Here is a 456,667-nt window from a genome sequence, read left to right on the forward strand (position 1 = left end):
AATGTCACTCACTGTATTTTTATCTACTCCCACAATATTTTTTTAAAGTGACTGACAATGTGAATGCATGGAATGCAAGTCATCAAAAAGGAGCAGAAATGTAAGTCAAAACTGGATTTGGATTTTACATTTAATGACTTGCCTTTTCCACATCCAAGCTTGAGACGAGTATTGCAGTTATTTTGCTGCCCAAGAGGACTTACAAATTGGTGGTGTTGATAAGGGGGGTTAATCAATCATCAGCTACTTGAATGTTTTGAGGTTGTTTCGTTAAATAAATTAATAAAATTGAGCCCGATATTTAAAATACCTAGATACCTCACTTTAAAAGTTAGGCACCTAGACTTTTAAATTTGAAAATTTTCCCTGGCTCAATGCCTAAAATAGGTGCCTTAAAAGTGGGCATGACCAAGTCAGGAGAGATGGAACATAGGATTAACTGTATTGTTATTTCATAACATGTATTACACAGAAAGAGGGATGACAAAAATAAAAAATATATATATAAGAGAGAGTTAGTGAGAGAGAGCGCCTAGCCATAGGTATTTATATCTCTATGGGAGGCCCACCTAGTAACGCGAGGTGAGGTTTAGGGATTAGTGTAGGGGTTAGGGTCCACTTTGACATTCAAAGTGAGATGTACGAACAGAACAGTGCTCTCTTGTGAAGATTTGATGACCCTCAGAATGAGGAAACTCACTCAAAGATGATATTTGTGCAATGTTCTCTCAACCTAGCTTGATGGACTCTCTACCTGGGTAACATCAAGCTAGGTTGAGAGAACACTGCACAAATATCATCTTTGAGTGAGTTTCCTCACTCCGAGGGTCATCAAATCTTCACGAGAGCACTGTTCTGTTCGTACATCTCACTTTGAATGTCAAAGTGGACCCTAACCCCTATACTAATACCTAAACCTCACCTCGCATTACTAGGTGGGCCTCCCATAGAGATATAAATACCTATCTAGTGTTAGGGCATTATGGATAGGCTCTCTCGCTCTCTCTCCCCTACTGAAAAAGGTGTAGTTAAAGCCACGCAATAGGACATCACAAAACAGTAAACCCAGCCCACTCCCACCCCTAACTCCTCCTCTTTTTCGGATTTGAATCGCACCAAACATTATGGTGTGTTTGCATGCAAAAATGCCTTATAGCATTTTGATAAATGACCCTATAAGATAGCTGTCTTTGTGGATTCTGTCATTTTTTAGTTCAATGAAGACACAAAGATAGGAGAGACTTTACTATGTAATACCAAATTATTGATGTACTTTGCATAAATTTGTAGGTGTAAAAAGGCCTTCCCAAATTATATTATCATCTCTGGTTATTCGTCATCTGGTCAAGTATGTTCCTAGACTATTTTATAACAATGAGGTAATTAGCTTTATATATCTCTTACTATATAAAAATAATGGATGTCTATCTGGTTGTCCAAATCATGTAGTCAAATCATGACCCTTATATTATGAAATTCACTGCCAGTTGATGTTAGGATAGAAGGTCATTTTTATGATCTTTCAAAAAAAGGTAAAAACATGGCTATGCTCATAGATATATTTGGCTTTCTTGGTTGAAGATTGGGAATGACAGGAGTCAGATTGGAGCATCGTATGCTAGAGTAATTTTCTTAATTTTATGTTCTCATTTTAATATGTGTTAATTGGATTGTTTGTATATGTTTATGTTTTTGATGGAATTATGCATATTATAATTACTTTTTGTACACTACCTCTGTGATTTTTATATCAGGGAAGCAGTTAAGTTATGATAAAAAAAAAATTAAATATGTAAAATACATACTTGGAATGCATTGACATCAGGGTAGCCTTGAAACACATGGCTGGAACACATGACATGGAGGAGAGATTGGCACTTGGTGGAGAAAAAGTGGAGGAAAATCTGGCATGGAGGAAGATGAGAGGGGAGGGGAGATCAGGAGTCTGTGTGTATAGGAGAGGCAACCATTGGGCCCTTCCATAGATGCAGGGCTGGTGCAAAGGACCCCTAGGTGAACCACCAGCGTGACCTTATGCCAGCTAAAAAGAGGAAGGAGAGAGGGTCACGGGTGAGCCCATTCCGCTCGCGGCCAAAGAGGGGAGTAGAGAGGTCCACAGGTGGAGCCCATCCACCTGCGGCCAAAGATAGGAAGGCCTGGGAGGGTTGCCTGTGGAGCCCACCCCACACACAGTAGAAGATGATGGGGAGAGGACATTCTACAGAAGTAAAGTTCCTAGAAGAAATATATGACTGCTTCATGAGCAGCTGGTACAAGAGCCAACAAGAGGGGAAACTATTTTAGATGTGCTCCTTGTGGAACATAGGATTTGGAACGAGAGTTAACAGTGTTAGAGCCACTTGGCAGTAGAGATCACAACATTATCAAATTTGACTTAATAACTGGAGGTAATGCAAAAAAGAAATCTACTATGACAGCATTTAATTTTCAAAAAGGTGACTGATAAAATGAGGAAAATAGGGAAAAAGTGAAAGGAGCAACTACAAAGGTTAAGAGTTTAGCTCAGGCATGGAAGTTGTTTAAAAATATTATCTTGGAAGCCCAGACCAGATGTATTCCACACAGTAGAAAAGGTGGAAGAAAAGGTAAACAACTACAGGCATGGTTAAAAGGTGAGGTGAGAGAAGCTATAATATCTAAAAGAACATCTTTCAAGAAATGGAAAAGGGATCAGAATGAAGAAAACCGGAAACTGCATAAGCACTGGCAAGTCAAATGCAAAGTACTGATAAGGATGGCAAAGAGAGAATTTGAAAAGAAGCTTGTCGTAGAAGTATAAACTCATAATAAAATCTTTTTCAGTTATATGTGAGGTAAAAAGCCTGTGAGGGAGTCAATTGGACCATTAGATGATCAAGGGATAAAAGGGTCGCTTAGGGATGATAAAGCCATAGCAGAGAGACTAAATTAATTATTTGCCTCGGTATTCACTGAGGAGGATGTAAGAGATATATCCATCATGAAAAAACAGTCCAAAATAATTGCAGACGAAGAAAGTTGTAGAAACAAAGGACGTCACAAATAAATGTGTTTATCTCACTTGTACAGAATATATATATTCCTTACGCAGAAACAGCAGCACCCTGATGATGCCACGAGGGCTTACAGTCCCACCAGCCCAAGAGAAGCTGCATGATGGTAATAGCAGTTTAGATGTTAATTGGAGTCCGGCGACAGATCAGGATTCAGGTTCCTGAGCGGAACAGGGAGCAGATGCAGCAGGCAAAGCACAGTTCCCAAGGGCCTCCGATGATCTACAGTGCCTCTTGACTTAAGCACCCAGATGATGTTACAAGGGGCAGGGTTTACAGTCCCACTGAGCCAAGAGGAGTTACAACTGATGATAATAGCAGCTTAGATGTTAATCGGAGTTCAGCAGCAGATTGTAGTTCAGACTCCCGGGTGGAACAGGGAGCAGGTCCCACAGGCAAGGCACAGTTCTCCAGTTTCTTATTTCGAAGGCAGGGAAAGCAAAAGAAGAATAAAAATGTAAATTCTAGATGTGTCTTTACAGGAATTTTCAGTTTATTCTGCTCAGAGCTAAGTGGATTAAGCAAATAAGAAATAGAAACATTTAGCTAACTGAATACCATCTTTTAATAGAATAATGTACCAAAAACCTCAGTTAACAGAACATTTAACTTTTCAGAACACCTGTTAATACAGTGGAATCCTGTTAGAAAGATCAATACTGTACCGTTAACTGCAAATGAATGATCATTACTTCAGAAGAGACCTCAGGACACTGATGTCTTAATTTAGAAAGGAAAACAGAAATAAAGCCTTCATTTTGTGTTTAGAAAAGAAATAAAGCCTTCGTTTTGTGTTTAGAAAAGAAAACACTTATTGAAATATATTTCCTTCAGGGGCAGTGGAACACCTTTTTTTGTTCGGGGTGATGCAGCTCTGCCCCCAACTCCCACTGCCAAATTCTTACTTTGCATTTACAGTTAATGTCATTCTTTCTTATATACATTCTTCACATTAATCATAGAGTATAATTATTCTTTCCCAGACTAATCAATAAAATGCTTGATGCTAGAAAACCAGACACAGTGATAAAGGAGAAAACAAAAGCAGAATTACTACTAGAAGTATCGGTAGTAAGTGACTATTCTTTACTGTATATGGAGTGAGGGATCATCAAGTACTAAGAAATGTCAGCAGAGGCCAAGAAAATGTGGCCTGAAGGTACAGAAACAATCCTAATTGTTTGGGTACCACCCACCTGATTAAAACATTTCCAAGCTCACCTCAGTAAATTACACCATACAAGCTTCAAAAAGAAGCTTTTTGGCACAATATAGTATTAAGAAAAGCAATTTGAGACACTGAAATCATGCCCATGAGGGATGGGCATTCGTTTGAAACAAATGGGTAAAACGTAATGAATGAGCCCATATTTGTTTCATTTGTTCCCCCCGCCCCCACCCCCCGAAACAAATAGAGAGGTCCCACAAATGAAACAAATATTTTCCCATAGATAAGCAGCTGAATTAGCCATGCTGTCTGGGTACGTCCTCCGAGCCACTAGGTGGCGGAGCTCTCTAAGATCATCCAAAGTCTTTTGATGAGGGGGCTCCCTCCTGCCCATCCTTATGCCTGTGCTCGAGGCTCCTCAGTCTGTTTTTTTCCACGTGACTGACTGCACGCGGAGCTCTTAGCTCTTGTGAGGAAAAGTTATTGTGAGGAGAAAAACTTAGATAAATCCTTTCAAACTTCTCAGAAATTCACAGGATTTTCTCATCATGCCACGTCCAGGGTTTAAATTCTGTGACTGTGGAAAAATAATGTCTGTAACCGACAGACATCTGAAGTGTTACATTTCCCTTGGCCCCCGCCATGATCAGGCAAATTGTTCAGATTGTGGACGGATGTCCCCAAGGGCACAGCGCCAGAGAGCAGCGCGGATTGCCCAACTCACAGTGGAGGCTGCGGGCTCGCATACCAATCCGGAATCCTTAATGCTAAGATACAGAATCATCAATTTTATGTAGTTCAGTATCTTTTCGAGTGCCTTCAATCTTTAAAGCCTATGTTACAACAAAATTCTACAGATGGCACATTACCTTCAGAATTTCATGACATGGAGGAAGGACTGAGACATCTTGTTTGCTCAATTTACAAAGGATTCGAAACCTCCGCTAAAACAACAGCTAATGCTATAGCGGCCAGAAGGTTGGCATGATTACGTGCCAGTGCTATACGTGAAGATGTTCCCGATAAGTTAACCAATCTTCCTTTCATCCCGAAAACTTATTTGGCGATAAGCTTACGGAAACTGTAGCAAAATTAAAGGAACAAAAAGTAGCGGTACTTTCCTTAACTCAGCATGATTCCTCATCTTCTAAGCGTCAATTCAGTTCATATAAAAGACCCTACCAGAGATGCCAATATGGGCCTGATACTACCTATAGGCATCAACTATATCAACAAAATCGCCAACAACCTTATCAACAGTCAGTTCCTTGCCAGCGCCCACACGCACATCGTCAACCAAAAACAGCTACCGAACCTCAAACCACTAAAAATCAACCAAGTTTTTAGAGGTAATTCCACCACCACTACCTACCCAAACAGTAGGAGGTCGCCTTTCTGTTTTTCTTCCTCAATGGAGCACTACGACAACAGATCCTTGGGTCCTGAATATAATTCAACATGGATATTCCCTCGACTTCATATTACCACCTTGTCTTCCGCACTTAGGGGGTAATTTTCAAAGGAGTTACGTGCATAAATGTAACTACTATTGTAGCAATTTTCAAAAGCCATTTACTCACGTAAAGTGCACTTAAGTGAATAAATCCTATGGACGATTCAATGGCATATATTGTAGCAATTTTCAAAAGCCCACTTACTCGAGTAAAGTTCATTTACACGCATAAAACCCAGTTTTACGCGTGTAAATGCTTTCTAAAATCAGACCCTTAATTATGGCAAGATCTCAGAGTGGTCATCGGGAGACTCTACTTTAAGAAGTCAATCATCTAATTCATCAACACTGTATACAGGAAGTACAGCCATCCATTCATCCAACGGGATTTTATTTGAAATACTTCCTCATTCCCAAGAAATCCGGAGGTCTGCGTCCAATTCTAGACCTCTGTCTTCTCAAAAGTCATATGGCGTCATGTACATATGTCGTCCAGATCACGAGACTACACATCCATCTCTTTCAATGGGGTTTGAAGCACCAGTGGTCTCAGTTCAGGAGTCCCTTGTCCACTCAAATAAAATTGATGACCAGTATGAAAAAGGATCTTCATTGGTGGATTCATCCCCCAACATTAACAGAAGGCTCACCACTGAGACCTATATGGCATCAATTAATTCTCACCACAGATGCCTCGCTGACAGGATGGGGAGCCCATCTTGCCAATCTACAAACTCAAGGATTGTGGTCACTCCAGGACCGAACTTATCACATCAATCTCCTGGAATTGTGAGCCATCAAATACGCTCTTCGAGCACAAACTACTACGCCGCGTCGTCATGATCCATACCGACAACCAAGTAGCGATGTTCTACATAAACAAGCAAGGAACCTCTGCAAGGAAGCCGTGGAGATTCTGGACTGGTCTCACAGCAGGAAAATTTCCCTACAAGCCACATATATTCTGGGAATCAACAATTCCAAAGCGGACAAGTTAAGCAGATTTTTTCGCCCACACGAATGGGAATTGGATCAATCTGTAGCCGACTGGATATTTTCAATCTGGAATCTTCTCCACATAGACCTCTTTGCAACAGAATGCAACAGAAAGGTTCCCCTTTTCTGCTCAGTTTACCCCAGTGCTCACAGATTGATACAAGATGCATTTTTACTAGATTGGTCTCAAAATCTACTTTATGCGTTTCCTCCAATTCCACTGATCTCTCGCACAATACAGAGATGCATTGAAGACAAAGCAAACTTAATTCTGATCGCACCAGCATGGCCGCATCAACCATGGTACTCTTACCTACTCCATCTATCAATCTGCGAACCAATTCCTCTGGGGAACGCCCCCACTCTTCTCACCCAGGAGCAGGGCTCACTTCTTCATCCATTCCACGCGTCCCTGAATCTCACTGCATGGAGATTGAACGGCTCACTTTCCAGAACTTAAACATCTCTCCACATCTCAAAGACATTTTTGTAGCATCAAAGAAACTATCTACTCGATTAAACTATCAATGTAATTGGAAACGTTATGCTACTCTGGATATAGATCCACTCGCATGTCCACCCGAAAAACTACTCACTTGTCTCCATGTCCTTTATACACAAGGCTTAGCCACTTCTTCATTATGCATTCATCTAAGCGCGATATCAGCTTATCACAATCTTCTTAATGGAGAATCTATAGCATGTCATGCTCTCGTTTCCCGCTTTATGAAAGGCGTTCTACATTTACAACCTCCAATACCATGGGATGTTAACCCAGTGTTGGAACAACTTATGCTACCACCCTTTGAACCAATGGACACTTGCCATCTTAGGTACCTTTCCTGGAAGGTACTATTCTTAGTTGCTCTCACTTCCGCAAGAAGAATCAGCGAACTTCAAGCTCTGGTTCACTACCTTGAATTCTACCATGACAAAATTACACTACGTGCACACCCTAACTTTCTGCCTAAAGTAATTTCTACTTTTCATTTGAACCAAACCATAACACTGCCAATCTTTCATCCTAAACCACATACAGATGACAGAGAGAAACGTCTTCATTCATTAGACTGTAAACGTGCTCTTGCATATTACAAACAATGCACTCATTCTCCTACCAGACCCTCACAGCTCTTCCTCTCATTTAACCCAAATGCGCCAGGTCTTCCAATTTCAAAGAGAACATTATCTTCCTGGCTTACAAACTGTATATGTTTCTGTTACCAGAAGCGTTCGGAATCGTTATCTACCACACCCAAAGCACACCAAATTCGTGCCATGGCTGCTTCTGTGGCCCATTTTCACGATGTTCCTTTATCAGATATCTGCAAAGCAGCCACATGGTCTTCACTTTACACCTTCGCATCCCACTACTGTTTGGACAAGCAGACGAAGTATGACACACAAATAGGGTGGACCATTCTCCAAAAGAACACTAATTAGTTTCCATATCTTCAGAACTGTCCGCCTCTTATTGGGCATTGAGCAATAACTGTCATACCAATCAAGACTTAATTACTACGCTCAATACTTCAGCTGGGGACTCCCAGACAGCATGGCTAATTCAGCTGCTTATCTATGGGAAAAAAGTAAGTTTGCTTACCGTAAATGGTGTTTTCTGTAGATAGCAGCTGAATTAGCCATGCTGACGCTTCCGCCTCCCCGGACAGTTCCGTCATTGCATATCGTCTTGCTTTAACACGGACTGAGGAGCCTCGAGCACAGGCATAAGGATGGGCAGGAGGGAGCCCCCTCATCAAAAGACTTTGGGTGATCTTAGAGAGCTCCACCATGCTGTCTGGGAGGACATACCCAGACAGCATGGCTAATTCATCTGCTATCTACGGAAAACACCGTTTACGGTAAGCAAACTTGCTTTTCTTTGTTCCATTCGTATATGTTTTACATTCATTTCAGTGTCCATGAAATTGCAGATCTCTTACTAGTCGTTTGTAACCTATCATTAAAATCATCCATTGTACTCAAAGATTGGAGGGTAGCCAATATAACTCTAATCTTTAAAAAGGGTTCCAGGGTGATCCAGGAAACTATAGACTAATGAATCGTGCTTCAGTGAAGTGTTCCCTCTAAGGATTGGGTTGCTGTGAGCAAAAATGTTTGGTTTCATTACCGTATGAGCACCACTTTCTTTGATGCAAAAAGCCTATCAATTAAAATGCTAACAACAACTCAGTCCTTAGAGTGAACATTGTAACAGCATGCACACAAACGTGCTCAGACACATACACATATACACACACTAACACACTTGCATATTCACTTTCATACTCTTTCTCACATATACATGCTCATTCTCACAAACACACACACACACACACTCTCATTCCTTTCATTCACTCTCCAGACTCTCACATACAAGCACACTCACTCAATTCTCCTCTTCCACACACACATTAATCTCAGTATCTGCAAACCATTCACTGCCAAACACTTTGAGAAGTAACACAAACCGCTGAAAAAAAAGACACCTAGAGCCTTGCCATACCATATCAGCACTATCTCAGGATTCAGCAGCCTTGTCTATGACATGATAGCAAATGCAAATATTATACCTTTCCTTAGAACACTAATGCACCACCTACTAGGGTTAACAGAAAAGGCTGTACTACTACAAAGCCCTATAGAAAAACTATATGTCAGCAGAAATACTGCACCTCAGTTACACATGCAGAACACAGACAGACCCTTATCTAATACAGAATAAAGAACTACAAATTAGAAAAGAAACATGCAAACAAAAATAAAGGAGAAAGTCCAAGAAACCAGTGGAATACTGAGGAAAGAACAAAATACAAATATGTAATGCACATTCACAAAGTAAACATATGCCAATCACTAAAAATTCAAAATAACTTTTTTTTCACTTTTGTTGTCTGATCTTATTTTTCTAATTGGTTGGTCCTAGGTTTTTTCTTCCCCTGTTCCCTTTCTGGTCTTTTACCAATTCCTTTTTCAGGGTCTCTCATTTTTTTCCTGATTCTTCTTTCTTCGCCTTTCTTCTTCCCTTCCTGTCTCCTTCCCTTCCTCTCTCAAATACACACTTATGCTTTCATTCCCACATGCTATCTCTCTGTCTCTCTCATGTGCTCTCACATATGCTCTCTCACACACATGCTCCCACTCTCATATGCTGTCTCACATACAGGCTCTCTCTCTTGCACAGACAGGCTCTTGCATGCTCTCTCTCTTTCACATGCTCTCTCTCTCACACACACACATACTGGCTCCCACTCTCACATGATCTTTGGCAGTCTATTATCTTTGGCAGACTATTATCTTTGGCAGTCTATCATTAAAACCCAGCCTCTAGCCTATATTAGGCATCGCTCATGTTAATTATGTTATTACCCCCATATATCTTAATCCAAGTTAATTCGACCTGTTCATTGTAAGACATTTACTTGTCATTGTTGTTATTGTTTAAAATGTAAACCGAATTGATCAATAATTTTGTTATTGGAAAGTCGGTATAGAAAAATGCTAAATAAATAAATAAATAAATACTTTGTCTATCACATGTGCACAAGGCTCTCACGTTCACATGCTGTCTCTCTCATACATACACATCAACTCTCACATGCTGTCTTATACACACAAAGGCTGTCATTCTCATATGCTGTCTCACACACATACATTCACACACACACAGGCTCTCACTCTCACATGCTCTCTCACTCAAACACACTTGCCGTCTCTCTCACACACATATGGCTCTCACTTTCACATGCTGTCACTTTCTCATACATACACTCCAGCTTTCTCCCACATGCTGTCTCACTCCCACACAGGGTCTCACTCTCTCATGCTGTCTCTCATACACAGTCTCTCAACTCTCTCTTTCTACAGGGCCTCAGCCTCCCTCTCCCCTCTGGGCTTCCTCTTATTGGGCTGAGCGACATGGGCTCTGTGGCGGCTTCTGCACATAAGCCGATGCTCTTCCTTCTTCCTGTCTGCACAGCTCCGACAACGTTTTTCTTCTGGACTGCACTTGCAGGGAGAAGGAGGAGCACCCAGAATTTTGGGGCCGTCTCCTCATGCAGAAATAGAATGGGATCCACCATGGCCCCGACAGTCTCCTTCTCACTTCGGGCCATGGTGGGATGAATTCCACCACGGCCCCACCAGCCTTCCTGCACAGGGTGGGGGGGGGGGAGGTAAAAGCTGTGCACGGCCATGAGAAAAGTTGTATATGGCCGTGCAGCATAGAGAGAACAGTGCTTCAGTGCCAGGAAAAAATCATGAAACTATTTTAAAGAACAAAATCACAGAACATTTAGAAAGACATGATTTAATGGGACACAGCCAACTTGGATTTACACAGGGGAAATTTATTTCTCACCAATTTATACATTTTTTGAAGGGGTTAATAAGCATGCGGATAATGGTGAATCATTGAATATAATGTATTTGGATGTTCAGAAGGCATTTAACAAAGTGCTTCATGAGAGACTCCTAAGAGAATTAAAAAGAGAATAGATAAGAGTCAATGTCCCATTGTGGATTGCAAACTGGTTAAAAGATAGAAATTAGAGAGTAGGACAACATGGTTAATTTTCTCAGTGGAGAAGGGTAAATAGTGGAGTACCTTAGGGATCTGTCCTGCACCCGGTGCGTTTTAATATATTTATAAATGACCTGGAAAGAAGAACAACTAGCAAGGTGATCAAATTTGCATATGAGTCAAAACTATCCTGAGTTGTTAAATCACAAGCAGATTGTGAACAATTGCAAGAAAATCTTGTTCCTCATGAGAGGCTTCTAGGAAAAGTAAAAAGTCATGGGATAGGTGGCGATGTCCTTTCGTGGATTGCAAACTGGCTAAAAGACAGGAAACAGAGAGTAGGATTAAATGGGCAATTTTCTCAGTGGAAGGGAGTGGACAGTGGAGTGCCTCAGGGATCTGTATTGGGACCCTTACTTTTCAATATATTTATAAATGATCTGGAAAGAAATACGACGAGTGAGATAATCAAATTTGCAGATGACACAAAATTGTTCAGAGTAGTTAAATCACAAGCAGATTGTGATAAATTGCAGGAAGACCTTGTGAGACTGGAAAATTGGGCATCCAAATGGCAGATGAAATTTAATGTGGATAAGTGCAAGGTGATGCATATAGGGAAAAATAACCCATGCTATAGTTACACAATGTTAGGTTCCATATTAGGTGCTGCAACCCAAGAAAGAAATTTAGGCATCATAGTGGATAAAACATTGAAATCGTCGGCTCCGTGTGCTGCGGCAGTCAAAAAAGCAAATAGAATGTTGGGAATTATTAGAAAGGGAATGGCCTAAAAAACTGGAAAACTGACTTCTTCTCTTTCCTCTGTGCACTGCAGTTTCCCCTTCTTGCCCAATCCCTAATCTCTCTTTTTCTCCCCCCTGTCCCCAGCAGAGGACCAGGGATGGGGAGAGAACCAGAGAAGGAGAGGTCTGGGAGTGGTGAGTTCATAGAAGAGGAGAGGGACAATATGGGATTGAAAGCTGGTGGGTACAGGGGATGAGGCTTTGTGTATAAGCGAGAGCATGCAGAATTGGGGTATGAGAGAAAAAAGATAGAGGGGTGCGGAGATGTGAAATGGAGCAGGACTAGAGTAGAGATCGGGACAACTCTCTCTCATGCTCTTCTCCAATTCCATAAGAACATAAGAAATGCCATGCTAGGTCAGACCTAGATCCCTCGAGCTCAGACTCCTGTCTCTGACAGTGGCCAATCCAGGTCACATCTACTATCTGTTACTCACTCCCAGGGATAGCAATAGCTTTCCGTAGTGTACAAGGTCCATAACACATTATTAGCCAGTTAGACTACAGAAAGCTATCCCTCAGCCCCCCTCCCCCAGCTCTTCTCCAGCCTTGTCTCCTCCCCACCTCCTCTTCCCAAGCTAGTCTCCAGTCATGGAACCCTGCACCAGCAGCATACTCTGTGCAGTTTCTCCTCCTTTCACCAAAATGCTGATTGCCAGCTGACACCATGCGGCACTCTGCATGCTTGCTCTGGTCTTGCAAAACATGCAGATCAGCAAGAGAGAATTCTCACTGATCTGCATGTCTCATGAGATCAGCATGAGCATGCAGAGATCTGGGTAGAGTCATACTGGCAACTAGCACCGTGGGATGGCATCAACAAAAGGTTGGATGGGCCAGGACCCGAGTGGCCCACCCTTCTGTAACCCATATGATTTCCTCTGTCTTAGATTGTAAGTGCAACTGTTGATCCCCAGTGATTAGTGCTTTGCATGAAATATGAGCTTATATCCTGGAGTGAACTCCTAATTCTCAGGTACATCAAATATTGACATGCTGTAGAAGTAGCTCTCACAATCCCTCAGGAGGGATAACAGAGCCAAAATTCACTTTTATTATAAAACATAGAGCAAGATTAGAAATATTGTAATTCTTCAGGGGGTGTGAAGGATACTTCACCAGAAATAGGCCATATATAGGAGGGAGGCACTGGGAGGAAAATACTGTTATAAAGCCACAATAGGCCTTTTATGAAACCTGGATGGAAAATAGTGAGAAGGAGAGGGATTATAGGGGAAGGAGAGCAGGAATAGAAAACACTACAAATGGCTATGTTACCAGTGCAGCCATTTGGTCAGGAGCAATAAATTCTAGAGATTTATCTTCAGTCCCTCTGTCTCCATCACTCCTTGTGTAACCTTAAGCACAGCTATTAACTTCATTGTGCTCGCACCTAGATTATAAGCAATTTATGTAGGAATGTAAATGTAAATTCTCTTGTACAGATCTGTGTTCTTTGACAGTGTATTATTATAAGTATTATAATTTAGCACTACATTTGTATAGAACTCTCTTGCATTTGCAATAAAGCTAACTGTTTTTTTATAGCACATGTAGGCATTGAAATTCATATCAAATAACTGAACTACAGTGGGGGAGTTTAACATGTGACTATGGTGGTTCAAAGCCATTTTAGTGTTTTCCTGCCCATATCTCAAATACCGTGCCCCAACTCATCATTAGATGTTTTTCTGCAAAGGTCCTAGACCGGTTGCCCAAACTGTGTTTCTTTGCAAAGAAGGATAAATAAATTAGGTATTAAGCTACATAGCCCCTTGTGATGCCTCTCCTGACCCCTCCCCCCCCCCCCCCCCCCAGCTTTTGCTTGCTTGCTGTATTCCAATAGAATGTGTACTGGGAATGGGCCCATAACCCATCCCCTGGATAAAAGAAACTTATGTGGATGCTGCAACTGGTTTCTTTATGAGCTCCTATGGTGCCTCATTACAAGATGTCATAACTCCTGCAGTACCTTTTGCCCATGCCATGATGTTTAGCTGCAGACATTGAAATACAGATACTCTTAATAGTTCATATACCTTGGGGAAGGTGGCTAATTGAAGGATGATAACCTTGAGACTACAAGGGTATTACACCAGAATATTATTCACTTGCCTCTCAGTTTTGTACCCCCGATAAATAGGCCAACCATAATTGGAACTAACTCAATAAATATGATATTCTTAGTGAGCCCATCTCAAATCCAATTGTTTGACCATTGTGCAGCATATCCCATAGAAATAAATGCCAAATCTTATACCACCCAAGGCATTTGAAAAGAGGTTGAAATTACGATTTGAAATTGGTGGGGCATGCGATGCAGATATGCCATCGTATTCCCGGAGAAACATCAGCCATGTCTTCAAATCTCATTTTGGTTTAATGAGGTGTATGTGATGGTGTGGCTTAAATACCAAAAACAAAAAGGAGGGAAAAAGTAAGGAAAACAATCATAAAAAGACTTTACAAAATGATTAAACATCCAGTAGGGAAATTGTATGTGCCAACCAATTGCATCTCTACCATCTTTTGTAATCATTAAGGATAATTCTTTTAAATTTTAAATTTTTTTTTTTTGTATACTGCTCTATGAGATTTGTTAGCTAATATGTTTACATTACAATGTTAATTTTGATCTAGTTTACCCTTTTCCAAGTTCCACAACCTTGTTCTATGTAATGCCTCTAGGCAAAAACTTATGTTCAGTTTCAATGTAAACCAATGTGATCTGTATTTCATACAGGAACACCGGTATATAAAAATCTAAAAATAAATAAATAAATACATGACCTCAGAAAGTAGCCATTTGCACTACTTCAAAATGTGCTGCTGAATGAACTAATCATTGGTCAGAAAAACCTCCATATTTTTGCAGTTTTACAATATGATATCCATGTTTAATTTGTGCTAAATAAATTCCAGCCCATAGTAAAAATTGGCTACTTAACTTATCGTCCATGTGTTTACTTCATAGGGATACTGAAAGATAGCTTCTGTTATATAGCTAGACATGCAAAAAACTCTGATGAAGCAAATGCCAATTTGACCAGCATTTCATGTTATTGCTGCATCAGGGTGCCTTCATGTAAACTTACATTCCGGGCCTGATATTCAAAGTGCATTCAGCATTATTTAGCCAGATAAGCGAGACTTTTGCAGCTAAGTAGCGGCCCATAAATATACTCCTACGTTCAGCAGTTGCCACTTAGCCATATATGTCCCTTATATGGCTACAAATTACGCACACACGGGCCGGTGGAGCGGACTGTTAGCCTGCGTTTGGACACGTGTTTTCGACGCGCTAGTTTTACCCCTTATACAGTAAGGGGTAATAGCGCATCAAAAATTCGTGTCCAACCCCGCCCCCCCCCGAAACTAATAGCGCCCGCAACATGCAAATGCATTTGATGGCCTTATTAGTTATTCCCGCGCGATCCAGAATGCAAAATGTGCAGCGAAGCCGCACATTTTGGGGTAGATTTTTTTAAAAAGCGCGTTCACGTACTTTTGTTTGCGCACCAGGCGCAAACAAAAGTACGCTGGATTTTATAAGATACGCGCGTAGCCTCTAAAATCCTGGATCAGCGCGCGCAAGGCTGCCGATTTTGGGCAGCCGGTGCGCGCCGAGCCGCGCAGCCTGTCTCCATTCCCTCCGAGGCCGCTCCGAAATCGGATTTACGCCTGCGAGAAGCAGACGTAAATCTACGCGCGCCAGCAGACTGCTGGCGCGCCGTGCTCTGACCTGGGGGCTGGTCCAAAGGCCTGGACCACGCCCCCGGGCCTGGACCACGCCCCGGTCCCGCCCCCGAAACGCCACGTCATCGGGCCACGCCCCGACACGCCCCTTCCAAAAACCCCGGGACCTACGCGTGTCCCGGGGCTCTGCGCGCGCCGGCGGCCTATGGAAAATAGGCGCGCCGGCGTGCAAGACCCTGCTCGCGTAAATCCGGGCGGATTTACGCGAGCAGGGCTTTTAAAATCCGCCCGTTTACTTTCAAAAATTAACGCCTGCCCAAAGGCTGGTGTTAATTTCTGCCAGAGCCGGGGAAGTGTACAAAAAAGCAGAAAAAAACAGCTTTTCTGTACACCCTCCGACTTAATATCATAGCAATATTAAGTCGGAGGCCCCAAAAATAAAAATTTTTTAAAAAAATTTAAAATCGGCCCGCAGGTCGGAAGACGGATGCTGAATTATGCCGGCGTCCGTTTTCCGAACCCGTGGCTGTCAAAATTGAGCATCGGCTGTCAAACTCGCTGACAGCCGCCGCTCCTGTCAAAAAAGAGGCGCTAGGGACGCGCTAGTGCCCCTAGCGCCTCTTTTTACCGCAGGCCCTCATTTGCATACTAAATCGCGTGCACAGGAGAGTGGCCTGTGCGCACATCGGGAGAGCGGGCGTTCGCCTCTGAGCGCCGGCTCTCCCGTGGGTTTTACTGTATCGGCCTGACATAAAGTAGATGTGTACTGCGCAGATCAGGGACGGAGTGAGTTAGCCGAATAACAGATACGGTGAACTAACAATATTTGGAAAGAGTCCCATAAGTTTACATCTAAGTTTAGATGCCCCCCACAGAACAAGTCTAAACTTAGCTGGGTAGATTTATCTTGTGAAGTATGCACATATATGCATATATTTAGCGACTTTGCTGTACCGCTGAATATACATAGTAACTTAGTTGGATTAGTTTAAACCAGCTAATGGGGTAATTTTCTAAACCCTTATCGCGTGCATCAGGGCCCTAACGCATGCGATAAGGCCATATCGCATGCGTTAGGGCATGCGTTAGGGAAGGGGCGGAGTCGGCGGTGTTTTCGCTGCTGGCGATAATGTTTCTAACATTATCGTCGGCAGTAGCAAGCCGAATAGCACCACCTTTCTCGGTGGCGCTATTCGGTGCGAAAGCCAGCAGCTGGCGCACCGCAGTGGTGCGAAGGCTGCGGGCTTTCACAGGCCCACCCCCCGTTTTTGCAGGATTCATCATTCTGCATTGAATGATGAATCCTGGCCTAATTTACTTACATGGCCAGCTTTGAATATCTACCTCGGATCCATGTTGTTGCGACCGTTGGTCTTCGATGGCTCCGCCCCGCCTACCTCTCACTACTTACGGCTCCTCCCGCTCACCTCGGACTACTGGCTGCCGCAGCATCTGTTTGCCGTCCTCTCTGGCGTCCCCGGACCGGCTTTGGTGCTGCCTCCCGCCATGCTCCTCCAAGGTACCATAGGGCACGCACGCGCACGCCGCCCTCATCTTTATTTCCACGTTGGCGCGAACCTCAGGGGTGTCCCCCTGATATGACGTCACGCTACTGGATATTTAAGCCTACAGTATTTGCTAGCTCATCGAGTTAGCAACGGATACTCTACAGATGGGATTCGCTCTCCGTACCGAAGCTGCTCTGCCACTCCAGCGTTATCTGGAATTCTTACACCCTTCGGGGTTACTAACGGGGTACCTGCTCCTCGGGGGCCTCTTCTGCTTCTTTCAGGTGCTATCAGGAAATTGGTACTCGCTCCTCGAGGGCCCATGTTCCCTGAGTCACTGCCTGCATCTTCAAACTTTTCTACTTGGAAGACTTCACTAACAGTTTCCATCTGTGAGTACAACTACCATCTATTCCACAGTACTGATTCACTGGAACCAGGTACTCGCTCCTCGAGGACCTGCCCTCTGTTCCGATGCCAGACCTCTCATCTAGTGGAATCTCTGTTACTGCTAAGTGAGTACAATACAACTGAGTCTCTCTGCTGTAAGGGATCAGGTACTTGCTCCTCGAGGGCCTGCTCTCCCTGTCTCGGAGCTTCTCCTAATTCTACCTGGGACTCTGATTGCTTCTCATTGTGCACTCATAACTCTCAGTCTCTTTCCACTACAGCACAGCCAGCAGAGGATTCGCTGTTCCAGCATTCTGTGGGAGACCTGCCCAGCTGGGCTCAACATCCACTACTCACTACTGCCACCTCTGGTGGCTTCCAAAACTGTTTAATAAAAGATTCAAATCTGTGTTTGTGTGTCCAGAGTCTAGCCTGACACTGTGGTCCCTCACGGGACTGCCCCCCGTGGGCGTGGTCAGCTGCCACATTGTCCAAGGATCCACCCAACATCAATAACCATAACAGATTGCTAACTCCATGGATCCGGCTCAGCTCAATGCCTTGCAGGCCATTCCAGGCCTGGCCCTGCGCATTGCTGAACAACAAGACGCATTGGAAAAACTTACTACTGCGTTTCATCAGCTGCACGCACAGAAGAATCAAGGCTCTACTTCCAGTATTGAAGGTCAGTTACCTGAAGTAACTGTAAAAACTACTGTGCCTCTTGCTGCTCCAGTACGTTTCTCTGGGGAGATTCAGAGAACTACAGGCTTCTTAAACCAGTGTTGTATGCATTTTGCATTACAACCTTCTCACTTCCCTACAGCCTACGCCAAGACTACTTACGTTCTATCTTATCTTGATGGAAGGGCCTTGTCTTGGGCTTCCTCGCTGTGGGAATGCAAAGACCCTACACTTCAGGATATTGATGGATTTATGGACTTGTTCAAATCTGTTTTTGATGATCCTGCCCGACACACTGTTGCTGGTTCTATTTTGGTGGACCTGAAGCAAGGCAACCGACCACTGGCTGATTTCGCTATAGAGTTCAAGACTCTTGCGACTGAGTTATTTTGGGATCCTAGATGCCTGAAAACTCTCTTCTTCAAAGGTCTGGATTCCCGCTTGAAGGACGAGCTGGCCGCTCATGAGACACCTGACTCGCTGGAGGAACTAGTGGCCTTAGCTACTAGACTTGATCACCGGCTTCGTGATAAGGTGCAAGAACTCAAGCCTGGTAAAGACTTGTTCAGAAGGAAGTTTGTGCTAAGCCTGCACTCAGGATGGTTCCTGTAACGCCTATTGCCAGTGGTGAAGAACTGATGCAACTTGGTCGCAGTCACCTGACATCCAAAGAGAGAAGACTTCAGAAGAGGAATGGTTTGTGCAAGTACTGTGGACAAGCTGGTCATGCAGTCCAAACATGCCCCATATGTCCGGGAAATGGACGGGCCTAAGTCCTGCGGGAGGATTTTTCTTAGGCCTTACTACACCCTCTCCTCCGCTCTCTCTCCCTGTCTCTCTGATCTGCGGACCTTTGGAATTCCAGACCCTTGCCCTGGTGGACTCAGGGGCAGGAGGTAATTTTATTCCACGATGATTAGTGGAACATTTGAGGATTCCCCTCACCACTTTGAAGACCCCACTACTCTTATCGTCTATACATGGAGAGCCGTTACCGGGTGATGTTACCTGTTGTACTGAACCGGTATCCCTCCGCACCGGAGCCCTCCATACAAAGTCAATTTCCTTCTTTGTGTAAGAGAAGGCCATGCACCCTATCGTTCTGAGGTTACCCTGGTTGCAGCTGCACATGCCACAATTCAATTGGGCTACGTTGGAACTCTCCCGTTGGGGCCCAGAATGTCATGGCAAATGCCTAAAGGATGTCTCTCCTATTCTCTGCATGCCTACAACTCCAGTGATACCAGGACTGCCACCTCATAATGCATCATTTCATGATGTTTTCTCCAAAGAAGCTGCTGACATCCTTCTGCCACATAGATCTTATGACTGTGCAATAAGACTGAAACCTAATGCTGAACCTCCTTAGGGACGTGTTTACCCACTGTCAGTGGTAGAGAACAAGGCCATGTACGAGTACATTGAGAAAAACCTGCAAAAAGGTTTCATTAGACCGTCTAAGTCTCTTGCGGGTGCAGACTTCTTCTTTGTGAGGAAGAAGGACGGCACTCTGCGTCCTTGTATTGACTATTGAGGTCTGAACGAGATCAAGATTAAAGACCGATACCCCTTACCTCTGATCTCAGAGCTGTTTGATCGACTTCAAGGAGCCAAGATATTTTCAAAACTTGACCTAAAGGGAGCCTATAACTTGGTTTGCATCCGCGACGGTGACGAGTGGAAAACAGCTTTCAACCCTCGAGATGGCCATTTTGAATATTTGGTAATGCCCTTCGGCCTGTGCAACACTTCCACTGTGTTTCAGAACATGATGAACAACATTCTGCGGGACCTTCATAAGAACATAAGAAATTGCCATGCTGGGACAGACCAAGGGTCCATCAAGCCCAGCATCCTGTTTCCAACAGAGGCCAAAAACCAGGCCACAAGAACCTGGCAATTACCCAAACACTAAGAAGAACCCATGCTACTGATGCAATTAATAGCAGTGGCTATTCCCTAAGTATAATTGATTAATAGCCATTAATGGACTTCTCCTCCAAGAACTTATCCAAACCTTTTTTTGAACCCAGCTACACCAACTGCACTAACTACCTTCTCTGGCAACAAATTCAAGAGCCTTATTGTGCGTTGAGTGAAAAAGAATTTTCTCCGATTAGTCTTAAATGTGTTACTTGCTAACTTCATGGAATGCCCCTAGTCCTTCTATTATTCGAAAGTGTAAATAACCGAGTCACATCTACTCGTTCAAGACCTCTCATGATCTTAAAGACCTCTATCATATCCCCCCTCAGCCGTCTCTTCTCCAAGCTGAACAGCCCTAACCTCTTCAGCCTTTCCTCATAGGGGAGCTGTTCCATCCCCTTTATCATTTTGGTTGCCCTTCTCTGTACCTTCTCCATCGCAACAATATCTTTTTTGAGATGCGGCGACCAGAATTGTACACCGTATTCAAGGTGCGGTCTCACCATGGAGCGATACAGAGGCATTATGATATTTTCCGTTCTATTAACCATTCCCTTCCTAATAATTCCTAACATTCTATTTGCTTTTTTGACTGCTGCAGCACACTGAGCCGACGATTTTAAAGTATTATCCACTATGATGCCTATATCTTTTTCCTGGGTGGTAGCTCCTAACATGGAACCTAACATCGTGTAACTACAGCAAGGGTTATTTTTCCCTATGTGCATCACCTATGTGCATCACCTTGTGCATCACCTTCTGTACAAAAGTGTCGTTGTTTACCTAGATGACATCTTGATATTCTCACAGGATATGTCTACTCATCTAGCAGATGTCAAACAAGTATTACTGAGACTTCGAGAACATCGCCTCTACGCCAAATTGTCAAAGTGCGAATTTCACAAAGAGTCTGTGCCTTTCCTTGGCTATATCGTCTTGAAACAAGTCTTCGGGATCCAACGGAGACATGGATGCCTCTACGGACGTGGGAGAGATGGGCATCCGCTAGGCGTCCTGAGACTTCGGGTCCAGCGGAGACATGGACGCCTGTACGGAAGCCGCAACTTTGGACATCCGGCTGGGCGCTCAAGGTCCATGAACATCCGAGGTCGTGGCGTCCGTTTGTGGACCTTCCTGCTGCCTTGAGCGCCCGGCTGGACGTCCAAGCCACGACTTTGGACGTCCGGCCGGGCGCTCAAGGTCCATAAATGTCCGAGGTCACGGCGTCCGTTCGTGGACCTTCCCGCTGCCTTGAGTGCTCGGCTGGACGTCCAAGCCGTGTCTTTGGATGTCCGGCCGGGCGCTCAAGGTCCATGAACGGACGCCGCAACCTCGGACATTCATGGACCTTGAGCGCCCGGCCAGACAGCCAAAGGCAGCGGGAAGGTCCACGAATGGCGTCCAAGCTGCGAGAAAAGAACCATCCACTTACCTGGTGGAATGACATTTCAAATGACATTTGAAATGACATTTTGAAATGACAGGTACCGGCGCACCCGGGATACTGTATAGGTGCTGTATACCGCTCTATACAGTAAAATGGATTGCGCATGCCTACCGCTTCATGGATGCGGTTTGGACGCCGCTTGCATTTGCGTCTCATTTGAATACTGAATCGAGCGGCTTGTGAACCAAATTGTGCGCACGGCAAACAAGCGGGCGCCTGGCACTGCCGCACTGTTTCTTACGCATCCTTACTGTATCGACCCGAATATTAGGTTCCATATTAGTGTGCTGCGGCAGTCAAAAAGCAAACAGAATGTTGGGAATTATTAGATAGGGAATTGTGAAAAAAACGGAAAATGTTATAATGCCTCTGTATCGCTCCATGGTGAGACCACGCCTTGAATACTGTGTACAATTCTGGTCGCCGCATCTCAAAAAAGATATAGTTCCGATGGAGAAGGTACAGAAAAGGGCGACCAAAATGAAAAAGGGAATGGAACAGCTCCCCTATGAGGAAAGACTAAAGAGGTTAGGACTTTTCAGCTTGGAGAAGAGATGGCTGAGGGGGGATATGATAGAGGTGTTTAAAATAATGAAAGGTCTAAAACAGGTAAATGTGAATCGGTTATGTACTCTTTTGGATAATAGAAAGACTAGGGGGCACTCCATGAAGTTAGCATGTGGCACATTTAAAACTAATCGGAGAAAGTTCTTTTTCACTCAACGCACAATTAAACTCTGGAATTTGTTGCCAAAGGATGTGGTTAATGCAGTTAGTGTAGCTGTGTTTAAAAAAAGATTGGATAAGTTCTTGGAGGAGAAGTCCATTACCTGCTATTAATTAAGTTGACTTTGAAAATTACCACTGGTATTACTAGCAATAAGTAGCATGGAATAGACTTAGTTTTTGGGTACTTGCCAGGTTCTTATGGCCTGGATTAGCCACTGTTGTAAACAGGAGGCTGGGCTTGATGGAACCTTGGTCTGACCTAGTATGGCATGTTCTTATGTTCTTATGATATGAATAAAGTTGTATGCACCTCTGAGATCCAGCTTTGTGAAAATCTTAGGGCTTTATTGATGATCAAAGAGCTCTGTAATTAGTGGTAATGGTATTGGTCCTTCTTTGTGATGTCATTCAGTCCGCAGTAGTCAATGTATGGCCTGAGGAGCCATCCTTCTTCACAACGAAGAACCCGGCCCCATGTCCCAAGTTTTCCCAGATATAATCAGACATGGCTTGAGTCTCAGGAAGCGACAGAGGATAATCATGTCCACGCTGGGGCTTGGCTTTTGGGAGGAGTTCAATCCCACAGTTGTACGTGCAGTGAGGTGGTAGGATCTCAGCCTTTTTCTTCAAAAAGATAGTTTCATATTCCGTGTACTGTAGAGGGAGCCCTGAAGGAGTTGTAGCTATGGGTATAGGTCGAGGATGTTCCACATGCCCCAAGCATGAATCCATACACTTGCGGCCCCACCAGGTGAGTTGTAGGGTAGTCCAGTCAAAGTGTAGTTGATGCTGTTGGAGCCAAGGTAATTCGAAGATAATGGGGTGAATGGCCCGGGAGATCACATTCAGGCTGAATCTTTCCAGATGCAGGAGACCGGTAGGTAAGGTCACCGGTACCGTGATCAGGGTAACATGGCCTGGAAGGGGGTCTCCTAAAACAGAATAAATTATCAAGAGGGAGACTGATGAATTCCTTTTTTATTTATTTATTTAGCATTTTTATATACCGACTTTCCAATAACAGAATTACTGATCAATTCGGTTTACATTCTAAACAATAACATTGACAAGCAAATGTCTTACAATGAACAGGTCGATATAACTTGGATTAGTACATATGGGGTTAATAACATAAGTAAAAGATACGGTGCCTAATGTAGGCTAAATAAACAGTTGATAGTTATCCTTCAGGATAAAGTTTCCTACAGAGCCCAAATCCACAAAATCTGGTGTGGTGGAGGGTGTGGAACTCAACTCCAGAGTCACGGGAAGTAGTAGTTGGGAGCTGGAACAGTAAGGCCTACCATCATCTCTTCACAGGACCTGAGGCATTGAGGTTTCCTGACCTCAGTGGGCATTGAGTCAACAGATGGTTCTGGCCAGCACAATATACGCAAAAGCCCTGCTTGCGATGGAGCCTCTTTTCTGGGACCAAATTAATATGGCCCAATTGCATGGGTTCTTCAGGAACAGTAGAGGGTGAGGGAGCAGGAGCCAGAGGCAAAAGTGGGTGTTGGTACATGGGTGCCAATGTGTTGTTCCTTTGAGGTGGGTCGATCTTTAATGACCTCTGCTGGAGACGCGGCCAATTTTCCCAGTTAACATGATGAGTTCCTCCAAGAAAGCGGGGAAATCCCAAGCAGCAAGCTTATCCTTTATTGTTGAGGAGACACCCTCGAGAAAGATTGCAATGAGACTGTCCTCTCACCAGTTGATCTCTATGGCCAGCGTTCAGAATTCTATTGTTGTGTTCGTGGACCCTTGGACCGGTTGGAACAAAGGATGGAGTGCTGTAGAAGACCACAGCAGGTATCCCAACCGGGAGGTGGTTCGAGGAACTCGGAGCAAGCTGTGATACAGGACTACGGTGGAGTCCTATGCGACCAAGGACTCGGTACCCAGAGGAAGGACGGATGACGGTGGGCCCTGGTGATCGAGGAATCTTCACCCTGGAGACCAGTACTCCCCCGGGAGGAGCCCTTAGGAGTCCAGCTGCTAGGACTTTTGGAGATTCACCCTGGAAGCCAGAGTCCCCCAGGAGGAGCCCGTAGGAACCCGGCCGCTGGGACTTAGGCGACTCCCGGAAGACTGAAGATGGTCTGGATGCAGGCGCCTCCTGCAAGTCGTGGGTTCCAGACGGCTGGCGCCTCCAGCAGGTCGTATGTAGTCTTTGAAGGAAATCCAAAAAGCCAGTCCAGGAGTCTGAGTCCGAAGAGCAGTCCACAGCCAATCCAGGGGTCAAAGTCCAGAGAGAGGTCCAAAGCCAATCCAGAGGTTGGGGTCCAGAAGAATCAGTCTGGCAAGGAGGGCAGAGCAGAAGCGGGATGAAGAACCAGAACCAAGGATGAAGCGGAGGAGAGTCAGGAGATAAGCCGGGTCGAAACGAGAGCAATCCAGGAACGCAGCAACAGCAGACTGGAGACCAGGAACCTTGTTGCAAGGCGAAGATCCTTCCTGAGCTGCAGGGTGATATATCCTGCAGCGTCTGACGTCATCCGCCAGCAATCTTGGATTTTCCCGCGCTGGCCCCTTTAAGAGGGGAGTCCCCGCGCGCACGTGCGCGCACCTGGGAGGCGGGGCCAGCGACGGGAGTCGGCAGCGTCTCCCTCGCAGTGGAGACGCCGCAGCAGGGCAGGCCCAGGGGGCTGAAGAAATTATCGCACGGGCCGGGCCGGCCCCGAGGTGAGTGGAGGGACCGGGGCGCGGCCCGGTCCCGTAACATCTATGGCATACTCTGCCAGGATTCTGGAGCCTTGGCAGAGGTGAAGTAACTTGGAAGCCATGATGGCCATATGACCAGGCTCCTCAAAGACAGTTTTGAACAGTTTGATAAATTGTTGCAAGTTGTGCAAAAGGAGGTCCCCACACTCCCAGAGCATAGAGGCCCATGCTAGGGCAGTACCATCCAATAGGGAAATCTTGGTCTGATCGCTGATTAAAAAATCCCCATCACCTGGGTCCCCGGCATACTGGGGTAAAGCTGCTAGCTGTGGTACAGGATGACTGCAGCTACAGGATGTAGTGATACTGATGCTGGAGGAAGTAACACCACTGAAATGGATAAAGTGTCCAGGCGAGTAAATAGCCATTGCATGGAGGCAGTCAGGAATTCCAGGATTCTCTGCTGATCCTGCAACCTTTGGGCTAGACCCAGGATGGCCTGCAATGATGCCAAGTCCACTGGATCTCTGGCTTCAGCAATCTGTTATGTTCATGGATCCTTGGGCTGAGGAAGGGTTGACGCAACCTGCAGGGAGGAGCCCTGCAGGTCCCTACCATCGGCAGGTGGACCTGGACGAAACAGAGGCCCAAGTGGAGCTTCGCCTTTACCAACCCATATTCCCCTCGGGTTGAGCCTTTTGGTGCCAGGGCCGGCAGGTCTTAGGTGGGGAATTCTGTTGATGACAGAGAGATTCATTGTAGGGCAGCTGGGTTGGACTAGATGCAGGACAGGCGTATCTAGTGGCAGGCAATGGTTGGTGGCAGGTGGTGGTCAAGCATAACCAGAGGCAGGCAGTGGTCAGTGGCAGGCAGTGGACCAGCATAACCAGAGGCAGGTAGTAATCAGTGGCAAGCAGTGGTCAAGCATATCCGGAGTGGTCAAGCAGTGGTCAGTGGCAGGCAGAGGTCAAGCGTGTTCAAGATCCGGCAGAGGTCAAGCGTTTTTGAGATCAGGCTGAAGTCAAACCAGGAATCCATCCAAAGGGAATGAAGGGATGGAAAGGCAGGGCAGGGAGATCAGGAGAAGAACAGGTGGGCACTGAGAGAGACACTGGAGATCCAAAGACAAGGATGCTGGAACTGAAGACAAAGATGCTGGAACTGAAGAACTGAAGACAAGGACACTGAAGACAAGGCACTAAAACAAAAAAGACACTGTAGCAACCCACACTTCTTCAGAATAGGTAAACCTGTTGCTGAGGCTAGGGAGGAATATTAGCAAGGGCCTTTTTTAGGTCTGTGTGAGTGATGTCATCAGGAGGCGACTCCAGGCTTTTCCTGCTGTGGGCCCTTTAAATAGAGTGATATCGTGCGCGTGTGCTCTTTAGGAAGAGCAGGGCAGCTGGAGTTGGCGGCGTCCTGCTATGTGGAGCGTTGGCGGCGTTTCCACATAGACCAGGGAGAGCCACACTGCATCAGGCGCTGAAAAGGAAGACCTGGCCATGAGGATAAGTGCGATGGTTCATGGAAGCAGCCCGCGGACCGGCAAACACAACATTTGAAGATGACGGCCTGATCTTTCCAATAATGTTTGATCTTGTGTTGGTGTGACTTGACTTTTGCCTTTAATATCTGGCCTGTCTCATCAATGTAGCATACTTCACATTTTCTGCATCAAATGATATACAGTTTTCTATGGGGGATTTTTCTCATGCTCTTCCTCGGACACTTTGGAACTGACAACAAAGGACTCAATAAAGACTTAGGTTTCCTATCATATTATAAACCGTAAAATTATATTGCCTGTATTGATGACCCATCAGTCTCCCCTCAATCATTCTGCCCACCCCTTCCCCTTATTATTACCATTGGAATGCCTTTATATTTTCTGGTAATGTCATCTTTTGCTCATTTGAATTCTAACATGAAGAGGAGAGTATTAGCTTTCAGTACTAGTCAAAAAATGTCTAGTAGAGACTTTTAGCTAGGCACTCCCTCCCTCCTGTAACCTGACAGGATTACCTCAGGATCCTCAGTCAGTATCAAAGCAAGGTAGGTGTGCTAGAACTGTTCGGGGAGGCGGGTGGGTCAGCATGGCTAATTCATCTGCTATCTACAAAAAACACCGTTTACGGTAAGCAAACTTGCTCTTTTCACGTAGATAAGCAGCTGAATTAGCCATGCTGTATGGGAGAGCTCCGCCACCTAGTGGCATGGAGGACGTACCCCATACAGCATGGCTAATTAATCTGCTATCTACGGAAAACACCGTTTACGGTAAGCAAACTTACTCTTCTGGCATTGTGGCTCAATGGTGTTGCTTGTGAAGTTGGCACTGTCCATCGGGGGGAGGTGTGGGGTGTGAGTGTGCACTCTCTCCCCCTTGCACTATCCACTTTGTAACCCTCTCTCCCCCCCCCCATGGGTGGGGAGGGGTTAGCGTTATGAGTGTGGAAGTGAGTGTTGGGGTATGTGTTATGGCTGGGGATAATTTGAAATTGCTATGAATGGCACAACACTGGAAATTTTATTCCTAGGTGTGGGGTAGAAAAAAATTAATATTTCTGATTGCCATGTTATTCTATTGTTGTGTCCACATAGTGGTATCTAGCAGTTTCTACCTCACTGGGCATAGCAATAGAATAACCTTGGCCACCAAAAATATTACTCCATCTCAGACTAAGGAAGGGATGTGTACTTACAGCTGAACAAAGTGTAAGCTTTCTTGGGCAGGCACCTTCAGCAGAACTGTATGGGGTAGATTTTAAAAGCCCTGCGTGCCGGGGGCGCCTGTTTTGCATAGGCCGCCGGCACGCGCATAAGTTCCGGAGCTTGCTAAAATGGGCGGTCCGGGGGCTATGTCCGGGGGGGGGGGGCATGTCTGCGGTCTGGGGCAGTCCGAGGGCATGGCCGAGTGCCCCGACACAGCGGCCTGTGTCGGGGCCTGGGCAGCTGCCGTGCGCAAGTTACGCCTGCCAGCGGCAGGCGGAACTCCATCGAACAAGTTGGGGGGGGGATTTAGGTAGGGCCGGTGGGGTGGGTTAGATAGGGGAAGGGAGGGAAAGGTGGGGGGGGACGACAAAAAAAAAGTTCCCTCCGAGGCCGCTTCGATTTCAGAGCGGCCTCGGAGGGAACGGAGGCAGGCTGCGTGGCTCGGTGCTCACAGGCTGCCGATTTTGCGCAGCCTTGCGCGCGTCGACTCCGGATTTTAAAAGATACGTGCTGGCAGACATGAAGTACGGTCTGCATATGACATCTTCGACACCGCCTCTAGAGTTTCGGTGGCAGGAATTAGTGCGAGGAGATGGGCCTGGCTAGTCTTCAGACCTCAGACCAGAAGTACAGGACAGGTTAGCTGACTTGCCCTGTGCTTGGGATAATCTTTTTGGAGAAAAGATTCAAGAAGCAGTGGCGCAGCTCAAGGACCACCAAGAGACTCTGCTCCAGCTCTCCTTACTGCCTTCTGATCTCTCTTCCTCTTCCAAAAGAGAGACTCCAAGAGACAAGTCTACCAGCAAAGGAGATACTATCCCCTGGCATCCAGGGGTCGGCCTTCTAAGCCTTACCAAAAAGGCCAATCCAGGCAACCTCGAGTACAGAAGTCACAGCCAGCCCCCCAGCCAGGTCCAGCATCTAGCTTTTGACTCCTTCCTAGAGAGCAGTACCCAGCCTCCACTTCCGGCTATTCCTGCTGGAGGCCGGTTGTGCCATTTCTCCAAACCTTGGCACACAGTCACCACAGATCAGTGGGTACTCGCTGTAGTAACTCAAGGTTACCACCTCAACTTTCTCTCTGTTCCACCGGATTCCCCACCTCGGCTGACGTGGGGAACATCCGACCACTCATCACTTCTGGAGCAGGAGGTCTCCCTCCTCCTCCAGTCCCAAGCAATAGAGCCAGTGTCCCTCTCCCAACAGGGGCAGGGGTTCTATTCCCGGTATTTCCTGATCCCAAAAATGTCAGGTGGTGTTCGCCCAATACTGTATCTTCGCACCTTAAACAAATACCTACAAAGAGAAAAGTTCAAGATGGTGATGTTGGGTTCTCTTCTTCCTCTTCTCCAAAAGGAAAACTGGCTCTGCTCTCTAGACCTCCAGGATGCCTACACACACATTTCAATTACTCCATCACATCGCAGATTCCTGCGGTTCCTAGTAGATCCAAAACACTTACAATATCGAGTGTTACCATTCGGCCTAGCATCTGCCCCACGAGTCTTCACCAAGTGCCTCGTAGTGGTAGCTGCCTTTCTCAGGAGTCAAAGTGTCCACGTCTACCCCTATCTCGACGATTGGTTGATCAGTACTCCCACTCAGCAAACTGCACTGATGTCCCTACGTCTCACTTTGCATACCCTGATCTCCCTAGGGTTCCTCATAAACTTTCCAAAATCCAGGCTAGTTCCTTCTCAAACCCTGTCGTTCATATGGGACGACTTGGACACTCCAAAAGCGAAAGCCTTCCTCCCTCGGGATCGAGCTCTCACTCTTGCTTCTCTGGCCCATCGACTGCAGTCTCGACAACATTCAACTGCACGTCATTTTCTGGTCTTACTGGGTCATATGGCCTCCTCGGTGCATGTCACTCCCATGGCTCGCCTTGCCATGAGAGTATTGCAGTGGACTCTAAAATTGCAGTGGATTCAGTCTTCTCAGCCAATGTCCACCATTGTTCACATCACTAAACAGCTCCGCTTATCGCTGGCCTGGTGGGCAGACCAATTCAATCTGCTACAAGGCCTTCCATTTCAGGTTCCAGAACCTCAAATAACCTTGACAACAGATGCTTCAAACCTCAGCTGGGGTGCACATGTTGGAAACCTGCAAACTCAGGGCATTTGGTCTCCAGAGGAAGCCAAACACCAAATAAATTTCCTGGAGCTTCGTGCAGTCAGATATGCTCTCAGGGCTTTTCAGGATCACCTTTCCAACCAGGTCATCTTGATTCAAACAGACAACCAGGTGGCCATGTGGTACATCAACAAGCAAGGGGGAATGGGCTCCTACCTTCTGTGTCAGGAAGCTGCACAGATATGGACGGAAGCCCTTTTCCACTCGATGTACCTCAGGGCCACCTACTTGCCGGGAGTGGACAATGTGTTGGCAGACAAGCTGAGTCGCACTTTTCAACCGCACGAGTGGTCCCTCAACCCCACTATAGCGGACTCAATATTCCAACGTTGGGGTTACCCTCACATAGACCTCTTTGCGTCAATTCACAATCGCAAAGTAGGGAACTTCTGCTCTCTCACTCGCAGCCAACACCCGCAGCCAAGAGACGCTTTTTCCTTCTCGTGGGCCAGCGGTCTCCTTTATGCGTACCCTCCACTTCCACTCATTTCAAAGACTCTCGTGAAGTTGTGAAGGGACAAGGGGCTAATGATTCTGATAGCCCCTCATTGGCCACTCCAGGTCTGGTTTCCAATTCTCCACGACCTATCAGTACACCAGCACATTTCTCTGGGGAAGAACCCGCTTCTGATCACTCAGAACAATGGCTGCCTTCGTCACCCCAACCTCCAGGCCCTCTCCCTGACTGCCTGGATGTTGAAAGGTTAATACTTCAACCTCTTAACCTTTCAGAGTCGGTTTCCCGTGTCCTAGTAGCTTCACGAAAGCCTTCCACAAGGCAGTTTTATTGTTACAAATGGAACAGGTTTACGGTATGGTGTACTTCCATGTCCATCGATCCCTTCACTTGTTCCACACCGAAGTTTCTGGACTATCTCTGCACCTTTCAGAGTCAGGCCTCAAAACTTCTTCTATCAGGGTACATGTCAGTGCAGTAGCCGCCTTCCATAAAGGTGTTGGAGATGTACCTATTTCAGTACAACCTCTTGTCACATGCTTTTTGAAGGGCTTGCTCCACCTTAAAACTCCACTGCGCCCTCCGGCCCCTTCCAGGGACCTCAACTTGGTTTTGGGGCGGCTCATGAAACTGCCGTTTGAGCCTCTCCAATCCTGTGATCTCCGCTATCTCACCTGGAAAGTGATTTTTCTTTTGGTGATCACATCCGCTCGCAGAATTAGTGAGTTACAGGCCTTAGTCACCTACCCGCCTTACACTAAACTTCTGCATGATAGGGTAGTACTCCGCACTCACCCTAGGTTTCTGCCTAAGGTAGTATCGGAGTTTCATATCAATCAATCCATTATACTACCCACCTTCTTTCCCAGGCCCCATTCAAATCCAGGAGAATGGGCTCTGCATACCCTTGACTGTAAACGTGCTCTAGCATTCTAGCTAGACCATACAGCTGCCCACAGGAAATCCACTCAATTGTTTGTTTCCTTCGATTCCATCAAATTGGGTAAACCTGTGGGTAAGCAGACTCTCTCCTCCTGGTTAACGGACTGTATTTCCTTCTGCTACCAGCAGGCAGGCATTCCGCTTCAAGACCGTGTTAAAGCACACTCTATCAGGGCCATGGCAACATCAGTAGCACACCTACGCTCGGTGCCGCTTGCTGACATCTGTAAGGCTGCTACCTGGAGCTCTCTCCACACCTTCACAGCCCATTATTGTTTAGACAAGGCTGGCAGACAAGATTCCATCTTTGGCCAGTCTGTGCTATGCAACTTATTTGCAAACTGAAGTACCAACATCCTTCTGCCAACCCGTTAGGGTTCAGGATGCCCTCTACCAAATTCCACCCCAGTTCTTGTGCCTGATGCACGTCTTTGGGTACATTTGGTGCATTTCTCGGGCATCCTCAGCTCGGTACTCACCCATATGTGAGGACTACCATCCTGCTTGTCCTGTGAGAAAGCAGAGTTGCTTACCTGTAACAGGTGTTCTCACAGGACAGCAGGATGTTAGTCCCCACGAAACCCGCCCACCACCCCACGGTGTTGGGTTAGTTTACATTTTCTTATTTTATTTTTGCATGTACTTTTTACTATAAGATGAGACTGAAGGAAGACTCCTGCTGGATGCAGGGTTGGTGCTTTGCTGGGCATGCCCAGTAGGTGCCAGTCAAAGTTCTAGAAACTTTGACAAAAGTGTTCCGTAATTGGGCCCCATCCTGATGATGTCACCCATATGTGAGGACTAACATCCTGCTGTCCTGTGAGAACACCTGTTACAGATAAGCATCTCTGCTTTCTCCATTCTATGTCATTTGAAAATAAATCTTTATTGAATAAAGTCATGAATGTTTTGGAATGACATGCCTGTATATAACAACTCAATGCAAGCTTCACCTTTCTCACTTTATGAATGAAAATTATTATTTTTTAAAGAATCCTACAATCTAAAGTACACTAAGAGAGATCAGGGTCAATAGCAGCAAAAAAATCTCATATATATTCAGCCATTAAAAATGAGAAATAATAAAGGGGGAAAGGAGATTGCCATTGTTCATTCACTAAAACTGAAAATGTATTGAAGGAGCATTGTTCTCTCTGATTGATAATGTGTCTGTTCAGGGTAAATATGCAATGCAATACTGCAGCACATTAATTCTGTAGCATGAACAGTTATCATTTGCCTTTGTCAAACACCATGGCCATTCAGAAATGTAGGATAATGTACCTACGTCATCCTTGTGTTGTCAGAGCAATCTTTAATAGAACAACAGGATATTTACCCAAGTTAAGGGGCATTCCTCTGGGACATAGAAGTCTCTCCGCTGAGTAACGAAGGGCTTGATTAATTCTGACTTTACTAACACAGTTAGATTATTGTATGGGACTTCCTCATGAAGGGGAAATCCAACCATGCATCTACAGGAAAACATTGCTGTCAAGCTCACTGCTCATATAAATTGAAAATCCACACCATGCGTGAGAGCTGAGGGCTTGCCCAATTAGAATTCAATCCAATACTTGTCTGAGAAGGGAAACTGTTTCATGCCTTTACCCATATTCTCTAGTACATGTATCTTTCATTTTATCAATATGCAGGTTTCTAATATGCCTTTTATGTGAGGTCAGCTGAAGGGGTTTTCATTTTGTCTGCCTCTCTCCTTGGTAGTTATGACCTTCCCTTTATTATGTAGCTTGGGCATTATATGGTCACAGTTCCTCTGTAAAAATGGCTTATTGAATATTGAACAGATTTCTTCATTGCATTTTACCATTAGGTGGAGCTAACAGTTTGCTAAAGCCAGCTCACCTATTTGTAAGATACAGGGAGCATTTGAAATGCAGACTATTTTAAATTCATAAAAATCCCACAACCAGATGAAAATGTATTATTCACTGGGACATCACTTTTTTCTTATTATTAACAGACAAGTGTTTTGTTAAAACAAGCTTGTAGGCCAGATGTTAGTTAAACATACCCAAGTAACAGTGAATATGTATGAATGGAAGTGGTAATTAAACAATGCAGATACAAAAACATCTATGTAAATTTAATAATGGATGGATAGGTAAATAAAGAAACATGATCATAATTAAATCAATTCTTGTGTTGTATGTTTATTATATTTCATTCTGAGTTTATTTCATTGTGAATATAGCAGAGCTGTATTGTGATATAGTTTTGAGACTGGCAAACATTTATATAAGAGAGTATTATATTTTGCAAAATGAGTTGTTCAAGTATAGACTATTTATCTTCTCCACACCAACCAGTTGTGAGCTCAAGGAGAGTACCCCTAAGAAGGCCACTGGGAATTCACAGCTGAAGGAACAGCTCAAAAAATGCTACAGAAGGATGAAATTTGCAAAGCTTAAAATTTAGAACTTGCAGGAACTTGAATAAAAAAGAGCAGCATACCAAGTAAACCCTGGATTCTGAAAACATAAATTTCAGATCACTGGAAGGCTGCAGCTTTCTGTGGGTGGCAGCAGATAATGCAAATGAGTTGCTGGTATCCCATCAGTTTCCCACAGGAATCTGCAGTTTTATGGGAGGCACTGTGACTGAGATCACTGGTAACAGTAGTCAGTAATAAAAAGCACCTTATCTCCTCGCAAGTTGAGGTAGAAGTAAGTGAAGTTTTCAAAATCTTGTGCACAACCTTATATTAGCCTCTTAGAAGTGTTTCCAGTAAGTAAATACATCTGATGCACAGCTGCATGAAAGGTTGAACTTGGCCCTTAAAAAGTGTGAAGTGAATCATTTTAAATTCCAGTTCCTTCACATGATGATAGCAAGCTTTATCTGCCTGAAAAGTGACTGTAATGTCTCTTCTCTTTAATACCTTCCCTTTCATCTAGGGATGTCAGACGTAGGTCACAGGCTGATATAGAGTTGTGTTGCTCTTCCAGAGACTGTCGCTTGAAGATGAACTATGATAACATCATAATTATTCTGCATTAGTTCTCATACATTCATGCAAACTATAATATCATCTATGTTACAGTATATTCTTTTGGGCAGTAGAGTTTTATTATCAGTTTTATTAATAAACTGTAGAGCAATGATCTAATAACCATGTTAATGCCAGAGCAAAAAATGCTCTGGTGGACCTTGAACTGAGTTGTAACTAGTCAAAGGCTGGTGCCTTGTGTGCAACGCCATAGAGAAGCTTAAGTAGAGACAGGCAGAGATATGGCTGTTAACTTGGTATATAGTCATGCCCCTGAGGATCTGGATAGGTTCTCAAAGTGTTCAAAAGATATGCTGGGATGCCTGGAAGGTGTTCCCAACATTTAGACAGGAGGTCAGGTAGTGATGTTGGATCCCAGCAGAAGACCCATGAGCTCTTCTCCCTTTGTATATTGAGGTTATGTGATGTGAAAGTATTGAAGCTTTGGGTTAATCCTGTAAGTAGAAGTTGTGTCTCAAGAATTGACTGGGTTTTGCCATGAAGCGGAATCACTGTGGAAACTGAAATGGACTGGATGTAAGCTTTGCCCTAACTGAAAGTATTTGCAGTCCTGACTGAAGTTGCCTGTTTATTTCTACCCATAGTGCATCATGTCAGAAAATATTTATATTATTGCCTTATCCATTAATAAACTAGTATTGAAACACCACTCCCATTGTGGTTTGTACTGTAGAGGCTTCCAATCTAATACTTGAGCATGAAGAAAACTGGATTGTTTGTAGATTGTGAAGTCTTTTATTGAAAAATCCAATACAACACGCAAAACTATTTGGTGGGAAAGATACACTAATAGAAAGCAGAGTTGCTTACCTGTAACAAATGATCTCCGAGGACAGCAGGATGTTAGTCCTCACACATGGTTGACATCAGATGGTGCCTCGGTCTGGAACTTTGATCTTAAAGATTCTAGAAATTTCAAACATGCCCTACTGAGCATGTGCAGCTGTAGGAACTAGGCAGAGTCCCTCAGTCCATGATATAGCTAATACATTGAGAAACCAACTCCCAGAGGAGGCAGGTGGGTTTCTTGAGGACTAACATCCTGTTGTCCTCAGAGAACACCTGTTACAGGGAAGCAACTCTGCTTTCTCCGAAGACAATCAGGATAGTAGTACTCATATGGGCAATTACCAAGCTATAGACCTTCTGAGCAGGACAAAGCAGGAAACCACACTGTGCTGAAAGAATCACCTCTTTCCCTTTTGTCTGTGAGGCTGCTGACCCACAAAGGGTTCTAGGCGGGAAAAGAGTTGGGTTCTACAAAGAGAAAACCAAAGAAATGACTGAGACACAAAACCCTCATGTATAGCAGGGATGCCTAAGGCAGAGGAGTGATGCGAGTGCCAGAAAGAAACATACTCCACATCATGGAAAACATTATAAGCAGGGTTTTGGATCAGGAAACCCTGGCAACAACAGTAGGTCTAGAACCTCCTGGATACAGGAAAAAGTCTAGAGAAGGACTCTTAAGAATATAAGAACATAAGAAATTGCCTTGCTGGGTCAGACCAAGGGTCCATCAATCCCAGCATCCTGTTTCCAACAAATGCCCTAGCTTTTCCTTCCCTCCTCTCGACATTTACATTTACATTTATCATATTTCTTAATTGCTCAACACGGTACTGGCCTGAGCGATGAACAATAAAACATGCATAATAAAATCATGTAAACAACAGTACACAAACGAATAAAAACAATGCAGTAGACTCAAATATAAATCAATGCTAAAACATAATTAGTTATAAATAAAAACACTAATGTTACAAATTAAGGGCTGGATTCATCATTCTTCGCAGAATGATGAATCCCGCAAAAAAGGGAGTGGGGGGGGGGCAAAGGGGGGCGGGCTTGTGAAAGGCCGCAGCTGTTCGCATGGCGGTGGTGCGATTTCGCCGGCTGCAGTGTGGCTGGCTGCAGCCTTTCACGCAAATAAAAGGTAAAAGGTGGCGCTATTCACCGCGCTACTGCCGGCGAGAATGTTCCTAACATTATTGCCAGCAGCGTTGCCGAGGCCAACTCCTCCCCCTCCCCGCCCCAACTCCTCTCCTACAGCTAATTTACATTATATCACATGCGAAAAGGCCCTAAGGCACGCGATAATGCTTTGAAAAATAACCCCCTAATACAGATAAAAACCAAATAAAATAAATGAAAATAAAACATACTGTAGACTGTCAGAAATAGCATTCCAACTGGAAGTCAGAAAAAGTGAAGAACACAAGGAGGCAGACTGCCTGACTGCAGGTGTAAGAACAAGTCGCTTATATATCTTAAACCTAAGATGGTAGCTAAAACAGCCACGCAGGCATACATGAACGCGTGTATGCAGGGTCGCGCCCATGGATGTGGCCATTTTATAACATGCGCACCATTTTATATGGATGCACGTATGTGTCGCTTCCACCACATAAGTGGGGGGGATTTTAATATACACGCGCGCCAATGCAATTACCAGTTAAACCATTTCGTTCCCACTTTGCCCAAGTACAGGGTAGGACTACCTAACCCCCCCTAGCTACCTAATCTCTCTTTTACCCTACCTACCCCATCCCTTAAAACCCACTGACTAGCCTAGTTTTTTTTGTTTTATAACTTACATGCCATGTATAGCAGAAGTAAAGTTACACAATAGTGGACCCCAGTGCACACTTGTGCACATAAATACTTATGCACTGGTTTCCAATTAAATTCCTGAAATGCCCATGCCCTGCCCAGACCACACCCATGCCCCGCCCCTTGTTTGGATTTTTTCTTTTGTGCGTGTACCGGGAGATATGCACGTTCATGGACGCTTCTTAAAATACGCACACCATGCATCGTCCCGAGAGATGCACATATCTCCCTGATTTGGCATGCATAGGGCTTTTAAAATCTACCCCTAAGCAAATAACTCACTGCTGATTCCAGTAGGGAGTTACCCACTGGGCTAGAGTGCTCAACCTGTTTGGAATAGCTAAAACTAAGAGCGAATCCCCCAGGGAAGAAATCCAGGAACACTCCACCAAGAGACAGGAAGCCAGGGTGCCACAAGTGCAGACCCCATTCGAACAAGATTTCTCCACCAGCCTGGAAACCCTAAGGGCCGGATTTTAATACCTATGCGCGGGCGTAGATTTGTGCGCGCAACCTGGCTCGCATAAATCTATGCCTGATTTTATAACATGCGCGCGCAGTCGCGCGCATGTTATAAAATCCAGGGTCGGCAAATGCAAGGGGGTGCACACTTGTGCACCTTGCGCGCGCCGAGCCTAGGGGAGCCCTGATGGCTTTTACTGTTCCCTCTGAGAAATCGGAGCAGCCTCGGAAGGAACTTTCCTTCTGCCCCCCCCCCCAGTCCTACCTAAACCCCCCCCCCCCCCAACCTTTGTTCCATAAGTTACGCCTGCATCCGGGCAGGTGTAGGTTGCGAGCGCCGGCAAGCGATCCCCTGGCACGGCCGCTGTGCTGGAGGCCTCGGTCCCACTCCCGCCCCGGAGCTGCGGACTGTCTTGCCCACGCGACCCGGAGGCCACCCTGGATATCCTCCTTCTTTGCAGCATAGAGCCACTGCAGACTTCCACCATCTTTGCGGCGTGAAGGCCGCATCGCTGGGCTCGAGTGGCGGCTGGAGCCGCCCCTGGGGCCTCCTGCAGCGGCTGGAGCCGCTACCATCTTCGGGCCTGCTCCTCAGGCCAGCCCTGCGCTTCTGACGCACAGATGCTGTGCAGGCCGCTGTCCACGGTCCTGCACAGCCCTGCTTCCTGCTCCTTAGGCGCCAGCGCGCGCCTCTCTGCTGGATTTAAAGGGCCAGACAGAGGAAGTGTGCTGGTCCCATCTTTAATGGATCTTCCTCTACCAGCCCTATAAAAGGGCTGCTCAGTCATTCTGTCGTGGCCTTGCATCGGAGTGACATCCCTCTGGAGGCTCCTGCCTGCCAGAGCCTTGTAAGGTCTTATGTTCTTCGTGGAGCTCCTCATCTCGTCTGCCTTCGAACCACGTCTTCGTGTCTTGATGTCTTGCCTGAGGTCCCTGACCATGTCCTGATGTGCCTGCCTTCCAGGATGTTCTTCCCTGTGTCTTCGTCTGGTGCTCCTGAGCCTTTCGTTCCTGTAGAGCTGTGGTTCTCGGATGATGTCGTGCCCGAGAATGGAGCGGCCTGCAGGTGGGATTGGTCCCTGTGCTCCTGAGCCTCTGTTTCCGCCAGTCATAGGTGAAGCTTCAGATGACATCGGCTCCATCATTGGAGTTCCTTCTTGCCTGGATCTTCCCTGCGCTTGTCCCGCTCTCCTCGTGGTCCGTGACCAGCCTCTTAGGGCTGTGTAGGGCGCGTAGTGGGACAGGGTGGTCCATGTCTCAGTCCCGTGGGTGGGCTGAGTAGGGCGCCCTGAGAGACAGTGCCAGTGTCCTCCCTCCCAGTTGTTGTCAAGTTCCAAGTCTCGTCTGTAATGCCGTTGCATCAACCCAAGTGTCTTCGTCCGTGATGCAGTTGCATCAACCCACGACACAAGTGTCTTCGTCTGTGATGCCATTGCATCAACCCAAGTGTCTTCGTCTGTGATGCCATTGCATCAACCCAAGTGTCTTCGTCTGTGATGCCGTTGCTTCAACCCAAGTGTCTTCGTCTCTGATGCCGTCGCATTGATCATAGTCCTGTCTACGTGTCAAGGCCTCCATCTGCCCTCAACCTCAGGCCAGGCCTACTGTTCCATGCTGTTCCAAGCAGCAGGTCCGAAAGGGCTCGGAATGGTCGGAGGACCATTCAGCTTCCAACATCATCCTGTTGTTGGCTTTGGAAGCTTGCAGGCCTGGCAGAGGGTTAAGCCAGTCAGCCATGCTGGAGCACGCCGTCAATCCTCAGGTCGGTCCTGGACGCGTCTGGGGCCGGGCTGAGGCCCAAGGGCACACTAAAACACCTCTATGTAACAGATGCAAAGGCTGCTTTATTTGCTGAACTGAAATTTCAATTCACCCATTCCTATATGGAAGTAGAAATAAAGCTCAAACACAATACCTTTTATAGGATTAACTCATAAATTTGTGACCAGCTTTCCGACCTAAGCTCCCTTCATCAGGTCAGTGCAGAATTAGCTACTGAGATATTGCCTGAATGCACAAGTAAATTACAGGTTGCTTTATAATAGTGGTGTAATGCTGTTTGTTTTCAAAGGGTTGTAAAGTAAAAAGGATGGTGAGTGATATGCTTAAAGAGGGGTAAGATAACTGAGGGAGACAGTTGAATTTACAGCTATAGGAAAACTATGTTTCTTTAAATCCCTTTGCTTCATTCTTTAGTGTCTTACTTCTTGGGTAGTTGTGACATTCCCTTATAATATTCTGATTGTAAAGTCATTAATGCACTAGTGTGGTCTGGAAAAACATTCCCCCATAGGAATATCACCTTGCTTTCCTCAGTGATATGTTATCATATGTGTGTGAAGATTTGTTATTTTTTTAACTCTGAACTGTTTCACTGATGTAGCGTTCTTCACATTTTCTGCATTGGATAATATGTACTGTATGTAACCCTGGATTGATAGATGAGTTTTAATCCCTGCTTGGGTTACAGGGTTCTGTAGTTATCTTGATTGAAAGGATGGTATAGTGGACATTGCAGGAGCCCATAAGCCCAAAATAAAGCACTGGGTAAGGGTTGCCTAGACTAATAATTCTTAACCTAGTCCTTGGGACACTCCCAGCCAATTGAAGTTTCAGAATATCCACCATGAATATGCAGATGATACATTTGCATACAGTAAGAACATAAAAATTGCTATACTGGGTCCAACAGCCCAGTATCCTGTTTCCAACAGTGGCCAATCCAGGTCACAAGTTCCTGGCAAGATACCAACAGTAGCTAGATCCCATGCTGCTAATGCTAAGGGATTAGTGGCTTTCTCACAGGACAAGCAGGATGGTAGTCCTCACATATGGGTGATATCACAGGATGGAGCCCACTCACGGAACACTTTTGTCAAAGTTTCTAGAACTTTGACTGGCCCCTACTGGGCATGCCCAGCATGGCACTAACCCTGCAGCCAGCAGGGGTCCCTCTTCAGTCTTATTTAAAAACTACAGGCAGTGCCGGAAAAGAAAATAATAAAACGAACCCAACATCGCGGGGTGGCGGGCGGGTTTCTTGAGTACTAACATCCTGCTGTCCTGTGAGAACATCTGTTACAGGTAAGCAACATTTGCTTTCTCACAGGACAAGCAGGATGGTAGTCCTCACATATGGGTGAGTACCGAGCTGAGGATGTCCGTACATGCACCAAATGTAGCCAAAGGTGTGCAACAGGCACAACAACTGGGGCAGAATTTGGTAGAGGGCATCCTGAACCCCACCGGGCAGGCGGAAGGGTGTTGGTACGTCACGTCGTAAATAGGTTACGCAAGACAGACTGGCCGAAGATGGAATCTTGTCTTCTGGCTTTGTCTAAGCAATAGTGGGCTGTAAAAGTATGGAGAGAACTCCAAGTAGCAGTCCTGCAAATGTCAGGAAGCGGCACCGATCGTAGGTGTGCTACTGAAGTCGCCATGGCCCTCACAGAGTGTGCTTTAACACGGTCTTGGAGTGCCCGCTTGCTGATAGCAAAAGGATATGCAGTCCGCTAGCCAGGAGGAGAGAGTCTGCTTACCCACAGGCTGCCCCAATTTGTTAAAATGGAAAGACACAAATAATTGAGTGCTCTTCCTGTGGGCAGTTGTACAATCTAGGTAGAACGCTAGAGCCTGTTTACAGTCAAGGGTATGCAGAGCCTGCTCACCTGGATTGGAATGGGGCCTGGGAAAGAAGATAGATAATATAATGGATTGATTGAGATGAAACTCTGATACTACCTTAGGTAAGAATTTAGGGTGAGTGCGAAGTACTGCCTGGTCCTGCAGAAGTTTAGTGTAAGGCAGATAGGTAACTAGGGCCTGCAATTCACTAACTCTGCGAGCCGAAGTGATTGCCAGAAGGAAAATCACTTTCCATGTGAGACAGCGAAGTTCACAGGATTGGAGAGGCTCAAATGGTGGTTTCATGAGCCGACCCAAAACCAGGTTGAGGTCCCAAGAAGGGGCCGGAGGATGAAGTGGAAGCTTGAGGTGAAGCAAGCCCTTCAAGAAGCGTATTACAAGGGGTTGCACTGAGATAGGGACATCCCTGATACCTTTATGGAAGGCGGCTACCGCACTGACATGCATTCTAATGGAGGAAGTTTTGAGACCTGACTCTCACAAGTGCCAGAGATAGTCTAGAAACTTCTGGATGGGACAGGTAAAAGGATCAAGGGCCTGAGAAGAGCACCATGACGTGAACCTGTTCCATTTGTGGAATGCAATTTTCTCGTGGAAGGCTTCCGTGAAGCAATCAAGACACGGGAGACTGGATCAGAAAGGTTAAGCGGCTGAAGAATTAACCTTTCAACATCCATGCTGTCAAGGACAGGGCATGAAGATTGGGGTGGCGAAGGCACCCGTCGTTTTGAGTTATTAGAAGCGGGTCTGTTCCCAGAGGAATGTGCCTGCAAATGGAAAGATCCTGAAGGATTGGAAACCACACTTGGCGGGGCCAGTGGGGTGCTATTAGGATCATGGTTCCCGTGTCCTGACGTAACTTCACAAGAGTCTTCGAGAGAAACTTTGACAAAAGTGTTCCGTGATTGGACTCCATCCTGTGATGTCACCCATATGTGAGGACTAACATCCTGCTGTCCTGTGAGAACACCTGTTACAGGTAAGCAACATTTTCTTTCCCCAAGTCTACTGATAGTTTATAGATCTCTCCTCCAGGAGCTTGTCCAAACCTTTTTTAAACCCAACTATGCTAACTTACTTTATCACATCCTCTGGCAATGAATTCCAGAGTGTAATCATGCTGATTGAAATAGCATTTTCCCTGATTTGTTTTAAACATGCTACCTATTCTGCTCAACTCATGATTTTATAAATCTCTATCATATCCCCTCCATGCTGAACAGCCCTAGCCTCTTTAGCCTTTCCTCATAGGGGAGCCATTCCATCTCTTTTTTCATTTTGGTAGCCTCTCTCTGTACCTTTTCCAGTGCAACTATTTTGAGATGCAGTGACCAGAACTGCACCCAGTACTCCAGGTATGGCCTTACCATGGAGCAATACAGAGGCATTTTGATATTCAATGCTTTATTCTCCATTCCTTTCCTAATATTTGCTAACATTCTTTTGGCTTTTTTGACTGTCTCCACACACTGAAACAAGGATTCCACGATGACATTTCGATCCTTTTCCAGGGTAGTAACTCCTGATATGGAACATCATGGAACTTCTTTTCCCCATCTGCATCACACTTGTCTGCATTAAATTTCATCTGCTATTTACATTCCCATTCTTCCAGTCTCACAAGATCCTGTTGCATAAGAACATAAGAACAAGATCCTGATGCATAAGAACATAAGAAGAACAGGCCGCTGTGCCGGAGGACTCAGGACCGCCCCCGATCCTCTGCCACGCCCCCGGACCGACCCTCAGACCCGCCCCCTGCCAGCTTCCACTTTAAAATGAAGTAAGAAGAACACTTCAATATATTGCATCAGATATGGATTGAAAGTCACCCAATTGAAATATATTTGCCAGCCTTGCCACAGCTGGCTGCAGTGGGTGCTACCACAACCCAATTGTGAGGAGAATGCAGTCACCATTCTTTAAGTATGATTGTACCTTCACCTTAAAGGAGAAGAAAACTCTCCAACCTTAGTCCTCTGGGAAGAGGGGATAGATCAAGGGTGCAAACTCCAGTACTTGAGGGCCACAAACAGGCCAGATTTTCAGGATAACCACAATGAATATGCATAAGATAGTTTTGCATACATTGGAGGCAGAGCATGCAGATCTATCTCATGTATATTCATTGTGGATATCCTGAAAACCTGGCCTGTTTGTAGCTTTCAAGGACTGGAGTTCACCACCCCTGGGATATATAGTCTTGGCCTCTGCTTACACTTCTTTATGGGTAGAAATCCCTTGTGTGTCGGAGAAGACTATAGTGATAGGGGTATACTACCGTCCACCTGGTCAAGATGGTGAGACGGACAGTGAAATGCTAAGAGAAATTAGGGAAGCTAACCAAATTGGTAGTGCAGTAATAATGGGAGACTTCAATTACCAAGCAGAGACGTGAAGCAGAATTGTCTTGCACATCAATCAAATCAATAATCCCAGCGTGCAAGAGACAGGTAAGCAAGTCCATCAAGAGATTTATAGTGAACTTTTTATTGAAATAATACTTTTAAACAATCATTCATGGCAACTCCATAGTTCTTCAAACATGCAAGTGAAAAAGTCCCCCGACACGGTCCGTGTTTCGCGGTAGCTGCATCGGGAGGGGCCCACGGTTAATTTCATCTATAATATAATATATGTGGGGGCGGGGTTTAGCTGAGAATTTCTCGCGATATCTCCTGTCTTTGGCGCCAAAACTGTCTCTTTAAATAGTTCACTTGTTGTACGAGCCGATGCGCTCCATGATGAATATATAAGGTATGTTCTTTTTTGAAAACCTGTTTAAGTTCAGTAGCCACATTTTCAAGGTCCATCATTTATTGTTCTTTATATTATAGATGAAATTAACCGTGGGTCCCTCCCGATGCAGCTACCGCGAAACACGGACCGTGTCGGGGGACTTTTTCACTTGCATGTTTGAAGAACTATGGAGTTGCCATGAATGATTGTTTAAAAGTATTATTTCAATAAAAAGTTCACTGTAAATCTCTTGATGGACTTGCTTACCTGTCTCTTGCACGCTGGGATTATTGATAGACTTCAATTACCCCAATATAGACTGGGTAAATGTATCATCGGGTCACGCTAGAGAGATAACGTTCCTGGATGGAATAAATGATAGCTTTATGGAGCAATTGGTTCAGGAACCGACGAGAGAGGGAGCAATTTTAGATCTAATTCTCAGTGGAGCACAGGACTTGGTGAGAGAGGTAACGGTGGTGGGGCCGCTTGGCAATAGTGATCATAATATGATCAAATTTGATTTAATGACTGGAAAAGGAACAGTGTGCAAATCCAAGGCTCTCGTGCTAAACTTTCAAAAGGGAAACTTTGATAAAATGAGAAAAATTGTTAGAAAAAAACTGAAAGGAGCAGCTACAAAAGTAAAAAAAATGTCCAAGAGGCGTGGTCATTGTTAAAAAATACCATTCTAGAAGCACAGTCCAGATGTATTCCACACATTAAGAAAGGTGGAAAGAAGGCAAAACGATTACCGGCATGGGTAAAAGGGGAGGTGAAAGAAGCTATTTTAGCCAAAAGATCTTCATTCAAAAATTGGAAGAAGGATCCAACAGAAGAAAATAGGATAAAGCATAAACATTGGCAAGTTAAATGTAAGACATTGATAAGACAGGCTAAGAGAGAATTTGAAAAGAAGTTGACTGTAGAGGCAAAAACTCACAGTAAAATCTTTTTTAAATATATCCGAAGCAGAAAGCCTGTGAGGGAGTCAGTTGGACCGTTAGATGTTTGAGGGGTTAAAGGGGCACTTAGAGAAGATAAGGCCATCGTGGAAAGATTAAATGATTTCTTTGCTTCGGTGTTTACTGAAGAGGATGTTGGGGAGGTACCCGTAATGGAGAAGGTTTTCATGGGTAATGATTCAGATGGACTGAATCAAATCACGGTGAACCTAGAAGATATGGTAGGCCTGATTGACAAACTGAAGAGCAGTAAATCACCTGGACCGGATGGTATACACCCCAGAGTTCTGAAGGAACTAAAAAATGAAATTTCAGACCTATTAGTAAAAATTTGTAACTTATCATTAAAATCATCCATTGTACCTGAAGACTGGAGGATAGCAAATGTAACCCCAATATTTAAAAAGGGCTCCAGGGGTGATCCGGGAAACTACAGACCGGTTAGCCTGACTTCAGTGCCAGGAAAAATAGTGGAAAGTGTTCTAAACATCAAAATCACAGAACATATAGAAAGACATGGTTTAATGGAACAAAGTCAGCATGGCTTTACCCAGGGCAAGTCTTGCCTCACAAATCTGCTTCACATTTTTGAAGGAGTTAATAAACATGTGGATAAAGGTGAACCGGTAGATATAGTATACTTGGATTTTCAGAAGGCGTTTGACAAAGGTCCTCATGAGAGGCTTCTAGGAAAAGTAAAAAGTCATGGGATAGGTGGCGATGTCCTTTCGTGGATTGCAAACTGGCTAAAAGACAGGAAACAGAGAGTAGGATTAAATGGGCAATTTTCTCAGTGGAAGGGAGTGGACAGTGGAGTGCCTCAGGGATCTGTATTGGGACCCTTACTTTTCAATATATTTATAAATGATCTGGAAAGAAATACGACGAGTGAGATAATCAAATTTGCAGATGACACAAAATTGTTCAGAGTAGTTAAATCACAAGCAGATTGTGATAAATTGCAGGAAGACCTTGTGAGACTGGAAAATTGGGCATCCAAATGGCAGATGAAATTTAATGTGGATAAGTGCAAGGTGATGCATATAGGGAAAAATAACCCATGCTATAATTACGCAATGTTGGGTTCCATATTAGGTGCTACAACCCAAGAAAGAGATCTAGGTGTCATAGCGGATAACATATTGAAATCGTTGGTACAGTGTGCTGCGGCAGTCAAAAAAGCAAACAGAATGTTGGGAATTATTAGAAAGGGAATGGTGAATAAAACGGAAAATGTCATAATGCCTCTGTTTCGCTCCATGTTGAGACTGCACCTTGAATACTGTGTACAATTCTGGTCTCCGCATCTCAAAAAAGATATAATTGCATTGGAGAAGGTACAGAGAAGGGCTACCAAAATGATAAGGGAAATGGAACAGCTCCCCTATGAGGAAAGACTAAAGAGGTTAGGACTTTTCAGCTAGGAGAAGAGATGACTGAGGGGGGATATGATAGAGGTGTTTAAAATCTTGAGAGGTCTAGAACGGGTTGATGTGAATCGGTTATTTACTCTTTCGGATAGTAGAAAGACAAGGGGGCACTCCATGAAGTTAGCATGGGGTACATTTAAAACTAATTGGAGAAAGTTCTTTTTTACTCAACTCACAATTAAACTCTGGAATTTGTTGCCAGAGGATGTGGTTAGTGCAGTTAGTATAGCTGTGTTTAAAAAAGGATTGGATAAGTTCTTGGAGGAGAAGTCCATTACTTGCTATTAAGTTCACTTAGGGTCTGATTTTAAAAAGCATTTACATGCGTAAAACTGGGTTTTACGCATGTAAATGCACTTTACTCGAGTAAATGGACTTTTGAAAATTGCTACAATATATGCCATTGAATCATCCATAGGATTTATTCGCATAAGTGCACTTTACGTGAGTAAATGGCTTTTGACAATTGCTACAATAGTAGTTACATTTATGCACGTAACTCCTTTGAAAATTACCCCCTTAGAGAATAGCCACTGCCATTAGCAATGGTAACATGGAATAGACTTAGTTTTTGGGCACTTGCCAGGTTCTTGTGGCCTGGTTTGGCCTCTGTTGGAAACAGGATGCTGGGCTTGATGGACCCTTGGTCTGACCCAGTATGGCATTTTCTTATGTTCTTATGTTCTTAGGGCAAGATACATGAGGGATTTCAGCCAAAACTTGGGGAGGGAATAGATAGTTAGAGCATCTTGTCTTCAAATGTTCACCTTCACTGTGGTGTGATCCTGCAACAAAAGGGGTTAATGCACCAGATGGGCTGCTGTACCCAACCTATAAAGGAAACAGTTACTTGACTTGCAAGGTTACAGTGAAAACCAAGGACACTTTGTTTCAAACAATTTTGCAATTTTGTTTTCCAGATTGTTTCTTTTTCCAAAAGGTACTCCAGTGCTGCTGTTGTTTCCCATCGGGCTGCTGCTCCAGGGTCTCTCTGCTGCAGGATGATTCTTCCAATACTGCTCTCTGTCCAGGCAAGTCTCCTGAAGGGCTGGTTTCCCTCTCTTGCAGCTCTCTCTCTCTCTCTCTCTCTCTTAGGGTTGCCAATTTTCCTACAGACCACAACTGGACACTTGAGTATTCTTGGGGGGGGGGGGGGGAGGAATCACAAGGAGGCGTGTTTGTTCCCCCTAATTATTTTGTATACATTTCAGATAATCCACTTTGATCTCATGGTATCAGGCCTTTTATAACATGCATTGTTTGTGGGCTCAGCCCTCAGAAAGAAAGTAAATTGCTATTACAAATTGGTAAACTTCCGAGACAAAAACAGGATGAACTGCCAGCACTCAAACAGTAACAACCTTACTCAGAAAAAGGCAACACTACAAATATTACACCAGATCCTAAAACACCAATACACTTCCTATTATGGAAAAAGAATAAACCAAGCTGCAATAGGTTCCTACACAGAAGCTACATGCTAGCATGCTAGCTACCTCACCTCAGTCATACATGCAGAGTCAGACACTTGCCAAAAACAGAATAAAGAGACCATAATATAAGTAAAAACATATGACAAGAACTGAACTGGAAATGCAACACTATATGCAATACAATAATGGAAAAACAGAAACATCACAATTTCTCATAAAATAACTAATAAATCAAGAAATATAAAACATCAATTCTAATAGTAAAACCATATTAATAAATAAAGTAAATAATTCAAAACATCTGATGAACAGAAACTCTAATATTTAAAAGCTCATTTAAACTTAAAAACTTTATAAAATTTCCCAACCACCAATAAACTATTTAAAAACAGCAAACTAATCAAATAACACCCAATAGATAAGGATTTAAAAACATCCATCTCTCTATAACCTGGAACTTTTGATTTTCAATTATTCTGAGATTGTCATGGATTACTGGGCGTGGAGGGAGGTGAGAGGGATGCACAAACTTTCTTCTCTCATATACACACACGTTTATTCTCTCATACACACATACACTCCCTCTCTCTCATTTGTTGCACTGACACACAGGCTTGCTCTATCACAGTTGGTCACACTATCCCTCGCAAGCTCCTTCTTTCCTTCTCTCAAACACACACCCTTACACAGGCTCCCTTTCTCTCGCACATACACATGCTCCCTCAGAAAGGCTCCATCTCTTTCTGGCAAACTCACACAGGCTCCTTCTCTCTTTTGCACTCTCATACACCCCTGCACATAGGCTCGCTCTCTCGTTCATACACACCCCTTCACATGGGTTCCTTTTCACACACAAACACACACCCTCACTCAGGCACAAAGGCTCTAAATCACACACTCACACTCCTGTCACTGTGCCTGTCATTCAGCGCACACACACACACTCACAGACCACGACGAGGTCATTAGCTGCTTACTGCTCCTCGACTGCAGCCCACCAGCGCCTTCCTCGTCTTCAGCCATGAGTAGGATGGGCTCCACTCATGGCCTCCTTCCACTTCGCGGCATTCTGCTCACAGAGCTCCTGGGGCCTCCTCCGTCTTCAGCCTTGAATGAGATGGGCTCTGTTCGTGGCCCACTGGGGCCTCCTCCTTTTTCAGCCGCGAATGGAATGGGCTCCGAGTGCGGCCCACTTGGGCCTCCCTCATCTTCAGCCACGAACGGGATGGGCTCTGTTCCCAGCACACCTGGTGCCTCCCTCATCTTCAGCCAAGAATGAGATGGGCTCTGTTCGCAGCCCACTGGGGCCTTCTCCATCTTTAGCTGTGAATGGCTTCACCCTTTGCTCGACCGGATTTTACAGTGTCCGTTTACCATTTGTAACCAGACACTGTACAACAGGCTGTAAAACTGGGCTGTCCGGTCCAAAACTGGGCAGTTGGTCACCCTACTCTTTATTGCAGCAGGCTGTCTCCTTTGCTGCTCCTGTTTCTGCTCTGGGTTCTACTCTTGCTGGCTGCAGGGGCAAACAAGGCCTCTACAGGCCAAAGCCTTAACTCCTCCTCACAGAGTGGCAACCTCACTTCCAGGGGCTTGGCCAGAATCTTCCTTTGCTCTCTGCAGACATCACCTTGATCTTCTGACTCCTGATGGATTTGCATCAGCTCCGCCTGCACTGATGTCTCCAGCCCCTCCTGCACTGATGTCTCCAGCCCCTCCACATTACTGATGTCCCCAAGCTCCTCGACGACTGAGTAAGTAGCAGGAGGCTCCTCAGACTTGACCCATCCCCCAAAAGCAGGGCCGGTGGCCATCTTTAGCCTATGTAACTCTGTGGAGGATTTTTTTCTCAAAATTTTTCAAAGTGCAGCAAAATTCCAAAAGTTGTAATATAACTGTTTCAAAGTCCAAAACATCACTCTTTATATCCTGCACTTTGAGCCCCATGCTCTTGGGCGCCATTTTATATAACCGCACCTAGGTGTGCAAGTCCAGCACAGGTGGGTACATAAAGTTATTTGTCTGTTCTATGGGGCAGTGACCCTGGCTCTTCCTGTCCCAAGGTGCAGATCTTTTTAACTAGGAGTAGAAAGGAGTCCTCTCAGGTCCCAGTGCAGGGTGGCTAACTTCCTGCACTGAATTCCTTATGTTAGGTGATGTGTGCTGGGTGCCAAATGAGACACAGGGACAATGGATTTAGTGTCCAAAAATAATACTTTACTGCAGTGCGGTTCTTTATTTTCTGTGCAAGAGTCTTGTATGAAGGCCAGAGAATCCAGCTGCTGTCCTGGATTAGGTGAAGCAGTAGACCCCTCAAGTTAGGGCCTCTTTGGTAGGTGAGAACACCTCCCAGATGGCAAAAAATCTAATACTTGGCACAGATAGTTAATGTCTCTAGCTCTCCAGGGTTGACTGAAGTCATTGGGTGGGTATCCTTCCCTACTTCAGATAATTTTATTTCTCACAGTTAGTTTTCCTTTCTTTTGATGAGGATCCCGGGTGGAAGGGATCCAGGGTGGAACTTCAGGTCCACCAATGGGTAGGAAGAGGGGCAGAAAAATCACTCCTCCCAGATCTGGAAAAAAAAACTACTTCTTTATTCTGCAAAATAGATAACTTTGGAGGTCCTCTGCAACAGGGTGCAACCACTTCAGGGGCAGGACTTTCCTAAACCTGGGTGTCTTCGACTCAGAGTTCCCCAAACCCTGAGCCTCGGAAAGGCCCAGGTCTTCAGCAGGGTTCCTTTACTCAAAAGTCCAAAATCCAGCTCAGTCCCTGGACAAAACGCTCGGTTAGAGGCTAGAGGGTTTCCAAGACTCTGGGTATGCCAAAAAGTAACTTAAAAGAAATTCCAACCTCTCTCTAACTTCCAATTTAGGCCTGGATTTTCTATTGTCGCAAAGATTACTGAATCCCGCGGTAAAGGGGGGCAGACCTGTGAAAGCCAGCAGCGATCACACCACTGTGGTGTTATCGCTGCCGGCTTTGGCGCTCAATAGCACCACCATGAAAGGTGGCGCTATTGGGTGCGCTACTGGCAGCGATAATGGGTCTTACCTTACCGCCGCCAGCAAAGATACTGCTGCGTCCGCCCCGACGCCACCCCAACTCTTCATCTTCCGGTCCTGACTCCGCCCCGACTCCGCCCCTATCAAGCTATCGCACGTGAAAAGGGACTTTTCACATGCGAAAAGTCCCTTTTCGTGTGCGATACTGATAGAAAATGACCCCTTAGACTGCCCCTAGAGCCCTTTCCAGAGCTCTGCTATTAAGCCTCCTGCAGGGGATATCCATTTCAGCCCCACCACTGGGAGGGCTGTCTCACAGAATGGATACTCCCCCTAATTCCTTTCTCTAACTGCACTGCAAGTCTATTACCAGGGCTTAATAGTAACCTGCAAAACATGCCCGGGTTACATTACAATGCAACCAATTCCATATTGTATTTTTTTACCAACTTAATAGAGATACCTGCCAAGTTTTACTGCTTTCTTGTTTTCGTTTCAGCCTTTTTGTGACTAGACTTCGCATTTCTGTCTGATGTCGCCTGGATTTTTAAATAGAATGATAGGGTGTCTATATAATAAATGGCTTTGCTGCTTATTCTGACAGTGACACCCTTTTGTTATAACATTTAGAGACTCCTCATCAGCTCAAGAGTCATCTCATTCACAGTTTAGGTGCTAGTGCTGCTCAGCTTTGCTTCCCAATTAAGCAGCATCAGCACATAGTATTCCTACCTGATGAGAGGCAATTCTAAATTTGTATTGAAATTTCAAGTTACCACTATGACTACTGAGCATTTTGCAGTATGAACATGAAGATCAATTTTGAAACTAAAAAAAAGTAGAGCATAATTTTCCCAGTAATCATATACATACATTTCTCCCTTATAAACAACCAGGTTTAAATTAAATTTTGTAACCTAATCATGTTAGCTGAGACCTGCAAAATCAATGGATGTGGAAGAGAGTCTATGCTCCAATGAATCAGCTGATTAGGGGCACTGAAAAGGAGGGGGCTTGCAAAACTGAGGAAAAGCAAAATAAGAACACAGGCACAAAACCAGGACACACAAATATTTTTTCCCTGTGGAATAATATTGCTTGTATAAACAAAATCCTAGCAATGATTTTAATTAGAATGGGTTCACAACTCTCCATCTGAGAAAAGAGAGAGAAAGAGAGAGAAAGAGAAAGGCCAAATAAATGCTGTACAATGTTTATTTCTGTGTGGTTTTGCTAATTAAGTTCTATTTTTTATTTGTACAATCCAGATTGAGGCCATTTAGTTCTAATCCAAACACATGATTTTACCTGGAATGCTATTTATTTGGCTATATTCAATTTGCTGCCCTTCAAATTCCCATCTTAGTGGAGGACAGTATAAAAAATAATCAAAATATGATATTTACTTGATTTATTTTTTGCTTTTCAGGCCCTTCAAAGCGGATTACATGCAGGTTCAAAACAAACATGTAAAATCCAAAATCTCTTAAATCATAATAAAACTATTTTCCCTCCCAATGACTATTTATAACCAATCTACCCATTCATAACCCTGAAAATTAAAAAGTCTTTGTATTCTTTGTAAGACAGATTCGATAAACTACCGCTCAACAGAGTAAATACCAGCTAATATCACTCCAGGGTGTGGGTAAAAAACCAGGCCTTGACTTGTTAACAAAACTTTAAGTAACTACTTTTTTCTAGCCACCTGTCAACTTGTTGCATAGAGCTGGACCATAAAAACTGAATGCAGTGTTATGAGTTAATGTCCATTTAACTTTAGTAAACAGTATGTCTAACAATTGTTGCAATGACCTTAATGACTGATTGGGCACATATTATGATAACAAATTAGCAGGATATTCTGAGAGGCCTCTACATACATATTAAAAAACCAAAGTCAAAATCTTAAACTTTATTCTAGTCTCCACTGGCAGCTAGTGCAAGTCTTGCAAAACTGAAGAAATACTTTCAAATTTTCCAACTTCTCCTAGCAATTGTGCAGCAGTATTTTAGAGCAATTCTGACTGCTTCAGACTAGTACCTGATATTCGCTGATATAGTGAATTGCAGTAATCAATTCTGGTAGTATTATAAAAGTGAATTATAGTAGACAAATTGTAGATGACAAATAGTGGCACAATTGCATTAATCTTAAGCCAGAAAAGGAGGTATGAACTATGAAAGATATTTGAGGCTTCATGGACAGATCTTTATCCAGTTTAATTCCTAAACTTGTAACTGTTGCGCTTGGCCGGCTGCTTTTACCAGGGACTCTGGGTGGTGGGGAGACTGCCGACATGGCGAAGGCATGGTAGGCTGCCGCACACGATAAGCCGCACCACGCCAGGAATGCCACTCAGCTTTATGAACGTCTGCTCGTCTTGACCCAATTTAAAGGGCCCACAGCGAGAAACCTCCCGCAGTGCCCACCAATGACGTCACCTAGGCATTACTATATAAGGTCCGTCCAGACCTGCTTTAGACGCCTCAGCAACAGGTCGAACTCCTTGGAGTAGCTGGTTGCGTGTTCCTGACTCTAAGTCTTTGTCTTGTTTTGCCTCTGGACTGTTTCTTTGGCCTTGACCTCGGTTGCTCTTGACCTCGTCTCCTGTTGGACTGACCCTGGCTGACCTCGGACCTCTTCTGGACTTTGCTTGACCGCTGCCTGCCTCGACTCCTGGTATGTCTTCTGGTCTTTGCTTGATTACTGCCTGCCTTGACCCCTGCAATGCCTTGATTCTGCTTGTTGCCTTCCGTACTACTGTGGATATCATCTCAGCTGCTAGACAGTCTTCATTGGAAACCTCATCATCGGAGACCCACGCCTAAGTCTAGCCGGCCCCGGCACCCAAGGGTTCACCCTGCGGGGAACGAGGGCTGGTATTGGTAAAGGTCCTGTTGGGTCTCCGCTCCAGTCAGTTCCACCTACCGACAACAAGGCCTGCAGGACCGTGCCCTGCATGTAGCATCAGCCTCATCTCGGTCCAAGGGTTCACTCTTGCAACAGTAACAACTTCTTGTGATGTTACCGTCACATCTAGAATTTCTGTTTTTACTGCTAAGGGCCTTCTCATCTATAGGATCTGTTTTTCTGGGTTTAACTTTAAGAAGAATAACTGATACTTCACGCATAACCAGCACAGCTCTCTGCTTCAACGGCAGGGGAGAAGAAAAACTGATACTTCACGCATATCCAGCACAGCTCTCTGCTTCAACGGCAGGGGAGAAGAAAAACTGATACTTCACGCATATCCAGCATAGCTCTCTGCTTCAACGGCAGGAGAGAAGAAAAACTGATACTTTACGCATATCCAGCATAGCTCTCTGCTTCAACGGCAGGGGAGAAGAAAAACTGATACTTCACGCATATCCAGTATAGCTCTCTGCTTCAACGGCAGGAGAGAAGAAAAACTGATACTTCACGCATATCCAGCATAGCTCTCTGCTTCAACGGCAGGAGACAGGAAACCGGATACTTCACGCATATCCAGCACAGCTCTCTGCTTCGACGGCAGGGTAGAAGAAAAACTGATACTTCACGCATATCCAGTATAGCTCTCTGCTTCAACGGCAGGAGAGAAGAAAAACTGATACTTCACGCATATCCAGCATAGCTCTCTGCTTCAACGGCAGGGGAGAAGAAAAACAACCAATAAGGGCTGAATAACATAGTCTGGGTAAAACAAATAAGCATGGGTGTAGCTTGCTTATTGCGGCGGTTACTACCCCTAACTAATCAAGCTTGATATTTCACTTGGATGCAGCTCCATCACTGCTCTCTATATCAATGGTGGGGGTGGAAGGGAAATAGAACCAAAGAGCTAAGAGAAACAGATAAGTATGAGAAAAAAATGTGTGAAGCTTGCTGGGCAGACTGGATGGGCCGTTTGGTCTTCTTCTGCCGTCATTTCTATGTTTCTATGTTTCACCTTTGATCCAACCATTGAGTGACTTCATTCAAGCAAGTATTCACCCTTCCAATATCCTCACTTGGTTCACGCTAACTCAAGTCAGAATCTGTATATCATCTGTGAATAAATGGCAATGCAATCCATAAATAAACAAAAAAAACCCAATTATCTATATTAAGTTTCAGAAAGGAAACAATAAAACAAAACAAATAATCCAAAACATATCGTAATATACTCATAAATTTTAAAGTTGGATCATCATATGCCGGACCCGGATATTCAGCTCAACCAGTGTAAGGTTAGAGCTTTTGTAATCAAAAATCCTGTTTTCATAATAAATGTCCCAACTCCTTAGTGTTCACATCAATTCACATAAAAGTGAATTTTAAAACCGGCTCACGGTTGCATATGCCGGCCCACGCCCAAGGACACAGCTATTTTATAATATATGCGCGTATATATGTGCATGATATAAAATAGCCTGAATTTGCGTGTACAAGCGAGTGCCTGTACATACAAATCCTGCTTCTACCACATACGTTTGTAGAATTTTAAAAGGGACACATGTCGACGCATTTGCCAGTTTTACCAGTTCATTCCCAGTTCACCCAGTTAACAGGTAGATCCTCCAACCTCTTGGTTTGATAGTCTTTGTACCCCCTAGTTACCCCAGACCCTTTAAACTCCTCCAAAATGGCTTGTTTTTTTCTTTTTTTTTTACTTACACGCCATCCATAGCAAAAGTAAAGTTATACTCCAGGGGGGCCTCGGCACATGCTGGATCACGTAATTATTTACGAACAAATTTCTAGCCAAAGTCCTGAAACACCCATGTACCACCAAACCCTGCCCAGACCATGCCCGAACACTGCCCTACTTTGAGAAGTTCCAAGATGTGTGCCCAGTGGCATATACACGTGTGTCCAGGCAGCTTTTAAAATCCACTTGGCACACATGAGCCCGACATATTCGCACATCTCTTAATATGTGTATCGGGCTTTTAAAAATATCACTGCTTCATACAAAATACATGCAATTGAGACTGTCTCAGAGGAAGAGTTTTTCCAATGGACCCAAGAAGATCAGCATACAGTTATAGCAGCTTAGAGACCAAAGATACCAGTGGCTACCCTGAAGCAGTTATACGAAACATGAATTCATTTCAGGATTGCCTGAAAGTGAAATAAGTTTTGGTTCTACTAGCTGTTGAATTTTTACAAAATATGTTTGAATTGGATAAAAAAAATAACTGGGCTCTTAAGACTATTATGTATTGCAGTAGTGATTTCTTTTTTAATTTTCGGATCTTTTTTGAGCACTATGGGGTTGATTTTAAAAGCAGCGCATTCCCGGCCAGCGCATGCATGTTATAAAATCCGATGGCCGCAAGCACATGTGTGGTCGGCCTGCGATTTACATTCGTGGAGGGGGGGGGGGAATTTTCCAAATACATGCGGCAACGCAATCGGCCTTTTCCCCAGTTCCCTATTAAATGTTCTTCCCTCTTCCCCTCTTCCCCTCTCCTCCCTGCCCCCTAAATCTAACTTAACTATCCCCCAATTTTTTATTTTTTTTACTTACTGCTTCTCTGGAGCAGAAGTGATCTCCGCGCTTTTCAAGCAATTGAGACTGTCTTAGAGAAAGAGCCTTTCTAATGGACCCTAAGCAATCTTTTTTTCAAAAATATTGTATACCAATGTTGAACTCTAACACTCAGAACACAATCTGCCAATCACTTTAATAACAATCCATGATCAAGTATATAAAACACAGATGATAGATACAACAAAATGAGCAACATATCACTCTCATCATCTACCTACCTCATGATGTTAGCTATATTCAGAAGTCCTATCTCTGTACTTCAACTACTCTGAAGCTTGACTGATTCTCATGCAATAAATTCTGATTATTTACATATTGCAGTACTTGATTATAACAAGATTTTTCAATCACCTTGCTTAAATTCAATACAGGGCGATAGGAATCTTTTTGCTTGGGTTTATTAAAATAACTTTATGTAAAAAAAGATTAAGCAAAACAAAAATAGCAGTGAGAAGACGGTAATAGAAAAAGTCATTCAATAATAAAAATGTTTAGAAAGCTTGCAAATAAAACCCAGAACAGAACCAAACTACTGTAACTGAATATTAATATTATAAAATCATTTTGTTTTAGGTTTTTAAGACTCATAAATGTTAATTATAAAAAATAAAGGAATCTTTACATAAATTATTTTAATCCTAGTGTTGTGTTCCGCAGCCGTGGAAGGCCACAGCCGCGGTCCCCTACCGTGCCTGCGACGGCGACCCGCTGTGGGAGCTCCGGGGGAAGCCCCTGACCCTGTGCCCATCGCTCCGGCACGGGTCCCAGTGATGGTTGCAGGGTGGGGAGCCGTCCCTGCTCCTCCTTCGTGGCGTCCAGCAGCGTTTCCTCCGCAGAGGAAATCCAAGATGGCCGCCACCATCCTTAGGTGTGAGGCCACGCCTCCTTGTCAGATTTAAAGGGACCTAATCCCTTTAACTACACTCAGCTGTTCCCTATGAGGCAGAGCAGAGGAAGTATAAAAGGAGGCTTCCTCTGCTCATTCCTTGACTTGGCAACATCTTCCTACGCTGTCTAAGTCTGCTTGCTTCGGTAAGTCTTCTAGTCTTGAATCCTTGTTCTTGGTTCCTGTTTCGTCCTTGTGTTCCTGGTTCCTGACTTCAGATTGGCTAGTGGTGATTCCTGGTGTGTGACTTCGGACTGGCAAGTGGTGATTCCTGGTGTGTGACTTTGGACTGGCAAGTGGCGATCCCTCGGTGTAAGACCTCGGACTGGTAAGCGACGACCCTCTGGCATTTGACATCGGACTTCCTCTGGACCATCGTCTCCAAGGGCCCACCTAAGTCCCAGCGGTCCAGGTCCCTGTGGACTCCTCCTGGGGGGACCGCGGACTTCCAGTGGTGAAGACACAGTTCCTCTCCTTGACGTCACGACTCTTCGTCTGCCTCCACAGTCGTCTCAGTCTCCAGTACCGAGGGTCAGCTGGTCGCATCTTTGGTCCTGCCTCGCCACCCAACGGGAGAACCTACGGATCTTCCTCCTAAGGTATACCATCCTCCCATCTGCCCAAGGGTTCACAAGCCTGAGCATAACATCTAGTTATTCTTAATTCTATAAGTAATGAACACATCCTTGGAAATCCTTCCTCCATGTGATAGAATGTTAAGCATACTGAATTTTCTAACTTTTTTTTAAATACAAAATGTGTTTTGGAAGTATTGCTGATCTTCAGTAGATAGACAAACACTGAGCTTGTATTTTTTTCTATTCAAATATTACTTTCTTCCAAAACTGATAGTCAAGTATAATTGAAACATTATGATTCTTTCCTTTGTTCTTATTTATTTTTATAAATAGCAGTATGTGGGGAGATAATGGAATCATAATAAAGAAAAGCATTTTAGGAGATATGGGTGAGGTTACAAGGAAATGCAGTTTACAGGTAGATTGGTGCCTGAGCAGGGGTGGTTTTATAATGAAGCAGGGTGAGTAAATGGCCTAAGGCCCCCTCCCCCCCCCCCCAAAAAAAATGCCTCTGCAGAGACTAGCTCACATAAACCAATTACCAGAGAACATGCATCTAAAAACAACGGAGGTACAGTTTCCCAACATCACCGCGGCATGCAAGCTCACTAGTTGGTTCTACCTTGTGCTATAGATCTTGGCTGAGTAAGAGGCAGGGCAAAAGCAAAGTTACAGACTGATCCCAAACTACTCAAGTTGTAGCGGTGCTTGCAACTTGTGCTGTGCTTTCTATTCCATGGCTCAAATGCCTGCCCCTGCAGGATCCAAAAAAAAAGTAAGTAAAGCACTGTTAAATTTTAAATTGCCAGAGGCCGTATTTTATTGCTCAGCCTTGGTTCTTCTGTCCTCTCTGTTGTTCCGCGCAGCTCACTGGAGGGGAGGAGGCTAGGTGGGGGTTGGAAGAGCCGTGGGAGGTGGGCCATGGGAGTACAATGGGACTGGAGAACCAAGGCAGCCTGGCAGCACACACAGACTGGAGGTTGGGGCAGGGTGGTGGCCAGCAGGGAACGGAGCAGGAGACCTGGTGAAAGACGCTGGACACGCTGCAACCAGGCCCCTCTTTTCAGTAGCAGCATTGCAATTGCAGTGACAAGCTCCCGCTCAAGCCCCTGTCTGAATGTAGCTAAACACAGCACTCTGACTTCTTCCTAGGTGGGAGAGGGTGAAAGTGACTGAACAGAGAGAGAATGAAAGACAACTGTGACGTGACTGAACAGATATATATATATATATATATGAGAGAGAAAGGTCTGAGAGGAGGGGTGAAAATGATAGAAGAAGAGGGAGTGAGGAAGAGAAATTGATCTGGGGAAGGGAATGACATTGAGGAGAGAGGGAGATTGGGAGGAAGGGGTAACTGAAGAGATAAAGAGAGACTGATCTGGGGAGAGGAGTCACGGTGACTGGTGAGAGAGAGAGACTGGTCTGGGGAGGGGGAGACAGTGGTTGGTGAGAGACTTGTCTGGGGAGAGGGAGACAGTTACTGGTAAGAGAGAAAAAGAGACTGGTTTGGGGGAGGGGTGACAGTGGTGAGAGAGAGAGACTGATCTGGGAAACGGGAAGGCTATGACTGGTGAGAGAGAGAGAGACCGGTCTGGCTGAGATGGTGACTGACTGGTGAGAGAGACTGGTCTGCGGGAGGGGGTGACAGTGACTGGTTAAAGAGAAACTGGTCTGGAGGTAGGGGGTAACAATGACTGGCTGGGGGGAGGGGGTGATATTGATAGTGATTGGAGAATGAGCAGTGCTAACCTTTGGGTAGGATTCTTATTAGATTTAACTATTGAGTGTTATTTGATGTGTCTGTTGTTTTTAAATATTTGATTAGTTTTTGAGAACATTTTAAAAAAATTTAGTTTAATTATTGAATGATGTCTTGTTTATCAGCTGTTTTGAAATATTTATTCTTTCTATTAGCATAGTTTTAATATGATGATTAATATAACACATTAATCATTTCTTGATGTTATTGCTTTATGAGGAATGATGGTGTTTCTGTTTTTCTGTTGTTGCACTTAATACAGAGTCTGGTTTCTTGCAGTTTCCAGTACAGTTTTTTCTGCACATTTCTTTTTATATTTTATTCTGTATTTGGTGCTGGCGATAACGCTCTAACGTATTTTTATAAATGACCCCCTTGGAAAGTTGGGTAAAGTTTTTATCTAGAATGAAGCTTGAAATATATTCTTTACCCTCCTGTCCCACCCTAAGTAAATACAAATATTAGATATGTATGAGTTGAAAACTTTGGGCCGGATTTTAAAAGCCCTGCGCGCTTAAATCCGGCTGGATTTACGCACGCAGGGCACTCGCGCGCCGGCACGCCTATTTTGCATAGGCCGCCGGCGTGCACATAGCCCCAGGACGCGCATAAGTCCCGGAGCTTCGTAAAAGGGGCGGGAGGGGGTTGGTTCGGGGCGGGTCCGGGGGCGTGGTGCTGGCCCGGGGGCGTGGCTGAGGCCTCCGGACCAGCCCCCGGGTCGGGAGATGGCGCACCAGCAGCCCACTGGCGCGCGCAGATTTACACCTGCCTCGGGTAGGCGTAAATCTGCCGACAACGGTATGGGGGGTTTAGATAGGGCCGGGGGAGGGGGGGTGGGTTAGGGAGGGGAAGGGGAGGGGAGACGGAAGGAAAGTTCCCTCCGAGGCCGCTCCAATTTCGGAGCGGCCTCGGAGGGAACAGGCAGTGCGCGCCGGGCTCGGTGTGCGCAGGTTGCATAAATGTACACCCCCTTGCGCGCGCCGACCTCGGATTTTATAAGATACACGCGGCTACGTGCGTATCTTATAAAATCCAGCGTACTTTTGTATTTAATAAAAGAAATCCATGGCATCAGCATATGGATATGGGGAATTAGCAGAGGGCTGGGAAAACCTCTTCTAGATGAATTAGAAAGGAAAAATTAATGCACACTAATCTTCTGCGTTTTGTTTATTTAGCTCCTTTTATGTGCAAATTACTGGTACTACTGCCCTGTTGTCCTGGAAAATTACTCTCAAAGCATATTTTTTAAGTAGCCAGGCAATTGTAGACTTGCTTAAAATCCTCTTTTGTTTCATTTGTAATGTATACTGCATAAATGTAACACTCAGAATTGTAGAATTAACAGGTTTCAAAAAGCTGTTTGGCAGCATCACACTTATGAGTTAATGCTGTTATCATACTATTGATATCAATGCCAGAATCTATAAGCGCTGAGATTTTGCACTAATATTACTTGATATTTGAAGAAAAGACCTATATAATCTTGAAAGCTCATGTATGACATATTTTTGGTTGATCCAGTTAAAGATATTACAGCCTACACAGATTGTAGTATCATTCTCAAAATGACATAAGTGAAGTATTCTGTTGCTGAAAATCTGAATATTATTTATTTATTTATTCACTTTTCTTACTCATTTTCCTTAAATGCTCAAAATAGGATATAGTTTAGAACATATAATACAATTTTTTAAGCAGATTATTATCAAATGTTCAGCCTAAACCAGTGATTTCTCAACTGTGTGTCGCACACAAAGCACAGGGAGGTGTGTTGCTGGCCTGGCTGCAGTTCACTTCTCATTGGGCCAGCCAAGGGACTGATGGTCAGCAGGCATGGAGTGCAGAGAATGCGGCAGTGATTGATCTCATAATGCGGATCTCTCCCAACAGCTTTATTTCTGTTTTGTTGGTTCTGTGATATGCATGCATTCCTGCAGTTCTGCCACACAACAAACAGAAAGGCTAAGACCAGCAGCACTGGACCGTGGTCAGATGCAGTGTCACTATGCATCAGCAGGGGTTTGAGGGACAGAACCGGAAATTGATCCATGCAAGACCAGTAGTGAAGGAAAGCAGCGGCAGCAGAATTACCTCTAGGCCAACTTGGCAGTTCAGCTAGGCCTAGAAGATAAGAAACAGCAGAATTAGCCTGGGTGGTGCCAGAGGAGGGGAAAGACAGTTTTAAGCCAAAAGAAGAGAGGGGCAGACTGCCTGGAGTGCACGAAACAGGTAGCTCCATTTTCTTTTCTTGCAGATCATGATAGAAGATCCTGGAGGGAGAGGTGGCTAAGCCTTAATGGGGAGGGAACTGTAAGAAAGAAAGCGACAGAACTGGGGAGGGAAGGAAAGAAGGAACCAACCCGAAAGCTTGGGGGATGAGCTGGGGAGTGAGCAATCTGGGGAATGAACTGGTGGGGGATCAAACCTGGGGAGGGAAGAGGGAAGTGGATCATATCTGTAGGGGGAGTAAGATATCTGTGGGGGGTTGAGCCTGGTCAGGAGAAAGAAAGTGAATGGAGTCTGCCTGGGTTGTGTGTCTGAATGTGAATGAGAGCCTGCCTAAGTTGTGTATGTGTGTGAATGGGAGCCTACCTGGGTTGTAGGTGAAGAAAGTTTGTGGTACCCCTACTTATTCACGACAAGCTCAAGGTGACTGGAAATCAAAAGTTTTCTGGTATGTAAAGTGGGATATTTTTCCATCCTTTTATTGCTGTTTGGAAAAAATTTTTAAATTTTTTTATGTAAGCTCTTAATTATTGGAAATTATTTTATTCAACAGCTCTTTGGCAATATTCTTTTTATTAATATGGTTTACTATGATTGATTTCTATTTCTTTATTTTATTGTTTGATGATTCCTGAGGACTGGTGATGTTTCTGTTTTTCTATTTCTGCATTGCTTGTTGCAGTTTCCAATTCTACCTGTTTCTATTTATACTGTAAAAAATGATATTGCTTACTAATATGAATGATTTCATTTCATTGTTAAAATGTACCTTGTGTTCTTGTTATAAGTTTCATCTTTCTTTGCCAGCTGAAAGAACTAAAACCATGTATCCAAACAGAAAAAAAAAATCGAATCTATTATTTGAAACTTATGATATTTGTTGTTTAAATTTAAGCCAAAATTTAAACTTTTAACTTAGTAATATATTAAATCATTGGGCCTCATTTTAAAAAGCATTTACTCGTGTTAAACTGGGTTTTAATATCTTTGTGAGCGACATTGCGGACGGGATAGAAGGTAAGGTTTGTCTTTTTGCGGATGACACTAAGATCTGCAACAGAGTGGACACGCCGGAAGGAGTGGAGAGAATGAGATGAGATCTAAGGAAACTGGAAGAGTGGTCGAAGATATGGCAGCTGAGATTCAATGCCAAGAAGTGCAAAGTCATGCATATGGGGAGTGGAAATCCGAATGAACTGTATTCGATGGGGGGGGAAAGGCTGATGTGCACGGAGCAGGAGAGGGACCTTGGGGTGATAGTGTCTAATGATCTGAAGTCGGCGAAACAATGTGACAAGGCGATAGCTAAAGCCAGAAGAATGCTGGGCTGCATAGAGAGAGGAATATCGAGTAAGAAAAGGGAAGTGATTATTCCCTTGTACAGGTCCTTGGTGAGGCCTCACCTGGAGTACTGTGTTCAGTTCTGGAGACCGTATCTTCAAAAGGACAAAGACAAGATGGAGGCGGTACAGAGAAGGGTGACCAGGAAGGTGGAGGATCTTCATCGGATGACGTACGAGGAGAGATTGAAGAATCTAAATATGTACACCCTGGAGGAAAGGAGGAGCAGAGGTGATATGATACAGACTTTCAGATACTTGAAAGGTGTTAATGATCCAAAGACAACGACAAACCTTTTCCGTAGGAAAAAAATCAGCAGAACCAGGGGTCACGATTTGAAGCTCCAGGGAGGAAGATTCAGAACCAATGTCAGGAAGTATTTCTTCACGGAGAGGGTGGTGGATGCCTGGAATGCCCTTCCGGAGGATGTGGTGAAGACCAGAACTGTGAAGGACTTCAAAGGGGCGTGGGATAAACACTGTGGATCCATAAAGTCAAGAGGCCGCCAATGAAGAGTGGGTGACTCGCCAGAATGATGGCTACTGCCTGGAGACAATACCCTTATTCAATAAACATACACATGCTTACTGTGACTCCAACATCGCTCTAAGCTTCAACAGCAAGAGGAAATGTGGTAAAAAGGATTCACACTCACAAAGAGGGGAGTAGCTGGCTTGTTACGGCGGTTACTACTCCAAATCAAATAAGCCTGATACTTCACTTTCAATACATATACAGCATAGTTCTCTGCTTCAGCGGCAGGGGAGAAGAAAAACTGATACTTCACACATCCAGCAGAGCTCTCTGCTTCAACGGCAGGGGAGAAGAAAAGAGGGTTCGCACTCACAAAGCGGGGAGTAGCTGGCTTGTTACGGCGGTTACTACCCCAAACCAAATGTGCCTGATACTTCACTTTCGATGCATATCCAGCATGGCTCTCTGCTTCAACAGCATGGGAGAAGAAAAACAACCAATAAGGGCTGTATAACATAGTCTGGGTAAAACAAATAAGCATGGGTGTAGCTTGCTTATTGCAGCGGCTACTACCCCTAACTAATCAAGCTAGATATTTCACTTGGATGCAGCTCCATCACTGCTCTCTACATTAAAGGTGGGGGTGGAAGGGAAATAGAACCAAGAGCTAAGAGAAACAGATAAGTATGAGAGAAAAAAATGTGTGAAGCTTGCTGGGCAGACTGGATGGGCCATTTGGTCTTCTTCTGCCGTCATTTCTATGTTTCTATGTTTCTATAAATGCACTTTATTCGAGTAAATGGGCTTTTGAAAATTGCTACAATATGCACCATTGAATTATCCATAGGATTTGCTTGCATAAGTGCACTTTACACAAGTAAATGGCTTTTAAAAATTGCTATGATAGTAATTAAATTTATATGTGTAAATCCTTTGGAAAATTCATCTGAATATATAGATCCCCATCCATCATGGTCAGTGGAAATTTTCTGTTCCGTAGGAATATTACAATAACTCTGACATTTTTGTTCAGAGAATGTACTATCTTCCCTTGTGCAATTCTTAACAATAAAAGTAATATTTAGGATTTTGTTAGTTCATCTGTGAATTGTTGTGAGCTGTGTGTTACGCATGTGAGCATTACCCATCAAGTGTGTCACAACAGGAAAAAGGTTGAGAACCATTAGCCCAAACTATATTTAAACAGAAATGTCTTCTGCACTCAAAAGAGAAGCCCCTGAATAACCTACCCATTAATTTCACTTTTATCTGGGATGCAGTGCGAATTCATGCCCCTGCTTATTCAACAATTTTAATTTATACGCTATACAAAGTAAAACACAATACAATGAACTCACAATTTGTAGAAAATAAACAGGTTATTTGCTTATATATGACAAATGTTTATGAAATAAAATGGACCCTGAAGCAATGTCAAACTGGATAGAATGGACACACATTTTAACCTTCAAGATGGAGCTTAGTACCATACAACAAAATTGAATTGGCCTCTGGGCCAGCCAGAGCCAGTTTGAAAATGGGATCTGGAAGGGCAGGAGTGACTTGTGAAAACTTCTGCTCCATTTCACTGCTACTGCCTCATGGATGGGATAAGATGGGTAGTGGGGGGGGGGGGGGGGCAAGGAGATTGGAAAGACCCAAGGAGGTAGGGTAAATTTTTTATTGTGCTGGCGCTGGGGAAGCTTTGGTAGCAGCAGTGATGCTGGGCTAGGGGCTGCGGGCCTGCATCCCGAAAGGAAAAGGAAAATGTAACAAATTTCTTTGGGTTTTGCTTTTACTTTCATTTGGAATAAGAGCAAGGCCAATATTTAGTACTACTTAGGTGGATAACTGGGGACTTACCTAGCTAAGTGGCAGCTGCTGAATATCTGGCTATGTTCAGTGGCTGCCACTTAGCCAGATAAGTATTTATGTGGCTGGGTAGAAAGCCAGATATTTTGGTGGGGGGCAGTTGGTAGATTGAGGCGGGATCTTATCTGGTTATTTTACAAAAGGTAAGTGCCTATATTCAGCCTTATTCAGTTAAGTTACCTGAATAGCAGGTCTAGAGTTATCAGAATATAACTTATTCAGCTAACTAGAAATTATCTAACTAGAAAAAGCTGTTCTGCTGAATATCCTTTCTAAGTTAGCTGGATAAGTTATATCTGGATTTCTTAGATAACATGATATTTTTGAATATTGGACCCAAAATGTTTTATTGCTCTTTTCATGTCATTTCAAAATGAATGCGCTCTCATAGATTGATTGTGGGGCAAAGATGCAAGCTTTTCCCTATTACATAAAATGGTCCTTTTTAAAATTAAACTTCAATTTTAACCCACTTTTGATACTTTTAGAAGAACATAAAAAGTTGTCATACTGGGTCATACCAAGGGTTCATCAAGTCCAGCATCCTGTTTTCAATAGTGCCCAATCCAGACTACAACTACCTGGCATGTACCTAAACATTAAATAAATCCCATTATCCCAGGACAAGCAGGATGCTAGTCCTCACATATGGGTGACATCAGTAATGGAGCCCTATGTACGGAAAACTTCTGTAAAAGTTTCTATGAAACTTTTGACTGGCACCAGAGTGCCTACTGAGCATGCCCAGCATGCCATGATATTCCCTGCCACAGGGGTCTCCCTTTAGTCTTCTTTTTTCCGCGAAGCTGTTAGCCTCGCGGGTATCAGGAGTCCTGTGGGATTCTCCACATATTTTTCCTTACGGAAAGCTTCAAAAACTTCAACCGCAAAGGGTCTCCCTTAGTTTAGTCATCGCGGTGAGTTTTTACCGTTCTCGCGATTCCGTTCCGTTTTTTGATTAAAAACAATTTTACCTGAGTCCTAGGCCGTCGACGGCTGTCCGGCCACAAAATGGCTACAGGTTTTAAAAAATGTCCGAAATGCGCGAGAAATATGTCTATCACAGACCCTCACCAAGACTGTGTACTTTGCCTTGGTGAAGGTCATGATGTAAAAAATTGTCCCTTTTGCGCTACGATGACCTCGAAAGGTCGACGTCTACGGATGGACAAAATGGAGCAACTATTCAAGATACAGCTGATTACTGCTCCGTCTACTTCCACACAATCGTCTCCGGCTGGGTCGATTAGGAAAGTAGTATTGAAGAAACGTCACTCAGGTGAGTCGGGAGACGCTCCCTTTTCCTCCCCCTCTCCATCGTCCAGAGTGTCCACATCGAGCAGCGAAAAAGGGCGCGAAAAAGATAAACATCGCCATCGGCATCGCAGGCCGCACACAGCAACCACCGCTTCGATACCCGGCGAGCCATCGGCGGAGGACGGGACACCGATTAAGAAAGCCCGGCTCCAAAGTAAGGCTTCTGAGCCACCAGCAGGCCAACCCTCGCCGATTCCGGCGGAAGGAATCGTACCTCCTCAGGGCTCTGAGGTTGTACTGCTATCGCCGCCACCGCCTCCCCCCATGGGTGCTCTGTTCACATCATCCATGCGGGCGGAACTTGACAGTTACATACGTCAAGCGGTTAAGGATGCCTTTATCGAGGCGATGCCACGGCCTGCCACTCCGGTTCTGCCATCGACACCGGTCATAGGAGGATCTCCGGTCCCATCACCGATTCCTTCACGACCGATGCCAAGGAAATCACCGCTCTCCTCGATGGCACCGATTCCATCACCGGTTCTACCTAGGCCGCAATCACCGGTTCCAGCACTACCGATTCCCCGGTTACCATCGATTCCACCACGGCCATCGACCCCGATGGCACCGTCGATGCCTTCTCAAGAATCCATTTTTCAACCATTAATGGACAAGCTGGACTCATTGATCCATTGCTTCTCATCTTTACCACAACCTATAGATGTAGATGAGAATCAAGAGCCATTACCAGGTCCCTCGGGTGTCACGCCACCCCTTAGACCTCAGACTCCACTATCCGAAATGCCAGCTAAGCCTACTAGGCCGTTGGAGCACCCTCTGGATGATAGTGACCAAGAATTCTCCTCGGATGAAGACCTCCTTTCTGAGCCTTCTCCGCCAGAAGATAGAAGAAAGTCACCACCGGAGGATCTGTCTTTCTCCAACTTTATTAAAGAAATGTCTCAAACAATTCCTTTCTCTCTCATTTCTGAAGTAGACAGCAGGCAAAAAACCTTGGAGGTGCTTCAATTCGTGGATCCTCCCAAGGAAATTCTTGCTATTCCTGTTCATGAAGTATTACAAGAACTTATGTACAGGATATGGGAACACCCTGGTTCGGTGGCAGCTGTTAATAAGCGGGCGAATGCCACTTATCTAGTACAACCCATCCCAGGGTTCCAAAAAACTCAACTACCACACCAATCAGTGGTGGTTGAGTCGGCTCAAAAGAAAGCCAAAAGATTAAAGCAACACGCCTCCATACCTCCTGGAAAGGATAATAGGTTCTTGGACAATCTTGGCCGGAAGATCTTCCAAGCTGCTATGCTGGTATCTAGGATAAATTCATACCAGCTTTTCATGAATCAATACCAGCGTGACCTATGGAAACAAGTTGAATCCCTGTCTCATCAGTTACCTGACCATCTTCAGGAAGGATTTCAAAACCTCGTACATAAAGGCCTAGAGGCAGGAAAACACGAGGTTCGAGCCACGTATGATTCATTTGAAACAGCATCCAGATTGTCTGCATCCGGAATAACAGCTAGAAGATGGGCCTGGCTCAAATCTTCAGAGCTGAGACCAGAGGTACAGGAGCGCTTGGCGGACCTGCCTTGCTTAGGTGAGAACCTCTTTGGCGATAAGGTCAAGGAGGCGGTGGCCACCATCAAAGACCACACAGAAACCCTCAAACAGCTTTCTCAGCTGCCACAAGAGGTACATCAACCTTCAAGGAGGCCTCCAAGAAGGGAACAAAGAAAGCCATATTACCGCCCTAGGCGGTATTATCCACCAGTAGCCAGGCCCAGACAACAAAGACCTGCTCAACGGTCTCAGCCTCGCCAAAGACCTGCTAGGCCTCAACAACCTCCGCCTGCGGCGTCCACTTCCGGATTTTGAAGTACAACCAGAGGGTATGAGTCATTCCCAAAATCCTTATCCACAAGTACCTGTCGGAGGCCGAGTTGCTCACCATCTTCAAACTTGGACCTCCATCACTACAGACCAATGGGTACTCTCAATCATATCTCAAGGGTACCACTTGGACTTCCTCACTGTGCCAAGACACAATCCCCCTATTCCGTCTTGGACAGTGTCTCATCATTACACAATCCTGCAAGCAGAATTATCCACCCTCCTGACTGCCAGGGCCATCGAAAGAGTTCCCAGGCCTCAGTGGGGCAGAGGATTCTACTCCCGATATTTCCTAATTCCAAAGAAAACCGGGGGTCTACGTCCTATCCTGGACCTCAGAAATCTCAACAAATTTTTAAAGAAGGAAAAATTCAGGATGGTGTCCTTAGGCACCATGCTACCTCTTCTTCAAAAAGGAGATTGGCTCTGCTCTCTGGATCTTCAAGACGCTTACGCTCACATTCCCATTTTTCCACCTCATCGACAGTACCTGCGATTTCTGGTACAAGGTCAACACTTCCAATACAGGGTGCTACCATTCGGCCTTGCATCAGCACCTCGAGTATTCACAAAATGTCTAGCAGTAGCGGTGGCACATCTTCACAAGCAACAAGTGCATGTGTTCCCCTACTTGGACGATTGGCTCATCAAAAGTCATACACAGAGCGGAGCTGTCACTTCTCTCCATCTCACAATAAGATTGCTTCACTCCTTGGGATTTCTCATCAATTACGACAAATCCCATCTCACACCATCTCACCAGTTGCAGTTCATAGGTGCAGATCTCAACACCATCACAGCAAAGGCCTTTCTTCCGAAAGACCGGGCTCAATCGCTCGTTCTCCTAGTACATTCTATTCGTAATCAACATACAGTCACAGCTCATCAGTGCCTCATCCTACTCGGACACATGGCCTCAACAGTTCACGTCACTCCCATGGCCAGACTGACCATGCGACTAATGCAATGGACACTGAAATCTCAATGGATTCAAGCCATTCAGCCACTGTCCACTCACATCCAGATAACATCAGAGCTGAAGTCTTCCCTTCTCTGGTGGACATCACCAATCAACTTGCTCAAAGGCCTACCTTTCCAGCAACCAGTTCCACAAGTGACTTTAACTACAGATGCGTCCACCTTGGGATGGGGAGCGCACATTGCTCATCTGAAAACACAGGGCAAGTGGACAAATCAAGAAGCCTCCTTTCAGATAAATTTCCTGGAGCTTCGAGCTATACGCTATGCTCTATATGCATTCAAGGACTGCCTTTCACACAAGACTGTTCTGATCCAAACGGACAACACAGTAGCCATGTGGTACATCAACAAGCAGGGTGGTACGGGCTCGTACCTCCTTTGTCAGGAAGCAGCTCAAATATGGGACTGGGCCCTAGCACACTCAATTCTACTACGGGCCACCTACCTAGCAGGCATCCACAACACAGTAGCGGATCGCCTCAGCCGTCACTTCCAACCACACGAGTGGTCCCTCGATCCAGCGATAGCAACCAAGATATTTCAACGCTGGGGTCAACCAACAATAGATCTCTTTGCGTCACATCTGAACTACAAAGTGAACAATTACTGCTCTCTCCTCTTCCAGCAGAACAGCTTACCAAAGGACGCGTTTGCCCGCCATTGGAACTCAGGCCTGTTATACGCGTATCCACCAATACCGCTCATAACCAAAACACTAGTGAAGCTACAACAGGACAAGGGGTCCATGATACTCATAGCCCCATATTGGCCTCGACAAGTATGGTTCCCCACACTGCTAGATCTCTCAGTCAGGGACCCAATTCGCCTGGGAGTAGCTCCCACTCTCATAACTCAGGAACAGGGACAGTTGCGCCATCCCAACCTCCAATCCCTGTCCCTGACAGCATGGATGTTGAAAGCTTGATCTTGCAACCATTCAACCTTTCAACCAATATATCTCAGGTACTAATAGCTGCACGTAAACCGTCCACTAGAAAGAATTATTCATACTAATGGAAAAGGTTTACTTTATGGTGCACTCAGAAAGGTTTAGATCCTTTCACTTGCCCCACTACCTCGCTACTAGATTACCTTTACCATCTCTCAGACTCTGGTCTTAAGACGTCATCTGTAAGAGTACACTTAAGTGCAATCTCAGCTTATCATAACAAGCTAGGAGATGCGCCTCTCTCCACACAGCCTCTCGTCAGTAAATTCATGAGAGGCCTAACTCACATTAAACCTCCAGTTCATTCCCCAAGCATTCAATGGGACCTGAACGTAGTTTTAACCAAGCTTATGCGTTCTCCATTTGAACCCATAAATACCTGTGACCTTAAATTCCTTACTTGGAAAACGGTATTTCTCATAGCCATTACATCAGCTAGAAGGGTCAGTGAACTACAAGCACTAGTAACTTACGAACCCTTCACGAAGTTCCTTCATGACAGAGTAGTCCTCCGTACACATCCAAAATTCCTTCCTAAGGTTGTCACGGAATTTCATTTGAACCAAACCATAGTTTTACCTACATTCTTTCCTAGGCCTCACTCTCACCAGGGAGAGAGAGCCTTACACACTTTGGACTGTAAACGTGCGTTATCTTTCTATTTAAACCGCACTACAGCCCAAAGAAAATCAAATCAACTGTTTGTGTCCTATGATCCAAACAAACCAGGTAAGGCAGTGGGTAAGTATACTCTGTCAAACTGGCTAGCAGATTGCATACAATTTTGTTATGAAAAAGCAGGCCTTACTCTCCAAGGGCGAGTAAAAGCACATTCAGTCAGAGCAATGTCAACTTCAGTAGCACACCTTCGCTCTGTACCTATTCTGGACATTTGTAAAGCAGCAACATGGAGTTCTCTTCACACCTTTGCAGCTCACTACTGTCTAGACAAAGAGGGAAGACAAGATTCAGCATATGGACAATCCGTCTTAAAGAACTTGTTTCCAGTTTAATCCCAACTCCTTCTACATCCAACCTGCTGTGATTTCGACTGATTCATTTCAATAACAATACCTTACGGTCATTTCAGCACAAAATGAATCAGCCTCTAGCTTGCTAATCACCCATATGTGAGGACTAGCATCCTGCTTGTCCTGGGATAAAGCAAAATTGCTTACCTTGTAATAGGTGTTATCCCAGGACAGCAGGATGTAGTCCTCACGAAACCCACCCGCCACCCCGCGGAGTTGGGTCCGATACGTTTTATTATTTTATTTTTGGCTAACGCTATTTGCTACAAACAAAGACTAAAGGGAGACCCCTGTGGCAGGGAATATCATGGCATGCTGGGCATGCTCAGTAGGCACTCTGGTGCCAGTCAAAAGTTTCATAGAAACTTTTACAGAAGTTTTCCGTACATAGGGCTCCATTACTGATGTCACCCATATGTGAGGACTACATCCTGCTGTCCTGGGATAACACCTATTACAAGGTAAGCAATTTTGCTTTTGACTAATACCGGTAATAAGCAGTGGCTATTCCCTAAGTCAGCTTGATTAATAGCTATTTATGGTCTTCTCCTCCAGGAACTTGTCCAAACCCTTTTTAAACCCAGCTACTGTAACAACCTTTACTACATCCTCTGGCAATGAATTCCAGAGCTTATGTTGAATGAAAAAGAATTTTCTCTAGTTTGTTTTAAATGTGCTACTTGCTTACTTCATGGAGTGCCCCCTAGTCCTTACATTATGGGGCAGATTTCTAATCCTACGTGTGCAGGGTACATTTGTGCGCGCTACCCGCGCATGTTATTTAATCCAGGGTCGGTACGCACAAGGGGATGTACCTTGCGCGCGCCGAGCCCTAAGGGAGCCCTGATGGCTTTCCCCGTTCCCTCCAAGGCCGCTTTGAAATCGGAGTGGCCTTGGAGGAAACTTTTCTTTCACTCCCCCCCCCCCCCCCCCACCTTCCCCTCCCCTATCTAACCCACCCCCTAGCCCTACCTAAATCCCCCCCCCACCTTATTTTATTTTTTACGCCTGCCTCTTGCAGGCTGCCGGCGCACGAACCTCCGGCACGGCCGCTGTGCCAGAGGACTCGGGACCGCCCCCGGATTGGCGCCAGAACCCCGACCTTCCAGTCCCTTTTTCAAAGCCCCGGGACATACGCACGTCCTGGGGCTTGCACGTGCCGCCGAGCCTATGCAAAATAGGCTCAGCACGCGCAGGGGCAGGTTTTCGGGGTTACGCCCATAACCCTTTGAAAATCTACCCCTATCTGTAAGAGTAAATAACTGATTCACATTTACATGTTCTAGTCCTCTCATGATTTTATAGACCTCTATCATATCCTCTCTCAGCTGTCTCTAGTCCAAGCTGAACAGCCCTAACTTCTTTAGCCTTTTGTCATAGAGGAGATGTTCCATCCCCTTTATCATTTTGGTCACCCTTCTCTATACTTTTCTAGTGCAACTATATCTTTTTTGAGATGTGGCGACCAGAAATACACTCTGTACTCTAGGCGTGGTCTAACCATGGAGCAATACAGAGGCATTATGACATTCTCCATTTCATTCATCATACCTTTCTTAATAATTCTTAACATTCTGTTTGCTTTTTTAAACACTGCAACACACTGAACTACCACTTTCAATGTATTGTCCACTATAACGCCAAGGTCTTTTTCCTGGGTGCTAACTCCTAATATGGAACTTAACATTGTGTAACTACAGTGTGGATTATTTTTCCCATGTGCATCACTTATTTTTATTTATTTATTTTAAAACTTTTATATACCGCTTAATCAATGTAGGTAGGCCTAAGTAGTTTACACATCATATATACATAATAAAACATAGTGTAACATAAAGTAACTATAAAATATATATACAATACATTAAAAATTTAAAAAAACTAAAAGGAAACATGAAAGATTCAATTATTTATATGCAAGCATAAATAGGTGAATATAAGAAATTGCCATGCTGGGTCAGACCAAGGATCCATCAAGCCCAGCATCCTGTTTCCAACAAAGGCCAAACCAGGCCACAAGACCTGGCAAGTACCCAAACCCGAAGAAGATCCCATGCTACTGATGCCAGTAATAGCAGAGGCCATTCCCTAAGTCAACTTGATTAATAGCAGTTAATGGACTTCTCCTCCAAGAACTTATCCAATCCTTTTTTAAACCCAGATACACTAATTGCAATAACCACATCCTCTGGCAACAAATTCCAGAGCTTTTTAAATGTTTCTTAAATTCCTTAAGGTTGGATAATAGTCTGAGATTGTCAGGAAGGGAGTTCCACAATGTGGGACCTGCAACAGAAAAGGTGCGGCGTCTGGTAAGGTCTAATCTAGCCAGATGTACAGTTGGTACCTCAAGTAAACATTTGTAGAGGATCTTAATTATCTTGAGGGTTTATTTATTTATTTATTTAAAATATTTCTATACCAGACTTCATGAATGGAATTCATATCAGGCCGGTTTACATGGAACTAGGGGGAAAACCAGAGTAACCAAACAAGAAGGCCGAAACAAGCAAAGTTACAATATAACAGGGGGACTGAACTTGGGAGCTGAATAGCTAGGAAAGGAGAGATAAGATAAGAATTAACTACATATAAATCAAATAAGATAGGTTATAAGATTAGTATACATTCAGTTCCTTGATAGAGGTTGATAGAGCAGAGAAAAGTGCATTGCCAAATAGATGACAGATTGTAGATTAAGCTATGAATAAGACAGAGAACTTTGTAATGAATATGTAGAGAAATAGGGAGAACTTGTACTTATCCACATTAAATTTCATCTGCCATTTGGATGCCCAATTTCCCAGTCTTTCAAGGTCCTCCTGAAATTTATCACAATCTACTTGTGATTTAACAATTCTGAATAATTTTGTGTTATCAGAAATTTGATGACCTTACTTATCATTCCCATTTCCAGGTCATTTATAAATATATTAAAAAGCACTGGTCTAGGGGTCCTGAGGCATTCCACTGAGAAAACTGACTATTTAATCCTTCGCTGTTTCCTAACCAGTTCGCATTCCACAAAAGGACAGTGCCTCTTATGCCATGACTTTATAAGTTTTTCATGGAGGACTTTGTCAAATGCCCTCTGAAAATCCAAATACACTACATCCACTGGCTTACCATTATGCACATGTTTATTAACCCCTTCAAAAAATGTAGCAGATTTGTAAGGCAAGACTCCTTTGGGTACATCCATGCTGGCTGTGTCCCATTAAACCATGACTTTCTATATGTTCTGTGATTTTGTTCTATAGAATAGTTTCTACGATTTTTCCTGGCACTGGTCAGGCTCACTGGCCTATAGTTTTCCGGATCACCCTGGAGCCCTTTTTAATTATCGGGGTTACATTGGCCACCTTTTAGCCTTCAGGTACAACGGATGATTTTAATGATAGGTTACGTATTACTAGTAATATATCTGAAATTTCATTTTTTATACTTTCAGAACTCTAGGGTGTGTACCATTTGGTATGGTTTCATTCTTTTCCTTGATTCCCTCAATATCTATTTATCTTTTCTGTCTGTTGTAACTAAATTGCAGCTCCACAGAGTGGGGGCATATTTCTTATGTGTATCTGTACAATACTTTATACAGCTTGTATCACTTTAAAAATGTAGTAAGGTGTCATGATAAGGGGAATTGAGCCCAAGACCGCTGTTTGTTGGTGCAGTGGAGGCATGACTCAGGTCTCAGCAGGTGTCAGCAGACACCCACTTAGACTAGAATAAGGAGAACTGAAGTCTTCATTCAACCTACCTTCTCCACAAGTTGAGCCCTTGGGTTCTGGGAGCCTTCAGGGCTTAAAATACACCTGAAGGAGAAGAGGCAAAGAGGTCCAGGAATGGTCAGGGTAGGCAGCTAGAATCAGAAACGAGGTCCAAGCAATGGTCAGGGCAGATGGCTAGAATCAGAAATGAGAACCAGGCAATGGTCAGGAACAGAGAGATACTCCAGAGAAGGAAGGGAGACCAGACATAGGAGCATGGCAAGAACAGACCAAGACACAGAGATGCAGGAAGACAAGGCAGGGGCCACAGGACACAGCAAGAAAGGGAGGAACCACAGGACACAGTAAGGAAAGCAGGAAGCAAGAACACAGCAACTAGCACCATAATGAAGCATAGTAGGACCTGTTGCTGAGGCACCAAACAGCTGATGAGCCGGTCTTAAAAATAATGCTGCTGCGTGACATCATTGGGGCATGCCTTGGTTGGCTTTCCCGCACCACAACCCATAAAGTTTGCAGAGTCCCCCACATGTATGCCTATAGGATACGCGGCCCAGTGCCACACTAGCAGAGAAATGAAGCCTGCAGGGCCCTAGCAGAGTTGGTAAGGAGATGCCAACCACTGTATGGCTGCCATGGCTGGCACAATGTTACATAAGGCTTCACAAAAGAATGGTTTCTAATCAAAGATATGTGGCAGTATCTGATGTTTTTCCTCTTAGTCACTATTTATTCTAGGTCAGCTATAAAACTGAGTCTCAATTATTTTTTGTTAAAAAAAGATATAGGGTTGCAGCATACACAACAGAAGGGGAAAACAATTGGGACAGTTTATGCCAGGGAAGCACATCTGTATTAAATGTATTGTACTGTAAATTATTTCCTGTGAGCAGTCTTCATTTTGTTTCATTTAATTTGCCATGATTTATCTTGCTCTTTATTACAGGCTTATACATATGAATAAAATGACAGTAGAAACCCCATAAATGCGGAAATTGGACTGTAGTGATCATCAGAGCAATCCCGGAATTTCAAACCTCGAAAACCAAATTTGATTATAATGACATTTTCAAGGTAAATTACTGTCTGTGCTCTAATCAGTGAATAATAACAACACTGGGCTACGGTGAAGGGAAATAGAAGGAGGGAGAGGGAAAGTGCAGAATTGGAAGGGAGAAGAGAGGAGGTAAACTAGCAATGTGGCAAGATACGAATAAAGAAAGCATATAAAGAGTGGTGAAATGGTGGGAAGGTGTAGGGTGGAAGAAAGATAAACGTCCCTGGCTTTGTAGAAATTAGACATTAGGGATATGACAGATTGGCAAACTGCAAAATTGATAAATAGACAAGGGCATCAATGTGCTAACAGTTTCTTATCAAAGCATTTTGCTCCATTTGGCAGAACACTTTTTATTTTGATAAAATTATTTAACAAGGGACTTCCAGGAGCCACTGGAAGATACTTCCAGTACATGACTGGGCAAGGGTCATTTCTCTAATCATTATGATATCATGAAATGGCTAGCTCCTAAGGTGAAGGAATGAATCAGGTACTGTATGTAGCCCCTCTTCAGATGGTTGGGCTTGGAAGGCAAGGGTCACATGGGGTCCTAGGACCAACTTGTCTCTCTTTTTATGTTCCACAGCCCCGGGGGTATTGAGTTCTCTCCAACAGGGAGAAAAAATATTCCTCCAAGGGCCAAGGTATAGGAGTGAATCCCTCTTTCGCTTTCCTGGGGAGGCATCTCTTGACTTTCAGTAAGAGGGATGTGAGTGCCAACAAAATAAATTGAATGATTGAATTGGGTGTCCAAAACAAAACTTTACTGTATAAATTATTGTAAAGCAAGTTGTGTCACTTTGCACACCACGTTTTGGCACAACAGTTTGTTTTCCATCAATAAGCAGGCTAAATTCTTTATTATTTATTTATTTGTTGTCATTTGATATTCTGCTTTTTTACCTTAAATGGTCTCACAATAAATTTAAAGTATGTTAAAACAGTATTATACCATCAAATAATATCAGGTAAGCATCTATATATTTAAAGACAAATTCATTGGTTATTTTGTTGTTGCTGTAGAAATAGGAATACTTCTGTGGTAACTAGGTTGTTGGACAGGAAGTCTCTATTGGGAATGCTTGGCTAAAAAGCCATACTTTAATTTTCTTCCTGAAGGTAAGGAAGCTGGGCTCCAAGCTAAGAATAATGGAAGCATTTTAGTAGATCCCCGGAGGGTGAAGGTAGCTTCCAGCAGCAGCAGAAACGGCAGTGCATCTTCAGACCGGAACGAATCCAATCCGTTGCTAACTCGGCGAGAGTCAGCAAATGGGCAACCTTTTGTAGTCAGACGCAGTGACGTCACTCGAGGGGGATGCCCCCGAGTTTCATGCCAACACTGCTACAAGATGTGAGGCGTGCTCGCACGTGTGCCCTAGGAGGCCTCAGGTCGACATGGCGGGACGCCATGCCAAAGCCGCTCCGGGGACGCCGGAGGGTGCGGTAAGGAGACGCTACGGATGCCATTCTCCCGAGGCTGGTGGAGAAGGCTGAAATAGAGGTGAGATATGTCGGGCAAAGCCGTCTGAGACCGACGGATGCAACAGTGGCACTGTGCCAGAATGGCATTACAAAGCATGACATCTTCAAACACGAAAAGGCAATATAACACTCGGCGTCCCCAGGTACTGACAAAGGGAAAGGAGGGGGAAAAAGGCCAGAACAGCACTACAAAGCATGGCATCTCCAAACATGCAATAAATTAATACTGAAAGAAAGGCATCGGGAGCTGTTTTAGAACTAGTTGTATGAGGGATCCCACCGGGATAGCTTTGAACACTTTGAATTCGGGGGAGCCCACCGGTAGATATCATGCATGCTTCAATGCCCTACTGTGGATTGCAAATTGGTCAAAAGATAGGAAACAGAGAATAGGACCAAATGGTCAGTTTTCTCAGTGGAGAAGGGTAAACAGTAGTGCCTCAGGGATCTGTACTGTGATCAGTGCTTTTTAATATATTTATAAATAATCTGGAAAGAGGAACATCGAATGAAGTGATCGAATTTGCAAAGGACAAAACTATTCTGAGTTGTTAAACCACAAGCGGATTGTGAAAAATTAGAGGAGGATCTTGCAAGACTGAAAGACTGGCCATTCAAATGGGAGATGAAATTTAATTTGGACAAGTGGAAAGTGATACACACGGGGAAAAGTAACTCACACTGTAGTTACACAATACTATGTTCCATATTAGGAGTTACTATCCAGGAAAAGGATATGGACATCATAGTGGACAATATGTTCAAATCCTCACCTCAGCATATGGTGGCCATCAAAAAAGCAAATAGTATATTTGTAATTATTAGGAAAGAAATGGAGTATAAATGATGAATGTCATAATGCCTTTGTATCACTCCATGATGAGGTCGCAACTGGAGTACTGTGTGCAGTTCTTGTCTTCACATCCCAAAAAAGATATAGTTGCATTGGAAAAGATACAGAGAAGGCTGATCAAAAAATGTAAAGGGGTTGGAACAGGTTGCCTATGAGGAAAGGCTAAAGAGGTTAGGGCTGTTCAGCTTGGAAAAGAGATGGCTGAGGTGAGATATGATAGAAGTCTATAAAATCATGAATGGAATAGAAAAGGTAAATGTAAATTGGTTATTTACTGGTCCCAAAACCTATCCCTTTAGCACTCCATTTAATACCGTTTTCTCTTCAGAGTAGGTTCCATTTACCATTACACGCTGTCTTCTGTCAATAAACAAGTTTGTAATTCACTCCACCACCTTGGTGCCCACTCCCAAGCTTCTCATTTTATTCACAAGCCTCCTATGGGGGTCCGTATCAAAAGCTTTGCTGAAATCAAAGTAAGTCACATCAAGTGATCTTCCTTGATCCAGGTTTCTAGTCACGAGTCAAAAAAATCAAATCAGATTTGTCTGACAGGATCTTTCCCTGGGGAATCCATGCTGCCTTGGGTCCAGCAGCCCACCAGATTATACTATCCTATCCTTCAGCAGAGTCTCCATTAATTTTCCCACCATGAGGTGAAGCTAACTGGCCTGTAGTTTCTTGTGAAGCAGGACCACAACCGCTTTTCTTCAATCTTGTGCACTACTCCCATTTCCAGAGATCTATTGAATAGATCTTTCAGTGGACCTGCCAGCACATCTCTGAGTTCCCTTAGTATCCTGGGATGTACCTCATCCAGCCCCATGGCCTTGTCCACTTTGTTTTCCTAGCTCTCCCCATACATTCTATTCTGTAAACAGACTTGTGTCTATCCCACTCCCATCTATAGTCTTATCAACCAGCATGGTCCTTCTCCAGGGTCTTCTTTAGTGAAAAGCGAACTGAGTATTTGTTTAATATTTCTATCATTTTTTGTCTCTCTATACTTATTGCTTCTTATCACCTTTCAATTTTTCTACACTACTTCAGGTCATCCTTCTTTCTCTGATAGATCTGAAAAGTGTTTTGTCACCTCGTTTTACCTTTTTGGCAATCCTTTCTTCCGCTTGACCTTTTGCTTTCCTGATTTCTTTCTTTGTCTCCCTCAGTTTCATCAGGTATACTTCCCTATGTTCCTCTTTTTTGGTTCCTTTATATTTATTGAATGCTGTGTTTTTTTGTCTTAATTTTTTAGCCACTTCCTTTGAGAACCAGAGCAGTTTCTTTTTCCCCTTATTTTCCACTTACTTTTGTTTACTTTACTAACATGTAGATTTGTTGCCTTTGTAATAGCTCCTATTAATTTGGCCCACAGTTGTTCCACCTCACCCATTTTCTCCCAGTCTTCTAGTTCTTCCTCCAGGTATGTTTCCATTTTGACAAAGTCCAAGTTTTGCTTCCACCATTCCTGGCCTACAGTGGGGAAAACCAGAAGGGATGATTGTTCTCTACTTGCTTGGACCATTCATCTGAAAGATCCCATATGTCATCTGGAAAAACAGAATGGTAAGTAAGATATTTTTGTTACATCTGGAGACCCCCATCCTTCTAAGATATAGTGGGCTGGAGTGGACAGCCTGTGGCTGGTGGGCCCAGGGTCCACCCCAGTATGGAGTGGGGCCCCGCAGGTGTTTTTCCTCTCAAGAGAAAAGGCCCAAGGTTGTGGAGTGGAAATAAAAAAAACTCTCCCGAGGGAAGGTCCAGGAGTTCAGAGTGGAGAAGTAGTGATTCCTACCCATGAGGAAAATGGCCATAAGGAAGGAGCAGTGATGGTCTGAGATGAGGAGTATACCAAGAATGAACCAGGGCACGTGGGAGTGGATGAAAGGAGAAATAAACGATGAATTGAAAAAATATTTTGAGTAATCTTTAAAGGGATGCACATCATTCTCTGTAAGAGCTGGAGACAGTTATTTGAAATGAAGATGAATCGGAGAGTTGCTATGGGTTCCAGGTGTTGGGCTTTTGGTAGAGATATGGGACATAACCATGCCTCAGGTGTAAAGAGGGGTGATCTGTATGGTAGGGGAATGAACTCATTTATATTCCTGTAAAGTGTAAGTGTGGCATTATGACATCCATGTAATTTTCAAGTGAAGTTTGAGAGTCTGTGCTCTATCACCATTTTGGGATACTTGTATAATTTGTAAATTACTCTGACTGTGGATAATACCATGAACTCTGTGTATACAGTATTTATATGTTCTACCTCAATCTATTCCTGTATATAGTGGCTGTAATTGTATCAGAAATAAAGTTAGAGTTTGGTTATTTAGAAATACTGTGACTCTACTTAAAACCTTTAAAGTTGCCATACCGACAGAATTTATTATGAAATTAGCAGCTATTGCATTAAAAAATAATTTTTTTGTTTTTCAACAAAAATATTATCAACAAATTTCGGGCACAGCAATGGGGGCAACAGTGGCCCCCTCCATTGCCAATCTGTTTATGTCAGAGTTTGAGTTAACTTGGATTAACAATTGTCCATTTTTTTCTCAGATCATCTTTTACAAAAGATATATAGATGATATTTTCATTTTTTGGAGTGGCAGTGAACCAGAATAACTATCTTTTGGAAAATGGATCAATTCATGTGATATTAACATTCAATTTACCATGCATTATGATTTTTTGGAGATTTCATTTTTGGATGTTTTACTTAAAAAAAGAGAATCAGGAGAAGTTGTCACTAGTGTATTAAAAAAAAACAACAGATAGAAATACAATGCTCCATTTTAACAGTGCATATCCGCTACCTCTCAAAAACAGTTTGCCATTCTCTCAATTCCTAAGATACAAGCGCAATTGTTCCAATAACAACCTTTTTAGACAACAATCTGAGGGATTAATTAAAGAGTTTAAAGAAAGAGGTTATCCCAACAAATGCATCAAACATGCATTTAAAAGAGCACTATATTATGATAGAGAAGCATTATTGACACCCAATCAAAAACAAGATTCTTCAACAGTGACATGTGTCACCAAGTATTCTCCAACTTCAAGAAAAATAATTAGAAGTATACACAAGTATTGGCACATTGTAAAGATGGTTCCAGGATTGGAAAATCTAGAATTTCGAATGGCTTTTTCCAGAGACAAGAATCTCTAAGAAATTTTAAGTCCATCTACATTATCAGAACAAAGTGGCAGAATATCAACTATAGATGGGACAAATCCTTTGGGACATTATAAATGCGGACATTGTAAGATTTGCGATCAAACATTACAATTAAAGGAATTCACATGTCAACAAACACAACAGACATGCAAGTTAAGGAATTTCACCACCTGTCAAACCAGTTTTATAGTGTATATCATCCAATGTCCTTGCAATAAAATATATGTTGGTCAGACTACCAGAACTTTAAGATTGCGCATAGGAGAGCACAAAAGTGCATAAAATATAAAAAAGAGTCAGCTCCAATGGTAGCACATTGTATTACAGAGAGACACAAAGTTGAAGATCTTCGCTGGTTCGTTATAGATCATGTCAAACCTGATGTAAGAGGAGGCAATCATGAACAATTGATATACGAAAAGAACATCAATGGATCTTTAAACTTCTTTCTGAGGAACCAAAAGGATTAAATAGTAAAATAGAATGGACCAGTTTAATTCACTAAGGTACGAGCGGTAAGGTATTTTTCAGAAAGATACGTCATCTCGTAGATATGTCAATACATAAGAACGGATTGGCTACAATTGAAGTGAGTTTGAAGTTTAAATAAGGCGGCCATGTTAATACATTTAAACTAAGCCCGACTAACAGAGACGGAAGGTTGCCGATATGATTGTGAGTAAATACTGACTCAAAGTTAAGATAAATGCTCATATTTTGATTTTGATGCGAATTTTGTAATATAACTAAGATTTCAATGCTGTTATTCCTCATATCATAGAACCTGCTCTGATGCAGCGTTTGCGAAACGTTAACAACGTTGACGGCTGAGAAAACTGAGCGACTTGAAAAAAAGCATCTGGTGTATAGAAATACAGGAACACCATTAAGACGCAAATGAAAAGATAAGTGCATAATTTATTCATGTCAGGTCCAATATAAATCCAAATATTGAAAATGCGATGAAGACGCGGATGTCTCTGCTCTAAAGTAATTATATGTTGGGCATCATTGCTGAATTATGATCCTGGCAAGACATTTCAGTCTCCGGTTGTTTTAAATTAAGTCTTTGAATCTCATGTGAAGTCGTCATTGGATTTGATTGAGATTAGAGCCATTCGAATGTGCTTAAAAAAAGAAACAAAAGGACACACAGAGATTAGCAGGATCAATTGAATACAGAATTTTATGAAAAATATGTAAAAAAAACAAAAGAGGTGGCAAGACCTATGATTGCAACAACTGGACATTGAGAATCTGTTAAATCAGATATCTTACCAGTACTGAGGTCTCCCCCTTTTACAAAAATTCATTTCGTTAACGTATTTGAGATGAATAAAAATTAAAAGATTTAAGGGGTTATTTTTGCGTGCGATAGCTAGGTCAGGGAGGAGTGGCCACCGGAAGGGGAGGAATTGGGGCGGCACCAGGACGGACACCGCGAAGACAGCGTGGACGGCGTAAAGGTAAGAAGCCTTTTCGCTTTCAATTTCGCGCCCAATAGCACCATTTTTTACGCTGGCGCTATTGGGTGTGAAAGCCGGCTGCAATCGCACTGCGGAGGTGTGATCGCTGCCGGCTATCACAGGCCCGCCCCCTGCTTTGCTCCCCTGTACCGCATGATTCATGACGCCGCGGTAGGTTAGAAAATTTAGGCCTAAGATTTTAAGGTATATTCACGCATGGTGGAGATGTACATGAACAAGATGGTTGCTGCAGACTAGTCACTATTTCTTTCTTTGGATATGAGCCATAACAGAGGAATCAATTGTGTATGTGCTAAACATTTTGCATGAGAACAGTGCCACTGGGTGTGCATACTTATAACGAGCTGCAGAAATCTGGTTTAAAAGACTTTGTGAACACAAGAACATTGCAAAAAGAGTGTCCAATACAACATTTGTGCAAACATTTATATCTACCATCAATGAGACTGTGTCTTTATTGCCAACTTTATTGGTCGTGAAGAGGTAGAGAAATCTATCATGCAGCACTGCAGCGGTATATACTTTCGGATACAAATCAAGTTTGCTGGCTCCAAGAGATCCCCTGAATCAATCAGGAAAGCAAGCCTGACTGTGGGGGAAGAAAACACTTTAGGGGAAAGGAGCCCTGCTGGATTTTGGGGAGCAAAGTGCTTTTGTGGGGGTTTGGGGGAGTCTGATAAGCAAACAAAAAAATGGGGTTTAAGCTTGCTGCGAATGTATATGTATGGGTGTGATTGTGGAATTTTGTGAAGGAGTACAAAGAGTGGATGCATGTGCCAATATCTTCTAATGATCGATCTTTTTGTCCCATTAGAAATTGTAACTCATTGTTGGGTCTGTGGCAGGGAGTCGGAGCTGGGAGGCTCCTTGCTGAAATACTTAATCAGCTTGTATGTAAATTAAAATTTCCTAAGGAGTTATGGCTATTATAAACATGTGTTTATTTAATGTTGATGGGTTGAATTCACCTGTTAAAAGAAAAAAGGAGTTAATGAGATAAACAAAGGTAAAAACGAATATAGCGTTTCTACAGAAAGCACATTTTAGATGACTGTGAACACTCTAAGCTACGTAGAGAATAAGTTGGCCAGAGCTACTACTCCTCCTTTTCCACTAAGCAGCAAGGAGTCGCACTCTGTGCGTCAAGTGACAGATATTTTTGGTCGGTATATTATTGTTTTTGGAGAGTTATATGGGGTTAAATTGATGCTGGTAAATATATACACACCTAATCAATATTCTGATGGATTTTTCTCTGATTTGGTGGAGAAGTTAATAGCGTGGTCAGATCATATGTGTATAATTGTGGGAGATTTTAACATAACTGATAACCTCCTTGATGACTGTAAACCAGCCAAACAACTAAAGCTAATCAGAAAGTTGTGCGAATGGGGTTTATGATCTAGGAATTATGTCTCATAGACACTTTTGGAGATGTTTGAATATAAATGATTACTAATTTTCATATTATTCCAATGTACACAATGGGGCGGATTTTAAAAGGGTTACACGCGTGCTGAGCCTATTTTGCATAGGCCCAGTGACGCACGCAAAGCCCGGGAAGAACGTATGTCCCGGGGCTTTGTGAAAGGGGTGGGGCGGGGGCGGAACTGAGGCCTCTGGCACAGCAGCCGTGCCGGAGGATCGTGCGCCGGCACTTGGCCGTCATGCACAACCTACGCCTGCCCAGAGGCAGGCGCAACTTTTGGAATAAAGGTTGGGGGGGGGGGGGGTTAGGTAGGGGAAGGGAGGGGAAGGTGGGGGGGGGCGGAAAGAAAGTTTCCTCCGAGGCCACTCCGAATTCGGAGCGGCCTCGGAGGGAATGGGGAAAGCCATCGGGGCTCCCCTAGGGCTCGATGCACACAAGGTGCATTAGTGTGCACCCCCTTGCACACGCCGACCCTGGATTTTATAACCTGCGCGCGCATATTCTAAAATCGAGCGTACATTTGTGCGTGCCGGACAGCGCGCACAAATGTACCCCGCGCACATAGGTTTAAAAATCCGGCCCAATGTGTTTTATTGTCTAGATTACATATTAGTGCCTGATAATCTGAGGTTAATGTTCTCACCTTTTGGAAGGCGGTGAAAGCCGTACTTAGGGTCCACCTATATCTTATCAAGTTGCAAAGTGTAAACCACAGTCATGTGATATTTTGGAGCTTACTAGAAAATTAGCTGAAATGAAGTCACAACATGTTCAGGATCTTACGGAAGAGAGTAAGCAAATTGTGTTGAGGGCTCATAAGGAGCTTGATGCTCTATTGGAAATAAAAGCCAAAAAAATATTTTTTCTTAAAGATACAAGTTGTTCCAATGGGGGAACAAGTCTGGCAAGCTATTGGCAAATTTATGTTTAAATATGTTTATTGTAAAAGTAAAAACAGTGTAACAAACAGAAGCCGAGGTGAGTGGACTCTGCAATACCTTGGCTATCTATACCAAAAGATACAGTTCAGTTGTAGTACAATGCAAGTTTTTCCCCCAATATTCCCTGTCCCTCCGCATCCTCCCTCCCCAACACCCTTGACATAAATTAGGATGGACATCAAAGTTGAATCACTAAGTTAACTGACATTGTCTACCGATTGTGGTAGAGTAATATCATTTAGAATTAAACTTTGTGTTCTAAAGGAAATATGTTGCATATAGAGGTCCCAAATTTGCAGAAACGGTCGATGCTTTTGGCAAATTTATTGAGGACGACTAAACCCAAATCCCTAGTGTTAAAACTTAAATCAAAAGATAAGATAGTTTCTTCAACTACAGAAATATTAATGGTCTTTGAATTCTATTATACAAAATTATATAGTAAGGAATGTGAGGACACAGGAATCAGGGTGGACGTTTTTGGTACTTTGCCACTCTAGGCTTTTGGGGGAAAAAGCAATGATTTTGGAAACTCCCATACAAGAATGTTAGATTAGAGGGGCAATAAAAATAATTAAAGCTTGGTAAAGCATCAGGGCCTGATGGATATGATCTCAAGATGTGCAAAATACTAGGGGAATCCATCATACAGCCTTTAAAAACCATGTATTCTTTAGCAAAGGAAAAGGGCTCTTTTGACGTTGGACATAATCTGGCTACTATTATTTTGTTGCCTAAACTCAATAAAGATCTGAAGCTTTTCCCTATTCACTCACATTAAAAGACAAATGGGAAACTGATTTTCTTTAAAATGGAATTTAACCAAATTAAAATATCTGGGAGTCTGGTTGATTGTACTCAGAAAGAGTTATACCAATTTAATATTCTACATACATTGGATAAGACTCCAGTTCTTTTCCTCGCATTTTGTATTTACATTCTGCTATTCCATACCCCCCACTGTTACTCAATTTAGGCTATTGTATTCAATGTGACATTGGTCTCGCTGCTGACAGTTAATTTGCTCCTGCGAATACATGGTTATTTATATTTTATTGTTTGATATTTAATGATGTATGCATATTATCTTTAAAACCCTTGTTTCTGTAAAGCCTGTTGCTGTTAAATGTTTTACTGTTTTTTTAAACTGTTACATGTAAAGCCTGTTGCTAATTTATTGTTTCACTGTAAACCGAGGTGATGTATGTCTATACGTACCGCGGTATAAAAGAATCTATAAATAAATAAATAAATAAATAAGATAAAGTCCCTTCTCAATAAATGGATTTATTTTCCCTTGTCATTGATGGGACACTATGCAGTAATAAAGATGATAATTTTGCCAAAACTCTTATACTATATACAAATGTAGCCAAGTTGGATTAAAAATTCTGAGATTCAATTTTTCAAATCAACTGTGAACACCTTTACCTGGAGAAAGAAGAGAGCTAGACTAAGTTGTATGGTGTTGAGTGCAGAAAAGAATCAAGGCGGTTTAGCATTGCCAGAATTGAGGATATATAATGTAGCAGCACTTCTATGTTATATACAAGATTGGGCATCCTTGCATAATAAATTTGATGCTGACAGTTTTTTACAAGCTTTAGTTGCACCTTACCATCCCATTAACTTGTTACACAGTGTTAAGCAGAGAAACTTGCTGGGAAGGGCTGGGGATATTGGTATGTTGCTTTAACAAAAGCTTGGATATGGTGGAGAGATTTAGTTCACAGGTCAAGGCAGATTTCACCTTTCTTATGTATGATAGGCAATCGGGAAGAGAAAGAGCTGTCTTTCAGAAATGGAAAGAGAATGGATTATATTGTTTAGAACAATTAGTACACCCTGAACAGGATTGTTTATATTTGTTTCAACAATACAAATTTTTTTCCATATTTGCAAGTCAGCATGAGCATAATAGCTAGAGATGTAGAGAAAATCAAGTTTTTGGATGATGAAAAAACTTTTATAGAAACTGTACCAGTTTAATAAACTAGGTATTTGGGTGCAACATATTAAAAAGGGGTATCAAAATAAACAATTTGCTAAATGAGTGCAACTGTGGGGGGAGGCAGACCTAGGCTTTCAATTGGAAAATATTAATATTAAAGCAGCTTTTGATGCTTTGTACAAATATCTCAATCCAGCATATCTGAGAGAAACTCAATTCAAAATGCTTCATAGAATCTATATCACTAGGGTTTAGGGAATTAAAATGAAGTTATGGGACTCAGTCCTTTGCTTAAAGTTTAATACTCAAAAAGGGACCTGTCATATGCTTACCAAATGTCACAAATTGCAAGTTTTTTGGAGACAGGTTTATGGTTTTCTGAAACTCCAATAAGGAAAAGATGTTAAGTGGTATGGCAAAATGTCATATCTGTACGTATTTGACAAGTCCTTAGCAATGCCTACTGGCAGTGGAAGGCTGGTTAGTATTACTTTAACTCTAGCAAAGAAAATTATTTTTTCCTTTTGGCATAACGATGAATTACCTGTATTTCATGTGTGGAAATCGGATATGAGAATATTTGCAATTATAGAACAAATGAGACAGAGAGAAGTAATAGGAAAAAAAGCTGTATTGCAATATAAAAGTTATTTTCTGTATTGGAAAAAAGCATATAATCTATTGTAACAATCAAATAATGGTTATACAATCGGCACTTCTTGAGGCTGGGATATAAATGGGATGAATGAGTGTTTGTATGAGTGGTTGTTATGCTCAGGCTTGTGGACCCTTGGCCGACGAGAGGATGATATACCTTTCGGAGGGTCCGTAGGCTCTCTCGTCGGGTGGCGAGGCAGAACAGGAGGCAGGACCAGCTGACCCTTGGCACTAGAGACTGGGGCGAACACGGAGACGATGAAGAGAGGAGATAAGGCGCTGTGTCTTCACCACTGGTGGTCTGCGGTCCCCCCGGGAGGAGCCCGTAGGGACCCGACCGCTGGGACTTAGGTGGACCTAGGGAGGTCAGGATAACGGTGCAAAGGCCAACTGGAGCTTCTCCCTGGAAGCTCGTGGTCCCTCCAGGAGGAGCCCATAGGGACCCGGGCCGCTGGGACTTAGGTGGGCCCTTGGAGACGGAGTCTTGAAGGAGTCCTAGGTCGAGTGCCAGAGGATCGTCGCTCACCAGTCCGAAGTCGTGTACCAGAGAATCACCGCTTGCCAATCCGAAGTCAGGAACCAGAGAATCACCATAAGCCAATCCGAAGTCAGGAACCAGGAACACCAAGACGGAACAGGATCCAAAGCTCAAGGACTCACCGAAGCAAGCAGACTGGACAGCGCTGGAGGACGTTGCCAAGTCACTGGATGAGCAGAGGAAACTGCCTTTTATACTTCCTCTGCCCTGGCTGATAGAGAACAGGAGAGGCCATTTAAAGAGATGGGCCCCTTTAATTCTGTGGAGGGGGCGTGGCCTAGTGCTTAAGCATGGCGGCGGCCATTTTGGATTTTTCCCGCGGAGGGGAGATGCTGCTGGGGGGAAGCAGGACGGCTTCCCCTGCAACGGGCAGCGTTGGAGGCCGCGCGGGCGTGAGCCCGAGTCAGAGCCCTCCCCCGGGGCTCCTGCGGCGCCGCAAATCAAGTAGGGGGCCGCGGTCGTGGGGCGCCACAGCCGCGGAGCACAACAGTGGTTAAATATCCTGTAAGTACAAAGAAAAAAAATTGTGCGTTAACTAGTGAGTTGGTTATCAAAAGGTATATTTATTCGATATCTGGTTAATAATTTGTTACCTTGTTTGTATGTGATGGAAGACTCACTTAAAAAAAGCATGTATCTCCTGCAGCATGCACATCTAGAAAGCTTACTCCTGAGGGAATTCTGTGCAAAATAATTTAAAATTCAGCACACAAAAATTTTAAATTCCGCAAAATTCTGCATACTTTATATTGGTCAAAATAACACGATATACATGACTGTCTTTAAGTAATTAATTTAAAATGTAATACAGAAAAAAGTTACTGCTTAAAGATGCATAGTTTTAAATATTTTGAGCAGGATTTCTCTAGAAGTACACTTTAAGGGGTAGATTTTTAAAAACGGCGCGTTCGCGTACTTTTGTTCGCGCTCCAGGCACAAACAAAAGTACGCTGGATTTTAGCAGATACGTGCAGAGGCAGGCTGCGCGCCGAGCCGCGCAGCCTGCCTCTGTTCCCTCCGAGGCTGCTCCGAAATCGGAGCGGTCTCGGAGGGAACTCTCTTTCGCCCTTCCCTCACCTTCCCCTCCCTTCCTCTACCTAACCCACCCCCCCGGCCCTATCTAAACCCCCCCCTACCTTTGTTCGGGGATTTACGCCTCCCGGAGGGAGAAGTAAATCCCCGCGCGCCAGCGGGCCGCTGGCACGCCGAGACAAACCCAGAGGCGGTTCCGGAGGGCGCGGCCACACCCCCGGACCGCCCCGGGCTGAAACCACGCCCCCGGGACCGCCCCCAAAACACCGCGTCCCGCCCCCAAAACGCCACGTCGATCGGCCCCGCCCCCGACACGCCCCCGACAAAAAACCCCGGGACTTATGCGAGCCCCGGGGCTCTGCGCGTGCCGGCAGGCCTATGGAAAATAGGTGCGCCGGCGCACAAGGCCCTGCTCGCGTAAATCCGGGTGGATTTACGCGAGCAGGGCTTTTAAAATCCGCCCCACAGAGTATCTCTTCCTCCCTCTCTCCCTATTACTTAAAGACCTACACTGGCTGCCAATCCACTACCGAATCATGCATAAGGCCATTACCACAATATTTAAAGCCATCCATCACCAAGCTCCACTAAACCTACAAATCCCATTCAGAAAACATACCTCCTCCAGACCTACTAGAGAAGCTTACAGAGACTCACTACATGTCCCCCATGCCAAAACCTCTCAACATATATCATTTAGAGACTGAGCTTTCTCTACAGCAGAACCATCTCTATGGAACTCCATTCCTCCGGAACTTCGTCAAGAACCATGCCTTCGAACATTCAGAAAAAAGCTTAAGACATGGTTGTTCAAACAAGCATTTCCAGACCCTATTTGAATCGTATATTAACGACAACCACAATCAGACATTCTTATAATACTGTAAATAATGGCTCTTACTGTTAAGTTCCTTTAGACTTTCCTCCACCCAGTTTTAGCATCCTGTTTTATTGTAACTTCAGAGTTTTTTCATTACTCTTGTTACATTTCTGTTCAGTTATTTATTTTAATTTACACCCCCTTGTTTAATGTAAACCAGCATGATGTGATTCTAATCTTGAATGCCAGGATAGAAAAACACTAAATAAATAAATAAAATAAAATATTCCCCTGGCCAGTCTCCTTTCACTTTGCCCTCTCAGGCACAACTCCTCCACTATCTCTCCCCTCCCCCTCTAGGCTCAACCCCTTCTACTCTATCTCCACTCCAGAGTTTGACCCCCTCACACAGGCTCCCTCTGTCCCTTTCACATACACATACCCACTTACGCTCTCCTTCTCACGCATACACCCTTACACAGGCTATCTATCTCTCTTTCTCTCTCTCTCTCTCTCTCACACACACCCTGGAATTTTAACCACTAATTCATGCGTAAATATTTAAGCGATCTTGCTGCTCTGGGATCCCCTGCTGTGTAACTTTGAATGACTTATAAGTAATAAAACCTAAAAATCTAGGCAGATCAGCAGGGTTTTAATTGTCAGGCTAATGGTGGGGGAGGAAGGCTATTAAAGTAGAGGGTTTGGAAATCCTATTCTTATCTATACCGGCTACCTCGAGCCCCACCCCGGACCGCCCCCTTTACAGGCCCCATCACTTAATAGCATATTTGGCTTTATGCGCGTTGCTGGGCCTGTTTGAAAATTGGCCTGGCACACGTAAGGCCCGGCCACGCGCATAAACCCTGAGATTTATGTGCGCCGGGTTTTTTAAATCCAGCCAAAACTTTTTCAAAACTTTTTTGTGAGTAAAATTTGTTTTACCTGGACAAAAAGGCTTTTTGAAACTTACACACTCTGGGCCGGATTTTAAGAGGTATGCGCGCAACCCAGCGCGCACAAATCTATGCCTAATTTTATAACATGCGTGTGCAGCCGCGCGCATGTTATAAAATCCGGGGTCGGCGCGCGCCAGGGGTTGCACACTTGTTGAGTAGGCTTGGCAGCGCACGCAAGCCCCGGGACACTTTGCGCACACCGAGCCCTAGGAGAGCCCCGATGGCTTTCCCCATTCTGTCCGAAGCCACTCCGAAATCGAAGTATAGAATTTCAGCTCACCAGTTTTAAATGGTGTAATACTTACAACAATATCTTGTAGAACTTAAGATATCATCTTCCTTTCCCTCTGATGTTCAAGACAGAAAAACCCAGCAAATTAATGATGCAGAAGAATGCATAAAACAGCTTATAAAATCAGTTTATGATGTATTTGATACTTTATCCTCGGTTATAGCCATAGTTTTATGGAGACTGGCATGGCTGAAGGTCTCAGGTCTGTGAGAAGATGGGCATGAAAAGCTAGTAGATGCTTCATGCATGGGCAAACATTTGTTTAAAGCAAAGATTAATGAAGCAGTAAATATGATCAAGGAGCATTGTACAACACTGGTAAATCCTGCAAAGCTTATAATTACAGGCCAGGAAGGCATCAATGACTTGCAGAGAATCTCTGAGACAGATTTGCTGGCAACAAAAGGAGAGAGGCCTATTTTAATGGCCACATTTACTTCACAATGCAGGGATACTCGTTCTGCAGGAAAATAGGATGCAAGCCTTTATCTTGCAGATATTGGTTTCAATGACCTGAAACCAATTTGAATGAATCCTGGTGCCAAGCTCTATTCAAGACCCAGACTGGGAGGTGTTTACAATAAACAAAGAAGAACAACAGAAGACAAGAAGAGAATACTTGCATCAAAGCCAGTATGATACAGGAACTTGTTTACATTGGGAGGAGTAACAGGGTTAGAAGAATTCTTAGTTGAGGGAGGTCCTCACAAGCATTTCCTATACAGGATAGATTGTCATGACAAACAGTATCATGTGTTTGTGGGCGGTTACACTTTTCTGGAAGCTTCGAGAATGTTGGATTTTAATTATATAAGTCAGAGCAGGGCAGAAATTCATTGAGATGCTACTTATTACAGAAAGAGGGCAGATTGCATCTCACAAGAACACTTGTCTCTGCATGTCTTTTGAAAAAGCCAAAATAAACTAAATTTTAAAACCTCTTGCTGAATTGCAGTGTTCTTGTGCCCTAAGCTATGAGTCTCAAAATTAGACATTTTGGCACCCCAGATGGGACTCTAATAACTGTTGTTATTGTTAATTATTAATTATTAATAAGCTGTAGTGTTATGGTTGGTGGACAACCTAATACTAGGTTCTTGAAGGGTAAAAAAATTTTGGCTTGCCGTTCAAAGATTGAGTTACCCAGGTAGCCTGGAGGTTTATCCCGGAGAATTATGAGTTCAGAGCAGATGTGGAATGAAGTTGGATCTATTTTGTGAGTATGTAACAAGAAAAAAAAAAAAAAAAAGGAAAAATCTGTAAGTAGCAATGTTTTTATTTTATTTGTTGTACAGTGTATATAGCTTGTGTGTTATATCAGGTTTAGAATATTTTTTGCAAAATGTTCTTTAATATATGTTAGGGAGACAGGACATGAGTTGATGATTTGATTAAAATCAGATTGAACAATTGAACAAACAGAGGGATAGCCAGCACTAGTCAGTCTGGGGTCTTTTGTTCTTAGACCGCATGGCATGCGCTCAAGCAGTTTCACTTTCACTTTACACCTGGTGAACGGCTGAGTAGAGCGGCTGTTGTAAGTGTGTAGATTCAGAAGGAGAAAGAGGGAATAAGATACAATTGGTAAGTTGAAAGTTTTATAATTAGTATGATAAGGTGTTTTTCGTTAGTGGATTTTTACCAAAGTTTAGTTGTTAAACAAAAACAAATGCGGTGCTTTTAAAACTAGAAACTGCATGGCTGGATATTATAGTTTATAGCTGTCTGTGATTAGAGGTACATAAATGTCTCCAGTTTATTTTAGTCTATGAGATTTATTGTTATCAGTTCATATTTAAGTTTGCTTTGGAGTTAATGCGTGATTGCTGTTAGGGTATCATTAACCAGAGAAATGAAGTTTTTCAGTTTTTTGGTGTTTTGCTTCTCCCCTCTCCCCCTCAAGGTACAGAGCTGACTAATGTAGCCATGGCTGGCCACAAGGACTCTTATGTTCACTGTAAACGTAGAAAAAGAATAACCAGCCCAGTAAGCTTTTTAGTTTTTGGTTTTATTTCCTACCATTAATGCAGAGATGCTCATATTTGCATCTAAGTTTTTAGAATTGTGTGATTACCGAGAGTTTATTGTGCATTGTGTTTCATTTCATTTGGTAAGAACGAAAAGCATGAACTTGTGTTTATTTAAAGTCATTCATAATTAGATTTGATTTATCATTGGAGAGGGATGTATGGTTTTGTTCTTTGGTCAGGGGTATAGGCAGAGAGATAGAAAGGAAAACAATCTATAGATATACTACAAGAGAGCAACTTTATTTTAATGAAATGATTTGTTTAAGGGTTTTATCACTTAACAAACCTATGCATTGAGGGTAACAGTTGTTTAGCGGGAAAGGAGTTGAACCCCCCCCTTAGGAATGTGGTTGAGAAGAAAGGAAAAAAAAAAAAAACACCTGGGAGTGAGTCACTTTTAAAATGGATTTTACAGTTCTGCTGAGAGGTTTGAGGTTTAAGTATGTTATAGGACAAAGTGCAAAGGTGATAGAAGAGGGACTAATGAATTGATCTGTTTAATGTGAAAACAGAAATTTGTGTTGAAAGTATGGGGAAAGTGAATATTAGGGATGAGAGATGAAGTAATGTTGAAGAGGGAAGAGATTTAGGAATATGTAGAAGGCTGTGTGCTGAGCAATATATGTGCAGATAGGATTTATTTTAACTTAAACACAGGTTAGAAATAAACGGACGGCATGCAGCAGTAAGGATGATAAATATTTCTCAGTTTTGATTATACTTCAGTAGCTGCTACCTTTTAGAAGAAAGGAAATGAATTAGGTTGTTTATTTTGATGGGAGTTCAGGTAGTACATGTTTGTATTGTGGACTGGTTAGATGATATGTAAAGGAGTAAGATTGTGAGACGGTGAACAACAGAGAAATAAGCAGCAATGCATATTATCTATTTATGTGCCAGTAAGAAAAACTTTTGGTTAATGTATATTAGTATGTGCCATCCTTTTATTTTGCATACTTCCAGACTTTTAGCTGATATGTCTGTGCTTTTGGAAATGATTCGTATTTCTATTTAGGGTATTTGCAGGATTTGGTAGTAAGAACTTTGTGGAACATATGCATATTGGATGGAAATAGAATGACTTCTAATTAAGTGAAAACAAAAAGAGATTTTAGATTTGTAAAAGGAAGTAGCTCTTATCACAGGGGACAGCGCCTCCTAGGGGTGGATTATCAGAGAAAGGAAAGTAGTTTTATGACTGTTTTTTGCTGAATTAAGGTATAACAGTAGTTTGACTTTTAAAGAACCTGTAATGTCATTTTTAATTTTCATTTTAAACATTATATTAACTGTCATATATTAGATTTCTTTCCAGGGTACCAAAGCACAAAGCGCATCTGTCTCTGTTCTATGGGAGATGAAGATCAGTTTTTTCCAGTTTGATTCCTTTTCAATTTTTTGAATAGATCTATTTTAATTTTCATTCTGAGTTTTTGTTTTCTTTTGTGGATCGATCCAATTCTTTTATATTTTTTAAAATACTTTTTTCTTTTTTGAGCTCAAACGTTTGTCATGTGGTCTGTTCTATGTTACATGTGTACAAGGAGGAATGAATGAATGAATGAATGTATTATGTGGTCAGTGCTGTGACATATATGTTTTAATGTACAGTTTGCGTATTTATGTTTGTGGTTTGGACCATTGCATGATGTTTTGAAATAATGTGGGGATTATTTGGCAACTTAAATATAGGGAGTACGTGACATAAAAGTATTTTCTTACTACTTAATCGGATTTGTTGCACTTTTATTCAGATTTGACTTCATACACATGCATCTAACCTAAGGAGCTAAGAGATTCTGCCTTGACATCATCACTGAATCCTACTAAACGAACTATATACGCCCTGAATGCAGAAATTATGGTCACAGACTTTCTTACATATTATATGGACTGCAAGGCTTACAATTTATACCTGATATTTGCTTTTTCTATGTTTTGTGGGAATGACTTTATGCAGAATTTGGGTTCTTTCATTCTCTGTCAGCACTTAGGTGTTCAAGTTAATAATATTATTTGAAGTGATGCTGTTTTTATTAGTTTGTATGTTCCTAGTTAAGTAGTATTTTCCAGTCTTAGACTTTATAATACTTATATGTTGAATCAGTTAAATGCATATGTACTAGGTTTTCCTATCTTTATCTATGGAAGCTGCTTTGATCACATAGAGGGTGATGTGTTTCATTGTGATTCAAATATGATAATTCAGGGTTCAAGAGGGAGATCTCTTTATATTTCTCTTTCACACCAGCCTAAGTTATAAGCTATTTCTATTCTTTGGTTTTGCAGCTTGCACTTAGGATAATCACTTTGTTGATCTTTAATATCTCAATATTCTATCTCTTATTCTAATGTTTTTGCTGAACCCTTCTTTGAATATCTTTTCTTATGACACTATTTACTAGATTTTACCTAATGACTGTTTCACTCTCTTTCACAAAGATTACTGTTCTCCTTGAAACAAATACATACCTTACACTTGAGGAGCTCTGCTATAGGGATTTGTAATATTCTATTACTATATTTTTGGGTTTATTAATTGCTCATGGTTCTTTTCTTTTTATTTTGGTCCTTTCATTATAAACTCTATCTGTGACTTATAAGCTAGTGGGTTTCTATTTAGGATTCCAAAGGGGAAGATATAATTTTCCTTATTTCTGTCTTTTATTTATATGACATTCTTTCCTTTCCTGTGTATAATCTTACACTGATGGTTTATCAATTCTGTAAAGTAGTTCACATAATATGTTAAAGACTTTCTCACAGAGTTAGCTTTCATTTATTGTTATGATTATCCCCAATATATTTAGACTTACCATCATTTGAGAAGGGTATGAGCCCCATTTCCCCTAGAAGTATCTGAAGACGAAGCAGTATTACTAGCCATCATCTACCTTAAAAAAATTAATACTTGCCCTACACAGTTGTATTATCTCTTAGACATATGACTGTCACAAGTGAATGAGGACTGTCCATACAGTGAGTGCTTTCACTGCTACAGGTTGTTGTCCTAATACTGGATAGCACTATAAATACCCTACAGAATTAGTATGATGTTTCAGACTTTTGCTATGCCTTTGCCTATCATGCATACGCCTTTGTATTTGATCTTCCATCACTACAGCATATGACTAGAATATGTCTTATGCTTTGCAACACTTTTACATCATGTATGCACAACACAGTATGAGTTTTTCTATAGATTCTTGGTTTTCTTCTATGTTATTGGTTTCTTTACTTTTCTGGTAAGGTGCATTGATTATATCCCTGTTTGCCATTTTTAATGAATATTATCCTGGGTAGTTGTTCACAACAACAGTATTCATTGAAAAGATTTGCCCAGTATACCTAGTATTATATGAGAAACACAGTACTTTCATACTAGTCTCTCTGTGTACTTATCTTTACATGTTATACCACTATTATGTACTTACTTGATTCTGAAAGATAACATATGTGATCATGTTATTATGAAGTAGGTCCTTTTTATAATGCAGGTATCTGTATAGCTCCATTATAGAGCTAATAGCTACCTAGTGAAAATTAGTTTTGATGTTATTTTTTGATTAACTAGTGAATGCTTGTGGGAGCATCCTTCATATTAATTAGGAATCTAGAGGGACACACACCTATGCACTACACCTGATAAATACCAAGGTTAGGGGTTAGGCTACACTTTTAAGTTCCTCTGTCATGGCTTAGCATCGAAGACTGATTGATGTGACACCTATCCATTTTAAGGTGTCCCATAGAGGGAAATGAAGAATATGTCTGATTAAGATAACCAAGAATTCCCAGATGCCTTTGCTGTATCGTGGCCTGTCAGAGGTGAATGAACTTTGAGAGACTTTCTGACTCTCACAGATTCAAAGGATGCAGAAGAGTTGGGAAACTGGTAAATCCTGCAAAGCTTATAATTACAGGCCAGGAAGGCATCAATGACTTGCAGAGAATCTCTGAGACAGATTTGCTGGCAACAAAAGGAGAGAGGCCTATTTTAATGGCCACATTTACTTCACAATGCAGGGATACTCGTTCTGCAGGAAAATAGGATGCAAGCCTTTATCTTGCAGATATTGGTTTCAATGACCTGAAACCAATTTGAATGAATCCTGGTGCCAAGCTCTATTCAAGACCCAGACTGGGAGGTGTTTACAATAAACAAAGAAGAACAACAGAAGACAAGAAGAGAATACTTGCATCAAAGCCAGTATGATACAGGAACTTGTTTACATTGGGAGGAGTAACAGGGTTAGAAGAATTCTTAGTTGAGGGAGGTCCTCACAAGCATTTCCTATACAGGATAGATTGTCATGACAAACAGTATCATGTGTTTGTGGGCGGTTACACTTTTCTGGAAGCTTCGAGAATGTTGGATTTTAATTATATAAGTCAGAGCAGGGCAGAAATTCATTGAGATGCTACTTATTACAGAAAGAGGGCAGATTGCATCTCACAAGAACACTTGTCTCTGCATGTCTTTTGAAAAAGCCAAAATAAACTAAATTTTAAAACCTCTTGCTGAATTGCAGTGTTCTTGTGCCCTAAGCTATGAGTCTCAAAATTAGACAACAACCCTACAAACACTAATAGCAGTTACAGGAAAACAGAGGTCCCAAAAGAAGAATCACTATCAGTCTTATAAAATACATTATTTTTATCCATGAAGACAGTATCAGCCTTATTCATATTATAGACAAAGAACCCAATGGCAGCAAATGATGCTACTGTAACCAAAGACACATCCAAGAGAACAGGTTCATCAAACTTCCACTCAACAACACAGACAGAAAACTGATCCCAGTTTTGGCTATGTGTGCTATGCTGTAGACCCTCTGCTACAAGATCTTCCATTGAGGGGAAGATTACATTATTTTCCAGTTCAATAGTTTTTAATAATTATGGTCTTTAATAATTATGGTCACCTGGGTTTTACAGGTTATTCAGACAAGCTTCAGAAACTTCCTCCAAACAACTCATCACAGCTTCAAACCGTACCTCAGGAGCAGTTATAGATTCTGAACAAAGAAATAGCCTCCTTATTGGCAGTTAGCACAATAGAACCAGTACTGAACAAGGAGAAAGGGAAAGAATTCTATTCCAAATATTTTCTAATCCTCAAGAAATCAGGAGACCTAGTACATCCTATCCTTGATTTGAGAAAATTGAATAAATTGCTTAAGAGTTAAAAATTCAAGATGAATTCCCTGGGCACAATTCTACCACATTTGGAGATTGGTTAATGGTGTTAGATCTGAAAGATGCATTTTTGCATTTTGTAATGCATACAAATCACAGAAAGTATGACAGATGTTGATCATTATCAATACTAAATTCTCCCCTTCAGTTTCTCTGCAACATCTAGAATATTTACAGGGATGACAACTTTTAAACCAGCGTGTGGGTGTACATGTGTGCATGTTCTTTGGCTCACGCCCAGGGACACAGCCATTTTATAACATTCATGTGTATATGTACGCATGTTATATAATAGCCTGACTGAACGCACATGTGCGTGCAATTTTAAGTGGACGCGCACCTATGCCTGCAAATGCAGCTCCTACCACATAAGTGGGATTTTAAAAGACATGCGTGCTGATGCCATTACCAGTTTGCCCAGGTAAAGGATAGGACTTCTAAACCTCCAAGTTTAATAGCCTCCTTTCTCCCCTGTTAGCCCTGACCTTTAAAATCCTGCAGATCTGCCTAGAATTTTTTGTTTTACAACTTACACATCATACATAGCACGTGACGGGGAACCCCAGTGCATGCCAGTGCGCATAATTATTTACACACAAATTTGAAGTATGAATCCAGGAATGCCCAGACCACACCCACCCCTTTTAAAAATCTTTTCGTTTATGCGCGCTGCGGCAGGTATGCACATATCCAGCTGGCATCCCCTAAGTTCGGCATGCATCGGACTTTTAAAATTCACCTTTAAGACGGTAACTTTCAAACCAGCGCACATATGCGCATGGCATGAACACACATTCGCTTGAATTTTATATTGTCTACACAAGTATGCACCCATTATATAAAGTACGCCTAGCACGCATATGTGTGCTTCTAATTTTAAGCAGTTATATGAGGAAACATTTGCGTATTTGCCTTAGGACTTGTCAGCTTTTACAATAGCAAGTGAGCACATTTTATAACATGCGCGTGTAGGAAATGACCAATTTTACCAATTAGTCCACTATCTGCCTAGTCTATCTCTAGGTCATCAAGACCCTTCTGGTTCTTCAGTCTGCATGCCTCCCAATTTACCCAGACTCTCAACAGTCACTTTTTGGCTATAAAGAGTTTTATTCTGACTGAAACTTGAAAATTAGCAGAAGTAAATATGTGCAGGTAACAGCCCTACATGTGCTGTGTTCGCAGTTTATAAAATTGCGATTTATGCTCGTAATTGCTGGGTAATTTTCAGATGGTCTGTATATACATGTAAAATAGCATTTTTTTTTAAAAGCCCTCCCCTCCCCATCCCACACAACAGACAGAGGCAAAATAATAGAGTAGAGTGGATAATTTCAAGCTGTATCACAACTAAATCATAATACCCTTGAAAAAGGACAGACAGTCGCCCCTAGATGACATCGTTGTATATATGAAATCTCATTCAGAAAACAAACTGTCGTCGGCCACTGTGTGAAAGATTGTTCATTATGATTTAATGCTTGTTTAGCTTTCATGTTCTTCAGCAATCCTGCAGGGTTAGACACACCAGGGTTGTGTTTTCGCATAGCTATCTTATAAATATAGACCTTTAGATTGAAATATTAATTTAAAAGGGTTAATTGGTTTATCTGTATTTTAGTTTCAAAATGTATTAATTTGTTATATTTTCTTGACAGTTTTTTGTCAGTGCATGCATAAACACTATATAAAAAACTAAATACCTGTACTGGAAACAGAAATACCTAACGATAACATCATTATTATTATTATTACTAGTATTACTACTTATATTTTCTATTATGACACCACATATGGATTTGTACATCTTCCTTATTTAAAAGTCATTGCTTGCAATGTGAGCCCAAATTGCTTTTTGGCTATAAAATAATGGAATGGCAGCTCGTGCTGGTACCGTACTGCCTGGGATAATGTGGGCCCTAGGCCACCGGATGGCCTAGCACCCTCCTCAATCCCCCCACTCTTTTTTGGCCTCAGTGTAAACTGGTCGGTTGGGGTGACTGGGGGGGGGGGGGGGGAGGGAAGGAGGACAATTAGTTGGTCCTCATGCGCTTTCAAGCCATGCAGTAGAAACTGGTTTGCTGATTGGCTTGGGTGGGCACTGACCAAGGGAAGGGGGGGGGGTGGAGATATAAAGAGGGTGGGAGGGGATCCCACCACCTCCTTTTGCCACTACAAAGGTTGCTCCTGCACACCCACACTCTCAATTCTGTTGCTGATTTTCCTTTCAATGGTTGTTTTTGATTGTGTCGCAGCTGATGGATGGGATATCTGAGTGTGGATATTTATTTTATTTATTTATTTATTAACTTTTATTTACCGACATTCGTGCAGCACATCATGCCGGTTTACAATGAACTCAGGTGGAAAATACAGTATAACAATAAAACAATATTTATAACAATGATAGTAACTAGCTAACAATAACAATTAACAATATGTGGGGATGAGGAGGGGAGGGGGACAAGGGCAGAAAGAAAGCTGAGAGGTAAGGAACAAAATTCATAGGAATAGAGGGAAACTATGTACAAATGACGAAATGTACTGGTAACATTAACTTGGGTATGGGTATCAGTAACTTAAGTACAGGTTTCATTAATTTAAGAAGGGACTACAGAGGAATTGAAAGCCAACAGTATTGACTGGGCGACGGTATTCACTTGAAAAAAAGGTTATTTGGGGGGGACTGAAGGTGTAAAGGGGGAGAGGGGTAGATAGGAGGGACGGGGGCGGCCGGGGGGCAAAGGATTGAGGGGTGACTAGGAGGGAAGAGGGGTAGGGGTGAAAACTGACGGAGGGGGGGAGCAGGGGGGAGGAGGATATGTGCAGAATGGTTGAAGCTATATTTGTTGAGATGGTATACTACATGGTGGGATCTGGGTATGGTCTCTTCTGTTGTTGGCTCCTTGCTGGAGGTGGTGGGTGCCTACTTTGCCTACACTCAGACTGAATAACATAGTGTTAAGGATATGTTGCTGGCATATAATATGTGGCTTGTCTGTATTTTGTGGAAATGTTACATGTGTGTGTGTGTGTGTGAGAGAGAGAATGGGTGCAGTGGAAGACAATTATGTAATTCATACTGAAATGTCAAAAAACTACTTTTTTTCCATTTTTCCTTTTGGCTCCCCCCCCCCCCCCCCCCCCCCAATGCATTTAAATACACATATTAATTCTAAAAATAATTTTAACACAATGCAATAATATAGCCCAGAAAGAAACAATATGTAGCAAGACTTTGCACTCTTACCAAGCATTTTCTTTCTTTCATCTGCTGGGAGACTTTTAACATTTTTGGATCCTCCCCATATGTTGGCCATGTCCCCTACTTTTAGGATTGGTCAGTGCTCCCCTATATAATCTGGGGTTGAGCATGCTCAGTTTGTGCTTCGCTGAAGCTTTGGTTTGAGATGTTTAGTGTGGTTTTGTTTGGAGCAGGCCTGGATTTGCCAATAGGCATACTAGGTCTGTGCCTAGGGCAGCAAAACATTTGTGGGGCAGCAGGCAATTTGAAGATTTACTACTTAACCATCTATGCTTAATCTCACTCAGCAGAGAACAGTCTTCTGCTTCCTGCTCCAGCCCCTCCCCTCCCAGTGCAGAGAACAAGAGGGGAGGGGTGAGGCTGGAAAGGGCAGAGCAAAGAAAAACTGCTCTACTCTATGCCAGGCCTTTCCCTCACCTCCTATCCTGTGCAGGGAACATGAGGAGAGGGATGACACCAGAACATACAGGGAGCAAAGAAAAGCCACTCTGCTCCCTAATCCAGTTATTCAGAAACTTAAGGGTAGAAGGTGAGCCTTGAGCAAAGAAGGTTATGCCTTAGACCTTCTGCTTTTGTCAGTTGTCCGGGAGATTTCGGGGGTGGGGGGGAGGCAGCACAAACAGTGCCTAGGGACAGCACAATCCTAAATCCGTCACTGGTTTGGAGAGTCTTGTTGTTGGTGATCCAGATAGCCCCATGGCTTATAAAAGGGGATATCAGGAACAAATCCTATTTTTGTGCCTTCATGGACCACAAGGGGTTTTCCCTGTGTGAAGAGAAGAGATTTTTGTCCTATAGAGAATGGGCCCGTTAGGGACCTGATCAGCCTTGAAAGGAAGTCCCCCTTCCCGGAAGCAGCAGGATTGAGACTGCTTGTCTAAATGTGGATGAGTGGTGATTTAACCACATGACCTGTTCTCCTCGCGGTCTTTTTCCTATTTTATGCCAACCTTTCAGTAATTTGCCCTTTGGACACCGCGGATAAACTAGTTGCAACATTCACCCGTAAGCCTGCCTTCTTCACGGACTCAGCCACCTTAAAATTTGGTGAACATGGTGTCCATCTTTTGTTATCTTTCAGCTACAATATTGGAGACCTCCCGGTCCGGTTAAAGTTGCCTTACTATATTTTCTTCCCACGATGGTCCCAGCGATGGCACTCTTCAGGTTGTGCAGAATAATTTATACATGAGAAAGTCCCTGTGGACTTCAAATTTCTAAGGTATTCTTTTAGAATCTTTGGTCCAGTTCTTTTTGAGCCTTGTTATACCCGTGTCACCTCTGAGATTTTGTTTTGTCACATTGTTTCAGATTTCTTCAACGCTTTGGTGTTATAGTCACTGCCGTGTTCTTATCTTCCTGATTTCCCGTTTTGAGCTGCATATCTACCTTTAAGGTACTGCACACCCGGTCCCTTAGGTTACTGTTGTGTTACCTTTGACTGTCCCAACAAAGTGGCCAATTAACTTACCTGTCCCATGCTATTATCTCCCTTTTTCAGTAATCAGCAGACAACTGACTGCATTTTTAACGTACAAGTAAGTTTCTAGTTTTTCTTATATGACGTTTTTCCTGTGCATACATTTCTTTTAAATTTGGTTTCCCCTTTCCCTCCCCTCCTCCCCCTTCCCCCCTCCTTTTACAATCTCAATTTCATTATTATTATGATTTTTATTATTTTCATTTTTAATTCCACCTGTTAATATTTTTGCCAGTTTGTCAACTGCCTCTACCTGCTTTGTTGTTCCACAAATCTTCATCTGATTAGTTTCTGTGTTCTGGTTCCTCCTCCCTTAATTGATACCTTTTTTGTACCTTTGTGTCCGCCAAATTGCACAATAACTGTATGACTATACCAATATGCTAGAACTCCGGCGCTGTCGCAAACAGCAGCAGGCATTTGATAACTGTGTTCTAGACAAGTTGGGATGGGTGAGACCTGACCTTGGAGAGCTGTCTAAGCAAGAATCTGAGATCTAAACGAACAAAAGGAATTCCCCCAGATGCAGTGTATGAAATGCAGACCCATGTCGGGGAGTTTTGTTTTGCTGGGAAATCAGATACGTTTTATTTGCATATAAAAAATGAGCATATGAAAAGTGAAAAAAAAGAGAAAAGTCTATACATCCAGCCATTAATCATGCCATTTGCACATAACTTGTAATTTGACTTGTATATCGTTTAACCATTTTATTCTTTCCTATTTCTTCCTCTCCACCAAGTTTTGCTACCCTTGTTAATTGTAACTGTACCTTCGGTCACCTCAGTTCTAGTTTGATGTATTTAATGCACTCCCGTTTCATGTAAACCAGCAAGATATGTTCTCATGATTGCCGGTATATAAAAACCTTAAATAAATAAATAAATGATGTTTCTTTGATTATAGATTCTGAAAATTCTGGTCCTCCTGACGCAGCCTGACACGAAACACAGCCGTGTCGGGGTCTTTCAATTATATACATCTGTCTACTGTGGTATTTAACATTGTGCACAATCGATGTGTGCACAAGCATAATAAAAAATTGTTTTGTTTGTTAAACTGTTATTGCTCAGTATAATTATTTGCCGCACATTTATTTGTTGCTGTTTACCTAAATGTGTGTGCTTTCTACTCCGCTCTCTCTTTGTGCTCTTCCTACTACACCAGTAGAGAGGAGGTACAATGAGGCACTAACATCCACTCAGTCATTGAATGCACCTTTGACATACTAAAAATCATTTTCGCTGTTTGGACAAAATGGGAGGTGGCTTACAGTATGATCCTCACTCAATTGCTGCATATTTCACAATGTAGCTATCCAGAATGGCATCCCAGCTGAGATGAACCAGGATCTAGAGTAGGATCCTGTGTGTCTCCCCACATGTCCTTGGGAAACCACATGGAAGCCAGGTTCATTACAGAATCACAGAGCACTACTTTTCCTTTAAGTACTAGTCATGGTCTTAAAACCTTGAAGTGATCACTACTGAATGGGTGTTCCATTGCGGATCCCCATCTCTTAGTCCTTGCTTATTTTGGGTTTTGCAAGAGTCCTGGCCTTCTGTATATTTATTGACAAGGTAAACCTCAGGGATAATTAAAGGAAGTGAGAGGAGGCAGACTTGGCAAGAATAACAAAGAGCAAAAGTGTAGGTCCCCTGACACATATATACCTAGGAAGAGCAAAGGCTTAGGCCATCTGACACACCTGGAAAGTCCAAATAAAATGGATGGCTACCCCTCAGCTTTAACACAGAAGCTGATACCCTTCATGGCAATATCTCACACAGATGTCTCAGGATAGACAGCAGGGACAATTATGGCAATAATACCATCCACATTAATGCCTTGCCATACAGTGACGCAGCAGTGCATCCTTTGATAGTTCGTAAGGGACAGGGTGTTTCTTTGATGGTTTCTTATGTGTCACTTTGCAGGCCTTTGGCTTCTGGCATGTGAGAGTGGTGCATTGGGATGTGTCTTCTTCTAACTATCTAGGCCTAGTGGTTTTTATCTGTTCTTAAGAGTGCCCACCCCCATTCCAGCCTTCAGCCAGAAATTCCTCAGTTGGAAAGGGTCATAGCAAGGCATACTCTATTTCTTTCTTATCTTCTCTTCTGAAGGGGCACAGGCTGTAATGTTGTCTTTTTGTTTCTTTCACAGTTCGGATCTGAATGCCTTGAAGTGTGTCAATTCTGAGCAATGGGCTATGATTATAGCCTTGACTGTCCTTCACATTAATTGAGTATAGTCAGATATGTATGAATGCCCTTCAATCCTAAATATCTGCACATACATCCACACACAAAAGGCTTTATAGATATATGTCCATTAGTGCCTTAAGCGGGTGGCAGACAGCATAATTAGAGGAGCCAATGGCTAGATGGCATACATTAGTTACAGGTGTGTCCATGCAAGCTTTTTTTTAATTTTTATGACTAAGTGAACCTTTAGCATTGGAGGTACATTAAAGAAGACAGGTGTGCTGGATGGCACAAAAACTCCAGTTGAGATCCATCTGGAACTTGCTGTCATATACCTGTACATTATAGCCAAAGATTTGTATGTTTGAGCTGGAGATAAGTATTAAGGTGGAATGTATAACTGATGGCAAACTGACTGGATTATATAATTGCTTGACCACAGCTCCATGTTGTTTGTTGAAACTGAGGGATGAGATGCCCCTACCTTAAGCCTTTACTTTATGCGATCCTTGCCACCTGTTGGAAATGTGGACCCTTAGGCTTAGGTGGAGTAGATGCAGCCTGCAGGGAGGAGTCGTGCAGGTCACCACCATCGGTAGGCAGAGCTGGTGGTTGCAGAGGCCCAATGGGAACTTCACCAATACCAGTCCTCGTTCCCCTTGGGTGCCGGGACCAGCTGGACTTAGGCACGGGACTCCGTGGAGGTAAAGATCCACACTGGGTAAATGAAGCCGGCCAGCACAGCAGGAAGAGAAATGGGGCAGACCAAAATCTGGACAGGCGACAAGCAGCAGAGTCTGAACGAGGCAGAGGTCGGAGGCAGGTGGAGGTCAGGCAGCATCAAGGTCTGGTCCAAGGTCAAGGCAGAAGGTCAGTCCAAGAAGATGAACAACAAGGTGGAAGACGATGGCTACAAGAACACAGAGGAGCACTGATGACAAATGAGAGGGAGACTGATCACAGATGAAGAGATCCAGAGATGACCAGGACACCAGAACAGGGTTGGAAATCAGAATCTCAGGAGCCATAGCAAAGACAGATTGCAGGATCAGGGAACAAGAACGCAGGCAAAGCACTACTCCTGGAGGAGTCAACCTATTACCAAGGCACTGGAGGTGCATCTGGAGCAGCTTTATATAAGAACATAAGATGAATACATAAGATATGCCATACTGGGTCAGACCAAGGGTCCATTATATCCAGCATCCTGTTTCCAACAGTGGCCTATCCAAGTCATAAGTACCCGGCAAGTACCCAAACATTAGATAAATCACAAGCTACTATTGCTTATTAATTACCGTAATAGCAGTTTATGGATTTTTCCCTCTAGGAGCTTATCCAAACCTTTTTTAAACCCAGTTACATTACATCTTTTGGCAATATATTCCAGAGCTTAACTATGTGCTGAGTGAAAAAGAATTTTCTTCAATTTGTTTTAAATGAGCTACTTGCTAACTTCATGGAGTGCCCCCTGGTCCTTCTATTATCTGAGAGAGTAAATAGCCAATTTACATTAACTTATTCAATTCCTTTAATGATTTTGTAGACTTCTATCATATCCCCTCTGTCATCTCTTCTCCAAACTGAACAGCCCTAACTTCTTTAGCCTTTCTTCATAGGGCAGCCATTCCATGTCCATTATCATTTTGGTCGCCCTTCTCTGCACTTTCTCCAGTGCAGCTGTATCCTTTTTGAGATGTTGTAACCAGAATTGCACACAGTATTCAAGGTGCGGTCCCACCATAGAGCAATACAGAGACATTATGACATCCTCCGTTTTATTTGCCATTCCCTTCCTAATAATTCCTAACATTCCGTTTGCTTTTTTGATCACCACAGCACACTGAACCAACAATTTCAATGTTATCCACTATGACACCTAGATCTCTTTCCTGGGTGGTAACTCCTAAGACAAAATCTAACATTGTGTAACTACAGCAAAGGTTAGTTTTCCCTATATGCATCACTTTGCACTTGTCCATGTTAAATTTCACCTGCCATTTGGAAGATTGTGAGGTGAGGTGTACGGAACATCACAGTACTCCTTGGTGAAGATTTGACGTCATTTGGAGTGAGGAAAATTTTAAAAAGATGAAATTTCTACTATGTTTTCTCACCCTAGCTTGATGGACTCTATAACAGGGTACCATCAAGCTAGGGTGAGATAACATAAGAAAATGTTGCAAATGATCTTAAATAAAATATATTATAAAATGTAACATTTTATAATTTGAATAACAAGTTGTCTAGCTATGTATGTTGTTTTCTAAACGGATGCATTACAAAATTATTTGTATATACATACACATATATATATATATATATATATATATATATATATATATATATATATATATACCATTAATATGTGTGTGTCTGAGTGTGTGTTTATGTATGTATGTGTGCAAAAGCCATATATTTAATCAACCTGTCACATTTAACAGGATTTTGTATTGGTTACAAGGCAATAGTTTATATAGCAGACAATAGTCAATGTCAATTTTTTTCTTATGTTTTCAGATTGTTTCATGAAGCAAATACAGACATTTTTGGTTTACAATGGAAAAATATTGACCATTTTGAGAGACAGTCTGTTGCAACATTCAAGAATGATTCCAGGAGAGAAATCAAATATTCATGGTCAATATTTTTCAACTCTTAGCCTCATTGTTAGACCATATTTACTAGAAAGACAGAGAGAAAGAGAAATAGAGTTATATGATTCTATAAAATTATTATTCAACCTCTTCACCTCGCTTACCTCCTTTTGCATCATTTCCTACCTTTCTGATTGTTCCCACCCTCCCCCCAACCCCAGAGAATTCCTGCCCATTCCAAGACACTGGCCCTTTAAGAAGCCAGTCTGAGGGCTCAGGTAGGCAGAGCCTGTTTGCAGTCCTTGCTCCTATGGCAACCCAATAGATCAGATGGATTCATGAATATTCCCAGTACCAGTGGCTGCATAAGGAATAAGTGATGACAGTGATGTAAGCAAGCACTGGATGCTGCTGCTGCTGCTGGTTGCATTTGACTGTTTAGTATGGGCAGCTGCCGGAGTGAGAGAGAGAAAGGGAGGGAGGGAGGGAGGCATCTCTCGTCTCCTTTTTTAAATGTTTTACATTATTTTTATTACTTTTTAACCTGAACAGCAGCAGCAGCATGCCTTCCTTCTAAAGCAAGCCTGTCAGAGCTCTTGCCGTTTCTTTTTTTTCGTTTAGCAAAGTGTTGCTTTCATCAAGACTTCCAGTGCCTTGGATCTGACTGAAAAGGGGCTAGAAAGAGACAGACAGGAATTGCAATCACACTTCATACCAAGGAGATATCAAGTGCCAAACTGGGATGCTGTTGTTTTCCTCCTAACCTCGGGTCTAAGCCTGTGTGTGTGTGTGTGTGTGTATCTGGATGCCAGGGCTGGTGAGAGATGACACACATCTGATGCTGGTGAGAGGTGCTCTTTCAGACCTTTAAGCTGGAGGAAGAAAGAGGTAATCTGTATACGGGTGCATGTCTGGACCTCACTAGAGAATGGACAAACTACCCCCCTCTATGAGGAAGAGGCTTTATAGCCTGCCCCAACAAATAGGACCCAAAGCATCTATCATGGATGAAGAGGAAGACAGTGATAGGGACACCAGGAGAAAAAGCATCAGGCTCAAACCACTACCTTCTCCCACTCCTGGAGGGTCAGTCACCAAGGGTCTGGATACTAAAGCTGCAGGGGAACCTCACTTTGTGATGGAAACTGATGTCAGTAAAACCATCAAAACAAGCAGCAATGGGGACTGCAGAAGGTTTAAAGGCAGCCTGTCCTCTATCACCAGCAGGCACCTTCATGACTCTGATTCCACCGAGGAGAAGAGACTCATCATGGAAGTGGAAGTCAGCCCTTGTGAGGAAAAATCCCCAACTGAAGATATGGGCTCCAGGAGGCCAGATCAAGGGGGGAGCCCAAGTTGCCCCAAGGGCCAGCAGCAACAGCAGTCTCCTTCCTCTGAACAACAGCAGAGCAGTTTTATAAAAGTGGAAGGGGTTGATCAAATCCTTTCAGAAGATGACCAAAGATTGAACCAAGCTAGCTTCATGCAGAGGCAGTTTGGGGCCATGCTCCAGCCTGGTGTGAATAAATTCTCACTGAGGATGTTTGGCAGCCAGAAAGCAGTGGAGAGGGAGCAAGAAAGAGTTAAGTCTGCTGGGTTTTGGATTATTCACCCGTACAGCGATTTCAGGTAAAAACAGCACGCATCCCACAAAAATCTTGCTTATTCTTAAATCCACAAATACAACTCCTCTGATTTACAACAAACCCACCAACCCTTCACACTGCAGCCACTTTTTCTACAAACCACGTAGGTAAGAGTGTGCAAAAGAATCTCTTAAATATCATACAGCCACATCAACCTAACTGTAGGAGACTTTTTTAAAGTTTTTAAAAATTATTTCTTCCCTTCTCATGTTAACTGTTTTCAGTGCTATTATCTATTAGCTGACATATTACATAGTCTTATTTAATAACTGTAATGATTGTTATGTAATTTATTAGCTGCAATAAGAACACTTATTTTGTCCTTTGTTGAAAGGTGCTCTGGGTTGAAAAAGAGATGAATCTGTAATTAATAATCCTGTCACATTAGAATATTTGTATTTTACCCTTTAATATTATCAGGAAATAAAAATCTGAAATGCACATTTGCCTTTAAAAACCTATTACAGAAAAAGTCACAGAAAGCACATTTGTAAGCTACGTGATACTTTGAAGGATCCCTCTGCAAGACATTTTCTCATCAGTGCAAACATTTATCTTTTATTGTTCTTAATAAACTGGTATGTTTGCAAGAGAAATATTGGCCTCCACTTACAAATCTTATTCTGACTGTACACTGCATAAGAATTGCAGTGGTAACTGTGCATGCAAAGCATGGGCTGACTCTCAGGATTTGAATATATTTTGGCTTTATTAATACACAGGGCCTAAGATAGACATGTTCCATTCTATATAATGACAGATATTTTTCCTGTACGTCTTATTCCTTTTCATTAAGATCCTACTTCATTTCATATTTTTTTGTCTTTATAATGATTAGCTTGGTTTTAATGTTTCTACACTTTATATTGTTTGCTGCTATGTAGAATAGCACGCCCCATGAAGTTACAGCAACTCTCAGACTGGGGGGGACAGTGTAAAATACCGACATGGACTCTTTATGAATAGAAAAACAAGCAACAATTTTATGTGACACATGAAGGAGAGTCATTTTCAAATTGCTTTATAATTTTGTCAGTGGAAAAAGAAGTTCAAGAATGAGTAGAGTCAGAATATGAGAGTAGAAGGTATAACAAAGGGTGATGGGTACATGGAACAGGTTCCCAGCATTGGTGGTGAGGGCAAACCCAGTATTGGAACTCAAGAAGGCATGGGACAAGTACAGAGGATCCTCAGCAGTGATAAAGTAAAAAATCAAGTAGGGTCTGGCATGTTAGAGTGCACGAGGAAAATGAGCAGACAGCAGGTGACCATCTGCTGTCAATTTCTCTGTTTTTGTTTTTATGTCTGTGGTAGATGGGTAAAAGAAGAAAAACCATCTACAGTATTTAAATACAGTAAAAAAAAACTTATCAGGTTTAAAACTAAATAACAGAAGAAAATAGTTTAGGTTTAGTTACAAGACCACCAAATTCTGCATATTAAAAAATATTGGTGGCAAAGAAATAATAACTGTCCATGCTGACCCATTTTAGAATTAATGGGTACTTTCTTTGTTGCTTTTTCCATTAATCTAATATTGTTAAAAGACTCCCAAAGATATTTTTTATGCTATTGGTCTATACTAATGAAAATGCTTGATTTCTCTTAGTCTATTTCCAATATGTTGTATGTTTAGTTGCTTCTTGGGTAGCTGGTGGCCTGCTACTAGTTAAGGATGAGCCCCAGACAACTGTTGTGAATAATCCCTGAGCCCCATAAACCTGGTGAAAGCCATGGTACTGCATAATCTGGGTTTGCTTCTTTGCTTCTAAGGTTCACTTTATGCAAGATTAGTTTGATGGCCTGTAGAAAAAGGAAAAAAAAAATCACAAAAAAAGGAAAGGGTTTGTGCCATCTGCAATTCCATTTTCAAGATTAAAAATTAGTCCACAAATGGCACAGATGATGACAGGTCCACACACAGCACAGCTGCTGGGAGGTTTGGATTTTGCTGTAAATTAATTGCACTGCTGGTGGCTTGAAGTGAACATTAATGGAAAAGCTATTGTTTAAAAGCCAGTACTGAAGCTAGAATTAAACAGAGGTGACCAAAACGTAGCCATGCACTGAGCATTTCAAGGGAGGATGGTGGTGGGGGAGGAAATTTTAACATGGCGAAATGAGAGCTGATGCCTATAAAGCAGATAAAATTAAGACTGTTAATGCTGTGGTTGAAAGAATATAAAAATCATGTAGCGGTACTGTTAGTATCTTGATTGGAGAACAGTATTTTTGCCACTAACTGATAAGATTAAGAAAAAAATGATGCAGTCCAAATATCTCCAGCTATTTGGTTCTGGACAGGGATCAGGAACTTTACAGAATTTGAGACTTTTGTCCTCAATATAAGGAGGTCTGTGTCTGAATTCAGCACCTAGCCAAAATGGGACAGATTTAAGGAACAGGCAGAATTAGAGCAAAAAAAAAAAAAAAGAAATAGCACACAGAGCCTGCAAGTATTGTTATTATTATTATTATTTATTTACTTGATTTACTATTTTTCCATAAAAGTCATCAAAGCATTTCATATAGAATTCAACTTTATCCATAAATAAAGTATTACATTAAAATACAATTATAAATCATAACATATAAATAGTATATATAAATGTGAATAAATACCAAGTATTATCAAAAACATATACAAAATAAGATCTAAACAAAATAATCAAAATATTATTTACAAATGAAAACATATTTTGTTTGCACATTTTTGAATGGTGAATCCTTGGGGCATGCATAGAATATAAAGCACTATGGGACTTTTACCTAACCATTGAAATTTAGCTCTTTGGGGCAAGAGATGTGCAATTTCAAAATCATAAAACCAAACCAACTATACTTTTTTCTGCCCTCTCCTTAAATCTGGCCCAGTATCTTTTGAACCATACATAAAAAAAATAAATAAATTTCCCAAAGGCATTATTTTGAACTACTTAACGCCATTATTCTTTTGTGAGTAGTAGTTCAATCGTAACAGAAATGTTAGCCTCTGGGGCTAATTTTTGTTATGGCCTAACGAAAAGATTCTGAAATGCAGTGACAACAATGCATAAAATAGAATGGTTACATTGCAAGTAGCAGCATTTCCACCCTGAGTACAGCCAACTCCTTAATGCATATGGTCAGAATCAGACCATGTGTACAGCACTGGATGAGAACACTATAGGAATTTGTCAGGAGTTGGGAAAAGAGTGGAATAGCATCATATATGCAATGTCTTGATTCCTATCAATACATGTATCCATATTTTCAATCCTTAGAAAATCATTAACCCAAAGAGTATTTAACATTTTTTCATGAGTGCAATAAATAGTAATAACGTTTTTGATAAGTTCTTTGGTAGTCGAACAATATTTTATTTTCTTTCTTTCATTTACTAGGATGTATCATGCCAACCTTTCCAACAAGTGCCCTGAGCAAAATATAAAAGCATAACATAAAATGCTTAATTTCTATTAATAAAAATCACCACCTATCCTAAGGGAGTGAAAATTTGTCAGCACTATGTACCCTCACCCTAGTAATATTTTATACCTACAAGATTATTCCTTATCACTCTTATGATCAACTCAGGTAATTGAACATTGACTTTTCTATGTGTTAGTATCTTTCATTACTATTATAGGTGTGCCTCTTTTACACAGAATGTTATAAAAACTAATGAAATTATGTAAAATGCAATAAAAAGTAATTTTTTTTAAAGAAATACTCATCTATATATCTCTACAAATATCAGTACAGTTGGTGATAATGAGGGGCACCTTGAATGATCAAGAGTATCACCTTGGGCTTTCCTAGGTCCCCTGAGGCAATGCTCTTGAATAGGGAAGAGAGTATGTGTATTGTGCATTAGATTCTTAATTAGCTTCATTGCTGTTCCTTCATTGTTCTAAGCTCCTGATTTGAAGCTAGGCACATAATATGTACTGGTATTCAGTCACTTACAATGTGTGAAACGCCTGGTTCATTTTAAATCTATCATGGCAAGCAGGTAGATTTAAAATGAACCAGCCACACTTCCACTGTGTATACCCCAGATGCAAAATCATTGGCTTCTCAGGTTCATTTAAGGACCGTGGCAGGGCTCAGTAAATTAAGTTTTCTGCCACTGGATGACCCTCTACTGCATTTCAAATGTTATTTTAATGACATTGTCATGATTGTCATGCACTGGAAAAATCAGGCAGGATAAAAAAATCGGCAAAAACTGAAAGTGAAGCAAGGAAATTTATCTAGCATAAAATTCAAGGGAATGAAGTTTACTCTGGCCTCTGTGATATTTACCTCCTGTTGGCAGGCATGCAAACAAAAATTTCATGCTCAGCCTTTTAAGTTACTCATGTTTCCATGCTACACTGGATAGCAGTAGTCACTGCAGAGCAAACACAGTATAGTCTGTGTGCTTATCATAGTGAAACCAATATCACTTATAGTATGTCATACCAGAAAGAATTTGAACTTAGTAGCATTAGCAGTAGTGTTGCTAAGAATACCAAAGATGTCATTAGTGAGGATGTTACATCAGAAGCATCTTAAAGTGCTAAGAATATTTTCTACCAAAGAGTATCTAACAGCTGAAAGAAAAATTTGAGAAAGTCCTACAGAAAGAGTTCTGTGTAGCTTTCAGCAGGATGTGTGCTTAGTTATTTCAATGAGAAATCAATAGAGTCACCTTCCCATGTGCTAGTGCATGTTTTTAATGTGCATTTATAGGTACCTACATTTGCATCGGTTAATGAAAGAAAATTAGCAGCAGCCACGCAGGACTAGATCTGATCTTGCTACCAACTTAGATCTGCAAGAAAACTGATATAGTGAAGGTACAGAATCATGCACTTGGATTGATTATAATGCATTGGTTCTGTACATAAGAAAAAGCTGTAGGGAGCTGCATCTCATTTTAAAATCAGTCCAGAGGCGATAAGATCTAATGCTTGCTGTAATTCACTGCAAGCCTTTTTCTGTGAAACACACTGCTATGTTTAGTACTTTATTGCAAAAATAAATTAACTGCTCCACTGCTTGAATAGTTTTAAGCATGTTACACCTGCAGTGCAGGGTATGAAATTGAATGATGAACTTGGAGAATTCTGTGATATGTGTGTTCCTACATAATCAAACACGTTAGACATCACTTATATAGTTACTATAACGGAGCAATGAAGATACCTCTTATTTTTACATATCGTAATTGGATTGTGGTTCTTTACTTAGTGATGTACTGAACCACAGGTGACACGAACTCGGAGTACAGGATTTTTTCCTCTCTACGGATGCTGGTTCAAATCCTGTCCCTTGATTCCCGATGAGTGCACAAATACTCAGTAGGAGGTGGTTCTGTACTGGCGTAATATTATTTACAAAATAAATTACTTGAACAGATTGCTTTCCATAGGAAACCATGTTTTTTTTAAAGTTCTCAGGTTCTATATACTATCATACTCCCCACTCAGATCTGTAGCGTTCCACTTTACTCTTTATTTCCCAATAGCTAGGCCAAAGAAGAGCTGTGGTTCCTCTTCCAATATGGTCTGCTGGGTGAAGAAGGGTTGCTGCTGAGTATCGCTCCTTCCTCCATGGGATATGAGGTTAAAGTACTGCTACTATTGTCCTTGCCAGTAAGTGAGCAGCACTAGGCCTAGTGCTTCTAAATGTTGATTTCTGCCACTGCTGTCTCTTTCTCCTGCATGGTGTAAAAATTAAGACAATATAATACTGCACACAAGAAACATCATAAAATCAGTGACATCAATACAATGGGCAAACACCATTCTGCATTCTGTCTTCTGCTAAGATATTACAGGCACATGTGCCTGCCCAGAAGGATCTTCTTGCTAAAACTTCTGAACAGTAGGATCTACTAATTATGAAGGTTTTAAGTCTTCTGGAGCAATGTCTTACTTTAATAAAAGATAGACATAGTAACTTTCAAACCAGCAAGCGGGCACACTTGTGCGCGCGTGCATATTATTTTATAACTTGCTCTCACATATGCGCACATGTTATAAAATAGCCTGGCCATGTGCCAAATTTTAAGTGGGTGCATGCATCCTGCTTCTACCATGTAAATCAAGGAATTTTAAAAGGCACACGCCGATGTCATTCTCAGTTTTGCTAGTTCCTCCCCAGTTCACCCAGTTAACAAATAGGTCCTCCAACCCCCCCCCCCTTTGGTTTGATAGCCTACACTCCCCCCAGTTAACCCCCAACCCTTAAAACCCCGCAAATCTGGCTATTTCTCTTTAAATTTTAGCTTACACAGCATCCATAGCAGAAATAGTCACAAAGCGGGGGGGGGCCTCGGCGCACACTGGGTCACGCCACTATTTACACGCACATTTTAAGTTCACGCCCCAAAATGCCCATGCCCCATCCAGACCACACCTACACCCCACCCCTTTTGGAAAACTTTAGAGATGTGTGCGCTACAGGACATATGCGCGTATCTCGGCGGCTTTTAAAATCTGCTCAGCCTGCACAAGCCTGTCTTATTTGTGTATTTCCCAACTGATACCTGCGTCAGGCTTTTAAAATTCACCTTTAAGTATCTTTAAGACGAAAGGTTGAAACCTTGGAAAAAATAACTTGAAACTTAAAAATTTGTTCACTTTCTTAACTTTCCTAATATGAAAGGGCTTACTGGGCTTGACATATTGAAGTTACTTAGGGGGTCATTTTCCAAAGGTATCACATGCGAAAAGGGACTTTTCACATGCGATACCTAGATCGGGGTGGGTTCTCGGCAGCATCCACACCGGAAGGGGAGGAATTGGGGCGGATGCCGCAAAGACACCGCTGATGGCGAAAAGGTAAGGAGCCTTATCCCTGTCAGTAACGTGGCCAATAGCACCACCTTTCACGGTGGCGCTATTGGTTTGCGAAAGCCGGCAGCGATCGCACCGCAGTAGTGCGATTGCAGCCGGCTTTCGCAGGGCCCACCCCCCACTTCGCCGCCAGATTTTCTAAGTTTTACAAATTTAGAAAATCCAGGCCTAAGTGAAGATTTTAAAATCCCCTATAGAAAATTTGCCTGAGAGGATGAATATGATAGCATTTGAAAATGCTGCACTAACTCCAGTGCAAAATATATTCACTGAAAAAGCAGAAAAGCCAGAAGACTAGATATATTTGGGATGATTTTACAGTTCTCAGTTTTTATAACTACACTATTGGTGCATTGTATGACAAGGGGGGACAAGCTGATCCAGCACTGGTTTTACCTTATTGCTTTCATGGAGATGTAATCCTGATTTTCATAGGGACACAATAGGGAAATCAGAATGGCATTACCATGCACACTGACTTTGCTTTTCCCTTAGTAACCTTGTACTATAGCAAACAAAATTAACTTTAATATATTGTAATTACAAAATATTTTAATTGATCAAAATAACCCCAACATTTTTCTTAACTCAAACAAAATCTCACATACAATAAATCAGACAAAAGAATAAATAAATTAAAAACAATGCATTTATTCCATCCCAACTTCCCCACAATAAATCAAAATACACATATCAAAATATAAGATACATAGTCAAAGAATCATATAACCTCAAACAAAATTATGAAACTCCACTGAATGCATCAATGCCTGTCAACCTTCTTTTGATTAGATAAAAAAGTGCAAACCCTTCATTATTGAATGATATACTTAGTCACATGAAACCAACCACTACCCCAAATAACCCTAAAACAAAATTATATAATTCCACTAAACCTTTTGCTTATGTCTGAGAAACTATGTATTTTTTTTAAATTTGATCTAAGGTCTAAATGCTCAATTTAATAATTAATCTAAATATAACTGTATTAGCAAATTTTAGCATTCTATATGTTTTTCTTAAATTATGTGAACTTCTTGCAGTTTTCATGGACTTAAACTAATTTGGAGTCATTTACCATTTTTAGAAGTTTTGCAAAAAGAAAGAAAAAGTTTGTGTTTGTCTTTCTGTCAGTATCAGCAGAGAAGCCAGTAAACAGATTTAGCTAAAATTTGATATTAGATAGGTCTACATCAGCAAGAGTTGAAAATTTGACTTTATGGATAGGTTATGCTTATTAAGCTATCTGTCCATTTGTCTTTCTGTAATCTATTATGAGCAAAACCAGTGAACAAATGGAGTTAGTTGATATTTGAGAGGTATACACAAAGTAGAAAATGATACTTTCAAATTGTATCTGTCAAACAAGCCAGCCAACTTATATGAAACTTTATGGAGGTAGCTAAGAACTTGTGGTATTGTTGATTCCATAGCCGGTATCTATGAGAGTTCACAGTGAGTTGGGGAAGGAGGATGTGAGGAAAGTGAGTATGAGAAGAGAAAGGAAGTGAGTATGGGGAGAGAGGTAGGGTGAGTGAGTGGGATGGGGAGAGGAGATATGGGATTGCATCAGGATGGGTGGGGAGAGAAGGAAGCAGAAATGTATGGTGAGTGCATGTTGTTCCTGATGAGTAAGTGCTGGAGATATTGAATGTCTTCACAAATGTTGTGTACTCCTTGTACTCCATACATTTACCCATACAAAATAGGAGTAGGAACAGGTGAGGGAAGTCTAACTACACACAGAGATTGCACATTCAAGCATAGGGCATTTTCTAGCATGTAAAATAGATAAAAATCAATGCAAATATTTTTAAAACATTGAATTAGTTTGTTGAACTTTAAACAAAATCTGTGGATACCTTGAGACAGTGAATCTGCATTGGAGTTTGAGCAGTTTAACCCTTCATGGGTTCACAGTGGGCATATTTCTCTGAATCATGAAGCTACATGAAATCTGTTTGCATTTGGGGAAATTTAGATTAATTTCTGCAGCAGATCTGGAAATAATCCAAAAATTCCATCAAACCCCAACCAGGCTCCTTGTTCAAATTCAACTTTGAATTTCCTGTACATATCCAGATACTATCAAGCCACTCAAATTCTGAAAGCAGTAAAGAAGAGCTGAGCAGTGTTAATGAATAGAAGTGAGACCATTTCTATGATTATAGGAACATTGGTCTGGATGCTGTGACTGTATTATAGATGATGGGTTACAAACAGCAGCAAAACTACCATAAACCATAGAAATTGTTGTCACTTTCAAAGGTTTTCAAGGGTTAGAAATGAATATGCATGAGAGCATCTCATTCAGATGATATTATGGAATGCCTCACTCATAAGCAAGATTTTAAAGGCAACATGTATGATTGTTCAGATCTAAGGACCAGATGCAGTTAAGGGTTTTCTCATTTTCAAAGTAATTTATGTAGGCAAAAAAGCATTTTACCCACATTACTCAGCTGTCTAAAATTTTCCTCCCTTAAAGCAGCTAAAAATTTCTGGATTGTAACACAGCATGTATTCTTTTAGCTGTGTTGAAAGGAAGCTTTCTCAGAGCCATGCTTACATGAGGACATGAAAAGTATGCACGCAGATGGATTTCCAAACCTTCCCAAATACTTTTCCAGAAAAACCCTACCTGCAGAAAAAGCAAATGCAAGTGACCACGTATACTTTGTACTCATGGCAAGTTTCACTTTGAGAATTGGTGAGAAACCTGCGGACTTTGTCCAAATGCAGGCAATATGAAAATTGGCTCCTTTGTGTCTATGCTTTAGCATAGACCCCTTAGGGTAATGAGTTGGAGAGTTCTATATCTTATAAAAGTGAACTGAGCATAATTGTATTAATAAAATATCAATACAAGCCCCTCCTCCCCCATATATTTGCCTTTTTTTAGAAATGTATTTTCTGAAAACCATAACCCTTTTGTTTTGGATATTGTCATTTCTCAGAATGTTGATGGTACAGGGTCCTTGGCTTCGCTGTCAGCACCCCATGACATTAGAGTAACCACAGTGAAGCACTTGTCTAGAGTACCTTTTAATCAGCACAGATGCAATCTTGGTTTTCCCCAGCTCAGTATTTATGTACTGGTTTAAACATTAATTCAGCCATCAATTCATCTTAATTCAGAATTTATGACTTTAGGGAAGCATTGATCCAACAGAACTGGTCTAAGAAAAACCTAACAACAACTGACAGGTAGTAATGCAATGGTGGGGCTGGAGGAGGTTAAAATCAGGATACCCATTCCTTTACAGATGACTGAATGGTTTATTGGCTTGGCAGAGGATGGAAGCACCTTTCATCTCTAGCTCACTCGTTTGAATCCATTCACAGCTTAATAGTGACAATATTCATTCTGCTCATGACTGCTCCTTGTCTTGTGGTGAGATTAGTTAATGGTCGGATCTGTCTTACAGCAACCAGATATTTACATCTCAAAACATGCAGTATCACAGCTGGCACTCATTTTTGTTGTAACTAGTCCTTCCAGTGCAGGAGCGAAGCACTATTGCATAGGTCCAGGCCTGGATTTCTCATTAGGCAGAACAGGCAAGTGCCATGATGAAAATGGCTCCATTTCCTCCTTGATCTCTGCAAACTCTACAAGCACTGCTCAGCCTGAGCAGCAGCATCCTATCAGATCCACCCTCTTAAAGGTGCAACAGCTCCGGGGTCAGCAGTATTTGAAGCTTTGTAAAATAGAATCACTGCAAGCATGCGTTTACATCTTAAAGGGGGCAGGTTTGATGGGATGCTGCTGCTCAACTGAGCAATGCTTGGGAGAGAAGATCAGCAGGATGGGAAGTGTCTATGATTTCTCTTCAGAGGGGGGATCGCTTTACACCCACATACTTGGAGGGACACTCCAGCCTACACACACTCTCCTGCTCTTATAGTCACCTAAGAAATAAATACAGCCCCACCTGTGGTTAGCTTGTTTTCTAAATAAATGAGTGACTTTCAGATCTATTACTATCAATGCATTATGAAGGTTTTACTGATGTGACGGAATATAAAAACCAATAAACCATGTCAGTTATTTATATACTGCCTCCATAGGCTTCGAGAGGTTATCTGAAGCAGTGTACAATAGACAGTAAAATCAATGTGCAATCATAATATATAAACAATATATCATAAAAGCAACATAAAACAAAAAATACTAAAAACCTAATAAAAAACAAAACCTATTCATTATAAGATGAAAAAATAAAACAAATAAATTATATCAAAAGAGATGCTAAAAAGAATAAACAAACTATACAAAACAGGAAGATCAACAAACCAGCAGAACTCTAAGTGCTCAAAAGATTCAACAGATCAATTAAAAGACAATAACGTTTTCTAGTTTCCTGAAATACAAGTCATGACTTAAAGCCTCTGGAAGACAATTCCAGAGCATTGGACCTATCCCTGAAAAGGTGATTTTTAAAATGTGTGAGCAAATTCCTTAAAAGAGAGGATACATACTGAGCTGCCTGACTAGATGGCAAACTGCATCCAGGGGAATATCACAGTAATTTATGATTCAAATAACCAGGACTATCTCCTCTCAATGTATGGAAAATTAATCACAAGATTTTAATCTGTGTCCTATGCACAATTAGTAGCCAATGAAGGACTTTAAGCAATGGAGACACCAGCATTCATTTAACACAGCCAAAGATAATCCTCACTGCAACATTATGGATTCTTTGTAGCTCACATGAAGACTATTACAATAGTCCAGATATGAAATTGAGTAATTGTTCCTAATAGGTATTATCCTACTATAAGTGTGGCAAAGGTCCCTTGAATAACATGAAAGACATTAGCTTCTGAGATTAGGGGTCACTTTGACATTCAACGTGAGACGTACGAACAGAACAGTGATCTCTTGTGAAGGTTTGATGACCTTCGGAGAGAGGAAACATCAAGCTAGGTGGAGAGAACATTGCACCAATCTCATCTTTGTGTGAGTTTCCTCTCTCCGAAGGTCATCAAACCTTCACAAGAGACCACTGTTCTGTTTGTACGTCTCACGTTGAATGTCAAAGTGGCCCCTAACCCCCTACCCCGCTGCATTATCAATTTTAAAACATTTAACCTGCGCCAAAAACCTTAAATCAAGCTCCCTTTTAGTACCTGCTATAACCATAACTGTTGTAAATAAGCTAATATTTTACATTTTTGTGTTTTTAAATGTTCAAATAAGTTTTCATTATATCCCATAACTGTTGTAAGTAAGCATCCACTCTTCTCCCCTATATAATCTTTTACCCCCCCTTAACCGCTGTAATTAAACAACAATGTATAACCCCGTTAAGCAACCTCTCTTGTAAATACTGCTACGTTCCTTTTACCTGCTCAGCTGCTCTCTTTCCTCCTTACCTTCCTCCCTCTCTCTCCCCCCCCCCCCTTTTTCGCTCCTGCTCCATCCCCCACTCCCTGTTTTTTGTAATTTCCTCCTTTCTCAAGTTTATTGTAAACCGGTGTGATGTGCTTGCACGAACACCGGTATATTAAAAGCTGTTAAATAAATAAAATAAAATACACTAATACCTAAACCTCACCTTGAGTTACTAGGGATATAAATACCTATCTAGGGAGTGGGCATTATGGCTAGTCTCTCTCTCTCTCTCAAAGATACACAGAGACAGACCCTGTTGCTCAGGCTTCACCAGAACTGGAGGTATGATACACACCAGGTGCCCTTCTGGGAGCAGAGGCCCATGGTTGGAGGTTTGTTGCACTCACACACTCTTTCTTTACATTTCTCACCCACATGCTCCCTTACTCTTCCACGCAAACATGATTGATAGGACTTCTCTTTTTTCTGGCAATGTTGGCCAATGCTGTTCCTGTTCCTCTCTTCCAGCTGGGAGGGTCACCAGGCCTACTCTGCTTCTGATCCTTTCTTCTGGCCAAGTGGGCTGACACTGTCCCTGTTCCTCTCTTCTGGCTGCACCGGACAATCCTGCTTCCTTTTTCTCCTTTCTTCTGGCCCCATGGGCCCACTGATGATTTAGAAACATGATGACAGAAAAAGACTGTATAGCCCATCCAGTCTGCCCATCCATCCAATTAATTTAGCACTTCCTCTGCCAGGCCACTTGAATGGGAAGAACAAGGAGGTGCAATTGCTACAGTCCTGCCACTGCTGTGCGGCGGCCCTCAAATCTGTGGTAGTCTAGACAGCCACCTAGACAGCCTAGTCAATGCCTCCACTGGCTCTGCTACCAGGTCAGAAAAAAAAATGTACTATGATATCAAAGACTTTCTGGGTTTCTCTTAGCCATTAGCCACAGATAGTTAAACATTTAATTTTGTGGCTAACACCTTATAATGGTAGCAATGCAGCATCACCAGTACTAACTGGATTCTTCAGAATATCAAATGACTTGTTGCTTGAGCCTATTTTTTTCTAGTTTTGATGTTGTTCTTAGATTTTGCTTGTTCAAATATATTTTAATTCTTATACTTTCTTGAAATAAGGACGTGCCCTTCATTGACGACTTCGCCTTCTCTTTTTAAAAATCTTCCGTTCGTGGCATATTCATGCCTTGGATATATCAGGGTGCTGCTTGCCTGAATTTCTGGTGAGGGTCTGCGTGTGTGCAAGAACACACCCCGCTGCTTTAGTGTGGCATAAGAGGAGATACCTTTACACCTTTAAATATAAATAGCTCTTTATGAAGGAAGTATAAATCAGACAAAAAAAGGGGGAGGGCCTTAATTATTTCAGTTTGAAAGTGAAACTAAATGACCCACAAATATTTTATGTTGTAAATAGTGTTGCTCTGGCTGTGATGATTATCCTGTTCAAAATCTCCAGAGCTAGCACAATCTTTGCCTCCTTAATTGTTCAGTCCATGGAAATAAAGAGGGTCTCTGGAAGTATTTGCGTCCAGGGACGGAGGATTGCTCTATGGGGCCTGCCCCCGTGGGCTGGTCACATGGTCTTCCCCAGCTCCTTCTTGCACTGTGGCTGTGGCCCCGCGCTGTACTGGTGACTCCTGGTGAGCAGCGCGTTTGCAAACCCATTGCGAAACAAACGGTGACCAGATTGCTTCAGTGCCATATTTATTTATTTTTTTTTATCCCGCACTGCTTATCTCCAAAAGCCGGTGACTGGCCTGGCACCAGGTAAGCCGGCTCCTCAATTCACATAATGTTGTTGGTCCCGCGCCGCAGCCAAACCATTAAAGGTTTTCGGCTGCGAGTGCAACCGAATAAAATTGCTGGCCTATTCTTAAAAAAAAAGGAATAAAAACAAAAAGATGTTACTGCTAGATTCGAAGTACTGCATTGCAGACCCCACGGTGGCGGGGCTCAAGTGCAGGACCGGTCCACATCTTCCCGCATGCTTTGATCATCGACCTGCCATATTTATTAATGAATCAAGATGTGGGCCGGTCCTGCACTGCAGTAGAGCTGGGCCGCTGAAGGGTCTGCACAGCGTCTGTCCCCAATCCTGCTGCAGGCTCGCTCGCTAGAGGGAAAGGCCACCGCACCGGAGGGAGGGAGGGTTGCACGCGCAGGAGTGGTTCCACTTTCTGCCGGTGTCTGCTTACAATTTTGCACCATGCTCGGCCCCTGCCCAATTGTAGAATCGCAGCAGTTCTACAGTTAGGCAGAGGCGAAATATGGTGCAAAATTGTAAGCCGACACCGGCAGAAAGTGTCCCTAGTTTCTGCAGCCCACCAACTCCCCCTCCCGTGGTGATTTTCCCTGTACCTGAAAATGCGGCCCCTGCCCTGTGCAGCAATAAGTGGATTCCCACCCAGCAAGCAATAGAAGAACCCGTGGCTGTGGGGCAGTTTTCATTACTGAGTTAATGTGCTGGGGTGGTTCCCACACCCTGCCAGCAACAAGAGTATTTGCACAGTAGCTCATAGTTGCTGAAGAAGACCACACATGCAGCTGGGCCCAAATCCAGTGGTGAGTGACCTCCAGAGAAAGAAGGAAGGAAGACGACAATCGGGGATTCAGGGAGGTTAAGTAGTCAGATGGGGTGGGGGAAGGGAAGGGAAAGAAGAGTGGCAGGGAGGAGTTGAGGTTGAGTCAAATGGGAGGGAAAGAAAGTCAGTGAGTGAGAGGGAAGGGAATAGGGTGAGTGGGCTGAGGGGTATGAGAGGGAAGGTGAGAGAAGGGGGTGAGTGACAAAGGGAAGGAAAAGGGATGTGAATGAGGGAAAAAAAGGGGGGAGTGAGTAAGGAAAGGGGAGAGGAGATGGGAGTTCAAAATAGGATGTGAAAGAAAAACTAGGGGTGAATGAGTGAGGATTCGAAAGGGGATGTGGAAGGGGCTCTCTCACATCTCCTTTTGAACTCCCACTCATTCTCCCCTTCTCTTTCATAGCCCCTTTTGAACTCCCATCTCACCTCCACTTCCCCTTTCCTTTCTCACTCTCCTTCTTTCCCTTCATTCACACTCTTTCCTTCCTTAAACATCCCTCTGTCACTGCCACTCCCTTCCCTCTCGGCCCACTCACCCCATTCCTTATTTATATACACACCGCATCATTATATATATATATATATATATATATATATATATATATATAATAAAAATATTTGGGAGCACTGGGTAATCACTGCAGTGCGCCTTTGCATGTGTTCAGAGTGACGTTTGCCCAGAGCTGTTGCAGACATCAAGAAGAGAGGCCACACCATGATGTCAGAGAGAAGGGGAAAAAAAGAGTGGTAGCAGTGCCAGGGCTGGTGGATTCTCCAAGCCTGAGCAGCAGTAGTGGTGGCAGGGCTCACAGGATTTATCTGGCCACACTAGTGGCAGAAAGCAGCCAAGGGAGGGCGGGGGGAGTAGGAGAGAGGAGCAGCACGCGATGGGCTGTGGGGCTGCCCTTGGAAAGGCTGATGGGGGTTTCCTGGGCCTTGCCAGCCAAAGGAAGCAGTCCAGGGTTGGGTAGCGAGAAAGAAGAGAGCAGTAAGATTGGGGAGGGAGGAAGGTCAGTAAGGAGTACCATATTGGGAAGGGAGGATGAAAACAGGAATGCTAAAGGAGAGGGGGAGAGAATGCAAACCAAACCCTCCCTCCACATCACCACCATCCCTACCCTACCCTCCTCTTATAGGAGGGTAGGGTAGGGATGGGGCAGTGGGGGCAGGGTAGGAGGGTAGGGTAGGGATGGGGTAGGGATGGGGACTGTGGGGGCAGTGCTGGTCTGTCTCAACAGACAGACCAGCACTGCCCCCACAGATACATCTACTACCACTAAACATTTTTACATCTCACAAACTGCACTACCACCATCCCTTCCCCTCATACACACGTCCTACCACACACCACAAGCCCCTCCACACTTGCATACGCTCCATATACACACCGCATCACCCTCAACCCCTGCACACATCTCACACACCACCCCCTCCAGACCCACCCTACACCATCCTTACCCCCACTTACACACCACTACCACCCCCACCTCCAAAGACCCCCCCACACACACACAACCAATACCATCAAGTCCCCCTCCCCACACAAACACCATCATTGCTGCGAATTCCTTTCTTACATTCACACATCGCCACCTTCACCAACCCCTCCCTCCACATGCACCACCATTGCCAATCTCCCACTCACACGCCCTACCCTCACCAACCCCTCTACGCTCACACACACGCCCTACCACCACTGCTGCCAAACCCCTCACATACTCACAACGCCACTACAACTTTGTTCCTATCTCCACATGGGGTGAGGAAAGAGGTATAAAGTTGAGAGTATAAGGGGAAAAGTGCTCCCAGCCATACATAAACACATCCCCACATCTCCTTCCACACCACATACATATTATATTGTTATAATGTATATTGTTATAATGTAACTTTATACTCCTTTCAATTTGTCTCTTGTTATTGGTTGTTTATAGTTACTGCTTGTTCGATGTAAACCGAGTTGATTTGATTTGTATCAAGAAAGTCGGTATATAAAAGTCTTAAATAAATAAATAAACATACCAGTTCTACACCCTTCTTGCACACTGCCCCACTGGCTGAGCTGGCGAGAAAGCCCTTAATATATTGTTTGCATAAGCATATTTGTTTATATATGAGAGAGAAGAGAAAGTTTGTGTACCGCCTCCTCCTCTCTTCACTAACCCATGACAATCTCAGGTTGCCTGGAAATCAAAAGTTATTAGATATGGCACTTGGAAATATTTTTATTTATTTATTTATTTATTATTTTTATTATACCGAGTTTCATGATCGGAATCACATCAACCCGGTTTACAATTAACAATGTGAGTAAAGACAGAGAGTAACAAAGTAAAGAACATTTCCCAATACAACAACAAATATAGTAAGAAACTTAACAAATATTATAACAATATTTTGGATGTGAGAAAGTTACAAAAAACATGGAAAAATAACTTGGATATGAAAGGGAAGGAATTGTAGAACGACTATTAGCATTTTAACCAGCTGTATCATATTCTTTATATAGCTGTATCATATTCTTATATAGCTTTATATATATATATATATATATATATATATAGAACGACTATTAGCATTTTAACCAGCTGTATCATATTCTTTATATAGCTGTATCATATTCTTTATATAGCTGTATAAGCATATTCTTTATGCTTATTTATTTTAATTATTGCATGTTATTTGTTAACTTCTGCTATTCTGAAAATTTGTTCGCTTTTGGGAAATTTTTGAAATTTAAAGGTTATTTTTATTCTTTAGTTTTAATTAGATGTTCAGTTTATCAGCTGTTTTAAAATATTCTTTTTACTAGTATAGTTCATTATTATGATTTATGTTTTATATTTCTTGATTTTGTTTTTTTGAGAAATTATGTTCCTGTTTTTCCATTATTGCACTACATACAAGGCCTGCTTTATGGTTTCTAGTTGTTTTTGTCTATATGTTTCTATTTATACTTTCTGGTGTCTTTATTCTGTATTTAGTGAAGGTCTGTCTGTGTTCTGCATGAAGTATTCTGCTAGCATGTAGTTTTTGTGTAGGGATCTATACCAGCTTAGCTTGTTCTGGTTTCCAAATTGATGTTTTAGGGCCTGATGTAGTATTTGTAGTGTTGCCGTTTCATAGGGAGAGTTGTCACCGTTTGAATGCTGGCTGTTATAGCTGTTGTGATATTGGAGTCTTACTATATTCTAATTGTATTTCAGTTTACCCTAGGCTTTCTGAGAGCTGAATCCACATCCAACATATGTTATAATAGGCTTAATGCAATATGGGATCCAAGTGTCTCTCTTTTTTTTTTTTTTTTTTTTTTTTGCAGGGTTTTCAGGTTGGCACCACAGCAGTGCATGTAATGTACATGCTGTAAGTGATACAGTCACCTCATAAGATATACTGTGAATGGCCTTTTTAATGTAAAAACTGTTATAAATGTATAATTTTAATTGTGCATGGGGAGGGAGGGCTGTAAGGTTTACCTATAATGCCTTCTGTAATACTCATGCACCAGCTCTGGCTGTACTGGATCCATGTGGGAAACCAGGATTCTGGAACTTTGCTGCTTTGGATCCTATGGCTCTCCGGTCTCAGCCAGGGTATAATTTGTAGGAACAGCATAGATTAGTCTAATCTCCCCTCCCCTCTCCTCCTTTAGAGTAGGTAGGCAGTGGAGTGCCTGGGGAATTATAAAAGCAGCAGACTCTGTAGCTCTAAGCCAATGGGAATGCACTAGAATGGTGGTGGGATAGAGGGGTACAGAGAAGTGGAGGCAAACTATAGTTACAAAAAGGGATGGAATGAGCCAAGAAGAACTTCTTGTGCAGTGTTGGGGAGGCTTCTATAGGCTGGGCTGTCCTCCTAAAAGGGTCAGCTGGCTGTGGAACCAGTGAGCCTCCTGGAATAGGTGTGCCAAGAAGGGTGTGGGTGGGAATGCGAGAGGGAGAGGGCTGCTGTAGGCTGCGAAAGAGCAGACACCAAGCAAAAACATTTTAGATAATGATATGGCAGTACTGGAACAGGGGCACTCACTGTATGAGCATATGAGCAACAGCAGCACAATGAAAGAATGTATATGTTAGAGAGAGAGAGGGTGCGTGTTTGTGTGTGTGTGTGTGTCGTTCTCCCTGATACAGAAAGATACCCATACGCATACTTTCTCAATGACACACCCATACACTGAGAGCAAGAGTGTGTGTAAGCAACTTTGTATCAAAGAGAGAGACCCCCCACACATACCCTCTCTCAGACATAAAGTGAGTGTCTGAAAGAGTGTGTGTGGGTGTTGTGTCTGAGAGACTCTGTGTGTGTCTGACACTGATTGGCAGTGTGGTTGTCATATTACTTGCCACCAATCTGCTCTTGAACCAGTTGCTAAGAGACTTTAATACCAGACCAGGAATCCAAAATATAATTATGAGAGATGTAACCAGACTTGGAGGCAGATGGCAACCAGTTGCATGGATTGAAGAAGACCTGCAGCTCTATTTGCTCACCCTTGGTCTAGGGGATATTTTACTACTTAGTTATCTAGGGAAAATGTGAAATTTATGTTGATTTTTTTGGCTCAGTTCTGCCAGGCTCCAGGTCACATGTACCTATGAAGGGTCAGTTTGGTGTGCATCTTGGAAACCATGCTGCGTGGAAAATGCATAAGGAAGTCAAACAGATACCTGTGGGCTGGTTTTGAAAAAAATCCCTCGGGCTGATATTTTCCTGCAATCCGCCCTTGTTTGGGTCACAAGTGGACATTTTACCATTTATCTCTTCCCAGGTGATGCATAGTATTTTGTGAAATACTTTGTTCCAGAGCTAGTGCTATCTAGTAAATAGTGTTAATTACACTATGACCAAGAGATCATCCATATTTAAGAGGTTAATACATACCTGTTAATAGAAGAGATGTAAAAACGTTATATTGTGCATTGAATGAAAAATATAGGCAGAAATGCAGTAAAAACTTCTCAAACTGTTAATGTGCCAAAACCTCTAATAGCAAAGTATTGCTTTAGTAAAATACAGTAGAAAACCAACCTGTTAAAGGAGAACTTTAATAATGAATATTTGGAATTGCTGGGATATATTGCTCAGTCAGATAGTAATATGTTGTCAAACGATATCTAATTTGCTTCATTTGCAATTACATTGGTTGCATTCACCTTGTGCTTTCGAAGAGTGGGCGATGTCTTTTGCACTGGGGATAGAGGAGGAATCAGATAACATCCCTGTTTTGCTGCTTTGGCATTCAAAATGGACGCAACCAGTACAGAGTTGGATATCGTAAGCAAAATAAAGAGAGTAGTTAGATATAAATTGTTGGCAGACTTCTTGCCCAGCCAGGCATGTCCTTACATCAGACTGGACAGTACAGAGCAGTAATTTTTATTATTGAAGAAATCGTGTTTTCAGTTTGCCAAACCAAGATATGAAACAAAGGCAATGTAACTCACTTAAAGAAATACCTATCAATCCATATACAGTACCTTAGGGCACTGAAATTAAATGTTGAAACAGGCTTTCACTGTGCCATTTGTTGTTTCTGATGTCTGCCTCCAGTGAATACCCAGATTAGTACATCGGTTAGATCTCCTGTAGCTTCCCTTATTGAAATGAATAGCCATATTATACAACAAAAGTGTGCAAAGCTGTAAGGCTAGCAGGAAATATGCCAGAATGCAGAATTTCCACAAAATAGAAGCTACATCTGACGTCTCAGAGAAATGCCAGTCATTGGTGCACCTGATAAAAGCTTTATAATATTTACAGTTGATGAGGGCATGATGGAGAGTGGGAAGGGCATCAGGCAGGTGCTTATGACAAACACAGTGACCTCTCCCTTCCACTACCTTGTGAGCAGTCTTAGTTACAGTATGTTGCTACAGCAAGGATGGTGAATGTTAACTTCAGTTATTTATTTCATTTTGTGTTTTTCATACATTGTAAAAACATAGATAAAAATAATGGAAACAAATAGTTTACTGTGGAAAGAGGAGAAAAATGTGTCTCTGTGATTGAAAGTATATTTGGATTTTCTATCAGCTGGACTAGGGGAGCTGCACTTTTAACTATATGGTAGAGGCACTAACATGGAACCAGAGGGTTACAGGTTCATATCCTACCATCTCCATGCCATGGAGACCCAGTAGATGCAAATTTATCTCATGCATATTCATTGTGGAAATCCTGAAAACCCGACTGGTTGTGGGGGTCCCCAGGACAGGTTTGGGAAGTTCTGACCTAAAGCAGCAGTTCATCAGTCATATTCAGTATATATTGAGTTCCTATGAATAAGGGTCAGAACTATTCTGTGTCTCCCATCTACAGAATTCATAATGGTAAGGGTGACTAAATGGAGTTTCCAAATATGTGAAATAATAATATCTCCTCAAGAATCAAATAAAAATCTGAATGAGAAAGGGGATTCTTAGTTATTCTGTCTCTTTTAATTGAACAACTGACTTATTTAGAAAGAGGTTACTAATAGTGTTTGCTTATAGCTCAGAGAAGAAAATATTGCCCATAATTTTGCTTTTTTGTTCACAGATGCTCTCGGACCTTCTGCTAGATCAGGGCAGGGATATTTATAGGATAGGGTAAATGGGTGCATAACAATAGTATTTTTCACCAGTTTTATGCTTTTAAGTTATTTCTCCCCCAAGGCTAGCAATGTATAATAATGTAGACCATCTGCTATAACCAAATATGATCCTTTTGTTCTGCTTGGTGACTAAAAAGTGGCTGGGGAAGAAAGGAAGGATCAGGGGAGGAAATAGTCATTTTGACCTAAAAGTTTCTCTGCTGGATCCTGCAAAAAAAAAAAAGAGGAAACTCAGTGAAATGTGACAGCGTTGGTAGTGGCTGTACATGTTGTAATCTTATTCTTCCTACTGCTTTACAGTAGTCCTTCATTTCCTTTCCAGGCACACATTGCATTTGCAAGAATTCAGACCTCTAATATAAATGGCGCTTCTTTTAAAGTTGCAGTCTAATGCAGTAGTTACCTTATCAGGATCTTGGTTTTCTAGAAGATTTTGTCATAGGCACAGAGCTAGGGCAATTATTCTAAAATCATGGCCCAGGGTGTCATAGACTCATTTTATTTTGAACACCTAAAACAATGCTGGGCTAAAAAAGACAGGAGAACAAGAAATAATCACAGGAAAATAGTAATTATCACATGGTGAGATCACAGTGGGAGAGGGCAGGATCACAGGAAGAAGGTCTCATGATTGGAGAGCATCAACCAGGTGCAGCAGGAAAGGATCCTGTAGCAAGGACCTGCTCTCCAGGTGATGCATTGTCCTTTCGCACTGAGGATATCTCCCCAAGGCCTATTGCCCAGGAGGGAAGGGTTAGGTCGGCTGTCATAGTTGGTGATTCGATTATTAGGAATGTAGATAGCTGGGTGGCTGGTGGGCGTGAGGATCACCTGGTAACATGCCTACCTGGTGCGAAGGTGGCGGACCTCACACGTCACCTACATAGGCACCAACGACATAGGAAAATGTGGGAGGGAGGTTCTGGAAGCCAAATTTAGGCTCTTAGGTAGAAAGCTTAAATCCAGAACCTCCAGGGTAGCATTCTCTGAAATACTCCCTGTTCCACACGCAGGTCACCAGAGGCAGGCAGAGCTCCGGAGTCTCAGTGCGTGGATGAGACGATGGTGCAAGGAAGAGGGATTCAGTTTTGTTAGGAACTGGGGAACCTTTTGGGGAAGGGGGAGTCTCTTCCGAAGGGATGGGCTCCACCTTAACCAGGGTGGAACCAGATTGCTGGCGCTAACCTTTAAAAAGGAGATAGAGCAGCTTTTAAACTAGAACAAAGGGGAAAGTCGACAGTCGCTCAGCAGCGCATGGTTCGGAGAGAGGTATCTTCAAAGGATACTAATGATGCATTAGAATTAGGGCATCCTGACAGTGAGGTTCCAATAATAAGAAAAGTAGTCCAAGTTCCTGTAACTAAAAACTCACCTGAGCTAAAAAATTCTAACTTATCCCTATCAATTAAAAAGCAGAATGAAAATACAAACAAAAACAAACTTTGAAATGTTTGCTAATGCCAGAAGTCTAAGAAGTAAGATGGGAGAATTAGAATGTATAGCAGTGAATGATGACATAGACTTAATTGGCATCTCAGAGACATGGTGGAAGGAGAATAACCAATGGGACAGTGCTATATCGGGGTACAAATTAAATCGCAATGATAGAGAGGAGCACCCGGGAGGCGGTGTGGCGCTTTATGTCCGGGATGGCATAGAGCCCAACAGGATAAACATCCTGCATGAGACTAAATGCAAAATTGAATCTTTATGGGTAGAAATCCCTTGTGTATCGGGGAATACTATAGTGATAGGAGTATACTGCCGTCCACCTGGTCAAGATGGTGAGACGGAAAGTGAAATGCTAAGAGAAATTAGGGAAGCTAACCAAATTGGTAGTGCGGTAATAATGGGAGACTTCAATTACCCCAATACTGACTGGGTAAATATATCATCGGGACATGCTAGAGAGATAACATTCCTGGATGGAATAAATGATAGCTTTATGGAGCAATTGGTTCAGTAACCGATGAGAGAGGGAGCAATTTTAGATCTAATTCTCAGTGGAGCACAATACTTGGTGAGAGAGGTAACGGTGGTGGGGCCGCTTGGCAATAGTGCTCATAATATGATCAAATTTGAATTAATGACTGGAAGAGGAACAGTATGCAAATCCATGGCTCTCGTGCTAAACTTTCAAAAGGGAAACTTTGATAAAATGAGAAAAATTGTTAGAAAAAAACTGAAAGGAGCAGCTACAAAAGTAAAAAATATGCAAGAGGTGTGGTCACTGTTAAAAAATACCATTCTAGAAGCACAGTCCAGATGTATTCCACACATTAAGAAAGGTGGAAAGAAGGCAAAACAATTACCGGCATGGTTAAAAGGGGAGGTGAAAGAAGCTATTTTAGCCAAAAGATCTTCATTCAAAAATTGGAAGAAGGATCCAACAGAAGAAAATAGGATAATGCATAAACGTTGGCAAGTTAAATGTAAGATATTGATAAGACAGACTAAGAGAGAATTTGAAAAGAAGTTGGCTGTAGAAGCAAAAACTCACTGTAAAAACTTTTTAAAATATATCCGAAGCAGAAAGTCAGTTGGACCGTTAGATGATCAAGGGGTTAAAGGGGCACTTAGAGAAGGTAAGGCCATTGCGGAAAGATTAAATGATTTCTTTGCTTCGGTGTTTACTGAAGAGGATGTTGGGGAGGTACCCGTACTGGAGAAGGCTTTCATGAGTAATGATTCAGATGGACTGAATCAAATCACGGTGAACCTAGAAGATGTGGTAGACCTGATTGACAAACTGAAGAGTAGTAAATCACCTGGACCGGATGGTATACACCCCAGAGTTCTGAAGGAACTAAAAAATGAAATTTCAGACCTATTAGTAAAAATTTGTAACCTATCATTAAAATCATCCATTGTACCTGAAGACTGGAGTATAGCTAATGTAACCCCAATATTTAAAAAGGGCTTCAGGGGCGATCCGGGAAACTACAGGCCGGTTAGCCTGACTTCAGTGCCAGGAAAAATAGTGGAAAGTGTTCTAAACATCAAAATCACAGAACATATAGAAAGACATGGTTTAATGGAACAAAGTCAGCATGGCTTTACTCAAGGCAAGTCTTGCCTCACAAATCTGCTTCACATTTTTTAAGGAGTTAATAAATGTGGATAAAGGTGAACCTGTAGATGTAGTATACTTGGATTTTCAGAAGGTGTTTGACAAAGGTCCTCATGAGAGGCTTATAGGAAAAGTAAAAAGTCATGGGATAGGTGACGATGTCCTTTCGTGGATTGCAAACTGGCTAAAAGACAGGAAACAGAGTAGGATTAAATGGACAATTTTCTCAGTGGAAGGGAGTGGGCAGTGGAGTGCCTCAGGGATCTGTATTGGGACCCGTACTTTTCAATATTTATATAAATGATCTGGAAAGAAATACAATGAGTGAGATAATCCAATTGGCAGATGATACAAATTGTTCAGAGTAGTTAAATCACAAGCAGATTGTGATAAATTGCAGGAAGACCTTGTGAGACTGGAAAATTGGGCATCCAAATGGCAGATGAAATTTAATGTGAATAAGTGCAAGGTGATGCATATAGGGAAAAATAACCCATGCTATAGTTACACAATGTTAGGTTCCATATTAGGTGCTACAACCCAAGAAAGAGATCTAGGTGTCATAGTGGATAACACAATGAAATCGTCAGTTCAGTGTGCTGCGGCAGTCAAAAAAGCAAACAGAATGTTGGGAATTATTAGAAAGGGAATGGTGAATAAAACGGAAAATGTCATAATGCCTCTGTATCGCTCCATGGTGAGACCGCACCTTGAATACTGTGTACAATTCTGGTCGCTGCATCTCAAAAAAGATATAATTGCGATGGAGAAGGTACAGAGAAGGGCTACCAAAATGATATGAGGAAAGGGCTACCAAAATGATATGAGGAAAGACTAAAGAGGTTAGGACTTTTCAGCTTGGAGAAGAGACGGCTGAGGGGGGATATGATAGAGGTGTTTAAAATCATGAGAGGTCTAGAACGGGTAGATGTGAATCGGTTATTTACTCTTTCAGATAATAGAAAGACTAGAGGGCACTCCATGAAGTTAGCATGTGGCACATTTAAAACTAATTGGAAAAAGTTCTTTTTTACTCAATGCACAATTAAACTCTGGAATTTGTTGCCAGAGGATGTGGTTAGTGCAGTTAGTATAGCTGTGTTTAAAAAAGGATTGGATAAGTTCTTGGAGGCGAAGTCCATTACCTACTATTAATTAAATTGACTTAGAAAATAGCCACTGCTATTACTAGCAACGGTAACATGGAATAGACTTAGTTTTTGGGTACTTGCCAAGTTCTTATGGCCTGGATTGGCCACTGTTGGAAACAGGATGCTGGGCTTGATGGACCCTTGGTCTGACCCAGTATGGCATGTTCTTATGTAGTACAGGTGAATTTCTTTACAATCAGTACAAGTGAGCTGTATGCTGGATAGTTTGGAGGTTACATTCACTCACTGAGATGTTGGCAGTACTTAAACTAATACATTGTCTTACAATCTGCCATTTCTGATAAACAGTGGATTTTTGAAACCGATATCAAAAGCATTTTTCTTCAGAGCACTTTCAAAGTTTTCTGATTATAAGCTGAGCAGTGAATCAGCTCAACTTTTATGGTTCTTTTGTTCTTCATGACTAGCAGTTGGAAAGCAGAACTAAAAGCCCATAGATTCAATAGGGCACAAGCAGGACTGGCTCAGTGTTTCCCTGACCACCTGGAGCCATTTAGTTACCCTCCTGAATTCTGAGCCTGACATGGAACAGTTTGGAAACTCTCACAATCAGATCACTTGGTTCCTACCCTACCAATATTGTTTTGCTAAAGCTTTGCTTGATAAGTTTGGGGGGGGGGGAGCCTAGAAAACGACATTCCTTGAAGAAGCTGTAAAGTGAAGTACAGCCTCTTTCAGGAGTGGTTATCTGACAGAAGCTCCTGAGATATGATAAGAGGTGGCGTGCTGTGCCAAGAGATGGGTCTGTGCCTTATCCCTCACAGCACCCTTCCTAACAGCCAGAGCACTGGCTGCAGCAGAACACTGGCAGACTGTGTTAGAGAGTCACTGATTACAAGTAACTGGTCACAAATAATCCTAGCCACTTTCCAGAGTGGCTAATGGATGGCACTGATTATGCTGCTATTTGGATAGTGGAATAGTGTTACTGATTACTTTCTCTCAATAATTCTTTGGTACATTGTGTTCCTACTGCATCAGTAGAGGAGATTTCCTTTTTCTCTGCTCTTAAGATGTTAACAACTTAACGACTAGGAATTTCTGTCCTGGGAGGTGTGAGTAGGGAAAGGGGAGTCGTGATCCAGTATCCTTACTGGGACTAGTTGTTGTTAAGATGAATTCTGCTACTTTTATTCTTCCCAGGTCAAGCTCTGCATAGGGGACATGGTGATGAGCCACATTCTCTTATCTGTGTACCATTCTAAATGTACCATTAGTCTCTGTGAAAGAAGAAATGTGGCTGTGGTTAATTTTGTTTTTTTTTCTTTTAATGAGATTGGTAAGGCCTTTTTCCCTTGTAATCAATCAGTCCATTGCACTGGTTATGTATCCCTGTCCCATGCCTGCATTGAGGTAAATAGAGGCAGGAAGAGGGTGAGGGGGTAACAGCAGTGTGAGGCGAGTTAGTGCAGTGACAGCTGAACTGAGACATCAAGTCTGCCAGGGAGCAGACGGTAGATTGGATTCTGAGACACAGTGAGAGGGCTGGCACTTCACTGGAGGTGTTGGAGTTTGGATTAACTAACCCCACAGCCCACTCAGATAAGAGAAGTCATATCAAGTACATTTACATCCAACTTCTACAGCCTGGGAAAGATATGGACTCCCTGTGTTTTTAAGGTGCAGTGGAATGTAAGAAGATAAACCATATATATATATATATATATATATATATATATATATATATATATATATATATATATATATATATATATAAAACCTGTCCACTCTGAGGGAGTTAGGAAAGTGCTGGGAGTTCTTCTAAAGCTGGTCTAATAAATATTGGCTTGGACCAAATGTGATAAATGTCATTCCCAGGGTATAAAATCAAAGAATCATGGTTTCTCCCATTCGTTAATAATCTCAGATAGATACCAAGGAGAAGTTCAAGACAGTGGCTGAGCTTATTTGCTAGTAGAACAAATGAAAAAGCTGAGATGACTGTTCTCTTGGGAAAAAGTTGCATTTTTGAGGCATAGCTCTTATTTACATAATATATAAGTTGCTAAATGAAATACAGAGGACAGAAAAATCATATCAGACAAATGTAGGTTACAGTGGGGTAACTAGGGAGTTACTCTTCAGAGATGATAAGCCGTTTGGGCCTAAGGGCTACTTTAGTATCCTGCCGAGATGATGGGCACTGCAGCCAAGGAGTGAGGGGACGTATTCCCTGGAATTTCAGCCAAAGAATGTTGAGTATTGTGAGTTTCAGAAGTAGTCCTGGGAGGATTTAATCTGGTCTACACCAGCAACATCGCTTCTGGCCTGAGAAAGTCACTTCCAGACAGAAATGGCATACTCGAGCTGCCACGGGCCAGGACCTGTTTCAGCTCTGTGGGTCAGATGGAAGCTTCCTGCAGGCCAGGTGTGGCCCATAAGCAGGGCTGAATTTAAAACTTAGATGCCAGTAGGCACTGGGAAGGAGGGGCAATTTCAGTCTCAAAATCATTGAAGGGTTGTGGGGGAAGGTAAGCCCCCCGTTCTCCCAAGAAATCATTGGAAGGAGAGGGAAGATGTCCCTCCCCACCAGAAATGATCAGATGGTGTGTGTGGATGGGGAGAAAAAATCCACTCCCCCCCCCCCCACCCAAGAAATTATCAGAGGGTGCATCAGGATGTGGGGAGATAAATCCTCTCTCCCCCGGAAATCATCAGAGATTTGAGGGAGGAGGGAAACCCACCCTCTCCCCCATAAATAACTGGAGGTTTGGGACCCCTGCCCACATCTTCCACTCTTGCCCTGACCTCCAGTGTCACATCTTCCCTGATCTCCAGGCCTGAAGCCGCTTGTCCAGCAACTTCATCCAGGCCCACAAAAAAATAACTTGAATAAAGTCAATGTGTGACCCAGAGCTGACACATGCTCATGGGCCCTGTGGTAGCCCTTCCTTTCGCACAGGATTTCCTGATAACAGAAAGCCAGTGTGAGAGAAAGGTGTGCAGCAACCACAGGATCTACGAGTGCTTGCTGGCTCCAGGCCGCATGTTGGCTTTAAACAAGTTATTGCTACATTCCCGGATAAAGGAGGCAGCAAGTGGCTGCAGGCTCGGATGTTGGGTGGCAACACTCATGTGCCTATCAAAATTTGGCACCAGAGGTACTTGCTTACATTGCCTATCCCAAAATCCAGGCTGGCCCACAGTCCACAGTTTGCCAGTCTCTGCATGAGAGTATCCAAATTCAAGCAAAGTTTATCAGAGTGAGACATCTAGGAACCTGCCAACCATTGGCAGTTACTAATCTCTAAGCAGACTTTTACCTGGCATAACCCTGTGACTCTCCCAGATCCTTGGCTTCTGTTCAGAGCGTCCTAACCAGCTTAGAGACTAGTTTTCTCTCTTACAGACCACATTAATTAATTAAAGTCCTTAGAATCTTTCCAAATATAACTGTGCCCCTAAGTGATATCAGGCAAGTGAAATTGGCCTTATTTCACTGAAGAGTTTCTTAGGTCCTGTTCACAGACCCAGAAGGAATTTTTAATCCTCTTCTCGTATTAGTTGTATTTTCCTCTCAGGGGAATCTTTTTGGGGATAGCTGCCATCATGTCAGGAGTAAGAAGGTAATAGCCTTTGCTCAGATAAAATATTCCATGCCATTGGGGATTGAAACAGAAAAATGGATTTGCAGGGAGCCAGGAAGGCTGTCATTACCTTCTCCTATTGATCTCCTTCCAAAACTTTCCAGTACAGAGGTGACCAACTCCAGTCCTTATGGGCCACAAACAGGTCCGGTTTTCAGGATATCCAGAATAAATATGCATAAAATATATTTACATACCATGGAGGTGGTGAATGCAAATCTATCTCATACATATTTACTATGGATATCCTGAAATCCAGGTTTGTTTGTAGTTCCTGAAGTTAGCTACTCCTGCTCTGGTAACACACAGGATGACCAGAGCTGGAGTTAGAGTTGTCAACTGGCTCCAGATTTTCAGGAAAGGTTGATCCAGCCCTGATTTTGCCCCTTTGCATGTAGGGACCTGTAGGTCTGATTTCCCTGTTGCATTCCCTAAGAAACGCAAGAATGTATCCCTGCATCCAGTGGATTAGAAGCAGGACTGGATCAGCTTGTCCTGATAATTTGGAAGAAATTGGCAGCCCTAGCTGGCACAGTTTATTTATTGTTCCATACTTTGAGCATTACATAGGAAGAAGTGTAATTAAATACAGTCTGTTTTTTTTTTTTTAATTATTATTTCAGTGAATATAAAAAGGGTGAACAAGAGATATATGATCCTGTTTAGAGCCAAGGGGATTACATCATACTGTGAACATTTATTTATTTATTTATAAACATTTGATATTCCTCCTTTTCCAAACTAGTCTCAAGGCAGATTACAATCAGAATTAGAATTAAATTCCTATTACAATAATGCACATTTTACAGTCAACACAGGGAACACAAAGGAGGGCATTTAGAGATATGATTGGAGGTGCAAGGGGTTATTTAGTAGAAGGAATCGTAGGAGTGCAAGTCTTGTCAGATGGATTAGGGCATGCGATTGCTATATAGAAATCCTGTCTCTAGACAGATTGAAACTAGGGGGTATCCTGACCCATCCTCTGATCTTATTCCAGAAGTTAGACTCCGCTTTTAGCTTAAGCCATAAATACAGCAGCCCTGTTACTGGATTCTTTGCAAGCTGCGCTTTTATTGGGTCAGCAAAAGAATTAGCCAAAGATGATGTCTTACAGTACATATACTTTCCAGAGCACACTAGTTGTCTTCACATCGTAGCAGGATTCTGGCACAGACTTACAGCAGCTTTGAGCAGGGGGAAATATATTTGGGTCTAAGGGCAAATGGAATTTTGGAAAAGGTCTGTGAGCAAAGTGGAGGGCATCTGTGACATGCTCTGAATATCTTTTTTTCAAGCAAATATCTCCCCATCTACTGCTTTGACAGCTATTGCTATTCAGGCTTTTCCTCTCTTCATTCTCCAAAGGCCAAAAATTATTTGGGTGAATTAATCCCAAAATGTTCAGAATAGCTTAGAAAACATACAATAAACATATATAAATAAAAATCAACACATAATATATGTAACTAAGCATTCATTTTTTATTTTATATCAACCTGTTAATATTCTTATGCATTTTCTTGTTAGAGCCATCTTTAATGGAACCAACAAGAAACAGGAAACTAAAGCAATAGAGAAATTAACTAGTCAGATAAACTGGTAAGACACAGAATACCTAACATTGGTTCATTAACTTTACAGGGCCAGCAGTGGGCAAGTGAGGGCTATGGGTAGTGCATTAATTTACTGGGACCCAACTATTGCTAACAGGAAGTCTGCACTGTAGGTTTTATCTTCATTGCCTGCTCAGGGATGAAAAGGCACCATACCTCATGAGTGTGTTGCAACTCAGTTTGCAAGTTATTGTTCCCTGTACGTACCTGGATCAGTCCAGACAGTGGGTTATGTCCCCAATCCAGCAGATGGAGTCAGCACAAGCTTTGAGGGGGCTTATCCATATATACTACTACCCCCTCTGCAGGAGTTCAGTATCTTCTGACTCCAGCAGATGCGAGTAGGGGAATCAGGCTTCCCCTCCTTTTCCTTTTTCTTCACTTTCTTGCTTGATTATGGCTTGTTGTTGTCTTTTTCTGTGGATCAAGTTTGTATCAAGTTTGTATTAAGTTAAAAAAAAAAAAAAAAAGCAGAGTTCTTTCAACTTCTGGGGAGTGGCTTATCTTCCTTGTCTCTTCTCTGCGGCCTTGCTGTTTATTTCTCGTTGCAGCCAGGGGTAAGTTTGTTTTTCCTTTGTAGTTTTTTCCTTCACAGCTCAGCCCCCGGTGCCTGTGAAAGCCGGTGGAGCCGGCCTCTTCGCTCTTTACTCCCTCATCCGCGGCCATTTTACAGCTCCTCATGGGCTGCTGAGCCATTTAGGGAAAGATGTCTGGGGCGGGTCGTGTGGCCAGGAAGGCCCCCCCGCGGCACCCTCCTCTATTTTCGGACAGCGGGCAGTGCGGGCCGACCGGGCCCCCCCGCAGCGGCGCTTTTGTGCGCGTGGCCCCCCCCGTGGCTTTTTCTTTTCTCCTACAGCGATCCCGATGCCGCGGCCGTCCCGCTGTGCGGCCTGCGGAGACCCGGGGTCCCGGATTTCCCGGGAGGGCATCTGTGCACGATGCCTTCCCGGGGGGGGAAGGTACCTCACAGTCCCTGACTGATTTCTCTTTTTTGCCCGGGCGGCGCGGGCCGGCCACTCCGCCATTTTTGGCGGGAACGGCGATCATTTTACATTCTGAGCGCCCTGAGGCGCAGGCCACGAGGGGGAACGGATCCCTGGAGGCCACGAGGGAGAACGGATTCCTGGAGGACTCTACCAGCGGGGGTGTTCCCCCGATTTTGGTGCAGGAACCAAGCACCCAGAGCCAGGGAGCAGGAACCACGCCGCCCCCGAAGCGCACCCGAGCAGGCCGGGGTTCTCTCCGGAGTTTATCCTGCTCATGCATACCGCTTATCTGCAGGGGCTGGAAGCACCTGTGGGACCCCCCCCTCCTAAGATCCCTCGGATGTCGCCCTCGACGCCGGCCCCCCCCGACCCTCCGGGAGTGGGGGCCTCCCGCCTCCCTACCCGGGTCCGATCCACGCCCGCGGCAGTGGGGGCGGTGCCAGACCCAGCGGGACATGGACTTGACCTCCCGGACGGGGGACAAGGGGACGGCACGCAGGAGGGGGATGATCCGCGTACCCTACGCCTCTTCCAGAGGGAAGAGCTGGACGACCTCATCCCGCAGATCATCCAAGAATTAGATTTGGACCCGCCACCAGACCCGCCTGCCCCAGTAGCTCCCGCTGTCGTCACTTCTTCAAGGAAGGGAGATCCTGTCCTGGCGGCACTCCGGCCGAGGGCTCGGGCTTTTCCCATTCATGACTCGTTTTTACAACTTCTCACCAGGGAATGGGACACCCCGGAGGCCCCCCTGAAGAGCAGCCGGGCTATGGAAAAGCTGTACCCGCTCCCCGAAGATTTCTGGACCTCATCAAGGTCCCAAAGGTGGACTCCGCAGTGTCGCGGTCACGAAGAGGACGACTATCCCAGTGACGGGAGGTGCGGCGTTGCGGGACACACAGGATCGTAAGTTGGAAGTTTTCCTTAAGCGGGTTTTCGAGGTCTCACCCCTCACGTCTCAGAACCTGCCGTCCGATGAGGCTGCCCAGGCAGATCGGCTAGAAGCCGCAGTGGCGTATGGGGCGGACGCCTCATACGACCTTTTTCGGGTCCTCGCAAGATCCATGGTTTCGGTAGTGGCAGCACGACGACTACTGTGGCTACGCAATTGGGCAGCTGATACGTCCTCTAAGTCGAGTCTGGGCTCTCTTCCCTTCAGGGGCAAGTTCCTCTTCGGGGAGGATTTGGACCAGATCATCAAGTCCCTGGGGGAGAACGCTGTTCATCGGCTGCCGGAGGATAGGTTTCGACCATCCAGAGCATTTTCTTCTTCTCGGACCAGAGCCAGAGCGCAACGGCGCTACAGGGGATACAGACAGGCGGGCTCCCGGTCATCCGCCCCCAGGTCTCAGCCCTGGTCGCGCTCCTTTCGCGGGCATCGGCCCGCACGCACTACTCCCGGAACCGGGAACCCCTATACCAAGTCTTCACAATGATGCCAGTCTCGCCCACTCCCCTGTCCCCAGGATTGGGGACCGACTAACGTATTTCTACGCGGAGTGGGCACGGATCACCTCGGACCAGTGGGTCCTGGATACCATAAAACACGGCTACGCATTGGAATTTGTCCGCCCCCTGCAGGGAAGGTTCATCTTTTCCCCCTGTGGCTCGGACCTCAAGAGAGGAGCGGTGCTGCTGACTCTGGACAGACTCCGGGAGATAGGCGCTATTGCGCCCGTGCCCTTCGGAGAGGTGGGCTCGGGCCACTATTCCATCTATTTCGTCGTACCAAAGAAGGACGGTTCCTTCCGGCCTATCCTAGACCTCAAGGAAGTCAACAAATCCCTTCGAGTCGTCCGGTTCCGCATGGAAACGCTCCGGTCAGTGATTGCGGCGGTGCATCGGGGGGAGTTCCTCTCCTCCCTGGACTTAACGGAGGCCTACCTGCACATTCCCATCCGCCCGGACCACCACCGTTTCCTTCGTTTCAAAATTCTGGACCAGCATTTTCAGTTCACGGCTCTCCCGTTCGGATTGGCGACGGCGCCGCGCACCTTCACCAAGATCATGGTAGTCGTGGCGGCAGCTCTCCGGAAGGAGGGCATCCTGGTTCATCCTTATCTGGACGATTGGCTCCTCTGGGCGAAGTCATTCGATCATGGACGCTCAGCGGTGACTCGAGTAGTACGGTTTCTACATTCCCTGGGATGGGTAGTGAACTTCTCCAAGAGCTCCCTCATGCCCTCGCAACGCTTGGGTTTTTTTGGGGGCGACCTTCGAAACCCTACTGGGCAAAGTTTTTCTGCGCCAGGACAAAGCTCAATCCTTGCGGGATCACACACGACGGTTCTCTGCGTTACCAGAGCCCACCTCCTGGGACTACCTGCAACTCCTGGGAGTGATGGGGTCCACCATCGACCTTGTACCTTGGGCTTTCGCGCACATCAGGACCTTACAGTGGGCACTCCTCTCCCGTTGGAAACCAGTATCGCAGGACTACCAGATGATTCTCCCGCTCCCGCAGAATGCCAGGGACAGTCTGGGCTGGTGGTTGGATCCGCCGAACCTGGCCCGTGGCGTGTCCCTCGATCTGCCAAATTGGGTGGTGGTGACCACCGATGCCAGTCTAGCAGGCTGGGGTGCAGTCTGCGATCGAAGCGCCACGCAGGGGACGTGGTCCATGGTGGAGGCGAAGTGGTCAATCAACCGTCTGGAAACCAGAGCGGTCCGGCTAGCTCTGCGACATTTCCTCCCGCTTCTTCGGAACCGGGAAGTCAGAATCCTATCGGACAACGCTACCACCGTGGCCTACATCAACCGACAAGGAGGCACGCGCAGCCCGCAGGTCGCGCTCGAGGCGGCGCTGCTGATGCAGTGGGCGGAGCGTCATCTCGTCCGGCTAGCGGCCTCGCACATCGCCGGTGTGGACAACGTCCAGGCGGACTTCCTCAGTCGTCAACTGCTGGACCCCGGAGAGTGGTCTCTCTCCGACAAAGCGATGCAACTTCTCGTCCATTGGTGGGGGGCCCCTCACTTGGATCTGATGGCGTCCGCTCTCAACGCCAAGGCTCCACGCTTCTTCAGTCGCCGGAGAGAGCGCGGCGCGGAGGGAGTGGATGCCCTGGTCCTCCCGTGGCCGCCACATCTTCTGCTCTACGCTTTTCCACCATGGCCCCTGGTGGGCAGGATGCTCCGCAGAATAGAAAGCCATCAGGGGACCGTGGTTTTCGTCGCCCCGGAATGGCCCAGGCGACCCTGGTTTGCGGACCTGCTACAGCTGGTGATCGACGGGCCAATCAGGCTGGGGCACCTCCCCCAGCTCCTACATCAGGGCCCGGTATTTTTCGAGCAGGCAGAACTCTTCTGTCTTGCAGCCTGGCTTTTGTGAGGCGCCGCCTCCGGCGTCGGGGCTACCCGGAGGCAGTAGTATCCATGCTATTGCGGGCACGAAAGACATCGACGTCGGCGGCCTATGTTCGAGCTGTGGTGTACCAGCCAGGCCACGAGACCCGCTAAGGCTTCTGTACCTCAGATCCTTCAGTTTCTACAGGCGGGGGTGGAAAAAGGGCTCGCCTATAATTCACTACGGGTTCAGGTGGCCGCCCTTGGCTCGCTGTTGAGCGATGGGGGCTCTCTTCTACAGTATCCTGACATTGCTCGTTTTCTCAAGGGTGTCAAGCATATGTGTCCTCCGTTACGGGACCCTTGTCCCTCCTGGAGTCTTAACCTGTGCTTCGCTCCCTGTCGAGACCACCGTTCGAGCCGCTGCGCAGCGCAACGATAAAGGATCTCACTCTCAAGACTGTATTTCTTGTGGCCATCTGTTCCGCTCGACGCATCTCGGAGCTGCAGGCTCTGTCGTGTAGAGAGCCCTATCTCCGTTTCTCCGACTCTGGAGTTTCGCTTCGCACCGTTCCCTCCTTCCTTCCGAAGGTGGTTTCTGCATTCCATGTGAACCAGACGGTGGAGTTGCCGTCCTTCTCTTCCTCAGAGCCGAAGTCTCTCCATCTCTTGAATGTCAAGCACACTCTGCGCCTCTATCTGGAGGCTACAAATGAGTTCCGGACCTCTGACCATCTCTTCGTACTCTGGGCCGGTCCTAAGAAGGGGTCTCAGGCCTCGAAGACTACCATTGCCAGATGGCTGAAGGCCGGCATTGCTGCTTCCTACATTGGGTCGGGTCGGACTCCCCCACCCGGAATCATAGCGCATTCTACACGTTCTCAGGCGGCTTCCTGGGCGGAGGTTCGCTCGGTATCCTCGCAGGAAATTTGTAGGGCAGCCACCTGGAAATCGTTACACACGTTCTCGAGGCACTATCGTCTGCACCTCGCCTCTTCAGTCTCTGGACACTTTGGCGAGCAGGTTCTCCGAGCAGGCCTCGCAGGACCCCACCCGATTTAGGGAAGCTTGGGTACATCCCACTGTCTGGACTGATCCAGGTACGTACAGGGAAAAGAAAATTATTACTTACCTGCTAATTTTCGTTCCTGTAGTACCATGGATCAGTCCAGACGCCCACCGCGTTTGGGTTCTTGATCCTGCACAGCTCTGCGCTACTTCTTGCTCGCAGTGTTCTTTGTCTTCACAGTCGTTTCTTTTCGCTGTTTTTCACAGCTCCCTACAAGTTGGTAGGATGTTTGCAGTTACTTGTTGCGGTTACAATTGTTTTCATTATCTGTTTCCACAAACTTGATCCTTCGGGGGTTTCTACTCTGGCTTTGATATACTCGATACTGAACTCCTGCAGAGGGGGTAGTAGTATATATGGATACGCCCCCTCAAAGCTTGTGCTGACTCCATCTGCTGGATTGGGGACATAACCCACTGTCTGGACTGATCCATGGTACTACAGGAACGAAAATTAGCAGGTAAGTAATAATTTTCTTTTTCTTTCTTCACATGTAAGCAGCGAGAATAAAATATATTTGCAGTATTGCTTCTATGAATTATCTTCTAGACACACAAAGAAGGAAAGATAGCAATGGAAATTACATTGAGATGGAGGCACAGACTTAAAGTAGGGAAACAGGCAGAGAAAGAAAGAGGACAAAGGGAGTGAGAAAGAGGAGGAGGAGAAAGGGATCAGTTGTACAGAGCTAAGAGTTTAAAAGAAAGGTGCTTGGCGCCCTCACACACTGTCATTATGTGTACAGACTGGTGATTGCAAAGCAAACACTTGAACTAGAAGGGATGCCCTGTCTTTCTTGCACCACTGAACAGAACTGTTTGTCGATGATACCCAGTGGGACATTTTAAAATGTTAACTAATGAAATCCAGAACAAGATCCCACAGCTATGGCGGCACCTGACGTGCTGGGACAAGAATGAAGACTTTCCGACTTTGTGGGTCTCCACCAGTAGCAGGAAGATCAGAGATAAATACAAAATGATAGGTCAAAGCGCAGATCAATGAACTGCAAACAAAGAGAATGCTTACTATATTAAAAAAAAATATAATAATAAATTCCGACAATAAAGAGATTTTGAAAGATCAAACATTTTCACATCATTGACCTGGAAGCAAGTGGTGTTCATGAATAATTGAATGTGCAGGCTGTTTCAATCAGCCTTGTATATCAAAGACATGGAATGGGTGGCAAGCTGGAGCCTAAAGCTGCTCAAACACCATGGACTAAAATAAAGTTGCCTGCTTCTAGTCTCTCTTCAGAGATGGCAGGAGTCTAGTCTTGGACAGCTTACCGGGCTTTCATTCGATTTTCAGGCTGGTCTTAGCAGCCATTTCAGTGTCACTGTGCACTCCCGAGAACTGTCACCAGATGTGACCACATTCCCTGGAATGTCTGTTCTCAGTTCATTGGATCTTTTGTTGTTTTGCTTTGGCTGTTACGCTTTGTATGCTCTGTTCTGCTGGGATTTATAATCCCGCTGCCAGTGCAGTGGTCTCCCAATGAAGCCCAGGCTTCACAGTGAAATACACTGTCAAGGTTGCAAGGGGTTCATTGGAAGTTTAATTCTCAGAAACTAAAATATTCTCTCGTTTTAAGGTGTCACAGCACTAGCTACAATACACACAGGGGTAGATTTTAAAAGGTGCACGCGTGCGCTCATGTGCACGCGGTTCCCGGTGCCCGCACGTGGACACGCAGGTTTTCTAAGATGCGTGTGCATGCTTATAAAATCTGTGGGCCGCGCACACGTGCGCCGGATTTAAAAAAAACCGCACGTGCATGTGCGGGCAGTGCTCAGAGAGGGGGGGATTTTAGTAGATTCTGGTCGCCGTATCTCAAAAAAGATATAGTTGCAATGGAGAAGGTACAGAGAAGGGCAACCAAAATGATAAAGGGGATGGAACAGCTCCCCTATGAGGAAAGGCTGAAGAGGTTAGGGCTGTTCAGCTTGGAGAAGAGACGGCTGAGGGGGGATATCATAGAGGTCTTTAAGATCATGAGAGGTCTTGAACGAGTAGATGTGACTCGGTTATTTACACTTTCGAATAATAGAAGGACTAGGGGGCATTCCATGAAGTTAGCAAGTAGCACATTTAAGACTAATCGGAGAAAATTCTTTTTCACTCAACGCACAATAAATCTCTGGAATTTGTTGCCAGAGGATGTGGTTAGTGCAGTTAGTGTAGCTGGGTTCAAAAAAGGTTTGGATAAGTTCTTGGAAGAGAAGTCCATTAACTGCTATTAATCAAGTTTACTTAGGGAATAGTCACTGCTATTAATTGCATCAGTAGCATGGGATCTTCTAGGTGTTTGGGTAATTGCCAGGTTCTTGTGGCCTGGTTTGGCCTCTGTTGGAAACAGGATGCTGGGCTTGATGGACCCTTGGTCTGACCCAGCATGGCAATTTCTTATGTTCTTATGTTCTTATGTTAGATTACGCATAGTGATGAAATCAGGCCTTCCCCTGTTCCCTCCCAGTCTGCTCCAATTAAGGAACGGACTGGGGGAAAAATTCCCTACCCTCTTCCTAAAGCCCCTCCCTCTTCTCCTTTCCTCCCCATCCCCTTAACCCCTCCCAGAAACGTACATTTTTTTTGTTTCACTACTTACTGCTCCCCTGGAGCAGAAGTAGTTTGTGCGTGCCGGCCGACTGCTGGCGTGCGCTTCCCCAGGACAGCGGCTAATGGCTGCGGTCCCTGCCGGCCTCCGTCCTGCCCCTCCCCACCCCGACCATGCCTCCCAGCCCACCCCTTTTTTAGGGACCGGCAGTTGTGCATGTATGGTCACATGCATGGCCGAGCTGTTTTGATAATGCGCGCAGTGCACACAGGGCCTGGCCACACGCATATGTGACGATATTTGCATGCGTGGCCAATTTAAAATTCGGCCCTAACTTGTAAATTAAAAAGCGGATCATTATTTTCACCCTTATGTTTCTGGAAATTCTAGGGAAAAATGACTCCAAATCCTTGTTGCTTTTGTAGACAATATTCAAAAGATTTTTCTGGATAAAATTGAATTTTCACTAGATAAATCTATGTGTTTAAAACTTTTATCCTTTTTAAGGGACTAAATCTGTGCTGCTAAAATTTCAAGTTGCATGAATTTAGCTGGGTTAGAGGCATCTTTAGATGAGAGCGAGAGAGGCCTGTCTGATCCCTTCTCAGCTTGTGATGTGAAAATCTTGCAGGTGTGAGATAAATTTAACGCGCATTGCAATAAAATACCTATGCGATGTGGTAAATAGCGTACGTTGCGGTATCTCAAAAATTTCCCTAGCCACCCCCCTTTTTTATCGCGGGCGCTATTCATGCAAAATTTATAGCAAAATGATGAATCGAGGTCTAAATGTTTTGAATTTGCATAAGCATCTCGCAATGCGTTATTTATCATATGCATTACGGTGTTATCGCGGGTGTTAGGGCCCTAACGCCCATAATATGGCCCTAACACAATTTGATGAATGACCCTGTTAGCTGGTTAATGCAGTATTCAACTCTAATCAGTTAAATTTAGCTAAATCTCAGCCATGCAAATGGCAGAACTGAATCTTTCGACTCAAATTCTGAGTGGGTAGATTTAGCTGAATTTTTGCCCTCATAACTTATCCATGTAAAGATACCTGTTCGGCAGGATTTTGAATATTGATTTCTTGGCTTTGATCCTAAACTATTCTGGTATTTAGAGGTTTATTTTTCCCTATAAAAATTGCAGGACTACAGATGTGATTTATTTATTTATTTAATGCTATTTATAAGCCACCAATGCTAGAGGCTCTAGGCAGCTTACAGGAAAGCATACATCGAAAATGGAAAACATATAACATAAATGTCATCAGTGACAAGTTTCATTAAGATTTACATAAAATAAATGTGACCAAAATAACTAATTAGGCAAAAGATCCCATGATGGAGTTTAAAGTTTAAAATTAGGAACATCAATACTATTCCAATGAGTTTGGAGTCATCTAGGAAGCAAGTACACAGCTGAATCCTGGCTCCAAACTAATAGGGAGATATTTTTCCAGTTTTACATTTTTATAAATTATTAATTCCCATTTCATGGAATTCTCTCCCAACCTCCCCCATTTCCCCCCCTCATCTCCCTCTCAGCTTGATCATAGTAATGGATCTGCCTTTGGCTCTAAGAACAAGCACTGTTGCAAAGAAATTGTGTTTTGTTGTTACAGCAAAAGTTGTGGTTGAGAAAAAGTCAGGGTGGGAATTGAAGTTATTTGCAGCCATTTTGTAGGGTTTGACAAGCTAGGCAAGGGCCCCTGAGGCCATTTCCCCAGAAACGAGAGAAAGCAGCAGCAAGTAATAGAAAACTCTCTTTAATCAGCCTGCACTGGCAGAGACATAGAACCATAGATATTTAAGTATATACAGACACGGACAGAAAGTCACAGACACAGCCCACACAGATTCAGCTATTGTGCACAGAAAAAGACAAGACTGCACACCCACACTAACAGCACCTACAAGCACATTGTATGCATGGAAAAAGTAACACTTGAACCGACCAGAACACAACCACAGAGGCTTAACGTGCGTGAATGCCCAATTAGCTAAAACTAGCACTCACAGAAACAGGCACACAAAGATCAAAGGCAGACAGGCATCGTCACTGGGCTTTTTGTTTTGTTTTGTTGTGTCTTTCATCAGTTACACCTTAAAATTTATGGGAATTTCATTGTACAGTTTCTGCTGGACTGCCATGCAAACCATATCAATGAACACAAAACTCACTGGAGCCTCTTTTCTCAAGAGCAGCCCCTTAAAAGGATTGAAATGGTCATACCAAACAAAGCATTAAATCGCTTCCTTCTGATAATTATTGCTGCAAACAAAAATGGCTCATTTCACCCAAAAATCAGGACTAGTACAATTTACAATCAAAACACAGTCCTTGATTTTTGCAAATAAAAATGACTTCTTACATTTACTCCTATCCTCCTCCAAGGCTTCGAAAGCTTCCATTTCTCAAAAATAACATAGAAACCTTCAACATTTTGGTGTCTGCCTCTCTGACTCACATAATGCATTACCTGCTTTAGTACAATATTTGTGAATTTAATTATCTCCCTTCCGGATCATACGAGTCAAGCGTCCTGATGTCATCAACTAGAACTGAGCAAATAAAGCAAGCACACTGTGCGTGTTTTGACTGTGATGTCAGCTTAAACTTAACATAAAAATGGCAAAAACTTTTCAAATTCTTGTATCTTGTAAATATTTTCTAAACCATTTATGTTGCCCTACTCCATAGGAATGAATGGGGAAAACGAAATGAGAAAAATAAATATGAAATCTTGATGGTTGATAAAAAAACGACTTACATGTAGGTAAAAAAAAAAAGGAAATTGTAAAAATGTCTCATCCCTGGTGTACATTTTGCTGGACTCTTTATTTCCATATGACAAGCACCTCACATGAAGGAGGGCTACTCCCTTCCCAAATACAACTTTAGGTTTTTGCATAACGAGGAAGCTTTATTTTCCACATTTCCATTCCTAGCATAGCATAACCTGACATCTATAAATTTAAAGGTGAATTTTAAAAACCAGACACGTGCCAAAATTGGGGAGATGGGCATGCAGCTTGCACGTGTGTGTTCACCTGATTTTATAAGCTGGCCACGTGTGCACACAAGTACCAGTGTGCAAATATCTTGCACGGGGGGGGGGGGGGGGGGGAGAAAGGGCTGAATGTGGATGAGGGATGGGCGTTCTGGGGCAGGAGCAAGAGATTTATGTGCAAGTAGCTATGCTCCTGGGCATGCTCAGGTATATTTCAGCGCAAAGTTACTTCTGTTATGGATGAGGTGTAAGTCTTAATAAAACTATGTCCAGGCATCTATGAAGTGTTTGAGGGGTTTGGGTTAACTGGGGGATGTACAGATTAAAGAACCAGGGGGGTTTGGAGGACTTAGCTCTAGTCTGGGCAAACTGATGGATGAACTAGTGAAACTGGTCATGTCCTGGATGCGCATCTGTTATAAAATTCTCTCACTTGCGTGTCCCAAAGCCAACTTATGCTGCTGTGTGCGCCAAGATTAAAATTAGGAGCACACATATGCATGCCAGGGTTATTTTATAATATGCGAACATTTGTGCGCACAGGATATAAAATTGCCAAGTATCTGGCTGTGCACCCATATACACATGTATAGGTACGCCTGCATGCCCATTTGAAAGTTACAATCCATATGCAAAACAAGCTATCCAAAGGGAAAGATAAATTAGGGGTTTGGAGACAGAGTGGCCATCTGTCACAGCAATCATCTTCAGGTTCATATTACATTGAAAACGTGAACTATATCATCAAAGACTGCTGGCACTAACCTTTAAAAAGGAGATAGCGCAGCTTTTAAACTAGATGATGGGGGAAAGTCGACAGTCACTCAGAAGCGCATGGTTTGGAATGATGCATCTTTGAGAACAGGGAAATTAGGACATCCCAGTAGAGAAATTGCAATAAATTCTAAAGTGGGCCAGATGTCTTTAAGTAAAAATCAGAAAGATTCTGAATTACCTTGTCAACTGATGAGCAAGTTGTTAATAAAACAAAAAACATACTTTTAAATGACTATACAAAAGATAAAAAAACAACTTTTCCCAATGGAGAAAGGTGAATAGTGGAGTGTGCCAGGGATCTGTTCTGGGACCACTGCTTTTTAATATATTTATAAATGACCTGGAAATGGGAACAACAAGTGAGTGATCAAATTTGCCATGACACAACATTATTCAAAGTTGTTAAATCACAAGAGGATTGTGAGAAATTGCAAGAGGACCTTGAAAAACTGGGAGTCTGGGCATGCAAATGGCAAATGAAATTTAATGTGGACAAGTGCAAAGTGATGCACTTAGGAAGCGTAATCTAAATTATAGCTTCACAATTGAAGGTTCCATATTTCGGAGTCACCATTCAGGAAAAGGATCTAGATGTCATCATTGATAATATGCAGAAATCTTCTGCTTAATGTGCAGCAGCCAAGAAAGCAAATAGAATGCTAGAGATTATTAGGAAAGGAATGGAGAATAAAACAGAGAATATCAGAATCCTCTGTATTGCTCCATGGTTTGACCTTATCTTGAGTATTGTGTGCAGTTCTATTCAACACATCTCAAAAAAGATATAGCAATTAGAAAAGGTACAGAGAAGGGCGATTAATATAATAAAGGGAATGGAATGATTCCCCTATGAGGAAAGGCTAAAGAGGTTAGGACTCTTCAGTTTGGAGAAGAGATGGCTGAAGGGAGATATGATAGAGGTTTATAAAATAATGAGTGGAATGGAACAAGTAAACAATCAGTTGTTTACTCTTTCAAAATGTACAAAGACTAGGGGACACACAATGAAGTTAGTACATAGTGCATTTAAAACTATTAAGAGAAAATCTTTTTTTACTCAATGCATAATTAAGCTCTGGACTTCATTGCCAGAGGATGTGGTGAAAGCTATCAGTGTAGATGCATTTCAAAACGATTTGGACTAACTAGTTCCTGAAGGAAATGTCCATAAATCTTATTAAGGTGGAGTTGCAGATATCCACTGCTTATTCTTGGGATAAGCAGCTTGGACTTAATCAACCTCTTGGGATCCTGCCAGGTACTTGTGACTTGGATTGGTCACTGTTGGAAACAGGATACTGGGCTTGATGGACCCTTGGTCTGACCCAGTACAGCAAGTCTTATGTTCTTAGGTAAATCTTTTATATTTCATGTATAGTGCAAGTATAATGGAAGTACTTGAGAATATACGCAAATATGGCAGTAAAACAAAATTGGATATGTCTGGATATAGATCACTGACCAATATGAATCATGTCTCCAGTCCCCATCTTGAAAAAAACACTATCCATGCACTCTGTCAAAATAAGTTCTTTAGGATATCTTGTTTGACCCAAAAAAAAAATTGCAATCTCATGTTCCATACCTTCAACTGTGGTGATAAAACAGGAATATGATTCACAGATTTACACATAGGACAACAAAACACAAACTATCTTACATATGTACTAATTAGTTATAAAGTCACATTCTACCCTTTATATCCTCTCAACCTGTCAAAAAGAACAAGGAGTGTCATATTATTTGCTTATATTTCAATCAATAACAGCCCAAGTTCACAATGTATTCTGGGGGTTATCCAATTATCAATATACCCAAGAAAATCCCCAGTAGCAAATTTAATTCATTATTTTTATTTTCATCAATTCTTTTGTAGGACCTTCGAGTCTATCCAGGTAGAGTGTCCATCAAGCTAGGTTGAGAGAACATTGCACAAATCTCATCTTTGGGTGAGTTTCCTCACTCCGAAGGTCATCAAATCTTCACAAGAGAGCACTGTTCTGTTCGTACATCTCACGCTGAATGACAAAGTGACCCCTAACCCCTACACTAAACCTCACCTCAAGTAACTAGGTGGGCCTCATATAGAGCTATAAATACTTAACTACTAGAAGGGCCTTATAGCTAGTCTCTCTCTCTCTCTCTCTCTCTCACTCTCTCTCTCTCTCTCTCTCTCTCTCTCTCTCTCTCTCTCTCTCTCTCTCTCTCTCTCTTCCCCTCCCCTCCCTCCCCATACACATCCATAAATGCTCTCCCTCATGTACACACATATCCATACAGGCTTTCTCTCTCACATAAACTCACAGTTGCATACAGCCTCACACATACAAATGCATATAGGTGATCCCCGTCACTCACACACAACCCCCCTCTCCTCCACAAACATATATGCACATAGGGTCTCTCACACACACACATACTCTCCCCTTCACTGTCCCTCTCTCCCTCTCTCCCCTCCCTCTTTCCCCCTCCTACCTCTTTCCCCGCTCCTCCCTCCTTCTCAGCTCTCCTCTCTCCTCCTCCCCTTTCTCCCTCACTAGCCTGCCTGCACTTCTTAGTCTTTTTCCATTGTACATATGTATATATTTGCAAACGTTGCTATAATATAATTTAATGCAAACTTTCCCATGTTATCTCCCACCCCCTTTTAATACCTTGTTCGCATGTTTTAATCGTTCAATGTAAAGCGCCATGCCTAGCGCCAGTTTATGTTACAATGTGAACCGATATGATATCCTGGATGAATGTCGGTATATAAAAATTTTAAATAAATAAATTAAATAAATACTCTCTCTTATGGCCTTTTCCTCGGACCCCTTCAGCCTCTTTTCGGGCCATGGCAGGATGGGGTGCACTGTGGCCCAGCCAGCCTCTCTTCAGGCTGCAGCAAGATGGGGGGGTCAACTGTGGCCCCTCCAGGCCTCACTTCAGAACCCTGTAGGTACTTCGATAATCTCATCTGCGGCAAGGTGAGGCGGTGGCCACAGAAGTATTTGGGGAGGGGGCACTTTTTGCTGCCCCCAAAATTTTGCCACCTCACTTTGCCTGTTGATAGATTCACCCCTGCAAACCCTCCTCTACCTCCCTCTTTATATTTTTTTCTTTTTTTAACCACAGATTTATTGTAGCATATTTATTGTAGCTTAGTTGACCTAGTTGTTTATGCGATGTAGTTCAAAACATATGCTGAATGATCTGGGCTGATTAGATGGAAGTATGACATCAAATGCTGGCCTGACTGCTGGCTGCTCAGAAAAATTGAAAATCTAACCCATTCCAGACAGATCTTCCATTGCATTGCAACAAAAGAGGCCCAGTGTGCAAATGGTAGGGCAACAGTGAAGCACATGCATTCACCTGAGTGGACATCTCACGTGGAGCAACTCAGCGTGTGTCAGTATTTATAACATAGTTAATATGAACCAATGAGATCTACTGTGTAGTATCTGGGATGGAATAGTAGCCTGATTTGTGATGCTGAAGGCAGCATATAAAGAGTCAAAATAAATAAATAACAGCCAGCTTGGTAATGTTGCTCTGTCTTTGGACACCTTTCATTTTTGTACTAAAATAGTTTATTTCATATTTATTTACACATTTTTGGAATAAAAAAGTGTGAACCCTTAATTATGGCTACACGCTCTGCTTCTAAACTCTTCTTTAATAAGCTGTGCTTCATTTTTTATGATACATTCATGCTTTACATGCATCAGTACATCCTGAGGGAGCATTGAGCGCAGAAGATTTTTCTCGTGGTTAAAAAGGATCGGTTAGTATCGCTTTACTAGGTAATTTTGGGACTTAAAGTTTTGGGGAAGAGTGAAATTGTGGAGTAAACTAATCTTTAATCAGATAATTTTAAGTGTGTATGCCTGATAAAGAGAAAAGAAAGATAGGTAATTCTAAGTGTGTGTCCCTGATAAAAGGAAAAGTAAGAGGTAATTCTAAGGGGCAGATTTTCAAAGGGGTACGCACATAAGATACGCGCATACCCCCCAAAAACCTGCCCCGTGCGCCGAGCCTATGTTGAAGAGGCTCGGTGGCGCGCTCAAGCCCCGGGACGCGCGTAAGTCCCGGGGCTTTCCTGGGGGAAGGGGGGGGGGGGGCATGTCGCGGCGGCGTGTCATCCGGGGGCGGGGCCGCAGGTGTGCTTCTATATTAGGAGCTACAACCCAGGAAAAGGATCTGGGTATCATCGTGGACAATAGTTTGAAATCCTCTGCTTAGTGGGCAGAGGCTGTCAAAAGGCAAGCAGAATATTAACAATTATTAGGAAAGGATTGGAGAATAAAACATAGAAAGTCATAATGCCTCTGTATCGTTCCATGGTGAAACCATACCTGGAGTACCGTGCGCAGTTCTGGTTGCCATATCTGAAAAGGGATAGAGCTGAACTGGAAAAGGTACAGAGAAGGGTAACCAAAATGATAAAGGGGATGGAATGGCTCCCCTCTGAGGAAAGGCTAAAGAGGTTAGGTCTCTTCATGTTGGAGAAGACATGGCTGAGGGGGAATATGATGGAGGTCTATAAAATCATAAGTGGAATAGGATAGGTAAATGTGAATCGGTTATTTACTCTTTCAGATAATACAAACTAGGGGACACGCCATGAAGTTAGTAAGTATCACATTTAAAACAAGTAAAACAAAAACTTTTCACTTAATGCAAGGTTAAGCTCTGGAATTCATTGCCAGAGGATGTTGTAAAGGCAGTTAACATAACTGGGTTTAAAATAGATATGGGCAAGTTGTTGGAGAAGTCTATAAAGTGTTATTAACCAGATAGACTTGGGCAAAGCCACTACTTATCCCTGGCATTAACTGCATGGGATATATCTACTGTTTGGGATCTTGCCAGGTACTTGGGACCTGGATTGGCCACCTTTGGAAACAGGATACTGGGCTTGATGGACCCTCAGTCTGACCCAGTATAGAAATTCTTGTATTCTTATGTTCGGTATAATGCCTGCATGGAGTTCTACCAGTGCTAGATACATAATAGTGAAAGCAGCTAGGTAGGAGGAACTTTTAAAAACTTTAAAAAGTAATAGCACTTCAAAAAATAAATAAAAATCGAAAGCTTAATTTTGTAACTGCCAGCTGAATTATCTAAACAAATGTTTGTTAGTACTGGTAAAGAAGGAAATGTCAGTGTATTGGGATCTGCATGGTAAGATAGTAAATGATGGCAGAAAAAGACGAATTGATCTATTTAGTTTGCCCATTTATTCCTGTCTACATTGTAGGTTAGGATATATTTCAGCTATCAGCCATAGAAGCTTGACCATTTGAAGCATATCACTTCTTATCCAAGTTCCCTTGTAGTTATGTAGTGCAGCTGCCCTTTCTTAAACTGGGTGGCAAGACTAAAAATTACCCTTGAATGAAACAGATTGCTCTATCTTTTCCAGCATAGAGATGGATACAGTGTTTCTGCATTTTGCTTTTTCAGGAAAAAATATCTGTCAACATAACAAGCACTTAAGAATGACCATATGACACTGCCAGGGTCTGATTACCATGGGTGATTCCCACTTCTACAGAGCTTCACTTTGTATCTCTGAGTGGCATTATAGGGTTGTAATTCAACCCATCCTATGCCCCAGTGGTTAGCATAAATATTACAAAGCATCTTTGTATAACAATGTAAGAGGTGAATTTTGATCTGTCTAGTTCCTGATCCAGGTTTTGCTGTTCTCAATCCTTTCTTCTTGTGTACATATTGGTTTGAAAAGGGTTGTAAAGGCCGCAGTCAGCACTTTATCTTACTAGACTTGGAAAGGTTGCTGGGAACACTGCATATCTAGGAGAGAGTGAATGAGGTTTTAAAATTTACATATGAAACAAAATTATTCAAAAAAAGTTAAATTATAATCTGATTGTGAGGACTTGCAAGAGGACCTTTCGAGCCTGAGGAATTGGGTGACTAAATGGCAGATAAAATTTAATCTGAACAAGTGCAAATTGATGCATATACAGATGAATGGTCCAAACTATAGGTGCATGATGCTGGATTCCATATTAGGTGATTTCAAGCAAGAAAAGAATCTTGGAGTCACTGTGGACAAAACTTTGAAATCCTCAGCTCAGTGTGCAGTGGTGGTCAACAAAGCAAATACAATGTTAGATATAAGCTTAACATTCCCCCCCCCCCGGGGAAAGGAGGCCACCTTCTCAGCCTTGGAGAGCCCTGGACTGCTCACACAGTGTTGGGGAAATCTTGAGATCCATAGAATGAGGGCAGGAACATCTGGTCGCCTCTCTCCATGCCATCTTAAAAATGGCTGAGATATCCAGTCTGACTTCCTGCTCCTCATCTTGCCCGTTCTCTCCTGATTTGTCCTTCATAATCAGCTAGGGTAGGATGTCAGATACGGTGAACATGGCTCTGTACTTGCGTACTTCCTTTCCTCATGATACTGCACAGTGCCTGATGGCGAGAAGACTGTCTATTTTTGAAAAACCAGCAAACATGCAAAAACGTAAAAATCAGCTGTTTATGCATCAAAAAGCTAGCAGTTTTCACTGAATCTTGCCAAAATACTTGAAGCATGCAAAAGCCCTCTCAGACACAATCTCTGTTCATGTGCCATTTTGTAACCCCCCTCCCCTCCCCCGGGTAGGGGGCCATCTTCCCAGCCCTGGAGAGCATTGGACCATGGGGAAAATATTGGGTTCCATGGAATGGGGGCAGGAATACTCCTGCAGGGCCCCCAAACTCCTGGATTTGTCAATAGGCACCCATTATGCCTAGGTAGGCAAACTTTCAGGGGCACCAGGCTGGCTAAAATGCTCAGCTTCAAAGCTCCACTGAATCTCATTTCAGCAGAGAACAGCCCTCTGCCACTTTGTAACAGACTCTTGCAGGAGGTGGGGAAGGTAGGGGTAACCACCCAAAGGTGGCAAAATCCATCCCTGGCCCCAAAGGATGTGTTACAGTCTAAACAATAAATAAACAGCCCACTTCAGAATGTATTCCAAACTAAAGAAAGTTTATTGGAAAATAATGGCAAAGTTTAAAAGATACAAGAAAAATGGGAAAACTCAATCTGCACAATACAGCAGTCAGGAAACAGCGTACAGTTCTTTCAACATTTCCCAAGTTACTTGAACAAATAGAGTTTTATTCAACTTAACTGTTCTCTCCTGCTGAAAATGCTACCCTTTCTCCCACAGGATTCCTGTTGTCCCGCCCACAAAACAAGAATAGAACCCTTCTTGAAAGTTCCCAAAGCACGGATTGACATGGCTTGTCAAAGACAAATCCTCTGACTTGGTTTAGGTGATCAGAAGTTTCCTGGTTATTCTAGTCATTTGTGGGAAAAAATGTCTTCCAGTGATCCACAACTGGATGCCAGTTCAGGTACCATACGTTTTTTTCTCTTTCTGACCCCCAGCTCAACACTCCACACCAAACATGACCCAGTCCTCTTTTCGACCAGCAGCTCTCTCTTTCTAGACTCCTTGAAAAACTCCTCAGATTCCTCCCTATAACTCACAGAGCCGTATATGTATACCTTCTCCAAACCTACCTCCTCTGGGGTGAGGACCATCCTTTCACACATGTCTTTAGTTCACACCTCTTTGGACTTCCCATTGCTGGAAAATTCCTCATTTTAAACTATAGTTCCATTTAATGAAACTTAGCTGTCATATATGGAAAGGAATGGTAAATAAAACACAGGATATTTGATATAGCTCTGTATCAATCTTATGCTTCAAACTAGAAAAGGAACAGAGAAGGTGTTGGAGTCATTTTTTGTTACTTTTGCCAAAGATGTATGTAGAGGTTAGGCCGTATGGATTCAGAGTTTTCATCCAGACACAAGTTAGTTTGAAGGCCACAGGCCAACCTCTGAGTGAACTCCTGTTTACTATCATGCACTGTGAAATGTTTATGAACAGGCAAGAATCTGTTTATTTAGTTTTCCACTAGCAATTAACTTATACTAAAGCCTCAGAGAGAGAGTGAAGGCCACCCAGCTGTGTCTGAAATCTGATAAGAACCCTGAGGGAGAGAATGTCACTGCTTTAACAAGCATTTGTATTGTATAAGGAGAGACAGCGAGAAAGGGGGGAGAGTGAGCCCTGGACATGATGGTACGGCTGATCCTATGGAAATGTAAGCTTTTTATATCTATGTAGCAATTGTTATTATCTACCATTACTTCTTCTATATGATCTGTTTTTATTTGTTCTATCCTCCTATTGCTCAAATAAATTTAGTTTCCTACCTGGAACTGTGATGGACTGAATCAACGTTTGTGAGTGGCTCTTTGTGTTGGACATAAGCTCCTGGGTTCAAGCCCCCAGATATAATCCCAGTTAATTGTGTGTGTTTATATGAGATTAGCCGCCCAGGTCAGAGCCCCCTAGGTAGGATACCAGTGTGCATGGTCTGAACCTGTAACAGAAGGGCAACTAAAATAATAAAGGGGATGGAATGGCTTCCTTTTGAGGAAAGGCTAAACAGGGTATAGCTCGTCATCCTATAGAAGAGACGGCTGAGAGGAGATATGATAGAGATCTATAAAGTCATGGGTAGGTTGGGGTAAATAGGGAATGGTTATTTACCCTTTCCAACTAGGATTAGGATGCAATCCACAAAGCTAATGGGTAGCAAATTTAAAGCAAATCAGAAAAAGTAATTTTTTGCATTTGGAGCACAATTAAACTGTGAAATTTGTTGCCAGAGGGTGTGGTGAAAGCAGTTAGTGCTGTAGGGTTTAAATGCAGTTTATACAAATTCCTGAAGGAAAATTCCACAAATCACTATTAGCCATGTAGACGTGTGAAAGCCACTGCTTATCCCTGGTTATGAGCAAGAAGAATTGGATCTATTCTTTGGGACCCTAGCAGATATTTGTGACCTGGATTGGCTGCTGTCGGGGACAGGATACTGGACTTGATAGACAATTGGTTTGACCCAATATGGCATTTCTTATTTTCTTATCATTCTGCTGCCTTTTGTCTGCTTGCCACATGTACTTCTGAAATACTGCACTGTGCCTAGATGAACTGGCTTGCTTTAAAGTGTAAATTGTGTGTCATGCACCGTGTTACCATGATGAGAAAGTCACTCATTACCTCACCTATATACATTCATTGGCAGGCATTGTTCTAAATAGCTTGGCAGCAGCTAAACCAAACAATTTCTAAGTTAAACAGAGCTGTGGGGATTTCTGCATAGTAGGGTGTCCAAGATACTTCTTTCCTTACTATCATATCCACATCCCATGCCTCATTCCCTCTTCCCGCACTAACTGTATACACAGATGTGTTCATTTTTTACATTTTCTATTGAATTTAGTGCTTATGAAAGGTGTTGGAGTGATAGAACTAGAAAACAGGGTCGTCTATCCACAGAAGAGGTACAGTATGGGTAGGGCCGATACAAGGGTAATAGGTGCCCTTGACAAACCTTACAGCCTGGCATTCCCCCCCCCCACCCCACTGACCTCCCCACACACTGTTGAAAATTATGCATTTGACAGATTTTACATGAAAAAGGAATTATATAATGTACATTCTATTGTGATAATTATATGCACTACTGTGTTGCCAATCAGAAAAGCTGCAATAAAGTCACTTGGAACCCATATGGTATTAGGCCTGTTGTAAAATGTTGGGTGTAGGCTTGACTCTCCCATACCAAAACAGCACTAACTGCCAGCACGCACAGTAACAATCCTACCTATGAAAAGGCAACACTAAATATTACACCAGGACCTAAAACATTGATGCACTTCCTATCAGAAAAACAAATCAAATCAAGCTGCTATAGATCCCTACACAGAAACTACATGCTAACAGAATAATTCATCTCGGTCATACATGCAGAACACAGACCCTCATCAAATACAGAATAAATAGACCATAAAGTATAAATAGAAATGTGCAGACAAAAACTGAACAGTAAACTGCAACAAGCCAGACTGTATAGAGTGCAACAATGGAAAAACAGAAACATCATCATTCCTCATAAATCATCAATCAACAAAAACAAGAAATATAAACCATTAATCATAACAGTAAAATCATACTAAAAGAATATTTCTAAATAGCTAACAAATAAAATAATATCCAATATTTAAAGACTCGTACAAATTTTGAAAGCTTTCCCAAACATCAATAAAATATTTAAAAGTAGCAGGCACATCAAATAACACCCAATAATTAAATATAAGGATAAAAATATCCCCTGCTCTCCATGCCTGGAAGCTTTAATTTTCCAATCTTTTTTTTTTTTTTTCTTAATTTTTAATTTTCCAATCTGAGCTTGTTGTGGATTAGTGGGCAGAGATGGTGGTGATGCACAAACATTTTTTATTTATTTACTTATTATATATATATATATATTATATATAGCCAACAGCTTCCAAACATTTGTCCAGTTCAGTTTACAGTGTAAGAATCATAAAGTTATACATACATCACCTAAATTGCAACAATAAAAATAATAAAACACAGTCTTTTAAAACTTAGAATAAAACTGTATAAACATTGCCTCACCCATACGCCTCTTCGAAGAATATTGCTTTAATATGTTTTCTGAAAAACTTCAACTCCTGCTGCTCCCTCAACATTACAGGCAATTTGTTCCATGCTGTAACCGCCACAATTAAACTGCTCTTGACCGTGTTTGCTCAAACTTATAATTACAGACCAATGGAATGTGTAGCAGGCATGCTTCCTCTCAGCGCAAGGCTCTAGATGGAGTATACAAATTAATAATATTCCTCAAAACACATAGCTGAGTAGCCTAAATTTTGACCTCCATTTCACAGGGAGCCAATGGAGGTCTCTCCAGACTGATGTAATATGCATCCATCTTGGAAGACCAGTTAATAAATGTGCAGAAGCATGCTAAACAAGCTGCAGAGCATGTGACAGTCTACCTGGCAATCCAACATACAGTGAACTACAGTAATCTAGGTGACTTAAGACCGACTGTACAACTGAGTGAAATAAGTCCTGTGGTAACAAACCTTTTAGTGGTTTTACCAACTTTCTCCTCTTTCTCTCTCTTACATACACAATCTCCAACACCTACACATTCTATTACTAACATATGTTCATACATGCACTCTTTCTCTCTCCCCCATATGCTTTCTCACACACACACACCCTCTCTCTCCCCCACATGATTCCCACACACATTCTCTTATATACACATGCTCTCTCTCTTCCCTACATGATATCACACACACATGTACATGCTTTCTCTCTCCCTCATATAATCTCACACACATGCTCTCTTTCTCTCCTCCCTACATGATCTTTCACACATACACACATGCTCTCTCTCCCTAACATGATCACAAACACACATATGTGCTCTATCTCCTGACATGATCTCACACGTATACTCTCTCTCACCATGATTACACACATGCATGCTTTCCCTCTCTTCTCATTCTCACACACACACATGCCCTGTCTCTCCCACATGATCACACATGCATACTCTCTCTCCCCACATGCTATCACATGATACTCCATCTGACTACAAACAATCTGTGCCATTTTGAATACTGGCAGCCGATAGCCTTTGCCCTCCCTATGTCACAGGGGTCGACTGTCAGTCCCTGTGACATAGTGAGGGCAAAGGCTATCGGCTGCCAGTATTCAAAATGGCGCCAAAAGCCATTGACAGGGGCTGACCAATGGCACCGGTAGCCCCTGTGACATGGTAAGGGCAAAGGCTATCGGCGCCATTTTGATTACTGGCAGCTGACGGCCCGAGTGCAGGAGATCACTCCCGGACCCCTGCTGGACCACTAGGAACTTTTGGCAAGTCTTGGGGGACCCTCCTGACCCCCACAAGACTTGCCAAAAGGGAGTATGTGATTGAGAGCCTGTGTGTAAATGAGAGAAAGAGAGAGAGTATGTTTGTAAGTATGTGAATGAGAGTCTGGTGTGAGAGAAAAAGACAGCATGTATGTGTGTGATTGAAAGCCTTTGTGTGTAAGCGTGAAAAGATAGACAGCATGTGTGTAAATGTGTAATTAAGAGCCTATATAAGTTAGAGAAAAAGCATGTGTATATGTGAGTGACTGAGAGCATGTGTGTATATAAGTTATAAGTTATCTGTAATAATTCATTTTTAATTTTAAGGTCTTTCTCAGCTTATCTATTAGTTCTGTTATAAGTTACAAGTTATATGTAATAATTTAATTTAATTTCAACTTTTAAGTTTTTCTTATTTTATCTACAAGTTCTTCGAAGTTAGCCCTATTAATTGTTCCTTCCTGTTCGATGTAATTTCCAACTTAGTTCTATGTAAACCAATGTGATATGTACCAATACATGAACGTCGGTATATAAAAGCCTTTAAATAAATAAATATAGGTGTGTAATTGAGAGCCAGTGTGAGAGAGAGTGCTGGTATGTGACTGAGAGAGAGGAGAAAGTTCCAAGAGATCTAGGTGTCATAGTGGATAACACATTGAAATCGTCGGTTCAGTGTGCTGCGGCAGTGAAAAAAGCAAACAGAATGTTGGGAATTATTAGAAAGGGAATGGTAAATAAAACGGAAAATGTCATAATGCCTCTGTATCGCTCCATGGTGAGACCGCACCTTGAATACTGTGTACAATTCTGCGAGCTGCATCTCAAAAAAGATATAATTGCGATGGAGAAGGTACAGAGAAGGGCAACCAAAATGATAAGGGGAATGGAACAACTCCCCTATGAGGAAAGACTAAAGAGGTTAGGACTTTTCAGCTTGGAGAAGAGACGACTGAGGGGGGATATGATAGAGATGTTTAAAATCATGAGAGGTCTAGAACGGGTAGATGTGAATCGGTTATTTACTCTTTCGGATAGTAGAAAGACCAGGGGGTACTCCATGAAGTTAGCATGGGGCACATTTAAAACTAATCGGAGAAAGTTCTTTTTTACTCAACGCACAATTAAACTCTGGAATTTGTTGCCAGAGGATGTGGTTAGTACAGTTAGTATAGCTGTGTTTAAAAAAGGATTGGATAAGTTCTTGGAGGAGAAGTCCATTACCTGCTATTAAGTTCACTTAGAGAATAGCCACTGCCATTAGCAACGGTAACATGGAATAGACTTAGTTTTTGGGTACTTGCCAGGTTCTTATGGCCTGGATTGGCCACTGTTGGAAACAGGATGCTGGGCTTGATGGACCCTTGGTCTGACCCAGTATGGCATTTTCTTATGTTCAAGCAAACCACCCCTCCTCCTGCTAATTCAAAACAATCTCAGGAGACCTAGATATCAAATGTTCCCAGGTATGCAGAGGAAAAAAAATGTTTGTATCCTTATTTTTCATTACTGGGTCTTTGTGTCTGCTATTTTGAAATATTTTATTGGTATCTAGAAATTTTTTATATGAGTTTTTAATTATTGGATATTCCACTCATCAGCTGTTTCGAAATAATCTGTTCTTTTTGTTAATATGGTTTTACTGCTACTGATTTTATATTTCTTGATTTGTTTTCTAAGGGTGGGTGATGTTTCTTTTTTCCTTTATTACACTGCATACAAAGACTCTGGCTTGTTGCAGTTTCCAATTCAGTTTTTTCTGCATGCTTCTAGTTATGCGTTTTGGTCTCTTTATTCCTGGTTAGGTGAGGGTCAGCACATGTCATTTAGGTGAGGTTTTCTGCTGGCGTGTAGTTTCTGTGTAGGGCTCTATAGCAGCCTGACTTGGTCTGTTTCCTAATAGGAGGTGTATTGGTGTCTTAAGGCCTGGTGTAATATTTTCAGTGTTGCCTTTTCTTTGGTAAGGTGGTTACTGTTTAAGTGCTGGAAATTGGTGCTGTTTTGGTGTGGGATGTTTACTATTTATGCAATTTCTGTTCAGACAGAATACGTATCTTTTCCTTGACATTTTAAACAATAAAAATAATTATCCCAGGACAAGCAGGATGCTAGTCCTCACATATGGGTGACATCAGTAATGGAGCCCTATGTACGGAAAACTTCTGTAAAAGTTTCTATGAAACTTTTGACTGGCACTAGAGTGCCTACTGAGCATGCCCAGCATGCCATGATATTCCCTGCCACAGGGGTCTCCCTTTAGTCTTCTTTTTTCCGCGAAGCAGTTAGCCTCGCGGTTCTTAGGAGTCCTGTGGGATTCTCCACAATATTTTCCTTACGGGAAACTTAGAAAAACTTAGCCGCATAGGGTCTCCCTTCAGTAGTCATCGGGGTAAGTTTTTCTTTTGATTCACGGTTCCGTTCCGTTCCGTTTTTCATAATAATTTTTGTACCTGAGTCAAGGCTGTCGACGGCTGTCCGGCCACAAAATGGCTACAGGATTCAAAAAATGCCCAAAATGCGCAAGAAATATGTCGATCACAGACCCTCATCAGGACTGTGTCCTCTGCCTTGGAGAAGGCCATGACGTAAGAAATTGTCCCCTTTGCGCTACGATGACCTCGAAAGGTCGACGTCTTAGGCTCGACAAGATGGAACAATTGTTTAAAATACAGCTAGTTACTGTTCCATCTACTTCCACACAATCGTCTCCGGCTGGGTCGATTAGGAAGGTCGTCCTGAAAAAACGTCAGTCTGGGGAATCAGGAGACGCTCCATTCTCCTCCCCCTCTCCATCGTCTAGAGCGTCCACATCGAGCAGCGAAAAAGGGCGCGAAAAAGATAAACATCGCCATCGGCATCGCAGGCTGCACACAGCAACCACCGCCCCGATACCCGACGAGCCATCGACGGAGGACGGGACACCGATTAAGAAAGCCCGGCTCCAAAGTAAGGCTTCCGAGCCACCAACAGGCCAACCCTCGCCGATTCCGGCGGAAGGAATCGTACCTCCTCAGGGCCCTGAGGTCGTACTACTATCGCCGCCACCGCCTCCCCCCATGGGTGCTCTGTTCACATCATCCATGCGGGCGGAACTTGACAGTTACATACGTCAAGCGGTTAAGGATGCCTTTATCGAGGCGATGCCACGGCCTTCCACTCCAGTTCTGCCATCGACACCGGTCATAGGAGGATCTCCGGTCCCATCACCGATACCTTCAATACCGATGCCGAGGAAATCACCGCTCTCCTCGATGGCGCCGATTCCATCACCGGTTCTACCTAGGCCACAACCACCGGTTCCAGCACTGCCGATTCCCCGGTTACCATCGATTCCACCACGGCCATTGACCCCGATGGCACCGTCGATGCCTACTCAAGAATCCATTTTTCAACCCTTGATGGACAAGCTGGACTCACTGATCCATTGCTTCTCATCTTTACCACAACCTATAGATGTGGATGAGAATCAAGAGCCATTACCAGGTCCCTCGGGTGTCATGCCACCCCTTAGACCTCAGACTCCACTATCCGAAATTCCAGCTAAGCCTACTAGGCCGTTGGAGCACCCTCTGGATGATAGTGACCAAGAATTCTCCTCGGATGAAGATCTCCTTTCTGAGCCTTCTCCGCCAGAAGATAGAAGAAAGTCACCACCAGAGGATCTGTCTTTCTCCAACTTTATTAAAGAAATGTCTCAGACAATTCCCTTCTCCCTCATTTCTGAGGTAGACAGCAGGCAAAAAACCTTGGAGGTGCTTCAATTCGTGGATCCTCCCAAGGAAATTCTTGCTATTCCTGTTCACGAAGTATTACAAGAACTAATGTACAGGATATGGGAACACCCTGGGTCGGTGGCAGCTGTTAATAAGCGGGCGGATGCCACTTATCTAGTGCAACCCATCCCGGGGTTCCAAAAAACTCAACTACCGCACCAATCAGTGGTGGTTGAGTCGGCTCAAAAGAAAGCCAAAAGATTAAAGCAACACGCCTCCATACCTCCTGGGAAGGATAACAGGTTCTTGGACAATCTTGGCCGGAAGATCTTCCAAGCTGCTATGCTGGTATCTAGGATAAATTCATACCAGCTTTTTATGAATCAATACCAGCGTGACCTATGGAAGCAAGTTGAATCCCTGTCTCATCAGTTACCTGACCATCTTCAGGGAGGATTTCAAAACCTCGTACATAAAGGCCTAGAGGCAGGAAAACACGAGGTTCGGGCCACGTATGATTCATTTGAGACAGCCTCCAGATTGTCTGCATCCGGAATAACAGCTAGAAGATGGGCCTGGCTTAAATCTTCAGAGCTGAGACCAGAGGTACAGGAGCGCTTGGCGGACCTGCCTTGTTTAGGGGAAAACCTCTTTGGCGATAAAGTCAAGGAGGCGGTGGCAACCATCAAAGACCACACAGAAACCCTCAAACAGCTGTCTCAGCTGCCACAAGAGGTACATCAACCTTCAAGGAGGCCTCCAAGAAGGGAACAAAGAAAGCCATATTACCGCCCTAGGCGGTATTATCCACCAGCAGCCAGGCCCAGACAACAAAGGCCTGCTCAACGGTCTCAGCCTCGCCAAAGAACTGTTAGGCCTCAGCAGCCTCCGCCTGCGGTGTCCACTTCCGGATATTGAAGTACAACCAGAGGGCATGAGTCATTCCCAAAATCCTTATCCACAAGTACCTGTCGGAGGCCGAGTTGCTCACCATCTTCAAACTTGGACCTCCATCCCTACAGACCAATGAGTACTCTCAATCATATCTCAAGGGTACCACTTGGACTTCCTCACTGTGCCAAGAGACAATCCCCCTATTCCGTCTTGGACAGTGTCTCATCATTACACAATCCTGCAAGCAGAATTATCCACCCTCCTGACTGCCAGGGCCATCGAAAGAGTTCCCAGGCCTCAGTGGGGCAGAGGATTCTACTCCCGATATTTCCTCATTCCAAAGAAAACAGGGGGTCTACGTCCTATCCTGGACCTCAGAAATCTCAACAAATTTTTAAAGAAGGAAAAATTCAGGATGGTGTCCTTAGGCACCATGCTACCTCTTCTTCAAAAAGGAGATTGGCTCTGCTCTCTGGATCTTCAAGACGCTTACGCTCACATTCCCATTTTCCCTCCTCATCGACAGTACCTGCGATTTCTGGTACAAGGTCAACATTTCCAATACAGAGTGCTACCATTCGGCCTTGCATCAGCACCTCGAGTATTCACAAAATGTCTAGCAGTAGCGGTGGCACATCTTCACAAGCAAAAAGTGCATGTGTTCCCCTACTTGGACGATTGGCTCATCAAGAGTCATACACAGAGCGGAGCTGTCACTTCTCTCCATCTCACAATAAGATTGCTTCACTCCTTGGGATTTCTCATCAATTACGACAAATCCCATCTCACACCATCTCACCAGTTGCAGTTCATAGGTGCAGATCTCAACACCATCACAGCAAAGGCCTTTCTTCCGAAAGACCGGGCTCAAACGCTCGTTCTCCTGGCACACTCTATTCGCAATCAATATACAGTCACAGCTCATCAGTGCCTCATCCTACTCGGACACATGGCCTCAACAGTTCTCGTCACTCCCATGGCCAGACTGACCATGCGACTAATGCAATGGACACTCAAATCTCAATGGATTCAAGCCACTCAGCCACTGTCCACTCACATTCAGATAACACCAGATCTGAAGTTTTCCCTTCTCTGGTGGACATCACCGATCAACTTGCTCAAGGGCCTACCTTTCCAGCAGCCAGTTCCACAAGTGACTTTAACTACAGATGCGTCCACCTTGGGATGGGGAGCGCACATTGCTCATCTGAAAACACAGGGCAAGTGGACAAAGCAAGAAGCCTCCTTTCAGATAAATTTCCTGGAGCTTCGAGCTATACGCTATGCTCTATATGCATTCAAGGACTGCCTTTCACACAAGACTGTTCTGATCCAAACGGACAACACAGTAGCCATGTGGTACATCAACAAGCAGGGTGGTACGGGCTCGTACCTCCTTTGTCAGGAAGCAGCTCAAATATGGGACTGGGCCCTAGCACACTCAATTCTACTACGGGCCACCTACCTAGCAGGCATCCACAACACAGTAGCGGATCGCCTCAGTCGTCACTTCCAACCACACGAGTGGTCTCTAGACCCGACCCTGGCAGCCAAGATCTTCCAACGTTGGGGTCAACCATCAATAGATCTCTTTGCGTCCCATCTGAACTACAAAGTGAGCAATTACTGCTCTCTCCTCTCGCAGCAGAACAGCTTACCAAGAGACGCGTTTGCCCGCCATTGGAATTCAGGCCTGTTATACGCGTATCCACCAATACCGCTCATAACCAAAACACTAGTGAAGCTGCAACAGGACAAGGGGACCATGATACTCATAGCCCCATATTGGCCTCGACAAGTATGGTTTCCCACACTGTTAGATCTCTCAGTCAGGGATCCAATTCGCCTGGGAGTAGCTCCCAATCTCATAACTCAGGAACAGGGTCAGCTGCGCCATCCCAACCTTCAATCCCTGTCCCTGACAGCATGGATGTTGAAAGCTTGATCTTACAACCACTCAACCTTCCAACCACTATATCTCAAGTACTTATAGCTTCACGTAAACCTTCCACTAGAAAGAATTATTCCTACAAATGGAAAAGGTTTACATTGTGGTGCACTAACAAAGATTTAGATCCTTTCACTTGCCCCACTACCTCACTACTAGATTACCTTTACCATCTCTCAGACTCTGGTCTTAAGACGTCATCTGTAAGGGTACACTTAAGTGCAATCTCAGCTTACCATAACAAGCTGGAAGATGCACCTGTCTCCACACAGCCTCTCGTCAGTAAATTCATGAGAGGCCTAACTCACATTAAACCTCCAGTTCATTCCCCAAGCATACAATGGGACCTGAATGTAGTCTTAACCAGGCTTATGCGTTCTCCCTTTGAACCCATAAATACCTGTGACCTTAAATTCCTCACTTGGAAAACGGTATTTCTCATAGCCATTACATCAGCTAGAAGGGTCAGTGAACTGCAGGCACTAGTAACTTACGAACCCTTCACGAAGTTCCTTCATGACAGAGTAGTCCTCCGTACACATCCAAAATTCCTTCCTAAGGTTGTCACGGAATTTCATTTAAACCAAACAATAGTTTTACCTACATTCTTTCCTAGGCCTCACTCTCACCAGGGAGAGAGAGCCTTACACACTTTGGACTGTAAACGTGCGTTATCTTTCTATTTAAACCGCACTGCAGCCCAAAGAAAATCAAATCAGCTGTTTGTGTCCTATGATCCAAACAAACCAGGTAAAGCAGTGGGTAAGCATACTCTGTCAAACTGGCTAGCAGATTGCATACAATTTTGTTATGAAAAAGCAGGCCTTACTCTCCAAGGGCGAGTAAAAGCACATTCAGTCAGAGCAATGTCAACCTCAGTAGCACACCTTCGCTCTGTACCTATTCTGGACATTTGTAAAGCAGCAACATGGAGTTCTCTTCACACCTTTGCAGCTCACTACTGTCTAGACAAAGAGGGAAGACAAGATTCAGCATATGGACAATCCGTCTTAAAGAACTTGTTTCCAGTTTAATCCCAACTCCTTCTACATCCAACCTGCTGTGATCTTCGGCTGATTCATTTCATCGTCAATACCTTACTGTTGCTTCAGCACAAAATGACTCAGCCTCTAGCTTGCTAATCACCCATATGTGAGGACTAGCATCCTGCTTGTCCTGGGATAAAGCAAAATTGCTTACCTTGTAATAGGTGTTATCCCAGGACAGCAGGATGTAGTCTTCACGAAACCCACCCGCCACCCCGCGGAGTTGGGTCCGATACGTTTTATTATTTTATTTTTGGCTAACGCTATTTGCTACAAACAAAGACTAAAGGGAGACCCCTGTGGCAGGGAATATCATGGCATGCTGGGCATGCTCAGTAGGCACTCTAGTGCCAGTCAAAAGTTTCATAGAAACTTTTACAGAAGTTTTCCGTACATAGGGCTCCATTACTGATGTCACCCATATGTGAGGACTACATCCTGCTGTCCTGGGATAACACCTATTACAAGGTAAGCAATTTTGCTTTACCAGACATTTACTTTTTATTTCCGCCGTGAATTGTAATGAGCAGTGTGTAACACATGTGAGCGTGGCCTGTCAGATGTGTCACGATGGGAAAAAGGTTGAGAACCACTGTGCTAGAGAAATAAAGTTCCTGGATGGAATAAAAGACAGTTTTATGGAGAAATTGGTTCAGGAGCCAACAAGAGAGGGAGCAATTTTAAATCTAATTCTCAGTGGAGCGCAGGATTTGGTGAGAGAGATAATGGTGGTGGGGCTGCTTGGCAATAGTGATCATAATATGATCAAATTTGAATTAATGACTGGAAGGGGGACAGTATGTAAATCCACGGCTCTAGCGCTAAACTTTCAAAAGGGAAACTTTGACAAAATGAGAAAAATAGCTAGAAAAAAACTGAAATGTGCAGTTAGAAAAGGGAAAAGTGTGCAACAGGCATGGACTTTGTTAAAAAAAAAAAAACCATCCTAGAAGCACAGACCAGATGTATTCTATGCATTAAGAAATTGGAAGGAAGGCAAAACGATTACCGGCATGGTTAAAAGGTGAGATGAAAGAGGCTATTTTAACTAAAAGATCTTCATTCAAAAATTGGATCCATCAGAAGAAAATAGGATAAAGCATAACCATTGGCAAGTTAAATGTAAGACATTGATAAGACAAGCTAAGAGAAAATTAGAAAAGAAGTTGGCCAAAGAGGCAAAAACTCAGAATAAAAACTTTTTAAAATATATCCGAAGCAGAAAGCCTGCAGAGGAGTCCATTGGAGCGTTGGATGATCAAGGGGTTAAAAGGGCACTTAGAGAAGATAAGGCCATCACTGAAAGATTAAACAATTTCTTTGATTCAGTGTTTACTGAAGAGGATATTGGAAAGAAACCCATTCCGGAAAAGGTTTTCATGGGTGATGATTCGGATCAACTGAACCAAATCACAGTGAACCTGGAAGGAATAGTAGGCCTGATTGACAAACTGAAGAGTAGTAAATCATCTGGACCAGATGGTATACACTCCAGGATTCTGAAAGAACTAAAAAATGAAATTTCAGACCTATTAGTAAAAATTTGTAACCTATCAATAAAATCATCCAATGTTCCTGAAGATTGGAAGATAGCCAATGTAACCCCTATATTTAAAAAGGGATCCAGGGGTGATCCTGAAACTATAGACCGGTGAGTCAGACTTCAGTGCCGGGAAAAATCATGGAAACTGTTATAAAGAATAAAATCACAAAACATTTAGATAGACATGGATTGATGTGACACAGCCAGCATGGATTTACCCAAGGGAAGCTTTATTTCACAAATCTCCTAAATTTTTTTGAAGGGGTGAATAAACATGTGGAAAAAGATGAACCGATAGATTTGGTATATTTGGATTTTCAGAAGGCATTCGACAAAGTCCTGCATGATAGGCTTCTAAGAAAACTAAAAAGTCATGGGATAGGAGGTGATGTCATTTTGTGGATTGCAAGTTGGTTAAAAGACAGGAAACAGAGAGTATTATTAAATGGTCAGTTTTCACAGTGCAAAAAGATAAATAGTGGAGTGCCTCAGGGATTTGTACTTGGACTGGTGTTTTTTAATATATTTATAAATGACCTGGAAAGGGATACAGCGAGTGAGGTGATCAAATTTGCAGATGACACAAAATAATGTAGAGTAGTTAAATTTCAAGTGGATTGTGATGAATTGCAGGAGGATCTTGAGAGAATGGAAGACTGGGCTTCCAAAAGGAAGATGAAATTTAACATAGACACGTGCAACGTGATGCATTTAGGGAAAAATAACCCTTGCTGTAGTTACACAATGTTAGGTTCTATCTTAGGAGTTACCACCCAGGAAAGAGATCTAGGCGTCATAGTGGATAATACATTGAAATTTTTGGTTCAGTGTGCTGTGGCGATCAAAAAAGCAAACAGAATGTTAGGAATTATTAAGAAGGGAATAGAAAATAAAATGGAGGATGTCATAATGCCTCTGTATTGCTCCATGGTGAGACCACACCTTGAATACTATGTGCAGTTCTGATCACCGCATCTCAAAAAGGATATAGCTGCTTTGGAGAAAGTGCAGAGAAGGGCAACCAAAATAATAAGGGGCATGGAACAGCTGCCTTATGAGGAAAGGCTAAAGAAGTTAGGGCTATTCTGTTTGGAGAAGAGACCACTGAAGGGGGATATGATAGAAGTCTACAAAATCATGAAAGGACTTGAACAAGTTAATGTAAATCAGTTATTTTCTCTCTCAGATAATAGAAGGATCAGGGGGCACTCCATGAAGTTAGCAAGTAGCTCATTTAAAACAAATCGAAGAAAATTCTTTTTCATTCAGTGCATAGTTAAGCTCTGGAATTCATTGCCAGAAGATTTACTTAGGGCAATTAGTGTAACTGGGTTCAAAAAAGATTTGGATAAGTTCCTAGAGGATAATCCATAAACTGCTTTTACGGTAATTAATAAGCAATAGTAGCTTGTGATCTATCTAATGTTTGGGTACTTGCCAGGTACTTGTGACTTGGCCACTGTTAGAAACAGGATACTGGGCTTGATGGACCCTTGGTCTGACCCAGTATGTCATATCTTATGTTCTTATGTTCTGTGTTCTTATACTTGTAGTTTTTATTTTCATAGCAAAATCTTCTAACACAAACTTTACTTTAATGCACTCCTGCTCTTTGTGACCTTGGGCAAATCGTTTCGCCATCCATTTCCTCAGATAGAAACTTATGGGTAATCATTCCTATAGTGTTGTCGATCCCCCTGTATATTTCCCAGCAGTAAGATACCACCAGGAAAAAATGCTGCAGCTTAGCTGACCCTCAGACTTAACACACAATGATGACCCCCACATCCTGGAGCTGCCAGCTTTTAAAAGTCCAAACATTGGCCCCACCCAATCACTGTAAAACTCCAGGGGTCATGAAAGAATCCCTGTCTCACCCACCCAGCCACCCCCGCCTCTTCTTAAGGAGGCCAAAGTTAAAAAAAGATGTTTTCAAAGTTGACAGTATCTGGACACAGACTCAGCCCCCTCCTCCATATCCTTTATTTGACCCCTCCCCAACCCCCTGGCTCTGATCTAGATAGATTTGGTGCTTCACTGGGGTCTGGAGCACCCCCTATAATATCAAACTTCATGAGAACATGCCATACTGGGTCAGACCAAGGGTCCATGAAGCCCAACATCCTGTTTCCAACAGTGGCCAATCTATGCCATATGAACCTGGCAAAAAATTGACAACTGCATTAGCAGAGGATGATTTCAATCCATCAACCTCTGGGTTCTGGGCCCAGCACGCTCCCGCTGCACCATTCACTTAATGAGAGTCAAGAAATCACAACATACATAACATACATGTATAAACCCTTTTATTACCACAGCTTCATAGAAAGATACAAACTCTAAAAAAAAAAATCCCAATCACTTCACATTCATACGTTAAAAACACTGGACATCAAGAAAATAATTTTTGTAAAATACACAAACATCAATGTGTATAATGAATGGCATGCATCAAAAGTGCCACCCTTTACAAAAATATAAATTATAAATGTAACACCATAGCTTTTACAAATTTTGTGACCACAAAAATCTTTAATAGAACCTTGTTTTTTTAAATTGTGTCACATCATCGCTGTTTCAAATGTGTAGCGGTAATTATTTCTTCATAGAGATGTTAACCTCGTCTCCTAAATAAGAGCCTTCTTCTTCTAATAATTTTGAAGTCTTATCTTCATTTGTGTGTCTGCTCACATTGCCGTACCCATTCCTTACAAGGGACCCTCGTTTCGCTCGTTCGGGCTTCCTCAGTGGAAACGTTTATATCTATGATACCAAAACAGATCTGTGTCAGACCCTAAATATCAAACGTCCTATATATGACAAATACTCTTAAAATAATTAACTAATAATTCCTTGACTGAGCGAGAAGATGTAATCCCACCAATAAACACAAATGATGTCAGCTAAACACTTGTACTGTAGCCTTCTATGAAACTATCAAAAAACACACACACAAAAAAAATGTATCTTAACCAAGTTTCTAAACCACAAAAACAAATATTCTGAACAAAAAAATACTTACAATACCAAAAGTCATCAAACCAAATACCACCTTGTGTAACGTCTCCCATGTTATAAAATAGCCTGAACGCGCGTACATTTGCTCACAATTTTAAGTGGATGCAGTCCTGTGAACGCAAATGACGCGTCTATCACGTAAGTTGGGGAATTTAATAGACACGTGCTGACGCCATTACCAGTTTTCCCGGTTTGTTCCCACTTCACCTTGGTAAAATCCCTAGTTTAACAGTCTCCCATCTCCCCTGTTAGCCCCAACCCTTAAAACCCTGCCGATCTATCTATTTATCTTTATTTTTATTACTTACAGATCCTCTATAGCAGAAGTTAAGTTATATGTCAGGGTATCCTGGCGCGTGCCTGTGCATGTAAGTATTTACATGCTAATTTGAAATTGAAATTCAGGAACGCCCATGCCCTGCCTAGACCATGCTCACACCCCCATCCCTTTTTGGAACTTTTCATTTGTGCATGTAGTGGGCAATACACGGACGACTTTTAAAACTGTCTCGGCGTGTCCCAGCCTGACATATTCACGTATCTCCTGATTTTGGCATGCATCAGGCTTTTAAAATTCACCTTTATTAGCCAAGTAGGAAAGCTTTTGCTATCCCTGGAAGTAGTAACAGTTTTACTTTATGGGATCTTCCAGGTATCTGTGACTTGAATTGGCCACTGTCAGAGAAAGAATGCTGGATTCAGTGGACCATGGTCTGACCCAGCATGGCAATTATGTTCTTATACAAAATTTACTGTTGCTATGCAAAAATAGCATGTTAGAAATGGCTTTAATAAATATTTCAGACCTTTATTCTAACCTTATTTAACAAACATTGAAAGTCAAGTTATTCTAAGTAGGCAATAACGATGCCTAAACATGCAATATTCTACTTTACCTTTATTAGAAGGAAGCAATATTCTCATAGCTTTGAATCACAAACCATAATTTATTGATATGTAATTCAACTGACTTATCAAATGAAAGGGTATATTTCTAATGGTGTGCTTAATGCATTTCCATATCCAATATCATCCTTAGTGATCACAAGGTGAGTGAGCAGAATACTCTACAGAATTAAAGAAATATTACATATGATGGCAGAGAAAGTCCCATAAGTCCATATATGCTATAGACCCTGGCTTTCTTTTCACTTCTTTGCAACTAAGGATCCTTTCTATACCAATTTGGCCTTTACCACTTCTCCCGAAAAGCAATTCCATGTATCCACCACCCTGGAGCCTAATATCCTGCCATCTTGTTCTAGAGCTTCCTTTTCCTGTAAAAGGTTTGTCGCTTGTTCATTATTTATGTCTTTGAGGTATTTCTATATCTTTATCATACCCCCATCTCTCTGCTTTTCTAAGGGTATACAAATTTAAGCTTTTGGTGCAGACCCTACCATTTTAATAGCCCTTTTCTAGACTTCCTCTATTCTATATCTTTTTGGAAGTACACTCTCCCAAATTGGATACAATGCTTAAGAACATAAGAATTGCCATACTGGGTCAGACCGAGGATCCATCAAACCCAGTGTCATGTTTCCAACAATGGCCAATCCAGGTCACAAGAACCTGGCAAAATCCCATACAATAAATAGATCCCATACTGCTATTGCACAATGATAAGTAGTGGCTGTTTCCAGGGAGAATATTGTTCAAACAACTGCACATATGCCCATATACACGCATATATGGGTGCGCACAAAATTGTTACAGTATTTTTTTATTTATCTATTTATTTACAATTATTTCTTACCAATTACGAGCCTTCTGTTCTGAGCAGTTTACAATATAACATACACATTATAAAACTAAAAACATACAGCATAAACAAACAATTTAAACCCTCAGTAAACTGACCCAAAAACCTTCACGGAACAAATGTGCCTTCATCTGCTTATGAAAGGCTCCTGCAATTGTCCTGCAATTGGCGAATTTCCACAGGGAGCCCATTCCACAAGAAAGTGGCAACCCAGAAAAAAGCTCTAGTCCTAATCTTTTGCAAACTAGCTTTAGTATCTCCAGGAACTGATAATAAAAAAGTCACCTCCGTATGCTAATTCCGGATTGGCAAATACCATGACACTTGCACCTTTAGATAGTCCAGCTCCTCACCATGAATTGCACAGTAAACCAAAGATAAAATTTTGAATGTAATTCTTTGATTGACAGGGAGCCAATGCAGGGATCTTAACACTGGTATAATGTGATCCCTCAAAGGAGTCCCTGTCATCCAGCGAGCAGCCACATTCAGCAACAATTGCAATTTAAGTAAACCTATATATAGGGCATGGCAATAGACCATGGTGGGAAAAAAAATGCCTGAATCACCACCCTGAAATCTTCCTTATCTAAAATATATTTCAAGAGTTGCAATTTACGAAGTTTGAAAAATCTAGCTCATACAACTGTTTGCAGCTGTTCCCTGAAAGAAAAAGCTGAATCCACCAATACCCGAAGGTTCTTAACTGTGGACAGGACTGGAATCATCAAATCATCAAATTATAAATGCTCTGGAACATTCTTTCTAGGTCCCCTGAAAATATGAAGGATCGCAACATTCAGCAATAAATGATTTGAGCACATCCACTCATTCATTTTTTTTTAAACACTCTGGATCTGCATAAAAGTGGCATCTACCACCTCCCCCACTGGAAACTGAAAATCATCAGCATAGCTCATGAAGAAGACCCCAAGATCCTGTAATATGAGGAGATTATGTCTAAAAAAAAAAAAAAAAAATGACCATAACCTTTCATCGCCGATCCAATTCCCTCAAGACAAAGTGTGTCACAGAAATCAATAAAGACTCTTTCCCCTGACCCTTTCTAAACCCACATTGCCTTTCATGCATAATCAAATTGTCTTCCAAATTATTTGGAACAGGTTCAAAGTTAACCCAACCCAAATTTTCTCTAAAACCTAAAACCATAGGTTCAGGAAGAGAAATAGATGCAAATCGTAGCCAAATTTTAGATAACTTATTATTACAAAACTTTTTTTAAAAAAGCATTGAAATCAATCCTGATTGCACAGTCCTTATCAATTATTTGCCCAGTTAAACATGATATTATATTAAACAGAATTTGAGGACAATTTAAGGAATCTTGAAGCTTTCTAGTAACATATTGCATATGATTATTTTTCAATTACTGTTTATATTGATTGCTAAACTCAAAAAATTCCTACTTCAACATCTGAGTCTTCTATTTACGCCATCTCCTTTTAGGCACTGCATGGCTTGCTTTTTATCCACTAAGGCCACTGAGCACAGGCTATAAAATATGAGTACATATGTGCACAAACATGCTCATGTATGTAAAAACCACAGACTACACAAATTTGGACTTATCCAGATAAGTAATGGCATTTATCCTGATAAGTTGAGAGAGAATGAGAATGAGGCCCACCTAATAACTCGAGGTGAGGTGTAGGTATTAGTGTAGGGATTAGGGGCCACTTTGACGTTCAAAGTGAGACGTATGAACAGAACAGTGCTCTCTTGTGAAGATTTGATGACCTTTTGGCAGCTTGATGTTTCCCAGGTAGAGAGTCCATCAAGCTAGGTTGAGAGAATATTGTACAAATCTCATCTTTGAGTGAGTTTCCTCACTCCGAAGGTCAACAAATCTTCACAAGAGAGCACTGTTCTGTTTGTATGTCTCACTTTGAACGCCAAAGTGGCCCCTAACCCCTACACTAATACCTAAACCTCACCTCGAGTTACTAGGTGGGCCTCCCATAGAGATATAAATACCTATCTAGTGTGTGGGTACCATGGTTAGCTTCTCTCTCTCTCTATTCCCTCCCTGTCTCCCCCTCTCCCTCTCTCTCAAGCTGGTGCTCCAGGAGCTTCAAAACTACTAAAGCCCAGCATTCAAGAACACATCACAAGATGCAATAAAGGCTTAACACTACTGAAAAAGGTGTAGCTAAAATCAGCATTAAAGCTGTGTGATAGGGCTTCACAAAACAGTGAACCCTAACTCCCCCTCTTTTTCTGATTTGCATCACACCATACGTTATGGTGCTATCGCATGCATTAAAGGTGCTTAACACATGTGAAAACACCATAACGCTATTTGATAAATGACCTTGATTGTTAACTACAGTGTGGGTTACTTTTCCCCATGTACATCACTTTGCATTTGTCCACATTAAATTTTATCTGCCACTTGAATGCCTCAGTCTCGCAAGGTCCTCCTGCAATTTATCACAATCTGCCTGTGATTTTACAACTCAGAATAATTTTGTGTCATCTGCAAATTTGATCACCTCATGCACTGTTCCCCTTTCCAAATCATTTATAAATATATTAAAAAGCGCTGGTCTCAGTTCAAATCTTGGAGGCACTCCACTGTTTACATTTCTCCACTGAGAAAGCTGAGTATTTATTCCTAATCTCTCTGTTGCCTATCTTTCAACAGTTTGCAGTCCACAATAAGACATTGCCTCCTATCCTATGACACTTTAATTTTCTCAGGAGTATCTCGTGGGGCACTTTGTCAAGCACCTTCTGAAAATCCAAATACACTACATCCACTGGCTTACAATTATCCACATGTTTATTAACCCCTTCAAAAGAAATGTAGATTGGTGAGGCAAGATTTTCCTTGTGTAAATAAATGCTGGCTGTGTCCCATTAAACCATGTCTTTCTATATATTCTGTTATTTTGTTCTTCAGAATGGCCTGTATAGGAGCATTATCACCTCCTTTATCCAGTAGTTATGCCTCAGGTTATGTATCACAGCCTTACTCTGGCCAAAGTAAATGCCTTGTCACACACTGTTTCACAACCTTGAGCCTATCAGATATGATTATCCTGAGGTCTTTTTTCTTCTTTGTTGAAAATAGCATCTCACCTCCATCCCCATCATCATGTACCATTCCCTTCGATTTCAGCATCATGCATAATCCTGCACTTTGTAGCACTGAAACTTAGGGGTCTATTTACCAGTGGGCATTAAGCATAATGGAATGGAATTTATAAAGCATAAGGGGCAGATTTTAATACCTACTCGCGGGCGTAGATTTGTGCGCGCAACCCGACGTGCACAAATCTACGGCTGATTTTATAACATACGCGAGCAGCCGCGCCCATGTTATAAAATCCGGGGTCGGCCGCACGAAATCGGAGCGACCTCGGAAGGAACTTTCCTTCCGCCCCCCCCCCCACCTTCCCCTCCCCTACCTAACCCACCCCCACCAGCCCTACCTAAAAAATCCCCTAAACCTTTGTTTTGCAAGTTGCGCCTGCCTAGGGAAGCCTCTGGCCATGCCCCGGGACATATGTGCGTCCCAGGGCTTGCGCGCATCACCGGGCGTATGCAAAATAGGCTCAGCGCACATAAGGCTTTTAAAATCTGCCCCTAAATGTGTAAAATGCTGTTTTACACATGTATATAAGCTTTTTGAAAATTACCCCAGAGTTGTGTATGTATAAGTATGCATGGAAATACTTTAATGTATACTTTATCATGCATTTGAAAGAGGCATTCCTGTGACAGAGGTAGGGCATGGAAATCATTTAAGATCACGCTTTCTAAAATCAAAAGTACATGCATAAATGTATGTGTGAACATTTACTCCTACTCTCATGGAGATGCAAATATGCAGGTGTGTGTTACACACAATGGGGTAGATTTTCAAAGGGTTACGCGCGTAACCCCCGAAAACCTACCCCTGCGTGCGCCGAGCCTATTTTGCATAGGATTGGCAGTGCGCTCAAGCCCCGGGATGCACGTATGTCCCAGGACTTCGAAAAAGGGGCGGTCCGGGGGCATGGCCAAGTGCCACGACACAGCAGCCAGCGGCCAGAGGCAGGCGTAACTCAACAAAATAAAGTAGGGGAGGGATTTAGGTAGGGCTGGGGGGGTGGGTTAGATAGGGAAGGGAGGGAAAGGTAGGGGGGACCAAAAAAAAAGTTTTCTCCAAGGCCGCGCATGTTATAAAATTGGGTGTACATTTGTGTGCGCCGGGTAGCATGCACAAATGTACCCCCCCCCCCCCACGCATAATAAAAATCTGCCCCAATGGTTTGTACATACTGGCAAATTTCAAAACTTGACTTATGCACACAAGTCCACTTTGAAAATTATGGTCAAAGTCTGCATGCACTTTGTACACATGTACTTCAGCCCTAAGCACTATATATATAAAACTGGGCTCCCTATGCATAATTGCAATGTTTTACTTAATGCCCAGTTTACTAAAGGGGTTTACATGCAAGGGGGATCTTGTTCTACCAGAGGAGGTGTTCTCTACCAGAGTAGTGGAGATTCTTTTACTGGAGGATATTGCGGCCTGTTTTTTGGGTTTTTGTTTTGGCGGTGGGAAGTTGATGTCTCAAAAGTGTTATTGCCTGCCAGGGGGATGTGATTGTCCATGGTAGGGATTGTTATCTTCCAGGGGGAGTGGGTACTGGTAAGCCTCAGGGTAATAGTAGCTGTCGGAAATCTAACATATTGGGACAGGCCATAGTCATTTTATACAAAGCACAAACTTTGCAGTGTATCAAAATGAAAGTAATAATATAAGTTTAACCAGATTATATGGATAATTTAATTCTGGGGTTCATGGGAAGTCTATTTTTTATATTATTTATTTCAGGTACTGGTCACATTATAACTCATTCTGACACCAGACTTCAGTGCACAGATGAGGCAAGACCAGCTGTAGCTGCTACACAGAATACGGAGTGCTGTCTATGGTGCTGAAATTGATATTTAGTAGAGATGAGAGGAATGAGACGTAGATATTTCATTAAAAATGGATAGGGATCATCAAGATCGTGTTCTAAGTTATTTTTTTTATTCCATGTACCTGTAAATTAAAACAATCTGTTATATTTATTTCATTGTGATTGCTTAACAATATGTCCAATAAGAAAATCAACCATGGTAGCTCTAAGAAATTTTCTCTCTTAAAAGCAGGAGAAAATAATTGATTTTATTGATCTTTCCACCAGGAATATTACTCAAGGGCTATCAGTAGCAAATAAATTCTAGGTCTTATAATCTCTTGACACTCTCTGTGCCCAATAGGAATATATTAAAGCAGAACATTAACCCATGATAGAATTTTGTATTATGTCTGGTTGCAGATTCTGAAGCTAGTTATCTTGAATATAACTGAACTTATTTTCAGTGTTTCTTTTTTTTTTTTTAATTTATATTTTAGAGTTAGTTCTGAGCTCCTGATTAGAATATTGGCAATTTGAATGCACAGGATTATTTGCTTCTTTAAAATGCTTTTAGTTAATTGTTCATGTAAACACTCAAATCAAAAGCTCATAGACAACAACTATAAAAACATAACAACTTTAAAAAATTAAAAATAAAAGTAAAGAAGGAAAAGTGGTCTTGGCAATAGGGGTGTGCACAACATTTTCATTTTGTTTTCTTTTCCTTTTTCATTTTGTCTAATTTCTTTTCATTTATTTAAAATGAAAAAGAAAACAAAAAGCAAAATTTAAAAAAGGAAAAATAACAAAAAGGAAAAACAAAACAAACACAAATGTCATCCAAAGCCAACCCTTTCTCCCCCACTCCTGAACTCTTCCCATTCCTCCCCAGCTCTGCCTCCTGCCCAGATAATTGATAATTTCTTCAAGGGGCAACAGTGATCCCTGTCCCAAAAAGGCTGCTATTCCAAATGGCACCAACAGATAGAAGCCAATACCTCTATAAATTTTTGCCATACGAAATGGCATTGGCCTGAGCCTGTTTGGTGCCATTTTGTACAGAAAAAAATGCACAATAGTGCTGGCCTTAGTCAGCTGGCAGTATTTGCAATAGTAGTATCTGTGGGACAGGAATAACTAGGGATCATTTGTTAACAAGAGGGTAAGAAGGCCTGGAGAGGATCAGGGCGGGCCTGGGAATGAGTGTGTGTGAGTGTCTGTGTGTGGAGGGGGGAGGGAGATTTGGTGGAAGTAACAGACATTTTTTTGTAATGAAATGAATGAGTTTTAATTCATTTTTATTTCATTTGATTTTAAAATGAAATTAAACTTAACTAGAAATTTCTGTAAAAATTCCTGTTTGATCCCTTGAGAGCACTATAATTATGATTCAGAAGTCCTGCGACATGAACTGAAGACTTTTCCCTGGCACTGATTCTCTATATAATCTTAGAAAAATCTTTTTTTTCTCACTGTGACTACAAGCCCTAGTTTAAACAAGGCATTTTACTTAATTTGGCTTTTATGTTCAACAAATTAATTATTTTAATCCTAGATATCTACTTCATTGGCATCAGAAAGACAGAAAATATTGCTTTTTTAACCCAGCAGTTTCGTCCTGCTTCTTGGGGAACCGAGATTGGAAGTCTGCTAACACAAGTCTTCTTTCACAGCTACCCGGGGACTTTTTCCCTAATTTATATCTTCTCCTTCTCCCTCCCCGCATCATATCTAGTCATTATTATAGTGCTGGTCCCTGGCTGGGGCCATTCACCAGAGTTCCATCTGGCCCCCTATAATCCTGGTCTATGAATCCAGCCACTAAGTGTCCCCTTGAGTCATAACTGTGATTCCCTCCATGGGGGCTGTGAACACTACCTGGGCAGCATCCCCAGCTCCAGCTGACCTGGGGAGTGAAAGACTTGGCCCGCATGGCAGATCATAGCACTGCCTCTGAGCCAATAGGCCAGCCCAAAATAATGGTCACCTTCAAAAAAGTCCATTTAACTCTAGATCCCTATATTCTCTAATGATACCTTTATCTCATTATGGGGTAGATTTTATAAACTTACGCATGCGCGTACTTTTGTTCGCGCACCAGACGCGAACAAAAGTACGCCGGATTTTATAAGATACGCACATAACCACGCGTATCTTATAAAATCTGGGGTCAGCGCGCGCAAGGTGGTGCACTTTCTCTCCACCCCCGCACCTTCCCCTCCCTAACCCCCCCCCCCCCCAGGCCCTATCTAAACCCCCTCCCTACCGTTGTCGGCTGAGTTACGCCTGCCCGAAGCAGGTGTAACTCTGCGCACGCCAGCGGGCTGCTGGCACACTATCACCCGACCCGGGGGCTTGTCCGAAGGCCTCAACCACGCCCCCGGGCCGGTGTCACGCCCCCTGACACGCCTCCCACCCCGCCCTGAAATTCGCGCCGCCCACCCGACACGCCCCCGACATGCCCCCTTTGCAAAGCCCCGGGACTTACGCGCGTCCCGGGGCTTGCACGCGCCGCCGAGCCTATGCAAAATAGGCTCGGTGCACGCAAGGGGCTTTTTTAAGGGTTACGCGCATAACTTATGCACGTAACCCTTTTAAAATCCGGCCCTATGCCTTCTCAAATATTACCTTCAAGCCTTTTTTTACTCCACCTTTGCTTTCATCCTGATACATTTTCTTATTTATCTGTCATAACTACTTACATATGCTGTTATAAATCTGATCTTGCTGTAACTTGGTTTAAACTCTTTTGTTGGAAAAGTGTGTGATAAATGATAATGGTGATGATGATATGAAATAGAATTTGCCCATTTAAATGCAGGTCTCCCACTCCATGCACCAACTCCTGTTCAAAGAAAGTGAAACAACCAAATGATAACTAAATTCCAATACTGTAGTTTCACAAGTCAATGCAGGGTAAGTTTTGGCTGAAATCTGACTAAATCTGATGGCTCAGATTTGAGCTGTTTGATTTAGGCCTGCTATTGTTTGGCCAGATTTCTGCAGACAGAATTTAGTGGGTCAACGCTGAGTATAGCACCAACCAGCTAAATTTGAAAACCCTGCCTGGGCATGCCCTGGACTGGTCCCCTTTTTTGTCCAGCCAAATCTGTGTGCACAGCAAATTTGTGTGCACAAATTTAACCAGATAGTGGGAAGACATTTGTTAACCAGTTAGATTTATACGGTTAAAAGCTGACTTTAACTGCGTGAATCTTTTGAATATGGACTCCCTAGGGTTTTTTCATTATGATTTATATCATTTGAAAACTCAGTATCTTGGCACTGAATATATGCCAGCATTCAACATTTGTTCTGCTACTAGTGCTGGAAAAGATTCCGCAAGAGGATTTAATGTATAAAGGAACCATAACATCACAGGACTTGCTATATTTAAACATTTCAGACTCAAATGTACATTAACCAACTTAGTTCATGCTTTTGATCAACAAAAGCTATGTAATTATGCATGTAATTGAAGGCTAAAAATCATGTAGTAAAGATTCCAGTACATTAGGGGTTATTTTAAAAATGACATTTCCTCCCTCCCATAGATTTCTACTGCATTTGTTAGAAAACCCCAAATTCTGGGCTGCATGTCAACAAATTGTAGTGGGTGGTATTACTGTTTCTTGTACTCTAGCATATCAGCAAATTCTCAATATGAAGTACTGAAACAAGAAGATGCTTTCAAAGGCCATCGTATTGTTCCTATTCCTTTGATTGATATTCTGTCCCCTGCTGTGCTCTGGATATACCCATAAGTCAGAAGGAGTGAGGGTCCAGGAGCATACCTTATCCAATATAATGAACACTTTTGGTATTTGTTTTGGATGGGAGAGAGAACCCAGTAGGCTCGGGCAGTGAATGCAACACAGACTATTTTTTTAATATATTTATAACTTCACAAATCTGGTTCTGTTCACATGAGCACAGGCTGTGCTCCACTGTGCAGCGCTGACTTTGGAATGTACTGGTGAGTGCAGACTGCTCCGGCAGTGAATACCCAGCACATCTGTTGTGCCAGGAGACTTGTGCTAGATCTGGCAGCAATTTGTAAAATCTAATCAGACTGAATTTTGCTGGAAACGAGAAAATTAGCTAAAAAACAGTACATCTACACTACTGTAACGGCTAATGTTCTGTGTTCTACAGTAGCCAACTCTGCGGACAGAGCCTGTTATAATCAGCAAGAAGTGCTTTGTTTTGGAGCAGAATTATACTAATCACTTATACGACCATTTCTGCTATGTGTTTGACTTTTTGTTGCTTAATAACTTGTATTTCATCATTTCCACACCGATTTACTATATTAATTCATAAATTTGTAATCCCATGGGTTTGCCAGTAATGCCTAGAACTAATAATGAGAATAATTTTGCCTTTTAGAGTGTCTTTCAAAGAAACCTCATCACAATGTGCTTTAGCTTTATACTTCGGAAATATCTATGCAGTCAGTTCGGTACTTGCTGATTTCTGAAGTCTAAATAACAAGAAAATGCTTGCAGAGTAGTATTATTTACTCAGGCATAACTTGTTAAACTGTGGCACAGGGAAATTCACAGACTTGCCTGAGGTCACCTAGTGTTTGGACTTGCATCCAAGGAAGAGTGTGCCTCGGTGTTTCCCAACCCTCTCCTGAAGGCACCTCTGTCCAGTCAGGTTTTCAGGATTGACACAATGAATATGCATGTCATAGATTTGCATATTCTGGGTCTCTAATGTATGCAAACTATCAAGAACATTCATTATGGATATCCTGAAAACCCAACTGGTTAGTTGTGCCTCCAGGAGAGATTTGGGAAACACTGCTCTAACCACTAGATAAGAGGTTCCCAAATTCAGTCCTGAATAACTCCTAACAGGGCTGGTTTTCAGCGTGACCAAAAATATGCAACTTAACCTATAACTTGCAAATAGGTCTCATAAATATTCGTTATCAATAACCTGAAAACCAGACCTGTTGGGGGATCCTCAAGGGCTGGATGTGAGAACCAAAGCATCAGACCACCAGACCTCACCAGCTAATGATAGATCAGTGGTCCTTAACCCATTCCTCAGGACACACCTAGCCAATCAGGTTTTCAGGATTTCTACAGTGAATATTTATAAGATAGATTTTCATGCATTGCCTCCATTGTATGCAAATCAATCTCATGCATATTCATTGTGAATATCCTGAAAACCTGACTAGCTACCCTGTTTCCCCGAAAATAAGACAGTGTCTTATATTAATTTTTGCTACCAAAGATGCACTAGGCCTTATTTTCAGGGGATGTCTTATTTTTCCATGAAGAAGAATTCACATATATTGTTGAACAAAAAAATGAACATTTATCGTATTCTGAATAGTTGTCTGGTTATGCTGGTTTGTGATGACAACTGTGAATCCTGCAGGGTAAAAAAATCACAGCTGCATGCTCTGGTGTTCTGTGCGACGGGCATGCTCCCAAATAAAAACTTTGCTAGGTCTTACTTTCGGGGGAGGTCTTATTTTCGGGGAAACAGGGTAGCTGTGCCCCAAGGTTGAGAACCCCTACAATGGACTACAGGCAGACCAAAAATTGATCTATGGAGGTCACAAACTCATTGCATTAGTTGAAAGACTCACTTATGCTATCAGGAATGATATGGTCCATTAGGCGACAATATGGGGTCAGTTACAGAGTGAAGGAGTAGTTTAGTGGTTAGAGCAATGGACAAAGAACCAGGGAAGCCAGGATTCAAATCCTGCTGCCACTCCTTGTCATCTTGGACAAGTCACTTCACTCTCCATTGCCTCGGGTATTTTATACTATGGGCTTTCTGGGGACAGGGAAATACCTCCAGCACCTGAATGCAATCCCTCTGAAGTGTCTGAAAAGCAGATTATACATCTAAATAAATAACATCTCTATTTGAATCCTTTTGGGGGCAGTTTTCAAACAGCCTGCGTAATTGTAGTCTTAGGTCTTATTTATTAAGCATTTTCCTATAGACACAGATTGGGAGGAAAGCTTTAGTATATCAGGCCCTATGTAGCTGATTTTAGCACATGTACTTTACACATTTTCAACTTCTCGCATTCTTTCTCTTCAAAGGTTAGCAGGTGGAAAGTACATATGTTTTAAAGCACCTGCTATTTATGTGGCTGGTGGGGGAAACGGGGGAAACATTAGTGCATGTGCATTTGGAAATCAAATGTCCATGTGCCATCTTCCTCCCTCAGCTTACACACACTCACTCACATCAGTTTTAGCCGCATTTGAAGAGGGCAGTCTTTGCTCAGGTCATTTCATCTGTGCTAAAAACTTTTTTTAATGGGCTTGTTTCTTTCAAAACTGCCCTCCCTGGGGCAGCAAGAAGACAGGACAAAATGAGGTCTTTAAAGAGGATTATTGCATTTCTCAGGATGCTGAAAGAATCCACCCTCCAACCTTATCACTTATGTCATGAAACAGTCCGCATAATTATTATTATTATAATGATTTGCATAGCGCATACCAATTGTACACAGCACCGCTCAGTGACAAATAATAGACAATCCCTACTCCTTGGAGCTTGCAATCTAGTCAGTACAGACAGACAAGACACAGAACAAGAAACAAATAAAAAGCTTTAAGTTAAAACAGCAAGGGCATGTCAGAAAAATGAATGTGCATTAAATTGAGGATTTTAATTTAGTATCATCAGATACTATTAACTATCATTAACTATTTAAGAGGAAAGAACTCGAATAGATGGGTACAAGAAGTTAGGTGCAGACTCAAAAGGCGGGCTAACAGATCAGTTATCTAATTGGTTACGGCTTCAGAAACCAGACATCTTTCTTACTAAAGATAACTAAAGGTGGGTAGAAGGAAAACCCCATTCCTCTCCCACAGCTCCAAAACAATTTTTATATCCATAAGGCTAAGAGGCACCCGACTTTAAAAAGTCAGATAATATAACAATAACCCTTATCCTTGAAGCACATATGTAAAATTTCAAAGAACATAAGAATTGCCATACTGGGTCAGACCAGAGGTCATCAAGCCCAGTATCCTGTTTCCAGCATTAGCCAATCCAGGTCACAAGTACCTAGCAGGATGCCAAAAGGTCAATAGATTCCATGCTGCTTATCCCAGAGATAAGCAGTGGATTTCCCCCAAGTCCACATTAATAGTAGTTTATGGAATTGACATTTGTCTAAACCATTTTAAAACCCAGCTACACTAACAGCTTTTACTATATCCTCTGGCAACAAATTCTAGAGTTTAATTATACATTGAGTAAAACAATATTTTCCCCTATTGTCTTTAATGTATTACCTAATAACTTAATTGTGTGTCCCCTTTTTGAAAGAGTAAACAACCGATTTGCATTTACCTATTTCACTCCATTCATTTTGTATACCTCTATCATATCTCCCCTTATCCATCTCTTCTCCAGGCTGAAGAGCCCTAACCTCTGTAGACTTTCCTCATAGGGGAATCATTCCATTCCCTTTATCAATTTGGTTGCCCTTCTCTGTAACTTTTCTAATTCCCTTATATCCATTTTGAGATACAATAACCAGAACTGCACACAATACTCAAGGTGTGGTGTCACCTTGGAGCAATACAGAGTCTTTATGTTATTCTCTGTTTTATTCTCCGTTCTTTTCCTAGTAATTTCTAGCATTCTATTTGTTTTCTTGGCCACCGCTGCACACTGAGCAAAGGATTTCAACATATTATCCACAATGACACCTAGAGCCTTTTCTGGTGGTGACTCCCATTGTGCAACCTTGCATTGTGTAGCTATAATTTAGGATGCTCTTCCGTACATACATCACTTTGCACTTGTCCACATTAAATGTCATCTGCCATTTGGCTGCCCCATCTTGCAGTCTCACAAGATCCTCTTACAATTTCTCACATTCCTCTTCTGATTTAACTTTGAATAATTTTGTATCATTAGCAAATTTGATCACCTCACTTGTTCCCATCTCTAGGTCATTTATAAATACGTTAAAAAGCAGAGGTCCCAGTATAGATCCCTGAGGCACTCTACTATTCACCTTTCTCCATTGAGAAAATTGACCATTTAGCTCTACTCTCTGTTTTCAGTCTTTTAACCATTTCACAATAGAACATTGTCTCCTATCCCATGACTTTTTAATTTCCTCGAGAGTCTTTCAAGAGGTATTTTGTAAAATGCTTTCTGAAAATCCAGATAAACTATATAATTTGGTCATTTTTATATGCATGTTTATTTATGCCTTCAAAAAATGTAGCAGAATGGTAAGGCAAGACTTCCCTTGGCTAAATCCACATTGGCTTTGTCCCATTAAATTATGACTATGTACATGTTCAATAATTTTGTTCTTTATAATAGTTGCAACCATTTTTCCTGGCACTGACATCAGGCTTCCTGGTCTATAGTTTCCTAGATCACTCCTGAAATCCTTTTTAAAAACTGGCATTATGTTAGCTACCCTCTATCTTCAACTACTGCAACTGATTTTAATGATAGTTTCCAGATTACCAATAATAAGTCTGCTATTTCAGTTTTCAGCCCTCTTGGATATATGCCACCTGGTTCAGGTATTTTCCTACTCTTCAGTTTGTCAAATTTGCCTAATACATTTTCCAGGTTCATTGAGATTTGTTTTAGTTCCTGTGAATCATCACATTTAAATATTACCTCTAGCATGGGTGTCTGCCTTATATCTTCCTCAGTAAACACCAAAGCAAAGAAATCATTTAATCTCTCTTCTATGGCCTTGTTTTCCCTTAGTGCCCCTTAATCATCTAATTGTCCAACTGACTCCCTTGCAGGTTTTTCACTTCGAATGTACTTTAAAAAGTTTTTATTATATGTTTTTGCATGAAGTTCCTGTTCTTCAGAAAGGAACCACTTAATATAACTGTGTAAAGCTGCAAGAAATCAGGACTGCCCCAGAAACCATCTATAACAGAAAATCAAGATTTTGTGTGGATGGGTAAGGTGTAGAGGAAGGGAAGGCACCATATGAAGTGGTTCTCAACCCAGTCCTTAGAAGCACTCTAACTTTGAGGCTATCCATAATGATTATGCAGGAAATATATTTTCATACATGAACCTGTAGATTCATTATGGATAGCTTGAAAACCAGAGATTCTAGAACATTCCACAGGACTGGGTTCAGAACCACTTGTTTATAGAATAAGATCTTATTGCACAATTACCTGTGACCTTTTCCCATAAAATATTCCATTACTTTCATGGCATCTTCAAGCATTATACTCGTTTGAACACTCAGGAAATGTGTCATCATTCTGCTTTAGTTATTTCATTGGAGTATTTCTTATTGGGAATGGGGAGTATTTTCACTGATAATCCTGGAGCTATTATTTTGCATTCAAGCAAGTGTTTGATCAAAATTGTGTAGGTTTATCTTCTGGCATATTAGAAAGGGTTTAAAAGATACTGCATAGCAGTATTTTGCTATTCAAATGTTTTTGCATACACCAAAGAATAAAAAACACGAAGTTTTCATTTGGTTATTTCTTATGCTGGGGATTTTTCACTGGAATGGGTTTCAGTGTATTAGAGACAGTGAATCCAAAAAAAAAAAAAAAGAATTCTGTTACTTCTACAATTAACACAAAGCTATAACTTGTCAGCAGGAGAAGGAAATGCCTCCTGGCTGTAAATCGGACCTGACTCCCCCCCCTTCACCCAGCCCTCTATATCTTTCCTTCAATTCTTAGCTCCCTAGTGACTGGAGGTGCAGTTTTTAGAAGCTGAAACCACCCAGTCTCAGCACCACTAGACCTGCCACGTGGAAATCTGTGAAAGCATTGCAGATTTATTAGGATTGCTATTTCCAGCCTTTCATGCTATTAAACTCTAACCTCCATGGAAAGAAAGACACAAATGCCAACCCCACAGCAACTCAACAGGGGTGTCCTAAAACAATATAGAAACAGAGAACATGAAATCATATAAAAACCATACAGTCCTTCCCTTCTGCCCATTCACATTTCCTGCCCCTTTTTATAGTTTTTTTTTCTCCTTCAGAGATCCCCTGTGCATTTCCCATGTTTTCTTGAATTTTGATATTGTTCTTTGCTCTACCACCTCCTAAGGAGACTGTTCCATGTGCCCATCACCCTTTCTGTAAAAAAAAATTTCCGTAGATGTTACGATCCTGCTCGCGGAGTCCATCCCGCGAGCAGGCCTCTCCACTACTCACCGCCGCTGCTGGCCCTCTCCCCGGGGCCTTGCCTGCGTGGCCGGATGCCGCTGACACCTCCCTCGCGGCCCTGTGCTGCCATCGGTCCTCCTCTTCGCGACTTGAGTGCCGCTGCCGGACCTCTTAAGCGGCAGGAAGCCGCCACCGCTGCTGCCTTCTCCTTCGCGGCCTAGTGCCGCCGTCGTGGCCTGCTCCTCCAACGATATGGCAGGGACACCGCTGTCCATTGTCCTGCTCCACTCCCTGGGCCCTCTTCTAGGCACCGGTGCGTGCCTCTTCTTTGTATTTAAAGGGCCAGCGGCGGGAAAAGCCCATGGCCTCACTGGAAGTCCTCATCAGCTCACTTCCTGCTTCAGCCCTATAAAAGGACTCAGTTCCTGTTCCTCGGGGCCTTCGGATCCAGTATTCACAGTTGTCTGTGTTCCTCTTCAGGTCAAGGTCTTCCGTGGTCTTCACTTGTTTTGATGGCTCTTCATTCCGTGTTCCTGGTCTTCTTGACCTGATATGCCGGTCTTGTTCTCCGTCGGAGCTCCTTCGTCGCCTGTTCCTTGTCAAGATGTTCCAGATGTCCTGATGTTCCATGGTTCCATTCCTGAAAGTCCTGATGTTCCAGATGTCCTGATGTTCCGTGGTTCCGTTCCTGAAAGCCTGATGTTCCAGGTTCCTGATGTTCTGGTCCTGGTGTCTTCGTCTTCGCCTCTGCAACCAGTTCCCAGATTCCTTGCATCCACCTTTCCTGGCGTGCCACTGTCGTGGTCCATGACCAGCACATGGGGGGCTGTGTAGGGTGCTTTGTGGTACAAGGCCTTCTTCTCGTCTGCAGCGCAAGCCTCCAAGAGACTTCTGTTTTTAATGGCTTGCTTCTGAGAATCCTGAGTCTTGAATCCTGTCCCGGTCTTTGGAGTCCCTTGTGCCTGCTTTCGTCCATGCCTAAGACTCTGCCAGAACCTGCTTCACTTCAGCATGGTCCGCGACCAGCCACAGGCGGCTGTGTAGAGCGTGCTCCGGCGCAGGCCTCTACTGAATCTTCATCATGTTCCAGTCTCTAGTTCCACTTTTGCGCCTGGAGTCTGCTTCATGTTCAGCGTGGGCCACGACCAGCCATGGGCGGCTGTATAGAGCGCACTGCGATGCAGTTCTCACCCAGTACTTTCGTACGAATCCTGTATCCTTGCCTGAGACCTTCTGAGTAACCTGAATCCTTGTCAGAGTCTCCTGAGTATCCAAGTTTTCGTCTGAGTCTCCTGAGTATCCAAGTCTTTGTCCGAGTCTACTGAGTAACCTGAGTCTTCGTCCAAGTCATCCTAGTTCCTGTCTTGTCTTGTTCCTGGCCTCAGCCTCCGTCTGGTCTCTCGCACTTGTCATTCCCAAACGGTGGGTCCGAAAGGGCTGCCAAGTGGCCGGAGGGCTACTCTTATATCAGCATTGCGTTGCTGGGTCTCACTTGTGCATGTAGGTCCAGCGGAGGGCTGAACCTGTCTTGTTCCTGCTCTGAAGTTCCTTGCCTTGGTTCCAGTCCTGCTTTGTTCTTGCTCCGCCTGTGCTTGCATGCTCTCACCTCCCACAGTGTGCCTTGGGGCTCCTCCCTGAGTCATGCCGTGGTCCAGGGGCTCACGCTCTCCCATGAGCTAGCAACCGCGCCTCCATGCTCAACATCAGCCGTAAGGCCGCAGTCGCAACATTAGATTACTCCCAAGCCGACCCCTTTCCCTCCCATCCCATGATCCCTTATTCTAGAGCCTTCTTTCCATTGAAACAGGCTGCCTTCTATGAAAATAACATATTTACTCATTGGAGGTATTCAAATGTATCACATCTCTCACCCCTTTCCCTCCATTCCCCAGGGTACACGTTTTCTCCTTTTCTCCAGGTTTAGATCTTTAAAACTTTCCTCATATGCTTTAGATAAAAACTGTTGACTATTTTAGTAGCTGTAGTCTGGGCCAACTCTATCACATTTATATCCTTTTGAAAGTACAGTCTCCAGAATTGTAGGCAGTACTCCAAATGGGTATTACCAGAGACTTATACTTTAGGGTCTACACCTAGGGTGATCAGTTTGTTTATAAGTTCCTATATGGAACATTGTCAAAGGCCTGAAATCCAAGAATACTATAAATAGTGCTCTCCCTTGATCCAGGGGCATTAGAACTGGGCATACAGGGCCCATGCCCTGAGTCCAAACATTAATACCCTGAGTCTCAGCCATGCCTCCCACTGCTGCTAAGGACGCCCCTGTATTTTCTTTCATTTCTCTGCCCCTGCAGTTCCTGTCAGCCGGCCTCTTTAAGATGGCACTGGGTGATGACCTCATTCGGACTGCAGGCCTGGCAGAAGCCTTTCCATCACAGCGGGAGATTCCCAAAGGTTCCCCACCACTTTTGCTGCTCGCCTACTCCAGTCCCACACTGCAGCAAGCAGCACAGGAGCCCTTCTCCTTCACTAACAGCCCTGCTCTTCACTGCCCCAACTGTCAGGAAGAGCCACAGCAGCACCACTCTTTCTGGCTTCCCCTGGCACCTGAAAGGACCACAGGAGACAAAGGGAAGCCTCCCCATGGCGCTTACACAGCTCATCTCTGCTGTGACCTGGTCAGACAACCAAAGGGGCATGGGTGCCCTCCCCTTCCCCCCCCCTAGCCTGCCAGGTAAACATTTGTATTTTTATTTTAAAATCTTACTGCAGGAGCATCCTGTCTGCAGCAGCTTTGGCTGGCTCGTGCGGGTAAAGGAGGCTGCTGTATCGGCGAGGCCCATGCACTCCAAGAAGGAGACTGCTGCATCAGTGGGCTGCAGAAAGAAGACTGCTGCTGCCTGAAACCTGCACATTCTGGGGAGAGAGAGACAGAGAGCATGTGTGTGTTTGTGTGAGAGATAGGATATGTGTGTATGTAAGTGTATGTTGTAATGCGAGATGCACGGAAGCAAGAGACGTCAGCCAGGATTCTAATGGCTTCCTGGCGTCATTAGAATCCTGGCTGACGTCTCTTGCTTCCGTGCATCTCGCATTACAACAAGTGTATGTGAGAGAGAATGTGTGTGTGTGTGTGTGTGTGTGTGTGTATGTGTATGCACATTTGAGAGACAGAGCGTGTGTGTGTGTATGTGTATGCACATTTGAGAGACAGAGCATGTGTGTGTGTGAATGTGTGTATGCACATTTGAGAGACAAAGCATGTGTGTGTGTATGTGTATGCACATTTGAGAGACAGAGCATGTGCGTATGTGTGTGTGCATTTGTGTAACAAAGTGTATATGCATATGTAAGTGTATATGAGACAGCATGTATGACAGTGTGAGTATGTAAGTGTGTGTATGTGAGAGACACAAAGAGCATATGTGTGTAAGTTGTGTGTGTGACACAAAGCATGTGTGTGTGAGAGACAGCATGTGTGTGAAACAGCACCTGGTGTGTATGTTGTTGAGAGAGACACTCCATGGGTCCATGCCAAAGGCTACTGTTGCCTCTGTGTTCCAGGGAAAGAAAGAGCATGTGTATGTGAAAGAGCATGTGAAGAAGCGTATGTGCATGTTTGCATTTGAGAGAACATATGAGAAAGCATGTGTGTATGAGAGCATATGTGTGAAGAGTGTGTATATATGAGAGAGAGAAAGAGAGAAAAGTTTGTGCGCACTCCCTGCCCCCCCCCCCCCCCCCCCCCCCCCCGTACACACACTAATCCATGACAATTTCAGAGTGACTGGAAATCAAAAAGTTCCCAGGTATGGAGAGTGGGGGGATTTTTTAAAAATTCTTATTTGTTTTCATTATTGGGTATTATTTATTGTGTTTGCTGTTTTGAAATATTTTATTGGTGTTTGGGAAATTTGTAAATAATTTTATATGAGTTTTTAATTATTTTTCATCAACTATTTAGAAATTATTCTTTCTATGAGTATAGTTTTACTATTATGATGCTTTATATTTCTTGATTTTATTGTTTGATGTTTAATGTGAAATGATGTTTCTGTTTTTTCATTGTTATGCTGCATATAGTCTGGCTTGTTGAAGTTTCAAGTTGAGTTTACATGTTTCTATTTATGTTTTATGGTCTCTTTAGTCTGTGTTTCATAAGGATTTTGTCTGTGTTCTGCAAGTGGGAATAAAATGAGGTAATCTGCGAGCACAAGGGTTCTCAACTCAATCCTCAGGACACATCTAGACATTCAGATTTTCAGGACTTTCACAATGAATATGCATGAGAGAAATTTGAATGCACTACCTCCATTATATGCATTAGTATCTCATGCATATTCAATGTGGAAATTCTGAAAACTTGACGATATGTGTGTCCTGGAGATTGGGTTGAGAATCACTGTGCTAGCATGTAGTTTTTGTGTAGGGATCTATAGCAGCTTGGCTTGTTCTATTTTTTTTCTAATAGGTGGTGTACTGGTGTTTTAGTGCCTAGTGTAATATTTGCAGTGTTGCCTTTTCATAGGTAGGGTTAATACTATTTGAGTGTTGGCAGTTAATGCTGTTTTGGTATGGAAGATTTACTATATTGTAATTGTAATTCACTTTTTTTGGTAGATTCATTTTTGCTTTGTTTTCAGCATCACATTAAAGACCACAATTTTTAAATTACTACAATTCTGTAACCCAAAGGCTATATGTAAGTAGCTGTGTACTGTGTCTGGGTCCCTCAGCCAGCTGTGAGTGCACCTTAAGAAGAGATAAGTGAAGGGTGAGAATGATTGATGCACTCATAATATTTTTGGAACATTTGGAAAAAAAAAGAACAATGCACCCATAAGAAACATGTGCAAACACAATTAATGGAATTCATGCATCTATGCAGATTGTGCTCCATCATTCTTATGGTGTTTCGAATAGATTCATGAGTGCTCTTTTGGTTCTGTTGATCCATTGGTGGATTGTCCATTGCCACTGTCCTGGGAATACTAGATCAGAAGGAAAGAGGGACAAGGGAGTTAAGGCAGTTCAGAAGCAGTGGTACCAAATTTATGCAAATGAGAGGAGGTGTTTTCCCCTCTCTCCAGTCCTTAAGTATCCTGGTCTAGAAAAGCTGGCAACCCTGGTTGGGGAGAGGGAAGAAGGAAAGGACCTATGGGCCCATGCCCCAGATCTTTGAAGTACCTAGCAATGCCCCTGCCTTGATCTAACATGCTGGTCACCCAGTTAAAGCAATTGATTAAATTCATCTGACAAGATCTATATCTAGTAAAACCATGGGGTCAATATTGAACTCCTGGGTGGCTAACAAAGGTAGCCCAAAAAACTTAGAGATATGGTAGAACTAGAATAGGTACAGAAAAGGGTAACTAAAATTATAAATGGGATGGAACTGCTCCCCTAAGAGGAAAGGCTAAACAGGTTAGGGCTCTTCATCCTAGAGAAGAGATATGCTCGAGGTCTAGAACAATCCTGAATGGGATGAAATGAATAAACAGGGAATGGTTATTTACTCTTTCCAATAATACTAGGGCTAGGGGACACTCCATGAAGCTAATAGGTAGCAGATTTAAATAATTTAGAAAAAGTATTTTTTCATTCAGCACACAATTAAACTGTGGTGAAAGCGGTTGGTATAAAAAGGGTTTCGATAAGTTTCTGGAGGAAAAATCCTGTTAGCCATATAGACAAGGGACAACCCCTGTTTATTCCTGGTTATGATCTAGAAGGATTGGATCTATTCTTTTGGATCCTGCCAGGTACTTGTGACCTGATTTGGCCACTGTGGAAGACAGAATACTGGGCTTGATGGACCTTTGGTTGGACCCAGTATGGCATTTCTTATTTTCTTATGTTCTTATCTAACTTGGTGGGGAAGTTCAGCAGTATGAGTATGTCACTGAATAATATACCTGGCTGGCATACTTAGGACTGTTCTCCAGCATTCCTAAAGTTATCCGGCTAGCTGGATAACATTCAAAATGCCACTCTGCCTCAGAACACCCTTGGACCACCACTGACTTAACCATATACATCAGGGGAGGTAAAATAGGCAAGATTTTTCAATCCTGCTGGTTTTTTTTGTTTGTTTGTTTGTTTTTTTTGTGAATTCTGGCACTTAGCCAGCACTTAGCCGGACAACCCATTTAAATATCGATCCCATGATGCCTCGGATTTTATAGTCCGCTAAATTCCAGAAATTTCACTAGTCTCTGTTTTAGCAGTGACGCCATTAATTTTCTCACCACAGAAGACAGCCTGCAATTCTCAACGTCCTTCTTAATTCCCACTTTTGTGAAGAGGAGCCACATTTGCCTGACTCCAGTGCTTTAGATCCATTCCTGACTCTAAAGAAGCTTAGAAAAGATCAGACAGTGGTGCTGGCAGAATTTCCCTTAAGTTCCTTTAATTCTCTCAAATGTGTCCCTGTTAACTTATCTACTTTCAGTTGTGCTAGTTCCTCGTTATCACAGTCTTCTGAAAATTGTCTGAGGTCTACCTCACTTCCATTCCTATTTATGGGAGTTTTGGGGGTCCTACTCCAAGCCCTTCCTCAGTGAACAAAGAGCAGAAATATATATTAGGCAGTTTTGCTTTTTCCCTATTAGCCTGTACATATTCCCCCTTTTCTTGTAAGTCTTACAATCCTATTCTTGCCCTTCCTCCAGTCACTAATTTACTGTATCTAAAAACATTCAGGCCCCCTATTTTATTGCATTAGCTAGTCTTCTTTTTGCACCTTTGATCCCTTGAGTCAGGCTGACTACTTTCGCAGCTTCTCTTAGCTTTTGTAGACATTGTTGCCTGTTTTCCTCTTTCTGTGATTTTTTTTTTTTTTAAATTAACTTTTCAGCCACTTCTTTAAAAACCACAATGGACTCCATTTTCTCTTACCTTTATTTATTTTCCTAACTAGAATATTTATCTTTACAATCTGTTCTTTTAATTTTGGCCACTGATCTTCAATTTTCCCTAGCTTATCCCAGATAGTTAATGAATCCCTGAAGCACTCCCACATCTCAACAAAGTTAGTTTTTCTGACATTCAAGATCCTTGTGTTTGAATGAACAACCACTGCCTTTTCTTAAATACTGAATCAAACTATCTGGTGATTGCTGGATCCCAAGTGATCTTCCACTATGACATCCCCCATTTGTAACTACCTGGTCCATTATTACCCCCTCCCCTCTCCACACACACACACACATATGTTGGTTCCATTATGAAAAATTCTTCCTGTACGCAATCCAAGATGGGGATCACATCTGGTAGACTGAAATCACCTAGCAGTAGCACCTCCCATTTCATAGCACTTTTGCAATGTTTTCAATGAAATCTCTGTCCATTTCTTCTGCTGCAAAGAAGGTCTGTATAATCACACCAATATAAATGAATATTCCAATTCCCTCTATCCAGATTAACTCACAGTTCCTCCACTCTCCCTAAGTCCTGCAGTTCAATTGCTTTAATATTACTTTTATATATAGCACCACTCCTCCTTTTCTTCCTACCCTGTCCTTCCTGAATAGATTATAGCCTGGTATAACTATATCCCAGTTATGATTTTCTGTGTACCACGTCTCTGTGACCAACATTATATCTGACAGTCTCTTCCATAAAGGCATCTAGACTTGGGACTTTATTTCCCATAGTATAAGTTTATAGTTTATTTGGGTTTTATATACCGTTACATCAGTCATGAGACCATCACAACGGTGTACATTTGACATAAAAATACAATAGTCAAGGATATACCATAATTAATAACATAAACCATTAAATTATACTAAAACAATAAAACATTAATACATCCTTAAAATAGTATACATAAAAAGTTGTAAAATAATAAAATCATCCGGAAAGCTTTGTATATATAGTATACACAGCTTTCCAGATGTTAGATTGAGATTGAAATCCAATTGAAGATCCCCAATGATCCTAGTTTAAAGTCCTTCTTAGGAGGTTTGCCAATCTGTTTTGGAAGATCCTGCACCCCTTCTTCAACAGGTGGACTCCATCTCTGCTCAGCAGTTCTTGAAATATTCCATGGTCTAGGAAGCTGAAATGCTCTCATTGACATCATCTGCGCAGCCATTACTTTATCTCCCAAAACAACCTTTTCTGCTTTGGCCTTTATCCTTGAGTGGGAGGACTGAAGATGATACCATCTGTGCACCTATCTGCTTCACCCTCTCTTCCAAATCCATGATGCCAATTTTTATATGATCTAAGAACATAACACAAGATTTGCCATACTGGGTCCATCGAAAGGTCAATCAAATCTAGAATCCTATCTTCAACAGTGGCCAATCCAAATCATAAGTATCAGGAAAGATCCCAAAAGGTCAATAGATTCCATTCCACTCATTATTTTATATACGTCTTATCATATCTCCCCTCAGCTGTCTCTTCTCCAGCTCTTCTTCTTTAGCCTTTTCTCACAGAAGAATTGTTCCATACTCTTTATTGTTTTGGTTGCCGAATTCTGTACCTTTTTTTAAATTCTGCTATATCTTTTCTGAAATGCAGTGACCAAAATTGAACCCAATACTCAAGGTACAGTCTCACCATGGAGTAATACAGACAGACCCAGTGCAACCAGTGTGCGTACTGTGCAGTTGCACAGGGCGGCAAACCTTGGGGATGGCAGCAGCAGCAAGTGGAGTCAATGTGTCCTTGTCCTCCCAAATCCTGGTGGTCTGGGGCAGGGCTTACCAGAGCAGAAGTTGTAGACTCGGGGAGTACGCACATGTGCTGCTTCCTCCCTCCATCACCTCCTCCCCATGGCGCCAGACACTGAAGCCAGTATCTTTTTTTTCTTTTTCTTGAGATTGGATTTCAGTGATCAGTGCCTGCTGAAACTTAGGAGATGCTGAACCCTCCTAGCAGCTTTTTGTTTTCATATCCAGTTAGTTCCTGTGTCAGAATAGGGGAGGTATAATTGCCTCAGGCCAGGGACTGCCAGGAGTGCTTCAGCTGCACAGTGCCACCAAAAACAAAAAGTGCAGGAGGAGCAACAGAAGCTCTGAGCAACACAGGGAGCCTGGTAAGATGAGGAAGGGAATCAGTGCTGTACCAGTGTGCCATATTGTCAACCGCGGTGGGGCATGTGTGAAAATGGGAGCCAGCCTGCCTACCAGCCTGGGCTTGTGTGTGTGTGAATGGCAGCCTGGATTCTGTATTTGTATATGTGTGTGTATATAAATGGCAGTCTGGCTTGTGTGTATGTGTGAGGATTGTGTGTGTGCGTGTGTGTCAGAATGACTGTTCAGCACCCGCTTTCTACGCAGATTAATTGCATCGGCCCCTATGGGAGAAACTGGTGGGAGAAGAGTCTAATATATAGCAGGTTAAAGGAAAAAGGAAAGAGAAAGGCCATTTCCCCTGAGCAAGAGTGCAGTTCTGCTGAGACATTGCCTTAATTAATATAGGAAGGTTTTCCCTGATTTAAACTGCACTACTAACGTATATGCAGGGAGGAAAGAGTACAATACAGCTGAGGGATTCCCCTGATTGACTTTGTTTAAAGTAGACTGCCAAAGTAAACTCACAAGGAAACTGCAGCACTGTGACTGTGATACTAGTGTCTAAGTACTTTGTATGCTTGTTAAGCAAAACTCTAGAAATTGCAGCAGGACTCTTGTGAAAGCCAGGCATTTAAACTGCCTTCGCTGGGTAACAGTGAAGCTTAATGTGGAGGCTAAAAGGTGGCAATACTCACATTACTAGATTTCTGGGGGCTAAATCCAGGATATTAAAGTCTTTATTTTTAAATGTGATTTGTATTTGGGAAGCTAAAGTCTTGTATTCAGCTAAGGTAATGTGGGAGTCAGCCCTGTAATTAACACAGAGGGATTACACTATAGGAATTTTGCATTCAAACTTGGGGGGAAACTCTGTTAAAGAATTAAGCTGGTGTTTAGGAATTATGATGTTGTATTAGTGGGAGACCGGAAAGAAATTATGTAATGGTATTTCATCAGGGTGACTGGAAATGATGTGTACTCTGGAAAGTTGTTAAATGTGGTGGAGCTTGGAAGATAGCCTTGAGTTGTGTGATAAATAAAATAAGATCAAATGCTAAATGATAAGTTGATGATTTTATTAACGGGAATAAAGGAAGGTTGCTTTAGGGAGCTTAAACAGCGTGTAAAGAAGCCATTGTACCCATGCCACATGACTCCCAAGCTAAGACACATTGTGTGAGAGAGGAATAGGCAGACCATTGGCATATTAGACCTGTAGGCACTTCAACTTCTTAAAGCCATAGGCACGCGCCAGAACACCAGTCCCTGAGCCAGACTACAGCATGACTATCAAAGACCCCATCCAAGCCTGCCAAGACATGCGCCTCGCTATACCATGATGTCCGGCACTGACATAAGGCTCACTGGAGTGTAGTTTCCTGCATTACCCCTCGACCCCTTTAAAAAATGCATTTATTTATTTATTTTAAATACTTATATTCCGCTTAAACCAACACAGTTGTACAAAGCGAGTTACATAAAATACATATATCATGGTTATACATAAAACATCAAGGCAGGGACAAAATACTAAGCAACAGAAAAAAAAGTAGAAAATACATATCATAAAAATGCAATAAAAATGAAGACCTAAAGCCAATTAAGAATAGGCCTTTATAAACAAAATAGATTTGAGTTGTTTGCGAAACATTACATAATCTTGCAGTAACTGCATCTCATCGGGCAATAAATTCAGTGTGACAGGACCATGGTTGAAAAAGCCCGTGAACAAGTGGATTACAGTTATGTGATCTTAACAGAAGGCACTGACAGCAAGCCTTTTCCTGCTGAGTGAAGGCTTGTCATAGGGACATATGGCATCAATATATTGCAAAGATATTTTGGTCCATCTGCTTTAATTGATTTAAAAATCAAGCATAACAACTTAAACTGAATTCTAGACCTAACTGGGAGCCAATGCATTGTCTAACATGTTCTCTGAATGGATCACCCAGCACCAAACAAGCTGCAGCATTTTGCAACAGTTGGAGGGCATCCAACCGACAACTGGGCAACCCTACATAAAGTACATTGCAATAATCAATAGTGGAGAGTACAAATGCCTGGATGACAATCCGAAAATCTTCAGTAGAAAGAATGTACTTCAAATGCTGCAACAACCTTAGTTTAATAGAATCGGACTTTAAAATTGCCTGAATTTGAGGCAAAAAAGACAGAGTTGTATCAATATGGACACCTAAATCACTAACTTTATTTGAGAATGTAATGGGGGCTTCCAGAATAGACACATCTAAACAATCCACAAGCATAGGATGATGGCTAACCCATATTCCCTCAGTCCTAAAAGGGTTCAAACATAGTTCATTATCTTTAAGCCAAGCACAAATCTTTACTCTCTGAAATGGAAAGAAATAGCCTTTCCAATATTACCATGAATAGGAAAGCTAATCAGGATGTCATCTGAATATATCTTAAAAATAAGGCACATATCCTCCATTAATCGACATAAAGGTAGCAAATAAATATTAAATAAAAAAGAAGACAAGGGTGGTACATGAAGGACACCCATCTCTAATGAAGCCCAATCTGACTGCTGTTCATGGGCTCTTACTTTCACCTTACGCTCAAATAGAAAAGAATGAAACCAGTGCCAGACAGTTCCCCCAGTACCTAAACTGAAAAGCACAATAGAGTGATTGATTGTATCAAAGATTGAGGATAGATCTAACAAGATAAGAATGATCAATCCTCCACCATCTAATTTACACAAGAAAAAAACATACAGAAATAACAAAGTTGTCTCAGTACTATGTCCTACTCTGAAGCCACACTGGTTGTCATTCAGCACTTGATTATAGCAAGGAACTCATCCATTTGTACCACGACAACCTTTTCCAATGATTTAGCAACAGAGCATAAGTTAGAGACAGGTCTATAACTAGTGAAACTGTCTAATGGAGCATTTCCTTTCTTGGGATAGGACAGATAACAGCCTTCTTTAAGGACATTGGAACCACCCCCTTCTCCAATGAAAGATTCACAGGCTTACTCAGCACATGAGCAAATAAGTCAATAAAAGACCAATAAATCCAGAAAGGACAGACATCTAGCAGAGATCCACCATTCCTGAGTTTGGTCATAACATTTATAATTTCTCCCAAAGCTACATACTGGAACTTGTTCCAACAGCTGTCACCACTGCAGATACCCTCTGCTGTAATGGAGATGGCCTCACCTAGTGTGGCTGCTGATGAGGAGAGAGGCCCACCACTGCTGTCAAGCCATCTTCTCATCCACCTAGCATCACCTCTCTAGAGCAATTCTTGCAGCTATCACCCCATGCCACAGCCCCCAGTTTACATGTCCTTCCAGAGCACCATGGGTAATGAGTGGACACTGCTGTAAAAGAACACCAAACTGGGACAGCTGAAGGCAATGGAACTTCCCCCCAAAAAGAGAGGACGCCCAAGGAAGCATTACCATTTTATTTTTATGCACTAATATCACTGTTTTAAATAAATGTACTTTCACCATTGAAAATATCTTTGTATCAGAGTATTCCTATCTTGTATAGCCTGCTGATGAGTGTGGCAATGTATCCTCCTGCAATTCCCTCAAGTCATATGCCTCCGCTCCCTCTTCATCCAGATGATCATCACACCCTTTGGAGGAAGCAAGCCTTGGGTATGGCCAGCTTGTGAAACAAGGAGCAGGCTAGAAAGATCTTGCAGACCCTTTTGGGATTGTAGAGTAGGCGTCCCCCTAATCCCTCCAGGCAGCGGAAATGTGTTTTGAGAAGGCCAAAGGCTCTCCTGGAGACCACCCTGTTGTAGCAAGCATTTGTGGGTTAGCTAATGGGATCATGAGACTCTTGCCAAATTTTTCATTATAACATACCCTGTTCTAAGCAAAGGTAAGGGTTGGCCAGTTACGCACCCCCCACCTCCTCTGACTCTCCTCTTAGCTTGCTGCTTTCTTCACGCAGCAGGAAAAAGCTAGCCCACCAAACACCTGGTTTAAAAAGACTGTGCAGCTGTGAGCTTGATGTATAAAATAGCTGTAGTAACTGTTTGCACGCGTTGCTGATGACATTCACACAGAAGTAGTTTATAGAATAGCAACGTATACGCAAAACTGCAAACCACGCCCCAAACATGTCCACCTTTTTCACAAAGGCGGATATATGCACATGTCTGACCCCTTTGGAAAACAGGGATTTCGGCCACATGCTTCACATGCGTGCGTACATGGTGTTTATGCGCGTGTAACTCCTGAAAATGAATTCCTAAGTGTACCAAAATACAAATGTCCCGAAAGATTAAACATATTACAAAGGCCCAAAATAAAAAAGTGTTCCAGGATATTGGAACAGAAAAGTATTGTAATATATTTGAATATACAGATCAAAAACCCTTCAGTTCAAAATGCAGTTTAATTAAAAAGAAATTCTCTGTGTGGGTGATGAGACATGATTATGAATATTTTAGCACAGGGACAGCTGTAGCATGCAAGCAATTTGTTAGTGTTGAGAGCATATTTATTTTATGTTTGTCCCAAAATATGAGTGATAAAGAAATATTTGCACTGTAGATAGCCAGCACGTTAATATATTTCTGACGTGAATAGGAACATTGTTATGATACTTCTAGCTGTGCTTCCTCTATAGATGCTGAAGTTTGCCTCCAGTATAACTTGCTTGTCATTTTCTTGTCCAAACCGTGGGCACCTTTTTTTTTCTTTGTTTTTTAAAGATTATTTTTTGCATGTATTTTATTTTCACTCCTGCAGCTCTTTCTCAGAAAGCTCTCCCATTGCTGAATTCAGCCATGTAAATATACAGGGAGCAATCTTACAAATCGTAAACTCAATATTCTAAGGAAAGCAATCAGTAATTTGTGTACACATGATGGAGAAAAGGCATGAGCAATAGCAAGTCAGATCATGCTCGGGCTGATAATTAAAATTACTTTTTAGCGTGTGTCAGAAACTAGAAAAGCAGCATTAATTTTGATGAGGGCATCTGTCACAGGAATTGTTCAGCAAGTGGTGCTGAGCAGCAATGAAACAGTTAAATAAACCTACAGTTTTGTTGGTCACTCTTGGAAGAGGGGAGTTTACAAACTTTTTAAACTATACAAACAAAATAGCTTCCAAAGCACAGGCTCTGCTCTATTTTTTTTTTCTTGAATTGACATCATCAGACAGTGGAATAGTAAATGGTACCCGGGATTCAGCTCAGGAAAAAAGCACAAGGAGAGCTTCCAAAGGCGAATCACATGGTCAGTCAGGGGACAAACACCCCCCTCCCCCCCTTTTAACCAATTGACTGAGCAGGTACAATATAAAAATCAAAGTGCAAAGAATGCCATAGCGAGCAAGCCTTTAATGTGTCTCTGTACTGCAATTCGTTGTCACCAGGAGGCCACTGTAAGATAATGTCTTTATTTTCAATACTTTGCTCCCTAGTCATATAACACACAGTATTGTACATCATCAGCATCTTCAGTAATATATTCACAAGATGATAATGAAAATCAGAGACAAGATGTGTCTTGTTTGTATTCAAATCACTGAGGTTGTTTTCAGCTCTACTGGTGTCACTGTAACCACCACTCAGCACCTTGTGGTTCATTTTAATGATCCATTACTAAGTGGGTCACACTTGACCAAGATAAAAAATGCCATTGCTTTAAAGGGTAGCGACTTCAACACTAAAGCAGGTCAGTCTTCTAGGAAGTAGGGATGTGCATTCATTTAAAACAAAATAGGAAATGTCAATGACATTAACTATTTCATTTTCCAAATGAAACAATACAAAACCTAACAATTTTTCTTTTTTTTTTCTCTTTTCTTTTCTTTACAAATCCCCATGCCACTTCCCTGCCACCGACTGATAGCCAAAAAATGTTTTAAAAAGACCCACCCCATGAAGCCCCTCCCCTCTTGAAACTGTCCAGATCCTCCTGGAATATACCCCCTCCAATCCCTCTAACACCATAGCTAGCCTGGGACCCAAATGGGGCAGCAGCCAATCCTCAGTCGCTCCCGCCCTGCCTGTGCCATTCTTCAAAATGGCACCGGCCGAGAGCAGCACCAGGAGAGCAGGAGAGATTGTTATGGGGTAAGAGGGTCCAGGAGGATTTGGGTGCGGGAGGGCTCAGTGGTGGGAGGGGAGCAATTAGGAAATACAAGTTTTATTTATTTATTTATTTAAGGTTTTTCTATACCGGCATTCATGAAAGCGTTCACATCATGCCGGTTTACATGAAACAGGGGTGTGAAGAACAAATCAAGAACATAACTAAACGTGATGAAGAGATGCAGTTACAATTAACAGGGGCTGTAAACTGGGAGGAGGAAAAATAGAGAGAGAAAGAGGAGGTTAATTATATACAATAGTACAGTATATATACATAATCCGAAATATATAGTTGCTGAGTGGAGTCTTTAATGGTTGGCGTGTTAAGTGGAGTTCGGGAAGGCTTGCCTAAACAGCCATGTCTTAAGTCTTTTCCTAAAGGTTAGGAGGCATGGCTCATTTCTGAGATCTGGTGGGATAGTGTTCCATAATTGTGGACGGAATATTGTGGGCGGAATATTGTGGGCGGAATAGAGCCTGGACTGGACTGCATTTTTTTGTTTTTTATTTTTATTTTGTTTCAAAATAAAAAAACATTAAACAAAATATTGCCCCCCCCCCCAAATGAAACAAAAAAAAAACATTTTTTAAACCTGAAATGAAAAATGCTTATGTGCAGACCACTGCTAGGAAACTAACTCCTAGGTGAATCATACGTCCACAAAAATGAGGCAAAGTTAAAAAAACAAACAAACAAAAAAAACCCCAAATTCTCTTTCAATAAATTGACAAATTGCTCTGAGTCTCTGCTCAAAACCAGAATTAAACAGAGCCAATGAGACTGCCCAGAAGAGGCTGGCTAAAAGGACTGGCAGCAAAGCGGTGAACAATTTCAGAATATTCGGGAAAAACAAAGAAAATTAGCACTCTTTTTCTTCTAAATATAATTCTGTCTGCTTATCTTTCCTTATCTTTCAATGCAGTTCTAAATCATAAAAATATATTTTAATCTTAAATGTACCAAGCCATTCATTTGCATGCAATTGTACAGGGATGTAGAAAAGCAAAGGGAACAGTAGCAACTTATCTAGCATTAGAAAAGCAGCACGTGAAAAACTCATAATTAATCTTTGACATTAGCAATAAAACGAGCCCACTGCAGAACTGCCGATGTTGTCTGAGTAGATGCAGAGCACGGTAGGAAATGAGCAAAGGCAGGATGATGCGGTTAACTGTGTGGATTCAGAAGGATGATGGTGCCTGGCAGAGATAAGTGTCTGTAGAACCTTAAGCAAGGTAAATAACCACTGTAGGGGCCAAATTTAGGGCCTGGGCAAATAGATGGCAAAAAAAAATAGCCCCTAAAAAGTATGCACATTGTGCATGTCCATTGAATTTTGCATTTGCACCGTAAAATGATGGTGTATGCAGAGCCTCAAGGGCAATTTTGAATAAGTCCACGTAGCTGCAGAGTCAGTAGGTACTTTTGACCTGTGGATATTGTAGCTGATTTTCAGGGTAGTTTCCCCTTAAGGATGTACTTTTATTTCATCTTGTTTAGAAAACCAAGCTAGAGAAAAACAAATGAAATTGTGTTTGTTTTATTTTTGCAATATTTTCATTTTTAAAAAAAAGGCAATAACAGCTTAAGCCCTGGTACGCCCGCCCCCCCCCCCTCCCCCTCCCCACCACAAAATGGCAATTAAAAAAAAAAAAAAAAGAGAAAACAAAACCCCACCAGTTCTTTTCCCCATCCCCACTACCCGCGCAGCCCTCTCCCAGACATACCCACAATCCTTAGCATCTTTTCTGGGCAAATGCTCCTCCTCTACTACTGGCACTCTGGTTCAAAATGGCGCCAATGGACCCTGATTTAGTGTCATTTTGTGACGTATATTTGTACCTCAGCACAGCAGGAGCATCTGGGGGCGTCTCTCCTGCCCCATGAAGACACTTCTGATTGCACGTAAGCTGCTGGGAGGGGTTGAGTAGGTAGGGGGATGGAGACTAGGCCCGGGAGGACTTTGTTTTATATTTTTAAAATTGCAATTTTTGTGAGGAATGCCTCAGGGTTTTCCGTTTTGTTTTTTGTTTTTTTTTAAACACAAAACAAAATGACTGGTAAATGGTTTGGAAAAATGTCTTCCCAAAACGTAACACAAAAACTCCACCCACCTCCACCTTGTACCATAACAGTAACAGCGAAAATCATTCCCCAAAATGTAGCAGTCATTTTCTTGCCCCATTTTTTTAAGTGGTATACGTTTTGACAGAGTCGGAGATTTGGCACTTGATAAGATATTGCAGAAAATAAATGTGCACCTGCTAAAAAAAAAAAAAAAAAAAATATGCAAAATAAAAACGAAAAGAAAAGTTTGGCGACAAAATGTAGGTAGCAGAGCAGCAGAGGGAGGACGGCTATCCAGTCTTTAGCAATGAGTGCCACATGTATGATTGTCTACCTGCTGGGCAGAGATTGCTGGTGTTAGGAACGTGCACAGACACAATTTTTCATTTTGGTTTGTTAATTTATTTCATATGCCTTCATAATTACTTTTGTTTCAAACAAAAACAATTTTTCATGTATTTTTGTCATGTGTTTCCCATTAAAGTCAATGGGGGAAGCAATGCTTCCTATTTTGGGCTCCAAAATTGGGGTTTTCTAATCAATTCTAATGAAACGTGCAGGTAGACATAATCAGAAATGCACGCCGAGACACCAGAACTGTATCAAGGTGGCACCAGAAGTGGCATGAATAACCCAGAGGCAACCACACCCCAAGGTCCAGCAGCAAAAGTGGTCAGAATACCTTAAGGCTCCAAAAGAGGTGTTATAAAGGGGTGGCATGAACACTGCAAGGCACCTGTATGGGAGCAAAGGGTAGCAACAATAGAGGCGTGTGCACTACATGACACCTAATAGCAGCAGCAATAATGGCATGAGCACATCAAGGCTCAGTGAAACACAGGGTTGCCAACTGGCTCCCGATTTTCAGGACAGCTCGAGCCAGTCCTGGTTTTACTCACCTACATGCAGGTGCTTATCGTCTTCCTTTTCTTAGACAATGCAATAGGGAAATCAGGATAAGTCCCAGCATTGAATGGGGTAAAACCAGGACTGGCTCGAGCTGTCCTGAAAATCGGGAGCCAGTTGGCAACCCTAACTGAAAGGAGCAAACCAGCAGTAGCAGCAGCATTGGTCCTGCCTATAAAAAGGGGTTTGTCTTATTATAAGTAGTGTGAGTGTGTGTGTGTACATGTTCACTCCTTTCACTCTCTGCTCTGTCACACATACATACGCTAGTGTGGAGACCATCTCTTACACATCTACCAAATTGAAGACTATCCCATATGCGCACACACACAGGCAGAGACTGCAACGCGTAGACTGGCATTTAAAAACCCCAAATGGTAGAGTGCATGGTATGGCAAACAGCACACTGGCATCTTGAGAGGGGTAAAGGGTATCAACAACAGTATTATGAACAGCTCAAGGCACCAAAAGAGCAGCAAAGCAGCACCAACAGTGGCATCAATACTCCAAGACACTGTAAAGAGATAAATCAGTATCAACAGTGACAGGAGTTCTCCAAGGCACCATGAGAGGGCCAGGAGCAGGCCAGGCAGTAACCTTGGCAGAGGAACACAGCAAGGCATAGAACCAGGAAAGTAGAGGAGAAACTTGCAAATGTTTTTACTTTTTTACAATTTGTTTTCCTTATGAGGATAAAACACCCCCCCCCTATAATCAAGAGAGACGCAGGTTGGGAGAATTAGGCCTGGATTGTAGAGGGATCCATGAAAACAGCAAGGCACAGAACCAGGAAAGAGGCAGCGTGGGAGGAGAAATTTGCAATTTTTTAAATTCTTTTACACTTTTTCTTTTGGGGGATAAAACATCCCAATATAACCAAGAGAGAAGCAGGGTGGGAGAACCAGGCCAATCTCAGGAGTGGTACAAGAAAACAACAAGCACAGAACCAGGAGAGAGGCAGAGCATGAGGAGTGAGTGTCATGGCCACTCTGGCCAGTTGTAGGATTAACTCCCAGAGCAAGAGTGAGCTAGATCCAGGGAGGAGCAGGTCTGCAGGATCAGGACTGGCACAGAATCTTCACCCCTACCGGCCATCTCACTCTCAGTTTGAGCCTTTGGGTTCTGCTGGCCGGTAGGACTTCACAGGCGATGCACGCAGTTACCAGGACAGGACATATAAGGGCAGAGTTAATTGCAGAAAGAAAATGAGACAGAACGAGGTGCCCACAAGAGAAAGACAGAGAACAAAGTGCACCACCACCAAGACAAGGACAACAAACTAACCAAGACAGACCCAGCTGAAGGCCACAATAATTGGACTAAACACAGAATAAGAACAAGATAGGAAACAAACGAGGAGGCAACTAAGGGGGCCACACCAGCAACAGAAAGCCAAGCAGGAGCAAGAGGCAAAGCTTAAGCAACAAGAGCAATGATGGCCACAACTAGAGCAAAGGAGACCCAATCTGAGGTAAAGTACAGCGAGTAAGGTAGAGCTTTTAAGGCATGGCAGTGCTGACTCATAAGCCTTTGAGGCAAGTGCACAGCAGGTCAGTGCAACAACAAGAGAGGCATCTATCAAGCATACATCAAGGTGCTGAGGGCCAATGCTATGAGCATTGGTTTTCTGTAGCTGTACTCTCAGTCCTCCTGCCACTCCCATGGACAGCGTGTGACTGATATTTGTGCTGACGTCTCCTTTGGTAGGGGAGCAAACTCTGCTGCCAAGAGATGTAACTAATAACTATGGCCTGTTTCAAGAGAGAATGTTCCGCCATGGCCACGGAGGGAGAGGGAGGTGGATAAAGGGGGGGGGGTAATAGATGACAGGGGGCTGCTCTCTCTGACACTATTGTGTAGGGTAGCTACTTTACTGTATCCCCACTCTCCTTCTGTCTTAGTACTCCCCCGTTTCTGTATCCAGTCAACAACATCTCCTTCCATTGAATCAGACAATTGGACCAGAGGATGATACTCCCGTTTATCTGTGGGTCACACGCAGCATGACTAGCATATAAGTATCCTTCTGGGGGAAGGGTTTCAGTCTATCTTGCATTTCCTGCCATAGGAGTCCACGAATAGCAATACCTCTCCTGTCAGACCTTGCTGCTGCCAGAAACCCTCTAACTTATTCTGCAGGATGTTGACTGTGGGAATTCCCTCACCTCGGGTGGCTCTTGAAGAACTCTGTGGCATCCTCGAAGGGCTTCAGGACTCGTATCAGTTCTGATATGTGCAACCAATCACAGTGACCTGGGGGGGGGGGTGAGCCACACCTATCTCACCTTCTAGAGGCAACCAGTCTTCTTCAGTTCCTCCCTTGATGGTTAGCTAATCCTTTTCTTAATCCCTGCCCAATAATCGGTGCCTTAGAACTGAAAGGCATGATCTGGCTAGGATTTGAATAGGCTAAAAAGAAAAAAAAAAAAAAAGATGGCAGTGCTGGGGAACTATATTTCCCAGTGGCCCTTGCTTGCTAGCCTGGGGAGAATCTCAGCTGGGCGTAGGTTTTGGGTGGAGTCACTATCCCCCACATAGATTGGCTATTAGCTGTGTAAAGTTGAAGGTTTTTGGTAGATGGAGAGACATGGAAGAGGAGGGAGAAGCAGCAAGCTGTGCATAACCAGCCTGGAGAAAGAAAGCAGCCTTTTCACCATGGAAGGAGACTCAGATGAGGAGGGCTCAGAGACAGGACTTTCCACACAGTCAGGCCAATACAGAACGGTGCGCTCGGCCGAGCGCACCGTTAGCCCCCGTTTGGATGCGCGTGGAAAACGTGTGGAAAACGTGCGGCCAACCCCCCACCCCCCCCCCAAAACTAATAGCACTCAACACATGCAAATGCATGTTGATGAGCCTATTAGGTATTCACCCGCAATACAGAAAGCAAAATGTGCGGCAGGCACCGGGAAAATGTACAGAGAAGCAGAAAAAACTGCTTTTCTGTACACCCTCTTACTTAATATCATAGCGATATTAAGTCGGAGGCCCCAAAAATAAAAAATATAAATCTTAAAAAAAAAAAAAAAAAATCTGCCCGCGGGTTGGAAAATGGACGCTCAATTTTGCCGGCGTCCGTTTTCCGAACCCATGGCTGTCAGCGGGTTGAACAACCGATGCCAGTAAAATTAAGCGTCGGCTGTCAGACCTGCTGACAGCCACCACCTCCTTATTAGCGCAGGCCCTAATTTAAATAGTGAATCGCGCGCTCGGGAGAGGTGCCTGGGTGCGCGTTGGGAGAGCGGGCGCTCGCCTCTGAGCACCGGCTCTCCCGCGCACTTTACTGTATGGGCCTGAGTGTGTCATAAGTTAAGTGACATTTTTCCTTTGCCATTCTAGCTAAGAAGGGCACTGCTATGAACTGCTAATTGGAAAAAATATGAAAAGTTTTGCAGAAATGTATGAGGGGAAGCGGCACAAGGGTGATGAACAGGACAGAACCTAGCAATGCTATTTTGGAGTTTGGGATTTGCTGGTTGTTCTGAACTCTGCCCAGGTTGTGCTGCTGCGCCAGGGGACTCTAATGTATTCGAAAGAAGTAAAGAGGATGCATGTAATGGCAGCAGCCCAGAAAATGCCTCTTGTAAGCAAATAGTGACTTTGTGCTATGCGCAGGAGTAAGCCTCTCCTCAGTTTATAAGCTGCAGTTGTGAAGGAGCTTTCTTAATTAGTAAGCTGTATGTGTGAGCTACACAGGCATAAACTCCCTCTCCTAATTAGTAAGCAAGAATGGCAAGCCTCAGAGAAGAAAAGGCTCTCCCTAAATGACTAATAATATCTAGAAATCACATAGGGATAAGCTGGCCCCTGATGAATAAACCAAAGTGTAGTGAGCTCCTTCCCTGTAGCTAGCTACATAGAGTGAGCACTCCATCTATTTATTTATTTTATTTAAACGCTTTTATATACCGACAACCGTTGGCACATCGTGTCGGTTTACAAATAACTTAAAACCAGGGTATATATAGGCATAGCCTTTACATAGAACAGTGAACAAGTGTAAAACAGTAGTAAAACAAGTACTAAATAAATTTGGGGAGGGACTCAACAGGGAGCAACAAGGAAGGGATGGGGTGGGAAGCAACAAGGAGGGGGTGAGGTTATATACAAGGCATCATAGATATGTACAATGTTGTTTCAGGCGATTGTTCGGGGGAGGGGAGAGGGAAAACAAGGAGGAGGTGGGGTTATATACAAGTCATCATAATAGTTGCCTCAGTGAAACTGTTTTGTCCAAGACATGCTGTACTAAATAAAGCTTTCCAGTACTATCCTGAATTGGAGAAAGCAGCTAGGAGCAAAACCAGGAGACTTAAGGCTGCTGTTTGTGAAGAAAGTCAGATCAAGCCGTATCTTATAGCCTGATTGGCAGAGATGGTAACTGTTTTGTTTGAACTTGAGAATTTTGAAGGTGACTAGTTATGGAAGGACTGTAATTCTGGTGGGGCAATAAGGGTGAGATGTACCTGAATGGAGATGGTACCAGTAAAGTTTAATAATAAAAGCAACCAAAAGGAATGCCTTTGCTTCAGGGACTTTCTTTTGGACATTGAGAGACAGTTCTAGACCTGACAACCTGAATACCTAGTTAGGGAACATGAACTAAGGAAGTGTTACAATGCACCCATCTGGAAGTGATATGTCCAGGAGCTCTGTGGAAGAAGGGATCATCAGTGATATCACAAGGGGGCCTAGGAGCATTGAGTTGGAATCTGGGATGCATGTAAGGTGGGACTCACATAAGTCTCCGCTGCAATGTCTTGATTTTATTGACTTGCATTGTCCCCAGGCTTAGTCTGCAGTCAAGTCCAAGACAGATGCCAAGAGCCTCCCCTTCATCTCTAATATTGATCTTTCCCTTTTCTTCTCCACTTCTCTATATCTGTGCCCCTCTATCCACTCATCTAGATTTCATCCCCCCTTCTCTCCCTCCAGTTCTCTCTGCCAATCCTACACTTCTCCAATTTTATTTCTCCATTTCAGTCCGTCATCTCCAACTATCTGGCTTCCTTGTCCTTCCCCTCAACAGCTGCATCCTTTTTTGTTCTATTGAACCCCCCTTCACCCACAAATCCTCCTCCTTCTCCTTCCCCCATCTTCCATGATCCTCTTCCAACCCATCACAAATTTCTACTCATTCCCAGGGCTGATGCAAGGCCTAGGGCAAAAGTTACAGGCTTGCTCTCCTCCTCTCCTGTCAACCTTCCCACACACACAATAAAAAATTATGCCCTTTATAATAGTTTTTACATGAAAAATGACATACTGAGGTAAAAATACCTTAACATGTATATTTTATTTAAAAACATTGCTGTAGTACCAACCAAAAAAATTTGCAGTAAAATAAAATACACTTGGAGCTTATATAATATTAGGCCTATGTAGGGACCTTCCTTTACAGTTTTTACTTTTATTTTTCCCAGGAATCAGGGTTTATTACCACAACAACAAAAATGGGGAAATCGGTGGAAAAAATGACTTGTCACTTATCCGGGTAAATATCGTTTTTATTCTTGTGGTATCAAACTGATAAATTCCTAGGAAAAATAAAATAAAAACTGAAAACAAATACATGTTGGGTTTGGGCTTGGCCCTCAGAAAGCCTTGAGCAAACCGAATTACAATTACAATACAGTAAATCTCCCTTATCAAATCAGCACCAAATGCCACCACTCAAACAGTAACAGTCTTACCTTTGAAAAGGCAATACTGCAGATATACCAGGCCCTAAAACACCATTACACCTACCATTAGGAAAACAGAACAAGCCAGCCAGCAATAGATCCCTACACAGAAACTACACGCCAGCAGAATACCTCACCTCTGACACATGCAGAACACAGACAGACTCTCACCAAATACAGAATAAAGATACATTAAGTACAAATTGGAACATGCAGACATCCAACCTCCCATTTATAGCCAAAACACTAGAGAAAATTGTTAACCAACAACTTTCAGATCATCTTTATAAAAATAAAATTATTTTCCCAGTCAAGCACAGATTTAGAAGCACTCAGCACTGAAACACCTCTTCATTGATCACACTCCTATTTTTAACATATATGACATTTATATCTTGATATACATATCCCATTTTTCCCCTCATTTGTTATATTTTGTTACATTGTATCCACTTTTTATTTTCAAATTGTTATATGTAAACTGACGTGATGGCATTAGCTGAATATCGGTATAGAAAAGCAAATAAATAAATTAAATAAATAAAAACTGAACTGAAAACCACAAGACAGAAATCCTGTCTGCAGTGCACCAATGGAAAAACAGCAACATCACCATTCCTCATAAAACATCCAACACTAAAATCAAGAAATGTAAAACCTTATTAAAAAAAAATAAATTTCAAAACAGTTGACAAATAGAATATCCAATAATTAAAACTTCATATACAAAACTTATCCAAATGCCAATAAAATATTTTAAACAGTAGATGCATCAGATAACATCCAAGAATTAAAACTAATAAGGATAAGAAAAACTCCCTTACTTTCCATATCTGGAAACATTTTTTATTTCCAGATGCCCTGAGATTGTCATGGATTAGCAGGGAGAGGGGAGGGTTGTTGCACACAACACACAAGCTCGTTCACTCTCTATTATACACACGCTTGTTCATGCTCTCTCAATCATAAACACATGCTTTGCTCTCTCTCTCTCTCAATCATATACACACACACACAAATGCTTTTTTCATCTTACACACACATGCTTGTTTGCGATCTCTTTGTCACACACACACACACACACATTCACTATCATGTAGTGAGCCTCTTGGCTGTGGTGGGGTTGAAACAGCTTAGCAAGTGAACTGGCTAGACCCTTGCTGACAGCTGGCAGACAGTTTCCAACTGAGACTATGGGCCTCATTTTCTAAAGTATTGCAGGCCTGCGATACTTTAGGGAATGAGGGGCGGGGGCCGAAACAGGGGGCGGGCCTGCCGGTTTCGGTGCGATCGCTGCCGGTTTCGCACCCAATAGCACCACCATAGAAGGTATAGCTATTGGGCGCGAACTCGGACGCGAAAAGGGCCTTACCTTTTCGTCGTCTGCTGCGTCTTCGCAGAGTCTGCCCCGGTGACGCCCCGACGACTCCTCTTCCGGGGCCGACTCCACCCCTATTTTGGTATCGCGTGCGATCCGATTAGAAAATGAGGCCCTAAGTCTGAGCTTCACCTATACCAACCCCTTCCCCCATAGGTTGAGACTGGCAGGTGATGGTCCCTCAGAGATCGGTCAGACAGAGTCCATAGCCAGGCCAAGATCGTGTCAGGAAGAAGTCAAATAGCATCAGTATCCAGACCAAGGTCAGGGCAGGCGGAGAGCAGGCAACTTCGGTATCTGGTTTGAGGCAGGTGGCAATGGTCAATATTCACGTTACGGTTGAGGCAAGCAGGCAATGATCAGTATCCAGGTAGAGGCAGATGGCAATTGGGCAATGGTCAGAATCTAGACAGGGATCAAGCACAAGAGGTCTGGTGGCAGTAAGAAGGAAAGGAACTAGGTCAAGGAGGATGGACAAGAGAAAGGCAAGGATGGGGAGCGAGACCAGAGCAAGGCATGGGTATAGAAGAGGTCTGGTAGCAAGGAGGGGCGAGGAGCAGGTCGGGCAGCAAGGCAAGGATAAGTAGAAACATGCACTATAGACAAAAGCAGGGAAACCTGTTGCTGAGGCACCAAATGGGAACGCAATGAAGGTTTAAGTATCCTGCTGTGCTGACATCACCTCAAGGTGCCGCTCCACTGTTTCCTGCTGTGGAGCCTACTAAAGGTGATGCGTGAGTGTTCCTAGGGGCCGGGCCGTGAGCAAGCCGGAAGGGAGGCAATGGCGTGTCTGCTGCGGACCAGGGTGAGTGTGGTCGGTCGCAGGACTGTCCCGTGACTGACCAGACATTACACAATCATATGCTCATGCTCATTTGCTCTCTCTCTCTCTCTCTCTCAAACAAATACAAACACACATGCTCTCTTAACCATACACATATTCTTATAGTGCTTTTAACAGGCATTTTTGCTTGCATGGATCAGAAAACAAATTCAATCATAGGTTAATGCTCACCTTAAAGGAGAAATTGTAGTACTCATAAGCACTCTATTTCCAGCAGTCAATATGATGAGGGATAAAACACTTGATCTTGAAAAATGGTGTATTACAAATCAACATTTATATTTTATTTGCCTACTGTATTGCCAAAGATACCACAGTTTCCTCTCTTCTTTGCCTGCCACTAAGGTTCCTTTTATGCCCGTCCAAAGCATACTAGAATTCTGTCATGTTTTTGCTCCTTCCCCTTCTGCTAGATATTTGCTCCTGATGACGACCATCACTCTCTCAGTGAAGAAATATTCCCCCATCTCTTCAGATTCATATGATGATCCCTTACCCTTGGGCTTCTATTACTATAGAAAAGAAAGCTACTTTCTAGTGGCTTATTGAAACTTGTTAGATATATTTATGCTCCTATCGTATGTCCTCTCTCCCTCCAAATATCTTCAACTCCTAAAGTCTCTCCATATGAGGTAGAGTAGATGGGACTTACAGTACTTATCTCCCAAGCCTACGTTTCTTTGAATCGCCACCTCCTCCTCAATGGCTCCCTAGCTTCAGGTCATGAACGATGGTAAGATGCCAATCCCTTTCCTGTTTGCAGTTTCTTCCCTCCCAAATGGCAAGCAGCCCTTGAATTTCTGACCCACAGATATAATTATTCTTAATTTTATTCTTATTAAAGGTACAGAGCCACCAAGTCTTTGACTATTCTTCCAGTTTTCTTTAAAGTTCTCTTTTCTTTCCCGCGGTATGTGTACTCTTTTTGCAGATGTGAGTGCTTCTTTAGAATGCAGAGCTAAAAAAAAGGTCCACACCAGCTGCATCCTGCAGCGCTACAAACCCGTCTCATATGTTTGTATCTGTGTCATACTTGGATGACAGAATGGTTACATAGAGTTCCAGACATACAAACTCATTCCCAGTCCCTACCCCGTACAAACAGTGCTGGGGCTAGAGCAGTTTCTCATTTAGATTTTGGAAGTACACAGGCCAGGGAAGACTAGCCAGGCTGAAAAAGAAAATTGGATGAGGAGCTGATGTTGGATTTTCAATGAACCCATCTACAGCATACTTAGAAAAATAAGAAGGTGTGAATCAGTGGTTAGAAGATGAAATCAAAGCATTCGGCTGCTGAGGGGGTAACTGTGAGATGGAGGTAACAGTGGAGGTGTGAGCAAGGGGGTGATGTGCTCTGAAAAGATGCAATAGGAAATGGGGTAGGGTCAGCACTGACTGAACGGTCTGTGTTCTGCTGTAGGGAGATGTCTGTAGACATGAGACACATCCATCAGAGATAGTAGAGTAGACATGTAGAAGCCCTGGGGTTGGCATAGTGCAGTATATTGGAGTGGAGCTGGAGGAAGGGTAGTGTGTGTGTTGGGGCACATGGTGCATGTGTGTGTAAGAACAGGGAATTAGTATGCATGCCTGGATGATCTCATGCATGGTATTTGGGGAGAGGGCATGCAATGTACATTAGGGGTTGGCAGTGTTGCTTTCACATCATGTATTTGCTCCCCAGTTTCTTCTGGTTGCAGTGTGTAAGCAGGACAAAATACAGCTGTCAAGGTGTGTCATGGTATCTTCTGTGGCCAGACATTTCCTCTGCCCTTTATTTATTTTATTTTTTTTTTGTACCCTCTCCTCTGGTTTTCAGTGCATTTGTTGTGTAATACAGCCGGTGCATTTGTACTCCTGGTGTGAAACCTTAACAAATTCCACAAAGAGCAAACACCTGCCAGCTCTAACGTCTACCTTTTCATGGGGTGCTTTTCAGTTTTGGCTCGTGCAGTCAGCATCTCCATTGTACCTTCCCTGGTAACTGCTGCATTTAGGTCAATGGGAGCACTGTAAAAAATAGATGGTACTATTTTATGCCTTTTTTGTTTTCTTCAAAGTGCTGATTTGAGCCTAGTGGTGACAGCTAAAGAGCAGCAATGGCACACATCCTAGCTTGCAGAATGTACGATGAGTGGAGCACGGTGGATTTTAATTAGTAAACAAACTGATACCTTTCATGCAGTGTTTAATGCAGCAGCTGCTGCACCAGCAGCCTTTTCTCTTCATCTTTTTCCCAGTCGCTGTCTCTTTGAGTGTACTCTATACGTCAGTTAATCAGGATAGGGTCACAGTCCCCCCTTTTCTTCTGGCAGCACAGGGGGTACATTCTGTGCAAGAGTTAAGAGAATTCTACGGTAACGTGTTTAAAAATCTGAGGCACATTTGCATTTTTTTATATTATATCATGGTAATTCTCAAAGTCAAGTCGTTTTTCCAACCTTGCTTGTGCATCTGTATAATTCTTTTTTTTTTTTTTTGGGTGGGGGGGTTGCATGGGCAAAGGGATGTAACGTAGCTGCCGAGGGAAAAGATTGCAGCGATGGGGATAAAAAAAGAGAAATGATCAGGGATGGGGAAAAGGGGAGGGATAGGAAGAGAAGACTGGAGATAGGGAATGATGTGGGAGAGAGGACCGGGGATAGGGGAAGGAGGGAGTGGAAGGGGGGAGATGCCAGGATCTGGGGGGGGGGGGCAAAGAATCCAGGATCAGGGAAGAGGGTATCTTTGTCCCGGCACCAGTCCTGTGCCTCTCACATCCTCCCCCCCCCCTCCTTCAATTCCTCTGTCCTTTCTGTATGAATATCTTTCTCTTTTTCTCTCTGACACACAAACATGTGCGCCCCAACATCTATCTTTCCTCGCTTCCACACTCTCTGCACCAGTCCCCTCTCTCTCACACACACGGCTGGCACCTATCCCCTCTTGATCCCATACTCCCAGTGCTGACCCTTCTTGTTCTCTCACGCACAAACGCACAGCCAATTCTCTTAAACCCTACAATTTTTCTTACCCCCCCCCCCCCACACACACACACAGCTGGTCCCCTCTCTAACCTTCAGTCTTTCCTCACCCCACCCAACAGCCAGTCTCTTCTCTCACCCATCAACCTTTTTCATCCCTCAAGCCAATTCCCCCTATTGTTTCATCCACCCAGATCCTTCTCATTCCTCTAGTCCTTCTTCACTCTGCCAGTAAATCAATGTGCCATCCCTCCTGGTCCCCCTCCTTTTGCATTGAGCCAGGGCAACAGGGCTGGCGTGACTGGATGTGCAGACCATTCATTTGCATGGCGTTTGCACTCTGGAGGAGAGGCATGGTGTCAGGCTGCTGTGCCGGTGAAAATCGAGTCTGCAGCTGGAGTCAACTGAAGAGCAGTAGCAGGATTTGCTGCTTTGTTCTATGACTGCACTCCCAATAGACAGGCTGAATATCTGAACCAGAGCAGCAGGGGCAATCCATGGGCAGTCACAGAATGCCAATGTTGAAGACCTGGCTTGCAGTTTGCTGTCCGGACTGGAAGCAGAGTTGGCGAGAAAGATGAGGTGCTCTAGAGTGGAGAAGGACAGTCTCCTGCTGCGCTGGTTGCTACCTTCTACTGTGGGTCCCCATACGGTCTGGTGTGGCAATGAATTCTGCAACCCTGTGGTACTCCAGAGAAGGAATGTTGGGAAAGAATGATAGAAGATGTGTGGGAGGAGTTCAGGAGAGGAAGGGAGAGGCAAAGACAAATGTGAAACAAAGGGAGAAGAGAGAATCAGGGGGCATGAGGGAGAGAGATGGACATCCAGGAAGAGGGAGGATAACTGATTGGGAGGGTAAGATGGCTAAATGGGAATGAGAAGCAGGAGTTGGAGGCCTGAAATGGTGTGGTAGAGGAATAAGATGGGCACAAGGGGTGAGAAAAGAGATGAGGTGCAAAAGAATGACTGGCATGAAGTGCTGATGGATAGAGAAAGAAAAGAAAGATGGTAAGAAGTGACTTGGAAGAAGGCAGGGAGAGCTGGAGAAAGGAGGAGCGTCCTAAACAGAAAAATAACATGAAAAGAAAAATAGAGAAGCCGGAAGATAAAAGCTGAGGAGAGGGAATGGTATGATGTGTGGGGGGAAAAAAAGCTAAAACTTATTTAATTTTCAATTTAAATATCTGATTAAGTGAACCCAGGGAGGAGTCAATTTGGCAAGCAGACTGGGTCCATAAGCCGGAGTTCCAGGTGAGAAAAATCAGCTTGTGATTTAAGGATGGTAAAGAGGAAAGGGGATCAAGGAATTACCTGGACACATCTCCGGTGGCCAGCTCTATTGATTCTCTTGTTGCCCATCATTTGTGGCCTCAGTCCGAGGGCAGACAGGAGGAATGGAGAGCACTTCTGCCTTCTCCAAGGCATCTTTGAGCTCTGATGAGAGATCTTTCTCCGCTGTTTACATCTCCCCGGGTTGATGATGCAACCTGCTTCAGAAGCTTGGATTGACACCAGCGAAGCCGAAGCTACTGGAGTGAAAGCTGAGTGGACTCTCCGGACCAGGTTACAGGAGAGTGTGTTGTGAGGGATAGCAAACAGGAGGCACGAAGAACAATATTGATGAAAGAAGCAATGTCTGTCTTTCCTTACCCTCCGCGCGCACCCCCTCCCCCCCCCCTTCAACCCGGTGAAATTTTGGACTGGCTCCTTTGCTCAAGGCCCCTTCGGATGTCTCTCCGGGGCAGGTTTGGGCTATGGTATCTCATACGGTTGTATTTCTCCACTTTGTGATTTTACAAAAGAAAGCTCTGAAAAAATGTCCTTTCAAGATAGACTTTTGCTTTAGCAAAGAGTATTGCAGCTCTGTTGGCTTCAAACTCTGCACTCACACAAGATAATCAGTTCTTGCACAGTAAGTTGGAGATATTGGAAAAATCAAGCTAGGAGAGGAAATTTGTGTTTCGCAAATTTCTCTAAATCCTCTGCAATTTCTCTGATATGCTAAAATAGTATTTCTTTGATGTTCTGAAATATCCCATAGAGGCTTTTCCAGCTGTGGTCCAGGTTTAATATTTACTGTTGGGAAAGAAGAAAAAGATTGAAGGAGATGGAAACAACGTAGAGAATAATTTTGACCTTGAATAAGCTTGAATTGACTGCTCTGTTGGAATCACCTCAAGAATTCTCGGTTGCAAGAGTTAACTCTTTCACCTTTGCCCTGGAACCAGACAGGGTCTAGGCTCTTAAGTCCGTTTTCTGGAACAGGAATGTTGATTTCTATGAGGTTAAGGTCAGGGTGCTTCCTGACCTTAGACGGACTCAGAAAAAGCATAAAGCTCTATTGGGATTTAAACAAACTGTTATTGAGATGGGTGCTGTCTTCTTTTTGGAAGTTAAAACTATGTGTTTAGTATTGGGATCTCCATATTTTCTATGATCCCACACAACTTTGAAAATGTATAGGAGTTAGATTGGCTGCTGGGGTGGTGGCCCCACTGGTGGAGGGTTGAGTTAAATATTTTTTCTGTCTGTTCACCTTTATGATTGTACTCCTTTTTTTTTTTCTTCTATTAATGGATCTTCTCTCTTCTTAATTGTGGACTTGAATTTCTCTTTAAATTTCATTATATAGATTGTATGATGCTGGGAAGATTAATTGCATGCCAGGAGAAGTTATTTTCCTGTTTTAAATGTAATAAATTCTAGAAATGTTTAAGAAATGTCTGATTTATGTGACTTTTGAACGTTTTTAGTTATCTTATGTATCTTTTAAATTCTAACTGTAATATCTGACACCTGACATTGGTGTTACTCTACTCTTCTTGGCCCTGTAATTTTGAGTCGGGGTGTTACGCACACTGTAACTTTGCTTCTTTCCCCTGAACCATCCACTCCTATCTCCTGAAATCCATAGTCCAAACTTGGGCTGACTGAATGTGCATTACACCTTTTCTTCTCAGGCTGGTGTAACCCAGGTGTAAGCTGTTCTAAAATCACTTTGTGCTACCACCACCTCAGCAGCACTCACTGAATTCCTCATGCCTTCCCTCCTTGTGTAGCATCCTCTAACTCCTGACACATTCATCTGATGCTTGATCCCTGGAGAGCCATGGCTCAGGCTATGAGCTGCCACTTGTTCCCAGTCTCTGCAATGCTACAACCTCATCTCCTCTCTCTCCTGGGCAGCCTTCCAAGGTAAAGGGAGATGATGAGGCCACGGTGCCACAGAATGTCCACATGAAGTCGCCTGCTTGACTGCCCAGATATTTGTATGCACTCTTTCCAAACATGATCAAGACAGTTTACAAAACATTTGAAGGTTCAGCAGTGGTGGAGTCCTGGAAGCAGACGACAGCAGCAGAGGGGGGCACCATCAGTGGGGGTAGGAGGAAGGAGGCATCATTAGCCAGGGTTGTAGGACATCAACTTCTTCTGAAGCTGCCTAGTGTAATCAAATCTTTTACCATCTATGAAGGCTGGCAGGAGGAAGAAAGCAGTGGCCATGCTCTCCTCTGCTGCCCAGAGCTGTAGTCACACTTTGAACCTCGCAAGGCACTATAGTGCCATGTGGTTCAAAGGACAAATCAGCAGACTCTGGTAGTAGAGGAGGATGTGACTTGAGATGTTGATGTTTTCCAGCTCCCAATGGCTAAGATCACCACAAGGACAGAGAGGCACTGGTAGGGGAAACAGGGAAGGTGAAATCAGGGTAGATTGCTGAAAATCACGAGGTGGGAGGGAAGAGAGGTGCACCCACCCATCTCCAACATAATAAACATAATAAACATAATAAAATAATAAAATTTTATTATGTTTATTATAAAATAACATAATAAAATAACATAAACATAATAAACATAATAAAATGCCATTAATCATGCCATTTTTACATAGCATTTAATTTATTTGTATACCGTTCAACCGTTTATTCTTTCCTATCTCTTCCTTCTTATCCAAGTTCTGCTACCCTTGTTATTTGTAACTGCTCCTTCGATCACCACAGTTCTAGTTGATGTATTTAATGCACTCCTGTTTCATGTAAACCAGCAAAATATGTGCTCATGATTGCCGGTATATAAAAACCTTAAATAAATAAATAAATAAATAATATCTGGTTCCTACAATTCCCATTACAACAAGAGAAATCCATTGCTGCAGCTGGGAAATCACTGGGAACCAGGAGTCCTGGGCATGGCTATTAGGGAGAGGCAGCTTAGTAAGATATCTCTGGCAACCAATTTCCTTCAAAGCATTTTAGTTGTGGCCTTGAATTGTTTGACTGAAACACTATTTCCTTGCACTTGGCTTATAGATATGAAATGGCCCCCTAGGAGGTGACCAAAGATGCTATTAAAGAGTATTGCACTTACCTTAGGCAATAACATAGGAAACAGCCTTGAGCAAGAGTATAAAGTGTTTTGAAAATCATCCTTTTAAAATGTTTAAAAGGATTAAGAACTCAAGATGAAGGTAATGACATAACTGTGCTAGGAAAGCTGCATATCTAATGGATTTCTTTAAAACTAGAAACTGATACAGGCAATTTGCATGTTGCTATGATTTTCAATTAAAATTGTATTATTTTTTTTTAACTTTTTTTCAGTGGTTACCTCTTATACGTTTCTGCGTGATTTGATTTTCTTTTTCTCTGTCTCTCAATCTTTCTCATACTTCCCTTTTCCCTAATCTTTAACTCTGGTTCTTGTTTTAGGTTTTATTGGGATCTCACTATGCTGCTACTGATGGTGGGGAACCTGATCATCATCCCCGTGGGCATCACCTTTTTTAAAGATGAGAATACTACACCATGGATTGTCTTCAACGTGGTCTCGGACACCTTCTTCCTTATTGACCTTGTTCTGAACTTTCGAACAGGGATTGTAGTGGAGGACAACACCGAGATTATCCTGGACCCACAGAGGATTAAGATGAAATACCTGAAGAGCTGGTTTGTGGTGGATTTTATTTCCTCTATCCCTGTGGACTACATCTTTCTCATTGTGGAAACTCGCATTGATTCTGAGGTTTACAAGACAGCTCGCGCCCTGCGCATTGTCCGCTTCACCAAAATCCTCAGCCTTCTTCGCCTGCTGCGGCTCTCCCGACTCATCCGCTACATTCACCAATGGGAAGAGGTGAGCAAGGTCTTCCTTCCTCTTCACGTATTTAGTGTCATTGATGCCTTTCATGTTCACTAATCTTTTTTTCCTAAGTGTCAAAGTGCAATGGGGCTGGCAGTGATGAGACTGAACTCTTGGGGTAAGAGTTAGATTATACACATCATTTTTTTTCAAGATCAAGTGGATTCATTTTACAGATGGGGGACCGACCTTTGCAGACTCAGAAGCTCATATATACCACAATCTTTAGATAATCCTTATTTTGGTACAATAAAATATCAAACTGTGAATTTGGTTTTCTTCAGGACCAATACAGCTATTAGAACTCCTTGTTCAGTGATCAGGCCCACTACATCAGTATTCTCACCTCCTGTTTGACTTGTCAGGGAATTTGCCAAAACTAATGGGGGTTTTTTTTTTCTTATTTTTAGAAAATAAAATGCTTCTGGCCAGCCAATCAGAAGCAAGACCTAAAAGGTAGAGATCTGGCTCTGAGGTTCTGACTCTAAAGGGTTTCTCTTGTTCTGTGTATACAGAAAAATTGCCTATGACAGAAATTCTTAGTAAATTCAAGCTACATTTATCTGACATGTAACTTTCACAACAGTAGATTCTACTTTCAGAGTTGTCTTCCAAAGTTTTTCTATGGCAATCTTCTATATTAGGATTCATTAGAAGGAAGCAGCAGTAACAGTCAGCTCAGGCATTTATTCTACCCTGTTCTGTCACTAACTGCATTTTATATTCTTTCATTCCTTCCCTTCCCTTTTTGTACCTTGCAATCTCATCCGTAGAAGTTCCATGAAATCAGATCCCCGCAGAGTCATTTCCAGCAACCGAACAATGTCTCTGCCTTGCATCACTCTTCCCATGACATCAGCTGCAGTCTGAGGATGAATTCCTGATACTGAAGTAATGGGGTGGGGAGGCCTCCCAGACCTATCCTGACAATCCACAGGCCGTGCGGTTTTCAGGATATCCACAATGAATATGCGTAAAACAAGTTTGCATATAATGGGGGTCCAAGGCATGCAGATTTATCTCATGAGCATCCTGAAACCTTGACTAGCTGTGGGAAACCCTGATCTAGTTCTTTCTACCCTCTAGTGAAGGGGTAGGGAACTCCAGTCCTTGAGTGTGACATGCCAGTCATGTTTTCAGGATATCCACACTGAATGTGAGTGATATGTACCGGTATTTGCATGCACTTCTTCCATTGCATGCAAATATATATCTCAAGCATATTCAGTGTGGATATCCTGAAACTGTGATTAGTCCTCCAGTGTTGCAAGTCAGAGTTGCCTATCCTGTTCTAGTGCAAAGGAAACCCTTCCTTTCTCCTTCCCTTGAAATTCAGTCTGTCATATAGACTCTTGCTTTGTGTTTGAAATATTTGATAAACATCTAGGGATATCCAGACAGCAAAATGGAGCTTTATTTTTATTCCTCTAAAAAAGGCAAAACAACCTACTGTGGTGACTGGCAACTATGGGAAACCTACATAGGATCTTTATCAGATATTTGGCATATATGCTCTGCTCAGAGAGTGGTGACAGTGGTAGTCAAGGGCAGGCTTGTAAATCAGCATGACTCAGATGTCTCTTCTCTCTCCCCCACAAACCCTTTTTTCCCCTTAAAAAGCAAAAGTTAATACAAGGTGAACTGTGTCGCCATACACTTTTGTGTTTAAAAAAAAAAGCTAGCAATTAACATTCACTTGAGATAGTAGCTAAGAAGGAATAAAACCCCTTTTACTGTACAGTGTGCCTGCAATGTATTATGCCTCCAGTGTGAAGATGTCATTCCATAATGCTGGTGTAGTGGAGGGTACTAAGAAATGAGAGAGCGCTGCTGCTGGTAATGTCAAGAAGCTTTTAAGATATGCAAGTGGATGGTGGAGGCCTAGAATTGTCTATAAGTAGAGGTGATGACCCCAAAACTATGACAAGATTGTGTTAAAAATCATAGGAATGTGATGATGGCGAGGAAGAAAGCGTGGCCAGGGATCAAGTAGGGTCTGAGGTGACACAGTAGGTAAAGGGCAACTGGATAAAATGTGAGAGCCAAGAGGTCCTTTTTGGTTATCTATAGTAGCCATGACAACTATCCTGGCCACAGCTTGCCTACTCGGTTCAGTGCCAGCACAGAAACTCAGGGAACGTGTGTGTGGCTTCTGGGTCAGGCAGATAAATTAAATAGATAGAGGGTAGCAGTGGGGATGGGAGAGTTGCATTCCATTATTAGGGTCCTTTTTTTTTCCTGTTCTTGCTACTCTGAACTGCAGAGAAAACCCTACTTTGGTTTCTTTTTAATAGTGTTTCTTATTCTATGTGCCATAGACACACCTTTGTCTGTCTGTAGAGGCCTGCCGCAGAAAGTCCGCGTTCTTTATTAGATCATATTTATTTAAATAATGACGAACTACATTTCTTAAAGAAAAACAGTGAAAGGTATCTGTCTTCTTTTGCTTATGCATAGCTGCATACTTGCTTCCTTTACAATGAGTGTTTTTGTTAATGACTCCCTGAAACTAGGCCATTCTGGATAAGGAATGCTGCATTTAATGGCCAATGTTCCATCAAGTCTATGATGTCATCAGGTGAAAAGGGACCAGGCAGGATGAATGGGGGCATAATGGCTTTTACCTTGTATTTATTTAAGAAGCAGCACCTGGAAAATGCACATAGCTACTAGCAAGAGCTACACACAAAAGGTAGCTGTATTCCCTGATGATCTTTTACATTATCCTTTCTTTTACCCTTCTGGAGGAGGGGGTGAAGACGAAAACAGTGAAAGAATTCAAAGGGGCATGGGATAAACACTGTGGATCCCTAAAATCTAGAGGATGGGAATGAAGAAAAGAATGCATGGGGGTAACTTGCTGGTGCGGCGGTTACTACCCTTGACCAATAAGCCTTCATACTCTTAATGCAGCTCCATCATTGCTCTCTGCTTCAACGGCAAGGGCTAATGGGGAATTGGATTCAGAAAGCAACCGAAGGCCCTGACTTTTATGGTTTAGGAAACTGATAAGAAGGGGGATAGCCTGCATGGTGTGGCAGGTGCCACCATAAGCTTGCTGGGCAGACTGGATGGACCATTTGGTCCTTTTCTGCCATCAGTTCTGTTTGTTTTTTGCACTTAGGCACAGAGTAACATTTTACATAATAAGGAAGTAACCTTTGAAAAATGGAACGTTGATAATATTATTATTATTATTATTATTATTATTATTATTATTAATAAGGTGCACATGGGCTGTATAAGTTAAGCAAGATAAAACAAGATATATATATACAAAGTATATGGAGTTATGCAAAGAACACCAAAACAGATGGGCACAGAGGACAACTGAGTTTTAGATCAAAAGGCACATTTCTAGGAAAAGGGCTGGATAGAAAGAGTACACAAGGGCAAGCAATTCAAAGCAGAACGTGATAGGTGGATAAAATTTAAACATGTTCTTTTTTTTTTTTTTTTCTTTCACAAGTTCTTTTTGTTTAGTAAATCATCTGCCTCTTCTGCTCCAGTTACAGCCTAGGGTGTGTTGAAAGCCTCCCAAGTTACAGGCTTTCTTGCTCTCTGGAAAGCATTATGCTAAGGGTGAGGGAGTGTGCAGATGGGGATGACTTTGCTTCTCAGGACTGCAATGCAGTGTCAGTTTTCTCTGTGCACTGCAGCTGAAGGGAGCAAGCCCAGGACCTGGTGCTTTTTTTTATGGGAAGGAACTGCTGCTATTTCTTCTGATTTATCACATCTTCTGAGGTCCTGGAATAAATAAATTAGGGCTGAGCACAAGTATGCTGAGACCACAGATGCAGATTCAGTAAGTATTTATTTTGTAAAACCTTCACAAGATTTCAGTAATCATTAAGTAAGTTTCCAGGAAGCATCAAGTGCAGCATTAAGTGAATCGCTGGCTTCTGGTGATATCTCAGAACACTTGACCTTTGGCTCGCTAATTTATCATGTCACCAGAAGCCCTCTGCTCTCTTGGTGCATTTCCCATTCATTAATGGGTACAGGTGCCTGACCTGACGTTCTCATATTTCAGCTCCTTTTCTCGACAGTAACATTGGATGAGCTAAGATCTCATGGTGGCAACTGACATCTTCTTCTCAACATCCTCTTCAGGGGCCACTTCTGCTGCAGGTGTTACCCCACCATTGTCCCTAGGTATCCAAATTTTGCAAGCCTGACCTGATAGCAGTCTCCACCCTGGGACTCTTGTCATTGTCACAAGCATGGACTGACACCTGTCACTTTTGAATACAAAGGTACAGGGTACAGACATCAAGAAAGCCCAAAAGGAGTAGGGAAGAAATAGTTCTGCTTCACTACTTTTCTCTGGTTCAAAAAATCTTCCAGACTTTTCAAATCAAATTCTCTCCCTCATTTCAATGGGTAAATCCAGATTCAAATATGGACCAGAGTTTACACTGAACTAAATCTTTCCCCTGTTGTAGTTGTCAATTAGGTAAAGGTTTTAATCTAACCATTGCTCACAAATCTTGGACATTTACAGGAGACAAACTCACAAGTTTGTTATGATCTTCAGAGGAATAGCCATGTTAGGCTGGGGTAGAAAAAATGACAACAGGCATGTGGCACAGTTTAGATCAACCAATTTATTGAGGCATGACTTTTCGAGGACAGAGACCACGTCATCAGATGCATCTGATGACATAGTCTATAAAGTGTCACCCACCTCCTGTCATTCTCAGCCCCAGGTACGATCTAGGTTTCAGACGGGTATAGCCTCGGTCTTGCTTTACATTTGTGAGGCATAATCAGGGGGAAAAAAGCAAGATTAAGGCACCAGCAACACTCAAGGAACTCAGCACGCTGCCATCCTAACTCCACCCAAGACATGCCCTCTTATTTGAAACAGAAATAATATTCTTTTTATAAATTTTACCTATTATATACAATAGGGGAGAGAGTGATTTAAGGCCTGATGTGCTCCATCACAGAGACTATAGCAATTAAGACTTCCAGTGAAGGAACAGTGCAGTTCTAACCAACGTAACTAACTGTCTCAAAATTCCCAAATTTTCTTTTCTACAACTTCATACAAAGATCGGGGTTGTCCATAGGTCAAAAGTATATTAAAACTGGTTCTAAATGCTGCTTAGAACTATTTTTTGTTGAGGTCAGCACAGGAGCACTGATCTTCTTGGGTGTGTTTGGAGATTTCAGTTAGTCTGGGTTTGACTAAGTGAGAGAGTTGAAGGCACCAGCCAGTTCTCTTCAGAGACTGTTCTGAAATCCCAGACATACACAACAGTGGAGCACAGAGAGGAAGACACACATCTCCAGTATGATTGTTTGAAGTATGTGTGTCTGTTAATGCGATATTTGTTTTAAAAATAAGGTACATTCCAGGTAAGGTTCAGGGTAGGCAGTTTAATCATTAATATTAAATTAACCTGGTTGTTTTGCAATGAATTTTCATCAGCCATTGATAGCATGGTCAGAGTTGACTGGAAATTTGGCAAATGTAATGTGGATAAAACAAGTGATTTTGCAATAATTGTACCTACATATGGTTGTAAAAGCCACAGTTATGGCTTGCTTTTAAAAAATATATAATAAGTGATCTTGGCTTTCTTTAACAAGAAGTGGGCTACAGCTCTCATAATATGTGGATACACATAACTTCTAAAGAAGTAGGTTCTCCTAGATCAATTCAGTTGGCAAGAACAGGAGCCTGAGCCAGGAGCAGGTCTAGGTTTACTATGTGTGCTGCAGTGAGAGACAGACTGGCTATATGAAACTGCAAGCTATCTTATAGCAAAGCTGATAACAGAACCCACTGAGAAAGCTAAAAGAAAAGAAAAGGGTGAAAAACAGCAGCGCTGCTTCTAAAGTGAGAGGAACCATTTTGTTGTCTATCTGAGGTGGAAACAGTCTGACAATGTGCGTCATCACTGTGCACCAGGTTGAGAATGTAGGCCGAGTACACAAGAGTACAGATAATAGTGCTTTACTACACATAACACCCCCAATATGAAAACCCTCGGTGGCACCTTTCTCAGATTTTGTATATAAATATACAGCCACTGGTTGTGACTGCATGTTGAGGAGCACTTGAGCCTTTACTCAGTGCACTGTGGTAATAGTGTGAGAAGTCAGAGAAAGAGAATGTGAAAATAATCCTCACCATACATGAGCGAGCATCTGAATTTAGTTCCTCTGTGCTAGCTAGAATAAGGATATTTAATTGTCTTTTGTTTTCCACAATCAGCTAGCCCAGTTCCTGTTAGTTGCCACGAATAAACACTGAGGGAGCCCTCTTAGTACACTCCAGAAGATAAATGTGGTTAGTATAGTGGAGGAACACACAATTTTGTTATTTAAAGAGTATAGATAAGTTTCTGACTGCTCCAGAGACAATGTAAGAACATAAGAAATTGCCAGGCTGGGTCAGACCAAGGGTCCATCGAGCCCAGCATCCTGTTTCCAACAGCGGCCAAAACCAGGCCACAAGAACATGGGAAGTACCCAAACTCCAAGAAGATCCCATGCTACTGATGCAATTAATAGCAGTGGCTGTTCCTTAAGTGAAATTGATTAATAGCCGTTAATGGACTTCTCCTCCAAGAACTTATCCAAACCTTTTTTGAACCCAGCTACACTATACCCAATACAGCATGAGGATCGCAGTCGGGGAGCGACATCCAGGACCCTCTGGCACTCAAGCCATGCCCACGATCAGCATTGCAGGAGGTCACGTCCACTAGCACTGGCAGAGGGTATGACAATTCATCCTAAAGAGTCAGCTAAGTGTATATTTGCCACAAAGTCTAGCTAGACTGAAACTTTCCAATACCACAAAGAAAGAGAGTACAGAAACCTTGCAGCAGCTGTCCTAAGTGCTATAATTAGTGAGGTTCGGGTGGACCCTTGGACACTGTGGCAGCTGACCATTCCCATGGGTGGAAGTCCCGTGAGGGGCCACAGGTCAGGCTCAGCTCTGGACACACAAACACAGATCTTTCTTTATTTAGACAGTTTGAGAAGCCACCAGAGGTGGCAGTAGTGAGTAGAAGACGTAGCCCGGCTGGGCTAGTATTCCCCAGGGCGCTGGAACAGCGGTTCCTCCGGTAGCAGTGACAGCGGTTCCACATAGGAGATGGCACTGGCACTGGAACGGGGGCAGGCCCTCGAGGAGCAAGTACCTGGTTCCAGGGAGAGAGCTCTGAGGAGTGGATGATAGTAGTACTCACTGATGGTGTCTGTAGCGAATTCTTCCAAGAAGAAGAGGAGATAGATGCAGGCAGCGAGTCAGGGAACATGGGCCCTCGAGGAGCGAGTACAGGTTTCTTGATAGCAACCTGAAAGAAGCAAAGAGGCCCCCGAGGAGCAGGTAGCCCGTTAGCAGAAAGAGTCCAATGGAAGTTGGAAAGGCAGAGTAGCTGGGTACGGAGAGCGAATCCCATCCATAAGAATACCCCCTTACTAACCCAACGGCTAGCAATAAACTGTAGGCTTAAATATCTGGGCAGCGTGACACCCCTGAGGAACGCGCCAATGAGGAAATAAGAATGAGGGCCGTGCGCCCCCTAAGGTACCTGTAGAACATGGCGGGAGGCAGCGCCCAAGCCGGTCCGGGGACGCCGGAGAGGACGGCAGGCGGACGCCGCGGCAGCCCAGGCGTCCGTCAAGAGCAGGAGGAGCGGCAAAAAGGAAAGGTAGGCGGAGTGAAGCCGTCGGGAAGTGACGGTCGCAACACTAAGTAATTGTGCCAGAGACATAAGGGAAGGGGACACAATATGAAAGCCTCAAAATTCACAGGGACTGGAGAATTCACTGGAAAGAGACAGAGAAAGAATAAAAGGGTTAAACAGACATCCAGAGTCAAACAACACAGAAAAGAAACACAAAACACGTGTTATCTGCTTACCTGCAATTATAGACTTTGTCCTGCTGTACCTGCAAGACAGAACTGGGCCACAAAGATTTACCTTCTTCAGAGCAGCATTAATTACTAAATTCTTGATTTAGAAAGTACAGCAATTAGTACTCAAGCCATACGTATCTGATTGTTTTAGGGTTCTCTTCATTTAAAATACTTGTCAAATAGGAATTGAAAGAAAACCGAGCGGTGTTAACTGTGGAAATCGTACGGTCCCTTTATAATATTTTCATTACTTGTTTCGCACTGTTTTAAACCTGAGATAATAAATCTGAGTGGCTCAGAATTTGTAAGATTTTTTTTTTTATCTGCTTACATTCTAGGGTTTTTTTTTTTTCTATTTGGGCTCTGCCTTCTCTCTCTACCAGTGGGAGCCTTGCTGGGTGGGTTCCGGACCCCGGTTCCTAATATTGGGAGACCCGGGAAGAAGGAGAATTCCTTTTCTATCCTTTCCCCCTCTCTGGGCAATTACAATTTGTGCCTCCACTGATACCACCTGAAACCCCATTGCTGTTCCAACGCTGCCTCGGCCACACCACAGCGGGAGGGTCACTACGCACACACCCTGGAGGGGCGGGGGGCTTAGAATAATTTCCAGAGCCCTTGGGCTTGAGCCTTCCAAGGAGATTAACACAGGCGGTTAAGCTTAAACCGGCAGCTCAGAGAGAGTTTCTCTTTGCCAGCTAACCTGTCCCAGCTCCGCCACAATTCTGGGCTCCTGAAACCTCTCCTCCTACAAGAACTGACTGCATCTTCCCACCCTCTTTATTTATTTCTTTTTAACTTGATGGCCTACAATTCCCCTTCTTCGCATCAAAGTGGGTTACAATTCTAAAATTCAAGCACAGGACAATCCCCCCCTGTACCCTGCAAGTAGTCAGCGCGGCAGAGGAGCACCCGACCTCGGTGTGTTTTTTCCTGCAGCGGCGGCTCAAAGCCACCAGGTGTACGGATGTTTAAAGAATCTGAAAGGTATTTGGAGATCCTGTAAGCTCATCACCTCTGTCTTCCACAGGACCTTAAATGGGAAGTGTAAACAGGCAGTGAAAGATTGCCATTCCTGAAGTGCTCATGCTTTTTGTGGGACAAGCGATGCAGGCCCAGAGTTTGCCATTGTGGCTCACTTCTGGATCTATCCATGTGGAGTGGGCACAGATGGAGTCTTCTTTTTTTTTTTTCTGCTTTCCCCTGTGGCACTGAAGGCTCAATTAAGAACTCTCATTAAGCTGTCAACACCTTAGTTCTGAGGAGTTATGAGAGAGAAAGCATCTATTCAGCAAGAATAGGAAACAGTAACTGCAAACATTCTATATTTTCCTTTTTGTTGTAAATACCTGCAACAATTCTATCGCAACATTAAATGCAAACCTGCCCCAGGATGTGGAGGCGTGACTTCTAACAGCAGCTCTGTTCCCTGTCATCGAGGTTCTTTTTCAACATTTGAGACCTCCCTATACAGGACGTATGCCTCTTCTACCTCTGTAACCAGGACAGGAGGTGACAACACATGCATTTTGGGAGCAGAAATCCAAGAGAGCAGTATGTGATGGGAGGGGGTTAGATGGTGCACAGCAGAGCACCAGTAGCAGCATACGAGAGGCTGCTAGTGTTGTAGTTGTGATTTTTAAATGCTGGGGACCCTGAGCAAGGTCCCTGCTAATGCTGTAGGCCTGGGCTGTGATCTGGAAGCAACCTAAAAAAGCACTTCCTGTTTCAACAAAAATGGGGCAAACTTCAAGAGCTTATAAAATAAAAACTAAATAGCAAAATAAAATAATTAAAAAAAGAGTGATTCTTGGTGGAGGCTCCCTGCTGATGCTCCCACCTAATTTTCAAAGCTCTGGGTATGTGTGTGTGTGGGTGGGGGGGGGGTCACCTGACCCGATTTTGGGGAGTCCTAGAACTCAATTTTCACTTAAAAAAAAAAGACAAAATAAGCATTGGGGCTATGTTGGGAGGGACCTCTTCTTGCAGCCAAAGGTGGTTTGGGGTCTCAGAATGTATCAAAAATACCCCAGTTCAAACAGGTGCCCAAGATGGATTATGAAAGTGGGGAGAGATGTCTCAAAATGGGACAAAAGCAAGGAACCTTTGTGATCAAAGGTGCATAAACCTTAATAGGAGGATTATGGGGACCCTCTAAATGTTTCATTTTTAAGAAAATTTAGGAGACTAGGACTTGAAATTTGAGTGGGCATATGAAGTATTTTACTTTATAATGAGAATGTATGACAGAGAAAAAAATGTAAACCAATATTAAAATCTTTTCCAAACTATTTGAAAGAGAAAAAAAAACAAGTTTTCTAAAAAAACCCAAAAAACTCAGACTCCATTTTGTGACTGAAATTCTGAGGAAAGTGTTTCTGGTCTATGTAAATAAGCTAGTGACACCATTTTGTGAGCCAGTGCTAGAAGGAAATGCTGCGGAGGGCTGGCGGACTTATACATATGCTTCTCACATATAAACGAATTCAGATTCCATCTTATCCACAAACTATTTCTCAAAATTCCCAAATTTTATTTTCTACAACTTCATACAACGATGGGGGTGTGTGTGTGTGTCCATAGAATAATGTATATTAAAACTGGTTCTAAAATGCCTCTTAGAACTATTTTTTGCTGAGGACATCACAGGAGCACTGATCTTCCTGGGTGTGGCAGTTGGAGAGTTCAGTTAGTCTGGGTTTGACTAAGTGAGAGAGCAGAAGCACCTGCCGGTTCTCTTAGAGACAGCTCTGAAATCCTAGAAATACACAATAGTGAAACACAGATAGGAAGGCACACATCTCCAGTATGGTTGTTTGAAGTATGTGTGACTGTGTTAGCATGATATTTGTTTTAAAAATAAGGTAAATTCCAGGGAAGGTTCAGGGTAGGCAGTTTAACCGTTAATATTAAATTAACCTGGTTATATCATGGTGAATTTCCAACAGCCGTTGATTGCCAAATTTCCAGTCAACACTTATAATGCTAAGGGAATGGAGTGAGTGATTTCCCAATCACTATACATATGAATCCCTATGTCTGTATATGCCACTGTTATGGTTTACTTTTAAGAAATATATAAGTGATCTTGGCTTTTCCTAACAAGAAGAGGGCTACAGCTCTTATAATATAGGAAAATATACATATCTTCAAAAGAAGTATGATTTCTCCAATTGGACTGATTTATGAGAACCAGAGTATGACGCAGGAGCAGCTCTAGTTTACTGTAGTGGTGTGTGCTGAGGTGAGAGACAAGCTGGGTCTATGAAACTGTAAGCTTGCTTTTCTGATAACAGAACCCACAGAAAACTGAAAGAAAAGAAAGGGATGTCAAACAGCAGAGCTCCTTCTACAGTAAGAGGGACCATTTTGCTATTTATCTTTGGTGGAAATAGCCTGTCACTGAGTCATCATTCTGCTCCAGGTTGAGAATACAGGCAGAGTACACAAAAGTACACAGAAGTGCTTTAGTACTTGTAACATCCCCAGTCAGAAAATACTTGGTGGCACCTTCTCAGATTGCGTATATAAATATACAGCCACTGGTTGTGACTACATATTGATGAGCACCTAAGCCATTAGAACATAAGAAATTGCCATACTGGGCCAGACCAAGAGTATATCATGCCCAGCATCCTGTTTCCAACAGTAGCCAATCCAGGCTACAAGTACTTGGCAAGTACCCAAAAACTAAGTATATCCCACGCTACTGTTAATAATACAGTGGCTATTTTCTAAGTCAACTTGATCAATAGCAGGTAATGGACTTCTCCTCCAAGCACTTATCCAAACCTTTTTTAAACCGACCTACACTAACTGCACTAACCACTTCCCCTGGCAACAAATTCCAGAGTATAATTGTGCGTTGAGTGAAAAAGAATGTTCTCTGATCACTTTTTTAAATGTGCTACATGCTAACTTCATGGAGTGCCCCCTAATCCTTCTATTATTCGAAAGAGTAAATAACCGATTCACATTTACCTGCTCTAGACCTCTCATGATTTTAAAGACCTCTATCATATCCCCATCAGTCGTCTCTTCTCCAAGCTGAATATCCCTAACCTCTTTAGTCTTTCCTCGTAGGGGAGCAGTTCTATCCCCTTTGTACAATTTTGGTCACCGCATCTCAAGAATGATATATTTGCAATGGAGAAGGTACAGAGAAGTGCAACCAAAATGATAAAGTATTCAAGGTGTGGTCTCACCATGGAGCGATACAGAGGCATTATGCCATCCTCTGTTTTTTGGGTTTTTTTAAATTTATGTTTATTGATTTCAACCATATAAACAGAGGAACAGTGAAACAGTATTCATACATCAATAACATATAGCCTGTTCTCACCCCCTGCCCCCCTCCCTTTGTCCCTCCCCCCTTCCCCGCCACTTCGGTTCACTATGCCACTATGTGTTTGAAGAAGAAGAAGAAGCCACTTCATGTCAGGTAAGGTATTGTCAATGTCTACCAGAGTTCGTGATAAGTCTTCAGTTAACACGAGAGTTCTTGAAATTTGTTGTGCCATTCACTGGGCAAGTGTCGGATAAAAAGGCCCCAGATCTTGGTAAAAGCCCCTTTCTTCCTGCCTGTCGACAATAGCCATGTGCGGTAATTCAATTGTAGCAGGAGGAACATTTCAGAGTGCCAAAAGTCTATCGGCGGTATCGATGATTGTATCCAGTGGGTAAGAATGCATTTTTGCGCCAGACCCATGGCTTTACTGACCAACAAGCCATTGTGTTCCCACCAATTAGTGTCACTCTCCCCTACCCCCAAGATGGCCATTGCTGCCGAAACAGAAGGCCCGCCTCCCAATGGTTTAGCCATATATTGCCCCACCTAAGTCCAAAACTATCCATGGGTCAGGGATGATGGCAATTCGAAGCATTTGGGGCATGCTGGACTCAGAGTAATATGCATTTGATATGCCCACCATGGTGATATTATAACCCTATGCACTATCCTCAGATATTGTTCCCTCCCATTGACAGCAGGCATCGCTTTGTTAAAGATCTGAATCGCCTCCAATAAATCCTCTTCTGCGACTTTAATATCCAGGTCTCGACTCCAGAGCTCAGCCAGCGTCCCCATGGTTTGACAAGGCACCGCTGCAAGCATAATTTTATAGAGAGTTGCTAACTATTGCTTCCAGGATTTAAATAATGCCAGCAGTCTCTGAAAGGGACCCATCCTGTCTCCCTGATTTATTTGTCCACAAGATTTGGACATGTAACTTGCCATTTGAAGATACCAGAAAACATCTGGTGCCCTCCAGCTAAACAACTCCTGGCATTTAGTAAAGGTATATATTTTTTGGGTTTGCAGATCTAGGAGGTTTGCAAGTGTTTCCAGCCCTCTCTCTCTCTCAGAGTATGATAAAAGCGCCCCCCTTGGCCAGGGATAAATTTGGAGTTACCACATATCAGCTGCATTAGAGATACTTTCCATGGTACTGTCAGACGCGTGCACATAGCCCGCCAGCCATATCTAGTGTAATTTGCCAGGATATTGACCCTCAATTGCGTAGTTAGGACTTTTTGGGTGGCATGAAGCACGAAGCGTAAGTCTAATGGTTGCACCAGCTGAGAGTCCAGATTGGTATCGGAGAAACACAAACTCCCAAATAACCAGTCCCCTACCAATCGAAGTGCACATGCCATATTATAAAGAGAGATATCGGGGAACCCCCATCCTCCTTGGGCAACGGGAATCATCAATTTGCGCAATGCTATTCGCGCTTTTCGATTCTGCCACAGAAATGCTGTACACATTCAATTTAGGCTACGGGTATCTGCTTTGGAAATCACTAGGGGTAGTATTTGGAGAACATAAAGAAGTTTTGGAAGGAGTGCCATTTTAAATAGTGCTATCCGGCCCATCAAAGGCAGGGGCAACTCCATCCAGCTCGACATCAACTTTCTTAACTTCTCTATGACTGGAGGGATATTCACTGCATACCAATGAGCAGGATTGCCTGCAACATAAATTCCCAGGTACTTAAGAGATTTTTCCACCCAATGTAGAGGAATGTCAGGCCAATTAGATTGTAGATGACCTATGACATCCAATACCTCAGATTTGTCCAGGTTTAATTTAAGACCCAAAAAGGAGCCAAAATCCGCAAAGATCTTCAATATTTTTGGGAGGAGACTGGGTGCTTGTGGAACAAACAACAGAATGTTGTCTGCAAAAAGAAATATGTTGGGCAATTGCTGACCCTTATAGGTGGTGTGATTATCCAAGATCTGCCGTAGCATATGCACAAGGGGTTCCAATGAAAGTATAAACAACAAAGGCGACATGGGACACCCCTGACGAGTCCCCCTCGTTAATGAAAAGGGTCTTGACATACTATGAAAAGTGCGGACATACTACTGCCGATCTCAGGTTTGAGGGTTTTATAGAAAAATGGGGCCCTGGATGACCTGCATAATCTTGGCTTCCTGTATTGGGCGATTTAGTTGAGACAACTGCTCGTTAGTAAGACTAGGGAGGTTTATAGATTGCATAAATCGGTTTCTAGCCTCCAAGCCCTCCCTGTCTGCACTATAAAGCTCTTGATAGTAATGAAACATATTAGCTATCTCGTCAGCCTTGGTCACCGGATTCCCTGTGAGGTCTTTAAGATGTGCAATATGGGTGGATTTCCGCTCGCCCTTTATAAGGTGGGATAGCATTTTACCTACTTTGTTGCCATACAGGTACAACTGGTGTCTTAAAGAGAACAACGAGGATGTCGCTCTTTTATGTAGGAGCTCATTAAGTTCTGCTCTAATCAATTAAAGTCTTTTTTTTGAGATGCTGTGGCATTTTGAATTAATGCGGCTTTATATTGGTTATATCTAGCTGTCAACTCTAGAATCTGTTTATCTAGTTCCTTCTTGCGCTGTATGGAATATTCGATAATATTACCCCTCAATACTACCTTAGCTATTTCCCAGAATAAAATTGGGGTATCTTGATGGATGGTATTAAAAAGTAAATATTCCTTCCATTTGGTGGTTAAAAATTCCCTAAAATCTTTATCCTGCACTAGCCAAACTAGCATTTTCCATGTCTCCGGGTCTCTATATCCTCCCCTTTTGCGCATGCCACAAGATATTGGGCTATGGTCCGAGATGACCAGGGGTTCAATTGCAGAGCTCTGGAGTTGAGGAAACAGGGATTCATATATTAAAATATAATCAATCCGAGATCGGGCATCAGACACACGTGCCTAGTGAGTAAAATCCTTACTTTCAGGATTTAACATCCTCCATGAGTCAAGTAATTGTAAGGAATCGCACAGGAATGGGATACCTTTATTCAGGCCCAGGGGAGGAGCGGTCCAACGCATGATCTGCCACACAATTAAAATCCCCTCCCAACACCACAGGGCTTCGCTCTAGGGTCATAATTTTGGTCACAATATCAGGGAAGAAATGGTGGTCATATTGGTTGGGACCATATATTGATGCTAAAATAATGGCTTTACCAAATAGGAGTCCCTCAATAATGATATATCTCCCGTTGGGGTCTACAATTGTCTTCTGTTTCTGAAATGATACCGTTTTATGAATCAAAATAGCTACGCCTCTACCGTGGGCTACAAAGAGCTGATTAAATCCTTTCTTTTTCAATTTAAGATGAGTGTTGGCCTTCATGTGCGTTTCCTGCAGAAAAATGATAGTACCTTTTAACCTGTGGATATTGGAGAGAACTTTTTCCCTCTTTACCGGGGTACCTAAGCCTGCTACATTCCAGGATAAATATTTTACCCCTTCAGCCATCACTGTTAGCTAAGGTGAGAGTAAGACATTTGATTGCATCAGAAATAGGGCTATAGGACTCACCAGTACCCCCCAGAGCTCTCTGTGTACTGTGCCTGGCAGGTACATACGGAGCTAACAAGTGAGGTTTCTCTCCTAATACCTGCCTCAGTACATGAATTTTTATCTTTACATGTTTCATACCGCGCCATATCGTACCTTCTAAACATTTCTGTATACCCACCCACCCACCCATTCCCCTCTCCCCCCGTCCCTTCCCTCCCCAAAACATTCTTTTGACTAAGGGATTCATTCCCTTCATGATGATCACACTGAGAGCGCACGGGTGCCTCCCCCCTTTTACGCAGAGAACCCCTCCTTAGGAGGAATCCATCTCAGAGTTAAACCAGCTGATACATACAATATGTTAACCAGAGTCTGCAAATCCATTATAACTGGTATTATTTAACCTGACAAACTGGATATCTGGTTGGTAGGGATGTGCAGAGGGACGCCATATGTTGCATTCGGGATTCGGATTCATCAGGGAGCAGATACATTGCATTCGGCCATATGGCGCCCCGATGCGTTAATACGGCGATTTCTATTCGTGTCCCAGCTAAAATTAAAATTAACTACAACCCCCCACCCTCTTGACCCCCCCCCAAGACTTACCAAAACTCCCTGGTGGTCCAGCGGGGGGTCCGGGAGCCATCCCCTGCACTCTCACACCCTTGGTGCCGGTTTCATCATGGCACCGATAGCCTTTGACCTACCATGTCACAGGGGTTACCGGTGCCATTGGTCAGCCCCTGTCACATGGCCATCGGTGCCATCTTGCGCTCCTACCATGTGACGGGGCTGACCAATGGCACCAGTAGCCCCTGTGACATAGTATGGGCAAAGGCTATCAGCGCCATTTTGATTACTGGCAGCCGATGGCCGGCGTGCAGAAGATCGCTCCGGGACCCCTGTTGGACCCCCAGGGACTTTTGGCCAGCTTGGGGGGGCTCCTGACCCCACAAGACTTGCCAAAAGTCCAGCGTGGGTCCGGGAGTGACCTCCTGCACTCCAGCCGTCGGACGCCAGTACTCAAAATGGCGCAGATCGCCTTTGCCCTCACTATGTCACAGGGACCGACCGTCCCTGTGACATAGTGAGGGTGTGAGAATGCAGGGGATGGCTCCCGGACCCCCCGCTGGACCACCAGGGAGTTTTGGTAAGTCTTGGGTGGGGGGTTTGTCTAAATTGATTTATTTAGGCGGCCGAATAATTCGGCGAAGATTCGTGTATTCGTGGGGAATCGCGATACGTTTCGCTTCCCCCCGAATACAACGAATATGGCAACAATTGTTGCGGATTGCCAATACGTAGGGACCGAATGCACACCCCTACTGGTTGGATCGTCGGATAACTGAACTTGAAGTCACGGCAAACTTAACATTAGTCTTCTAAACATTTAGACCTGCTGTCTCGTTTGTACAGCCTGTTTGGCCTTCTAACAAATTCCGCCTCATTCCCTATGCGTGTTATTTTGAGGTGTCAATAGTCAGGTATCGGTTTCCAGAGTGTCGTGTAGGTAACTTTTCGCCTCCTTGGGGGTGTTGAAGAATTTAATCCCCGCATCTGTCCAAACTTTAAGCCGGGCTAGGTAGAATATGGCGAAACGAATCTGCCGATTTACCAGATTTCTGCATATGGGCGCAAACGCTCGCCTTAGCTGAGCCACATTTGTAGAGAAATCCTGAAAAGTTAGGAGACGTTTTCACTCATGCTGCAGCTCCTTCTTCTTGTGGTAGTCTTGCAGGATTTGCACCTTATGGGCGTAGTTAAGGATTTTGCCACTACCACCCTAGGAGATTTCCTGTCTGGTTTTTTGGGCCAGATTCTGTGCACCCTTTCTACCTTCATTCGCCCCACCAGGTCTGAGCTTTTGCAAATATGAGTCAGGAATAATTTCATCGAGCCCCACGAAGTGCAGGTTAGCTCTTCGAAAGCGATTTTCCAGGTCATCTATTTCAAGTTCTTGTGAGGCTACCGTTTTTTCTAGTTTCACCAGTTTTACTTGAATCGCAAGCGTGTCGTCCTTCACCACATGGATGCGCCCCTCCATAGTGTCCATTTGCGCATTATAGTCATTCAGGGAATTTCTAATCTCAGCAATTTGTGAAGACAATTCGTCAAAGCGGGGGTTCAGTGTGGCCACCACTGCTGAAGTGACGGATGCCATCGCTGCCACATTCTCTGCAGCTTCGGGGCTTGCTGGTATGGCGGCGGCCATTTTGGTGTCAGATTTAGCTGGCTTGTCTTTGTCTTTTGGCAGCAGGCAGTTAGACATGCCGTCTCCCCCTGGCTCTGACTTGCCAAAGAGTCTGTCGGCGCTTACTTCGGTGATTATTCACAAGTACTTCTGTTGATTTTTGCCGCGATCTGCCGCGATGGGGCGAGTTGGAGGGGAGAGGTACCTGGAGCGTGAGGTAGAGACGTCCTCACCGCATGACGTGGTCTCTTGCCATCCTCCGTTTTTTTCACCATTCCTTTATTCAGTACACTGTAGTAATAGTGTGAGAGGTGAGTGAAAGAACGTGTGAAAATAATCCTCACCATATACGAGCGAGCATCTGAATTTAATTCCCAGCTAGAATAAGGATTTTTAATTATCTTTTCTTTCTCACTGTTCCTATTAGTTTCCATGAATAAACACAGAAGGGACACTCCTAGTACACTCTGGAAGATAAACACAGCTAGTGTATTGGAGGAACATGCTATTTTGTTATTTAAAAAGTATAGATAAGTTTCTGACTGCTCAAGAGACAACGTACCCAGTACAGCACAAGGATCACAGTTGGAGAGCGAAATCCAGAACCCTCTGGCACACTGACAAGAAGTGTTGCAGCAAGCCATATCCCATACCACGGGAAGAGGATAAGAAGAGTCATCCTAAATAAAGTCAGCTAAGAGTATACTTGCCACGTCTACCTAGACGGAAAATTTTCAACACCACAAAGAAAGAGAGTACAGACTCTCTGCAGAAGCTATCATAAGTAATTGTGCTAGAGACATAAGTGAAGAACAAACAGTACAAAACCCTCAGAATTCACAGGGACTGGAGAGTTCACTGGAAAGAGACAGAGAGAAAGGAAAAAAGTTAGAGACATTTAGAGTCAAACAACATCGAAAAGAGATGGAAAAACACTTGTTAACTACTTACCTGCAATTAGAGAATGTTGATTTTGTCCTGCTGCATCTGCAAGACAGAATTGGGACATAAAAGTTCACTTGCTTCATGGTAGCATAAATTACTAAATCCTTGATATTCAAAGTAGAGCAGCTAATACGCACCATACTAATCCCACCCAGAAAAATGCCAGGGCCAGGATTCCCCAAGCCCCCTCGTACCCGGTCTGGTGAGGATCCACCAGCGAGGCCTAGGCCGAAGCCTCTGCCTTGCATAGGCCGAGGACAAAGTAGGTCACTGTGATCACAGCCTCGGCCTATGCAAGGCCGACAACTCTGCCTAGGCTGGATCCAGGGTCTAGGCCAGAGCCCGGGTCCAGGCCAGTCATTGCAGCCCAGAATGGAGGCAGAGTCCCGCAGCGATTGGCCTGGGCCCGACACATTCACTCCAGTGGGTGGCATCCATTGAAGAAAAAAAGAAGAGAATTTGTTTGAAGCTGCTCCAAGGCTTGGGGCCTAGGCCTGGCCATGCCTGGGCTCTGGGTCTGTGTCTGGGCCAATGCCCTGGCATCAGGACCTGCCCTCCGGGCTAGGCTGCAGTGTCGGGCCTGTGCCAAGGCCTAGGTTAAGGCCCCGATGTCGAGACCCAGTCTCTGGGCTGGGCTGCGGTCTCAGGCCGAGGTGTCAGGACCTGATCTCCAGACCAGGCTGCGGCATCGGGCCTAGGCTCAGGCGTTGGGCCTGGATCCAGATTGAGGACCAGGCCTCTGGGCTGGGTCACAGTGTTGGCCCTGGGTTCAGGTCTAGGTCCAGGCATCATGACCCAGCCTGGCCACTTCTGCGAACACCCAATGGATCAGATAAGTGATTGCTCAGTGGTAGTGGAGGGGGGGGGGGGGAGCTTGGATCTTGGCTGAGGCCCCACTATCAGCACGGGCCTAGCCAGAGACTCTGGGATTGCGTTTGGGCCTAGGCCATGGCCCCTTCTTTGGGCCTTGGCCTATGCCTTAGGCGAAGCCTCTGTCTCGGGCCTAGGCCAAGGTACCAGCATCACGCTATGGCATAGGCCAATGCCCCTGCTTTGGGCCTTGGTCCATGCCCTAGGCAAGGCTCCACTCTCGGGCCAAGGCCTAGGCCTGATGCATTCATTTAAGACGAATGCAACGAATAAGGTTTGTTTCATTCAGTTTTGGGGCCCCCAACTGAAACTAATAATAATCCTTATTCATCGTGTTTTATGCATTCATTTTAATTGCACATCCCACACATGCATGATTTAAAATATACCGACTTCTGTGCATAAACAGGGCTTTACATGAGTAAGTTGTGATTTTTTTCTCTCAAGAAATATACGCAGATTAGTTTTTAAAATAGGTAGGAAAAGTCCACACTTTCAATGCATGCAGGTATTCATGATAACCATACATACACTTGTATGCTTGGGGGTAGACATATGCGTATTTTATAATCTGTGTGTACCTCATATGCACAGGTTATAAAATGCTGTTGTAGATTTTTGCATGGTTATAGACTTACATATATCGGGTTACATGGAGTTGTTTGAAAGTTGCTCTCTAAATGTTGCCACAAAAGAGAGACTTTGAACAGCCCTTTCCTCAACAACCAGGACAGCTACTGCAGCCCCACAGCCGGTCTCGGTCATTCTGAAAATTGGGAACTATCCTTAGATATCCATTGAGCATCCCAAGGTAGTAATCATTGGGTCATTTGGCTAATCCTTGCGTTTTCCCAATGCTCTTCAGAAATCATTTGTGCATTTGGTCAGCCCATGGTTATTTAGTTAATTTGTTTAATAGAATAAAAATTAAAAAAATATAGTTAGTGATGGGTAAATAAGCCTTTATGTCGGTGGTATTGATTAAGAAAGGAGGAAATTAGTAACTAACAGGTTTTGGCTACAGTGGTAAAAGGCATCTAAGATTTAGCGAACAGGACAGCTCTTATTGACAAAGTGATCTTCCAACAGCTGGGATAAAAGCACATTGGGTTCATGGTCTCAGAAATGTGTCATCATCCAGTTTCCTAGGAGTGCCCTGTAACATTAAACTGAGATCAAGGAGATTTTTTTTTTTATGTCCCATCTCTCCCATTCCAATTTTACTCTCCATGTCAGTGATGCAAGGTGAAACAAATGATAAGAGAGAAAAGACCAATGCAGAAAGTTACAGGGTCACATGGTGTCCCACATTCAATCAGGCAATTCAGGGACCTGCATTTTAGAGTGATGCTACCTAGTAGTATAGAAAAAGAGAGAAGATAAACATTTCAAGGCCTGTAGTCATTCTCTAGCAACAAAAGGCGCACTGCGCAAGTAACAGATATATTGGGAGAGAGAGGATCAGCCTTATCTCTGCTCTATGACTAGCAGGTCGTTGCTATTATTTTGCTGTATGCTTAGTTACTGCAGATTAGAAAATATAAACTAAAGTTCAGTGTGATGTTTCCCTAATTTGGTGTGTTGTTCAATAAGTTGGCTTGATGCACTGCCCGATGATGTAAGCTTCAGAAAGAATGCAACTCAAATTCTGACATCTTTTTTTTGCCAGTTAGCAAAGAGTTCTGAACAAAATGAGGCTATTTTAACTCATCTGTTGAGCAGACATTAGCAGAAAATCACAGAGCAGTCACATAAGCGGCTTGAAGCTTTCACTTTTCTGAATACAGCTTGAGGGCATGGGGAACCTCTTATGCTGACTGTTTAATAAATATGCTCCCCTTTTTAAGACACTTTTCATTCCCCGTGAACGCCCCTATTATTTTCAGTAGGCTTGTCCATCTATCTGCCATACTGTCCTTCAATAGATTGGCACCAATTTTGGTAACATATACCTATTAGTAAAATGTAAAAACAAACTCAGACTCTTCAGGTTTTTAAACTCTAGTGTATTCCTCGACGGAAGGGCACATAAAATGTGTGAGAGTCTGCTGCCAGTTTGGGAGTGCAGCACCAGTCTCTTGATAGAGTGCAATGGAAGTTGGGTCAAGCAGATGGTGTATTGGACCAAGGCCCAGAGTCAAGAGGGAGATTTTCTTTACTGGGCTTGACAGGGCCCCCCCTGCAGCTTACTGCTCCCCTCTATGAACCCCTTCTGGTTGCTCCTGTATCCTGCTCCCCAGGAGCTTGCACAAGAAGATAAAGTAAGGACTCATTCCAAAATATAATCAAACAACCAACTCTTTTATTGTGTGGGGTTGTGAACAGTCAAAGGTGACAATTGAATAAACAGATTGGCTGTAAAAGCCTGTGAATCCCTGAACCAGGCTATAGCAGGATTAGTTTTCAAAAAATAGGTTGATACAGTTTACTCCTACCTAAATAAACTTTGAAAATAGTAGTACATACAGTGTAACAAGTACCTCTCCTCCAATTATTCCATGCCACCCCTTGACAAAATGTCACTTCTTAACTTTTTTTCCTTAGTACTATTTCTTCCCAGACACACACATTTGTGTATGTTTTAGTTGTAATCCACAATGATCTTATGGAATGTGTGGAATATAAGTTTCTGAAAATAATAAATATCTTGGCTTGCTGGCTGAAATTGGGGAAATGGGGTTCTTCAGGGGCGGGGAGACTTAATCTCCTAGGCCCTTGGTGTTGTTATAGATACAGTCTTTCAAAATCACTCTCACCCCAGTTACCGTCTTTCAAAATCACTCTCACCCCAGTTGTCCTAGTCACTGGTCAGGGGAGTCCTCCGTGGGGAGAAACATTTTTTCACATGGGGTGCCAGTAGCCAAAGAACCACAGAGTCCAGAAATGGTGTTCAAAGCAGTTTATTTAAAGTTTGAAAATAAGAATCCAGGCTCGTACAGAGAAAATTAGAGACAGCATCAACAGAATCAAACAAAGGATGCCAAAGTATTTTTTCTATGGTAAATTGCCTAGATGTTGTTCTACCTGAACAAGTATCCAATTCTAGGATCCCTTCCCCTTGGAGTGTAGGATAATCTTTTAGGCCCATCATGAAACAAGGGCTGGAAAGGATGGCAAAACTCCTTGTTCAAAAATAGATCTTCCAAAATAGATAACTCCAACAGTCTATGCAAAAATCCCAAATTCACAAAAATCTTCACAATATACAAAATCCTCAATATCTGCAGTAGACTGGTCACAAAAGCAAAAGATCTAGAATCCAGCCCTTTGAGATACCAGGGGTTTGCTCTTCTCTCAGGAACTTGGCTCACACTCCAAAAATAGCAAAATTTTCCAACAATTTCCAAATTCTTCTATTCTTTAACTCTCCTCTCTTGGTCTATCCACTATCAAGCAGCAAAGGCCACCACTTGATCACTCAACTTGGGGAGAGGCATGCTAAGGGGGAATTTTATATCCCTGAGAAAGGAGGAAAAGGGAATTAATTATAGACAGCAGTTAACTAGGACGTTGAATTTTGCGGTCTGGGAAAAATAAACATGGGATAACTTTCTGATGCGGCTGTTACTACCCTTAACCAATAAGTCTGAAACTTCTGATGCAACTCCAACATTGCTCTCAACTCCAACATTACTCTCTGCTTCTACAGCAGAAGGTAACAGAGAATTGGACTCTAACAGCAACCAACAAGGGCTCTGACTTTGATGGCCTGGGAAACTGGTAAGAATGGGGGATTTGTATGGCTCAACAGAAACTATCATAAACTTGCTGGGCAGACTGGATGGTCCGTTGGTCCTTTTCTGCCGTCATTTCTATGTTTCTGAGACACATCCCACAAAAAGGTGGAAATAAAGCAAAGGGGGGGGACTCCAAAAATGCAAAATTCCTCTTTAAGGAAAATATAGGGAAAATTATTAGTGACAGGTAAAGCCAAGTCACACACAATTTCCTTTTACCACTCTGGAATCATCTTTTCCTAGAAGAGTTCCAGCCTTATCAAGGATTTTCTCTGAATTCCCCAAGCCAAGCCTTTTCTGGACCTCTGGTCATCTACTACTGGTGAGACCTTCAACCACTTCTCTTGTCTGGTTTTCCCTGGATGAGTCTCTTGCGATATTTCCCTTGTTGAGAACGGGGCTGTTTAGTGTGCCCTTGGGCCTCAACCCGGGCCCAGACCTTCAGGGCTGAGCCAAGGGTTGACGGTGGCTCCGCATGGCTGAAAGGCTGACCCTCTGCCAGGCCTGCAAGCTCCTAGGCCAATACCCAAGGATGTTGGAAGTTGAATGGTCCTCCGACCATTCCGAGCCCTTTCGGACCTGCTGCGAACAGCATGGAGCAGCAGGCCTGGCCTGAGGTTGAGGGCAAACGGAGGCCTTGACACGTAGACAGGACTATGATGGATGCGGGGACATCTCGGACGAGACTGGGTTGATGCGACGGCATCACAAGCATGACAAGGAACTTGATCCAAACAAGAAAGACATAGGGCAGGAGGACATTGGCACTGTCTCTCAGGGCGCCCTACTCAGCCCACCTTCACGGGCGGACCCAATGGGCTGGTCACGGACCATCCTGTCCCAGGGGAGCAGTACAAGCGCAGGAAAGACCCAGGCAAGGAGGAACTCCAATGACGAAGCTGGTGTCACCCGAAGCTCCCTCTAAGGCTGGCGGGAACAGAGGCTCCGGAGCGCAGGGAAGAATCCCACCTGCAGACCGCACCAATCTCGGGCATACACCATCCGGGAACCACGGCTCTGCAGGAACAAAAGGCTCAGGAGCACCAGACGAAGACACAGGGAAGAACATCCTGGCAGGCAGACACATCAGGATAAGGAAGATCATGGCGGAACATCAGGACATGGTCAGGGACCTCAGGCAAGACACGAAGACGTAGTATAAAAGCAGACGAGACGAGGAGCTCCACGAAGAACAGAAGACCTTACAAGGCTCTGGCAGGAGCCTCCAGAGGGAAGTCACGATGATGCAAGGCAAACACAGAATGAAGTTGAAGTCCTTTTATAAGGCTGCAGACTGGCGACTCCCTGGGAGGAGTTTGGCATGCCCACACCTAGCTGGCCCTATAATTACGGAGAAGTGCTGCGGGCCGGCCCCTAGGGAAAGGGCGTGACACAAACCAGGAAGTCCATGCAAGCACAAGCAGCCTCAGGCAGGCCCCAAGGACATCGAGGCCTCCCAGGCTCTGGAGCAAATCCTGGACCGTTCACAGGCGAGACCCTGGCTTGGAGCAGCCTCCAGGAAGAGGTAAGGAGCCTCCCGTAGCACCGCTACAGGAGGGTTCATAACATCCCTTTGGGAGGAAACCCCTTCCAGCCTCACGCTTTTCCCTTTGAGGGGAAAGACCCTGCAGAGCCCTCTCCTTTTTGGAGTGGCACCTCAGGCCATCCACTCCCTTTGTGGGTTACTGCCAATTCCTTTCACCAAACTTTGACTTAGCCTTTTATTGTCCCAGTACACTCCCCATTACTTCTTATAATCCACATTTGACTTGGTGCACTGGCCTAGTGTAATTTTACCATACATGATGCCATCTAGTGGCATCTCAAAGTAATTTCTCCATAGATAAGTGCCATTTCACACACTTTCCCCAGCACATTTTGACTTTAGGTGACATGGACAACTTCTGCTCTCTTACAGTATCTCCACATGCCTTCATTCCACAAACTTAGCATTATAACCCAAGTAGCGGTCTTTCCACAGGTCTTTCTCAGTGTCAGAAAGGACTCCTTTTTGGGAGACCCATCACAGAAGCTAAAATGATTATTTAACTATTCATATTTTGCTTGTAGACAGTACTACATATACTGGCGTCCTAACTTTCATTGCTCTACTACAAGCGAGTACTGTTCCAATTATGCTCTCCTTCGGTCTTCCTTCTTCTCAGGCTGCTAAACTGGGTGAGCCCTAATTGTCCTGCTGGTTAGGAGCTAGAAGGGACGTTTCCTCCAAGGCTACATGCTATTGCTATTAATCATTTCTATAGCACTTCCAGGAGGTACACAGCACTGTACAAATATACATGAGACGGTCTCTGCTCCATGGAGCACCAATGCCCTTGCCTATCGGCCAGTGCATTCACTTTGAAACCAAAGCCAACGTAGAACTATTCATGGGTGAAACTAATAAGATTGTTTGTTTATCTTCTAGATTCCATGATTCAGCACTCAATATCTTGAGCAGTGGCCAGTAATAATAAAGGCCTATTACCTGATAGATTGAGCAAACCTTTTTTGAAATTAAGGCATAATCTCCCCATAGAATTTGCAGAGCCTCTGAAAAAGAAAAACTTCATCTCTAGTTTTGATGTCCACAATTATTATCAGATCCCATTAATCAAATATAACTTTAGTTGTACTCCTGTTTTAAAATCATCTGAATTTTGTTTCAGCATATGAAAAATACCAATTTTCAACCCTTCTTCCTACTCTCTCCAGAGCGGGCTGCATGGTCAAGCTTTGCCGCTTTCCAATGGCTTTGGCAGCTGTGTTTGGGGCTTCGGGCAAGCACTTCTGCTAATCTGTTGCCTGCCCTGTGCATGCCCCCCATTCCAGCGGGAGAATGAAAGGGATAGGAGCTTTGTATATTCTCTCTTTTGCTGTAGTTTAAATTAAGATCTCCCTTGGATGAAGGCTGACAGCCCGTTTACTGCAGACGAAGGGCTTTCCCATTCATTTCATCGCAATGCGTCAACTTAACAAAAAAGTCAATTTCATTTTGACAGCATTATGCTTCCTGGCACAGTGGGAATTCTACTTCCTCTGAGAAAATAATTAGTTCACAGAAACAGTATCTTCTTGCATTTGTATTTATTTATTTATTTTTAAGGGGGAAGAAATCTTCAAGCCTGAAGCTGGATTCATCCCTGCTCTTTACCACCAGAAATCATCACTTTTGGCCTATAAGAATATAGAGATCTTTTAACGAGTGGGTCACATTAAAGAAAAGAGCAAGAATAGAAGGATCAGGGACTTGCTATTGACAGAACAGGAAGCTGCAGTGTGGTAAGACGGAGGGAGGAAGAGAGGAAAGGGCAAAGTGATCAACAGGGGAGAAAAAGGAAGAGATCTGTCTCCACTTCACCTAAAGGATTTTGATGTGGTTAATCACCAAGACTGATCCCAAGCAATTGCAGTATTGTCTGCATGGAAGGGACATACATGCCTAAAAGAGTCAATTAGCTGGTTCAGTTCTTCCCACTGCGCAAATTCCTGTGATGTGGGAGATGTGTTAATTACTTTTGCTTGGATCTGGCCTTGAGAACATAACTTGGGATTCCAACCATATGGAGAATAACCTAAGGCATAATTTAGAGTATTTTTGTTTCCTGTTATGTTTTCTTGTTGTAAATTTTCAATAAAAAGATTGAACCTTAGAGAATCAGAAAAAACCCCCCTATATATCCACACTAGTGGGAATAAATAACCCATATGCATTAATATAAAAATCACTGCCTGCAGCCTGGAACATCAATAATGAGGTAAGGAAAGGATCTTTAACAAAGAAAAATTTCAGCATCCTCAAAGGGCTGAATGGAAAAAGCACAGGCACAGTCGGAGTTAAAGCTAAAGAAGTGATTTGCAGCAGAAACCCAGAGACAGCAGTCACACAGGGCTCACGGAGGGACTGCAGCAACAATCCAGAGACAGTGGACATACACTGCTGCAGCAGCTCAGAGAGAACAATCACAGTGTTACATCTACCCAGAGAGAGGAGCCACACAGGGTTCACGGAGGGACTGCAGCAACAACCCAGAGACAGTGGACATACACTGCTGCAGCAGCTCAGAGAGAACAATCACAGAGTGTTACATCTACCCAGAGAGAAGAGCCACACAGGGCTCACGGAGGGACTGCAGCAACAATCCAGAGACAGTGGACATACACTGCTGCAGCAGCTCAGAGAGAACAATCACAGTGTTACATCTACCCAGAGAGAGGAGCCACACATGGCTCAGAGAAGGACTGCAGCAACAACCCAGAGAGAGTGATCATACACTGCTGCTGCAGCAGCTCAGAGAGAACAATCACAGTGTTACATCTACCCAGAGAGAGGAGCCACACAGGGCTCAGAGAGGGACTGCAGCAACAAGCCAGAGAGAGTGATCATACACTGCTGCAGCAGCTCAGAGAGAACAATCAGAGTGTTACATCTACCCAGAGAGAGGAGCCACACAGGGTTCAGCGAGGGACTGCAGCAACAACCCAGAGAGAGTGATCATACACTGCAGCAGCAGCTCAGAGAGAACAATCACAGAGTGTTACATCTACCCAGAGAGAGGAGCCACACAGGGCTCAGAGAAGGACTGCAGCAACAAACCAGAGAGAGTGATCATACACTGCTGCAGCAGCAGCTCAGAGAGAACAATCACAGAGTGTTACATCTACCCAGAGAGAGGAGCCACACATGGCTCAGAGAGGGACTGCAGCAACAACCCAGAGAGAGTGATCATACACTGCTGCAGCAGCAGCTCAGAGAGAACAATCACAGTGTTACATCTACCCAGAGAGAGGAGCCACACAGGGCTCAGAGAGGGACTGCAGCAACATCCCAGAGAGAGTGATCATACACTGCTGCTGCAGCTCAGAGAGAACAATCACAGTGTTACATCTACCCAGAGAGAGGAGCCACACAGGGTTCAGAGAGGGACTGCAGCAACAACCCAGAGAGAGTGATCACACACTGCTGCAGCAGCTCAGAGAGAACAATCACAGAGTGTTACATCTACCCAGAGAGAGGAGCCACACAGGGCTCAGAGAGGGACTGCAGCAACAACCCAGAGAGAGTGATCATACACTGCTGCGGCAGCTCAGAGAGCACAATCACAGTGTTACATCTACCCAGAGAGAGGAGCCACACAGGGCTCAGAGAAGGACTGCAGCAACAACCCAGAGAGAGTGATCATACACTGCTGCGGCAGCTCAGAGAGAACAATCACAGAGTGTTACATCTACCCAGAGAGAGGAGCCACACAGGGCTCAGAGAGGGACTGCAGCAACAACCCAGAGAGAGTGATCATACACTGCTGCAGCAGCTCAGAGAGAACAATCACAGTGTTACATCTACCCAGAGAGAGAGGAGCCACACAGGGCTCAGAAAGAGACTGCAGCAACAACCCAGAGAGAGTGATCATACACTGCTGCAGCAGCTCAGAGAGAACAATCACAGTGTTACATCTACCCAGAGACAGCAGTCACACAGGGCTCATGGAGGACTGCAGCAACAACCCAGAGACAGTGGACATACACTGCTGCAGCAGCAGCAGCAGCTCAGAGAGGACAATCACAGTGTTACATCTACCCAGAGAGAGGAGCCACACAGGGCTCAAGGACTGTTGCTCAAGCACAGCAGGAAGTGACTGCTACAGCAAGTCTGTGAAAGCAGTCCTATAAGACTCCAATGTTTTACCCACTGAAAAATGTAGGAGTATTTTCAGTAAAGAATATGGAATAGTTTGTATACTGAAACTTAGCTTTGTCTTGTTGGCCTCTCTAAGTTTTGAAATATGTGAAATTAGAAAAGGTTTTAGAAATTACTAAAAAAAAATACATGATCAAATAGAAAGCTGGTGCCAAAGTGACATGACTTCAGTGCCTATCTTAGGTGCAGCCAGCGCTATTATGTCGTATGGACATACAAATGTGACATCGCAGGGCCACTGGTGTCATTTTTAAAACACTGGAGAGTCAGAACAGGAATGAATGAGCATCGTTCCTATCTTTGTACCACTGGGATCTCCACAGAAGTTGGGGGGACTCCAAAGTCCACAGCCTGGCAAATTTTGGGGAGCAGATGGGATCAAATGGGGCCTGTGGAAGCCTCAGTTGGGTCCAGTTCAGCCCAGCTGTGTAGGTTTGGGCCCCATTTTTTTCTTTGCAGGGCAGAAAAAGGGTTGGAGGACCTTGGGCTTTTTCTGTCTCTGTATCATAGTCACTCTCACATACACTGACTCCCTCAGATACATTAGCTCTATCTCACATACACACACACGCTTTCTCTTTGTTAATCACACACTCACTTTCTTGCACATATATGGTATCACATATTTTCTCTCATAACAATTTTCATACACATTGACTCTCACACTCTGACACAGTCATTTCCTCTCTCTTGCTCTCATGTACACACTCTCTCTCATTCACACTTGCTTAAAAACCCAGACTCCAAGTCAAGAGTATTGCAGGACACAAAATGATGTAGGAATAGAGTGGGTCAGCAAAGAGCAAACATGAAAAAAAATTACACAATGAACAAAGTAAAGGAAAACTTCCAAAATCCTTAAATATGTTTTACCTGTATACAGTGTATTTAACACAGGTACATAGGCTTTTGAATACTACCACAACTTTAAGGTCAATATTCAAAGCCATTTAGATGGATAACTCCTGTTATCCATTTAGATGTTTAGTTTTGAATATTGACCTCAGTATGTTACATTTACATGTTCCTTTGAAAATTACCTGCTAAGATTGTAAGACCTCTTGAGATAGGGCAATACCTACAGTACCTGAATGCAATCCACTTTGAAGTGCCTGAAAGCTGAATATAAAGCAAATAAGTAAATAGAATCTTGGAGAGAACATTCACAGTTGCTCAGCAGTACATGGTTCAATGTGTGGAGTATCACCTAAAAATAGTCAAAACAAGAAAGCTGAGTATTCTGATAGAGAAGTTGTGGTAAGACAAATACAAATGATTCCAAATTACCTGTAAAAACTGCTAATAATAAGCAGATCAGCAATAAAAATAACAATCATCACTTTTAATTGTCTGCATGCAAATGCCAGAAGTCTAAAACTAAGATTGGAGAGTTAGAATATATAGCATTAAATGAAGATAAGTAGACATAATAAGCATCTCAGAAATCTGACAGAAATAGGAGAACCAATGAGACCCTGTAATTCCAAGGTCCAAACCGCAATAAAGTGGCAGGATAGACCAAATTGGTGGACCAGTGGCACTATATGTTGAGGATGGCATCAAGTCAAGCAGGATAAAAGTCCTGCTGGAAACATTGCACTCTGGAATCTATATGGACAAGAATTCCATTTGTGATAGGGAAGAGCATAGCAGTGGTGATATACTATTGCCCTGATGAAGAGAGAGAGACAGGATAATGAAATTGGCAACACAATTGTAATGGAATATTTCAACTTTCCCAATATCGATTGAGTATATGTTTCATCAGGACATGCTATGGAGGTAAAGTTCCTAGATGCCATTAATGACTGTTTCATGGAGCAGCTGGTCCTAAAATCAAGATAAGGAACTACTTTAGATCTAGTTCTCAGTGGAATGCAAGACCTTGTACAAAGGGTAAAAGTGATTGAGCCACTTGGCAATAATGATCATAATATAATCATATTTGCCATTATCGATGGAAGGAGGATATCAAGTAAAACTACTGCAGCAGCATTTAACTTTAATACAGAAGCCTACGATAAAATGATAAAATTAGCTAGAAAAAAACTAAATATACCATCTTGGAATCCTAGATAAAATGTATTCCACTCATTAAAGAAAAAGGTTGAAGAAAGACAAAATGACTGCCAGCATGGTTAAATGATGAGGTGAAAGAGGCTATTTAAAGGGGGAAAAAAGAGGCATCTTTCAAAAAATGAAAGGTAGATACAGATGTGAATAGGGAAAATCATAAGCCCAAGCAAGTTATATGTAAAACACTAATAGGCAGACCAAGAAAGAATTTGAGAAGAAACTTGCCAGAGGCAACAATTAATAACAAAAACAAAAAAAAACCCAAAAACTTTTTTTTCCCAAGAACACCAAAAGCAAGAAAACTATGAGGGAGTCAGTTGAATCATTAGATGGACAGGGACAAAAAAGGGAGAACAAGGCCATAATAGAAAAACTAAATGAATTGTTCTTTGCATTAGTCTTTACTGAGGAGGATGTTGGGGAGATGACCACACTGGTAATGAGTTTTGAAGGTGCTGATTCATAGGAACTAATTGACAACCTAAAGATTAACAAATCACCAGAGCCAGATTATAGTAAACCCAGAGTTCTAAAAGAACGTGAATAAGGAAATTGTAGACCTGTTACTGTCATTCTACAATTATAATCTGTAATCATTATAGAAACATAGAAACATAGAAATGACGGCAGAAGGAGACCAAATGGCCCATCTAGTCTGCCCCGCAAATTTTCTCTCTCATACTTATCTGTTTCTCTTAGCTCTTGGTTCTATTTCCCTTCCACCCCCACCTTTAATGTAGAGAGCAGTGATGGAGCTGCATCCAAGTGAAATATCTAGCTTGATTAGTTAGGGGTAGAAGCCGCCGCAATAAGCAATCTGCACCCATGTTTATTTGTTTTACCCAGACTGTTATACAGCCCTTATTGGTTGATTTTCTTCTCCCATGCCGTTGAAGCAGAGAGCTATGCTGGATATGCATCGAAAGTGAAGTATCAGGCACATTTGGTTTGGGGTAGTAACCGCCGTAACAAGCCAGCTACTCCCTGCTTTGCGAGTGCGAACCCTCTTTTCTGGATGTGTGAAGTATCAGTTTTTCTTCTCCCCTGCCGTTGAATCAGAGAACTATGCTGTATATGCATTGAAAGTGAAGTATCAGGCTTATTTGATTTGGGGTAGTAACCGCCGTAACAAGCCAGCTACTCCCCTCTTTGTGAGTGTGAATCCTTTTTTCCACATTTCCTCTTGCTGTTGAAGCTTAGAGCGATTTTGGAGTCACAGTAAGCCTGTGTATGTTTATTTAATAAGGGTATTGACTCCAGGCAGTAGCCGTCATTCTGGCGAGTCACCCACTCTTCATTGGCAGCCTCTTGACTTTATGGATCCACAGTGTTTATCCCATGCCCTTTTGAAGTCCTTCACAGTTCTGGTCTTCACCACATCCTCCGGAAGGGCATTCCAGGCATCCACCACCCTCTCCGTGAAGAAATACTTCCTGACATTGGTTCTGAATCTTCCTCCCTGGAGCTTCAAATCGTGACCCCTGGTTCTGCTGATTTTTTTCCTTCGGAAAAGGTTTGTCGTTGTCTTTTGATCATTAACACCTTTCAAGTATCTGAAAGTCTGTATCATATCACCTCTGCTCCTCCTTTCCTCCAGGGTGTACATATTTAGATTCTTCAATCTCTCCTCATACGTCATCCGATGAAGATCCTCCACCTTCCTGGTCGCCCTTCTCTGTCCCGCCTCCATCTTGTCTTTGTCTTTTTGAAGGTACGGTCTCCAGAACTGAACACAGTACTCCAGGTGAGGCCTCACCAAGGACCTGTACAAGGGAATAATCACTTCCCTTTTCTTACTCGATATTCCTCTCTCTATGCAGCCCAGCATTCTTCTGGCTTTAGCTATCGCCTTGTCGCATTGTTTCGCCGACTTCAGATCATTAGACACCATCACCCCAAGGTCCCTCTCCTGCTCCGTGCACATCAGCCTTTCCCCCCCCATCGAATACAGTTCATTCGGATTTCCACTCCCCATATGCATGACTTTGCACTTCTTGGCATTGAATCTCAGCTGCCATATCTTTGACCACTCTTCCAGTTTCCTTAGATCCCGTCTCATTCTCTCCACTCCTTCCGGCGTGTCCACTCTGTTGCAGATCTTAGTGTCATCCGCAAAAAGACAAACCTTACCTTCTATCCCGTCCGCAATGTCGCTCACAAAGATATTGAACAGGACCGGTCCCAAAACCGATCCTTGTGGTACACCGCTTAAAACCGCTCTCTCTTCAGAGAGAGTTCCATTTACCATCACACATTGTCTTCTGTCCGTCAACCAATTTGCAATCCAGGTCACCACCTCGGCACTCACTCCCAAGCTTCTCGTTTTATTCACCAGTCTCCTGTGCGGAACCGTATCAAAAGCTTTGCTGAAATCCAAGTAGATGACATCGAGCGCTCTTCCTTGATCCAATTCCTTGGTTACCCAGTCAAAAAAGTCAATCAGATTTGTCTGACAGGATCTTCCCCTGGTGAATCCATGTTGCCTCTGGTCCATTAATTCTCCTGACTGTAGATAGTTCACTATTCTCTCTTTCAACAGTGACTCCATTACTTTTCCCACCACCGAAGTGAGGCTGACCGGTCTGTAGTTGCCAGCCTCCTCCCTGTTCCCACTCTTGTGAAGCGGGACCACCACCGCTCTTCTCCAATCTCTTGGTACCACTCCTGTTTCTAGGGATCTATTGAACAGGTCACACAGCGGACCCGCCAGAACATCTCTGAGCTCCCTCAGTATCCTTGGATGAATCCCATCAGGCCCCATGGCTTTGTCCACTTTCAGGTTCTTTAGCTGTTCCCATACATTCTCTTCTGTAAAAGGATTTTCATCTATTCCTCTTCCCTCCAGTTTCTTGTTGTGTAAAGATGGTCCTTCTCCAGGGTCTTCTTTAGTGAACACAGAGCTGAAGTATTCGTTTAATATTTCTGCCATTTCTTCATCTCTCTCCATACATTGATCATTACCACCTTTCAATTTCACTATACCACTTTGGACCTTTCTCTTTTCGCTGATGTATCTGAAAAATGTTTTGTCACCATTTTTTATCTCCTTGGCAATCCTCTCTTCCGCTTGACTTTTTGCCAACTTGATTAATTTCTTTGTCTCCCTCAGTTGATACAAATATTCTTCTTTGTGTTCCTCCCTTTCCGAGAGGGCTTCGTGTCATAAAAGCCCCCCATCTATACAGAGAAGATTCTGAATTTGTTGAGGATTGGAATGCCATTCTCAACAAATGTAGCCTAGATCTGATGATTTTAATCATCAGAACAGCACAGAAATGCGAGACACAAATTCAAGAAGAAATTAGCACTCTTAAAGAAACTCTGGCACAGACAGTAGATATTGCTGTATACACTGATCAGCTGTCAACTATACAAGAGTTGAGCGACAAACTAAGAGGTGAAATTAAAGCATTCAAAATACAAAAACTTGAACGGGATGCAAAGGATTATACAACAGGGTACGTCTACCCATGGATGATTGAGGATAAAAACAAAGATAAGACGGATGGACGGAAGGTCACTTTTGACAATAATAGTGATGGTTCCTCTGGAGAGGAAAATCAATCACGACGTCAAACAAGATGGAGATACAATAATTCATCTGATGAAGAATCGACATCTCGACTAAGAAACACTACTGGTCCCCAGAATCAGAATCAAGACACGCGTTTTTTAGCGTCAGGAGGACGGCCAGGACGCCGTCCATACCGCGGCCGAGGCAGAATTTGGAAGAACGACCAAATGTCCAGACAAACTCGATCCCAAACCAACAAGAATGCTTAGTGTTGAACCTCTCTAAAAGTGTTATGTCCTCCATACAACTGAGGATTCTTAATAAAGGTCTTACCTTTGTGCCGACCCCTATACCAAATCTTTTCGATTTAGAAGTCTCATTATACAAATTTGTCAGGAAGCTGTATATCAGACATTTTTTTGTTGATCAACCAGTCACTATCGATATTTCTGTTAAGAAAAATCCCTCTGCATGGATTCCACCAGGTCCACCGGACCCTATCATTTACTCGTTCCACCAGTTGGTATTGAGACAATTACGTCTTCAATTTACTCGGAAGAATCACTTTTGTAATTTAACAACAGAAGAATTCAGGGCAATACGAGAACTGAAGGACAATTCAGAACTAATTATCAAACCAGCGGACAAAGGTGGAAAGATCGTTGTGATGGACAAGACACAATACTCATCAGAAGTGAGTCGCCAGCTTTCTAACAGAACATTTTATCATCCCTTGCAAGAGGATCCGACTCAGGCTCTTTTACAAGAAATTGAGGAGCTAGTATTAGAAGGTGAAAATGCTGGTTTCCTTACTACAAAAGAAAAAAACTTTCTGATAAAAAAACACTCGATGGTTCCATTGTTCTATCTTTTACCCAAGATCCACAAAAATGTGGACAACCCTCCAGGGAGACCAATTGTGTCCAGTAGGAATTCGCTCCTGGAACCTCTATCCCAGTTTATAGATGCATTTCTATCTCCCCATGTACCAAATTTACCTTCCTTCATTCGAGACTCCCAACATATGATTACTTTCTTGGAAAATCTTCAGTGTGACACTAGTGACCTTTATTTGGTCACTTTAGACGTCGAGTCCCTGTATACATCTATACCACAGGATGAGATGATTGAGATTGCCATGATGCATTTTGAATCTAGAAGTCGCCCTCAGCGTATACCGTCTCATTTTTTGAAATCTCTGCTAACAATTGCTTTAACCAAAAACTACTTTGCCTATGAAAAAAATTTTTATCAACAGGTGTGTGGAACCGCGATGGGTGCCACCATGGCCCCGGATTTAGCTAACCTATACATGGGTGTCTTTGAACATAAATGGATTTCTGAAAATCAACCATTCTTTCAAAACATTTTCACATGGCGCCGATATATAGACGACATCTTTATTCTATGGCGGGGGACAAGAGAATTATTTGCAGATTTTTTGATTTGGTTAAATTCATGTAATCACTGTTTACATTTTACAGCTTGTTTTCAAGAAGAAAGCATTACATTTTTGGATATCACTATTGTGAAGACATCGAGTGGTTTTAATACTTCAGTATATAGGAAACCAGTTAGCAGCAACACGTTCTTACACTTTAGTAGTGCCCATCCGAGACGGCTTAAAGAAAACTTACCAGTCGGACAATTTTTCAGAATTCGTCGCCTATGCTCTTCTCAAGAAGATTTTATTAAGCAAGCGAAAATCTTGAGTGATCGTTTTATACAGAGGGGTTACCCTAAGAGGTGTGTGCGGCGGGCATATCTTAGAGCCAAATATACCAACAGAGACTGGTTGTTTCTTCCCAAAGACAGACAAACTGAAGATGATATACTCACATGTGTGGTACCTTTTTCACCAATGGCACCGATTTTCAAGAACCTGATTCATCAAAACTGGCAAATTTTGCAACATCATGGTGAACTCCAGTCTCGACCAAGATTTACATACACACGTGGTTCCAATCTTAAGGATCAACTTGTACACTCAGATTCGACTATCCCTTTACAACGATCTATTACTGGTTCACATACCACTTGTGGAACCTGCTCTGTCTGTGCAAACATGCTGGTGACCACTGCTATTGAATTTCAGAATCCACCATTGTCAGTCCCATTAAAATACAATACCACATGTAGATCTGCAGGTGTTATTTATACAATACAATGCCCCTGCAAGATGACATACATTGGCAAAACGATTAGACAACTCCGGACCCGCATTATTGAGCATCGCTCAAGTTTGGTCACACAACGTGAAACGGCACCAATTGTATCACATTGTCTTAACAAAAAACATAGCTTTGAAGATTTACAGGTCTGTGTCTTAGAGCAGATATCCCCTCACTGGCGCGGCGGTGATCTCAATAAGCAGCTTTTGCGAGCTGAACAACGATGGATCCATTATTTGGACACCCTACATCCGAATGGTCTAAATTCTGAAACTGAACTCAATGTTTTTTTGTGAACGCTACCTTGATACTGACGTCACATTACCTCAGTTCCCGTTTAGAACAAACTTGATAGTGATGTCACTCATGGTGCTGACGTATGTAGTCCTGATTGGTTAGTGTTGTCTTAAATATCTGCGTCTGAGGCCAAAATGGTCTCTGTTCATTCTAAGATGTCATGAGACGAAGTCGTCCTGTTTGAAGGTCTGAGCTGTTGCCGATACCACATAAGTGGTTGATTTATCTTATTCTTATTTTTAAACATCTAAATCACTATATATGTAATATCATTTTTCAATAGAGACATTTGTTTTTTGACAAAGAACGTTATATTCCAAGCTCCTGATGAAGCAGCATAAGCTGCGAAACTTCGGCCGGTTGTTGAGCTAACATTGAAGTAACATCTGACTTTGTCAAAATACGCCTGACGAGGATCGAGCTCTGTTGCATTAGCACATTTTACTCTTGATATAAGAATACAACAACAAGACTATCAAAGACTGCCGCAAATGATTAGAAGTCCGGGCGGCTTTCGTTTGAAATACCATAAGAAAGCACGCCGACAGGCTTGCTGATGCGGCTAAAGATAAAAAATAAAAAATAAAAAACAGAAAAATTGAAAATCAAAAAATTGACAACCAGCTTTACTGGGAAACGGCATGTAGACTGATATTTCCTTTTCTATTATTGATTTGGTTGTGGTGGAAATTATTTTTGTTCTTTTTTGAGTCGTGTTCAATCTATTGTGTGCCACACTTCAGAGTTGGCGCGCCCAATAGGCAAACTAGGCGGTTGCCTAGGGCGCCAGCCATTAGGGGGTGGCAAAGAGCATCCATGTGGGGCCGTGAGCGGAGCCCATCCCACTCATGGCCGAGAGAAGCGCCTCTGTGTGTGTGTGTGTGTGATTGAGAGGGATTGTGTGTGTATGAGAGAGCAATGATGTTAGAGAGAGGGAGAGAGCCTGTGTAAAGCTGTATGCGTGAATGAGACAAGGAATCTAAGTGTGTGTAAGCGAGGGGGGGCCTGTCTGCGTGAATGAGGTCAGAGCTGGGGGGGGGGGGGGGGGGAGGTGCAAGGCAGAAGGTTTTGCCTAGGGTACCTAAGGCAAAACTTAAGGATTGTGTGCAGTTCTGTTCACCCTATCTCAAAAAGATATAGCAGCACTAGAAAAGGTACAGAGAAGGGCAACAAAAATGATAAAGAGGATGAAATGGCTCTTTTATGAAGAAAGGAGAATCAGGTCAGAGTACGGGGTCTGTCGAGTACTTGCTAGTAATATGGTATGGTTACTGACGGACAGGATGCTGGGCCCAATGGACCTTTTATCTGACCTAGCACGGCATATCTTATGTTTTTATGTGCTAAGCATCTGTACAAGCAGGGTAAATTCCTTGCTAGTGTGCAGATAAAACTTTGGATGCATATTTTTGCATGTTTCATGCTGATTCTGAAGTGAGCTGAAGAAGACGTGGTCCTCATCAGGAGATCTGAGAGGCATTCTCCTGCTGAGCTTGCTCTACTTCTTCGTTGGCTAAGACCAGAAGCAAAGTTTGAGTCACGCACTATAGTCAATCCTTTCTTGGCTTTTTAGTTGAAATGTATTGTTTGTATATCATGGCGCGGTTAATGCCCTATCTCCTGTGACCTGACCCTCCTGGTATCACCAAACTGATTGGATCCTGATCAAACTGGAACCTACTATTAAAAAAAAAAAAAAAAAAAGCACAACAGCAAACAATGCTATGCTCGTGGAGAGAAAGTCTCCTGGTGGTTTCTGGGACTCTCTTGTGTTTCATCAATGAAAGGAAGTCTCCTAATGCTTTCTGGGACTCTCTTGTGTTTCATCAATGAAAGGAAGTCTCCTAATGCTTTCTGGGACTCTCTTGTGTTTCATCAATGAAAGGAAGTCTCCTAATGCTTTCTGGGAGTCTCTTGTGCCACTTGAAATGCAAGGAGGCTTAGCACTGCGCTGCCTTGACACTATGACAAGCATGAATATACAAAATGTGCTGATGCCTCTTTGTAAACATTAGAAAGAAAATGTGAGTGTAATGTATTTTAAAATTAATGACATGTCTGCTCTTCAAAGAGTCCCCCGAGGGATGATAAAAAGCATTTTGCACAAAGCAGCTGTGTTTGTTTTGAACAGGAAACTCGTGAGTATTAATTCATCTTGACTTCCTCTCTATCAGTAAAACCCAGCTCCAAGTCCCAGTCACCAGAAAGAGATATTTCACATTCTCCACCTTTGTCGCCTTTCCCTTAATATAACCTAATTCCATCTTCAGCTAACAATACTGCATTGCATAATTGTACCATAGGGAATAAAGCATCTATTGCAAATATTTAATTAGATCAACTTCAAACAATGAGGGTTGCATTAAGGAGCCTGTCTTTAATCTGTTCTTATAATGTCCTCTCCTAAGAATACTCTCTCATCTCATCTCCTTCAAGTCCCACCTCCTGAATATCTGATTGCATGCAAGACGTTGAGATGATGAATATTACTGCTTATGAGATTTTTGTATCTTTCGTCATTGTTCCTACTTGGAAGAAATACAATGGAGCCTGGAACAGAGAGCATGGGCTACTAGTCAAAGAACCTGGGGATGCCTAGCACTATACGTTAATCATGGCTGATTTTTAGCAATAGAGCTGGAGAATGAGTCATTACCAATGCAGTCAGACCTGAAATTTCCAGACACTGCTGTTTCAATGCAGTTTGCAGATGGATGGTGAGACAGTGAGCTATGAACCAGAGGGTCCCTCTGTTTTCCTTTGCTGTATGCACATTCAGGTGGTCACAAGAAGGGATCTGTATTTATGTCAGACTGCTGCCTCCTGCACATTTTGGAGCATTTAAGATGGCAAACCTGAGCTGACTTGCTCGATGCTGCAAGATCTGCATGAGGAAGCAATCGGATAACAAGTAGGAACTCCTACTGGCCATGAGCACTTATTAGGTTATTGAAAAGTCTCACATTCTCATTTATCCTGCTACTGTGCATGGCTCGCCAGCCGTTAATTTAAAAATTCAACACATTGATTAACAATCTTCTGTTTTATAGAAGTGCATTGCAGTGGTGAATATTGTATACCCAATATGTCTAATACCATATAGTAATAAGGAAAACAAAACATACCAAAATAATCATAAAATTAGTTTTGAAGATTTTGCTTGCATGCAGTACTACAGATTTGTCCAGTGACTCATAGCACAGGAACAGTAAAACATAACAGCATGAAGCTATATCTAGGTAGATAGATAGATAGATAGATATAGATTAGATTTAGATATTGGGTCATAGACATATCAAGACTCTTGGAACAATTTATGAGAATCTTCATCCTGAAAATCTAACAGTTTGAAGCAGAGATGGCAGGACAAGATGATGCACAATAGGAGACATGGTGGATGGGGGTGGAAACAGTAGTGGTAGTAGTAGTCATGGAGAGGAGAAAGCAATGGAGGTTTGGGAGGTCATAGTGAGATGAGAATCTAACATTCAAATTCTATTAGCAGATCACAAGACAAGACAATTGAAGTGTCAGCCCTTCATTTTGAATGACTGTTGTCAAGGCACATTTTTATTTCCTTCTGGAGTGTGCAGTGGTATTTACTAAGTAACGAGGCATAAAGGTTGAATAGTTTCAAAGAGAAAATAACAAATGCCTCATTTTATTCTCTCGTTCAATGTGCACCAAATGTGCTGTGAGCTTCGCGCACACCCCCCCTCCCGTCCTTTCCTTAGAAATATGCTTGAAACAATCTCTTTATCCTGCTCTGTACTATGGAAGAATGAAGCAAGAGCACGGAAATGCAGCAGGATACATGGATCTATAGCTTCAGGGCAATTAACTCTAGTGAACCAATCCAGCTACAGATCTGAACTCTCAACCTTGGCTCTGCATTTGGAGCAATCTAGAATTCCCCCAAATCTGAACTAGTTTTACTCCGCTCTCCACTATGGTACAAGTTATAAAAAACAGAAACTGCATATTTTCTTTTGCATTCATTGAAAAAACATCGTATGTACTTCACTCACAATTGATGACAACTGATGTGCTGATTAAAAACAAGCCTGCATTTTCAGATCTGTGTCAACTTATAGATCCAACAAAGGTCAGCTTGAAGGAACTGGGCAGGAAATACAAATGGAAATTAAATATCCTTTTATTTCATGTTTGCATGAAAAAGTCGACACGTGCTTCGATGAAGTCAGTGTCCAAATGTAACATCGAGCAAAGGAAACTGGAGGGTTTTACTTTTTGGTATTTTTCTAAAGTTGAAATATGGCTAAGTCCAAGCAAATCCAAACCCTTCTATCTTTTTAAGAAACTCTATTTAGGAATCTGTATTCGATGTGAAATTACAGGGGGCAGTGCGATAAAGCATGCCCACCGTAGCGCACAGATTTACACACGGTTGGACATGCGTTTTGGATGCGCTATACTAGCACCTGATGCAATAAGGAGATCAGCATGTCCAAAAAACACCCCCCAAACAAATGCGTAGCCAATAGCACTATCACATGTAAATTCCATGTAGATGAGACTATTTGCTGTTACCCCACCCCCACCGATGCAGAAAACTGCTGGGCATCCAACGCACACTTTTTAATGCGGAAAATGTAACTCCAGCCCCGGAGGTGGCATAAAGTCAATCCGCGAGTCAAGGGCTCATGAGAAATTTAAAAAATATGGTCCACTGTGGTTCCTCCTACTTAATATTGCAGAGACTCTTAAATTTACTGCTTGCGATGTCAAAAAAATAAATGTATATTGGCTTGGTTAAAAAAAAAAAATTCTTCTGGCTGTTCAATTTAGATGCTTATAGCAAAGGGCACTTAGCTATTGGCGTCTTCAGCAATCTCAGACAAATCTGCCAGAAGAAGCAGCATTGAAACGAACACTTGAGTGCCCATTGTAAGTGTGGGTGCTCTATGCATTTGAGCATAGGGATGCACAATTTTCCCCTGGTGTGTCTTTTTTTTTTTTTTTTTATGCAGCCCCTCATTTAAATACTGCATCGGGCGCCCAGGTGATGTGGTTGCGTGGGCGTTAGGAAAACAGGCGCTCGATACGAGTGCCCGCTTTCAATGTGCGTCTTGATGCATCGGCCCCACAGTGTGTCAGAACTGACAGCAGATTTCACCTCCAGGGTCATGTCTCCACGCTTTCAATGTCTGATGAGCAGGATTTGCCTGCATTTGCTCCAGAAAGAATATGTAGAAAGAAGGCTCGATCATCAAGTTGCAGGTGAGAATTTTTTTATTAGACTAACTCAATGCATCTGGCTTTCAAGAGTCAGATGTGCAGAGTTTAGTCCAGTCACAGGATGCCCCTACAACTTTCTTGTTGGCACTTCTTATTCCCATGGGACTAAAAAGGCAGCCATAATGCTTTGCTTTAAAACCAAGGAATTGAAATAGGCAAAAAAAGAGAGCATAGGGCTACTACAGAGAAACTGGCAGAAGGGCAGATATCTTCACTGATTGTGCCCTTTATCTGGCTCTTTTAATTGTTGTGAAGGATCATCCACCCAGTCAAGTGTGATCCAAATCATCATTTGCTCAGGCGTGACACTGAATAACAGGGAAAGAGATGAAAAGGTTTCAGTCAATACAGACAGACACAGATAGATGGAAAGGCTATAGAAAAGATAGACTGACAAAGAAAAGCAATAAAACAGAAATGAAAGGGAAGCACAGCAATTGAAAATATTCCCTTCTCCAGTAAGCAATGAGTGTAAGTAATAAAAAAAAACCAAAAACGTTCTGATGGATTCATTCCTATTTATCCTGCTGGCAGAAGACTGGCATCTTGGTTCATGATCTGTCTAAAGAAGGTCAACCTGTTAGCATCTGAGATTAGACAGGCAGCATCCACATAGAGTCAATAGCATTTGTTTTTGTGTGGCTGGAAACTGTTTGATTTCACCCAAGGCAGAAACTCAAATTAAAAATTATAATAATAAATAATAACAATGTTTGTAAATCCCTCTGTGGGTCAGAACACTCCCACTCAGGTCAGCCTTTCTTCAGACGGCTCTGTCAGCGTCTTACATATGATGTTCTGCAACTACAGGAGCATGGAGAGTGTCACGCCTCAGGAGAACGCCACAATTCCTCCCTCCCTCCTGCCATTCTTCAAGACGGGGAGGAGAGGGAACGTGAAGCTTTGCTGCAGATGAGTTAAGGTGTTACATCTTAGAGTGAGCTTCCAACGGTTCATGAATAAAATGCATGAAATAATGACTACCCTAGTTTTTACAAGAAAAGCAATTAAGCAGTAACCAGATGTCACATCATGTGAAAGAAAATGTTGTAAGATATGCCAGATCTAAAACTAATTGGAACGATAATAGACTTGACAATATCCATGAGCTACAGGAGTCTCTGATATTATTCTCAAAAATGACAATATTGTATACTGGCTGTAGGCAAACTAGAAGAATGACACTTTTGGCCAAGATTAAGTGGACAGTCTCTCCTTAGCCTTTAGGCTGAGACTATGAACATGTACAATATGAGATGGGGGGGGCGCATTAACATCTTCCCACCCAACCCCATTAGGAATGATTACCCACTAAAAATGTTGCAAGCAGTAAATCATTTATGGGTTATCATAAGGCTTGGGAATAACTTCACGGAGCAGTGGTTGCTACCCTTAAGAGAAACATGGGGGTAACATAACATAAGATATGCCACACTGGGTCAGACCAAGAGTCCATCAAGCCCAGTATCCTGTGCCCAAAAGTGGCCAATCCAAGTCACAATTACCTGGCAAGTACCCAAACATTAAATAGATCCCAAGCTACTATTCCCCGTTGATTAATAGTAGTTTATGGACTTCTCCTTTAGGAACTTATCCAAACCTTTTTTAAACCCATTTACACTAACTGCTGTAACCACATCTTCTGTCAAAGCATTCCTGAACTTAACTATGCATTGAGTGAAAAAGAAATTTCTCTGATTTGTTTTAAATGAGCTACTTTCTAACTTCATAGAGTGCCCCCTAGTCCTTCTATTATCTGAGAGAGTAAATAACCAATTTACATTAACCTCTTCAAGTCCTTTCATGATTTTGTAGACTACTATCATATCCCCCTTCAGTGGTCTCTTCTTCAAGCTGAACAGTCCTAACCTCTTTAGCCTTTCCTCATAAGGGAGCCATTCCATTCCCCTTATCATTTTAGTCACCCTTTTCTGCACTTTCTCAAGTGCAACTATATCTTTTTTGAAATGTGGTGACCAGAATTGCACACAGTATTCAAGCTGCAGTCTCACAATGAAGCAATACGGAGGCATTATGACATCCTATGTTTTACTTGCCATTCCCTTACTAATAATTCATAAAATTCTGTTTGCTTTTTTGACAACCACAGCCACAGCACACTGAGCCATTGATTTCAATGTATTATTGGCTATGATGCTTAAATTTCTTTCCTGGGTGGTAACTTCTAAGATGGAGCTACAGCAAGGGTTATTTTTCCCTGTATGCATCACCTTGCACTTGTCCACATTAAATTTCATCTGCCATTTGGATGCCCAATCTTCCAGTCTCACAAGGACCTCCTGCAGTTTATCACAATTTGCTTGAGGGCCAATTTTCAAAGCTGGACTCGTGTGAAAACTGGGAGATACGCACGTGGGCTGGGCCGTGCGTACGCCGAGCGCAGTTTAGAAACGGCCCGGCCACGTGCGTATCTCACGATATGCGCAGAAGTGCCGGGCTCTGCAATAGGGGCGGGCTAGGGGTGGGGCCGGGGGGCCAGCCGGGACAGCACCATTTTGTGCTGTCCTGGGGAAGCACGTGCTGGCAGCTGCGCGGAACTTACGTCATCGATGCAAATGAAGTAAGTTCCAAAATAAATTTTAAAAAAAGCTAGGAAAAGGGGTTTTAGGGGTCGGGGAGGCAGAGTAGGAAGGGGGATAGGGAAGGCCTACTCGCGTCGCTGCACTTTTTTTTCAAAAATTCCCCCCCACACCCACACACACCCAGGCACGCATGTACGTGCAGGCATCAGATTTTATAACGTGCACAGCACACGCATGTTATAAAATCGGTGCTTCCATGTGCGTGCACCAAGAACCCCGCGCACATGGACACCCATGAATTTTTTTTTTAATCTACCTTTTGAGATTTAACTACTCTGCAAATTTTGTGTCATCCGCAAATTTGATCACCTCATTCGTTGTACCCCCTTCCAGATCATTTATAAATATATTAAAAAGCACCGGTGCAAGTACAGATCCCTGAGGCACTCCACTGTTTACCTTTTTCTACTGTGAAAATGGCGCATTTAATCCTACTCTCTGTCCTGTCTTTTAACCGGTTTGTAATCCATGAAAGGACATCGCTTCCTATTCCATTACTTTTTAGTTTCTTAGAAGCCTCTCATGCGGGACTTTGTCAGACGCCTTCTAAAAATACAAATACACCACATCTACCGGTTCACCTTTGTCCACATGTTTATTCACCCCTTCAAAAAATGTAGGAGATTTATGAGGCAAGTCTTCCCTTTGGTAAATCTATGCTGGCTGTGTCCCTTTAAACCATGTCTAGCTAAATGTTTTGTGATTTTATTCTTTATAACAGTTTCAATTATTTTTTCCCAGCACTGAAGTCAGGATCCCTGGTCTATAGTTTCCTGGATCACCCCTGGAACCCTCTTTATCAGGTTTAAATTGGCCACCTTCCAGTCTTCAGGTATAATGGATGATTTTAATGATAGGTTACAAGTTAATTGTAATAGATCTGAAATTTCATTTTTGAGTTCTTTCAGAACCTTTGGACGTATACCATTCGATCCAGTTGCTTTACTATTCTTCAGTTTGTCAATCTGGCCTACTACATCTTCCAGGTTCACCATGATTTGGTTCAGTTCATCAGAATTGTGGCCCTTGAAAACCATCTCCGGAACACAGCGTGGCAGATACTATCATAAGAAGCTTTCTGGGCAGATTGGATTGGCCTTTTGGTCCTTTTCTGCCGTCCTTACTATATTACTATGTTACTATATTACAACCATTGCCAAAAGGGGAAGATTAAACCTGCTATTAAAAATAAAGTACCCAAGCACCGAATACACTTACAAGACAAGGGCAGCCAAGTCTTAAGGCCTGAGCAATATGGTAGGCCACAAACTGTTCAGCTTTCCATATGCATAGCATAATAAGACAAAGTGAATTTCATAGCATCGTAAATCATTGCAGCATCTTAGTGGTGTATGAATTCAACCTTGCACATCCATTAACATCGGAAACCAACCAACTCTGATAGGAAAATGGATACAATCAGAAAATTCCGTCATAAACAAGGAATAACATTTCTGAATGGATGGAAGTCACAGAATAAAAATAATAATAAAAAGAAAAACATCAGACAAACACCGAATAAATATATTTTTGTTTTTAATAGGAGAGCTTGTGCACCATCATTCCCTTCTCCTAGAAGTTTGTTTTCATACCCTTCCTATGGAGGAACTTGCTCAGGTAACTAAGAAGTTACCTGGGTACAGGGCCGCTCTTCCATTAGACAAACTAGGTGGTCGCCAGCACGAGGCCCAGAGCTAATGCTACAAAAAAAAAGGGAGCACAGCTCTGGAGCCACTGCCACCGGTAGGAGGGAGCTCTGTGCTGGAGATAAGTTGGGGGAGGGAGTGCAAAACGAAGGTTCACCTTAGGATGCCAAATATTCTTGCACTAGTGCTGCCTGGGTGAATCCCTCAGGTTGAAAACTGCTTTCCTCGCAATGCCCAACAGTGAGTACAGCGTTTCAAGATATGAGTACTTCTCACCACATGTCAGAGGGACAAGGGGCATTTCATTGTGAAATCTGTGTATATGCATCACTTTTGTGTACATTGCTTCTGGTGCTGGTCACCATCTCCCTCACATTTTCCAAACGGAAACTCCTTGGGGATATTCTTTGCAAATTTAGCTGCAGCGACCCACAAAGCTACAGGCTTCCCATGGGGTTTGAAAAAAACTTGCTCCCAGGATATTGACATCTGCAGTAGACTACATGTAACCGCTTCCCCTGCCTGACAGAGAAGTTTAGGTTTGCACTGGGTCACTAAAGTATTTTCAAGTACAAATGTGACTTTGCGGATGCATTTGGTAGAAAATTCTCAAGTTCTGCCGAATATTCACCACAAACAATAACTGAGGAAAATCCTCATGAACAGTCTAAAGTCCGCAAAATATTCTGGAATTGTACGAGATTGTACAGAGCTTAGTGTACAGCTCTGCAAAATGCGACCACAGTGTGCAGCATATTGCAGATTTCACCGAGACCTCTGACATTCTAATGAAGATGCCTTCGAAACCCCATTAGATGTCTATATGCATCCTAGGCGAGCTTTCCTGACAGACGGGGAAAAGGAGTGCATAACTAGCAACATGCACCTTTTAATGTGGAAAAATGTGCACGTCTCTTACTTTTTTTCTTATTTTTCTCTTTTGCCTGTCTCCCTTTTATCGCTGTTTACCTTTAACCCCATCCTTCCCAGACAGCATGCCCAGGTAGCTCCAAGAGCCATTAGCGTTCCTCCTCCGAGGCACAGCCTCAGCACTGCTCACTGGCTAACAAGGGCCACCTCAGTGGAGGCAGCCTTCTGTATGTCCTCGCCAAGCCTGAGCCCTCCTCTTCTTTCAGATTTTATGCAACATTACTGCCGTATCCAGTGTAGATTGCATCCACATTACTTAAATCTGTGTACTTTTCTTGCAAATTTTGCAGTAGAAATAGTCTTTATTGCAAATAAGTTTATTTAAAAACATGACTACTTCTTGCTGGCTCATTGAGTTTTATTTAATAGATTTCAAAGATTTAATTAAAATGTATTCTTATTTATTGTAGAACTGGACAGCCATTTGGATATAAATGACTTATATTTGTATTGCTTCTCTTGAGCTATACCTTTTCAATGAGTGAATTTTCAAAGGGATTCCACACATAAAAATAGCATATGCACGCGTAAGTAACATGTATGTGCAAAGATGATTATTTTATAAATGTCAAGGGCGCGCATATTTTCGGTTTCGTAGATTTTACTGGGCAAAAAAAAGAGGCATTCCAGGGTGGGCTTCACATGTACATAGGGTATTTATTTTGCTATTTTATAAGAGATATACACATATACATTACTGACCTTGTTCGCATCCTTTTACACCTGTGAGTCGTGCAAGTGAAATCAGACTCATCTTGTCTGCGGCTTTTAGGTGAGAGGTCTGGTTGAACTGGTGGATGTTCAGGGTGAAGTGCTAGGGGGTCTAGGAGAACTGGAGAAGGGCTGCGTGAGTCCAAGTACTCACGTATACTTTTACAAAAGACCTACCTCAGCGCTTAATACTGGGTGTTTTCATGCAGTATTACAATTATTTTGCATGGAACATATACGCATGTATTTTTTATAAAATAAAGTACGTGCTTTCTTGCATTGGAAATATACACATGCACTGAAACATATACGCATACTTTTAGAGCAAAAGTATGCAGTATTTTATAAACTATGCAGTTTTTGTCATACAGTTTATAAAATACTAGCATTAATCTCAGTGTGTCAAGAGAGCAAATGCTGTACCATGGATAGGTTTGAAAGTTTGGATCTTAAGGCTTTTTCTTGTGCAATTAAGTGTTGGGCAGAAAAATAATATTAGAAAAAGAAAAAAATATCATGGCATGGAGAACTAAAGGTTAAATGCAAAGAAAAATAAATCAATAGTAGCAATATTACTGCTTATCACCTTCAAAAACTCCTTTCCCCTCCATGTGGTACTAAAGAGAGGAAGGGCCACTTTAGTTGCCATATTATTATTGACAGAGAATGAATATTTTGTTGCTGATTTGAATTGAATAGAATAATTTAGGAAAACAACAAATTCCTGGTCATGTGGTGACATGGGATGCTGTGCGAACCTCTTCCTCCTCCTCCCAATGTCCACACATCTGACCTCCTATGTCCAGTTTAAAGAAGCCTGGGTTATTTTGCTGTTAGCTAAGACAGTGTGAGCAATATCTTCTTCCACTTTGTCATCTCTTAGCAGGTCTTAATATATCATTCAAAATGTATGCAGACGACATACAATTTATAGTACCGTATCCTAATTCATGGTCCCAAACATTCCAACTACTACAACTATACCTGTCAACAATAAAGTTATGGATGTCGCATAACAGATTGAAATTAAATGCATCAAAAACAGAACTTAGTTTTCTATCCTCTGTTCCTGATTCTATGCTCCAGCCTCCAAAAAATTTTACTTTTGGAAATATGTCAATACCAATTAAAACTCATGCAAAAAACTTAGGGACTATTATTGACTCAAAATTAACAATGACAAATAACATATCTACAATAGTTAAAAAATCATTTTTCAAACCTCATATGTTGAAGAATCTGAAACCGCTTTGATTTCCATCAGATTTTCGATCTGTAGTCCAAGCGTCAGTTCTCTCGAGTCTAGATTACTGTAATGCTTTGTACTTAGGACTCCCCAATTCCACTATTCAACCACTTCAACTGATTCAAAACTCTACAGCACGTATATTATATAACATACCACGCAAAGATCATATATCACCAATATTACAACTTCATTGGCTCCCAATATCTTATCGAATTTCCTATAAAATCCTGACAATAATCCACGGTCTACTATATAATGTAAACTCTGTATGGCTTTGTTCTTTACTCAGAATTTATAAGCCACCAAGACAATTACGATCTCTTAATAAGTGTATATTAGAAATACCTTCAGTGAAAAATGCAAGACTTGATATGACACGAGATAGAGCCTTTTCAGTGGCAGGTCCACGACTATGGAACTCTATACCAGATTACATCAGATTAACTCAAAATACTGGAAAATTCAAAAAACATCTAAAAACCTACTTATTCAAGTGTGCTTATAATCTTAAATAACGGAATCAATATTGACTATATAACAGAAAGAATAGTCATAATAACCAAGTAAATATTTTGTTTTTCCTACAACGTTAAATAAATTTTTCTGACCACAATAATTTCACTACAATACTGATGTTATATTCATTCTATATTAGCATGGCTTATTTTAACAAATAGGTAGAATTTATTTTATTTTGTCTTACTTTAATGCTGTTCCCACCTCATTTAATAGTCATTTATTACTATTATTAGCATTTATTTGATTCTACTGCTGTCTTGTTTGAACAAATGTAATGCATTTGATGTTCTTAAATTGTGTGTGTTTGCTGTAAAACTGCCTAGATGGCCAGACCCTGGCAAATTCGCGGTATAAAAAACTTTTAAAATAAATAAAATAAAATCTATCTGCTTTAAATTCACATGCAGAATTTTAAAACATCAAGCATGCCAAATCTAAGCTGCCTTAAACCACAAACATACTGTACCAACCAGGGACCTGACATCATGGAAATATTTTTTTCTATTTTTTTGTTGCTCTGTCTCCGTTCCACCCTTCCTGAGGTGTAGCCTCTCCTTCATCCCTTTTTTCACCATTCCACGCTGAATGGCCATCAGGCCTCCCACCATCCTCTGCCACCATGAGGTCTCCCCCTCTCTTCACCAGTCCTCCAGTAACCAGGAGGAGTGCGCATTTACCTGTGACTGCCTCCTCTGTTGGCCTGCTTCACGCTGGAGGTTTGACCTGCCTAGGGGTCCTGTAGTCTCAGAAGGCAGCAATAAACAGCGGGTGCGGCTTCCAGCTCAGTGGCAAAGGAGCGAGAGGGTTTCTGGCTGTGGCTCAGGGTTGCTATTTTTGGTGGTATCAAAGAGTTAGGTTGAATGATTCTGGTGGCTGGGAGGAACCTGCTGTAATATTGCTCAAAGGCAGGTTTCCACTGCATGTGGACTATGTAAAGGAGAATTTGCTGTTTTAGGCAGCAGCAGCATTGATTTTCATCCTTTACACCAACTTTCACATCCCTTTCTGAGCCTGGGCAGGGAGCCACACAGGGAAGGCCATGGACCATGCAAGGCTCCATGACCATCTCTGGGGTTCCTACCTGGGGTGGGGAAGCACTCCGGTTTTCAAGCCCTTAGGGGGTTTTTTTTTTGTTTTTGTTTTGTTTTTCTCTCTTGGGAGCTCTTCTGCGCACCAGTCAATCACACCAAAAATTGCTGTTTACTTGCAGCTTGTTGTTCAAAATAAAGCCTCCTCAAATAAACTGGCTGCAAAATACAAATCCAAAAATCAGCACACATAGGATAGTGCATCAGTAGTGCAACAAAATTCCACAGCACTAAAAAAACCAAATCACAGTCTATTTCCAACTATCCCTCAAAAAGGTCAGCTCTATAGGACAGGTACCCCTTCCACCCTGGGCCCTCCCAGTTCTTGTTTGGCAGATGAAATCTGTTTCTTCAGTGTCCTTTTCTCTTCCATTCACTTTCCTATGGGTTTCAGGCTGATTTTAGTTGAAACAGCTTCTGACTGTGGTGATTTTCCTAGGTAACTTACCCTTTTTCCTAGCACCTCCCAGTACACTGGTACACCAAACTCTTCCAATACTTTTTCTCTCTCTCTATCTCGCTGGACTCCCAAGCACTTCCACCCTGGAATTCTTCTCCTCATTCTCTTAAACCTCTCTAGGACCTGCTCTATGAGAGACAAACCTATGAAGTCCCTCTGGAGGAGAGGACTCAAGGGCTTACAATCCAAAATCCTCAATTCTCCTACTCAGGTGGGTGCTGGGGCTTATATACCACTATTTTACTTCTCCCAGTGGGGAGTGGTGTTTCTCTTTAACACACTAAACCTCTCTGACATCAGCAAAGGGCAGAGTTTGTGGAGACCCCTGACATACTTAGGGCACTCAGACCAGCTGAAGCCACAACCTGTATGCCTGTAAGGGGCAGGGACATTTTCTTAGGGGCAGCAAATCGCACACCCCCCGCTAGGCATGGATTTTTGTGGTTTGTCACTGCCGCAGTATAATCTGGTCCCTGTATGTAATACAGACCGCTATACAATGTTGCAGATTTCTATAGGATATCTGGGGGTGGCTTATGTGATGTAACAGAGGTGTCCACTGATTGCACATGGGAACTCTTTAGCTGAAATGTAAGAGGTCTGGAAAAGTAGAACTGGAACTCATGGGCCAATGCAATAAAGTGCACTCAGCCTAGTTCACAGGTTAACACGCAGTCAGACGCGCGTTTTGTACATGCTAGACTAACGCTAGATGCAAAAAGAGGATTAGCGCGTCCAAACAAACGCATAGCTAATAGCGCTCATCACGTGTAAAAGGCATGTAGATGAAGCTATTAGCTATTACCCCAATGCAGAAAAATGCCGGTCGCCCAACACGCCCTTTTTAGCACGGCAAATGTAATGCCAGCCCCGGAGCTGGCGTTAAGTTATACTGCGAGCCAAGGACTCATGAAAAAAACAAAAATACTACTGTCTTTGGTTCCTCCTACTTAGTATCGCTGTGATACTAAGATCTACTGGTTGCGGCGATGAAAATTAAAGGAAAATGTAATGGGGTTGATAACCAAAAAAAAAAAATGTCTGTGCGCACAATGTACATGCACAATATACATGCTCCAGGGCGATCCTAATTGCATGTAAATCAACTGTAGGGTGAGAAAACAGATGCTCATATTGAGCACCCATTTTCCTGATGCTCGCACATCCACAGCTCCTGGGCGCCTGATGCTTTTGAACGCATCGTGCGTCCTTTTATAATGTGGCAGCTCATTTAAATATAGCATCAGGCACCCAGGAAAGGTGGATGTGCACGCGTTAGGGAAACGGGCACTCAATATGAGCGCCCGTTTTACCATGCGTGATTTTCGCATCGGCCTGTGAGGGTGGGGAGCATGGCTTTGACGCATGCCCTTCAATCTACTGAGTCACCAGCAAGTGAAGTCCGGTGATTTTCATATCAATACGATGGTGATGGTGATGGTGAAGTCTGAAGAGAAGAATAATGTGAGAATGAGATATCTAAGTGGGCAATCCAGGGAAGGCTATGAACTTAAATGAAATGGTTAGGGTGAAGAGGGCAAGACAGTGCTGAACTGAGCAGTAGTGTATGTGCTCCAAGCTCACTGAAAATTGTAAACGCAGACCCAGGTAAATATCCTTGAAATGGGTAAGAGGAAGGAGATGGTAAAGTCCTACCAAACCAAAAAGATACCCAAAGACAGTTTCATTATTATGGTAGGTATTATGCTGACAAGATGTCCCAATTTTGGACTCCTAGCATGGAGCAGATCTTCAGCAAAGAGGAGCCAAGGAAGTTAAAATGCTGAAATATTTGCAGCTGAGGAGAATGCATGGTCTGAACTGACCTTGAAGGAGGTTTCACTCAGGGTAGAGTCTCCAAATGAGTTTTTGTGCATACCATGACAGGAATGAACCTCACTTTTAAGCCAGGGTATATTAGTTTATGATCTCAATCAGTGAAATTCCAGAAAACAATTATGACATGGCTTTTTTTGCCAAGCATTGTAGGACTGAATTATATATATATATATTTATTTATGGGTTTTTCTATACCGAGGTATGGCTGAGTGCCTTCACCCCGGTTTACATGTACAACAACCATATACATTTGACAGTGGAAATTTAACATTGAAACAGTTTAACATTTAACAGTTTAACATTTAAAACTATAACATAAGTAGTAAGTGAGTCAGATGAAAAGGACAACTTGTTGCAATAACTCGTGGCATTTTGAACAGGGTCAGACAGATTGGTCAGTGAGATAAAGAGGGAATGTAGTATTGTAAAAAGTGATAATTATCGAAAAAGTCTTGTTTGTGGAGGCAGGAGTCATAGTTTAAGGGGAAAAGTTATCAGATAGGGGAGGTAATGGTAAGTCTCGGAGTTACATAAATTCGATAAATAAGTTCAGAGGGATCAGTGACATGATCTGTGAACTTAACCGATACCATCTTTGAAAGTTTGGCTTAATATCCATGTTTTGAGCTCTTTTTTAAAGGTTTTAGTGTTACTTTGTGAGCTCAGTTTTTGTGGTAGTGAGTTCCATAAATATGGGCCAGCGATAGAAATGGCTCGATTTCTTGTTGTGGAAAGTTTAGCTAATGGGAGTGATGGTATTACAAGATTTAGAGTACTTGTTGTTCTGGTTGTCCGTTGTGTTCTGTGAAGCTTTATGATATTGTCAAGGGCTGTGTTATCTGTCTTGTAAATTGCATTATGAAGAATTGTTAAGATCTTGAATTCAATTCTTTTTTCAACTGGGAGCCAGTGTAGGCTCTTGAGGACGGGGGTGATGTGGTCTGATTTCTTCTTGCCTGTCAGTACTCTAGCTGCGGCATTTTGTAGTAGTTGTAGGGGTCTTAGTGTTGCTTTAGGTAGTCCTATCAGTAGTGAGTTGCAATAGTCTAGGCTGGTGAAGATCAGAGATTGTAGGACTGTCCTGAAATCTTGGGGGTGTAGCATTGGCTTTAGGTGTTTAAGTATTTGTAGCTTATGGAATCCTTCTTTAGTTTTTATGGAGATGTGTTTTTTTAGTTTAGATCACTGTCAATCCAAATTCCCAGGTCTTTTACATTTTCTTTGAGTTGTATGGAGATGTCGTCAATTCGGAGTGATGGTATGGTTTTGGGTCCTGCGTTTTTTCTTTCTATTAGAATGCATTCTGTCTTGCTCATGTTTAGACAAAGCTTTAGGTGGTTTAGCAAGTTTCTGATTGAATCAAGGTAGGATGCTGCTTGTGTCAATGTGTCTTCGATTGTGGTAGATATAGGAATGAGGAGTTGTATGTCGTCGGCATACATATAGAAGGTTAGTCCAAGACTTGATAGGAGTTGACATAGGGGGAGTAGATAAATATTGAAGAGAGTGGCTGAGAGAGCAGACCCTTGTGGTACTCCTGTTTCAAGGGGGATTGCCTCAGATGATATATTGTTGATAGAGACCTTGAAGAATCTGTCTTTTAGGAACAAAGTGAACCACTTCAGCGTTTTACCTGCTAATCCGATGTTTGCTAGGCTTGCTATTAACATTTTGTGATCGACTGTGTCGAATGCTGCGGATAGGTCGAGGAGTATTAGTAGATGTCCTATTTTATTATCCATACCTCTGAGTATGTTGTTTGATAGGTTGAGCAGTAGAGTTTCGGTACTGTGGTTTTTCCTGAAGCCGGGTTGAGTGGTGTGAAGAAGTTTGTGTTTGTCCAGATGTTCATCAAGGTGTTTCAGGACTGCTTTCTCTGTCATTTTTGCAAGAAGGGGTAGATTTGATATAGGACGGTAGTTGTTCAAGTCATTTGGATCTAGGTTCTTTCGTTTTAGTATTGGTTTGATTATTGCGGTTTTCAGATCGATTGGTAGCTCACCTTCATCAAGGGATATGTTGATTATTGCTGCTATTGTAGGAGCTATGGAATTAGAGATTTCTTTAAGTTCTTTAGTTGGGATGGTGTCGAGGTCATGGCGGGCTGGGTTTATTTTTCTTAGCATTCTTTCAGCGTCTATAGTGGAGATAGGTTCAAAATCCAACCAAGGTGTGGTCTTCGATGTGGTGTTTTTTTGTTTTTTTCTTCTTTGGTTGAGGAGGTTTTGAAGGCATCAGTTATTTTGGTTATTTTCGTCTTGAAAAATGATGCTAGGTCCTGGCTCAGATTTTTGGTTTCGGATACGTCTGCGTTGATGTTATCAGAGATGAGGTTATTTACTAGGTTGAATAGGGATTTGGAGTTATTGGAGGAGCTTTTGATTTTTTGGCTGAAGTAGTCCCGCTTGGTGTTCAATATCATTTTTTTGTAGTTGGCTAGATGTGTGCAGTATCTTTGTGCTATTATTGGACATCTGACTTTTAGCCATTCTTTTTCAATTTTCCTGAGGTTAGATTTCATTCTTCTTAATTGAGTGTTATACCATGGGTTTCGTTGTTCTTTGTGGCTTTTTAGCTGTTTAATTTTTTCGGGGTTTATATTGTTGGCTGTGGTTTCAGTGATTTGGAACCATGATTGGATCGCATTATTAACGATTGAGATGTCAAGGTTGTTTAGTTGTTTTCCCAGTTCTTGTTGCAGTAGGTCTATTTGAAAAGGCGGACGGTATTTGAAGGGTTGTTGATGTGTGTTATTTTTCGTTAAGTCATTGATTGTTGCTTTTGTATTGCATTGTAGAATGTAGTGATTGGACCAGGGGACTGGATTGACTGAGATAGAAGAATCTGAGATGTATTGGTTTGTGAAGATCAGGTCCAGTGTATGATCAGCTTTATGTGTGGGGTTGTTAACTAGGAGGTTGAAATTTAGACTTGTTAGCATATCAAGAAGGGTTTGGCAATTTTGTGATCTGGGACTGGTGTCAGTGTGGAGGTTGAAGTCGCCAAGAATTATAGTGGGTTTTTTCATATTTATGTTTATCAGGAATTCTAGCAGTGGAGAGATATCGTTGTCCAGGAGTTTGGGCGGGCAGTATACTAAACATATTTGTAGGTTTTGTGAATCAAAGAGGGCTATTTCATATTGCATTTGTAACTCATGGGGAATCACCTTCATTGTGAATTGTTTTTTTATGATAAGGAGAAGTCCTCCTCCTCTATGATTCTTGCGCAGGATAGAAAATGTGTCATAATCATAGTTGTTTAGTTGGTTTGTTAAGACTTGATCGGTATTTTTGAACCAAGTTTCGGTTATGGCGATGAAATCTGGGTTTTTTTCTTGCAGTATGTCGGATATTAGCATATATTTTTTGGTTAGTGATTGAGCGTTGATGAGAAGGAAGGTGAGACATAGCATGTTTTTGAAATTTTTCATTAATGGGATGTTAATTAGGTGTCTGTATCTTTTTTGATGAGGGGTGATAGTCATGGTTGTCATTGTATTGTCGGCGTATGTTGATAGAGTGTTAAATTTGGGAGAATTATCAATGAATTATCAGTGAATTATTGGTGAGAGGATGTGTGTTGGAGGCAGGTAGCTGATATGAGGCTGGTTGCGGAGGTGTCAGGTGTCGGTGAGAGGGTGGGTGCTGGATTCTGGATGTTTTGAAGAAGATGGATGCTGGATGCTGAGATGAGGGTGGATGCTGGATGCTAAGATTAGGGTGGATGCTGGATGCTGAGATGAGGGTGGATGCTGAGATGAGGGTGGATGCTGAGATGAGGGTGGATGCTGAGATGAGGGTGGATGCTGGATGCTGATGGATGTTGGATGCTGAGATGGGGATGGATGTTGGATGCTGAGATGGGGATGGATGTTGGATGCTGAGATGAGGGTGGAGGGTGGATGCTGGATGCTGAGATTAGGCTGGATGCTGAGATGAGTCATTTGGATCTAGGTTATATATATAACTTCATGAAGTGCTTCTTCCAGTGGCAGCCTACATTCCATTTGAGCTTGAATGTTACATTTTGTCTTAGATTGTGGACGTACATGATTTTATTGTTGATATTTGTCTATATGAGATTTTTATGTATGTTTTTATTGTCACCTGCTTGGATAATTCCTTACAGGTATTATATCAAATTTCAATACATAAAAATAAATCTCTCATTTGTTTTATTTTCTGCCTTTCAGGTGGTTCAATAAGATTACATTCAGGTACTGTAGGTATTTCCCTATCTCCAGAGGACTCGCAATCTAAGGCCTGATTCCGTATGGTTTTTCTCCCATTCTGTGTCTATGGGAAAATGCCTTGATGAATCAAGCCCTAAGTTTGTAGCTGAGACAATGGAGGGTGAAGTGACTTGCCCAAGGTCACAAGGAATAGCAGTGGGATTTGAACCTTTGCTTCCCCCCATATGAGTTATCAGGAACCCTACAGGAGCCAACAATTATACCAAGCTCACCCCTTGGAGGCTTTGAAACGAATATGGAAAATAATGGCGAGGTTTGATGCTGCTGTCACAACTAAGATGAAAGGAATACAGAAGTCTCTTGTTAACTTGGAGACTAAATTTACAGCCCTAGAAAATTTGAGTAAAGGGATCCCATGAAGGGCTAATGTATTGGAGGAAAGGACAGTGATCACCTAAACAGGTCTCAGGCATTGGTAAGGGATGACATCACTTTCTGAAGAAAGCTGGAGAATCTCTCTAAGCAGAGAAATTTGAGCCAATTTTCCAAAGGCCAAAACATTTTGCTGATGGATATGTGTTTAAGAAAATGTAATGGACACTCCCCAGATACCTAAAGAAACCCTTTCTCCAATTAACTATGCTTATTATTCACTTGAGAGAGAGAAATATCCATCCAGGATCAGGAAGTGGTGGAGAAACATTTGGTTTGGCCAAGAAGACATCCTTGTCTGAGTCATTTATCTTATTAGAATCTACTCTAATTAGGAGAAGAAATTAAATCCTGTTACCCTGATAATCTCATTTATGCTCAAACCAGATCACAGTGGTGTCTTCATATTATTTTTTCCCCATAAGGAGAGTTTTTCTGAGTTTAAAAGTTAGGACTTTTCCCACTGTCACCCATGCCACCCAAATGTGGCATAAAATATGTTTTTGAATTTGAAAGAAGCAACCCTGGGGTTAGGAGCTAATTTTGCTTTGAGATATCCAGCAAAGAATATGATGGTGTTTGGTGATATATCTTTTATGATCCAGATCAGTTAATAGTATTTATCAAAAATAAACAGGAAAAAAAATCAATGACACAAATGCCTTCTTTAATGTTTCCTTCTCATCTTCAGAATCAGCATCATTTGATGTAACTTGAGACCATTTAATTGGATTTCCTGCTTAGGAATTTATTCTTATTTATTGCCCATTGTACTTTTTCATGTAATTACTACTCGGCCTGTTCTTCTTCATTTATGTGAATGATTTATTCTTATCTTAACCTCCTTTCTTGTAGATGTATAATTTAGTCTATGCATTTTTGAAAGTTTTTTTTTTGTTTCTCTGTTCTTCCTTAGTATAATTGTTTTTCTGGAAATAATGTATTTGTTCAAATGAGTGGTTTTCTTGCTTTGTAAATTGAAACATATTACAAATTGAGTTAGAATGATATGGTTAGTAGGATAATTGTCTCACTATAAGATTGAGTTGCGAGGCATTCAGACAAGAAAAATGTGTACTGTCACCCATATCTTCTAACACTTCTATATAAGTCAAGTTGAGTGCTTTGGTATCTCAGGAAACTGGGTCTGGGAAGAGGATGGTAGCTAGATGGAGATACAGCTTTGGTAATCTTGTCCTCCAACACATGCATTTGTGTATGACAGAGGCTGCATCCAATAATTAGGGGCCTCTCAAGTCATCTTAAGGTCTAGCACAACTGAACTAATGGTAGGCAAAATGCTGCAGTAACACAGGAAACACAGATGGGGAAGAAGTGAGAGGTTGCAAGGGAAGCCAACACAACTATGCAGGACCTGAATAATACAGTTTCTCTGGGAGTTAGGGGTCACTGAGGCTATCTCATGTTCCAGCTCATTCATGCATGACGCAGGACAAGTATCAAGACATTTTGTGCAATCGGGGAGCCACCTCCACTGCAAATTAGTGACCAATCACTGAAGTATCACACACATTCCAAGATAGGAAGGGGTTTAAACCACTTTCCAAATTTATATATCCATGAGTCAAGGGAGTATCTCTGGAATTCAGAAAACTCTCAGGTCATTTCATATGTCCTGAACTATATATTCCATATATGGTATAAAGAAGTGAAGAGACTAATTTACAGAGAACATTTAGCTTGGTTCTAGACTGTACAGTTTGTATTTATTTAAAACAATTTCTGTTCCACCTATATCGGATCCCCATGCTGAGCAGGTTACAACAATATAAAATACAGTAAAAACATAATAACAAACAAAATTAATCTAGAGAGTTTATAATCCAAATATGAAGAAAATTGCCACTACAACATCATTCCTTCCAAAATAGAAATGCTTTCAATTGTATTATTAACAGTAGTGCAACAATTTTACCTTTCTTTAGTTATTTAACAAACATTTACAATAATACCATGGAAACAATCTGAAATAAGAAGTAGCAGTGATACAGGGAATAAAATGTAAGGCCACAAAGAAGAGAAAAGTAATAATTATAACATTACCATCCCAACTTATCCACAAATAGAGGTGGGGTGGAGGCATAGGGTCCCAAAACATTGTAATAGAAAATTTGAAGGAAAACAACTAACAAGATCTCCAATTGTCAGAAAAGTAGCATTGCTTATATTAGCATCTCTTCATTCCCTTGAAAGTCAAGCAGGAAGATCAAAAGTAGCTGGGGGTTGTACAACACTGGTTTCAAAAGTACAATTAAGAAAAACCTCCTAATGAGCAGGATAAAAAAAAAAAAGTGAAATGATTCCCCTGAAACAACGGAAAACTTGCATGGGATGTTAAAAAAAAAAAAACAAAACTTGACACCCAGGGCAGATACATCTGAAAGGAGATCCAAGAACTTTCTCTGCTTAGTTTGCATTGCCCTGGAGAGGGAAAATGCATGCTTTATGACTAAGAAAAACAGCATCTCTCTCTTAGAATCCAGTCTCTGATAGGCAACCAAAGAACCGCCCCAATATTTGAGTGATGTCTAAACCAGCCAAGGAAGCTCCCCCCCTCTCTCCCTCTCTTCTGTCCTCCGTCCGCCATGGAGACGTCCCAAGCAAATATTGTAAATTATGTAAATATGTTTTTTGCCTCTTACGTTATCTTTTAAGAATACAGTTACAGATATACTGTTCCTCTTACTGTTCTTTTATTGTTCATTCCTGTCACTTCTCACTCACCTGTCCTTTATCTTTCCAGCTGCTCTTGCCCCTTGCCCCCCTCTCCCCCTTCTCGCCTGCTCCTCCTACCCCCACCGTGTTTGTTGTAATTTCTGCCTGCTTCAGTTTTTTGTAAACCGGCGTGATGTGACCTACGAATGTCAGTATAGTAAAAACTTTTAAATAAATAAATAATAAATAAAATAAAGTTGCCCAGTCAGGGACACATCCTGTGGAGCTTTCTGGCAATTAGCTTATGATAAATAGTATACACACTGCCCCTGGTTTCCTACTGTGCATTTTTCAAGATTTTGCAGCAAAGAATTAGCAAATTCTGAGGCAGGTCTGTAGCAAATTTCACATCTCTCACTGTGCAAAAAAAATCATATTGAAAATCTTTCACATTGTTTTTAAATAAATAATATTTAAACCAGGGCTTCCCAACCTATTCTGGGGACCCCACAGCCAGACTGGTTTTCAAGATATCCACAGGGGCAGATTTTTAATATTACACGCGTGGGGTACATTTGTGCGCGCTACCCGGTGCACACAAATGTACACCCGATTTTATAACATGTGCGCATGTTATAAAATCCGGGGTCGGCGCGCACAAGGGGGTGCACACGTGCACCTTGCACGCGCCGAGCCCTAGGGGAGGCCTGATGGCTGTCCCCGTTCCCTCCACCTTTCCCTCCCTTCCTCTATCTAACCCACCCCCCAGCCCTACCTAAATCCCCCCCCCCCACCATATTTCGTTGAGTTCCGCCTGCGTAACCCTTTGAAAATCTACCCCACAATGAATACAGTGAGAGAAATATGCATATAATGCAAATTTATGTCATGCATATCCTGAAAACCTGACTGGCTGTAAGGTCCCCAGGACAGATCTGAGAAGCCCTGATTTAAACCATATAAAAATACAAAATTTACCAAACATATAAAAATCAACTATTTATCAAGTAATTGACATTTACAAACCTTTAACTGTGAAACGTCACTTTTATTTTGAATTGAAATACAGTGCAACCAGTCTTTGTATATTTTCTTGAGACAGTGTTTGTCATCTTTCCGAGCATATGAGCTTATATAGGCTGAAAATGCCCTGAGCATCAGCAGTTGTCATACTGTTAATTACACACAGAAACACATGCGCATACATTGGACCCATGGTAACAGTCACAAAAATAGGTTGAATTAGCACAAATTTTAAATTTGTGAACTGTAGTGCCATTTGTCAAGGCTTCTATGAAATTAATTCTATCTTTGCCATCTGTGGGACCCCAGCAGCTGCAGACTTCTAAAACACATCCATGACTTTGTAGCTGGTATATGGTTGGCTACTTATGCAGCTGCAAGAACCTTTTTGTATCCAGGAATTATATCAAAAATCATCTTTGGTTTGCTTTACAGAGATCTGTGAGGGATCTCTATAAAATTTCAGGAGGATCTTGAGAGGCTGAAAGACTGGGCATTTAAAAGGCAGGTGAAATTTAATGTGGACACCTGTAAAGTGATGCACATGGGAAAAAGAAACCCACACTGTAGTTAACGATGTTAGGTTCCATATTAGGAGTCACCGCCCAGGAAAAGGACTTGGGTGTCATAGTGGATAATACTTTGAAATCTTTGGTTCAGGGTGTGGCAGTGATCAAAAAAGCAAACAATGTAAGGAACTATTAGGAAAGGAATGGAACATAAAACGGAGAATGTCATAATATCTCTGTATTGCTCCATGGTGAGGCATTTCCTGGAGTACTCTGTGCCGTTCTGGTCGCCGCATCTCAAAAAAGATAGTTGCATTGGTAAAGGTACAGAGAAGGGCGATGAAAATGATAATAGGGATGGAACAGCTCCCCCTACAAGACAAGGCTATAGAGGTCGGATCTGTTCAGCTTGAGGAAGAGATGTTTGAGGGGGGATATGATAGAGTTCTAAAAAATCCTGAGTGGAACAGAATGGATAAATGTAAATCGGTTATTTACTCTTTCAAAAAATACAGTTCTAAAGGGGCACTCCATGTAGTTTGTAAGTAGCATATTTAAAACAAATCAGAGAATATGTGTTTTCATTTAACACACAGTTAAGCTCTGGAATTCATTACTGGAAGATATGATTAAGGCAGTTATATTAGCTGGGTTTAAAAAAGGTTTGGTCAAGTTCCTGGAGGAGAAGTCAATAAACTGTTGTTAACCAAGTAGACTTAAGAAATAGCCACTTCTTATCACTGTGCAATAGCGGCATGGGATCAGTATCCTATTTGGGATCTTGCCAGGTACTTGTGACCTTGATTGGCTACAGTTGAAAACAGAATACTGGGCTTAATGGACCCTCGATTTGACCCAGTCTAGCAAGTTCTTAGGTTCTTATCTAACATTCTGACTCTTTTGCCCATTCCAAAGTCACCCCTCCCCTTTTGTTCCCTTCAGAATAAGAGGAGAGGGCAGAACAGGAGGGGAGAGTCTGGATTAGGGGATCAAAGTGGTTCTTTTCTATCTGCTTCAGCCTCTGCCTTATTCTCATCCTCTCCCTTTCTGAACACTGCCTGTGAGCAGGATTTTTTAGAACTCTATCATGCTGGAGCAGAAAGGGGAGAAGATGAATAAAGGATCAGAGTGGCTCTTCTCCTTCTGCTCCTGCCTTAGTCTTATCCTCCTCCCCTTCTGTTCCCTGCTTGTTGCCTGTGACGGAATAGGCAGGGCCGGCGGAAGCACTAGGCGAACTAGGCGGTTGCCTAGGGCGCCAGCTTCCCGGGGGCGGCACTGCCCCGGTAAAATTAAGAGAGCCGCCGCCCCCCCCCCCCCGATAAAAATAAAACAGCCGCTGCCGGCAGCCCGCCCCAAAAGACCCATCCGACCTCCCCCAGCGGTTCGCGTGGCTCCCGGTCCCTCCCGCTGCTCTTTCTTCCCTGCTGCCGTTGCCGCCGGGCTATCAGCACGTTCAAGCCCAGCGGGAACGGCAGCGGTGCAAAAAAAAAAAAAAAAAAGCTGTTGCATCCGCGGCTGGTCTTCTTCCCGCCCCCCCCCCTTTGAACCGGAACAGGAAGTGATGCGCGGGAAGAAAGAGAAGTGCTGCGTGAAAAAATAGCGGCGACAGCAGCATCGGCCCCCGAGCAACTGAAGCAGCCGGTAATCGGGAAAGGAGAGAGCAGCACGAGCCTCCTGCGGCCAATGGGATTCTTCCTTCTTGGCCTGCAGGGGCTGGAGGAGGAGGAGCAGCTACCGTTTGTGCTGGGGGGGGGGGGGTGGGGGGGGAGGAAGTGAGTGAGAGAAAGAGAGAGAAGCAGCCAGCCTGCCTGCCTGCCTGCCTGCGTGTGATTGAGAGTCTGTGTGTAAGTGAGAGAATGTATTTGATGGAGAGCATGTGTGTGTGATTGAGAGAAACTGGTCAGAGAGCTGATGTATGTGTATATGTGAGAGACAATGAAAGTGACTGCTCAAGGAGATGACTGATGTGTGAGACAGTCAGGGATGTGTGTGTGTGTGTGTGTGTGTGAAAGAGAGAAAAAGCATGGAAGTGAGAACTCTGGGTATGTGTGTGAGAAAGAAAGTGATTATGAGAGTGAGAAGCCCATATATGTAAGTGGAACACGGGAGTGGGAAGCCTGTGTGTGTATAACATGAGAGAAACTGTTCAGGAAGGTGACTGGTGTGTGTGTGCCAAAGACTGTTTGGGAGATGATTGGTGTGTGAGAGACAGAAACTGGTCATGGGAGCATGACTGATATGGTGTGTGTGTGTGAGAGACATGGGCATTAAGGAAGAGGACCATGAGTATAGAGCTTAGCCACTACTGCTGCTTCTGGTGTGTGCTACAGCCTGCATGGAAGAGGAGTAAGAGAGCTGCTGGAGGGGGTAAGTAAAGATGGCTTTTTAAGTTTATTTTTCTTGATTGACTGCCATTTTAATTATTTAATATTATGTGATGTGTCTGCTTTTTTTGTTTGAGCAACAAGTATAGCTTTGGTTTATGTTTATTTTATTTATTTTTATTTATTTATTTATTTATAAAAGAGTTTCTATACCGTCGATAAGACAAATCATCTCAATGGTTTACATGGCATAAAATGTCAAATAAGTGTTCTGTTATAAATACAGACTTCGTTATTTTCATTAATGCACAATGTAAGTTAATTGTGTGTGTGTGTGGGGGGGGGGGGGGGGGGGGGGAGCGGCATAGCTGACGTTTCGCCTAGGGTGCCTAATACCCTTGCACCGGCCCTGGGAATAGGGCATGCTGGAACAGGAAGCGGAGAGCAAAAACTGAAATCAGGCACAAGGCATCTTTCTTCAGATGATTGAATTAGGAGTTAGGGGAGCTTCAGGTTTGTAGATTGTTCAGAAGGTTGTGAATTATGTGGCAGCAGATTATGCACTTTCCCTCTTGTCTGCAAAATCAGGAGAGCTTGAGGGCACAGAGTATATATTATAAACAGGGAGAAAGGTTTTTCTCGGGACTTTCAAAACTTTTGGAAAATATCCCCTTCAAATATCGAAGGGCAAGACATTCATATGCCTGGAGTTATCCAGGAACTCAGTTTTATTATGCATCATTACTGAATCTATAAGAAGTGAAACATTCACAGACTAAAAAGCAGTGACTTGTTCTCTAAAGTCGAGATATTTCTTTTGGCAGCGGAAACTCCATCTGATGATATTTAGAGTACCCCATTCAATGTGGGGCTTGTGCAGCATAAACCAAGGTAGGCCTAAGATAACCGTGTTGACCACTATGGGCAGCACATATAAGCTGATCTGCTCTCCGAGCAAGAGGCCTGTCTGCATAACAAGTGGAATGGTAGCCCTCATGACACATCCAGGTAAGGGTTCTCCATGAACAGATGAGATTGTGAATGCAGTGTCCATTGGAACGGTCGAGATTCTGTATTGATGCACCAAGGACTCGTGAATGAAGTTGCCTCCTGAGCCAGTATTAAGGAAGGTTTGTGTATCCACATGGGTGTCCCTGAATGAGAGATGTACAGGTGCTAGAATTTGTGGAGAGGTATATGTCGATCCAGGAGATTCCCACCAGACCTAGGTCCTGGAGTTTCCTGGCTTGGCTGGGCAGCGATTTGCGGCATGCCCAAGTGTGGCACAATATAAGCACAAATTGAGGCATCAGCACCTCTACTTTTCCTCAGTGGACAACTTGAAGCAATTTATCTGCATGGACTTGTCTTGTGCTGGTGCTGATTCAGGAGGTGACCTGGAAACCACTGGGTGCTGGAAACTAGGGGCGAGGCGATTACAAGCTGGGCCCCTTCTGAAATCTGAGGTCCAGGTGAAAGGGCCAAACTGATCAGCCTCTCCAAAGTATCAGGCAGATCCCAGCCAGCTAGCTCATCTTTGATATATTCCAAGAGCCCTTGCCTGAAAATGGCTATTAGGCTATCATTGCCCCATTGGAGTTCAGATGCCAGCATACGAAAATGAACCTGAAGAAGCTCATAGCCATGGAAGTCGTGTGGCCGGGCTCATCAAAAATCATGCAGAACTCTTGCAGGAAGTTCTCCAACTCCCCTAGGAGCAGGTCATCTCTCTCCCAGAGAGGAGAAGCCCAGGCTAGGGCAGAACTGCCCAACAAGGACAGATATATGTGATCTTGTAATCAGAAGGGAAGAGAGGTGCTTGCAATTCAAATTGCATCTAGGGCCATCCCATGAGCCGCCAAATGTTGTGCAATGGAGGCATGTTTGGATCAGGGGAGGGGAAAAGCCACGCACATATTTAATTTTGAAATATACATGTAATCTGCAGCATGTAGTAGTCATCCACAGACATATAAGATGCAAAGAGTGGGCAACATGTTTTGACATTTAGGTGGTTTCTCTTTGAAAGTTAGCTAGAAGGTGCAAGGGTACAAAAGAATCTGCACACCTCACATGGCTTACTAAATATGGCCCCCTTAATTGCTTTACTACTGCCCAATATCACTATGGTACTTTCAAAGTGTTATTTTGCTTTCAAGAAATAAAAGAGTAAGCTATAAAATACATAAAAATTCCCTATAAATGTAACCATAAAACTCCAGCCAAGTAGCCAGCAAATAAAGTGAAAACATAGAAAAGAAAATGTTTGACTTCACATGGAGGTTAGTCAGGGAGAATTGTCTGAGCTTCTGACTGTAGTGTTCATTTAAGTAAATTACCTAATCAAAACAGTGTGTATTGGAGGATTGCTTCAGCAGCTACAGATGAATCCAAATAAATAAATGAAGCAGGGGATGGAGGGAAGACCCGTAGGATGCCAACCAAGGAAGAATAATTTCTTTTCAGTCAGTAGAAGTGCTCTCTCTCTCTCTCCAAGTTCTTACTTGGAAAAAAAAGTTGAACTACAATCTATTTAACTTTCCTGAGAATAATAGCATTTCAAGAAACAATATACAGTAGTTCTGGAATGGTCCAATGACTTCCCAGCCACTCTCTGCATTCCATGGATGAATCACTGATGCTCCAGTTCTTTTATACATAGATAATCAGCAATACTCTCCACAGCCTTTGTACATGTTTCCAATATTGCTAATGACCCCACATTACCCCAAACACTTCCAGGCTCCTTCACCTCAGTATAAATTCTTTGGATGAATTAGATGATCCCACTCCCCCTCTCTCATGCTTTTTTTTTCCCCATTTATAATTTCACAAGTTAATACACAAGAAAAAAATGTACAAAGAAACATCGGACGTGATCAAAAAACATGGGACCGGAAAAAAATCTGCCCAAAAAGAATGATAAAAGGAAAGAAAAGAAAAATGATGTTGTAGTGGTCTATAAATTCTGAAATCAGGTGAGGGAATTCCACACATGTAAATATGATAGAAAACTACACTACGCTTTAAGCAAAATGGTAGAAATAGAAAGAAATAAAAGAATGGCTGCCTTCTGAGCAAAAAACTAAGCAAAGCTACTGCATATACATAAAATATTGAGGAAAGGCTGAAGAGGTTAGGGCTGTTCAGCTTGGAGAAGAGACGGCTGTAGGGGAATATGATAGAGGTCTTTAAGATCATGAGAGGTCTTGAACGAGTAGATGTGAATTGGTTATTTATACTTTCGGATAATAGAAGGACTAGGATGCATTCCATGAAGTTAGCAAGTAGCACATTTAAGACTAATTGGAGAAAATTCTTTTTCACTCAACGCACAATAAAGCTCTGGAATTTGTTGCCAGAGGATGTGGTTAGTGCAGTTAGTGTAGCTGGGTTCAAAAAAGGTTTGGATAAGTTCTTGGAGGAGACGTCCATTAACTGCTATTAATCAAGTTTACTTAGGGAATAGCCACTGCTATTAATTGCATCAGTAGCATGGGATCTTCTTGATGTTTGAATAATTGCCAGGTTCTTGTGGCCTGGTTTGGCCTCAGTTGGAAACAGGATGCTGGGCTTGATGGACCCTTGGTCTGACCCAGCATGGCAATTTCTTTTGTTCTTATGTTCTTATTATCAGACAGTATATTCACTAGCTATGCCAGTCCAGGGTCACAGAATCTAGGCTCTGAAATTGAAGAAGGCAAGTGAAGTTGAATGCTGCTTCTGCCTTTCTATAATGCCACAGGCTGTTCTGGTTCTGTAAGCATGTAATTATTCCTAAATGTTTCATTAAGTATCTACAGAGTAATTTCAAGGTGAGCTGACCATCTGAGGCTACCACGGAGAGTTATGAACTTCTTCTCTCTTGATAGAACAGCCCTGCATATGTCAGAGTGTTGTGGGCGCTAGTAAACACTGAATTCCAACAGCCAGCAAGAGAAAAATCTGTAGTCTCTTATTGTAAGGTATCTTATAAAAGGAGCAGTGCTTACCAAACAGGGCAGCGTAAACCTTCAGCTCAGCTCTTCTGAGCTTTTACACTTAGTTAAATACACACTGCCTCTAACTTATAAACCAATGAGTTGGTTTGTTTGCATAATTTCCCTACTGGTTTCCAAAATAATTTTATCTCATAGATGTTAATAAGGTAGAATTCTTGAAAGTCGTGTTATTTCTTGTAAATTCAGCCCAGAAGGCAAAATGAAACTCTGTGTTGAGCTTTAACATACTTTTTGAGCTCTTATATACATTCTAACATTTAAGCAGCCTTGACTATGCCTATAAATCTAATCGGGGTATGAGCTTAGAGCTAAGATAGGATGCAGGCACTGACTTTTGATATTGGTATACTTCTGCCTTTTTAAGTACTTAAAGTATTCTAAAGTACTAGTGTCTCCCAGGACATTCTTTTACTCATACTATCTTTTATCTTACAAAGAATGCATTCAACACCAAGCTAAAATGTAATATAATGCTTAAGAATAATGGCTTATACTGTGGCCTGCCTTTATACTGCATTTCTGTCACTTCACTGCTCAGGGATGGAAATTTTATGGATGCACTTATCATAAACCCTCTGCAGAGCACCCATACAGGGGAATATCCATGTTCTATGATCTGAAAATCCTTTTTCCTGAAGAAAGATCTGAGGGTGGCCTATTTGTCAGATTCAAATGTGTATGTTAATACCAGAGTAAGAGCATAGCTTTGGAGGCCTGTGTTCTCTCACATTTGACTCAGGTCCCATTCCCTAGCAGCAGAACCATGTCACATCTGGGTCAGCCCTTAAAGGTGAAGCAGTTGGAGGGCCTGGAGGCACTGGAATCCCTGCCAGTCCATGATCCCTGCACCTTTACAAAGGCTAACTTGAACAGGGAAACAACTCTGCTCTTGGGCTAGTCCTGAGGCCATCAAAGTCTTTCTCTTTACTTTTAGCAGCTCATTATCCCTTTCTTCTCAGCACTTTAAAAGTTCAGGCATGCCTGGGTAGTTGACAGCCTGTTTACATTACTGCGCTATAGCAGTCTAAGAAATTAGCACTTGCATAAAGTCACTGCCATAATCACAAAGAGGTGGGGGGGGGGGGAGTGGAGAGTGAGATGGCCAGGGCACAAAGAGAGTAAAAAGACAGACAATACATGTTGCCAGAAATTAAAGGGTTTTGTAGCCACATCTGTAAAGACCCAAAGAGGATGGAGTGAGGGGTAGGAGCTGGGCCCCCCCAAAAAATTCAGTTCTGGCTATACCCCTGTACCAAAGTAGTTGGGGTAACCGTATCTTCTTGTAGAGTCTCTAAAAAATGCATAAGATCTAAAGGAAAAATGGCCTTCACTTCCTTCCACTTGAAAGACAGGAGATAACATAATTTAACAATCTGAGGCATAGCTTCACTAGAAGAATTAAAAACCTCAATAAAGGAACAAATATCATTAGTTGAGTCATATTAGCTGGACAAGGAAAAGTAATCAATCTTTCTATTATAGCTTTCTGTTGTTTTTCTATAATAGCTTTCTATTGTTTTTCATTGTTTTCACTGACTATTTTACTTCTCTTCAGTTGTTATCGTTTTTTAAAAAATCTTTCCTGTCCTCCAGCTCCCATGTTTTTCGCTTCCTGTTTGATGTAACTTTTTCCTTCTATATAGTTGTTAATTGGTTTCCCCCTGTTCTATTGTAAACCGGTACGATAAGACCGCGTCTTGAGTATCGGTATAGTAAAAGAATTTAAATAATAATAATAATCTCTAATTATTTTTTACAGCATTTTCTAACTGCTTCACTTTTCTGTAAATGACAGTATCAACAATAGTTTGAGTCCTGCATCACTATCATCTGATTTTGCAGGACTTCAGCTCGAGAAAATGTAGTTTCCTTTATGGTTTCTTCTTGGGCATTAACATGAGATTTAAATTCAAAGATTTATTTAAAGAGTCTACTCAACCTGTAAATACAAAATGTTCAAGCCTGGTTACCACCTTCTATATGTCTTCCAATGTGATATTTTGAGGAATGGGCATGGTCAAAATTGGTCTCATACCCCATAGCTTAGTAACTTGGTCCTTAAACTTAACAGGCTGCAGCCTATCGAAAAGAAAAACTGTGGCCTCCAACAGAATGCAGATCCCCTTAAGATCCTTAATATACCTTTGCACTTTCTCCAAAAATGATAGAATAAAAAAACAGGACCTGAACAAATGACCCAAGGCGCCCTTCTCCCATTGACTTTTAAGACAACTGGTTGATTGGCACAATTTCCAGCGGCATGCTTGCGACAGAGATATAAAACCTCAGTAAGAATTTAAAATGAGTTTCTCTCAGAAAGGGAGTGAGTCCTAGAAAACTTTCAATATTGGGTTGGGGGTACATTCTGTTTACAATTCTCGCTTCCAGCTCCGCAACCCTCTGAGATAATTAAGAAGTGGATCCCTTTGAACAAGAAACCTTGTACCAAAAAGATACAGTATGGTGGGTTGGGTCCTCCAATCAAAAAGATATACAAGTACCCCTCTATTGCTATGTTTAAACTCCTCTGTATTTATTTATTTATTTATTTAACACTTTTCTATACCGACCTTCATGGTAGGGACCATATCAGGTCGGTTCACATCGAATAGGGGAACTGAACCAAGAACAGTAACCAAAACAAAAGGTTGAACGTGAAAAAGCAAAGTTACATTTAACAGGGAAATTAAACTTGGAGGCATAGACTGCTGGAAGGAAGGAAAGGCTAGAGATAGCGGAGAAATTATTAGTATAAACAGAGCAGTCAGGAGTCATTGTATCAAGGGATAGCACATAATGCCAGAGCTGCAGATAGGGTGAGCGGATAGATGTAATTCTAAAGCATAAAAATCAGGTATGCGTATCTGCAGTCTCAATCCCATAGCAAACGAAGTTTAATTATGAACATATTTGCAGATATTCAGTTAATATTGTAATAATGTCAATATTGGTTATTCTTTGCCTGTCGTAGCAATTTTCCATTCTCTTCCATGGGGGTGGGGAGAGCTTGGGAGTGGGGATGGGGTTACTGCACTTCTGTTTTATTATGTTTATGGAAGCTCTTTGTTGAAATGTGGGGGTGTGAAGTACACTGCAGCCCTCCATGTTTGTTTTGGAATAAATTGTGTTGGGTTCTCTTTAAAAAAATAAACAGATTTGAAATAAAATTGGTCTCATACAAAAAGCTTTTGCCAATGCCAAATCAAACTCCTGGGTTTTCCTCCTAGCACCAACGCTCTCAGGAGTCATCACCACCGCCATCTTTACCATGGTGCTCCACCACTCAGCCCTCCCAAGGGCACAGTCAGAGTTAATGCTGTTACCAATAAGGGTAGGAAAGAGGCTTCTTCAACTATGCCGTTTTCAGGGATTGGTCTCAAGATCCCTGCAGTTTCCAGACCCAGAATGACTCCTCCATACAGGTAGATTGCTAATAACAGGTCAGGCATTGCCATTATCTGCTCAGTTCTAGGATCAGCTACCTTAGGGAAAACTCTCTGCTCTAACTATAGTGAAGTATCCAAGTCTGGGGTAGTGACAGCAATAGCAAGGTTCACTCTCTTACTAAGCAAGTCCTGGAGCCAGCACCCCCAGCCCCATGGATTACAAATGTCAGGGTCTGATAAGAATCAGGCTCAATAGGCTCACTTCATCAGCAGTAAGCTGAGCTACCTGTCTTAAAATAATGCAGGAGAGTAACCAAAGCAGCCAAAAGGGGTCCCTTAGCAGGCAAACTACAGATGAGCTCCAAGTAGCTTGAGAGAGCTCAGTGCAACCCTCTTCAATCCCAGCCCTAAGGATAGGGAAAATCATTCCAGCAGAGAGCCCTAAAACAGCTGAGCTACAAGTGTGGGTCTACATTTGGGCTAACGAGCCTCCGGTTGGCGTAACCCAACCCACAATACCTGGAAAGTAACAGCAGCTCCGCTTCCTCAACTTTCCACCATAAGCATAGCTCACCTGGGAGATCTTCAGCCTAAAATTTCCAGGGTCAGCTATTCAAGACCCTGTGGGTCTTTACATAATTCCCCCTCTCAAAGGGTATCATCCCTTAGAGATCAAAATAACTTTTAGACTTCTTATCATATCAAGCCTGCTCTACCCAACCTCCCACCTCACCAAACCTTCCTACAGCAGAGGAAATTACTATTTGCAGCTATTCGGTTAAAATCAGTGTCAGTTTCTTAGCAGCCATCGCCATGGAGGGATGCGATGACGCCCTGCTGACTGTATGGGACAAGAAATATGAAGCAGAATCGACTCCAATAGGGTCAGCTCTGATGCTGAGTCTATACTTTAGGTCCTCCTCACTGTGGACCTGATCAGAGGAGTCTTGCAAAGACTTCATATTTGGATCCCTCTTTTTCTGTGCCTTTTTTTGTCAATGCCCGGATTAGCCCTTTGTCGTAGGCTTCTTAATTTTTTAGCTGTGAAAACCCCTCCTACAAAAACAGGGCTCTGAGAATTTTCTGCCGGTACCCTGGTCTCCGCTGCATTCTCCTCAGGCTCTGTAAGTAGCCCTTCTTAGTGCCCTTGGCTTATAGCCCAAAGATCTTTTTTGCATGTAACAAACTACATCATCCAATTGTTATAGCAGGCAGGTCTATTGTGACCAGCTTCTCCAGTTTGGACATAAGAGGCCTCATTATTTTCTCATTTCCACCATGCAGGTTCTCCAGGTTTATTCTAATTCTGTCCTTCTGAAGTGGTCCCTTTGCCTGGCTTTTGCTACTTGAGATTATACTGTGTAGGCAATCTACTTGTCCCTGTCCTCTGTTCCATTATTTCTGGGACAAGCATGGTCTCATATGTCCCTGGTGGCTCAAGATCTTTCCTCATGGGATGGGCAGGGCTACTTCACAGTGTGGGCAGCGGGCCAGAAATTGTCCCAAGCTCCCAGACGTTAGGCAGCAGAAGCGAGATCGTGGTGGAGGTCTTTTGAATATTGCCCCCTGAACTTGGCTCCCAGGAAGGGGCAGTGCAGTCTTGCATAGGCTCAGGAATATCTTGTTCATTGGTCACCATCGCCCCATGAAGGGGCTGGAAAGGTATTGAAGGGTATGTTCAAACCTGGCTTTTTCTTTTGCCCATTTGAAGCCAAAAGGAGAAAAGAAATAGACAAAATTAATTAGGGTAACCAAAAAATAAAACACAGTTTAGCAGCAGACACTTGCCACAACCATCTTGGAAATCTCATTTCCCCCGTCGGGTTTTGATTTTTTTTAATTCAACTTGTTTTTCTCCCCATACAGTCTTCCATTTGCTAATCCCGAGGACTGGACGGAAGGCTCTTAGGGAGCTGTCCATCAGCAGCACTCTATAACTGGCAGGGGTTGCTGCAATAGCAACAATTGTCTTCTAACCCTCCCCGGGATTTAAGATGTACCAAAGCCCAGCTGATCCTGACTGTCAGAAGACTCAAACACGTCTGCTGCTCTGTGGTACACGGCACTATGGCCTGAGTCATGAAGCTGGGTCCTTCTGCTTCCTCTTCCCCCAAGTCTTATTAATGTTCTTCTCAGAGGATCAGTGTTAAAATGCAGTTCTTTCTCTCCCCTCTCCCCCCCCCCCCCCCAACCCCAGTTCCTTATTCTTATATCCCTTATCATGAAAAATATCTACATGTCAATGTGATCCATCTATTGTTGCTTTCCAGTTTTAGGGGGGGCTTGCGTCCATCCTTTGGTTGACAGCACCCCCAAACTGTGGTGCTTGATTTAATTAACTGAGCAGATGGTCAGGGGAGAAAGGAGCGCTATAACATCCCAAAAGAGCCCCCAACTCATATTGATTTCAAAGATTATTTTCAGGCTGCAGCCCAATGAAAGGGATAATTCACCCAGTACTTATCAGACTACGTCAGCATTTCAAATCTCTTAACGAGGTAAAATAAGAAGATATCAATCTCCCATTGATCCATGTTAGAGAAAAAGTACTTTTTACAGACAACAAGTGGAGTGATGGTCTTTTCATAGCCAAGTGGGAAGGAACCTACCTCCAGGGAGAAATATAGGCCTAAGAAATACCAGAAATGGAAGACGTGATTAATGCAACAAACGTATTATAGACTAAACCTAGTTATAAATCCTAGTTATAATTTATATTTCGAATGTTCCTATAAAATCTCTCTTTCTCTATCCTTCCTACTGCCGTCCTCTCTCCTCCTTCATTGCTGCTCCCCCCCTTCCCCCTCCCTGTTTATTGTATTTCACTCTCTTATTAATTTGTTACAATGTAAACCGGCATGATGTTCCGACGAATGTCGGTATATAAAAAAATCAACAAATAAATAAAATAAATAAACTCCCAAAAATGTTAGCTGAGAAACTGTTAATGGTTACAGCGGCAAGCAGCAGCACTCTGCTGAACGTGCTCTGGGATCTTGATGTCTGTGAGGGCCGTGCAGATCTATGGCTGATCTCAGAACAGTCACATCCTGCTGTAAATTAAATTGCATGACCAATTCATTCACAGAGTACCTTTTCCAGGCTCCCTTTAATCAACATTGGGATGCTCTCTGTGCTTTCCTAATGCAGTCTTATTCCATTTATTATGATTAGAAAACAGTTAGATGGAAGCTTTGTTCTGACTGGTTATAAAAAAATCTCTTTTGAATAAGAGACATGAAAGTAGCATTCTAATTAGGATAACTGGCAGGGTTTTTTGTTTAGAGGTCACACAAAAAAAAAAAGCATCCCAATTGGCTTTTCAATTTTTGTAACCTTTAAAACTTGTCCCCTGACTCAGTAAGGCATTGCTAACCAGCTGAATCTGTTTGGAGAGGTGTAACCCTGAGGTCTCACATTGGCTTCCTAGTTAATGATAGCATTTGGAGATTAAGATTACAAGAATGTAATAGAGTGATGAGTTCTGGTTCTGGATCCATTAGAGGTCTTCACCCTTCTCTGATTGGCAAAGATGTGAAACAAGGGTCTCGGAAGAACTATGCTGGTCCCTAGCCCCCTTTCCAATATAAATTTGTGGGTTTAGTGGGCAATACAAAATATATAAGATATGCACAAAGAGAGATATTCATACAATAAGAATATTTTATCTGAGAAATGAGCTTTATACAAGTTTGTATATTATAGAGCAGCTGTGGATCAGCATGGACAATTAGTACTGTTTTTGTGCTGACCAACCTTTTCTGCCATCTTTTCTATGTTTCTGTATTTCTCTTCCACCTGGCAGGCGATCAAAAAGATTCCAAGCTGGTGACTCCACTCTGCCTGGCACAGAAATCTCCCCAGGTACAGCCAATGTTGATTTTGAAATTAACATCAAATGTAAATGTGAACAGGGCGGTCCCAGAGGCCGAAGTGACAAGTGCAATGCAGAAGAGAGGGGTTTATTCCTGGGCCAAGCCTCTGCTTCCTCGGCTAGCAGGGCCAGGGGGATGCTGCAGAGGCAGCACTCACAGACCCTGAGAGGAGGAAGTATCAGCCATCACTCAACAGCAACACCTAGTACCCAAGACTTAGGATCAGTGTTAGATGTCTTTTGTGAGAAGCGATAGTTGGTCAATCCCATGTCAGTCCTCCCACTGTTTTCTATGACCTTATCCAGTTCACAAATCCTGGATCGGATATGCCACCTCCCACCCACCCGGAATATTCTGTATACCATCAGCCAGGTCTGCAAAATGGGGGGAGGATGGGTGCACAGCAGTTGTTTTGCACTTATCCATTCCTTTGGTGTGTGTGAATATATCTTCACACCTGACTTCATACTGCAAACTGTTAGCTATTAAAATATTCGTTCTGTCATCATTTTCTTTACGTCTATTCCTCTTCCTGACTTCTCATTAACTGAGTTTAGTGATTCTTCCCAAACTCATAGTCAACTGACTGTGATTTAGATTTTAGGAGATTTTAGTCTACATTTTGACAATCCTTTTCCTGTGTTAAGGCCCAAGGCTTTCTATCTCTCATAAGTATTGTTGGTTTAATGCAATTTATTACAATTTCCACGCATGAAGTTGGACAATACTCTGTTTTTCTCTGCTGAGCTTAGTAGGTCTGTGCATTTGTTTGATACGAAAGTGGAAAATGGGATGAATAAGCCCATTTATATTTCATTTCAAATGAACTGAACATTTTTTTAAAAAATGAGAATTTTGTGAATTTTTTGGTTTTTGGAAATAGTGTGCACGTCTAACTGTTTTCTAATCATAATAAATGGAATAAGACTGCAGTAGGAAAGCACAGAGAGCATCCCAATGTTGATACATGCATAAGTAGTTACTACTCATATATTCAATATTTTATAAAAGTAAAAAATGCGCATGTATGTTTACTTGCATGCACACATGTATGCATTTAAAAAAGGTGTGGTCTAGGTGTGCCCTGGGGCGGGGCTAACAGTTAACACCCTTAGGGCCTGATTTTAAAAAGCATTCACTCGTGTAAGTAGGCATTTGAAAATTGCTACCATATATGCCATTGAATTGTCCATCGGATTTACTTGTGAAAGTGCACTTTGCATGCGTAAATGGCTTTTGAAATTTGCTACGATAGTATGTTACATTTCCACATGTAACTCTTTTGAAAATTACCCCTTAAGTTGCTATTTTAAAAAGACACACACATGTACATTTTGCAACTTGCTGACATATTTTTACAAATGCTTATTAATATGTAGTGTAATTTATATTAATCGTGTCTATTGTGTAGTACTGACAGGGTGGGAGGCCTGGGTGGACTGAGGACAGTTCAGGCTGACAAATCAGGAGAATCTCAATAACCTAGAAAAGGACTGGCTGAACTGGTGGACTAATTGGTACACTGGCGAAGTTCCTTGATACGTACACGTTTTAAAATTGGCTGACTGATGCATGTAAATTGGGACTTATGCGAATAAGTCCTAGTTTACTTTCACACACATATATAGTTAAAATAAGTGGATAAAGTACACATGTTCAATCCATTGATATACGTACTTTCAATGCATTGCATGTATTAGTGTGTAAGCCTATGTATGTGCGTATAGAATCACACGTCCTATCATTTGTTTGTATTATAAAATACGATAGCAAATATGTGTGGGGCCGTACACATGCATATATGCTGTCACATGCAGTTGTTTGACGTTATCCTCCCAGTGTGCACATACCTAGAGTTTAGCAGTCTTGCCAGAATTAGAGAATTAACCTCATACATGCTTCCTTGGTCTGATCACTCTCTAATTGTTTTTAACATTTCTCCTTTTAAGGCTGAGGCGCCATCCATAATTTCTAGTTACCAGAGGGAAAATTCACAAAAATGAATTCAATTCATGACTTTATGGAAGGTGCTTCAGAGTGGCTGTCTGGTTTGTAGTTGGAACAATGAGATTACAAGTATTATGAATGCCATTGCAACCCTGAGATCTGGATATATACAGGAAGCTCCTGCTGCTCCTTGGTCTACCTCTGAATTGAGGGAGAATAAAAGATCAGTCCACAGAGCAGAGTGTTTTGGTGAAAATCTAAAAGGGTAACCTATAAAGACAAATGGAAATTATTTTTAGAAAGAGTATTTTATGGTAGTGACAAAAGCTAAAAAGAGTTTTTATTCTCAGCATACTGTCTGTGCCTGCTAGTAACAATACTCGGGGAAATTAATGGTCCATCAGCATCACCTACTGAACTCTCATGACAACCAAACTGTGATTCTTTGGCTGGTTTTTTTTTTTCAATTAATTTGCTATTCAGATAGATGGGTAATAAAGCCCTACAATAATTTCTAAAATCAAGGATATTTGCCCTGACCATGCAAATAAGGCCTTGCACTTATTGCATCTCCATTTTGATTAGAAAATCAGATACTGGATAAATTTGCTTTCAAATCTTTGCAGAAGCTTATTTACATCATAAGAAAGGTGAAAGGGACAAATTTTGATTTAGATCCCTGTCCTGCATCTCTAGTTAACTTTGTTGTGATTATCTGACATTACATCATAACATAGGCCTCAATATTCAAAAATATCCATCCATGTAAGTTAGCCAGATAAGACTTATCTGGCTTAAAGTACATGGGATATTCGGCAGCACGGCTCTGCTGCTGAATATCCATGTACAAATTGTTACTTCCCTGGATAAGTCTTATCCAGCCAAGTTATACTTGCTTTATGGCAGGTCTGATCTATTTAGATGTCTGAATATCGGCATTTATCTGGCTAAGTTAAGAAAACAAGTAGCATCACCCCATTTTGCCCATTGCCTGCCCCGAGTTATCTGGCTATCTACTTAGCTTGATAAGTGACTTGTCCAGCTAAGTGGCAACCACTGAATGTACGTCCTATTTATCTAAGTAACTTTTGAATATCAGTTTCATAGTAAATGATGGCAGATAAAGACCAAATTGGCCCATCCCATCTAAACAGTCAGGTGTTTGGGTTGTAACTGCTGCTCCATGCAGGTTACCCTCGTACAGTAAAGTTGGCATAGTTACCCCAATGTTTTATTTCCATCCTCTCGCTGCGAGGGATCCATTGTGTTTACCCCACCCTTTGTGAATGCATCTCTTTATGAAGATCATTTACCTGCCCCATTAAAAATTTCTATTGTTAAACTTATCCTAAAAAAAAAAAAAGACATCTTCAGATGCAGCCCCTGCACAAAATTATAGGCCTGTTCTTGTCAAAAATCATTGCAAGTGCAGTCCTGTCCAGACTCAGTTTTTCGGTCTAGATGATTTTCAGTCTGGGTTTTGGAGTAATTTCAGTGCAGAGATAGTTTTGGTCTCTTACGCTTTCTGGATAAAAGGGATGCAGTGGTTCTGCTGCTTCTTGACTTCTGCGCTGCATTCGATATTATTAGTCATTCTATCCTGGAGAAGAGGTTGGAAGCATTAGTTATTACGGGAAAAGTCAAAAGCTGGATCGCCTCCTTCCTTAGGAACTGCTAGCCACCTGCCAAAGTAGGATATCTAGGAACTCGTCGCATTTCCCCCCAGAGACTTAGGGAATTTGCATCGATTGCCGGGTCTCCAGGGAAACACTAAAAAGCTCTGGACCTCCGTTTGCAGCTCCAGCCATTCCCCTTCCTTTGTAAGTTTGCAGGGAACGGGAGAAAAAGGGGGATGAAACAGACAAAATGCAGTCTGCAGGTCTGATTCTAGGACTTGGAACTCACTCAGCCGGTAAAAAAAAAAAAAAAAAACAGATTACAACCCAGCCTCAGCACAGAGAAGCTAAATTCTCTCTCTCCCCAGGGAGAAGACTCCAGGTGCGTGCCCTCAAAGGTCTCAACAGAAGCTTACTCAGTTAGGCGATGGTTCATTTCTCTCTCGTCTTTCATGAATTCCATGGCGGGAAGGATCCTCTTTGGAACAGGCAGCCCCCACTGTTCAAAAGCAGGAAGGAAGGGGCAGCCAAGCTCTTCCTCCTGGATCTTACAACCTAAGTCCTTTTCCCTCAGCCGAAAGTAACACCAGAGTTTGTCCCTGCTGCAGGTCACCACCAGACCTCCTTCCTAGTTGAGGGGACGGAGGGGCAGGTCTTCCCTATCCAGAGCAGCCCAGACACAGGGCTCCCTGTGCCCGGAGTCCAGGTGATACCCAGGGGTCTTGCAAGGCTCCTACCACGAAAATGTAAAAACCCTGAAAAATAACCCAGAGGGAAGCCTCAGCCAACCAGTTAGTGATCTTGCTTAGGATCCCCAGGCAGGTTATGTCTGACTCCTGAAAATACAATGAAAAACAACACTCCACACTGCCACCTTACTCTGCTAAACCTAAAAGCACCTCCCACAGTCTCTCAGGAGAGAACTGCTTATAAATCCTTATACAGGAAAAGCCATTCCAGCATCCTCAAAGGGAGGGTCTGCACCAACCTAAACTGCTCTAGCTAACAGGCCGATACAGAAGGAAATGCGGGAGAGCGGGCGAGCGCCCGCTCTCCCGGCACACGCACAGTTCAGTGTCCTGTGCGCGCGATACAGTAAATAAAATTATGCTAATTAGGGCCCGCGGTAAAAGGAGGCGCTAAGGACTAGCACTTCCCTAGCGCCTCCTTTTTGACAGGAAAGGCGGCTGTCAGCGGGTTTGACAGCCAACGCTCAATTTTGCGTAGGTTCTCGGACCCGCTGACAGCCACGGGTTCGGAAACCGGACGCCGGCAAAATTGAGCATCCGGTTTTCAAGCCGCGGGCAGATTTTTAATTTTTAAATTTTTAATTATTTTTTACTTTTGGGACCTCCAACTTAATATCGCCATGATATTAAGTCGGCGGGTGTACAGAAAAGCAGTTTTTACTGCTTTTCTGTGCACTTTCCTGGTGCCTGGAGAAATTAGCACCTACCTTTGGGCAGGCGCTAATTTCTGAAAGTAAAATGTGCAGCTTGGCTGCACATTTTACTTTCTGAATCGCGCAGGAATAACTAATAGGCCCATCAACATGCATTTGCATGTTGCGGGGGCTATTAGTTTCGGAGGGGTTGGACGCACGTTTTCAACACGCTATTACCCCTTACTGAATAAGGGGTAAAGCTAGCGCGTCGAAAACGCGCGTCCAACCGCGGGTTAACAGTGCGCTCCACCGGAGCGCACTATACTGAATCGGCCTATAAGATAGTTAAACTAGGGCCACTAATGGCAGTGATCCCAAAGAGCCCATTACACGACTCCTCTGGCTCAGATTTTATGGAAATATGCCATTACATATTATAGCAATGCAGGCAACAGCCAAGTGTTATTTCTGTGAGAAATGGTGATTCCCATTTCTTTTCGCTGCCTATTTGAAGTTTCAGATTGGTTTTTAGCCAGTAAACTGAACGGGCAAAATACAGAAATTCTTAAAATTTGCCCCCTTGGCCCTGCTCTGCAACTATCTTGCATCTCTGTTGATGGTTTTACAAGGACATTTTCTGTAAAGTTGAAAGATCTTGGTGTAGTATTGAACAATTAATTTAATTTAGGTCTCACAATAATGACGTAGCAAGGAAAGCTTTTTTTGAAGCTAAGGGTGGTAAGGCGAATTCTCCTCTTCCTGATTGTTAGCGCCTTGAAGAATGCGGCTCTCTTACTTGTGATTACCCAAGTCAATTACTGTTATAGCCTCTCTGTGGCCCTTTCAGGTTGCTTGCTTAAGAAATTACAAATTATTCAAAATTATGTTGCTAGAATGATTTTAGATAAATCCCATTAGGACTGAAACACCCTGCTGTGAGAGCTTTAGTAGCTGCTAGGGTAAGATTCAAAACTCTTGTACTGACCTTTAAGGCTACGAGAGGGTTCTGTCCCTCACCTAAAGGAGAATCTAGCCTGGCATAATCACAGATTTGGGAAGTATTTTTGCATATTTCGGCAATTTTCTTAGGCAAGCCAGGATTAGGTCCAGGATCTTTATCAGTGTTGGTACCGTTGTGTCCTGAGGTAGGAGTTGAATTATCTGGCAATTAGAAAAGGTCTGAAGACTCGATTCTTCAGTAACCTCATATAATCCTTTGTTTGTTGCTGTGTTTGAATCCTGGTACCTTTTTTCATATATAGCAGGAGTCCCCAAACTTTTCCAATGAAGGGTCACATATGACATTTCAAATTACCGAGAGGGCCAAGCAGAGGGGGATTCCCATTGGGGAAAAGGCGATCTCCCTTTGAGTTGTGTTGATGTGTTTGATGTAGGCAGGGAAAGAGGGTCCCCCTTGGGGTCTGGCCATTTCTGTGATTTGAAATGCTGAGAAAAGGGAAAGGAGGGGGACGACGACAGGAGATAGGGCTCCCAGAAGCATGGAAGATATAGGGTCAGTAATAATATTTCTAGATATCTAGGTAGTTGGCAACCCCACCATATCCTATGAGCCTTGCCCCTCTTCCCCAGCATCTGGCCGTGAGGGAGTGGTATATTTGTGGTGCACTGTCTCTCAGAAACACCCCTCCCATAAGCTCATGCTCCTTCTCTACTTCTTTTATCTTTCTCATTCCTTTCCCCTCATCCTTTTTCCCTTTTTTCCTCTACCATCTGTCTCCTCTCTCCTTGTTCTCCATCTTCTTCTTTTACCAGGTGGGTTTGGGAACCTACATTGCCACCACCACATGGGTCTGCTTACTCTTTAGCCAATAGCACATGGGGATTTCACTGGCACTACATCATTCTCTACGGCTCTGCAGGTTTTCTTCCTCTTCTGCCAGTACAGGGTAGGAACCTTGCCAGCACTGCATCGTTCTCCACTGTCTTGTGCGGGTTCTTCTGCTCTGGGTGGGAACCCCATCAGCACTGCGCCATTCTCCGTCACCATGCTGATCTTCTCCCTTTCCTGCCAACGGGGTTCGGGACCCCGGATGACACTGCTACATTCGCTTCTGGTGCACCCACCACATACAAAAGAAAGTAAACCTTGTTTCCTGGCCCGTTCCAGCCATAGGCAGAGAAAGGTTGGGGGGCTGGAAAGATCTGCTCCATGGACTGGACCCAGCTCAGGGACCACAGTTTGGGGAATTCACGATATATAGGATTGGGTTTTATGATGTCTGTGTTGTATTTTATGTATGTTTTCATGCATGTTCTTGGTTTCTGTCTTTATTAATTTCACCGTCTTGTGGTGGCAACAGTCAGGAAGAGTGGTCTATAAATTAGTATTATTTGGGTGCCCTGAGCAAGGGCTGTCATTGCAGTAGCTGAACAGAGTTGGGAGGGGGGATACAAAACTAGAGGAAAACTCCAGTTAGTTGATATTGAAAGTTACTGGTGCTGTAGGTCAAAAGAAGTGGTTTCAATTGAGCTGAAAGCTGAAAGGAGCAAGAGAAACTGTCAAGTAAAGTAAAAAAAAAAGCAAACATGGCCAAACAACATCAGCTCTGCTGCCTCCCCATCCTCAAGAAAATTACCCCTAGCCCTCTGCCCATCATACAGTCTGCTGTGCATGTCTGCAAGTGCCTTGTCATGTGTCGTCAGTCTCTGCCTAACTTGCTGGTTAGTATCTGCAGTGCTCCCCTGTCACTTGGTCTGGTTTTAGTGCACTGCCTGCTGCTTTCCCTCTCTCTTGTGCCTCTGCGGGTGGGCGTGTGCATGCGTGTGTGTGGTGGGTGGGTGTCCTTTTGGGCGCTGACCTCTTCTACGTACAATGGAAAGGCACTTGCTGTTTCTGTGCTCTGTAAGTAGTATCGGTTGCATTGCTTGTCTTTCTCTTTCTTGGTTAAATTGCATGTCTTCTCTAGAGTACATTCTTTGTTCTTTTAGAGTAGCCTCTTTGTATTTTACTTTCTTCTTCTTTCCTCTGTCTGCCTAGAGCATTCAACCATCTCTTCAAGGGGCTAATGTCCTGCAGCCCACGTTTCCTGGGGGTTGCGCTGGGGGGTGAGGACGTGCCTTCTATTGGAGGGGGGAGTTATGCGTTGCCTCCATTCCCGCTTTGTACCTGCTGCTTTCTGATTTCTCTGCGAGCCATTTTAAGTAATTATCCTTTTTTTGGTTTTTTTTCTCAGCTTTTCCCATGCAGACTAATTTTTTACCTCCAGAAGCAGAAGAGTCTCTGGAAGCCCAATACCTTCTTTCTGTTTGACATTTAATCCCCTTTGTGGTTTTCCTAGCTTAGCGGTATAACACGTCTGGAGGAAGCGCCGCCGAGAATCCAAACTCTCAGGAACTGCATCTCCGCGCTGCTCACGGCCCCACGAATTTCTGCTCCTCTTTGCCACGAGCGGCTCCGTTCGCGGCACCACCTGGCTGCTCTTCGACACCCCCTAAGGGTCGGCGCCACCTAACTTTGCCTAGTGGATGCACCGGCCCTGCTGTGGTCAGATCGCATCCTTTCTATACCGGTCCTGGCTTTACCCCATTGCTTCCATGGACTTGGAGGCCATGATGTTCTCAGAGAAACTGAATCCACTTGAATTGCTTTCTTAAAAGAGATGCAGTCAGGCACCTTCTCTAGGGTTAGGGGTGGGGGTGGGGGGGTTTCGGGAAATTGAGGGGGGGGAGGCTGTAGGGGTGGGTATAACTATGAGGAGGCACGTCTCAGATAAATAGTTTATTTAGACAGTCAATTGTATTAGCACCTCTATCTGAGCTTAGTAAGCCTTCACATGCGTAATATGTACTTATATATTAGTCCTATCAGTTGGCAATGTTATGTAAGCTCTGTTTACCATTTTCTACCAATAAAATTGTCAATTCAAAAAAAAAAAAAAAAAAGAGATACAGTCAAGGTAAAACCAAGAATGCCTCATCCTCTTACCACACAAAGCTATGGGAGCTCTTTAGGTTAAGTTTCATTATTCATTAACAATACAAACTGTTTTATACAGCAGTAGTTCAAGGATCATTTGCATGTAAACTCTTGTAAACTCCTCTCAGGCCACATAAATTAAAAAGGGTCTGGTGTCATTTTTTTGTGATGCTGGCAACAGCATATTCGGATTAAAAAACAAACAAAACAATGGTAGATGGTGGACTGATCCTGGCTCACAGTCTTGGGGCAGCATTTTCTCATGCTGGATTTTTTCCCTTTCTCTGACAATCTGATTAAACCCCTACACCAAAAATCTTCAATATTCTCTCTCTCTCATGTTGGCAGACTAACGTCTCAAACCCCCAACCCTGTGATTAAGCAAGTGGAGGCTCACTCAATGAGTTATATTTAAAAATCATAACCTTTTATTCTTTTAGGGGTACCAGCAGTCAATTAACAATAAAATGACCAAAAAAATTAACTGAAAGGATTCCCAGCAGAGATAAGCAGCAAAACAAACTACATTTAATATTTTCTCTTCCACTGTCAATTAGATCTTAATATCCTTCTTTAAACAGTCCTGTTGCATTAGTCAGTATTCTCCCCTAATCTCATCAGTACTCGCATCCCATCAGAGAAATCTTCTCAGGGAAAACTCTCCAGATAAGGCCCGCAGAATTCACTGATGGTGTGGTTGTGATCCATGGCAATAACTAGGAGCCTCTCAGTGGCTACTGGGGATGTGCATTCGTTTTAAATGGATGGGGGTTTTTTTGTAATGAAAAGGTCAGGAAATATGTTGATTATTTTCAGTTTGTTTCTTTAAAAAAAACAAACAAACAAACAAACTGGGCCTCCCCATTCCCCCCCCCCCCCCCCCCTCCACTACCTTATCTGAGCTGGGTCTCCCCCGGCCCCTCCATTTCCTCACCCCGCCCCCCCCCCCACACACATATACAAAAGCCATGGTCTCCCTCCTCCTCCCCCAGAAAGAAAGCAAGGCCTCCCCTGCCCTCCCCCAACCCAAATACGCTAGGGCCTCCCCAGCCCCCGCTTACGACTTCCACGGGGTCTTCCATAAAGAAAAGGGCAAAAGGCGATACCAAGGTGATCCTGCTCCACCGGCTCCTATTTAAAAATGGCCCCAGCCTCAGGGCCAGCTGGAGCCGGATTATTTTAAAGCAATATAAATCCAGCTGGCCCTGAGGCAGGCGACCCAGCAGGGCAGGAGCCACTGGGGACCCCTCCCGCCCCCTTCCCTCACAGAAGGCCTCCCGCTGAAGGGTTACTGGGGGCCAAAGAGGCCCCGGCTTATTTGTGGTGGGGGAAGGTAGAGGGGCCCGGGGATGCCCTGAATTTTCTTTAATGGGATGTGGGTGTGCGGAGGGGCCCGGGGAGGCCCTGGCTCATTTAAGGATGTGGTGGTGGGGGGAGGAGAGGCTCTGTTTTGGTTTCTTTTTTTTTTTGTTTGTTTGTTTTTGTTTTGAGGGGTTTTGTTTTTTTTTTAATGTAATATTTATTTCGGTTCGGTTAACAAACCGAACCGAAATAAACCTTAAAGGAACCAAAACCTGAAGCACCACCAACCCCTCCCGCAAAATGAAAAAGAAAGCAAGCCAGAAGAGAACTTTTCCCCGTGCATCCCTAGTGATTGCCTGGCGGCTCAGTCCTGCTGAATCGGAAGAAGCAGCAGCCCTCAGGGATTCCTCAAACACTCCTGAAGAATCCCCTCTGCTGGAAACACTCACACATCCCCCTGCAGACCGACTCCACTCCCACTCAGAAGGCGGTGTTACACTGACAGAGGGCGCGCGCTCCTCCGTAACACGCATTATTAAAGACAGAGGAAAAGTGTCCTATTCTTTTTGGGGGGGGTTTTGGCAGCACAAATCTCAAAATAACCAGAAGTACATAAGGCTTGCCATCCTGGGTCAGACCAAAGGTCCATCAAGCCCCAGTATCCTGTTTCCAACAAAGGGTAATCCAGGTCACAAGTCCCTGGTAGTATCCCGGGTTATCCCAGGGACAAACAGTGGATTTCTGCAACTCCACCATAACAATGGTTTAGGAACAAGTTCCTGGAGGAAAAGTGTGACCAAGGTAAAGGGCATATTAGTGGCATAAAAACCTGAATTTACAGCCTGGGCCACACTCTCTTTAGGGAGGGAGGGATTTATTTATTTACAGTAAAACTAAAAAAGCAGTCTGGTCATGAAAGCAGAGCCATCCTCGGGGACTGGCAGAGGGTAAGGTCGCTTACTGGTTCCATATTTTCAGGACAGGTTAATCTGGTCCCACGGCACCTAGGGACTTGCAGTCTTGCTTTTATTAGCGAACACAATAGAGAAGTCAGTACTAGTCCCTGCATGCAGTGGGGTAAAATCAGGACTGGATTAACGTGTCCTGAAAACCTGTAGTAAACTGGCAATCTCATGGAGCGGTGGGAGTGTGAATGAGGGTTGATTCCCTGTGCCACCATGGTAGTTCCATCTCCAACATCACTTCCTATTCCTGAACGGCAGTGGAGAGCTCGGGCACCGTAGCAGATGCTCCAGAGAAAGGAGGCTCTTCAGCTTCGGGTAAGGACCCATTCTGGCAGATAGTTTAATACACAAAGTACTTCATTTTATTTTATTCTACTCTAGTGAAAAAAAAAGAAGTTTAGTTTAACACAGGAACTGCAAACTTGAGCACAGTGAACGGCCCCCTTATATTTTCTCTAATCACGAATAAAACAGACAGTGTTATTTATCTTGTACAGAATCGTGTGCGCGTAAACATGTTCCTCTGTTGAAGCGACAGATAGAGACCAGTGCAGAGCTAGATTAGACATTCGTTTCCTTCAGTAATTCCTAGTGCGTGAATTTTTAGTGTTTTCCACATAATGGGCTGTGAATTGCATTTGGTTTCCGCAAAGAAACTCTTACCTAATAATAACTGAAATGTCGTCATATTCACGAAGCTAGTAGTAAAGAAAATATGATAGTTGTGTGAACCTGCTCTTGTGGTCTTAAACTGGGAGCTGGTTTATAAGGAAAGTGATATTATCTTAAAACTTTCCCCAGTGCCTCCAGACTTCTAAATGTACATTAGAATCCTCCTGTGTATTTTTTTTTTATTTATAAAGCTTTAAGGCCTTCTTAAAAATGCCAATCCCCATGCCTTTTTATTAAGTTTTGCTTCACCCCCAACCCTGTCAGGTGTGTGGTTCATGCTGATAATATTTCAGCACATCATGGGCTCCTCTAGGATTATGGGAGCAGAATCTTAGTCAAGCAGGGAAAGCTAGATAAAGATCCTGGGACTGGGAACAAAATGTAATATTTTCTTTAAAAAAAAAATATACTTACAGGGGCCAGCCCAATGGCTCAGTGGCACTAGTACGTACTGTGCTCTGCCAGGCGGAGGAACTGGGCTTAATTCTCAGGCTCAGCGGAGGCAGTCCTCACCGCTCCTAAGGGGGAGAGAGAGTCAGTCATTTGCTCAGGAGCGACACTTTGTAATCAGATTTAGGGTCCATATTAGCTGGGTTCTGAATGGCACTGTGGTTAACTTTATGGTCTTTGGCTGAGGAGTGTTGTGGCAATGGCTGGGCTGAGGGGGCTCAGAAAATGGGGGGAAAGTTATGAATGACGAAGGCTGGGGGGTGGGGGAGGGCTATGCAAGGCTATACAGTTTACCTAGGGCAGTGATGGCAAACTCCAGTCCTTGAATGCCTCAAACAGGCCAGGTTTTCAGGATATCCACAATGAATATGCATGAGACAGAGAGTCAATGCCTTCATAGTATGCAAATCTATCTCATGCATATTCATTTTGTATTCATCTAATACACTTGCACCAGCCATGGGTACCAAAGGAGGGGGAGGGATCAGTTTTTAGATTGCTGGAAGTTGCTGGGCTTTTCTTGGTGGTCCCGGGACAGAGGCTGAATGAAAGGTTGGAGGGAGCAGCACAGCAATTATTTACGCAGGGCAGCAAGAAAGCTAGCGCCGGCCTTGTTACCAGTTGAAAATGAAACTTTCAGTCACTGTATGTAGGGTATTACTGGTTGCTATTTGCATGTTTGAATTATTGCACAACACATCAGAAGGTTTCCCGGAAACTCCAGATCAACCAGTTTAATATTTTCAATTTTCTCCAGAAGTGAATAAGATTGCTCATCTGTTCCAATGACCAAAAATCCCTCTGGCTTGAGCTTTGTTTATACTGTAATTCATTTCTGATTTTCATGCTAAAATGGGGTGTCATTTTCGTATGTCACACTAAATTATAGCTTCCCCTTTCATTTCCAGAAATTCAATCTCTTAGATACAATATGTGTTCCTTTTAAAGAGTTTATTTAATAAAGGAATTCACAAGATTGTATTCTGTATTGGAAACTCATATATTTTACAGTTAGAGCAAACCAAACTGGCCTGTGAACCAGAAAACTCCTATGGCAGCTTCCAAATGCTAGGAATTCAACTGCTAAGTGCTCACATTTAGCAGTCAGTGAACCTGAGTGGGATTCCTGCCTTGTTTCTGTTTCTCAGGTTGTCTTGGACTGAGGTTAGGAGTCCTGCTGTACTAGCCATGGGAGAGAGCATCAGTCCCCAGGAATCATCCAGCTCCAAAAGAGCAGCGTTAAAGAGCTGAGTCCTGGCTTCTTATAGTTCTTACCTATTAATGAGATGGGAAAGGGGAGAAAATATGTAACTACTTGGCACCAAAATATGAAAATCATGGAGGCCATGTATGATTGATCTCTTCTAAGATAGGGAAGAAACAGAGATGTCATGTTCAAGAGAACAAAGATTAAAATGGTGTTAAATGAAGTACAAATCATACATGAGGTCATAGAAAGTCAAACATTTGAATCAATAAACCGTAAAATTAAATCACTCTGTTGTATTATGATTCATTGGGGCCCAGTAAGTTCAATGAATAGCTCCTCTGTGAAGACTTGATGGATGTTGTGCCTTTAATAAGTAATAGAAGTAGCAACACAGTAATGATGCCAGAAAAAGACCAAATGGTCCATCCAGTCTGCCCAGCAAGGGCAAGATACCCCCATGTTTCTCTTAAGGATGGTAACTGCCTTTCTGTGCAGTTATCCCCAGGCTTATGATAACCCATAAAAAATTTCTGCTAGCAACATTTTTAATCAATGATGAGTCTTCTTAAAAAGTCAGACAGTGCTGCTTGATGTACTTTGTTTGTGGACTTGCCCATAGAAGCAGGTCCTGTGCCTTTTCCTTTGTTTGCATATCAGTACCCCAGACCGTACTTGTCGGGGCCTTCGCTGGTTACTGACTGAATCCAATTCCCCTTTCCCCCCGTCATCGAAGTGGAGAGCAATGTTGTAGTTGCATCAGAAGCATCAAGGGTAGTATTCTCCATGCGTTCTGATAAGGCTAGTAACTGCCTCAACAGCAAGTTACCCACATGCACCCTTTTCTTCCTGTCCTCTAGACTTAGGGACCCACAGTGTTTATCCTATGCCCCTTTGAATTCTTTGACTGTTTTCATCTTTACCACCTTCTCCGGAAGGGCAATCCAGGCATTCACCACCCTGTCCATGAAGAAATATTTCCTGACATTAGTTCTGAGTCATCCCCTCTGGAGTTTCAGAAGAAACAGTTAACCTGTCTTTCTTAGCTGCCTGTCGTTACCCCCCCTCCCAGTTGAATTTCCTGTTAAAATGTAATTTTCCAAACCTTATTTGTTTACCGTAAACCGACATGATGTCCACAACGAATGCCGGTATATAAAAGGTTTAAAATAAAATAAATAAATAAGAACATAAGACCCCTAGTTCTACTGATTTCTTTCCAACGGAAAAAGTTCAAAATTTGTGCATCATTAAAACCTTTTAGGTATCTGAAGATCTGTATCATATCTCCCCTGCACCTCCTCTCTTCCAGGGTATACATATTCAGATCTTTCATCCTCTTTTCAAAGGTCTTCTGATACAGACCCCACACCATTTTGGTTGGCCTTCTCTGGACCATCTCCATCCTGTTTCTACTCTATTTAAGATATGGGCTCCAGAAGTGAACACAGTACTTCAGGTGAGAACTCACCAAGGACCTGTACAAGGGCACTTTTGTCTCCTTTTACTGGTTATTCCTCTCTATGCAGCTCAGCATTCTTCTGGCTTTAGCTACTGCCTTATCGTATTGCTTCACCATCATCAGATCACCTGACACCATTACCCAAAGATCCCTCTCTTGGTCCGTGCACATAAGTCTTTCACCTCCCATCATATACATCTCTTTTGGCTTACTGAATCCCAGATGCATGACTCTTCACTTCTTAGCATTGAATCCTGACTGCCAAATCTTCGACTTCTCTTCATGCTTTCTTAAATCACTTTTCATTCTCTCCACTCTGTTGCAGATCTCAGTATCATCCACATATAGACAAACTTTACCTTCTATCCCTTCCGCAATGTTGCTCACAAAGATATTGAACAGAACCGGTCCCAACACCAATCTCTTTGGCACTCCACTTAACTCTGTTCTCTCTTCAGAGTAGGAACCAGTTATCATCACACGCTGTCTTCTGTCAGTCAACCAGTTTATTATCCATGCCACCAGCTTGGCGCTCACTCCCAAGCTTCTCATTTTATTCACAAGCCTCCTATGCAGGCCCACATCAAAAGCTTTACTGAAATTCAAGTAGATCACATCGAGTGCTCTTCCTCGATGCAATTATCTAGTCACTAAATCAAAAAAATCTATTAGATTTGTCTGACAGGACTTCCCCCTGGTGAATCCATGCTGCCTCGGGTCCAGCAACCCTCCTGATTGTAGATTGTTCACCATCCTTTCCTTTAACAGAGTTTCCATTAATTTTCCCATCACTGAACGTAGGCTGACTGGCCTGTAGTTTCCAGCCTCCTCTCTGCTACCACTCTTGTGAGGCAGGACCACCACTGCTCTTCTCCAATCCCACGGCACCATTCCCATTTGCAGGGATCTATTGAGCAGGTTCTTCAAGCAGACTCACCAGCACATCTCTAATCTCCCTTAATGTCCTAGGATGAACCTCATCCTGCTCCATGGCCTTATCCACTTTGTTTTCTTAGCTCTTCCCATATATTCTCCCAATGCATGTTATAATACCTAGACAAAATGCATATGTTTGTGTGTGGCTACCCCTTTGGGACGACTCTTTAGTAGGCTGGGTCAAAGTGTGAAAACATGCTTAGATGAGGGAGACCCTGCCTTCCTACTTTCTAACTTGCTAAAATAATGTTTAAATATTCACCATAAAATGACCACTGGACGACATTTTGGAAAAATGGGTATATTTATTTTTGTTTCTTTATTTTACTTATGTATTTAATCATTTATAATCCACAAATCCATATATCTTGGCGGAGTACAATTATATACACACACAGTAAAGCAATTCATTTATAAACAATAATACAAATCATAGGAAACGGAGCATCCAAAAACAGCAAGCACACAATTAGCTTGCAAAATCAGAGAATAAATGCCTAGGTCATAATAGTGCAGAGGCCTTAATAGGCAGGGAAAGCCTGAGAAAAAATGTAAGTTTTAAGAGCTTCCTAAATTGAAGCAGATCCCCTGATTTCCATAAGAAAGTCCAGTAACTATGCCCAGCTATACTGAATATCTTATTCCATAAGGTGGCCAAACGGACTTGGTTGAAAAAGGGGATTTCTAATAGGTATTGAGAGGAAGAGTGTAAGGTTGAGGAAAGGAGGTATACACAAATGGAGTCTTCATACTAGATGGTGCAAGCCTATGCATGACCTTAAAAACCATGGTGAGTACCTTAAACTTTACTCCCCAAACCAAGAGATGCCAATGCAGGTTTTCCAAAACCTGTTAATTTTTTTAAAGTGGGAAAGGTGTGATTGTCCCCTTAACCGTCTGTTTTTTTTCTGATTGGTGGATTTTAATGAAGCGAGAAGTATAAAGGGGAAATGTTTTTGTGATATTTTGCCCTTTCCTCTCCTGCCCTCAGTAGAGGGTGGGGAATAGTGACCTTCAGATGTGATTGCACTGGAGTTCCCAGCTTGTAGGCTGGGAGGCCCCTGGACCCTCCAAGGGAAGTGGGATCTTGCAGGGGCTCTTCCTCTAAAGGGGATAAGCCTGAGGCCAAGGAGAAGAAAAGAGGTCCATCCTCCTACGAGGGATGGGGCATGGAGCGGTGAAGGAAAAGATGGAATCTGAGAGGTGGCATAGAATGGGCTCTAGTCCCTTCAGGGAAACTGCCATAGTGAGAAGGAGAAGTACCAGAGTGGGGTGAGTTAACCAGTTAGAAACCACACCTGGTTCTGAACGGTGGGGTCTGTGCATTTCCAGGCTATGGAAACGTAAAGCTTGTGCTGGGTACCCACTGGATGAGAATTATGACACGGGTATATTGTAACCACATGCTCTCCCATAGAGTTGAGAGAAAGGAGAGACGGTGAAAATGCTCTCGTGTTCATTCTTATGATTAGAGATGTGCTTCATTTAAAGATATTGGTTCAGGCTTTGGTTCGGGCGCTCCGAGGAAAATGTAGTTTTCCCATGGTTCGTTTTTTTTTTCCGGCAACTAACAGGTTAGTTAGTGCGCCCTAATAGAACTTACAGCACACTAAATATGTAGTAGTGCACATTAAAAAATGCAACTTAAAAATTAAAAAGTATCAATTCAGAGGAGTTCGTTAGCTAGAAAAACAGTGCGCACTAATTGATATTACTGCACACTAAGAGATATGCAGTGCGCAATTACTCTGTTAGTGCGCACTAACATGAAATATGAATTTTGCCGAAATTTCGGCAAAAATCGCTTCGTATATTGGTGCTACCGAACCATGATGAATTAGACAATATTGTTGACATTGTCTAATTCATGAAAAACAAATGCACATCCCTAATGATTAGCAATAGAGAAATTACACTCTGCGAGGAGCCCATGGTTCTTCTGACTTGACATTATAATTATAAAACATCTTCATCCCTGTATATAGTTCTTGTTGCTGGCTGGAGATATATCCAGACAAGTTACAGCTCTGTGTGTTTGAGATCTGAGGCAATGGTTCAGTGCCCATTTTTAAGTCTGCATGCTTTCAAGGATGGAGTCAGAGATCATGGAGGGAAGTGAGGAGAATTCCTTCCTGTCCACACAGTGGTTAAAGCTTGCTATCCCGTCAGGTCCACTTCACCATCTGTACCACAAAGCTTAAGAGCCCACAGAAATACATTTGGAGAGGGAACTCTTAACATCGGGAGCCCCAATCCATCATTTTGTGTAACCCTTCAAAGAGGGGTTACATATGTTTGTTGTGTTTGATATACTATGTAAATTATGCAATATTAGCGGTTTACAAAGACAAATACATACACAACATGATTTAACACAGATAAGGTGCATTGTTAAATAGAAGAAAATTACAAAAAAGAAAAATAGATATAAACAAATCAATCAATCGGACAGTTGAAATTGCTAGATTTTTTTTTTATAGTCTTCCCCTGTTTTGAATTGCTTTTATTTTCAAACGTTCAGACATAGAGGCCAATATCCAGTAAGCCAGCGAGTGGACAAGTTATCCGGTTAACCTGACCCGGATGTTCGGCAGGATAAACGTCCTGTTGAATATACTCGCCTGCACTCAGAACAATCTCTGACAACCGTGACGGTAGCTTTCACTGTCAGAGCAAAGCTAGGAGCACCAGGAGTGGGGTAAGAGGACACCTCGCTCCCAGCTGCGGTTTTAGGAAGGCAGTGGAGTCCTGGAAGGGAGGGTGACAGAGGTTGTGGATGGGTGGAGGTAGAAGGGAGCCAGATGAATATTAAAAGAAAAAAAAAAAAGGGGAACAGGGGAGGGCCAAACTGTGGACTGAGCAATATTTTTTTATGCTCTTTAGAGAGGTTTGGAGGGGAGAGGAAGTGCTTGGTCCAGCAGGGACATTTGTAAAATATTGTGGGGAGGGAATCAGGCTGCATTACCCTCATGGAACTTTTTTTTTTTTTTTTTAACGAAACATTGCCACTTAACCAGTTGCCATTTAGCGAGCTAATTTGTGAGTTATGCAGGTAAATCTTCCAGTACAGACTTATGAGGAGAGGCTGATGGATCTGAATATGTACACCCTGGAAGAGAGGAGCTGCAGGGGGATATGATACAGGCTCTCAGATACCTGAAAGGTTTAATGATGCACAAACTTTGAACCTTTTCCATTGGAAAGGAAACAGCAGAACTAGGGGTCACGAAATGAAAATCCAGGGGTGGGGGGAGGGGATAGACTCAGAACCAACATGAGATGGACTTTCCTATCATGATCAGCTGGCTACTTCCAGGTGACCCAGTCTGGCCGCTGACAGGGATAGTCTGCTGGGCTTGACTGACCATTCATCTGAACCGGCATGGCACATTTTATGTTTTTATGGCCTTCCTAACAAAAAAGGCTTGATGCCCTTACAATATCTCTTTTCACTTTCGCCCACTGATCTCCTGCTTCCTCTAGTTCAGTGGCTCCCAGGCTTTTCCTACGGAATCCCCAACCAGTCAGGTTTGTCTGCAGTGAATATGCATGTGTTAGATTTGCATGCACAGCCTCCATTACATGCAGATTTATCTCATGCATATTCATTGCAAATGCCAGAACACCGGGGGCCATTCAGGACAGGTTTGAGAACCTCTGCTCTAGCTTCTCCTTAAATGTTGTCTTCTTTTGTAGTCTATGCTCTTAATTAGATAAGCTTGGTAGCACCCCCCGAATCCTTCCCTTCCCATATATAACTACAAATCTTTGAAATAATCCAAATAGCTACCAATACTAGCGTGACTGTTGCTTGAACATCTGGCCTCCAGTATCCAGTATTTTAATCTTCTTAAAAAAAAAAAAAAAAAAGTCTCCAGTTGCCCTGGATCAAAAAAAGTACAAGCAGCATCATGATAAATAAATCTGCATTTGCAGCGATATCTTAAAAAAATATTGCCACAATTTGATTTACTTCCAAAAAGATCTATAAACCTTTTTATTCCTGGCTTGTATGCTACAAGCAGGAATGGTAACCTTTAAACCAGTGCATGAGCGTACGTCTTTGAATTTTTGCCCCTGACAAAGTATTGCAAAACATTGGCCATGTTGGACTTGGCCTTAACCATTGAGTAAAGACTGGTTGTCTAGCCTCTAGAGACATTTTATTATGCATTTAAATAAAATTCTCAAAAAATAATTCTCCCACTTTCAAGGCGAATGAATGAAATGACCGGGTGGCCCATAGGTTGATGGGCATACTGTCAAGTTCACTGACACCTTGATATATAAGTGTATGAGCAATGGTGATATTTTTTATATACTTTTTTGGTAATTAAACAATGGTGATTTGTTTCCCCTTTTGTTTTTGTGTTTTGGGTTCTGTTTTACACATCTGACCAGTTTTCAATTTTACCATAGATTTTTTTCTTGGTCTTCCATCACTATAGAGACAATGAAAGTGTCCATTTGTCCAGATATCATTTCGGATGGAGTAGCGAGATAGAGGGGTAGGGCTTGAGGTATCCTCTTCCTCTTCCACATGAGAAATTTTCAGAGCTCAAAGAGAGTGCATCACATGTTTACAGCCATCTTGGATATCTGCCCTGTTTCTAATTTTTCAAGTCATTTTCAGAATGTGCTAATAATTTCAAAGAAATGGATTACATTTTGCTGAAAAAATATTTTAACTTTTTGAGAACTGTTTTAAAAGCCTAGTAAAATGTGTACTAATGGACTACTTTCATTACTTTTTTTTTATTTAATCCTCTTATGTATAATTTAATGATTATTATGGTTTTTTAAACAGGTTTACATTTGAAATCCAGGATAAAACCCACACTGAGGTAATAGCTTGTTTTCAAGTGACTTCAGAATGACTAAGTGACCATAATTATACATTGTTTCAGGAAATTAACTACCAGAAAAGCAACAATGTAGCTGAGTAGCGGTGATACTTTATAAGGCTAATCCGTATTTAAAGTTACAAGCTTTTGGGACTACTCAGCTGCCTTCCTCAGACAACGTTTGTATAGGGGTGATTACTAGCCTAATACTAAGGTGTAACCGGCTAGCTCTGTGTAATAGCATCAGGTCAGTGTAGCTATTAAGTAAGAAGCACCAGTTACCACAATGCTAAGGCAGGGATCTGTAGTTCGTTTTTCTGAAGGAAAATTTCACAGCTGTTCCTCATCCTGCTGGAAACAGCACAGCTCCTAACCCTTCTCTACCCCCAACCAACAGAGCTGCTGACGGACCGGCTTGGCCCTCCCTCCTCACTTTGAGGTTAAATTTAAAAGGGCAGTGCAGATGTCCATGTGCGCGCGGTTCCTCTTCTACTCTGCCAAACGGCAGGTTTGGGATCCACTGGATGGCCCCTCAACCTTGTCCTTTTTCTTGGCAATGCCTCTTCTTCATCTCGGCCGTCCGGCAGGTTGGGATCCAGCAGGCAGTACCCGTGCACTCATCTTCTTGTCTGCTGCACCTGCAAGAGCAGGTTGCGCTACGCTGCATGTGTGAAGGAAAGAGAACATGTGCATGTGTGATGTGAGATAGAGGGAGCATTTGTGTGTGTGTGTCTATATTTATGAGAGAGAGAGAAGAAAAGTTGTGTATCCCCGCCCCCCCCATCCATCCACACTAATCCACGACAATCTCAGAGTGACTGGAAATCAAAGGTTGCAAGGTATGGAGAGCAGGAGAATTTTTTTTTAATCCTTTTTAGTTTTAATTATTGGGTGGTGTTTGTGTCTGATATTTTGAAATGTTTTACTGGTGTTTTGGAAATTACAAAAAAAAAAAAAAGAGTTTTTAATTATTGGATATTTCCCTGGGTGGTAAAAACCCTGATCATGGACCCAATGGCTCACATCTCAGTTTTGGATCCTAATTGCACAGCTCTAATCTTGCTATCATCCCGCTCTGAGACTCCAGGATCCCCTGGGGGGGGGGGGGGGGGGAAGCTCAGATTTAAGGCCTTTTTACATTACTTGCTTCACAACTATTTTTTCAGTCCCTTGAAAATAGCAGCAATAATCACATTGGAAAATATAGGGGTTCCAACTCAATTTTACTGATGGGTTGTAAAAGTAAATTGATGATTCCTTACAACTCAAATTGAAAAAATAAGAACATAAAAAGTTGCCATACTGGTCAGACAGAGGATCTATCAGGCCCAGCATCCTGTTTCCAACAGTGGCCAATCCATGTTACAAGAACCTGGCAAGTACCCAAACATTAAGTAAATCCCACACTACTATTGCCAGTAATAGCAGTGGCAATTCCTGAAGTCAGCTTGATTAATAATTAATGGATTTCTCCTCCAGGAATTTATCCAAATCTTTTTTAAATCCAGCTACACTTATTGCCCTAATCGCATCCTCTGGGAACAAATTCCAGAACTTAATTGTATGTTGACTGAAAAAGAATTTTCTCTGATTTGTTTTAAATGTGCTACTTGCTAACTTCATGGAGTGCCCCTAGTCTTACCATTATCTGAAAGAGTAAATAACTGATTCACTTTTACCTGTTCCAATCCTCTCATGATTGTATAGACCTCTATCAGCTGTTTCTTCTCCAGGCTGAATAGCCTTAACCTCTTCAGCCTTTCCTCATAGGGGAGCCGTTCTATTTCCTTTATTATTTATCATTTTGGTTGCCCTTCTCTGTACCTTCTCCAGCACAACTATATTTTTTTTGAGATACAATGACCAGAATTGCACACAGTTCTCAAGGTGCGATCTCACCATGGAGCGATACAAAGGCATTATGAAATTTTCTGTTTTATTCACCATTCCCTTCCTAATAATTGTTAACATTCTGTTTGCCTTTTTGACTGCTGCAGCACACAGAGCCGACAATTTCAATATATTATTATCTACTATAATACCTAGATCTTTTTCCTACGTGGTGGCTTCTAATATGGAAACCTCGTGTAACTATAGTATGGGTTATGTTTCCCTATATGTATCACCTTGCACTTGTCCACATTAAATTTCATCTGCTATTTGGACACTCAATGTTCCAGTCTCACAAGGTCATCCTGCAATTTATCACAATCCACATGTAATTTAACTACTCTGAATAATTTTGTGTCATCTGCAAATTTGATCACCTAATTCATTGCATCCCTTTCCAGATCATTTAAAAAGCATCAGTCCAAGTACAGATCCCTGAGGCACGCCAGTGTTTATCTTTTTCCACTGAGAAAACTGACCATTTAATCTTACTCTCTGTTTCCTGTCTTTTAGCCAGTTTGCAATCCACAAAAGAACATCATCTCTTATCCCATGCCTTTTTAGTTTTCTTAGAAGCCTCTCATCAGGGACTTTGTCAAATGCCTTCTGAAAATCTAAATACACTACATTTACCAGTTCACATTTTTCACATGTTTATTAACTCCTTCAAAAAAAAAAAAAAAAAAGTTGCAGATTTGTGAGGCAAGACTTCCCTTGGGTAAATCCATGGTGGCTGTGTTCCATTATACTATTACTTTCTAAATGTTCTATGATTTTGATCTTTAGAATAGTTTCCACTGTTTTTCCCGGCACTGAAGTCAGGCTCACCGGTCTGTAGTTTCCCAGATCTCCCTTGAAGCCCTCCAGTCTTCAGGTACAATTAACAATTTTAATAAAAAGTTACAAATTTTTACTAATAGATCTGAAATTTCATTTTTTAGTTCTTTTAGAAACCTGGAATGCATACCATCCAGTCCAGGTGATTTGCTACTTTTTAGTTTGTCAATCTGGCCTATAAAATGATATTTGAGATCACTTCTTTCTTTTACAGCAAAACTCTTCCACTTCCTTGGACAATTTGGCTCCTTACTTCGCCCCAATTTGAAATTTAATCTCCCAATCCTCCCCATGGGAATGGGAAGAAAAGTTATCCCAATTTACTTCCTGCATAACAGAAAGTCCCAGTTCTCATTACCTCTCCTGTGTCTTATCTCTTCCTCATTTTGTACTCCATGGTACCAACAGACACCAGAATTCTTACTTTTCACAGATTACTCTCATCTGCCTCCATAGCACACCATACTCCTCAAAATCCTCCACTCTAAGAATGGATGTGAGTCCATTCTTAACTGATAATATCTCTTCTTCTCATGTCTTTTCTAGGCAAAAAGGCCCTCCTACGCCAGATATTCTAAATCTGAGTCCCCAGGCCCTTGGGTCCTCACAAACATTTAATGAAAAATTCACTAAAAAGGGGAAACCAAATAAGAGGCAGGAAGGATGGAAAAATAAACGTCCTCCTTCCTTAACCTAAAGCTTTCCAATAAACCATGGACAAAATACTGGGAATAATGTACTCTGTCTCATTACTCATACCAGTGTGTATTCAGAGAGACCCCAGAATCCAAACCCAGGAACAATAAATATAATAAACTTGGAATAGCATAGAAAATGCTACCTTTTGAAAGGATAATTTAGGAAATCCAATTAAAAAATCCATGTATTGAGATGGTGACAGGGTTTATAATGACTTCAAACACATCATCTTCTTCTCCCACATGGGAGAGATCATAACTAAGCGTCTACTCTCTAATCTCTCTGTACTTCCCAGAATTTTGGTTCCAATTGTCTGTCTGTCTGACCATGCTGGTGGCACTCACTCCAGCTCTCCTGCTACGTTCCACTCGGGCTATCAGCATTTTAAGTCTGGGCAGAGGATGAGTTCCTATTTCACAGGGGGAGGGGGAGCAGCTGGGTCAACGGGCGACCGGGAAGTGTGGCGACACACCTGCATGTGCTTGGCAACATACTAGAAACATCTAGCTAGTCAGGTTTTCAGGATCTCCACAATGAATATGCTTGAGATGGATTTGCATACAGTGGAGGCAGTGCATGCAAATGTAGCTCATGCATATTCATTGTGGAGATCCTGAAAACCTGACTGGCTAGGTGTATCCCGAGGACTGGGTTGAGAAGCCCTGCTCTAGATTGCAGTTCTGTCCAAACTAATTATCTCCTTCCTTTGTCCACATCAGTGGCCACTTCCAAGGAGCTATCTACTCAATGAGGAGAGAGCTACACAGGCAGAGGAAAGACTGGCTACAGCAGAGTCTCCGTGTTTCCACTGTACTAAACAGCAGAGCTGAGACTGAGATGTTGCATGGTGCAAGGGATGATTTTTCAGCCATCAATAACCTTCTCTGTAAAATGAAAACCAAGGCTGAATAGTGTTTTCAGGTTTGCTTTGTTTTTCCTTTAATGGTATTGATTTAGTTTAGGTTTCAGTTCTCTTGTTGCTTTTGAATTTAATTATAGTCAACGCATGCAAATTCACTCTTGCAATAAATAGAGCAGAGGGACTGGCCCGAGAACCTTACAGCAGGCCGGTATGTACCAGCTTTCATGACCAACCCAGTTGTGCATTCCTAACACCGAGAAAAATCATGATGTTTCAATCTGAAGTCACCAGCATATCTGATTTTGAATTGGGCTTAGAGGTCACAATATACAAAGACAACATAAAAGCTATCGAGAGTGGCTTGATGACGCGGCTTGCATATCATTGGCACTTTGCGGGCAGGTCTAATTCTAGTCCTCAGTGCTAAGCTAATAATAAAATGTGTGGCAATGTTGGCAATGAGAGAGAAAGAGAGGTGATTTCTATTTCTGCTCTGTGTCTGTCATGGTAAAAATAAATGTTATCATAGATGTAATGGAACATTAGAGAGAGAGAGAGAAAACACTGTTCTCGGATTTTGTACAGCACTGGGCATCAGTGGCCGGTAAATACCACATAAGCATGAAGAACATACTTAACTATAAAGCACAAACCCTGAAAACACTACTTTTAAATGCATTTGAATTGGAAGAGTTAGTGTATGCAATGTGCAGGGAAAATGGCTCTAGTTCATTCGTTTTATTTTTTTTTGCATATTTTTTTTATTACTTTTTCTATGTCATGTGCTTCTTTTGCTTCATTTTTTATTTTTGTTTGTTTCCAAAAATAGTGTTCACTGTTTTTTGAAATAAAGAAAAACAAAAATTTGTGGGATTTTTAAAAGTATTTGTGTATATGTTTTGGGGATACAACAAACTAAAATGAAAATTTTTATTTATTTATTTATTTATTATTTAAAATGTCCAATTCAGTTTGAATTAGTATTTTTTTTAACATGATTTCAGATCCCTATTATGTAAATACTAACAGGCAGTCAGATGTGCAATAATAGGTGCATGAAACCAAAACACAGTACCTGGAAAATGTATCAAAATAATATGACATCAGCAAAACAAGGAAAACGAAAAAAATTTTTTATCACAAATTGTGCTCAAAAAATTTTTCAAAAATTTTTTTAGAATTTTTGTAAGATAAGACTGACCGTATCGGCAAGCCTGTCGACAAACCCCTCGGAAGATTCAACACGGGTTGTCCGGACTTCTCGTCATTTACAGTCAACCTAAATCAATATTGTTTTTTCTAATATTGTTTTTTCAATTTTTTTCAATTTTTTAATTTTTTCAAAAAAAAATTTTCAATCTGTAATGTTTCAAAATAGTTTCTTCTTGATTTATAAATATTTATAAGTCCAGAGCAATCATTTCAAATTGCAGAGACATATATTTTCAATAAACAAAGGGACAAGAACATCTGTTGCATAGCCTCTCACAGCCTCTCGACACCCGGCCGATGTTTCGCTACTGCTTCATCAGGAGCGTGATATTATTACTGAAGCAGTAGCGAAACATCGGCCGGGTGTCGAGAGGCTGTGAGAGGCTATGCAACAGATGTTCTTGTCCCTTTGTTTATTGAAAATATATGTCTCTGCAATTTGAAATGATTGCTCTGGACTTATAAATATTTATAAATCAAGAAGAAACTATTTTGAAACATTACAGATTGAAAAATTTTTTTTGAAAAAATTGAAAAAACAATATTAGAAAAAACAATATTGATTTAGGTTGACTGTAAATGACGAGAAGTCTGGACAACCCGTGTTGAATCTTCCGAGGGGTTTGTCGTCAGGCTTGCCGATACGGTCAGTCTTATCTTACAAAAATTCTAAAAAAAAATTTGAAAAATTTTTTGAGTACAATTTGTGATTAAAAAAATTTTTCGTTTTGCTGATGTTTAATTGATTGGAAAACAATTAGCTCTTTTTTGTATACTTTGTCAAAATAATATGAGACAGTTTTCAAAGGGATACTGCAGATATGGCCCCTTTGTACATTGGCCCCTCCCCCCCACTCCACCCCTTTATAGGAAAAAGAGAAGGTTCTGGGGGCTGGACCAGGGTGGGGCCATATCAGCAAATATGCCCAAGGAACTTATTTTTAATTCCCTGTGCACATTTCCTGACAAGGGGATCCCTCCTACAAACTATACAATTATTATATATATATATATATATATATATATATATATATACCCATGGATCTCAATGGACAAACTGTTTTTAAAAGGAAACTCTGCAAGGAAATTGGTTTGCAGTTTATACCCACAGGCCTCTAAGCTCTGCAGAGGCTGAAAATTGACCTCTTAGCATACAACTCAGGGGAGTCAGGGCTGATATTACAGTGCAAAAATGGTTTTGGGCATTTCCCTGTATTTCCTCTACGCTACCCCCAGTAGGCTCCAACGTTTATTTTGATTGGATGTTACCACCTCCTATAGACACAGGATTGGTGGGATGCAAATGATGTTGTCTGAGTCCCAATGCATAGAAATATTCTTATCTGGGTTAATGAAGTTCAGAGGGTTCTTAGTAAAGCAGGTACTAGAAGAATACCCATTTCATAGCCGGATACAAAGTTTTTACCAAGGACACGTTTCAAGGTTCTCCTCTCATTTAAAGGTGATGCCAACTCTCTGATATCGAGTAACAAGTCTTTTTCTCCTCAGTATGAAAAGCAGCCTCATATAGAGTTGCCAAAATCACAACATGGATACAAACTCCATGTTTGCTTGGCTTTAGGCCTGCATTTTTTTACTCAGCCTGTGTGCATAGCAACAGGCCTCGAGTTCATGATGCACATCCTGATTAGGGTCACTGGTCCCTACAGAGCAATAGAAAATACGGATTACCCACTGAAACTGGGTTCCATATGTACTTTTTGCTCAGCTATAGCATATTATAGTTTTAAGATGACAAGCCTAGTAATATCACCACAAATCGGGTACCACAAAGCCAGCCTCTTTTATCTGAGTAGCGAACAGACTTAATGATTTTAAGCAGCCTATGTCTTCAAATGAAACTAAGGCTTTTTTCATTATTTCAATGGAGAGTTTGAAATAAATAAAAGATCCTTGTCAGAATATTCATATTAATAACTTTAGCAATCCTCCAAGGCCCAGGATATGTTGTACCGAGACTACAAAAGTGGAATATAAAACAAAAATGGTTGAAGAGGAAAGCACACCTTCACAGTCTGATCAAGTGTATCAAACCCAGGAAGTTAACCTCATATAGATGGTAACTGTTAAACAGTCGCACGGGCGTGTGGCTCGTGCGAATGGATGCGGACATTTTATAACACACTTGTGCATATGTACGCATGTTATAAAACCGGCGGTACACACGTACATGTGCGCACAGTTTTATATGGACACGCGCGTGTGCGTGCAAATGCCGCCTCTACCGCGTAAGTGGGGGGATTTTGCTTAGGCACACACGTCCATGTAAATACCCGTTTCCCCAGTTAATTTCTAGTTCACCCCAGTAAAGGACAGGACTTCCTAAGCCCCCTAGCTAGTCAGCCTCCCTTTTACCCTATTAGCACTGAGCCTTCAAACCTCACTCGCTAGCCACGATTTCTTTTTTATTTTAAAACTTACATGCCATCCGTGGCAGAAGTAAAGTTACGTGGTAGGGGATCCTGGCGCGTGCTTATGCATGTAAATACTTACGTGCATACTTCGGGTTACAGACCTGGAACGGCCATGACCCGCCTCTTTTTATGACTTCCCAATTTGTGCATGTCCCGAGAGATATGCATGTACTCAGGCGCCTCTTAAAATTCGTGTGGCAAGCGCTAGCTCGAGATACTCGCATATCTCCTGGCTTTGACATATGCAGGGCTTTCAAAATCTGAGTGTCTCTACAGCTGATGTAGTATACACTTGATTTTTTTTATTGATTTCTTTGAACATTTTAATTTCAAATTGGATTGCACCCAAGTTGGGGAGCATTGTGGTCTAAGTTAATGTTCAGAACTTTCATCATAGTTAACTTTAATCCAGACCCCCTACCATGCATAACTAATTATTTCCTAACATTCTGCAAAGGAGGGAAACTGAGAAATAGAGAGAGAGAATAGGACATCATCAGCAAAAAATGATATTCAGTAATCCACATCACCTATTTTTAGCCCATCAATATTACGGTTAGATCTAATTTTCTGTGCCAGGGGTTTCAATGTCTAAGCCTAAAAGAGGTGGAGAAAGTGATCACCCTTGGCGAGATCTTCTGCGGTTTTTGAGATGAGCAGAGCAGTTGCCATTTCCTTTAACACAGGCCATTGGATGGTTATATCATTTCCCTATCCAGGTAAAAAGAAAAATGGGGTCTTGCGCACATTTTGTCTGATAATATCCTCAGAGAACTCCAATGCAACTTGTCAAATGCTTTTTCAGTGTCAGTTGTGAGAAGCATAGCTGAAGTTTTCCTTTGTTTACTAGATTAATGACTTTATAGATGCTGTCCACAGCTTGATGTTCTGGAACAAAACCTGCCTGGTCATGATGAATTAAACTAGGGAGTGTCTCAGACAATCTGAAAGCTAAGATCTTTATATAAAGATGTAAAAGTGAGATTTGAAGGAATCCTTATCCTCCTTTGCAATCATTGTGATCCAGGCTTCCACATTTTTTTAACGGAAAATGCCTTCTATTTTATTGAAGCCTGCTAAATATTTTAATGTTTCCATTATAACCCCCTTTTCTTTTCTAATCCACTGGGTATTTTTTGTGTTCCTTAAGCATCTCCTGTAAGGTTGGTGTTGTAAGCGCTGTACTATATTGGCAGCCCTTCTTTCAACTGCTTCTGTCCTGTTACTATATTTACAAAGGTATGGCCTCTCCTGATTACTAGCACACAGTACTAAAGATGGGATCTTTTGAGTGTAAGGGAGTCCAAAACAATCCTGTACTGGCAGGCCTCAGAGTCTCAACAGACCTGAGGATGAGGTTAGAGAGAGAAGGAGTGATAGAAGAGGCTTGACGACATTCCTCGGTGGGAAGTGTCATGGATGTAACAAAACTTAAGTGCCCTCTTGTTGTAGGATTCCCTGAGGTGTGTCTCTAAGAGAGAGGTGCTGGAAGGTGGCCTCTCCAAGGAGAGAGGACTGCCAGCCCTGCCTTCTGCCCTAGGAAGGAAGCTGGGGGCCCAAGATCACGGTGCCCTGGGCTTCAGGGCCTAGGAAAGTCTTGTCGTGGGGTCCACAAGTGATTCCAGAGATTTGCTGAGGATCCAAGAATTTATTTATTTATTTATTTATTTTTGGCTTTTATATACCGATCTTACATTAGATGCAAATCAAACCGGTTTACAATGAAACAACAGGCTTGCTTGAGGGCAATTACATAGAACAAAAAGAATGAGGTCTCTAAAGAAGAGGAGAATTAAACTCAATCTAAAAGGGGTTTCCTTAGAGGTAGGGAAAAAGAGAATTTTGCCTTTGTGGTGGTCAAAAGAAAAGGCTTGCAAGGGAGAGATCTGAAGGCCTGTTGCCTACAGGAAAGCATCTGCTCTAGATTTCCTAAGTTGTGAGAAGGAGCTCCAGTTCTTGCTGGAATACAGAAAGAGCTCACCCAGAGGAGCAGATAGTGAAGGACATGCCCGGGCAAGGCATGCCTGACCCAGAGTACCTACCAGCCAGGGTGTGCAGCCTTGTTATTGACTAAGACTGGGTTTTAATACACTTTATTTTTCTGAACTGATTATGCATTAAACCATAGTTTACTCTCATTGTGAGCTTTTTCCTGCAATCAAGTTACTGCCAAAAGAGTTTATGTTTGAAAAACAGCTTCAGTATTCATTTTTATTGGACTGTTTTCAGGCGAGCTCCAAGAAGGAAAACCCTTTAAGGGCCTGATTCTTTCCCCCCATGTGCGGAAAGCACCCCAGGAGCATGGGTGCAGTCGTAGCTCATGACTTTCCATGACCAGAAGAATTTGGGTCAGGGGCTACACCAGTGAACTGTACAAAGGCAATATTACCTCCATTTTTTTTAAATTATGCATGTGTTTTGAACATTTGTAAACCGCCTAGACGGATATACTTTATCCATTTGTGCGGTATATAAAAACTTTTAAATAAATAAATACATAAATTTTCCTGCAAGTAATTCTTCTCCTTGTACACGCAAGCAAACAGCCACCTTACCGCTCTGCCAACCTTTGCACCATCTGAAATGATTACCCCTAGGTCCCTATCCTTGTCCTTCTGATTGATAAGTGGGTAACTGATTTCTGCCCCCAGATGCATGTTTGCAGTACCTGTAACTTCTATGTGGAACGTGTAATGTGCCTATAGGTCTGCCCACCATGCTGGGACCAAACAAAGGTGCCTGCTGCATCTAAAAAGTAAGCCTGTGACTTATCCTTTAATTTTAAATTGTTTAGCTGAGACTTACCAATGAAGCTCTCTGTAGGACTTCACAAAATCTTAGCAATAGACATAGTATATCGCAAAAGAAATCTGAAGCACAGTAAATATGATGGTCATCTTGATAAAACAGCACAAGTTAGGAAAAATAGTACAGACAATGTTATAATTTTATAGCATTTTTGTCCCCAGATAATTACTAAACCCAAACACAGCTAACTATTCACAACCAAGTTCCACATTGGTGGCTGTGCCCCTTTTCAGCCTTGGCCACTTTCTCTGCATGAGGGAGGGGAGATAGGAGCAGGGGTGGATGTTACGCAGATTATATGAGATGTGTAATGTAAAGTGGAATTTTAAAACTGAACAATTTGATTGGCTGGGGAAAAGCCCTAGTAATGGACAGTGGAACTTGTTCACTGCAAATTCACGTTTTCCACAAACAGATTGCTTTATACTGCATTGGAAAATCCAGGGGAACATGACATAGCAGCCGAACCTCAGTTCTGTCTGAAATGTTAAACATAACTGCTGGGTGCTGCATAGAATATAAAACACAAGTATGCATTTAAAGCACTCGCTGCATGCCTCACTTTAGATGTGACGCAGTTGTAAAATGCAGTGTTCTGTTTGTGCATTTGTGCAAAGGAATTGGCTTGAAATCCTCCTTAATAGAGACATGTCTATTAAAATAACCTACAACAGGAGACAAGTTCACTGTATATCACTGTAGTGAAGGTACCATATGGTTATTTCAGGAGACATTTCCAATATATGGAAATTCTCTAAAAGAGATCATTATGACAGACTGAAGCTTGTTTTTGTACAGCAATGATACCTGTCCTTAGATGTCACCAAAACTTCACATTAACTCCATCTTTTAAACCAAGCTTTCAGAAGTTGAGGTGTCTAAATGCTCACAGAAAATGGTCCAGTAAAAAACAGATCCATCTCCAGGGTGTACACCATCATCCTCAAGTTAGTCTTCACATGTGACTTCTGTCCCTGGCCTTTGGCTTCATACTGCAAAGCCCACCTAAGGCAGGGAATGACTGCTGTGCTATGCCTTATTACTCCAGTAATCAGTTTCAGAAATCAGTGCCTACCATGCCTCTAAGTTGTGTTAACACATTACGGGATAAATGGCTTAACAACAGGATCTGTGTGTGAGAGAGTGGGAAATAAAAGCCCAGAGAAACATGCAGGATCACAGAGGATTGCTGTGAACCAGAGAGATAAAAAAAAAAAAGAATGAAGACCCTCCCTCCATACAGCAGTAGGTGCATCTGACGTATCCTCAGGTCACCGTAGAATATGCAAAGTGCAGACGCACACAGGGATTCCTTTTTATCTTTTTTTTTTGTACTATGGACCAGACGCCAGGACGTGATTTGCAGCAGGTCTCAGCTACTGCCGTCTCTCCCCCCTCCCTCCCTGTTCTTACTGTGTCCTGTCACCATGGAAATTCAGCAGAACACAAAGAGAATGACAAGTACCTGGAGAGGAGACCCACTGTTCTCGTCAAAGGATTTAGAGGAATGCGGCATGCGGGACATTGGATACCAGCTCAGCAAGACTCTAGTGAAGTGACGTTTTCAGGAGATGCCAATGCATTAACAAAGCAAAAAAAAAAAAAAATTATTACTGTACATTCTAGCATCTCTAGTTCTATAAGTTTACCGTATCAGGGGCACTAGTCAATGTCTCTGATATGGTAATCGACTGGAGATGGGCATTGCTTTTAATGTTGACACAGTTTTTGGGAACAGATTTAATAGTAATTTTGATACCAAATGATCTCAAAATGTTTTGCATTTAGAAGCGTGTGGGAAGAGATCAAGGCCAGTGCTTCATGTGCTGTGTCTGTGCCTGGAGATGACGCATCCAAATGGAACTATTACAAAACGTTAGGTAAATAAGTCAAGAAGGTACTAGACAACAGTCCCCAATTAAGTACAACACTAAAATAGCCCAAGAGAACAAAAATCAGGTAAAATACACTAATCTTTTATTATAAGCTTTCAGATAATCTAAACATCTACTTTACAGCATCAATTTATAAATTTGGTTACAATTATTCAAACAAACCCTGATGTGCCCCCAAACCTTTTCTTATTGACTATAGATTCCTGTAAGTACAAGAGCAATAAAACCAACTCTCAGTCATATAACAAACAATCATGCATTCACACTACACCCATACCCGTACACTCACAAGTGTAAAATCATATCAAGCAACAGATACACCGCAATAATGTAAATATTACAAATATATGATGCACCCCTACAGAGGCCACCGTTTCACCAATGTTCGGCTTCTTCAGGGGGATTGTTTATGAAGCAGATAGTGAACAAAGATTTTAGAAAATGTTTTCTAAAGAAAATATTATCCATGGCACATGTCTGGGAACTTTTCACAAATGCTTCAACAAGATGTCTAACGGATTGAACAACGCCTGCTATTGATGTACGCCGGTAAGTTTTTACCCATTTTCGGTCGATTCCCGTCGAGTTTGGCCCTCGTGGCCTACTGGCTGTCGACCGCACCGCGGCTAAATTTTTCAAAGGCCATGGCATCGGGGTTCCTTTGGTGCCCGGACTGTACTGGCACCATGGCCATAACAGACCTTCATAAAGTCTGTTTAATGTGTCTCGGGTGTGAGCATGATGTCCTGACTTGCACCAAATGTGCCTTAATGACACCAAAAGGTCGCAAGGCCAGAATGGAGAAAATGGAACTTCTCTTCCTTTCTCAAACCCCGACGCCGTATATTGCATCGACGTCGTCTGAACCCGTCCATTTCGCGCCGGTGACCATCCAGCATCGACGGCTTCTCGGCCTTTGATTACCTCTACTCCCCCTCAGGACTGAAGGGATCGTAGAGAGAAACATCGGCATCGACACTGGAAGTCTCGGACCATCGATGAAGGAAAATCATCGACCTCACCATCGTCCAAGCCGCCATCGAAGAAACCCCGTCCAGAAAAGGCATCGACCCTTTCTGTGACCGGGTCACCGAAGCAACCCTCACCTGGACGGGTATCGGGAGCCGTGACTCCACCTTTAACAGTGGTCCCTTCGGCTATGCCTCTGCCTCCTTCTTCCCTTCCGGAGCCGGGGCTGCTTGCTCCAGGTCTTCGTGAAGAACTGGACCGGATGATTCAGGAGGCCATCGATAAGGCGATGCACCGATTTCAGTGCTGGGGGAACTTGGAGTCTGTGCATCGCCTTATAGATGGCCTATGACACCTGGACTGATGATTCAGTGCCGGTCGCAGAGCCGACCATCAATCCCATTCCGGCAGCATTGGCACCGCTGCTCACGAAGATGGAAGCACTTATAGCTGCTTTTCCACCGATGGACCTTGGGTCACCGATGGCTCCGGTGCTTTCCCCGCTTACCCTGTCATTGGGAGGAGAAACACCATTCCGCATTCCTCCATCGGGAGTCCTGCTGATGCCTCAACCATTGATTCCGATGCGCCCATCAGCACCACTGATCCATCCATTGATGCCCTCAATGCCTGTACCGGTGCCCTCGATGCCTTCATCGGTGCCTCCAGTACTTCCTTCGATGCCTTCAGAGCCTAGATCCAGGACCTTCAGGAATACCATCGTCCCATCCTCCTCAGGTTCCTAGAGAGGCAGGTGCTGATCCCTATGACCCCTGGACTGACTATTCATCTCAAGACACTGATGATTTACCATCGCCACCTTCTCCTACTGAAAGTAGATAGCGTTCTCCTCCAGAGGACTTTTCCTTCATAAATTTTGTGAAGGAAATGTCTGAATTGGTTCCCTTCCAATTACAGACTGAGCAAGATGATAGGCACCAAATGATGGAGCTGTTACAATTCCTGGATGCTCCCAAGGAAATAACCACCATCCCTATTCACCAGGTTCTTTTAGATCTTCTCAAAAAGAATTGGGAACACCGTGGTTCCATAGCCCCAGTCAATCGAAAGGCAGATACCAATTACTTGGTACAGTCAGCCCAGGGTTCCAGAAAACTCAGCTAGATCACCAATCTGTGGTTGTAGAATCTGCCCAAAAGAGGGCACGATGTTCAAAACCCCATTCTTCCTTCCCCCCAGGTAAGGAGCAGAAATTCCTGGATGCCATTGGCCGGCGTGTCTTCCAGAATTCAATGCTCATCTCTCGGATCGCCTCTTACCAGCTCTACATGATCCAATATAATAGGGTCTTATTCAAGTAGATACAGGACTTTGCAGAGTCCCTGCCTCAGCAATTCCAGGAACAGCTTTAAACCCTGGTACACAAGGGTTTTGAGACAGGGAAGCATGAAATAAGATCCTCTTATGATATCTTCGACACCGCTTCCAGGGTATCTGCAGCTGCTGTTTCTGAAAGAAGATGGGCCTGGCTTAAGTCTTTGGACTTGCACCCTGAAGTACAAGACATATTTTCCGATCTGCCTTGCATAGGAGACAATCTGGCGAACAGATTCAACGGACGGTGGCAGAACTAAAGGAGCATCATGAGACCCTTCACCAACTCTCTCTGATGCCTTCTGAGTATTCTTCCAAACAGCCATTCAGGAAAGATACTAAAAAGTCATTCTTCTGTCCAAAGAAGTCCTATCCACCACCGTCTAGAACTCATTGCACGAGACTTTTCCAAAAGGCCCAGTCTCGTCAACCTCGGAAACAAAAGCCGCAAGCAGCTCCTCAGCCGGGCCCTGCTTTCGGCTTTTGACTCCTGCATAGAGAGTAGCAGCCAGCTTCCACTGCCTCAGATACCAGTGGGAGGTCGATTGTGCCATTTCTACAACAGGTGGCACACAATCACCTCAGACCAGTGGGTCCTTGCCATAATCTCTCAGGGTTATCACCTGAACTTTCTCTCCATCCCACCGGACTCCCCATCTCTGCTGACGTGGGGAACATCTGACCACTCACCACTCCTGGAATAGGAAGTCTCCCTCCTCTTCCAGTCCAGAGCAATAGAACCAGTGCCCTATTCCCAACAAGGCCTAGGATTCTATTCCCGGTACTTTCTAATCCCCAAAAAATCAGGCGGCGTTCGTCCAATTCTGGACCTACGTACCCTCAACAAGTACCTCCACCGAGAAAAGTTCAAGATGGTAACCTTGGGTTCCCTTCTTCCTCTACTGGCTCTGCTCTATAGATCTCCAGGACGCATTCACACACATTGCGATAACTCCATCTCATCGCAAATTTCTGAGATTTCTGGTAGGCCCCAAGCACTATCAGTACCGAGTGCTACCATTCGGCCTGGCATCTGCACCACGAGTCTTCACCAAGTGCCTCGTAGTAGTAGCAGCTACCTGGAGTTCTCTCCATACCTTTACAGCCCATTATTGCTTAGACGAGGCCGAAAGACAAGATTCCATCTTCGGCCAAACTGTCTTGCGCAACCTTTTTACAACTTGACATACCAACACCTTTCCTCCTGCCTGTTAGAGTTCAGGATGCCGTTTACCAAATTCCACCCAAGTCCTTGTGCCTATTGCACATCTTGGGTAAATTTGGTGCATTTCTCGGACATCCTCAGCTCGGTACTCACCCATATGTGAGGACTACCATCCTGCTTGTCCTGTGAGAAAGCAAATGTTGTTTACCTGTAATAGGTGTTCTCACAGGACAGCAGGATGTTAGTCCTCACAAAACCCGCCCACCACCCCGCGGTATTGGGTTTGTTTTCTTATTTTATTTTTCGGCACATCCTGTAGCTTTAAACAAGACTGCAGGTTTAGTGCCATGCTGGGCATGCCCAGTAGGTGCCAGTCAAAGTTCTAGAAACTTTGACAAAAGTGTTCCGTGATTGGGCTCCATCCTGTGATGTCACCCATATGTGAGGACTAACATCTTGCTGTCCTGTGAGAACACCTGCTACAGGTAAGCAAAATTTGCTATACATACACATTCACACACACACACACTGCATGTTATTTATTGTCTATGTTCACTTGTATAGCTTGCAGTACAGTGAGGTGGCAACATGGAGAAGAGCCAGAATAAGAACCAAGAGTCCTGATTCCCAATTCTATACTATAATAACTGGACTGCACCTTCTGATTTTTAACCCATTATTCTTTTTCTGTGAAGTGATTGCTATTTAAAGTGAATGACTTTAATAGCTGTATTAGTCCTGGAGGAAGCTGGATTCCTCCCAGGCCGTGGTAACCTTTCAATTGACCAACACAAGAATTATCTAAAAACTGAAGTGGTAGAGGAGCTTTTCAGATTGCACGAGTCCCTTCTTCGGATAGGGTAGGTCACGTCTGATGAGGGCACCCAGGTGGTTTGGAAAGCTCATGTATAACATATTTTGACTTTTATTTTGGACCAGTAAAAGATCTTAAACCTGCAAGAATTTAACATTATTTAAATAAATCTTTACTAAAGGCAAAAACCTGACAAAAAAAATATGGTTTCCATTTGCAGCCTTTGATCCTTGCTTATCTGTCTCAGTTCCTGTTTTCCTGCACCCTTTTTTTTTTTTTTTTAACTCTACCTCTGGAACTCTTTCTCTTCACATGAGTGACTGACATCTCTGTCATGCTATATCTTCCCATCCAGGGCTCCGATTCCTTCTGGGGAAAGCATCAATATTACCCTGTTCTCTTTTCTTTTTTGCTTATCTGCTCTTCTTGTTTCACTTCCCTCCCCGTATGCTTCACAGATCTTCCACATGACCTACGACCTGGCAAGTGCGGTGGTGCGCATCGTGAACCTCATCGGGATGATGCTGCTGTTGTGTCATTGGGATGGCTGCCTGCAGTTCCTTGTGCCAATGCTGCAGGATTTTCCAGAGGACTGCTGGGTGTCCCTCAATCGCATGGTGGTAAGAACCTCACAGAGGCATTCCATGCACAGTGGCAGTAAGTGGCCTACACCCAATATGGCAGATAAACAAGCAGTGAGCAGCAAGAGAAGGAAATCAGAACTAACTGCAAGCAGAAAAAATGTATATGTATGTTATGAATATGCTTATGTATATAAGTTGAGATAGTAATGCATTGTGCTCTGCAAGGCATCTTTTGCCTCTCTCTTGCCCCTTAACTGTACATATAATGCAAAGATTGACAGATGTGTCAGGGTTATTTTGTGATATACTTGCAAACCTTCATTGACCCATTAGTATAGGATTCATAGGTGACTCCATGAAGACTTGGATATTTTGCTTCAATTTTGATGTCCATACTTGGACTTCAAATACTGGTTTCCTTATTAACCCTTTGACTGTCACATAATGTGCATTGTATATCACAAGGGATGGAACCTGTGACATATGGGTCCCTGTTCTGTGCTTGCCGGTGACCAAGGCTTGAGATTTATTGTATCAACGTCTCTGATCTACTTATTGCTGCCTGCTCATGATCACCAGAATTGGTGTCCGATCATAGTGCTGGCAAAGTAGCCACTAGACAGGACTGAGGTCTGACATCAGAAGAGAGGCCAAAAAGAGGAGGAAATCAGCTTAATGGGGGCGGGGATGTAGAAAAAGAAGTAGGGAAGGAAAGAGAAAAGCAAAGACAAATGCAAAAAGCAAGAGAAAGAGGAGGATGAAATCAGGGGAAGAGCAGGGGTGAGGGGCCTGGCACAGGAGAGAAAGAAGGGAAGGAAGTAGGTTAAGAGGGAGAAATTAGAGCCTGAGGTAACGGAGAGGACAGAAATGGAGAAAGGGAAGAGCCAGAGGTATGAGGCAATGGTGGGCAGGGAATGGGGAAAATGAAGGAAGCAGGGGGTAGGACAGAGGGGGGTAGATTTCAGAAAGGGGTAAGGAGAGGAGGTGGGAGAGAGTTTTGCAAAAGAGTTTTGAGGGTGAGTGGGAAGGGGAAGAAAATAAATGATAGGAACAGAAGGGGGAAAAGATGAAAGTGACAAGGCATTAGAGGAAATTAAAGGATTTAAGAAAGAAAAGTGGAGACAGAAATGAAAAAAACAGAACATTTTAGACAGAGAGAGAGAGATCACAGTGATGGGAAGCCCCTACAGAGAAAACCAGAAGATTTTTATGTCAATATATTTCCTTTTGGAAAAAAGCCTATGAAAGCTGTAGCTCTCAACAGACACTTCCAAAGAAAGTTAAACTTCCCCTCTGATTTCCTGCACATACTGAACTAGTTATTTCACAAATATTTGGCGTGCAGATGATGGGGGGAGAGGGTGCCATTGATCCCAACAGGAAGATTTCTCTCTTACCCACATACACGTCTGTTCAAATAGTGGGAAAACAGTAAAGCAGCAAAGCCACAAGTTATGCCATTCATATAAGGACAAAGTGCCGTTTTCAGGAATAGGTGATACAGCTTTCTAGCGCAAATATGCCCTGGCATATTTTCTTGGAACGCACCACAATGCAATATAGTCACTGCACTTCAAAGAGGATATGGGCACCACAATCCGTGAAGAAAATTGTGTATTAAATCCTTGTGCAAGTTGTTTTCTAAGGTCAGAAAGTCTAATTTGTGGCAGGATGCCCTGTTATTTAGATACGTTTTTACAGGAAAGATCATGAGGGTCCCAGCCACTCAGAACTAGATTAAAAACCGTACCAAGACAGCGCCTAAGGTCCATCCCATTTGTTTCTTGGAAATCAGCATTTGACCAATAAGGACCGTTGCTACTTTTTTGTGAAGATAGATAAAATGATGCACAGAGAGCAGATGGCACAACTTTCTCAACGTTTTCCTAATCAAAATCCCCCTAGAGCCAATGAATAGGCCCTATATATATTTATGCTGCAGGGTAAGGAAAGCTACGGATAGCAAGCTAGAAAGCTGAGCTTTATGTTTCTGCATTTATCATGTTGTCTACTTTCAGAGAAACAAAGCCTGCCATGTGACTTGTGTGGTTTTGTTTAGATCCTCTCTTTCACATTCTAAAGATTTCAGTGAGCAGGGCAGACTGAACCAGTGTCAGCTGCCTGGGGCTCACATCTTTCCTTCAAAGTAAAAACAGTATCTGAACAATAAGGAGCCCTGCCACCGATTATGTTTTCTAAAACTAGAGAAAATTACACAGAACAGCAGATATGGCCCTTTTCTTACACACCGTTCTTCTCACCCCCACCCCCCCCTTCCCCAGAATTGGCACGTCAACTGGGAGCTTGTTACATCACAGAACATCCGCGCCAGTTCAAGAAAGGCTATAGGTGCAACCACTGGCCTGCATCCTTCTGCTAGTCGTTAGGCCATAGCTTGTGGCAGGATTATTAATCATTCTGCTTCCGTTTCCACGTGAGCAAAAGTCAATGGGTCCCACACAGCCTTCCAGTAAAGTGACCAGATGGCTCCAGATCATGAAGAACAAGTTGATTCCGTCATGACTTTGCCCCATTATCCATTCGCAGTTGCTAGAGAAATTGGAATAACGTGTCTACAGACGCAATGGGGTAAAACCAGCACTGGCTCAGCCTGAACATCATGACATGGAGCCGCCTGCTTGCCCGTTTGCCCTCCCTCCCTCCCTCCTTCCTGCCAAAGCTGTCTAAGAGCAGTTTTTAGTTTAGTTACAGTGAACATCCATCACCACTTATAGAGCCTGAAACAATGTGTCTAATTTTTCTACAAAAGCTTGTTATTCGTAATCCCTTGTGAAATTCAGCCTTACTTGTTCAGCATCTCTTATGTGATAATGCTCCAGGTCAAGAGGGAGAATAGGTAAGAGTACTTGGGGAGGAAATGCCATGAAATCTATCCCTAGAATTATGATGTAGCTCGGTGCTCAAGAGTTTAAGCTGTGGTCAGATATTTTATTGCGTGGCCACTGTGCTGATTGAGAAAGAGAGCTATAGTGTCTCCATACTTCCCATGGCCCATTGCCTATTTCTTCTCTGAAAATAGTGTCTGCACACTTGGGTGCCCTGACACAGGTTCTGTTTTATAAAACCAAGCAAAGTAGAGTGTTTCAAGAATGAAGGCTAGTAGGAATGTGCATTTGTTTTACCCCCTTGGTAGGATGTGATAAATGGATTGATCTTTTTTTTTGGTTGCTTATGATGAAGCGGCATGAAAATCGATTCCCTCAAAAGTTTTTGGAAATTTCTGAAAATTTGCAAAGTTGAATTTTCAGGAAACCCCAGGTAAAACTCCTCCCTGAAATCTAGTGCCTTCCTGCCCCCCCCCCCCAACCCATTTGGTGGGGCAAAGTAGTCCATGACAACAGCTGGCTTTATTTTTCAAAATGGCGTGGGCGTGACAGGGAGCGGACGGGGATTGCTCCTACCCTTACTAGACCTCCGAGATATTGCAGTAAGCCTTGGAGGGGATGGGGGGGGGGGGGTCAGGAGTGGGGGCACTAGATCCCAGAGATTTTACAACATCAGGATGTGGGGCAGGGGAGCAGTTTTTCCCTGTGCAAAGTCATTGTACTCATTATCCTCCTCGAACAATATTTGAAATGTGCTTTTTATACTTTTGTTCCAGCGTAAGAGGGAATTAAGGTGAAAAGGCCTGTTGTTCCTGGAATTAGTCTAAACAGGGTTTCGGGAATGAAAACCACATTTTTTTTCCCTTATTAAATCTGTTGATCCACAATACCCTTGAACTGGAACATTTTTTCTAAAAATGCTTGAGTTGCAACCAGTCACTCCAATTCAAGAAAGATTATGCATTGGGCTTTCCATGAGGATTGGGGGGGGGGGGGGGGGACCTGGGCAGTGAAGCGTGGGAGGGGGTCCCCCTCTCCTGCACATACTCCCCCTCCTAGGTCCTCCCCCCTTCATTTAGTACGTGGCAGCAACGGAAAGAAGTTGACGCTGGGCTTGTAAGCAGTGCACGCTCACAGGCCCTGCAGTGACTCCCCTCCTCCTGTACCCGGGCTTCCTGTTAGTAAAGGAACTTATCTGGAGAGGGGGCCACCGCGGGGCTTGTGAGCACAGGCCTGCTCACAGGCCCTGCGTTAACGTATTCCTGTTTCTGTCATGGCCTAGCCTTGCCATCTCCACATGGAGAGGTTTAATCATTGTCAGGGATTGGCTGGGGCTCCCGATAGGGAGCAAGGCTTAAGTTGAAGTCCCATCAGTCGGGCTACACCAGTGAGCTCTAACCCGACAGGCTGAAAAGCGCAGCGCCACAGACCAGGTCAGTCCCATGAGCAAGCACCTCAGCCAGCGCACTGGGACTCCCCAACACCACAGGCCAGCCCTGAAACTGTAATTGCGTTCCCGGGGTTGTGCCAAATTCTCTGTCTTCCCCCGAGTTATTATGCTTCTGGTTATTAGTGATGCCAGTCAGATTCTGTAAATGATGAATTTCTCTCCCCCCTTTCTCTAACTCTGCAAACAGCTTTTTCCTTTTTAATAAGCGCCTGTAGGGACTCGAGTGCATGGCCCTTGGTCTAAGGGAAGAGCAATTAAAGCTGCAAGGCATGAGCACGCTATTCCAGTATTAATGGAGAAAATCTAGGACAAGGACTCTTTCTTCCTTTTCGGCACAGATAGAGTGAGACAGAAGGGGAAGGTATTGGTTACAGTTCCTGCTAGCTCCAGAGTCCAGCTCATTATTACCATTTGGCTATATATAGGACCTTTCTTCAGAATAGGATCTTGATGCACTTTAAAATTCAGTACTTGTGGTTCTTTGGGGAGAGGACAACCTTTTGCTTATTGCATTTCGTTTGCTTCCATTAATCATTCGTGGTATCCCTATCTTACTCACCTGCGTTCGTCATGTACAGTTCTGTGTACACAAGCAGCTCTGCAGACATCTACAATAACTATGATATGTCATAATAAAATAGCCCAAGCTGGCCCAGTGGCTCAGTGTGGGGTGCAGGATTCCCAGTTCCAGCTTTTACCCCTCAGACCAGACTGGGCTGAAGATGCTGCAGAGACAGCACTCCCAGGTCTTTGTGTCAGGGAGGGGGGATCGGACGTCCCAGCCATCGCACAAGTGACACTCCATGCTGCTGCAGTCTGCCTCCCCTGGTTGATGGATTATGGGTGCAATGGCTGAGCTAGGTAGAAAGGGGATGGGTTAGAAAGCAGGAAGAACCCCAGGTAGCTGTGAATAAAGGCTCCTGATGGCCGGCTCAGATCGAGTTAGAAGTCCAAAAGAGCCAGAGGAAACTGCCACGCCAAAAGAAGAAGAAAAGAGCCTGCTGGATTGGTGGCAGTGCTGTGCCCTGCCAAATGTCAAGCTTGAGTTCGATTCCTGGACACTCCTCAATGCACGAGGAAACACACGCAGCATTTTCCACCTTGGGCGGCTGGCAGCACATTTCTGGCACCTGACCTGCATGCAACCTTCCAAAGAGCAGAGGCGAGAAGGATTATTACTATTACCCAATTACAGTCTGTTAAGCACGCTATCAAATCAAACAAATTAGCAATATTAGCATCACAGAAAAACAGAATTTCACATTCAGGTACATTCCCTATTGATTCAATGTTTAGTTTTTGGAAGACATCTTTATCATTTGTAGAATTTATAGAGCAGGAGATACAAGGCTGGGACACGTTTGCACTCTCAACATTAGCAGCAGGTACTAGCCTAAGGTTGCGATGTCACCCAAGCTGTGTTCCCTTTTGCCTTCATGGAGATGTAGCTTTACTCTTCTTTGGAAAATCAGAACTACAATTCCATGCAGCCAATGAGGCAAAACCAAGGCTAGATCAGACTGGTCGGGTTGAACTGGGTGAGGTGGTAACCCTTGGTAAATAGTCCCTTTGTTATGTATTATTATTATTATTGTTAATTTACTTTATTGATCGCAGTATGTTACACATGTAAATCAGTGATGTATAGAGAACAAAATTAAATTCAAAACATCTTAAACTGAATTTAAAATAGATAATATAAAATCACAAAGAAACAAGAAAATTACAGCACAAAACATAAAATGTCATAGTACTAAAACAATAGAGCATAAAGCATAATAAAATTATGATAAACGGAGGTCATGAATAAAATTATTAGAACTTACAGCACTGGCCCTTGCACAGCACAGCTACTCTGTGCAATTGTTCAGCTTAAAGCAGCGGTGCCTTTTACTACTAGGGAAAAAGAAATGTCATCAAAACTCAAAATATGGAAAACGTGCACTGAAAATAAAGTAATCTGATTCGTTGACCACAGTGGCACATTGTACTCTGTTCCTGTCCAGAGACTGAGATAAGGGTTCTTACCTTAGCTGTTTTATGTTTGTTTTCCTGGTTTGCCATATGTACCATGTTTTTCTAAGAAAGAAAACCAGAATTACTTATTAGGGTTATGTATGGCGAAAGTTTTTTGTCTTGTTTTTATTTTCATTTAGTTGGGGAAACGGGGGGGTGGAGGGGGGGAGGGTCCGTTGTTTTTTCCTGTGTCACTGTTCTAATGTTTCATGTTGTTGATGTCATTAAAGCAACAACCAGAAATAGAGTGTGGCGGTGTGATAATGAATATGCTTCCGAGTGAAAAAAAACACAGACTGAATGCAAAGTTCCGATCGTTCAAACATCCAAAATGGATGAATTAAGCTGTATACAGATCTTTATAGTTTGTTCTATTGCTGGCATATACAATATATTGTCTCTCCAGAAGCAGCTCATTTGCGAAACATGTGTGTGTCAGGGGAACACAGCTGTATTATTAACCACCTTAAAGCACTGTTTTTTTTCCAACGATTTATGAAATAGTCCATTTTGAATGTTTAAGCAATCAGAATTTTGCATTCAGTCTGTGTTTTTTTCAATGGATTTTGAAGCAAACTCATTATCACGCCGCCACACCTTTTTTTAAATTTCCAGACTGATATTTGCGTGGGTCTGGGCTTTCTCCACATGCTTTGCTGGATTAAAACAACATCAGCAAATTGAGAGAGTGCCCCAATTCCTCAAGAGAAAAACTCAGAACACAAGTTATCCTGCCTGGTTTTCCCCAGAGGTGCATAGGCTGCTCCTCGCATGCCGTTCCCCCCTCCCAATCCCACACATCCTTACCATCATCAAAGTCTGTGACCACTATTCTGAATTACAGACCTGCTGGCAAGTACCAGTTTTGAATACAGTGCTGGCAGGGCAGGAGCAACTGGGAATCACTTTGGTGCCATTAGGACCCAGACTCAAATGATAGTAAGGATAAGGGAGTCCAGTGGGGTGGGGGGGCTTGCATGGGCAGGTGGGCGGTGTTATTGGCTGGATGAGATGGAGCTTTCTTAGAATGTCGGGGGAATTGTAGGGCTAGGCTGCAATAAAACAGGACAAACTCAATGACGTTTTGTGTTGTTTTGGATTGGAAATGACACAAAATGGAACAAGATATTTAATTGTGTTTTCCCTTTTGTATTAAAACAGCTCATCCCTATTACTCATGGGAACTTCACAGGAATTCTGTATATGTCTATTTAACCACAGACAATCACTGTCTCACAAGATCAATGGTGGACTTGCTCACCCACCTTAATAAGGGAGGGGTGGGAAAACTCATAGTTAGATCTCTTCTTTGTCATGGGTGCAATCTCTCTCTCTCTCTCTCTCTCTCTGTGTTTGCAGAATGACTCCTGGGGAAAGCAGTATTCCTATGCACTGTTTAAAGCAATGAGCCACATGCTGTGTATTGGATATGGGCAGCAAGCCCCTGTTGGCATGTCAGACGTCTGGCTTACCATGCTGAGCATGATTGTGGGTGCCACTTGCTATGCCATGTTCATTGGCCATGCCACTGCGCTTATCCAGTCCCTGGATTCCTCCAGGCGGCAGTACCAAGAGAAGGTGAGGACTTGTCTCCATTTTTAAAACCCTTGCACATAGCAAAAATGTTTGCTCATTGCTGCGAATCTCTCAGAACTGTGATTGTTCCTTTCAATTTGCTAACACCCGATGCCTTTTTCATCTGCAGATTAATACGTGACTATTTAATCACAGACACCCCACACAGTTGTGTCAACACACCCTTATCCTGATTTGTAGCACCCCTCTGCTATTCTAGCACAAAACTCTCATTGAGCTCTGCCATATGAAGTGCCAGGCTGGGTCAAACCAATGGCCCATCCAGCTCAGCATCCTGTCTCCACCGGTGGCCAGCTGTGCTGCCTGGAAGTTCCATTACATATTATGATCCCTAAGTTTTCCTGGATAATAATTAACTAATCTGTCCTCAAGAAACTCGTACACACACACATTTTTTAAAACTCAGCTATAGTACTAGACTTGACCCCATCTTCTAGTAATATATTTCATAACTCAATTGTGTGTTGACTGAAAAAAAAATACATTCTTAGATGAGTTTTAACTCTGCTACCAGTTAATTTCATGGCATATCCCCTAGTCCTAGTACTATTTGAAAGAGTAAATAACTCCTATTAACCTATTCCATACCACTTATGATTCTATAAACCTCTAGCATATCCCTTCTCAGTCATTTCATCTCTACGCTGAAGAGCCCTAGCCTGTTTAGCCTAAGCCATTCCATCTCTGTAATCATTTGTGTTTCCTTCTCTGCACTTTTTCTAGTACTGCTATGTGGTGACCATTACTGCATATAATATTAAAATTGTGATTGCCCCATAGATTGATACATAGATGATGATATATTCCCAATTTTGTTTTCTACTAGTTTCTGACTAATTACTATCGTTTGATTTAGGAATGTGCATTCATTTGAAACTAAATGGGAAATTTTAACAAAATTTCCTGTTTCCTTTCAATTCATATTTAAAATGAAACAAAAATAAAATGAACACAATTTCATTCATTTTTGTATGTTTAACATTTTGCTACTACCAACAAAAAAAAACCCTCCCTAGTGGTATGCCAGTAGCAATCATAATGCAATCTAATTTGACATAATCATTGGAAGGAGGACATTAAATAAAACGACTATAGTGGCATATAACTTTAAAAGGGAGACTATGATAGAATGAGAAAACTAAAAGGAGCAGCTGCAAGGGTTAAAAGTGTGATTGAGGTGTGGACATTGTTTAAAAATACCATTTTGGAAGCCCAGATAAAATGTATTCCATGCATTAAAAAATGGTGAAGGAAGCTTAAACGACTGCCAGCATTGTTTAATGGTGAGGTAAAAGGGACGGTTTAAAAAATGGAAAGCAGACCCAAATGATGAAAATAGACAAGAGCATAAGTACAGGCAAGTTAGATGTAAAACAGTAGTTAGACAGGCCAAAACAGACTTTGCCAGTGAGGCAAAAAGTAATTAAAAAAAACATTTCAAGTATATTCGAAGCAAAAAGCCTATGAGGGAAACATTTGGGCCACCAGATGAACAAAGGGCAAAACAAATGCTGAGAGAGGACAAGGCATTAGTAGAAAAACTGAATTAATTATTTGCCTCAGTCTTTACGGAGAAGGATGTTGGAACTATAGCCACACCTAAAACATTCTTTAATGGTGGAAATTCTGAGCAACTAAAATAAATATCTGTAATAGATCATCTTGACAAACTAAAGAGTAACAAACCACCGGGACCAGATGGCATCCACCCTAGAGTTGCTAACCCTTTACTAGTATACTGTAACCTTTTATTTAAAACAGCCATGATTCTTGAAGTGGCCAATGTGATGCTGATTTTTTTAAAGGGCTCCTGGGAGATTTTGGAAACTATAGATCAGTGAGCCTGACATCAATGCTAGGTAGAATGGTGGAAGCCATTTGTAAAAAAAAAAAAAAATATATATATATATATATATATATATATATATATATTGGCCATATAAATAGACATGGCTTAATGGGAAAAAGTCAACATGGTTTTAGCAAGGGACATCTCATCTTACCAGACTTCTAGAATTTTTTGAAGCTGTAAATAAACATGAAGATAATGGCGAGACAGTTGATATAATATATTTTGATCTTCAGAAGGCATTTGACAAGGTCTCCCATGAGAGATTCCTCAGGAAATTACAAAGTCATGGGATAGGAGGCAGTTTTCTGTTATGGATTAGTAAATGGTTAAAAAGCTGGAAACAGAGAGTAGGACTAAATGGGCAGATTTCCAAATGAAGAAAGATTGTTAGTGGCGTACCATAGAGATCGGTACTGGGACTGAGCTGTTTAACATATTCATAAATAATCTACAAAAGGGAACAACAAGTGAGGCGATCACATTTGCAGATGACACAAAATGATTGAAATGTGTTAAAAAGGCAGCAGATTACAAGGGACTGCAGAAAGACCTTGAGAGACTTTGAGACTGGGCAGCTGAATGGCAGATAACATTTAATGTGGAAAATTGCAAAGTGATGCACATAGAGAAAAATAATCCCAACTTCAGGTACACGATGCTGGGTTATATATTGGGAGTCACCACCCAAGAAAAGGACCTTAGAGAGCTCGTGGACAATACACTGAAATCCTCAGCTCAGTGCACGTCGGCGGTCATAAAAACAAATAGAAGATCAAAAAGGATCCAAAAAGGAATGGAGAATAAAACGGAAAATATCATACTGCCTTTGTATCGAGCCTTGGTGCGCCTGTACCTTGCTTATTGTGTGCAGTTTTGGTTGCCCCATCTCAAGAAAGTCATGGCAGAACTAGAAAAAGCGCAGAAGAGGGTGACAAAAATGATAAAGGGATAGAATATCTTTCCTATGATGAGAAGCTATGCAGGCTAGGAGTCCTCAGCTTAAAAAAGAGATGGCTGAGAAGGGACGTAATAGAAGTTTATAAAATCATGACTGGGGTGGAACAGGTAAATAAAGGATGGTTATTTACCCTTTCAAATAATGCTAAAACAAGGGAACAATCCATGAGACTGACAACCAGCAAATTCAAAACACAAATCATACAAAGTACTTTTTTCACTCAGTGCACCTTCAAGCCGTGGAATCTGTTGGCATAGGAGCTGATCTAGGCAAGGATGGACAAGTTCATGGAGCAAAAGTTCATAACACATAAGCCAGGTAAACTAAAGAAAGTTATTGCTAGACCCAGTGGCGTAGCCACGGGTGGGCCTGGGTGGGCAGGTGCCCACCCAACTTAGACCCAGGCCCACCCAACTGGCACCGGAACTGCAAGGCTGTCGCGGGATCCCATCCCCGCGACAGCGAACAAGAGAACCCACGCCTCGCGCGCCATCACGGCACACGTGGGGAAGCGCTGCTGCGGCCGTATGGCCAACCGGTCTTCCTGTTCGGGGGGGGCGGAAGCGCCGCGCGCAGCTTCCGCTTCCTCCCCCCAATGCAGGAAGATCAGCTGCCTCTCCTGCTGCCACCCGTTCTCCTGCTATCTTCGGACCAAACGGCCCGCCGAACTTCCTGTTTGGGGGAGCGGAAGCGCTGCGCACAGCTTCCGCTTTCTCCCCCAGAGCAGGAAGATCAGCTGCCTCTCCTGCTGCCACCGGCCTCCTCCTATCTTCTTCGGGCGTCGGGCCGTATGGTCCGCCGATCTTCCTGCTTGGGGGGGGGAGGGAGGAAGCGGACGTTGTGCGCTGCGCTTCCGCTCCCCCCCCCCCCCGACAGGAAGTTCGGCGAGCAGTACGGCCCGACGCCCAAAGAAGATAGCAGGAGGCCGGTGGCAGCAGGAGAGGCAGCTGATCTTCCTGCTCTGGGGGAGAAAGCGGAAGCTGTGCATGTGCTTGAATGTGTATGTGTGGATGAGAATGGGAGTGTGTGTGGGTGAAAACTGGAGCCTGGGTGTGTATGTGGGTGAGAATGGAAGCTTGAATATGTGGGTGAATGGGAGCTCGAATGTGTGTATGTGTGGTTGAGAATGGGAGCCTGGGTTTGTGGGTGGGTGAGAATGGGAGCTTGAATGTGTGTATATATGGGTGAGAATGAGAGCCTGGGTTTGTGTGGGTGGGTGAGAATGGAAGCTTGAATATGTGGATAAGAATGGGTGCTTGAATGTGTGTATGTGTGGGTGAGAATAGTACCTTAAATGTGTATATGTATGGATGAGAATGGGAGCTTGAATATGTGTGGGTGAGACTGGGAGCATGGGTTTGTGGGTGAGAATGGGAGTCTGGGTTTATGTGTGTGGGTGAGAATGGGTGCCTGGATGTGCGTCTGTGTGTGCATAAGAATATAAGCCTGGGGAGGGGTGAGAAAGTGAGAACTTGAATGTGAGCTTGTAGGGGGGTGGGGGGGGGGGAGAGCATATGAGAGTGACAGCTTGAGTGTGTGAGAGGGAGTCTGTGAGAGAAAGCGTGTATGTGTGTGTGTGTGTGTGGAAGGGAAGAAGACAGTAATAGAAGAAAGACACTGAAAAGGAATTAGGAAACATAGAAACATAGAAACATAGAAATGACGGCAGAAGAAGACCAAACGGCCCATCCAGTCTGCCCAGCAAGCTTCACACATATTTTCTCTCATACTTATCTGTTTCTCTTAGCTCTTGGTTCTATTTCCCTTCCACCCCCACCTTTAATGAGCTATAAGGGAAAAAATGGGAAAAAGAGACCAGGACCAACTGATTAGAAAAATACAAAGATCAGACAAGAAAGGTAAAAATATATATCTATATTTTGAGATGTTAGCAATTTAAATATAAGCAACACAACCGCTCTCTCAAAATTTATGGACAGGTAGGAGCCGTGTATAAAATCGTAATAATAAGAAGGCTAAAGTACCACAAATCACCGTGAATGATGTTTGTATCATTAAGTAAACCTCATACTTAGGCGCAGATGTGAATGCTATGCTGCATAATTTGGCATTATTTATCAGTAAAAAAACAACTAGTAGACCTGCATGCCTACAGCCCACCCATGTTAACCTTGTGCCCACCCAAAAAATCAATTCTGGCTACGCCACTGGCTAGCCCTAAGAGTGAATAGCAGGAATTAAGATTTGCTTTATGGGATCTGCCAGGTCTTTGCGACCTGAATTGGCCACTGCTGGAGACAGGATGCCGGGCTCGATGGACCTTGGTCTGAACCTGCATGGCAATTCTTAGGTACTTATGTTAAATTCTTATGTTCATGTAATTCGGAACTATTTATATTTGGCTGGTTTTTTTTTATTTAAATCCACCAGAACTCCCTCTGCTTTTCCCACATCCCCTCTATAAGTATACTTTAATTCCCCCTTTTTAACAATATCCTTTGATGCTACCTCACTCCAAACTATGTGCCCTCTGATCCCAAATACCCTCTCCCCCAAACTCTTGTGTCATATGCTTCTTTTCCTTCTCGGTGCAGGTGCAATCTCCGCTCACTCCTGCCCTGCTAGTGGCATGCTTAGAAATGGCGCCGGTAGACTGAGGCTGGTGCCATTGTTTATAAAAAAACTGAGCCCAGCCTGGGTCTGGCCTAACTGACACCATTTTGTGCAGAATAAATTAACACCGGCACCAGCACTATGTCTGAGCATGCCACCGGTAGGATTGGAGCTCCTGCCCTCATGTACAAAAACAACAACCCGGTAAAAGGATTTAGGAGCAGGAGGGATGTTTTGTCGGCAGTGGTGAAAATTAAAACAAAATAAACAAAAATGAACAAAATGTTGCTCGTTTTTCATTTGTTTCATTTTAAAAACAAATTGAAAGGGGACAGGAAATGTTAAAATGTCCTGCTTTGTTTCAAACAAATTAACATGCATACGAATTACCAAGCGATCCTCATGCCAACTAGCTTCCCGGCTAGCTGTAATTTCTAATGATGCCTCCATCCTGTCAGACGGCTTCTGTTGATATTAAAGTATTGATTTCTAGCACAGCACTGGCACTGCATCGATGTGCTCAACTGGCAGTGTTCTTCCTATTTGTGTGCTGATAAGAGAAAAAACACAACTTAAGATAAGCATGCCTTGCCTAAGCAACAATAGTCAATACATTTGCATTTCCTCAGCAGTTAGTAGCCAGGCAAGGGCTTCAATGAGCCCAAATCAGAGCTGAGGAGGCGGCCCCACTCTATACACACACACACACAGGCACAAACAGTAAGGACAGTATTGCTATTGGAAAACCTAATTTTAAAACTGTGAGGATAACTTTCAAACAACTACACGCGATGGCACATACACGCGTAGATGGCCACGCCTAGATCTTCGATAGCATTTTATAACCCTCTCATATTAAAAAAAAAAAATGTGCGGATCATTAGCACGGAACATAAGTGCACATGTATGCTGACGCATGAATCCGTGCAATGCACTGAAAGCACATACTTTTCCTACCTGTTTTACTCGTTAAAGTAAAGTAGGACTTACTTAAAACCCGATTTACGTGTGCGAGTCGGCATATTTTATAGCATGCACACATATTTGAAATTAACCAGTTTTACCAGTTACTCCACCCATTCACCCAGTCCTTCTCCAGGACATCGAGACCCTCCTGGTTCTTCACTCTGATCTCCCCCCCCCCCCCCCCCCCCCAGTTCACTCAGCCCTCCCACCTGCCAATACTACATTATAAACCAGTCTGATCTAAATTACGCAAGATAATAATTATCAGGTATAAAATTACGCAAGTAATTGCCAAATGTATATATGTGTAAGTGTCTTTTAAAATGGCAGCTTACACTTGTAACTATTGGACCCGCTCCAGAACGCCCCTAAACTTGTCCTTATTTCACGCATGTATATGTGCGTGTGGAACGTAAAGTACGTGTGTACTTTCAAGTTTTATTAATTTGAGATTACATGCTACTTACGCGCATATATGCTAATTTTTACGCATGTAATTCTTTGAAAATCACATCCTGTATGTATGGTTTGTCTACTTTTTATAAGAAGATTCTAACACTACCAAAGCATAAATGTCATAGAAACTACTTGCGTCTACCCTAGCAGGAAGCATCCAAGGTCATTCATTCTTACTTCAGTAACCACTAATAAATATACCATTAATCTCACATTATGTATATATCTGGGTGCATTTTCCAGAGGGTGCCTTTGGAAAAGCGCTTACTTTTCAATCCATACAAAACAAGCCAATATTCAAAGACAAGGTAACTGCGTGCATATTTTGCAATTATGGCTTTAAAACATTCCCACCCAGGATGCCGCCTTCCCCACAGCCAAAAATGCATGCACACTTTCAGGTGGCTATAAACTCCTTACTCAGACGTAGCAGACTGCAGAGGAGTTAACACTATTTTTACCAATGTTAAAGGCTCAACTCTTTGAAAATGCCCCACAATGGGCCGGATTTTAAGAACCCGGCGCGTACAAATCTACGCACCTTGCGCGCGCCGAGCCCTAGGAGAGCCCCGGTGGCTTTCCCCGTTCCCTCCGAGGCCGCTCCCATTTCGGAGCGGCCTCGGAGGGAACTTTCCTTTCGCCCCCTGGCACCTTCCCCTCCCTTCCCCTATCTAACCCACCCCCAGCCCTACCTAAATCCCGCCCCCCCTACCTTTGTTTTATTATTTACGCCTGCCTCTGGGCAGGCGTACGTTGCGCGCGCCGGCCGACTGCCGGCACGCAATCCCTGGGCCCAGCGGCACTGGCGAGGCCTCTGGCCCTGCCCATGCCCCACCCCTCCCACGCCCCGCCCATTTTTTCAAGCCCCGGGACATATGCGCGTCCCGGGGCTTTTGCGCGTCGCCGAGCCTATTTTGCATAGGCGCAGGAGGGGTTTTTAAAGGGTTACACGCGTAACCCTTTTAAAAAATCCACCCCAATGTGTATATCCTTCAGTGACATGAGCAAGCTGCTACTGTGTATTATTGTACAAGGTGAACCATTCATTCGTTTATTTCGCTTGTGGAACCAAGTCAGACCTGATTCCTTCACCTGAAGCCCCAGGCTGTGACAATAACCTTTTGGCTTCTGTACACACATCCTCAAGAAGCTCTTGTGAACTTTTTTTTTTTTTTTTTTAGAAGTTTAAGTTTTTCCCCAACCTGCGCCCCCCCCCCCCCCCCCTTTGTTTCAAAAGTAGAAGAAACAGGAAGATTTCATGGTATTCGTCGCAGTGCTCAGCTGCTTTGGGCCTGGCACTGTGCAGAGTGCCTTGCAGAACATGGCACTGCCAGCCACGGCAGAGCAGCTGGGAGTTCTCACAGCTGGCTCAAGGTTACAGAGCCCAGCCAGGAGGAATAAAAAGTGATATTACATTAATATTAATCTGGCCCCATTCTAGGATGATTAAAAAAAATCGATATGGTAGCTGGAGCAGGAAGAAGAACAGGAGCCGAGAAAGATTTATGGTGGCGAAATTTGTCATTAACTCTGACTTCCTCTGACAGCAGCAGGGGGGAAAGCAGACCTCCACACACCTCTTCCCTCCACACTCACTGGTATCAATCACACAGAAGTCAGTGAAATAGATAAGGATAGCACACAAAATATCTATAAGGCAAAATGTAATAGCAGACACATTAAAAAATATATATATAAAAGAGGCAAATTTATTGTAATATGTTACAATGCTCATTAAACTAAAGAACACGATTCCAAAAAAAAAACAATGAAATATTAAATCATTAAGAATGAAAACCTTACCGGGCCATGTCGCAGCAGTATTGCTTGGGTTAGGGTTAATTCTTATGTAAAATACTAAAAGAGACCAATAAAAGGTAAATAATAATTCAAATGCATGAACAAATGTTTACATAAACAGACGTCGCAATTAAGATCTGAAATTCACTGTCCCAGAGGGGATTTCAATGCAAACAAAGCTCACAGATTTGCTTATCCTCTCATGGTGCCAAGAAATAGATCTGTTCTTACTGTCCTATTTGCTTGCTGGGATCAGCAATAAAATCTGAAACTCTTCAGCAGATGAGCATCTCACTGGCTGCCTCACTGCAAAGGTTGTGTTGGGACTGAAGAACCATCTGCAAACAGAATTCACTTCCTATCTATGCCTGTACTGTCCAACAGTCAAATAGGACAACTAAGGACATATCTATATATATAACTCAAGTTATCTGTCTAAATGGCACAGTTGGCATATTCAGCCACTTCTCCGGCTACATTATAGCCAAATGACCACGTATCCTGCTATAATTTAGCCAGATAAAAGGGGGGCATTACTGGAATGTTCTGGAGAGGAGTCGAGTTATCCGGCATAGGCCTAGATTCATCATTTTGCTATAAATTTTGCCTGAATAGTACCCACGATAAAAAAAATAAATAAATAAAGGCTGGTGGTTAGGGTAATTTTTGAGTTACCTCAACATGTGCTTCATGGAGGGACAGAGAGTGAGAGAGACAGACTCTTTATAAGGCTCATTTATTAGTCAACTATTTATACCACTGTTGGAGGGTGAACTAATAACTTGAGGTGAGGTTTTGGTGGTGATCTAGGGTTTGGGGGGCAGTTTTACATGCACAGTCAGAGGTACAAATAGAAGGTACACATCAGTGAAGATTTGATGTGATTTGGAGTGAGGACAGGGACTCAAAGATGAGATTTGTACAATGTACTCTCACCCTAATGCACTTTCTACCTAGTTGTTATCAAGCTAGGGCAAGAGCTTCAATGATGTGTACTGTGCATGTAAAACTGGCCCCAAAACCCTAGACCACTACCAAAATCTCACCCTGAGTTACTTATTCACCCTCCTACAGTGGTATAAATAGATGAAAATTATTTGTACCACTCCAGTCTCTCTCTCTCTCTACTCCACTCCCTTTCCCTCTTCCTCTCCTGCCCAAAACAGGATTTGTGTTAAATGTCACAACTTCCAGTTTGGGCATGTCACACAGCTTATGTGCATTATGTTATCACACACAACATTAGACACCCCACATTTTCATAAACCCTGCCCAGATTCCTCCCCTTTGACTAAATTTTCAAAATTTGCATACGCATCTCACCATGCGAAAAATAATGTATGCATTATGGCCTTATCGCGGGCATTAGGGCCCTAACGCCTGCAATAATGCCCTAACGCATTTTGATGAATGGCCCAGTAACTTAGCCAAATATTGCACATTTCCGGCTAAGGGGGTCATTTGTATCAAAGTGCTATTTGGCGTTTTTGCATGCGTTAAAGCATTTTCGCATGCAAAAAATGCCATTAATGCATGCAAAAGCACTATAACGTGTGGTGTGATGCAAATGAGAAAAAGGGCGGATATTGGGGTGGGAATTTTGGCCAAGTAAGCTGGGCTCACAGTTTTGTGAAGCTGTATTGCACAGCTTTACCGTCTCTATGGGAGGCCCACCTAGTAACTCGAGGTGAGGTTTATGTATTAGTGTAGGGGTCAGGGGCCACTTTGTTACCCAGGCCATCAAACTAGGTTGAGAGCACATTGCACAAATCTCATCTTTGGGTGAGTTTCTTCACTCCGAAGTTCATCAAATCTTCACAAGAGAGCACTGTTCTGTTCGTATGTCTCACTTTGAATGTCAAAGTGGCCCCTAACCCCTACACTAGTACCTAAACCTCACCTCGAGTTATTAGGTGGGCCTCCCATAGAGATATAAATACCTACCTAGCGTAAGGGCATTATGGCTAGTCTCCTTCTCTCTCTCTCTCTCTCTTATATTTCATCATTGTATGTACATGAATGGCAACAATTAGCTCTAAAGCAGGCAGTTCTGCTGAAACTTGGCTGTTTCCTGTACTTTTGTGAGCACATTACATTACAGTTTGTTGCTATTAGATATTTTAAAGTGTATTTATTAATTTTGTTCTATTGATATTTTGTGTTATTTATTCATATGAACTATTACCACCAGTTGGTCTTTGGTTGACTATTTACCTAATATTCCCATCACTATTTGCTCTCTCTTCGAACTATTGTGGAGATTTTGCCTCTCTGTATGCTGTAGGCTGCCAGGTGGGAATCTTGGCTTCAGTTTTCAAGCTCAGTTTTGCTCCTCCGGCTGGCCCTGGCTGGAGAGGCTACAGAGACATTATTCATAACCCTTGTGTGATGGCAAGTTGAAGGCTCAGCCATCAAACAACGGCAATGCCTTGTGGCCAGACTAAGGGTTCAAAGGTACAGGAATTCAGAGGCAGCTGTGCTTTGAGGCTCCGAGTGCAGATTATCACTGTGGTAGCTGTGCGAGACAGGAAAAGATAGGTTATAAAAGGGGGAAAATACCTGCTTATGCTGCCATAGCTCGGTATTCAGTATAGACTGGCTCTGATTCTTTCCCCTCTCTAGAAAAAAAATAAGAAAAACGAGTTAGCAATAAGTTTGAATAAGGCAACTATATCTAGCATATTGAATTGTTAGCTACAGGTTCCTCTAGGCTGTATTTGAGGAGGACGTCTCTTATTCAACAGCTGTAGAAACATGCTAAAGGACTATTCATCTCGACTAGAAGTCACATATGTAACAGATATTTTCCTTTTGTCATTAAATATCACTTCCTCACACGTTATGTTGCTATTGCAGGTATAACCTCAAAATCTCATGACCTGTTCTTATGAAAATGTCAAAAAGGTTCAGACAGATTCACTTTCTTTTTTTGAAAAAGCCATTTCAGCACTTGAAAAGGCTTGTGAATAGACCTGCTTCTTTTTTAAATTACAGATTCATAATGAATTCTGGAAAGTGCCAGGCTGACAGCACGGTAAACCAAAGTCCTGCATTAATCCAGAGAGAACAGACAGAGCAGGGCAAGCTTTTCCCCACAGCGCCCTGCCAACGCGCCTCAGCCTAGCTCTGGACAGGCCTCCGCTGAGACTGTTCTCCCATCTACTGCCAAATTGTGATGGTGGATTTAGTGATGCAGTCATAGGCTCGTTCGGACTGAGACTACCAAAGGACTTTCAGGTGGTAAGAGCTGTTGGTCATCACTGACCTGAGCCAGAGCTGCACCCGGACCTAGCGTTGCAAAGCTCCCCAAACCCACCCCAGCCCTCTGACAGTCCCACTCCCTCTGATAAGGTTCTGTGTCGGTCTCTGCTTTTTAGGTGGGTTGTGGGTGGTGGTAAATATAATAATTGTAAACAGTTACAGCTCTCACACCCTTGGCTCCACCCAGACTAATCACGGGCCCCAGTGGGGAAGCTTTGCAGTTTGATGTACTCGCCGCCGCAGACGGGTGCGGTTTCTGTGCATTTATCCCGTGCTCCAGGGGATCCTCGAACTTTTCAAGTGAAGCGCTGTCCACTCCCCACTCGCCCATCTCATTCACTCCCTCTTTTTCCTTTTCTCAACCCCATCCCTTCTCCTCTCACTTCTCTTCCCTTGTGTTCACTCCTCTCATTCACACCCTTCCCTTCCTTTCCCATCTCTTCACTCACTACCTTTTCCCTCTCATTCCTCCCTTCTTCCCCTTGCTCCTTTCCCTTCATTTCCCCTCTTCTCCCCTTTTTCCCCTCTAATTCACTCCCCTCCCGTCTTTTCCCTTCTGTCTCTCAACCCCGGCCCTCCACTCTTAACCCCCTCACTTACTCCTATCTCAGGATCTTCTTGATCTTCCCCTGGCATTATCTTCTCCCACTAACAGGGTCTGGCTTTCCTGCCAGCGCGGTTGCATTTTGTGCTGCTGGTCCCATCTCGTCTTCTCCCATTGGTAGGGTCTGGCCTCCCCACCAGTCAGATCCATAGCTAGTCAATGGCCAGTCCAGCCATGGCCATAGGCATCACTGCCCTAAGGGCACTATAACACTGTGCCACCTCAGGGGTTCAGAAATTGTTGAGCTGAGGGGAAGGCAGAAGAAGAGAGGGAAGCACCAGTGACTCTGTAGGTATCATCATGCTGCCTCAACCCCAACTCTGATGCTACCCATAGGACCAAAAACAAAATGATCTGCTGCCGTCCCATCCCCCTAATCCAGCTAATGCAGAGCTAAAGAATCTGCAGCCATCGCCAGAGCCAAAAATGAGAGTCAGTTGCTGGTGCTCTCTCCTCCCCAAGACCTAGCACAATGCAGAAGAAGAATGGATCTGGTGCTTTTCCTTTCCTCCCATGTGGTTGAGAGTGTTAGATACCATTTGCACCATGTGGAGCTCCATAGAAATCTAAGATGCACTATATGGAAGAAAGGGAAAGACGCTAGCTCCACTCTTCTTCCAACTTGGGCTGTGCTGGAGGGAGAGAGAGAGAGATTGAGGTGGCACCTAGAGCATTTGGGGAAGAGCAGAGACTGGGGGTTTGGAGAGAGAGAGGAGCAACACCTGGGGCAGTAGGAGAAAGAGTGGGAACAGGGAATTAGGAGGGGGAAGTGCAGCACCTGGGGTATGGATTTGAGTGAATGGATTTGTGATGAGAGCAACAGTCATCGGGATAAGCGGTGAGTGGTGACTGGAAGTGGAAAGAGTGGCAACTGAAGCATTGGTGGGTGAGTGAGTACTGGGGGATTTAGTGGGGGGGGAGCAGCACTTGGGGCATTGAGGGAGAGAATCTGGATTGGAGATGGTTTATAGTGGGAATGTAGGGAGGTCAGCAGTGGCTCGTGGATTGGGGTGAGCTGGGTTGGTAGAACTGGTGTCTGAGTCTGCAGGGTGTGAGACTGTGATTGAGTGAGGATATGTGGGACAGAAAGCAGTTAAGTGTCAGCAGGGGATGAGATATGCAGCTAGAGTGTGTTAGATGGGTGGGAGATGGGGATTGAGGAATGGGCAAGAGGTGATTTGAGGGGGTGAGCAATGGAAAGGGATGGGGTGAGAGAAAATGGAAGTGGGGGTTGAAAAGGGAGTGAAAGAGAGGAGGAATGAGAAGCTGGGTAGGGGATAAGAGACAGAACTAGAGCCAGGGGAGAGGGTGAGAAACAGGGAAGGAGTCTAAGCAGGTGGGGAGATGAAAGACAGAAGAAAGTAGATGAGAGCATGGAAATGGGGGGACAGTAATAGGTGAAAGACAGAGAGATAAACAGGAAGCTGGGGAAGGAGTGAGAACAGAGATGGAATGGGAGGACTGGGGAGGGGTTTAGAGAGCGAGGGGAAGGGCTGGGGAGAGCAGGTGAAAATGGTAAGGACAAGGGAGTCAGCTAGAGATCAGTAAGGAGGAGATGGAAGGCTGAGAGGAGGGAAATGAAGGATAGAATTGGAGATGTGAATAGCAGAGACAGGGAGAACTGGAGAGAAAGAAAAGGAGAGGTGAAATCTACCAATGTTCATGGTAGTGGAGAGTTCGTGTTGCTATTACTGAGATGATACCAGAATTTGTATATTATGTACATTGTGCTTCACCTGTCAAGGTATAATTGTATTTCTGCTCTGGTACATGATTTACAGACCAATAAAAACAAATTCATAGTTGGGTGGTGTATCTGAATTCCATATTAATATAAATTTAGGTATTTCTGTAATGTAAGGCTTGTGAAATAAAGTTTAGATAGGACAGAGAGATCTTTTTTTTTTCTTAATTTAGGTTGGGGATAAGAGAACAATAATCTATGCCTTAGAATAAGTCCAGTTTGCTCCACCCCAGTGTGAAGCCTGTGTGTGCACAGGACGCCTGCACGGAGTGGCCCGTGGCTCCACCTCCTCCCATACCAACATCCTGCAGGCCTCTCGTTATCATGTTATATATATGTTGGGTACAGGGCAAGAGTGCATTTTTTCACTCGACCATAGGTGCTAAATTGCCTGGCTATGGCTCTGCTGTGCCGCCAGTCCCGTCTTCTCTCTCCCATGGGACCTGAAAACCCCACCAACGATTCTGCTACCGCCGCTTTGCTTGAAGGGGGGGGCAGGGGGGAACCTTCCTCTTGGGTTGGATGTGGTCATGGGAAGGAAATGCATGGGAGGGGCAGTGTAAAAAAGAGCTCCACATTATAGATTGTGCGCTTTGGGGCAGATTTTCAAAAAGGTACGCGCATACCCCCCCCCCCCCCGAAAACCTGCCCCAAGCTCCCCCTGCGCGCGCCGAGCCTATGTTGCATAGGCTGCCGGCATGCGCAAAGCCCCGGGATGCGTGTCGGGGGCGTGTCGTGGCCGGCGCATCATCGGGGGCATGGCCGCAGCTTCCGGACCAACTCCTGGACCGGACCATGACGCGCCGGCAGCTGGCCCGGCACGCACAAGTTATGCCTGCCTTGGGCAGGCGTAACTTTCGCAATAAAGGTAGAGGGGGGGGGAATTAGTTAGGGCCGGGGGCAGGTTAGTTAGGGGAAGGGAGGGGAAGGTGCAGGGGAGGTGGAAGGAAAGTTCCCTCCGAGGCCGCTCCAATTTCGGAGTGGTCTCGGAGGGAACGGAGGCAGGCTGCGCGGCTCGGCGCGTGCAGGCTGCCGATTTTGCGCAACCTTGCGCGCGCCCACCCCGGATTTTAAAAGACATGCGTGTATCTATTAAAATCCGGCGTACTTTTGTTTGCGCCTGGTGTGCGAAGAAAAGTACGCGCAGGCGTACTCTTATAAAATCTACGTGTGTGTGTGTGTGTGTGTGTGTGTGTGTGTGGACTAGAGTATGTAGCCACAGTAAAGTGTGTGTGTTTGTGTGTGTATGGACTAGAGTATGTAGACACAGCAAAGTATTGTGTGTGTGTGTGTGTGTGGGAGAGTGTGGACTAGAGTATGTAGACACAGTAAAGTATGGTGTGTGTGTGAGTTTGTATGCTTGCCTATAAGTGCAGTATTTCATAGCTTCGGTGCATGTGAGTATATTGTGCTTTTACAGTGTACATATATTCTTTTGCAATACCGGCAAAGATGATGGGCACATGTATGTGAGCATGTGCACCCAGAACTTGCCTGGTTAGGGGATGCTGGTCTTTCTGCATTATATGTCAGCCGAATATGTGTGTGTGTGTGTGTGTGTGTGAATTACTGTGTGGCTTCACATTCAGAGAGGTAAAATGCCCTTGTCATTAACAATTCATTATATCTCAGTGGGGGGATTTCAAACTTCATTATCATTTTTCAAATTCCTATTTGCACTTCAGTGGTAAAAATGCTAACGGAAAAAAAAAAAAAAACCTCCCTGCTGAGCCAAGTGTGACAGCAGACAAAGCTGGCGCCATCTGCATTGTGGGTACTGCCTGGAAAATGTCTCACCCGGGAGTCTCCCTCACTATCGCCCTTCCCCACCTCCCCTTCACCTGGCAAGTTGCCTTTTGCTTTTCTTTATCATTGTGTCTGAAAATAATTAGGACTCCTGCATGAGACAATAGAGGAAGAGCCCATTGTTCTGTATTGATTGTTCTAGTTATTGTTAAAGCAGGTCTTCCCACACAGGAAATGTACCTACTAACCACAGTGACTGGTAGGGATGGGAAGGAAGGTGCTTCTAGGCACTGCACGAGAGACCAGGACTGGAACGGCTCTGCAGATCAGGCCTGAGAAACACTGGAAGAACCGTGTGAGCGGTCCAGGGATGGAATAACAGAGGATGGTACAGGACAGGATGTGAGGCAAGGGTGGGGGCATTACCGGAATAGCAGGGGGTGCTGCAGGTCAGGACTGAGGTGCCCCGTGGCATGGGGTGGGGGCAGGGCTGGAAAAGCAAGGTCGCTGCCGGTTAGCACCGAAGCGCTGTGGTAGTGCTATAAATGAGGAGGGGCTTCCAGGCCAAAGCAACAGGGATTGCTGTGAGTCAGGACCGAGACATAGTGGCAGAACGGTAGGATGGGGTAGGGAGAGGGTGGTGGAATAAGAGGGATCAAGCTATGTTGGCAGATAAGGGGCGAGGTCAGTGCTGGAACAGGGCTGCTGTAGTTCAGAGCCGGGGGGCTCCATTGGCAGAGCTAGGTGAGAACCCGGCGTGCGTACTGGAGTAAGGAAGGGTTCTAATCTGGAAAATGAGAGGAAAGCCCCGCTCTGCCAGCGTCAGATTACTCCTAGCATTAGCCAGCCTTCTGTCACTTTTCCTGCATGCGGCAGTTTACAGAATTCATGTTGTGGAATGGAAATTTTAATTTAGAATGAGTTTATCGGGACTTGCGTTCCAGGAAATCCTAGCACTGATTCCTATGCAGAAGGCAATGAGGGGGAGGGGAGGGGCTGTAAAACCTCTCTCATATATTCCGTAACCTCGCCCTGCATAAAAATGTTTCACTGCTAAAGATCAAGGCTGTAGTACAGTTCATATCTGTCCCCTTTACCATATCCCTTTCCCCCTCCCCCCCCCCCAACCATGCCCCTCCCTTTTGCCAAAAGAAATAAAATCATTCAGCAGTCAAGTGCAAGGGCCTGATTGCCTCCCTCTTACTGTCTGCGCACCAGGATCTGCTGGAATATATTAGCATTAAAGTTTCAGTGATGCATGCATTTGTGCTGTAGGTATGGTCTTGTAATATTCGGTCTTTGAGGAAGGAAGAAGGTTTTCTGCATAAAGGAGGCCTGAGTTGTTCATTGTCCCTGCCCCCCCATCCCTTAATTGGAGATAGAAATGCCTGTCAGATTATACATAATTAAGGGAAGTCTCTTGACACAGAATAGGTGTAGGTGTAAGTGCCTGCCTGAATGCTGCCTTAAGGTAATACTAATCAAGCTCTCTATAGCATGCTCGGTGTACGCAGCTCTAGATATATCACTCCCCCCCCCCCCCCCCCCCCCCCCCATAGAGCTCACACCCTTTGTACAGAGGTGGTCAGATGATTTACTCCGTGAATGCTGGCTAAGGGAGTCGGACCTCTTGCTTTCACAGCTGTCTTCCCTGCTATCCCTTCAGCGCCAGTGCACTGCCAGCCCCGTCTTGCCTTGGCATCGCAAGCTCCAGAGGCACATCTGCTATGCTCCCCAGGGCATCAGAAAAGCAGAACGTGGAAAGCTGGAGTCTCATAGCTAAACAGCACAGAAACCACCCCCCTCCTCCCCCCACCAACATACAACAATTCGACATCCGGACAGCTATGCACGCTCCCCACGTTGGAAAGACGGTCTCTCTCTTCATTATGTTGTGGCGTTTTCCTTGACTTAGTTTACAGGATTAGATTTTCAGCAATGATATGAAACTTCCCCCGGCGGGAATGATAATTCAGGTTTGTGGCTGTCACAAAGGTCAATCTTCCTCATGACATATTGAGAGAAGCCTTTGGCTGGCCCACGACCTTTAGGAAAATCTTTGCAAATTCCCCTGAGCGTGTGCATTTTCCTGTTGCAGAACCATTCTGGAAATCATCATCATTTATCTGGATGGAAAGCAGAGGCAGTGCACACCTAATGCTAGAAGAAGTGTGGGGTTTTGTTTTTTTTTAGAATCCTTCATTTATCTAAAAATTATTTTAAAAAAATATAAATCTATATTTACAGAGCACAAAACTCCTGAAACTCACTACCTACAACCAGTGGTAGGCAGGCAAACTGAAAGAAATCTGGGTCTCCATATTGAGCTGATATCCGGCTGCGCCACTGAATGTAACCGCGGTCTTAAAGCTGGAGAGATTCTGCAAGTTTATCTGGCTAATTAAGGCCAAGATGCATTAAGCCACGATGTTTTTATCACAGGAGGGGGGGGGGGTCTGTGGCTCTATGCATTAAGCCATGATGGTGGGCCCCCTCCCCCCAGAAAACATCACAGCCCCTGGTCCCTCACCAAAGGTGTAAGCATAGGGTCCGTGTCCCCCACCCACCCCTCCTTCACATTTTCCAAATAAAACTCATTGGGTGTTAAGGGGTTTGGGGGTTCAAGCGTCCCACACCCCCCCCCCCCCCAAAGTTGTGAAATGTTAAAAAAAAAAAAAAGGGGGGGTTCTGGCTCCACCGGGCCTGGGTCTGATACCCGGACCTTGCCCCAGTCACATGGCTGGGCGAGGTCTGGTCAAAGCCATTTTGAAAAGTCTTGCTGACCGGGCCGGGAGCAAGGGGGCATCCTGGCCCCAGCGTTGGAATGGCTTCTTCATTTTAAGTTTCAAGGGGTGTGGGAGGGATGCCTGGGGGTGCAGAGGGGGTTCCCAGAACCCCTTTATATACCAGAATCTCGAAATCACATCTTTAGAATCGATGGGCCGATATTGTGGAACGGTTTTTGCCAGAAGAGATCAGGGCAAAAAAAGTTCACCTATGGCTTAGGAAATTCCTTAAAACATGTTTTTCTCGAGGGCTTTTAATAGTGATTGCCCCCAGGTAACATGTCTAGATCTGCAGAAGGAAGCTGAACAATGTTTAGTCTGATCAGTAGCCTCTCTCTATATATGTTCTGGGCAAATGAGACTTTAGGGTCCATTAATAAGGCTTTGGTTCTTACTATTTTGGATTCCTGTAACATTTGGTATTTTGGTTTGCCAGGTTGTCAGTTTAGGACTTTACAGTTGTTACTACCTGCCGCAGCACTGTTTGCCCATTTCCCCAGTGCTGAAGACCCTCCACTGGCTTCCTATTGAACAACAGATAAAATTTAAGATCGTTATTGTGGTATTTTGTAGGTAGCATGATGATGGTCCTGTATATTTGAAAAATCTTATTGCGTGGTCACAAACAGACCCTAATCTGTGGAATAGTCTTCTGTTAGAGCAAAGTCAAATGCAGGACTATAAATCTTTTAGGAAGTTGTTGAAATGTTACCTGCTATGGGAAGCTTTTGCAGATCCATAATCAAGAGCATGTATTAGCATATTTTATTTGTTATGGTTTTAATTTGTTGTTTGTCTGTCGTCCTGCTATGTTTGTTTAAGCTTTGTGATCTGCCTAGACAGGGCCGGTGCAAGGGGATTTGGCGCCCTAGGCGAGCCTTCTCCCTTGCGCCCCCCCCCCCCCCCCCCCCCCCCCCGGTCTCGGCCCCGACCCTTACCTCATTCTCGATCACGCCCGCTGACTGGGGTTTCTGGGTCGCAAGCAGGTTGGGCACTGCTTGCGGCCTGCCAAACTCCACTCCTCTTTGCCACCACTTGCGGCTCCATATGGCTCGCACCCAGTGGCGTACCAAGGGTCTCCGGTGCCCGGGGGCCAATGCATGTGTGCCTCTCCAGCATCCCCCCTTAATCCTTCTTGTACTAATGCTTAAGGTCACAGAAAATCAGTGGTGTCTCCAGACAGAAGAATTGGGGGGGGGGGGCGCCAAAATGACATTTCTTCATCTCACCCACCTCTATAGCATGGATCCTGCTTTAAAATTGGTTATTAAAAAAAAGTGTTAATAAAAAAGTCCAAAGGGTCCTCTGCGTTATTTTAAAAAGCTGGCCAGTTTCACACTATAAAATTATGTTGATAGCCTCAGTCAACTGATTCTATGTGGCTATGAGAGTGAAGTCAGGAATATATAGGAAGGAACAGAATGTCAATATAAATCCTGTACCTCCAGTTCTGTAACTCTGTGCATCCACTGAAATTCCCCCAAACAATGGAGCTTGGATGTTTCCCTTACAGCTCATCATACTGAAAGATATTTTCAAATTCTGGTGTCACTTCACAGTAACAGCAGCACAAACAGCTTCCACTGCCAGGCACATTGTGAACTAACACAAAACACTACAAAAAAGACACTCAAAATCTATACTGCAATCCCATCATAACATAACAGTAATAACACCAAGGACTCAAACAACAATAACCCTACCTGTGAATAAGCAAGGGTAAATATTACACTGGGTCCTAGAATACCAATACTCCACCTACTGAGGAAACAAAACAAACCCGATTGCTATAGATCCCTATGCTAGCAGAATCTCTCATCATGGTCACACACACAGAGCAGAGACAGACCCTCACCAAATACAGAATACAAAATAAAGGAGCACAAATTAGAAAAAACTGAAATGGAAACCCCAAGAAGCCAGACTCTGTGTATTAACAATGGAAAAACAGAACCACCATTCTTCATAAAACAAATAAAATCAAGAAACATAAAGCATCAGTTATATTAGTAAAACCATACTAATAAAATAATATTTTAAAACTACTGATAAATAGAATTTCTATTAATTAAAATCATATACATTTTTTACAATTTCCTAAAACCAATAAAATATTTCAAAACAGCACATATATCAAATAACACACAATAATTAAAACTAATAAGGATTTTAAAAAGCCCCTGCTGTCCATACATGGGAGCTCTTGATTGAGGTTATCCTCTCTCTCTCACACATACTCACATGTCCATTCTCTCTCACACATACACTGTCACATACATACACATTCATGCTCTTATACCCAACCATAACCTCTCGCTCTCACAGACACTGACACACTCAGGCTCTAAGGCACTCTCTCCCCCTCCACAACCCCCCCCCCCCACAAACTCTTACTCCCCTGGATTTTCTCATACACACTCATGCTCTCACTGGCTCCCTCACATACACACAAACACACACTCCCAGGCAAGCTTCCAATCGTTCTCACACAAACACACACACACACACACACAGGCAAGCTCCCAGTCATTCTCACACTGACCCCCAGGCGGGCTCCCATTCATTTTCACACCACTCCCTCCCCATCCCCCAGGCATGCACACATTCATTCTCACACCCAGACCCCCAGGCAGGCACCAATTTATTCTCACACACACACACATACAGCACAAACAGGCAGGCATCTATTCTCACACATACAAACCCCAGGAAGACACCCATTCATTCTCATTCACAGACACACCCTCAGGCAGGCACCCATGCATTCACACACATACACCGCCAGGCAAACTCCCATTCATACACATGCACACACTAAAGGCAGAGACCCCCCTCTCTTTCTTTTGCCAGCAACCTCAGAGCCTCTCTCATTCCTCTGCTGCCACTGTCACTGTTGCTGTATGGCTATTGCGGAGGTGCTGATTGCTACTATTGGCACTGAAGCCCATTCTGCTGCCTCCTCTGTGCAGGCCTCATGGTACATTGTGAGATCTGCATAGAGAAAGTGCTACTCTTGCACATTCCCAAAGATTACATGTTCCAATCAGTAAAAAATAATTTATTTTTTTTTACATTTGCTGTCTGATCTTAGTTTTCTAATCAGTTGGTCACAGGCTTTTTTTTTTTCCACCTTCCCTTTCTTATTTTTTTGCCAATTCCTTTTATAACATATTTCTTTTCTCTCCATCTGTCTTCTTCCCTCAAACACACAGTCAGGTTCTCATTCTCACATGCTTTCTCTCTCTCTCACACACACACATACACAGGCACTCACTCTCACATGCTCTCTCTCATACAATCATTCATACACACAGTCTCTCACTGGCACATGCTGTCTGACTCTGGCACACAGGCTCTCTCTCACTCCCACATGCTGTCTTGCTCAAGCACAGGCTCTCATTGTCACATGCTCTCTCTCATACAATCATTCATACACACAGTCTCTCACTGGCACATGCTGTCTGACTCTGGCACACAGGCTCTCTCTCACTGCCACATGCTGTCTTGCTCAAGCACAGGCTCTCATTGTCACATGCTCTCTCTCATACAATCATTCATACACACAGTCTCTCTCTTGCACATGCTGTCTGACTCTCACACACACAGGCTCTCTCTCACTCCCACATGCTGTCTTGCTCAAGCACAGGCTCTCACTGTCACATGCTGTCTCTCTCACACACACACAGAGGCTCTCACATGCTGTCTCTGCAAACATTCAGGTCCTCACTCCCACACACAGTCTCTCAACTCATCTCATACACGCACACATACACACTGTACAAACCCTCAGTCTCTCTCTCACCTCTGGGCCTCCTCTTCACGGCCGCTGCAGGATGGGCTCTGCAGCGGCCCCGGACTTCTCCAGCCGCGCTGCTCCTCTTCTGTACGCGGCTGATGCTCCTCCTCTTTCCTGCCCGCGCGGCTCCGGCAACATTTTTCTTCCGGGGCCGCGCGGGCAGGAAGGAGGAGAAGCTCCTGCATTGGCTGATGCTCCTCCTCCTTCCTGCCCGCGCGGCTCCGGCAACATTTTTCTTCCGGGGCCGCGCGGGCAGGAAGGAGGAGAAGCTCCTGATGCTCCTCCTCCTTCCTGCCCGCGCGGCTCCGGCAACATTTTTCTTCCGGGGCCGCCGCGAGCAGGAAGGAGCTGGAGCACCAGCATGTTTAGACGCGATTGTTTTCTTCCGGCCGTGGTGACTTGAGCTCCACCACGGCCCCGCCGATCTTCTTGCTGTGTGTATCCGGCGCACAGCATAGCAGTAGTTCACCGCTCAGCCGCTATTGGGATGACGTCCACCGGCGGCCATTGGCCATCAGCGGCTCGGCGCCCCCTAATGCTCAGCGCCCTAGGCGATCGCCTCGTTCGCCTAGTGCTTCCGCCGGCCCTGTGCCTAGAACAGAAGTACTGGCAATAGGCGGAATATAAATCAAATAAATAAATTAAAATGCCATGCTGGGTCAGATCAAGGTCTACTGAACCCTGCATCCCGTCTCTGAAAGTGGCCAGTCAGGGTCGCAAGTACTCAACAGATCCTAAAGGAGATTTATTTCTTGTTAATCATTCCCAGGGATAGCAATATCTTTTTCTAGTCTTCCTGGAAAATAATGGTTTATGGATTTTTCCTGCAAGAACTTGTCTAAACCTTTTTTAAACCTGCCATGCTAGCTACCTTTATCACATATTCCACTGAGTGAAAAAGTACTTTCTATGATTTGTTTTAAATCTGCTGGCTGTTAACTTCATTGAGTTTCGACATGTTTTAGTATTATTTGGAAGGATAAATAAACATTTTTTATTTTCCCGATCTACTCCACTCATGATTTTATAAACTTTTATTCTGTCCCCTCAGCCATTTCTTTTTGAAGCTGAAGAGTCGTAACCTGTGTAGTGTCTCATTATAGGAGAATCATTCCACCCCCTTTGTCTATTGTGAGCACGGGAATGCTGTCACTTTGCTCAAGAGAGTGAGCCCTTAGACCACGGCACAACCTCAGGGTGAGGCTCCAAGGTGCATATCATGAGAGGCGAGCATATCTGGGCACGAGCTGGACTTGGAACATAGCTTGAATTTGGAATGTAGCTTACTCAGGCCTCCGCTGAACCTGCACGCACTGGAGTGAGACCCAGCAACCCAATGCTGGTCTCTGGGGTAGCCCTCTGGCCACTCGACAGCCCTTTTGAACCTGTCGCTTAAGAATGGCTTGTGCATCAGGACAGACTGAGGTTGAGAACACAAGACAAAAACATGACAAAGGCTTGGACTTGACTCTAAAGATTCTTGGCAAAAGGACATGATGAAAGTACAGAAGACTTGGAACATGGACAAAGACTCATGCTCATGTTCAAATGAGCTCTGAGCTTCAGCGCACCCTACACAGCCCGAGGGCTGCTTGCAGACCACGCCATCCCACTGCACACCCTACACAACCTGTGGGCTGGTCATGGATCATGCCGGGGGCAGTGCAGGCTCTGGCCTGAGACTGCAACATAGACGAAAGCGAGAACATCCCTTGGAACATGGCTTGGACAAGGAACATTGCTTGAAACAAGAAACAGGGAGATCTGCTGGCTGGACAAGCTCCACGAGACTGGAACTAAGAACATGACTTGGAACTCTAAAACAAGGATGGACTCAGAGGACTTGACCCAGTGAAGACAGACTTTGAGACAGGCCTTGTGCCAGGAGGCACCCTATACAACCTGCTGTGGGCTGGTCATGGACCATGTCGCTGGCATGCCTGGAGGAAGGCATGAGAGAATCTGGAAGGCAGAACTTGGAACCAAGGACTGAAACATCTGGAACTTGATTGAAGACTTGGATGAGGCAAAGATTCAGAAGACTTGGACGAGGAACCAACAAGAAACCAGAACATAGAACAGGCAACATGAAGGAGCTCCCACGAAGAAAAAGAAACAGAAGACCTTGAAGAAGCGAAGACTCCTGGAACAAACAGATAGCACAGGAACTCCAGGAGCAAGGCAACTCCTTGCAAAGGCAAAGCTGAACTGGCAGAGAAGCCCTTTTATAGAGCTGCAGGCGTAACATCATCAGAAAGGGCCACAGGGCTTTTCCTGACGTGGGACCTTTAAATTCCTGGCAGAAGTGCGCATGCGCGCCTAGAGGACATCAGGTGAAGGATGAAGTCGACAGCAGTGTTGGTGGCTTTCCAGCCATGATGGAATACCAGCGGGCAATGCTGAACTGTGGGACGTCAGTGGCCCGGGCCACGAAGAGAACAATGACGGCAACACACAGCTGCGAAGAAGCAGCAGGCAGAATGCCAGGCTGCATCAGTAGTGTCTTCCAGCTGCATGAAGAGGACTATGTTGGCAGCGCTGGACAGCCACCTGGCCACAGAGATGGAATGGCACCATCTGGGCCCAGTGGCATCTCCTGCCATGGACAGTAGAGCAACGTTGAGGGTGAGTGAGCCCCTTGCGAACCTGACTGTGGGCGGCAAACACAACATTATCATTTTTCCTTTGCATTTTTCCTAGTTTTGCTGTGACTTTCTTGAGATGAGGTGATCGTAACTGCACACAATACTCAAGATGTGGTTGCAACATAGCTCAATAATAAAAGTAATATGATAGTTTCCATTTTATTGTCCATTCTGTTTTGGATCATTCCTTATTCTATTTGCTTTTTCAAATGCCGCCACATATTTATTTATTAAGATCTTTTATATTCCGTTTATATCAAAATTTTGTGCTATTGAACTGAGGATTTCAATGTAGTGTCCACAAAGACTCTTAAGTTTCTTTTCCTGGGTAGTGACTCCAGTTCGGATCCCAATATCGTGTACCTGTAGTTGTTTCCCTGTGTGCATCACCTTGCATTTGTCCACATTAAATTTATTCTGCAATTCAGATGCTCAGTCTCCTAGTTTTGCATAGTCCTTCTGCAGTTCTTCACAATTTACTGCTGTTTTCAGAGTTTTGAATAATTTCTTATCATCTGCAAATTTGATCACCTCACTCGTTCTCTTTTCCAGATCATTTATGAATATGTGAAAACAGCACAGTTTCCAGTATTGATCCCTGTGGTACTCCACTAATGACCTGTCTTCTTTTGGAAAACAGACCATTTAGTCTTACCCGCCATTTCCTCCATTTCCTGTGTTTTAATCAGCAACCAAAACAAAAATGAGGCACTGCCTCTTTTCCCATGACTCTTTAATTTCCTGAAGAGTCTCATATGGAGGATTTTGTCAAATGCCTTCTAAAAATGCAAATGCACTAAATCAACCGGGTCACCTTTGACATATTTGTTTATATCTTCAAAAAATTCTAAAAGATTAGTAAAACAAGACTTCCCTTACAAAAACCTTTTTGACTCTTTCCCATTAAGCCATGTGATTTTGTTTTTAAAAATAGCTTTTACCATTTTGTCCAACATTAAAATCAGGCTCACCATTCACCTGGATCACCTTTGAAGCCCTTTTTAAAAGTCACATTGGCCACCTTCCAGTCTTCAGGAATCATGGCTGTTTCTAGTAACAGGTTAGCAATTTCATGTTTTAGTTCTTTTAGAACTCTGGGGTGGTTGCCATCCAGTCCCAGTGATTTGATACTCTATATAGTTTTTCAAGCTGATCTATTAACATCCTCCATTGTCACCAGATATTTATTACTTTAGTTGCTCAGAATATCCACCTTTAAAGAATGTTTCATATATGGGTATGTTCTCAACATTCTACTCTACAGAACGAGGCAAAGAATGCCTTCATTTTTTTCCTATTTCCTTGTCCTTCATGAGCACCCCTTTTTACGCCTCAGTCATCTAGTGGCCCAACTGACTCCCTCACAAACCTTTTGCTTCAAATGTACTTGAAAAAGTTCTTATAAATTTTTGCTTCTCTGGCAAGCTTCATCTCAAATTCTCTCTTGACCTGTTATATATCCAACTTGCCAGTACTTATGCTCTTCACTATGCATAAAATATATGATTTTAGAACGCTTTCATTCGTATTTAAATAAAAATCTTTTTCTACCTATGCTGTTTTTCTTTAATCCTGCCTCCTTCATTTTGATATTTCCTCTGTTTTTCCAGTCACTTCTTACTATTTTCCTCCTCTATCTCTTCCTCCCCTTCACTCACTACATCTTTCATTTTTCACTCTTCTAGCTCCCCCTTCCGTCATATTCTTCTATCCCCCTTTCCCATCTCCCCATTTTTTTACCCCACTGGTCCTTCCAGCCCTCCATTTCACTTTCCTCTGATTTATCAACCTCCCCCTCCAGACCTCTCTTCCATCTCATCCAGCCTCCCTACTCCTCTCCCAACCCTCTATCTTCCACTCTATACCTTGTTGCACCCCAGCCCATCTTCCTCTACTTACCTCCTAGGCACCTCTTGATCTCCCATTACCTCATAAGAACATAAGCTATGCCATTCTGGGTCAGTCCAAGGGTCCATCAAGCCCAGTATCCTGTTTCCAACAGTGGCCAAGCCAAGTCACAAGTACCTGGCAAGTACCCAAACATTAGATAGATCACAAGCTACTATTGCTTATTAATTACCATAATAGCAGTTTATGGATTTAACCTCTAGGAACGTATCCAAACCTTTTTTTAAACCCAATAACACTAACTGCTGAAACCACATCCCCTGGCAATGAATTCCAGAGTTTAACTGGATTTGTATTAAATAAGCTACTTGCTAACTTCATGAAGTGCCCCTTAGTCCTTCTATTATCTGAGAGAGTAAATAACTGATTTACATTAACTTGTTCGTCCTTTCATGATTTTGTAGACTGCTATCATATCTCCCCCTCAGTTGTCTCTTCTCCAAACCAAACAGCCCTAAGTTCTTTAGCCTTTCCTCATAGGACAGCCATTCCATGCCCCATATCATTTTGGACACCTTTCTTTGCACTTTCTCCAGAGCAACTATATCCTTTTTGAGATGCAGTGACAAGAATTGCACACAGTATTCAAGGTGCGGTCTCACAATGGAGCGATACAGAGTCATTATGACATCCTCTGTTTTATTTTTCATTCCCTTCCTAATAATTCCTAACATTCTGTTTGATTTTTATGATCGCCACAGCACACTGGGCCGAAGAGTTCAATGTATTATCCACTATGAAGCCTAGATCTCTTTCCTGGGTGGTAACTCCTAAGGTAGAACCTAACATTGTGTAACTACAGCAAGGGTTATTTTTCCCTATATGCATCACTTTGCACTTGCCCACATTAAACTTCATCTGCCATTTGAAAGCCCAATCTTCCAGTCTCACTAGGTCCTCCTGCAATTCATCACAATCTGCTTGAGATTTAACTGCTCTGCATAATTTTGTGTTGTCTGTAAATTTGATCACCTCACTCGTCGTACCCCTTTCCAGATCATTTATAAATATATTAAAAAGCAATGATCCAAGTACAGATCCCTGAGGCACTCCACTGTTTACCTTTTTCCACTATGAAAACAGACAATTTAATCCTACTCTCTGTTTCTTGTCTTTTAACCAACTTGCAATCCACAAAAGGACATCGCCTCCTATCCCATGACTTTTTAGTTTTGTTAGAAGCCTCTTATGCGGGACCTTGTCAAATGCCTTCTGGAAATCAAAATTATACCACATCTACCGGTTCACCTTTGTCCACATGTTTATTCACCCCTTCAAAAAATGTAGGAAATTTGTGAGGCAAGACTTCCCTTGGGTAAATCCATGTTGGCAGTGTCCCAACAAACCATGTCTATCTAAATGTTTTGTGATTTTATTCTTTATAACAGTTTCCACGATTTTTCCCAGCACTGAAGTCAGACTCACCAGTCTATAGTTTCCCGGATCACCTCTGGATCCCTTTCTAAATATAGGGATTACATTGGCCATCTTCCCCATCCCCAGACTCCATCTCCCTTTTGAGATTTCCTATTTGTATTCTTTCCCAAGCTCCATATCCTCTTGCTCTCTCATTAACATTTCCTTCAATAGTCTTGAAATCACTGTGAAACTGGGTGATGTAATAAATCAGACCAAAGAATAGCCATAGATATTGTGCAATGGCGACACCAGATGGCTGAACTTTGTGGCTCATGCCCTGGTTCATGTTCCCTAGATGAGGATTATCAATGCGATGCTAAGTGAGTTGGGAGGGGATATAAAACAGGGGAAAACTGCACGTAATTATGCATGAAGACTCATGGCATCATAGTCCAGTAGAAGCTGATTTCAGCTGAGCTGCAAGCCCAAAGAAGAAACTCTGGTGCAACTCTCCCAAAAAAGAAAACAAACCCAAGCTGACCTATTACATATAAGAACATAAGAAATTGCTATGCTGGGTCAGACCAAGGATCCATCAAGCCCAGCTTCCTGTTTCCAACAGAGGCCAAACCAGGCCACAAGAACCTGGCAAGTACCCAAACACTAAGAAGATCCCATACTGGAGAAAAAAAAAAGTAGATGCTCCACTTCATAGCAAAAATGTCTGCTAGACATATTCCAACTTTAAAGCCCTGGTTCATCCATTAAATTTATTAGAAATATCCATGAGAAATGAATATCCCTACTAATGATGAATCAAGCTTTATGAATGGAACTGTGGAGTTTTTAGCAATTTTGGCCTCTGCTTATCCTCCTTACCTTCCCCCCTTGGATATACTAGCAACATCCTTGAACTTGAACCCCTCGGGCTGCTGCAAATTACATTGGTCTAAAGGTGCTCAGCAATTATAAGGAGCAATGGTTTCCAGTTAACACAAGCTAATGCAGTCTCTGAGAATACAGCGTGCAGGGCTGCACATTAGCCAGGCCCATTCATGCATGCGTGGTCTGTGCTGTTTAAGTTCTGCAGAATAAATAAGTATTCTCCCATTCAATTATTCACTCCAACCCCTGATTATCCAATTTGCTAAATGTAGGCTACAGTTTAGCTTTCCTGTTGTCTGGTCTCAGCTGCTTTTCCAGTTTTCTTGTAGTGAGTAATATCAGAGGGAGTGGGAAGGGGGTGAGAATGACAGCATGAAAGATAGAGACGGAGAGGCAGACAAAACAGAGGGAGGGAGACAGGAAAAGAGCACAGGAGAGTGAGAGAGAAAGAAAGACACATACTGACTGGCTCTATGCCGATTACAAATTGCAATGTATGGCTTTGCCTTTCTTTCTGCCTGCAAACATTTCTCCCTATATAGGAGTGATATATTGACTCTCTGGGATTGTGTTTGGTCTTATCTAAAATTGATTAATATCAAATTATGTTTCAACATGTTTTCAAAACTAGATAGCCCCTCAGAAAAAAAAGTCAAAGCTTAATTGACCCTGCAATGCATAGATTAGTCCTCATAACAGCTTTCAACTTTTTAAATCTAAAGACTCAGGTTTCCAACAATGCTTGAACACACAACTCATTACCAAGCTGATGCAGAAAGGTGTGTTCAGCAGAACGCAGTTTTACCTGCATTTAAAAGCACATTTTCTGCTCGCAAAACTTACTCCCAATGCAGCAATGAGTTTTGCGTGCAGAAAATGTGCCTTCCAAAATGGGAGCGCTGCTTAGCGCCCTGGCATGGAAATCCCATGCAAATGAGGGCATTAAGAAGTCCTCCCCGATGCCGAGGTGCATTGGCCCAACTTGGATTTTCTTAGTGCTGGAAACTTAACTCCAAGTCAGAGATGTAGCTAAGTTTTCAGCGCTACTGCACTGGCATTTAAAATCCGAATAAAAGGAGGAAAAATGACAAAAAAATAAGTCTGGAACACTTAGCCAGATAAGTACTGATTTATCTGGTTATCTGGCTGTGGATTGGCCTATCGGGGCTTCGATCATGCTCTGGTGGGCCGGGCACATTGATCACAAGATGAAAGGTGGGAGCATGACTGCTGTATTGTTGCTTGCTTTGTCCTCGTGCTTTGGTGAGCAAAGAGCCTAAAGAAGCTGCTAGCAGCCAACGGAGGAGGAGGAGAGGATATGAGCCACTGCCAGAACCTAGGCTGCAGGAGAAGAGAAGAGACGAAGGAGAAGACGAGCAATATGGCAGCGGGCCGTGGCCAGAGGCCAGGCCAACGGAGAAGAGGAGCAACGTGACGGCAGATGCTGGGCTGGCAGGGCCAAAGTAGAAGAGAAGCAATTTGGCAGTGGACCCGAAAGAGAAGAGAAGCGATGTGGCACAGTCCGCCGCCGGAGGCCAGGCTGGCGGGGGCCGAAGGAGAAGAGGAGCAATGGGCAGCAGGCCAGCGCTAGAGGTGGGGGCCGAAGGAAAGGAGGAGCAAAGTGGCTGTGGGTCACCAGAGGCCAGGCCAGAGGGCCAGAAGGAAATGCAAAGATGCATCAACAAACCATCGAGGCTGAACAATGAGTAGAGGCACAATTGTATGAGAGAGTTTGGGAGTTTGTCTGTGTGTGTGCCTGTGAGAGAGAGAGAGAGATAGATTGGGAGCATGCTTTGTGTGTGTGTGTGTGTGTGTGCGTACCTGTGAAACAGAGAGATTGGGAGCCTGCATGTGTGTGTGTGCCTGTGAAAGAGAGAATGAGAGATTGGGAGCCTGCTTGTGTGTAAGTGTGTGCCCTTGAAAGAAAAAAATGAGAGACTGGGAGCCTGCATATGTGTGCATGTATGAAAAAGAGAAAGAGAGATTGGAAGCCTGCGTGTATGTGTGCCTGTAAAAGAGAGAAAGAGATTGGGAGCCTGCATATGTGTGCGCGTGTGAAAAAGAGAAAGAGATATTGGAAGCCTGCGTGTATGTGTGCCTGTAACAGAGAGAAAGAGTTTGGGAGCCTGCTTTTGTGTATGTGTGTGTGCCCTTGAAAGAAAAAAATGAGAGATTGGGAGCCTGCGTGCGTGTGTGTGTGCACCTGTGAAAGAGAGATTTGGAGTTTGTATGTGTGTGCGAGTGTCAAAAAGGGAAAGAGAGATTGGGAGCCTGCGTGCATGCGTGTGTGTGTGTGTGCGCGCACGCGCACCTGTGAAAGAGAGCTTGGGAGTCTGCTTCTGTGTATGCATATTAAAGAGTGTATGCATACATGTATGGGTTTGTGTGAAAGAGGGAGGAAGGAAAAGGTTTGTGCACCTCCCTCTCTCTCCTGCTAATAATCCAAGACAATCTTGGGATCTCTGGAAATCAAATGTTCCCAGGTATGGAGAGCAATGGATTTGTTTTTTATCCTTATTAGTTTTAATTATTGGGTGTTATTTATGTCTTCCAAACACCAATAATAATATTTGAAAATAGTAAATTTAAAAATAAAATGTATGGGGTCCATATTCAACCCATGAATGGCCCGGCAAGTTAGCCGGATAAACTTATCCTGCACTGCTGAATATACCTCACTATCTCAACATTCTACTCTGTACAGAATGAGGCAAAGAATTCCTTCATTTTTTTTCCTATTTCCTTGCCCTTCATGAGCACCCCTTTTTACGCCTCAGTTATCTAGTGGCCCAACTGACTCCCTCACAAACCTTTTGCTTCAAATGTACTTGAAAAGTTCTTATAAATTTTTGCTTCTCTGGCAAGCTTCATCTCAAATTCTCTCTTGACCTGTTATATATCCAACTTGCCAGTACTTATGCTCTTCACTATGCATAAAATATATGATTTTAGAAAGCTTTCATTCGTATTTAAATAAAAATCTTTTTCTACCTATGCTGTTTTTCTTTAATCTTGCCTCCTTCATTTTGATATTTCCAAGTCACTTCTTACTATTTTTCTCCTCTATCTCTTCCTCCCCTTCACTCACTACATCTTTCATTTTTCACTCTTCTAGCTCCTCCTTCCATCATATTCTTCTATCCCCCTTTCCCATCTCCCCGTTTTTTTACCCCACTGGTCCTTCCAGCCCTCCATTTCACTTTCCTCTGATTTATCAACCTCCCCCTCCAGACCTCTCTTCCATCTCATCCAGCCTCCCTACTCCTCTCCCAACCCTCTATCTTCCACTCTATACCTTGTTGCTGCAGCAGTCAAAAAAGCAAACAGAATGTTAGGAATTATTAGGAAGGGAATGGTGGTGAATAAAACTGAAAATATCATAATGCCTCTGTATCGCTCCATGGTGAGACCACACCTTGAGTACTGTGTACAGTTCTGGTCACCGCATCTCAAAAAAGATATAGGTGCACTGGAGAAGGTACAGAGAAGGGTGACCAAAATGATAAAGGGGATGGACAGCTCCCCTATGAGGAAAGGCTGAACAGGCCATTCAGCTTGGAGAAGAGATGGCTGTTGGGGGATATGATAGAGGTCTTTAAAATCTTGAGAGGTCTAGAACAGGTAGATGTAAATCAGTTTACACTTTCAGATAATAGAAGGACTAGGGGTTACTCCATGAATTTAGCAAGTAGCACATTTAAAACTAATCAGAGAAAATTATTTTTCACTCAATGCACAATTAAGCTCTGGAATTTGTTGCCCGAGGAGGTGGTTAGTACAGTTAGTGTAGCTGGGTTTAAAAAATGTTTGGATAAGTTCTTGGAGGAGAAGTCCATTAACTGTTATTAATCAAGTTGACTTGGGGAATGGCCTGTGCCTCTACTGGCATCAGTAGCATGGGATCTTCTTAGTGTTTGGGTACTTGCCAGATTCTTGTAGCCTGGTTTGGCCACTGTTGGAAACAGAATGGCTGGGCTTGATGGACCCTTGGTCTGACCCATGAGGACTGGTGATATTTCTGTTTTTCTCTTGTTACACTGCATACAGAGTTTGGCTTGTTGTGGTTTCCATTTCAGTTTTTCTCTGCATGTTTTCTATTTATACTTTATGGTCTCTTTATTATGTATTTTGTGAGCGTCTATATATTCTGCATGCGTGAATGAGGTGAGGTATTCTGTAGCAGCCTGGCTTGTTCTGGCTTCCTAATAGGATGTGTACTGGTGTATTAGAGCCTGGTGTAATATTTGCAGTGTTGCCTTTTCATAGGTAGGATTGTTACTGTTCGAGTGCTAGCAGTTGGTGCTGTTTTGAATGCAAGGTTTACTATTTTGTAATTGTAATTTTTTACTCATGCATTCCCAGGGCCAAGCCCACACCAAACGCACGTTACCATAGGTCTCATACGATAGATTTCCAAATGTCGGGGAGGTTTTGTTGTTTTTTTTTACAGGGTTTTCTGGTTGTTACTACAGCAGTGCTAATAAATACAGTATCCATGCTGTAACTGATATTTTTACTTCAGAAAGTCCTTTTTCATGTAACATCTATTATAAAAGCATAATTTTTAATTGTTTGTGGAGTGGGTGCAACTGAGGAGGGGGGTGGGGTGCGAGTCTGCAAGGTTTGCCTAGGGTGCCCAATGCCCATACACTGGCCCTAGGGAAGGGTGGAAAGTATGATTGGTTGGAAGATGAGAGGTGGGGAAGGGGGATAAGCAGGATTTGGGGATGAGGGGTTTTCAAGAGAACAAGAAAAGATGCAGCTGTGGAGAGGAAGGACAAGGGGGCCAGACAGCTGGAGGTAAAAGGAGCAACAAGAGGGGAGATATAGAGGATTGAGAGGGAGAAATAAAGGGGAGAGTTGGAGAGGTGTAGGACTGGCACAGAGAACTGGAGGGAGAGAAGAGGGGGATGAAATCTAGATGAGTGGATAGGGAGGCAGAGATAAAGAAAAGGGGGAAGGTCGCTATTAGACAGAGATTTGGAGGGGAACTGAAGAAGATAAGAGGAGAGAGCTGAAACAGAAAACGAACAGGAGACCCTATAAAGGAATTAGGAGGCCAAGAAGAGGAAAGCAGTATAAAGAGATGAGGACCGAAGTGATTAGAAAAAGAAAAGTCCAGACAGCAAGGGTAGAAAAAAGCATTTTATATTTGGTTTAGTGAATGGACTGTGTCAACTTTGCACAATGCAGAAGGAAATGTATTTCTGTTTCTCTTTTTCTGGTGTTGCACGGCATGCAGAGTCTGGCTTCTTGGGGTTTCCAGTTCAGTTTTTGAATGAAGGCTCATGATGGCACCAGGATCCCTGCACTGATTCTGATTGAGCTGGAAGCCTAAAGGAGCAGGAGGAAACTGCTGGGTCAAAATGAAAATGAAAGCCCCTTACATTTAACAGACTCTCCCAGCTCCTGGTGTTTAATGTTGTGTTCAGGGTGAGGGTGCACTTTTTCACTTGGGCCGTAGGTGCCCAATGGCCTGGCCACAAATCTGCCTGGCTCCGTGTGAGAAAGCAGAATGCCATCTGGAGCCGTGCTGTCGTGGGCCGGGTTCTCCCCAGTCTCTGCTCAAGCGGTGATGCATAGAGTTTTGGCCAGGGCTTATTTTCCTTTTTTCTTAAGCCCCGGAGAAGACAGGCAATGCGGATCACTTCTGGTCACCTCCCCCCCCCCCCCCCCATCTCCCCTGGCAGAGCAGAGCCTAAGGAATCATAAAAGCAGCAGACTGTGTCGTACAGACAATGAGCACCTGCTGGAGTAGGGGGGGGGGGGCCTGAGAAATGGAGGCAAGCTACTGTCACAGAAAGGGAGGGGGTGAACCCGAAGGGGATGCCAGTGAGGTGATCTGTCTGAGGTGACTGGGCTGAGCTCCTAGAGGGGCAGCTGGCTGCGGCAGTGCTTGGACAGGGAGGCACTCACTGAGTGAGTACAAGAGCAGCAGCACAACAGCACAGTGTGTGTGGGTGCGTCTGAGGCTCTGGCTGGCGGTGCGGTTGCCTCATTACTTGGCAACTGGTTCAGAAGCTGATTGGTTGGCAGGAGACTTTAACACCAGACCAGGAATCTAGGATATACGACGGATGTAACCAGCCGATTGCATGGGGATTGCAGCTCCGTTTCTCACCCCTGGTTTAGGAAGTGCTGTACTTAGTTTTTTAGGGGAAAGGTGAAATTTGTGTTGGAGATTTTGTGTCTCAATTCTGTCAGGCTCTAGGTCACATGATGTACTTCTCAATGATTAGCTCAGTGTGCTTTTGGGAGCTGTTGAAGCAACTGAAGCACAGATACCTTGTGGGCTGGTTTTGAAAAAATGCCCCGGGCAGATATTTGCCTGCAGTCCGCCCCTGTTCACTTCTACTTAGCCAGACAAGTTAGTACTTATCTGGCTAAGTGGAGGTGGAGTAACCACGGCCTCATAGCCAAATAGATCCGTACTTTTCCGGCCAATTGACGGAGGCTGCCACATAGCTGGATAAGAACCCTTTCCTATCAGCCATAACACCCCCCTCTTCCTCAGTTAAAATGTGGCTTTGTTCAGCCCATGCCAAATGCACATTTTCCTTGCTTTATTTAAACTCCTGATGCATTAGCATGGCAGTAGCTTACTGCATTAAGGGCTTAAAAAAAAATCCAGGCGCACAGGTTCTTAATGCGCAGATTACTGCATCGGCCTGTATAGTCAGCCCCATGTGCCACTGGATTAGTGGACCCTGTGTGCAGCTGAACTCAGTGCAAGAGCAGGAAAGGTCCTAAATGCAGTCAAATATGGGGAAAATCATTCTGTACTATAGGATGTGCTTTCTGTTACTAGAATATCAGAAATATCTGTGGGATTATGAGACAGATGACTGGAGTCTCATTAAAAAAAAATAAAAATTAATTGAATAATTACAATATTCATCGTAGGATGCTAGAGTTCTTGGATGGCTCCATGTTGTCATGAAAAGGCTGAGTCAGTTCTGGTTTTTGGCTTATTCAGTCTCTAGGCCTGAAGTCTTCCTTTTCTTATAAAAACTGGAACTAGAAGGCCAAAGAGGTAATGGGACAAACATGGACTGGTACAGCCTGTCCAAGATGGCCCAATACCATCTGGTAACCCTAAAAATGCCTTTCCTCCAAACAGCAGCTCCATGCACTATACCTCTTTTCAGAAACAGCGACAGCCACCTCCGGGATGTAATGTATGATAACTTTCTGAAGTGGCTGATACAATGTGTGATGAGCAAAATGATTATTGCCAGTTAAATTACATAATCTGAGATGCAGAGATGCAGGCCTCATGCTGAGAAAGTTAGAAGTGTGCCAAAAAACAAAATTGTGCACAGGAGCATATCTCTGCAGGCCTGGACTAAATGCTCACAAAACAGTTCATTCCAGATATTCTTCTATGGACAGGGCCTGTTGAAGAGACCTTGTGTTACCCAGAATATTTCAGATTAAATAACTGCTTTCTCCTGTTCACGCTGTTCAAATGTTGGTGCAGGACTTGGTCTGTGTCAGGATACATGAGCTGAGGTCTGTGTGATGTCCTGCTGAGCAGGTCAACGTTAAAACTAAGTAATAGGACTATAGAGCGTGAGGATGGCCTCAGCCTTGCATCTTTAGATTTCAAGTAGCGATATTGGTTCTGCAAAAATGGCTTTATTGCAGGTTGCGATACCATTTATAGGCCAGCATAAGAATTATCAAAAATGTTAACTGCAGGAGCTTTTGAGAACACCTAGATCTCTTCTTCACGTCTGGTGTTGGTCCTTTGAAAGATATTATGGCCTGCAAACAAAATTGCCGTACATGTGAAACACTAATTTCTCAGAGTGAATCTAATGCAAGTGCATGGTAGGTGTGTACTTTTGAAAATGTTAGCTATTTTTACCTTATGATCAATACAATGTAAAAATGGGACCTTCTTATATGCATAGAACTAATTTTGCTTGTGTATTCAGAATGCGTAGACTGAAAGGGCACAAATGAAACTATTCTTAGGACAGGATTCTACAAAGCATCAGGAAAACAAAATGCATTATCAGTAAAGTCTGTCTAACATTGCTCATGAAGAAAAAATGGTAAAAATATTCAAATGTGATTTTTTTTTTTTGTTAACTAATGCATCTGGCCTATTGTCATTTTTAAAATATTTTGTATGCCTACAGTAAAAAAAAACACACTTTCATATGTTTACATTACAAAAATGTGAAGTAACAGAATCCCATGAAATTGTATGGAGTACATTAAGCATCCTAGGAATTAATTAGCCAAAAATCAGGCATCTTGCAGTCACTCAGCAACCTTATCTCTGAGAAGGTTATTAATGCTAGGGGATGCCTGTGCTGAAGGATAAAATTTCTATTATGAACCTGCTTAGTGTTGTTGGTTTTTTGTTTTTTTTTAAATTGCTCCTGAAAAGGTTTTAAGATATTTTTGGTGGTTCAGAATATTACTGGAAATGTAGATTGATAGTAGTGGGTATCTTCAAGGCGGCCATTAATGCCTGTCAGCTTGGCCAACCAGCAGGCTCCATGACCACATGAACGTTTCATCAGGTCTGCAATTCAGTAGGAAAGAGAGGATCACCCGTTCTGTACCCACTAATAGTCTAAGACATGCCTTTTACTGAGTCAAGCAATAGGCATTGTGCTGCCATATGGGACTCATTACAAAAGGCACACAGCACAGGACCCTGAGGGTCAATGACTTGCTGTGACCTGTAAACAATAAAGAGAATAACTGGAGCACATTAGCTCAAGATGGGAAGGCAAACTCCACTTATCAAATAAACAAAAGACATAGACACACACTGCCATGTTAGATGCATACTGCCACACGTAGACGCATGCCACCACCTACGTATATGCTTACAAGCATAAATATACCCACGGACACGCAGTTATGAATGTGTACATGCTGACCTGCACAGATATACCCACTGTCATATGCAGAATGATACACACATGCTGCAACATACACTTTCAAGAATATATACACTAAGATGTGCAGACATATACCAGGGGCCCGGCCATGGGTGGACCTTGCAACCTCATCCCCTCACTTTTGGCTCAGACCCCCCATCCCTAGCAGCAGGGCGATATCCCATCTGAGTCAGCCCCTACAGGGGCAGTGGTTTAGAGGGCCCGGAGGCACTGGAATCACCGCCAGTCCATGATCCTCTTCATTTTAAGTGGATTAACTTAATGGGGAAATACCGCTGCCCTTGTTTAGACATATAAAAGTTTGAGGCCATCAAAGTCTGTCTGTCTTACTTTTGGCAGGTGGCTATCCCCCTCTCTCTCAGTCCCTTGAAAGGTTAGGAAAGTCTGAGCTGGATGGAAGGTTGGAAAGCTATTTACATAATTGTTCTTCCGCATCCTGAGAAATTTACCATCGTATAAAGTAGATGCCTTAACCAGAGAGGGAGGGTGCGAAACACCAGAGAGAGGGCAGGGAGATTGACGAGACAGGAGATAGCATGGCGCCAAGAAGTAGAAGGATTTGTAGCCAAAGCCTTGAAGACCCAAAATAGGATGGGATAAGGCAGCAGCAGCAGCAGGGGCTGACCATAGTGCCCACCCATATTGACCTTGGGCCCCCCTAAAAACTCAGTTCTAGCTACGCCCCTGACATAGCCACATGTTATGCATACAGGCAGAGAACATTCAAGCACGCACAGAAACACAAACACAGGAAACTACACAAAAATGTGCTCTCTAGTGTTCTCAAATAATTTGTGAAAGTTGGTAAGGAACATATTCTCAATAATGCAAGCAGTCTCTCTAGGCCTCATTGTGTTGATCTCCCAGAGAGGCCCAGATCACATTACACTAGGAAGGAAGGCAGATCATCAGGGCTGGATCCAAATCTAACAGTGGGATGGAATAGTCATGTTGACACCACTGATTAATGGCCCCAGTTGGGAAAAAAAAGCAATCTTTTTATAATAATTCAGGAATAAAGCATGTCTGCGTTTATAACTGACTTTCTTCTTTTTGAATTTATTTTGAAGTACAAACAAGTGGAGCAGTACATGTCCTTCCATAAGTTGCCGGCAGACATGCGCCAGCGCATCCATGACTACTATGAGCACCGCTATCAAGGCAAGATGTTTGATGAAGAAAGCATCCTAGGGGAGCTGAGCGAGCCCCTTCGCGAGGTGAGGAACAAACCTTTTTATTGCTGAAATAAAGTCAACTTGTCACAAAGAGCAAGCATATCTTGCTAGCCAGATCCTGGTCTAGTTGCTGACTCTACTGTTCCGATTGGACCAACAGCTTCATATATCAACAAATAGACTTTAATGTATGTAATGACCGAAAGGACATATAGGTTTTGGTGACCATGCACTCTGCCCCTTCATCCTTTCACTTAACAACTGTGAAAGAAAACACTTGCCTGATAATACAACCTTCAAGTTACTTATATATAAACCCCTCCTGGGTACCTCTTGCCTCACTCTTTTTGCCACCAATGAGGTTCTCTGATGGGGGGGAGGGTAAAAGATTATCCTGCAACACCCTAGGCATTTGACTGTGTTCCTAGATTTCAATAAAGAGTGCACATAGTGGTAGTGTTCCAAAAATAAACTTCTTTCTTTGAAACTCTTTAACATGAATTACTTAGCATCTGGAATATTGGTTTGGTGTAGCATCCATACAGAGGGTTCTGAACCTGCTCTGCACGCCCACCAGATATCCTCTCTCTTCTTTCCTGGAATTTAGGTTCTCCTAGGATGAGGCCATCTGGCTTTCCTCTCCCTAGGAACAACTGGCTGTACTTTTCATCCAGTGCTTGGTCTGGACTGCACAATATTAATTCAGGCCTGATATTCCCTTTTCCATTAACATCCCAACGTGGAGTACAATACAAGTTAAGTTAGACATAATACAAAATCAACATAGCTGTCAAGACTACAATAAATTAGAAAACAATCTATAAGAATAAATCAGTCAATACATTAAAACAGTGTTTCCCAATGTTTTCATGCCCAATGCACATCTACGTTAACAAAATGTTGTGTGACACACCAGCCTCCGAGGTGCAGGCAGTTTAACACCTGGAGAGGACTCATATGGCCAAAAGACATAGGGATGCACTGAAAGCCCCAATAGTTTCTCTTCCAAATTGTAAAACAAAAGGAGACAAGGGATGAAGACATGCACGAACTCGTTACTTTCATGAGAATCCAGCTCGTTTTATACACAAGTGCAGGAGATGGGAGAAGTCAGTGTGGTGTAGGCAGCCGGCTCAGTTATTTACCTTGGCGGCTGCATGCAGCTGCCAGAGCTCGCACTTTGCTCCTGCTGCTCCCAGCATGCAAAGTGAGTAATATCTGGTGTTTCGTGTTTGCTCTCCCCATCTCAACCAGCGTGGGAGTAAGGCAGAGGCTGGAAAGATGCAGACACAATGACAATGTGTGCATTGCACAAAGCAGGTTCCAGCTATCCATGCCCTGCTTGCTACCCATTGACCAACTCCAGGGCTCATACTACAGCTAGGAAGGGGTTTCCTACAAGTTTATGAGCCACCACTGGTGTCTGTCATTGCTGCAAGGTGGTGAAAGCAAAGCCCAGGTACTGGCATGGATCTGAGCATCGGGCAGTGGTGATCAGGTTCGAAGGTGCATTGGTTGGTAAATGCTGCATTAAAAAAAACAGCAAGAATATAAGTTCCCTTTCTGACACATTGGGGTAGATTTTAAAAGGAGCATGCACGTGTCCCAGCACGCACACATGGCCACACCAATTTTATAACATGCGCATGTTAAAAAAATCCGTAAACCGCATGCATGTGCGGGCGACGCACCAAGGGGGAGGGAGTGAATTTTAATAAATTACAAACAGCCACGCAATTGGGCCTTCCCCAATTCCCTCCCAGTCCGCTCCAATTCTGGGAGGGAACTTTCCTATCCCTAACCCTATTCTTCCTACCTCTTCCCCTCTCCACCCGACCCCTAAATCTTTCCTATCCTTTTTTTTTTTTTGGTTTGTTTCCGAACTTACTTCAGGCCCGAAGCTAAAGAAAGTTACGTGCGCCGACTGGCTGCCAGCGCGAGTCATCAGGACAGCGCAAAATGGCACTGTCCCGACCCTCCCCACCCCTCCGGCCTGCCCCTTCAGAGTGGCCCGGCACTTGTGCGCATATCAGGCTTTATACGCGCGGGTGGGCCCATTTTAAAATGCATGCAGTGCGCGCAAGGTCTGGCCACACACATAAATCCCGATTTTTGTGTGTGCGGGCCTTTGAAAATCCTGGCCTTTCAATCTTTATCTTATAGAAACTACAATAATCAATTTTCTAGCGTGAACAGGTTTGTTGAGTCCTCTGTGTGAGCACCTGATGGGTAGTTCTTTTTTCTCTTAGGATACCTGGATGGCACTTTGGCACTTCAGGTGGTTTAACTGATGTCCTTCTTCCCTATTTAGTAGAACAAGTATTGCCTGAAGTTTCAGTCTGGACTGTAGTTTTGGCCAGGCGTTCTCTCCCCTTGAAGACAAACAGCAGGGTGAGGAGATTCATTCCCTCTCCACTCCAGACCTTACAGTCGCTATCAAATGCATCACCACAGATGGCAACCTTTGTGGCACCACCGCAGACAGACAGGCGGCTGACTTCCTCCCTCTCCAAATTCCAACACAACTTTCCCTAGAATCTTCTCTCGCATGAACCACCGAGGCTCCTCCTATGGGGAAGACTTAGCAAACAGTTCAACCCAACACTTTGCCAACTTCAATATGTCCTTTTGTTGGGAGAAGCACGGTACCTGCTAAGGGTTCATAAGCTGCTTAGGTGTATATTTAGGCAACATCATCCTTAACTCATTTTGCATTGAGGTAATGAAAGAAGCACAGCTCTTGAAAGCTAGTCAGAAATATAGTTAGTCCAGCAAAACACTATCACCTACAACTTGCTTGTTAGTCTTTATTTCTATCTAAGTGATCTGCAGCAGTCCAAAAAGCAAACAGTTAGGAAGTTTTAGGAAGGGAATGGTGAATAAAATGGAGAATGTCATAATGCCGTGCTATCACGCCATGGTGAGACCGCACCTTGAGTACTGTGCATGATTCTGGTCGCCGCATCTCAAAAAAAGATATAGATGCACTAGAGAAGGTACAGAAAAGGGCAACCAAAATGATAAAGGGGATGGAATGGCTCCCCTATGAGGAAAGACTAAAGAGGTTAAGACTGTTCAGCTTGGAGAAGAGACGGCTGAGGGGGGATATGATGGAGGTTGATAAATTCATGAGAGGTCTAGAATGGGTAAATGTGAATTAGTTATTTATTCTTTCAGATAATAGAAGGACTAGGGGGGGCACTCCATGAAGTTAGCGAATAGCACATTTAAAACAAATAATAGAAAATTATTTTTCATTCAATGCACAATTAAGCTCTCTAATTCATTGCCAGAGGATGTGGTTAGGGCAGTTAGTGTAGCTGGGTTTAAAAAAGGATTGGGTAAGTTCCTGGAGGAGAAGTCCATAAACTGCTATTAATCAATAAGGATTAGAAGCATGGGTTCTACTTAATGTTTGGGTACTTGCCAGGTACTTATACCCTGGATTGGCCACTGTTGGAAACAGGATGCTGGTCTTGATGGACCCTCAGTCTGACCCAGTATGACAACTTCTTATGCTCTTAGACTTATATGTCACAAACATTACTTTGGTCTGGATAGACAGAGGCACCCATTTCAGATATTTCTTGCCCAAGAAGTTGAATCAAATTTCAGTTCCATGCTGTCACTAAAATTCTTTCAAATTCATCTGTTCCTAAAATCAGGGTTAAACCCAAAATATATTCCTGGAAGGCAAAGAAATCCATTTCGGGTTTTGTTTTCTTTATTCCAACCAAATTGGACTGGAGTTTGTGTCCATCCGGAATGGATTCTAGCATGGCCTTAGAAATAGAGATATGAATTCAGTTCTCAGCAATTCGTTCTTCCCTTAGAAGCACGGCTAAAAGGACTCTCCAGTGACGCTAACAAAATAACACTAAAATATCATAAGCTTCCAAAGATAACATCTTGCCTTAAACAGGATTCCTCCCCTGGGCCTGTACAGCTTTCTATGCAGCCAGTATTGGCAGGCAGTGAAGATAATATCATCTTTCCCAGGAGGAACAATACACTAAAATTAGCTTTTTGGAGCAGAAAGCCTGTTTGAAAGTACATCTTATTTGGCACTGAGACAGTCCGTGGACAGTGCCACAGGTTCACAGCATTCACTCCGGAATTACTGTGCAATGCATACCAGAGGTATAGGATAGGGCCAATTGTCCAGTGCTGTATAAGTCCAGAAGTGTTGTAAAAATAATTATTTAGAGTCCCCTCCTAAGGTGACTCCCGGAATACAGGGCGCACAACAGTCCTTGGGGCCAATCATATCTCGCTTCTACTGTCCTCCACTCACTTGTGGCCCATGCACTATCACACGCATAAAAATGTGCGTCCAATCTGGGCGCCCGTTTTTTGCAACTCGCGCACAGCCACCCCTCCTGGGCACACGATGCAATATTCCCATGAGCTGGCACACTAAAAAGGATGCGGTAGGGGTAAATTGCGCGTCCCTAGCACTCAAAAGCATTGGGTGCCCAGGAGACGTGGCTGTGCACGGGTTAGGAAAATGGATGCTCAATACGAGCATTTGTTTTATCCTGCCGCGGATAATTTACCTGCACACACAATATACACGGCCTGGAGCGTGTATATTGTGCGCTCCCAGACTTTTTTTTTTTTTTTCATCAACCCTTTCATTTTTTATTAATTTTTAGTCATCACAAGGAGTAGATCTTAGTATCTCAACCATACTAAGTAGGAGGATTCATAGAAAAGCAGTATTATTTTTTTTTAGTTGAGCCCTTGATGCACGGCAAGATTTACGCCAGCTCCAGGGCCGGCATTAAATTTGTCTTGTTAAAAAGTGCGCGTCAGGCATGCGGCAGTTTTTGCATCTGGAGGTAATAGCTAATAGCCTGATCTACATGGCGTTTACATGTGATGAGCGCTATTAGCTACATGTTTGTTTGGACACGTTTTGGACACGCTAATCCCCTTATTACATCGGGTGTTAGTCTAGCGCAGCCAAAACGCGCGTCCAAGCGCACTTTATTGCATTGGCCTGTCAGTACTTTGTAACTTGGGGTTCTTCAGCTGGGGAGGACGACAAGCTACTGGGGCCCTAAGCGCACAAGGGGGGAACTGAGGAAAATCCCCAGAAACTGGGGTAAATTCCCCATAGTGAAATACAGAGCAAAGGGTTTGGGCAGTTTTAGTAATTCGCTTCCTGAATTCGTACAAAAACAAAAATCAGAGACAGGTTGCAGCTCTACGTCCTTTATTTCTTATCAAATGCATGCACTCTGACAGAGAAAAACAACCAACCAAATAAGGAACTTATTCTACCTATGCAGTTAAAACGACTCATAAATGACCCATCGAAAGTGATAAAAAGCAATTTGACCAATGAAATCACCATATCCATGCTCTCGAAAATTAATATTCATGTATGAAATATTTATACATAAGGCATAAGTTGCACGCGTGGTACCTTGCGTGATACAATGGTCAGCTAAAGCAGTAAACAGCTTTACCTATTCCAGGAATACTTTGTGCTTCCGGCCTATATGTAGCAATACTAAACCACGACATCTTAAGTTTGCTTGCCTTTAAATGTTTCAGCCATACTGGGAAGCCTTTCAACAGAGTCTTAATTCACTGGCAGCTCCTGACATCACCTAACAAAGGATTTTAATTAGAAAATCAAGCAAATTAAGACAGATCCCTGGAACAGCCTCAAAAACTTTCACAAAGGTACTCACTCCTTGATGTCTCAACTGGTATTTCCAGATGACAAAAATGGAAGCCTTGGGTTTATGTTGTAACCGGGGAAAGTACTCTAAACACACAAAAAAAATCCCTGAGTAGAGAACTCGCCCATGTTAATATTTAAAAGTTTTGTAGGACCTTCAAAATCTAGAGGCACAGAGAAAAGATTGACTAGAACTCTACTTCTGGTCCCTATTTTTCTTTTTAATATAGGGCTGTTATCTTTAAAAGGAGCGTGCAGGTGCCCATATATGTGCATATGTGTACGTAAGCGCACATACACAGGAATTTTAAATCGTCCATGCAAATGCACATGTGCTTATTTAAAACACACCTAGTATGCTTATTATGCGTGCTCCTAATTATAAGTGCTTACACAACAAGTGTTATTCAAGTATCTTCCTTAGGAATTAGTTGGCTTTAACACATGCATCTAAGCAGATTTTAAAACTGCACGCGTGAAGGAAATAACTAGTTAGACTGAGCAAACTGGTAGAGTAATTAGTCAATCTCTAGGTCATCCAGATCTCTCTGGTTCCTAAGCCTACACTCTCCCCAGTTTACCCAGACACCTCACCAGGGGCGGATTCCCGATGACGACTGGCCCGGGGATTCGCCGCCCAGGAGATACCACGTGGTCTGCCGAGCGCGGCTCTGTCACAGCCACGCTCGGCAGACCACGTGACTAGAGCGACCGGCTCACCGGGGGGGATGCCCGATCCCCCAAAAGGGCAATCCGCCCTGCACCTCACCCATTCATTTTAGTCCTAAAATGAGTTTTCCTCAGGCTTACACCTCATCAGGAGCAGATAAGCTTGGGTAACAGCCCAATGCAGAATGTGGGTGTGGGATTTAAAATCTGTATTTAGGTGCGTAAATCATGGCCTCGCCCCATAACATCCCAACACGACCTAACTCCGCCCCTTTTTTCCCATATGGGTTGCTCATGCGCCTGCATAAATGTATAATTGGACCATTTTAAAATATGAGTTGCTCATGCTCAGCCCAGATACTCGTGTATAAGGGCCTTTTAACGTAAGCAATCCGTTTTTTAAAATGTACCCCTTAGTGAAGCACTGATTTGTTCTTTTGTGCTAAATGGGTACTTTTCTCTTAAATTGACTTTGTTTTTTTAACAAGACTAAGAGAAAAGTATACATTTCAGCACAAGGGAGCACATTAGCACTTCACTAAATATATAAAAGAAAAATAGGGACCAGAAATAAATAAATAAATAATATTCCGGCCAGTAGTTTCCCTGTGACTCAATATTTAAAAGTTTTGTAGGACTGTCAGAATTTAAAGATAGGAGAGATCTTAACTGGGGGATTGTTGTGGCTGGACACTTAGGAGGTCATTTTCTATCATTATTGCACGTGAAAAGTCCATTTTCGCATGCGATAGCTTGATAGGGGTGGAGTCGGGACAGGAAGAGGAGGAGTCGGGACAGCATCGGGGCGGACGCAGCGGTAACATCACTGGCGGCGATAAGGTAAGACCCGTTATCGCTGCCGGTAGCGCGCCCAATAGCACCACCTTTCATGGTGGCGCTCAAGGGTGCGAAAGCCGGCAGCAATAACACCGAGGTGGTGCGATCGCTGCCGGCTTTCGCAGGCCCGCCCCCCGTTACCGGGGGATTCAATGAGCTCTGCGCCATAAGAAAATCCAGGCCTTAGAGTGGTATTCTGAATTACCGTAACTCGGAAAAACTTGATCGGAGTCCGAATCACAAAGCAATATTTTTTCCTGGAAAGTAGGGAAAAGTTCTCGCCCCCCCCCCCCCCTCTGGGGGTAGGTAGGAAACTGGTGGCAAAAAGGTTTTCTCCCAACAAAAGTGGAAAAACAAAATACTACTTCATTCTCAACCCTTTCTTCTGCTCAACTGCAAAAAACCCACACAACTATTAGAGCAGGGAACAAGAACACTTAGGGGCGGATTTTAAAAGCCCTGCTCGCGTAAATCCGCCCGGATTTACACGAGCAGGGCCTTGCGCGCCGGTGCGCCTATGTTCCATAGGCCTACCGGCGCGTGCAGAGCCCCGGGACTTGCGTAAGTCCCGGGGTTTTTCGAGGGGGCGTGTCGGATCGGCGCGGCGTTTTGGGGGCGGGACGCGGCGTTTCGGGGACGGGCCCGGGGGCGTGGTTTCGGCCCGAGGCGGTCCGGGGGCGTGGCCGCGCCCTCCGGAACCGCCCCCAGGTCCCGTCTCGGCGCGCTTGCGGCCCGCTGGCGCGCGGGGATTTACTTCTCCCTCCGGGAGGCGTAAATCCCCCGACAAAGGTAGGGGGGGTTCTAGATAGGGCCGGGAGGGTGGGTTAAATAGAGGAAGGGAGGGGAAGGTGAGGGGAGGGCGAAAGCGAGTTCCCTCCGAGGCCGCTCCGATTTCGGAGCGGCCTTGGAGGGAATGGCGGCAGGCTGCGCGGCTCGGCGCGCGCCGGCTACACGAAAACGGCAGCCTTGCGCGTGCCGATCCAGGATTTTAGCGGCTACGCGCGTATCTACTAAAATCCAGCGTACTTTTGTTTGCGCCTGATGCGCCAATAAAAGTACGCAAAGGCGCACTTTTTTAAAATCTACCCCATAGTCTATCCAATCCCCCTCAGGTGGAGATGACTTCCCTCTTGAGCTGAAACAGGTCAGAAAAACAAAGATCTCGCCAAAAAGTCAAAACTCTTCCAGGACAGTCCCTCTCCCAAGTCCATAAGGGTACTGGCAAGCAGGGCAAAGTCCTATTCCCCCTGAGACACCACCAATCTCCTCCTCACTCTCCAAAACCAAAATCAACAACCACACTCTGCACATGCTCAGCCTGGGTTTTGTAGGCAGAGCTTAACCAATCCCAACACTCTGAGCAAAGGAAAAACCTTAGGGTTGGTCTAAAAAGTGCCAAAGGTTTTCCCTATCCAGGGAAAAATAAATGGTAAGGGAGCAAAATGCCCCTTACATATTATTAGAAAGTCACTTTACCATAGGACTTGCCATACTGGGTCAGCCCAAAGGTCTATGAAGCCCAGTATCCTGTTCCAACAGTGGCCAATCCAGGTCACAAGTCTCTGGCAGGATCCCAACCACACCACTCACTTCTGTAGTCTTCAATGGCATCATCCTCAATTTCTTCACCTTAATGTATGAAGTCATAAAAATTTCATTTATCAATCACTCAACATTAAAAGATCCACTTAGTAGCTTTTACCTGCTTAATTACCACAAAATCATGCTTTGTTACCAGATTTCAGCTACCATACGATTATGCCATAGCCAATGGCATGTCACAATTCTAAAGTTGTGTTGCATACATCTAACAGTGCTGTAGAAATAAGTAATATGTAGACCACCATAGTTAGCTCCCAGTTCGTGAGCTGAAATATATCTAATATTGAGTTTATATATCACAATCCTGGTTCATCAAAGGACCACCCAATATGGTTTACAGCAATTAAAAAAAATATACCGGTAGTCAAATATATACTCAAACACATTATCAAATATTTCTAAAAATACATAATCAAATACTTCCTAAAATACATAATTCATAAATACATATGTGGCCCCTCTCTCGACCTGGTCCTGGCACACGTGCTCACAGGGAGGTTCATGGCCTGCAGCAGGCCACATGACCGCCCAGGGCTAATGCACAGGAGGAAAAGAAGTCTCTCTTTCATGACTTTTAGGATTTTTCCTCACTCGGGCTCTTCTGCGCCCAGCCCAGGTACAAAAATCACCACACGGACGGACTCCAAAGCTGCTGTTCAAAATAAAATGACACCTGTCAGGTTTCACTCTATGCATCATGTTTTAATAGGGGGGCACTTTCCAGCAATGGAGGGTCCAGGGAGGTGTAGTTAAGGGAGCAAGGGAACGGGTTTGCGGATGGTATTGTTACACTCCGCAGTGCGAAGGCTGATCCTGTGACCGCCGACCTCACCCTCCGGGGCTGGGCCTTCCCTGCTGGCTCCTGACGTGGCGTGATCCCTTCTGGCCTTGTAGTGGCGAGATGCTGCCAACGCTCCAATGTGGCGAGATGCTGCCAATGCTCCATGTGGCAGGATGCCGCCCACTCCTGCTGGCCCCCTTAAGGAATACGACAGGGCAGTTCCCCACTGGGTTAACTCACCCTGATCCTGCACTCCTCCTTTTAAGACGTATGATAATTCCCCCTGGGAGGGAAAACCCACTTCCTTGCCCCTTTGGTACTCCTTGGCATCCGTCCAGCCCCAAAAGTGAATGGACTCCACTTTTACCTTTTCTCAACATCGGGCCTTTCCTGTTGCTGGGGAGAACCCCCTACAGGGTCTCACTGTACCTGAAGACCCCCCCAGCGCCTCCAAGCATGCAGGCTGGGTACTCCAGTGTGATCATATCCCTGGAGGTCCCTATTCCCACCCTATATGTGAGATGGCAGGGAAGGAAAGACAGAAACCTTTCCTCTTTATACTGCCCACTCCCTAGAATCCGCCAGTAAGAGAGCCCCAAACTGTTAAGGGAATATACACTCTTTTCCCAAAAAGCACCTTAAACAATTTATATCATGACTCATTCCCCTAAAATGCCATCCAGTGGTCATTTCCTGGTACTACATGATAACTAACCTTTGTTAATCAGTCAAGACACGATGAGAGCAGGGTTTTGTACACCTCAACCCAGCATAATAATAAGAGTCCTCCCAAGGGGGCCAGCACATTGGGAAGTCTGAAGCCAGTAGTGTTCGTGCCAGAAGAAAGGTTTCCTGTTTTCTAGTGTGGCCTAAGGAAGAAAAGGCCTTATTGGGAACTGTGGTCAAATAACCTGAGAATGCGAGTGACTAGAACTCTTCGATTGCGCTGAGCTTTATTTATTTATTTTGGCTGAAATTGTGGACTGTTAGGCTACTTTTTACTTGCTCTATTGATGGACTTTCGCATTGGATTCGTTAATAAATTCTTTTCTTGTTTAGAACGCCAAAGATTTGTGTTCACTTTTGTGATCCCTCAGGCCCCGCTGGTAATCCTGCTCCCCGCAGTAAGAATCTGTGCTTGAGGGGGGGTCAGTGCTCTGCAGCCTCTGAAGTGTGACCCCTTTCCCAACGGGGGAGCTTGTACAAAGTTCTTTACTCACACTGATGGCAGGACAATGTGCAAAACAGTGCTACACCAATGGCTAGTGCACCAAACAGCAACACAAAATCCAACAAGCACAGAAAAAAAAAAATCTCAGCAGCAACAAAACTGCCTTCCCAAATAGGTCAGCTCTATGGGACAGGAACCTTCTACTTTGAGTCCTCCCAAGTACCTGCTTTGAAAGCAACATCTCTTCTTTTCTCTCAGCAGCTTTTCTAACTCTGGTTATCTTCCGACTGACTATTCTTCCAACCAGAAACTCCTCAGGACTCTTTGCTAAGCTGGGCAGTTTCTTCCTTTCTCAAAATCCCCACTCTCTTCTTCATAACTTCTCCCAAGCCAGATGAGGACTTTCAAACACCTCTGCTTTCTGGGAACCTCTCCTCTTCAGCTGGTTCTCTTCTCTAAAGGTTCTCCTTCTTGAACCCTAAGACCCTGTTCCTCCCTGAAAGCATTTGGCTAGCCTGAGTTTGGGCCTCAGTCCCCTTCACTGGATAGGAGTTCTTCTTTTCCCAGATATTCCTCAGTTAGGAGGAGGTTCCCGTTTCCGGCACTAGCACCTGTCCATGGGAAGGTGGCGTCCTCAGACAGACCGTACATGACAATAGCACCAGCCTCGGGTCAGCCAGCACCATTTTGATTTGCTGCATTGGCGGAGCAGGAGCAACTGGGGACTATTTCCTTCCCCTCTTTGGACAGGGTACTAAGGTATTTAATGCAAGCGAGCTGCGGGATGGGGGCAGGAGGGGGATACAGGGAGCTCTGGATGGGGGTTGAGAGAAATTTCCAGGGGGCTTTATTTATAATTGGCCAGCGGGGAGTTTTCTTGAAAATGGGGGTTGGGATGGGGCTGAGTTGTGGTTTACGTGCGCTCTGTTGTAAAACAGTGCGCACCAAAACCAAGCCGAAATGAAAGAAAAAGCAAAAAAAACTGCATGAAAATAAATGACAAAAATATTAAAGCAAAACATAATTTTATACCATGCACAGCCCTTCTACCATCAGCCAATGTGGAATGGATTTCCTTTAATTTATAAATGATTTCTGAATTGTATTTGTATTATTTATAGTATAAATCTATCTATCTATATATATATATATATATTTATTTAGTGCTTTTTTTATACCAGCATTCATGATACAGATCATATCATGCTGGTTTACAAGGAACCAGGGTTAAAAACAGTAACAATAGCATTAACGTAACAGAGAAAGGCAAAAGTTACAATAAAACGAGGGTAATGGAACTTGGGGAAGAGGAAGCCAGAGCGAAAGAAACTCGTTGATTATAACAAATTATTTACAGTGTACTGAAAGTTAGGCAATGGGAGCTAGGGCGGACCTGTGCTTAAGGAAAGGCTTGTTGAAACAACCAGGTCTTGAGTCTATTTCTGAAAGTCAACAGGCAGGGTTCCTGTGTGTATATATATATATATATATATATATATATACATACACAAACCAAAGTTTAATATTTAAAAGCATGGGGGCAATTTTCAACACTGTATTTTTTGTTTGAAAATCACGGGCACTTTTACCCAGCAGCTTTATATCGGTTCTCAAGGGAAAGTATGAACATATTTACCATTTGAACTGTGTGTACTCTGAGGTGCTTTTCGGGTGGACAATGTTTTAAAAATCCCTTTTACACAGGTAAAACTGGCTTTTGAAAGCTGTCTTTCCTATGTCCATTTGCAGTGTATGTGTGTTTACAGGATCGTTCTGAGAGTGGTCATGGTGGAGTCGTCATGATTGTTGACTTTATCAAAATCTCAGAGGAGGTGGTGACCTACGGGTCTAAAAGTTAATGGGGGAGGGAGGGTGGTGCCCTAAGGCTGAAGATTCACCTAAGCCCTAGGACAGGGGTTGACAACTCCAGTCCTGGAGGGCCACAGACAGGTCTGGTTTTCAGGAGACCCACATTATGCATGATATTTGCCATCAGTAGAGGCAGTGCATGTGTGTGAGGACCCCTGGACTGTGTCCCATTCTGGTTTGGTAGTACAAGATATTTTGGGTAGGGGGAGAGACCCCAAAATTTGTCATTGTTTGAAGTGTTATGGAAAATGTTAAATGTTTTTAAGCTGTAGTCATGCTAAGTGTCCTCTGGATGGCATTCTGTGTGATATGGGATGTGGTTTCTGGGATATTTTAAGGCAATGTAGCTTGAGGGGTTTTGATGAGTTTGGGACGTGGCCCAGCAGGGTTTGAATTCTGGATCAAATTGGGGGGAGTTGCCCTTTCTAGGTTGGAGCTTCAGAAGAGAGGGCCCTCCATGGGCTGGTGGGGCCAGGGACCCCTCCTGTATGGTGTGGGTGCCTCAGAGGCTTTTCCCTACAAGGGAGAAGGCAATTCCCCCACTTGAGGAAACAAAGTTTGGAGGAGGTGGTGAAGGAGGAGAGTCTAAGGAGGACCGGAGTGTGGAGGAAACCGGGGAAAGCCAGCACATTGCTAAAGGGAGAGGCCCAGGACAGTCGGAGCGAGGTACCTGAGGTCGAGAGGTTGTGGCGCCGGGTTTGAGAGGACTCGGGATATAATTAGGAATTTGAGCTCCATGGCCCCCAAAGAGACAGAGAAAAACTTGAAGAATGGAAAGGGGTGTCTGTGACTGAAGTGTCTAGATTCTGTTTTACTCTGACCGTGTAAACCCATGAACTCTGAGAATCCAGTACTAACTGGGTAACGTCTTCTAAAATATACATAGGTGCTGCCTGGAAAATCCAGGAAAATAAAGTTGGGTTAAGTCTGAGAGTGGTGTGATTCTGTTTCTGAAACGTTATTTATGCCAGCACTGATTGTGAAATAGGAGGACCAGGTGCATGAAGGGAAAGAGAGCCAATGCTCACCTTGTCCCAGCCAGGAACCAGGTGTTCAGCCCCGCTGCTTTTAACACGGTCCTCTTCACCATCTGCATGACCCAAATTGTTGAACCCACAACGTAAATTAGAGAGACTGACCCTCACCTTATAGGGACAGATCCTTTCGACGTTTTTATTTTTATTTATTTAACATTTTTATATACCAACAGCCGTTTGCACATCGTATCGGTTTACAAATAACTTGAAAATCGAGTAGGACAGCTGCCGCACAGGCAGAAGCCTTTACAGGGAACAAAAATAACATGGAGGTATTTAAATTAAAATAACTAGGTGAACGGATAACTGGTTTAGAGATGGTAAAAAACATAAAAACTGGCAAAATGAAAAAAAATACAGAGTATGAATACATTTGGAACAGTTTTTATGTGTCCAGTTGGTGATGTTACTCGGGAAATATACCTCATACATATTCCTTGTGGATAACCTAAAAACCAAATCTATTTGTGGCATTCCAGGAGCAGAGTTGCCTACTCCTGCCCTAGGGTGTCTATTACCTTCACACCAGGACTTTATCAGGACATTGATTTCCTCACCCATTACCCGACACAGTTCTACTGTCGCTGTGCGTTTTGTTATCTCCGTCAATTTTCTACCACCCCCCCCCCCCCCCACCTGCTGGTATATTCAGGCAACATCATCCTTAGCTCATTCTTGCCTGGCCTGATGAAGTGAGCAGAGCTCTCAAAAGCCAGTCACAAATGTACTAAAACAGTGTTGCCTCCAACGTATTTGTTGACCTTTATATCTCTGGGTTGTTTTTTTTTTACAGGAAATCATTAACTTCAACTGCAGGAAGTTAGTGGCATCCATGCCTCTCTTTGCTAATGCTGACCCGAACTTTGTGACTTCTATGCTGACAAAGCTGAGGTTCGAGGTGTTCCAACCAGGAGATTATATCATCCGGGAAGGCACCATTGGAAAAAAGATGTACTTCATTCAGCATGGGGTCGTGAGCGTGCTCACCAAGGGCAACAAAGAGACAAAACTGGCCGACGGCTCTTATTTTGGAGGTGGGATTTCTCAACATGGGGGGTAAACCTGGTCCTGGGGCTCAGTTGCAAATGCGCCAGGCATCAATAACATTATTTTCATTTGATTTGCTGATGGACCTTTGCCTGGCGTGTTACTGCAGATTTATTATTATTTCAGTAATACATTAACGCCCTACTGATGCACTAATGTATGTGTGTGTATGTGTATATCTATATCTATATATATATAGATATATATAGTATTTCAAATCCACAGCATCACTACAGAAGTACTGCACTAGGACCTTTCAGACTCATAGTATCATCATAGAAATACTGTACACAATGGCGTGTCAAATCACATTACCATGGAAATATTGCAAGAAGGGGTATGAAAGCCATAGTATACCCAGAGGAATACTGCACTAATCCACAGCACAGAGACATAGGCTACAAAAGCAGATAAGGACCATAAGGCCCCACTGTCGTTCCTGATTCAGCGCCGTAGAGCTCGGATGATCTCTGGCTTTTACTTGATTTCCTTGTAAGCAGGAATCTTCGGTGCTGATCTCGTGTTTTCTTGAATTCCCTTCCCATTGCCACTTCCACTGGGAGGCTGTTCCAAGCACCCTTCCCCCCATTCCATGAAGAAACATTTTCTGATGCTACTCCTTGGGCTATCGCCTGGAGCTTCATGCTGTGACCTCTTGAACAGTGATGGGAAAACGTTTGTAACCTGGGGGACACATCTCTGGCTCTTGCCGGCTCCAGGGACTCAGGGAGGGTCCCTGCGGGAAAAAGGAGTTGGGGAAAGGGTGAGATCTCCCAGAGAAAAGTGAAGCACGGTAGGCGGCAGGGGAGAGGAGTGGGGAGGGTGGTTCCACCCAGAAATGGGCAGGAGTGAGCGGGGAGAATGACTGATTCTGTAGTGCCAAGGCTGACCCTGCCGATGGCATTACAAAGTCCCAGTCAGTCTACTGTAGAGGCTCACGAGACACTGGGCTTTTGCTGATGATGTCAGCGTGGTCGGCACTGGAGCTACAGCATTGGTGGACCAGAAAGTATGCAGATTTTAAAATGCCAGTTAGCCTAGATGAAGGGGCCCCATGTGCCAGAAAGGCCCCATAGGCTATAGATTTGTGTTCTAGAGCATTTTTTATTTTGAAAAAGTTGCCTATTGTCAAATTTATTTATTTGTTTGTTTATTTGTCGTGTTTTGTATACCATCATTCGGTTTTGCCATCAGAACGGTTTACAGAAATGATTTATACCTTTGAGGTATTTTAAGATCTCTATCATAGTCCCCTGTCCTCTAGGGTAATACATATTTAGATCCTGAAATCTTTATTTATATTCGGCATTTCAAAGCAGATTAGATTCGGGTTCTGTAGGTATTTCCCTATCCCAAAAGGGCTTACAATCTATGCTTTATATTTGAGGCAATAGAGGGTGAAGTGACTTCCCAAGATCACAAGTCGAGGGATTTGAACCCTGGTTTGCATTAGGATACTCCTTCACTCTTACCTCGTATCACACAATTTTGTGAAATCCACAGCATTATTATAGGAAGTGTGCAAAAGACATAAGACTATACCATTTAGCAAATCTACAACATAAACACCACACCAGACTCAAGAGCACAAGGGATGTTTTCCTAACACCTCAGGGCTATGTATGGCATGCTCTCATTATCTTAGTTAATAGTTACTTAATTCAGTTACACAAAGGGATTTGAACTGTTTTAAGTTTTAGGTTGTGCCAAGGTAGGTAAATGGATTTGACTAAGACATTACTGTTGAATTGGTTTTTGCTGAGTGAGAGGACACCGGATTACTGAGGGTCTTCCCTTCTTGTCCTCCAGAGATCTGCCTGCTGACCCGGGGCCGGCGCACGGCCAGCGTGCGGGCCGACACCTACTGCAGGCTCTACTCCCTCTCCGTGGACCACTTCAATGAAGTGCTGGAAGAGTACCCCATGATGCGCAGGGCTTTTGAGACAGTCGCCTTGGACCGGCTGGACAGAATAGGTAAGAAAATATTGGGGGGGGGGGCAGGCAGGGTGTTAGAACTGGAATTTTGTAATTTATTGCATTATTATTATTGTCGTTCAAGTGGGATAAGACATGTTTTGAGTAAATGGGCAGAGAATGCCTCGAACGTAGTTTTCCAAACTGTTTCTTTACCATAAAAGAATGAGTGCTGCAAAGTAGAGATGTGAATCGTGTCCTCGATCATCTTAACGATCGATTTTGGCTGGGAGGGGGAGGGAATCGTATTGTTGCCATTTGGGTGTTTAAAGTATCGTGAAAATCGTGAGCCGGCACACTAAAACCCCCTAAAACCCACCCCCGACCCTTTAAATTAAATCCCCCACCCTCCCGAACCCCCCCAAATGCCTTAAATTACCTGGGGGTCCAGCGGCGGTCCGGAACGGCAGCGGTCCGGAACGGCCTCCTGCAATTGAATCGTGTTGTCTTCAGCCGGCGCCATTTTTCAAAATGGCGGCGCAAAATGGCAGCGGCCATAGACCAACACGATTCGACTGCAGGAGGTCGTTCCGGACCCCCGCTGGACTTTTAGCAAGTCTTGTGGGGGTCAGGAGGCCCCCCCAAGCTGGCCAAAAGTCCCTGGGGGTCCAGCGGGGGTCCGGAAAACGATCTCCTGCCGCGAATCGTTTTCCATACGGAAAATGGCGCCGGCAGGAGATCGACTGCAGGAGGTCGTTCAGCAGGGGTTCCGACCCCCGCTGAACGACCTCCTGCAGTCGATCTCCTGCCGGCGCCATTTTCCGTACGGAAAACGATTCGCGGCAGGAGATTGTTTTCCGGACCCCCGCTGGACCCCCAGGGACTTTTGGCCAGCTTGGGGGGGCCTCCTGACCCCCACAAGATTTGCCAAAAGTCCAGCGGGGGTCCGGAACGACCTCCTGCAGTCGAATCGTGTTGGTCTATGGCCGCTGCCATTTTCGCCGCCATTTTGAAAAATGGCGCCGGCTGAAGACAACACGATTCAATTGCAGGATGCCGTTCCGGACCGCTGCCGTTCCGGACCGCCGCTGGACCCCCAGGTAATTTAAGGCATTTGGGGGGGGTTCGGGAGGGTGGGGGATTTAATTTAAAGGGTCGGGGTGGGGTTTCAGGGGGTTTTAGTGTGCTGGTTTTCCTGCCCTCCCCCTTCCCCCGATTTACGATTTTTTGACGATAAATCGGGGGAATTGGTATTGTATCGTGGCCCTAACGATTTTTGACGATTTAAAATATATCGGACGATATTTTAAATCGTCAAAAAACGATTCACATCCCTACTGCAAAGTGACAGCTTGGCAATCTGTTCTTGGGATAGTTCTGAGTGCGTCGTGGTTGCCATCGATGTGATGAGTTCTTGGTCCTTCCTGTCTGTATATTAGGCTTGCAGTGCAGTAGCCTGCTGCTATACCATGTGTTATTTTATTTTGTACTCCTAGCTCGTACAAGCCTACCCAGGGCTACTCTGAGGCAGAGAGAATGGGCAGGGTCACATCTGCTGCTGGGCTAGGCCATAGCTACAGTTTCATTTTTCCATTTTCTATTCCCCATTCTTACAAAACAGGCCTTGTAGGGTTTACACAGCATTATGGGTGCGCCCTCATTGACTGTTTATCTGCTTCAGCATGGCTCCCTGCTATCCTCACACTAACTTGAAACATTTTTTGCTATTAAACCTTCCCATGCGCCACAGGAAAGGAACTGGATTTTATGTCATATCCTGTATACATCACTCCCGGTCACCTGTGGTTTCTGGGGGTCCCTGTTTTTTCTCTCTCCCTTTGTGTTGCTTTGCCGGACATCATACAGGCACACTGCCCTTTAAATTTTGCTACCTTTCTGTCCCACAAGCAGTGCGTCTTGCAAGGTGAGTTCTTACCCTGATGGAAGGGAGATGCAAAGAGTTACCTGCCTGCCTACACAGCAGGTGGTAGCTGCTGGCTTTGCTTTCTTCTCTCCTCCCCTCTCTGTCCTAGCGAAAGCCGAAATTGCTTCTCCTTCCCCTGCCCTAAGACAAGTCACGTCAGAATTTTTGGCATGAGTTAAATGCTGCTATAGGACTAAACCCACAAGCAGAGAATTAGCACAAAACAACAATGTGGCACGTAGGTAAAAAAAAATATTCATATCCCACCCCGGCTACAGTCCCGTTTCTAACTCACAGGTGCCCGTGGCACAGGCAAACTTCTCGCAGGATTTGTTGAGAGAGGTAACGGTGGTGGAGCCACTTTGCAGTAGTGATCATAACACGATCAGACCTGAATTAATGACTGGAAGGGGGGGGACAATAAGCAAATTTACAGCTCTAGCACTAAACTTTCAAAAGGAAGACTTTGATAAAATGAGGAAAATAGAAAAAAAAAAAAAAAAAAGGTGCAGCTACAAAGGTTAAGAGTGTACAACAGGCGTGGACATTGTTTAGAAATACAATCCTAGAAGCGCAGTCCAGATGTGTTCCTCACATTAAATAGGTGGAAAGCATGCCAAACGACTTCCAGCAGGGTTAAAAAGTGAGGTGAAAAAGGCTATTTTAGCCAAAAACTGGATGAAGGATCCATCTGAAGAAAACAGGAAAAAAGCATAGTTAATAAAGAATGGTAACCTTGCGTTAAAACAAACAAAACTAACTTTAATAAAATTACGGCGCCCTTCTGATTTTATTCAGAAAGACAGGGATTACGCATCCTTCCCCAACAATTCCTGAGGTCCAGATTTACTGCCAAGTCTCAAAAATCCCAGTCATCTTCTCTTTTTCTGCTGCCAGGGATGGGGTCTCCAGATAACACTAACTTCTTACTCTCGGTTCTCCTCTGAAAATAGCAAATTTGGATCTTTCAGACTAAAAGGTCCAGATCCACAAGAAAAAACAAATCAGCTCTTCTCCTTTTCTCATCTACAAGGTAGGAAGAGTGATGGTAAAATCTCCTCCAAAAATACCACAGCCAGGGCTCTCTTGTGGTGAGTCACCACTGTCTTTGTACTCGATGAGAGGGGAGCTGCAGGTCTTCTCTACCCCTATCCTTCACAAGGTATGACTTTCCCATTCTCGAGCCATGACCAGGGATTCACAGGAAAAATAAATTCCAGACATGAATCTCCAAAAGAATACAATTCTTAACTCACAACTTGACAAAGCCTACGAGACAAGTTTGTATTCGGTAAAAGGATAGGACTCCCCTGTTTACAGCGTCCCCAGCCATGAGGCCTGGTAATAGAAGGAAGGGAAAACAAAAAATGGACAGGTTATACTCCTTCAAAGCTGACTCAACCTGCCAGACCGAACTGCCTGCCGCTGTGCAGTCAGGAGCTCGCCATTCCAGCAGCCTCACAGGAAGTGCTGTTGTGAGTGGAACTCTCCTCTCCTAACACAGGTCTTAGGCTAAAGGCATCTAGTGGTGATCCCAAGGAGTTTCCACAATCAGAAGCAATGTAACTGAATAAAATGACCAAAAAAACAGTGGATCCTAACATAATCAACTCATACAAAATCTCAAAAACAACAAATCAGACAAAACATATAACATTAAAAACAATAAATCAGTTTATTCCACACCAATCCCCACAATAAATCAAAATCCACACATATACCAATAAATCAAAAACATATATCAAAGAATCAAAATTATATTCAAATAAGCCTCAGACGAAATGACATAATTCCATTAAACTAACACATCAGTACCACAATACTACACATCAATAGACTAGCACATCGTTGGTAATTTTAATCTAAATAAAAAAAGGTACTGGATCTGATCTAGCAGCAACCTGTACCTTCCATTGTTTCCCAATGGGAAATAGGAAACAAGTTCAAAAAGGTTCTCGGTTGGTGATCTGGCAGAAAATCACCACTGCTATCAACCAACATTGGACTGATTATATAATAATAACAGGGCTCACCATTTATTATTTGAATGACATTCTTCTTAATCAAGTTAAGCTTACAACAGGCTCTACACAAATTGGGGTCGATTTTCAAAGAAGCGCACAGCTGTCCATGTGCGCGCGGTTCCCGGCGTGCACACACATGGATGCACTAATTTTATAATATGCACGCGGGGCGGGGGGGGGGGCAAATTTTCTCTAAATATGCGTGGTGACGCAATCAGGCCTCTCCCAGTCCACTCCAATTAAGGAACGGACTGGAAGGAAACTTCCCTACCCCTCTACCCAAACTTCCTCCCTCTTCCCATTTCCCTCCCTACCCCTTAAACCTAACCTTCCCCAATTTTTTTATTTTATTACTTACTGCTCCTCTAGAGCAGAAGTAATCTGCGCGAGCTGGAAGACTGTCGGCATGCGCTTCCCTGGCTCAGCATAGAATGGCGCTGTCTCGGCCTGCCCTTTTGGAGAGACCCAGCACTTGTGAGTGTACCGGGGTTTACACGCGTGGCTGGTCCTGTTTTAAAATACACGCAGCATGCACAAGGCCCAGCCAAGCGCAAGGACCTTTGAAAATCCGGGCTATTGTGTTTCATTCCACAGGAGTTTCATAAAAAATGTTTGCATCCTGATTTTTGCACGTACAATATCAAATCCAGGTGGGGAATGTTAAGATTAGGGAGCACTCAAAGTTAGTAAGTAGCACATTCAATACAAATCAGAGAACAATTCTTTTTCACTCAACGCACAGTTAAGCTTTGGAATTCATTACTGGAGGATGTGGTTAAGGCAATTAACATAGCTGGGTAAAAAAAAAAAAAGCTTGGACAAGTTCCTGAAGAAGTCAGTAAATTGTTATTAATCAAGTAGACTTAAGAAAAGCCACCACTTATCACTGTGCCATAGCAGCATGGGATCTATTTACTGTTTGGGATCTTGCCAGTACTTGTGACTTGGATTGGCCACTTTTGGAAACAGAATACTGGGCTTGATGTACCCTCGACCCAATAATGCAAATTCTTATGTTCTTACTCAAATAATGAAAGGTGAGCCCTGATATTGTTAAATAATCAAACCAATGGTGGTTGATAGGTATTGATGTGTTAGTGTGAGGGTTACTTGATATATGATTTTGATTCTTTGACATGTTTTTGGGTTTTTTTTGTATATGTGCATTCCGATTAATTGTGGGGGTTATGTGCAACCAATGGATTGCTTTTCATTTTTTATATTGTTTTGTCTGATTTTATTGTATTTTATATTTTAATTATTTTAGGATAAAGTATTTTTTGATAGTTTTGGTGATTTAAATTATTTTTTTAACTATATTAAAGGTAGTTTTGTTTGTTTTAGAGCAAGTGTGTACCATTCATCATTAACTACTTATTGCTTTATGGTACCTGTACAAAATCTTTTGTTTTGTTTTTGCCAGAGATATCTTACCATGGCATGCATGCCATATCTTTGCCTGTCAAATACTATAATGGTAGATATGAATTAGGATTCTTCTTGAATGGAAGATGCTGTATGAATCCAAAATACACTCTATATTAGGACAGTCTTTCTTTACTTCTGAAAGAAATAGGATTACTCCCAGAATAGTGTGTGTGTGTGTCTTTTAAAGAAAAAAAAACCCTAGGTCTAGGCGAAAAAGACAACAATGACAAAAAAAAATTGCCTTTTATACTAACAAAACCCTTATATGCATCCCACAGCTGGATGAGCTACATACCTACAGGGCTGACTATGGATATAGATCTTGAAAAGCCAACACTATGTACAAAAATGTTAAAAATGTTCTTTCGAGCTGCTCTTTATTAGCTCCTTCTAATCTCATTCATATGCTCTGGCTGTCAGCGAGTCTACACAACACAAAAAGATGCCTTCCTTTAATTGGACACTGAGGACTAAGTGTGACATCTCTGGCTATGCATAAGGTTTCAGCCATTCTGGACCAGCTCTTTGAAATTAATCATGAGGACCTGGCTCCCAGCTTGGGAGCCAACCAGGACCGGCCCTTGCTGGAATAACCCCAGGGGACTAAACATTCAAAACCAGACAGGCAAGGGAACACGGTGAGCCTGACCCCCTTCAATCAAACCTGCTGATCTCCGGCAACACTTTCAGTTCCTTGCACAAGTAAATTCACCTGCCTCTCCTGTACCGGACTCTGAAAGGAGAGGGTACTGCTCACATCGCTGCAGAAGGAATCCCTTTCTAAATTTCATGAGAAGCGTGCCAATGGTTGTACCACTTCTGGAGGAAGCTGGAGTCTTGATAGGTAAGGCTCCTATACCTTGAACTGGGCTTGGGCCAAAAGCTCAAAGTAACTTCTCCAAGGGTGGCCAACTCCAGTCCTCGAGAACGACAAACAGGCCAGGTTTTCAGGATATCCACAGGGGTAGATTTTTTAAAAAAGCGCGTTCGCGTACCTTTGTTCACGCCCCAGGCGCAAACAAAAGTACGCTGGATTTTATAAGATACGCGCGTAGCCTCTAAAATCCTGGATCGGCGCGCGCAAGGCTGCCGATTTTGGGCAGCCGGCGCGCGCCGAGCGGCGCAGCCTGTCTCCGTTCCCTCCCCTCACCATCCCCTCCCTTCCCCTACCTAACCCATCCCCCCGGCCCTATCTAAACCCCCCCCTATCTTTATCCACGGATTTACGCCTCCCGGAGGGAGATGTAAATCCACGCGCGCCGACACCCGACCCAGGGGCGGTTCCGGAGGGCGCGGCCACGCCCCCGGAACACCCCAGCCTGAAACCACGCCCCCCGGGCCCGCCCCCAAAGTGTCACATCGTTTGGCCCCGCCCCCTCGACCCACCCCGACACGCCCCCTTCTAAAAACCCCAGGACCTACGCGCATGCCGGGGCTCTGCGCGCGCCGGCGGCCTATGGAAAATAGGCGCGCCGGTGCGCAAGGCCCTGCTCACGTAAATCCGGGCGGATTTACGCGAGCAGGGCTTTTAAAATCCGCCCGACAATAAATATGCATGAGACAGATTTGCATGCACTGCTTCCATTGTATGCAGATTATCTCATGCATGTTCATTGTGGATATCCTGAAAACCCGGACTGTCTGTGGCTCTCGAGGACCGGAGTTGACCAGCCTGCACTACTCCATCATTTCCAAAGGTCCAATACAACGTATCAGCACCTACAATGTTTCCTTGCTAAGTTATAAAAATAGATGATGACACAGACAGCCGGGGATTTTCAGCACTGTGCATGCCTCGACCACTTATTTTTAGCTGAAACTATGGTGTGCTAATTAATAACCTCACAGTTAGGAGCCCAAGGGAAAGTAAATTAGTTCTGGAATTGTTTGCTTAAAAACAAAAAAATGAAATATACTTTAGATCCCTTTAAATTGTCTGAAAAAACTATACAAATTGAATAGAGCTGTCACTTACATTTTTGTTACCTTGTCTTTGATTGCCCAGTCCATTCAGTTTCACTTTTCCCTTTCTCATGCTCTCAAACACACCTGAGTCTACTCTTACCCTCACAGAATGGCCCCTAAAGCTCCATACGTATACAAAAAATCTGACGCTGCAACCCCGTCTATTGGTAAAACATAAAAATAATGCATTGCACACAAGATACAATTCAATCAAGACTGACAGCTTCTCCTCGACAAGATGAAGCATGACGGAGGGCGGGATACTAATCTCACATAAGAGCAGGTATGGACTGGCAGGGGCAGTGGCAGGGACAGCAGGACGCGTTTTTGGTTTTGGCAGCCAAGTTCTTCCCCCTCCCTTATCCCCCTCTCTCTCTGTCCTTCTGCCCCCACCAATCACTTGCTGTCTCCCCCCCCCCCCCCCCCCCGCAACCCCATCAGTTTCTATCTCCCTCCCCTCTGTCCCCATACCCACTCTCTGTCCCCTCCCCCTCTCATTTTCTCAAGGATCAGCAGCAGGAGGAGAGAGCAATGGTGCCTCTGACCATGTCCTCCTCTTTCTCCTCCTCTGTTACCTGGCCTGACTGCTCCTTTGAATCTAATGACTGTAGCGTGCTGTGCGTGTCAGACCCAGAGGTGGGGAATGCAGCTGATGCATCGCTGCACTCCCCCCTCCCGCTGCCGAATAGCTACTGCCTGCCCCCACCCGGCCCCAGATCTCCCGCAGCAAGAACCAGATTTTGGTGGGGCCGGGGCCCCAGTGGCCCATCCTATTCCGACACCTATATGGACCGGGTTTATCATCTGACAGAAAACAGGTAGGAAGATGTAGCAGAGGCAGAGTTTGAGAAATTGCAATGTGTAAATACTTTCTTTTGCTTCTGTTTTTTGTTTAAGTGAACGCATTGTTTAAATTAACCTTTTTATCTTTTGATTAAAGCATTTCAACGTGCGTTACAATGTTTAACAACCTGAATGTTCTTGGATGTGTCTATGTTGCACAGGCCTGTCAGAGATAACATTTGACAGCTGAATCTATTCCTTATAAGGGCTCATAAACTTGTAATACAGCATCTTTTTGTAATCTTTTTATTGGCCCAAGAAGAGGTGAATCCAAGCCTGGGATCCTGTATAATTTTGCAATCCTGAAATGCTGGGATTGCGGTAAACAAAACCTGTTCCTCAGTCAATTGCCAATTCTAATAATAAGAAAAATAAACTAGAAGCCCTTTTTTCTGGAATACATGTACACGTGTCTGCACACGCCAACGTGGACCTGGGGGAAAAAAATACCTACATCTAATCCTTCTTGCATTCCTTGACATCTCCTGAAAACATGGTGTGCATCAAATGCAAAACCAAAACGCTATTAGGTGGCCTAACCTCATAGACCATATGGAGCCCTCAAAAAATACCCCATCATGATCCTCAGGCCCGGATTTGTCAATAGGTAAACTAGGCTGGTGCCTAGGGAGAGGCAAACATCTGGAGGGTAGCCAGGGGCAGATTGCAGGAAAATAACAGTCCGGGGCATTTTTTCAAAACTGGCCCACGGGGTATCTGTGATTCACTCGTGCACTTTCTTTGTAGCATGTGCTTCAGCAGCTCCCAAAAGCACACCAAGCCAATCATTGAGAGGCACCATGATATGACCTGAAGCCTGGAGAACTGCAACAAACATTCTCCAACATAAATTTCATGTTTTTCCTGAACAACCTTTTAGAGCACATCTTAGACCAAACTGAACTGCAGTCCCACTTCCATCCATGCAGTTGGTCAGCCCCCACAAGTTTAGTTACATCTCTTGTATGTCCTGGATTCCTGGTCTGGCGTTAGTCTTTTGCTAATCAATCAGCTCTTGAACCAGATGCCAAGTAATGAGAGAATCGTACTACCAGCCAGCGGCTCAGACACTCACAGACACAAAAACGGACCCTTTGTGGTTCATGTGCTCATTCAGTGTCCTCGGCGCTGCTGCGTCATTATGTAAAAGTTGGTGCCTGCTGCCAGCCCCTTCCTCACGTTGCCGCAGGCCCCTCTCCCCTTTCCCGTTCTCATCCCTTCTTGGCACTCTCACACTCACTGGCTCCACAGCCAGCTGCTTCTCTCAGAGCTCAGCCCATCCATCCCACATAGAAGCCTCTCCTAACGCTGCATCTCCTTCTGGCTCACTTTCTTCCTTTCTATTGCAATATCTTGCCCCCATTCTCACTGAATGTGTGCAACACAATCTGCTGCTTTTATGGTTCCCTATGCCGGTGTTTCCTTTTTCACAACCAAGGCGCACACCTACATTAACAAAAATGTGTGGCACACCAACCTCCACAGAGCAGGCAGTGCAGACATGGAGAGGACTCATATGGCCAAATAAAAGCTAGGGAAGCACTGAAAGCCGCACCAGGACAGGCATTGCATCAGTTCCCAAGGTACAAGGGAGAAATCAGTGTCGTGTGAGCAACCGGTTCAGGCCTGATTCATCAAGGTATTTTCCCATAGACACAGAATGAATCAGGCAGGCAGGCAGTTAGCGTGGCTGCCGCATGTGGATAGCAGAGCTCTTTTGCTGCTGCTGCTCCTAGCATTCAAAATGAGTCACATCCGGTGCTCAGTGCACACTCTCCCCATCTCGCTCAGCCTGGGGATAAGACGGAGGCTTCAAGGACAGACAGGGAAGATGAGGAGGGGCTGTATCAGCTGCACAAAGCAGGTCCCAGCTGTCTCTGCCCCGCGTGCTGCCCGTTTACCACCACACTCCAGGGCTCATTCTGGTGTCTCTTGTTGCTTCAAGGAGCTAAGAGCAGAGCCAGGTGGTGGCCTCTGGATCAGAGCAGCAGGTAGTAGAAACTTTTCCGTGGCAGTTCCGTGTCCTGATCAGGTCTGAAGGCGCACACGGCTCTGCTCTACCTACCTACTCTCCAGAGAGGGGAGGAGGGTGTACCAGAAATCATCCCTACCGCTGGCTTCCTCCAGAACTTGAGGGAAAGAAAAATTAAGCCCTGGCCAAGGCTAAGTGCATTACTGCTGCAGCAGAGAGGACGGGGCGAGCCCGGACCATGGCAGCAAAGCTCCAGCTGGAATTCTGCTTCCTCCCATGGAGCAAGGGTCATCAGAAACCTGACAGCCTTGTACCTCCCTAGCTGCAGCCTCACCTTCCTTGCACACATTTAAAAAATTATGCATTTATAATAAGATTTTACATGAAAAATGTACATTTATAGTTCAGTCTTCTGCAGTAAAAATTTTACAATATGTTTCCTATATTAACAGGCGCTGCTGTTAATGCCAACCAGAAAACCCTGCAAAACTGTAAAAGGACAGTTGGAACTCATAGGGCACTAGGCCTCATGTAACGTGCATTGTGTATGAGCTTGGTACTCAGAAACAGGGCCGGTGGAAGCACTAGGCGAACTAGGCCTGTGCCTAGGGTGCCGAGTATTAGGGGGTGCCGCGAGCAGTGGTATCCCGAGGGGAGCCAATGCCCCCGGGCGCAGGGAGACTCGTGCGGCCGCCAGTGGACCTCATCCCACTGGCGGCTGAGCAGCAACTCGCATATAGCAGGCAGATCGGCAGGGCCGTGGTGGAGCTCACGTCACCACGGCCCGAAGAAAAAGATCGCGTTTAAACGCGCTGATGCTCCTCCTTCCTTCCTGCCTGCGCGGCCCCGGAAGTAAACTTTGCCGTAGCCGTGTGGGCAGGAAGGAGGAGGAGCATCATCGTGTGCAGAAGAGGAGCAGCGCTTACGGGCCGCCGCGAATCCCAAGTCGCAGCAGCCCGAGAAGAGGAAGAGGCCCGAGAAGATCAGGGCCGCTGCAGAGCCCATCCTGCGGCGACCCACGAAGAGGAGGCCCAGAGGTGAGAGACAGGCTGAGGGTCTGTAGAGTGTGTGTGTGTGTATGAGATGAGTTGAGAGACTGTGTGTGGGAGTGAGGACCTGAATGTTTGCAGAGACAGCATGTGAGAACCTGTGTGTGTATGTGTGAGAGAGAGAGAGAGAGAGCATGTGCCAGTGAGAGCCTGTGTGTATGAATGATTGTATGAGAGAGAGCATGTGAGAATGAGAACCTGTGTGTGTGTGTGTGTGTGTGTGTGTGTGTGTGAGAGAGAGAGAGAGAGAGAAATGCATGTGAGAATAAGAACCTGACTGTGTGTTTGAGGGAAGAAGATGGAGAGAAAAGAAATAGAAAAAAGACAATATAAAAGGAATTGGCAAAAAAATAAGAAAGGGAAGGTGGAAAAAAAAGCCTGAATCCAACTGATTAGAAAACTAAGATCAGACAGCAAAGGTAAAAAAATAAATAAATTACTTTTTAGTGATTGGCACATGTAATCTTTGGCAATGTGCAAGAATAGCACTTTCTCTATGCGGATCTCACAATGTACGAGATCAGCATGGAGAAAGTGGAAGCCCACAGGGCCTGCACAGAGGAGGCAGCAGAATGGGCTTCAGTGTCAGTAGCAGCAATCAGTGCCTCCCCAATAGCCACGCGGCAGCAGAGGAATGAGAGAGGGTTCCGAGGTTACTGGCAAAAGAAAGAGAGGGGGTCTGCCTTTAGTGTATGCATGTGTAAGAATGGGACTCTGCCTGGGGGTGTATGTGTGTGAATGCATGGGTGCCTGCCTGGGGGTCTGTGTGTGTGAGAATGAATGTGTGCATGCCTGGGGGGTGGGGAGGGAGTGGTGTGAAAATGAATGGGAGCCTGCCTAGGGGTCAGTGTGTGTGTGTGTGAGAATGACTGGGAACTTGCCTGGGTGTGTGCGGGAGCCAGTGAGTGTGAGAGCATGAGTGTGTATGAGAAAATCCAAGGGAGTAAGAGTTTGTGTGTGGGGGGGGGGGTGGAGGGGGAGAGAGTGTCTTAGAGCCTGTCAGTGTCAGTGAGAGCGAGAGGTTATGATGGATATAAGAGCATGAATGTGTATGTATGTGACAGTGTATGTGTGAGAGAGAATGGACATGTGAGTATGTGTGAGAGAGAGAGGATAACCTCCTAATCCTCGACAATATCAGGGTGACTGGAAATCAAGAGCTCCCACAGAAGGGGACAGCAGGGGCTTTTTAAAATCCTTATTAGTTTTGATTATTGAATGTTATTTGATATATGTGCTGTTTTGAAATATTTTATTGGTGTTTGGGAAATTGTAAAAAATGTATATGATTTTAATTAATAGAAATTCTATTTATCAGTAGTTTTAAAATATTCTTTTATTATGGTTTTACTATTATAACTGATGCTTTATGTTTTTTTATTTTATTTGTTTTATGAGGAATGGTGTTTCTATTTTTCTATTGTTAATACACGGAGTCTGGCTTCTTGGAGTTTCCATTTCAGTTTTTGTGCTCCTTTATTTTGTATTCTGTATTTGGTGAGAGGCTGTCTCTGCTCTGTGTGTGTGACCGTGATGAGAGATTCTGCTAGCATATAGTGTCTGTATAGGGATCTAAAGCAATCGGGTTTGTTTTGTTTCCTCAGTAGGTGGTGTATTGGTATTCTAGGACCCAGTGTAATATTTACCCTTGCTTATTCACAGGTAGGGTTATTGTTGTTTGAGTCCTTGTGTTATTACTGTTGTGTTATGATGGGATTGCAGTATAGATTTTGAGTTTCTTTTTTTGCGGGGTTTTGTGTTAGTTCACAATGTGCCTGGCAGTGGAAGGTGTTTGTGCTGCTGTTACTGTGAGGTGACACCAGAATTTCAAAATATCTTTTAGTATGATGAGCTGTAAGGGAAACATCCAAGCTCCATTGTTGGGTGAATTTCTATGGATGTGCAGTGAGTTACAGAACTGGAGGTGCAGGATTTGTATTGACATTCTGTCCCTTCCTATATATTCCAGACTTCACTCTCATAGCCACATAGAATTAGTTGAATGAGGCTATCAAATAATTTTATAGTGTGAAACTGGTCAGCTTTTTAAAATTGCGCAGAAGACCCTTTGGACTTTTTTATTAACCAATTTTAAAGTAGGATCCATGCTACAGAAGTGGGTGTGATGAAGAAATGTCATTTTGCCCCCCCCCCCCCCCCCAACAATTCTTCTGTCTAGAGACACCACTGATTTTCTGTGACCTTAAGCATTAGTACAAGAAGGATTACGAAGGGGGGGGGATGCTGGAGAGGCTCACACAAATGCATTGGCCCCCGGGCACCGGAGACCCCTGGTGCACCACTGGGTGCGAACCATATGGGGCCGCAAGTGGCGGCAAAGAGGAGTGGAGACTTGGCAGGCCGCAAGCAGTGCCCAACCTGCTCGCGACCCAGAAAACCACACAGCGGGCGGGCGTGATTGAGAACGATGTAGGAGTCGGGGTCAAGACCGGTGGGCACAAGGGAGAAGGCTCGCCTAGGGTGCCTAATCCCCTTGCACCGGCCCTGCTCAGAAAGCAAGGAGTAAATCAAACTAAAATTACAATTATAATATAGCAAACTTCCCATACCAAAAATGCACTAATAGCCAACACTCAAATAGTAACAACCCTACCTATGAAAAAAACAACACTGCAACTACTACTCCAGACCCTAAAACATCAATTCACCTCCTATTAGGAAAAACAGAACAAGCCAAGTACTATAGATCCCAACACAGAAACTACGCCCTGACAGACTCTCTCATCTCAGTCTGACACAGGCAGAATACAGACAGACCGTCAACTGCAGAATAATGAGACCATAAAGTATAAATAGAAATATGCAGATAGAAACTGAACTGGAAATTGCAACAAGCCATACTCGGTATGCAGCGCAGCAATGGATAAACATTGCTACTCCTCAAGAACAAATAACAAAATCAAGAAATACTACTACTACTAAACATTTCTCTAGCGCTAGTTGACGAACGCAGCACGATACAAACACCACACTAGAAACAGTCCCTGCTCAATACAGCTTAAATCTAACCAAGACAAACATATAAAATATAATAGTAAAACCATACTAGAAAAAAGAAAAATATTTGAAAACAGCTGATGAATAGAACAGCCAATAATAAAAAATGTATTGGGAAATTTTTTAAAAATATTTTCTAAACTCGTTCTCTCATATACATGTGTGTACACACATAGAAGCACGCTCCTTCTCTCACACATGTACACAGCACCCTCCCCTTCTCTCTCAGGAACCTCACCCACATAATTATTCCTTTCCTTTCTCTTTGGCCCCATCAGCCTGCGCTCTGCCGATGGCCAACAGCCTCTCTCTCTCTCTCTCTCCTTTCCTCGGTCCACCGGCCTGGACTCCAGCAGCAGCCTGCACCTCTCTCTCTCTCCTTTCTTGGGCCCCTGCCAGCCTGGGCTCTGTCTGTAGTACGCACCTGTCTCTCTCTCTTCACTTCAGCGCTACTGGCCTGGGACAGCCGCAGCTTTCTTCTTAGGCCCCTCCGGCCTCAACTCTGGCAGCGGCCTGTGGCTCACTTTATCAGCTCTGCTGGCCTAGGCTCCGGGGGGGGGGGTGGTCCGCGTTGTCCTTCTTCAGCCTCCACCGGTCTGGACTCTGGTGGCGGCCCACATCTTCCTTCTTCGGCCCCGCTGGCCTTGGCCTGGTGGCTGACAATCTTTCTTCTAGACCCCTACCGTCCTGGGCTCCGCCGGCAGCCCACGTCTCTCTTCTTCGGCCCTGCCAGCCTGGGCTCCAGTGGTGGCTTGTGGCTTCTTTCCTCTGCCCTATGGGCAGGGAAGAGTGAAGGGTACAAGGAAGATGATCTGTTGCGGGTTGGTGTTGGGCACAGAGGCTCCTCAGGCATGGGGCTGAGGTGACCAACACCGAACCACATGATTGGTTGGACCGACCCACTGGGGCATGTCCGAAGTCCCGATAGGCCGATCCACTCCCGAGGGCAGCAATCTGGCTGAAGATTTACTGCCTTCTAGCTATGCTGAATTTCACTTCACAGAGATCAATTCTCTCCAGGCAGTGAGCAGGGGAGGGGGTGAGCCTGGAGAAGACAGATCAAAGGGGGATCATTTTGGGGAGGTTAGGAGGGACCGAGTGGGGGATAAGAGGAGATCAGCTGAAGGACGTATCTGTGTGAGGAGAAGGGAATGAGGGAGGGAGGCAGTGTGTTTATGTGTGAAAAAGAGACGGTATCCGTGCTGGTTTGGTGTGGGGGGCGGGGGGCAGTGTATGCCAGATTGGGTGAGATGTTAAGAAGGAATGCAAGGGAGAGCAGGACCAGAGCACCTTAAGGACACCTGCCTCCTAATCCCCATCCCCACCACAATTCACATCTTCTCTCCTTTGATTTTTCAATCCTTTCCTCCCTCCACCTTCCCCCCAAATCTTGGAATCCAACCCTTCCTCAATCCCAAAATTTCCCTCATATCTATTTCTTTTGCCCCCCCCCCCCAAAAAAAAAATCTTCCCCCATTTCTGGTCCTCTCTCCTTTTCCTGCTCTTCTTCCCTTCCTCCCCCATCCATAATCCTCTTACCCTCGCCTTCTCTTCTCTCCGTCCCTGAGATCTCCTCCCTGCATATAATTGAAATCTCTTTTTCTCATCCAGTAATTAGAAAATAAATTATACAGATACAAACAAGATTTGTAATGTAATATAAAAGATGGAAATGTTTGCCAATGTACTTCACAATTTTCATATTTTCGCCACAATATCTATCCTGAGCTGCAGTAGGAAATTCTGAGGGCTGTGCCTCCCTGTTGTCCGACGTTACTGGGGGAGTGGGTGCAACATCAGTGCCTAGGGACGACAAAATCCTAAATCCATCCCTGATGATCTTCATGGACCTCCTGAAATGTCACAAAGCTTCCCCCCTTAATAGAGTGATTGCAGATCTCTAAAGGTCTCTCTTAGCAAAGTGGAGCATTATGGTATTGTGGAGGGAGAGTGACATCATAATAGTGGGAGGTGCCTTTATGCTCAGAGTATAAAACCCTATGTATGGGGAGGGATGTCGTCCCTTTTCTTGCTATTAACCTCTGGGACTGTTTGGGTTCCAAAGCTGGGAGGCTCTTGGTTTACAGTATGGTGGATCTTCAATGCCAACCAGGCCTGAAGTGTATGAATAGTTTTTTATGCTTTTGGGAGTCTATCTTCACTACAGATTCAGTGAATGGTTTAGTGAATCAGTGACGTAAAAGCTGGCTATGTTGCTGGCAGTTGATCAGAAGACAGGAACTGCCTCTGAGGGGGAAAAGGTGTCTGCTCCCAGAAGGTGTGGAAGCTTTTTTAAAAAAGCATCCTCCTGCCTGTACCCATTTGAGGCGAGCTGTAACCTGCTACTACTTTTTTTGTATGGATTGATCCTGCATCTGTTTTCCATAAATTTTCTTTTACATGTACATCCAAAACCCTGGTCTGGATATTTGCTTTAGTAATGAATGAGTAGCTATGCTTGCTGGCAGAGAGTGCTGAATATTGAAAGAGGGACACAAAAAATCCACAGAGATAGGGCCTTGAAGCTTGTCTTCCCTCTGCCCAATGCATGCCCCGGGGTAAGAATGGCAAAGCTATTAGTTTAGGAAACAGACACACAGACAGATACACTTCACTTCCTTCAGAAATAGGCTAATAAAAGCAGTAAACCCAACAATATACAGCAGTATCATGCCTAGTAGATAACAACAGATAAGGAAGGACCAATTGACACAACCACTCTGCCCAGTTTTTTTCCTCTGGCTTTCTACCTTTGTATGTATATGAGCATAGACATTCCCATACTTAAATCAACACCAGTTCCCTCCCCCCATGCCTTTTACCCAGTCTCTGAATCCTGTTCCTACCACTGCCCTTCTGTATCTGTTCCAAGCACATTTAGATTATGTTATAATGATGGCCTTCATCACTATTAGCCTTTTTGGCTCTCACAAATTCCATACTGAAACCAACACTCAGGCTCTATCCCATGTTTTACCACCATACAAACCAGCACTAAATCTAGGGACACTAGGGTTGTAACCACGGCATCTCACCACTGCAGGTTACACTCACTTTCTCTGAAACCCACTGCAGGTTACACTCACTTTCTCTGAAACCTAACGAGGCTGTACTGTTTCTCTCTACCCAAGGTACTTGTTTTCTTCTGTCATTGGCCCCCTAAAACTCCAAATGATGGAGCAAACACTAAAGCACCCTCTCTCATTTCTTCTACCTGTTACCTCCCACCAGCCCTTACCACTGCGCTCTGTTTCTCTCCCAAGCCTGTTCGAATCCTGGTACTGCTTGGCTGCTACCACCTTTGCTAGTTTGCCCTTCCAGGCATTTACTTCCCTCTTAGCATGTTCTCATGTTTACTCTGAACATTCCTGCCTGCAGTTTCCTTTCAGGGCCCTCTGACCTTGAATTTCTTTTCTATGGAAAAATAACCTTGGTTGAAGCCTGTGAAATATTTCAACATTCCTATCACACCCCACCCCATGTCTTCTTTCCTCCAGAGAGTACAGTTTAAGTGTTTTAAGCCTCTCTTTTTAAGGTTGGATCTGCAGGTCCCTTATCATTTTAATAGCCTTATGTCAGAACCACTTCTGTCTTCTCATTATCCTCATGAATTGGACACAGTACTCAAGGTGGGGTGTTGCTAGTAATCTATACAAGGGCAGTATTTCCTGCTTTTTCCTGCAGATGATACCTCTGTTTTATGCAACTGTTAGCTATTGCAGCTGCTTTATTACATTGGCTGGCCTCCTTCAGGCCATCTGAGATGAATCTCTCTCGTTTCGCACTTGCCCTTTCTAATTGAAATGTGACTAATGGATTATTGCATCGTAAATGCCTGATTTTACCCTTTTTAGCATTGAAGATCATTTTCCAAACCCTTGACTGTTCTTTCAGTTTTGTTCACATCACCTTTCATTTTTTTTCACCTCTTGTAGCATATTTTTCCTTAAGCTCCTCAGCAATGTTGCAAGTAAAGGAACCGATGTAATAAAACCTGCGCTATAATTAGATTTAGATTTTAGTGCAGGTTTTATTTAACGCGTATATTAAAGTAGCTGTTTCCACAGGATGCAGAAGCTTTATTATCTTGTTTTTTTAGCATTATTTCCATAGTTTTGCCCACTACTGAAATTAGAAGACTATAGTTGCCTGCCTCCTCCTTGTCCCCACTTTTGTGAGGTGAGTCTACATCCAGTTTTTCTTCCCCCATCCTCAAGGACAAGTTGGAGCGTGGCAGAAAACGATGCAGTCAGCACTTTCTGGAACTCTCTTAATAATATAACTTTCTTAACTATGTAAATGTGTTGATTCAAATACATCACACTGTGTGAGTGCAGAGAATAGATGGACTGCTAAATGAATCATGAGGACAGTTTTCAAAGGGATCCAGGCGCCTACACATGGAGGTAAGCAGTTAAAGCCCTGGATTTAAAAAGTGCCTTGGGCACAGAAGCTAAATATCGCCATGTACTTTCTCAATGCCGCTGTATTTAACTGCTTTGCAAGTAGGCATTCCCAGAGGCATGTTTGGGTCAGGAGAGAAAAATATGTGTGAGGAATTCAATTTTCTATTCTACGCTTTTTGCTTCTTCCCTCAAACTCTAGTCACACAGATAACTAGTGATACTGTAAGTCTGTAGGTACTTTTGTATCCATCTGCCTTTAGTCAAGTTTCAAAAAGAGATTACCCACTCTGCAGCAGGATGTGTTTAGGAAACATTTTTCTTATTTCAGTTTGTTTGGCTTGGTAATTTGTTTCATTTCGTTCAGATCCCAAAATTTCATTTGTTTATTTTTGTTCATTTGTTTTCAATTGCAGTCAATTGTGGAAGCAATGCATCCTATTTTGGCTTCTAACTTTGGGGGTGTTCCATCCAAGTCTTCTTAAACTTGCGGGCAGGAATCAGCAGAGGGAAGAGAACTCTAAGACACTAAGGGGCAGATTTCCAAAGCCCTACGCACTTAAATCCAGGAGGATTTACGAGCATAGGGGGATTATGTGCACAGAGCCTATTTGCAAAAGGCCCGGCAGCGTGCGTATGTCCCGGGGCTTTTCTGAATGGGCGGGCTGGAGGCGGGACGGGGCGGAGCAGATGATCCGGAGGCGGGGCAGCCCGGGGGCGTGGCTGAATGGTCCGGGAGGCGTGGCCGAGGACTCCGGCACAGAGGGGAGGGGGTTTCGGGCTGGGGGGAGGGACAGGTAGCGGAAGGGTGGGGAGGGAATGGGGAAAGCCAGTTGGTCTTCCCGAGGGCTCGGCGCGCGCAAGTTGCACTAGTGTGCACCCCCTTGCGCGCGCCGATCCCTGATTTTATAACATGTGCGCGGCTGCGTGCGCATGTTATAAAATCGGGCGTACATTTGTGCGCGCCGAGTAGCACGCACAAATGTAGGCCGTGCGTGTAACTTTTAAAATCTGCCCCTAAGAGTGGGTGAAAGCGGCACCAAAAGTGGCATGAATAGCTTAAGATACTGTGATGGGATAAAGCAGAAAGAATTATTGTCCTGAAGAGCCCAAGGCAACGTGAGAGGGGCAAAACATCACAAACCCCCAAAGTTACCAGAAAAGATGCAAGAAGCACTGACTTTAACCTGAACACTCTAAGGCAGCATGAAAGGAGCAAAGGGCGCTGACAAGAACGGGATAAACATCCTACAGCTCTGCAAGAAGGGCAAAGCAGCACCGCACCCCAAGGAATCAAAATAGGGGGTGAAGGGCACCAACAGCAGTGGTCTGAACAGCCTACGGCACTAAAAGCAGAGCAAAGCAGCACCAACAGTGGCATGGACACCTAAAGGCACCGAGCGAGGGTCAAAGGGCACCAACAAACAAGGCACTGTGACAGGAATGGAAGGGAAGTCTCGCCTCACCAATCTGCTTCACATTTTTGAAGGTGTGAATAAAAGTATGGATAAAAGTGAGCCAGCTGATAGAGTGTATCTGGATTTTCAGAAGGTATTTTATTTATTTAATACTTTTTTATACCGACATTCATGATACAGATCATATCATATCGGTTTCCAAGGAACAGAAGGGTTATAACATTAACCTTAACCTAGAAGAAGATGCAAAAGTTACAATAAACAGGGGTAATGGAACTAGGGAGATGGAAAAGTCAGAAGTAGAAAGGTAACTCAGTAACTATGACAAAGCAATTACAAAATCAGAGAAGTTCCTCATGAAAGACACTTGAGGAAATTAAAAAGTCATGAGATAGGAGGCAGTGCTCTACTATTGATTGAGAACTGGTTAAAAGATAGAAAACAGAGAATGGTGGGTGAATAGTGGAGTACCCCAGGAATCTGTATTGGAGCTGCTTTTTAACATATTTTTATAAATGACCTAGAGATGGGAACAATGAGTGAGGTGATCAAATTTGCTGATGGAACAAAATGTATTCAAAGTTATTAACTCACAAGAGGATTGTGAGAAATTGCAAAAGGACCTTGTGAAACTGGGAGACCGAGCATCCAAAAGGCAGATGACATTTAATGTGGACAAGAATAAAGTGATGCACATAAGGCCTCATCCTAGGGAGCCAACGGCCACAACTTGCCTAACTCCTCCAAGGTCTCAGCTTCAGTCTGAAGGGCTTGGGCACCCCATTATCATTGAGGAGGCACTCTTCCATACGCCACATTTCCTGCATCTGCCATATGGGAGGGAAATTGGTGGTGAGTTCTCTTGTTGCAGTGGGGTGTTTTTATCTCAGAAGAGGCACAACAAAAGTGAAGTCAAACCTGACTCCCTGAATCCCTTCCCCCATTGATGCCATGGGGAAACTACATCAGACCTCCACTAGAGATTTCCTCTGGCATTTCTCTGCCTAGGGGATAATAAGTTCATCAGCTTTCAGCTTCTAGATGGTTCGATTAGTTTTTTGCCCTATTCGCAGGTCTGGGGACTGATTTGCATAGGATGACTGATCAGACCAACCATATCTTCGGTTTGAATCTCTTGGGCATACTGCATGGACATTACCCTTTTGCCTCTAATGGTTTCATGCCTTCTTTGACTCTTCCTGCAAAGTTCCTTTTCAAATTCTCTTACAGTACTTACAGACTATTGGTCATGTCCTGCATTTAGCCGGCATTCCCAAGTAAACCAACCATATTCCACAACTTCTAAGCATAATACTAGCACAAATTTTCCGATGAAAAGCTTACTAAGTATCTTCTGAAACATTCAGCACTAGCACTGCTTTTTTTGCTTGTCCACACAAATTGGGTTGTAGAGGCAAGTATGGCACCCTTCAGCAGTACATGTGGTGCTTTTTCAAGCGATAACACAGCACCTGTCTCAATTCTGGCTAAGTGCAATGGGCTGTGATTGTGACTGCTGCATCATGAATTTAAGAGCTACATTCGCTGATAATGTTTGCTTCTCACCAGCATCATCCTTCCACCGTCAGCCTTGACAGTTTATCAGTCTGAGTGCCTCAACTATTATAGTAAATCACTCAGTCTCTTGGTTAGTGAACAACAATCAATTAATGCCTTTTGCACAATCTTGTAGAAATGTTCCAGAATTATCACACAAAACTGTTCCATCTAGGTTTAGAATCTGATATAGTTAGGCAATTAATCAAATTCAATAAACTTTCTATAAGAGATAAAATCAAAGCGATATACAATAGATATAATAAAATATAACATATTTGCAATAAAATAAAATATAAAATGAAAATACAACTAAATTATACACAAAAACAGTACATGAAATTTAAATAAAAACACTTAAAACAAAAATATACTAAATTATAACAGAATAAGTACTCCATGCATGGGAGCTTGCTAGCCAATAAAAGTGAAAAAAAGATACCGAGAACAATAAGAATCCAGTGAGAAATAAGCCAGACCAAGAAGGCATGCAGTGCGGTGTAAAATAAGGAATGATCCTGAAAAAGCACAGACTTTAGCAAAATGCCTAAAATATATATATATATTTATATTTTATATATATCTTCATTTTTTCTTTTTTTTTTTATTTCTGCTCAGCTTCCTTAAATTTGGGAGAAAGTTAAGGTTTGGCAGAGATAGAATGATGTCCACATTGTGCAACTCTGGAACCAGAATACTCTTCCGACACGTTAGGGAGCAATAATCAAAGCATTTTGCATAGGTTCCGACTTGTTTACTCATGTATAAACGTGTTTTAATTATTGCCCCTCTTAGTGCAGATAAAAGTATGTGGGCTGTTCACAGTGCATGTATACTTACCCACATATAAAAAGAAAGTGGTGAGGATAGGTTATGAAGTACGAATGAAGGTTGCATTTTCCAATTTGCACACGTACTTTATGGCACGTGCTTTCTACCTGCTTCTTATGGGCTGTATCAATATTAAGAACATAAGAAAATGCCATACTGGGTCAGACCAAGGGTCCATCAAGCCCAGCATCCTGTTTCCAACAGTGGCCAATCCAGGCCATAAGAACCTGGCAAGTACCCAAAAACTAAGTCTATTCCATGTAACCATTACTAATGGCAGTGGCTATTCTCTAAGTGAACTTAATAGCAGGTAATGGACTTCTCCTCCAAGAACTTATCCAATCCTTTTTTAAACACAGCTATACTAACTGCACGAACCACATTCTCTGGCAACAAATTCCAGAGTTTAATTGTGCGTTGAGTAAAAAAGAACTTTCTCTGATTAGTTTTAAATGTACCCCATGCTAACTTCATGGAGTGCCCCCTAGTCTTTCTACTATCCGAAAGAGTAAATAACCGATTCACATCTACCCGTTCTAGACCTCTCATGATTTTAAACACCTCTATCATATCCCCCCTCAGTCGTCTCTTCTCCAAGCTGAAAAGTCCTAACCTCTTTAGTCTTTCCTCATAGGGAAGTTGTTCCATTCCCCTTATCATTTTGGTAGCCCTTCTCTGTACCTTCTCCATCGCAATTATATCTTTTTTGAGATGCGGCGACCAGAATTGTACACAGTATTCAAGGTGCGGTCTCACCATGGAGCGATACAGAGGCATTATGACATTTTCTGTTTTATTCACCATTCCTTTTCTAATAATTCCCAACATTCTGTTTGCTTTTTTGACTGCTGCAGCACACTGCACCGACGATTTCAATGTGTTATCCACTATGACACCTGGATCTCTTTCTTGGGTTGTAGCACCTAATATGGAACCCAACATTGTGTAATTATAGCATGGGTTATTTTTCCCTATATGCATCACCTTGCACTTATCCACATTAAATTTCATCTGCCATTTGGATGCCCAATTTTCCAGCCTCACAAGGTCTTCCTGCAATTTATCACAATCTGCTTGTGATTTAACTACTCTGAACAATTTTGTGTCATCTGCAAATTTGATTATCTCACTCGTCGTATTTCTTTCTAGATCATTTATAAATATATTGAACAGTAAGGGTCCCAATACAGATCCCTGAGGCACTCCACTGTCCACTCCCTTCCACTGAGAAAATTGCCCATTTAATCCTACTCTCTGTTTCCTGTCTTTTAGCCAGTTTGCAATCCACGAAAGGACATCGCCACCTATCCCATGACTTTTTACTTTTCCTAGAAGCCTCTCATGAGGAACTTTGTCAAACGCCTTCTGAAAATCCAAGTATACTATATCTACCGGTTCACCTTTATCCACATGTTTATTAACTCCTTCAAAAAAGTGAAGCAGATTTGTGAGGCAAGACTTGCCCTGGGTAAAGCCATGCTGACTTTGTTCCATTAAACCATGTCTTTCTATATGTTCTGTGATTTTGATGTTTAGAACACTTTCCACTATTTTTCCTGGCACTGAAGTCAGGCTAACCGGTCTGTAGTTTCCCGGATCGCCCCTGGAGCCCTTTTTAAATATTGGGGTTACATTTACTATCCTCCAGTCTTCAGGTACAATGGATGATTTTAATGATAAGTTACAAATTTTTACTAATAGGTCTGAAATTTCATTTTTTAGTTCCTTCAGAACTCTGGGGTGTCCTAGCCATGGACAACTCCTGTAGCTGTTATTTCTAAAACTGTTCTGGCATATTTACAAAAGACAATATTTGCATGCTGATCACAGGCACAATTTCATTGTACACAGGTTTTAATATTTCTGTGCTGAGCCAGTGCATTCCATTTCAACAATCCATTACAGAATTCAGATTTCACAACTCCCCCTAGTATTGGATCAACTTGGAACTTTGGGAGCATGGGTCATAATCCAATAGACATTGATATATCTCACTGAGATTTTAGATATGTAATTCAGAATAAAGTTCCATGATTTTAAGGCATGTGGCTTCTCCCCACCTTACTCAAGGAATGGATTTTCTGCTGAACACTTCCTTTTCTTAGAAGGTACTATCTAGGCAGGCCCGGTGCTGCTAGTTGTGCAAACCATGCAAATGCAACTGTAGTCCAGCGATCTTAGAAGTCTTCTCAAGTCTCTTGATCCTCTTCTCAAAACACAACATCTTCTCATTCCAGCTGTTAACGGGTAGCCTAGGCAAAAAGATCCTTTGATGCAGCCTTCTGAGATACTGAGGGTTGCCCTTCCCTCTGGATTGATCAATCTTTCTCCAAAAATCTTCTCAAATGCGCTAGCACTCCTTCAAGTCACCGGACCCCCAGGAATGAGGCCAAGACTCTTCAAAGCTCTGATCCTTCTCCAAACTACTTTCATTTGCCCAGTTGCTTGAGAACCAGGGATGATCTCTAACTTCTGCAATCCATCAACCCATTGACCATAGCTGGAGGATATTATTAGTGACTGGCAAAGCCCTGTCATAAAGGTCTATCATGGGAAACAGCTAATTTTCCCAACTACTTTCTCTGAGCTAACACTTCTTTGATTGAAATGTGGAACTCTGTTTTGTACTTTAGATAAAATAGCTCCATTTAAATCTTTAACCACCTCAGATTTAGGAAAATCCATCATGGTATCATGCAGGATTAGCTTTGCTTAAAAGACAATGCAGGCAACTAGAAAGGAAATGGCATTGAAATAGATCTCAATTGAATTATCAGCAATGTAAAATCAGTATTGCAGTATATAAAAATGCAACTAAAACAGCCAAGAAAGGATTCTTTAAATCACAAATAGTGTAGGCTGATAATCAATCAAGACAGCTTTTTAAAATATTAAAGAGGTTGTGTGTTAAGGATCAAAGTGATATGTTCCCAGAGAGAGATGTCCTAACAATTAATGACTTGGCACATTTTAAACACTCAGTGCACAGTTAAGTTCTGGAATTCACTGCCGGAGGATGTGATAAAGGCAGTTATTGTAGCTGGGTTTAAAAAAAGGTTTGGACAAGTTCCTGGAGAAAAAGTCCACAAACTTATTTACAACCTGGTAGACTTGAGAAAAGTCACTGTTTATCCTTGGATATAAGCAACATGGAATCTATCTACTATTTGGGATCCTGCCAGGTATATATGAGCTGGACTGGCCACTGTTAGAAACAGGATACTGGATTTGATGGACTCTTAATCTGACCCAATATGGCGGTTCTTATGTTCTAATAAAATAATTAAAATTAAAAAGGATTTCCTAGATACCAATTTGCAAGTTATTTCAACTCAGGAATCCTTAGACTTGACAAATTAAAAATCCAATTTTTAATTTGGGTAGCAGGCTCGATGCATTTAATAAAATATCTGTTGGATCCACTGCCATCAATATTATTAAAGAAACAGGAATGTCCACCATACTTATATACCATGGTGAATGGTAGTTAATCCCCCACTATTTAAAGTTGCCATAATTTGGTCTTGCTTTATAGATGTTGCCTATTATAGACCAGTAACAAACCTGCCATTTCTCTCAAGACTAATGGAAAAAGTAGTATCTAGCCATCGGATGGACTGTTTAGATAAAACTAATGTGCTTCACCCTAAACAGTCCAGTTTCTGAAAGAGCTATAGTACGGAATCAGCTCTTTAGGCTATGACAAATGATATCAGACTTAAATTTGCTGAAGGAAGGGACTCAATTATTGCTCTTTAGGCTATGACAAATGATATCAGACTTAAATTTGCTGAAGGAAGGGACTCAATTATTTTTCTTGACATAAAGAAAGCTTTCAATACTGTTAATCATGTATTATTATTGAAGTGTCTCTGCAAATCAGATATAGGTGGTATTGCATTAGAGTGATTCAAATCATATATATCAGACTGTTCTTATCGAGTAAATTGGGGCCAGAAGTTATCTTCTGAAAGAAAATTATGTGGTGTTCCACAGGGTTCGATTTTAGCACCTACATTGTTCAATATGTACTTAAGACCTTTCAACATTTTTATACAAGGGCATGGTTGGTGTTATTTTATGCTGACGACAGTCAACTGGAAGCTTAAATTGGTTCATCAAATATACGCAATCTCGAATCTAAATGCTTCCTGATCACAAATTAAAACTAAACCTTTCAAAAACTGAAGCTTTTTGGATTACTAGATTGAAACGTTCATAAAGAAACTTGTTATTGTTGCGGGGGTTGCTAATTACCCCAAAGAGTCAGTTAGAGCACTTCGCTTTAAGTTGGACTCAAAGCTATCTATACAGAATCAAATTTTGTCACTGACTCAGAATACATTTTTTTTATATAAGATACCTGCAACGATTACATTCTATTTTAAAAGTGAAGGACCTACAGAAAATTTACAGGCCATGGTTCCAATTAAAATTAAGGCAAGTCTCTTTATCAGGGATGTACAGCAGTGGTGTTAAAAGAATTCAGCTATTGCAGAATACAGCATCCAAATTGTTATTTGGAGCTAAGAAAACAGACCATATAACCACGCTGCTTATCAGGTTGCAATGGTTACCAGTTTTGCTAGAATTAAGTTCAAATTGTTGTGTTTAGTTTTTAAATCTTTTCACAGGGGAACTCCTTATTCCTCAGGGTCAGTGCTTCCATTAGGCAAACTAGGCAGTCGCCTAGAGTACCGGGATTTTGGGGGCAGCAAAATCCTGCCAGTGTGAGATCTAGAGATGTTGCTGTCTCAGAGCCAATATCGTCAAAGTAGTGAGTGGTGTGCTGGGGTTACTGCTACCAGTAGTTAAGTTTGGGGGAGAGGCGGGGGCCAGGGGGAGAAATGACCAAATGTTTGCTTAGGGCCCTATCACTTAGCAAATTTATTCACTTCATTTAATCGAGCACTGTACTCGTTACAACTTGATATGCTGTCTGTGCCTATGCCATCCAAGATTACTCTTGAAGGTACTCATCAGGCCTCGTTTAGTTACTCATCTCCATCACTTTGGAATGCCCTTCCGGGTGAAAAGAGAGAAGAAAATGATTATTCAAAATTTCACAAAAGGGATAAAAACATGGCTGTTTAAGCAAGTGTTTTCAAACGGATGATATTAGCTATGAAGTGCATTTTATTATTACTGTTTTTTGAAGTTACTCGGTTATGTAAAGATATTATATTATATGATATTTTTTGTTATGTTTTATTTTGTTTTAAGATTATTCATTGAAGGCATGGGTTTTATTTTTAGTTTATAGTATGATGGTTTGTAGATAATTGACTGAATTATTTTCTAGATTATTTCTGATGATTTTATAATTGATTAATATCAGTTTTTATGTATTTAGCATTTGTAGTTATCAGATCATTATATTTATTATTTTATATTTAAATATTATACACCTCTTTGATATTAGTATGAATTGTGATATATCAAATACATTAAACTAAACAAATAGAAAACCTGGTTTCACCTTCCTCAAGCAGGGTGAGAATGGAGAATGACTGCCACTCCCCAACCTCCCTGGAAATGAAGCATAGCCATCGTGTTTCATTTACCAGGCGTGGAATTGTCCCACAACTGGCGGTACTCTCTGTGAGATGCTGAAAGGCCCCAGTGCAGCAACACTGCCAACTGAAGTTCCTCTTAGGCACAGCACCTTTTGATGTCCCTGTGGCGGGAAGCAGGGCCACTAGCATGATCCGAGGACATCACATGGCTGGGTTTAAAAGCCCCAGCTGCACTCTCTGCCCTGCCTCAGAAAAGGATCATTCTGCTTGTTAACAGCGTGTTGCTCCTCCTTGCCTCGCCCAAGCCTGCCTCCCAGCTTTGCCTCGCCCAGCCCTCATCCAGTTTTGCCTTGTCCAGTCCTTGACCAGCCCTCATCCAAGCCTGCCTCTCAACTTTGCTTTATCCAGCTCTCATCCAAGCCTGCCTGCCTTCCAGCTTTGCTTTATCCAGCTCTCGTCCAAGCCTACCTACCAGCTTTATACACCTAGTCATGTCTCGTCCAGCCTCGCTTTGCCCATGTTGTCTCTCCTTGTCGCCTGCCTTGTCCTTGGAGTCTTATCTTGTCTTGCCTTGCTCGCCTTGACCCGATTCTCCGGTCCTGATCTCTCCCTTGGACTGACTACTCCCTTGCTTGCCACCTTAATCTGACTTTGCCTTGTATTCTGACTTTGCCCTGCCTGCCCTAACTCTTGGCTCATCCCTGGACTCTCTATTTGTTCACCCTTGGGAGCCACCTAAGTCCTGCCAGTCCCTGGAACCCAGGAATGAGGCTGGTATAAATGAAACTCCAGCTAGTCCAAGACCAGGGCGTGTTTGTCAGCCATCAGCAAGGGCCTAGTAGGTATGCCTACTAGACTGCATCAACCTCGCCACAGCACAAGGGCCCACAATCGTTACACATCTATTAGGTTCCATTGTGGGTTTTCTGCGGAATTCCCCGGCACCATTGTGAAAGCAGGGAGCACAGATCTGCCCAAGCAGCTCAGTGAGGTAATGGCTAGCCTACAGTATCTGCATAAGCTCTACGGAGTCTCCATCAATATTGTCTGGAGTTAATATGGCTACTAGAGTAGCACTCTCAACACTGAAACTACTTACATTTTTCTTTATTATCATTTTAAAAACTCATACAATAGGCAATAATGATTTAAAAGTCCATATTCAGCCATTGTACAGCTTGGCTAGTTAGCCGCTGAATATATCCAACTATCTTAAAGTTAGCCAGTTAAAATTTATCTGGCTAACTTTAAGACAGCCCTATGGGCTGAGTAGAAGTAGCTGGCTAAGTTATCTGGCTAACTCAGCTCCTCCCAGTTATGCCCCCAGAACAACCCTGACTTATCTGACCAAATTCTAGCTGGCTAACTTACTACCTTGTGTTGCGATTCTGCTCTGTTTGGGCAGCTTCTCCACCTTTTTCCCCTTTGAGCATTTCCTTCGTGGCCCGGAGCCACTGACGCACTTCTCACGCGGCAGGAGCCACGCTACGTTAGCCCCTGCAGCCTGGAGGCTGTCCCTGCTCCCCAACTCGCGGCAGGAGCTGCGTTGCCACTCCCTAAGTGGCCCGGAGGCTGCCAGTACTCCCTTCACGTGGCTGGAGCTGTGCTGTCGCACCTGGCTCGGCCCAGAGGCCGTCCCTGCCATCACCTCGCGGCAGGAGCCACGTTGCTAATTCCCTTGTGGCTGGGAAGCTGCCGACTGGCATCTTCGAGTGGCCCAGAGGCTATCACCTTATCTTGGGCCTTCCGGGGAAAGAGGGCCTGCATCCCCGGTTTCTCCTGCGGCATGGAACCGCCAGCAGTCCATCCTTTGCGGCTGGGAAGCCGCCGTCCAACCCGGGGCCTGTCCTGAGGCCTAGTTCCTCTTCTCCTGCACTCAGCGTCGCAGCAGGGCCGCTTGTCCAGGGTTCTGTACCGCTTGTCCAGGGTTCTGTACTGCTTCCTGCTTCCTCCTAGGGGGCAAGGTCGACTCTTCCTTCCATATTTTGCGTCCGTCTGTTCTTGATGCCCTCTCTCCACCCTCCTTACCTCTTTGGCGCCTCCCTCTTTGCCCGCGGGAAGATTGGCTGCCGTGGCGTTCTTCTGCCGAAGTCCTCCAGCATCCCCGGGCTGGCTAGACGCTGCAAACCGCCATGTTTCCTGGAGGCCTAGGGGCGCGCGCGCGACCCCGACTGAAGTACCGGCAATGGCACGAATCTCAGGGGCGTCCCCCAAAGATGTCGTCACCTGCGACGGATATATAAGGTCTTAGAAATTGCTAACACATCGAGTTAGCAAGGGTTACACTACCTAAGCTACTCTGCCTCCTCGGACTTACTAGGGGTACCCGCTTCTCGGGGGCCTCGCTCTCTCCTTTGTTTTTCAGGTGACAGTCTGGAACCAGTACTCGCTCCTCGAGGGCCCTCGTTCCCAGACTTACTCGGTACTCTCTTCTGCCTGGAAGTCATCACTGCCAACTACATCACTGAATTACTATCGCTCTCTCAGAGCTTTCCCTGGAACCAGGTACTCGCTCCTCAAGGGCCTACACATTCCAGCTTCTGGGCTTCTATGAGACATTGTGTGAGTGTTACCATCTGGTTCAATACATGAACTCTGCATACCCTGCCTACTCACTATATTTCAGTTTCTCTACAGCTCAGCCTCCAGGGATCGCTGTTCCAGTATCTGGGGGACTACAGCCAAACCGGGCATTCCAGCTCACTACTGCCACCTCTGGTGGTTCAGTATACTGTCTAATAAAAGAACTAGTGCAGGGGTGGGCAATTTCGGTCCTCGAGGGCTGCAAACCGGTTGGGTTTTCAGGATATCCCTAATGAATATGCATGAAAAAGATTTACATATGACTGAGGCAGAGTGCATGCAAATCTCTCTCGTGCATATTCATTAGGGATATCCTGAAAACCCGACCGGTTTGCGGCCCTCGAGGACTGGAATTGCCCATCCCTGAACTAGTGTGTGTCTGTTTCCATACTCTGAGCCTGACCGGTGGTTCCTCTCGGGATCTTCCCCCGGGGGTGTGGTCATCTGCCACCGGTCCAAGGATCCACCCACAACTCTCCTAAATAACAACAGTTTGCTAATCCCAAGCAGACTGTTAACTCCGAACTGAACATATTTAAAGGAACAGTGAGGAAGGAGGTCCACCAGTGATGTCATTGAGGGCGTTGCTTCTTCTGCCTATAAAAAGGTCTTCATTCCTTCCTTGCCTTCGCAAGGAGCCAGTCCCGCCTTAGGACTTCTATCATCTGCTTCTCAAGGCACTTCGTTATATGTAGGATCCTGTGTCTCCGTGATGTCCTCACGCTATATCTTTGTCTTCATCGTCTCAAGGTCTCCAGATGTCTCGTCTAGATGTCTTCTTTATCCAGTATATCTTCGTCCTGGCAGCGCAAGTCTCCAAGAGGTTCCAGCTTCTTATTTTAACCTTCATTGTAGAGGCATCACCTCGAACCCTAAACCTTGCCTGGATTGTTGGAGTCTGCACCCTGCCTCCTCTTCACGAATGAACTCTATTTATCCGATCTGTTCCGGCTTGGCCCTGCCTGGCCTTCATCAGCTGTGCAGGGTGCAGTTGGAACAGGCTTTGTTGGAGTCTTCACTTCATCTACTATCTTCCCTGTGTGGGGAACCACCAGCGTGGTCTGTGACCTGTCTTCTTTGGCTGAGTATATGGGCGCGTCATGTGCAGTACCGACTCAGCTCTGCCTACTTGGGTGAGGAACCACTAGCATGGTCCGTGACCAGCCTTCCCCGGCTGTGTAGGGCGTGTTTTCTGCGTGGTCCGAGACCAGTCCGGCTAGGTTGTGTAGGGCATGTGATGTCCAGCACCAACCAAGTCCTCTTTAAGCAACTCATGGCCTTCCAGAGTTTCTTCATATAAGTGATCAGATTCCTCTTCACTCCATGTATCCAGATTGCATTTCTTCATGTTAACGTCTCGTCTTACTTCATGTATCCGGAGTGATGTTTCACGTCACGTATCCTGAGTCTTGTCTCTCTTCAAGTCTTTGTCCTTGATGTCCTCATCCTCTGACCACTGTCCGCCTTGTCGCAGTTGGTGCTCTGTGTGGCAGGTCCGAAAGGGCTTGGAGTAGTCTGAGGACCACTCATGAGACCAACATTGTGTTGTTTGGGTCTCTTTCTGCTGCGTACAGGTGTGGCTGTGGTTGAGGTCATCGCTCTCCATCTTCAGCCCATGTTGAGGCAACCTCTCACCTGCCTCGGTGCTTGCCAGAGCTCCTCTGAGGCTGTATCGGGGCCCAGGGGCACACGAAAACACCAGAGATGGAACCGCTACCCGCATTTCCACATCACCTTGTTGCATTTCGCTAGAGAATGCCCAAATCTCATTGAGCCGGATAACTTCTGAATTATTTGGCTAAATGCTTTTGATTATGGATCTCTTAGATTTTTTTGTTTTTGTTATGCATAAATTATATACAATGATTTTTATTTTTTATTTTGTGATTCACCATGAGGTTCCTAAATGATAAGGCATGGAATCAAGAATGAATAAATAAATACATAATCCATTCAAATAGGTGAGCAGGCAGAACAATTACATAAGATTATATATAAAACAAGAAGAGACAAAATCACATGCATTATTGAATTATTAATTGCCAATTTACCAAAGTTTAAAATTCCCAATAGCAAGGTAGGCAAGTGAGAAATGAGTCTGTAAAAACTCAGAAATCATGAGAGCAATAAAAATTTAAAAAGAGGAAAACGCTGCAATCTTCTGACATAGTCTGGCATCTTCCACAGAGAATATACTCAAATAAACCCCCACTTGAGAAGTTGACATCACATAGGGAAGGTGAATCTAAAGCGCTCTGACTTGAAGTTCCAGAGATGAAACTGGACAAACTGCTCAGGATCCCACTTTGTCTATAGCCTTTTTTCTAGATATAAGAGTCTTAGTTATACAGCAGCCTGTGTGAACTAGACCATATTACTGCACCGGGGCGGCGGAGGGATAGGAAACTGAGTCACATCACATGCAGCTCCAGGCAACACCACCACGCCATGGTCGCTCACCACAGACACTCCTGAGTCACTGCGGTATGCGAAGAAATCCATTGGCCCTACCACAGGCTCAGAACGAAAAGTCCACAGATGTCTCTTGTGTAACCAAAACATTTTCAAGTTCAGCCACATCTGCACCAGTAAGAGTTTTTAAACAAGAGAGTACAGAGCTGCCAGACAGCATTCAAGCTGCAGCTGCCATCTTGCCTCTTTATATTGCGACAGATTAAATCTTTCTAAAGGGTAAACAAACACTACCACACCTCCATTGTAATGTAATCTGTATTTTCCATGGAGATCCGGGCAACATCTCGCCAAGCTTATTGTGCCGTGAGCTGATGAAGTAGGCATAGTTCTTTACAACTGGCCACAAATGTATGACGTTATTCCAGTAAAAAAAGGCTTCACCTACAACTTGCTTGTTGATCCTTATTTCTAAAGCATAAACAGAAATGTGTCACCATACTAAATATGGGGCCATATTTTCCAAAACAACTCATTTGTGTGGTCTTTTTCCTCCTTAATCTGACACTCCCCAGAACTTAGGTCATGCCATGAGCCCTAAGCACTGAAGTCTAGATCCAGGCTGCAAACATTTTGGATGACTTTGCTTTTAGCTAGGAGTCTCTTCAGAGCAAATACAATATACAGTGCTTCTGATTGCTCGCACATATTCCTTTCATACCCCATACTATGTTAAGTGAGACTTTTCAATGGTAAATAAAGATCGGTGTCTTTAAGAGCCAGAGATTCAAAGGTGAATCCTCTCAGAGCGCTGTGCATTGCTCAGGGATTCTGCAGCCGTTGCAGCTACTGATCCGAATCTCTCCTCCTTTTCTAGATCATATTTCAGGTCCAGCTTTCATTTTATTATCCATGGGCAGCTCATTTCTGCCAAAGTGGTTTTCTGAACTGTTTTGGGATAATGAATATTGTTTTCAAGTGGTTCGTTTTTATGGGTCTTGGAAGTGCCAGCATTTTTCATCACTTCTGCCATAGAGCTGTGCGATTGCTGAGATTCAAAGTGAAAGTGCCAAAGGGCAAAGTTTCAGATCTGTGCAACCCAGTCTGAGAAATGTTATATTTATTTGCATGCAGATTAAGTGCTGGTCACATTATAAAGGGCACCTTGCGCTTCCCGGCAATTCTCTTGCAATTACCGATCTGAATCTCTTGGTTTTCTAGCTGTCTGGCAGCTTTCAACCACTGTTAGCTATTGAATAAATAAAAGCATGTTCAAACTTTACTTCTTCTGGAGCCTTCAGTGGTAGCACAACAGTGACGGTGGGATATACACTCAGCATCCAATAACTGTGCAACAATTAAAGTAGTTGTTTAAATCTTCAGTTTAGCTGCAAATGTACAATGCACATGAATCTCCGAGCAATAAGCACCAGCTTCTCTGAATGCTGTAATTATACAGCCAAGCCCTGTGCCAGAGCAGCCATAGTTTATATGCACATCCAACGGCTAGAAATTCTCTCAGACCAACAAATTACTTAGAATTTTATCTCTGTCCAGGTGGATAATCTTGAAGCATCCTTGTAAAGACAAGGAGAGGATCTAAACAAGACTTGTTTGAACAATGTTATACAACAGGGCTAAGCTGTAAGTTATCGATTTATCAAGGAAAGATATGACTCTGGCTGTTTGTAATGAAACAGCTTTGGAAAAATGACTTCTTCAGCTAGGCTGTCACTTTGGTGAGGCTGTCGTGCATCGCGGCAGTGGTGAGACAGTCCAAGGAGTGTCTTAGAGTCTCCTCTGCAGGCCATAACAGCGAAGATTGCCACATGCAAAATATGCACAACTCAGTTTACAGCACTAGATTTTATATTTTTATGATCTAGTTCAAGTGAAAACATTAACATCTATCTAATATAACTAAGTACTTATCTGGCTAAATAGTTAACTGGATAGTGAACAGGATGTGGGCAGATCAGGGAGGAGCTACTTATCCAGTTAACTTAGATGAGTAAGTGCCAGTATTTGAACTTACCTGGTTAAGTTAACCTGCTGAACAACGGGTCTAAAGTTAGTTGGATAAGACTTATTTGGCAAATTAGTGACTTTTACAGGGATATACAGCAGCATAGCCGTGCTGCTGAATATCCATTGTAAGGTAGCCAGAGAAGTCTTATTTTCCTAACTTACTTATATGGCTGAGTTTGAATGTCTACCCCCTCCCCCACCCACACTTTTCAGGTACCTACGTTTAGTACTATTCAGTTTTCAGAGGGGCCAATTTAGGAGCCTAACTCCCAAGATTAGGCACTGAGAACCTTTGAATACAATCTAATTTATTTCTTCAGGGCTGCTCCGGCTAACCATTCACTCCCATGCTGACTCTTAATCCCTGGGGGGGGGAATCCTTGAATTGGGGGAAAGCTCTCGCTTATGGCCCAGATGATGAAAGAAGGTCGCCAGTGAGTGTGGGTGCTGTATTGTAAGGGCTTCTCGTGAGGTGAGAGGCTGTAGCAATGATTTAACACCCAGGACCAGGATGAGTATACGTCTGAATGGTGTCCCAGAATACCTCTGAGTAGGTAGAGGTCCTTAATCCAGACCTCTGGGAAGAGCTCATGGTGATTTTCAATGCGCTTACTCTCCCAGCAGCTGTGCTGTGGGAATCCTAGTGGTGTCCCCCAGCCACACTGCAAAAATCCTACCTTTAGACCTCTTCTCCTCCAACACCCAGTCTTGTCCTGGTCCTGCAGATGGTAGAGCTCAGGATGGGGTCTCCTCGGTTCTGCCTTCAATTTATTTTATTCTTTCGGTGATTTCTCTTGTGGAAAAATCTAGGGACCAGGCTAGATCTATGCCCTGAAATCCCAGTATGGAAGAGGGATCAAAAAAAAAAACCCTCCCCACTACTCAAGTTAACTGTAACAAAACGAGAGGGATCCTGTAACAAAATGAGAGGGATCCTTTGGCAGGGAGTGCTCGGTGAAGTTTCTGCTTTGAAAGAAAACTCCTTAGGGAGAGGCCGGGAGGCCCTACCAGAGTGTGGAAAAAAAATACTTCTTTATTCTGCAGATGCTTTCTCTAATTGAAACCCCCTGAGTGTTAAAATGGCCGGGCTAAATGACACTGAGTCATTCGATCCAAAGCCTGCTGGTGGGAGGGCCTGAAGGAATGGATGGCTCCTACTAAGTGTATTCTAAGGACAGGGATAGTGGCATCGAGTGGCCAGACCGGGAGGACCTGCCACATGAAAAGACTTTAGTAATGTATTCAAATATCGACCCCCCCCCTCCCCCAACACCTTGAACTGTCCTATCCCTTGAACTAGACTTTGGATACCACCTTTAGGACCTAACCTTGGGGAGGATGCAGAATAAGCAAAAGGAATCTCCAGCTGAAAAGACATGGAGCAGTGACTAAAAAGTTGGTCAACGGTACTAGAGGGAAGTCTATCACAAAACAATTATTATGAATATTATTTTGTAAAACATCATTAGTTTGTATAGCACCATACGGTAGAATAGAAATAGAAAACAAGACATAATAGTACAGACGATAAAGAAAAATAGCCACATCTGGCTGTTTAGAGCTCTGCAGAATAAAATGGGAGCAGTACTTGCATTTGGAGGTTAAATACAAGATAAAATATTTGCATGAAGTTCTTTAACAGTCAACTTTATGGAAAAGTGGCTCAGCAAATAATGATGTTTGTTAAGTATCACTGGTAGAAAGCTGCACCAGGAGGTGGATGATGGCAGAGCAGAGCTTCAGGCAGCTTCTGGTCATCCCAGTGCTCTCTGGTGCATTATTATTACTCAGACACGTTTATAGTTTGGACTTCTGACCCTTTAACTGCTCTACTGTCTTCCTTAGCAGGGTAATAGCCTTCCAAAGCTAACAAAGTCTCTCTTCTTTACATCTGGGAGCTATATGTAGTTCAAACAATTCATAAAATATAGTCTGTCTCTGCCCTTGGGATCAGAGCTTAGGAAATTAACACTTTTGAAGGAAAATGTGCAGCATAAACGTAGAAAGAGTGGGACTTCTAAAGGTAGAACGGCACATGGAAGCAGATAGATTTCATGTAAAGGAAGTAAAATAGCATTCTGAGGAAACAATCGTAAGTGAAGTGTTCACTCTAATCCTTTAATTAATATTGATTGTTCTCTTCATCACTTTTTTTTTTTTTTTACTTTCTTTACAGGTAAGAAAAATTCCATTCTACTGCATAAAGTCCAGCATGACCTCAACTCTGGTGTCCTCAACTATCAAGAGAATGAGATCATCCAGCAGATTGTGCAACACGACCGAGAGATGGCCCATTGTGCTCACAATGTGCAGGCCGCAGCAGCAGCTGCAGCATCCACCCCTACCCCAGTCATCTGGACTCCTCTTGTTCAAGCACCACTGCAAGCTGCAGCAGCCACAACATCAGTCGCCATTGCTCTTACCCACCATCCTCGGCTTCCGGCAGCCATATTCCGTCCTCCAGTGTCTGTTTTGAATTCTTTGAACAAACAATCCAGTCAGACGCCAAGACACTTGAAAAGGCTCCAGTCTTTAATTTCAAGTACTGGACCTTCTTCTGTAGGTTCCCCATCTAGCACCCCATCCCAATTGCACACTCCAGGAGCTGAAACTCCTTCATCATCTTCCTTCCAAGTTCATCAACTAGCAGGTTTCTCTGCCTCAGCTGGTTTAACTCCATTTCAACAAGCTTCTGTTGGTTCTTTTTCCACTGGTTCAAGTCAACAAGGTTTGAGCAGCACATCATCAGTGGGATTAAGCCAGTTTCAGCAAGTGCCCTCAGGTTCTCAAGGAGGCGTCACGCAGCTGCAGCAGCTTTCCAGCAATACTCTACCTAGTGGGGTAAGCCACATACAGCGGAGCACAAACAACTCGCCAACAGCTTCATTCAGCCAGCTCTCCTCCGGTTCACCTAACAATCTCTTTAATCAATTTCAACCCACACTGAAGCCAACTCAGGTGGGACACATGCAGCAGCAATCAGGAAGTGGACTTTCAGGAGACATAAATCAGTTTCAGTCCCCATCTCTGCTCTCAAGTTCTCCATCATCTAGTTTAAGCCAGCTGGTGCAAGCTACTGGAGGATCTTCTTCAGCACTGTGCCAAATACAACAAAGTTCCATGGGGCCTTTAACAGGGACGGTAGCCCAGCTGTATCAAGAAAGGTCTTCTTTTGCCTCCACATCTCCTTTGCAGCAGTCTGCTACACCATCCCCGTGCTATACTCCTTTAGGCCTTAGCCCGCCAATTCAGAGTCCAGTTGCAGCACGAACCTTTCAGTGCAGTTCTCCTGGGGCATCGGGCTCTCATAGTTCTCTGCTGATACCACAGACATCTAGCTCACCTCAGCAAATCCTCCCAACCACAGGAACACCACCTTTGCCACCTGGCCGCTTGACCCAGGATATCAAGTTAATTTCTGCTTCCCAACCGTCTATACCCCAAGAAGTGACTCAGACCTTGAATCGAATCTCCCCCCATTCATCTCGAGAATCTGTTTCTGGCTTCTCTCTGTTTTCTGGTATGTCAGCCCTTGTAGGTAAACCCTGTGGCTCCATCCCTGAGCAAATGACTTTGCCACGTCAGGTGTCCTCGGGTTCCTTGCCCCATCCACCAGCACTCGGGGTCAGTGCAACCACCACAGCCTCTCCTTCACTGGCATCTGGCCACAGAAAAGGTTCATTAGCATTCTCCGAAGAACTAGAACCTATAAAGTCCAAACTACCCTCTAATTTGTGAGGGTTCCTTCTCAAACTCTTTATGTCACTCATGCAGTTTAGTTTTTCAATAGACTACACAAGCTAATTTTTTTTCTTCAGGTTTAACTGTGATATTAAAAATAATAAGGTTAAGAATTTAAAAAAAAGATAACCAGGTATTCTTAGAGATATAGTTTTTTGGTCACTTGATTTTATAGAATATTTTAATACTTGGTATGAGAGAATCTGAAGAAACTTAATCCAGCGAGGTAAGGGTTATGAAGAATCAGCCATACAACCACCAACCGGTGTTTGAAAGCACAGAGAAGTCTGTTTTAATGATGCATTTGTAAACCCAATCAAAACTGATTAATTGGTTTACCCAGCTAGAACTGATTATGTAATACCTACCTGTTAACCAGTACTAATGTCTATATAGCATTCCTTGGTTTATCTCAATTTTTTTTTTAATTTAGACTTTGTGTACAAAGGTTTATGAATTAGCCCAATCTGACTCCATATCCCATGTCCATTCTTTGCAGAAAAGGTAGAGCCTAATGTGGGATTGCTTTATCACAGTGTGAGCAGCAGCTTAGAGTGAAGGCAAACCAAACGCAAAAAGTACACAAAATCCTGCCCTGCAAGGTGTATTTTCTTTATTTCAAATATTCATTTAGTCTTTTTACAGATGGAGAACAAGAGGTTTTCTAAAAAACTGAGAGCTTCACGATATCTAGCTTTTCTAGTAGCGTAAATTGTGCCACCTCAAAGGCTTCTGGCATGGTGTTGGTTGAAAGAGCAGTGCATCGCCGGTGCCACTGCAGATGCAACAGAATGTATCACTAGATTGCACCGATGCTGCCAGTCCAGTCCATTGAGGAAATACCGCTGATTGGAGCATAAAACCTGGTCCACACGTCATGTGAGTTGCCAACATAACCCTCGGGTGATTAAGTGAAGGCCCAGGCAAAGCAAACGTCCATGGTACTATCACATCTCCATTAAGCACCAGATGAACACATCTGGACCCTATGGAACTCAGCTATGGCCATTTAACTTTTGCCAACCTCTCATTACACCTTAGTGCTCTTCCCTCTTATATCACCCTCTCTCCACATATGCACACAGTAAACAAACAAACACAAAAAGCAGTGAGAATGCGCGTGTAGAACGCCCCCTTTCCTTTGGAACTAGAGGAAAGTAGATTGCAATCGATGTATTTTGCGGCAGGAATTTTTACCGTTGCTGCTGTCCCCTGGCAGTCCATGATCAGTATAATCGGCAATGTATCATAATACATAGATTCCCAGTTTGGAAACCTCCGAGGCTGAATGATGAGATTCTCTCCCACTGCGCCGCTTGTTTTCCTTCGCTAAAAAAAAAAGCTTAACAAGCAGGCTGCACACGCATGGGCTGAACTGCAGGGTTAGGGCAAGCCCAAAGGGAAGGGAACACTCATTTCTCAAAGGCTGCCCTGTAAAAGATGAAACTCTGAAGGAAAACTTGGATTTTGGACGTCCGAAAGATTTTTCACATTGGTACACAACCGCTGTATAAAGCAGGCCCTTGCTACTCCTTTGCTTTAAAGATGACGCTTGTGCCACTCGCACCACATGCTTATTTTTCTCTCCTCGCCTTCAGTTTAGTGGGAGGAAGATTTGTTTTGATCCTTCCTCCTTGCAATAAGTTGTAGTCACAATCCATTTTTTTTTGGGGGGGGGGGAGCGAAGCCCTGACCATTTCCCCCCCTGCTCCCTACAGCTTGATTTAGAACCTAATTTCTGCTGGGGCCCCAGTACTAGGAGTCGTCCCCCCCCCCCCCCTTTTTTAAACCCTCTCATTCTTTCCATCTAGCCCAGCCATTGCAGTGGGTGGGCCACAGACTGCGGCAGCATACTGCAAGCCCAAGGCTGGCCACTAGGGATCGCTGTTGTGCAATGGCGGTCCCCGCCTTTGTGACCTATTTCTTCTAAGGGGTGGCGTTTCCATCTTTCTGCTGAATATTCATGCGCCTGAGAATTTGGCCTTGGACTGAGGCAGAACTGTGAAGTGACCACACAAAAATTACAAGTAACAATCTACACTAGCCCTGGTTGTGAAAAAAAAAAAAAAAAAGATGACTTGTACTATGCATTTGAGATAGAGGAAAGTACGTTATTTACAGATGGCAAGGGATGAGTGTATGGATAACGAGCAGTGAAGCCAAGGTGCAAATAAAATTGAATGAAAATAAATGCCCTAATGGCATCCCGAGCTCCAAGATGTTTGATGTCCTAGGTTTTATTGGTACAATTAGAGATGTTTAAGATATCAAATCAATTGTTCAGCTTCTTCAAGTGAAGAAAACACGAAAAAAAAATAAATCAATGTTCGTTTTGTACTGCAGCTGTGAGCTGGACGCACTGAATATTCATTTTCAGGTACAGGTTGATTTAAATTAGAGTGCATAAGAAGAGGTAGAGATAGCATCATGAGTATGAGATTCACCCATAAGAAAAAGTGCTAAATTAAGATCTCACTTTCCATGCAATAAAAAGGACACGGCACTTAGAAGGGGGGGGGGGGGGGGGGGGGGGGAGGACATATCAATCACTGGTGAACAATGTGTTTATCTGCCAGGTTTATGCCATGCACACCCATCAGAATCACTTTAGACAAAAAAAAAATTCTAATCTTGTCTACAGCATAGGATCCTATAGCAACATTTATTTCCTGGATCTGCAGCAGTCGCTGACTGACGCAAAACCAGGGCTAGTGACGGTCTTCAAAATTGGTTTTGTGTAGACCATTACAGGACTGAACCTCACACTTTTATGCCATGGTTTGCTGGGTATAATCGCAATCTCTCAAAGGTGCTTTTTTTTTTTTTATGAGCCCTAGAGAGCATGCTTCTACAGTCTGTAATGCATAATGTATCTGCACTTGGAAGTTCCTTTTGAGCAGACTGGTGGTACCTAAGAAAATGGATACTGATTCTGCATTTTTGCCACATTTTCCTGGTTGCTGAATGCATTTTTTGACATTGCATGTTTTCCTGTCTCTCCCTATTACAGAATAGTCACTTGATACTGACATTTCTATTATTAGCAATGCCTTTCTTGTATTCCTCTCCTTTACCACCATATCTGGTTTCTTCACATCAAATTTATGGTCAGTTTTTCTGGAAAAATGTGACAAAGCTACCAACAGTAATTCTGCCAGCTATCGACGACGACGACATGATCACAAAAACAGCCTTTGTGATTCTACTGGAAGAATCTGATGGCATGTCTTAACAGCCACCTTTTTTCTTCTTTATAGTCTTGGATTAATTTGATTCTATGGATTGTTTAAATAAAGGATCAGCACTTTTTGGGGCCAGAGTGCCCCAAAAAACTCACGCCATCAATGTAAGATGTAAGAGTGCCAGACCCACAAAACAGTACGATGGGGTGAAGTGAGGACTGGTTAGGGTCTCTCTCATTTTCACCCCTTGCCTCTCCCTCACACTCCTTGTTTTCTCTCTGTCTGTCTCCCACCGCTCTTGCTTTCTCTTTATCTCATCATCTGTCTCCCCCTACCATTTTTGCTCTCTTCTGGTCTCCCATTCTCAATCCTTGTTCTCTGAAGAACAGCTCCTAGTTTTGCAGGTTAATTCATTGCTCCATGGTCAGAATATTCTCTCTCCTACTTTCATTGAGCTTGGTTTGCCTCTCTATTCTAGTAACCCACATTGTTTGTTACATCTCTAATTATGATATCACCATCCAGAATGGCGCAAACCAGGATTGCTAACGTTTAAAAGAGAGAAGAGTTAGCTTATTACTGTTTAACTGCACAAAATGCTAAGTGAATTATGCACAGAAAGGTAAGGGCAGGCTGTGTTTGCACTTCCCAGCTTGGATGAATCTATATCAGTGTTGTATAACTGCAGTAGACAAATTAATATTTTTCCTTTTTCTTCTGTCACCTTGCATTATGGAATGTTCTTCTTATCCTATTTTAAAATACAGGCCATGGCTAACACCTTCTCTATGAGTCCATTGTCACTTGACAGCCTTGGATCATGCTGTGTGCACCTCCCGCAGAACCTGGACCATTAGTAGTATACATTTCTGGTATACCCTTTACAAAAGAAGCCGCTGCAAGTTTAATGCACAATAATTACTTAAAAGTTTTTTCTCTGTAACTCAGTGCAGGTGGTTATGTTTGGATGTTTCAATTTTGAGTTCTATGCACAAACTCTACTAAATCTTGGCCTATAGCATTCAATTAACACCATCTAGCATCTGTTAAGTATCATAAATATCTGCAGTCATATTCCTGAATCATTAAAGGATGTTAATTGCTCCCCATGTACCGCTCATTACCCAATAATCACCATGGCCTGATCTACTTATGATGGATTGCAAGGTTAAAGCCAAATAAATAACTTGGAAATGTAGTCTGATGATTAAGAACTTACATGTATGCAATGCATTCTGCAAGTGCTCACATCTGGATATTTGGTCATATCTCCAGCGTGCCAGGGTCATGCATACAAGTCAGGAGGAGAAATGCACTTTGGCCCTTAAAAATATGGGCCTTCTTAGTAAATGCAGGCACCTTTCCTTAGGAAGCCGATCACCGATTTGGCTTAAGTAAATTCTGACCATAGAAGAGCGTGCAGCACGTTGGGTCATCTCACTTCGTATCTCCAGAAAGTAACCATAAGGGAAAGAGCAGCGACCGCAGGAATATACTTGCTCTTTCAACAATAAATAATTGACAAAACCACGCAGGCCTGTTAGAGCTGCGTTGGTTTCTGACTAGTTAGATCCTGGTCATCCTCTTCCAGTTGAGTTGCCGGAGCCTTCCTCTTGGGTACGATTGATCCGGGTACCTTGGTTGCTAATTTGCGATTTTAGTCCTTGTGCGTCTGTGGCTCCATCTCCATGAACAGAGAGTCCACGTGCTGTGCCGGTCACACTGTGATGCGTCTTCAAATGTAAGTGTAAAATTAATGAAAAGAAGAAAAAAAAAGTCATGTAAAGCTGATATTTCTACAAGGTTTACAAATGAGAGGTACAATTTATATAATATAAACCCCCTCCCTCTGTTGTGGTCCTAAAACTGTCCAAGAGCATGCGGAAGGGTACAGATTGGCCCACTGAGGCCTACTAAAATGTCACATAACATTCAGACCATGAATGTGCTTTCCTTTGAAACAAAGTTTCCTGTTTGGTTTCCTGTCGTTTTGAAAACTAAACAAAAGAACCCCCACACCCCTTTGGATCTCCCTCCCTACCAGCAGATTCTTACCCTGTCCGAGGATCCAAGGGGCAGAAGCGATCCCCAGTCGCAAATGCCCTGCTAGGTCTATTTCAAAATGGCACTGGAGCCAGCAGTAGCTTGTTGTACCACCATTTTGAAAGAGAGTCCTGGCAGAGCAGGAGCGACTGGGAATTATTCCTGCCCCTTCAAACAGCAGATAGAGGAAGAGATCTGGGGGACTGCTGTGAGCAAACTGGGAAGGGCTTTTTTTTTTTTTTGGATGGTGCCAGAGCTCCAGCTGTGATCCCAGCATTGGACACAACAGTCGTCCGGTTTTTAAACTATGCAATCCCAGTTTAAGTACCACAGTAACCTGTGACAAAGAGCAGGATTCCAATCCCTTTGCTTATATGTAGCTACAAAAAGGTCAACCAAGAAATGACATCACTTGTACAACACCCAATGCTTTCTACCGGTAGGGTCTTAGAGCTTTTGTAAGATACTCAAGACATGGAGGAGAAATCAGAGCTAAGAATCAAATTGACAGCGTTTTACGATACTCTATGGCTAACACCGAGCGGTGCATGTGGATGTGCTAAGATTTATCATCTCTTTTTATAACCCTTCCCACCATCCCCTCTCCAGATGATAAACCTGGATAAACATGTACCTTTGAGGAGCCTTATCCAAGACTAGTCCTCAGCACTATTCTTTTTTGACTGGCAGGGATCTTTGCAAAAGTGTCAGTCACCTTCCCTCTTCCACCCCCAGCTTTATGGGTAACATTCATATGTGCCCCAGCCCAGCTGGCAACATGGGATGGAAGGACTCATACTCTCGCCAGTGCCACAGCACCAGCCTTGGAGCCAGTCCTTGAGACATAATGTTTTATGCTATTTTAATATAATTTTGAAAATGCAGTTTTGTATGAAGCACTGATATTTTAGTAAACCTTAAAAAAAATAACCAAAAAGAGGAAACTTGTTCAAAAACCAAGAAAGAAGATGAAGAGCACTCCCAGGGATTAAAGTACTGCTGCCATGAAATGCATTTCAGTAGCTTGCAGGCTCCCTTTATGACTACAGATTACAAATTTCATTTCAATAATTTACAGGATGTTACCAACTTTTCAGGCCCATATAACGTACAACGTTGTTGCCTGGCATTTATAATTCAGTTATATAGCAAATATGTGATAACCAGTTGACAAACTGGTTGAGAGAGCAGTTAGATTAGGCACTAGCAGTGTATATTTTAAGGTATAAACAAGCTGGAACATGTCAGTTATTGTAATTTTTCAGACAGCATTCATTCCACTCTGCTTCAAAACACTTAAAGGTCCATATTCAGAAGCATTTAGCCGAATATTTCAGAAGTTATCCAGCAAAATACAGAACTGGGCACTTGTTTGGCCAAATTCTAATAAGTTATTCGGCTAGAATTTAGTCAGATAAGTTAGGAGGACATGAGTTAGCTGGATATCTTCTCCAGCTAATTCTGGTCAGCCCATAGCCCTGCCCTAAAGTTAGCTAGATAAACTTCTTTGGCTAACTTTAAGATAGCTGGATATATATTCAGCGGCAATATATAGCCTAAGTTAGCCAGATAAGTTTATCCGGCCAGCTAGCCAAGCTGTGCAGTGGCTGAATATGGATCTCACTATGCAGAAGCTATCATCAGATAGTAACCAAGGACAAGGCAGCATTAAAAGGTCCAGGGTGGAGATGGGAAATTTATTCCTTCCAATGACCCCACTTTTTTGGCTGACCCCCTCCTCAGGCCTGAACTGCTTCTGCCTCACCAAATCTCCTCAGGCCTTCTTTCCTATTCCTGCTGTTGATCCTTTCCATCTTTTCTGTCCTCTGTTTTGATTTTCCATCTCCTCTCCTACTGCCCCCCTCTCATCTCTGTCCTGCCCCAATCTCTCTTTCTGTCTCCACTACCTCCCGCTCACCATTCAAAACCCACTCCTATTTCACTTTTCTCCTCCACTTTAACATTCTAAATTCAATCTGTGGACTGCATGGAGAAAACAAAATTACAGCATAACCCCATCCACAAAATAAATCTGCCAAAAGTAGCAAGTTGTCAGTTGCATATACAGTAACCAACTTATTACCCCCCCCCCCCCCTTCCACATACACCCACTCCTGAGTCCTGAGGTACAGTAAGTTGGATAATAGGAAACATCAGATACCTGGTTAATTATGGTCGTCTTCTTCTTCTACCCTCCACTTGTTGATGTCAGAGCAGACGTAGTAGGCAAAGGCAGGCCTGAGGCAGTGGTGGGAGAGGCAGCTGCAGGTCTAAGGCAGAGAAAAAGCCAGGGTAACTGTGAAAGAAGCAGGAGAGGCACGGGCAGGCTCGAGGTGAGAGAGAGAGAGAGGCCAAGGACGATGGCCAAATATGGCGGGCAGTACTTGGTTAGCTGGGCTTACCTGACCTGGGGATGTTATTCAACAAAAGAGTTAACTGGACCAATCAGATAGGGGGTGGTCGGAGAGTAAGTCAGTCACTAGATTTAATTGTCGACTTTGGAAAGTCACATATTGCAATATTTAAATTTAAAATAAAGATTTCTTTTACTTTTGTCTAATTTTTTCTTCATTGTAATGTTCTCAGGCTTTCCTCTGTTTTTGTATTTTCATCTGTCTTCTTCAGTTCTTTTTCACCTTTCCTTCGCTTTCCTTGCTCCATTTCTTCCTCTCCTGTCTCCCTTATATCTACACTGACTCTTTCAAATCATTTCTCCCCATTTTCTTGCTCTCCGTCTCCTATCCCTTCTCACTCCCTAATCTATCCACTGCAATCCACGCCCTCCTTCCAGCCTCCATCTCCATATTTTACATTTTCCCTTCCCACCTGTCCGTACCCCAGCTCACCTCCCTCCATTTCCCTCTTTCCCCACAGCCTTGCGTTCCATCTAACAGTCCCAGCCTCCATCTAACAGTCCCAGCCTCCAGAATAATGTTATAATAATATTATATGTTTGTTAAATACTATTGTTACTTTCACTGTTCCTTGTAATAATGTTCAATAGTTGATTGTTATTGTTCTATGTTCTATGTAAAAAACCCCAGTCTAATCTACCAGACCAGGGCAACCTTTTCGTTACTTGTAAACCGGACTGATTTGTATTGCATACAGGAATTCCGGTATATAAAAATTAAAAATAAATAAATAAATCCCCTCTACCTCTATAACCTACACTTTCCAATGCCTGTCTTCCCTTCAAGCACCGGTTCTTCCCCACCTCTGTCTAGTCTCTAGATCCCTACCACCACCTCTATCCCTCCTCGGCCTTTCGAGGTCTTCTCCTCTTAACATCTAGTTCCCTGCTTCTTGCCCAGGCCTTCAATTCTCATTACCTCCACCTTCCACCCCATTACTTCCTTCCAGTGACAGGATCCTCTTCAAAACTTCAGTTTCTCCTATCGCATCATGCCAACCTTCTGCTGCCATTGGCTCTCACCCTTTACAAAATCCTCCTGTTATCCCCACCGAGAGGATTTTTACATCCCCTTTCACAATCTGCTGTGCTATCACATACATAGTGCAGTGGCTGAAAATTATGGCTGTGCCTATTTAAGTTACTATCCATTTTATCTACTTTATGATTGCTGTCATTAAATCACTTCCAGTGAACAAAATACTGCCAGTTCCACAGCAATAAAACCAACTCACGCAGGCCAGAATATTTTCCATACAACATTAATACAATCTTGTAGATTAATTATTCAATCCATTTCACCCTGTGCCTGGTCATCTATCATCTCCTCTTATGTTGGATTCCTTTCCAGTACATTTCCTCCTCAACTCATATTCTTCCATTATCTCCCACTGCACATGTGTTCTCCCAACTTTTTCTCCTCCCTTCTCACCTGTGCCTATCTTCTATTGCTATCATCTTCTCCTCGTGCACTAATTCTCCCACCTTACTCTGCATTTTTCATTTCCTGTTTCCACCTGTGGCTGTCTTCTCTCATCTTTCCCTCCTCCGTTATTCTATTTCCCCATGTCCTTCAGCTGAAACTATTCTTTTTTTGTTCCTCTCTCTTCCCTTGTACCCATCTTCTCTTGTCATTGATTTCCTCCTCACTCATGTCACTTGTACCTATTCTTCTCCCAAACGATCACTCCACTTCTTCCTTTGTGTATTCCACCCAACCTGTATTCATGTCCTTCTCTTATCATACACTTTTCTCACTATCTCATCTCATCTATATGCTCATACTTTCTCTTTCTTGTCTTCTCTACAATCATCTCCTTTAATCCCCTCCCACAGTGCCCAACTTCTCCCAGCACCTGTCTGTTCTCCGCAACACCATCTTGCTCTATACCAGTTTTTGCTCATCTTAAACCCTTCTCCTCTGATTTCCTTACTATTTATTTATTTATTTAAAACTCTTATTATTTGCAATTGTAAAGCTATCCACTGCAAATTACAACACAAACTCACAAATTAAAACAAATTAAATACAACAAAAAAAGCACACATATAGTAAAATAAAACATAAAACGGCACATTGCATTATAATCATCTTCAAGGAAACTCCAGCAACATAAAAATACTACCTGAATATGCCTGTGAAAATAAGTACGTTTTAACTTCTTTCGGAAAAGCATTTCAATTGCCGGTGTTTTGGTGGAAACAGTTCAAGGCTAAGCCAAAGTCAAAGATCTTTATTTAAAACTTTTTATTTCATGCCATCTTGCCAGAGACACTCAGGGTGGAGTACAATTTAAAAATAATCATATTCCTAACATAACATATATTTATATTTTAAATTTTTGTTTAATATGTATAGTTTTATTCTGTCTTTTAGTAATTTTATCTTTTAAGCTATTTCTCTAAGCTAGTAATTTTACTTTATTTTATTTATAAACAATTGTAACTTTCTTATTATGTTTTTATTGTAATGTAAACTGTCGTGAAGGCTACCGCTGAGATGACGGTATATAAATAAAATAAACCTTAAACCTTAATAATAAAGTCACAATATAAACAGGATTACAAATAGAGTCTACAGAAATAAAACTCCACCACACAATAACATGTTATATGCTTAACATGTCAGAAAGCACAATATGGCCACCCATCCACACAAAAGCAATTAAGATAGCCAAAATGAATCAAAGGCTCTGTACAATAACCATAAATATTATTTAAATAGTAATATTTATTTTCTGGATTGGCCACTGTTGGACACAGGATGCTGGGTTTGATGGACCCTTGGTCTGACCCAGTATGGCATGTTCTTATGTTCTTATTCCTATTATAAACCTTCCAAGGGAACTTTAAAATTGAAGTAAACTTCAACAAGTATGTATTTAAATGATTTTATTGATATTTCTAAACTACAATTATGATAGTTTCAGAAGCACAGAAATCTGTAATAACTTAGTTAACAGAATAAGCAGTTTTAATTTAAATGTATTTTAGAATAACCACAATATACATTGGTCCATTAACTAAGTAGTAGAGTCTTGAAATAAACAGAATGCTGAGTTTTAGCCAATCAGAATGCAAGGTCTGATCCCAAACATGCTACACACTATTGCTTGCTAGTGCACACTAAAACCACAGCCCACACCACCCAATTAGAAGAAAGCTTCTCTGGACTTTCTGCCACCCTCTAGAGCCCACAGCTTACATGCAATGATAGGGGTGCAAAGAGTGGCAGGAGTGATCTTCACGCCCACGCCGCCACTATAGCATTTAAAAATGTCATTAGCTAACCCAAGGCCAGCACCATTTTGAAGTATGGTAGGGGTCTGGGATAACTGGGGGGGGAATGCAGGCTAAAGATCCGGAGGGGGGGGGGGTGGAGGACCTAGCTCTAGACTGGGTGAACTGGTGGACGAACTGGTAAAACTGGTCACGGCATGGCTGTTATAAAAATCCCCCCACTTGTGCGGCTCAAGTCTGACTTTGTGCAGCGGTGCATGCATACACGAGCCTAGGCTATTTTATAACATACGCACATGTGTATGTGTGTACGTTATAAAATTGCCACGTCTCTGGGCATGTGCTGAAGCACATGTGTATCTGTGCACCCACGCACCCAATTGAAGGATACCATCTTTATTTTCAGAAAGTCTGCCCGATCTACATGGAGATGAATCTCTGTTTTCTCTTAACGTTTCCAGGACAAACCAGGAGAGTTGGAAACTCCTACCATGGCTGGTGCCCTTGTGCTAATGCCATAGACCAACAGTCTGTCTCCTTAGCACCTTTCCCTCTGTCTGCCCTCAGTCTATGTTGATGTCCCTGAAAATTAAAGGTAAAAATCAAAATATTCTTGGGGTTTGAACCATGTGCATCACTCTGAAATGTGCCTGATTGGTTGCAGAAGGTTGCTACAGATTAGCTCCAATAATAAACCAGTGCTCAAAAATTGACTACAAATAAGTCTAGCTTCAGTCTTCCATAAAAATGTCATAATACTCTGTAGATTTTTAAAATATTAAATATATAAATAAATACATGATTAAATGGAAGTGAATCCTATAGATATGATAATTCTCAAATAAATGTCGGTCTTGACCCACTTTTGGAGGCGTCAAGTTCTGTATATGAACATTTTCCTGGTGTATTTTAAACGCTGTTTTATAAACCATGGATGGGGCACATGATAAAAACCATCCTTGAAATGAGGGGGAGAATAGATGTTGTAGTCTATACAGTGAAGGGAAAACAATTGAAGAAACCATTTGCATCCATTACTTTATAGGATTAGATATTAAAGATAATTTGATAAGAGAAAACTTCCAAAGATCTTTTTCTTGCTACGTTGTTGAACAAGTCGCATTTATAAAAAAATAGAGCCGCTGAAACACAGATGTGTCATGCTCATTTACTTATTAAAACATTCATAGATTGTGTTATCCATATTTCTAAGTGGCTTACAACTTGGCATACACTTAGCTAAAAATTTAGACAAACAAAGAAAAATAAGATAAAAATAAAAATGTTTCCACATGAAATATTAAAGGCCAACAGCCATGCTGCAGATGATAAAAGATATAAAATACAATAAATCCATCTAAAACATTCAAAGGG

The 456,667-nt window shown here is 43.1% G+C and overlaps 1 protein-coding gene and 1 long non-coding RNA gene across 4 annotated transcripts; both read left to right on the top strand.

Moving 5' to 3' along the window:
* Nucleotides 1–102,283: 102,283 nt before the first annotated feature.
* LOC115075239 lies at nucleotides 102,284–104,788 on the top strand. The gene is made up of 3 exons (XR_003852468.1): nucleotides 102,284–103,540; nucleotides 103,630–103,714; nucleotides 104,705–104,788. It is a non-coding gene; the product is annotated as an uncharacterized LOC115075239 (long non-coding RNA).
* A 4,739-nt stretch (nucleotides 104,789–109,527) lies between these two features.
* Nucleotides 109,528–446,893, top strand: HCN4 (hyperpolarization activated cyclic nucleotide gated potassium channel 4). 3 transcript variants are annotated; one of them, XM_029575658.1, is made up of 8 exons: nucleotides 109,528–110,228; nucleotides 227,163–227,586; nucleotides 341,612–341,773; nucleotides 349,409–349,627; nucleotides 388,980–389,126; nucleotides 403,536–403,776; nucleotides 405,599–405,763; nucleotides 442,851–446,893. In XM_029575658.1, exons 1-8 carry the CDS (start codon nucleotides 109,528–109,530, stop codon nucleotides 444,410–444,412), a joined length of 3,621 nt encoding a protein of 1,206 aa, XP_029431518.1. In that variant the 3' UTR covers nucleotides 444,413–446,893. The 3 variants fall into 3 exon arrangements, with proteins under 3 accessions (XP_029431518.1, XP_029431519.1, XP_029431520.1); XM_029575659.1 differs by lacking the exon at nucleotides 109,528–110,228 and adding an exon at nucleotides 123,899–124,209; XM_029575660.1 differs by lacking the exon at nucleotides 109,528–110,228 and adding an exon at nucleotides 160,044–160,113.
* Nucleotides 446,894–456,667: the final 9,774 nt, after the last annotated feature.

Source organism: Rhinatrema bivittatum, chromosome 13, assembly GCF_901001135.1.
Source record: "Rhinatrema bivittatum chromosome 13, aRhiBiv1.1, whole genome shotgun sequence".
Lineage (NCBI taxonomy): Eukaryota > Metazoa > Chordata > Amphibia > Gymnophiona > Rhinatrematidae > Rhinatrema > Rhinatrema bivittatum.

What these genes read in the sequence shown, in the direction of transcription:
- HCN4 (XM_029575658.1), top strand. Translation starts at nt 109,528, where the DNA reads ATGGACAAACTACCCCCCTCTATGAGGAAGAGGCTTTATAGCCTGCCC. An exon ending in ACATTCACCAATGGGAAGAG is followed by an intron (nt 227,587 to 341,611) that starts GTGAGCAAGGTC and finishes TATGCTTCACAG; the next exon opens with ATCTTCCACATGACCTACGA. An exon ending in GGACCGGCTGGACAGAATAG is followed by an intron (nt 405,764 to 442,850) that starts GTAAGAAAATAT and finishes CTTTCTTTACAG; the next exon opens with GTAAGAAAAATTCCATTCTA.